At 37.8% G+C, this 492,926-nt stretch overlaps 7 protein-coding genes, 1 long non-coding RNA gene and 3 pseudogenes across 17 annotated transcripts; 2 read left to right on the plus strand and 9 right to left on the minus strand.

Moving 5' to 3' along the window:
* Positions 1–818: 818 nt before the first annotated feature.
* LOC141520742 (cytochrome P450 2C23-like) lies at positions 819–25,519 on the minus strand (annotated as a pseudogene).
* A 20,923-nt stretch (positions 25,520–46,442) lies between these two features.
* On the minus strand, positions 46,443–69,090 carry LOC141520743 (cytochrome P450 2C23-like). Its single transcript, XM_074232528.1, has 9 exons — positions 68,873–69,090; positions 64,468–64,630; positions 63,002–63,151; positions 62,563–62,723; positions 57,065–57,241; positions 51,633–51,774; positions 50,122–50,309; positions 47,473–47,614; positions 46,443–47,019 (listed from the first exon to the last, which is right to left on the minus strand). Exons 1-9 carry the CDS (start codon positions 69,050–69,052, stop codon positions 46,838–46,840), a joined length of 1,485 nt encoding a protein of 494 aa, XP_074088629.1. The 5' UTR covers positions 69,053–69,090; the 3' UTR covers positions 46,443–46,837.
* A 21,165-nt stretch (positions 69,091–90,255) lies between these two features.
* On the minus strand, positions 90,256–112,843 carry LOC141520744 (cytochrome P450 2C23-like). Its single transcript, XM_074232529.1, has 9 exons — positions 112,621–112,843; positions 108,238–108,400; positions 106,824–106,973; positions 106,385–106,545; positions 100,860–101,036; positions 95,445–95,586; positions 93,934–94,121; positions 91,289–91,430; positions 90,256–90,832 (listed from the first exon to the last, which is right to left on the minus strand). The coding sequence occupies exons 1-9, from the start codon at positions 112,798–112,800 to the stop codon at positions 90,651–90,653; spliced, it is 1,485 nt and encodes a 494-aa protein (XP_074088630.1). The 5' UTR covers positions 112,801–112,843; the 3' UTR covers positions 90,256–90,650.
* An 18,981-nt stretch (positions 112,844–131,824) lies between these two features.
* LOC141520745 (cytochrome P450 2C44-like) lies at positions 131,825–157,979 on the minus strand. Of its 5 annotated transcripts, none has more exons than XM_074232532.1 (9): positions 156,390–157,732; positions 151,248–151,410; positions 149,883–150,032; positions 149,443–149,603; positions 143,761–143,937; positions 139,214–139,355; positions 137,701–137,888; positions 135,028–135,169; positions 131,825–134,571 (listed from the first exon to the last, which is right to left on the minus strand). In XM_074232532.1, the coding sequence occupies exons 2-9, from the start codon at positions 151,330–151,332 to the stop codon at positions 134,390–134,392; spliced, it is 1,227 nt and encodes a 408-aa protein (XP_074088633.1). In that variant the 5' UTR covers positions 151,333–151,410; positions 156,390–157,732; the 3' UTR covers positions 131,825–134,389. The 5 variants fall into 5 exon arrangements, with proteins under 5 accessions (XP_074088633.1, XP_074088634.1, XP_074088635.1 ...); XM_074232533.1 differs by having other exon boundaries at positions 151,248–156,542; positions 157,639–157,729; XM_074232530.1 differs by having other exon boundaries at positions 131,838–134,571; positions 157,639–157,979.
* Positions 157,980–184,406: 26,427 nt separating this feature from the next.
* LOC141520747 (cytochrome P450 2C44-like) lies at positions 184,407–207,705 on the minus strand. Its single transcript, XM_074232537.1, has 9 exons — positions 207,510–207,705; positions 200,193–200,355; positions 198,796–198,945; positions 198,189–198,349; positions 192,622–192,798; positions 189,746–189,887; positions 188,195–188,382; positions 185,462–185,603; positions 184,407–185,003 (listed from the first exon to the last, which is right to left on the minus strand). Exons 1-9 carry the CDS (start codon positions 207,687–207,689, stop codon positions 184,822–184,824), a joined length of 1,485 nt encoding a protein of 494 aa, XP_074088638.1. The 5' UTR covers positions 207,690–207,705; the 3' UTR covers positions 184,407–184,821.
* Positions 207,706–232,218: 24,513 nt separating this feature from the next.
* LOC141520748 (cytochrome P450 2C23-like) lies at positions 232,219–262,361 on the minus strand (annotated as a pseudogene).
* Positions 248,743–254,592, plus strand: LOC141520750 (uncharacterized). The gene is made up of 3 exons (XR_012477713.1): positions 248,743–248,914; positions 253,228–253,296; positions 254,278–254,592. It is a non-coding gene; the product is annotated as an uncharacterized LOC141520750 (long non-coding RNA).
* Positions 262,362–264,005: 1,644 nt separating the features above from the next.
* Positions 264,006–288,314, minus strand: SNCG (synuclein gamma). Of its 3 annotated transcripts, XM_074232538.1 has the most exons (7): positions 287,763–288,314; positions 284,860–284,901; positions 283,995–284,122; positions 281,081–281,158; positions 268,906–269,002; positions 268,339–268,399; positions 264,006–264,917 (listed from the first exon to the last, which is right to left on the minus strand). In XM_074232538.1, exons 1-6 carry the CDS (start codon positions 287,881–287,883, stop codon positions 268,362–268,364), a joined length of 504 nt encoding a protein of 167 aa, XP_074088639.1. In that variant the 5' UTR covers positions 287,884–288,314; the 3' UTR covers positions 264,006–264,917; positions 268,339–268,361. The 3 variants fall into 3 exon arrangements, with proteins under 3 accessions (XP_074088639.1, XP_074088641.1, XP_074088640.1); XM_074232540.1 differs by lacking the exons at positions 264,006–264,917; positions 268,339–268,399; positions 268,906–269,002 and adding an exon at positions 275,077–275,913 and having other exon boundaries at positions 287,763–288,298; XM_074232539.1 differs by lacking the exons at positions 264,006–264,917; positions 268,339–268,399; positions 268,906–269,002 and adding an exon at positions 279,653–280,044 and having other exon boundaries at positions 287,763–288,162.
* Positions 288,315–291,863: 3,549 nt separating this feature from the next.
* On the plus strand, positions 291,864–351,943 carry MMRN2 (multimerin 2). 3 transcript variants are annotated; one of them, XM_074232543.1, is made up of 8 exons: positions 291,866–292,184; positions 317,944–318,072; positions 318,698–318,804; positions 320,156–320,236; positions 322,013–322,186; positions 323,420–325,261; positions 337,142–337,324; positions 351,744–351,943. In XM_074232543.1, exons 1-8 carry the CDS (start codon positions 291,949–291,951, stop codon positions 351,797–351,799), a joined length of 2,808 nt encoding a protein of 935 aa, XP_074088644.1. In that variant the 5' UTR covers positions 291,866–291,948; the 3' UTR covers positions 351,800–351,943. The 3 variants fall into 3 exon arrangements, with proteins under 3 accessions (XP_074088643.1, XP_074088644.1, XP_074088642.1); XM_074232542.1 differs by lacking the exon at positions 351,744–351,943 and having other exon boundaries at positions 291,864–292,184; positions 317,944–317,970; positions 337,142–342,465; XM_074232541.1 differs by lacking the exon at positions 351,744–351,943 and having other exon boundaries at positions 337,142–342,464.
* BMPR1A (bone morphogenetic protein receptor type 1A) lies at positions 350,760–470,652 on the minus strand. 2 transcript variants are annotated; one of them, XM_074232545.1, is made up of 14 exons: positions 470,548–470,652; positions 420,923–421,038; positions 400,060–400,183; positions 384,382–384,592; positions 371,574–371,739; positions 370,653–370,755; positions 366,930–367,026; positions 366,207–366,306; positions 364,697–364,841; positions 361,330–361,522; positions 359,737–360,034; positions 358,592–358,767; positions 355,287–355,417; positions 350,760–355,198 (listed from the first exon to the last, which is right to left on the minus strand). In XM_074232545.1, the coding sequence occupies exons 4-14, from the start codon at positions 384,446–384,448 to the stop codon at positions 355,073–355,075; spliced, it is 1,602 nt and encodes a 533-aa protein (XP_074088646.1). In that variant the 5' UTR covers positions 384,449–384,592; positions 400,060–400,183; positions 420,923–421,038; positions 470,548–470,652; the 3' UTR covers positions 350,760–355,072. The 2 variants fall into 2 exon arrangements, with proteins under 2 accessions (XP_074088646.1, XP_074088645.1); XM_074232544.1 differs by lacking the exon at positions 400,060–400,183.
* On the minus strand, positions 355,424–358,437 carry LOC141520441 (prohibitin 1 pseudogene; annotated as a pseudogene).
* Positions 470,653–492,926: the final 22,274 nt, after the last annotated feature.

The raw sequence follows: 492,926 nt of genomic DNA on the forward strand, positions 1-492,926 counted from the left end.
TACACTCTGTAAAAGATAAACATAAAAACTACAAAGGTGTTTTTCTTTCCTTCCTCTTCCTCCTCAATTTAAGGTCTTTAAAAGATATTTCAAAAGTTTTATAGCCTTGCCCCTTATCTGGGCACTAAGGGGGTAATCCCCCTAAGGAGACTAGATTCAGGTATAGGGTTAAAGATTTAGGGTTTGTTACAAAAGTAGATCAAGATAAAAACTTTAAACAATAAAATAATGGGAGTCAACTTACTTCTGAAGAGGTAGGAACCTCCAGCCATTTAACAAGATTATTAGCATTTAAGATTACAGAAATTTGTTGCATGCATAATTCTCGCATAATTCAATGCAGAGGTGGGTGGTAGGGGAAGATATCTGTGTTCAGGAGCAAGGTTATAGGAACAGAGAAGGAAAACGGGAAGAATAATTCCTAGTTAGAATTCAATAAGGAAATGCATGTGCCCATAGGACATAAGGACCTGGAATTTGAAAGTAGAAATCAATTTTAGGTGGAAATTTGCATCAGCCTGTTGCTGAAAGGAGGAACATGAGGTGTGGGATGCAGTGAGAACCTACAGCATGGAGGGCTGCACTGATCAAACTATCACAGATGCACATTCATTGGGGAAGTCTGATCAATGTAATGCAGTCAAATCTTAAGTGGGAACAAGTGGTGAACTGATTTTCTCAAGATGACACAACTTGTTAACACTGAAAAACTGATCAACTTCTCTGACTCAAGACCAAAAACTGTTCCATGCCACCATGGTCCTTTGAAGTCATGAAAAATGTGAATGGACATATAAGCACATATTGAACATGAACAGTTATTAGCAACACAACCATGTTTTTTTATCCTAAAATCCAAAATAAGCTTTATACAGGACAAAATCAGATCATCATTGGGGATATTTGAAGAATACAAACTAAAACGGGTTTGGGGAAAATATTTTATAGATCTTCAAGCAAATTTTAACACTGAGGATGTGACTGGAGATATTGGTGAGAAGGCTGCACAGGAATGCCCGCAATGCATCCCCTCTTACATAATGACATGAAAGATGTCCGTGAGATGGTCTGCATTTTGGAAATTAACACATTTTAAACAATACATGGAAATTCTTCTTTGCCTTAAGCAAATTTCAGTCAAAAACCAAAAATTGTTGAGTTCAGAAAATGTAATCAACTTCTTAATGTACTAAATCAACACTGTCTTCTTTTTTAGTGAGGAACAAAGCATAGCTGGTAAGGTGGTGGAACATTGGTAAACCCAACATGAGTGCTCTTGATGCTTAGTTCCTTTGGATCTCCAACTGGTTTAAGGGTAAAATTCTGTAGTATGGTGGTAAAGAACAGAAATAACTCCATCCTGGCCAGGCCCTCTCCAAGACAAGACCGTTTTCCTAAAAGGAAACACATTTTTGGTAAACTTCACCAAATATCATGGAGTGAAACAGACTCATTAAATCAGAACAATGGTAGGGAAAGGAATAAAAGGGAAGGATGTAGATGGGCAGAAACACTGAAAACTTTTTTGTGAATTATATTCCAGTCATTAATGGTCCCTAGGTAAAGGAAGGAGCTCCCTCTTCACACCATTCTTCCCATGGTTTGCCCTAGTGCAGGGGATCTTGTAGTGGAGTTCCCTGAAAAGAAAGGGGGAAATGAGCCTACTATCAAGGGGCCTGAGAAGACGATCATGGCAATACTAGAAATGATACTGTGCCACATTCCATAGTAGGGCAGCGTAACCTCATAAGAATTACCAGGAGGAGACTCAGCCAGCAGAAAAAGAGGGGGGGAGGAGAATTTTTCATTTAGAGTGAGAATTACACAGGGGAAGAGTTTCTTCTTACCACTGGAAAAAGGCATGAAGTAGTCACTCTTCTTGAACTTCCCATTCTTATCCAGGAAATGCTGGGGATCAAACTGGTCAGGGTTGGGGAACTCTTTGCTGTCAGATAGGACTGGAGACAGCAGTGGGAAGATGGTTGTGCCCTAGAAGGAAGAAATTCCAGAGGAGAATCAGTTATCATTATGATATACCAGTTCCAAGAGTATTCAGTGACTTCTTGCTTGTCTCTAAAACACCATGCACACTTCGTTGTGTATAGTATAGACTGGAATGTCAAGGCATTGAGAATGCAGGCTGTGAAGGCTCCAAATTGGGCTCCAAATTGATGTCGGCATTGTTGTTACCATCATGCACTCCTTTGGGTTCTCATTAAACTGATCCACTGCTGTTACCCATCTAGAAAATTCCCACCATGATTTCATGCCTTTGAAATGCTTATACCTCATTTCTGAAAGGCACTCCTTGCTCGTTTCAGACCTTTAGAATCCCTCCTTTTCTTTAAGGATTGGTTTAGGTATCACCTCCTACAGGAAGCCTTGGCTAAGGCCCTGAGCTTGATGTGCTCTCTCTCCCCTCAGTTCCTTCACACCTGTTGCCTGCATTCCTCTGGATAGGAGACCCCTCTGCAAATCAAATTACAGCTTAGGTCTGAAGGAAAACAATTATACTTTGGATGGACTTTTCTGGTTCCAAATTGTGTTCCCTCTGGGAGAAATCAAGGTCCTTAGTGGTGAAGCAGACCTAATCTTTGCTTATATCGGCAGCACTTGGCCCAAGAGCACTCTGCCTTTCCTTCATTGACCATCAATGTGTTTCAGCCTAATTCCACTTGAGAATCTTACCCTCCCACCAATATTTTTGTTCTTCCTTTTTAGAAATGGCAATTCTTGGTCTCTTTGTCTCAACTCTTAATCACTGAATGGGAATTGCATCAATCAAAATGTGACCTGAGAAAAATCTAGTTTTTTTTAAATATCAAACTTTCTCATTGCCTACAGGGCTATCTCCAGTCATCCTGATCCATATTTATGGCTACTGGATCCAGATGGTGGCAGAGGAGAAAGTGAGGCTATTGAATTTGTACTAATGCCCTAATTTAAATCTGACTCACTTGAATGTTATAATATTATCTCACAGATGTCACGAGCAAAGGACAAAAGGAAAACAAAATCAGTACTCAGCCTAGCAATTCACATGCTTTAGGTTATCAACTGAAGTCTTATAATTGATACTTAACAATGCATTCAATAGGGTATATTAAATATGAAATTGGGTGGGGTGTTCCTTTTTGAGGAGGATAATTCGACTGGGTTTTTGCTAGGAAACTTCAATCCATTTCAATTCAATTCAATTGATGCAGGGAATTATGGACATAGGAGATATTGTAATTAGAAACAAATTTTCTGCAAGGAAAATTAGTGTATGTGACTATCTGAGGAACTCTGTTGTTCAAAATGACTCCACTGTTAAACAGTGAATTCATCAAGATGACCTTAGCTCATTCCCCTTCCTCCAATTTTGGTTTTTTAGTCTCCCTGACCTTAGCCATGGATGGGTCAAGATTTCTCTGGCAGGAAAGGAAATGATGTATTGGACTTAGAGATCACTTATCTTGAGACAGGAAGGACCAGTATGAAGTTTGCCTACTGGAACATACCTGGAACAAGATGCTAGACCACTCCCCAAAGGCCACCCTTGTCCAACTCACTGCAGAAATGAATTTAAGTTATCAGGAAGAAAAGAACCATCTCTTTTCTCTCTTCCTCATACTAGCTTCACCTTGTAAGATGGCTATCTCTCTCTTTCTTTCTTAGGCCATTTTTTTCTGGCCTAGGTCCCCTGGAAAACCATGGGCCTCTATCCTATGTGGCCAGACTAAGCCAGCCCTTATGGCTGTCTATCCTTTCTCTCAATCTCTATTTCTGTGTTTTTCCTCCGTGTTCCTCTCTCTCTCTCTCCCTCTCTCTCCTCCTCCTCCTCCTCCTCCTCCTCCTCACCTTGTTTGGCATATCCTCAAAGTATTTGCTGCCTCTGTAGTAGAAGAAAAGATTTTTATCTGTACACTTTGTGTAAACTTGTAGGCTTTTATATCAGTCGTGGACAATTTAAAATCCCAGGGACGTTTGGGAATTCTTTCACCATTCAAAACTAGAAATCTTCAATTGATGACACTAATTCACCAGCAATGCAATCAATGTTTATCTGGTAACATGTAAAGTTATATTTTAGAGTCTAAAACCCAAGTCTCTACTCTCCATTCCAACACTTTTAAATGATCTTAACAAGTCTTTGCACATGGGGCTTAGGGTATCCATCTGAATAATAGATAATAGTGGTAAAAAATCAACTTCATTTTCTAGAAAGAGGAAATAACATGAGTATAACTTTTGTTTAAGAAATCTCTATTATTTTTCCAAACTTTATCTTTCCAAAATATTGCCGTGATCAATGGGAATCAATGAGAACCAAGGCAAGGCCATACTTTTCTTTCATTCTTAATTCAGTATCCAGTCCAACATAGCTGCATGTAGCAAAAGATAGCCTTAAAGAGAACATTAATATGATTATGCCAATGGGACTTAAGAGTTTCTCTCATCTAAAAGGAGGACACTGTTGTCCTATTCCTACTGACCTTGGGAATAACATATTGTTGGAATTGAGTATCCCGGATCACTGCATGGGGTAGATTGAGAGGTATGAGGTCAATGAATCTTTGCACTTCATGCACCACAGCATCCGTATAGGGCATATCTTGTCTGTCTTTTATAGAAGGAGCTCGATTATGTCCAATCACACGAGCAATTTCCTCATGAATTTTGGCTGCAGGGACAAAAAAGCAGGAATAATGATTGAATGTCCTGGTCTCCTAGGAATGGTCAACAGAGCATGTGTGGAGGATCTGCCTAATGACATAACCTAAGGTGATTCTCAAATGGGTTCAGTGTCCTCCTTCTAGTAGGGCAAAAGTACAAAAGTTTTTTGGGGTGGCAAGGCAATGGAATTAAGTAACTTGCCCAAGATCACATAGGTAATAATTTAGTATCCGAGGCCACATTTGAACTCAGCTCCTCCTGACTTCAGGGCCAATGCTCTCTCCACTGTGCCACTTAACTTTTGAACAAAGGCTTTTACAGTAGCAATGGGATAACTTTCCATGGTTTAGCATAGGAGTCAGTAAGAACCGTGTTTAAATTCTTTTTTATGCATCATATGTATACATTCAGGCAAATCATTACACTTAGCTCAGTCCTATTTTACTCATCTGAAAAACAAAAATCATAAATTATGTTTCTCCTAAAGTTCCCTATATCTCTAAATCTATTATTCCACATTTGAAAATTAGAGGTGATATCCTTACTGCCCTTAGAGATCTTCAAGCAAAATGAAAACTCTGAAATGATTTTGTAGATTTTACATCCTCAGTACTGATGACAGCTGTAATTGTCTAAGAAAGTAGGTGTCTTCATTTGCATTTGATAACAATATCATCCTGACTTGAGCTATTCACTAGGTTATGCATCTGAGCTCCTTAATATTCTATGTTACTAAGGTATAGAATTTCTGTCTTGGAAAGGCCATGCTGTCTGGATACAGAAAAACTTGAGAAGAAATTCTGTTTATAATGGAATGAACAAAGGATCACCCCATCTTTTCTTGAGAACCTCTGGTAGGAAGAGCTCAGGTATCCCCAAGCAGCTGAATGGGCTTTGGATGAATTTTATTGTTACAAGTCTTTCCTTACATGAAGCCTCAATGTGTCCATTTGTAACTTTTATCCATGCTTCCTAGTTCAGCCTACTTGGTTCCTGCAGAACCAGCCCTAGTACAATGTAATCCAATATAGGAAAGGGGATGTTTTATATCTGTCTTTCTAGTCAAAGCATAGAGTAGAGTGTGCACAGTAGGAGCTTTATATGAATCTATTAAAACGAGTAGAATTCCCCATGACACCCTAAAAACATGTAAATAACTATCAGGTCTTGCCCAAGTGTTATATTCTCTTAAATGTGCTACCTTCTGAATTCTTTGTTGATGTGTGTGGGAGTCATGTAAATCCAAGAGGTGAAAATGTGAGGCCTCTGTGCAATATGCAGGGCTGAGAAAGTAAGCCTGATCTGCCAGTATCACAATTCTTGTATACTTTACCTTGGACCTCAGGGTGTTTCAGAAGGAGCAGGAGGCCGTATCTTAGAGTGCTGCTAGTTGTCTCTGTTCCTGCACTAAATAAGTCTGCTGCAGTCATTTTTAGATTCTCCAAGTCAAATTCAGACTGGGGATTCTCTTTTTCCTAAGGAGAGGTACAAAATAGATGAAGAGAGAGAGAGAGAGAGAGAGAGAGAGAGAGAGAGACAGAAAGGAATGTCATTAAAAAACATGTGAAGGACATAAAGGAACCCGTCTCACCTTCATTTCCCTCCCTTAAGAGACTAGAACCTTCCCCTTGCTCCAAGTTTTCATTGCCCAACCATCGACTTGCCTTTCCCAGGCAGTCGATTTCCCCTCAAACAATAAGACAGGCTGAAGAAAACAGTGGATTTTGAATCAGGAAGACCCAGATTAATCTTTAGCCACAAATAAGAGGTCCATGGAAAAGTCATTTAATTTCTCTTTGCCTGAGTTTCCTCAAATGTAACAGGAAAGAATTGGATCCCTTCCAACTCTCTACCTAATATCCATAATACATATTAGTTGATGAAGACCTGATAAAGTAATTTATATAAAATCTTAATAGCCTGGTAAGTGATCCTCATGCTGATAATTACAACTCAAAGCAGAAGAGCATCTTCGGTTAAGAACAAAGAACAACAAGAAATTTCAGACTTTTAGAAGGGGAAATAGAAATAAAAGTTTTGGGATTGGAGAACACAGAAGTTCAAATCCTGTAGCTAAAGAGAAATTCATCTAGTCCACTTGTGACTGATTAGAAATTTTCTTTTCAAAATTTTCCTGGAGTCATCATCCAGACTAAGCTTATTTCCACAAATGCGGAGCTTAGTACTTAATGATGACTTTCACTCCAATCAAGAATATTGTTCCCCTCACATAGATACGAAATGTGAGGGGTGGCTAGGTGGCATAGTGGAGAGAACACCAGCCCTGGAGTCAGGAGTATGTGAGTTCAAATCTGGGCTCAGACACTTATAATTACCTAACCATGTGGTCTTGGGCAAGCCACTTAACCCCATTTGCCTTGCAAAAATAAAAAATGTAATGTGTCTCTAATTTCAAATGAATGTTTTAAGTTATATCTTATCTCTTTTTTTGAGCCATTCAATAAAATTAGGTAGTTACTAAGGTTCATTTCAAATTAAAAATTATGTGAAATTATAAGAATTATGTAAACTCTCAAATTTTAGAGCTAGAGAGAATATTGGAGATCACTTTTCCCAATACATTCATTTCACAGAAAAGGAAATTGAGGCCCAGAGAAATTAAGTAATCTTTCTAAGTCCCACACAGGAGAAAATGAAAAGAAGTAGATGATGGAATGGCCTAAATGGGAGAAAAGTTAATACCAGGTTATCTGGAATGAAAGTGCAGCAATCCACAGTTTAAAAAAAAGGAAAAAAAGAAAACAAGAAGACAAATGGGAAGAAAGGAATGAAAGGAGAAAAAAGGCTAAGAGAATGTTTGAGTTGATTTTATGTTCAAATAAACTGACAGTGAAAATAACAGAAGGGAAATGAGCAAATCATGTATAAAAAAATGAATACAGACTATATAATTAAGAAGAACTTTTCCAATACCTCTGATAAGTGAGAAAAGAATGCAGCAAGTATGATAGGGCCTTCAACAAAACCCTAGAGGCAGCAAGGTGGCATAAAGGACAGAGTGGTAAATTTGGAGTTTGGAAGACCTGAGTTCAAATGCAATTTAAACAATTTAAAATTGGGGTGGCTAGGTTCGTAGTAGATAAAATACCGGCCTTGGAGTCAGGAGCACCTGGGTTCAAATCCCATCTCAGACACTTAATAATTATCTAGCTGTGTGGTCTTGGGTAAGCCACTTAATCCTATTTGCATTGCAAAAACCTAAAAAACAATTTAAAATTTCTAGTTTTATGAACTTCAACAAGTCACTACACCTTTATCCCCCTCCATCTGCTACTTTCTAATATGGGAGTAATAATAACGCCAACCTCTTGGCATTGTTGGGAGACCCAAGTGAGAGAATATTTGTAAATTTCTTTGAAATTTTTGCAGCGTGATAAAAATGCTATAGGTAGTATTTTTTAAATGTTTCACAAGGAGAAGAAGGTATTAAAAGAAGAAATAATGGTGAAGAGCAGGCTGAAAAACAGATCTCAGAAATGAAACACCAAATAGACAATTCATATTATATATATATATATATAGTGAATGTTCTAGACAGTGCAGAAATTTTGACACTCAGAATAGAGACAACAGTTTTAGAGGAACTCATTGCCTCTCTACAAACCAAACTGTTCTAGTAGGTAGAACATAAAGAAATAAATTAAGGATCTTATACATCTAAGACTATAGAATTAATTTTAAACCTTGCACATAATACTTCAACAAGAAAAAGATATTAATGGCGGCTAGGTGGCAAAGTGAATAGAGCACTGGCCTTGGAGTCAGGAGTTCCTGGGTTCAAATTCGACCTCAGACACTCAATAATTACCTAGCCATATGGCCTTGGGGAAGCCACTTAAAACCATTGCCTTGAAATATAAAATAAATAAAAAAAATAAAAAATGAAAGATATTAGAGTTGTTAAAAATTGGTCACAAAATATGTATTGATAGAATTCAGAAGCTATCCATCCAGAGCTGTAGTGATTAGACTTTAGATCTTTAACACTAAACTAGTATTTTGTGAAATGAAAATAAAACTCTTCATCTATTAAGGAAAATAAATTTGAATGGATCAGAACTACTCCTTCTCTCTGAATAGTCAAAGAGACTGGAAAAGAATATCAAAATCAAAGTGATTGGGATACAGTCCTAAAATGAAAGTCAAAGTGAGTCAGCAGATAAACATGAGCAAATAAAAACAATGAAAACAGATAAAACAATGGATTCAGTAGTCTTGTGTTTTTATATCAGTTTATCATTATCTTTAAAAAATCATCCATTGACTCAGAATCAGGGAAAAATCAAAGGTAAAAATGATAGAGGCAAAAGCAAGAAAGTGGCCGTGTATCAAGACGGTAAGGATAGTTTGACTTCAAACTGGAAGAACATTTCAGTGATCTTTGTTTCGGTTCTATATTGATTAAAACTTTTCTCAGTATATTAAAATATGTCATCAACAAATATGGAGAAAATACTCATTATGTGCCAAGCAGACTGCTAGGAAGTAACAACATAAAGGAAAGGATAAAAATAAGGCAGTCTTCACCCACTAAGATTTGACCTTCTACTGAAGGAAAATATCTTATATCAATATAAGTACATGTGTGAGTGATACAAAAGAAGAAAAACACAGAAATTTTGGGGTGAAACACTGACAATAGGAGAAAGAAAAGAAGACTATTTGAATGAAGGAACAGATAACCATGGAAGGATATTAGAGCTGCTGGGAGTTGAGGAGAGAGAATGAAAGCATTCCAGTCAAGGGGACAGACCATAAAACCAAAGAGGTGAAAAATAGGAAATTATCTTCAGAGAATAACAAGGAGGTCAGTTTGTTTGGAGTATAAAGTGTGTGAGGGGAAAATGTTTAATCATCTTAGAAAGGGAGGCGGGAGGCAGATTTTGAAGGGTATTAAAAGCCCTTCCATACAGATGAATTTCTGTTTCATCATAGGAGTCCTGAAGCTTCCTAATCATTGGAGTGACCCAGTGAGTCTTGCACATTATTCATGTCAACTCTGTGAATCTTTGAAGAATGAATTGATGGTCTTGATATGTGGTGAGCTGTTAAAGAGAATTTTCATTGTCTGGAGAGGTAATTGTGACCTGATCTGAGGGGTTGTGGTTTTGTTACAGAGGAGAAAGAATTAAAGATACTACCATGAAGGGAGTTGAGGAAAGAGAATGCATTTACTCTCACTTCCCACTCCCACTCCTACATTATCCTGAGGTATTTAGACAGTTCAGATCCTGTTCAATCCTGTTTGGCACTCCAAAAATGATTTTTCCTTAAAGGGAATGTGTAATTCATTGGAAAGGAAGGAAATAATTATTTCTTAACCACCTACAATGTGCTAAGCATTTTACAAATACCTTATTGGACTTTTACAATCTTGCATCTTACAGTTGAAGAAATGCAGGTAAACAGATTAAGGGATTTCTTTAGACTTAGACTGCTATAAAGTATCTGATTCAAAAAAATAAAAACGAGACCAAAATTTAACTTTGTTGATATGAATACCAGTTAGCAATATTTTCCTTTTCATAGGAAGAATAAATAACTCTATTAGATTCAGAGCTTGCCTACTTAGCAAAAACATTGAGAAACATCTCTTAAGGAGATGAATCTTAATGATGAAGATTATGATGTACCACATCATATCCCTCACCCATGCTATCTCTAGGAGGATTTGGGGGGGGGAGCTTGCATATATTAGCTTCCATATATTATGAAAAAGTATTTAGTACTTCAAAAGAATTCGAACAAAATAATTTATCTGACTCCACAGATGAACACAAATCTTTTTTACTTCAGGCCCAGTACACTATACATATTACCATCTGGTTTCCTCTAGCAATAGTCTGAACAGAACTCTGTAGATTTGAAGCATATTTAAGTATTAATTAAGTAATTAATTCAGAGTATAGAATTTCACAAACATTTTGTTTGCTGAAATGGTTTTCAGTTTCCTAGGAGATTTTTCTATCTTATTTTTCACTTTCTTGTGGGGTAAAATTAAGTTTGCCCTTTTCTTGAAATTAAATAAATTTGAGAGTCTTTAGACTGCTAATTATAGCTAGCATTTATAGTATTAACTATTTTTTATGTAATGTCTGAAGGTTAGCAACTTACATTAGAAACATATTATTTTATTTTCATACCTCCCTGGGAGATAATGCTTATATCCCAATTTTACAAATGGGAATAATAATGCAGGCAATGGGGATGTAACTTGTCTATGGTTACGTGGATAGGAAGTTTCTGAAGCTGACTTTGAATGTGTCTTTCTGACATCAACATTTATCCTGTTGAGAACTTACACTGTATATACTTGTGTACAGATTATTTCCCCCATAAGAATGTAAGCTCCACAGAGGCTGGAGGTGTCTTTTGCCTCTTTTTGTGCCTTTGGTATTTAGCAAAGAGTCTGGCACATAGTAGGAGCTTGGTAAATTTTCATTAATTTTTTCTATTATCATTCTCAAATATAGCATCCTTATCCAACAGAAAAGACCAGATCTACACTTCGTCACCTAGCAAAGCAATCTCATTTCCCTTATAGAAGAAAGGTAAGGGACAAGGTCAGACCAAAAAATCCAAAACAAAAATACCAAATCAATGGTATCCGTAGGGGCACAAATACTTTGAGACTTTCTCTGATATCCCTTCATGTTTTTTTTAAATGAATGGTCTATAAGAATCCTTGGCACATCAGTCTTGCTCAATGACAAAGATGCTTCCCCCACATATCCTACCTGCTGCATTTTGGAGAGGAAGCAGTCGATTTAGTCTTGAGGGTTGTTGGGGTCCAGTATCTTTTGATGCTCCTTCACTCTTTCCAAAACGAATACTTTCAGTTCCTCAAGATTTTTGAAAATCCTTCTATGTTGTCCAGGCAGGTAAATTCTAAATGGTGGTAAAAAGTTGTAGAGCTAACCCCACAAACCCAAACAAAAGCATGTCAGTTCACTGTCATGAAGAAACAACTTTAAATCTCTAATCATAAATTACTATATTTTATTTAAAGACCTTATATTTCTTGTTAAACTTCATTAAATTTTTCATTAACAAAGATTGTTTTTTCTCTCATCTTCACCACACATTGGGAAAGGAAGGAAAATAAAGCCCTTTAAATCTATATGAACAGTCAAGCCAAAGAAATTCCCAACTTGGCAGTAGCAAGAAATTTCTGTCATATTTTTTAGCTTGAGTCCTTTCCCGCTCTGTCATGAGGCAGCTAGTATGATTCATTGTGTTTCCTCTAAAGTCATCTTGGGTCTTCACACTGAAATTTCTTTAGCTTTGCAGGGTATTTGTCCTTCCAGTGTTTTTATTATTGAATTAATTGATTCTTATCACTTTGCTATTACTCAGTTGTTTGAGATACAGCTAACTCTTTGGAACCCCATTTGGTGTTTTCTTGGCAAAGATACTAGAGTGGTTTCTTATTTCCTTCTGCTCACTTTACAGAAAGAAACATGGTTACTTAACTTGCCCTCAGTCATATAGCTAGTAAGTGTCTGAAGCCAAATATAAACTCAGAAAAATGAATCTTCAGGTCTGGCATTTATTCATTCTGCCACTTAACTGCCAACTTTATTGCCATTTATTCATAAAGCCTTTCTAGGTCTGAAACTTTTATTTTTACAAAATAGTAAAATTCCATTACATGTGTTTACCATAATTTGTTCAGCTCTCTCCTAATTGATGAGTAACCCCTTAGTTTCCAGTTCTTTACAATCACAAAAGGCAAAATTTTACATGTAGTTTTTCATTTTTCTTATTTTCTTCTTTTTTAAATATTCTCTCCAAGTACACATCAAGTATTACTTTAAAGGATATACATGGTTTACTAATTTGGGAGGGATAAATACAAATTCTTTCCAGATTGCCCAGAACAGTTCACAGGTACACAAAACTTATGTCTATATGTATTGGTTTTCCATAGCCCCTCCAACATATGATATTTACCTTTGGCTAAAAACATTTTCAAACATTTGAAGGAAAATCAGAACTTATCCACATTTTTGACAAAGCCATTTGGGAACATTTTTGTAACTTCTTAAGTGCTGTAAATTGGCAGAATGTGTTTTTAAAAGAATCCATTTGGGAAAGATTTGATATTCTATTGAAAGATAGAAAGGTTTTGGCAGCCCTCAACAGAAAAAACAAATTGTGCTAATGGGACAGAGTATGTTTCAGGCTTATATATAACAAAGGTAGGATAGTCAGAAGCCATTGCCCTCATTGAGGTTAAGGGAATAACAATCTTAATTCTCTGACTGAAATGGGCCTAGACCAGAGAGAGAAACTTGGATAGGCAACATTGCTTCTTTCTCCTTCAGAGATGGAATACTGGCAGAGAACAGTACTGCCAAGTTCTATGGGGGATGGTGATTAGAATTGGGGAGATGATGAGAATTAATTAGAAACTTTAGAAAAAGGAAAGTTCCAACCATCGGGGAAAATCAGCTGAGAGGCAGAAAAAATTCTCTGAAGAGCTGAGTAAAAAATCAACTTCTTTATATTTTCTTTTGATTTCAGTTAAGCATTATCTCTCCATGTCCCTGTTATTTAATTTTTTTAAAATAACTATAAAAAATATGAATAGTTCAGAAAAAGAAAATTGCAACATTGTCTATATCCGCAAATATGTTTCATTTAGCATATTCAATCTGCCACATACCTGCCAAAAAAGTGAATCCTCTGTAATAAGTGTTGGTCTTTGTAGTGATCAGAATAATTAAGTCTTTTAAAGTTTTTTTGAGTTTACAGCATTGTTACAGTGGGATCAAAAGATCTCCTGCTTCCATTTATTTTACTATGAATCAGTTTACATATTTTTTGTTAGTTTTGTTACTTCCTTCAGAAAATGATTTCGTATTAATATGACATAATTAATATGACATATTTTTCAACCATCCCCAACTTCATGTATATCTACCTCAATTTCCAGTTTTCCACCACAGCAGAAAATTTCCTATTTTCTCCAGGACTTCCTTTGTCAAATGTGAATCCCAATGTCAATAACTGATTTTTTTTAGGTTTATTAATAATTAGACTGTCACATAAGCTTGTTTCTCTTTGCAATATATCTCTTCAATGTCACTGACCTATTTATTGATTTTAAAATTAATATCATGATTTCTTTCTTGTCAAAGTCAGTCTGAATCAGTGTACAACATGGAAACAATGCAAAGACTGACAAATTGCTTTTTATGGGGGTGGGGCCAGGGAAATAAGATGGGGGGAAATTGTAAAACTCAAAATAAATAAGATCTTTAATGAAAAAAATTAATATCAAATCATTTTGAAACCTGGTATTTTTAGGTTAGCTTCTTCCCCCATTCCCCACCATGATTTTCCTTGAGGATAGTGACATTTTCCCCTTTATATTAATTTGACCATTTTCTTGTATTATTTAGTAATCCATACTTATATAAAGAAATGAATTGTGCTAGTATAGCCATTTTTATCATATTAGTTAAACTATCACTAAGAGCAATTAGGATTCCTTTGGTTATTTAGGTCAGTCTTCATTTCCACATTAGAGAAGTTTGCAGTGATTATACAGAAAAAATTCCTATGAGCATATTGGTAAGTAGACTGTCAAATATTTTATATGTTCTGTATATTAATGGAATTTCTTTTTCTGTCTCTTCCTGCTTACTTTTGCTGACAAAATATGGCAATGTTGGTGAATTGTGTGGATTTAATTGATTTTTACTAAAATTACTGATGGAAAAACCAGTTTGGAGTGAAGCAGGAATTGATAAGTTTCCCAATCCAAGGTTCTCCTATCGTGTCTAGTCCAGGCATGGAGGTAATTCTGAGCTGCCAAAAGATCTGGAAGATTTCAAACCAAAGCGTTCAAGAGAAGCTAGGCATGCTTGTATTGCTTTTTGTGCTTCAAAGGAAGGTAAGCAGAGGGTATGCTGTGTAGTGAACTTTCTCTCCATAAGTTCAACTAAATGGGTTTGTGCTAATCAATTACTAATCTATGTGGGTGAATTCAATAAATACATATAAAGTTCCTAATCAATGGGGATATTCAGGAAGATACAAAATTTATGAAAGATATAATTCCTGGTCACATGACTTCATTTTAGGAAGGAAGAATAAGTAAACATGTACAGATGAACTCATAAATAAATAACACATGATTGGTGCATCAGATTGATGCTCATAAATTTTCATGGAATACCCCAGAGAATAGGATATTGCTCATTGCAAGGACTACTATAGGTTTCATGAAGTAGAAGGCTTGTGAGCTGGGCTTTAATGGGTAGGTAGAATATCCTGAAGAATATTCAGGAAACAGAGAACAGGGGAAAACAAAGCCACAATGTGAAGGAAGTACTGGCTTTTATTGTAAATCTGATAATGGTCCAGCCTAAATAAGGCATAAAGTACATGAAGGGTATTCACATGTGGATAAAGCTGGAAAATTAAAATGATGCCCGCTTTGGAGGTTCTGGAATGCCAAAGTGCATACTGTTTGCTATCTCTTGGGAAAGACTTGCTTATTTATCTTTCATTTGTACACTTTATACTTCCATTCTCCAGCTGGCATTGGTGGTTATACAATAAATAAAATGCAAAAGGGGTACTGAGTGGTCAGTAGGATAGTCTCTAGCTCCTACAAAATTGAAGATGGAAAGTCATCATTTCATGAATTTTACACTGCTCAATTTCCTTGCAAAGAGGTAGGAGATTTGAACTGATCATGGTGATGAAATCCACCATGTCAGCAAAAGGACTGAGACATTTAAGATTCTGTTTTTCAGCATAGATGACTAGATTTAGAGTCAGATGAGCTGGGTCAGAATGTATCCCCTGTGACAAACCAAGTCACTTGAAGTTAATCATGCCACTTCTCTGAACTTCAGTTTCTTCTTCTCTACAGTAATAATAGTAACAATAATAGCAATAATATCTAGATTTACATAGCACTGTATAAGGGCCCAAGGCACTTTATTAATAAATGTTATTAATATTTTATCTTATTAATTTATTTGACTGTCACATTAATGTTGTTAGCTGGTGCTTTTATTATTCCCATTTGGCAGGTAAGGAAACTGAAAAAGGTGTAGTGATTTGTCAGAGGTCATACAGTTGTTAAATGTCTGAGGTCAACCTCAAAGTCATTCCCCCTGACTCCAGTTTTAGTCCTCTATTCACCTAATTAGGTCTATCTCTAAATCCTTTGATCTTGTTATTCTTTATTTCAAGGAGAAATCAAAGGAATAGCCTGCCTGGCCATTTGGTGAGCTGCTCTAAATAAATCCCATGAACCTTCTCAATCTACCCCAAATTGGCCAATGTCTCAAAACTAATTTTTCCAGTTCCGTGTGACCCACTGAGGGGTCTAGAAGCTAATATTTGAGTTAACAGGAAATCTAATAGGAAGAGGTAACATAAAAATGATGACAAAGGGATAGCAAGGAATACAATCAATTCAATTCAATTCACATTACGTTAATAAAATTTATCAAGTATTTGTTCCATGCTCATTATGAACCATGTCCTGTGCTAGGCTATAGAGTCATAGATAGCAAGGAAGTAGCCCTTATCCTCAAAATGCTTACATTCCACCAGAGAAGGGTTCAGCTACAGTAAGTATTCCAGATTGTAATGAAGCAGAACATGGGCAAAGGAAAAGAAAATTGGGTTTTTCTTTATTTAAGGCAATGGGATTAAGTGACTTGCCCAAGGTCACACAGAGAGGCGATTATTAAGTATCTCAAGCCGGATTTGAACTCAGCTACCCCTGACTCCAGAGCCAGTAGAAAGTTGGTTTTTTGGTTAAATGAGGCTCTTTAGTTCTGGCTTCAATGAATGAAGGCTTTTATCCTGTTTATCCATTGTGGAGGCTGGGCCACAGTATCTCCAGAGTTGGCAGAAGTTATTGCCCTCAATGGTTGGCCCCATCAGCTGTGGCTAACTGTCCTCCCAATTCTCCACAGAATCTCCTGAGACTTTTTAGTGATAATTGCTTTAATTGGCTACATCTATGAACACCACCCTACTTGGGGATCCAGGGCAAAATCAGACATTTTTCCCTCCAACTTAAATTTTTTTATGACTTACTTCAGATACTTACAAAGAAAAGAATATCTACCTAATATCTTATCTGAAAACTAAAGATTTTGCAGATGCTATTGTTTTGTATGTGTGTATGTCTGTTTGTGAGAGAGTGTGTGTGTGTGTGCATGTGTGTGTGTTTGTGAGTGAGCACATGGACGTGTGTGTGTGTGTGTGTCTGTGTGCTTGAGTGATGGGAACCTAGCTAAAAGATGAGAGCCTATGAGATACAGAACCTGTGGCTGAACCTCTGCATGTAGCCACAGATTAAGGACATAGCTATGATCTTACCTGTGTCCATGGTTTGTTAAACAGATGAAAGTTTTCATTTAACAAGTTCATCAGATAGAGAAATTTCTCATCATTGTACTTGAATCGATCACGGAAGAGGACAGAGCAGATCACATTGCATGGGGCACAACCAAGGATGAAGGTGGGATCAGTGGGCTGACCTAATATGGAGAAGAGTTACCTTAGTACAAAAAAAGTATTTTTAATTACAAAAATTCCAATCTGGTGGGTCCAGGCTTCTCTTCTGCTTATAACTGGATGTGGTGTTTAGTTCCATTTATAGGGAGTCTAAATAAGCTTATAATACCTGAGTACAAGAAAAAAGGAGGGAATTTGATTTTCCAGCAGAATGATTACTGATCAGTGAAGCAAGACAGAGACTTTTAGAATGACTTCCAAAGAAAGAAGTATTTAGGATTGGGAATGAATTGAAAGCCAACCCTTTGTTTTCCTGAGCTCCTCCACCAGGCATTGGGCTTCTTCTTGAACTCTCTCTTCAATGCTTCTCTTCCCCATCCCAAAGTTCCTCAGGGTCATGAGGGAAAATCTTCGGATTTGTTTCCACCTCTCTCCATGACTGAAAACGACTCCTGACAAAGGAGAAGAAGATGACACCAATTATTCTGACATTGGACATAGGGGAAGGACACAGTGTGTGTGATGGTATGGAGTTTCTAGTTTACTTCATTGATCAATTTTAATTTCATTCATTTCAACCCAAAGTGGGATGGCAGCATGGTTGATGTCAGGCTGTTGTTTATTTTTCCCTTTGTTCTCAAGAGGAACATGATGTCTGGGAGTTGATGCCATGACATGTAACTGAATTGGATTTAAGGGAGGGAGGGTTGTACAAAGTCACCAACCTCACATTTTCCCTGAGAGTCTTCTGGTTCCATTGAATATAGATATGGGTCAGCATATGGATCAAGACATGGAATGCACTCTGAGAACTTGGCCTTTTTTTAAGTTAAGGTCTTTAAGAGGTCTCAATTTGGCAGAAGAAAAGCCCTTTCTGTGATTAAGGATAGGTAAGAAAGAGATGAGGCAAGTTTCATCTAGACAAAATAAAATCAAATTGGTAGGGGAAGACCCTCAGGATTTCTAGTCGAAACAAATAATTGTGATTTTTTTAAATTTCATTTTTTATAATGGCAATGGGTTTAAGAAATTTGGCCAAGGCCACAAAGCTTGATAATTCATTTGTGTCTAAGATCGGATTTGAACTCAGGCCTCCTGACTTCAGAGTTGGTACTCTATCCACTATACCACCTAGCTGCCACTGAAATAATTGATATTTGCATTTACTCTGAATTAATTAGGGTCCAAACAATTATCAATTAAGCATTGTCTTTGGACTTATTGTTAAACAATCAGTGAGAGGAAGAGTTCAAACCTTGGTCCTTAATGAACCATGATATCTTGGGAGGTTTCAGTCATTAAAATTTACTTTACTTTGAGCTAAGCTCTCACAGTTGTGTGTGACTCTCTATGTGGAGGAGAGAGAGAGAGAGAGAGAGAGAGAGAGAGAGAGAGAGAGAGAGAGAGAGAGAGAGAGAGAGAGAAAGACTGAGAGGCAGAAGAGATGGACAGACAGACAGAGAGATTGGAGGAAAGGAGGAAGGAGCAATGTTACCCAACTGTCTCTCAACACCTTCTGCTCACAGTGGTACCTACATGAAGGTCTTGTGTTAGATATTGGGACTAGAATAAAGGAAAAAAGAAACCAGTAACTATGCTCCAGAGGTTACATTCTGCTGCACATGCTCTGCCATACAGTTTGTTTTTCTGGAATTCTTTTTAGCACACTAATTTTACCTTGTCCTCTGGCAACATCTTCGAATATTGGCATATCTCCTCTCTCCATAAAAGCTTCTCCTTGATCAATTAGAGCTTCTTTCATAATGTTATATCCATGTAGAACCACAACACGCTGGGTTCCAATATAAAGAGTATAAATGGGGCCATATTTTTCAGCCAGCTGTGAAAAGAATGCCAAGAAATAGGGAGAGGGTCACTGTAAAATTTGAGAAAGAATTCAACCAACAGCAACTTCATAAAGTGACATAGGCATATGCACAAATTTGTATCTGTTTATGAATGGGACCAATGTTGTTAGTGAATTCTGTGTATACAAAGCCATAAACTGTGGAATATTAGCATACAATGCTCATTCCTTTTAGTTTAATCTTTTGAATTGTTATATGGCCCAGTATTTTTCTTGATAGAGTTTCAGCATGTGCTTGATGGGTACTTTCTAGCGTAAAGAGATTGTGAAGGCTGGGTGGATGGATCGTGGAATATTTATAGCAGGGCATGGACAACAAAGTCACATAGGGTGAAACTGGGATGCCATCTGCTCAATAAAGCAATCTTTTTTCCTCATCTCAGAAAACATTTGTAATTCTTCTGTCATCAACACTCAATTACAAGTGATCTCTCCAAAATTACTGATGGTAGCTGAAGAGTCAAACTGATGATTTATTTCAATCCATTTTGTACCAGACCTCCTTACAGTATTTGACACTGTTGATTGCCCTCTTCTGTTTTAAACTCTCTTCTGCTTTTCTTTAGGTCTCTCTCTCTCTCTCTCTCTCTCTCTCTCTCTCTCTTTCTCTCTGATTGTCTCTGTCTCTCTAATTCTGTCTGCCTCTTTCTCCTTGTCTCTTTATTCCTCCTACTAGTGTTAATGTTCCTCATTGGTCTGTGTTGCTCAAGCATACTACATATTGGACTGTGGGGTTTCCATCGTTCTGACAAGATTCATCTTCTCTTTCTGTACTCTCACTGAGTAACTTCATGGACACAATGAAGATAATTCATAGAGTTCTACATTTTGCCCATCTATCTCTCTTGAGTATCCACAGGCATCCCACACTGAATAAGTATAAGATAGAATTCACTACCCTAACCATAAAAGTAAAGCCTCTTACAAATTTTATTACTTCTGTCTGAGGTACCACTATACAAACAGTTCTTGGTGTTAGGTTTTCCGATGTATTAACTGAAATTTCCCAGGTATTGACTTAAATTCCCCAGATATTAACTTCGAAGTTCTTCTTTTGATACAAATGAGATACCAAGAAACAAAGAATCAAATGAGACAAACTTGCCCTGGGTGATTGTGTTGTCATTGTAGCCTCTTAGCTTAGTGTTAACCAAAGGGTAAATCTTTTTACATGTATGTGCCCGTATTGATTGAAAGCTCCTTGAGGATGGATAGTATTTCCCTCTTATGTTTGCATTATCAGCACCTTGGATAGTGCCTGATCAGTAGAAGGTATGTAATCAGTGCTTGCTGATTGACTACTTGAAAAATTCAATTAATTAGTCATCAAATGAACAAAAGCTGTGAAGCTCCTAAAGGAAGATTTTCGGAGAAGGAGAGCATATGAAATAGATGGAAATCTTTGACCAAAACCCTCAAATTGTCATATTTCTAGATACGTCAATGAAACTACAGGTGTAATTTGGCTCATTGATAAGAGGGGGAAGAGGGAGTGGGAGGAGAGAGTTTTTTATATATTTTATATTATTTTAAATATTCTTTTAATGCATGAGAAATGACTCAGAAATATTGGACCATGAATTGTGGTGGAGTAAGCAGGGCCAGTAATATATGTTCCATATAATGGTCCCCTTGGTGAATCAGGCTTTTCCTTTTCAAGAGTGATTGGAGAATAAAGACATATTAGAAACAAAATAATTTTGAGAGGAACAGGTCAATCTGATAATAATCACATAAAATATTCCAAATAACTAAAAATTAGAGAAATTCAAGCTAAAATAATTCTGATTGACAAAGTTGACATAAAAGAAGAATGCATATATGGAAGGAGCTTTGGAGGGGGAAAGGTACATTTTGTGTATTATCAATGGAGCTATAAACTGGTCCATCAATTCTGCAAAGAAATTCCCGCAAAAGTTATTCTATGGTAAATATTATTTACTCAAAAAATAGCACTATTTGCCCTTTACTCCAAGACATTAAAGAAGAGAAAAAGTAGATATGTTTAAAGATGTGTGATTAACTATACACAAAAGTATATGTATGCATGAATATGTATGAATTGAGTCTGTGTGTCTGTTTGTGTGTTTGTGTGTGTGTGTGTGTGTGTATACATACACATACCTATATAGGTATATATATTTTTATATATACACACATAGATAAGTATGTTCAACTTGTGCATATTACATATAGACAAATTTTTATAGTAGTTCTTTTTTCTTTCTTAGAGATTTTATTTCAGTTTTACAATTTTCCCCCAATCTTACTTCCCTCCCCCCACCTCCACCCCACCCCCACGGAAAGAAATCTGTCAATCTACTTTGTTTCCATGTTGTACATTGATCCAAATTGAATGTGATAAGAGAGAAATCATATCATTAAGGAAGAAACATAAATTATAAGAGTTAACAAGATCAGACATTAAGATATCTGCTTTTCTTTCTAAATTAAAGGGAATGGTCCTTGAACTTTGTTCAAACTCTATGGCTCTTTCTCTGGATACAGATGGCATTCTCCATTGCAGAAAGACCAAAATTGTCCCTGATTGTTGCACTGATGGAACGAGCAAGTCCATGAAGGTTGATCATCACCCCCATGTTGCTAGAACTTCTTTTTATGGTGGCAAAGAATTATAAATTAAAAATAGACCCTTGAATTGGGGAATGACTAATGAATTGCAGTAGCACCAGTTTTGCTATTATCTATGTTTTGACAGTTAGGATTTGTTGGGAGAAAATTTATGACAACTGATACAGAATCAAGTGAGAAAGTGAATAACAATGTAAGTAATAAAAATTTTGTAAAAACAAATAACTTTGCAAAACTTGAGAACTAGGATCCACACACAAAGCATTTAACTTTCCAGGGGACTTATGAAGAACTATGCTACCCACACCTCAGGAAAGAAACCAAACACATTCTAGGTTCAGAGAGAAAAATTTTTATAGAAAAGGATTAAGTGGGTATTTGTTTTGTGTATCTGAATATTTTACACAGGGATTTGATATTCTATGGGAAGTGGGAGCCTGGGGCATGAGGCAAAAAGATCTCGTTTCACAAAAAAAATCATAAATAATTGAGTAAAATTAACTGCTATTTTACTATTTCCTTACTTCTCTTGAGCATCAGCTCTCAATGAGTAACCTTTGCCCATGATTTACAAAACATGAGTCATTCTCCTTTGCAGAGAAAACTGTTGTCAGTTAAGAAATGATCAGCTTTGCCTCATCTCTGTTGCCATTATTGCTCACATATGCCAAACAAGCTCCCTTTCCCTTATTCAATCCTAGTTTTATGCAAAATAAGTTTTTTTAAAATATCCTATTTGTTTTCCTCCTTTTGCTAGCACTCATGACATTAGTTTGTGTAGATTGTGCTATGCTCTTAGGTCCATTCTCTTTCCAAGATCTGTTAATTTCTTTTAAAATAACATTAAATTGAATCCTTTTGATAATCTAGCATGTTCATATCTCTGTCAAAGAAGGTCATGAAAATAATCTGGTGGCTCTTGGTAATCACTGTGTCCTTTTCTTGGTATCTTCAAATACTGTTTCTTTTCAGTCTTTTTATTTTTTTTGGTGGAAATTGGGGTTAAGTGATTTACCCAAGGTCACACAGGTAGTGAAAGTATGAGTTCACATTTCAATTCAGGTCCACCTGACTCCAAGTTGGTGCACCATCCACTATACCACCTAGCTGTCCTCAAACTGTTTTTTGTTAATCTAGTCTCACAATTTGCTGAAAAGTAACATAAAACTCCTCGGCTCTTATATTGTAATCAATTTTTTTCTCTTTTTGAAATTTGACTTTGGAATGCCTTAAGGCTAATGGCTCCATTAGACTTCAAGAAACAATTAAACAAAGAAAAAATCCCACTCCCCAAAAATGGAGAGAAAAGTACCCAGGAACTTGAGTCATCATGAAATCTCTGGAGCCCATTTTCTTCTTGGTTAATCTGACTCTGGTCTCTTCTGGTTCTGCCCTCTACATAACTGGCTGCTTATTCTCAATTAGCATTGCTGGATCATCAATAAGACTATTTCCTTGTGTCAGGAAGCTAGGTGGTGCAGTGGATAGAGCACCGGCCCTAGAATTGGGAGGACCTCAGTTTAAACCTGGCCTGAGACACATGACAATTGCCTAGCTGTGTGACCTTGGGAAAGTCACTTAACCCCATTGCCTTAAAGAAAAAAAAAATGAAAGACATTTTTGGTCTGTCTCTACTCCCTTTGAAATTTCACAAAGTGACATTGTACTCTCTAAGTGACCTCAGCACGTATAACATCAATGAAAATTTCTAAGCAGAAGACATATTCATTTGACTAATTTTATCATTTTTACACTTCACATATGCAGGTGTCTAGAACTGAATTTCTCAAACTGAAGATTCCATTGGTATTTTGAATACAATTTGTCCACAATGCAACACATTTGTTTCCCCTGAAAATTACCCTTTCCTGCAAAGTTACTCATTTCCCTAGAAGACAAGCCATCTCTTGAAGATTTTTCCATCACCCCTGATTTACGGCCATGGATAGATGTTTAGCTTTCTATTTTTAATTACATCAATTTAGCTATGATCATGTCTGGTAGATTTGATCGTCATATCTAAAACGTTTATTTTAACTTGCTTCTTCACATCTTTAATGATCCAATTATGATCCTCATTCCTAATCCCTCCTTCAAAACCTCTAATAGGCTTGGGAGATAGGCACCCAAACTATTTAACTCAGCACATTACCCTGAGGGAAAGATCGAATGTGCTAGAAAACTCAAACCATCACCAAATTTCCTCAGAACCTGATGGAGACAGTGCAGGACTATATTCAAGAGCCTTTATGGTTAACCCATTCATGTCAATGATCCTGTTCCAATATTATTGGATTTGATTTTAATTCATGTCAAAAGTCATAATTTAAATGAATAACAATCATTGTAGAGAAGAGATTCACATTCCTCTTCCTCACCACCACCAATTATCTGAGAAGCAGGTAAGCCCTACATTCCTAGGAGTGACAGCCCAACCCTGCAGACAACTGTTCCTTTTTCCATTCCATTCTTCCCCATCATCAGCCCTAGACGGAACCCCCTTGGAACTTCTTCTGTAGGTATTGAAACCATAGCTACTGAAAACTAAAAAAGAAATATCTGGCCATAAAAGAACTGGTCATTATGCAATGGTTCATTATCAGAAAAGCTAATATTTTTATCATCAAAAATGATATTGAAAGTGCTGCATTACCGCTAGTTTTGTTCTTTTATCCAAATAAACACAAGGCTTTTCCAACTTACATACAATTGAAATCTTTTAGTCTATTAGATCCTCACACATAGCAGATATTTAAGAAATGAAATTTTTATCCATTCTCTCAATGACCTCCAAGGTCAATCCCATGCTTCTAGCACTGCAATGAATAATCCAGAAAAGTAGCAACTTAATATTCCTGTTGCACAGTTCATACTATGTCACTCCTCTACTCAAAAGGTTGCAGGAGCTCCCTATTCATTCCTTAATGTGGTTCTTAAATGCCTCCACAGCTGGCTCCAACCTATTGAACATCTTTCTTTTATATTACCTTCTTCCTAAAGTTTACATTCTTATCAAATTCCCCCAATGGCTATGTTATCTCCCAACTCCTTACTTTTGCCCAGACTGTCTCCAGACATCTACTTTGATGTCATTCCCATCGTAATTCTTCCAATAAGAATCTATTACTTCCCCAACTTGAATTTTTTTCTGGTCTTCCAATTTTTAGTGTTTCCTCTGTCCTCTAATTACCTGCAGTGTCATTATCTATGAATGTGTTGTTTCTCTCTAGCAGAAGGTAATCTCCTGAAGGACAGGAACTATTTCCTTACAAGCAAAGATTATTACATTCACCATTTGGTTCTCTCTTGTGTCTGGCACATAGTAGGTACTAAAGAAGGGCTCATTAGTTGAATTTTAATTTTTTTAATTTCTTAACCTTTTTGCGTTTTTATCTCCGGAGCCTAGTAAAATGCATTATTAATTAATATTGATCCTACTGTTGAATTTCTTCTTATGATGCTACTACCAAAGTTTTGACAAAACAATCAATGCATGTCTGAAATCATTGCTAATGAGGTAGCAACCATAGAGTCCATGACTCACACCATCCCTGACTTAGGACATTAAATGACTATGATCCTTGATGCAATGATTCATGTGAAACCGTTGTGTCTCCCCACCACCACCCAAGCAGCTAGATATTCAAACCCCAAATTCAGCCCTTTTACCCGTGAGAATGATGCAGTCATGTTCTTAAGATCCAATTGCAGGATATTGCCAATAAAGGGAAGAGGAGTGGGACCTGGTGGGAGTTTCCCCCTTTTGAATCCATAGCTCCATAGAGAAGAGAAAATCAGGAAAAAGACACAAGCCAGTAGGGCAGGAGTGATAAGTCCCAAAGGATCCATTGTCCTGTTGGATAATCCTACAGCTCTCAGAAGAACGTTTTCAGATGCCAACCTTTTATACTCAATGGTAGAAAAAAGGGGTGGGAATGTCCAGCCAATAAAGGATTAGTCCTTGTGGAAAAACATGATTTGTTTTCCATTAACTTTGATTAGTTTAGCAATCAAGAGGTTATTAAGGAAATGTCTACTGATATGTTCTTTCAGAATCTGTCCCTGACCCTAACCTGGCATTAAATTACACAAGAGGAGTGAAAGAAGGAAGAATTTGGTCAAGTCATCATGTTGGGAGTGATAGGCTAACAACATCCAATTTTCTGTTGTTATATGGAAGTGTTGAGCTAAGATGAAAAGGAATATACAAATTCAGTCTGAGAGAAGCTGGGCATGGAAACCAGATTGCCATATCCTGCAAATCTTGACTTCAAAGTAAAGAAATCAGGTGCTAATTTCATACTTCTTAACCTTCATTGATTAATTGAATTCTTTTAACCAATAGACATTAATCTGACCTGCCTTCTTTCTGTCCTCTTTAATTAGTTAGTTATCTATCCTGGGATCCTGCCATCTATCTAACCCATTTTTCTTTTATCTCTTCTTGCTTGGACCTTTGCTGACTCCAAAATGCTTACATCCTTGAATGTCTTCTAAGCTTTCATCTTGATGAGTCTGATCCTTCAGGTTGGCCTGATTTCTGAAGGCAAACCTTCATGAATTTCCTGCACCATTTTATCTTGGAGAAAAACCACATATTTCTGATTGACACTGTAGCTATAGGTACTTTTATTCCTTTTAGTCTTCCTCTTTAGATTGATATGGAACACAATTCATATTGACTTCGGCTTTCATATCAGGTATACAATGATGGGTATCACATTGACATGGATGCTTTGCCACATGTTTGACTTGTCCATAGGTCTTTAAAGTTCCAAAGGTAACATAGTGTGCCATTAATGAGCAGCCCACAGAGAACACGTCAAAAAAATCTGGGCATATCTTGCTAGGTTGATTTATTCTCCTCTCTGCCTTTTCTACAAATTCCATCACCTGCAAAATTAGTTTAAAGTCTCTTGGTTAGTTGGAACAAAGAGGATGCTGAGAGTCTAAGAAAGAAAAGAAAAATACAAAAAATAAGATTCCAGGATTCCTGCCCAAGGATGTGCTAAAGCCAACTCTATCCATCTCAAAGGAGTTTGATGCTAAAGTCTAAGTGTAAGCATTTAGACTTTGGTCCTCTAAGAAATGCCACATATCAAGGTTTCATTGATTGTCTTATTTCAAGATTTAAGGAAATGCTGGAGAAAATGTTACTAGTACAGATTAAGTGGAAAAAATGGAATGAGTGTACATTTTTTCTGGAGAGTTAGATATTAATTATTATATCATTTAGTCCTCACTACCCAAGGAAGAAAGTGTTATTAATAACCCCATTTTACAGGTGATGAAACTGGTTAAGTGACTTGAGAATAAAAGCAAAAATAACATTTGACCTTGATCCCTAGACCTCAGTTTCTTACAGTGTTGGACTAGAAGACTTAGTTCTCAAACAGTGAGCTTTAGTGATCTTGTGATCACCCCACTTCTCCTTAATAAATTCTCCTCATCCAGTTTAAAGATTAGGAAACTGAGTTCAGAGAACCTAAGGGATTTACACAAGGTCATGAACCCAATAAGAGTCAGGCAGAGCTCAGATCCTGCCTGAACTATGGACTCATCTAAACAGAGAATTCCCTTTTTTTTGTTTATAGAAAACATGGACTTTGGTGACCACTATGCAGTCTTTTGAACATGACAGGAACTTCTGAACAGGCTTATTTTCTAAAAAGACTTATCTGTGACCCTCATCCAGGACTGCTACTCTTTAATTCCTGCTAATTAGTTTCACACAGAAGGGTGATATGTAATGCAAGGAGAAGAAAATTTGTCATGGATCCTGGATGAAACACATTTTGAATCAACCTGATCATTATTATCAGAGAGTTATACATTCATGTGCAGTCATGATGAGGAGTCAGTGAAATTCCATTTTGATCAGAGCATCCAGGTGTTCCCATTTGCTGATAAAATGACTGGGCAAGATAGAACTCTACTTTATTCCAATTTGGTCTATGCTGACGTCAAGTTTGAAAGTAATAGTCAAAAGAGTTGAATCATTATCAGAACTTTATATAGCTTTTCCATGCAAGCACAAACAGAGCTTTTATAGTGTTATATGTCATTTCGATGTACCATCTACTTTGACCATCAGAAGTATCCTATGGTTTCCTAGGGAGAGGCTTGGACTTGGAGTCAAAAGAACTACTTTCTAAGGCATCTTGTGGTGATGATTCCCTATGTGACCTTGGTCAAGTCCCTTTTCTTATCCAGGGTTTCTATTCTGTACATGTCAAATAGACTTGTTGTACTCATTGACTTCCTAGTTCCCATCAAGCACTGGTCCAATGATTCTATAACTCCTTTTAGAACTATATAGTTTGCCAACATTCTTGTGGGCATTGCTTTCTCTCATTCTCATAAGAATTCTACGAGGTGAGTAATCCAAGTATTACTTCATTTTTCAAATGCAAAAATCCACAGATCCTGAGTGGTTCAATTACTTGTACAGATATGTACAATCAGGTAATGGTGGGGCAGGATTTCTATTCGACTCTTTTTAACTCCATAGAAGGTTTTTGCTAAAACTAAACCCTCCTGAGGCATTGGTATTTCCATACTTGTCAGGTTCTAGCATTAGACTGAAAAGAAATGAATGTAATAAATTTAAATCAAAAGACCTTAACCATGAGGTTCAATATCCAATGAAGTACATACCTTCTTTTAATTCAGTTATTTTTTGTGTATTAATTAGGTATGTTTTTTTTAGTTTTTTTAAAAGGCAAATTTCGTTAAGTGGCTTGCCCAAGGCCATACAGCTAGATAATGATTAAGTGCCTGAGGCCAGATTTGAACCCAGGTCCCCATGACTCCAGAGCCAGTGCTCTATAAACTGCACCACCAAGCCGCGCCAGTTAGGTATTTTAAAAATGTTTTAAAATATATGTTGAATTTTCAGTAATTAATTAGGTATTTTTAAAACATATGATTAATATTGATATTGACTTGGCTTCTATTATCTTTTGCAGATAATGCATCTCCTTATTTATCTTTATTTACAGTTTTTAAATACTATTATTAATTTATGGAATACATAAGTATTTCTATAGTATTGTATAATTTTTTAAATGAATGAAAATGAAACTGAAAATCAATTATTAATAGCTTATTTCTTTTAAACATATGACAGTTATCATGTAAATTTATTTTCTTTCCCTCCACGTTAGATACATACATATTATATGTAGACATAGATATAAGTGCAGATATATGTAAAATAATTCCATACCTCTTTCTATTTATCTGTTCCTTCTCTGGATGTAGGTAGAAATTTTTTAATTTACACTCCTTTGCATTTAAATCATTTTTCCTTTTAGGTTTTTGCAAGGCAAATCAGGTTAATTGGCTTGCCCAAGGCCACACAGCTAGGGAATTATTAAGTGTCTGAGACTGGATTTGTACCCAGGTACTCCTGACTCCAGGGCCCATGCTTTATCCACTACACCACCTAATGGCCCCGCATTTAAGTTTTTTATAGGTTTTTTAATACTTAAGCTAGGTATTTATAATTATAAAAAGGAAGAAAAATAGAAATGGAGAGAACTCACTGACCACTTCCTGAAAGAGATTCCAAAATGAAAATTCTTGGGAATATTTTAGCAAAATTCCACAGGTCCCAGGTGAAGGAGAAAATATTGCAAACCGTTACAAAAACAATTCAAACATTATGATACCATAGTCAGAATAATATAAGATTGAGCAGCTTCTACATTAAAGCATCAAAGGGCTTGAAGTATGAGATCCCTATGGCAAAGGAGTTAGGATTGCAACAAAGATTCACCTGCACTACATAAGAAAAATTAATTCTTCAGAGGAGAAATGGATTTGTAATGAAATAGATAACTTTGAATCATTCCTGATGAAAAGTCAAGAGTCAGAAGAAATTCTGACTATAAAATACAAGACTGAAGAGAGACATTAAAAAAAGGAAAGAAAACTCATTAGGGATTCAATAAATTTAAACATCTTGCATTCCATCCTGGATTCCATATTTCTAACTCATAAGAACTTTTCATTATTATGGCAATTATAAGAAATATATATAGGCAGAGAGCATGGGTATTTGTTGAATATAATGAAATGACATAAAAAATCAAAAGAGAGAGAGCCAGAAAGAAAAACTCACTGGGAGAAAGAGGAAGAGAAAGGTCAATCTGGAAAGAGTTTTTAGTGGAGAAAAAGATGGGGGATTAAGGGGAAGTGCTTGGATCTTCCTCTCACTGGAATTGGCTCAAAGAAGAAATAGTTTTCTATCTCCTTAAAAAGAACTAATGTAATCTGAATGCAGATGAAGCCCACTTTTTTAAAAAAGTTAATTTTTCTTCTTTTATTTTGAGTTTTGCATTTTTTCCATAACATAACTAATATAGAAATGTGTACTTGTGATAACATATCCATTACCTATGTCACATTGCTTACTTTCCCAATGCAAGTCAGGAGAAGTGGAACTCAAATTTAGGAATTCAAAAAAATTTTTCAATGAATGATGAATTGTTTTTGTACACCATTAGGAAAATAAAATATTAAATGTAAAAATGAAGTGAATGAAAGAGGATAGAGGAAAATTAAGAAGAAATCATAGACAAGCAGGAGAAAAGTTTTGAAAGAAACAGAATTTATCATAAACGTATCTTAACTGTGGGGTACAAAACAACAATGGATAGTTCCACAGAGCATCCTCATTTGTGTTCTCCTGTGAAGGTGGCCATACTCTTCTTAATGCTTAAATTTAGAATGAACAAAGCTTTCATTCAGATAGGTCTTGGGTTTCCTAGCACTAATGTTTGCTCCAACTGAGGTCTTGTCATTCAGTCTAGTAAAATTCTAGAAACCAGGGGAGCTATTTTGGTCCAAGCTAGGACTTTTCGCAAACATTGAATGTCAAACCTGAAGTTGATCAGTTATTTTACTCTCCATGTGAATAAATGTTATATCCCATTACTTGTGTCCAAAAAGCACCACAGGATGTGCAGTGGCAAAGAACTGTGAGATTCTCTGTAATTCATAGGCTTACTGCCAGGTTCCAAGCTACTAGCTTTTTTTTCTCTTTTTATGTTTCCAATCCCTCATTTTAGTCTTGTGGGACAAAATGGTTAAACTGGAGTCCAGAAGAACTGAGTTCACATATTTGTTGTGTGACCTTGGAAAAGTCAATTATCCTCTGAGTGCTCGCAGAAAACCCTAGGACAACAGCTATAGAGAATGTCCTAATCTAAATTAATATAGAGAATATTTCAATGAAGGAAGTTTTTTGGAGGATGAAAACATTGATTTTCAAATTCTGCTGTGCAGCTTCTTTCCTGTGCATTGATTGGAAAGTTGCTGCTTGAATGACTCAGTAAACCTTTCACTACTTACTTCAGAATTGTTGTGAGAACTGAAGGAAATAATGTCTGTAAAGAACTTAGCAAACCACAAAGTGCTAGCAAAAGTGGCACAGTGGAAATAGCACTGGTCCTGGAGTCAAGAGGACCTGAGTTCAAATTTAATCTCAGATGCTTAGTAGTAACCTACATGTATGACCTTGGGCAAGCAACTTAATCCCATTGTCTTGCAAGCAAGCAAGCAAGCAAGCAAGAAAGAAAGAAAGAATGAAAGAAAGAACGTGTGATAGAATCCTAGTTGCAATTGGACATGAATTTGGAAGTCATTGAGTAAATTGGCTTAATTTGACATATGAGAAACTGAAGTTCTAATTTAGGACCAATGACATGACCAAGGTCACATAGGGAATCATCCCCAGCACAGAATGAATTAGAGACTAGTCTACTAACTCCAAGTCTAGGTCACTAATCAGAATGCTGTCACCTCCTTTTGTGCACTGTTGACCTCAAAGAATACTTGTAATGTTCAAAAGAGTTGGTCTACACAAATACACTGTAAAGGACTAAAATTATGCTTGTGTGTGAATTTTAAAGCAATATAAAATTCTTATAATGATGAACCTCTTTACATTATTAACTCCAAATTGAACTTCAGCCTTGAACAAGTTGGAGTCAAGAAGAATTCCATCTTGACTAGAATGCTTTTCAAGGTTTGGTGGTTTGATTGACCCCATTGCCATTATATCTCTAAATATTGATATGAACAGTTCAGCTAGAGCTAAACCATTCATAGTTCATCAACAGACAATGTAGCAGGAACTGTGTACATTGCTTTAATGGTCCTCTTCATTTCATTTTGCATCACTTTGTAAAAGTCTTTCTGATTTTTTTCTGAAGTTTGCCAGATCATCATTTCTTCCTATACAATGGAATCACATTTCTGAATTGACTTTCTGTTATTTATTATCATAAGAAATGCCATATAAGGAGATGCATGTGGATGAACAGCTTTTAGCATCATCATGGTGTGGAGCAAAAAAGGATTTCATTTAGGTGTTGACATCTTCCACAGGCTCATATTGGAAGATAAAATAGCAATAGGGTCAAAACCACCAAACTTTGAACAGTACAAAGGACTGACAAAGGAAAATGCTGTCCATAGTCAGATAAAGAATTGATAGACTCTGAATGTAAATTGAAGCATATTTTTTTCACTTATTTTATTATTTTCTTGGGGTTTCTCCTTTTTGATCTGTTTCTTCTTTCACAACTGTAACTAATATAGAAATATATTTTACATGGTAGCACATGTTTTACCTATATCAAATTGTCCATCATTTTCAGAAAATGGCAGGGTGGAAGAAAAATCTGGAATTCAAAATCTTATAAAAGTGAATGCTAAAAATTGTCTTGACATGTGATTGGGAAAAAATGCAACATTGTTTTTTAAATGTCATTGAGAAAAATAAAATAGAATTGTTTAAAAGTGAGCTTCATCCAGAATCCAGGTTATTATTTCTTGTCTATCCATCATTCATCTGTTTGGAACCAATTAACAGGAATTATGTAATCACAGTGCTGGAATGGAGAAGTTACAATGAAATTTAAATCTGCCCAAAAGTTCATGCCAAGTTCAAAAGAGTACATGAGTGACCACCAAGGTCCTTGAACCCTGTAATACAAAGAAGTTCATCTCAACTTTGGTGGATCCAGAGTTCAGGTAGGAACTATTTTTTACCTGCTACTTATGAAGTGTATGACCTTGTGCAAACCAATTGCTGTGCTCCGAATCTCTAAACGGGGAGAGGGAAGGGAAGATGGAATGTCACAAAATCATACTCTTGTCCCAGGATTGGTAAATTGCTTTCTGTGTGGTTGGAAGTTTTAGTAGATTGATACTGCACTTAATTACTGTTAGACCAATGATCGGTTCTATAGGTTTAAAGTAAATGAACTGCTGGTACCCCAAAGGATAGGATACCTCCTCTGGTTATTCCACTTCAGCTTTCAAATTGAGCTAAATATTAGAATGGAATCCCTGCTCTGCTCCTGGGATCAGAGTCACATAGCTATGCCTCCAGAAGTTTTTTCTTGCTCAATTCACAAATATGCTCTATGTTCATGACCACTCCCTCCACCCACGATCTTTGATCTGGAACCAGATACAAAATCATAGCAATGGGTTATGTTGATACTCTGTGATGATTCAGATATCCCCTGGAATCTCTTTTGTCCCTGGTGATTCCTACCCTGGTGTCTTATCTTGGTCTTCTTTCCAGACCTGAAAATCATTCACAAGACAGGCTCAAAGGCATAATAAGATAATACAAGGAAACTTTCATTTCCGGGACATCTGCTGAAGAACTTTCTTCCTAGAGCAAAAAAGCAGGTTGACTTAAACTACTGTTAATTTCATCTTTCCAGAGCTAAGGAACCAAAATAAAAAATAATCATTCATAATCTCTTCTTAACAAAGAGACAAGGTTAGCTGGGATAAAATTGATAAGAAGTCTGTGGGGAAGTGATCACTTCTCTTTTAGAGAGGGAAAGAAAAAGGAGATTGTCTGACATGAATCCAGGTCCTAGATCCACTTGAGAAAAACAGATCTCAGATGATTCAGAGTGAAGAAAGGATTGATTCTTGCGAACAGTTAGGTGGCATAAATTATAGATCACTTGGCATGGAGCCAGGAGGGCCTTAGTTCAAATTTGGCCTCTGAAACTTGATATTTACCAGCTGTGTGATTTTACACAAGTCACATAACCCCATTACCTTGAAAAACAAACAAACAAACAGGAAAGGATGGATTCCACAACCAATGTTCCATAGAGGATATCAGCACATGAGGAATGGAGATGTGCAAGAATAAAACAGTGAAGAAACAAAAGACAACTATTCCAATGAGAAGGAAAATTGGAACTTGTCTGAAGAGACCAATGCTGATGCACTGGGGACGCATCAAGCAAACTGGCTTTGAAAAGTAATACAGAGAAAACCGTCCATTCATATTCTTTGACCATTTATCCTGCTGGTAATGGTTAAAATCAACCCTAATTACACTCTGCGAATTTAAGCCATTTACTCAGATGAACTACACTATGGGTTCTGAAAACTTGGCAGTAAAATTTCACTGAAGAAAAAAATAGAATGGACAAAATGAAGACTATTGAGCTTCATTCAATTCCTGGGAAATATTGAGAATGGATCAATAAAAAGGTATTGGGTAAGCATGAGGGGGTGCAATAATCACAAAGAGCCATTATAACTTTATCTAAAACAGATCATGCCAGGCTCCCCACATGCCATACGTCAACAAAAATATGGAAGGTGGTAGAATAGCAGAAGACTTGGGCTTTTGTTATGATTTTAAAAATAAATATATCAAAAGTGGAAGTGGTAAAGAATGGGTCTAAGAGAAAGGGACAGTTTTATAAAAATACTGTCATAAATGTTGAAATGTAGAATCATCTAAAACAAAGAAAATGAGAACAACAAAGAATGTAATACTTGAAAGTTCCATTTGGGAGAAAAATAGAACAACCTAGGAATAGCTTACATGCTTAATGTTCATGGAACAATAAGAGTAACAATAGAGAGAAGGTTGAGCTGGTCCTTTCTTAATTGCCTATGGTTTTCTCTGACAAAGAGAATGACCCATGCCCTAAACTGACATGCATATAATGACTGAGAGGTAATGCTCAAGTTGAGTAAGGAATGGGTAAAAAGAAATCTGATTTTCCTTGATAATCTTAATCCATTTTATTTTTAATGAAAAAAAAATCTTTCTTGTTTGGTTTCACCTCAGATCCCCAGCTTCTACAGAAAACAAAACATTGCAACCAATATGCAGTAAAGCAAATTAAATTCCCACATTGACTGTGTTCATAAAATTATGTCTCTTGGTCTATCAGCTCTTTATCAGGAGGTGGCTTGCTCCTAAAATGGTTTGTCACTATGTTGATAAAAATGCTTAAGTTTTTCAAAGTTTGTTGTTTTTATTCCATAAATTTTTCTTCTTCTTTGTTCACTTGCATTTAGATTAGTTCTGAACTTCCTTTGCTTCTTTGAGACATACTCTATGTCTCTTCACTTATAATACGACATATACTTTTCCCCCAAATTACCCACCCATGCTTCAAAACCCATCGATTGTAAGGAAAAATGAGATTAGAATATTCAATAATTTTGTCAATAGCCTTTAAAGAAACAATAATATAATAAATCTTAAATAAAGCATAATTTTAAATATGGGAAATTATTAGGAAATACATAAATGCCCAATAAATGGTGACTGAGTCTACAGAGCTCAGCTGCTACACATTCTGGGGCCCAGGCTACAGAACAGACCAATCCTCTATGCCTCAGGGAGCAAGGACCAGGCTTTTTCTGATCTTAGCTCCTAATGTACAATTAATGTGACAAATTGTCACAGCTCTTGTCAGAGATCTTAGGTTTCCTTGTGGAAATGGACATGGGAAGTCTTGTAGCTTGTAAATCATTGGGAAATGGTATCATTTTGGGTATTCTGGCTACTTCACAGGGAAGAGATCAAATAGAATCAATCTCAAAATTCAAGTTATGCTCACCATGCTCCTTAAGAGATCAATACTGTTGCAACAAATTCCAGTTTTTCAAACATGCCTTGTATTAGAACTGTGCTGTAATGTGCCATCATTCTCCAGTTAGTGATCAATCCTTTTCCTGCGAGCTCCTGCACATACAAAGAACTGCTCTAAATATTTTTGCATACATTTATTCTAGAGCTTTCTTTGACATCCCTGAGTACAATTCAAGTCAGATTATTGGTGAGTCCAAGAGATGAATCATTTCCTAACGTTGGGTGCAGAGTTGCAAGTTACTTTCCAAAATGGCTGACAAGCTAATAATTGCCATGCTTCCTCCAAAGGCCTTCAAGTCCAGGCAATATTCATTTTCATCTGCTTTTTACTTGGAACATAGACTTGTATCACAGTAGCATTAAATAATTTGCCTTGGAGTCAAACAAAAGTTGAACTAGCAATAAATCTCTTGTCATTGTGTTATGTGCATTAAATGCTTTATTAAAGTTTATTGAGTGGAGCAGCTAGGTTGTGCAGTGGATAGAGCACCACCTTGGAGTCAGGAAGACCTGAGTTCAATTCCAATCCCAGACACTTAATATTTACCTCATTGTGAGGCCTTGGGTAAGCCACTTAATCCCACTTGCCATGCAAAAAACAAAACAAAAAAAACCACCTTAAAAGAAAGTTTGATGGATGGACTAAAGACTTGCATTATGCAATTAACAGCAGGGCTAACGACTAACTGGGTAGTTTAGAGAGGGATATCTGGGCAACTTCGTGATTAGATGTTTCTCTGAGGTAAGAATCCTTTCAATGTAGCCTACTGAATGGGAGTTTCCTCCCGAATCATAAGGAATATAGTCATAGAGATAAGGAAATTTGAAAAAGGGAAAGATCTGGGAATAAATATACTGAGTTCAAATTTGGCCATGTTTGTTATTGAGTTTGGAATATATAATGGTCAATTAGTGTTTTTAGACTGATGTTCAAAGGAGAGACCAGGATTTGAAAGAAACACATGAACAAATACATATACGCACATTTATTCATCTATATGTGTATGTCATCTGCATAGAGATGATGATTAACCCCTGAGAACTGATGAAGTTGCCAAGGCAGAGATAATGTAGTGGGAGAAGGGGAGGGAGCCTTTGGAAACTATACGGGAGACAAAGGATCAGTCAGATAGGTAAAGAACTCTTCCCTGGAGACTGTGAGGGAGGGGTCCCTGCTCTATGGGGAGCCTAGACTGCCACCAGGATCTGAATGTGGTCACAGCCCCAGTCCTGTTCCAGGGACAGATAACAGATCTCAGCAGTTTCCCTGCACTCACCTACCTTCCCTTGGCTGAGCACTCAGGTCACAGCTGCCTGGAGGCTCCTGCTGGACTGCTCCATTGGCCTGTTTCTGTTTCCTGGGAATTAGGCAGCACTGTGTGTGGGCTTAGGTGGCACAGAACGGTGCAGCAGCAATGAGGGCCTCAGTTTCACCCTCATTGTGGCAGAAGTCTCCCTGCTGATCTTTCAAGTTGTGCTTGGTGCTCCCTGGGGTACAGGTCAGGAAAATGCTTCCGCTGCCAAGGTGAAGTGCCCACTGTGCCAAGCTCCCTTGGAGCTGTTCTGGGGAGGCTGAAGCTCCTTACCTCCAGTGCGGTTCTGCTTCTCCAATCCCATGGAATAGAATTTTCCACTATTTTCCAGGTTACCTTTGGCTGGAGAATTTCTTCACTGGATCTTTCTGTGGGTTCTGTCTCTGAAAAATTTAGTTAGAATCATAAATTTAAGGTTTGTGAAATGTTTTGAAGAGAGCAATTAAGAGAGGCTCTTATCCTACTGCCATATTGGATCCACCCCCTGACTTTTGAAATTGTTGTTCCCTTTTTAGTTTGAGTTTTCAGCTTCATTGTCACCATGGTAACGTTCTGTGGCCAGAAAGTTTTTGCTTTTACTGGCTCATTTTTTCTAGCTTAATTCTTGACTTTTAACTTTAGGTTAAATTCAAGTCATTTTACCCGGATGAATTGCATTAATGGGGCCTCAAAGAAGTAGGAAATATGAATTCTAAGTAAAAGTTCAAATAAGAAGAGAAAGCACAATATCAAGATATATATTATTACATTGATTCCTGGAAAATACTGAGAATAGATCAAGAAAAAAATATTTGGAGGATTCTTTTTTTGCGGACTTCTGGGGATGAAGCTAGGATGGTAATGGAACTTTTCACAAAGCAACCAAAAATGATCCTAAATTGACAGAACCAATTAAAAAAACAGTGAAACAAAATATCATGGGGGAACTTCAATAAACTTCAATCTTATATGGGTAAAAGGTGAGGAAAGTAGCAGAGACAGGAAAGTTAGAAAGCAAGTAGGAGGCTCTTAGCTGTAGTCCAGGTCAGGTATGGGCTCAAAAAGTCAGTGTTACAGCAGGCCAGCAGTGAGGGTCCTAAAGCCAACTTGGAAAACAAAGTTCAAGCCTAGGAAAACTAGTCAACAGGTGGAAATGGATTGGGTTTGCCTAATGTCAGGAATGAACTACTAGCACCTGCAATGGCATAAGCAGTAAGGCAGGGTCCAGACACATACTCCTGGGACCAAAAGAATGTGATTGGACAACCTTTGCCCCAGGGCAGAACTCAAGTTTCAAAATGAGTACCCCCCCAAACAAAAAATCACTTACCCTAAAAAAAACTACTACTCTGACAGGGATATTAAAAAACATCTCAGAAGAGGAATTCAGTGACAAAATGAATATGTTTGAAACTACAATATTTGAATTAGTCCTCAATCCAAAAAGATCTCTTAGAAGAGCCAGAGATTTTAAAAACCAAAGAAGAGAGGAAGACAAAAAATCAAGAAAAGATACAAAAGTCACGCAGGAGAATGAGAAAAATAATTGGCTGAGGTAAACAAGAACTTTAGAAGTAAAACTTGTGAGGCAGAAAAAGAAATCAAGTCTTCTGAAAGAAAAATTAAGCAATTGGAAGAGGAAATATGAAAACCTACTGAAAAAATCATAAAAAATTAAAATAGGACAAATGGAAAATAATAACTCTATTGGACTCTAAGATTCAATCAAACAAAATCAAAGGGGTGGAAAAAAATAAAAGAGAATGTGCAGCACTTATTAGGAAAATTGATCAGCTTCGAAAAGAGATACAGGCGAGATAATCTATGATTTACTGGTCTACCTGAAAGCCTTGATCAGAAAAAGAACCTAGAAAATAACATACAAAAAACTGTCATAGCAAACTGCTCCAATATTCTAGAACAAGAAGATAAAATTATCCCTAAAAGAAACTAATATAAACAGAAAGAGGTACCAAAAGAGAAACTCTGAAGAATACTGTAGCCAAGTAACTGCTAAAGGATAAAATACTGAAACCAGCCAAAACCAGGAAGTCACAGTCAGGATTATGCAGGATTTATCAGGTTCAATATTAGAGGATCAGAAAAAAATAGAATGTGATATTCTAGAAGGCAAAAGATCTTGGACTATTACCTAGAGGCAAGTACAATGAAAAATTCAGGATAACCTTTCAGAGGAAAGGATGAAATTTCAATGAAAGGACTTTCAAATTTACCTGATAAAAAGAAGACATCTGAACAGAAAATTTTATCTTCAAATACAAGACTCCAGAGATGTATAAAAGATCAATGGAAAGTGGATAAAAGTTAGTATATAACACTAAATGGGATGATCATACCTGTCACTTGAGAATTGTATCTTTCTTGGGACATGTGAAAGAAATATAATTAATTAGAAGGGGTGGGTATAAATTTATCATGAAATTATGGAACTTTATGTCATGAGGGTTATATTATATTGGGAATTTTGAAGGGAATTTACTTGAATAGAGAGTGTGGGTACAAATTGATCATGATGGTATTAATGCTTATGGCTCTTGAGAATTGTACTTCTATCAGGAGAGTGGAAAGGAGTATACTTGGACAGAGGGTGAGCTACAAGAGTGTTCCGAAGCCAATCATGAAAAGGGTTTAATACTGGAAGAAGAAAGTGGATATATTAGTGGATAATTCATAACACATAAAGAAGCAGGAAGAAATGATTATAGTAGAGGTAAAGGAGAGAGAGTCAATAATGAATAAATATTATTCTCAACAGATATGATTCAAAGAGGGAATCATATACATTCCCAATTTTGTTTAGAAATTTGTCCTGTTCTACAATATAACAAATAGAAAAGGGGAAAGGATAGTATGAGGCAAATAACAATCAGAAGCAAAGCCACGGTAAGCAGGGAAAAGCGGAAAGGAGAAAAAATTCAAAAAAAGTGCTAAGATCAGATGAAGTGGAAGAAAAGTTTTTGATGGCGTTTCTTTCTAAAGATCTTCCCCCCCCCCCATTAGCTCTAATTCCTTTATCACAGCATGCCTGATATGGAAATATGTTAAACATAATTGCTCATTTACAACCTATATCAGATTTTTCACAGTCCTCTGAAGTAGGAAAGGAAGAAAGGGTGGCACAAAAATGTGAAATTCAAAGCTTGCAAAGCTTTGCATAAGATTCGGGGGAGGAGAAAATTGCAGAAAGTCTTAAGAACAGATGCTAAGTGAAATGAGCAGAATCAGAAGAACATTGTATACACAAACAGCAATACTATATGATGAGCTACTCTGAATTACAGCTACTCTCTGCAATAGAATGATTCAAGAAAATTCTGGAAGATTTATTAAAGGTGCAGTTTATCGACAGAGAAAACACTAATGAAGTCTGAATGCAGATATTTTTCTTTACTTTCTTAATTTTTTCATAGTTTTAGTCTGTTTTGTTTCACAGCTTGACTCACATGGAGATCTACCTTTCATAACTACATATGAATAACCTATGTCAAATTTGACAAAATATAATATGAAAATTGTTTTAATAAGTAATTTACAAAAATAAAATATTAAAAAACAAAAAGTAATGCTTAATAATGATGCCAAAGAGCCACCATGGGAAACTTCATCTAGAACAGATCATGAAAGACTAAAATAATGTCCTTCTTTGAAACAGATATGGAGAATGGCAGAAAATTTTGGTTTAAATTTTGATTTTAAAAGAAATCCTCAAAAAATGGAAATAAGACCAAGAATCAGAGAATGGGTGTAAGAACATGGCACAGGTCTATAAAAATAATGTAATTTTTACTGAAACCTTTAATCATTAGGCAAAGGAAAATGAAAACAAAGAAGATTGTTTTTTACAGCTCTATTTGGGGGGAATCAACAAAGGGAAAAGGCACTTGCTTTTATACATGGGACAATAATGAAAATGCAGCAAGGCTGCAGAACTGGTCCTTTCTAATTTTCATAATTTCAAGAAGAGTGACACATGCCTTAAAGATGACTGAAGAACGTGACTGAAGTTAAAGCTACAGGGTGTTCCAAAGCTCTGGACTTTGTGCCTAGAGGCTATAAGGAAAAAGTTCAAAAGAGAAGGAATAAGGATAAGGCTTTCATTGATCACACCTCCAAACTTCACAATAAAGTGTATAACATATGTTGAACGTTACATATAAAAAATCCTTGAGTTTCCTTGTGTAAGTGGACATGGAAGGAAATGATATGTATAGATTATTATGAAGAAGTATCATTTTATGCCTTTCTGATACTTCTCAGTGAAGAGATCACAGAGAAAAAAACTGAAATTTCAAGTTACGTTCAACATTCATAGCAAATATTTCTGTAGAAGCAATGATGCTGGACCTTGTGAAGCCATTTAAGCCATTTAAACCATTCTCCATGGAATGTGTACTCCCTTAGTTTCCAGTTCATGCGACTATAGAAAGAGCTTTTGTAAATGTTTTTGTATATGTGTCCTTGATCTCTTTCTTTGATCTCTTTAGCATGTAGACCAAGTTTTGTTGTTGCTTGGACAAAAGGAATGAATAATTTTCTGTTTTGGGCTTCCTATGGATCCAAGATGTTTTGTAGAATAGCTAAACATTACTATTCAATATATTAATGAATTTCACTGAGCCCCCACTGAAAAAAAAATCGTCCTATATAAGCATTATTCAACTTTGTCTAAGGAAGAACCTTAGGGTTGTTTTAATTTAAATATTTTAATTTAAACATTTTTCCTTTTACTATTGATAGTTTGGACTTTTCCAAAAGATGTGTAATTATCTCCTTTAAGCAATAATCAAATGGAGAGGAATGAATTGTTCACTATGAATTCTAGAAACATCACACAGATGAAATACATTCTTGAAAATTTGAAGCATAAGGAAAGGGGAAGTATTTCTAGGGCACTTATTATGCACCAGACACTGTGCTAAGCACTTTTTGGAAATATTATTTTATTTGATTTTCACAACTCGGGAAACGGAACTAATAATGGAATAGTGAACTAGCAAACCAATCTGGAGAACACTTTGGAACTGCACCAAAAGGATATAAAACTGTTCATACCCTTTATCACAACAACACCACTGTTAAGACTATATATTAAAGGCATCAAAGGAAAAAAAGGCCTAGATATAAAAAAATATATTTATAGCACATCCTTTTATGCTGACAAAGAAATGGAAATGTAGGGGATTCTCATCAGTTGAAGAATGGATGATAAAGTTGTGGCATATGGTTGTGATGTAATACTCTTGAGTTAAAAGAAATGTTTGAAGGAATAGTTTCAGATAAATTATGACCAAAACTTATGAACTGATGTAAAGTGAAATGAAAAGAACCAAGAGATGGTTTTGCACGGTGAGAGCAACGTTGTAATGGTGTTCAACTGTGACTTTACTACTTTGACTAATACATTGTTCTGAGGCAATTTCAAAGGATTCTTGATGAAAAGAACGCTTTCCATCTCCAGAAAGAGCACTGATGAAATGAAAATAGAGTTCTTCTGTATACTGTCACCACCAACACTTAGTAATCTCTTCTGCTTCCCTATGATTTTTGTTTTTTTTGTTCCTAAATTTGCATGAAGCATTTCCTTGAACTCTCTAACTTCCTTGAAGCTATCTCTTGTCCCTGCCATTCTATTTTTTCTTTTATTTCTTTACATTGTTCACATAAGAAAAACATCATTTAAAAAAATCATCATTTGTCTTTGTTATTTTCTGGGATCTCCACTCAGTGGTATAGCTTTTCTTTTCTCTACCTCACATGTTACTTTGTTCCTTGAAAATTTCTAATGCTTCACCAGAAACCTATTTTGCTTTCTTGCTCTTTTTTTTCATGGATTTTTTTTTCTTTCTGCCTTTTGTACAATATTATGAATCTTTGTCCAGAGTACTTTGAGCACTCTAGCAACAAGCACTAATCCATTAAATCAGTCTCCTTCACTTCTTACTCATATGGGATGTTATTTAGGTTGTAATTATACATACTCATGATTTGCCCTTCTTTCTTCAATTTTAGTATAACCTGGCAATAAAAATTCTTATGATCTGAACTTGGTCACAAAACCTTAAATGATTTGTCCATGGTCACATGGGAAATATGCATCAGAAGGAAGACTTTAACTCAAGTCTTTCCTAACTCTTTTATACTGTATTGAATCTTGTGGAATTTATCTTACCTGTTTTGCTTTTCCATAATTTCTTTTATTGAATCATGACTTGCAATCATGAGTGATTCCCAACATACAGTCCTAGGTCCTCTTAATCTATGCTGCTTCAAAGGGGATTTTTAAACTTTGGTCCATTGATCATCATAAGGTTGGATTTCAGGGTATCTGGGATGGGGGTTTTTCATAATTCTAATTCAATATAATTGATTTCTGTTCTTAATTTTTTTATTTTTATTGTTTAAATAGTTAGGTTTTAAAAATCTTTATAGGCTCCCCCACACTATCAAAAAGAATCACAAAAGGTTACAAAGGTTTGATATTAATATTTTTCTGCATTGTCACTAGAAGATATCATTGGCTCCTCTGAGTTGCATTATCATCTTTTCAAAGTTGGTTCCTAATTATCTATACAGATCTATATATAGAGACATTCTTTCCATCTACATATATATATATATATAAATATATATACACACACATATACATATATATAGCTCACTCTTTCTGAAATTCCAGTCCCTCATTCCTAACTTCATACATATCCCAAGTTTGATGTTCCCATACATTTGAAATATAACATGTCCAAGACAAGGATCATTATCTTCTAAACTTTTTTCTTCATAACTTCGCTATTATTATTTTTATGCTAATGTATAGTGTTTTTTCCAGTGACATAAAGCGATAGTTTTCAGCCTTCATCTTTTTGTAAGCTTTTGAGTTTCACATTTTTACACCAGTTTATATCACCTTCCTTGCCTCACCAGTGCCCATGGGATCAAGCAACCTGCTAGGGATTACACATTTACTATCATCTTTAGCATATTTCTATATTAGTCATGTTGTGAAAGACATCTTAGAATTAAGGGACAAAAACATGGGAAATAAAAAAAAGTTTTGAAAAGTGAGCAGAGTATGCTTGACTCTGCATTCTCATAGCTTTTGCTCTGCACATGGACAGCATTTTCTATCTCAAGTCTTTTAGGATTATCCTTGATCACTGAACTGCTGACAGAAACTGAATTCATCATAGTTGATCATGATAAAATGTAGCTCTTAAACTGTGCAATTTTTAGGTACAGATAAAACACCAGCCCTGAAGTCAGGAGTATATGAGTTGAAATCCGGCCTCAGACACTCAATAATTACCTAGCTGTGTGACCTTGGGCAAGCCACTTAACCCCATTTGCCATGCAAAAAGCCTAAATAAATAAATAAATAAAATGTGGGATTCTGGGGCTCTTCAATTCCCTCAGAATCAATCCATTCAAAACTTTCTAGGCTTTTCTGAATTCTAACTGCTCCTGACTTCTTACAGAGCAATGGTATTTCATCACATTCACATATTAAGATTTACTCAGCCATTTCCCAGTGGATGAACATCCACTCGATATTTAATTATTAACCATTATACAAAGAGCAACTGCAAATATTTTTGTACATGTCGGTCTTTCCCCCCTTTTTATAATCATAAAAAAAGGGGGAAAGACCCACATGTACTATGTACTGTGTGGTATACAGTACTAATAGTGGTACTGCTAGAACAAAGGATATGCATGGTTTTAAGGCCTTTGAGCATAGTTCCAAATTATTCTCCAGTATGGTTTCATGAGTTCACAAGTTCACCAACAGTACATTAGTCTGCTGCTTTTCCCATGTCCTCTCCAAGGTTGATCATTTTCCCTTTTTCCCATTTTAGCCAATCTATTAGGTGAGGTGGTACCGCAAAGCTTCTTTCAATTTACATTTCTCTAACCAATAATGATTTAGAGCATTTTTTCAAATGACTATACCTAGCTTTAATTTCTTCATCTGAAAACTGCTTGTTCTTCTCCTTTGGATGTTATCTCACAAAAACAACACCATTTTACATACTAGAGATATGATCCAGTCAGCAATTAAGTAAATTGCTCAGGATCAGGGTCAGAAGTGTTAGCAAGCTAGTTAGCAAATATCAGAACTGACTTTCTTAGTTTCAGCCTGGCAGTCCATGTACTGTGCCACCTAGCTGCCTCAGAAGAGGAAAACAGCAAGAGAGACATAGAAAGAGGGTGAAAGAAAGAGAGAGATAGAAAGAAAAGAGAAAAGGAGTGCAAGAGAAAAAAAGGACATTCGAGCTTATGTCTAGATTATGAAGTTTCTAATCACTATTATCTCCTATCTCCTATTCCCATATTCCTTGGTTTTCTTCTCTTTTCCATCTAAGGTAACTCCAAAAACAGTGATGCTTCTATTTTCCCCTATGGTAGTCATCACTATATTAGGTTCCCCTTTGCTTCTGCCATTACTGGATTTTCTTCAAATGCTAGTGCTCTCCTTCCCTTGCCCACTTAAATTTCATAAACTTTGCAAACTCTTATTACACTTATGGATCTCATTGCAACTTTTCAGTGATACTGAAAAGGTCAAATTTCCCCCTTTGTAAAAGAATCTAAAATTCCCCATGCTTTGTCCACTTACTTTGTGAATAAGATTTTAGAGATCTGACTCCATGAATTTTATTCTGGGATCTTAGCACAGACTTCGCCTTTTAATTTCTTTTTTCTATACTGTTCTTTCCACACTCTCACTACACTCTGTAAAAGATAAAAATCAAAACTACATAGGTGTTTTTCTTTCCTACCTCTTTCTCTTCAATTTAAGGCCTTTAAAAAGATATTCCAAAGGTTTTATAGCCTTGCCCCTTATCTGAGCACTAAGGGGGCAATCCCACTTAGGTGACGAGACTCAGGTATAGGGTTAAAGACTTAGGGTCTGTTAAAAAAGTAGATCAAGATAAAAACTTCACATTAAACAATAAAATAATGGGACTGAATTTACTTCTCGAGAGGTAGGAACCTCCAGCCATTTAACAAGATTTAACAGCATTTAAGATTACAGAAATTTGTTGCATACATAATTCTCCCATAATTCAATGCAGAGGTGGGCAGTAGGGGAAGATATCTGCATTCAGGAGCAAAGTTATAGGAACAGAGAAGGAAAACGGTAAGAATAATTGCTAGTTAGAATTCAATAAGGAAGTGCATGTGCACATAGGACAAAGGGACCTGGAATTTGAAAGTACAAATCAATTTTAGGTGGAAATTTGCATCAACCTGATACTGAAAGGAACATGAGGTGAGGGATGCCGTGAGAACCTAAAGCATGGAGGGCTGCACTGATCAAAATATCACAGATGCACATTCATTGGGGTAGTCTGATCAATGTAATGCAGTTAAGTCTTACATGGGGAAAAAGTGGTGAACTGACTTTCCCAAGACAACACAATTTGTTAACATTGGAAGTCTGATCAGTTTCTCTGCTTCGAGACCAAAAACTGTTCCATGTCACCATGGGCCTTTGAAGTCATGAATTTGTTTGTGAATGGAAGTACAAGTACAGATTGAACATGAACAGTTATTAGCAACACAACTATATTTATTGTATCCTGAAATCCAAAATAAGCTACATAAAGGACAAAATCAGATTCTCATTGAGGATATTAGAAGAATAAAAACTAATATGGGTTTGGGGGAAATATTTTATGGATTTTTAAGCAAATTTTAACACTGAGGATGTGACTGGAGATATTGGTGAGAAGGCTGCACAGGAATGCCTGTAATGCATCCCCTCTTACATAATGACATGAATGATGTCCATGAGATGGTCTGCATTTTGGAAATTAACACATTTTAATCAATACATGGAAATTCTTCGTTCCCTTAAGCGAATTCCAGTCAAAAACCAAAAATTGTTGAGTTCAGAAAATGTAATCAACTTCTTAATGTACTAAATCAACACTGTCTTCTTTTTTAGTGAGGAACAAAGCATAGCTGGTAAGGTGGTGGAACATTGGTAAACCCAACATGAGTGTTCTTGATGCTTAGTTCCTTTGGATCTCCAACTGGTTTAAGGGTAAAATTCTGTAGTATGGTGGTAAAGAACAGAAATAACTCCATCCTGGCCAGGCCCTCTCCAAGACAAGACCGTTTTCCTAAAAGGAAACACATTTTTGGTAAACTTCACCCAATATCATGGAATGAAACAGACTCATTAGATCAGAACAATGGTAGGGAAAGGAATAAAAGGGAAGGATGTAGATGGGCAGAAGCAGTGAGAACTTTTATTGTGAATGATATTCCAGTCATTAAAGGTCCCTAGGGAAAGGCAGGAAATCCCTCTTCACACCATTCTTTCCATGGTCTACCCTTGTGCAGGGGATCTTGCAGTGGAGTTCCCCAAAAAGAATGGGGCAAGTGAGCCATTTATCAAGGGGCCTGAGAAGATCATGAGAATACTAGAAATGATACTTTGACACATTCCACAGTAGGGCAGTGTAACCTCATGAGAATTACCATGAGGAGACTCAGCCAGCAGAAAAAGAGCAGGGAGGAGCAGAATTTTTCTATTACAGTGAGAAGTACACAGGGGAGGAGTTTCTTTTTACCACTGGAAAAAGGCATGAAGTAGTCACTCTTCTTGAACTTCCCACTCTTATCCAGGAAATGCTGGGGATCAAACTGGTCAGGGTTGGGGAACTCTTTCTTGTCATATAGGACTGGAGAGAGGAGTGGGAAGATGGTTGTGCCCTAGAAGGAAGAAATTCCAGAGGAGAATCAGTTATCACCATGATATACCGGTTCCAAGAGTATTCGGTGACTCCCTGCCTGTCTCTAAAGCACCATGTACACTTCTTCATATATAGTATAGACTGGAATGTCAAGGCATTGAGAATGCAGACTGAAGGCTCCAAATTGGGCTACAAATTAATGTCGGCATTGTTGTCACCATCATGCACTCCTTTGGGTTCACATTAAACTGATCCACTACTGTTACCCATCCAGAAAATTCCCACCATGATTTCATGCCTTTGAAATGCTTATATCTCATTTCTGAAAGGCACTCCTTCCTTGTTTCAGCCTTTTAGAATCCCTCCTTTTCTTTAAGGATTGGTTTAGGTATCACCTCCTACAGGAAGCCTTGGCTAAGCCCCTGAGCTTGATGTGCTCTCTCTCCCCTCAGTTCCTTCATGTCCACACCTGTTGCCTGCATTTCTCTGGATAGGAGACCCCTCTGCAAATCAAATTACAGCTTAGGTCTGAAGGAAAACAATTATACTTTGGGTGGACTTTTCTGGTTCCAAATTGTGCTCACTCTGAGAGAAATCACCGTCCTCAGTGGTGACGCAGACCTAATCTTGGCTTATATCAGCAGCACCTGGCCCAAGAGCACTCTGCCTTTCCTTCAATGACCAACAATGGGTTTCGGTCTAAGTCCACTTGAGAATCTTACCCTCCCACCAATATTTTTGTTCTTCCTTTTTGGAAATGGCCATTCTTGGTCTCTTTGTCTCAACTCTTACTCACTGAATGGGGATTGCTTCAATCAAAATGTGACCTGAGAAAGAGCTAGTTTTTTAAATATCAGTCTGTCTCACTGCCTACAAGGGTATCTCCAGTCATTCTGCTCCATATATGGCCACTGGATCCAGATTGTGGCAGAGGAGAAAGTGAGGCTATTGACTTTGCACTGATGACCTAATTTAAATCTGACTTACTTGAATGTCATAATATTATCTCAAAGATATCATGAACAAAGGAAAAAAGAAAACTAATTAATATTCAGCCTAGCAATTCACATGCCTTAGGTTATCAACTGAAGTCTTATAATTAATACTTAACAATGCTTTCAATGGGGTATATTAAATATGAAATTGTTTGGGGTGTTTCATTTTTTCAGGTGATTAATTCTACTGGGTCTTTGCTGGGAAACTTTATTCCTTTTCAATTTAATTCAATTGATGCAGGGAATTATGGACATAAGAGATATTGTGATTAGAACCAAATTTTCTGGAAGGAAAATTAGTGTCTATGACTATCTGGGGAAATCTGTTGTTCAAAATGACTCCATTAATAAAACTGTGAATTCATCAAGATGACCTTAGTTCACTCATTCCCCTTCCTCCAGTTCTGCTTTTTAGTCTCCCTGACCTCAGTCATTGATGTGTCAAGCTTTCTATGACAGGAAAGGAAATGATATATTGGACTTAGAGATCACTTATCTTGAGACAGGAAGGACCAGTATGAAGCTTGCCAATTGGAAAATACCTGGAACCAGATGCTAGACCATTCCCCAAAGGCCATCCTTGTCCAACTCACTGTAGAAGTGAATTTAAGTCATCAGGAAGAAAAGAACCATCTCTTTTCTCTCTTCCTCATACTAGCTTCACCTTGCAAGGATTGCTATCTCTCCCTTTCGTTCATAGGCCACTTTTTTCCAGCCTAGGTCCCCTGGAGAACCTTGAGCCTCTATACTTTGTAGCCAGACTAAGCCAGCCCTTATGGATGTCTATCCTTTCTCTCAATCTCTTGTTCTGTATTTTTCTTCTGTGTTTCTCTCTCTGTCTCTCTCTCTCTGAGTATGTCTTTCTGTCTGTCTCTCTCTCCTCCTCCTCCTCCTCACCTTGTTAAGCATATCCTCAAAGTACTTACTGCCTCTCTAGGAGAAGAAAAGATTTTGATATGTACACTTTGTGTAAACTTTTAGGTTCATATATAAGTCGTGGACAATTTAAAATCCCAGCGATGTTTGGGAATTCTTTCACCATTCAAAACTATAAATCTTCAATTGATGACACTAATCCACCAGCAATGCAATCAATGTTTATCTGGCAACCTGTAAAGTAATATTTTAGAGTCTAAAACCCAAGGTTCTACTCTCCATTCCAACACTTTTAAATGATCTTAACAAGTCATTTGACGTGGAGCTTAGGGTATCCATCTGAATAATAGATAATAGTGCTAAGAAATCCACTTCATTTTCTAGAAAGAGGAAATAACAGGAGTAAAATTTTGTTTAAGAAATCTCTATTATTTTTCCAAACTTTATCTTTCCAAAATTTTGCTGTGATGAATGGGAATCAATGAGATCCAATGCAAGGCCATACTTTTCTTTCATTCTTAATTCAGTATGCAGTCCAACATAGCTGTATGTAGCAAAAGATGACCTTAAAGAGAACATTAATATGATTATGCCAATGGGACTTAAGAGTTTCTTTCATCTAAAAGGAGGTCACTATGGTCCCATTCCTACTGACCTTGGGAATAACATATTGTTGGAATTGAGTATCCCGGATCACTGCATGAGGTAGATTGAGAGGTATGAGGTCAATGAATCTTTGCACTTCATGCACCACAGCATCCGTATAGGGCATATCTTGTCTGTCTTTTATAGAAGGAATTCTATTACTTCCAATCACATGATCAATTTCCTCGTGAACTTTTGCTGCAGGGACAATAGAAGTAATAATGACTGAATGTCCTGGTCTTCTAGGAATGCTCAACAGAGCATGTGTGGAGGATCTGCCTAATGATATAATCTAAGGTGATTCCCAAATGGGTTCAGTGTCCTCCTTCTAGTAGGTCAAAAGTACAACAGTTTTTTGGGGTGGCAAGGCAATGGAATTAAGTAACTTGCCCAAGTACATAGGTAATAATTTAGTATCCGAGGCCACATTTGAACTCAGCTCCTCCTGACTTCAGGGCCAATGCTCTCTCCACTGTGCCACTTAACGTTTGAACAAAGGCTTTTACAGTAGCAATGGGATAACTTTCCATGGTTTAGCATAGGAGTCAGGAAGAACTGTGTTTAAATTCTTTTTTTATGCATCATGTGTATACATTCAGGCAAGTCATTAAACTTACCTCAGTCCTATTTTGCTCATCTGAAAAACAAAAATCATAAATTATGTTTCTCCTAAAGTTCCCTATATCTCTAAATCTATTATTCCACATTTGAAAAGTAGAGGTGATTTCCGTACTGCCATTAGAGATCTTCAAGTAAAATGACAACTCTGAAATGATTTTGTAGATTTTACGTCCTCAGTATTGATGACATCTGTTGTTGTCTAAGAAAGTAGGTGTCTTCATTTGCATTTGATAACAATATCATCCTGACTTGAGCTATTCACTAGGTTATGCATCTGAGCTCCTTAATGTTCTATGTTACTAAGGTATAGAATTTCTGTCTTGGAAAGGACATGCTGTCTGGATACAGAAAAACTTGAGAAGAAATTCCGTTTATAATGGAATGAACAAAGGATCACCCCATCTTTGCTTGAGAACCTCTGGTAGGAAGAGCTCAGGTATCCCCAAGCAGCTGAATGGGCTTTGGATGTATTCTATCGTTACAAGTCTTTCCTTACATGCAGCCTCAATGTGTTCATTTGTAACTTTTATCCATGCTTCCTAGTTCAGCCTACTTGGATCCTGCAGAACCAGCCCTAGTACAATGTAATCCAACTGAGAAAAGGGGATGTTTTATATCTGTCTTTCTAGTCAAAGCATAGAGTAGAGTGTGCACAGTAGGAGCTTTATACGTATCTATTAAAATGAGTAGAATTCCCCATGACAACCTAAAAACATGTAAATAACTATCAGGTCTTGTCCAAGTGTTATATTTTCTTAAATGTGCTACCTTCTAAATTCTTTGTTGATGTGTGTGGGAGTCATGTAAATCCAAGAGGCGAAAATGTGAGGCTCCTGTGCAATATGCAGGGCTGAGAAAGTAAGCCTGATCTGCCAGTATCACAATTCTTGTATACTTTACCTTGGACCTCAGGGTGTTTCAGAAGGAGCAGCAGGCCATATCTTAGAGTGCTGCTAGTTGTCTCTGTTCCTGCACCAAATAAGTCTACTGCAGTCATTTTTAGATTCTCCAAGTCAAATTCAGACTGGGGATTCTCTTTTTCCTAAGGAGAGGTACAAAGTAGATGAAGAGAGAGAGAAAGAGAGACAGAAAGGAATGTCATTAAAACCATGTGAAGGACATAAAGGAACCCGTCTCACCTTCATTTCCCTCTCTTAAGAGACTAGAACCTTCCCCTTGCTCCAAGTTTTCATTGCCCAACCATCAACTTGCCTTTCCCAGGCAGTCGATTTCCCCTCAAACAATATGACAGGCTGAAGAAAACAGTGGATTTTGAATCAGGAAGACCAGATTAATCTTTAGCCACAAATAAGAGGTCCATGGAAAAGTCATTTAATTTCTCTTTGCCTGAGTTTCCTCAAATGTAACAGGAAAGAATTGGATCCCTTCCAACTCTCTACCTAATATCCATAATACATATTAGTTGATGAAGACCTGATAAAGTAATTTATATAAAATCTTAATTGCCTGGTAAGTGATCCTCATGCTGATAATTACAACTCAAAGCAGAAGAGCATCTTTGGTTACAAAAGAAGAACAACAAGAAATTTCAGACTTTTAGAAGGGGAAATAGAAATAAAAGTTTTGGAATTGGAGAACACAGAAGTTCAAATCCTGTAGTTAAAGTGAAATTCATCTAGTCCACTTGTGACTGATCAGAAATTTTCTTTTCAAAATTTTCCTGGAGTCATCATCCAGACTAAGCTTATTTCCACAAATGCGGAGCTTAGTACTTAATGATGACTTTCACTCCAATCAAGAATTTTGTTCCCCTCACATAGATACGAAATGTGAGGGGTGGCAAGGTGGCATAGTGGAGAGAACACCAGCCCTGGATTCAGGAGTATGTGAGTTCAAATCTGGGCTCAGACACTTAATAATTACCTAACCATGTGGTCTTGGGCAAGCCACTTAACCCCATTTGCCTTGCAAAAATAAAAAATGTAATGTGTCTCTAATTTCAAATGAATGTTTTAAGTTATATCTTATCTCTTTTTTTTGAGCCATTCAATAAAATTAGGTAGTTACTAAGGTTCATTTCAACTTAAAAATTCTGTGAAATTATAAGAATTATGTAACCTCTCAAATTTTAGAGCTAGAGAGAATATTGGAGATCACTTTGCCCAATATATTCATTTCACAGAAAAGGAAATTGAGGCCCAGAGAAATTAAGTAATCTTTCTAAGTCCCACACAGGAGAAAATGAAAAGAAGTAGATGCTGGAATGGCCTAAATGGGAGAAAAGTTAATACCAGGTTATCTGGAATGAAAGTGCAGCAATCCACAGTTTAAAAAAAAAAAGGAAAAAAAAGAAAACCAGAAGACAAACTGGAAGAAAGGAATGAAAGGAGAAAAAAGGCTAAGAGAATGTTTGAGTTGATTTTCTGTTCAAATAAACTGACAGTGAAAATAACAGAAGGGAAATGAGCAAATCATGTATAAAAAAATGAATACAGACTATATAATTAAGAAGAACTTTTCCAATACCTCTAATAAGTGAGAAAAGAATGTAGCAAGTATGATAGGGCCTTCAACAAAACCCTAGAGGCAGCAAGGTGGCATAAAGGACAGAGTGCTAAATTTGGAGTTTGGAAGACCTGAGTTCAAATGCAATTTAAACAATTTAAAATTGGGGTGGCTAGGTTCGTAGTAGATAAAGTACCGGCCTTGGAGTCAGGAGCACCTGGGTTCAAATCCCATCTCAGACACTTAATAATTATCTAGCTGTGTGGTCTTGGGTAAGCCACTTAATCCCATTTGCATTGCAAAAACCTAAAAAACAATTTAAAATTTCTAGTTTTATGAACTTCAACAAGTCACTACACCTTTATCTCCCTCCATCTACTACTTTCTAAAATGGGGATAATGATAACACCAACCTCTTGGCGTTGTTGGGAGACCCAAGTGAGATAATATTTGTAAATTTCTTTGAAATTTTTGTAGCGTGATAAAAATGCTACAGGCAGTATTTTTTAAATGTTTCACAAGGAGAAGAAGGTATTAAAAGAAGAAATAATGGTGAAGAGTAGGCTGAAAAACAGATCTCAGAAATGAAACACCAAATAGACAATTCATATTATATATATATATATATATATATATATATATATATATATAGTGAATGTTCTAGACAGTGCAGAAATTTTGACACTCAGAATAGAGACAACAGTTTTAGAGGAACTCATTGCCTCTCTACTAACCAAACTGTTCTAGTAGGTAGAACATAAAGAAATAAATTAAGGATCTTATACATCTAAGATTATAGAATTAATTTTAAATCTTGCACATAATACTTCAACAAGAAAAAGATATTAGTGGCGGCTAGGTGGCAAAGTGAATAGAGCACTGGCCTTGGAGTCAGGAGTTCCTGGGTTCAAATCTGACCTCAGACAGTCAATAATTGCCTAGCCATGTGGCCTTGGGCAAGCCACTTAAAACCATTGCCTTGAAATACAAAATAAATAAAAAAATAAAAAATAAAAGATATTAGAGTTGTTAAAATTGGGGACAAAATATGTATTGATCGAATTCAGAAGCTATCCATCCAGAGCTGTAGTGATTAGACTTTAGATCTTTAACACCAAATTAGTATTTTGTGAAATGAAAATAAAACTCTTCATCTATTAAGGAAAATAAATTTGAATGGATCGGAACTACTCCTTCTCTTTGAATAGTCAAAGAGACTGGAAAAGAATATCAAAATCAAAGTGATTGGGATACAGTCCTAAAATGAAAGTCAAAGTGAGTCAGCAGATAAACATGAGCAAATAAAAACAATGAAAACAGATAAAACAATGGATTCAGTAGTCTTGTGTTTTTATATCAGTTTATCATTATCTTTAAAAAATCATCCATTGACTCAGAATCAGGGAAAAATCAAAGGTAAAAATGATAGAGGCAAAAGCAAGAAAGTGGCCGTGTATCAAGACTGTAACGATAGTTTGACTTCAAACTGGAAGAACATTTCAGTGATCTTTGTTTTGGTTCTATATTGATTAAAACTTTTCTCAGTATATTAAAATATGTCATCAACAAATATGGAGAAAATACTCATTATGTGCCAAGCAGACTGCTAGGAAGTAACAACATAAAGGAAAGGATAAAAATAAGGCAGTCTTCACCCACTAAGATTTGACCTTCTACTGAAGGAATACATCATACATCAATATAAGTACATATGGGAGTGATACAAAAGAAGAAAAACGCAGAAATCTTGGGGTGAAACACTGACAATAGGAGAAGGAAAAGAGGACTATTTGAATGAAGGAACAGATAACCATGGAAGGATATTAGAGCTGCTGGGAGTTGAGGAGAGAGAATGAAAGCATTCCAGTCAAGGGACCAGACCACAAAATCAAAGAGGTGAAAGATAGGAAATTTTTTTCAGAGAAAAAGAAGGAAGTCAGTTTGTTTGGAGTATAAAGGGTATGAGGGGAAAATGCTTAACCACCTTAGAAACGGAGGTGGGAGGCATATTTTGAAGAGCATTAAAAGCCCTTCCACACAGATGAATTTCTATTTCATCATAGGAGTCCTGAAGTTTCCTAATCATTGGAGTGACCCAGTGAGTCTTGCACATTATTCGTGTCAACTTTATGAATCTTTGAAGAATGAATTGATGGTCTTGATATGTGGTGAGCTGTTAAAGAGAATTTTCATTGTCTGGAGAGGTAATTGTGACCTGATCTGAGGGGTTGTGGTTTTGTTACAGAGGAGAAAGAATTAAAGATACTACCATGAAGGGAGTTGAGGAAAGAGAATGCATTTACTCTCACTTCCCACTCCCACTCCTACATTATCCTGAGGTATTTAGACAGTTCAGATCCTGTTCAATCCTGTTTGGCACTCCAAAAATGATTTTTCCTTAAAGGGAATGTGTAATTCATTGGAAAGGAAGGAAATAATTATTTCTTAAGCATGTACAAAGTGCTAAGCATTTTACAAATACCTTATTGGACTTTTACAATCTTACATCTTACAGTTGAAGAAATGTAGGTAAACAGATTAAGGGATTTTTTTAGACTTATATTGCTATAAAGTATCTGATTCAAAAAAAATAAAAACGAGACCAAAATTTAACTTTGTTGATATGAATACCAGTTAGCAATATTTTCCCTTTCATAGGAAGAATAAATAACTCTATTAGATTCAGAGCTTGCCTACTTAGCAAAAACATTGAGAAAGATCTCTTAAGGAGATGAATCTTAATGATGAAGATTATGATGTACCACATCATATCCCTCACCCATGCTATCTCTAGGAGGATTTGGGGGGGGAGCTTGCATATATTAGCTTCCATATATTATGAAAAAGTATTTAGTTCTTCAAAAGAATTCGAACAAAATAATTTATCTGACTCCACAGATGAAAACAAATCTTTTTTACTTTAGGCCCAGTACACTATACATATCACCATCTGCTTTCCTCTAGCAATAGTCTGAACAGAACTCTGTATGTTTGAAGCATATTTAAGTATTAATTAAGTAATTAATTCAGAGTATAGAGTTTTATAAACGTTTTGTTTGCTGAAATGGTTTTCAGTTTCCTAGGAGATTTTTCTATCTTATTTTTCACTTTCTTGTGGGGTAAAATTAAAGTTGCCCTTTTCTTGAAATTAAATAAATTTAAGAGTCTTTAGACTGCTAATTATAGCTAGCATTTATAGTATTAACTATTATTTATGTAATGTCTGAAAGTTAGCAACTTACATTAGAAACATATTATTTTATCTTCATACCTCCCTGGGAGACAATGCTAATATCCCAATTTTATAAATGGGAATAATAATGCAGGAAATGGGGATATAACTTGTCTATGGTTACGTGGATAGGAAGTTTCTGAAGCTGACTTTGAATGTGTCTTTGTGATGTCAACATTTATCCTCTTGAGAACTTACATTGTATATACTTGTGTACAGATTTATTTCCCCCATAAGAATGTAAGCTCCACGGAGGCTGGAGTTGTCTTTTGCCTCTTTTTGTGCCTTTGGGATTTAGCAAAGAGCCTGGCACATAGTAGGAGCTTGGTAAATATTCATTAATTTTTTCTATTATCATTCACAAATATAGCATCCTTATCCAACAGAAAAGACCAGATCTACACTTCGTCACCTAGCAAAGCAATCTCATTTCCCTTATAGAAGACAGGTAAGGGACAAGGTCAGACCAAAAACTCCAAAACAAAAATACCAAATCAATGGTATCCCTAGGGGCACAAATACTTTGAGACTTTCTCTGATATCCTTTCATGTTTTTTTTAAATGAGTGGTCTATAAGAATCCTTGGCACATCAGTCTTGCTCAATGACAAAGATGCTTCCCCCACATATCCTACCTGCTGCATTTTGGAGAGGAAGCAGTCGATGTAGTCTTGAGGGTTGTTGGGATCCAGTATCTTTTGATGCTCCTTCACTCTTTCGAAAACGAATACTTTCAGTTCCTCAAGAATTTTGAAAATCCTTCTATGTTGTCCAGGCAGGTAAATTCTAAATGGTGGTAAAAAGTTGTAGAGCTAACCCCACAAACCCAAACAAAAAATGTCAGTTTACTATCATGGAGAAACAACTTTAAATCTCTAATTATAAATTACTATAATTTATTCAAAGACCTTATATTTCTTGTTAAACTTCATTAAATTTTTCATTAACAAAGATTGCTTTTTCTTTCATCTTCACCACACATATTGGGAAAGGAAGGAAAATAAAGCCCTTTAAATCTATATGAATAGTCAAGCCAAAGGAATTCCCAACTTGGCAGTAGCAAGAAATTTGTGTCATATTTTTTAGCTTGAGGCCTTTCCCGCTCTGTCATGAGGCAGCTAGTATGATTCATTGTGTTTCCTCTAAAGTCATCTTGGGTCTTCACACTGTGAAATTTCTTTAGCTTTGCAGGATAATTGTCCTTCCAGTATTTTTATTATTGAATTAATTGATTCTTATCACTTTGCTATTACTCAGTTGTTTGAGATATAGCTAACTCTTTGGAACCCCATTTGGTGTTTTCTTGGCAAAGATACTAGGGTGGTTTCTTGTTTCCTTCTCCTGCTCATTTTACAAAAAGAAACATGATTGCTTAACTTGCCCTCAGTCACATAGCTAGTAAGTGTTTGAGGCCAAATATGAACTCAGAAAAATGAATCTTCACGTCTTACCATAATTTGTTCAGCTCTCTCCTAATTGATGAGTAACCCCTTAGTTTCCAGTTCTTTACAATCACAAAAGGCAAAATTTTACATGTAGTTTTTCATTTTTCTTATTTTCTTCTTTTTTAAATATTCTCTCCAAGTACACATCAAGTATTGATTTAAAGGATATACATGGTTTACTAATTTGGGAGGGATAAATACAAATTCTTTCCAGATTGCCCAGAACAGTTCACAGGTACACAAAAATTATGTCTATATGTATTGGTTTTCCATAGCCCCTCCAACATATGATATTTACCTTTGGCTAAACACATTTTCAAACATTTAAAGGAAAATCAGAACTTATCCACATTTTTGACAAAGCCATTTGGGAACATTTTTGTAACTTCTTAAGTGCTGTAAATTGGCAGAATGTGTTTTTAAAAGAATCCATTTGGGAAAGATTTGATATTCTATTGAAAGATAGAAAGGTTTTGGCAGCCCTCAACAGAAAAAACAAATTGTGCTAATGGGACAGAGTATGTTTCAGGCTTATATATAACAAAGGTAGGATAGTCAGAAGCCATTGCCCTCATTGAGGTTAAGGGTATAACAATTTTAATTCTCTGACTGAAATGGTCCTAGACCAGAGAGAGAAACTTGGATAGGCAACATTGCTTCTTTCTCCTTCAGAGATGGAATACTGGCAGAGAACAGTACTGCCAAGTTCTATGGGGGATAGTGATTAGAATTGGGGAGATGATGAGAATTAATTAGAAACTTTAGAAAAAGGAAAGTTCCAACCATCGGTGAAAATCAGTCCTAGAAGTGAGAGGCAGAAAAAATTCTCTGAAGAGCAGAGTATAAAATCAACTTCTTTATATTTTTTTTATTTCAGTTAAGCATTATCTCTCCATGTCCCTGTTATTTAATTTTTTTAAAATAACCATAAAAATTCGAATAATTCAGAAAAAGAAAATTGCGACATTGTCTATATCGACAAATATGTTTCATTTAGCCTATTCAATCTGCCACTTACTTGCCAAAAAAGTGAATCCTCTGTAATAAGGGTTTGCCTTTGTAGTGATAAGAATAAAGTCTTTTAAAGTTTTTTGAGTTTACAGCATTGTTACAGTGGGATCAAATGATCTCCTGCTTCCATTTATTTTACTATGAATCAGTTTACATATTTTTTGTTAGTTTTGTTACTTCCTTCAGAAAATGATTTCATATTAATATGACATAATTAATATGACATAATTTTCAATCATCCCCAACTTCATGTATATCTACCTCAATTTCAAGTTTTCTACCACAGCAGAAAATTTCCTATTTTCTCCAGGACTTCCTTTGTCAAATGTGAATCCCAACGTCAATAACTAATTTTTTTAGGTTTATTAATAATTAGACTGTCACATAAGCTTGTTTCTCTTTGCAATATATCTCTTCAATGTCACTGACCTATTTATTGATTTTAAAATTTATATCATGGTTTTTCTCTCGTCACACTCATTCTGGATCAGTGTACAACATGGAAACAATGTAAAGACTGACAAATTGCTTTTTATGGGGGTGGGGGCAGGGAAGTAAGATGGGAGGAAATTGTAACACTCAAAATAAATAAAATCTTTAATGAAAAAAATTAATATCAAATCATTTTGAAACCTGGTGTTTTTTAGGTTAGCTTCTTCCCCCATTCCCCACCATGATTTTCCTTGAGGATAGTGACATTTTTCCCTTTATATTAATTTGGCCATTTTTGTGTATTATTTAATAATCCATACTTACATAAATAAATGAATTGTGCTAGTATAGCCATTTTTATCATATTAGTTCAACTATCACTAAAAGCATTTAGGATTCCTTTGGTTATATAGGTCACTCTTCATTTCCACATCAGAGAAGTTTGCAGTGATTATACTGAAAAAAATCCTACGATCATATTGGTAAGTAGAGTGTGAGATATTTTATATGTTCTGTATATTAATGGAATTTCTTTTTCTATCTCTTCCTGCTTACTTTTGCTGATAAAATACGGAAATGTTGGTGAATTCTGTGGATTTAATTGATTTTACTAATATTACTGATGGAAAAACCAGTTTGGAATGAAGCAGGAATTGATAAGTTTCCTAATCCAAGGTTCTCCTATCATGTCTAGTCCAGGCATGGAGGTAATTCTGAGCTGCCAAAAGATCTGGAAGATTTCAAACCAAAGCGTTCAAGAGAAGCTAGGCATGCTTGTATTGCTTTTTGTGTTTCAAAGGAAGGTAAGCAGAGGGTATGCTGTGTAGTGAACTTTCTCTCCATAAGTTCAACTAAATGGGTTTGTGCTAATCAATTACTAATCTATGTGGGTGAGTTCAATAAATACATATAAAGTTCCTAATCAATGGGGATATTCAGGAAGATACAAAATTTATGAAAGATATAATTCCTGGTCACATGACATTCCTTTTAGGAAGGAAGAATAAGTAAACATGTACAGATAAACTCATAAATAAATAATACATGATTGGAGCATCAGATTGATGCTCATAAATTTTCATGGAATACCCCAGAGAATAGGATATTGCTCATTGCAAGGACTACTATAGGTTTCATGAAGTAGAAGGCTTGTGAGCTGCGCTTTAATGGGTGGGTAGAATATCCTGAAGGATATTCAGGAAATAGGAAACAGGGAAAACAAAGCCACAATGTGAAGGAAGTGAAGGCTTTTATTGTAAATCTGATAATGGTCCAGCCTAAATAAGGCATAAAGTACATGAAGGGTATTCACATGTGGATAAAGCTGGAAAATTAAGATGATGCCCACTTTGGAGGTTCTGGAATGCCAAAGTGGATACTGTTTGCTATCTCTTGGGAAAGACTTGCTTATTTATCTTTCATTTGTACACTTTATATTTCCATTCTCCAGCTGGCATCGGTGGTTATATGATAAAAAAAAAAAAAGCAAAAGGGGTACTGAGTGGTCAGTAGGATAGTCTCTAGCTCCTACAAAGTTGAAGATGGAAAGTCATCATTTCATGAATTTTACACTGCTCAATTTCCTTGCAAAGAGGTAGGAGATTTGAACTGATCATGGTGCTGAAATCCACCATGTCAGCAAAAGGACTGAGACATTAAAAATTCTGTTTTTCAGCATAGCTGACTGGATTTAGAGTCAGATGAGCTGGGTCAGAATGTGTCCCCTGTGACAAACCAAGTCACTTGAAGTTAATCATGCCACTTCTCTGAACTTCGTTTTCTTCTTCTCTACAGTAATAATAGTAACAATAATAACCATAATATCTAAATTTATATAGCACTGTATAAGGGCCCAAGGCACTTTATTAATAAATGTTATTAATATTTTATCTTATTAATTTATTTGACTGTCACATTAATGTTGTTAGCTGGTGCTTTTATTATTCCCATTTGGCAGGTAAGGAAACTGAAAAAGGTGTAGTGATTTGTCAGAGGTCATACAGTTGTTAAATGTCTGAGGTCAACCTCAAAGTCATTCCCCCTGACTCCAGTTTTAGTCCTCTATTCGCCTAATTACGTCTACCTCGAAATCCTATGATCTTGTTATTCTTTATTTCAAGGAGAAATCAAAGGAATAGCCTGCCTGGCCATTTGGTGAGCTGCTCTAAATAAATCCCATGAACCTTCTTAATCTACCCCAAATTGGCCAATGTCTCAAAACTAATTTTTCCAGTTCCATGTGACCCACTGAGGGGTCTAGAAGCTAATATTTGAGTTAACAGGAAATCTAATAGGAAGAGGTAACATAAAAATGATGACAAAAGGATAGCAAGGAATACAATCAATTCAATTCAATTCACATTACGTTAATAAGATTTATCAAGTATTCGTTCCATGCTCATTATGAACCAAGTCCTGTGCTAGGCTATAGAGTCATAGATAGCAAGGAAGTAGCCCTTATCCTCAAAAAGCTTACATTCCACCAGAGAAGGGTTCAGCTACAGTAAGTATTCCAGATTGTAATGAAGCAGAACATGGGCAAAGGAAAAGAAAATTGGGTTTTTCTTTATTTAAGGCAATGGGATTAAGTGACTTGCCTAAGGTCACACAGAGAGGCTATTATTAAGTGTCTCAGGCCGCATTTGAACTCAGGTACCCCTGACTCCAGAGCCAGTAGAAAGTTGGTTTTTTGGTTAAATGAGGCTCTTTAGTTCTGGCTTCAATGAATGAAGGCTTTTATCCTGTTTATCCATTGTGGAGGCTGGGCCACAGTATCTCCAGAGTCGGAGGAAGTTATTGCCCTCAGTGGCTGGCCCGATCAGCTTTGACTAACTGTCCTCCCAATTCTCCACAGAATCTCCTGAGACTTTTTAGTGATAATTGCTTTAATTGGCTACATCTATGAACACCACCCTACTTGGGGATCCCAGGCCAAAATCAGACATTTTTCCCTCCAACTTAAATTTTTTAAAACTTACTTCAGATGCTTAGAAAGAAAAGAATAGCTCCCTAATATCTTATCTGAAAACTAAAGATTTTGCAGATGCTATTGTTTTGTATGTGTGTGTTTGTGTGTCTATGTGTGTTTTTGTGAGTGTCTGTGTGTGTGTGCATGTGTGTGTGTGTGTGTGTCTGTGTGCTTAAGTGATGGGAACCTAGCTAAGAGATGAGAGCCTATGAGATACAGAACCTGTGGCTGAAACGCTGCATGTAGCCACAGATTAAGGACATAGCTATGATCTTACCTGTGTCCATGGTTTGTTAAACAGTTGAAAGTTTTCATTTAACAGGTCCATCAGATAGAGAAATTTCTCATCATTGTACTTGAATCGATCACGGAAGAGGACAGAGCAGATCACATTGCATGGGGCACAACCAAGGATGAAGGTGGGATCAGTGGGCTGACCTAATGTGGAGAAGAGTTACCTTAGTACAAAAAAGTATTTTTAATTACAAAATTTCCAATCTGGTGGGTCCAAGCTTCTCTTCTGCTTATAACTGGATGTGGTGTGTAGTTCCATTTATCAGGAGTCTAAATAAGCTTATAATACCTGAGTACAAGAAAAAAGGAGGGAATTTGATTTTCCAGCAGAATGATTACTGATCAGTGAAGCAAGACAGAGTCTTTTAGAATGACTTCCAAAGAAAGAAGTATTTAGGATTGGGAATGAATTGAAAGCCAACCCTTTGTTTTCCTGAGCTCCTCCACCAGGCATTGGGCTTCTTCTTGAACTCTCTCTTCAATGCTTCTCTTCCCCATCCCAAAGTTCCTCAGGGTCATGAGGGAAAATCTTCGGATTTGTTTCCACCTCTCTCCATGACTGAAAACGACTCCTGACAAAGGAGAAGAAGATGACACCAATTATTCTGACATTGGACGTAGGGGAAGGACACAGTGTGTGTGATGGTATGGAGTTTCTAGCTTAGTTCATTGATCAATTTTAATTTCATTCATTTCAGCCCAAAGTGGGATGGCAGCATGGTTGATATCAGGTTGTTGGGGTTTTTTTTTCCCTTTGTTCTCAAGAGGAACATGATGTCTGGGAGTTGATGCCATGACATGTAACTGAATTGGATTCAAGGGATGGAGGTTTGTACAAAGTCACCAACCTCACATTGTCACTGAGAGTCATCTGGTTCCAGTGAATATAGATATGGGTCAGGATATGGATCAGGACATTGAATGCACTATGAGAACTTAGCCTTTTTTTAAGTTAAGGTCTTTAAGAGGTCTCAATTTGGCAGAAGAAAAGACCTTTCTGTGATTAAGGATAGGTAAGAAAGAGATGAGGCAAGTTTCATCTTGACAAAATAAAATCAAATTGGTAGGGGAAGACCCTCAGGATTTCTGGTCAAAACAAATAATTGTGATTTTTTAATTTCATTTTTTATAATGGCAATGGGGTTAAGTGATTTGCCCAAGGCCACAAAGCTTGATAATTCGTTAGTGTCTAAGTTCAAATTTGAACTCAGGCCTCCTGACTTCAGGGTTGGTACTCTATCCACTGTGCCACCTAGCTGCCACTGAAATAATTGCTATTTGCATTTATTCTGAATTAATTAGGGTCCAAACAATTATCAATTAAGGATTGTCTTTGGACTTATTGCTAAACAATCAATGAGAGGAAGAGGTCAAACCTTGGTCCTTAATGAACGATGATATCTTGGGAGGTTTCAGTCATTAAAATTTACTTTACTTTGAGCTAAGCTCTCACAGTTGTGTGTGAATCTCTATGTGGAGAAGGGGAGAGAGAGAGAGAGAGAGAGAGAGAGAGAGAGAGAGAGAGAGAGAGAGAGAGAGAGAGAGAGAGAGAGAGAGAGAGAGAGAGAGAGAGAGAGAGAGAGAGAGAGAGAGAGAGAGAGAGAGAGAGAGAGAGAGAGAGAGAGAGAGAGAGAGACTGAGAGATGGAAGAGACAGACAGAGAGATAGACAGATTGGAGGAAAGGAAGGAGGACCAATGTTACCCAACTGTCTCTCAACACCTTGTGCTCACAGTGGTACCTACTACATGAAGGTCTTCTGTCAGATATTGGGATTAGAATAAAGGAAAAAAGAAACCAGTAACTATGCTCCAGAGGTTACATTCTGCTGCACATGCTCTGCCATACAGTTTGTTTTTCTGGAATTCTTTTTAGCACACTAATTTTACCTTGTCCTCTGGCCAAATCTTCGAATATTGGTATATCTCCTCTCTCCATAAAAGCTTCTCCTTGATCAATTAGAGCTTCTTTCATAAGGTTATATCCATGGAGAACCACAACACGCTGGGTTCCAATATAAAGAGTATAAATGGGGCCATATTTTTCAGCCAGCTGTGGAAAGAATGCCAAGAAAAAGGGAGAGGGTCACTGTAAAATTTGAGAAAGAATTTAACCAACAGCAACTTCATAAAGTGATATAGACATATGCACAAATTTGTATCTGTTTATGAATGAGACCAATGTTGTTAGTGAATTCTGTGTATACAAAGCCATAAACTGTGGAATATTAGCATACAATGCTCATTCCTTTTTGTTTAATCTTTTGAATTGTTATATGGCCCGGTATTTTTCTTGATAGAGTTTCAGCATGTGCTCAATTGGTACTTACTAGCATAAAGAGATTGTGAATGCTGGGTGGATGAATCATGGAATATTTATCACAGGGTATGGACAACAACGTCACATAGGGTGAAACTGGGATGCCATCTCCTCAATAAAGCAATCTTTTTTCCCTCATCTCAGAAAACATTTGTAATTCTTCTGTCATCAACACTCAATTACAAGTGATCTCTCCAAAATTACTGATGGTCGCTGAAGAGTCAAACTGATGATTTATTTCAATCCATTTTGTACCAGACCTCCTTACAGTATTTGACACTGTTGATTGCCCTCTCCTGTTTTAAACTCTCTTCTGCTTTTCTTTAAGTCTCTCTCTTTCTCTCTCTCTCTCTCTCTCTCTCTCTCTCTCTCTCTCTCTCTCTCTCTCTGATTGTCTCTGTCTCTCTAATTCTGTCTGCCTCTTTCTCCTTGTCTCTTTATTCCTCCTACTAGTGTTAATGTTCCTCATTGGTCTGTGTTGCTCAAGCATACTACATATTGGACTGTGGGTTTCCCATGGTTCTGACAAGATTCATCTTCTCTTTCTGTACTCTCACTGAGTAACTTCATGGACACAATGAAGATAATTCATAGAGCTCTACATTTTGTCCATCTATCTCTCTTGAGTATCCACAGGCATCCCACACTGAATAAGTATAAGATACAATTCACTACCCTAACCATAAAAGTAAAGCCTTTTACAAATTTCATTACTTCTGTCTGAGGTACCACTATACAAACAGTTCTTGGTGTCAGGTTGTCCCTGGTATTAACTGAAATTTCCCTGGTACTGACTTAAATTTCCCAGATATTCACTTCAAAGTTCTTCTTTTGATACAAATGAGATACCAAGAAACAAAGAATCAAATGAGACAAACTTGCCCTGGGTGATTGTGTTGTCATTGTACCCTCTTAGCTTAGTGTTAACTAAAGGGTATTGTTTTACATATATGTGCCCATATTGATTGAAACCTCCTTGAGGATGGATAGTATTTCCCTCTTATGTTTGCATTATCAGCACCTTGGATAGTGCCTGATCAGTAGAAGGTATGTAATCAGTGCTTGCTGATTGACTACTTGAAAAATTCAATTAATTAGTCATCAAATGAACAAAAGCTGTCAAGCTCCTAAAGGAAGATTTTGGGAGAAGAAGAGCATATGAAATAGATGGAAATCTTTGACCAAAACCCTCAAATTGTCATATTTCAAGATACGTCAATGAAACTGCAGGTGTAATTTGGCTCATTGATAAGAGGGGGAAGAGGGAGAGGGAGAAGAGAATTTTTTATATATTTTATATTATTTTAAATATTATTTTAATGCATGAGAAATGACTCAGAAATATTGGACCATGAATTGTGGTGGAGTAAGCAGGGCCAGTAATATATGTTCCATATAATGGTCCCCTTGGTGAATCAGGCTTTACCTTTTCAAGAGTGATTGGAGAATACAGATATATTAGAAACAAAATAATTTTGAGAGGAACAGGTCAATGTGATAAAAATCACATAAAATACTCCAAATAACTTAAAATTAGAGAAATTCAAGTTAAAATAATTCTGATTGACAAAGTTGACATAGAAGAATGCATATATGGAAGGAGCTTTGGAGGGGGAAAGGTACATTTTGTGTATTATCAATGGAGCTATAAACAGGCCCATCAATTCTGCAAAGAAATTCCCCCAAAAGTTATGCTATGGTAAATATTATTTACTCAAAAAATAGTACTATTTCACCTGTAATCCAAGACATTAAAGAAAGAGAAAATGTAGATATGTTTAAAGATGTGTGATTAACTATACACAAAAGTATATGTATGCATGGATATGTATGAATTGAGTCTGTGCGTCTGTTTGTGTGTGTGTGTGTGTGTGTGTGTGTGTGTGTATACACATACATATAGGTATATATATTTTTATATATACACACATAGATAAGTATGTTCAACTTGTGAATATTACATACATATAGACAAATTTTTATAGTAGTTCTTTTTTCTTTCTTAGAGATTTTATTTCAGTTTTACAATTTTCCCCCAATCTTACTTCCCTCGCCCCACCTCTACCCCACCCCCATGGAAAGAAATCTGTCAATCTACTTTGTTTCCCTGTTGTACATTGATCCAAATTGAATGTGATAAGAGAGAAATGATATCATTAAGGAAGAAACATAAATTATAAGAGTTAACAAGATCAGACAATGAGATATCTGCTTTTCTTTCTAAATTAAAGGGAATGGTCCTTGAACTTTGTTCAAACTCTATGGCTCTTTCTCTGGATACAGATGGCATTCTCCATTGCAGAAAGCCCAAAATTGTCCCTGATTGTTGCACTGATGGAACGAGCAAGTCCATGAAGGTTGATCATCACCCCCATGTTGCTAGAACTTGTTTTTATGGTGGCAAAGAATTATAAATTAAAAATAGACCCTTGAATTGGGGAATGACTAATGAATTGCAGTAGCACCAGTTTTGCTATTATCTATGTTTTGACAGTTAGGATTTGTTGGGAGTAAACTTATGACAACTGATACAGAATCAAGTGAGCAAGTGAATAACAATGTAAGTAATAAAAATTTTGTAAAAACAAATAACTTTGCAAAACTTGAGAACTAGGATCCACACACTAAGCATTCTACTTTCCAGGGGACTTATGAAGAACGATGCTACCCACACCTCAGGAAAGAAACCAAACACATTCAAGGTTCGGAGAGAAAAGTTTTTATAGAAAAGGATTAAGTGGGTATATGTTTTGTGTGTCTGAATATTTTACACAGGGATTTGATATTCTATGGGAAGTAGGAGCCTGGGGCATGAGGCAAAAAGATCTCGTTTCACTAAAAAATCATAAATAATTGAGTAAAATTAACTGCTATTTTCTATTTCGTCACTTCTCTTGAGCATCAGCTCTCAATTTGGCAATTTTTATCAGTGAAAATGATATTGAAAGTGCTGCATTACCGCTAGTTTTGTTCTTTTATGCAAGTAAACACAAGCCTTTTCCAACTTACATGCAATTGAAATATTTTAGTCTATTAGATCCTCACACATAGCAGATATTTAAGGAATGAAATTTTTATCCATTCTCTCAATGACCTCCAAGGTCAATCCCATGCTTCTAGCACTGCAATGAATAATCCAGAAAAGTAGCAACTTAATATTCCTGTTGCACATTTCATACTATGTCACTCCTCTACTCAAAAGGTTGCAGGAGCACCCTCTTCATTCCCTAATGTGGTTCTTAAATGCCTCCACAGCTGGCTCCAACCTATTGAACATCTTTCTTATATATTACCTTCTTCCTAACGTTTACATTCTTACCAAATTCCCCCAATAGCTATGTTATCTCCCAACACCTTACTTTTGCCCAGACTGTCTCCAGACATCTACTTTGATGTCATTCCCATTGTAATTCTTCCAATAAGAATCTATTACTTCCCCAACTTGAATTTTTTTCTGGTCTTCCAATTATTAGTGCTTTCTCTGTCCTCTAATTACCTGCAACATACTTATCCATGAATGTGTTGTTTCTCTCTAGCAGAAGGTAATCTCCTGAAGGACAGGAACTATTTCCTTATAAGAAAAGATTATTACATTCACCATTTGGTTCTCTCCTGTGTCTGGCACATAGTAGGGACTAAAGAAGGGCTCATTAGTTGAATTTTAATCTTTTCATTTTTTAACCTTTTTGCGTTTTTATCTCCGGAGCCTAGTAAAATGCATTAGAAATTAATATTGATCCTACTGTTGAATTACTGCTTCTGATGCTGCTACCAAAGTTTTGACAAACCAATCAATGCATGTCTGAAATCATTGATGTTGGAGATAGCACCTACAGAGTCCTGAACTCACACGATCCATGATTTAGGACATTAAATCACTATGATCCTTGATGTAATTAATCATGTGAAACCTTTGTGTCTCCCCACCACCACTCAAGCAGCTAGATATTCAAACCCCAAATTCAGCCCTTTTACCCGTGAGAATGATGCAGTCATGTTCTTGAGATCCAATTGCAGGATGTTGCCAATAAAGGGAAGAGGAGTGGGACCTGGTGGGAGTTTCCCCCTTTTGAATCCATAGTTCCATAGAGACAAGAAAATCAGGAAAAAGACACAAGCCAGGAGGGCAGGTGTGGTGAGTCCCAAAGGATCCATTGTCCTGTTGGATAGTCCTACAGCTCTCAGAAGAACGTTTTCAGATGCCAACCTTTTATACTCAATGGTAGGAAAAAAGGGGTGGGATTGTCCAGCCAATAAATGATTAGTCCTTGTGGAAAAACATGATTCGTTTTCCATTAACTTTGATTAGTTTAGCAATCAAGAGGTTATTAAGGAAATGTCTACTGATATGTTCTTTCAGAATCTGTCCCTGACCCTAACCTGGCATTAAATTACATAAGAGGAGTGAAAGATAGGAAGGATTTGGTCAAGTCATCATATTGGGAGTAATAGGCTAACAACATCCAATTTTCTGTTGTTTTATGGAAGTGTTGAGCTAAGATGAAAAGGAATATCCAAATTCAGTCTGAGAGAAGCTGGGAATGGAAACTAGATTGCCAGATCCTGCAAATCTTGACTTCAAATTAAAGAAAATCAGGTGCTAATTTCATACTTCTTAAACTTCATTGATTAATTGAATTCTTTTAACCAATAGACATTAACCTGACCTGCCTTCTTTCTGTCCTCTTTAATTAGTTACTTATCTATCCTGGGATCCTGCCATCTATCTAACCCATTTTTCTTTTATCTCTTCTTGCTTGGACCTTTGCTGACTCCAAAATGCTTACATCCTTGAATGTATTCTAAGCTTTCATCTTGATGAGTCTGATCCTTCAGGGTGGCCTGATTTCTGAAGGAAAACCTTCATGAATTTCCTGCACCATTCTATCTTGGAGAAAAACCACATATTTCTGATTGATACTGTAGCCATAGGTACTTTTATTCCTTTTAGTCTTCCTCTTTAGGTTGATATGGAACACAATTCATATTGAGTTCGGCTTTCATATCAGGTATACGATGATGGGTTTCACATCAAAATGGATTCTTTGCTTTATGTTTGACTTGTCCATAGGTCTTTAAAGTTCCAAAGGTAACATAGTGTGCCATTAATGAGCAGCCCACAGAGAACACTTCAAAAAAATCTGGGCATATCTTCCTAGGTTGATTTATTCTCCTCTCTGCCTTTCCTACAAATTCCATCACCTGCAAAATTAGTTTAAAGTCTCTTGGTTAGTTGGAACAAAGGGGATGCTGAGAGTCTGAGAAAGAAAAGAAAAATACAAAAATATAAGATTCCAGGATTCCTGCCCAAGGATGTTCTAAAGCCAACTCTATCCATCTCAAGGGAGTTTGATGCTAAAGTCTAAGTGTGAGCTTTTAGACTTTGGTCCTCTAAGAAATGCCACATATCAAGGTTTGATTGATTGTCTTATTTCAAGATTTAAGGAAATGCTGGAGAAAATGTTACTAGTGCAGATTAAGTGGAAAAAATGGAATGAGTGTACATTTTTTCTGGAGAGTTAGATATTAATTATTATAGCATTTAGTCCTCACTACCCAAGGAAGAAAGTGTTATTAATAACCCCATTTTATAGGTGAGGAAACTGGTTAAGTGACTTGAGAATAAAAGCAAAATTAACATTTGACCTTGATCCCTAGACCTCAGTTTCTTACAGTGTTGGACTAGAAGACTTAGTTCTCAAACAGTGAGCTTTAGTGATCTTGTGATCACCCCACTTCTCCTTAATAAATTCTCCTCATCCAGTTTAAAGATTAGAAAACTGAGTTCAGAGAACCTAAGGGATTTACACAAGATCATGAACCCAATTAGAGGCAGGCAGAGCTCAGATCCTGCCTGAACTATGGACTCATCTAAACAGAGAATTCCCTTTTTTTGTTTATAGAAAACATGGACTTTGGTGACCACCATGAAGTCTTCTGAACCTGACAGGAACTTCTGAACAGGCTTATTTTCTAAAAAGACTTATCTGTGACCCTCATCCAGGACTGCTACTCTTTAATTCCTGCTAATTAGTTTCACACAGAAGGGTGATATGTAATTCAAGGACAAGTAATTTTGTCATAGATCCTGGATGAAACGTATTTTGAATTAAATTGATCATTATTATCAGAGAATTATACATTCATGTGCAGTCATGATGAGGAGTCAGTGAAATTCCATTTAGATCAGAGCACTCAGGTGCTCCCATTTGCTGATAAAATGACTGGGCAAGATAGAACTCTACTTTATTCCAATTTGTTCTATGCTGATGTCAAGTTTGAAAGTAATAGTCAAAAGAGTTGAATCATTATCAGAACTTTATATAGCTTTTCCTTGCAAGCACAACCATAATCAGAGCTTTTATAGTGTTATATGTCATTTCGATGTACCATCTACTTTGACCATCAGAAGTATCCTATGGTTTCCTAGGGAGAGGCTTGGACTTGGAGTCAAAAGAACTACTTTCTAAGGCATCTTGTGGTGATGATTCCCTATGTGACCTGGCTCAAGTCCCTTTTCTTATCCAAGGTTTCTATTCTGTACGTGTCAAATAGACTTGTTGTATTCATTGACTTCCTAGTTCCCATTAAGCTCTGGTCCAATGATTCTATAACTCCTTTGAGAACTATATAGTTTGCCAACATTTTTGTGGGCATTGCTTTCTCTCATTCTCATAAGAATTCTATGAGGTGAGTAATCCAAGTATTACTTCATTTTTCAAATGCAAAAATCCTCAGATCCTGAGTGGTTCAATTACTTGTACAGATATGTACAATCAGGTAATGGTGGGGCAGGATTTCTGTTCGACTGTTTTTAACTCCATAGAAGGTTTCTCCTAAAACTAAACCCTCCTGAGGCATTGGTATTTCCATACCTGTCAGGTTCTAGCATTGGACTGAAAAGAAATGAATTTAATAAATTTAAATAAAAAGACCAGAACTATGAGGTTCAATATCCAAAGAAGTACATATCTTCTTTTAATTCAGTTATTTTTTGTGTATTAATTAGGTATTTTTTTTTGTTTTTTTAAAAGGCAAATTTTGTTAAGTGGCTTGCCCAAGGCCATACAGCTAGATAATGATTAAGTGCCTGAGGCCAGATTTGAACCCAGGTCCTCATGACTCCAGAGCCAGTGCTCTATGAACTGCACCACCAAGCCGCCCCAGTTAGGTATTTTAAAAATATGTTTTAAAATATATGTTGAATTTTCAGTAATTAATTAGGTATTTTTAAAACATTTGATTAATACTGATATTGACTTGTCTTCTATTGTCTTTTGCAGATAATGCATCTCCTTATGTATCTTTATTTACAGTTTTTAAATATTATTTTTAATTTATGGAATACATAAGTATTTCTATAGCATTGTATAATTTTTTAAATTAATGAAAATGAAGCTGAAAATCAATTATTTATAGCTTATTTCTTTTAAACATATGACAGTTATCATGTAAATTTATTTTCTTTCCCTCCACGTTAGATACATACATATTATATGTAGATATAGATCTAAGTGCAGATATATGTAAAATAATTCCATACCTCTTTCTATTTATCTGTTCCTTCTCTGGATGTAGGTACAATTTTTTTAATTTATACTCCTTTGCATTTCAATTATTTTTCTTTTTAGGTTTTTGCAAGGCAAATCAGGTTAATTGGCTTGCCCAAGGCCACACAGCTAGGGAATTATTAAGTGTCTGAGACTGGATTTGAACCCAGGGACTCTTGACTCCAGGGCCCATGCTTTATCCACTACACCACCTAACGGCCCCACATTTAAGTTTTTTCATAGGTTTTTTTAATACTTAAGCAAGGTATTTATAATTATAAAAAGGAAGAAAAATAGAAATGGAGAGAACTCACTGACCACTTCCTGAAAGAGATTCCAAAATGAAAATTCTTGGGAATATTTTAGCAAAATTCCACAGTTCCCAGGTGAAGGAGAAAATATTGCAAGCAGTTACAAAAACAATTCGAATATCATGATACCATAGTCAGAATAATATAAGATTGAGCAGCTTCTATATTAAAGCATCAAAGGGCTTGAAGTATGAAATCCGTATGGCAAAGGAGTTAGGATTACAACAAAGATTCACCTGCACTACAAAACAAAAATTAATTCTTCAGAGGAGAAATAGATTTGTAATGAAATAGATGACTTTGAATCATTCCTAATGAAAAGTCAAGAGTTAGAAGAAATTTTGACTAAAAAATACAAGACTCAAGAAAGACATTAAAAAAGGAAAGAAAAGTAATTAGGGATTCAATAAAGTTAAACATCTTGCATTCCATCCTGGATTCCATATTTCTAACTCATAAGAACTTTTCATTATTATGGCAATTAAAAGGAATATACATAGGCAGAGGGCATGGGTATTTGTTGAATATGATGAAATGACATAAAAAATAAAATGAGAGAGCCAGAAAGAAAAACTCACTGGGAGAAAGAGGAAGAGAAAGGTCTATCTGGATAAAATTTGACATAAAACAGATACAAAAGAGTTTTTAGTGGAGAAAAAGATGGGGGATTAAGGGGAAGTGCTTGGATCTTCCTCTCACTGGAATTGCCTCAAAGAAGACATAGTTTTCTATCTCCTTAAAAAGAACTAATGTAATCTAAATGCAGATTAAGCCCACTTTAAAAAAAAAGTTAATTTTTCTTCTTTTATTTTGAGTTTTGCATTTTTTTCCATAACATAACTAATATAGAAATGTGTACTGTGTGACAACATATCCATTACCTATGTCACATTGCTCACTTTCCCAATGCAGGTCAGGGGAAGTGTAACGCAAATTTTGGAATTCAAAAAAATTTTTCAATGACAGATGAATTGTTTTTGTACACCATTGGGAAAATAAAATATTAAATTTAAAAATGAAGTGAATGAAAGAGGATAGAAGAAAATTAAGAAGAAATCATAGACAAGCAGCAGAAAAGTTTTGAAAGAAACAGAATTTATCATAAACATATCTTAACTGTGGGGTACAAAACGTCAATGGATAGTTCCACAGAGCATCCTCATTTGTGTTCTCCTGTGAAAGTGGCCATACTCTTCTTAATGCTTAAATTTAGAATGAACAAAGCTTTCATTCAAATAGGTCATGGGTTTCCTAGCACTAATGTTTGCTCCAACTGAGGTCTTTTCATTCAGTCTAGTAAAATTCTAGAAACCAGGGGAGCTATTTTGGTCCAAGCTAGGACTTTTCACAAACATTGAATGTCAAACCTGAAGTTGATCAGTTGTTTTACTCGCCATGTGAATAAATGTTATATCCCATTACTTGTGTCCAAAAAGCACCACAGGATGTGCAGTGGCAAAGAACTGTGAGATTCTCTGTAATTCATAGGCTTACTGCCAGGTTCCAAGCTACTAGCTTTTTTTTTCTCTTTTTATATTTCCAATCCCTCATTTTAGTCTTGTGGGACAAAATGGTTAAACTGGAGTCCAGAAGAACTGAGTTCACATATTTGTTGTGTGACCTTGGAAAAGTCAATTATCCTCTGAGTGCTCTCAGAAAACCCTAGGACAACAGCTATAGAGAACGTCCTAATCTAAATTAATATAGAGAATATTTCAATGAAGGAAGTTTTGTGGAGGATGAAGACGTGGATTTTCAAATTCTGCTGTGCAGCTTCTTTCCTGTGCATTATTGGGAAAGTCGCTGCTTAAATGGCTCAGTAATCCTTGCACTACTTACATCAGTATTGTTGTGAGAAATGAAGGAAATAATGTCTGTAAAGAACTTAGCAAACCACAAAGTGCTAGCAAAAGTGGCACAGTGGAAATAGCACTGGTCCTGGAGTCAAGAGGACCTGAGTTCAAATTTAATCTCACATGCTTAGTAATAACCTAGCTGTATGACCTTGGGCAAGCAACTTAATCCCATTGCCTTGCAAGAAAGGAAGAAAGAAAGAAAGAAAGAAAGAAAGAAAGAAAGAAAGAAAGAAAGAAAGAAAGAAAGGAAGGAAGGAAGAAAGAAAGGAAGAAAGAAAGGAAGGAAGGAAGGAAGGAAGGAAGGAAGGAAGGAAGAAAGAAAGAAAGAAAGAAAAAAGAAAGAAAGAAAGAAAGAAAGAAAGAAAGAAAGAAAGAAAGAAAGAAAGAAAGAAAGAAATTGTGATAGAATCCTAGTTGCAATTGGACATGAATTTGGAAGTCATTGAGTAAATTGGCTTAATTTGACATATGAGAAACTGACGTTCTAATTTAGGACCAATGGCATGACCAAGGTCACATAGGTAATCATCCCCAGCAGAGAATGAATTAGAGACCAGTCTACTAACTCCAAGTCTAGGTCACTAATCAGAATGCTGTCACCTCCTTTTGTGCACTGTTGACCTCAAAGAATACTTGTAATGTTCAAAAGAGTTGGTCTACGCAAATACACTGTAAAGGACTAAAATTATGCTTGTGTGTGAACTTTAAAGCAATATAAAATTCTGATAATGATGAACCTCTTTACATTATTAACTCCAAATTGAACTTCAGCCTTGAACAAGTTGGAGTCAAGAAGAATTCCATCTTGACTAGAATGCTTTTCACGGTTTGGTGGTTTGATTGACCCCATTGCCATTATATCTCTAAATATTGATATGAACAGTTCAGCTAGAGCTAAACCATTCATAGTTCATCAACAGACAATGTTGCAGGAACTGTGTACATTGCTTTATTGGTCCTCTTCATTTCATTTTGCATCACTTTGTACAAGTCTTTCTGATTTTTTTCTGAAGTTTGCCAGATCATCATTTCTTCCTGTACAATGGAATCACATTTCTGAATTGACTTTCTGATATTTATTATCATGAGAAATGCCATATAAGGAGATGCATGTGGATGAACAGCTTTTAACATCATCATGGTGTGGAGCAAAAAAGGATTTCATTTAGGTGTTGACGTCTTCCACAGGGTCTTATTGGAAGATAAAATAGCAATAGGGTCAAAACCACCAAACTTTGAACAGTACAAAGGACTGACAAAGGAAAATGCTGTCCACAGTCAGATAAAGAATTGATAGACTCTGAATGTAAATTGAAGCATATTTTTTTCACTTATTTTATTATTTTTTTGGGGGTTTCTCCTTTTTGATCTGTTTCTTCTTTCACTACTGTAACTAATATAGAAATATATTTTACATGGTAGCACATGATTTACCTATATCAAATTGTCCATCATTTTCAGAAAATGGCAGGGTGGAAGAAAAATCTGGAATTCAAAATCTTATAAAAGGGAATGCTAAAAATTATCTTGACATGTGATTGGGAAAAAATGCAACATTGTTTTTTAAATGTCATTTAGAAAAATAAAATAGAATTTTTTAAAAGTGAGCTTCATCCAGAATCCAGGTTATTATTTTTTGTCTATGCATCATTCATCTGTTTGGAACCAATTAACCGGAATTATGTAATCACAGTACTGGAATGGAGAAGTTACAAAGAAATTTAAATCTGCCCAAAAGTTCGTGCCAAGTTCAAAAGAGTACATGAGTGACCACCAAGGTCCTTGAACCCTGTAATACAAAGAAGTTCATCTCAACTTTGGTGGATCCAGAGTTCAGGTAGGAACTATTTTTACCTGTTACTTATGAAGTGTATGACCTTGTGCAAACCAATTGCTGTGCTCCGAATCTTTAAACGGGGAGAGTGAAGGGAAGATGGAATGTCACAAAATCATACTCTTGTCCCAGGATTGGTAAATTGCTTTCTGAGTGGTTGGAAGTTTTAGTAGATTGATACTGCACTTAATTACTGTTAGTCCAATGATCGGTTCTATAGGTTTAAAGTAAATGAACTGCTGGTACCCCAAAGGATAGGATATCTCCTCTGGCTATTCCACTTCAGCTTTCAAATTGAGCTAAATATTAGAATGGAATCCCTGCTCTGCTCCTGGGATCAGAGTCACATAGCTATGCCTCCAGAAGTTTTTTCTTGCTCAATACACAAATATGCTCTATGTTCATGACCACTCCCTCCACCCACGATCTTTGATCTGGAACCAGATACAAAATCATAGCAATGGGTTATGTTGATACTCTGTGATGATTCAGATATCCCCTGGAATCTCTTTTGTCCCTGGTGATTCCTACCCTGGTGTCTTATCTTGGTCTTCTTTCCAGACCTGGAAATCATTCACAAGACAGGCTCAAAGGCATAATAAGATAATACAAGGAAACTTTCATTTCCGGGACATCTGCTGAAGAACTTTCTTCCTAGAGCAAAAAAACAGGTTGACTTAAACTACCGTTAATTTCATCTTTCCAGAGCTAAGGAACCAAAATAAAAAATAATCATTCATAATCTTCTTCTTAACAAAGAGACAAGGTTAGCTGGGATAAAATTGATGAGAAGTCTGTGGGGAAGTGATCACTTCTCTTTTAGAGAGGGAAAGAAAAAGGAGATTGTCTGACATGAAACCAGGTCCTAGATCCATTTGAGAAAAACAGATCTCAGAAGATTCAGAGTGAAGGCAGTATGGATTCTGGGGAACTTTCAGGTGGCATAAATTATAGATCACTCGGCCTGGTGCCAGGAGGGCCTTAGTTCAAATTTGGCCTGTGAAACTTGATATTTACCAGCTGTGTGATCTTACACACGTCACTTAACCCCATTGCCTTGAAAAACAAAGAAACAAACAAGAAAGGATGGATTCCACAACCAATGTTCCATAGAGGCTATCAGCACATGAGGAATGGAGGTGTGCAAGAACAAAACAGTGAAGAAACAAAAGACAACTATTCCAATGAGAAGGAAAACTGGAACTTGTCTGAAGAGACCAATGCTGATGCACTGGGGACACATCAAGCAAACTGGCTTTGAAAAGTAATACAGAGAAAACCGTCCATTCATATTCTTTGACCATTTATCCTGCTGGCAATGGTTAAAATCAACCCTAATTACACTCTGCGAATTTAAGCCATTTACTCAGATGAACTACACTATGGGTTCTGAAAACTTGTCAGTAAAATTTCACAGAAGAAAAAAATAGAATGGACAAAATGAAGACTGTTGAGCTTCATTCAATTCCTGGGAAATATTGAGAATGGATCAATAAAAAGGTATTGGGTAAGCATGAGGGGGTGCAATAATCACAAAGAGCCATTATAACTTTATCTAAAACAGATCATGCCAGGCTCCCCGCATGCCATATGTCAACAAAAATATGGAAGGTGGTAGAATAGCAGAAGACTTGGGCTTTTTTTATGATTTTAAAAATAAATATATCAAAAGTGGAAGTGGTAAAGAATGGGTCTAAGAGAAAGGGACAGTTTTATATAAATACTGTCATAAATGTTGAAACATAGAATCATCTAAAACAAAGAAAATGAGAACAACAAAGAATGTAATACTTGAAAGTTCCATTTGGGAGAAAAATAGAACAACCTAGGAATAGCTTACATGCTTAATGTTCATGGAACAATAAGAGTAACAATAGAGAGAAGGTTGAGCTGGTCCTTTCTTAATTGCCTATGGTTTTCTCTGACAAAGAGAATGACCCATGCCCTAAACTGACATGCACATAATGACTGAGAGGTGATGCTCAAGTTGAGTAAGGAATGGGTAAAAAGAAATCTGATTTTCCTTGATAATCTTAATCCATTTTATTTTTAATGAAAAAAAATCTTTCTTGTTTGGTTTCACCTCAAATCCCCAGCTTCTACAGAAAACAAAACATTGCAACCAATATGCAGTAAAGCAAATTAAATTCCCACATTGACTGTGTTCACAAAATTATGTCTCTGGGTCTATCAGCTCTTTATCAGGAGGTGGCTTGCTCCTAAAATGGTTTGTCACTATGTTGATAAAAATGCTTAAGTTTTTCAAAGTTTGTTGTTTTTATTCCATAAATTTTTCTTCTTCTTTGTTCACTTGCATTTAGATTAGTTCTGAACTTCCTTTGCTTCTTTGAGACATACTCTATGTCTCTTCACTGATAATACGACATATACTTTTCCCCCAAATTACCCACCCATGCTTTCAAACCCATCGATTGTAAGGAAAAATGAGATTAGAATATTCAATAATTTTTCAATAGCCTTTAAAGAAACAATAATATAATAAATCTTAAATGAAGCATAACTTTAAATATGGGAAATTATTAGGAAATACATAAATGCCCAATAAATGGTGACTGAGTCTACAGAGCTCAGCTGCTACACATTCTGGTGCCCAGGCTACAGAACAGACCAATCCTCTATGCCTCAGGGAGCAAGGACCAGGCTTTTTCTGATCTTAGCTCCTAATGCACAATTCATGTGACAAATTGTCACAGCTCTTGTCAGAGATCTTAGGTTTCCTTGTGGAAATGGACATGGGAAGTCTTGTAGCTTGTAAATCATTGGGAAATGGTATCATTTTGGGTATTCTGGCTACTTCACAGGGAAGAGATCAAATAGAATCAATGTCAAAATTCAAGTTATACCCACCATGCTCCTTAAGAAATCAATGGTGTTGCAACAAATTCCAGTTTTTCAAACATGCCTTGTATTAGAACTGTGCTGTAATGTGCCATCATTCTCCAGTCAGTGATCAATCCTTTTCCTGCCAGCTCCTGCACATACAAAGAACTGCTCTAAATATTTTTGCATACATTTCTTCTAGAGCTTTCTTTGACATCCCTGAGTACAATTCAAGTCAGATTATTGCTGAGCCCAAGATATGAATCATTTCCTAACGTTGGGTGCAGAGTTGCAAGTTACTTTACAAAATGGCTGACCAGCTAATAATTGCCATGCTCCCTCCAAAGGCCTTCAAGTCCAGGCAATATTCATTTTCATCTGCTTTTTACTTGGAACATAGACTTGTATCACAGTAGCATTAAATAATTTGCCTTGGAGTCAAACAAAAGTCAAACTAGCAATAAATCTCTTGTCATTGTCTTGTGTGTATTAAATGCTTTATTAAAGTTTATTGAGTGGAGCGGCTAGGTTGTGCAGTGGATAGAGCACCACCTTGGAGTCGGGAAGACCTGAGTTCAATTCCAATCTCAGACACTTAATATTTACCTCACTGTGAGGCCTTGGGTAAGCCACTTAATCCCACTTGCTATGCAAAAAAAAAAAAAAACCTTAAAAGAAAGTTTGATGGATGGACTAAAGACTTGCATTATGCAATTAACAGCAGGTCTAATGACTAACTGGGTAGTTTAGAGAGGGATATCTGGGCAACTTGGAGATTAGATGTTTGTCTGATGTAAGAATCCTTTCAATGTAACCTACTGAACGGGATTTTCCTCCCAAATCATAAGGAGTATAGTCATAGAGATAAGGAAATTTGAAAAAGGGAAAGATCTGGGAATAAAGATACTGAGTTCAAATTTGGCCATGTTGTTATTGAGTTTGGAATATATAATAGTCAATTAGTGTTTTTAGACTGATGTTCAAAGGAGAGACCAGGACTTGAAAGAAACACATGCACAAATACATATACGCACATTTATTCAACTATATGTGTATGTCATCTGCATAGAAATGATGATTAACCCCTGAGAACTGATGAAGTTGCCAAGGCAGAGATAATGTAGTGGGAGAAGGGGAGGGAGCCTTTGGAAACTATACGAGAGACAAAGGATCAGTCAGATAGGTAAAGAACTCTTCCCTGGAGACTGTGAGGGAGGGGTCCCTGCTCTATGGGGAGCCTAGACTGCCACCAGAATCTGAATGTGGTCACAGCCCAGTCCTGTTCCAGGGACAGATAACAGATCTCAGCAGTTTCCCTGCACTCCCCTACCTTCCCTTGGCTGAGCACTCAGGACACAGCTGCCTGGAGGCTCCTGCTGGACTGCTTCATTGGCCTGTTTCTGTTTCCTGGGAATTAGGCAACACTGCGTGTGGCCTTAGGTGGCACAGAATGGTGCAGCAGCAATGAGGGCCTCGGTTTCACCCTCATTGTGTCAGAAGTCTCCCTGCTGATCTTTCAAATTGTGCTTGGTGCTCCCTGGGGTACAGATCAGGAAAATGCTTCTGCTGCCAAGGTGAAGTGCCCACTCTGCCAAGGTCCCTTAGAGCTGTTCTGGGGAGGCTGAAGCTCCTTACCTCCAGGGCAGTTCTGCTTCTCCAATCCCATGGAATAGAATTTTCCACTATTTTCCAGGTTACCTTTAGCTGGAGAATTTCTTCACTGGATCTTTCTGTGGGTTCTGTCTCTGAAAAATTTAGTTAGAATCATAAATTTAAGGTTTGTGAAATGTTTTGAAGACAGCAATTAATAGAGGATCTTATCCTGCTGCCATCTTGGATCCACCTCCTGATTTTTGAAATTGTTGTTCCCTTTTTAGTTTGAGTTTTCACCTTCATTGTCACCATGGTAACTTTCTGTGGCCAGACAGTTTTTGCTTTTACTGGCTCATTTTTTCTAGCTTAATTCTTGACTTTTAACTTTAGGTTAAATTCAAGTCACTTTACCCAGATGAATTGCATTAATGGGGCCTCAAAGAAGTAGGAAATATGAATTCTAAGTAAAAGTTCAAAAAAGAAGAGAAAGCAGAATATCAAGACATATATTATTACATTAATTCCTGTAAAATATTGAGAATACATCAACAAAAAATATTTGGAGGATTCTTTTTTGCGGACTTCTGGGGATGAAGCTAGGATGGTAATGGAACTTTTCCCAAAGCAACCAAAAATGATCCTAAATTGACAGAACGAATTAAAAAACAGTGAAACAAAATATCATGGGGGAACTTCAGTAAACTTCAATCTTATATGGGTAAAAGGTGAGCAAAGTAGCAGAGACAGGAAAGTTAGAAAGCAAGTAGGAGGCTCTTAGCTGTAGTCCAGGTCAGGTATGGGCTCAAAAAGTCAGTGTTACAGCAGGCCAGCAGTGAGGGTCCTAAAGCCAACTTGGAAAACAAAGTTCAAGCCTAGGGAAAGTAGTCAACAGGTGGAAATGGATTGGGTTTGCCTAATGCCAGGAATGAACTGCTAGCACCTGAAATGGCATAGGCAGTAAGGCAGGGTCCAGACACCTAGTCCTAGGACCAAAAGAATGTGAATGGACCACCTTTGCCCCAGGGCAGAACTCAAGTTTCAAAATGGGTACCCCCCCAAACAAAAAATCACTTACCCTAAAAAAACTACTACTCTGACAGGGATATTAAAAAACATCTCAGAAGAGGAATTCAGTGACAAAATGAATATATTTGAAACTACAATATTTGAATTAGTCCTGAATCCAAAAAGATCTCTTAGAAGAGCCAGAGATTTTAAAAACCAAAGAAGATATGAAGACAAAAAATAGAGAAAAGATTCCAAAGTCATGCAGGAGAATGAGAAAAATAATTGGCTGAGGTAAACAAGAACTTTAGAAGTAAAACTTCCGAGGCAGAAAAAGAAATCAAGTCTTCTGAAAGAAAAAGTAAGCAATTGGAAGAGGAAATATGAAAACCTACTGAAAAAATCATAAAAAATTAAAATAGGACAAATGGAAAATAATAACTCTATTGGACTCTAAGATTCAATCAAACAACATCAAAGGGGTGGAAAAAAATAAAAGAGAAAGTGCAGTACTTATTAGGAAAAGTGATCAGCTTGGAAAAGAGATCCTGGAGAGATAATCTATGATTTACTGGTCTACCTGAAAGCCTTGATCAGAAAAAGAACCTGGAAAATAACATGCAAAAAACTGTCATAGCAAACTGCTCCAATATTCTAGAACAAGAAGATAAAATTATCCCTAAAAGAAACTAATATAAACAGAAAGAGGTACCAAAAGAGAAACTCTGAAGAATACTGTAGCCAAATAACTACTAAAGGATAAAATACTGAAACCAGCCAAAACCAGGAAGTCACAGTCAGGATTATGCAGGATTTATCAGGTTCAATATTAGAGGATCAGAAAAAAATAGAATATGATATTCTAGAAGGAAAAAGATCTTCGACTATTACCTAGAGGCAAGTATAATGAAAAATTCAGGATAACCTTTCAGAGGAAAGGATGAAATTTCAATGAAAGGACTTTCAAATTTACCTGACAAAAAGAAGACATCTGAACAGAAAATTTTATCTTGAAATACAAGACTCCAGAGATGTATAAAAGATCAATGGAAAAGGGATAAAAGTTAGTATATAACACTAAATAGGATGATCATACCTGTCACTTGAGAATTGTATCTTTCTTGGGACATGTGAAAGAAATATAATTAATTAGAAGGGGTGGGTATAAATTTATCATGAAATTATGGAACTTTATGTCATGAGGGTTATATTATATTGGGAATTTTGAAGGGAATTTACTTGAATAGAGAGTGTGGGTACAAATTGATCATGATGGTAATAATGCTTATGGTTCTTGAGAATTGTACTTCTATCAGGAGAGTGGAAAGGAGTATTACTTGGACAGAGGGTGAGCTACAAGAGTGTTCTGAAGCCAGTCATAAAAAGGGTTTAATACTGGAAGAAGAAAGTGGATATATTAGTGGATAATTCATAACACATAAAGAGGAAGAAAGAAATGATTATAGTAGAGGTAAAGGAGAGAGAGTCAATAATGAATAAATATTACTCTCAACAGATTTGATTCAAAGAGGGAATCATATACATTCCCAATTTTGTTGAGAAATTTGTCCTGTTCTACAATATAACAAATAGAAAAGGGGAAAGGATAGTATGAGGCAAGTAACAATCAGAAGCAAAGCCATGGTAAGCAGGGAAAATGGGAAAGGAGAAAAAATTCAAAAACAGAGCTAAGATCGGATGAAGCGCAAGAAAAGTTTTTGATGGCGTTTCTTTCTAAAGATCTTCCACCCCCCCCATTAGCTCTAATTCCTTTATCAGAACATGCCTGATATGGAAATATGTTAGAAATAATTGCTCATTTACAACCTATATCAGATTTTTCACAGCCATGTGAAGTAGGAAAGGAAGAAAGGGTAGCAGAAAAATGTGAAATTCAAAGCTTGCAAAGCTTTGCATAAGATTCGGGGGAGGAGAAAATTGCAGAAAGTCTTAAGAACAGATGCTAAGTGAAATGAACAGAATCAGAAGAACATTGTATACACAAACAGCAATACTATATGATGAGCTACTGTGAATAACACCTACTCTCTGAAATAGAATGCTTCAAGAAAATTCTGGAAGATTTATTAAAGGTGCAGTTTATTGACAGAGAAAACACTAATGGAGTCTGAATGCAGATCTTTTTCTTTACTTTCTTAATTTTTTCGTAGTTTTGGTCTGTTTTGTTTCATAGCTTGACTCACATGGAGATCTACCTTTCATGACTACATATGAATAACCTATGTCAAATTTGACAAAATATAATATGAAAATTGTTTTAATAAGTAATTTACAAAAATAAAATACTAAAAAACAAAAAGTGATGCTTAATAATGATGCCAAAGAGCCACCATGGGAAACTTCATCTAGAACAGATCATGAAAGACTAAAATAATGTCCTTCTTTGAAACAGATATGGAGAATGGCAGAAAATTTTGGTTTAAATTTTGATTTTAAAAGAAATGCTCAAAAAATGGAAATAAGACTAAGAATCAGAGAATGGTTGTAAGAACATGGCACAGGTCTATAAAAATAATGTAATTTTTACTGAAGCCTTTAATCATTAGGCAAAGGAAAATGAAAACAAAGAAGATTGTTTTTTACAGCTCTATTTGGGGGGAATCAACAAAGGGAAAAGGCACTTGCTTTTATACATGGGACAATAATGAAAATAGAAAGGACCAATTCTGCAGCCTCACTGCAGAACTGGTCCTTTCTAATTTTCATAATTTCAAGAAGAGTGACACATGCCTTAAAGATGACTGAAGAACGTAACTGAAGTTAAAGCTACAGGGTGTTCCAAAGCTCTGGACTTTGTGCATAGAGGCTATAAGGAAGAAGTTCAAAAGAGAAGGAATAAGGATAAGGCTTTCATTGATCACAGCTCCAAACTTCCCAATAAAGTGTATAACATATGTTGAACTTACATATAAAAAATCCTTGAGTTTCCTTGTGTAAGTGGACATGGAAGGAAATGATATGTATAGATTATTATGAAGAAGTAGCATTTTATGCCTTTCTGATACTTCTCAGGGAAGAGATCACAGAGAAAAAAACTGAAATTTCAAGTTCCGTTCAACATTCATAGCAAATATTTCTGTAGAAGCAATGATGCTGGACCTTGTGAAGCCATTTAAGCCATTTAAACCATTCTCCATGGAATGTGTACTCCCTTAGTTTCCAGTTCATGCGACTATAGAAAGAGCTTTTGTAAATGTTTTTGTATATGTGTCCTTGATCTCTTTCTTTGATCTCTTTAGCATGTAGACCAAGTTTTGTTGTTGCTTGGACAAAAGGAATGAATAATTTTCTGATTTGGGCTTCCTATGGATCCAAGATGTTTTGTAGAATAGCTAAACATTGCTATTCAATATATTAATGAATTTCACTGAGCCCCCACTGAAAAAAAAATCGTCCTATATAAGCATTATTCAACTTTGTCTAAGGAAGAAGCTTAGGGTTGTTTTAATTTAAATATTTTAATTTAAACATTTTTCCTTTTACTATTGATAGTTTGCACTTTTCCAAAAGATGTGTAATTATCTCCTTTAACAATAATCAAATGGAGAGGAATGAATTGTTCTCTATGAATTCTAGAAACATCACACAGATGAAATACATTCTTGAAAATTTGAAGCATAAGGAAAGGGGAAGTATTTCTAGGGCACTTATTATGCACCAGACACTGTGCTAAGCACTTTTTGGAAATATTATTTTATTTGATTTTCACAACTCGGGAAACGGAACTAATAATGGAATAGTGAACTAGCAAACCAATCTGGAGAACACTTTGGAACTGCACCAAAAGGATATAAAACTGTTCATACCCTTTATCACAACAACACCACTGTTAAGACTATATATTAAAGGCATCAAAGGAAAAAAAAGGCCTAGATATAAAAAAAATATTTATAGCATGTCCTTTTATGCTGACAAAGAAATGGAAATGTAGGGGATTCTCATCAGTTGAAGAATGGATGATAAAGTTGTGGCATATGGTTGTGATGTAATACTCTTGAGTTAAAAGAAATGTTTGAAGGAATAGTTTCAGATAAATTATGACCAAAACTTATGAACTGATGTAAAGTGAAATGAAAAGAACCAAGAGATGGTTTTGCACGGTGAGAGCAACATTGTAATGGTGTTCCACTGTGACTTTACTACTTTGATCAATACATTGTTCTGAGGCAATTTCAAAGGATTCTTGATGAAAAGAACGCTTTCCATCTCCAGAAAGAGCACTGATGAAATGAAAATAGAGTTCTTCTGTATACTGTCACCACCAACACTTAGTAATCTCTTCTGCTTCCCTATGATTTTTGGGTTTTTTTGTTCCTATTTTTGCATGAAACATTTCCTTGAACACTTTAACTTGCTTGAAGCTATCTCTTGTCCCTGCCATTCTATTTTTTCTTTTATTTCTTTACATTGTTCACATAAGAAGAACATCATTTAAAAAAATCATCATTTGTCTTTGTTATTTTCTGGGATCTCCACTCAGTGATATAGCTTTTCTTTTCTCTACCTCACATGTTACTTTATTCCTTGAAAATTTCTAATGCTTCACCAGAAAACTATTTTGCTTTCTTGCTCTTTTTTTCATGGATTTTTTTTCTTTCTGCCTTTTGTACAATATTATGAAACTTTGTCCAGAGTACTTTGAGCACTCTAGCGACAAGCACTAATCCATTAAATCAGTCTCCTTCACTTCTTACTCATATGGGATGTTATTTAGGTTATAATTATACATGCTCATGGTTTGCCCTTCTTTCTTCAATTTTAGTATAACCTGGCAATAAAAAATCTTAAGATCAGAACTTGGTCACAAAACCTTAAATGATTTGTCCATGGTCACATGGGAAATATGCATTAGAAGGAAGACTTTAACTCAAGTCTTTCCTAACTCTTTTATACTGTATTGCATCTTGTGGAATTTCTCTTACCTGTTTTGCTTTTCCATAATTTATTATATTAATCATGACTTGCAATCATGAGTGACTCCCTACATACAGTCCTAGGTCCTCTTATATTATCCTGCTTCAAAGGGGGTTTTTAAACTTTGGTCCATTGATCATCATGAGGTCAGATTTCAGGGTATCTGGGATGGGGGTTTTTTCATAATTCTAATTCAATATAATTGATTTCTGTTCTTAATTTTTTTTATTTTATTGTTTAAATAGTTAGGTTTTAAAAATCTTTATAGGCTCCACCACACTATCAAAAAGAATCACAAAAGGTTACAAAGGTTTGATATTAATATTTTTTTTGCATTGTCACTAGAAGATATCATTGGCTCCTCTGAGTTGCATTATCATCTTTTCAAAGTTGGTTCCTAATTATCTATACAGATATATATAGAGAAAGACATCCTTTCCATCTACATATACACACACACACACACACACACACAGACACACACACACACACACACACACACACACACACACACAAACACATACATATATATAGCTCACTCTTTCTGAAATTCCAGTCCCTCATTCCTAACTTCATACATATCCCAAGTTTGATGTTCCCATACATTTGAAATATAACATGTCCAAGACAAAGGATCATTATCTTCTAAACTTTTTTTTCGTAATTTCCCTATTATTATTTTTATGCTAATGTATAGTGTTTTTTCCAGTGACATAAAGCGATAGTTTTCAACCTTCACCTTTTTGTAAGCTTTTGAGTTTCACATTTTTACACCACTTTATATCACCTTCCTTGCCTCACCAGTGCCCATGGGATCAAGCAACCTGCTAGGGATTATACATTTACTATCATGTTTAGCATATTTCTATATTAGTCATGTTGTGAATGATATCTTAGAATTAAGCGACAAAAACATGGGAAATAAAAAAAATGTTTTAAAAAGTAAGCAGAGTATGCTTGACTCTGCATTCACACCTCATAGCTTTTGCTCTGCACATGGGCAGCATTTTCTATCTCAAGTCTTTTAGGATTATCCTTGATCACTGAACTGCTGAGAGAAACTGAATTCATCATAGTTGATCATGATAAAATGTAGCTCTTAAACTGTGCAATTTTTAGGTACAGATAAAACACTGGCCCTGAAGTCAGGAGTATATGAGTTGAAATCCGGCCTGAGACATTCAATAATTACCTAGCTGTGTGACCTTGGGCAAGCCACTTAACCCCATTTGCCATGCAAAAAACCTAAAATAAATAAATAAATAAATAAAGTGTGGGATTCTAGGGCTCTTCAATTCACTCAGAATCAATCCATTCAAAACTTTCTAAGCTTTTCTGAATTCTAACTGCTCCTGACTTCTTACAGAGCAATGGTATTTCATCACATTCACATATTATGATTTACTCAGCCATTTCCCAGTGGATGAACATCCACTCGATATTTAATTCTTAACCATTATACAAAGAGCAACTGTAAATATTTTTGTACATGTGGGTCTTTCCCCCTTTTTGTAAAAAGGGGGAAAGACCTACATCTACTCTGTACTGTTTGGGATACAGTACTAATAGTGGTATTGCTAGAACAAAGGATATGCATGGTTTTAAGGCCTTTGAGCATAGTTCCAAATTATTCTCCGGTATGGTTTCATGAGTTCACAAGTTCACCAACAGTACATTAGTCTGCTGCTTTTCCCATGTCCTCTCCAAGGTTGATCATTTTCCCTTTTTCCCGTTTTAGCCAATCTATTAGGTGAGGTGGTACCGCAAAGCTTCTTTCAATTTACATTTCTCTAACCAATAATGATTTAGAGCATTTTTTCAAATGACTATACCTAGGTTCAGTTTCTTCATCTGAAAACTGCTTGTTCTTCTCCTTTGGATGTTATCTCACAAAAACAACACCATTTTACATACTAGAGATATGATCCAGTCAGCAATTAAGTAAATTGCTCAGGATCAGGGTCAGAAGTGTTAGCAAGCTAGTTAGCAAATATCAGAACTGACTTTCTTAGTTCCAGCCTGGCAGTCCATCTACTGTGCCACCTAGCTGCCTCAGAAGAGGAAAACAGCAAGAGAGACATAGAAAGGGGGTGAAAGAAAGAGAGAGATAGAAAGAAAAGAGAAAAGGAGTGCAAGAGAAAAAAGGACATTCGAGCTTATGTCTAGATTATGAAGTTTCTAATCACTATTATCTCCTATCTCCTATTCCCATATTCCTTGGTTTTCTTCTCTTTTCCATCTAAGGTAACTCCAAAAACAGTGATGCTTCTATTTTCCCCTATGGTAGTCATCACTATATTAGGTTCCCCTTTGCTTCTGCCATTACTGGATTTTCTTCAAATGCTAGTGCTCTCCTTCCCTTGCCCACTTAAATTTCATAAACTTTGCAAACTCTTATTACACTTATGGATCTCATTGCAACTTTTCAGTGATACTGAAAAGGTCAAATTTCCCCCTTTGTAAAAGAATCTAAAATTCCCCATGCTTTGTCCACTTACTTTGTGAATAAGATTTTAGAGATCTGACTCCGTGAATTTTGTTCTGGGATCTTAGCACAGACTTCGCCTTTTAATTTCTTTTTTCTATACTGTTCTTTCCACACTCTCACTAAACTCTGTAAAAGATAAAAATCAAAACTACATAGGTGTTTTTCTTTCCTTCCTCTTTCTCTTCAATTTAAGGCCTTTAAAAAGATATTCCAAAGGTTTTATAGACTTGCCCCTTATCTGAGCACTAAGGGGGCAATCCCACTTAGGTGACGAGACTCAGGTATAGGGTTAAAGACTTAGGGTTTGTTAAAAAAGTAGATTAAGATAAAAACTTCACATTAAACAATAAAATAATGGGAGTGAATTTACTTCTCGAGAGGTAGGAACCTCCAGCCATTTAACAAGATTTAACAGCATTTAAGATTACAGAAATTTGTTGCATACATAATTCTCTCATAATTCAATGCAGAGGTGGGCAGTAGGGGAAGATGTCTGCATTCAGGAGCAAGGTTATAGGAACAGAGAAGGAAAACGGTAAGAATAATTGCTAGTTAGAATTCAATAAGGAAGTGCATGTGCACATAGGACAAAGGGACCTGGAATTTGAAAGTAGAAATCAATTTTAGGTGGAAATTTTCATCAACCTGCTACTGAAAGGAACATGAGGTGAGGGATGCCATGAGAACCTAAAGCATGGAGGGCTGCACTGATCAAAATATCACAGATGCACATTCATTGGGGTAGTCTGATCAATGTAATACAGTCAAGTCTTACGTGGGAACAAGTGGTGAACTGACTTTCCCAAGACAACACAATTTGTTAACATTGGAAGACTGATCAGTTTCTCTGCTTCGAGACCAAAAACTGTTCCATGTCACCATGGGCCTTTGAAGTCATGAATTTATTTGTGAATGGAAGTACAAGTACAGATTGAACATGAACAGTTATTAGCAACACAACCATATTTATTGTATCCTGAAATCCAAAATAAGCTATATAAAGGACAAAATCAGATTTTCATTGAGGATATTAGAAGAATACAAACTAATATGTGTTTGGGGGTAATATTTTATGGATTTTTAAGCAAATTTTAACACTGAGGATGTGACTGGAGATATTGGTGAGAAGGCTGCACAGGAATGGCCATAATGCATCTGCTCTTACATAATGACATGAATGATGTCCATGAGATGGTCTGCATTTTGGAAATTAACACATTTTAATCAATACATGGAAATTCTTCGTTCCCTTAAGCGAATTCCAGTCAAAAACCAAAAATTGTTGAGTTCAGAAAATGTAATCAACTTCTTAATGTACTAAATCAACACTGTCTTCTTTTTTAGTGAGGAACAAAGCATAGCTGGTAAGGTGGTGGAACATTGGTAAACCCAACATGAGTGTTCTTGATGCTTAGTTCCTTTGGATCTCCAACTGGTTTAAGGGTAAAATTCTGTAGTATGGTGGTAAAGAACAGAAATAACTCCATCCTGGCCAGGCCCTCTCCAAGACAAGACCGTTTTCCTAAAAGGAAACACATTTTTGGTAAACTTCACCCAATATCATGGAATGAAACAGACTCATTAGATAAGAACAATGGTAGGGAAAGGAGTAAAAGGGAAGGATGTAGATGGGCAGAAGCAGTGAGAACTTTTATTGTGAATGATATTCCAGTCATTAATGGTCCCTAGGGAAAGGCAGGAAATCCCTCTTCACACCATTCTTTCCATGGTCTACCCTTGTGCAGGGGATCTTGCAGTGGAGTTCCCCAAAAAGAATGGGGCAAGTGAGCCATTTATCAAGGGGCCTGAGAAGAAGATCATGAGAATACTAGAAATGATACTTTGACACATTCCATAGTAGGGCAGTGTAACCTCATGAGAATTACCATGAGGAGACTCATCCAGCAGAAAAAGAGCAGGGAGGAGCAGAATTTTTCTATTACAGTGAGAAGTACACAGGGGAAGAGTTTCTTTTTACCACTGGAAAAAGGCATGAAGTAGTCACTCTTCTTGAACTTCCCACTCTTATCCAGGAAATGCTGGGGATCAAACTGGTCAGGGTTGGGGAACTCTTTCTTGTCATATAGGACTGGAGAGAGGAGTGGGAAGATGGTTGTGCCCTAGAAGGAAGAAATTCCAGAGGAGAATCAGTTATCACCATGATATACCGGTTCCAAGAGTATTCAGTGACTCCCTGCCTGTCTCTAAAGCACCATGTACACTTCTTCATATATAGTATAGACTGGAATGTCAAGGCATTGAGAATGCAGACTGTGAAGGCTCCAAATTGGGCTACAAATTAATGTCGGCATTGTTGTCACCATCATGCACTCCTTTGGGTTCACATTAAACTGATCCACTACTGTTACCCATCCAGAAAATTCCCACCATGATTTCATGCCTTTGAAATGCTTATATCTCATTTCTGTAAGGCACTCCTTACAAGTTTCAGCCTTTTAGAATCCCTCCTTTACTTTAAGGATTGGTTTAGGTATCACCTCCTACAGGAAGCCTTGGCTAAGACCCTGAACTTGATGTGCTCTCTCTCCCCTCAGTTCCTTCACACCTGTTGCCTGTATTTCTCTGGATAGGAGACCCCTCTGCAAATCAAATTACAGCTTAGGTCTGAAGGAAAACAATTATACTTTGGGTGGACTTTTCTGGTTCCAAATTGTGCTCCCACTGAGAGAAATCAAGGTCCTCACTGGTGACGCAGACCTAATCTTGGCTTATATCAGCAGCACCTGGCCCAAGAGCACTCTGCCTTTCCTTCAATGACCAACAATGGGTTTCAGTCTAAGTCCACTTGAGAATCTTACCCTCCCACCAATATTTTTGTTCTTCCTTTTGGGAAATGGCCATTCTTGGTCTCTTTGTCTCAACTCTTACTCACTGAATGGGGATTGCTTCAATCAAAATGTGACCTGAGAAAGAGCTAGTTTTTTAAATATCAAGGTGTCTCACTGCCTACAGGGGTATCTCCAGTCATTCTGCTCCATATATGGCCACTGGATCCAGATTGTGGCAGAGGAGAAAGTGAGGCTATTGACTTTGCACTGATGACCTAATTTAAATCTGACTTACTTGAATGTCATAATATTATCTCAAAGAAATCATGAACAAAGGACAAAAGAAAACTAATTAATATTCAGCCTAGCAATTCACATGCCTTAGGTTATCAACTGAAGTCTTATAATTAATACTTAACAATGCTTTCAATGGGGTATATTAAATATGAAATTGTTTGGGGTGTTTCATTTTTTGAGGTGATTAATTCTACTGGGTCTTTGCTGGGAAACTTTAATCCTTTTCAATTTAATTCAATTGATGCAGGGAATTATGGACATAAGAGATATTGTGATTAGAACCAAATTTTCTGGAAGGAAAATTAGTGTCTTTGACTATCTGGGGAAATCTGTTGTTCAAAATGACTCCATTAATAAAACTGTGAATTCATCAAGATGACCTTAGCTCACTCATTCCCCTTCCTCCAGTTCTGCTTTTTAGTCTCCCTGACCTCAGTCATTGATGTGTCAAGCTTTCTATGACAGGAAAGGAAATGATATATTGGACTTAGAGATCACTTATCTTGAGACAGGAAGGACCAGTATGAAGCTTGCCAATTGGAAAATACCTGGAAGCAGATGCTAGACCATTCCCCAAAGGCCATCCTTGTCCAACTCACTGTAGAAGTGAATTTAAGTCATCAGGAAGAAAAGAACCATCTCTTTTCTCTCTTCCTCATACTAGCTTCACCTTGCAAGGATGGCTATCTCTCTCTTTCGTTCATAGGCCACTTTTTTCCAGCCTAGGTCCCCTGGAGAACCTTGAGCCTCTATATTATGTAGCCAGACTAAGCCAGCCCTTATGGATGTCTATCCTTTCTCTCAATCTCTTGTTCTGTATTTTTCCTCTGTGTTTCTCTCTCTGTCTCTCTCTCTCTGAGTATGTCTTTCTGTCTGTCTCTCTCTCCTCCTCCTCCTCCTCACCTTGTTAAGCATATCCTCAAAGTACTTGCTGCCTCTCTAGGAGAAGAAAAGATTTTGATATGTACACTTTGTGTAAACTTTTAGGTTCTTATATAAGTCGTGGACAATTTAAAATCCCAGGGATGTTTGGGAATTCTTTCACCATTCAAAACTATAAATCTTCAATTGATGACACTAATCCACCAGCAACGCAATCAATGTTTATCTGGCAACCTGTAAAGTAATATTTTAGAGTCTAAAACCCAAGGTTCTACTCTCCATTCCAACACTTTTAAATGATCTTAACAAGTCATTTGACGTGGGGCTTAGGGTATCCATCTGAATAATAGATAATAGTGCTAAGAAATCCACTTCATTTTCTAGAAAGAGGAAATAACATGAGTAAAATTTTGTTTAAGAAATCTCTATTATTTTTCCAAACTTTATCTTTCCAAAATATTGCTGTGATGAATGGGAATCAATGAGAACCAAAGCAAGGCCATACTTTTCTTTCATTCTTAATTCAGTATGCAGTCCAACATAGCTGTATGTAGCAAAAGATGACCTTAAAGAGAACATTAATATGATTATGCCAATGGGACTTAAGAGTTTCTTTCATCTAAAAGGAGGTCACTATGGTCCCATTCCTACTGACCTTGGGAATAACATATTGTTGGAATTGAGTATCCCGGATCACTGCATGAGGTAGATTGAGAGGTATGAGGTCAATGAATCTTTGCACTTCATGCACCACAGCATCCGTATAGGGCATATCTTGTCTGTCTTTTATAGAAGGAATTCTATTACGTCCAATCACATGATCAATTTCCTCGTGAACTTTTGCTGCAGGGACAATAGAAGTAATAATGACTGAATGTCCTGGTCTTCTAGGAATGCTCAACAGAGCATGTGTGGAGGATCTGCCTAATGATATAACCTAAGGTGATTCCCAAATGGGTTCAGTGTCCTCCTTCTAGTAGGTCAAAAGTACAACAGTTTTTTGGGGTGGCAAGGCAATGGAATTAAGTAACTTGCCCAAGATCACATAGGTAATAATTTAGTATCCGAGGCCACATTTGAACTCAGCTCCTCCTGACTTCAGGGCCAATGCTCTCTCCACTGTGCCACTTAACTTTTGAACAAAGGCTTTTACAGTAGCAATGGGATAACTTTCCATGGTTTAGCATAGGAGTCAGGAAGAACTGTGTTTAAATTATTTTTTATGCTTCATATGTATACATTCAGGCAAGTCATTAAACTTACCTCAGTCCTATTTTGCTCATCTGAAAAACAAAAATCATAAATTATGTTTCTCCTAAAGTTCCCTATATCTCTAAATCTATTATTCCACATTTGAAAATTAGAGGTGATATCCGTACTGCCTTTAGAGATCTTCAAGCAAAATGAAAACTCTGAAATGATTTTGTAGATTTTACGTCCTCAGTATTGATGACATCTGTTGTTGTCTAAGAAAGTAGGTGTCTTCATTTGCATTTGATAACAATATCATCCTGACTTGAGCTATTCACTAGGTTATGCATCTGAGCTCCTTAATGTTCTATGTTACTAAGGTATAGAATTTCTGTCTTGGAAAGGACATGCTGTCTGGATACAGAAAAGCTTGAGAAGAAATTCCGTTTATAATGGAATGAACAAAGGATCACCCAATCTTTCCTTGAGAACCTAGGGTAGGAAGAGCTCAGGTATCCCCAAGCAGCTGAATGGGCTTTGGATGTATTCTATCGTTACAAGTCTTTCCTTACATGCAGCCTCAATGTGTCCATTTGTAACTTTTATCCATGCTTCCTAGTTCAGCCTACTTGGATCCTGCAGAACCAGCTCTAGTACAATGTAATCCAACTGAGAAAAGGGGATGTTTTATATCTGTCTTTCTAGTCAAAGCATAGAGTAGAGTGTGCACAGTAGGAGCTTTATACGTATCTATTAAAATGAGTAGAATTCCCCATGACAACCTAAAAACATGTAAATAACTATCAGGTCTTCTCCAAGTGTTCTATTCTCTTAAATGTGCTACCTTCTGAATTCTTTGTTGATGTGTGTGGGAGTCATGTAAATCCAAGAGGTGAAAATGTGAGGCCTCTGTGCATGATGCAGAGCTGAGAAATAAGCCTGATCTGCCAGTATCACAATTCTTGTATACTTTACCTTGGACCTCAGGGTGTTTCAGAAGGAGCAGGAGGCCGTATCTTAGAGTGCTGCTAGTTGTCTCTGTTCCTGCACCAAATAAGTCTACTGCAGTCATTTTTAGATTCTCCAAGTCAAATTCAGACTGGGGATTCTCTTTTTCCTAAGGAGAGGTACAAAGTAGATGAAGAGAGAGAGAGAGAGACAGAAAGGAATGTCATTAAAACCATGTGAAGGACATAAAGGAACCCGTCTCACCTTCATTTCCCTCCCTTAAGAGACTAGAACCTTCCCCTTGCTCCAAGTTTTCATTGCCCAACCATCAACTTGCCTTTCCCAGGCAGTCGATTTCCCCTCAAACAATATGACAGGCTGAAGAAAACAGTGGATTTTGAATCAGGAAGACCCAGATTAATCTTTAGCCACAAATAAGAGGTCCATGGAAAAGTCATTTAATTTCTCTTTGCCTGAGTTTCCTCAAATGTAACAGGAAAGAATTGGATCCCTTCCAACTATCTACCTAATATCCATAATACATATTAGTTGGTGAAGACCTGATAAAGTAATTTATATAAAATCTTAATAGCCTGGTAAGTGATCCTCATGCTGATAATTACAACTCAAAGCAGAAGAGCATCTTCGGTTAAGAACAAAGAACAACAAGAAATTTCAGACTTTTAGAAGGGGAAATAGAAATAAAAGTTTTGGAATTGGAGAACACAGAAGTTCAAATCCTGTAGCTAAAGAGAAATTCATCTAGTCCACTTGTGACTGATCAGAAATTTTCTTTTCAAAATTTTCCTGGAGTCATCATCCAGACTAAGCTTATTTCCACAAATGAGGAGCTTAGTACTTAATGATGACCTTCACTCCAATCAAGAATTTTGTTCCCCTCACATAGATATGAAATGTGAGGGGTTCCTAGGTGGCATAGTGGAGAGAACACCAGCCCTGGAGTCAGGAGTATGTGAGTTCAAATCTGGGCTCAGACACTTAATAATTACCTAACCATGTGGTCTTGGGCAAGCCACTTAACCCCATTTGCCTTGCAAAAATAAAAAATGTAATGTGTCTCTAATTTCAAATGAATGTTTTAAGTTATATCTTATCTCTTTTTTTTTGAGCCATTCAATACAATTAGGTAGTTAGTAAGGTTCATTTCAACTTAAAAATTCTGTGAAATTATAAGAATTATGTAACCTCTCAAATTTTAGAGCTAGAGAGAATATTGGAGATCACTTTGCCCAATACATTCATTTCACAGAAAAGGAAATTGAGGCCCAGAGAAATTAAGTAATCTTTCTAAGTCCCACACAGGAGAAAATGAAAAGAAGTAGATGCTGGAATGGCCTAAATGGGAGATAAGTTAATACCAGGTTATCTGGAATGAAAGTGCAGCAATCCACAGTTTAAAAAAAAAAGGAAAAAAAAGAAAACCAGAAGACAAACGGGAAGAAAGGAATGAATGGAGAAAAAAGGCTAAGAGAATGTTTGAGTTGATTTTCTGTTCAAATAAACTGACAGTGAAAATAACAGAAGGGAAATGAGCAAATCATGTATAAAAAAATGAATACAGACTATATAATTAAGAAGAACTTTTCCAATACCTCTAATAAGTGAGAAAAGAATGTAGCAAGTATGATAGGGCCTTCAACAAAACCCTAGAGGCAGCAAGGTGGCATAAAGGACAGAGTGCTAAATTTGGAGTTTGGAAGACCTGAGTTCAAATGCAATTTAAACAATTTAAAATTGGGGTGGCTAGGTTCGTAGTAGATAAAATACTGGCCTTGGAGTCAGGAGCACCTGGGTTCAAATCCCGTCTCAGACACTTAATAATTATCTAGCTGTGTGGTCTTGGGTAAGCCACTTAATCCCATTTGCATTGCAAAAACCTAAAAAACAATTTAAAATTTCTAGTTTTATGAACTTCAACAAGTCACTACACCTTTATCTCCCTCCATCTACTACTTTCTAAAATGGGGATAATGATAACACCAACCTCTTGGCGTTGTTGGGAGACCCAAGTGAGATAATATTTGTAAATTTCTTTGAAATTTTTGTAGCGTGATAAAAATGCTACAGGCAGTATTTTTTAAATGTTTCACAAGGAGAAGAAGGTATTAAAAGAAGAAATAATGGTGAAGAGTAGGCTGAAAAACAGATCTCAGAAATGAAACACCAAACAGACAATTCATATTATATATATATATATATATATATAGTGAATGTTCTAGACAGTGCAGAAATTTTGACACTCAGAATAGAGACAACAGTTTTAGAGGAACTCATTGCCTCTCTACTAACCAAACTGTTCTAGTAGGTAGAACATAAAGAAATAAATTAAGGATCTTATACATCCAAGATTATAGAATTAATTTTAAATCTTGCACATAATACTTCAACAAGAAAAAGATATTAGTGGCGGCTAGGTGGCAAAGTGAATAGAGCACTGGCCTTGGAGTCAGGAGTTCCTGGGTTCAACTCCGACCTCAGACACTTAATAATTGCTTAGCCGTGTGGCCTTGGGCAAGCCACTTAAAACCATTGCCTTGAAATACAAAATAAATAAAAAAATAAAAAATAAAAGATATTAGAGTTGTTAAAATTGGGGACAAAATATGTATTGATCGAATTCAGAAGCTATCCATCCAGAGCTGTAGTGATTAGACTTTAGATCTTTAACACCAAATTAGTATTTTGTGAAATGAAAATAAAACTCTTCATCTATTAAGGAAAATAAATTTGAATGGATCGGAACTACTCCTTCTCTCTGAATAGTCAAAGAGACGGGAAAAGAATATCAAAATCAATGTGATTGGGATACAGTCCTAAAATGAAAGTCAAAGTGAGTCAGCAGATAAACATGAGCAAATAAAAACAATGAAAACAGATAAAACAATGGATTCAGTAGTCTTGTGTTTTTATATCAGTTTATCATTATCTTTAAAAAATCATCCATTGACTCAGAATCAGGGAAAAATCAAAGGTAAAAATGATAGAGGCAAAAGCAAGAAAGTGGCCGTGTATCAAGACTGTAACGATAGTTTGACTTCAAACTGGAAGAACATTTCAGTGATCTTTGTTTTGGTTCTATATTGATTAAAACTTTTCTCAGTATATTAAAATATGTCATCAACAAATATGGAGAAAATACTCATTATGTGCCAAGCAGACTGCTAGGAAGTAACAACATAAAGGAAAGGATAAAAATAAGGCAGTCTTCACCCACTAAGATTTGACCTTCTACTGAAGGAATACATCATACATCAATATAAGTACATATGGGAGTGATACAAAAGAAGAAAAACGCAGAAATCTTGGGGTGAAACACTGACAATAGGAGAGAGAAAAGAGGACTATTTGAATGAAGGAACAGATAACCATGGAAGGATATTAGAGCTGCTGGGAGTTGAGGAGAGAGAATGAAAGCATTCCAGTCAAGGGACCAGACCACAAAATCAAAGAGGTGAAAGATAGGAAATTTTTTTCAGAGAAAAAGAAGGAAGTCAGTTTGTTTGGAGTATAAAGGGTATGAGGGGAAAATGCTTAACCACCTTAGAAACGGAGGTGGGAGGCATATTTTGAAGAGCATTAAAAGCCCTTCCACACAGATGAATTTCTATTTCATCATAGGAGTCCTGAAGTTTCCTAATCATTGGAGTGACCCAGTGAGTCTTGCACATTATTCGTGTCAACTTTATGAATCTTTGAAGAATGAATTGATGGTCTTGATATGTGGTGAGCTGTTAAAGAGAATTTTCATTGTCTGGAGAGGTAATTGTGACCTGATCTGAGGGGTTGTGGTTTTGTTACAGAGGAGAAAGAATTAAAGATACTACCATGAAGGGAGTTGAGGAAAGAGAATGCATTTACTCTCACTTCCCACTCCCACTCCTACATTATCCTGAGGTATTTAGACAGTTCAGATCCTGTTCAATCCTGTTTGGCACTCCAAAAATGATTTTTCCTTAAAGGGAATGTGTAATTCATTGGAAAGAAAGGAAATAATTATTTCTTAAGCATGTACAAAGTGCTAAGCATTTTACAAATACCTTATTGGACTTTTACAATCTTACATCTTACAGTTGAAGAAATGTAGGTAAACAGATTAAGGGATTTTTTTAGACTTATATTGCTATAAAGTATCTGATTCAAAAAAAATAAAAACGAGACCAAAATTTAACTTTGTTGATATGAATACCAGTTAGCAATATTTTCCCTTTCATAGGAAGAATAAATAACTCTATTAGATTCAGAGCTTGCCTACTTAGCAAAAACATTGAGAAAGATCTCTTAAGGAGATGAATCTTAATGATGAAGATTATGATGTACCACATCATATCCCTCACCCATGCTATCTCTAGGAGGATTTGGGGGGGGAGCTTGCATATATTAGCTTCCATATATTATGAAAAAGTATTTAGTTCTTCAAAAGAATTCGAACAAAATAATTTATCTGACTCCACAGATGAAAACAAATCTTTTTTACTTTAGGCCCAGTACACTATACATATCACCATCTGCTTTCCTCTAGCAATAGTCTGAACAGAACTCTGTATGTTTGAAGCATATTTAAGTATTAATTAAGTAATTAATTCAGAGTATAGAGTTTTATAAACGTTTTGTTTGCTGAAATGGTTTTCAGTTTCCTAGGAGATTTTTCTATCTTATTTTTCACTTTCTTGTGGGGTAAAATTAAAGTTGCCCTTTTCTTGAAATTAAATAAATTTAAGAGTCTTTAGACTGCTAATTATAGCTAGCATTTATAGTATTAACTATTATTTATGTAATGTCTGAAAGTTAGCAACTTACATTAGAAACATATTATTTTATCTTCATACCTCCCTGGGAGACAATGCTAATATCCCAATTTTATAAATGGGAATAATAATGCAGGAAATGGGGATATAACCTGTCTATGGTTATGTGGATAGGAAGTTTCTGAAGCTGACTTTGAATGTGTCTTTGTGATGTCAACATTTATCCTCTTGAGAACTTACATTGTATATACTTGTGTACAGATTTATTTCCCCCATAAGAATGTAAGCTCCACGGAGGCTGGAGTTGTCTTTTGCCTCTTTTTGTGCCTTTGGGATTTAGCAAAGAGCCTGGCACATAGTAGGAGCTTGGTAAATATTCATTAATTTTTTCTATTATCATTCACAAATATAGCATCCTTATCCAACAGAAAAGACCAGATCTACACTTCGTCACCTAGCAAAGCAATCTCATTTCCCTTATAGAAGACAGGTAAGGGACAAGGTCAGACCAAAAAATCCAAAACAAAAATACCAAATCAATGGTATCCCTAGGGGCACAAATACTTTGAGACTTTCTCTGATATCCTTTCATGTTTTTTTTAAATGAGTGGTCTATAAGAATCCTTGGCACATCAGTCTTGCTCAATGACAAAGATGCTTCCCCCACATATCCTACCTGCTGCATTTTGGAGAGGAAGCAGTCGATGTAGTCTTGAGGGTTGTTGGGATCCAGTATCTTTTGATGCTCCTTCACTCTTTCGAAAACGAATACTTTCAGTTCCTCAAGAATTTTGAAAATCCTTCTATGTTGTCCAGGCAGGTAAATTCTAAATGGTGGTAAAAAGTTGTAGAGCTAACCCCACAAACCCAAACAAAAAATGTCAGTTTACTATCATGGAGAAACAACTTTAAATCTCTAATTATAAATTACTATAATTTATTCAAAGACCTTATATTTCTTGTTAAACTTCATTAAATTTTTCATTAACAAAGATTGCTTTTTCTTTCATCTTCACCACACATATTGGGAAAGGAAGGAAAATAAAGCCCTTTAAATCTATATGAATAGTCAAGCCAAAGGAATTCCCAACTTGGCAGTAGCAAGAAATTTGTGTCATATTTTTTAGCTTGAGGCCTTTCCCGCTCTGTCATGAGGCAGCTAGTATGATTCATTGTGTTTCCTCTAAAGTCATCTTGGGTCTTCACACTGTGAAATTTCTTTAGCTTTGCAGGATAATTGTCCTTCCAGTATTTTTATTATTGAATTAATTGATTCTTATCACTTTGCTATTACTCAGTTGTTTGAGATATAGCTAACTCTTTGGAACCCCATTTGGTGTTTTCTTGGCAAAGATACTAGGGTGGTTTCTTGTTTCCTTCTCCTGCTCATTTTACAAAAAGAAACATGATTGCTTAACTTGCCCTCAGTCACATAGCTAGTAAGTGTTTGAGGCCAAATATGAACTCAGAAAAATGAATCTTCACGTCTTACCATAATTTGTTCAGCTCTCTCCTAATTGATGAGTAACCCCTTAGTTTCCAGTTCTTTACAATCACAAAAGGCAAAATTTTACATGTAGTTTTTCATTTTTCTTATTTTCTTCTTTTTTAAATATTCTCTCCAAGTACACATCAAGTATTGATTTAAAGGATATACATGGTTTACTAATTTGGGAGGGATAAATACAAATTCTTTCCAGATTGCCCAGAACAGTTCACAGGTACACAAAAATTATGTCTATATGTATTGGTTTTCCATAGCCCCTCCAACATATGATATTTACCTTTGGCTAAACACATTTTCAAACATTTGAAGGAAAATCAGAACTTATCCACATGTTTGACAAAGCCATTTGGGAACATTTTTGTAACTTCTTAAGTGCTGTAAATTGGCAGAATGTGTTTTTAAAAGAATCCATTTGGGAAAGATTTGATATTCTATTGAAAGATAGAAAGGTTTTGGCAGCCCTCAACAGAAAAAACAAATTGTGCTAATGGGACAGAGTATGTTTCAGGCTTATATATAACAAAGGTAGGATAGTCAGAAGCCATTGCCCTCATTGAGGTTAAGGGTATAACAATTTTAATTCTCTGACTGAAATGGTCCTAGACCAGAGAGAGAAACTTGGATAGGCAACATTGCTTCTTTCTCCTTCAGAGATGGAATACTGGCAGAGAACAGTACTGCCAAGTTCTATGGGGGATAGTGATTAGAATTGGGGAGATGATGAGAATTAATTAGAAACTTTAGAAAAAGGAAAGTTCCAACCATCCGGGAAAATCAGTCCTAGAAGTGAGAGGCAGAAAAAATTCTCTGAAGAGCAGAGTATAAAATCAACTTCTTTATATTTTTTTTATTTCAGTTAAGCATTATCTCTCCATGTCCCTGTTATTTAATTTTTTTAAAATAACCATAAAAATTCGAATAATTCAGAAAAAGAAAATTGCGACATTGTCTATATCGACAAATATGTTTCATTTAGCCTGTTCAATCTGCCACTTACTTGCCAAAAAAGTGAATCTTCTGTAATAAGGGTTGCCTTTGTAGTGATAGGAATAAAGTCTTTTAAAGTTTTTTGAGTTTACAGCATTGTTACAGTGGGATCAAATGATCTCCTGCTTCCATTTATTTTACTATGAATCAGTTTACATATTTTTTGTTAGTTTTGTTACTTCCTTCAGAAAATGATTTCATATTAATATGACATAATTAATATGACATAATTTTCAATCATCCCCAACTTCATGTATATCTACCTCAATTTCAAGTTTTCCACCACAGCAGAAAATTTCCTATTTTCTCCAGGACTTCCTTTGTCAAATGTGAATCCCAACGTCAATAACTGATTTTTTTAGGTTTATTAATAATTAGACTGTCACATAAGCTTGTTTCTCTTTGCAATATATCTTTTCAATGTCACTGACCTATTTATTGATTTTAAAATTTATATCATGGTTTTTCTCTCGTCACACTCATTCTGGATCAGTGTACAACATGGAAACAATGTAAAGACTGACAAATTGCTTTTTATGGGGGTGGGGGCAGGGAAGTAAGATGGGAGGAAATTGTAACACTCAAAATAAATAAAATCTTTAATGAAAAAAATTAATATCAAATCATTTTGAAACCTGGTGTTTTTTAGGTTAGCTTCTTCCCCCATTCCCCACCATGATTTTCCTTGAGGATAGTGACATTTTTCCCTTTATATTAATTTGACCATTTTTGTGTATTATTTAATAATCCATACTTACATAAATAAATGAATTGTGCTAGTATAGCCATTTTTATCATATTAGTTCAACTATCACTAAAAGCATTTAGGATTCCTTTGGTTATATAGGTCACTCTTCATTTCCACATCAGAGAAGTTTGCAGTGATTATACTGAAAAAATTCCTACGATCATATTGGTAAGTAGAGTGTGAGATATTTTATATGTTCTGTATATTAATGGAATTTCTTTTTCTATCTCTTCCTGCTTACTTTTGCTGATAAAATACGGAAATGTTGGTAAATTCTGTGGATTTAATTGATTTTACTAATATTACTGATGGAAAAACCAGTTTGGAATGAAGCAGGAATTGATAAGTTTCCTAATCCAAGGTTCTCCTATCATGTCTAGTCCAGGCATGGAGGTAATTCTGAGCTGCCAAAAGATCTGGAAGATTTCAAACCAAAGCGTTCAAGAGAAGCTAGGCATGCTTGTATTGCTTTTTGTGTTTCAAAGGAAGGTAAGCAGAGGGTATGCTGTGTAGTGAACTTTCTCTCCATAAGTTCAACTAAATGGGTTTGTGCTAATCAATTACTAATCTATGTGGGTGAGTTCAATAAATACATATAAAGTTCCTAATCAATGGGGATATTCAGGAAGATACAAAATTTATGAAAGATATAATTCCTGGTCACATGACATTCCTTTTAGGAAGGAAGAATAAGTAAACATGTACAGATGAACTCATAAATAAATAATACATGATTGGAGCATCAGATTGATGCTCATAAATTTTCATGGAATACCCCAGAGAATAGGATATTGCTCATTGCAAGGACAACTATAGGTTTCATGAAGTAGAAGGCTTGTGAGCTGGGCTTTAATGGGTGGGTAGAATATCCTGAAGGATATTCAGGAAATAGGAAACAGGGAAAACAAAGCCACAATGTGAAGGAAGTGAAGGATTTTATTGTAAATCTGATAATGGTCCAGCCTAAATAAGGCATAAAGTACATGAAGGGTATTCACATGTGGATAAAGCTGGAAAATTAAGATGATGCCCACTTTGGAGGTTCTGGAATGCCAAAGTGGATACTGTTTGCTATCTCTTGGGAAAGACTTGCTTATTTATCTTTCATTTGTACACTTTATACTTCCATTCTCCAGCTGGCATCGGTGGTTATACGATAAAAAAAAAAAGCAAAAGGGGTACTGAGTGGTCAGTAGGATAGTCTCTAGCTCCTACAAAGTTGAAGATGGAAAGTCATCATTTCATGAATTTTACACTGCTCAATTTCCTTGCAAAGAGGTAGGAGATTTGAACTGATCATGGTGCTGAAATCCACCATGTCAGCAAAAGGACTGAGACATTAAAAATTCTGTTTTTCAGCATAGATGACTGGATTTAGAGTCAGATGAGCTGGGTCAGAATGTGTCCCCTGTGACAAACCAAGTCACTTGAAGTTAATCATGCCACTTCTCTGAACTTCAGTTTCTTCTTCTCTACAGTAATAATAGTAACAATAATAGCAATAATATCTAAATTTACATAGCACTGTATAAGGGCCCAAGGCACTTTATTAATAAATGTTATTAATATTTTATCTTATTAATTTATTTCACTGTCACATTAATGTTGTTAGCTGGTGCTTTTATTATTCCCATTTGGCAGGTAAGGAAATTGAAAAAGGTGTAGTGATTTGTCAGAGGTCATACAGTTGTTAAATGTCTGAGGTCAAGCTCAAAGTCATTCCCCCTGACTCCAGTTTTAGTCCTCTATTCGCCTAATTACGTCTACCTTGAAATCCTATGATCTTGTTATTCTTTATTTCAAGGAGAAATCAAAGGAATAGCCTGCCTGGCCATTTGGGGAGCTGCTCTAAATAAATCCCATGAACCTTCTTAATCTACCCCAAATTGGCCAATGTCTCAAAACTAATTTTTCCAGTTCCATGTGACCCACTGAGGGGTCTAGAAGGTAGAACATTATGTCTTCATTCAAAAGAAGCTATTATTTGAGTTAACAGGAAATCTAATAGGAAGAGGTAATATAAAAATGATGACAAAAGGATAGCAAGGAATACAATCAATTCAATTCAATTCACATTACGTTAATAAGATTTATCAAGTATTCGTTCCATGCTCATTATGAACCAAGTCCTGTGCTAGGCTATAGAGTCATAGATAGCAAGGAAGTAGCCCTTATCCTCAAAAAGCTTACATTCCACCAGAGAAAGTTTCAGCTAGAGTAAGTACTCCAGATTGTAATGAAGCAGAACATGGGCAAAGGAAAAGAAAATTGGGTTTTTCTTTATTTAAGGCAATGGGATTAAGTGACTTGCCTAAGGTCACACAGAGAGGCTATTATTAAGTGTCTCAGGCCGCATTTGAACTCAGGTACCCCTGACTCCAGAGCCAGTAGAAAGTTGGTTTTTTTGGTTAAATGAGGCTCTTTAGTTCTGGCTTCAATGAATGAAGGCTTTTATCCTGTTTATCCATTGTGGAGGCTGGGCCACAGTATCTCCAGAGTCGGAGGAAGTTATTGCCCTCAGTGGCTGGCCCGATCAGCTTTGACTAACTGTCCTCCCAATTCTCCACAGAATCTCCTGAGACTTTTTAGTGATAATTGCTTTAATTGGCTACATCTATGAACACCACCCTACTTGGGGATCCCAGGCCAAAATCAGACATTTTTCCCTCCAACTTAAATTTTTTTATGACTTACTTCAGATGCTTAGAAAGAAAAGAATAGCTCCCTAATATCTTATCTGAAAACTAAAGATTTTGCAGATGCTATTGTTTTGTATGTGTGTGTTTGTGTGTCTATGTGTGTTTTTGTGAGTGTCTGTGTGTGTGTGTGCATGTGTGTGTGCGTGTCTGTGTGCTTAAGTGATGGGAACCTAGCTAAGAGATGAGAGCCTATGAGATACAGAACCTGTGGCTGAAACGCTGCATGTAGCCACAGATTAAGGACATAGCTATGATCTTACCTGTGTCCATGGTTTGTTAAACAGTTGAAAGTTTTCATTTAACAGGTCCATCAGATAGAGAAATTTCTCATCATTGTACTTGAATCGATCACGGAAGAGGACAGAGCAGATCACATTGCATGGGGCACAACCAAGGATGAAGGTGGGATCAGTGGGCTGACCTAATGTGGAGAAGAGTTACCTTAGTACAAAAAAGTATTTTTAATTAAAAAATTTCCAATCTGGTGGGTCCAAGCTTCTCTTCTGCTTATAACTGGATGTGGTGTGTAGTTCCATTTATCAGGAGTCTAAATAAGCTTATAATACCTGAGTACAAGAAAAAAGGAGGGAATTTGATTTTCCAGCAGAATGATTACTGATCAGTGAAGCAAGACAGAGTCTTTTAAAATGACTTCCAAAGAAAGAAGTATTTAGGATTGGGAATGAATTGAAAGCCAACCCTTTGTTTTCCTGAGCTCCTCCACCAGGCATTGGGCTTCTTCTTGAACTCTCTCTTCAATGCTTCTCTTCCCCATCCCAAAGTTCCTCAGGGTCATGAGGGAAAATCTTCGGATTTGTTTCCACCTCTCTCCATGACTGAAAACGACTCCTGACAAAGGAGAAGAAGATGACACCAATTATTCTGACATTGGACGTAGGGGAAGGACACAGTGTGTGTGATGGTATGGAGTTTCTAGCTTAGTTCATTGATCAATTTTAATTTCATTCATTTCAGCCCAAAGTGGGATGGCAGCATGGTTGATATCAGGCTGTTGGGGATTTTTTTTCCCTTTGTTCTCAAGAGGAACATGATGTCTGGGAGTTGATGCCATGACATGTAACTGAATTGGATTCAAGGGATGGAGGTTTGTACAAAGTCACCAACCTCACATTGTCACTGAGAGTCATCTGGTTCCAGTGAATATAGATATGGGTCAGGATATGGATCAGGACATTGAATGCACTATGAGAACTTGGCCTTTTTTTAAGTTAAGGTCTTTAAGAGGTCTCAATTTGGCAGAAGAAAAGCCCTTTCTGTGATTAAGGATAGGTAAGAAAGAGATGAGGCAAGTTTCATCTTGACAAAATAAAATCAAATTGGTAGGGGAAGACCCTCAGGATTTCTGGTCAAAACAAATAATTGTGATTTTTTAATTTCATTTTTTATAATGGCAATGGGGTTAAGTGATTTGCCCAAGGCCACAAAGCTTGATAATTCGTTAGTGTCTAAGTTCAAATTTGAACTCAGGCCTCCTGACTTCAGGGTTGGTACTCTATCAACTGTGCCACCTAGCTGCCACTGAAATAATTGCTATTTGCATTTATTCTGAATTAATTAGGGTCCAAACAATTATCAATTAAGGATTGTCTTTGGACTTATTGCTAAACAATCAATGAGAGGAAGAGGTCAAACCTTGGTCCTTAATGAACCATGATATCTTGGGAGGTTTCAGTCATTAAAATTTACTTTACTTTGAGCTAAGCTCTCACAGTTGTGTGTGAATCTCTATGTGGAGAAGGGGAGAGTGAGAGTGAGAGAGAGAGAGAGAGAGAGAGAGAGAGAGAGAGAGAGAGAGAAAGTGAGAGAGAGAGAGAGAGAGAGAGAGAGAGAGAGAGAGAGACTGAGAGATGGAAGAGACAGACAGAGAGATAGACAGATTGGAGGAAAGGAAGGAGGACCAATGTTACCCAACTGTCTCTCAACACCTTGTGCTCACAGTGGTACCTACTACATGAAGGTCTTCTGTCAGATATTGGGATTAGAATAAAGGAAAAAAGAAACCAGTAACTATGCTCCAGAGGTTACATTCTGCTGCACATACTCTGCCATACAGTTTGTTTTTCTGGAATTCTTTTTAGCACACTAATTTTACCTTGTCCTCTGGCCAAATCTTCGAATATTGGTATATCTCCTCTCTCCATAAAAGCTTCTCCTTGATCAATTAGAGCTTCTTTCATAAGGTTATATCCATGGAGAACCACAACACGCTGGGTTCCAATATAAAGAGTATAAATGGGGCCATATTTTTCAGCCAGCTGTGGAAAGAATGCCAAGAAAAAGGGAGAGGGTCACTGTAAAATTTGAGAAAGAATTTAACCAACAGCAACTTCATAAAGTGATATAGACATATGCACAAATTTGTATCTGTTTATGAATGAGACCAATGTTGTTAGTGAATTCTGTGTATACAAAGCCATAAACTGTGGAATATTAGCATACAATGCTCATTCCTTTTTGTTTAATCTTTTGAATTGTTATATGGCCCGGTATTTTTCTTGATAGAGTTTCAGCATGTGTTCAATTGGTACTTACTAGCATAAAGAGATTGTGAATGCTGGGTGGATGAATCATGGAATATTTATCACAGGGTATGGACAACAACGTCACATAGGGTGAAACTGGGATGCCATCTCCTCAATAAAGCAATCTTTTTTCCCTCATCTCAGAAAACATTTGTAATTCTTCTGTCATCAACACTCAATTACAAGTGATCTCTCCAAAATTACTGATGGTCGCTGAAGAGTCAAACTGATGATTTATTTCAATCCATTTTGTACCAGACCTCCTTACAGTATTTGACACTGTTGATTGCCCTCTTCTGTTTTAAACTCTCTTCTGCTTTTCTTTAAGTCTCTCTCTCTCTCTCTCTCTCTCTCTCTCTCTCTCTCTGATTGTCTCTGTCTCTCTAATTCTGTCTGCCTCTTTCTCCTTGTCTCTTTATTCCTCCTACTAGTGTTAATGTTCCTCATTGGTCTGTGTTGCTCAAGCATACTACATATTGGACTGTGGGTTTCCCATGGTTCTGACAAGATTCATCTTCTCTTTCTGTACTCGCACTGAGTAACTTCATGGACACAATGAAGGTAATTCATAGAGCTCTACATTTTGTCCATCTATCTCTCTTGAGTATCCACAGGCATCCCACACTGAATAAGTATAAGATACAATTCACTACCCTAACCATAAAAGTAAAGCCTTTTACAAATTTCATTACTTCTGTCTGAGGTACTACTATACTAACAGTTCTTGGTGTCAGGTTGTCCCTGGTATTAACTGAAATTTCCCTGGTACTGACTTAAATTTCCCAGATATTCACTTCAAAGTTCTTTTGATACAAATGAGATACCAAGAAACAAAGAATCAAATGAGACAAACTTGCCCTGGGTGATTGTGTTGTCATTGTACCCTCTTAGCTTAGTGTTAACTAAAGGGTATTGTTTTACATATATGTGCCCGTATTGATTGAAACCTCCTTGAGGATGGATAGTATTTCCCTCTTATGTTTGTGTTATCAGCACCTTGGATAGTGCCTGATCAGTAGAAGGTATGTAATCAGTGCTTGCTGATTGACTACTTGAAAAATTCAATTAATTAGTCATCAAATGAACAAAAGCTGTGAAGCTCCTAAAGGAAGATTTTGGGAGAAGAAGAGCATATGAAATAGATGGAAATCTTTGACCAAAACCCTCAAATTGTCATATTTCAAGATATGTCAATGAAACTGCAGGTGTAATTTGGCTCATTGATAAGAGGGGGAAGAGGGAGAGGGAGAAGAGAATTTTTTATATATTTTATATTATTTTAAATATTATTTTAATGCATGAGAAATGACTCAGAAATATTGGACTATGAATTGTGGTGGAGTAAGAAGGGCCAGTAATATATGTTCCATATAATGGTCCCCTTGGTGAATCAGGCTTTACCTTTTCAAGAGTGATTGGAGAATACAGATATAATAGAAACAAAATAATTTTGAGAGGAACAGGTCAATGTGATAAAAATCACATAAAATACTCCAAATAACTTAAAATTAGAGAAATTCAAGTTAAAATAATTCTGATTGACAAAGTTGACATAGAAGAATGCATATATGGAAGGAGCTTTGGAGGGGGAAAGGTACATTTTGTGTATTATCAATGGAGCTATAAACAGGCCCATCAATTCTGCAAAGAAATTCCCCCAAAAGTTATGCTATGGTAAATATTATTTACTCAAAAAATAGCACTATTTCACCTGTAATCCAAGACATTAAAGAAAGAGAAAATGTAGATATGTTTAAAGATGTGTGATTAACTATACACAAAAGTATATGTATGCATGGATATGTATGAATTGAGTCTGTGCGTCTGTTTGTGTGTTTGTGTGTGTGTGTGTGTGTGTATACATACACATACCTATATAGGTATATATATTTTTATAAATACACACATAGATAAGTATGTTCAACTTGTGCATATTACATACATATAGACAAATTTTTATAGTAGTTCTTTTTTCTTTCTTAGAGATTTTATTTCAGTTTTACAATTTTCCCCCAATCTTACTTCCCTCGCCCCACCTCTACCCCACCCCCATGGAAAGAAATCTGTCAATCTACTTTGTTTCCCTGTTGTACATTGATCCAAATTGAATGTGATAAGAGAGAAATCATATCATTAAGGAAGAAACATAAATTATAAGAGTTAACAAGATCAGACATTAAGATATCTGCTTTTCTTTCTAAATTAAAGGGAATGGTCCTTGAACTTTGTTCAAACTCTATGGCTCTTTCTCTGGATACAGATGGCATTCTCCATTGCAGAAAGCCCAAAATTGTCCCTGATTGTTGCACTGATGGAACGAGCAAGTCCATGAAGGTTGATCATCACCCCCATGTTGCTAGAACTTGTTTTTATGGTGGCAAAGAATTATAAATTAAAAATAGACCCTTGAATTGGGGAATGACTAATGAATTGCAGTAGCACCAGTTTTGCTATTATCTATGTTTTGACAGTTAGGATTTGTTGGGAGTAAACTTATGACAACTGATACAGAAGCAAGTGAGAAAGTGAATAACAATGTAAGTAATAAAAATTTTGTAAAAACAAATAACTTTGCAAAACTTGAGAACTAGGATCCACACACAAAGCATTTAACTTTCCAGGGGACTTATGAAGAACGATGCTACCCACACCTCAGGAAAGAAACCAAACACATTCTAGGTTCAGAGAGAAAAATTTTTATAGAAAAGGATTAAGTGGGTATTTGTTTTGTGTGTCTGAATATTTTACACAGGGATTTGATATTCTATGGGAAGTAGGAGCCTGGGGCATGAGGCAAAAAGATCTCGTTTCACTAAAAAATCATAAATAATTGAGTAAAATTAACTGCTATTTTACTATTTCGTCACTTCTCTTGAGCATCAGCTCTCAATTTGGCAATTTTTATCAGTGAAAATGATATTGAAAGTGCTGCATTACCGCTAGTTTTGTTCTTTTATGCAAGTAAACACAAGGCTTTTCCAACTTACATGCAATTGAAATATTTTAGTCTATTAGATCCTCACACATAGCAGATATTTAAGAAATGAAATTTTTATCCATTCTCTCAATGACCTCCAAGGTCAATCCCATGCTTCTAGCACTGCAATGAATAATCCAGAAAAGTAGCAACTTAATATTCCTGTTGCACAGTTCATACTATGTCACTCCTCTACTCAAAAGGTTGCAGGAGCTCCCTCTTCATTCCCTAATGTGGTTCTTAAATGCCTCCACAGCTGGCTCCAACCTATTGAACATCTTTCTTTTATATTACCTTCTTCCTAAAGTTTACATTCTTACCAAATTCCCCCAATAGCTATGTTATCTCCCAACACCTTACTTTTGTCCAGACTGTCTCCAGACATCTACTTTGATGTCATTCCCATCGTAATTCTTCCAATAAGAATCTATTACTTCCCCAACTTGAATTTTTTTCTGGTCTTCCAATTATTAGTGCTTTCTCTGTCCTCTAATTACCTGCAACATACTTATCCATGAATGTGTTGTTTCTCTCTAGCAGAAGGTAATCTCCTGAAGGACAGGACCTATTTCCTTATAAGAAAAGATTATTACATTCACCATTTGGTTCTCTCCTGTGTCTGGCACATAGTAGGGACTAAAGAAGGGCTCATTAGTTGAATTTTAATCTTTTCATTTTTTAACCTTTTTGCGTTTTTATCTCCGGAGCCTAGTAAAATGCATTAGAAATTAATATTGATCCTACTGTTGAATTACTGCTTCTGATGCTGCTACCAAAGTTTTGACAAACCAATCAATGCATGTCTGAAATCATTGATGTTGGAGATAGCACCTACAGAGTCCTGAACTCACACGATCCATGATTTAGGACATTAAATCACTATGATCCTTGATGTAATTAATCATGTGAAACCTTTGTGTCTCCCCACAACCACCCAAGCAGCTAGATATTCAAACCCCAAATTCAGCCCTTTTACCCGTGAGAATGATGCAGTCATGTTCTTGAGATCCAATTGCAGGATGTTGCCAATAAAGGGAAGAGGAGTGGGACCTGGTGGGAGTTTCCCCCTTTTGAATCCATAGTTCCATAGAGACAAGAAAATCAGGAAAAAGACACAAGCCAGGAGGGCAGGTGTGGTGAGTCCCAAAGCATCCATTGTCCTGTTGGATAGTCCTACAGCTCTCAGAAGAACGTTTTCAGATGCCAACCTTTTATACTCAATGGTAGGAAAAAAGGGGTGGGATTGTCCAGCCAATAAATGATTAGTCCTTGTGGAAAAACATGATTCGTTTTCCATTAACTTTGATTAGTTTAGCAATCAAGAGGTTATTAAGGAAATGTCTACTGATATGTTCTTTCAGAATCTGTCCCTGACCCTAACCTGGCATTAAATTACATAAGAGGAGTGAAAGATAGGAAGGATTTGGTCAAGTCATCATATTGGGAGTAATAGGCTAACAACATCCAATTTTCTGTTGTTTTATGGAAGTGTTGAGCTAAGATGAAAAGGAATATCCAAATTCAGTCTGAGAGAAGCTGGGAATGGAAACTAGATTGCCAGATCCTGCAAATCTTGACTTCAAATTAAAGAAAATCAGGTGCTAATTTCATACTTCTTAAACTTCATTGATTAATTGAATTCTTTTAACCAATAGACATTAACCTGACCTGCCTTCTTTCTGTCCTCTTTAATTAGTTACTTATCTATCCTGGGATCCTGCCATCTATCTAACCCATTTTTCTTTTATCTCTTCTTGCTTGGACCTTTGCTGACTCCAAAATGCTTACATCCTTGAATGTATTCTAAGCTTTCATCTTGATGAGTCTGATCCTTCAGGGTGGCCTGATTTCTGAAGGAAAACCTTCATGAATTTCCTGCACCATTCTATCTTGGAGAAAAACCACATATTTCTGATTGATACTGTAGCCATAGGTACTTTTATTCCTTTTAGTCTTCCTCTTTAGGTTGATATGGAACACAATTCATATTGAGTTCGGCTTTCATATCAGGTATACGATGATGGGTTTCACATCAAAATGGATTCTTTGCTTTATGTTTGACTTGTCCATAGGTCTTTAAAGTTCCAAAGGTAACATAGTGTGCCATTAATGAGCAGCCCACAGAGAACACTTCAAAAAAATCTGGGCATATCTTCCTAGGTTGATTTATTCTCCTCTCTGCCTTTCCTATAAATTCCATCACCTGCAAAATTAGTTTAAAGTCTCTTGGTTAGTTGGAACAAAGGGGATGCTGAGAGTCTGAGAAAGAAAAGAAAAATACAAAAATATAAGATTCCAGGATTCCTGCCCAAGGATGTTCTAAAGCCAACTCTATCCATCTCAAGGGAGTTTGATGCTAAAGTCTAAGTGTGAGCTTTTAGACTTTGGTCCTCTAAGAAATGCCACATATCAAGGTTTGATTGATTGTCTTATTTCAAGATTTAAGGAAATGCTGGAGAAAATGTTACTAGTGCAGATTAAGTGGAAAAAATGGAATGAGTGTACATTTTTTCTGGAGAGTTAGATATTAATTATTATAGCATTTAGTCCTCACTACCCAAGGAAGAAAGTGTTATTAATAACCCCATTTTATAGGTGAGGAAACTGGTTAAGTGACTTGAGAATAAAAGCAAAATTAACATTTGACCTTGATCCCTAGACCTCAGTTTTTTACAGTGTTGGACTAGAAGACTTAGTTCTCAAACAGTGAGCTTTAGTGATCTTGTGATCACCCCACTTCTCCTTAATAAATTCTCCTCATCCAGTTTAAAGATTAGAAAACTGAGTTCAGAGAACCTAAGGGATTTACACAAGATCATGAACCCAATTAGAGGCAGGCAGAGCTCAGATCCTGCCTGAACTATGGACTCATCTAAACAGAGAATTCCCTTTTTTTTGTTTATAGAAAACATGGACTTTGGTGACCACCATGAAGTCTTCTGAACCTGACAGGAACTTCTGAACAGGCTTATTTTCTAAAAAGACTTATCTGTGACCCTCATCCAGGACTGCTACTCTTTAATTCCTGCTAATTAGTTTCACACAGAAGGGTGATATGTAATTCAAGGACAAGTAATTTTGTCATAGATCCTGGATGAAACGTATTTTGAATTAAATTGATCATTATTATCAGAGAGTTATACATTCATGTGCAGTCATGATGAGGAGTCAGTGAAATTCCATTTAGATCAGAGCACTCAGGTGCTCCCATTTGCTGATAAAATGACTGGGCAAGATAGAACTCTACTTTATTCCAATTTGTTCTATGCTGATGTCAAGTTTGAAAGTAATAGTCAAAAGAGTTGAATCATTATCAGAACTTTATATAGCTTTTCCATGCAAGCACAACCATAATCAGAGCTTTTATAGTGTTATATGTCATTTCGATGTACCATCTACTTTGACCATCAGAAGTATCCTATGGTTTCCTAGGGAGAGGCTTGGACTTGGAGTCAAAAGAACTACTTTCTAAGGCATCTTGTGGTGATGATTCCCTATGTGACCTGGCTCAAGTCCCTTTTCTTATCCAAGGTTTCTATTCTGTACGTGTCAAATAGACTTGTTGTATTCATTGACTTCCTAGTTCCCATCAAGCTCTGGTCCAATGATTCTATAACTCCTTTGAGAACTATATAGTTTGCCAACATTTTTGTGGGCATTGCTTTCTCTCATTCTCATAAGAATTCTATGAGGTGAGTAATCCAAGTATTACTTCATTTTTCAAATGCAAAAATCCTCAGATCCTGAGTGGTTCAATTACTTGTACAGATATGTACAATCAGGTAATGGTGGGGCAGGATTTCTGTTCGACTGTTTTTAACTCCATAGAAGGTTTCTCCTAAAACTAAACCCTCCTGAGGCATTGGTATTTCCATACCTGTCAGGTTCTAGCATTGGACTGAAAAGAAATGAATTTAATAAATTTAAATAAAAAGACCAGAACTATGAGGTTCAATATCCAAAGAAGTACATATCTTCTTTTAATTCAGTTATTTTTTGTGTATTAATTAGGTATTTTTTTTAGTTTTTTTAAAAGGCAAATTTTGTTAAGTGGCTTGCCCAAGGCCATACAGCTAGATAATGATTAAGTGCCTGAGGCCAGATTTGAACCCAGGTCCTCATGACTCCAGAGCCAGTGCTCTATGAACTGCACCACCAAGCCGCCCCAGTTAGGTATTTTAAAAATATGTTTTAAAATATATGTTGAATTTTCAGTAATTAATTAGGTATTTTTAAAACATTTGATTAATACTGATATTGACTTGGCTTCTATTGTCTTTTGCAGATAATGCATCTCCTTATGTATCTTTATTTACAGTTTTTAAATATTATTTTTAATTTATGGAATACATAAGTATTTCTATAGCATTGTATAATTTTTTAAATGAATGAAAATGAAGCTGAAAATCAATTATTTATAGCTTATTTCTTTTAAACATATGACAGTTATCATGTAAATTTATTTTCTTTCCCTCCACGTTAGATACATACATATTATATGTAGATATAGATATAAGTGCAGATATATGTAAAATAATTCCATACCTCTTTCTATTTATCTGTTCCTTCTCTGGATGTAGGTAGAAATTTTTTAATTTATACTCCTTTGCATTTCAATTATTTTTCTTTTTTAGGTTTTTGCAAGGCAAATCAGGTTAATTGGCTTGCCCAAGGCCACACAGCTAGGGAATTATTAAGTGTCTGAGACTGGATTTGAACCCAGGGACTCTTGACTCCAGGGCCCATGCTTTATCCACTACACCACCTAACGGCCCCACATTTAAGTTTTTTCATAGGTTTTTTTAATACTTAAGCAAGGTATTTATAATTATAAAAAGGAAGAAAAATAGAAATGGAGAGAACTCACTGACCACTTCCTGAAAGAGATTCCAAAATGAAAATTCTTGGGAATATTTTAGCAAAATTCCACAGTTCCCAGGTGAAGGAGAAAATATTGCAAGCAGTTACAAAAACAATTCGAATATCATGATACCATAGTCAGAATAATATAAGATTGAGCAGCTTCTATATTAAAGCATCAAAGGGCTTGAAGTATGAGATCCGTATGGCAAAGGAGTTAGGATTACAACAAAGATTCACCTGCACTACAAAACAAAAATTAATTCTTCAGAGGAGAAATAGATTTGTAATGAAATAGATGACTTTGAATCATTCCTGATGAAAAGTCAAGAGTTAGAAGAAATTTTGACTAAAAAATACAAGACTCAAGAAAGACATTAAAAAAGGAAAGAAAAGTAATTAGGGATTCAATAAAGTTAAACATCTTGCATTCCATCCTGGATTCCATATTTCTAACTCATAAGAACTTTTCATTATTATGGCAATTAAAAGGAATATACATAGGCAGAGGGCATGGGTATTTGTTGAATATGATGAAATGACATAAAAAATAAAATGAGAGAGCCAGAAAGAAAAACTCACTGGGAGAAAGAGGAAGAGAAAGGTCTATCTGGATAAAATTTGACATAAAACAGATACAAAAGAGTTTTTAGTGGAGAAAAAGATGGGGGATTAAGGGGAAGTGCTTGGATCTTCCTCTCACTGGAATTGCCTCAAAGAAGACATAGTTTTCTATCTCCTTAAAAAGAAATAATGTAATCTAAATGCAGATTAAGCCCACTTTTAAAAAAAAGTTAATTTTTCTTCTTTTATTTTGAGTTTTGCATTTTTTTCCATAACATAACTAATATAGAAATGTGTACTGTGTGACAACATATCCATTACCTATGTCACATTGCTCACTTTCCCAATGCAGGTCAGGGGAAGTGTAACGCAAATTTTGGAATTCAAAAAAATTTTTCAATGACAGATGAATTGTTTTTGTACACCATTGGGAAAATAAAATATTAAATTTAAAAATGAAGTGAATGAAAGAGGATAGAAGAAAATTAAGAAGAAATCATAGACAAGCAGCAGAAAAGTTTTGAAAGAAACAGAATTTATCATAAACATATCTTAACTGTGGGGTACAAAACGTCAATGGATAGTTCCACAGAGCATCCTCATTTGTGTTCTCCTGTGAAAGTGGCCATACTCTTCTTAATGCTTAAATTTAGAATGAACAAAGCTTTCATTCAAATAGGTCATGGGTTTCCTAGCACTAATGTTTGCTCCAACTGAGGTCTTTTCATTCAGTCTAGTAAAATTCTAGAAACCAGGGGAGCTATTTTGGTCCAAGCTAGGACTTTTCACAAACATTGAATGTCAAACCTGAAGTTGATCAGTTGTTTTACTCGCCATGTGAATAAATGTTATATCCCATTACTTGTGTCCAAAAAGCACCACAGGATGTGCAGTGGCAAAGAACTGTGAGATTCTCTGTAATTCATAGGCTTACTGCCAGGTTCCAAGCTACTAGCTTTTTTTTTCTCTTTTTATATTTCCAATCCCTCATTTTAGTCTTGTGGGACAAAATGGTTAAACTGGAGTCCAGAAGAACTGAGTTCACATATTTGTTGTGTGACCTTGGAAAAGTCAATTATCCTCTGAGTGCTCTCAGAAAACCCTAGGACAACAGCTATAGAGAACGTCCTAATCTAAATTAATATAGAGAATATTTCAATGAAGGAAGTTTTGTGGAGGATGAAGACGTGGATTTTCAAATTCTGCTGTGCAGCTTCTTTCCTGTGCATTATTGGGAAAGTCGCTGCTTAAATGGCTCAGTAATCCTTGCACTACTTACATCAGTATTGTTGTGAGAAATGAAGGAAATAATGTCTGTAAAGAACTTAGCAAACCACAAAGTGCTAGCAAAAGTGGCACAGTGGAAATAGCACTGGTCCTGGAGTCAAGAGGACCTGAGTTCAAATTTAATCTCACATGCTTAGTAATAACCTAGCTGTATGACCTTGGGCAAGCAACTTAATCCCATTGCCTTGCAAGAAAGGAAGAAAGAAAGAAAGAAAGAAAGAAAGAAAGAAAGAAAGAAAGAAAGAAAGAAAGAAAGGAAGGAAGAAAGAAAGGAAGAAAGAAAGGAAGGAAGGAAGGAAGAAAGAAAGAAAGAAAGAAAGAAAGAAAGAAAGAAAGAAAGAAAGAAAAAAGAAAGAAAGAAAGAAAGAAAGAAAGAAAGAAAGAAAGAAAGAAAGAAAGAAATTGTGATAGAATCCTAGTTGCAATTGGACATGAATTTGGAAGTCATTGAGTAAATTGGCTTAATTTGACATATGAGAAACTGACGTTCTAATTTAGGACCAATGACATGACCAAGGTCACATAGGTAATCATCCCCAGCAGAGAATGAATTAGAGACCAGTCTACTAACTCCAAGTCTAGGTCACTAATCAGAATGCTGTCACCTCCTTTTGTGCACTGTTGACCTCAAAGAATACTTGTAATGTTCAAAAGAGTTGGTCTACACAAATACACTGTAAAGGACTAAAATTATGCTTGTGTGTGAATTTTAAAGCAATATAAAATTCTGATAATGATGAACCTCTTTACATTATTAACTCCAAATTGAACTTCAGCCTTGAACAAGTTGGAGTCAAGAAGAATTCCATCTTGACTAGAATGCTTTTCACGGTTTGGTGGTTTGATTGACCCCATTGCCATTATATCTCTAAATATTGATATGAACAGTTCAGCTAGAGCTAAACCATTCATAGTTCATCAACAGACAATGTTTCAGGAACTGTGTACATTGCTTTATTGGTCCTCTTCATTTCATTTTGCATCACTTTGTACAAGTCTTTCTGATTTTTTTCTGAAGTTTGCCAGATCATCATTTCTTCCTGTACAATGGAATCACATTTCTGAATTGACTTTCTGATATTTATTATCATGAGAAATGCCATATAAGGAGATGCATGTGGATGAACAGCTTTTAGCATCATCATGGTGTGGAGCAAAAAAGGATTTCATTTAGGTGTTGACGTCTTCCACAGGGTCTTATTGGAAGATAAAATAGCAATAGGGTCAAAACCACCAAACTTTGAACAATACAAAGGACTGACAAAGGAAAATGCTGTCCATAGTCAGATAAAGAATTGATAGACTCTGAATGTAAATTGAAGCATATTTTTTTCACTTATTTTATTATTTTTTTGGGGGTTTCTCCTTTTTGATCTGTTTCTTCTTTCACTACTGTAACTAATATAGAAATATATTTTACATGGTAGCACATGATTTACCTATATCAAATTGTCCATCATTTTCAGAAAATGGCAGGGTGGAAGAAAAATCTGGAATTCAAAATCTTATAAAAGGGAATGCTAAAAATTATCTTGACATGTGATTGGGAAAAAATGCAACATTGTTTTTTAAATGTCATTTAGAAAAATAAAATAGAATTTTTTAAAAGTGAGCTTCATCCAGAATCCAGGTTATTATTTTTTGTCTATGCATCATTCATCTGTTTGGAACCAATTAACCGGAATTATGTAATCACAGTACTGGAATGGAGAAGTTACAAAGAAATTTAAATCTGCCCAAAAGTTCGTGCCAAGTTCAAAAGAGTACATGAGTGACCACCAAGGTCCTTGAACCCTGTAATACAAAGAAGTTCATCTCAACTTTGGTGGATCCAGAGTTCAGGTAGGAACTATTTTTACCTGTTACTTATGAAGTGTATGACCTTGTGCAAACCAATTGCTGTGCTCCGAATCTTTAAACGGGGAGAGTGAAGGGAAGATGGAATGTCACAAAATCATACTCTTGTCCCAGGATTGGTAAATTGCTTTCTGAGTGGTTGGAAGTTTTAGTAGATTGATACTGCACTTAATTACTGTTAGTCCAATGATAGGTTCTATAGGTTTAAAGTAAATGAACTGCTGGTACCCCAAAGGATAGGATATCTCCTCTGGCTATTCCACTTCAGCTTTCAAATTGAGCTAAATATTAGAATGGAATCCCTGCTCTGCTCCTGGGATCAGAGTCACATAGCTATGCCTCCAGAAGTTTTTTCTTGCTCAATACACAAATATGCTCTATGTTCATGACCACTCCCTCCACCCACGATCTTTGATCTGGAACCAGATACAAAATCATAGCAATGGGTTATGTTGATACTCTGTGATGATTCAGATATCCCCTGGAATCTCTTTTGTCCCTGGTGATTCCTACCCTGGTGTCTTATCTTGGTCTTCTTTCCAGACCTGGAAATCATTCACAAGACAGGCTCAAAGGCATAATAAGATAATACAAGGAAACTTTCATTTCCGGGACATCTGCTGAAGAACTTTCTTCCTAGAGCAAAAAAACAGGTTGACTTAAACTACCGTTAATTTCATCTTTCCAGAGCTAAGGAACCAAAATAAAAAATAATCATTCATAATCTTCTTCTTAACAAAGAGACAAGGTTAGCTGGGATAAAATTGATGAGAAGTCTGTGGGGAAGTGATCACTTCTCTTTTAGAGAGGGAAAGAAAAAGGAGATTGTCTGACATGAAACCAGGTCCTAGATCCATTTGAGAAAAACGGATCTCAGAAGATTCAGAGTGAAGGCAGTATGGATTCTGGGGAACTTTCAGGTGGCATAAATTATAGATCACTCGGCCTGGTGCCAGGAGGGCCTTAGTTCAAATTTGGCCTGTGAAACTTGATATTTACCAGCTGTGTGATCTTATACAAGTCACTTAACCCCATTGCCTTGAAAAACAAAGAAACAAACAAGAAAGGATGGATTCCACAACCAATGTTCCATAGAGGCTATCAGCACATGAGGAATGGAGGTGTGCAAGAACAAAACAGTGAAGAAACAAAAGACAACTATTCCAATGAGAAGGAAAACTGGAACTTGTCTGAAGAGACCAATGCTTATACTGGGGACACATCAAGCAAACTGGCTTTGAAAAGTAATACAGAGAAAACCGTCCATTCATATTCTTTGACCATTTATCCTGCTGGCAATGGTTAAAATCAACCCTAATTACACTCTGCGAATTTAAGCCATTTACTCAGATGAACTACACTATGGGTTCTGAAAACTTGTCAGTAAAATTTCACAGAAGAAAAAAATAGAATGGACAAAATGAAGACTGTTGAGCTTCATTCAATTCCTGGGAAATATTGAGAATGGATCAATAAAAAGGTATTGGGTAAGCATGAGGGGGTGCAATAATCACAAAGAGCCATTATAACTTTATCTAAAACAGATCATGCCAGGCTCCCCGCATGCCATATGTCAACAAAAATATGGAAGGTGGTAGAATAGCAGAAGACTTGGGCTTTTTTTATGATTTTAAAAATAAATATATCAAAAGTGGAAGTGGTAAAGAATGGGTCTAAGAGAAAGGGACAGTTTTATATAAATACTGTCATAAATGTTGAAACATAGAATCATCTAAAACAAAGAAAATGAGAACAACAAAGAATGTAATACTTGAAAGTTCCATTTGGGAGAAAAATAGAACAACCTAGGAATAGCTTACATGCTTAATGTTCATGGAACAATAAGAGTAACAATAGAGAGAAGGTTGAGCTGGTCCTTTCTTAATTGCCTATGGTTTTCTCTGACAAAGAGAATGACCCATGCCCTAAACTGACATGCACATAATGACTGAGAGGTGATGCTCAAGTTGAGTAAGGAATGGGTAAAAAGAAATCTGATTTTCCTTGATAATCTTAATCCATTTTATTTTTAATGAAAAAAAATCTTTCTTGTTTGGTTTCACCTCAAATCCCCAGCTTCTACAGAAAACAAAACATTGCAACCAATATGCAGTAAAGCAAATTAAATTCCCACATTGACTGTGTTCACAAAATTATGTCTCTGGGTCTATCAGCTCTTTATCAGGAGGTGGCTTGCTCCTAAAATGGTTTGTCACTATGTTGATAAAAATGCTTAAGTTTTTCAAAGTTTGTTGTTTTTATTCCATAAATTTTTCTTCTTCTTTGTTCACTTGCATTTAGATTAGTTCTGAACTTCCTTTGCTTCTTTGAGACATACTCTATGTCTCTTCACTGATAATACGACATATACTTTTCCCCCAAATTACCCACCCATGCTTTCAAACCCATCGATTGTAAGGAAAAATGAGATTAGAATATTCAATAATTTTTCAATAGCCTTTAAAGAAACAATAATATAATAAATCTTAAATGAAGCATAACTTTAAATATGGGAAATTATTAGGAAATACATAAATGCCCAATAAATGGTGACTGAGTCTACAGAGCTCAGCTGCTACACATTCTGGTGCCCAGGCTACAGAACAGACCAATCCTCTATGCCTCAGGGAGCAAGGACCAGGCTTTTTCTGATCTTAGCTCCTAATGCACAATTCATGTGACAAATTGTCACAGCTCTTGTCAGAGATCTTAGGTTTCCTTGTGGAAATGGACATGGGAAGTCTTGTAGCTTGTAAATCATTGGGAAATGGTATCATTTTGGGTATTCTGGCTACTTCACAGGGAAGAGATCAAATAGAATCAATGTCAAAATTCAAGTTATACCCACCATGCTCCTTAAGAAATCAATGGTGTTGCAACAAATTCCAGTTTTTCAAACATGCCTTGTATTAGAACTGTGCTGTAATGTGCCATCATTCTCCAGTCAGTGATCAATCCTTTTCCTGCCAGCTCCTGCACATACAAAGAACTGCTCTAAATATTTTTGCATACATTTCTTCTAGAGCTTTCTTTGACATCCCTGAGTACAATTCAAGTCAGATTATTGCTGAGCCCAAGATATGAATCATTTCCTAACGTTGGGTGCAGAGTTGCAAGTTACTTTACAAAATGGCTGACCAGCTAATAATTGCCATGCTTCCTCCAAAGGCCTTCAAGTCCAGGCAATATTCATTTTCATCTGCTTTTTACTTGGAACATAGACTTGTATCACAGTAGCATTAAATAATTTGCCTTGGAGTCAAACAAAAGTCAAACTAGCAATAAATCTCTTGTCATTGTCTTGTGTGTATTAAATGCTTTATTAAAGTTTATTGAGTGGAGCGGCTAGGTTGTGCAGTGGATAGAGCACCACCTTGGAGTCGGGAAGACCTGAGTTCAATTCCAATCTCAGACACTTAATATTTACCTCACTGTGAGGCCTTGGGTAAGCCACTTAATCCCACTTGCTATGCAAAAATAAAAAACCTTAAAAGAAAGTTTGATGGATGGACTAAAGACTTGCATTATGCAATTAACAGCAGGTCTAATGACTAACTGGGTAGTTTAGAGAGGGATATCTGGGCAACTTGGAGATTAGATGTTTCTCTGATGTAAGAATCCTTTCAATGTAACCTACTGAACGGGATTTTCCTCCCAAATCATAAGGAGTATAGTCATAGAGATAAGGAAATTTGAAAAAGGGAAAGATCTGGGAATAAAGATACTGAGTTCAAATTTGGCCATGTTGTTATTGAGTTTGGAATATATAATAGTCAATTAGAGTTTTTAGACTGATGTTCAAAGGAGAGACCAGGACTTGAAAGAAACACATGCACAAATACATATACACACATTTATTCAACTATATGTGTATGTCATCTGCATAGAAATGATGATTAACCCCTGAGAACTGATGAAGTTGCCAAGGCAGAGATAATGTAGTGGGAGAAGGGGAGGGAGCCTTTGGAAACTATACGAGAGACAAAGGATCAGTCAGATAGGTAAAGAACTCTTCCCTGGAGACTGTGAGGGAGGGGTCCCTGCTCTATGGGGAGCCTAGACTGCCACCAGAATCTGAATGTGGTCACAGCCCAGTCCTGTTCCAGGGACAGATAACAGATCTCAGCAGTTTCCCTGCACTCCCCTACCTTCCCTTGGCTGAGCACTCAGGACACAGCTGCCTGGAGGCTCCTGCTGGACTGCTTCATTGGCCTGTTTTCTGTTTCCTGGGAATTAGGCAACACTGCGTGTGGCCTTAGGTGGCACAGAATGGTGCAGCAGCAATGAGGGCCTCGGTTTCACCCTCATTGTGTCAGAAGTCTCCCTGCTGATCTTTCAAATTGTGCTTGGTGCTCCCTGGGGTACAGATCAGGAAAATGCTTCTGCTGCCAAGGTGAAGTGCCCACTCTGCCAAGGTCCCTTAGAGCTGTTCTGGGGAGGCTGAAGCTCCTTACCTCCAGGGCAGTTCTGCTTCTCCAATCCCATGGAATAGAATTTTCCACTATTTTCCAGGTTACCTTTGGCTGGAGAATTTCTTCACTGGATCTTTCTGTGGGTTCTGTCTCTGAAAAATTTAGTTAGAATCATAAATTTAAGGTTTGTGAAATGTTTTGAAGAGAGCAATTAATAGAGGATCTTATCCTGCTGCCATCTTGGATCCACCTCCTGATTTTTGAAATTGTTGTTCCCTTTTTAGTTTGAGTTTTCACCTTAATTGTCACCATGGTAACTTTCTGTGGCCAGACAGTTTTTGCTTTTACTGGCTCATTTTTTCTAGCTTAATTCTTGACTTTTAACTTTAGGTTAAATTCAAGTCACTTTACCCAGATGAATTGCATTAATGGGGCCTCAAAGAAGTAGGAAATATGAATTCTAAGTAAAAGTTCAAAAAAGAAGAGAAAGCAGAATATCAAGACATATATTATTACATTAATTCCTGTAAAATATTGAGAATACATCAACAAAAAATATTTGGAGGATTCTTTTTTGCGGACTTCTGGGGATGAAGCTAGGATGGTAATGGAACTTTTCCCAAAGCAACCAAAAATGATCCTAAATTGACAGAACGAATTAAAAAACAGTGAAACAAAATATCATGGGGGAACTTCAGTAAACTTCAATCTTATATGGGTAAAAGGTGAGCAAAGTAGCAGAGACAGGAAAGTTAGAAAGCCAGTAGGAGGCTCTTAGCTGTAGTCCAGGTCAGGTATGGGCTCAAGAAGTCAGTGTTACAGCAGGCCAGCAGTGAGGGTCCTAAAGCCAACTTGGAAAACAAAGTTCAAGCCTAGGGAAACTAGTCAACAGGTGGAAATGGATTGGGTTTGCCTAATGCCAGGAATGAACTGCTAGCACCTGAAATGGCATAGGCAGTAAGGCAGGGTCCAGGCACCTAGTCCTAGGACCAAAAGAATGTGAATGGACCACTTTTGCCCCAGGGCAGAACTCAAGTTTCAAAATGAGTACCCCCCCAAACAAAAAATCACTTACCCTAAAAAAACTACTACTCTGACAGGGATATTAAAAAACATCTCAGAAGAGGAATTCAGTGACAAAATGAATATATTTGAAACTACAATATTTGAATTAGTCCTGAATCCAAAAAGATCTCTTAGAAGAGCCAGAGATTTTAAAAACCAAAGAAGATATGAAGACAAAAAATAGAGAAAAGATTCCAAAGTCATGCAGGAGAATGAGAAAAATAATTGGCTGAGGTAAACAAGAACTTTAGAAGTAAAACTTCCGAGGCAGAAAAAGAAATCAAGTCTTCTAAAAGAAAAAGTAAGCAATTGGAAGAGGAAATATGAAAACCTACTGAAAAAATCATAAAAAATTAAAATAGGACAAATGGAAAATAATAACTCTTTTGGACTCTAAGATTCAATCAAACAAGATCAAAGGGGTGGAAAAAAATAAAAGAGAAAGTGCAGTACTTATTAGGAAAAGTGATCAGCTTGGAAAAGAGATCCCGGAGAGATAATCTATGATTTACTGGTCTACCTGAAAGCCTTGATCAGAAAAAGAACCTGGAAAATAACATGCAAAAAACTGTCATAGCAAACTGCTCCAATATTCTAGAACAAGAAGATAAAATTATCCCTAAAAGAAACTAATATAAACAGAAAGAGGTACCAAAAGAGAAACTCTGAAGAATACTGTAGCCAAATAACTACTAAAGGATAAAATACTGAAACCAGCCAAAACCAGGAAGTCACAGTCAGGATTATGCAGGATTTATCAGGTTCAATATTAGAGGATCAGAAAAAAATAGAATATGATATTCTAGAAGGAAAAAGATCTTCGACTATTACCTAGAGGCAAGTATAATGAAAAATTCAGGATAACCTTTCAGAGGAAAGGATGAAATTTCAATGAAAGGACTTTCAAATTTACCTGATAAAAAGAAGACATCTGAACAGAAAATTTTATCTTGAAATACAAGACTCCAGAGATGTATAAAAGATCAATGGAAAAGGGATAAAAGTTAGTATATAACACTAAATAGGATGATCATACCTGTCACTTGAGAATTGTATCTTTCTTGGGACATGTGAAAGGAATATAATTAATTAGAAGGGGTGGGTATAAATTTATCATGAAATTATGGAACTTTATGTCATGAGGGTTATATTATATTGGGAATTTTGAAGGGAATTTACTTGAATAGAGAGTGTGGGTACAAATTGATCATGATGGTAATAATGCTTATGGTTCTTGAGAATTGTACTTCTATCAGGAGAGTGGAAAGGAGTATTACTTGGACAGAGGGTGAGCTACAAGAGTGTTCCGAAGCCAGTCATAAAAAGGGTTTAATACTGGAAGAAGAAAGTGGATATATTAGTGGATAATTCATAACACATAAAGAGGAAGAAAGAAATGATTATAGTAGAGGCAAAGGAGAGAGAGTCAATAATGAATAAATATTACTCTCAACAGATTTGATTCAAAGAGGGAATCATATACATTCCCAATTTTGTTGAGAAATTTGTCCTGTTCTACAATATAACAAATAGAAAAGGGGAAAGGATAGTATGAGGCAAGTAACAATCAGAAGCAAAGCCATGGTAAGCAGGAAAAATGGGAAAGGAGAAAAAATTCAAAAACAGAGCTAAGATCGGATGAAGCGCAAGAAAAGTTTTTGATGGCATTTCTTTCTAAAGATCTTCCCCCTCCCATTAGTTCTAATTCCTTTATCACAACATGCCTGATATGGAAATATGTTAGAAATAATTGCCCATTTACAACCTATATCAGATTTTTCACAGCCATGTGAAGTAGGAAAGGAAGAAAGGGTAGCAGAAAAATGTGAAATTCAAAGCTTACAAAGCTTTGCATAAGATTCGGGGGAGGAGAAAATTGCAGAAAGTCTTAAGAACAGATGCTAAGTGAAATGAACAGAATCAGAAGAACATTGTATACACAAACAGCAATACTATATGATGAGCTACTGTGAATAACACCTACTCTCTGAAATAGAATGCTTCAAGAAAATTCTGGAAGATTTATTAAAGGTGCAGTTTATTGACAGAGAAAACACTAATGGAGTCTGAATGCAGATCTTTTTCTTTACTTTCTTAATTTTTTCGTAGTTTTGGTCTGTTTTGTTTCATAGCTTGACTCACATGGAGATCTACCTTTCATGACTACATATGAATAACCTATGTCAAATTTGACAAAATATAATATGAAAATTGTTTTAATAAGTAATTTACAAAAATAAAATACTAAAAAACAAAAAGTGATGCTTAATAATGATGCCAAAGAGCCACCATGGGAAACTTCATCTAGAACACATCATGAAAGACTAAAATAATGTCCTTCTTTGAAACAGATATGGAGAATGGCAGAAAATTTTGGTTTAAATTTTGATTTTAAAAGAAATCCTCAAAAATGGAAATAAGACCAAGAATCAGAGAATGGGTGTAAGAACATGGCACAGGTCTATAAAAATAATGTAATTTTTACTGAAACCTTTAATCATTAGGCAAAGGAAAATGAAAACAAAGAAGATTGTTTTTTACAGCTCTATTTGGGGGGAATCAACAAAGGGAAAAGGCACTTGCTTTTATACATGGGACAATAATGAAAATGCAGCAAGGCTGCAGAACTGGTCCTTTCTAATTTTCATAATTTCAAGAAGAGTGACACATGCCTTAAAGATGACTGAAGAACGTAACTGAAGTTAAAGCTACAGGGTGTTCCAAAGCTCTGGACTTTGTGCATAGAGGCTATAAGGAAGAAGTTCAAAAGAGAAGGAATAAGGATAAGGCTTTCATTGATCACAGCTCCAAACTTCCCAATAAAGTGTATAACATATGTTGAACTTACATATAAAAAATCCTTGAGTTTCCTTGTGTAAGTGGACATGGAAGGAAATGATATGTATAGATTATTATGAAGAAGTATCATTTTATGCCTTTCTGATACTTCTCAGGGAAGAGATCACAGAGAAAAAAACTGAAATTTCAAGTTACGTTCAACATTCATAGCAAATATTTCTGTAGAAGCAATGATGCTGGACCTTGTGAAGCCATTTAAGCCATTTAAACCATTCTCCATGGAATGTGTACTCCCTTAGTTTCCAGTTCATGCCACTATAGAAAGAGCTTTTGTAAATGTTTTTGTATATGTGTCCTTGATCTCTTTCTTTGATCTCTTTAGCATGTAGACCAAGTTTTGTTGTTGCTTGGACAAAAGGAACGAATAATTTTCTGATTTGGGCTTCCTATGGATCCAAGATGTTTTGTAGCATAGCTAAACATTGCTATTCAATGCATTAATGAATTTCACTGAGCCCCCACTGAAAAAAAAATCGTCCTATATAAGCATTATTCAACTTTGTCTAAGGAAGAACCTTAGGGTTGTTTTAATTTAAATATTTTAATTTAAACATTTTTCCTTTTACTATTGATAGTTTGCACTTTTCCAAAAGATGTGTAATTATCTCCTTTAACAATAATCAAATGGAGAGGAATGAATTGTTCTCTATGAATTCTAGAAACATCACACAGATGAAATAGATTCTTGAAAATTTGAAGCATAAGGAAAGGGGAAGTATTTCTAGGGCACTTATTATGCACCAGACACTGTGCTAAGCACTTTTTGGAAATATTATTTTATTTGATTTTCACAACTCGGGAAACGGAACTAATAATGGAATAGTGAACTACCAAAAAATCTGGAGAACACTTTGGAACGGCACCAAAAGGAAATAAAACTGTTCATACCCTTTATCACAACAACACCACTGTTAAGACTATATATTAAAGGCATCAAAGGGAAAAAAAGGCCTAGATATAAAAAAATATATTTATAGCATGTCCTTTTATGCTGACAAAGAAATGGAAATGTAGGGGATTCTCATCAGTTGAAGAATGGATGATAAAGTTGTGGCATATGGTTGTGATGTAATACTCTTGAGTTATAAGAAATGTTTGAAGGAATAGTTTCAGATAAATTATGACCAAAACTTATGAACTGATGTAAAGTGAAATGAAAAGAACCAAGAGATGATTGTGCACGGTGAGAGCAACATTGTAATGGTGTTCCACTGTGACTTTACTACTTTGATCAATACATTGTTCTGAGGCAATTTCAAAGGATTCTTGATGAAAAGAACGCTTTCCATCTCCAGAAAGAGCACTGATGAAATGAAAATAGAGTTCTTCTGTATACTGTCACCACCAACACTTAGTAATCTCTTCTGCTTCCCTATGATTTTTGGGTTTTTTTGTTCCTATTTTTGCATGAAACATTTCCTTGAACACTTTAACTTGCTTGAAGCTATCTCTTGTCCCTGCCATTCTATTTTTTCTTTTATTTCTTTACATTGTTCACATAAGAAGAACATCGTTTAAAAAAATCATCATTTGTCTTTGTTATTTTCTGGGATCTCCACTCAGTGATATAGCTTTTCTTTTCTCTGCCTCACATGTTACTTTGTTCCTTGAAAATTTCTAATGCTTCACCAGAAAACTATTTTGCTTTCTTGCTCTTTTTTTTCATGGATTTTTTTTCTTTCTGCCTTTTGTACAATATTATGAAACTTTGTCCAGAGTACTTTGAGCACTCTAGCGACAAGCACTAATCCATTAAATCAGTCACCTTCACTTCTTACTCATATGGGATGTTATTTAGGTTATAATTATACATGCTCATGGTTTGCCCTTCTTTCTTCAATTTTAGTATAACCTGGCAATAAAAAATCTTAAGATCAGAACTTGGTCACAAAACCTTAAATGATTTGTCCATGGTCACATGGGAAATATGCATTAGAAGGAAGACTTTAACTCAAGTCTTTCCTAACTCTTTTATACTGTATTGCATCTTGTGGAATTTCTCTTACCTGTTTTGCTTTTCCATAATTTATTATATTAATCATGACTTGCAATCATGAGTGACTCCCTACATACAGTCCTAGGTCCTCTTATATTATCCTGCTTCAAAGGGGGTTTTTAAACTTTGGTCCATTGATCATCATGAGGTCAGATTTCAGGGTATCTGGGATGGGGGTTTTTCATAATTCTAATTCAATATAATTGATTTCTGTTCTTAATTTTTTTTATTTTATTGTTTAAATAGTTAGGTTTTAAAAATCTTTATAGGCTCCACCACACTATCAAAAAGAATCACAAAAGGTTACAAAGGTTTGATATTAATATTTTTTTTGCATTGTCACTAGAAGATATCATTGGCTCCTCTGAGTTGCATTATCATCTTTTCAAAGTTGGTTCCTAATTATCTATACAGATATATATAGAGAAAGACATCCTTTCCATCTACATATACACACACACACACACACACACACACACACACACACACACACACACACACACACACACACACACACACAAACACATACATATATATAGCTCACTCTTTCTGAAATTCCAGTCCCTCATTCCTAACTTCATACATATCCCAAGTTTGATGTTCCCATACATTTGAAATATAACATGTCCAAGACAAGGATCATTATCTTCTAAACTTTTTTTTCGTAATTTCCCTATTATTATTTTTATGCTAATGTATAGTGTTTTTTCCAGTGACATAAAGCGATAGTTTTCAACCTTCATCATTTTGTAAGCTTTTGAGTTTCACATTTTTACACCACTTTATATCACCTTCCTTGCCTCACCAGTGCCCATGGGATCAAGCAACCTGCTAGGGATTATACATTTACTATCATGTTTAGCATATTTCTATATTAGTCATGTTGTGAATGATATCTTAGAATTAAGCGACAAAAACATGGGAAATAAAAAAAATGTTTTAAAAAGTAAGCAGAGTATGCTTGACTCTGCATTCACACCTCATAGCTTTTGCTCTGCACATGGGCAGCATTTTCTATCTCAAGTCTTTTAGGATTATCCTTGATCACTGAACTGCTGAGAGAAACTGAATTCATCATAGTTGATCATGATAAAATGTAGCTCTTAAACTGTGCAATTTTTAGGTACAGATAAAACACTGGCCCTGAAGTCAGGAGTATATGAGTTGAAATCCGGCCTGAGACATTCAATAATTACCTAGCTGTGTGACCTTGGGCAAGCCACTTAACCCCATTTGCCATGCAAAAAACCTAAAATAAATAAATAAATAAATAAAGTGTGGGATTCTAGGGCTCTTCAATTCACTCAGAATCAATCCATTCAAAACTTTCTAAGCTTTTCTGAATTCTAACTGCTCCTGACTTCTTACAGAGCAATGGTATTTCATCACATTCACATATTATGATTTACTCAGCCATTTCCCAGTGGATGAACATCCACTCGATATTTAATTCTTAACCATTATACAAAGAGCAACTGTAAATATTTTTGTACATGTGGGTCTTTCCCCCTTTTTTTAAAAAGGGGGAAAGACCTACATCTACTCTGTACTGTTTGGGATACAGTACTAATAGTGGTATTGCTAGAACAAAGGATATGCATGGTTTTAAGGCCTTTGAGCATAGTTCCAAATTATTCTCCGGTATGGTTTCATGAGTTCACAAGTTCACCAACAGTACATTAGTCTGCTGCTTTTCCCATGTCCTCTCCAAGGTTGATCATTTTCCCTTTTTCCCGTTTTAGCCAATCTATTAGGTGAGGTGGTACCGCAAAGCTTCTTTCAATTTACATTTCTCTAACCAATAATGATTTAGAGCATTTTTTCAAATGACTATACCTAGGTTCAGTTTCTTCATCTGAAAACTGCTTGTTCTTCTCCTTTGGATGTTATCTCACAAAAACAACACCATTTTACATACTAGAGATATGATCCAGTCAGCAATTAAGTAAATTGCTCAGGATCAGGGTCAGAAGTGTTAGCAAGCTAGTTAGCAAATATCAGAACTGACTTTCTTAGTTCCAGCCTGGCAGTCCATCTACTGTGCCACCTAGCTGCCTCAAAAGAGGAAAACAGCAAGAGAGACATAGAAAGGGGGTGAAAGAAAGAGAGAGATAGAAAGAAAAGAGAAAAGGAGTGCAAGAGAAAAAAGGACATTCGAGCTTATGTCTAGATTATGAAGTTTCTAATCACTATTATCTCCTATCTCCTATTCCCATATTCCTTGGTTTTCTTCTCTTTTCCATCTAAGGTAACTCCAAAAACAGTGATGCTTCTATTTTCCCCTATGGTAGTCATCACTACAGTCGGTTCCCCTTTGCTTCTGCCATTACTGGACTTTCTTCAAATGCTAGTGCTCTCCTTCCCTTGCCCTCTTAAATTTCATAAACTTTGCAAACTCTTATTACACTTATGGATATCATTGCAACTTTTCAGTGATACTGAAAAGGTCAAATTTCCCCCTTTGTAAAAGAATCTAAAATTCCCCATGCTTTGTCCACTTACTTTGTGAACAAGATTTTAGAGATCTGACTCCATGAATTTTATTCTGGGATCTTAGCACAGACTTCGCCTTTTAATTTCTTTTTTCTCTACTGTTCTTCCCACACTCTCACTACACTCTGTAAATGATAAAAATCAAAACTACATAGGTGTTTTTCTTTCCTTCCTCTTTCTCTTCAGTTTAAGGCCTTTAAAAAAATATTTCAAAACTTTTATAGCCTTGCCCCTTATCTGAGCACTAAGGGGGCAATCCCACTTAGGTGACGAGACTCAGGTATAGGGTTAAAAACTTAGGGTTTGTTAAAAAAGTAGATCAAGATAAAAACTTCACATTAAACAATAAAATAATGGGAGTGAATTTACTTCTCGAGAGGTAGGAACCTCCAGCCATTTAATAAGATTTAACAGCATTTAAGATTACAGAAATTTGTTGCATGCATAATTCTCTCTTAATTAAATGCAGAGGTGGGCAGTAGGGGAAGATATCTGCATTCAGGAGCAAGGTTATAGGAACAGAGAAGGAAAATGGTAAAAATAATTGCTAGTTAGAATTCAATAAGGAAGTGCATGTGCACATAGGACAAAGGGACCTGGAATTTGAAAGTAGAAATCAATTTTAGGTGGAAATTTGCATCAACCTGCTACTGAAAGGAGGAACATGAGGTGAGGGGTGCAGTGAGAACCTAAAGCATGGAGGGCTGCACTGATCAAAATATCACAGATGCACATTCATTGGGGTAGTCTGATCAATGTAATGCAGTCAAATCCTACGTGGGAACAAGTGGTAAACTGACTTTCCCAAGAAAACACAATTTGTTAATATTGGAAGACTGATCAGTTTCTCTGCTTCGAGACCAAAAACTGTTCCATGTCACCAGGGGCCTTTGAAGTCATGAATTTTTTTTTTGTAATGGAAGTACAAGTACACATTGAACATGAACAGTTATTAGCAACACAACCATATTTATGAAATCCAAATATAATGAAATCCAAAATAAGCTATATAAAGGACAAAATCAGATTCTCATTGAGGATATTAGAAGAATACAAACTAATATGGGTTTGGGGAAAATATTTTATGGATCTTTAAGCAAATTTTAACACTAAGGATGTGACTGGAGATATTGGTGAGAAGGCTGCACAGGAATGCCCGCAATGCATCCGCTCTTACATAATGACATGAAAGATGTCCATGAGATGGTCTGCATTTTGGAAATTAACACATTTTAATCAATACATGGAAATTCTTCGTTCCCTTAAGTGAATTCCAGGCAAAAACCAAAAATTTCTGAGTTCAGAAAATGTAATCAATTTCTTAATGTACCAAATCAACACTATCTTCTTTTTTAGTGAGGAACAAAGCGTAGCTTGTAAGGTGGTGGAACATTGGTAAACCCAACATAAGTGTTCTTGATGCTTAGTTCCTTTGGATCTCCAACTGGTTTAAGGGTAAAATTCTGTAGTATGGTGGTAAAGAACAGAAATAACTCCATCCTGGCCAGGCCCTCTCCAAGACAAGACCGTTTTCCTAAAAGGAAACACATTTTTGGTAAACTTCACCCAATATCATGGAATGAAACAGACTCATTAGATCAGAACAATGGTAGGGAAAGGAATAAAAGGGAAGGATGTAGATGGGCAGAAGCAGTGAGAACTTTTATTGTGAATGATATTCCAGTCATTAATGGTCCCTAGGGAAAGGCAGGAAATCCCTCTTCACACCATTCTTTCCATGGTCTACCCTTGTGCAGGGGATCTTGCAGTGGAGTTCCCCAAACAGAATGGGGCAAGTGAGTCATTTATCAAGGGTCCTGAGAAGATGATCATGAGAATACTAGAAATGATACTTTGACACATTCCACAGTAGGGCAGTGTAACCTCATGAGAATTACCACGAGGAGACTCAGCCAGCAGAAAAAGAGCGGGGAGGAGCAGAATTTTTCTATTACAGTGAGAAGTACACAGGGGAAGAGTTTCTTTTTACCACTGGAAAAAGGCATGAAGTAGTCACTCTGCTTGAACTTCCCACTCTTATCCAGGAAATGCTGGGGATCAAACTGGTCAGGGTTGGGGAATTCTTTGCTGTCATATAGGACTGGAGAGAGGAGTGGGAAGATGGTTGTGCCCTAGAAAGAAGAAATTCCAGAGGAGAATCAGTTATCACCATGATATACCGGTTCCAAGAGTATTCAGTGACTCCCTGCCTGTCTCTAAAGCACCATGTACACTTCTTCGTATATAGTATAGTCTGGAATGTCAAGGCATTGAGAATGCAGGCTGTGAAGGCTCCAAATTGGGCTACAAATTGATGTCGGCATTGTTGTCACCATCATGCACTCCTTTGGGTTCACATTAAACTGATCCACTACTGTTACCCATCCAGAAAATTCCCACCATGATTTTATGGCTTTGAAATGCTTATATCTCATTTCTGAAAGGCACTCCTTACATGTTTCAACCTTTTAGAATCCCTCCTTTACTTTAAGGATTGATTTAGGTATCACCTCCTACAGGAAGCCTTGGCTAAGACCCTGAACTTGATGTGCTCTCTCTCCCCTCAGTTCCTTCATGTCAAAACCTGTTGCCTGCATTTCTCTGGATAGGAGACCCCTCTGCAAATCAAATTACAGCTTAGGTCTGAAGGAAAACAATTATAATTTCGGTGGACTTTTCTAGTTCCAAATTGTGCTCACTCTGAGAGAAATCACGGTCCTCACTGGTGAAGCAGACCTAATCTTTGTTTATATCAGTAGCACTTGGCCCAAGAGCACTCTGCCTTTCCTTCAATGACCAACAATGGGTTTCGGTCTAAGTCCACTTGAGAATCTTACCCTCCCACCAATATTTTTGTTCTTCCTTTTTGGAAATGGCCATTCTTGGTCTCTTTGTCTCAACTCTTACTCACTGAATGGGGATTGCTTCAATCAAAATGTGACCTGAGAAAGAGCTAGTTTTTTAAATATCAGTCTGTCTCACTGCCTACAAGGGTATCTCCAGTCATTCTGATCCATATATATGGCCACTGCATCCAGATGGTGGCAGAGGAGAAAGTGAGGCTATTGACTTTGCACTGATGGCCTAATTTAAATCTGACTCACTTGCATGTCATAATATTATCTCACAGATATCATGAACAAAGGACCAAAGGAAAAAAAAATCGATATTCAGCCTAGCAATTCACATGCTTTACGTTATCAACTGAAGTCTTATAATTATTACTTAACAATGCATTCAATGGTGTATATTAAATATGAAATTGGGTGGGGTGTTTGGTTTTTTGAGGTGATTAATTCTACTAGGTCTTTGCTGGGAAACTTTAATCCTTTTCAATTTAATTCAATTGATGCAGGGAATTATGGACATAAGAGATATTGTGATTAGAAACAAATTTTCTGGAAGGAAAATTAGTGTCTATGACTATCTGGGGAACTCTGTTGTTCAAAATGACTCCATTAATAAAACTGTGAATTCATCAAGATGACCTTAGCTCACTCATTCCCCTTCCTCCAGTTCTGCTTTTTAGTCTCCCTGACCTCAGTCATTGATGGGTCAAGCTGTCTATGGCAGGAAAGGAAATGATATATTGGACTTAGAGATCACTTATCTTGAGACAGGAAGAACCAGTATGAAGCTTGCCAATTGGAAAATACCTGGAACCAGATGCTAGACCATTCCCCAAAGGCCACCCTTGTCCAACTCACTGCAGAAGTGAATTTAAGTCATCAGGAAGAAAAGAACCATCTCTTTTCTCTCTTCCTCATACTAGCTTCACCTTGCAAGGATGGCTATCTCTCTCTTTCTTTCATAGGCCACTTTTTTCCAGCCTAGGTCCCCTGGAGAACCTTGGGCCTCTATACTATGTGGCCAGACTAAGCCAGCCCTTATGGATGTCTATCCTTTCTCTCAATCTCTTGTTCTGTATTTTTCCTCTGTGTTTCTCTCTCTGTTTCTCTGTCTCTCTGAGTGTGTCTTTCTGTCTGTCTCTCTCTCCTCCTCCTCCTCCTCCTCCTCTTCCTCCTCACCTTGTTAAGCATATCCTCAACGTACTTGCTGCTTCTCTAGGAGAAGAAAAGATTTTGATCTGTACACTTTGTGTAAACTTGTAGGCTCATATATCAGTCGTGGACAATTTAAAATCCCAAGGACGTTTGTGAATTCTTTCACCATTCAAAACTATAAATCTTCAATGGATGACACTAATCCACCAGCAACGCAATCAATGTTTATCTGGCAACCTGTAAAGTAATATTTTAGAGTCTAAAACCCACGGTTCTACTCTCCATTCCAACACTTTTAAATGATCTTAACAAGTCATTTGACATGGGGCTTAGGGTGTCCATCTGAACAATAGATAATAGTGCTAAGAAATCCACTTCATTTTCTAGAAAGAGGAAATAACATGAGTAAAACTTTTGTTTAAGAAATCTCTATTATTTTTCCAAACTTTATCTTTCCAAAATATTGCTGTGATGAATGGGAATCAATGAGAACCAAGGCAAGGCCATACTTTTCTTTCATTCTTAATTCAGTATGCAGTCTAACATAGCTGTATGTAGCAAAAGATAGCCTTAAAGAGAACATTAATATGATTATGCCAATGGGACTTAAGAGTTTCTCTCATCTAAAAGGAGGTCACTATTGTCCTATTCCTAATGACCTTGGGAATAACATATAGTTGGAATTGAGTATCCCGGATCACTGCATGAGGTACATTGAGAGGTACGATGTCAATGAATCTTTGCACTTCATGCACCACAGCATCCGTATAGGGCATATCTTGTCTGTCTTTTATAGAAGGAACTCGATTATGTCCAATCACACGAGCAATTTCCTCATGAATTTTTGCTGCAGGGATAAAAGAAGTAATAATGACTGAATGTCCTGGTCTCCTAGGAATGCTCAACAGAGCATGTGTGGAGGATCTGCCTAATGATATAACCTAAGGTGATTCGCAAATGGGTTCAGTGTCCTCCTTCCACTAGGTCAAAAGTACAAAAGTTTTTTGGGGTGGCAAGGTGATGGAATTAAGTAACTTGCCAAGATCACATAGGTAATAATTTAGTATCCGAGGCCACATTTGAACTCAGCTCCTCCTTACTTCAGGGCCAATGCTCTCTCCACTGTGCCACTTAACTTTTGAACAAAGGCTTTTACAATAGCAATGGGATAACTTTCCATGGTTTAGCATAGGTGTGAGGAAGAACTGTGTTTAAATTCATTTTGTAGGCATCATATGTATACATTCAGGCAAGTCATTAAACTTACCTCAGTCCTATTTTGCTCATCTGAAAAACAAAGATCATAAATAATGTTTCTTCTAATGTTCCCTATATCTCTAAATCTATTATTCCACATTTGAAAAGTAGAGGTGATAACTGTACTGCCATTAGAGATCTTCAAGCAAAATGAAAACTCTGAAATTATTTGTAGATTTTACATCCTCAGTACTGATGACAGCTGTAATTGTCTAAGAAAGTAGGTGTCTTCATTTGAATTTGATAACAATATCATCCTGACTTGAGCTATTCGCTAGGTTATGCATCTGAGCTCCTTAATTTCCTAAGTTACTGAGGTAAAGAATTTCTGTCTTGGAAAGGTCATGCTGTCTAAGATACAGAAAAACTTGAGAAGAAATTCCGTTTATAATGGAATGAACAAAGGATCACCCCATCTTTGCTTGAGAACCTCTGGTAGGAAGAGCTCAGGTATCCCCAAGCAGCTGAATGGGCTTTGGATGAATTTTATCATTACAAGTCTTTCCTTTACATGAAGCCTCAATGTGTCCATTTGTAACTTTTATCCATGCTTCCTAGTTCAGCCTACTTGGATACTGCAGAACCAGCCCTAGTACAATGTAATCCAATTGAGAAAAGGGGATGTTTTATATCTGTCTTTCTAGTAAAAGCATAGAGTAGAGTGTGCACAGTAGGAGCTTTATACGTATCTATTAAAACGAGTAGAATTCCCCATGACACCCTAAAAACATGTAAATAACTATCAGGTCTTGCCCAAGTGTTATATTTTCTTAAATGTGCTACCTTCTGAATTCTTTGTTGATCTGTGTGGGAGTCATGTAAATCCAGGAGGTGAAAATGTGAGGCCTCTGTGCAATATGCAGGGCTGAGAAAGTAAGCCTGATCTGCCAGTATCACAATTCTTGTATACTTTACCTTGGACCTCAGGGTTTTTCAGAAGGAGCAGGAGGCCGTATCTTAGAGTGCTGCTAGTTGTCTCTGTTCCTGCACCAAATAAGTCTACTGCAGTCATTTTTAGATTCTCCAAGTCAAATTCAGACTGGGGATTCTCTTTTTCCTAAGGAGAGGTACAAAATAGATGAAGAGAGAGAGAGAGAGAGAGAGACAGAAAGGAATGTCATTAAAAACCATGTGAAGGACATAAAGGAACCCTTCTCACCTTCATTTCCCTCCCTTAAGAGACTAGAACCTTCCCCTTGCTCCAAGTTTTCATTGCCCAACCATAGACTTGCCTTTCCCAGGCAGTCGATTTCCCCTCAAACAATACAGCAGGCTAAACAAAACACTAGATTTTGAATCAGAAAGACCTAGAATAAACTTTAGCCACAAATAAGAGTTCCATGGAAAAGTCACTTGATTTATCTCTGCCTCAGTTTCCTCAAATGTAACAGGAAAGAATTGGATCCCTTCCAACTGTCTACTTAATATTCATAATACATATTCGATGGTGAAGACCTGTTAAAGTAATTTATATAAAATCTTAATAGCCTGGTAAGTGATCCTCATGCTGATAATTACAACTCAAAGCAGAAGAGCATCTTTGGTTAAAAACCAAGAACAACAAGAAATTTCAGACTTTTAGAAGGGGAAATAGAAATAAAAGTTTTAGGACTGGAGAACACAGAAGTTCAAATCTTGTAGGGAAAATGAAATTCATCTAGTCCACTTGTGAGTGATTAGAAATTTTCTTTTCAAAATGTTCCTGGAGTGATCAACCAGACTAAGTTTAAGATTTTCACAAATGAGAAGCTTAGTACTTAATGATGACTTTCAATCCAATCATGAATATTGTTCCCCTCACATAGAAATGAAATGTGAGTGGTGGCTAGGTGGCGCAGTGGAGCGAGCACAGACCCTGGAGTCAGAAGTATCTGACTTCAAATCCAGCCTCAGACACTTAATAATTACCTAGCAGTGTGGCCTTGGGCAAGCCACTTAACCTCATTTGCCTTGCAAAAATAAAAAAAATGTAATGTGTCTCTAATGTCTAACAAATGTTTTAAGTTATATCTTATCTCTTTTTTTTTTGAGCCATTCAATAAAATTAGGTAGTTACTAGGGTTCATTTCAACTTAAAAATTCTGTGAAATTATAAGAAGTATATAAACTCTCAAAATTTAGAGCTAGAGAGAATATTGGAGATCACTTTGCTCAACACATTCATTTTACAGAAAAGGAAATTGAGGCCTAGAGAAGTGAAGTAATCTTTCTAAGTATCACACAGGAGAAAATGAAAAGAAGTAGATGATAGAGTGGTCTAAATGGGAGAAAGGTTAATACCAGGTTATCTGGAATGAAAGTGAAGCAATCTATAATTTTAAAAAAACAAAAAAAGAAAACAAGAAGAGAAAAGGGAAGAAAGGAATGAAGGGAGAAAAAAGGCTAGAGCATGTTTGAGTTGATTTTCCATTCAACTAAACTGACTGTGAAAATAACAGGGGGGGAAAGAGCAAATCATCTATAAAAAATGAATACAGACTATATAATTTAGAATAACTATTCCAATACCTCTGATAAGTGAAAAAAGAATGTAGCAAGTATGATAGGGCCCGCAACAAAACCCGAGAGGCAGCAAGGTGGCATAAAGGACAGACTTGGAGTTTGGAAGGCCTGAGTTCAAATCCAATTTAAACAATTTAAAAATGGAGTGGCTAGGTTGTATAGTTGATAAAGCACCGGCCTTGGAGTCAGGAGTACCTGGGTCCAAATCCGGTCTCAGACACTTAATAATTATCTAGCTGTGTTGCCATGGGCAAGCCACTTAACCCCATTTGCCTTGCAAAAACCTAAAAAACAATTTAAAATTTCTAGTTTTGTGACCTTCAAGAAGTCACTACACCTCTATCTCCCTCCATCTGCTACTTACTAAAATGGGGATAATGATAACACCAACCTCCTGGCGTTGTTGGGAGACCCAAGTGAGATAATATTTGTAAATTTCTTTGAAATTTTTGCAGCATGATAAAAATGCTATAGGTATTTTAAAATGTTTCACAAGGAGAAGAAAGAATTAAAAGAAGAAATAATGTTGAAGAGTAGGCTGAAAAATGGATGTCAGAAATGAAACACCAAATAGATAATTCATAATATATAATATATATGTGTATATATATATATATCTATATATAGGGAATGTTCTAGACAATGGAGAAATTTTGACACACAGAATAGAAACAACAGTTTTGGAGGAACTCATTGCCTCTCTACAAACCAAACTGTTCTGGAAGGTAGAACATAAAGAAATAAATTAAGGATCTTATACATCTAAGAATGTAGAATTAATTTTAAGTCTTGCATATAATACTTCAACAAGAAACAGATATTAGGGGTGGCTAGGATGGGGAAGTGAATAGAGCACTGGCCTGGGAATCAGGAGTTCCTGGGTTCAAATGCAACCTCAGACACTTACTAATTGCCTAGCCGTTTGGCCTTGGGCAAGCCACTTAAAACCATTGCCTTGAAATATAAAATAAATAAAAAATAAAAGATATTAGAGTTGTTAAAAACCGGGGACAAAATATGTATTGATAGAATTCAGAGGCTATCCATACAGAGCTGCATTGATTAGACTTTAGATCTTTAACACTAAACTAGTATTTTGTGCAATGAAAATAAAACTCTTCATCTATCAATAAAAATAAATTTGAAAGGATCGGAACTACTCCTTCTCTCTGAAAAGTCAAAGAGACTGGAAAAGAATATCAAAATCAAAGTGATTGGGATGTAGTCCTAAAAAGAAACTCAAAGTGAGTCAGGTTGAAATACTTCAAGCAGATAAATATGAACAAAAAAAATAATGAAAACAGATAAAACAATGGATTCAGTGGTCTTGTGCTTTTATATCAGTTTATCATTGTCTTTAAAAAAAATCATCCATTGACTCAGAATCAGGGAAAAAGCAAAGGTAAAAATGATAGATGCAAAAGCAAGAAAGTGGCAGTGTATCAAGAATTTAAGGATAGTTTGACTTCAACCTGGAAGAATATTTCAGTGATCTTTGTTTCGGTTCTATATTGATTAAAACTTTTCTCAGTATATTAAAATACGTCATCAACAAATATGGAGAAAATGCTCATTATGTGCCAAGCAGACTGCTAGGAAGTAACAACATAAAGGAAAGGATAAAAATAAGGCAGTCTTCAACCACTAGGATTTGACCTTCTACTGAAGGAATACATCATACATCAATATAAGTACATATGGGAGTGATACAAAAGAATACACAGAAATTTTGGGGTGAAACACTGACAATAGGAGAAAGAAAAGAAGACTATTTGAATGAAGGAACAGATAACCATGGAAGGATATTAGAGCTGCTGGGAGTTGAGGAGAGAGAATGAAAGCATTCCAGTCAAGGGGCCAGACCATAAAACCAAAGAGGTGAAAAATAGGAAATTATCTTCAGAGAATAACAAGGAGGTCAGTTTGTTTGGAGTATGAAGGGTGTGAGGGGAAAATGCTTAATCACCTTAGAAAGGGAGGCTGGAGGCAGATTTTGAAGGGCATTAAAAGCCCTTCCACACAGATGAATTTCTGTTTTGTCATAGGAGTCCTGAAGCTTCCTAATCATTGGAGTGACCCAGTGAGTCTTGCACATTATTCATGTCAAGTTTGTGAATATTTGAAGAATGAATTGATGGTCTTGATACGTGGTGAGCTGTTAAAAAGAATTTTCATTGTCTGGAGAGGTGATTGTGACCTTTTTTACCTGTGGGGTAAAATTAAGGTTGCCCTTTTCTTGAAATTAAATAAATTTTAGTGTCTTTAGACTGCTAATTATAGCTAGCTTTTATAGTATTAACTATTATTTATATAATGTCTGAAGGTGAGCAACTTACATTAGAAACATTTTATTTTATCTTCATACCTCCCTGGGAGATAATGCTAATATCCCAATTTGACAAATGGGGACATTAAGAAAGTCAATGGTGATATAACTTGTCTAGGGTTACACAACTAGGAAGTTTCTGAAGCTGACTTTGAACGTGTCTTTCTGACTTCAACATTTATCCTGTTGAGAACTTACATTGTATATACTTGTGTACAGATTATTTCCCCCATAAGAATGTAAGCTCCATGGATGCTGGAGTTGTCTTTTGCCTCTTTTTGTATCTTTGGGACTTAGCAAAGAGTCTGGCACATAGTTGGAGCTTGGTAAATATTCATTAATTTTTTCCTATTATCATTCTCAAATATAGCATTCTTATCCAACAGAAAAGACCAGATCTATACTTCGTCACCTAGAAAAGCAATCTCATTTCCCTTTTAGAGGACAGATAAGGGATAAGATCAGACCAAAAAATCCAAAACAAAAATACCAAATCAATGGTATCCGTAGGGGCACAAATACTTTGAGACTTTCTCTGATAACCCTTCATGTTTTTTTTAAATGAGTGGTCTTTAAGAATCCTTGGCACATCAGTCTTGCTCAATGACAAAGATGCTTCCCCCACATATCCTACCTGCTGCATTTTGGAGAGGAAGCAGTCGATATAGTCTTGAGGGTTGTTGGGGTCCAGTATCTTTTGATGCTCCTGCACTCTTTCCAAAACGAATATTTTCAGTTCCTTAAGATTTTTGAAAATCCTTCTATGTTGTCCAGGGAGGTATATTCTAAATGGTGGTAAAAAGTTGTAGAGCTAACCCCACAAACCCAAACAAAAACATGTCAGTTTACTATCATGAAGAAACAACTTTAAATCTCTAATCATAAATTACTATATTTTATTCAAAGACCTTATATTTCTTGTTAAACTTCATTAAATTTTTCATTAACAAAGATTGCTTTTTCTCTCATCTTCACCACACATTGGGAAAGGAAGGAAAATAAAGCCCTTTGAATCTATATACATAGTCAAGCCAAAGAAATTCCCAACTTGGCAGTAGCAAGAAATTTGTGTCATATTTTATAGCTTGAGTCCTTTTACTCTCTGTCATGAGGCAGCTAGTATGATTCATTGTGTTTCCTCGGAACACATCATGGGTCTTCACACTGTGAAATTTCTTTAGCTTTGCAGGGTATTTGTCCTTCCAGTGTTTTTATTATTGAATTAATTGATTCTTATCACTTTGCTATTACTCAGTTGTTTGAGATACAGCTAACTCTTTGGAACCCCATTTGGTGTTTTCTTGGCAAAGACACTAGAGTGGTTTCTTATTTCCTTCTGCTCACTTTACAGAAAGAAACATGGTTACTTACCTTACCCTCAGTCATATAGCTAGTAAGTGTCTGAGGCCAAATATAAACTCAGAAAAATGAATCTTCAGGTCTGGCATTTATTCATTCTGCCACTTAACTGCCAACTTTACTTGCCATTTATTCATAAAGCCTTTCTAGGTCTGAAACTTTTATTTTTACAAAATAGTAAAATTCCATTACATGTGTTTACCATAATTTGTTCAGCTCTCTCCTAATTGATGAGTAACCCCTTAGTTTCCAGTTCTTTACAGTCACAAAAAGGCAAAATTTTACATGTAGTTTTTCATTTTTCTTATTTTCTTCTTTTTTAAAAATTCTCTCCAAGTACAAGTCAAGTATTGATTTAAAGGATATACATGGTTTACTAATTTGGGAGGGATAAATGGAAATTCTTTCCAGATTACCCAGAACAGTTCACAGGTACACAAAAAGTTATGTCTATATGTGTTAGTTTTCCATAGCCCCTCCAACATATGATATTTACCTTTGTCTAAACACATTTTCAAACATTTGAAGGAAAATCAGAACTTATCCACATTTTTGACTAAGCTATTTAGGATCATTTTTGTAACTTCTAAAATGCTGTAAACTGACAGAATGTGTTTTTAAAAGAATCCATTTGGGAAAGATTTGATATTCGATTGAAAGATAGAAAGGTTCTAGCAGCCATTAACAGAAAAAACAAATTGTGCTAATGGGACAGAGTATGTTTCAGGCTTATATACAACAAAGGTAGGATAGTCAGAAGCCATTGCCCTCACTGAGGTTAAGGGTATAACAATCTTAATTCTCTGACTGAAATGGGCCTAGACCAGAGAGAGAAACTTGCATAGGCAACATTGCTTCATTCTCCTTCAGAGATGGAATACTGGCAGAGAACAGTACTGCCAAGTTCTATGGGGGATGGTGATTAGAATTGGGGAGATGATGAGAATTAATTAGAAACTTTAGAAAAAGAAAAGTTCTAACCATCGGGGAGAATCAGTCCTAGAAGTGAGAGGTAGAAAATATTCTCTGAAGAGCAGAGTATAAAATCTACGTCTTTACATTTTCTTTTGATTTTAGTTAAACATTGTCTATGTCCCTTGTACTTAAATATTTTAAAACAACTATAAAAAATACGAATAGTTCAGAAAAAGAAAATTGCCACATTGTCTATATCGACAAATATATGTTTCATTTAGCATATTCAATCTGCCTCATATTTGCCAAAAAAATGAATCCTCTGTAATAAGTGTTGGTCTTTGCAGGGATAAGAATCATTAAGTCTTTTAAAGTTTTTTGAGTTTACAGCATTGTTACAGTGGGATCAAATGATCTCCTGCTTCCATTTATTTTACTATGAATCAGTTTCCATATTTTTTATTACTTCCTTTAGGAAATATATTCCTTTAATTTCATATTAATATGACATAATTTTCAATCATCCTCAACTTCATGTATATCTACCATAATTTCCAGTTCTCAAGCACAGCATAAAAAGTTCCTATTTTCTCCAGGACTTCCTTTGTCAAATGTGAACTCCAACGTCAATAACTGAATTTTTTAGGTTTATTAAAAATTAGACTGTCACATAAGCTTCTTTCTCTTTGCAATATATCTCTTCAATTTCACTGATCTATTTATTTTAAAATTAATATCATGATTTCTCTCTCGTCACACTCAGTCTGGATCAGTGTACAACATGGAAACAATGTAAAGACTGACAAATTGCTTTTTATGGGGGTGGGGAAAGGGAAGTACGATTGGGGGAAAATTGCAAAACTCAAAAGAAATAAAATCTTTAATGAAAAAATTAATATGAAATCATTTTGACACCTGTTATTTTTAGATTTGCTTCTTCCTCCATTGCCCCACATGGTTTTCCTTGAGGATAGTGAAATTTTGACCTTTAGATTAATTTGACCATTTTCTTGTATTATTCAATAATCCATTTATATAAATAAATGAATTGTTATAGTATAGCCATTTTTATCATATTAGTTCAACTATCACTAAAAGCAATTAGGGTTCCTTTGGTTATTTAGGTCACTCTTCATTTACACATTAGAGAAGTTTGCAGTGATTATACTGAAAAAATTCCTAGGAGTATATTGGTAAGTAGACTCTGAAATATTTTATATGTTCTGTATTTTATTGGAATTTCTTTTTCTGTTTCTTCCTTCTTACTTTTGCTGATAACATACGGAAATATTGGTGAATTGTGTGGATTTAATTGATTTTAGTAAAATTACTAATGGAAAAACCAGTTTGGAGTTAAGCAGGAATTGATGATTTTCCCACTCCAAGGTTCTCCTGTTGTGTCCAGTCTGGGCATGGAGGAAATTCTGGGCTGCCAAAAGATCTGGAAGATTTCAAACCAAAGCGTTCAAGAGAAGTTAGGCATGCTTTTGTTGGTTTTTTTTTTTTTTTTGGTTTGAGAGGAGGTTAAGCAGAGAGTATGCTGTGTAGTGAACTTTCTCACCACAAGTTCAACTAAATGGGCTTGTGCTAATCAATTACTAATCTATGTGGGTGAATTCAATAAATACATATAAAGTTCCTAATCAATGGGGGTATTCAGGAAGATACAAAATTTGTGAAAGATATAATTCCTTCTCACAGTACATACATTTTCAGAGGAAGAATAAGTAAACATGCACAGATGAACTGATAAATAAATAATATATGATTGGTGTATCAGATTGGTGCTTATAATTTTTCCTGGAATACCCCAGAGAATAAGATATTGCTCATTGCAAGGACTACTATAGGTTTCATGAAGTAGAAGGCTTGTGAGCTGGGCTTTAATGGGTGGGTAGAAATTCAACATATAAAGAGGGAACTGAAGGATATTCAGGAAATAGGGAACAGGGAAAACAAAGCCACAATGTGAAGGAAGTACTGGCTTTTATTGTAAATCTGATAATGGTCCAGCCTAAATAAGTCATAAAGTACATGAAGGGGATTCACATGTGGATAAAGCTGGAAAATTAAGATGATGCTTGCTTTTGAGATCTGGAATGCCAAACTGGATACTGTTTGCTATCTCTTGGGAAAGACTTGCTTATTTATCTTTCATTTGTACAGTATATACTTCCATTCTCCAGGTGGCATTGGTGGTTATACGATGAAAAAAAAGCAAAGGGGGTACTGAGTGGTGACTAGCATACTCTCTAGCTCCTGCAAAATTGAAGATGGAAAGTCATCATTTCATGTATTTTATACTCCTCGATTTCCTTGCAAAGAGGTAGGAGATTTGAACTGATCATGGTGCTGAAATCCACCATGTCAGCAAAAGGACTGAGACTTTAAAGATTATGTTTTTCAGCATAGATACCTAGATTTAGAGTCAGATGAGCTGGGTCAGAATGTGTCCCCTGTGACAAACCAAGTCACTTCAAGATAATCATGCCACTTCTCTGAACTTCAGTTTCTTCTTCTCTACAGTAATAATAGTAACAATAATAGCAATAATATCTAAATTTACAGAGCACTGTATAAGAGCCCAAAGTGCTTTATTAATAAATGTTATTAATATTTTTTCTTATTAATTTATTTGACTGTCACATTAACGTTGTTAGCTGGTGCTTTTATTATTCCCATTTGGCAGGTAAGGAAACTGAAAAAGGTGTAGTGACTTGTCAGAGGTCATACAGTTGTTAAATGTCTGAGGTCAACCTCAAAGTCATTCCTCCTGACTCCAGTTTTAGTCCTCTATTCACCAAATTACGTCTACCTCTAAATCCTATGATCTTGTTATTCTTTATTTCAAGGAGAAATCAAAGGAATAGCCTGCCTGGCCATTTGGTGAGCTGCTCTAAATAAATCCCATGAACCTTCTTAATCTACCCCAAATTGGCCAATGTCTCAAAACCAATTTTTGCAGTTCTGGGTGACCCACTGAGGGGTCTAGAAGGTAGAACATTATGTCTTTGTTCAAAAGAAGCTAATATTTGAGTTAACAGGAAATCTAATAGGAAGAGGTAACATAAAAATAATGATAAAGGGATAGCAAGGAATACAATCAATTCAATTCAATTCACATTACATTAATAAGATTTATCAAGTATTCGTTCCATGCTCATTATGAACCAAGTCCTGTGCTAGGATATAGAGTCATAGATAGCAAGAAAGTAGCCCTTATCCTCAAAAAGCTTACATTCCACCAGAGAAGGGTTCAGCTAGAGTAAGTGTTCCAAATTGTAATGAAGGAGGACATGGGCAAAGGAAAAGAAAGTTGGGTTTTTCTTTATTTAAGGCAATGGGATTAAGTGACTTGCCCAGGGTCACACAGAGAGGAAATTATTAAGTGTCTCATGCTGAATTTGAATTCAGGTACCCCTGACTCCAGGGCCAGTAGAAAGTTGGCTTTTTGGTTAAATGAGGCTCTTTAGTTCAGACTTCAATGAATGAAGGCTTTTATCCTGTTCATCCATTGTGGAGGCTGGGCCCGAGTATCTCCAGAGTCAGAAGAAGTTATTGCCCTCAATGGCTGGAACGATCAGCTTTGGCTAACTGTCCTCCCAATTCTCCACAGAATCTCCTGAGGCTTTTTAGGGATAATTGCTTTAATTGGCTACATCTATGAACACCACCCTACTTGGGGATCCCAGGCCAAAATCAGACATTTTTCCCCTCCAACTTAAATTTTTGTATGACTTAATTCAGATGCTTACAAAGAAAGGAATATCCACCTAATATCTTATCTGAAAAACTAAATATTTTGCAGAAGCTATTGTTTTGGATGTGTGTATGTGTGTGTGAGAGAGAGAGTGTGTGTGTGTGCATGCATGTGTGCGTGTCTGTGTGTGCGCATGTGCGCGCGTGTGTGTGTTTGTGTGTGTATGTGTGTGTGTGTGTGCTTGTGTGATGGGAACCTAAGAGATGAGAGCCTATGAGATACAGAACCTGTGGCTGAAACTCTGAATGTTGACACAGATTAAGGAGATAGCTATGGTCTTACCTGTGTCCATGGTTTGTTAAACAGATGAAAGTTTTCATTTAACAAGTTCATCAGATAGAGAAATTTCTCATCATTGTACTTGAATCGATCACGGAAGAGGACAGAGCAGATCACATTGCATGGGGCACAACCAAGGATGAAGGTGGGATCAGTGGGCTGACCTAATGTGGAGAAGAGTTACCTTAGTACTTAAAAAGTATTTTTAATTACAAAAATTCCAATCTGGTGGGTCCAAGATTCTGTTCTGCTTATAACTGGATGTGGTGTTTAGTTCCATTTATAGGGAGGCTAAATAAGCTTATAATACCTGAGTACAAGAACAAAGGAGGGAATTTGATTTTCCAGCAGAATGATTACTGATCAGTGAAGCAAGACAGAGACTTTTAGAATGACTTCCAAAGCAAGAAGTATTTAGCACTGGGAAAGAATTGAAAGCCAACCCTTTGTTTTCCTGAGCTCCTCCACCAGGCATTGGGATTCTTCTTGAATTCTCTCTTCAATGCTTCTCTTCCCCATCCCAAAGTTCCTCAGGGTCATGAGGGAAAATCTTCGGATTTGTTTCCACCTCTCTCCATGACTGAAAACGACTCCTGACAAAGGAGAAGAAGATGACACCAATTATTCTGACATTGGACATAGGGGAAGGACCCAGTGTGTGTGATTGTATGGAGTTTCTGGGTTAGTTCATCGATCAATTTTAATTTCATTCATTTCAACCCAAAGTGGGATGGCAGCATGGTTGATATCAGGCTGTTGTTTTTTTCCCCTTTGTTCTCAAGAGGAACATGATGTCTGGGAGTTGATGCCATGACATGTAAGTGAACTGGATTTAAGGAAGGGAAGGTTGTACAAAGTCACCAACCTCACATTTTCCCTGAGAGTCATCTGGTTCCAGTGAATATAGATATGGCTCAGCATATGGATCAAGACATGGAATGCACTATGAGAACTTGGCCTTTTTCAAGTTAAGGTCTTTAAGAGGTCTCAATTTGGTGGAAGCAAAGACCCTTCTGTGATTAAGGATAGGTAAGAAAGAGATGAGGCAACCTTAATCTACACACACACACACACAAAAACAAATTGGTAGGGGAAGACCCTCAGGATTTCTGGTCAAAAGAAATAATTGTGATTTTTTAAATTAATTTTTATAATGGCAATGGGGTTAAGTGATTTGCCCAAAGCCACAAAGCTAGATAATTCATTACTGTCTAAGATCAGATTTGAACTCAGGCCTCCTGACTTCAGGGTTGGTACTCTGTCCACTTTGCCACCTAGCTGCCACTGAAATAATAGCTATTTTCATTTACTCTGAGTTAATTAGGGTCCAAACAATTATCAATTAAGGATTATCTTTGGTCTTATTGCTAAACAATCAATGAGAGGAAAAGTTCAAACCTTGCTCCTTAATGAACCATGATATCTTGGGAGGTTTCAGTCATTAAAATTTACTTTACTTTGAGCTAAGCTCTCACAGCTGTGTGTGAAACTCCATGTGGATGAGAGAGAGAGAGAGAGAGAGAGAGAGAGAGAGAGAGAGAGAGAGAGAGAGAGAGAGAGACTGAGAGATGGAAGAGACAGACAGTGAGACAGAGAGATTTGAGGAAAGGAGGGAGGAGCAATGTTACCCAACTGTCTCTCAACACCTACTCACAGTGGTACAAACTACATGAAGGTCTTGTGTTAGATATTGGGACTAGAATAAAGGAAAAAAGAAACCAGTAACTATGCTCCAGAGGTTACATTCTGCTGCACATACTCTGCCATACTATTTTTTTCCAGAATTCATTTTATCACACTAATATTACCTTGTCCTCTGGCAAAATCTTTGAATATTGGTATATCTCCTCTCTCCATAAAAGCTTCTCCTTGATCAATTAGAGCTTCTTTCATAATGTCATATCCATGGAGAACCACAACACGCTGGGTTCCAAGATAAAGAGTATAAATGGGGCCATATTTTTCAGCCAGCTGTGAAAAGAATGCCAAGAAATAGGGAGAGGGTCACTGTAAAATTTGAGAAAGAATTCAACCCACAACTACTTCATAAAATGACATAGGCATATCCACAAATTTGTATCTGTTTATAAATGAGACCAAAGTTGTTAGTGAATTCTGGGTATACAAAGCCATAAATTGTGGAATAATAACATACAATTCTCATTCCTTTTAGATTAATCCTTTGAATTGTTATGTGGCCCATTATTTTTCTCAATAGAGCTTCTGCATGTGCTCGATTCGTACTTTCTAGCGTAGAGATTTTAAATGCTGGGTCGATGAATCATAGAATATTTATAGCTTATAGGATGAAACTGGGATGCCATCTCCTCAATAAAGCAATCTTTTTCCCTCATCTCAGAAAATATTTGTAATTCTTCTGTCATCAACATTCAATTACAAGTGATCTCTCCAAAGTTACTGATGGTCGCCAAAGAGTCAAACTGATGATTTATTTCAATCCATTTTGTATCAGACCTCCTTACAGTATTTGACACTGTTGATTACCCTCTTCTGTTTTAAACTCTATTCTGCTTTTCTTTAAGTCTCTCTCTCTCTCTCTCTCTCTCTCTCTCTCTCTCTCTCTCTCTCTCTCTCTCTCTCTCTCTCTGATTGTCTCTGTGTCTCTAATTCTGTCTGCCTCTTTCTCTCTGTCTCTTTATTCCTCCTACCAGTCTTAATGTTCCTCATTGGTCTGTGTTGCTCAAGCATACTACATATTGGACTGTGGGTTTCCCATGGTTCTGACAAGATTCATCTTCTCTTTCTGTACTCTCACTTAATAACTTCATGGACTCAATGAAGATAATTCCTAGAGATCTATATTTTGCCCATCTATCTCTCCTCAGTATCCACAGGCATCCCACACTGAATAAGTATAAGATAGTTCACTACCCTAACTTTAAAAGTAAAGCCTCTTACAAATTTCCTTACTTCTGCCACTATAGAAACAGTTCTTGGTGTCAGGTTTCCCTGGTATTGACTTAAATTTCCCAGATATTAACTTCAAAGTTCTTCTTTTGATACAAAGGAGATACCAAGAAACAAAGAATCAAATGAGACAAACTTGCCCTTGATGATCATGTTGTCATTGTAGCCTCTAAGCTTAGTGTTAACTAAAGGGTATTGTTTTACATATATGTGCCCATATTGATTGAAAGCTCCTTGAGGATGGATAGTATTTCCCTCGTCTGTTTGCATTATCCACACCTTGGATAGTGCCTGATCAGTAGAAGGTATGTAATCAATGCTTGCTGATTAAATACTTGAAAAATTCAATTAATTAGTCATCAAAATAAAAAAAAAGCTGTGAAGCTCCTAAAGGAAGCTTTTGGGAGGAGAAGAGCATATGAAATAGATGGAAATCTTTGACCAAAACCCTCAAAGTGTAAAATTTCAAGATACGTCAATGAAACTGCGGGTGTAGTTTGGCTCATTGATAAGAGGGGGAAGAGGGAATGGGAGGGGAGAATTTTTTATATATTTTATATTATTTTAAATATTATTTTAATGCATGAGAAATGACTCAGAAATATTGGACCATGAATTGTGGTGGAGTAAGCAGGACCAGTAATATATGTTCCATATAATGGTCCCTTTAGTGAATCAGGCTTTACCTTTTGAAGAGTGATTGGAGAATAAAGACATGTTAGAAACAAAGTAATTTTGAAATGAACAGGTCAATCTGATAATAACCCAATAAAATATTCCAAATAACTAAAAAATAGAGAAATGCAAGTTAAAATAATTCTGATAGACAAAGTTGACATAAAAGAAGAATGCATATATGGAAGGAGCTTTGGAGGGGGAAAGGTACATTTTATGCATTATCAATGGAGCTATAAACTGGTCCATCAATTCTGCAAAGAAATTCCCACAAAAGTGATTCTACTGTAAATATTATTTGCTCAAAAAATAGCACTATTTGACCTGTACTCCAAGAGATTAAGGAGAAAAAATAGATATGTTTAAAGATGAGTGCTTAAATATACACAAAAATATATGTATGTGTGGATATGTATGAATTGAGCCTGTGTGTGTTTACATATATATATATATATATATATATATATGTGTGTGTGTGTGTGTGTGTGTGTGTGTATCTATTTTTATAAATACACACATAGATAAGTATGTTCAACTTGTGAATATTACATACATATAGACAAATTTTTATAGTAGTTCTTTTTTTTTCTTTTTTAGAGATTTTATTTCAGTTTTACAATTTTCCCCCAATCTTACTTCCCTCGCCCCACCTCCACCCCACCCCCACGGAAAGAAATCTGTCAGTCTACTTTGTTTCCATGTTGTACATTGATCCAAATTGAATGTGATAAGAGAGAAATCATATCATTAAGGAAGAAACATAAATTATAAGAGTTAACAAGATCAGACAATGAGATATCTGCTTTTCTTTCTAAATTAAAGGGAATGGTCCTTGAACTTTGTTCAAACTCTATGGCTCTTTCTCTGGATACAGATGGCATTCTCCATTGCAGAAAGACCAAAATTGTCCCTGATTGTTGCACTGATGGAACAAGGAAGTCCATGAAGTTTGATCATCACCCCCATGTTGCTAGAACTTCTTTTTATGGTGGCAAAGAAATATAAGTTAAAAATAGACCCTTGAATTGGGGAATAACTAATGAATTGCAGTATCACCAGTTTTGCTATTATCTATGTTTTGACAGTTAGGATTTGTTGGGAGAAAACTTATGACAACTGATACAGAAGCAAGTGAGCAAGTGAAGAACAACTTAAGTAATAAAAATTTTGTAAAAACAAATAACTTTGCAAAACTTGAGAACTAGGATCCACACACTAAGCATTTAATTTTCCAGGGTGTTTATGAAGAACGATGCTACCCACATGACAGGAAAGTAACAAAACAGATTCAAGGTTCAGAGAGAAAATTTTTTATAGAAAAGGATTAAGTGGGTATTTGTTTTGTGTGGCTGAATATTTGATACAGGGATTTGATTTTCTCTGGGAAGTGGGAGACTGGGGCATGAGGCAAAATGATCTCTTTTTACTAAAAAAATCGTGAGTAAAATTAACTGCTCTTTTACTATTTCCTTACTTCTCTTGAGCATCACCTCTCAAAGAGTAACCTTTGCCCATGATTTACAAAAAAAAAGTCATTCTCCTTTGCAGAGAAAATTGGTGTCAATTAAGAAATGATCAGCATTGCCCCATCTCTGTTGCCATTATTGCTTCCTATATGCCAAACAAGCTTCCTTTCCCTTATTCAATCCTAATTTTATGCAAAATAAGTTTTTTTAAAATATCCTGTTTGTTTTCCTCCTTTTGCTAGCACTCATGACATTAGCTTTTGTAGCTTGTGCTATGCTCTTGGGTCCATTCCTTTTCCAAGATCTGTCAATTTCTTTTAAAATAAGATTAAATTGAATCCTTTTCATCTTCTAGCATGTTCATATCTCTGTCAAAGAAGGTCATGAAAATAATCTGGTGTCTCTTGGTAATCACTGTGTCACTTTCATGGTATCTCCAAATATAATGTCTCTTTTCAGTTTTTTTTTTTGTGGAAATTGGGGTAAAGTGATTTACCCAAGGTCACACAGCTAGTGAAAGTCTGAGTCCAGATTTGAAGTCAGGTCCGCCTGACTTCAGGCTGGTGCTCCATCCACTGTACCACCTAGCTGTCCTCATTTTTTGTTAATCTAGTCTCAGAATTTCCTGAGAAGTGACATAAAACTCATCAGCTTTTATATTGCAAACAATTTTTTTTCTCTTTTTTTTAAAATTTGACTTTGGAATGCCTTAAGGCTAATGGCTCCATTAGACTTCAAGAAACAATTAAACAAAGTAAAAATCCCCCTCCCACCCAAAATGGAGAGAAAAGTACCCAGGAGCTTGAGTCATCATGAAATCTCTGGAGCCCATTCTCTTCTTGGTTAGTCTGACTCTGGTCTCTTTTGGTTCTGCCCTCTACATATCTGGCTGCTTATTCTCAATTTGCATTGCTGGATCATCAATAAGACTCTTTCCTGGTCTCAGGCAGCTAGGTGGTACAGTGGATAGAGCCCTAGAGTCAGGAGGACCTCAGTTTAAACCTGGCCTGGGACACGTGACAATTGCCTAGCTCTCTGACCTTGGGTAAGTCACTTAACCCCATTGCCTTCAAGAAATAAAATTAAAAAACTTTTTTGGTCTCTCTCTACTACCTTGGAAATTTCACAAAGTGTCATTGCACTCTCTAATTAAATGACCTCAGCACCTATAACATCAATGAAAATTTCTAAGCAGAAGGCTTATATTCATTTGACTAATTTTATCACTTTTACACTTCACATATGCAGGTGCTTAGAACTGAATTTCTCAACCTGAATATTCCATTGGTAATTTTAATAGAATTTGTCCACAATGTCCACAATGCAACACATTTGTTTCCCCTAAAAATTATCCTTTCCTGCAAAGTTACCCATTTCCCTAGAAGACAAGCCATCTCTTGAAGACATCTCCGTCACCCTTGATTTACAGCCATGGATTGATGTTTAGCGTTCTATTTTTAATTACATGAATTTAGCTATGATTATGTCTGGTAGATTCTATCATCATATCTCCAACATTTATTCCATCTTGCTTCTTCACATGTTTAATGATCCAATTATGATCCTCACTCCTAATCTCTCCTTCAAAAGCTCTAATAGGCTTGGGAGATAGGCACCCAAACTATTTAACTCAGCACATTACCCTGAGGGAAAGATGGAATGTGCTAGAAAACTCAAATCATCACCAAATTTCCTCAGAACCTGATGGAGACAGTGCAGGACTATATGCAAGAGCCTTTATGGTTAACCCGTTCATGTCAATGATCCTGTTCCAATATCATTGGATTTGCTTTTAGTTCATGTCAAAAGTCATCCTTTAAATGAAGAACAATCATTGTAGAGAAGAGACTCACATTCCTCTTCCCCACCACCACCAATTACCTAAGAAGCAGGTGACCTCAACATTCCTAGGAGTGACAGCTCAACCCTGCAGACAACTGCTCCTTTTTCCATTCCATTCTTCCCCATCATCAGCCCTAGAAGGAACCCCCTGGGAACTTCTTCTGTAGGTATTGAAACCATAGCTACTGAACACTAGAAAAGAAATATATGTCCATCAAAGACCTGGTCATTATGCAAAGGTTCATTATCAGAAAAGCTATTATTTTTGTCAGTGAAAATGATATTGAAAGTGCTGCATTACCGCCAGTTTTGTTCTTTTATTCTAATAAGCACAAGGATTTTACAACTTACAGGCAAGTGAAATCTTTTAATCTATATTAGGCCCTCACACATAGTAGGTATTTCAGAAATGAAACTTTTATCCATTCTCTCAATGACCTCCAAGTTCAATTTCATACTTCTAGCATTGCAATGAATAATCCAGAAAAGTAGCAACTTAATATTCCTGTCACACAGTTCATACTATGTCACTCCTCTACTCAAAAGCAACAGGAGCTCCCTATTCATTCCCTAATGTGGTTCTTAAATGCCTCCACAGTTGGCTCCAACCTAATGTCCTTATTTCTTTTATATTACCTTCTTCCTAAAGTTTACATTCTTACCAAATTCCCCCAATAGCTATGTTATCTCCCAACACCTTACTTGGACCAGCCTGTCTCCAGACATCTGCTTTGATGTCATGCCCATCGTAATTCTTCCAATCAATTTATTACTTCCCCAACTTCAGTTTTTTTCTGGTCTTCCAATTATTAGTGTTTTCTCTGTCCTCTAATTATTTGTTTCTCTCTAGCAGAAGGTAATCTCCTGAAGGACAGGAACTATTCCCTTACAAGAAAAGAATATTATATTCACCATTTGTTTCTCTCTGGTGTCTGGCACATAGTAGGTACTAAAGAAGGGCTCATTAGTTGAATTTTAATTTTTTCATTTTTAACCTTTTTGCCTTTTTATCTCCGGAGCATAGTAAAAGGCATTAGAAATTAATATTGATCCTACTGTTGAATTTCTTCTTCTGATGCTCCTACCAAAGTTTTGACAAAACAATCAATGCATGTCTGAAATCATTGATATTGGAGATAGCACCTATAGAGTCCTCAACTCACACCATCCCTGATTTAGTACATTAAATGACTATGATCCTTGATGTAATTATTCATGTGAAACCTTTGTGTCTCCCCACCACCACCCAAGCAGCTAGATATTCAAACCCCAAATTCAGCCCTTTTACCCGTGAGAATGATGCAGTCATGTTCTTGAGATCCAACTGCAGGATGTTGCCAATAAAGGGAAGAGGAGTGGGACCTGGTGGGAGTTTCCCCCTTTTGAATCCATAGTTCCATAGAGACAAGAAAATCAGGAAAAAGACACAAGCCAGGAGGGCAGGTGTGGTGAGTCCCAAAGCATCCATTGTCCTGTTGGATCTTCCTACAGCTCTCAGAAGAACTTTTTCAGATGCCAGCCTTTTATACTCAAAGGTAGAAAAAAAGGGGTGGGATTGTCCAGCAAATAAATGATTAGTCCTTGTGGAAAAACATGATTTGTTTTCCATTAACTTTGATTAGTTTAGGAATCAAAGGTTATTAAGGAAATGTCTACAGATATGTTCTTTCAGAATCTGTCCCTGACCCTAACCTGGCATTAACTTACATAAGAGGAGTGAAAGATAGGAAGGATTTGGTCAAGTCATCATATTGGGAGTAATAGGCTAACAACATCCAATTTTCTATTGTTATATAGAAGTGTTGAGCTAAGATGAAAAGGAATATGCAAATTCAGTCTGAGAGAAGCTGGGCATGGAGTCCAGATCACCAGATCCTGCAAATCTTGACTTCAAATTAAAGAAATCAGGTGCTAATTTCTTACTTCTTAACCTTCATTGGTTAATTGAATTCTTTTAACCAATAGACATTAACCTGCCCTGCCTTCTTTCTATCCTCTTTAATTACTTACTTATCTACCCTGGGATCCTGTCATCAATCTAAGCCATTTTTCTTTTTCCTCTTCTTGGTTGGACCTTTGCTGTCATCTTGATGAGTCTGATCCTTCGGGGTGGCATGATTTCTGATGATGCTAACCCTCCAAACTTCCTTGGTGTCTGCCATCATCTACTAATGTCACCTTAAGCAAACCTTCATGAATTTCCTGCACCATTCTATAAGAAAAATACAAAAAAATAAGATTCCAAGATTCCTGCCCAAGGATGTGCTAAAGCCAACTCTATCCATCTCAAGGGAGTTTGATGCTAAAGTCTAAGTGTAAGCATTTAGAATTTGGTCTTCTATGGAATACCACATATCAAGGTTTGATTGATTGTCTTATTTCAAGATTTAAGGAAATGCTGAAGAATGGTTACTAGTGCAGATTAAGTGGAAATAAATGGAATGAGTGTACATTTTTCTGGAGAGTTGGATAATAATTGTTATCATTTAATCCTCAATTACCCAAGAAAGAAAGTGCTATTAATATCCCCATTTTACAGTTGAGGGAACTGAATGAAATGGTTAAGTGACTTGAGAATAAAAACAAAAATAACATTTGACCTTCATCCCTAGACCTCACTTTCTTACAGTGTTGGACTAGAAAACTTAGTTCACAAATAGTGAACTTTAGTGATTTTGTGATAACCCCACTTCCCCTTAATAAGTTCTCCTCATCCAGTTTAAAGATTAGGAAACTGAGTTCAGAGAACCTAAGGGATTTACACAAGGTCATGAACCCAATAAGTGGCAGGCAGAGCTCAGATTCTGCCTGAACTATTGACTCATTAACATGTAAACAGAGAATTCCCTTTTTTGTTTATAGAAGACATGGACTTTGGCGACCACCATGAACTCTTTTGAACCTGACAGGAACTTCTGAACAGGATTATTTTTTAAAAAGACTTATCTGTGTCCCTCATCCAGGACTGCTACTGTTTATTCCTGCTAATTAGTTTCACACAGAAGGGTGTTATGTAATGCAAGGACAAGAAATTGTGTCATGGATTCTGGAGGGAGCTCATATTGAATCAACCTGATCATTATTATCAGAGAGATATACACTCATGTGCAGTCATGATGAGGAGTCAGTGAAATTCCATTTAGATCAGAGCTCTCCCAGGTGCTCCCATTTTGTGATAAAATGACTGGGCAAGATAAAACTCTGCTTTATTCCAATTTGTTCTATGCTGATGTCAAGTTTGAAAGTAATTGTAAAAAGGAGTTGAATCATTATCAGAACTTTATATAGCTTTTCCATGCAAGCACAACCATAATCAGAACTTTTATAGTGTTATATGTCATTTGGATGTGCCATCTAATTTGACCATCAGAAGTATCCTATGGTTTCCTAGGGAGGGGCTTGGACTTGTAGTCAAAAGAACTAGTTTCTAATCCATCTTGTGCTGATGACTCCCTATGTGACCTTGGTCAAGTCCCTTTTCTTATCCAAGGTTTCTATTCTGTACATGTCAAATAGACTTGTTGTACTCATTGACTTCCTAGTTCCCATCAAGCTCTGGTCCAATGATTCTATAACTCCTTTTAGAACTATATAGTTTGCCAACATTTTTGTGGGCATTGCTTTCTCTCATTCTCATAAGAATTCTATGAGGTGAGTAAGGCAATTATTACTTCATTTTTCAAATGCAAAATACTCAGGTCCTGAGTGGTTCAATTACCTGTACAGATATGTACAATCAGGTAATGGTGGGGCAGGTTTTCTACTCGACTCTTTTTAACTCCATATAAGTTTTTTCCTACCACAAAACCCTCCTGAGGCATTGGTATTTCCATACTTGTCAGGTTCTAGCATTGGACTGAGAAGAAATGAATTTAATAAATTTAAATAAAAAGTGCATAACTATGAGGTCCAATATCCAAAGAAGTACATATCTTCTTCTAATTCAGTTAATTTTGTGTATTAATTGAATTATGTTTTAAAACATATGTTGAATTTTCAGTTATTAATTAGGTATTTTTAAAACATTGTTAATACTGATATTGATTTGTTTTCTCTTCTCTTTTGCAGATAATGCATCTCCTTATTTATATTTATTTATACTTTTTAAATGTTATTTTTAATTAATGGAATATACAAGTATTTCTATAGTATTGTATAATTTTTAAATGAATGAAAATGAAACTGAAAATCAATTATTTCCAGCTTATTTCTTTTAAACATATAACAATTATCATGTAAATTTATTTTCTTTCCCTCTGCATTAGATACACACATATTATATGTAGCTATAGATATAAGTGCAGATATATGTAAAATAATTCCATACCTCTTTCTATTTATCTATTCCTTCTCTGGAAGCATGGTAGAATTTTTTTTCATTTATACTCCTTTGCATTTAAGTTTTTTTTTCTTTTTTAGGTTTTTGCAATGCAAACTGGGTTAAGGGGCTTGCGACAGGCCACACAGCTAGGTAATTATTAAGTGTCTGAGACTGGATTTGAACCCAGGTAATCCTGACTCCAGGGCCCATGCTTTATCCACTGTGCCACCTAACCACTCCTCATTTAAGTCTTTTAATAGATTTTTTAATACTTAAGGTAGGAATTTATAATTATGAAAAAGAAGAAAAAATAGAAATGGAGAGAACTCACTGATCACTTCATGAAAGGGATTCCAAAATGAAAACTCTTGAGAATATTTTAGCAAAATTCCACAGTTCCCAGGTGAAGGAGAAAATATTACAAGCAGTTACAAAAACAATTTGAATATCATGATGTCATGCTCAGAATAATATAAGATTGAGCAGCTTCTAAATTAAAGCATCAAAGGGCATGAAGTATGCAATCCCTAATGGCAAAGGAGCTAGGATTACAACCAAGATTCACCTGCACAACAAAATAAAAATTAATTCTTCAGGGGAGAAATGGATTTGTAATGAAATAGAGGATTTTGAATCATTCCTGATGAAAACTTAAGAGTTAGTAGAAATTTTGACTATAATATACAAGACTCAAGAGAGGCATTAAAAAAGGTAAGAAAAATCATTAGGGATTCAATAAAGTTAAACATTTTCCATTCCATCATAGATTCCATACTTCTAACTCCTAAGAACTCTTCATTATTATGGCAATTATAAGGAATATACAGAGGCAGAGGGCATGGATATGAGTTGAATATGATGAAATGACATAAAAAATAAAATGAGAGAGTAAGAAAGTAAAACACACTGGGAGAAAGTGGAAGGGAAAGGTAGATCTGGATAAAATTTGACATAAAAAAGATACAAAAGAGTTTTTAGTGGAGAAAAAGATGGGGGATTAAGGGGAAGTGCTTGGATCTTCCTCTCACTGGAATTGCCTCAAAGAAGAAATAGTTTTCTATCTCCTTAAAAAGAACTAATATAATCTGAATGCAGATGAAGCCCACTTTTAAAAAAAGTTAATTTTTCTTCTTTTATTTTGAGTTTTGCATTTTTTTCCATAACATAACTAATATGGAAATGTGTACTGTGTGATAATATATCTATTACCTATGTTACATTGTTTACTTTTCCAATGCAGGTCAGAGGAAGAAGAACTCAAATTTTGGAATTCAAAAAAATTTTTCAATGAATGATAAATTATTTTTCTACACCATTGGAAAATAAAATGTTAAATTTAAAAATGAAGTGAATGAAAGAAGATAGAAGAAAATTTAGAAGAAATCATAGAGAAGCAGCAGAAAACTTTTGAAAGAAACAGAATTTATCATAAACATGTCTTAACTGTGGGGTAGAAAATGACAATGGATAGTTCCACACAGCATCCTCATTTGTGTTCTCCTGTGAAGGTGGCCATACTCTTCTTAATGCGTAAAATTAGAATGAACAGAGCGTTCATTCAGATAGGTCTTGGGTTTCCTAGCACTAATGTGTGCTCCAACTGAGGTCTTTTCATTCAGTCTAGTAAAATTCTAGAAACCAGGGGAGCTATTTTGGTCCAAGCTAGGACTTTTCACAAACATTGTATGTCAAATCTGAAGTTGATCAGTTATTTTAGTCTCCATGTGAATAAATGTTATATCCCATTACTTGTGTCCGAGAAGCACCACAGAATGTGCAGTGGCAAAGGACTATCAGATTCTCTGTAATTCATAAGCTTACTTCCAGGTTCCAAGCTACTAGCTTTTTCTTCTCTTTTTATGTTTCCAATCCCTCATTTTAGTTGCTTAAACTGGAGTCCAGAAGAACTGAGTTCACATATTTGTTGTGTGACCTTGGAAAAGTCAATTAGGCTCTGAGTGCTCTCAAAAAACACTGGGATAACAACTATAGAGAAAGTCCTAATCTAAATTAATATAGAGAATCTTCCAATAAAGGAACTTTTTGTGGAGGATGAAGATGTGGATTTTCAAATTCTGCTGTGCAGCTTCTTTCCGGTGCATTGTTGGGAAAGTCGCTGCTTAAATGGCTCAGTAATCCTTGCACTACTTACTTCAGAATTGTGAAAACTGAAGGAAATAATGTCTATAAAGAGCTTAGAAAACCACATAGTGCTAGCAAAAGTGGCACAGTGGAAATAGCACTGGCCCTGGTGTCAAGAGGACCTGAGTTCAAATTTAATCTCAGATGCTTAATAATAACCTAGCTGTATGACCTTGGGCAAGCAATTTTATCCCACTGCCTAGCAAGAAAGAAAGAAAGAAAGAAAGAAAGAAAGAAAGAAAGAAAGAAAGAAAGAAAGAAAAGAAAAGGTGTGATAGAATCCTAGTTAGAATTGGACAAGAATTTGGAAGTCATTGAGTAAATTGGCTTAATTTGACATATGAGAAACTGAAGTCCTAATTTAAGACAAATGACTTGACCAAGGTCACATAGGGAATCATCCCCAGCAGAGAATGAATTAGAGACCAGTCTACTAACCCCAAGTCTAGATCACTAATCAGAATGCTGTCACCTCCGTTTGTGCACTTTTTACCTCACAGGATACTTCTAATGTTCAAAAGAGTTGGTCTACACAAATACACCGTAAAGTACTAAAATAAAGCTTGTGTATGAATTTTAAAGCTATATTAAATTCTGATAATGATGAACCTCTTTTCATTATTAGCACCAAATTAAACTTCAGATTAGAATAAGTTGGACTCAAGAAGAATTCCATCTTGATTAGAACGCTTTTCAAAGTTTGGTGGTTTGATTGACCCCAGTGCCACCGTATCTCTCAATATTGATATGAACAGTTCAGCTAGAGCTAAATCATTCATAGTTCATCAACAGACAATGTTGCAGGTACTATGTACATTGCTTTATTGGTCCTCTTCAGTTCATTATGCATCACTTTGTATAAGTCTTTCTGCTTTTTTTCTGAAGTTTGCCAGATCATCATTTCTTCCTGTGCAATGGAATCGCATTTCTGAATTGACTTTCTGATATTTATTACCATGAGAAATGCCATATAAGGAGATGCATGCTGATGAACAGGTTTTAGCACCATCATGGTGTGGAGCAAAAAGGATTCCATTTAGGTGTTGAAGTCTTCCACATGCTCATATTGGAAGATAAAATGGCAATGGGGTCAAAACCACCAAACCTTGAACAGTACAAAGGACTGACAAAGGAAAATGCTGTCCATAGTCAGATAAAGAATTGATAGACTCTGAATGTAAATTGAAGCATATTTTTCACTTATTTTATTATTTTACTTGGGGTTTCTCCTTTTTGAACTGTTTCTTCTTTCACAACTGTAACTAATATAGAAATATATTTTACATGGTAGCACATGTTTTACCTGTATCAAATTATCCACCATTTTCAGAAGATGGGAGGGTGGAAGAAAAATCTGGAATTCAAAATATTATAAGAATGAATGCTAAAAATTGTCTTGACATGTGATTGGGAAAAATGCAGCATTGTTTTTTAAATGTCATTGAGAAAAATAGAATAGAATTGTTTAAAAGTGACCTTCATCCAGAATCCAGGTTATTATTTCTTGTCCTTACATCATTAATCGATTTGGAACCAATTAACAGGAATTATTTAATCACAATGCTGGAATGGAGAAGTTACAAAGAAATTTAAATCTGCTCAAAAGTTCATGCCAAGTTCAAAAGAGCATATGAGTGACCACCAAGGTCCTTGTCCCCTGTAAGACAAAGAAGTTCATTTCAACTTTGGTGGATCCAGAGTTCAGGTAGGAACTATTTTTACCTGGTACTTATGAAGTGTATGACCTTGTGCAAACCAATTGCTGTGCTCCAAATCTCTAAACGGGGAGAATGCAGGGAAGATGGAAATGTCACAAAAATCATACTCTTGTCCCAGAACTGGTAAATTGCCTTCTGTACGGTTCAAAGTTTTAGTAGATTGATACTGGACTTAATTACTGTTAGTCCAATGGTCAGTTCTATAGGTTTAAAGTAAATGAACTGCTGGTACCCCAAACGTTAGGATACCTCCTCTGGTTATTCCACTTCAGGTTTCACATTGAGCTAAAGATTAGAATGGAATCCCTGCTCTACTCCTGGGATCAGAGTCACATAGCTATGCCTCCAGAAGTTTTTTCTTGCTCAATACACAGATAAGCTCTATGATCATGACCACGCCCTACACCAAGGATCTTTGACCTGGAACCAGATACAAAATGATAGCAATGGTTAATGTTCAGACTCTGTGATGATTCAGATATCCCCTGGAATCTCTTTTGTTCCTGGTGATTCCTACCCTTGTGCCCTATCTTGGTCTTCTTTCCAGACCTGGAAATAGTTCACAGGACTGGCCCAAAGGCATGACATAATACTAGGGAACTTTCATTTCCAGAACATCTGCTGAACTTTCTTCCTAAAGCAAAAACAGGTTGACTTAAACTACTGTTGATTTCATTTTTACAGAGGTAAAGGAACCAAAATAAAAAATAATCATTCATAGTCTTCTTAAAGAAGAGGTTAGCTGGGATAAAAGTGATGAGAAGTCTGAGGGGAAGTGACAGCTTCTCTTTCAGAGAGGGAAAGAAAAGGAGATTGTCTGACATGAAACCAGATCCTAGATCCATTTGAGAAAAACAGATCTCAGATGGTTCAGAGTGAAGGCAGGATGGATTCTGGGGAACTTTCAGGTGGCATAAATTATAGAGCACTCGCCCTGGAGCCAGGAGGGCCTAGTTCAGATTTGGCCTCTGACACTTGATATTTACCAGCTGTGTGATCTTACACAAGTCACTTAACCCCATTGCCTTGAAAAACAAACAAACAAGAAAGGATGGATTCCACAACCAATGTTCCATAGAGGATATCAGCACATGAGGAATAGAGATGTGCAAGAATAAAACAGTGAAGAAACAAAAGACAACTATTCCAATGAGAAGGAAAATTGGAACTTGTCTGAAGAGACCAATGCTGATGCACTGGGGATGCATCAAGCAAACTGGCTTTGAAAAGTAATACAGAGAAAACTGTCCATTCATATTCTTTGACCATTTATCCTGCTGGTAATGGTTAAAATCAACCCTAATTACACTCTGCGAATTTAAGCCATTTACTCAGATGAACTACACTATGAGTTCTGAAAACTTGGCAGTAAAATTTCACAGAAGAAAAAAATAGAATGGACAAAATGAAGACTATTGAGCTTCATTCAACTCCTGGGAAATATTGAGAAAATAAAAAAGGTATTGGGTAAGCATCAAGGGGTGCAATAATCACAAAGAGCCACTATATCTTTATCTAACACAGATCATGCCAGGCTATCCACATGCCCTTCTTCGACAACAATATGGAAGGTGGTAGAAGAGCAGAAGACTTGGGCTTTTGTTACAATTTTAACAAGAAATATACCAAAAATGGAAGTAGTTAGTGGTAAAGAATGGGTCTAAGAACAAGGGACAGTTTTATAAATATACTGTCATGAGTGTTGAAACTTAGAATCATCTAAAAGAAGGAAAACGAGAACAACAAAGAGTGTAATACTTGAAAGATCCATTTGGGAGAAAAATAGAACAATGTAGGAATAGGTTACATGCTTAAGGTTCATGGAACAATAAGAGTGACAATAGAGAGAAGGTTGAGCTGGTCATTTCTTAATTGCCTATGGTTTTCTCTGACAAAGAGAATGACCCATGCCCTAAACTGATATGCACATAATGACTGAGAGGTGATGCTCAAGTTGAGTAAGGAATAGGTAAAAAGAAATCAGATTTTCCTTGATAATCTTAATCTATTTTATTTTTAATGAAAAAAATCTTTCTTGTTCCCTTCCACCTCAAATCCCCAGCTTCTACAGAAAACAAAACATTGCACCCAACATGCAGTAAAGCAAATTAAATTCCCACATTGACTGTGTTCACAAAATTATTTCTCTGGGTCTATCAGCTCTTTATCAGGAGGTGGCTTACACCTAAAATGGTTTGTCACTACGCTGATAAAAATTCTTATGTTTTTCAACATTTGTTGTTTTTATTCCATAAATTTTTCTTCTTGTTTTGTTCACTTGCATTTAGATTAGTTCTGAACTTACATTGCTTCTTTCAGACATACTTTCTGTCTCTTCACTTATAATAAGACATATAATTTTCCCCAAATTACCCACCCATTCTTTAAAACCCTTTGATTTTATGGGAAAAAATGAGATTAGACCATTCAATAACTTTGTCAGTAGCCTTTCAAAACACAATAATATAATAAATCTTAAATTAAGCATAATTTTAAATATGGGAAATTATTAGGAAATACATAAATACCCAATAAATGGTGACTGAGTCTACAGAGCTCAGCTGCTACACATTCTGGGGCCCAGGCTACAGAACAGACCAAACCTCTGTGCCTCAGGGAGCAAGGACAAGGCTTTTTGTGATCCTAGCTCCTAATGCACAATTCATTTGACAACTTGTCACAGCTCTTGTCAGAGATCTTAGGTTTCCTTGTGGAAATGAACATGGAAAGTCTTGCAGCTTGTAAATCATTGGAAAATGGAAACGTTTTGGGTATTCTGGCTACTTCACAGCGAGGAGATCAAATAGAATTAATGTCAAAATTCAAGTTATGCTCACCATGCTGATTAATGGATCAATAATGTTGCAACAAATTACAGTTTACATGCCTTGTGTTAGAACTATGCTGCAATGTACCATCGTTCTCCAGTTAGTGAGCACTGCATTAGCTGCCAGCTCCTGCCACATAAAAAGCACGGCTCTAAATATTTTTGCATATGTTTCTTCTAGAGGTATCTTTGATCTCCCTGAGTACAATTCAAGTCAGATTATTGGTGAGCCCAAGATATGAATCATTTCCTAACGTTGGGTGCAGAGTTGCAAGTTACTTTCCAAAATGGCTGACCAGCTAATAATTGACATGCTTCCTCCAAAGGCCTTCAAGTCCATTCAATAATCATTTTCATCTGCTTTTTACTTGGAACATAGACTTGTATCACAGTAGCATTAAATAATTTGCCTTGGAGTCAAACAAAAGGCAAACTAGCAATAAATCTCTTGTCATTGTCTTGTGTGTATTAAATGCTTTATTAAAGTTTATTGAGTGGAGCAGCTAGGTTGTGCAGTGGATAGAGCACCACCTTGGAGTCAGGAAGACCTGAGTTCAATTCCAGTCTCACACACTTAATATTTACCTCACTGTGAGGCCTTGGGTAAGCCACTTAATCCCACTTGCCATGCAAAAAACAAAACAAAAAAAAAACCTTAAAAGAAAGTTTGATGGATGGACTAAAGACTTGTATTATGCAATTAACAGCAGGTCTAATGACTAACTGGGTAGTATAGAGAGGGATATCTGGGCAACTTGGAGATTAGATGTTTCTCTGAGGTAAGAATCCTTTAAATGCAACCTACTAAAGGGGAGTTTCCTTCCAAATCATTAGGAGCATAGTCACAGAAATAAGGAAATTTGAAAAAGGGAAAGATCTGGGAGTAAAGATACTGAGTTCAAATTTGGCCATGTTGTTATTGAATTTGCAATATATAATGGTCAATTAGTGTTTTTAGACTGATGTTCAAAGTAGAGACCAGGACTTGAAAGAAACACATGCACAAATACATATACACGCATTTATTCATCTATATGTGTATGTCATCTGCATAGAGATGAGAACTGATGAAGTTGCCAAGGCAGAGATAATGTAGTGGGAGAAGGGGAGGGAGCCTTGGGAAACTATAAGGGAGACAAAGGACCAGTCAGATAGGTAAAGAACTCTTCCCTGGAGACTGTGAGTGAGGGGGACCCTGCTTTATGGGGGGCCTAGACTGCCACCAGGATCTAAAGGTGGTCACAACCCCAGTCCTGTTCCAGGGACAGATAACAGATCTCAGCAGTTTCCCTTCATTCCCCTACCTTCCCTGGGCTGAGCACTCAGGACATAGTTGCCTGGAGGCTCCTGCTGGACTGCTCCATGGGCCTGTTTCTGTTTCCTGGGAACTGGGCAGCACTGCGTGTGGGCTTAGGCGGCACAGAATGGTGCAGCAGCAATGAGGGCTTCGGTTTCACCCTCACTGTGGCAGAAGTCTCCCTGCTGATCTTTCAAGTTGTGTTTGGTGCTCCTTGGCATACAGGTCAGGAAAATGCTTCTGCTGCCAAGTTGAAGTGCCCACTCTCCCAAGCTCCCTGAAGCTGTTTCAGGGAGCGTGAAGCTCCTTACCTCCAATGTGGTCCTGCGTCTCCAATCCTGTGGAATAGAATTGCCCACTATTTTCCAGTTTACCGTGGGCTGAAGAACTGCTTCGCTGGATCTTTCTGTGGGTTCTGTCTCTCAAAAATTTAGTAAGAATCATAATTTTAAGGTTTGTGAAATATTTTGAAGAGAGCAAATAAGAGAATGTCTTCTCCTGCTGCCATCTTGGATCTACCCCCTGATTTTTGAAATTGTTGTTCCCTTTTTAGTTTGAGTTTTCACCTTCATTGTCACCATAGTAACTTTCTGTGGCCAGAAAGTTTTTGCTTCTATTGGCTCCTTTTTTCTAGCTTATTTCTTGACTTTTAACTTTAGGTTAAATTCAAGTCACTTTACCCAGATGAATTGCATTAATGGGGCCTCAAAGAAGTGGGAAATATGAATTCTAAGTAAAAGTTCAAAAAAGAAGACAAAGTAGAATATCAAGACATACATGTATTACATTAATTCCTGGAAAATATTGAGAATAGATCAACAGAAAATGTTTGGAGGATTCTTTTTTGTGGACTTCTGGGGATGAAGGTAGAATGGTTATGGAACCTTACCCAAAGCAACCTAAAATGATCCTATATTGACAGAACCAATTAAACAAACAGTGAAACAAAATATCATGGGGGAACTTCAGTAAAGGTCTATCTTATATAGGTAAAAGGTGAGCAAAGTAAGCAGAGCCAGGAAAGTTAGAAAGCCAGTAGGAGGCTCTTAGCTGTAGTCCAGCTCAGGTTTGGGCTCAAAAAGTCAGTGTTACAGCAGGGCAGCAGTGAGAGTCCAAAACCCCACTTGGAAAACAAAGTTCAAGCCTAGGAAAACTAGTCAATAGGTGGAACTAGATTGGGTTTGCCTAATGCCAGGAATGAACTGCTAGCACCTTAAATGCCTTAGGCATGCACCTAGTCCTAGGACCAAAAGAATCTGATTGGAACACCTTTTCCCCGTGGCAGAACTCAAGTTTCAAAATAAGAAGCGCCCCCAAACAAAAAATCACTTACCCTAAAAAACTACTACTCTGACAGGGATAATAAAAAAACATCTCAGAAGAGGAATTAAGTGACCAAATGATTATATTTGAAGCTATGAAATTTGAATTAGTCCTGAATCCAAAAAGATCTCTTAGAAGAGCTCATAGATTTTAAAAACCAAAGAAGAGAGGAAGACAAAAAATAGAGAAAAGAAACAAAAGTCATGCAGGAGAATGATGAAAATAATTGGCTGAGGAAAACAAGAACTTTAGAAGTAAAACTTGCCAGGCAGAAAAAGAAATCAAGTCTTCTGAAAGAAAAATTAAGCAATTGGAAGAGGAAATATAAAAATTAACTGAAAAAAATCATAAAAAAACTAAAATAGGACAAATGGAAACTAATTGCTCTATCAGACTCTAAGATTCAATCAAATAAAATCAAAGGGGTGGAAAAAATAAAAGAGAATGTGCAGCACTTATTAGGAAAATTGATCAGCTTCGAAAAGAGATACAGGCGAGATAATCTATGATTTACTGGTCTACCTGAAAGCCTTGATCAGAAAAAGAACCTGGAAAATAACATGCAAAAAATTGTCATAGCAAACTTCTCTAATATCCTAGAACAAGAAGACAAAATTTTCCCTAAAAGAAACTAATATAACCAGAAAGCGATCCCAAAATAGAAACTCTGAAATATACTGTAGCCAAGTTACTGCTAAAGGATAAAAATATTGAAACCAGCCAAAACCAGGAAGTCACAGTCAGGATTATGCAGGATTTATCAGGTTCAACATTAGAGGATCAGAAAAAAATAGAATATGATATTCTAGAGGGCAAAATCTCTTGGAGTATTACCTAGAGGCAAGTACCATGAAAAATTCACTATAATCTTTCAGAGAAAAGGATGAAATTTCAATGAAAGGCCTGTCAAATTAACCTGATAAAAAGAAGACATCTGAACAGAAAATTTTATCTTCAAATACAAGACTCCAGAGATGTATAAAAGATCAATGGAAAGGGGGTAAAAGTTAGTATATAACACTAAATGGGATGATCATGCCTGTCACTTGAGAATTGTATTTTTCTTGGGACATGTGAAAGGAATATAATTAATTAGAAGGGGTGGGTATAAATTTATCATGAAATTATGGAACTTTATGTCATGAGGGTTATATTATATTGGGAATTTTGAAAGGAATTTACTTGAATAGAGAGTGTGGGTACAAATTGATCATGATGGTAATAATGCTTATGGTTCTTGGGAATTGTACTTCTATCAGGAGAGTGGAAAGGAGTATACTTGGACAGAGGGTGAGCTACAAGAGTGTTCCAAAGCCAGTCATAAAAGGTTTTAATACTGGAAGAAGACAGTGGAGATATTAGTGGATAATTCATAACACATAAAGAGGCACAAAGAAACGATTATATTAGAGGTAAAGGAGAGAGAGTAAATAATGAAAAAATATTACTCTCAACAGATCTGATTCAAAGAGGGAATCATATACATTCCTAATTGGGTTTAGAAATTTATCCTGCTCTACAATATAATGAATAGAAAAGGGGATAGAATAGTATGAGGTAAGTAACAATCAGAAGCAAAGCCATGGTAAGCAGGGAAAATGGGAAAGGAGAAAAAAGTCAAAAAAAGAGCTAAGATAGGATGAAGTGGAAAAATAGTTTTTGATGGCGTTTCTTTCTCAATATCCCCCCCCAATTAGCTCTAATTCTTTTATCACAACATGCCTGATATGGAAATATGTTAGAAATAATTGCTCATTTGCAACCTATATCAGATTTTTCACAGTCATGTGAAGTAGGAAAGGAAGAAAGGGTGGCAGAAAAATGTGAAATTCAAAGGTTGCAAAAAGATGAATGTTGAAAATTCTCTTTGCATAAGATGTGGGGAGAAAAATGCAGAAAGTCTTAAGAACAGATGCAAAGTGAAATGAGCAGAATCAGAAGAACATTTTATATAGAAAGAGCAATAATGTATGATTAGCTACTATGAATAACAGCTATTCTCTGCAATAGAATGATTCAAGAAAATTCTGGAAGATTTATGAAAGGTGCAGTTTATCGACAGAAAAACACTAATGGAGTCTGAATACATATCTTTTTCTTTACTTTCTTAATTTTCTTGGTGGTTTTGGTCTGTCTTGTTTCATAGATTGACTTACATGGAGATCTGCTTTTTATGACTACATATGAACAACCTATCTCAAATTTGAAAAAATATAATATTAAAATTGTTCTAATAAGTAATTTCTAAAAATAAAATATTAAAGAACAAAAAGCTATGCTTAATAATGATGACAAAGAGCCACCATGTGAAACTTCATCTAGAACAGATCATGCAAGACTAAAATAATGTCCTTCTTTGACACAGATATGGAAAATGGCAGAAGATTTGGGTTTAAATTTTGATTTCAAAAGAAATCCTCAGAAAATAGAAATAAGACCAAGAAGCAGATAATGGGTGTAAGAACATGACACAGGTCTATACAAATAATATAATATTTACTGAAACCTTTAATCATTAGGCAAAGGAAAATGAGAAAAAAGAAGATTGTTTTTTACAGCTCTATTTGGGGGAATCAACAAAGGGAAAAGACGCTTGTGTTCATGGGACAATAATGCCTATAATAGAGAGGGGCAGAGCTGGTCCTTTCTAATTTTCCTAATTTCAAGAAGAATGACACATGCCTTAAAGATGACTGAAGAACATGACTAAAGTTAAGGCTACAGGGTGTTCTAAAGCTCTGGACTTTGTGCCTAGAGGCTATAAGGAAAAAATTCGAAAGAGAAGGAATAAGGATCAGGCTTTCTTTGATCAGAGTTCCAAACTTCACAATAAAATGTGTAACATATGTTGAACCTTACATATTAAAAATCTTTGAGTTTCCTTGTGTAAGTGGTCATGGAAGGAAATGAAATGTATAGATTATTATGAAGAAGTATCATTTTATGCCTTTCTGATACTTTTCAGGGAAGAGATCACACAGGAAAAAACTGAAATTTCAAGTTACATTCAACATTCATAGCAAATATTTCTGCAGAAGCAATGATGCTGGACCTTGTTAAGCCACTTAAGCCATTTATGCCATTCTCCATGGAATGAGTACTCCATTAGTTTCCAGTTTATGCCACTATAGTAAGAGTTTTGTAAATGATTTTGTATATATGTCCTTGATCTCTTTCTTTGTTCTCTTTAGCATATAGACCAAGTTTTGTTATTTCTTGGACAAAGGAAATGAATAATTATCTTATTGGGGCATCCTATGGTTCCAAGTTCTTTTCTAGAATAGCTAAACAGTGCTATCAATACATTAATGAATTTCACTGAGCCCCCACCAAAAAAATCCTCCTGTATAAGCATTATTCAATTTTGTATGTTTTTACAATCACATATTTCTAAGGCAGAACCTTAGAGTTGTTTTAATTTAAACATTTTGCCTTTTACTATTGATAGTTTAGACTTTTCTCAAAAATGCATAATTATCTCCTTTAAGCATTAATCAAATGGGGAGGAATGAATTGTTCTCTATGAATTCTAGAAACATCACACAAATGAAATACATTCTTGAAAATTTGAAGCATAAGGAAAGGGGAAGTATTTCTAGGGCAACTATGATGCACTAGACACTGTCCTAAGCACATTTTGGAAATTTTATTTCATTTGATTTTCACAAATCTAGGAAGGGAACTAATGATGGAATAGTGAAGTGCCAAACCAATCTGGAGAACACTTTGGAACTGCATCCAAAAGGATATAAAACTGTTCATACCCTTTACTGCAACAACAGCACTGCTAAGTCTATATATTAAAAGCATCAAAGGAAAAAGAAAAGGGTCTAGATATAAAAAATATTTATAGCATATCCTTTTATGCTGACAAAGAAATGGAAATGTAAGGGATTCTCATCAGTTGAGGAATGGATGATAAAGTTGTAGCATATGGTTTTGATGCAATTCTCTTGAGTTATAAGAAATGCTTGGGGGAATAGTTTCAGAAAAATCATGACCAAAATTTATGAACTGATGCAAAGTGAAATGAAAAGAACCAAGAGATCATTGTGCACAGTGAGAGCAATGTTGTAATGGTGTTCAACTGTGACTTTACTGCTTTGATCAATACAAAGGATTCTTGATGAAAAGAATGCTATCCGTCTCCAGAAACAGCACTGATGAAATGAAAATAGTGTTCTTCTGTGTACTCTCACCAACACTTAGTCATCTCTTCTGCTTCCCTATGATTTTTATCTTTTATTGTTCCTATTTTTGCATGAAACATTTCCTTGAACTCTCTGACTTTCTTGAAGATGTCTCTTGTCCCTGCCATTCCATTTTTTTCTTTTATTTCTTTATAATGTTCACATAAGAAAAACATCATTAAAAAAAAGAAAATCATCGTTTGTCCCTGTTATTTTCTGCAATCTCCACTCAGTGGTATAGCTTTTCTTTTCTCTATCTCACATGTTATTTGGTTCCTTGGAAATTTGCAATGCTTCACCAGAAAACTATTTTGTGTTCTTGCTCTTTTATTTCCATGGATTTTTTTTCTTTCTGCCTTTTGTACAATGTTATGAAACTTTGTCCAGAGTACTTTAAGCACTCTAGCAACAAGCACTAATCCATTAAATCTGTCACCTTCACTTCTTACTCATATGGGATGTTATTTAGTTTATACTTATACATACTCATGATTTGCCTTTCTTTCTTCAATTTTAGTACAACTTTGCAATAAAAAGCTTATGATCTGTACTTAAGTCACAAAACCTTAAATGATTTGTCCATGGTCACATGGAAAATATGCATTAGAAATCAAGTCTTTCCTAACTCTTCTATACTGTATTGGATCTTGTGGAACTTCTCTTACCTGTTTGGCTTTTCCTTAATTTCTTTTATTGAATCATGACTTGCAATCATGAGTGACTCCCAACATACAGTCCTAAGTCCTCTTGTATTATCCTGCTTCAAAGGGCATTCTTAAACGTTGGTCCATTGATCACAACAGGGTCAGATTTCAGGGTATCTGGGAAGAGTGATTTTCGTAATTGTATTTCAATATAATTGATTTATCTTGTTAATTTTTATTATTTTCATACTTTAAATAGTTAGGTTTTAAAAATATTTATAGGCTCCACCACACTATCAAAAAGACTCACTTAAAGGTTACAAAGGTTTGATATTAATACTATTCTACATTGTCACTAGAAGATATCATTGGCTCCTCTGAGTTGTATCATCATCTTTTCAAAGTTGTTTCATAATTATCTATACAGATCTATATATAAAGAGACATCCTTTAGATCTACATAAACATATATACATAATCATATACATAATCATATATACTATATACCCCACTATTTCTGAAATTCCAGTCCCTCCAGTCCCTTCATACGTATCTCTAGTTTCACGTTCATATACATTTGAAATATAACATGTCCAAAAGAAAGATCATGAAATTCTAAACTTTTTCTTCTTTGTAACTTCCCTATTATTCCTTTTATGCTATTTTATTGTACTTTTCCAATGATATAAAGAGATTGTTTTCAACCTTCATCTTTTTGTAAGCTTTTGAGTTTCACATTTTTACACCACTTTATATCACCTTCCCCTCCCCCACCAGTACCCAAGGGATCAAGCAATCTGATAGAGATTATACATTTACTATCATGTTTATCATATTTCTATATTAGTCATGTTGTGAATGACATCTTAGAATTAAGAAACAAAAGCATGGGAAAGAAAGAAAAAAAACAAAAAAGTTTTAAAAAGTGAGTAGAGTTTGGTTGACTCTGCATTCAGACCTCATAGCTTTTTCTCTGCATGTGGATGCTGTTTTCTATCTCAAGTCTTTTAGGATTATGCTTCATCACTGAAATGCTGAGAGAAACTGAGTTCATCATAGTTGATCATGATAAAATGTTGCTCTTAAAGTGTGCGATTTTTGGGTATGGATAAAGTACCGTCCCTGAATTCAGGAGTATCTGAGTTGAAATCTGGCCTCGACACTCAATAATTACCTAGCTGTGTGGCCTTGGGCAAGCCACTTAACTCCATTTGCTGTGCAAAAAACCTAAAAAAATAAATAAAGTGTGAGATTCTGGTGCTCTTCATTTCACTCAGGATCAATCCATTGAAAATGTTCTAGGCTTTTCTGAATTCTAACTGCTCCTGCCTTCTTACAGAACAATAGTATATCAACACATTCATATACTATGATTTATTCAGCCATTTCCCAATAGACAAACATCCCCTCAATATTTAATTCTTGACCACTATAAAAAGAGCTACTGTAAATATTTTTGTACTTGTGGGTCTTTCCCCCTTTTTTATGATTCTGTGGGATACAGTTCTAAAAATGGTATTGCTACATCAAAGGAGATGCATGATTTTAAGGCCTTTGAGTATAGTTCCAAATTATTCTCCAGTATGGTTTAATGAGTTCACAAGTTCACCAACAGTGCATTAGTCTGTCAGTTTTCCCATGTTAGCAAGCTAGTTAGCAAATATCAGTACTAACTTTCTAAGTTCCAGCCTGACAGTCCATCTACTGTGCCAGCCAGCTGCCTCAAAAGAGGAAAACAGCAAGAGAGACATAGAAAGAGGGTGAAAGACAGAGAGAGATAAAGAGAAATGAGAAAAGAAGGAGTGCAAGAGAAAAAGGACATTCCAGCTTATGTCTAGATTGTGAAGTTTCTAATCACTATTATCTCCTATCTCCTATTCCCAAACTCCTTGGTTTTGTTCTCCTTTCCATCTAAGGTAACTCCAAAGACAATAATATTTCTATTTTCCCCTCTGGTGGTCATCACTACAGTAGGTTCGCCTTTGCTTCTGCCATTACTGGACTTTCTTCACATACTGCTGCTCTCCTTCCCCTGCCCACTTAACTTTTCATGAACTTTGCAAACTCATTCCACTCATAGATCTCATTGAAACTTATCTCAGTGATACTGAAAGGGTCAAATTTCCCTCTTTGTAAGAGAATCTAAAATTCCCCATGCTTGGTCCACTTACATTGTGAACAACTTTTTAGAGATCTGACTCCATGAATTTTATTGTGGGACCTTAACATAGACTTGGCCTTTTAATTTCTTTTTCCTCTACTGTTCTTCTGGTGATGGAAAACCTCCCTGGTATCATGGAACAAGAGGGCAAAGTAGTTATTGAATGAATACATATATCCACTCCAGAAAAAGATCCTAAAATGAAAACACAAAGTAATGTTGTGGCCAAATTCCAGAACTATCAGATAAATGAGAAAATCCTGCAAGCAGCAAGAAAGAAATAATTTAAATATCAAGGAGCCACAGTAAGGATCATGCAGGACCTGCCCGCATCAACATTAAGGGATCAAAGGGCCTGGAAAGAGATATTTCAAAGAGCAAGGGAGCTTGGAATGCAGCCAAGAATCTACTATCCTGCAAACCTGAGCCTTCTCTTCCAAGGAAAAAGATGGACATTTAACGAAATGGAAGAATTCCCAAAATTCCTGACGAAAAGACCAGAGCTAAACAGTAAATTTGGACATCAAACAGGAGGTTCAAGAGACATGTGGAAAGGTAAAAACAAAAAAAAAATAAAAGGGGGGTGGTAAAAGGAAAAAAAAACTGCCTTCCAGAAAGGTGAAACTGGCTATATCCCAGCATGGGGAAAAAGATTCTCATAAATCTTGAGAACTGTAACTCTAACAGAGAGAATATACCTAGCTAGAAATGATGGACATTCATGATCTATCCATGAGACTTCCATCTAATGGGATGTAATTGGCTTTAATGCCACTTGGGAGAAAGACTCTAATAACTCTCAAGAATTTTAACTCTATTAGATAGAATATTCTTAACTAAAAGTGACAGATACTCAGAATTTTCTATGACTCAGTTGGAATGATTTAAAAATACTACCTCCTTAAAAAGGGGGACAGGAAAGAGATGGGAGGATGGAGGGTATTGAATGAGCTAAATCTCATTACATTAAGAGGTACAAAATACCTATGATAAGAGAGGGAAAGAAGAGAGCAGATGAGAAACACCTGAATCTTCTTCTCATCAGACATGGCTTAAGGTCAACCTACATATACTCAGTTAACTTATAAAACATCTAACCTTTCAAGTATTAAAGGGGGAAAAGGGGAGGGGGGACAGAGAAAGGGAAGCGAATGGGGTAAAAAGGGGAACTAACAAAAGGAAGGGAAGGGGAAAAAGGAAAGAGGAAAGAAAGGGGAGGGCATGATATAGGAGGGCAAACACACTGAAGGGGGTGGTATTCAGAAACAAAATACTGGGGAATATGGCTAAAGGGGGAGGAAAGGAGGGGAAATACAAACTGAGGGAAGATAGCACAGAGGGCAATAAAGAATTAGTAATCATAACCTTGAATGTGAATGGGATGAACTCTCCCTTAAAATGTAAGCAAATAGCAGAGTGGATTAAAAACCAGAATCCTACAATATGCTGCTTACAAGAAACTCATTTGAAGCAGAGAGATACATATAGAAGTAAAAGGTAAAGGGTTGGAGCAAAATATATTTTGCTTCAGCTGAAGTAAAAAAAGCAGGGGTAGCAATCCTCATCTCAGACAAAGCAGCAGCAAAAATAGATAGCATTAAAAGAGATAAGGAAGGAAACTTTATCCTCCTAAAAGGTACCATAGACAATAATTTCAGTACTGAATATATATGTACCCTGTGGGATAGCATCCAAATTCTTAGAAGAGAAGCTGAAAGAACTGCAGGAAGACATAGACAGCAAAACTCTACTAGTGGGAGACCTCAATGTCCCACTCTCAGATCTTGATAAGTCAAATCATAAAATAAACAAGAAAGAAGTTAAGGAGGTAAATAGATTGTTAGAAAAATTAGATATGGTAGACTGACGGAGGAAACTGAATGGGGATAAAAAGGAATATGCCTTTTTCTCTGCAGTACATGGAACTTATACAAAAATTGACCATGTACTAGGACATAAAAGCCTAATGATCAACTGCAGAAAAGCAGAAATAGTGAATACATCTTTCTCAGATAATAATGCAATAAAAGTCATATGCAATACTGGGCCAAGGAGATATAGACCTAGAAGCAATTGGAAACTGAATAACCTCATTTTAAAAAATGAGTGGACCAAAAAACAAATTATAGAAAGAATTAACCATTTTATCCTAGAAAATGATAATAATGAAACAATATACCATACTCTATGGAAATCACTCAAAGAGACTCCCAGGGGATATATTACAGCTTTAAATGCTTACATGAATAAATTGGAGAAAGATGAAATCAATGAACTAAAGATGCAACTAAAAAATTAGAGAAAGAACAAATCAAAAATCCCCAATTAAATACCAAATTAGAAATTCAAGAAATTAAAGGAGAAATTAATAAAATTGAAAGCAAAAAAAAAACTCTTGAATTAATAAATAAAACCAAAAGCTGATAAACCTCTGGTCAATCTGATTAAAAAAAGAAAGAAGAAAACCAAATTGCTAGTATCATAAATGAAAAAAGTGAACTCACCACCAATGAGGAGGAACTTAAAGTAATAATTCAAAATTATTTTGCCCAATTCTATGCCAATAAATTTGATAATCTAAGTAAAATGGATGAATATTTACAAAAATATAAGTTGCCCGGGTTAAATGAAGAAGATTTTAAATACCTAAACAACCCTATCTCAGTAAAAGAAATTCAACAAGCTATCATTGAATTCCCTAAGAAAAAATCTCCAGGGCCTGATGAATTCACAAGCGAATTCTACCAAACATTTAAGGAACAATTGGTTCCAATTCTATATAAACTCTTTGGAAAAATAAGGAAAGATGGTACTCTGCCTAACTCTATGAAACCAATATGGTGCTGTTACCTAAACCAGGAAGAGTTAAAACAGAGAAAGAAAATTATAGACCTATTTCCCTGATGAATATAAATGCAAAAATCTTAAATAAAATCTTATCAAAATGAATAAAACAAGTTATCACTAGGATAATACATTATGCTCAAGTAGGATTTATTCCAGGAATGCAGTATTGGTTCAATATTAGGAAAACTGTTAGTATACTCAATTACATCATCAACAAACCTATCATAAATTATATGATCATATCAATAGATGCTGAAAAAGCTTTTGACAAAATACAGCATCCATTCCTACTAAAAACACTAGAGAGTGTAGGAATAAATGGACTGGTCCTTAGAATAATTAGCAGTATCTATCGGAAACCATCAACAAGCATTATATTCAAGGGGGAGGGGCTAAAGGCATTCCCAATAAGAAGAGAGGTGAAACAAGGGTGCCCATTATCACCACTACTATTCAATATTGTATTAGAAATGTTAGCTTCAGCAGTTAGAGAAGAAAAAGAAATTGAAGGAATTAGAATTGGGAAGAAAGAGACAAAACTCTCACTCTTGGCAGATGACATGATGGTCTACCTAGAGAATCCCAAGAAATCATCCAAAAAACTACTGGAAACAATTAGCAATTTTAGCAAAGTAGCAGGTTAGAAAAAAGACCCTCATAAATCCTCAACTTTTCTATATATGTCTAGCAAGATAAAGCAAGAAGAGCTAGAAAGAGAAATCCCATTCAAAGGAACTTCAGACAATATAAAATACTTGGGAGTCTATTTCTCAAGACAAACTCAGAATCTTTTTCAAAGCAATTATAAAACACTTCTCACACAGATTAAATCAGATTTAAATAACTGGGCAAATATCAACTGATCATGGCTAGGTAGAGCTAATATAATAAAAATGACAATTCTACCAAAACTAAACTATCTGCTTAGTGTCCTACCAATCAAAATTCCAAAAACATTACTTTAATTAATTAGAAAAAATTGTAAGTAAATTCATATGGAGAAATAAATAGTCAAGAATTGCCAGGAACTTAATGAAAAAAAAGTGCTAAAGAAGGTGGTTTCGCCCTACCTGATCTAAAAGCCATTCCCCAAATGACAAATGGTCAAAGGATATGTAAAGGCAATTAAAGATGAGATCAAAGCAATCCATAGCCATATGAAAAAATGCTCTAAATCATTAATTATTAGAGAAATGCAAATTAAAGCTTCTCTGAGGTACTACCTCACACCTCTCAGATTGGCCAATATGACCAGGAAGGATAATGATCATTGTTGGATGGGATGTGGGAAATCTGGGACACTATTACACTGTTGGTGGAGCTGTGAACTCATCCAACCTTTCTGCAGAGCTATTTAGAACTACGCACAAAGGGCAACAAAAATGTGCATACCCTTTGACCCAGCAATATCACTACTGGGTCTATACCCTGAAGAGATGATGAAAAAGGGTAAAAACATCACTTGTACAAAAATATTTATAGCAGCCCTGTTTGTGGTGGCAAAGAATTGGAAATCCAGTAAATGTCCTTCAGTTGGGGAATGGCTTAGCATACTGTGGTATATGTATGTCATGGAACACTATTGTTCTATTAGAAACCAGGAGGGATGGGATTTCAGAGAAGCCTAGAGGGATTTTCATAAGCTGATGCTGAGTGAGATGAGCAGAACCAGAAAAACACTGTATAGCCTAACAGCAACATGGGAGTGATGATCAACCTTGAAGGACTCGGTCATTCCATCAGTGCAACAATCAGGTACAATTTGGGGCTGTCTGCAAAGGAGAGTACCATCTATATCCAGATAAGGAGATGTGGCATTTGAACAAAGTTCAAGCACTATTCCCTTTAATATAGAAAAGAACAGATATCTTATTGTCTCATCTTGCTATCGCTTATACTTTATGTTTCTCCCTTAAGGATATGATTTCTCTCTCATCACACTCAATTTGGATCAAGGTACAACATGGAAACAAAGTAAAGACTGACATTGCTTTCTGTGGGGGGTGGGGGAGGCAAGTAAGATTTGGGGTAAAATTGTGAAACAAATAATATTTTTAATAAAAATAAATTTTTAAAAAAGAGGTGCTATGACCCCTCAGGGCATTAGGAGTTTGAGCAGGGACTTTTAGCTTGTGCATTGTTGCTCATTTTTCCTTTTAGAAGAGGGCATCTTGACATGAAGGGGATCAATATTACCAAGGGATGTTGTCTTGACTTGGATTTAAATAAAGTCAGCCACTTAACTCTCTCTTCCAGAATCATTAAAGGTCAGTTTCAAGACAAGGGTCATGAAGATTGGTTATGACTCAGAATGCATTGAATGACCCTGGTATCTTTGATGGGTGACAAAGATCCAGTCACCTTTCAGGTCATTAGAACAAACTACTCTTACCCATTCATTCCACTGGAAGAAGTCTTTGCATTCATTGGATTGCTCTCCACCTAAGGCACCAAAGAGTTTGAGGCTCGACAGTGACTCTCCACTTGGCCATCCAGCTTGGTTTTACCAGGTTGTGACCGCTGTACATGGTACAACTTCTTAGAGCCACAGGTGAGAGATACAAGGTGAATCCTTGTGTGGTCTCTTCTGATTACTCATTGCTGTTTCTCTGTCCATCTAGGTGATGCAGCCGATAGATCCCTGGACTTGGAATCAGGAGATACATTTTTCTGAGTCCAAATCTGGCCTCAGACACTTCCTACCTGTACCACCTTGAGAAAGCCACTTAACACTGTTTGCCTCAGTCTCTTTTCTGTTAAATGAGTTGGAGAGAGAAGTGGAAGATCACTCCTGTATTTTTCCAAGTGAAGTCCAAATGGAATCATAAAGAAGTGAGGAAGGGTTTGATCAATGGCTAGATAGTTCCTCTAGAAGGTTGATCTTGAAAAGAGAAAGAGAGAAGGGGGGGATATAATTGAGGTTGAATACAGCATGTGAAGGAATTCCCACGTGACTTTCCTGCTGAGCATAAGTGGTTCAGCACATAGCTAGTCATATAAGACTCAGATGTTCTGTACCCTCCAAAAGTTGATGGAAACTCTCCACTGAGCTGAAAGACTTGTTGCTAACTGAACAGATACTGAAAAATGAATACTTTGTTTTTTGAAAGTTACAAAAGTGCTAAGAGAAAAATATAGAAAATGACAGTAAATCAGGAAATCTCTGGAACTAAATATGTTTTGTTTTAAGGATGAAGGAGAAGAGAATTTTATTGCAATCAGTAGGAAAAAATCAGCAGTTATAGAGATAAATATTTTCAGTTGAAAATGAGGGAAAGACAGCAAAGGTTAAATAGTGCAGCTTCTCAAAAGAGAGAGGGAAATGAGATCAAGAGTTTATGAAGAAGGGTTTGTGGTTGCTAAGTTAAATGCTCTTTTTTTTTTACCTCCATCCCCTCTGCCATGTGGAAACAAAGAAACAGGAAATGTGAATTATAATAAAGAGGTGATTTGGAAAAAAAGAATTGCAGAGAAGAATAAATTAGGATATGAATTCTCACATTTTTTCAATGATGACTTGATGGACTGAAGTGGAGAAATGGGTGAGCCATAAGTAAAGAAAGCTTAGAACAAACACTGAACGGAATGGCTTTTATCAGCAGGATCTAGGGTAACCAGATAAGCATAGCAATTTGGGGGGCACTGAAAGAGCAAAGGAATTTGCACACTCTCTCTGACATGCTAAGACAGTTCAGAATTTTATTATTAAACTTAACAAAATGGACAGATTAAAACAATTTACCTCCTAAAGTGTCAGCAAACACTTAAGACAGGATGAATAAAAAAGGCCTAGTAGGCAGAGAGTGAGACACAGAGTGGGAGATAGGTAAAGAGAAACAGAGATAAGGAAGTTCAATAACCCAAGGGCACTACCAACTCAGGTTTTATAGCCTTGCCCTTTATCTGGGCACTAAGGGGCCAATCCCACTTAGGTGACTAGATTCAGGTATAGGGTTAAAGATTTGGGGTTTGTTAAAAAAGTAGATCAAGATACAAATTTTATATTAAACAATGAAACAATGGGAGTCAATTTACTTCTCAAGAGGTAGGAATGTCCACCCATTTAACAAGACTTAACAGTATTTAAGATTACAGAAATTTGTTGCACCCAAAATTCTCTCATAATTCAATGCAGGGGTGGGCAGTAGGGGAAGAGATCTGTGTTCAGAAGCAAGGTTATAGGAACAAAGAAGGAAAACAGTAAGAATAATTGCTAGTTAGAATTCAATACGGAAATGTATGTGCCCAAAGCACAAAAGGACATGGCATTTGAAAGTAGAAATCAAATTTAGATGGAAATTTGCATCAAACTGCTGAAAGAAGGAACGTGACATAAGAGAGGCAGTGAGAACCTTATAGCATGGAGGACTGCACTGATCAAAATGTCATAGATGCACACTCATTGGGGAAGTCTGATCAATGTAATGCAGTCAAATCCAATGTGGGAACAAGTGGTGAGCTTGACACAACCTGTTAACATTGGAAGACTGATCAGTTTCTCTACCTCGAGAAAAAAAAAACTGTTCCATGTCACCATGGGCCTCTAAAGTCATTAATCTTTTGTGAATGGAAGCACAAGCACACATTGAACATGAACAGTTATTACCAACACAACCATGTTTATTAATTTTAAAATGTTAAAATCCAAAATGAGCATTATAAAGAACAAAATAAGAGCATCATTGAGGATATTTGAAGAATACAGTCTAATATTGGTGTGGGAAAAATATTTTATATCTTCAAGCAAATTTGACCACTGAGAATGTGACTGGAGATATTGGTGAGAATGCTGCACAGGAATGCCCATAATGCATCCCCTTTTACATAATGACATGAAAGATGTCCATAGGATGGTCTGAATTTTGGAAAGTAAGACTCATTTTAATCAATACATGGAAATTCCTCTGTCCCTTAAGTGAATTTCAGTCAAACACATAACATTGTTGAGTTCAGAAAATGCAACCAACTTCATAATGTATGAAATCAACACTGTCTTCTTTTTTAGTGAGGAACAAAGCGTAGCTGGTAAGGTGGTGGAACATTGCTAAACCCAACATGACTGGACCTGATGCTTAGTTCCTTTGGATCTCCAACTGGTTTAAGGGTAAAATTCTGTAGTATGGTGGTAAAGAACAAAAATAACTCCATCCTGGCCAGCCCCTCTCCAAGACAAGACCGTTTTCCTAAAAGGAAACACAATTTCTTAGAAAACTTCACCAAATATCACAGAGTGAAACAGACTCATTAGATCAGAACAATGGTAGGGAAAGGAGTACAAGGGAAGGATGTAGATGGCCAGAAACAGTGAGAATTTTAATTGTGAATGATATTCCAGCCATTAATGGTCCCTAGGAAAAGGAAGACAATCCCTCTTCACACCATTCTTCCCATGGTCTGCCCTTGTGCAGGGGATCTTATAATGGAGTTCCTCGAAAAGAATGGGGAAAGTGAGCTATGTATCAAGGGGCCTGAGAAGACGATCATGAGAATACTAGAAATGATACTGTGTCACATTCCACAGTAGGGCAGCGTAACCTCGTAAGAATTAGCAGGAGGAGACTCAGCCAGCAGAAAAAGAGGGGGGAGGAGCAGAATTTTTCTGTTACAGTGAGAAGTACACAGGGGAAGAGTTTCTTCTTACCACTGGAAAAAGGCATGAAGTAGTCACTCTTCTTGAACTTCCCACTCTTATCCAGGAAATGCTGGGGATCAAACTGGTCAGGGTTGGGAAACTCTTTGCTGTCATATAGGACTGGAGAGAGGAGTGGGAAGATGGTTGTGCCCTAGAAGGAAGAAATTCCAGAGGAGAACCAGTTATCACCATGATATGCCAGTTCCAAGAGTATTCAGTGACTCCCTGCCTGTCTCTAAAACACCATGCACACTTCTTTGTGTATAATATAGACTGGAATGTCAAGGCACTGAGAATGCAGGCTGTGAAGGTTCCAAATTGGGCTACAAATTGATGTCAGCATAGTTGTCATCATTATACTCTCTTTTGGGTTTTCATTAAACTAATCCACTACTGTTACCCATCCACAAAATTCCCAGCATGATTTCATGCCTTTGAAATGCTTATATCTCATTTCTGAAAGGCAATCCTTACTCATTTCAGACTTTTAAAATCCCTACATTTCTTTAAGGATTGGTTTAGGTGGCCCCTCCTATAGGAAGCCTTGGCTAAGGCCCTGAGCTTGATGTGCTCTCTCTCCCCTCAGTTCCTTCACACCTGTTGCCTGCATTTCTCTGGATAGGAGACCCCTCTGCAAATCAAATTACAGCTTAGGTCTGAAGGAAAATAATTATACTTTGGGTGGACTTTTCTGGTTCCAAATTGTGCTCACTCTGAGACAAATCACGGTCCTCAGTGGTGAAGCAGACCTAATCTTTGCTTATATCGGCAGCACCTGGCCCAAGAGTACCCTACCTTTCCTTCACTGACCAACAATGGGTTTCAGTCTAAGTCCACTTGAGAATCTTACCCTCCCACCAATATTTTTGTTCTTCCTTTTTGGAAATGGCCATTGTTGGTCTCTTTGACTCAACTCTTACTCACTGAATGGGGATTGCTTCAATCTAAATGTGACCTGAGAAAGAGATAGTTTTTTAAATATCAAGGTGTCTCACTGCCTACAGGGCTGTGTCCAGTCATCCTGATATATATATATATATATATATATATATATATATATATATATATATATACATATATATATGCATATACATATATAATATTTATGCGTATATATATATGCCATTGGATCGAGATGGTGGCAGAAGAGAAAGTGAGGCTATTGACTTTGTAATGATGCCCTAACTTAAATCTAACTCACTTGAATGTCATAATATTACCTCACAGAAGTCAAGAACAAAGGACAAAAGGCAAACAAAAACAGTACTCAGCCTAGCAATTCACATGCTTTAGGTTATCAACTGAAGTCTTATAATTAATACTGAACAAGGCACTCAATGGGGTACATTAAATATGAAATTAGGTGGGGTAGTCCTTTTTTGAGGACGATGATTCTACTGGGTCTTTGCTAGGAAACTTCAATCCATTTCAATTTAATTCACTTGATGCAGGGAATTATAGACATAGGAGATATTGTGAAAAGAAACAAATTTTATTGAAGGAAAATTAGTGTGTGTGACTATCTGGGGAACTCTGTTCTTCAAAATGAATCCACTGTTAAACTGTGACTTCATCAAGATGACCTTAGCTCATTCCCCTTCCTCCAGTTCTGGTATTTAGGTCTACCTGACCTCAGTCATTGATGGGTCAAGCTTTCTCTGGTAGGAAAGGAAATGATATATTGGACTTAGAGATCACTTATATTCATACAGGAAGAACCAGTATGAAGCTTGCCTATTGGAAAATACCTGGAACCAGATGCTAGACCACTCCCCAAAGGCCACCCTTGTCCAACTCACTGCAGAAGTGAATTTAAGTCATCAGGAAGAAAAGCACCATCCCTTTTCTCTCTTCCTCACCCTAGCTTCACCTTGCAAGGATGGCTATCTCTCTCTTTCTTTCATAGGCCACATGTTTCCAGCCTAGGTCCCCTGGAGAACAATGGGCCTCTATGCTATGTGGCCAGACTAAGCCAGTCCTTATGGCTATCTATCCTTTCTCTCAGGCTCTCTGTGTTTTTCTCTGTCTCTGTCTCTCTGTCTCTCTCTCTGTCTCTCTGTCTCTCTGTCTCTGTCTCTCCCTCTGTCTCTCTCTGTCTCTCTCTCTCTTCCCGCTCACCTTGTTTAGCATATTAGCATATCCTGAAAGTACTTGCTGCCTCTCTAGTAGAAGAAAAGATTTTGATCTGTACACTTTGTATAAACTTGCAGGCTTGTATATCAATCGTGGACAATTTAAAGTCCCAGGGATGTTTGGGAATTCTTTCACCATTCACAACTCTAAATCTTCAATTGGTGACAATAATCCACCAGCAACACAATCAATGTTTATTTGGTAACCTGTAAAGTAATATTTTAGAGTCTAAAACCCAAGGCTCTACTCTCAATTCCATCACTTTTAAATAACAAGTCATTTGATGTGAGACTGAATAATAGATAATAGGGCTTAAAGAATCCACTTCATTTTCTAGAAAGAGGAAATAACATGAGTATAACTTTTGTTTAAGAAATCTCTATTATTTTTCCAAACTTTATCTTTCCAAAATATTGCTGTGATGAATGGCAGTCAAGGAGAACCAATGCAAGGCCATACTTTCCTTTCATTCTTAATTCAGTATCCAGTCCAACATAGCTGCATGTAGCAAAAGATAGCCTTAAAGAGAACATTAATATGATTATGCCAATGGGACTTAAGAGTTTCTCTCATCTAAAAGGAGGTCACTGTTGTCCTATTCCTACTGACCTTGGGAATAACATATTGTCGGAACTGAGTATCCCGGACCACTGCATGGGGTAGGTTGAGAGGTGAGAGGTCAATGAATCTTTGTACTTCATGCACCACTGCATCCATATAGGGCATATCTTGTCTGTCTTTTATAGAAGGAGCTCGATTATGTCCAATCACACGATCAATTTCCTCATGAATTTTTGCTGCAGGGACAAAAACAGGAATAATGACTGAATGTCCTGGTCTCCTAGAAATGCTCAACAGAGCATGTGTGGAGGATTTGCCTAATGATATAATCTAAGGTGATTCGCAAATGGGATCAGTGTCCTCCTTCTACTAGGTCAAAAGTACAAAAGTTTTTTTAGGGGTGGCAAGGCAATGGAATTAAGTAACTTGCCCAAGATTACATAGGTAATTATTTAGTATCTGAGGCCAGATTTGAACTCAGCTCCTCCTGACTTCAGGACCAATGCTCTATCCACTATGCCACTTAATTTATGAGCAAAGGCTTTTGCAGTAGCAATGGGATCACTTTCCATGATTTAGCATAGGACACAGGATGAGCTGTGTATAAATTCTCTTTTAGGCATCATATGTATACATTCAGGCAAGTCATTAAACTTATCTGAGTCCCATTTTCCTCATCTGAAAAAGAAGGATCATGAATTATGTTTCTCCTAAGGTTCCCTATATCTCTAACTCTGTTATGCCACATTTGAAAAATAGAGATGATAACTGTACTGCCCTTAGAGGTCATCAAGTAAAACGACATCTGTGAAATCATTTGGAGATTTTACGTCCTCAGTATTGATGACAGCTGTTATTGTCTAAGAAAGTAGGTGTCTTCATTTGCATTTGATAACAATATCATTCTGACTTGAGCTATTCGCTAGGTTATGCATCTGAGCTCCTTAATATCCTAAGTTACTGGGGTATAGAATTTCTGTCTTGGAAAGGACATGCTGTCTAGGTACACCCAAACTTGAAAAGAAATTCCGTTTATAATGGAATGTACAAAGGATCACCCAATCTTGGCTTGAGAACCTCTGGAAGGGAGAACTCAGGTACCCCCCTGGCAGCTGAATGGGCTTTGGATGAATTGTGATAGTTGACAAGCCTTGCGTTACATGAAGCCTCAGTGTGTCCATTTCTAACTTTTATCCCTGGCTTCTAGTTCAGCCTCCTTGGATCCTGCAGAACCAGCCCTAGTACAATGTAATCCAATTGAGGAAAGGGGATGTTTTATTTGTGTCTTTCTAGTCAAAGCATAGAGGTGAGTGTGCACAGTAGGAGCTATATATATATATATATATATATATATATATATATATATATATATATATAGTATTACAATTTGAATTCCCCATCACAACCTACAAACATGCAAATAGCTATCAGATCTTGCTGAAGTGTTATATTTTCTTAAATGTGCTACTTTCTGAATTACTATTGAACTTTGTGGGAGTCATGTAAATCCAAAAGGTGAAAATGTGAGGCTCCTGTGCAAGATGCAGGGCTGAGAAAGTAAGCCTGATCTGCCAGTATCACAATTCTTGTATACTTTACCTTGGACCTCAGGGTGTTTCAGAAGGAGCAGGAGGCCATATCTTAGAGTGCTGCTAGTTGTCTCTGTTCCTGCATTAAATAAGTCTGTTGCAGTCATTTTTAGATTCTCCAAGTCAAATTCAGATTGGGGATTCTCTTTTTCCTAAGGAGAGGTACAAAATAGATGAAGAGGAGAGAGAGAGAGAGAGAGAGAGAGAGAGAGAGAGAGAGAGAGAGAGAGAGAGAGAGAGAGAGAAAGGAATGTCATTAAAACCCATATGAAGGACACAAAGTTTATCCTAGGAACCCTTCTCACCTTCATTTCCCTAACTTAAGAGACAAGACACTTCCCCTTGCTCTAAGTTTTCATTGCCCAACCATAGACTTGTCCTTCCCAGGTAGTCTATTTCCCCCTCAAACAATATGACAGACTGAATAAAACACTACATTTTGAATCAGGAAGACCTAGATTAAACTTTAGCCACAACTAAGAGGTCCATGAAAATTCACTTAATTTCTCTTTGCCTTGGATTCCTCAAATGTAACAGGAAAGAATTCGGTCCCTTCCAACTCTCTACCAAATATCCCTAATACATATTAGATGGTGAAGACCGGATAAAGTAATTTATATAAAATCTTAATAGCCTGGTAAGTGATCCTCATGCTGATAATTTCAACTCAAAGCAGAAGAGCATCTTCGGTTAAGAAACAAGAACAACAAGAAATTTCAGACTTTTAGAAGGGGAAATAGAAATAAAAGTTTTAGGACTGGGGAACACAGAAGTTCAAATCTTGTAGGGAAAATGAAATTCATCTAGTCCACTTGTGACTAATGAGAAATTTTCTTTTCAAAGCTTTCCTGGAGTGATCATCCAGACTAAGCTTAAAGATTTCCACAAATGAGGAGCTTCCTACTTAATGAAGACTTTCACTGCAATCATGTCTGTTGTTCACTTCACTTAGAAATGAAATGTGAGGGGTGGCTACATCGCACAGTGGAGAGAGCACCGGCCCTGGAGTCAGGTGCATCTGAGTTCAAATCCAGTCTCAGACACTTAATAATTACCTAGCTGTGTGGCCTCGGGCCAGCCACTTAACCCGATTTGCCTTGCAAAAAAAAGAAATGAAATGTGTCTGTAATTTCAAACGAATATTTTAAGTTATATCTTCTCTCTTTTTTTGTGCCACTCCTTAAAATTAGGTAGTTACTAAGGTTCATTTCAATTTAAAAATTCTGTGAAATTATAAGAAATATGTAAACTCTCAAAATTTAGAGCTAGAGAGAATATTGGAGATCACTTTGCCCAACACATTCATTTTACAAAAAAGGAAATTGAAGCCCAGAGAAGTGAAGTAAGTTTTTCAAAGTCACACAGGAGAAAATGAAAAAAACTAGATGATACAATGGCGTCAATGGGAGAAAAGTTAATACCATGTTATCTGGAATTAAAGTGAAGCAATCTATAATTTAAAAGAAAGAAAAAAAGAAAACAAGAAGAGAAAAGGAAAGAAAGGAATGAGGGAAGAAAAAAGGCTAGAGCATGTTTGAGTTGATTTTCTGTTCAAATAAACTGACAATGAAAATAAAAGAGGGGAAATGAGCAAATCATCTATTAAAAATGAATACAGACTATATAATTAAGAAGAACTATTCTGATGCTTCTGATAAGTGAGAAAGAATGCAGCAAATATGTTAGGTCCCTCAACAAAACCATAGAGGCAGCAAGGTGGCATAAAAGACAGAGTGGTACACTTGGAGTTTGGAAGACCTGAGTTCAAATCCAATTTAAACAATTTAAAATTTCTAGTTTTATGACCCTCAACAAGTCACTACACCTCTATCGCCCTCCACTTCCTACTTTCTAAAATGGGGTTAAAAACAACACCAACATCCTGGGGTTCTTGGGAGACACAAGTGAGATAATATTTGAGAATTAATTTGAAATTTTTGCAGCATGATAAAAATGCTATAGATATTACTTTTTAAAATGTTTCACAGAAGAAAGAAGTAAAAGAAGAAATAATGATGAAGAGTAGGCTGAAAAACAGGTCTCAGAAATGAAACACCAAATAGGCAATTTATAATATATAGAGAGAATGTTCTAGACAATAGAGAAATTTTGACACAAAGAATAGAGACAACAGTTTTGGAGGAACGCATTGACTATCTACAAACTAAACTGATCTGGAAGGTAGAACATAAGACTGCTAATTATAGCTAGCATTTATACTATTAACTATTATTTATATAATGTCTGAAGGTTAGCAACTTTCATTACAAACATTTTATTTTATCTTTATACCTCCCTGGGAGATAATGCGAATATCCCAATTTGACAAATAGGAATAATAAGGCAGGTAATGGTGATATAACTTGTCTAGGGTTACACAGCTAGGAAGTTTCTGAAGCTGACTTTGAACTTGTATTTCTGACTTCCACATTTATCCTGTTGAGAACTTACGTTGTGTATATTTGTTTACAAATTATTTCCCCCATTAGAATGTAAGCACCTTGGAGGCCAGAGTTGTCTTTTGCCTCTTTTTTGTGCCTTCGGGACTTAGCAAAGAATCTGGCACATAGTTGCACCTTGGTAAGTATTAATTAATTTGTTTCTATTATCATTCTCAAATATACCATCCTTTCCCCAACAGAAAAGACCAGATCTACAATTCCTCAGCTAGCAAAGCAATCTCATTTACCTTAAAGAGGACAGATAAGGGACAAGTTCAGGCCAAAAAATACAAAACAAAAAAGCCAAATAAATGGTATCCTTAGGGGCACAAATACTTTGAGATTTTTCTGATATCCCTTCATGTTTTTAAAATGAGTTGTCTGTAAGAATCCTTGGAACATCAGTCTTGCTCAATGAGGATGATGTTTCCCCCACATATCCTACCTGCTGCATTTTGGAGAGGAAGCAGTCGATGTAGTCTTGAGGGTTGTTGGGGTCCAGTATCTTTTGGTGCTCCTTCACTCTTTCCAAAATGAATACTTTTAGTTCCTCAGTAATTCTGAAAATCCTTCTATGTAGTCCAGGGAGGTATATTCTAAATGGTGGCAAAAAGTTGTAGAGCTAACCCCCCCCCAAACCCAAACAAAAACATGTCAGTTTACTATCATGAAGAAACAGCTTTAAATCTCTAATTAAAAATTGCTATATTTTATTCAAAGACCTTATATTTCTTGTAAACTTCATTAAATTTCTCATTAACAAAGATTGTTCTTTCTCTCATCTTCACCACACACTTGGGAAAGAAGAGGAAAAAAGCCCTTTAAATCTATATACATAGTCAAGCAAAACAAATTTCCACCTTGGCAGTGGCAAGAAATTTGTGTCACATTTTATAGTTTGAGTCCTTTCCCTCTCTCTCATGAGACAGCTAGTATGATTCATTGTGTTTCCTCTGAACTCATCATGGGTCTTCACATTGTGAAATTTCTTTAGCTTTGGGGTCTTAGTCCTTCCAGTGTTTTTATTATTGCATTAATTGAATCTTATCAATTTGCTGTTATTCAGTTGTTTAAGATGTAGCTAACTCTTTGGAACCCCATTTGGTGTTTTCTTGGCAAAGATACTAGAATAGTTTCTTATTTCCTTCTGCTCATTTTACAGAAAGAAACATGGTTACTTACCTTACCCTCAGTCACATAGCTAGTAAGTGTCTGAGGCCAAATTTGAACTCAGGAAAATGAATCTTCAGGACAGGCTCTTATTCTTTCTGCCACTTAGCTGCCAACTTCACTTGCCATTTATTCATAAAGTCTTTCTAAGTCAGAAACTTTTATTTTTACAAAATAGCAAAATTCCATTACATGTGTTTATCATAATTTGTTCAGCTTTCTCCTAATTGATGAGTAACCCCTTAGTTTCCAGTTCTTTACAGTCACATAAAGTCAATATTTTACATATAGTTTTTCATTTCTATTATTTTCTTTTTTTTTAATTTCTCTCCAAGTACAAGTACTGATTTAAAAGATATACATGGTTTACTAATTTGGGAGGGATAAATCCAAATTCTTTCCAGATTGCCCAGAACAGTTAACAGGTACACAAAAAGTTATGTCTATATGTATTGGTTTTCCATAGCCCCTCCAACATATGATATTTACCTTTGTCTAAACACATTTTCAAACATTTGGAAGGAAAATTAGAACTTATCCACATTTTTGACAAAACCATTTGGATCAATTTTGTAACTTCTGAAGTGCTGTAAACTGGCAGAATGTGTTTTTAAAAGAATCCATTTGGGAAAGATTTGATATTCGATTGAAAGATGGAAAGATTCTAGCAGCCATCAACAGAAGAAACAAATTGTGCTAATGGAACAGAGTAAGTTTCAGGCTTATATACAACAAAGCTAGGATAGTCAGAAGCCATTGCCCTCATTGAAGTTAAGGGAATAACAATCTTTTTTTCTCTGACTGAAATGGTCCTAGACCAGAGAGAGAAACTTGGATAGGCAACATTGCTTCTTTCTCCTTCAGCGATGGAATACTGGCAGAGAACAGTACTGCCAAGTTCTATGGGGGATGGTGATTAGAATTGGGGAGATAATGAGAATTAATTAGAAACTTTAGAAAAAGAAAAGTTCTAACCATCAGGGAAAATCAGTCCTAGAAGTGAGAGGTAGAAAAATTCTCTGAAGAGCAGAGTATAAAATCAACTTCTTTACATTTTCTTTTGATTTCAGTTAAGCATTGTCTCTCTATGTCCCTTGCATTTAAATTTTTCAAAATAACTATAAAAAATATGAATAGTTCAGAAAAAGAAAATTGCCACAAATATATGTTTCATTCAGCATATTCAATCTGCCGCATATTTGCCAAAACAGTGAATCCTCTGTAATAAGTGTTGCTCTTCTCAGTGATAAGAATAATTAAGTCTTTTAAAGTTTTTTGAGTTTACAGCATTGTTACAGTGAAATCAAATGATCTCCTGCTTCCATTGATTTTTACTACAAATCAGTTTATATGTTTTTTATCACTTCTTTCAGAAAATAGTATTCCTTTAAATTCATATTAATAAGACATAATTTTCAATCATCCCCAAATTCTTGTATATCTACCTCAATTTCCAGTTCTCCACCACAGCAGAAAAGTTCCTATTTTCTGAAGGACTTGCTTTGTAAAATGTGAATCCCAACCTCATTAACTGATATTTTTTAGGTTTATTAATTAGACTATCACATAAGCTTGTTTCACTTTGCAATATATCTCTTCAATTTCACTGATCTATTTAATGATTTTAAAATTAATATCATGATTTCTCTCTCATCACACTCAGTTTGGATCAGTGTACAACATGGAAACAATGTAAAGACTGACAGATTGCTTTTTATGGGGAGTGGGGGAAGGGAAGTAAGATTGGGCAAAAATTGTAAAACTCAAAATAAATAAAATCTTTAATGAAAAAATTAATATCAAATAATTTTGAAACCTGGTATTTTTAGGTTCACTTCTTCCTCCATTCCCCCCCATGATTTTCCTTGAGGATAGTGACATTTCACCCTTTAGATTAATTTGACCATTTTCTTGTATTATTCAATAATCCCTACTTATATAAATAAATAAGTTGTGCTAGACTAGCCATTTATATCATATTAGTTCAACTATCCCTAAAAGCAGTTAGGATTCCTTTGTTTATTTAGGTCGGTCTTTATTTCCACATTAGACAAGTTTGCAGTGAATATACTGAAAAAATTCCTTTGAGCATATTGGTAAGTAGACTCTGAAATATTTTATATGGTCTGTATTTTAACGGAATTTCTTTTTCTATCTCTGCCTATTTACATTTTTCTAATAACATACAGAAATGTTGGTGAATTGTGTGGATTTAATTGATTTTACTAAAATTACTAATGGGAAAAACCAGTTTGGAGTTAAGCAGGAATTGATAAGTTTCCTACCCCAAGCTTCTCCTACTGTGTCTAGTCCAGGTATGGAGGTAATTCTGAGCTGCCAAAAGATCTGAAAGTTTTCAAACAAAAGCATTCAAGAGAAGCTAGGGTATGCTTTCATTACTTTTTGTGTGTTTGAGAGAAGTATAATCACAGGGTATGCTGTGTAGTGAACTTTCTCACCATAAGTTCAACTAAATGGGTTTGTGCTAATCAATTACTAATCTATGTGGGTGAATTCAATAAATACATATAAAGTTCCTAATCAATGGGGGTATTCAGGAAGATACAAAATTTATGAAAGATTTAATTCCTGCTCACATGAAGTTCATTTTCAGAAAGAGGAATAAGTAAACATGCACAAACTCATAAATAAATAATTCATGATTGGTGCATCAGATTGGTGATTATAAAAATTTCATTGAATACCCCAGACAATAGGATATTGCTCATTGCAGGAACTACTATAGGTTTCATGACAAAGAAGGCATGTGAGTTGGGCTTTAATGAGTGGATAGAAATTCAACAGATAAAGAGGGACCTGAAGGATATTCAAGAAATAGGGAACAAGGGAAAAAGCCACAAAGTGAAAGAATTGCAGGGTTTTACAGTAGGTCTGATAATGGTCCAGCCTAAATAAGTCATAAAGTACATGAAGGTGATTCACATGTGGATAAAGCAGGAAAATTAAGAAAACACCAGCTTTGGAGGTTGTGGAATGCCAAATTGGATACTGTTTGCTATCTCTTGGGAAAGCCTTCCTTATCTTCCATTTTTATACTTTATACTTCCATTCTCTAGGTGTCATTGATGGCTATCCATAAAAAAAGGGGGTGCTGAGTGATGAGCAGCATAGTCTCTAGCTCCTACAAAGTTAAAGATGGAAAGTCATCATTTCATGAATTTTATACTACTGAATTTCCTTTCAAAGAATAAGGGGATTTGAACTGATCATGGTGCTGAAATCCACTATGTCACCAAAAGGAGTGAGACATTAAAAATTTGGTTTTTCAGCATAGAATGATTAAGTAGAAAGATGACTGGATTTCGAGCTAGAAGAGATAGATCTGAATACATCAGGTTGATCATGCCACTTCTCTGAACTTCAGTTTCCTCTTCTCTACAGAAAAAATAGTAAGAATAATAACAGTAATATCTAAATTTAGATATCACTGTATAAGTGTCCAAGGTTCTTTATAAATTATTGTTAATAATATTTTTTCTTACTAATTTATTTGACTGTCACATTAACGTTGTAAGCTGGTGCTTTTATTATTCCCATTTGCCAGGTAAGGAAATTGAAAAAGGTGTAGTAATTTGTCAAAGGTCACACAGTTGTTAAATGTCTGAGGTCGACCTCAAAGTCATTCCCCCTGACTCCAGTTTTAGTCCTCCATTCACCAAATTACGTCTACCTCTAAATCCTATGATCTTGTTATTCTTTATTTCAAGGAGAAACCAGAGGAATAGCCTGCCTGGCCATTTGGTGAGCTGCTCTAAATAAATCCCATGAACCTTCTTAATCTGCCCCAAATTGGCAAATATGTCAAAACTAATTTTTCCAGTTCTGTGTGACCCACTGAGGGGTCTAGAAAGCAGAATATTATGTCTTTGCTCAAAAGAAGCTAATATTTGAGTTAACAGGAAATCTAACAGAAAGAGGCAACATAAAAATGATGATAAACGGATAGCAAGGAATACAATCAATTCAATTCAATTCACATTATGTTAATAAAATTCAACAAGTATTTGTTCAATGCTCATTATGAACCAAGTCTTGTGCTAGGCTACAGAGCCATAGATAGCAAGGAAGTAGCCCTTATCCTCAAAAAGCTTACATTCCACCAGAGAAGAGTTTAGATAGAGTAAGTGTTCCAGATTGTAATGAAGCAGAACATGGGCAAAGGAAAAGAAAGTTGGCAATGGGATTAAGTGACTTGCTCAAGGTCACACAGAGAGGAAATTATTAAGTGTCTGAGGTCGGATTTGAACTCAGGTTCCCCCCAACTCCAGGGCCAGAAGAAAGTTGGTTTTTGCTTGAATGAGGTTCTTTAATTCTGGCTTCAATGAATGTCAGCTTTTATCCTGTTCATCCATTGTGGAGGATAGGCCAGAGTGTCTGCAGAGTCAGAGGAAGTTATTGCCCTCAATGGCTGGGCCACTTACTTTGACTAACTGTCCTCCCAATTCTCCACAGAATCTCCTGAGGCTCTTTAGGGATAATTTCTTTAATTGGCTACATCTATGAACACCACCCTACTTGGGGATCCCAGGCTGAAATCAGACATTTTTCCCTCCAACTTAAATTTTTTTATGATTTAGTTCAGATGTTTACAAAGAAAAGAATGTTATCTACCTAATCCCTTATCTGAAAAACTAAAGATTTCACAGATGCTATTGTTTTACAGAGAGAGAGATTGTGTGTGTGTGTGTGTGTACATATGCATGTGTGTGTGTGTGCTTGTGTGTTGGGAACCTCACTAAGAGATGAGAGCCTATGATATACAGAACCTGTTGCTGAAGCTCTGCATGTAGCCACAGAATAAGGAGATAGCTATGGTCTTACCTGTGTCCATGGTTTGTTAAACAGATGGAAGTTTTCATTTAACAAGTTCATCAGATAGAGAAATTTCTCATCATTGTACTTGAATCGATCACGGAAGAGGACAGAGCAGATCACATTGCATGGGGCACAAGCAAGGATGAAGGTGGGATCAGTGGGCTGACCTAATGTGGAGAAGAGTTACCTTAGAACTTTAAAAGTATTTTTTTTAGGTTTTTTTCAAGGCAAATGAGGTTAAGTGTCTTGCCCAAGGCCACACAGCTAGGTAAGTATTAAGTGTTTAACTGTCTGAGACCACATTAGAACCCAGGTACTCCTGACTCCAGGGCCGGTACTTTATCCACTGCACCACCTAGCCTTCCTAAAAGTATTTTTAATTACAAAAATTCCAATCTGGTAGGTCCAGGCTTTTGTTCTGTTTATAACTGGATGTGGTGTTTAGTTCCATTTATAGGGAGCCTAAATAAGCTTATAATACCTGAGTACAAGAAAAAAGGAGGGAATTTTCTGTACCAGCAGAGTGATTATTGATCAGTGAATCAAGACAGAGACTTTTAGAATGACTTCCAAAGCAAGAAGTATTTAGGATTGGGAAAGAATTGAAACCTACCCTTTGTTTTCCGGAGTTCTGCCACCAGGCATTGGGCTTCTTCTTGAACTCTCTCTTCAATGCTTCTCTTCCCCATCCCAAAGTTCCTCAGGGTCATGAGGGAAAATCTTCGGATTTGTTTCCACCTCTCTCCATGACTGAAAACAACTCCTGATAAAGGAGAAGATGACACCAGTTATTCTAACATTGGAAGTAGGGGAAGGACACAGTGTGTGTGATGGTATGGAGTTTCTAGCTTAGTTCACTGGTCAATTTTAATTTCATTCGTTTCAACCCAAAGTAGGAGGGCAGCATGGGAGATATCAGGTTGTTCTTGCTTTTATCTTTTTTTCTCAAGAGTAACATGATGTCTAGGAGTTGATGCCATGACATGTAAGTGAATTATATTTAAGGGAGTGAGGGTTGTGCAAATTCACCAGCCTAACTTTCTCCCTGAGAGTCACCTGGTTCCAGTGAATATAGATATGGGTCAGGATTTGGATCAAGACACTGAATGCACTATGAGAACTTGGCCTTTTTCAAGTTAAGGTCTTTAAGAGGTTTCAATTTGCCTGAAGCAATGCCCCTTCTGTGATTAAGGATACTAGGAAAGAGATGAGGCAACTTTCATCTGGACAAAAAAGAAACCAAATTGGTAGGGGAAGACCCTCAGGATTTCTGGTCAGAACAAATAATTGCATTTTTTTAATTTTATTTTTTGTTAAGTCAGTGGGGTTAAGTGATTTGCCCAAGGCCACAAAGCTAGGTAATTAATTAGTGCTTAAGTTCGGATTTGAACTCAGGCCTCCTGATTTCTGGCTTGGTATTCTATCCACTGTGCAACCTAGCTGCCACTGAAATAATTGCTATTTGCATTTACTCTAAGTTAATCAGGGTCCAAACAATTATCAAGTGAGGATTGTCTTTGGATTTATTGCTAAGCAATCAATGGGAGGAAGAGTTCAAACCTTGGTCCTTAATGAACCATGATATCTTGGGAGGTTTCAGTCATTAAAATTTACTTTACTTTAAACTAAGCTCTCACAGTTGTGTCTGAAACTCTATGTGGATGAGAGAGAGAGAGAGAGAGAGAGAGAGAGAGAGAGAGAGAGAGAGAGAGAGAGAGAGAGAGAGACTGAGAGGCAGAAGAGACAGACAGAGACAGAGAGAGACAGAGAGAGATGGAGAGGCAGAAGAGACAGACAGAGGGATTGGAGGAAAGGAGGGAGGAGCAATGTTACCCAACTGTCTAGCAACACCTTCTGCTCACAGTACTACATGAAGGTCTTGTGTTGGATATTGGGACTAGAATAAAGGAAAAAGAAACCAGTAACTGTGCTCCAGAGGATACATTCTGCTGCACATATTATGCCATACATTTTATTTTTCTGGAATTCATTTTAGCGCACTAAATTTACCTTGTCCTCTGGCCAAATCTTTGAATATTGGTATATCTCCTCTCTCCATAAAAGCTTCTCCTTGATCAATTAGAGCTTCTTTCATAATGTCATATCCATGGAGAACCACAACACGCTGGGTTCCAAGATAAAGAGTATAAATGGGCCCATATTTTTCAGCCAGCTGTGAAAAGAATGCCAAGAAATAGGGAGAGCGTCACTAAAATCTGAGAAAGAATTCAACCCACAGCGACTTCGTAAAATGACATATGCATATGCACAAATTTGTAGCTGTGTATGAATGAGACTAATGTTGTTAGTGAATTCTGGGTATACAAAGCCAGAAATTGTAGACTAATAACATACAATTCTCATTCCTTTTTCTTTAATCCTTTGAATTGTTATACGGCCTAGTATTTTTCTTGGTAGAGTTTCAGCATGTGCTCAATTGGTACTTTTCTAGCATAAAGAGATTGTACATGCTGGGTCAATGAATCATGGAAGATTTATAGCAGGGCATGGACAACGTCGCACAGGATGAAAATGGGATGCCATCTCCTCAATAAAGCAATCTTTTTTCTCTCATCTCAGAAACCAATTGTAATTCTTCTGTCATCAACACTCAATTATAAGTTATCTCTCCAAAGTTACTGATGGGCTCTGAAGACTCAAACATAATTTATTTCAATCCATTTTGTTCTAGACCTCTTTACAATATTTGGCATTTTAAACTCTATTCTGCTTTTCTTTAAATCTTTCTCTCTCTTTCTCTCTCTCTCTCTCTCTCTCTCTCTCTCTCTCTCTCTCTCTCTCTCTCTCTCATCTCTGTCTAATTCTCTGCCTCTTTCTCTCTGTCTCTTTATTCCTCCTACCTGTCTTAATGTTCCTCATTGGTCTCTATTGCTCAAGCATACTACATATTGGACTGTGGTTTTTCCCATGGTTCTGACGAGATTCATATTCTCTTTCTGTACTCTCATTTAATAACTTCATGGACACAATGAAGATAATAATTCCTAGAGCTCTACATTTTGCCCATCTACCTCTCTTGAGTATCCACAGGCTTCCCACACTGAATAAGTATAAGATAGAATTCACTACCCTAACTTTAAAAATAAAGCTTCTTCCAAATTCCCTTAATTCTGCCTGAGGTACCACAATAGAAACAGTTCTTGGTGTCAGGTTTCCCTGGTGTTAACTGAAATTTCCCAGGTATTCACTTAAAATTCCCAGGTATTAACTTAAGAGTTCTTCTTTTGATACAAAGGAGATACTATGAAATAAAGAATCAAATGAGATGAACTTGCCCTGGGTGATTGTGTTGTCATTGTAGCCTCTTAGCTTAGTGTTAACCAAAGGGTACATCTTTTTACATGTATGTGCCCGTATTGATTGAAAGCTCCTTGAGGATGAATAGTATTTCACTGGTATGTTTGCGTTATCAGCACCTTGGATAGTGCCTGATCAGTAGAAGGTATGTAATTAGTGCTTGCTGACTGACTACTTGAAAAATTCAATTAACTAGTCATCAAATGAACAAAAGCTGTGAAGGATTCCTAAAGGAAAATTTTGGGGAAAGAACAACTTATGAAATTGATGGAAATCTTTGATCAAAACCCTCAAAGTGTAAAATTTCAAGATACGTCAGTGAAACTATGGGTGTAGTTTGGCTCATTGATAAGAGGGGGAAGAGGGAGTGGGAGGAGAGAATTTTTTTATATATTTTATATTATTTTACATATTATAATAATGCATGAGAAATGACTCAGAAATATTGGTGAATCAGGCTGTACCTTTTCAAGAGTGATTTGAGAGTAAAGGCCTATTGGAAACAAAGTAATTTTGAGAGGAACAATTCAGTCTGATAATAATCATATAAAAATATTCCAAAAAACTAAAAATTAGAGAAATGCAGGTTAAAATAATTCTGATTGACAGAGTTGACATAAAAGAAAAATGCATATTTGGAAGGAGCTGTGGAGAGGGAAAGGTACATTAATGTATTATCAGTGGAACTGTAAACTGCTCCATCAATTCTGCAAAGAAATTCCCCCAAAAGATATTCTATTGTAAATACTATTTGCTCAAAAAATAGCACTATTTGACCTATACAACAAGAGACCTAAGAAAGAGAAAAAGTAGATACATTTACATATGTGTGCTTTAATATACACAAACATATATGTATGTGTGGATATGTATGAATTGTGCCTGTTTGTGTCTGTGCGTGTGTGTGTGTGTGTATACGTGGTTGTATATATTTTTATATGTACACACATAGATAACTATGGTCAACTTGTGCATATTACATACATATAGACAAATCTTTTTAGTAGTTCTTTTTTCTTTTATTAAAGATTTTATTTGAGTTTTACAATTTCTCCCCCAATCTTACCTCCCTCCCGCCACCCCATCCCCATCCCCCATGGAAAGCAATCTGTCAGTAGTCTTTACTTGGTTTCCAGGTTGTTCACTGATCCAAATTCAGTGTGATAAGAGAGAAATCATATCCTTAAGGAAGAAACATAAAGTATAAGAGATAGCAAGACGAGACAATAAGATAGCAGGTTATTTTTCTAAATCAAAGTTAATAGTCCTTGGTCTTTGCTCAAACTCCACATCTCTTTCTTTGGCTACAGATGGCATTCTCCATCTCAAATAGCCCCAAATTGTCCCTAATTGTTGCACTAATGGAATGAGCAACTCCATCAAGGTTGATCATCAGCCACATATTGCTAGTAGTTCTTTTTATGGTGGCAAAGAATTAGAAATTAAAAATAGATGCATGAATTGGGTAATTACTAATGAATTGCAGTATCACCAGTTTTGCTATAATCTGTGTTTTGACAATCAGGATTTGTTCTGCTATGATTAATATATTCAAGAACATGTAGGGCATAACCTGAATTTTCAATTTACTTCTCCGAGAAGCATCAAGAATGCAGAAAATGGCAGCACGTCATATTAACTTACAATCCACAATCCTTTTCATGCCCACTTCCACAAGTAAACCTAAGGTCTCTCATAAGGTAAAATGTTGCATGTCTTATGTATTATGTAGTACAATGAGGAATTAGGAACAGGGAAATGCTTCTCCCATACCACCTCCCAAATCCTGCCCTAGGATCTCTAACCCCATGGACAGACGTCTGGCCTGTCCTGCAGCCTGGGACTCAGAATGAGTAGCAGCCCAGGAATTTTGACCTATTTATTGTAGTATTCATGTATTTCTTTTTTTTTACAATTGCATAGTATATACATGTTTTCAATTATACCTTACATTATACCATCTTTTCCAAATAATCACTCTATTTGAAAAAAATTGTTTTATGTCATGGTGACTTTAATGAGTGTGTGTTTCTGTTTTTGTATGTATGTGTGCACATGCATGTTCCTTCTGTATGTCTTTCAAATATGAAATCCTTGAGGCCAGGAATCATTTTGCTTTTAAGCTAAGGGCTTAAGGTCCTGGACCATAGTATGTGTCCAATGATGGTATTTTTAACTATTTGGATAAAGTTTTGACATATTATGCCTAGAGAAAAAATTCCCAGTGACAATCAATTGTTGATTACAGGCTCTCTTTAAGGAAGTCGATGGAAGATCAATAGAGTATCTATAAATTTCTTAATGGGATTTTAGTAGGTTCTTCTCTTTATTATAAGTCACTGACAAAGCTGTTTTAAATCCTTTTTCTCCATCAACTTTAGGGGATTCATTGCACAATTTTGGATAGTGGGGTTATTTTGGCAAAAGCATATGCCAGGTTGATGAAGAAAAACTGCAAATGGATTAATAAATGGAGATAAGGAATGGGCTCAGAGAAACATGAGAAAACTTATGACAACTGATATAGAATCAAGTGAGCAAGTGAAGAACAACTTAAGTAATGAAAATTTTGAAAAAACAAATAATTTTGCAAAACTTGAGAACTAGGATCCACACACCAGGCACTTAACTCTCCAGGGGATTTATGATGAAGTAATGTGACCCACATCAGGAAAGAAACAAAACAGCCTCAAGGTTCAGAGAGAAAAATTTTTATAGGAAAGGATTAAGTGGGTATTTGTTTTGCTTGGCTGATATTTGCTACAGGGATTTGATTTTCTATGGGAAGTGGGAGCCTGGGTCATGAGGGAAAAAGATCTCTTCACTAAAAAAATTGTAAGTAATTGAGTAAAATCGACTACTCTTTTACTATTTCATTACTTCTCTTGAGCATCACCTCTCAATTAGTAACATTTTTCCCATGATTTACAAAACATGAGTAATTCTCCCTTGCAGAGAAACCTGGTGTCAAATAAGAAATGATCGACTTTGTCACATCTCTGTTGTCATTATTGGTTCACGTATGACAAACAAACTTCCTTTTACTTATTCAATCCTCGTTTATGCAAAATAAGATTTTTTAAAAATATCCTGTTTATTTTCATCCTTTTCCAACCACTCATGACATTAGTTTGTGTAGATTGTGCTATGCTCTTAGGTGCATTCTCTTTCCAAGATCTGTCAGTTTCTTTTAAAATAAGATTAAATTGAATCCTTTTGATAATCTAGCATGTTCATATATCTGTCAAAGAAGGACATGAAAATAATCTGGTGGCTCTTGGTAATCACTGTGTCCCTTTCATGGTATCTCCAAATGCTCTTTGTTTTCATTCTTTTTTTTGTGGACATTGGGGCTAAGTGATTTGCCCAAGGTCACACAGCTAGTGAAAGTCTGAGTTCAGATTAGAATTCAGGTCCACCTGACTCCGGGCTGGTGCTCTATCCATTGTACCAACTAACTGTCTTCAAATTTTTTTTTGTTGGTCTATCTCAAAATTTGCCAAGAAATGACATAAAATTCATCAGCCTTTATTTTGCAAACCATTTTTTCTCTTTTTGAAATTTGACATTGCAATGCCTTGAGGCTAATGGCTCCATTAGATTTCAATAAACTATTAAACAAAGTAAAAATTCCCCCTCCCCCCAAAAATGGAGAGAAAAGTACCCAGGAACTTGAGTCATCATGAAATCTCTGGAGCCCATTCTCTACTTGGTTAATATGACTTTGGTCTCTTTAGGTTCTGCCCTCTACATATCTGGCTGCTTATTCTCAATTAGCATTGCTGGATCATCAATAAGACTCTTTCCTGGTCTCAGGCAGCTAGGTGGTGCAGTGGATAGAGCACAGGCCCTAGAGTCGGGAGGACCTGAGTTTAAATCTGGCCTGAGACACGTGACAATTGCCTAGCTGTGTGATCTTGGACAAGTCACTTAACCCCATTGCGTTAAAGAAATAAAATTTAAAAGACTTTTTTCGTCTCTCTCTACTCCCTTGAAAACTTCACAAATTGACATGGCAGTCTCTAAGTGACCTCAGCACATATAAAATCAATGGAAATTTCTAAACAGAAGACTCTCATATTCATTTGACTAATTTTTATCATTTTTACACTTCACATATTCAGGTGCTTAGAACTGAATTGCTCAACCTGAATATTCCATTGGTATTTTGAATAGATTTTGTCCACAATGCAACACATTTGTTTCCCCTGAAAATTATCCTTTCCTACAAAGTTACCCATTTCCCTAGAAGACATGCCATCTCTTGAAGATTTTTCCATCACCCCGATTTACAGCCATGGATAGATGATTAGCTTTCTATTTTTAATTACATCAATTTAGCTATGATCATGTCTGGTAGATTCTATCTTCATATCTAAAATATTTGTTTCAACTTGCTTCTTCACATGTTTAATGATCCAATTATGATCCTCATTCCTAATCCCTCCTTCAAAAGCTCTAATAGGCTTGGGAGATAGGCACCCAAACTATTTAACTCAGCACATTACCCTGAGGGAAAGATCGAATGTGCTAGAAAACTGAAACCATCACCAAATTTCCTCAGAACCTGATGAAGACAGTGCAGGACTATATTCAAGAGCCTTTATGGTTAACCCATTCATGTCAATGATCCTGTTCCAATATTATTGGATTTGCTTTTAGTTCATGTCAAAAGTCATCCTTTAAATAAAGAACAATCATTGTAGAGAAGAGATTCATATTCCTCTTCCTCACCACCACCAATTACCTGAGAAGCAGGTAAGCCCAACATTCCTAGGAGTGACAGCCCAACCCTGCAGACAACTGTTCCTTTTTCCATTCCATTCTTCCCCATCATCAGCCCTAGAAGGAACCCCCTGGGAACTTCTTCTGTACGTACTGAAACCATAACTACTGAAGACTAGAAAAGAAATATCTGGCCATCAAAGACCTGGTAATTATTCAATGGTTCATTATCAGAAAAGCTATTATTTCTATCAGTGAAAATGATATTGAAAGTGCTGCATTACCGCCAGTTTGTTATTTTATCCTAATAAGCACAAGGCTTTTCCGACTTACAGGCAAGTGAAATCTTTTAATCTATATTAGACCCTCACACATAGTAGGTATTTCGGAAATGAAATTTTTATCCATTCTCTCAATGACCTCCAAGTTCAATTTCATGCTTCTAGCATTGCAATGAATAATACAGAAAAGTAGCAACTTAATATTCCTGTCACACAGTTCATACTATGTCACTCCTCTACTCAAAAGCAACAGGAGCTCCCTATTCATTCCCTAATGTGGTTCTTAAATGCCTCCACAGTTGGCTCCAACCTAATGTCCTTATTTCTTTTATATTACCTTCTTCCTAAAGTTTACATACTTACCAAATTCCCCCAATAGCTATGTTATCTCCCAACTCCTTACTTTTTCCCATACTGTCTCCAGACATCTGCTTTGATGTCATTCCCGTCGTAATTCTTCCAATCAGAATCTATTACTTCCCCAAGTTGAATATTTTCTGGCCTTCCAATTATTACTATTTTCTCTGTCCTCTAATTACCTTCAACTTACTTATCTATGAATGTGTTGTTTACTCTAGCAGAAGAGGACTGAAGGACAGGAATTATTTCCTTACAAGAAAAGGTTATTACCTTCACCATTTGTTTCTCTCCTGTGTCTGGCACATAGTAGGTACTAAAGAAGGGCTCATTAGTTGAATTTTTATTTTTTAACCTTTTGTCTTTTTATCCCCAGAGCCTAGTAAAATGCATTATAAATTAATATTGATAGTACTGTTGAATTTCTTCTTATGATGCTGCTACCAAAGTTTTGACAAAACAATCAATGCATGTCTGAAATCATTGCTAATGAGGTAGCACCCATAGAGTCCATGACTCACACCATCCCTGACTTAGGACATTAAATGACTATGATCCTTGATGCAATTATTCATGCGAAACCGTTGTGTCTCCCCACCACCACCCAAGCAGCTAGATATTCAAACCCAAAATTCAGCCCTTTTACCCGTGAGAATGATGCAGTCATGTTCTTGAGATCCAGTTGCAGGACGTTGCCAATAAAGGGAAGAGGAGTGGGACCTGGTGGGAGTTTCCCCCTTTTGAATCCATAGTTCCATAGAGACAAGAAAATCAGGAAAAAGACACAAGCCAGGAGGGCAGGTGTAGTGAGTCCCAAAGGATCCATTGTTCTGTAGGATGATCCTACAGCTCTCAGAAGAACTTTTCCAGATGCCAGCCTTTTATACTCAATGGTAGAAAAAAAGGGGTGGGAATGTCCAGCCAATAAAGGATTAGTCCTTGGGGAAAAACATGATTTGTTTTCCATTAACTTTGATTAGTTCAGCAATCAAGAGGTTATTAAGGAAATGTCTACAGATATGCTGTTTTAGAATCTGTCCCTGACCCTAACCTGGCATTAAATTACATAAGAGGAGTGAAAGATAGGAAGGATTTGGTCAAGTCATCATGTTGAGAGTAATAGGCTAACAACATCCAATTTTCTGTTGTTTTATGGAAGTGTTGAGCTAAGATGATAACGAATGTCCAAATTCAGTCTGAGAGAAGCTGGGCATGGAGTCCAGATTGCCAGATGCTGTAAATCTTGACTTCAAATTAAAGAAATCAGGGGCTAATTTCATACTTCTTAACCTTCATTGGTTAATTGAAATCTTTTAACCAATAGACATTAACATGTCCTGCCTTATTTCTGTCCTCTTTAATTAGTTACTTATCTATCCTGGGATCCTGCCATCTATCTAACCCATTTTTCTTCTTTCTCTTCTTGCTTGGACCTTTGTTGACTCCAAAATTTTTACATCCTTGAATGTCTTCTAAGCTTTCATCTTGATGAGTGTGATCCTTTGGGGTGGCATTATTTCCTGATCATGCTAACCCTCCAAACTTCCTTGGTGTCTGCCCTCATCTACTAATGACATCTCAAATAAACTTTCATGAATTTCCGGGCACCATCCTATCTTGGAGAAAAATCATATATTTCAGATCGATACTGTAGCCATAGGTCCTTTTATTCCTTTTAGTCTTCCTCCTTGGATTGATATGGAACACATTTCATATTGACCTCAGCTTTCATATCAGGTATACAATGATGGGTATCACATCAAAATGGATGCTTTGCCCCATGTTTGACTTCTCCATAGGTCTTTAAAGTTCCAAAGGTACCATAATGTGTCATTAATGAGCAGCCCACAGAGAACACTTAAAAAAAAACAGGCCATATCTTGCTATGGTGATTTATTCTCCTCTCTGCCTTTCCCACAAATTCCATCACCTGCAAAATTAGTCTAAAGTCTCTTGGTCAATTGGAACAAAGGGGATGCTGAGAGTTTGAGAAAGAAAAGAAAAATACAAAAAAAATAATATTCCAAGATTCCTGCCCAAGGATGTTCTAAAGCCAACTCTATTCATCTCAAGGGAGTTTGATGCTAAATTCTAAGTGTAAGCATTTAGACTTTGGCCATCTAAGAAATACCACATATCAAGGTTTGATTGATTGTCTCATTTCAAGATTTAAGGAAATCCTGGAGAAAAGGTTACTAGTGCAGATTAAGTGGGAAAATGGAATGAATGTATGTTTTTCTGGAGAGTTGGATATTAATTATTATATCATTTAATCCTCAACTACCCAAGGAAGAAAATGCTATTAATATCACCATTTTACAGGTGAGGAAATTGAGTCAAATGATGTTAAGTGACCTCAGAATAAAAGCAAAAATAACATTTGACCTTGGTCCCTAGACCTCACTTTCTTAAAGTGTTGGACTAGAAGACTTAGTTCTCAAACAGTGAACTTTAGTGATCTTGTGATAACCCCACTTCTCCTTAATAAATTCTCCTCATCCAGTTTAAAGATTAGGAAACTGAGTTCAGAGAACTTAAGTGATTTACATAAAGTCATGAACCCAATAACTGGCAGGCAGAGCTCAGATCCTGCCTGAACTATGGACTCATTTAAACAGAGAATTCCCTTTTTTTTGTTTATAGAAGATATGGACTTTGGTGACCACCATGAACTCTTTTGAACCTGACAGGAACTTCTGAATAGGCTTATTTTTTTAAAAAGACTTATCTGTGTTCCTCATCCAGGACTGGCACTGTTTAATTCCTGCTCATTAGCTTCACACAGAAGGGGGATATGTAATGCAAGGACAAGAAATTGTGTCATGGATTCTGGAGGGAGCTCATTTTGAATCAACCTGATCATTACTATCAGAGAGACAGACGCTCATGTACAATCATGATGAGGAGTCAGTGAAATTCCACTTAGATAAGAGCTTTCCCAGGTCCTCCCATTTGGTGATAAAATGACTGGGCAAGAAAGAACACTACTTTATTCCAATTTGTTCTACGCTGATGTCAAGTTTGAAAGTAATGGTAAAAGTAGTTGAATCATTATCAGAACTTAAATGCAAGCACATCCATAATCAGAGCTTTTATAGAGTTATATGTCATTTGGATGTACCATCTACTTTGACCATCAGAAGTATCCTATGGATTCCTAGGGAGGGATTTGGACTGGAGTCAAAAGAACTAGTTTCTAATCCATCTTGTGCTGATGACTCCCTATGTGACCTTGGTCAAGTCCTTTTTCTTATGCAGGGTTTCTGTTCTGTACATGTCAAATGAACTTGTTGTACTCATGGACTTCCAAGTTCCCATCAAGCTCTGGTCCAATGATTCTATAACTCCTTTTAAAGCTATATAGTTTGCCAACATTTTTGTAGGCATTGCTTTCTCTCATTCGCATAAGAATTCTATGAGGTGAGTAAGGCAAGTATTACTTCATTTTTCAAATGCAAAATACTCAGGTCCTGAGTGGTTCAATTGCTTGTACAGATATGTACAATCAGGTAATGGTGGAGCAGGATTTCTATTCGAGTCTTTTTAACTCTATATAAGTTTTTTTTCTACCACAAAACCCTCCTGAGGCATTGGTATTGCCATACTAGTCAGATTCTAGCACTGGACTGAATAGAAATGAATTTAATAAATTTAAATCAAAAGACCACAATTATGACATCCAATATCCAAAGAAGTACTTATCTTCTTTTAATTCAGATAATTTTTGTGTATTAACTAGGTATTTATTTAGGTTTTTTTTAAAGGCAAATGGGGTTAAGTGGCTTGCCCAAGGCCACACAGCTAGATAATTGTTAAGTGTTTGAGACTGGATTTGAAGCCAGGTACTACTGATTCCAGGGCCGGTGCTTTATCCACTACACCACCTAACCCCACACCTTTGAGTTTTTTAATAGGTTTTTTAATACATAAGGTAGGAAAAGGAAAGAAATGAAAAAAAAAAAAGAAATGAAAAGAAAGAAAAATAGAAAGGGAGAGAACTCACTGATCACTTCTGAAAGAGATTCCAAAATGAAAATTCTTGGGAATATTTTAGCAAAATTCCACAGTTCCCAGGTGAAGGAGAAAATATTGCAAGCAGTTACAAAAACAATTTGAATATCATGATACCATAGTCAGAATAATATAAGATTGATCAGTTTCTAAATTAAAGAATCAAAGGGCTTGAAGTATGAGAGCCCTAATGGCAAAGGAGCTAGGATTACAACCAAGATTCACCTGCACAGCAAAAGAAAAATTAATTCTTCAGGGTAGAAATGGATTTGTAATGAAATAGAGGACTTTGAATCATTCCTGATGAAGAGACAAGAGTTAGTAGAAATTTTGACTATAAAATACAAGACTCAACAGAGTCTTTAGGGATTCAATAAAGTTAAACATTTTGCATTCCATCATGGATTCCATATTTCTAACTCCTAAGAACTTTTCATTATTATGGCAATTATAAGGAATATACATAGGCAGAGGGCATGGGTATGAGTTGAATATGATGAAACGACATAAAAAATAAAATGAGAGTAAGAAAGAAAAACACACTGGGAGAAAGAGGAAGGGAAAGGTAGATGTGGATGAAATTTCACATAAAAGAGATACAAAAGAGTTTTTAGTGGAGAAAAAGATGGGGGATTAAGGGGAAGTGCTTGGATCTTCCTCTCACTGGAATTGCCTCAAAGAAGAAATAGTTTTCTATCTCCTTAAAAAGAATTAATGTAATCTGAATGCAGATGAAGCACACTTTTTTAAAAAAAGTTAATTTTTCTTCTTTTATGTTGAGTTTTGCATTTTTTCCATAACATAACTAATATGGAAATGTGTACTGTGTGATAATATATCCATTACCTATGTCACATTGCTTATTTTCCCAATGCAGGTTGGAGGAAGAAGAACTCAAATTTTGGAATTCAAAAAAATTTTTCAATGAATGATAAATTATTTTTGTACACCATTGGGAAAATAAAATATTAAATTTAAAAATGAAGTGAATGAAAGTGGATAGAAGAAAATTAAGAAGAAATCATAGACAAGCAGCAGAAAAGTTTTGAAAGAAACAGAATTTATCAAAAACATATCTTAACTGTGGGGTACAAAACGTCAATGGATAGTTCCACAGAGCATCCTCATTCGTGTTCTCCTGTGAAGGTGGCCATACTCTTCTTAATGCTTAAATTTAGAATGAATTGAGCTTTAATTCAGATAGGTCTTGGCTTTCCTAGCACTAATGTTTGCTCCAACTGAGGTCTATTCATTCAGTCTGGTAACATTCTAGAAACCAGGGGAGCTATTTTGGTCCAGGCTAGGACTTTTCACAAACATTGTATGTCAAACCTGAAGTTTATCAGTTGTTTTAGTCTCCATGTGAATAAAAGTTATATCTCATTACTTGTGTCCGAGAAGCACCACAGGATATGCAGCGGCAAAGAACTGTCAGATTCTCTGTAATTCATAGGCTTACTTCCAGGTTCCAGGCTACTAGCTTTTTCTTCTCTTTTTGTGTTTCCAATCCCTCATTTTAGTCTTGTGGGACAAAATGGTTAAAATGGAGTCCAGAAGAACTGAGTTCACATATTTGTTGTGTGACCTTGGAAAAGTCAATTATCCTCTGAGTGCTCTCAGAAAACCCTGGGACAACAGCTATAGAGAACATCCTAATCTAAATTAATATAGAGAATCTTTCAATAAAGGAACATTTTGTGGAGGATGAAGATGTGGATTTTCAAATTCTGCTGTGCAGCTTCTTTCCCATGCATTGTTGGGAAGGTCGCTGCTTAAGTGGCTCAGTAATCCTTGCACTACTTACTTCAGAATTGTGAAAACTGAAGGAAATAATGTCTATAAAGAGCTTAGAAAACCACAAAGTGCTAGCAAAAGTGGCACAGTGGATAAAGCACTGGCCCTGGAGTCAAGAGGACCTGAGTTCAAATTTAATCTCAGATGCTTAATAATAATCTAGCTGTATGACCTTGGGCAAGCAACTTAATCCCATTGCCTTGCAAAAAAGAAAGAAAGAAAGAATGAAAGAAAGAAAAAAGGTGTGATAGAATCCTAGTTGGAATTGGACAAGAATTTGGAAGTCATTGAGTAAATTGGCTTAATTTGACATATGAGAAACTGAAGTCCTAATTTAGGACAAATGACTTAACCAAGGTCACGTAGGGAATCATCCCCAGCAGAGAATGAATTAGAGACCAGTCTACTAACTCCAAGGCTAGGTCACTAATCAGAATGCTGTCACCTCCTTTTGTGCACTGTTGACCTCACAGGATACTTGTAATGTTCAAAAGAGTTGGCCTACACAAATACACCGCAAAGTACTAAAATTATGCTTGTGTATGAATTTTAAAACTATATATATAAAATTCTGATAATGATGAACCTCTTTTCATTATTAACTCCAAATTGAACTTCAGTTAAGAACAAGTTGGACTCAAGAAGAATTCCATTTTGACTAGAATGCTTTTCAAGGTTTGGTGGTTTGATTGACCCTATTGCCATTATATCTCTAAATATTGATAGGAACAGTTCAGCTAGAGCTAAACCATTCATAGTTCATCAACAGACAATGTTGCAAATACTGCATACATTGTTTTATTGGTCCTCTTCATTTCATTTTGCATCACTTTATACAAGTCTTTCTGCTTTTTTTCTGAAGTTTGCCAGATCATCATTTCTTCCTGTGCAATGGAATCGCATTTCTGAATTGACTTTCTGATATTTATTACCATGAGAAATGCCATATAAGGAGATGCATGCTGATGAACAGGTTTTAGCACCATCATGGTGTGGAGCAGAAAGGATTCCATTTAGGTGTTGAAGTCTTCCACATGCTCATATTAGAAGATAAAATGGCAATGGGGTCAAAACCACCAAACCTTGAACAGTACAAAGGACTGACAAAGGAAAATGCTGTCCATAGTCAAATAAAGAATTGATAGACTGAATGTAAATAGAAGCATATTTTTTCACTTATTTTATTATTTTTCTTGGCATTTCTCCTTTTTGATCTGTTTCTTCTTTCACAACTGTAACTAAAATAGAATATATTTTACATGGTAGCACATGTTTTATCTATATCAAATTGTCCATCATTTTCAGAAGATGGGAGGGTGGAAGAAAAATCTGCAATTCGAAGTCTTATAAAAAGGAATGCTAAAAATTGTCTTCACATGTGATTGGGAAAAAATGCAACATTACTTTTTTAAATGTAATTGAGAAAAATAAAATAGAATTTTTTAAAAGTGAGCTTCATCCAGAATCCAGGTTATTATTTCTTGTCCTTGTATCATTCTTCTGTTTGGAACCAATTAACAGGAATTAAGTAATCACAGTACTGGAATAAAGAAGTTACAAAATATTTAAATCTGCTCAAAACTTCATGCCAAGTTCAAAAGAGTACATGAGTGATCACCAAGGTCCTTGTCCCCTGTAATACAAAGAAAGAAGTTCATCTCAACTTTGGTGGATCCAGAGTTCAGGTAGGAAATATTTTTACCTGCTACTTATTAAGTGTATGACCTTATGCAAACCAATTGCTGTGCTCCGAATCTCTAAACGGGGAGATGGCGGGGAAGATGGAATGTCACAAAATCATACTCTTGTCCCAGGACTGGTAAGTTGCTTTCTGTGTGGTTGGAAGTTTTAGTAGATTGATACTGGACTTAATTACTGTTAGTCCAATGGTCAGTTCTATAGGTTTAAAGTAAATGAACTGCTGGTAACCCAAAGGATAGGATACCTCCTCTGGCTATTCCATTTCAGCTTTCAAATTGAGCTAAATATTAGAATGGAATCCCTGCAATGCTCCTGGGATCAGAGTCACACAGCTATGCCTCCAGAAGTTTTTTCTTGCTCAATACACAAATAAGCTCTATGTACATGACCACTCCCTCCACCCAGGGTCTTTGATCTGAAACCAGATACAAAATCATAGATAGCAATGGGTTATGTTGATACTCTGTGATGATTCAGATATCCCCTGGAATCTCTTTTGTTCCTGGTGATTCCTACCCTTGTGCCTTATCTTGGTCTTCTTTCTAGACCTGGAAATTGCTCACAAGACTGGCCCAAAGGCATAATAAGACCATACAAGGGAAGTTTCATTTCCAGGACATCTGCTGAAGAACTTTCTTCCTAAAGCAAAAATAGGTTGACTTTAACTACTGAAAATTTCATCTTTCCAGAGGTAAAGGAACCAAAATAAAAAATAATCATTCATAGTCTTCTTCTTAACAAAGAGAAAAAGTTAGCTGGGATAAAATTGATGAGAAGTTTGAGGGGAAGTGACCATTTCTCTTTTAGAGAATAAAAATACTGTCATGATTGCTGAAGCTTAGAATCATCTAAGACAGAGATAATGAGAACAACAAAGAGTGTAGTGCTTGAAAATTCCATATGGGAGAAAAATAGAACAACCTAGGAATAGGTTACTTGCTTAAGGTGCATGGCACAATAAAGAGTAACAATAGAGAGATGGTTGAGCTGGTCATTTCTTGTTTCTTTGGTTGGTTATTTTTGTTTGTTTTTTAGGTTTTTGCATGGCAAACAGGGTTAAATGGCTTGGCCAAGGCCACACAGCTAGGTAATTATTAATTGTCTGAGACCGGATTTGAACCCAGGTTCTCCTGACTCCAGGCTGGTGCTTTATCCACTGCACCACCTAGCTGCCCCAAGCTGGTCATTTCTTAATTGCCTATGGTTTTCTCTGACAAAGAGAATGACCCATGCCCTAAACTGACATGCACATAATGACTGAGAGGTGATGCTCAAGTTGAGTAAGGAATAGGTAAAAAGAAATCTGATTTTCCTGGATAATGTTAATCCATTTTATTTTTAATGAACAAAAATCTTTCTTGTTCCCTTCCAACTCAAATCCCCAGCTTCTGCAGAAAACAAAACATTGCAACCAATATTCAGTAATGCGAATAAAATTCTCACATTGAACATGTCCACAAAATTATATCTCTGGGTCTATCAGCTCTTTATCAGGAGGTAGCTTGCACATAAAATGATTTGTCACTATGTTGATAAAAATTCTTAAGGTTTTTTAAAAATTTGTTGCTTTTATTCCATAAATTTTTCTTATTGTTTTGTTCACTTGCATTTAGATTAGTTCTGAACTTCCTTTGCTTCTGTGAGACATACTCTCTGTCTCTTCACTTATAACATGACATATGATTTTCCCCCAAATTACCTACACATGCTTTAAAACCTATTGATTTTATGGAAAAAAAATGAGATTAGAACATTCAATAATTTTGGCAGTAGCCTTTAAAAAAACAATAATCTCATAAATCTTAGATGAAGCATAATTTTAAATATGGCAAATTATTAGGAAATGCATAAATGCCCAATAAAAGGTGACTGAGTCTACAGAGCTGGGCTGCTACACATTCTGGGTCCCAGGCTACAGAACAGACCAAACCTCTATGCCTCAGGCTTTTTTCTGATCCTAGCTCCTAATGCACAATTCATGTGACAACTTCTCACAGCTCTTGTCAGAGATCTTAGGTTTCCTTGTGGAAATGGACATGGAAAGTCTTGCAGCTTGTAAATCATTGGAAAAGGGTATCATTTTGGGTATTCTGGCTACTTCACAGGGAAGAGATCAAATAGAAGCATTCTCAAAATTCAAGTTATGTTCACCATGCTCCTTAGTGGATAAATAATGGAGCAACAAATTCCAGTTTTTCAAACATGTCTTGTCTTAGAACAGACTGTGCTGTAATGTGCCATCATTCTCCAGTTAGTGAGCACTCCTTTAGCTGCCAGCTCCTGCCACATACAAAGAACTGCTCTAAATATTTTTGCATACGTTTCTTCTAGAGCTTTCTTTGATATCCCTGAGTACAATTCAAGTAAGATTATTGATGAGTCCAAGATATGAATCATTTCCTAACGTTGCGTGCAGAGTTGCAAGTTACTTTCCAAAATGGCTGACCAGCTAATAATTGCCATGCTTCCTCCAAAGGCCTTCAAGTCCAGGCAATATTCATTTTTCTCTGTTTTTTACTTGGAACATAGACTTGTGTCACAGTAGCATTAAATAATTTGCCTTGGAGTCAAACAAAAGTCAAAGTAGCAATAAATCTCTTGTCATCGTCTTGTGTGTATTAAATGTTTTATTAAAGTTTATTGAGTGGAGCAGCTAGGTTGTGCAGTGGATAGAGCACCACCTTGGAGTCAGGAGGACCTGAGTTCAATTCCAACCTCAGACACTTAATATTTACCTCACTGTGAGGCCTTGGGCAAGCCACTTAATCTCACTTGCCATGCTAAAAAAAAAAAAAACTTAAAAAAAGTTTGACTGGTGGATTAAAGACTTGCATTATGCAATTAGCAACAGATCTAATGACCGACTGGTGAGTTTAGAGAGGGATATCTGGGAAAGTTGGAGATTAGATGTTTCTCTGAGGTAAGAATCCTTTAAATGCAACCTACTGAAGGAGAGTTTCCTTCCAAATCATAAAGAGTATAGTCGTAGAAATAAGGAAATTTGAAAAAAGGGAAAGATCTGGGAGTAAAGATACTGAGTTCAAATTTATCCATGTTGTTATTGAGTTTGCAATATGTAATGGTCAATTAGTGTTTTTAGACTGATGTTCAAAGTAGAGACCAGGACTTGAAAGAAACACATGCACAAATACATATATGCACATTTTATCATCTATATGTGTATGCCGTCTGCATAGAGATGATGATTAACCCCTGAGAACTGATGAAGTTGCCAAGGCAGAGATAATGTAGTGGGAGAAGGGGAGGGAGCCTTGGGAAATTATAAGGGAGACAAAGGATCAGTCAGATAGGTAAAGAACTACGAGAGGGTTGTGTCACCCAGAGAGGAAAAAATATACTAAAAGAGAGCATAGTCATCAGTATAGAAAGCAGTAGAGAAAGAAGAAAATATCACCAGACCTGGTTAAAAGAAAATTAGTATACAGCATTCATTCCTATTAAAAACCCTATAAATCATAGGAATACATGGAGTTTTCCCTAAAATGATAATTAGCAGGGCAGGGAGGTGACACTGTGGATATAGCACTGGCCCTGGAATCCAGAGTACAAGAGTTCACATCTGGCCTCAGTCACATAATAATTACCTAGCTGTGTGGCCTTGGTCAAGCCACTTAACCCCCATTGCCTTGCAAAACAAACCCTAAAAAATTAAAAATTAAAATAATAAGAAGCAAGTATCTAAGTTCATCAACAAACATTATATGTAATGGGAAGCTAAAACAATTCTCAATAAAATCAGGAGTGAAACAAGAATGCATTTAATCATCACTCTTATTCAATATTGTTAACTAGAAATAAAAGAAAAAGAAATTGAAGGAAATAAGAGGAAACAAAACTCACTCTTTGCAGATGATATGATCATATACTTAGAAAATTTTAGAAAGTCTACTTAAAAACAACTTGAATCAATTAAAAACTTTAGCAAAATTTCAGAATAGGAAATAAACCCACAGAATTCTACAATATTCCTTTATATTGTCATCAAACTCAGCACCATTCTACACCTGAAGGATTTCTTTTCCTCAGAGAGATTTCTTATCTCCTTTTCTATCTGGACAATTCTGCTTTTAAAAGCATTCTTCTCCTCAATAACTTTGCGAACTGTTTTATCCCTTTGACCTTTGCTGGTTTTTAACACATTATTTTCTTCAATATTTGTTTTGGATCTCCTTAACAAAGCTGCTGACTTCATTTTCACATTTTTCCTGCATCTCTCTCATTTCTTTTCCCATTTTTTTCTTCTACCTCCCATACTTGATTTTCAAAAATTTTCTTGAGCTCTGTCACAGCCTGAGCCAAACTTCTATATTTCTTGGTTTCTTTAGAGGCAGAAGCTTGGACTTTCCCATCTTCAGATTGAGTATGCTGATCCTCCATGGGACCAAAGTAATTGGCTATGTTCAATTTATTGTTTTTTCTGTTTACTCACTTCCCCCGGCAAGTGCCTAGTTTGGGGGTGTTTCCTGAAATTTTGAGTTTTATTGGGACATCCCCTAACAAGGATTTCAGTGTGTGAAACTCTGACTGATCTCCTAGCCTGTGAATGACCATAAAATCAGCCCTCTTACCTACAGACTGTGGGGAAGGGTCCCTGCTCTATGGGGGGCCTAGACTGCCACCAGGATCTGAATGTGGTCACAGCCCCAGTCCTGTTCCAGGGACAGATAACAGATCTCAGCAGTTTCCCTTCATTCCCCTACCTTCCCTGGGCTGAGCACTCAGGACACAGTTGCCTGGAGGCTCCTGCTGGACTGCTCCATGGGCCTGTTTCTGTTTCCTGGGAACTGGGCAGCACTGCGTGTGGGCTTAGGCGGCACAGAATGGTGCAGCAGCAATGAGGGCTTCGGTTTCACCCTCACTGTGGCAGAAGTCTCCCTGCTGATCTTTCAAGTTGTGTTTGGTGCTCCTTGGCATACAGGTCAGGAAAATGCTTCTGCTGCCAAGTTGAAGTGCCCGCTCTCCCAAGCTCTCTGGAGCTGTTTCAGGGAGCGTGAAGCTCCTTACCTCCAATGTGGTCCTGCTTCTCCAATCCTGTGGAATAGAATTGCCCACTATTTTCCAGTTTACCGTGGGCTGAAGAATTGCTTCACTGGATCTTTCTGTGGGTTCCGTCTCTCAAAAATTGAGTTAGAATCATAATTTTAAGGTTTGTGAAATATTTTGTAGAGAGCAACTAAGAGAGGGTCTTCTCCTGCTGCCATCTTAGATCCACCCCCTGATTTTTGACATTGTTGTTCCATTTTAGTTGGAGTTTTCACCTTCATTGTCACCATAGTAACTTTCTGTGGCCAGAAAGTTTTTGCTTTTACTGGCTCATTTTTTCTAGCTTATTTCTTGACTTTTAACTTTATGTTAAATTCAAGTCACTTTACCCAGATGAATAGTATTAAAGGGTCCTAAAAGAAGTGTGAAATATGAATTTTAAGTAAAGGTTCAAAAAAGAAGAGAAAGCAGAATATCAAGACATATATGTATTACATTAATTCTTGAAAAATACTGAGAATAGATCAACAAAAAAATGTATGGAGTATTCTTTTTTTGAAAGACTTCTGGGGATGAAGCTAGGATGGTAATGGAACTTTTCCCAAGCAACCTAAAATGATCCTAAAGTGACAGAACCAATTTAAAAAAAACAGTGAAACAAAATATCATGGGGGAAATTCAGTAAAGGTCTATCTTATATGGGTAAAAGGTGAGCAAAGTAAGCAGAGACAGGAAAGTTAGAAAGCCAGTAGGAGGCTCTTAGCTGTATAAGTTCAAGCCTAGGAAAACTAGTCAACAGGTGGAACTGGATTGGGTTTGCCTAATGCCAGGAATGAGCTGCTAGCACCTGAAATGCCATAGGCATTCAGTAAGGTAGGGTCCAGACACCTAGTCCTAGGACCAAAAGAATGGAATTGGACCACCTTTACTCCGGAGCAGAACTCAAGGTTCAAAATGAGTACCCCCACAAACAAAAAATCACTTACCCTAAAAAGCTACTACTCTGACAGGGATAATAAAAAAAAACATCTCAAAAGAGCAATTCAGTTACAAAATGTTTATATTTGAAGCTACAAAATTTGAATTGCTCTTGAATCCAAAAAGATCGCTTGGAAGAGCTCAGAGATTTTAAAAATCAAAGAAGAGAGGAGACAAAAAATTGAGAAAAGAAACAAAAGTCATGCAGGAGAATGATGAAAATAATTGGCTGAGGAAAACAAGAACTTTAGAAATAAAACTTTCCAGGCAGAAAAAGAAATCTACTCTTCTGAAAGAAAAATTAAGCAATTGGAAGAGGAAATATAAAAATTAACTGAAAAATTCATAAAAAATTAAAATAGGACAAATGAAAACTAATTACTCTATCGTACTCTAAGATTCACTCAAACAAAATCAAAGGGGTGGAAAAATAAAGGAGAAGGTGCAGTACTCATTAGGAAAATTGATCACCTTGATCTCCCCCCCCCATTAGCTCTAATTCTTTTATCACAACATGCCTGATATGGAAATATGTTAGAAATAATTGCTCATTTACAACCTATATCAGATTTTTCACAATCATGTGAAGTAGGAAAGGAAGAAAGGGTGGCAGAAAAATGTGAAATTCAAAGCTTGCAAAGCTTTGCATAAGATTCGAGGGAGGAAAAAATTGCAGAAAGTCTTAAGAACAGATGCTAAGTGAAATGAGCAGAATCAGAATAACACTGTATACAGAAACAGCAATACAGTATGATGAGCTACTGTGAACAACAGCTATTCTCTGCAATAGAATGATCCAAGAAAATTCTGGAAGATTTATGATAGGTGCAGTTTATCGACAGAGAAAACACTAATGGAGTCTGAATGCAGATATTTTTCTTTACTTTCTTAATTTTCTTGATGGTTTTGGTTTATTTTGTTTCATAACTTGACTTACATGGAGATCTGCTTTTCATGACTACATATGAATAACCTATGTCAAATTTGAAAAAACTAATATTAAAATTGTTTTCACAAGTAATTTATAAAAATAAAATATTAAAGAACAAAAAGTGATGCTTAATAATGATGACAAAGGGCCACCAATGGAAACTTCATCAAGAACAGATCATGTAAGATTAAAATAATGTCCTTCCTTGACACAGATATAGAGAATGGCAGAAGATTTGGGTTTAAATTTTGATTTTAAAAGAAATCGTCAAAAAATGGAAATAAGACCAAGAAGCAGACAATGGGTGTAAGAACATGGCACAGGTCTATAAAAATAATGTAATTTTTACTGAAACTTTTAATCATTTGACAAAGGAAAATGAGAACAAAGAAGATTGGTTTTTTTACAGTTCTATTGGGGGGAGGGATCAACAAAGGGAAAAGACACTTGCTTGGGTACATGGGACAATAATGCCTATAATAGAGAGGGGGAAGAACTGGTCCTTTCTAATTTTCCTAATTTCAAGAAGAATGACACATGCCTTAAAGATGACTGAAGAACATGACTGAAGTTAAGGCTACAGGATGTTCCAAAGCTCTGGAATTTGTGATTGGGGTTATAAGGAAAAAATTCAAAAGAGAAGGAATAAGGATCAGGCTTTCTTTGATCACAGCTCCAAACTTCACAATAAAATGTGTAACATATGTTAAACATTACCTATAAAAATCCTTCAGTTTCCTTGTGTAACTGGTCATGGAAGGAAATGAAATGTATAGATGATTATGAAGAAGTATCATTTTATGCCTTCCTGATACTTTTCAGGGAAAAGATCACACAGAAAAAAACTGAAATTTCAAGTTATGTTGAACATTCATAGCAAATATTTCTGCAGAAGCAATGATGCTGGACCTTGTTAAGCCATTTAAGCCATTTAAACCATTCTCCATGGAATGTGTACTCCCTTAGTTTCCAGTTCATGCCACTATAGAAAGAGCTTTTGTAAATGTTTTTGTATATGTGTCCTTGATCTCTTTCTTTGGTCTCTTTAGCATGTAGACCAAGTTTTGTTGTTGCTTGGACAAAAGGAACGAATAATTTTCTTATTGGGGCATCCTATGGTTCCAAGTTCTTCTCTAGAATAGCTAAACAGTGCTATTAATACATTAATGAATTTCACTGAGCCCCCACCAAAAAAAACCTCCTGTATAAGCATTATTCAATTTTGTCTGTTTTTACAATCACATGTTTCTGAGGGAGAACCTTAGAGTTGTTTTAATTTAAACATTTTTCCTTTTACTCTTGATAGTTTGAACTTTCCTCAAAAATGCATAATTGCTACTTTAAGCAATAATCAAATGGAGAGGAATGAACTGTTCTCTATGAATTCTCAAAACATCAAACAGATGAAATACATTTTTGAAAATTTGAAGCATAAGGAAAGGGGAAATATTTCTAGGGCATTTATTATGCACCAGACACTATGCTAAGCACTTTTTGGAAATTTTATTTCATTTGATTTTCACAACTCTCAGAAGGGAACTAATGATGGAATAGTGAAGTACCAAACCAGTCTGGAGAACACTTTGGAACTGCATCCAAAAAGGATATAAAACTGTTCATACCCTTTATCACAACAACAGCACTGCTAAGTCTATATATTAAAGGCATCAAAGGAAAAGAAAAGGGCCTAGATATAAAAAAAAATATTTTTAGCAGGTCCTTTTATGCTGACAAAGAACTGGAAATGTAAGGGATTCTCATCAGTTGAGGAATGGATGATAAAGTTGTAGCATATGGTTGTGATGCAATTCTCTTGTGTTATAAGAAATGTTTGGGGGAATAGTTTCAGAAAAATCATGACCAAAACTTATGAACTGATGCAAAGTAAAATGAAAAGAACCAAGAGATCATTTTGAACAGTGAGAGCAACTTTGTAATGGTGTTGAACTGTGACTTTACTACTTTGATCAATGCATTGTTCTGAGGCAATTTCAAAGGATTCTTGACAAAAAGCATGCTAGCCATCTCCAGAAAGAGCACTGATGAAATGAAAATAGAGTTCTTCTGTGTACTCTCACCAACACTTACTAATCTCTTCTGCTTCCCTATGATTTTTGTCTTTTATTGTTCTTTTATTGTTCCTATTTTTCCATGAAACATTTCCTTGAACTCTCTTTCTTCTCATCCCTGCCATTCTATTTTTTCTTTTATTTCTTTACATTCTTCACATAAGAAAAACATCATTAAAGAAAAAGAAAATCATCATTTGTCTTTGTTATATTCTGGGATCTCCACTCAGTGGTATAGCATTTCTTTTCTCTACCTCACATGTTACTTTGTTCCTTGGAAAGTTCTAATGCTTCACCAGACAAGTATTTTGCTTTCTTGCTCTTTTATTTCCATGGATTTTTTTACTTTCTGCCTTTTGTACAATATTATGAAATTTTTTCCAGAGTACTTTAAGCACTCTAGCTACAAGCACTAATCCATTAAAACTGTCACCTTCACTTCTTACTCATATGGGAGGTTATTTAGCTTATACTTATACATACTCATGGTTTGCCCTTCTTTTTTCAATTTTAGTATAACTTGGCAATAAAAAGTTTATGATCTGAACTTAGGTCACAAAAACTTAAGTGATTTGTCCATGGTCACATGGGAAATATGCATCAGAAGGAAGTCTTTAACTCAAGTCTTTCCTAAATCTTCTATACTGTATTGCATCTTGTGGAACTTCTCTTACCTGTTTGGCTTTTCCTTAATTTCTTTTATTGAATCATGAATTGCAATCATGAGTGACTCCCAACATACAGTCCTAGGTCCTCTTATATTATCCTGCTTCAAAGGGCATTCTTAAACGTTGGTCCATTGATCACGATAGGGTCAGATTTCAGGGTATTTCGGATGAATGTTTTTCATAATTGTATTTCAATATAATTGATTTGTTTTGTTAATTTTTTTATTTTTATACTTTAAATAGTTAGGTTTTGAAATTTTTATAGGCACCACCGGACTATCAAAAAGACTCACAAAACATTTACAAAGGTTTGATATTAATATTATTCTACATTGTCACTAGAAGATATCATTGGCTCCTCTGAGTTGCATCATCATCTTTACAAACTTGGTTCCTAATTATCTATACGGGGATATATATATATACATATATATATATATATATATATATATATATATATATATATATATAAAGAGAGAGAGAGAGAGAGAGAGATCCTTCAGGTCTACATAAATATATACATATATACATATATTATACATAGCCTGCTCTTTCTGAAATTCCAGTCCCTCAGTCCTAACTTCATACATATCTCAAGATTGATGTTCACATACATTTGAAATATAACATGTCCAAAACAAAGATCATTAACGTCTAAACTGTTTCTTCTTTGTAACTTCACTATTATTCTTTTTATACTATTTTATTGTATTTTTTCCAATGACATAAAAAGATTGTTTTCAACCTTCATATTTTTGTAAGCTATTGAGTTTCACATTTTTACACTACTTTATATCACCTTCCCCTCCCTCACCAGTGCCCATAGGATCAAGCAATCTGATAGAGATTATAGATTAACTATCATGTTTATCATATTTCTATATTAGTCATGTTGTAAATGACATCTTAGAATTAAGAGACAAAAGCATGGGAAAGAAAGAAAAAAAAAAGAAAGGTTTAAAAAGTGAGCAGAGTTTGCTTGACTCTGCATTCAGACCTCATAGTTTTTCTCTACGTTTAGAGGGCATTTTCTATCTCAAGTCTTTTAGGATTATCTTTGATCACTGAACTGCTGAAAAATACTGAGGTCATCATAGTTAATCATGACAAAAATGTTATTGTTAAAGTGTGCGATTCTTGGGGACTTCTAGGTGGCACAGTGGATAAAACACTGGCCCTGAAGTCAGGAGTATCTGAGTATATATCCAGCCTCAGACACTAAATAATTACCTAGCTGTGTAGCTTTGGGCAAGCCACTTAACCCCATTTGCCTTGCAAAAAAACTAAAAAAAAATTAAAGTGTGCGATTCTGTTGCTCTTCATTTCACTCAGGATCAATCCATTCAAAACATTCTAGGCTTTTCTGAATTCTAACTGCTCCTGACTTCTTACATAATAGTATTTCATCACATTCATATTCTATGATTTATTCAACCATTCCCCAATGGATGAACATCCCCTCAATATTTAATTCTTAACCTCTATAAAAAGAGCAACTGTAAATATTTTTGTACATGTGGGTCTTTCCCCCTTTTTTATGATTGTGTGTGATAAGTATTAATAATGGTATTGCTAGATCAAAGGGTATGCATGGTTTTAAGACCCTTTGAGTATAGTTCCAAATTATTCTCCAGTATGGTTTCATGAGTTCACAAGTTCACCAACAGTGCATTAGTCTGCTAATTTTCCCATGTCCTCTCCAAGGTTGAGCAGCTTCCCTTTTTCCCATTTTAGCCAATCTATTAGGTGAGGTGGTACCTCAAAGCTTCTTTCAATTTACATTTCTCTAATCAGTGATTTAGAGCATTTTTTCAAATGACTATAACTAGCTTTAAGTTCTTCCTCTGAAAACTGCCTGTTCATCTCCTTTGGACATTTATCTCACAAAAACAATACCATTTTACAGACTAGAGATGTGATCCAGTCAGCAATTAAGTAAATTCCCCTGGATCAGGGTCAGAAGTGTTAGAAAGCTAGCTATCAAATATTAGAACTGACTTTCTAAGTTCCAGCCTGGCAGTCCATCCACTGTGCCACGTAGCTGCCGCAAAAGAGGAAAACAGCAAGAGAGACATAAAAAGAGGGTGAAAGACAGAGACAAAGAGAAAAGAAGGAGTGCAAGAGACAGAGGACATTCCAGCATATGTCTAGATGATGAAGTTTCTAATCACTATTATCTCCAATCTGCTATTTCCTGACTCCTTGGTTTTGTTCTCCTTTCCATTTAAGGTAACTCCAAAGACAATGATGTTTCTATTTTCCCCTCTGGTGGTCATCACTACAGTAGGTTCCCCTTTGCTTCTGCCATTACTGGACTTTCTTCACATACTGCTGCTCTCCTTCCCCTGCCCCCATATCTTTTCATAAACTTTGCAAACTTATTCCACTCATAGATCTCATTGGAACTTATCTCAGCGATACTGAAAAGATCACATTTCCCTCTTTGTAAGAGAATCAAAAATTCCCCATGCTTTGTCCACTTACATTGTAAACAAGTTTTTAGAGATCTGACTCCATGAATTTTATTGTGGGATCTTAGCATAGACTTGGCCTTTTAATTTCTTTTTCCTCTACTGTTCTTCTCACATTCTCACTACACTCTATAAAAGATAAACCTAAAAACTGCATAGTTGTTTTGATTTCCTCCCTCTTCCTCTTCAATTTAAGGTCTTTAAAAGATGTTTAATGGGGCAGCTAGGTGGCGTAGTGGATAAAGCGCTGGACCTGGAGTCAGGAGTACCTGGGTTCAAATCCATTCTCAGGCACTTAATAATTACCTAGCTGTATGGCCTTGAGCAAGCCACTTGACCCTGTTTGCCTTGCAAAAAAAAAAAAAACTAAAAAAAAAGATATTTTAAAGACTCCAGTAATATGTATAGATATATATGGATCTATCATGATCTATCCATGAGACTGCTATCTAATGGGATGTGACTGGCTTTAACCCCACTTGGGAGAAAGACTCTAATAACTCTCAAGAATTTTAACTCTATTAGAGAGAATATTCTTAACTAAAAGTGACAGATACTCAGAATTTTCTATGACTCAGTTAGCATTATCTAAAAAACACTACCTCCTTAAAAAGGGGGACAGGAAAGATGGGAGGAGGGAGGGGATTGAATCGGGTAAATCTCATTACATTAAGAGGTACAAAATACCTATGGTAATAGAGGGAAAGAAGGGAGCAGATGAGAAACACCTGAATCTTCTTCTCATGAGACATGGCTTAAAGTCAACCTACACATATTCAGTTAACTTATAAAACATCTAACTTTTCAATTATTAAAGGGGGGAAAAACTAAGGGGGGATGGAGAAAGGGAAAAGAGTGGGAGGAAAAGGGGAACTAACAAAAGGAAGGGAAGGGAAAAGGGAAAAAGGGAAAGGGGAAAGAAAGGGGAGGGTGTGATATAGTAGGGCAAACACACTGAAGGGGGGTGGTAGTCAGAAACAAAATACTGGGGAATAAGGAAAAAGGGGGGAAAGGGGGAAAATACAAACAGAGGGAAGATAGCACTGAGGGCAATAAAGAATTAGTAATCATAAATTTGAATGTGAATGGGATGAACTCTCCCTTAAAACATAAGCAAATAGCAGAGTGAATTAAAAACAAGAATCCTACAATATGCTGCTTACAAGAAACTCATTTGAAGAAGAGAGATACATATAGAGTAAAGGTAAAAGGTTGGAGCAAAATATATTTTGCTTCAGCTGCAGTAAAAAAAAGGCAGGGGTAGCAATCCTTATCTCAGGCAAAGCAACGGCAAAAAAAGATAGTGTCAAAAGAGATAAGGAAGGAAATTTTATCCTCGTAAAAGGTACCACAGAAAATAAAGTTATTTCAGTACTGAATATATATATATATATGGACCCAGTGGGATAGCATCAAAATTCTTAGAGGAGAAGCTGAAAGAACTGCAGGAAGACATAGACATCAAAACTCCAATAGTGGGAGACCTCAACCTACCCATCTCAGATCTAGATAAGTCAAATCATAAAATAAACAAGAATGAAGTTAGGGAGGTAAATAGACTGTTAGAAAAATTAGATATGTTAGACGTATGGAGGAAACTGAATGGGGATAGAAAGGAATATACCTTTTTCTCTGCAGTACATGGAACTAATATAAAAATTGACCATGTAGTAGGACATAAAAGCCTAATGATCAACTGCAGAAAAGCAGAAATAGTGAATACATCTTTCTCAGATAATAATGCAATAAAAGTCATATGCAATATTGGGCCAAGGAGATATAGACCCAGAACCAATTGGAAACTGAATAACCTCATTTTAAAAAATGAGTGGATCAAAAAACAAATTATAGAAAGAATTAACCATTTTATCTTAGATAATAATACTAATTAAACAACATACCAACACCTATGGGATTCACTTGAAGCCACTCTCAGGGGATATATTACAGCTTTAAATACATGAATAAATTGGAGAAAGATGAAATTAATGAACTAAACATGCAACTAAAAAAATTACAGAAAGAACAAATCAAAAATCCACAATTAAATACCAAAATAGAAATTAGAAAAATTAAAGGAGAAATTGATAAAATCAAAAAAACTAGTGAACTAATAAATAAAACCAAAAGTTGATAAACCTCTGGTCAATCTGATTAAAGAAAGAAAGAAGAAATCCAAATTGTTAGTATCATAAATGAAAAAGGTGAATTCACCACCAATGAGGAGCAAATTAAAGTAATTCAAAATTATTTTGCCAAATTCTATGCCAATAAATTTGATAATCTAAGTGAAATGGATAAATATTTACAAAAATATAAGTTGCCCAGGTAAAATGACGAAGAGATTAAATACCTCAACTACCCTATCAGAGAAAAAGAAATTCAACGAGCCATCATTGAACACCCTAAGAAAAAATCTCCAGGAACTGATGAATTCAGAAGTGAATTCTACCAAACATTTAAGGAACAATTGGTTCCAATTCTATATAAACTCTTTGGAAAAATAAGGAAAGATGAAACTCTACCCAACTCTTTATAAGAATTCAATATGGTGCTGTTACCTAAACCAGAAAGAGTTAAAACAGAGAAAGAAAATTATAGACCTATTTCCCTGATGAATATTAATGCAAAAATCCTAAATAAAGTCTTATTAAAATGATTACAACAAGTTATCACTAGGATAATATGTTATGAACAGGTAGGATTTATTCCAGGAATGCAGGGTTGGTTCAATATTAGGAAAACTGTTAGTATACTCAATTATATCAACAACAAACCTATCATAAATTATCTGATCATATGAACAGATGCTGAAAAAGCTTTTGACAAAATACAGCATCCATTCCTACTAAAAACACTAGAGAGTGTAGGAATAAATGGACTGTTCCTTACAATAATTAGCAGTATCTATCTGAAACCATTAACAAGCATTATATTCAATGGAGAGAGGCCAGAGGCATTCCCAGTAAGATCAGAGGTGAAACAAGGGTGCCCATTATCACCAAGACTATTCAATATTGTATTAGAAATGTTAGCTTCAGCAATTAGAGAAGAAAAAGAAACTGAAGGAACTAGAATTGGAAAGGAAGAGAAAAAACTCTTACTCTTTGCAGATGACATGATGGTCTACCTAGAGAATCCCAATAAATCATCCAAAAAACTACTGGAAACAATTAGCAATTTTAGCAAAGCTGCAGGTTAGAAAAAAGACCCTCATAAATCCTCAACTTTTCTATATATGTCTAGCAAGATAGAGCAGGAAGAGCTAGAAAGTGAAATCCCATGAGAAGTAACCTCAGACAATATAAAATACTTGGGAGTCTATTTGCCAAGACAGACTCAGAATCTTTTTGAAAATAATTATAAAACACTTCTCACACAAATTAAATCATATTTAAACAACTGGGCAAATATCAACTGCTCATGGATAGGTAGAGCTAATATAATAAAAATGACAATTCTACCAAAACTAAACTATCTGTTTAGTGCCCTACCAAACAAAATTCCAAAAAATTATTTAATAGGGTTAGAAAAAATTGTAAGTAAATTCATATGGAGAAATAAAAAGTCAGGAATTACCAGGAGCTTAATGAAAAAAAGTGCAAAAGAAGGTGGCTTAGCCCTACCTGATATAAAATTATATTATAAAGCATCGGTCATCAAAACTATTTGGTATTGGCTAAGAAATAGAGTGGTGGACCAGTGGAATAGACTAGGTGTAAAAGCAGGAGATGATTATCCTAATCTGCTGTTTGATAAACCCAAAGAGTCAAGCAATTGGGATAAAAACTTCCTCTTTGATAAAAACAGCTGAATTAATTGGAAGTTAGTATGGAAGAAACTTAGATTAGACCAACACCTCACACCCTTTTCCAAGATAAGTTGCAAATGCTTACAGGACTTAGACATAAAAAACAATACTATAAGCAAATTAGAAGATGGAGGACTAGTTTACCTGTCAGATCTATGGAAAGGGGAGCAGTTTATGACTAAGAAAGAGTTGGAGAACATCACCAAAAACCAATTAGATGATTTTGATTACATTAAATTAAAAAGCTTTTGCACAGATAAAACCACTGTAACCAACATCAAAAGAAATGTAGTAAATTGGGAAACAATCTATACAACTAATGATTCTGACAAAGGACTCATTTCTAAAATATACAGAGAACTGAGTCACATTTTTAAAGCGAAAACGCATTCCCCAATTGACAAATGGTCAAAAGATATGCAAAGGCAATTTACAGATGAGATCAAAGCAATTCATAAGCATATGAAAAAATGCTCTAAATCATTAATTATTAGAGAAATTCAAATTAAAGCTTCTCTGAGGTAGCACCTCACACCTCTCAGATTGGCTAATATGACCACAAAGGAGAATGATCATTGTTGGAAGGGCTGTGGGAAATCTGGGACACTATTACACTGTAGGTAGAGCTGTGAACTCATCCACCCCTTCTGCAGAGCTATTTGAAACTATGCCCAAAGGGCAACAAAAATGTGCATACCCTTCAACCCAGCAATACCACTGCTGTGTCTATATCCTGAAGAGATAATAAAAAAGGGTAAAAACATTACTTATACAAAAATATTTATAGCAGCCCTGTTTGTGTTGCCAAAGAATGGGAAATCAAGTAAAAGGTCCTTCAATTGGAGAATGGCTTAGCAAATTATGGTATATGCATATCATGGAACACTATTGTTCTATTACAAAACAGGAGGGATGGGAATTCAGGGAAGCATGGAGGGATTTGCATGAACTGATGCTGAGTGAGATGAACAGAACCAGAAAAACACAGTACACCTTGACAGCAAGTGTCATCAAACACTTAAGACAGAATGAATAAAAAAGGCCTAGTAGGCAGAGAGTGAGGTGCAGAGATAGATAAAGAGAGACAGAGATAAGGAATTTCAATAACCCAAGGGCAGTTCCAACTCAGGTTTTATAGCCTTGCCCTTTATCTGGGCACTAAGGGGCCAATCCCACTTAGTTGACTAGATTCAAGTATAGGGTTAAAGATTTGGGGTTTGTTAAAAAAGAAGATCAAGATATAAACTTTACATTAAACAATGAAACAATGGGAGTCAATTTACTTCTCAAGAGGTAGGAACCTCCACCCATTTAACAAGACTTAACAGTATTTAAGATTACAGAAATTTGTTGCATCCATAATTCTCTCATAATTGAATGCAGGGGTGGACAGAAGGGGACAAGATCTGTGTTCAGGAGTAAGTTATAGGAACAGAAAAGGAAAACAGTAAGAATAATTGCTAGTTAGAATTCAATAAGGAAATGCATGTGCCCAAAGGACAAAAGGACATGGGATGTGAAAGTAGAAATCAATTTTAGATGGAAATTTGGATCACCCTGCTGAAGGGAGGAACGTGAAGTGAGAGATGCAGTGAGAACCTATAGAATGGAGGACTGCACTGATCCAAATGTCATAGATGCACACTCATTGGAGAAGTCTGATCAATGTAATGCAGTCAAATCCAATGTGGGAGCAAGTGGTGAACTTGACACAACTTGTTAACATTGGAAGACTGATCAGTTTCTCTGCCTCAAGACCAAAAACTATTCCATGTCACCATGGGCCTTTAAAGTCATGAATCTTTTGTGAATGGAAGTACAAGCACACATTGAACATGAACAGTTATTAGCAAGACAATCATGTTTATTGTATCCTAAAATCCAAAATAAGCATTATGGAGGAAAAAATAAGATCATCACTGAGGATATTTGAAGAATACAAACTAATATGGGTGTGGGGGAAATATTTTATAGATCTTAAAGCAAATTCAATGACTGAGGATGTGACTGGAGATATTGGTGAGAAGGCTGCACAGGAATGCCCATAATGCATCCCCTCTTATATAATGACATGAAAGATGTCCATGAGATGGTCTGCATTTTGGACATTAACTCATTTTAATCAATACATAGAAATTCTTCTTTCCCTTAGGTGAATTCCAGTCAAAAACTTAACATTGTTGAGTCCAGAAAATGCAACCAACTTCTTAATGTACCAAATCAACACTGTCTTTTTTAGTGAGGAACAAAGCATAGCTGGTAAGGTGGTGGAGCATTGGTAAACCCAACATGATTATTCTTGATGCTTAGTTCCTTTGGATCTCCAACTGGTTTAAGGGTAAAATTCTGTAGTATGGTGGTAAAGAACAGAAATAACTCCATCCTGGCCAGGCCCTCTCCAAGACAAGACCGTTTTCCTAAAAGAAAACACAATTTCTTAGAAAACTTCACCAAATATCACAGAGTGAAACAGACTCATTAGATCAGAACAATGGTAGGGAAAGGAGTAAAAGGGAAGGATGTAGATGGGCAGAAACAGTGAGAATTTATATTGTGAATGATATTCCAGCCATTAATGGTCCCTAGGAAAAGGAAGGACATCCCTCTTCACACCATTCTTCCCATAGTCTGCCCTTGTACAGGGGATCTTGCAATGGGGTTCCCTGAAAAGACTGGGACAAGTGAGCCATCTATCAAGGGGCCTGAGAAGATGATCATGAGAATACTAGAAATGATACTGTGTCACATTCCACAGTAGGGCAGCGTAACTTCGTAAGAATTACCAGGAGGAAACTCAGCCAGCGGAAAAAGAGAGGGAGGAGCAGAATTTTTCATTTAGAGTGAGAATTACACAGGGGAAGAGTTTCTTCTTACCACTGGAAAAAGGCATGAAGTAGTCACTCTTCTTGAACTTCCCACTCTTATCCAGGAAATGCTGGGGATCAAACTGGTCAGGGTTGGGGAACTCTTTGCTATCAAATAGGACTAGAGAGAGGAGTGGGAAGATGGTTGTGCCCTAGAAGGAAGAAATTCCAGAGGAGAATCAGTTATCACCATGATATGCCAGTTCCAAGCTTATTCAGTGACTCCGTACTTGTCTCTAAAACACCATGCACACTTCTTTGTGTATAGTATAGACTAGAATGTCAAGGCATTGAGAATACAGGCTGTGAAGGTTCCAATTTGGACTACAAATTGATGTCAGCATTATTGTTACCATTATACACTCTTTTGGATTCTCATTAAACTGATCCACTACTGTTACTCATCCACAAAATTCCCAGCATGATTTCATGCCTTTGAAATGCTTGTATCTCATTTCTGAAAGGCAATCCTTACTCATTTCAGACTTTTAAAATCCCTACATTTCTTTAAGGATTGGTTTAGGTGGCCCCTCCTATGGGAAGCCTTGGCTAAGGCTTGATGTGCTCTCTCTCCACTCAATTCCTTCATGTCAACACCTGTTGCCTGTATTTCTCAGGGTAGGCGACCCGTCTGCCAATCAAATCACAGCTGTGGTCTCAAGGAAAACAATAACACTTTGGGTGGACTTTTCTGGTTCCAAATTCTGCTCCCACTGAGAGAAATCACGGTCCTCAGTGGTGAAGCAGACCTAATCTTGGCTTAAATCGGCAGCACCTGGCCCAAGAGCACTCTGCCTTTCCTTCATTGACCAACAATGGGTTTCAGTCTAAGTCCACTTGAGAATTTTACCCTCCCACAAATATTTTTGTTCTTCCTTTTGGGAAATGGCCATTCTTGGTCTCTTTTTCTCAACTCATAATCACTGAATGGAGATTGCTTCAATCAAAATGTCACCTAAGAGAGATCTAGCTTTTTAAATATAAAAGGGTCTCACTGCCTACAGTCATCCTGATCCATATATGGCCATTGGATCTAGATGGTGGCAGAAGAGAAAGTGAGGCTATTGACTTTGTAATGACGCCCTAACGTAAATCTAACTCACTTGAATGTCATAATATTGCCTCACAGATGTCAAGAACAAAGGACAAAAGGCAAAAAAACCCATTACTCAGCCTAGCAATTCACATGCTTTAGGTTACCAACTGAAGCCTTATAATTAATACTGAACAATTCATTCAGTGTGGTACATTAAATATGAAATTAAGTGGGGTATTCCTTTTTGAGGAGGATAATTTTACTGGGTCTTTGTTAGGAAACTTCAACCCACTTCAATTTAATTCAATTGATACAGTGAATTATGGACATAGGAGATATTGTGATGAGAAACAAATTTTATGGAAGGAAAATTAGTGTCTATGACTATCTGGGGAACTCCATTGTTCAAAATGACTCCACTGTTAAACTGTAAATTCATCAAGATGAGCTTAGCTCATTCCCCTTCCTCCAGTTCTGGTATTCAGGTCTACCTGACCTCAGCCATTGATGGGTCAAGCTTTCTCTGGTAGGAAAGGAAATGATATATTGGACTTAGATATCACTTATATTCAGACAGGAAGAACCAGTATGAAAGCTTGCCTTTTGGAAAATACCTGGAACCAGATGCTAGACAACTCTCCAAAGGCCACCCTTGTCCAACTCACTGCAGAAGTGAATTTTAAGTCATCAGGAAGGAAAGCACCACGATCCCTTTTCTCTCTTCCTCACCCTAGCTTCACCTTGCAAGGATGGCTATCTCTCTCTTTCTTTCATAGGCCACATGTTTCCAGCCAAGATCCCCTGGAGAACAATGGGCCTCTATGCTATGTAGCCAAGACTAAGCCATTCCTTATGGCTATCTATCCTTTCTCTCAGGCTCTCTGTTTTTTTCTCTGTTTCTCTCTCTCTCTCTCTCTCTCTCTCTCTCTCTCTCTCTCTCTCTCTCTCTCTCTCTCTCTCTCTCTCTCCCAGCTCACCTTGTTTAGCATATCCTCACAGTACTTCCTGCCTCTCTAGGAGAAGAAAAGATTTTGATCTGTACACTTTGTATAAACTTGCAGGTTTGTATATCAATCGTGGACAGTTTAAAGTCCCAGGAATATTTGTGAATTCTTTCACCATTCACAATTCTAAATCTTCAATTGACACTACTAATCCATCAGCAACGCAATAAATGTTTATTTGGTAACCTGCAAAGTAATATTTTAGAGTCTAAAACCCAAGGCTCTACTCTCAATTCCAACACTTTTAAATGATTTTAACAAGTCATTTGACATGAGACTGAATAATAGATAATAGTGCTTACAGAATCCACTTCATTTTCTAGAAAGAGGAAATAACATGAGGAAAACTTTTGTTTAAGAAATCTCTATTATTTTCCCAAACTTTATCTTTCCAAAATATTGCTGTGATGAATGGCAGTCAAGGTGAACCAATGCAAGGCCATACTTTCCTTTCATTCTTAATTCAGTATGCAGTCCAACATAGCTTCATGTAGCAAAAGATAGCCTTAAAGAGAACATTAATATGATTATGTCAATGGGACTTAAGAGTCTCTCTCATCTAAAAGGAGGTCACTATTGTCCTATTCCTACTGACCTTGGGAATAACATATTGTCAGAACTGAGTATCCTGGACCACTGCATGGGGTAGGTTGAGAGGTGAGAGGTCAATGAATCTTTGCACTTCATGCACCACTGCATCCGTATAGGGCATATCTTGTCTGTCTTTTATAGAAGGAGCTCGATTATGCCCAATGACACGATCAATTTCCTCATGAATTTTTGCTGCAAGGACAAAAGCAGGAATAATGACTGAATGTCCTGGTCTCCTAGGAATGCTCAACAGAGCATGTGTGGAGGATCTGCCTAATGATATAACCTAAGGTGATTCTCAAATGGGTTCAGTGTCCTGCTTCTACTTGGTCAAAAGTACAAAAGTTTTTTGGGGTGGCAAGGCAATGGAATTAAGTAACTTTCCCAAGATCACATAGGTAATTATTTAGTATCTGAGGCCACATTTGAACTCAGCTCCTCCTGACTTCAGGGCCAATGCTCTATCCACTGTGCCACTTAATTTTTGAGCAAAGGCTTTTGCAGTAGTAATGGGATAACTTCCCATTGTTTAGCAAAGGAGGCAGGAAGAACTGCGTTTAAATTCTCTTTTAGGCATAATATGTATAGATTTAGGCAAGTCATTAAACTTATCTGAGTCCCATTTTCCTCATCTGAAAAAGAAGGATCATGAATTATGTTTCTCCTTACATTCCCTGAATCTCTAAATCTATTATCCCACATTTCATAGAGGTGATAACTGTACTTCCCTTAGAGATCACTGAGTAAAATGACATCTGTGAAATGATTTGCAGATTTTACATCCTCAGTATTGATGACAGCTGTTATTGCCTAAGAAAGTAGGTGTCTTCATTTGAATTTGATAACAATATCATCCTGACTTGAGCTATATACTAGGTTATGCATCTGAGCTCCTTAATATCCTCAGTTACTGAGGTATAGAATTTTTGTCTTGGAAAGGACATGCAGTATAGATACAGACAAACTTGAAAAGAAATTCTGTTTGTAATGGAATGACCAAAGAAATTCCCAATCTTTGCTTAGGAACCTCTGGAAGGGAGAACTTAGGTACCCCCAGGGCAGCTCAATGGGCTTTGAATTAACTTTGATAGTTGACAAATCTTTCCTTACATGAAGCCCTAATGTGTCCATTTGTAACTTTTATCCATGGTTCGTAGTTCAGCCTCCTTGGATCCTGCAGAGCCAGCCCTAGTACAATGTAAACCATTGGAGGAAGGGGATATTTCATTTTTGTCTTTCTAGTCAAAGCATAGAGGTGAGTGTGCACAGTAGGAGCTATATATAGAGAGAGATATATAGATATAGATATATATAATTTATTAATATGATTTGAATTCCCCATGACAACCTACAAACATGTAAATAACTATCAGGTCTTGCCCAACTGTTATATTTTCTTGAATATGCTACCTTCTGAATTGCGGTTGGTCTGTGTGGGAGTCATGTAAATCCAAAAGGGGAAAATGGGAGGCTCCTGTGCAAGATGCAGGGCTGAGAAAGTAAGCCTGATCTGCCAGTATCACAATTCTTGTATACTTTACCTTGGATCTCAAGGTGTTTCAGAAGGAGCAGGAGGCCATATCTTAGAGTACTGCTAGTTGTCTCTGTTCCTGCACCAAATAAGTCTAATGCAGTCATTTTTAGATTCTCCAAGTCAAATTCACATTGGGGATTCTCTTTTTCCTAAGGAGAGGTACAAAGTAGATGAAGAGAGAGAGAGAGAGAGAGAGAGAGAGAGAGAGAGAGAGAGAGAGAAAGGAATGTCATTAAAACCCATATGAAGGACATAAAGTTTATCCTAGGAACCCTTCTCACTTTCATTTCCCTACCTTAAGAGGCAAGACCCTTCCCCTTGCTCTAAGTTTTCATTGCCCAGCCATAGACTTGTCCTTCTGAGGTAGTCTATTTCCCCCTCAAACAATATGACAGACTGAATAAAACACTAGATTTTGAATGAGGAAGACCTATATTAAGCTTTAACCACAACTAAGAGGTCCATGGAAAAGTTGCTTAATTTCTCTTTGCCTTGGTATCCTCAAATGTAACAGGAAAGAATTCGGTCCCTTCCAACTCTCTACCAAATATCCCTAATACATATTAGATGGTGAAGACCTGATAAAGTAATTTATATATAATCTTAATAGCCTGGTAAGTGATCCTCATGCTGATAATTTCAACACAAAGCAGAAGAGCATCTTCGGTTTTAAAACAAGAACAAGAAATTTCAGACTTTTAGAAGGGGAAATAGAAATAAAAGTTTTGGGACTGGGGAACACAGAAATTCAAATCCTGTAGGGAAAATGAAATTCATCTAGTCCACTTGTGACTGATCAGAAATTTCTTTTTCAAAGTTTTCCTTGAGTGATCATCCAGACTAAGCTTAAATGTTTCCACAAATGAGGAGCTTACTACTTAATGAAGACTTTCACTGCAATCATGAATATTGTTCCCCTCACTTAAAAATGAAATGTGAGGGGAGGCTAGGTGGTGCAGTGGATAGAGCACCAGCCCTGGAGTCAGTAGCATCTGAGTTCAAATCTGTCCTCAGACATTTAATAATTACCTAGCAGTATGGCACTTAACCCCATTGCCTTGCAAAAAAAAAGAAGAAATGGAATGTGTCTGTAATATCAAACCAATATTTTAAGTTATATCTTCTCTCTTTTTTTGTGCCATTCATTAAAATTAGGTAGTTACTAAGGTTTATTTCAATTTAAAAATTCTGTGAAATTATAAGAAATATGTAAACTCTCAAAATTTACAGCTAGAGAGAATATTGGAGATCACTTTGCCCAACACATTCATTTTACAGAAAAGGAAAGTGAGACCCAGAGAAGTGAAGTAAGTTTTTTAAAGTCACACAGGTGAAAATGAAAAGAAGTAGATGATAGAATGGCCTAAATGTCAGAAAGGTTAATACCATGTTGTCTGGAATGAAAGTGAAGCAATCTATAGTATAAAAAAAGGAAAAAAAAGGAAAAAAGAAGAGAAAAGGGAATGAAGGAAGACAAAATGCTAAAAGAATGTTTGAGTTGATTTTCTGTTCAAATAAACTGACAGTGAAAATAACAGAGGGAAAATGAGCAAATCATCTATAAAAAGAATGAATACAGACTATATAATTAAGAAGAACTATTCAAATACTTCTGATAAGTGAGAAAATAATGCAGCAAATATGTTAGGTCCCTCAGCAAAACCATAGAGGCAGAAAGGTGGCATAAAAGACAGAGTGCTACACTTGGAGTCTGGAAGACCTGAGTTCAAATCCAATTTAAACATTTTAAAATTTCTAGTTTTGTGACCCTCAACAAGTCACTACACCTGTATTGCCCGCCATTTCCTGCTTTCTTAATGGAGTTAATAACAACACCAACCTCCTGGGGTTGTTGGGAGACACAAGTGAGATAATATTTGAAAATTAATTTGAAATTTTTGCAGTATGATAAAAATGCTATAGGTATTATTTTTAAGTGTTTCACAAAGAGAAAAAAGAAGTGAAAGAAGAAATAATGGTGAAGAGTAGGATGAAAAATAGGTTTTAGAAATGAAGCACCAAATAGACAATTTATAATATATATAGTGAATGTTCTAGACAATAGAGAAATTTTGACACAAAGAATAGAGACAACAGTTTTGGAGGAACGCATTGACTATCTACAAACTAAACTGATCTGGAAGGTAGAACATAAAGAAATAAATCAAGGATCTTATAAATCTAAGAATACAGAATTAATTTTAAATCATGCACTTAATACTTTAAAAAGAAAAATACATTAGCATTGTTCAAAATTGGGAACAAAATATATATTGATAGAATTCAGAGGCTATCCATCCAGAACTGTAGTGATTAGACTTTAGATCTTTAATGCTGTCATGTACCCAGCTCTGGACCCAGCTCTGGACCTTGGCCACCTATGGGCTAGGAGACGCCTGGGGGTGTAAACCCGCCCACATGGATGCTGGGAACGCCCCAGTAACAGGAGTGGCTCTGCCCATGAGGGAGGAACAGGGGAGGAGCTCAGGGGAGGAGCAGAGGACTATAAAAGGGATGGGGCTGGGGAAGAGGAGAGCCATTTTTCGCTGCTATGTAAGCAATAAAGACCTGCTTGTTAGAGCACTACCGGGTGCTCTGTCCAGTTATTGCCCTCCGTCTCCAAGGAGGGTCCGTGCTTCCGAAGACCAATGGGTCCTTGATGTCTGAAGACCTGGGAAAGGTATGTATTCAGGCAAAGGTTTGGTGTAGGATCCCGATAACTTGGCGCCCAAACAGGGATAAAGAGAATTTCTGCCTGGCCTCCCTTAATAGGGGGAAGAGCTGGACAGCCTCAGATTAATTTGAGATTAATCTGGGACGAAGTTATGGGGCAGGGGATGGGTTTTCCCCCTGATTAGACCCGAAGAAAAGGCAGTTCTAGCTTGTCAGTTATATAAATTAGGTAAGCGGCATCAATTTAAGCCACATATTAAGCAGTGCCGTGAATTTGTAGATAAGGTGTGGGGGGTCTCCCCTTGGTTAGAACATTCAGGAATTACCAAAGAGAACTGGGCGACAGTTGTCTTCTTTGATGAGTCATGCCCTGGAGTCCTAACTGACCAGGACTTCTCCTTTTATTCTCTCATAAATACAATGCTACAGGGGGGTTCTCATCCCTGTGGGCGAGAAACAATTGGCACACAAGTGGGAGAATCATTTGGAGAATCTTCTGAGGAGGAGGATTGTAATAATCCTCCTCCTCCTATTTATCCTTGGGCAGAACTTAGAGAAACTTATAAGAAACATAATAAATATGGAGTTGGGGAAGAAGAAGGAGGAAGTAGCAATTTGGAGGACGGAGCAAGAGCAAGGAAGAGTAGGGAGGAAGTTAAAATCAGGGTTGTGGCAGCAGAAATTGAGACCCGGGGCTGTGGCACAGCAAACACTGAGAAAGGAGGAAGTGTTTAGGCCACACCCACAGGCAGAGACAGATGGGGAAGAAGTCTCCACCTCTCTGTTCGCCATGACTCTGAAACACCGAGCCAGTTTCATTTTTGGCTCTTCTAGGGGCCCTGCTCCAGAAAGTCTCATAGCACGCAGTCTTAAAGCGGCTGCTGAAGAAGGGGAAATTGTAGATTGGGAAGACTGGGGTATTACTCCAACTCTTTGTCCTGTTTTTGATGATGGCCAGGGTGTCAATCGCCGTCATGAGCCAGTTCCTTTTAAAGTATTGAAAGAACTCAAGGAAGCTGTTGCCAAGTACAGCCCCTCTTCGCCATATGTGAAACATTTATTAACTAATGCCACTGCTGCATGGCCCTGGATCCCTTATGATTGGCAAGAGGTTGCTGGTGCAATGCTCACCCCAGGACAAGCAGTCACTTTTACTTCCCTTGTAAAGAGAGAGGCAGAACAGTATATAGAGGAGAGGGGTATCACCAACCCTGATGAGGCTTATGAGATGATTACAGGGACAGGAAGATGGAAAAGACCTAGAGACCAAATACATTTACAGCCTATGGTATTCGCAGCTATTCAACTTTGCCATGTCAGAGCTTTTGGGAAGCTAGAAGCCCAAGGGCCGGAAAGGGAGAAACTTATTGGTCTTAAACAATGAGCCAATGAAACCCCTACAGATTTTATCAGCAGGGTACAAGAAACAGTCATATGTATTTTAGGACACGCAACTGGTTCCAAACTGCTTATTCCACAGTTGGTAAAAGAGGGTCTTCGCCCTGAATATCAACAGCTCTTGGCTGGTTTGGGCGCTAATCCCTCAATAAGTGATATAATCGAGCGCCTCTGAGAGCCCCCCCCCCCCAAGTAGAGAACACCAAGCCATGGCGATAGCAATAGCTCAGGGGATTAGTGAAGGCCTTAAACAACGAAAGGGTGTTTGTTTTAATTGTGAAAAAGAAGGGCATTTTAAGGCACAGGGTCGTGCAGGTCAAAAGAGGGGCAGTAAACAGCCCACCTGCTATTCCTGTGGAAAAGTCGGACATATGACAAGGTTCTGTAGATCTAAGAAAACACTGGTTCTGGGAAATGGGAGGAGGGGCCCTCCCCATGGGGGCCCCGATTACAGTAGCCTCGGAGATGCCCATGGGGCCAGACCCGGAACCAAAAGGGTTGCAGGAGAGATATCAGAGGAAACTACAGAACAAAAGGATCTAGGTCAAACTATTCTAACAGTTGCCGAGCAGGGAAAGGAAGAGGATTCAATAATAATCACCCCCTGGGGTACTGCCTCTATAGAAGTGGTCCTGGCCACATTTCCCCGACTAGTAGTGGGTGCTACAGGATATTCTCCTGTATTTGTCCACACCCAACTACTGCCATCTGGTGACACTACTGTGTACCTTACCAACCCACACTGCTACCCAGTAACCCTTCCCCCTGGCATGGCTATTGGCCGAGGGATATCTTTGCCATGGATTGAGAGTGAGAGTGTCCCACAAGTAAATTGGTGCACTGAAGTCAGATTACAACAGCCCATTATACAGATAGATATAGAAGGCAAATTAGTGTCAGGAATGATTGGCACTGGAGCTGATGTGTCCATTATTGATTCAGTACAGTGGGACACCTCTTGGCCGCTTATGTCATCTACCACCCCTATTTTGGGGGTGGGAGGCCATCAAGGGGCTAGAAAAGCAGAGCGTCATTTGAGATGGAGTTATGAAGGACAAAGTGGTTTTGTTCGTCCCTTAAAGATTACAGGACTAGGCTCTGCCCTGTGGGGTAGAGATTTGTTACATCAGTTACAATTGTATCTTACCACCCCTGAACATTTGGCAACAAACTCCTAAGGGCTACTGTTACAGTGAGCTGCCCAAAGATTACTTGGAGGAGTGATAACCCTGTTTGGGTGGAACAGTGGCCCCTTTCTACGGAGAAGCTCACAGCATTAAAAGATATAGTTAAGGAATTATTGTTACAACACAGAATTGAGCCTACCACCAGCCCTTATAATTCTCCAGTATTTGTAATAAAAACGAAAGCTGGTACTTGGAGAATGCTTATTGACTTACGGGCAGTGAATAAAAGAATGTTCCCTATGGGCCCGCTACAGACGGGTCTTCCTTCTCCTGTCTTTATACCTAGAGAATTTGTTATAAAGATAATAGATATTAAGGATTGTTTTTATAGCATTCCCCTTCACCCTGAGAATAGGGATAAATTTGTATTCTCGGTACCATCAAAAAAATTTTCAAAGCCCGTCAATCAGGTATCAGTTTACTGTATTACCTCAGGGAATGGCCAATAGTCCAACTATGTGCCAAGCATACGTTGCAACTATTGTTCACCCGCTGCGCAGTAAGTATCCCAAGGCTATCATAATCCATTATATGGATGATATTCTCATGGCTACTAAGCAATCCTCGGAGCTAGAAGAATTAACAAAAGAAATGCTCCTTTCCCTGAGTAAATATGGGCTTCAAGTGGCTCCTCATAAGATACAAGATACTAGCCCTTATCAATACCTTGGTCACACCCTTAGTGAAGGGAGGGCATCTAGAATACCCCCAAAGGTGAATTTAGAGAAATGCAGGACCCTTAATGATTTCCAGAAACTTATTGGTTCCATACAATGGATACGTTCTAAAGTTCCTATTCCTGATGATTTGATGCATCCTCTTTATGATATCCTGAAAGGAGATTCCACATTGACCTCCCCCAGGTATTGGACCTCACAAGCAAAAAGAGGCCATGACACAGATCCTGTCCAGGTGTCATGAATTATCTATAGTTCAATTTGATCCTGAGCAACCTATATTTGCTACCATTTTAAATCAAAGGTCACATATTGGTTGTCTCTATCAAAAGCAAGGTGTCATAGAATGGCAATATTTCAAGAGAAGTAAAAGAAGCATCCCTTGTAAATTTACGATGCTGGCAAATTTATTCCTAGCTATGTCTGATCGTTGTCTTTGTATGTTTGGAAAATATCCTGTTTTAAATATTTGTGCTTCTGAAGGTACTCTTCGTTATTTTACTGACTCTATCCCTGAATGGGCTGCCCTACTCACTTCATGTGATGTCATTAATCTTCCATTACCCCCAACGCTGCGTGGATGGGACAGCCTTCCATTACAACCCCCAACATGAATTATTTCCCCTACCCCTGTTGATGGACCAAATGTGTTCACAGATGCCACCAAAAATAAACGAACAGCCTTTTACGTCCCACAAAAGCAAATATTGCGAGTTTTTACCATTGAGTATACCTCAGTCCAGAAAAATGAACTCCTTGCTGTTACACGTGCTCTTGCTTGTCTTGCCAACGTGCCTATTAATCTTATCACTGACAGTATATATTGTGCTACAGCACTTCAAGAACTCCCTACAGCTTTTATCAATCCTCGTGTTAGCACTATTGCCTCTTTGTTAGCAGACCTTCAAAATCTTCTCCTCTCTCGTCACTGTCCTGTGTTTGTGCTGCACGTCCGTTCCCATGTCTCTGCTATTGGGCCCATCTACAGTGGTAATGATACGGTAGATCAAGCATTGCTATACCCTTTACTTTCAGAAGCCCATCAGGCACATGATAAGTACCATCTCTCAGCTCGCTCTCTTCGTCATCTGTATGGCATCACTAAAGATCAAGCCAGGGACATAGTGAAACAGTGCCTTGGCTGTGCTCCATTTCATCCCCCACCTATTGATTGTGCTATTAATCCCCGCAGAGACCGTCCTAACGCTTTATGGCAGATGGATGTTACCCACTATGGGAAAACCCTTATTCATATCGCCATAGACACTTTTTCCAATTTTGTCATGGCGTCAATTCAACCTGGTGAGGCAGCCCACCATGTTATAGCACATCTTTTGTCCTGTTTTTCCACTTGTGGAGTTCCTACAGCTATAAAAACAGATAAAGGCCCTGCATATTCTTCCAAGGCGTTTGCAAAGTTTTGTCAAGAATTTTCCATTTTACACAATACTGGAATTCCATACAATCCCACTGGTCAGGCCATAGTTGAACGTGCTAACCGCACCCTTAAAACCCTCCTCATTAAACAAAAAGGGGGAGTCAGCAGTCGTGGCCGCCTTATATATACACAATTAGCACAGGCTGTATACATCATGAATTTTCTTCAATTGAGAGATGATGGTACCTCCCCAGCTTTGCATTTTTTCGCAGGAACTTCATGAACACTCCACACGCACGCAACTAGCCATCCCTCTCCCTGCCCAATAGGCAACTGAGTACTGTGGAAAAGCCCAGATCCCAATGGCATGGCCCAGGCTCGGTAATTATAAGTGGACAAGTGTATCTTTGTATTCAATCAGATCCAAGTCTAGATGGCAAGGAGAAGGAGAAACCAGTCTGGGCTCCAACCAAATGGGTCAGAGACCACGGAGAAGATGAAAATAAGGAAAAGAAGACAAAGATGGAGAGGACGGTGATACCCAAGGAAAGAAAAGAGAATGAAGACCTTAACTCTTGCCCTCCTTGCCCTGAGTCTGCTGCCCGGGACACAAGCTCTCAACAGTAAATGGAATAACATTACTGAGTCACATAGAGTGCAGGAAGATCAACAAGGTGCATGGTTCTGGGGGCTGGTGGTGGACCCGCCAGCTCTTAAAGCTTTAGGATGGCATGACATGACACCTCCATTTAAGATAAAAGGGAATGCTACCAAGTTAGTAGGGGACACTGAACACCAAGATATACAGAACGTACAAGAAACTGAGATAACTAAGTACAATTTTACAGTATATGCTTCTAATCCACCTATATGTCTTTATACAGACACCACACTCCTGGATGATACAAGCTTGGATAAGACATGTATCAAATTAGAAAGTAAACTTTTTTCATCCATTTTTCATCATACACAAGTACTAAAGAATCATACCACCCATCTAAACATAGCTATGTTATCCATCCCACACTCCCTGAATTGCACCCAAGAAACATCACAGATATACACGCAGCTTGCCTCTTATTACAATGGTACAGTGTCTTTCACTGCCTGCCCTGAAGGAGATGGAGACACCTGGGTTCCGATACATGCTTGTTCTACTGGGGTTCCAACATGTGGCCCTACAATATACAATTCTTCTGTGCACCTACGATTTTGGGATTATATCTCCTCTACGAAGAAATACAAACAAATAGCAGCTCCTGCACCAGTTGCCTTTCCCCTGGGAACTGCCCATCCACATTTGTGGCGATTGGGTCTACCATTTACACCAATAAATGCTTCCATCCATATATTCCCCTGTAAACAAGGTACATCCTGCTCGGATTTTACATTTGGGACATGGCGTACTATTTTTGGCAATTTGAATTCGACCTGCCATGATACTCAAGGACATACTGACAAGTTGTGTTATCAATTCATAGCTGAGACTCGTGCACCTCCCGACTATACTTTCCTCCTTTGTCATACCAAAAATGTATCTATTGAAAAACATGATCAACAACATGCAGGCCTTCAACCTTACCTCATTTCTTGTCCTAATGCCATACTCACTGACACTTTAACTTCTCGGCATCATGGTCATGCAATATTTATCCTGAAACGCCAAAAATACCAACTTGTACTGGTAAAAGCTAAACAACCATGGGCACAACATCCTATAGATGAGTTGTGGAATAAACTTCGTGGGAATCTTCCTTCAATACCATTGCAAAAGCGTGAGGTGGTTGACCTTGCTTTCAATATCATAAACTTTGCTTTCTCAATTTATGAGGAATTCCAAATTCAGGATCTTTACCAGTGACAAGGATATCTGGCATCTGTATTGCAGAACTTTTTGGCCTAGCAGTCATCCATGTGGACCACCCAAAATTATATAAATTGGGCACTTCAAAAGGAAATAGATGCTTTGGCCCCTGTAGTAGCTTACATTGGGGATGAGCTTGCTTACCATGAATTAATAACCCAAATTCCTTGTCATTATAGATATAAACCATTATGTGTCACTCCATTACAGGTAAATCTTACCAACTCCTCCTTTGTTGGTTCATGGCTTTGGATACGGGCTACATTACAGGGTGCATTATTATCTCATAATGCTTCATCAGACATTCATCAGTTAGCTTTATTGCTTCAAGAACTGAGAAATATTTCAACTGATTTTTCGAATCATAAAACTGCTGCCTTTAATATTGCTAAATATCTCATGCATTTACAATTTTTACAATGGTTATTCATCTGGATAGGTCCTGTTGCCATATTATTTCTTCTTTGTATTTTTGGCCCCTGCTTGATACAGTTTTTGATATCCCTAATGAAGACTGCCTTAATCAACATCAAGGCAGATACCATGTCTCTTACTCATCACACCCCTCGTTCAGTGCCAATATAAATATCTACCGCTCTGCATTTCATCTTTCCTGGTGAAAGCGGCTGCAGGCAGCGCTTTCTCTGAGGATTGAGGCCCTTCTGCCAGAACTGCCCAATGTCACTGCAAAATATGAAGAAGAACGCACATCACCAGTGCTTGTGCTTATGACTACATTTTTTGTGCTAGAATAGTTAAAATTATATTTTATAGAGTTATTTAAGAATGCATTCAATTTTTTATATTAATTGGTTATTTAAAAATTCTTAATAAATTTATATAAGAGGTTCCTCAAGACATTCTAATTGATTCTAAAAAGTTATTTTTTCTTGACCGGTCTTAATTGGTTCATTAAAAAACATAATATGTGTATATGTGTAATTAAACTTCAATGGAACATTTTCACATCTCTCTACTGGCCTAGAGGGATAGGAAAATGTTCCTATATTCTGGGATTTGATGCCATCCAGGGCATCAATCACAGCTTGGTTACACAAAATGATTGTTTTCTGTGTGTTCGTACATGTGTCTGTGTGTGTGTTTAATTCAGATCTGAAATAATTTTATTGCTATAGGATATTAAAACTATGACTATTTCTATCTTGCCTCTTTTGCTACCTATGCTTGCTGCAAAAACATGCTATCAAAGGCTGACCCTCGTGCTCTTCTCCAGAATCCCAAAGAACAACCAAAGATGGACACTACCCCTGTCTAAACAGAACAAAGGTATGTATCCAGGCGAAGGCTCAGGATAGGTCTCTGAGCATAACGCTAAACTAGTACTTTGGGCAATGAAAATAAAGCCCTTCACCTATCAAGAAAAAATAAATTTGAATAGATCAGAACTACTCGTTCTCTCTGAAAAGTCAAAGAAGAGACTGGAAAAGAATATCAAAATCAAAGAGATTGGGATATAGTCCTAAAAAGAAACTTAAAGTGAGTTAAATTGGAATACTTCAAACAGATAAATGTGAGTAAATAAAAATAATGAGAACAGATAAAACAATGGAGTCAGTCTTCTTGTGTTTTTTTATATCAGTTTAACATTATTTTTTTTAAAAATCTGCCATTGACTCAGAACCAGGAAAAAAGCAATGGTAAAAATGATAGAGACAAAAGCAAGAAAGTGACAGTGTATCGAGACTTTAAGAATAGTTTGACTTCAACCTGGAAGAACATTTCAGTCATCTTTGCTTGGGTTCTATATTATTTAAAACTTTTCTCAGTATATGAAAATAATTCATCAATAAATATGGAGGAAATATCCATTATGTGCCAGGCAGACTGCTAGGGAGTAGCAATATAAAGGAAAAGATAAAAATAAGGCAGTCTTCATCCACTAGGATTTGACCTTCTACTGAAGGAATACATCATACATCAATGTAAGGACATATGGAAATGATACAAAAGAAATACACAGAAATTTTGGGGTGAAACACTGACAATAGGAGGAAGAAAATAGCATTATTTAAATGAAGGAACAGATAACCATGGAAGGATATTAGAGCTTCTGGGAGTTGAGGAGAGAGAATGAAAGCATTCCAGTCAAGGGGCAAGACCACAAAATCAAAGAGGTGAAAGATAAGAAATTATCTTCAGAGAATAACAAGGAGGTCAGTTTGTTTGAACTATGAAGGGTGTGAGGGGAAAATGCTTAACCACCTTAGAAAGGGAGGCTGGAGGCAGATTTTGAAGGGCATTAAAAACGCTTCCACACAGATGAATTTCTGTTTTGTCATAGGAGTCCTGAAGCTTCCTAATCATTGGAGTAACCCAGTGAGTCTTGCACATTATTCATGTCAACTTTGTGAAAATTTGAAGAATGAATCGATGGTCTTCATATATGGTGAGCTGTTAAAAAGAATTTTCATTGTCTGGAGAGGTGATTGTGACCAGATCTAAGGGTTTTGCTACAGAGGAGAAAGAATTAAAGATACTACCATGAAGGGAGTTGAGGAAAGAGAATGCATTTACTCTCACTTCCCCACTCCCACTCCTACATTATCCTGAGGTATTTAGACAGTTCAGATCCTGTTCAATCCTGTTTGGCACTCCAAAAATGATTTTTCCTTAGAGGGAATGTGTAATTCATTGGAAAGGAAGGAAATAATTATTTCTTAAGCAAATACAATGTGCTAAGCATTTTACAAATACCTTATTGGACTTTTACAATCTTACATCTTACAGTTGAAGAAATTTAGGTAAACAGATTAAGGGATTACTTTAGATTTAGACTGCTATAAAGTATCTGATTCAAAAAATAAAAAAGAAATCAAAATTTAACTTTGTTGATATGAATACCAGTTAGCAATATGTTCCCTTTGATAGGCAGAATAAATAACTCTATTGGATTCAGAGCTGGCCTCCTCAGCAAAAATATTGAGAAAGATCTCTTAAGGAGATGAATTTTAATGATGAATATTATGATGGACCCAGTCATATCCCTCACCCATGCTATCTTTAGGAGAATTTGGGGTTAGGGTTAGGGGAGCTTGAATAAATTAGCTTGCATAAATTAAGAAAAAGTATTTAGTTCTTCAAAAGAATTTGAACAAAATAAAGTATCTGACTCCACAGATGAACACAAATCTCTTTTACTTTAGGCCCAGTACACTATACATATCACCATCTAGTTTCCTCTAGCAGTAGTCTGAACAAAACTCTGTAGATTTCAAGAATACTTAAGTATTAATTAATTTAATTAATCCATTAATTTAAATAATATAGAATTTTATTAATGTTTTATTTGCTGAAATGGTTTGCAGTTTCCTAGGAGATTTTTCTATCTTATTTTTCACTTTCCTGTGGGGTAAAATTAAGGTTGCCCTTTTCTTGAAATTAAATAATTTGAAGTATCTTTAGACTGCTAATTATAGCTAGCATTTATAGTATTAACTATTATTTATATAATGTCTGAAGGTTAGCAACTTACATTACAAATATTTTATTTTATTTTATCTTCATACCTCATTGGGAGATAATGCTAATATCAAAATTTTACAAATGGGAAAAATAATGCAGGCAATGGGAATATAACTTGTCTACGGTTACATGGATAGGAAGTTTCTGAAGCTGACTTTGAATGTGTCTTTCTCGTTTCAACATTTATCCTGTTGAGAACTTACATTGTATATACGTGTTTACATATTATTTCCCCCATTAGAATGTAAGCTCCTTGGAGGCCAGAGTTGTCTTTTGCCTCTTTTTGTGCCTTTGGGACTTAGCAAAGACTCTGGCACCTAGCTGGAGCTTGGTAAATATTCATTAATTTTTTCCTATTATCATTCACAAATATAGCATCCTTATCCAACTGAAAAGACCAGATCTACACCTCGTCACCTAGCAAAGCAATTTCATTTCCCTTATAGAGGACAGGTAAGGGACAAGATCAGACCAAAAAATCCAAAGCAAAAATATCAAATCAATGGTATCCTTAGGGGTACAAATACATTCAGACTTTCTCTGATATCCCTTCATGTTTTTTAAATGAGTGGTCTATAAGAATCCTTGGCACATCAGTCTTGCTCAATGACAAAGATGCTTCCCCCACATATCCTACCTGCTGCATTTTGCAGAGGAAGCAGTCAATGTAGTCTTGAGGGTTGTTGGGGTCCAGTATCTTTTGATGCTCCTTCACTTTTTCCAAAACGAATACTTTCAGTTCGTCAATAATTTTGAAAAGCCTTCTGTGTTGTCCAGGCAGGTAAATTCTAAATGGTGGTAAAAAGTTGTAGAGCTAACCCCCCAAACCCAAACAAAAACATGTGAGTTTAATATCATGAAGAAACAACTTTAAATCTCTAATTATAAATTACTATATTTTATTCAAAGACCTTATATTTCTTGTTAAACTTCATAAAATTTTTCATTAACAAAGATCCTTTTTCTCTCATCTTCACCACACATTGGGAAAAGAAGGGAAATAAAGCCATTTAAATCTATATAAATAGTCAAGCAAAAGAAATTCCCACCTTGGCAGTGGCAAGAAATTGGTGTCACATTTTGTAGCTTGAGGCCTTTCGCTCTCTGTCATGAGGCAGCTAGTATGATTCATTGTGTTTCCTCGGAACTCATCATGGGTCTCCACATTGTGAAATTTCTTTAGCTTTGTAGGGTATTTGTCCTTCCAGTGTTTTTATTATTATATTAATTGATTCTTATCACTTTACTGCTATTCAGTTGTTTAAGATGTAGCTAACTCTTTGGAACCCCATTTGGTATTTTCTTGGCAAAGATACTAGAGTAGTTTCTTATTTCCTTCTCCTGCTCATTTTACAGAAAGAAATATAGTTACTTAACTTGCCCTCAGTCACATAGCTAGTAAGTGTCTGAGGCCAAATTTGAACTCAGAAAAATGAATCTTCAGGTCTGGCACCTATTCTTTCTGCCACTTAGCTGCCACCTTTACTTGCCATTTATTCATAAAGCCTTTCTAGGTCTGAAACTTCTATTTTTACAAAATAGTAGAATTCCATTACGTGTGTTTACCATAATTTGTTCAGCTCTCCCCAAATTGATTAGTAACCCCTTAGTTTCCAGTTCTTTACAGTCACATAAAGCCAATATTTTACATATAGTTTTTCATTTGTATTATTTTCTTCTTCTTTAAAAATTCTCTCCAAGTACAAGTCAATTACTGATTTAAAGGATATACATGTTTTACTAATTTGGGAGGAATAAATCCAAATTTTTCCAGATTGCCTAGAACAATTCACAGGTACACAAAAAGTTATGTCTATATGTATTGGTTTTCCATAGCCCCTCCAACGTATGATATTTACCTTTGTCTAAATACATTTTCAAACATTTGGAAGAAAAATCAGAACTTATCCACATTTTTGACAAAGCCATTTGAGATCATTTTTGTAACTTCTAAAGTGCTTTAAACTGGCAGAATGTGTTTTTAAAAGAATCCATTTGGGAAAGATTTGATATTCGATCAAAAGATGGAAAGGTTCTAGCAGCCATGGGCCTAGACCAGAGAGAGAAACTTGGATAGACAACATTGCTTCTTTCTCCTTCAGAGATGGAATACTGGCAGAAAACAGTACTGCCAAGTTCTATGGGGGATGGTGATTAGAATTGGGGAGATGATGAGAATTAATTAGAAACTTTAGAAAAAGAAAAGTTGTAACCATCAGGGAAAATCAGTCCTAGAAGTGAGGTAGAAAAAATTCTCTGAAGAGTAGAGTATAAAATCAACTTCTTGACATTTTCTTTTGATTTCAGTTAAGCATTGTCTCTCCACGTCCCTTGTATTTAAATTTTTTAAAATAACTATAAAAATATGAATAGCTCAGAAAAAGAAAATTGCCATAAATATATGTTTCATTAAGCATATTCAATCTGCCAAATATTTGCCAAAAAAGTGAATCCTCTGTAATAAGTGTTGGTCTTTGCAGTGATAAGATTAAATCTTTTAAAGGTTTTTGAGTTTACAGCATTGTTACAGTGTAATCAAATAATCTCCTGCTTCTGTTGATTGTACTACAAACCAGTTTACATATTTTTATTACTTCTTTCAGAAAATAGTATTCCTTTAAATTCATATTAATAAGACATAATTTTCAATCATCCCCAAATTCATGTATATCTACCTCAATTTCCAATTCTCCATCACAGCAGAGAAATTCCTATTTTCTCTAGGACTTCCTTTGTCGAATGTGAATCCCAACCTCAATAACTGATTTTTTTTAGGTTTATTAATAATTAGACTGTCACATAAGCTTGTTTCACTTTGCAATATATCTCTTCAATTTCACTGATCTGTTTACTTATCTTAAAATTACTATCATGATTTCTCTCTCATCACACTCAGCTTGAATCAGTGTACAACATGGAAACAATGGGGGTGAGGGAAGGGAAGTAAGATTGGGGGAAAATTGTAAAACTCAAAAATGAATAAAATCTTTAATGAAAAAAATTAATATTAAATAATTTTGAAACCTGGTATTTTTAGGTTCACTTCTTCCTCCATTCCCCCCCCCATAATTTTCCTTGAGGATAGTGAAATATTGCCCTTTAGATTAATTTGACCATTTTCTTGTATTATTCAATAATTCATAGTTATATAAATAAATGAATTGTGCTAGTATAGCCATTTTTATCATATTAGTTCAACTATCCCTAAAAGCAGTTAGGATTCCTTTGTTTATTTAGGTCGGTCTTCATTTCCACATTAGACAAGTTTGCAGTGAATATGCTGAAAAAATTCCTAGGAGCATATTGGTAAGTAGACTCTGAAATATTTTATATGTTCTGTATTTTAACGGAATTTCTTTTTCTATCTCTTCCTATTTACTTTTTCTGATAACATATAGAAATGTTGGTGAATTGTGTGGATTTAATTGATTTTATTAAAATTATTAATGGAAAAACTAGTTTGGAGCTAAGCAGGAACTGATAAGTTTTCTACCCCAAGGTTCTCCTACTGTGTCTAGTCCAGGTATGGAGGTAATTCTGAGCTGCCAAAAGATCTGAAAGTTTTCAAACAAAAGCATTCAAGAGAAGCTAGGGTATGCTTTCATTACTTTTTGTGTGTTTGAGAGAAGTATAATCACAGGGTGTGCTGTGTAGTGAACTTTCTCACTGTAAGTTCAACTAAATGTGTTTGTGCTAATCAATTACTTATCTATGTGGGTGAATTCAATAAATACATATAAAGTTCCTAATCAATGGGGGTATTCAAGAAGATACAAAATTTATGAAAGATATAATTCCTGCTCAAATGAAGTTCATTTTTCAGAAAGAGGAATAAGTAAACATGAACAAACTCATAAATAAATAATACATGACTGGTGCATCAGATTGGTGATTATAAAAATATCATTGAATACCCCAGACAATAGGATATTGCTCATTGCAGGAACTACTATAGGTTTCATGACATAGAAGGCATGTGAGTTGGGCTTTAATGAGTGGGTAGAAATTCAACAGAAAAAGAGGGACCTAAAGGATATTCAAGAAATAGGGAATAAGGGGAGAAAGCCACAAAGTGAAAGAATTGCAGGGTTTTACAGTAGGTCTGATAATGGTCCAGCCTAAATAAGTCATAAAGTACATGAAGGGGATTCACATGTGGATAAAGCAGGAAAATTAAGAAAACGCCAGCTTTGGAGGTTGTGCAATGCCAAATTGGATACTGTTTGCTATCTCTTGGGAAAGCCTTGCTTATCTTCCATTTTTATACTTTATACTTCCATTCTCTAGGTGTCATTGATGGCTATCCGTAAAAAAAGGGGGGAGGGGGTGCTAAGTGATGAGCAGCATAGTCTCTAGCTCCTACAAAGTTGAAGATGGAAAGTCATCATTTCATGAATTTTATACTACTGAATTTCCTTTCAAAGAGTAAGGAGATTTGAACTGATCATGGTGCTAAAATCCACCATGTCACCAAAAGGAGTGAAACATTAAAGATTCCATTTTTCAGCATGGAATGATTAAGTAGAAAGATGATTGGATTTGGAGCCAGAAGAGCTGGATCAGTATACATCCCTTATGACAAACCAAGTCACTTCAAGTTAATCATGCCACTTCTCTGAACTTCAGTTTCCTCTTCTCTGCAGAAATAATAGTAACAATAATAACAGTAATACCTAAATTTATATATATATATATATATATATATATATATATCACTGTATAAGTGCCCAATATTCTTTGTTAATAATTGTTAATAATATTTTTTCTCACTAAATTATTTGACTGTCACAAAAATGTTGTTAGCTAGTGCTTTTATTATTCCCATTTGCCAGGTAAGGAAACTGAAAAAGGTGTAGTGATTTGTCAAAGGTCACACAGTTGTTAAATGTCTGAGGTCGACCTCAAAGTCATTCCCCCTGACTCCAGTTTTAGTCCTCTATTCACCAAATTACATCTACCTCTAAATCCTATGATCTTGTTATTCTTTATTTCAAGGAGAAATCAAAGGAATAGCCTGCCTGGCCATTTGGTGAGCTGCTCTAAATAAATCTCATGAACCTTCTTAATCTACCCCAAATTGGCAAATATCTCAAAACTAATTTTTCCAATTCTGTGTGACCCACTGAGGGGTCTAGAAAGCAGAATATTATGTCTTTGTTCCAAAGAAGCTAATATTTGAGTTAACAGGAAATCTAACAGGAAGAGGTAACATAAAAATGATGACAAAGGGATAGCAACGAATACAATCAATGCAATTCAATTCATATTATGTTAATAAAATTCATCAAGAATTTGTTCCATGCTCATTATGAACTAAGTCCTGTGTTAGGCTATAGAGTCATAGATAGCAAGGAAGTAGCTCTTATCCTCAAAAAGCTTGCATTCTAACAGAGAAGGGCTCAGCTAGAGTAAGTGTTCCAGATTGTAATGAAGCAGAACATAGGCAAAGGAAAAGGAAGTAGGGTTTTTCTTTATTTAAGGCAATGGGATTAAGTGACTTGCCCAAGGTCATGCAGAGAGGAAATTATTAAGTGTCTGAGGCCGGATTTGAACTCAGGTACACCTGACTCCAGGGCCAGTAGAAAGTTAGTTTTTTGGTTGAATGAGACTCTTTAATTCTGGCTTCAATGAATAATGGCTTTTATCTTGTTCATCCATTGTGGAGGATAGGCCAGAGTATCTCCAGAGTCAGAGGAAGTTATTGCCCTCAGTGGCTAGCCCGCTTAGCTTTCACTAACTGTCCTCCCAATTCTCCACAGAATCTCCTGAGGCTTTTTAGTGATAATTGCTTTAATTGGCTACATCTATGAACACCACCCTACTTGGGGATCCCAGGCCAAAATCAGACATTTTTCCCCTCCAATTTAAATTTTTTTATGATTTAGTTCAGATGTTTACAAAGAAAACAATGTATCTACCTAATACCTTATCTGAAAAACTAAAGATTTCATAGATGCCATTGTTTTTGAGAGAGAGAGGGAAAGAGAGAGAGAATGAGAAAGAGAGTGTGTGTGTGTGTGTGTGTGTGTTTCTGTGTGTGTGTGTGCATGCGAGCATGTGTGTGTGTGTGTGCTTGTGTGTTGGGAACCTTACTAAGAGATAAGAGCCTATGATACACAGAACCTGTTGCTGAACCTCTGCATGTAGCCACAGATTAAGGACATAGCTATGGTCTTACCTGTGTCCATTGTTTGTTAAGCAGATGAAAGTGTTCATTTAACAAGTTCATCAGATAGAAATTTCTCATCACTGTACTTGAATCGATCACGGAAGAGGACAGAGCAGATCACATTGCATGGGGCACAACCAAGGATGAAGGTGGGATCAGTGGGCTGACCTAATGTGGAAAAGAATTACCTTAGTGCTTAAAAAGTGTTTTTAATTACAAGAAATCCAGTTTGGTGGTCCAGGCTTCTGTTCTGCTTATGACTGGATGTGGTGTTTAGTTCCATTTATAGGGAGTCTAAATAAGCTTATAATACCTGAGTACAAGAAAAAAGGAGGGAATTTTGGGTCCAGCAGAGTGATTGCTGATCAGTGAATCAAGGCAGAGACTTTTAGAATGACTTCCAAAGCAAGAAATATTTAAGATTGGGAAAGAATTGAAAGCCAACCCTTTGTTTTCCTGAGCTCCTCCACCAGGCATTGGGCTTCTTCTTGAACTCTCTCTTCAATGCTTCTCTTCCCCATCCCGAAGTTCCTCAGGGTCATGAGGGAAAATCTTCGGATTTGTTTCCACCTCTCTCCATGACTGAAAACGACTCCTGACAAAGGAGAAGATGACACCAGTTATTCTGACACTGGAAGTAGGGGAAGGACACAGTGTGTGTGATGGTATGGAGTTTCTGGCATAGTTCATTGATCAATTTTAATTTCATTCATTTCAACCAAGGGTGGGATGGCAGCATGGTAGATATCAGGTTGTTCTTGCTTTTATCTTTTTTTCTCAAGAGTAACATGATGTCTAGGAGTTGATGCCATGACATGTAAGTGTGCATTTAAGGGAGGGAGGGTTGTGCAAAGTCACCAGCCTCACTTTCTCCCTGAGAGTCATCTGGATCCAGTGAATATAGATATGGGTCAGGATTTGGATCAAGACACTGAATGCACTATGAGAACTTGGCCTTTTTCAGTTAAGGTCTTTAAGAGGTCTCAATTTGGCTGAAGCAATGCCCATTCTATGATTAAGGATAGGTAAGAAAGAGATGAGGCAACTTTCATCTGGACAAAAAAGAAACCAATTTGGTAGGGGAAGACCCTCAGGATTTATGGACAGAACAAATAATTGCAATTTTTTAATTTTATTTTTTTATTTAGGCAATGGAGTTAAGTGATTTCCCCAAAGCCACAAAGCTAGGTAATTAATTACTGCCTAAGTTCAGAATTGAAGTCAGGCCTCCTGACTTCAGGCTTGGTATTCTATCCACTGAGCAACATAGCTGCCACTGAAATAATTGCTATTTGCATTTACTCTGAATTAATTAAGGTCCAAACAATTATCAATTAAGGATTGTCTTTGGACTTATTGCTAAACAATCAATGAGAGGAAGAGTTCAAACCTTGGTCCTTAATGAACCATGATATCTTGGGAGGTTTCAGTCATTAAAATTTACTTTACTTTAAACTAAGCTCTCACAGTTGTGTGTGAAACTCTATGTGGATAAGAGAGAGAGAGAGAGACAGAGAGAGAGACAGAGAGAGAGACTCAGAGATGGAAGAGACAGAGGGATTGGAGGAAAGGAGGGAGGAGCAATGTTACTCAACTGTCTAGCAATACCTTCTGCTCACAGTGGTACCTACTACATGAAGGTCTTGTGTCAGATATTGGGACTAGAATAAAGGTAAAAAGAAACCAGAAACTGTGCTCCAGAGGTTACATTCTGCTGCACATACTCTGCCATAGCATTTTTTTTTCTGGAATTCATTTTAGCACACTAATTTTACCTTGTCCTCTGGCAAAATCTTCGAATATTGGTATATCTCCTCTCTCCATAAAAGTTTCTCCTTGATCTATTAGAGCTTCTTTCATAATGTCATATCCATGTAGAACCACAACACGCTGGGTTCCAAGATAAAGAGTATAAATGGGGCCGTATTTTTCAGCCAGCTGTGAAATGAATGCCAAGAAATAAGGAGAGCGTCACTGCAAAATTTGAGAAAGAATTCAACCCAGGGGCGGCTAGGTGGCATAGTGGATAAAGCACCGCCCTTGGAGTCAGGAGTACCTGGGTTCAAATCCAGTCTCAGACACTTAATAATTACCTAGCTGTGTGGCCTTGGGCAAGCCACTTAACCCCATTTGCCTTGTCAAACCCCCCCCAAAAAAAAGAATTCAACCCACAGCGACTTTGTAAAATGACATAGGCATATGCACAAATTTGCATCTGTGTATGAATAAGACCAATGTTGTTAGTGAATTCTGGGTATACAAAGCCATAAATTGTGGAATAATAACATACAATGCTCATTCCTTTTAGTTTAATCCTTTGAATTGTTATATGGCCCAGTATTTTTCTTGGTAGAGTTTCAGCATGTGCTCAATTGGTACTTTTCTAGTGTAAAGAGATTGTAAATGCTGGGTTGATGAATCATGGAAGATTTATAGCAGGGCACAGACAACAAAGTCGCACAGGATGAAAACGGGATGCCATCTCCTCAATAAAGCTATCTTTTTTCTCTCATATCAGAAAACATTTGTAATTCTTCTGTCATCAACACTCAATTACAAGTGATCTCTCCAAAGTTACTGATGGGCTCTGAAGACCCAAACTGATGATTTATTTCAATCCATTTTGTTCCAGACCTCAATATTTGACATTTTAAGCTCTCTTCTGCTTTTCTTTAAGTCTCTCTCTCTCTCTCTCTCTCTCTCTCTCTCTCTCTCTCTCTTTCTCTCATTGTCTCTGTCTCTCTTATTCTGTCTCCCTCTTTCTCTCTGTCTCTTTATTCCTCCTACCAGTCTTAATGTTCCTCATTGGTCTCTGTTGCTCAAGCATACTACATATTGGACTGTGGTTTTTCCTATGGTTCCGACAAGATTCATCTTCTCTTTCTGTACTCTCATTTAGTAATTTCATGGACACAATGAAGATAATTCCTTGAGCTCTACATTTTGCTCATCTTTCTCTCTTGAGTATCCACAAGTACCCTAACTTTAAAAGTAAAGCCTCTTATAAATTTCCTTAGTTCTGCCTGAGGTACCACTATAGAAACAGATCTTGGTGTTAGGTTTTCCCTGGTATTAACTGAAATTTCCCAGGTATTCACTTAAAATTCCCAGGGATTCACTTAAAAGTCCTTCTTTTGATACAAAGGAGATACCAAGAAACAAAGAATCAAATGACACAAACTTGCCCTGGGTGATTGTGTTGTCATTGTAGCCTCTTAGCAAAAGCATATGCCAGGTTGAAAAGAAAAACAGCAAATGGATTAATGAATGAAGATAAAGAATGGGCTCAGAGAAATATGAGAAAAATTATGACAACTAATAGAGAATCAAGTGAGCAAATGAAGAACAACTTAAGTAAGAAAAATTTTGTAAAAACAAATCACTGCAAAACTTGAGAAGTGGGATCCACGCACTAAGCATTTAACTTTCCAGGGGATTTATGATGAAATGTGCGACCCATGTGAGGAAAGAAATGAAGCAGACTCAAAGTTCAGAGAGAAATATGTTTATAGAAAAGGATTAAGTGGGTGTTTGTTTTGTTTGGCTGAATATCTGATAAGGGGATTTGATTTTCTTTGGGAAGTGGGAGCCTGGGGCATGAGGCAAAAAGATCTCTTTTCACTAAAAAAAATTGTAAGTAATTGAGTAAAATCCACTGCTCTTCTACTATTTCATTACTTCTCTTGAGCATCATTTCTAAATTAGTAACTTTTCCCCATGATTTACAAAACATGAGTCCTTCTCCTTTGCAGAGAAAACTGGTGTCAAATAAGAAATGATCAGCTTTGCCCCATCTCTGCTGTCATTATTGGTTCACGTATGCCAAACAAGCTTCCTTTCCCTTATTCAATCCTAGTTTTATGCAAAATAAGTTTTTTTTAAAATATCCTGTTTGTTTTCCTCCTTTTCCTAAAACTCATGACATTAGTTTGTGTAGATTGTGCTATGCTCTCAGGTCCATTCTCTTTCTAAGATCTGTCAGTTTCTTTTAAAATAAGATTAAATTGAATCCTTTTGATAATCTAGCATGTTCATATCTCTGTCAAAGAAGGTCATGAAAATAATCTTGTGGCTCTCAGTAATCACTGTGTCCCTATCTTGGTATTTGCAAATACTGTTTCTCTTCATTCTTTTATGGGGGGAAATTGGGGTTAAGTGATTTGCCCAAGGTCACACAGCTAGTGAAAGTCTCATTCCAGATTTGAATTCAGATCCAGCTGACTACAGGCTGGTGCTCCAACAACTGTACTACCCGACTGTCCCCAATTTTTTTGTTGTTGATCTATTCTCAAAATTTACCGAAAAGTGACATAAAACTCATCGACCCTTATTTTGCAAACAATTTTTTTCTCTTTTCGAAATTTGACTTTGGAATGCCTTGAGGCTAATGGCTCCATTAGACTTCAAGATAAAATTAAACAAAGTAAAAATTTCTCCCCCCCCCCGCCCCCACCAAAATGGAGAGAAAAGTACCCAGGAACTTGAGTCATCATGAAATCTCTGGAGCCCATTTTCTACTTGGTTAGTATGACTTTGGTCTCTTCTGGTTCTGCCCTCTACATATCTGGCTTCTTATTCTCAATTAGTATTGCTGGATCATCAATAAGACTCTTTCCTGGTCTCAGGCAGCTAGGTGGTACAGTGGATAGAGCACTGGCCCTAGATTTGGGAGGACCTAAGTTTAAATCTGGCCTGAGACATGTGACAATTGCCAAGCTGTGTGACCTTGGACAACTCACTTAACCCCATTGCCTGAAAGAAATAAAATTTAAAAGTCTTTTTTGGTCTCTCTCTCTCTACTCCCTTGATAATTTCACAAAGTGACATTGCACTCTCTAAGTGACCTCAGCACCTATAACATCAATGAAAATTTCTAAGCAGAAGACTCTCATATTCATTTGACTAATTTTATCATTTTACACTTCACATATTCAGTTGCTTAGAACTGAATTTCTCAACCTGAATATTCCATTGGTATTTTGAATAGAATTTGTCCACAATGCAACACATTTATTTCCCCTCAAAATTACCCTTTCCTGCAAAGTTACTCATTTCCCTAGAAGACAAGCCAGAGGTGCATTTCTCTAGAAGACTTTGCCATCAACCCTGATTGACAGCCATGGATTTATGTTTAGCTTTCTATTTTTAATTATATCAATTTAGCTATGATCATGTCTGGTAGATTCTATCCTCCTATCTCCCACATTTATTCCATCTTGCTTCTTCACATGTTTAATGATCCAATTATAATCCTCACTCTTGACCCTTCCTTAAAATCTTCTAATAGGCTGGCACCAACCTAATGTCCATATTTATTTTATATTACCTTCTTCCTAAAGTTTACATTCTTACCAAATTGCCCTAATAGGTATGTTATCTCCCAACTCCTTACTTTTGCCCAGACTGTCTCCAAGACATCTGCTTTAATGTCATTCCCATCCTAATTCTTCCAATCAGGATCTATTACTACCCCAACTTGAATTTTTTCTGGTCTTACAATTATTACTGCTTTCTCTGTCCTCTAATTACCTTCAACTTACTTATCTATGAATTTGTTGTTTCTCTCGATTTGAAGGTAATCTCCTGAAGAACAAGAAATATTTCCTTACAAGAAAAGATTATTACATTGACTGTCTGTTTCTCTCCCATGTCTGGCACATAGTAGGTTCTAAAGAAGTTCTCATTAGGTGAATTTTTATTTTTTGTTTTTTAATCTTTCATGTCTTTGTATCCCCAGAACCTAGTAAAATGCATTACCAATAAATATTTGATCCTATTGTTGAATTTCTTCTTAGGATGCTGCTACCAAAGTTTTGACAAAACAATCAATGCATGTCTGAAATCATTGCTAATGAGGTAGCACCCATAGAGTACATGACTCACACCATCCCTGACTTAGGACATTAAATCACACTGAGGTTTGATGTAAGTATTCATGTGAAGCCTTTGTGTCTCCCACCAACACCCAAACAGCTAGATATTCAAACCCCAAATTCAGTCCTTTTACCTGTGAGAATGATGCAGTCATGTTCTTGAGATCCAACTGCAGGATGTTGCCAATAAAGGGAAGGGGAGTGGGACCTGGTGGGAGTTTCCCCCTCTTAAATCCATAGTTCCATAAGGACAAGAAAATCAGGAAAAAGACACAAGCCAGGAGGGCAGGACTGGTGAGTCCCAAGGGATCCATTGTCCTGTTGGATGGTCCTACAGATTTCAGAAGAACTATTTCAGATAACAGCCTTTTATATTCAATGGTAGAAAAAAGAGGTGGGAATGTCCAGCCAATAAATGATTAGTCCTTGTGGAAAAACATGATTTGTTTTCCATTAACCTTGATTAGTTTAGCAATCAAGAGGTTATTAAGGAAATGTCTACAGATATGTTGTTTTAGAATCTGTCCCTGACCCTAACCTGGCATTAAATTACATAAGGAGAGTGAAAGATGGGAAGGATTTGGTCAAGTCATCATGTTGGGAGTAATAGGCTAACAACATCCAATTTTCTGTTGTTTTATGGAAGTGTTGAGCTAAAATGAAAAGGAATACCCAAATTCAGTCTGCGAGAAGCTGGGCATGGAGTCCAGATTGCCAGATCCTGCAAATCTTGACTTCAAATTACAGAAATCAAGTGCTAATTTCTTACTTCTTAACCTTCATTGGTTAATTGACTTCTTTTAACCAATAGACATTAACCTGCCCTGCCTTCTTTCTGTCCTCTTTAATTAGTTACTTATGTACCCTGGGATCCTGCCATCTTTCTAACCCATTTTTCTTCTTTCTCTTCTTCCTTGGACCTTTGTTGACTACAAAATTTTTACATCCTTGAATGTCTTCTAAGCTTTCATCTTGATGACTCTGATCCTTCAGGGTGGCATGATTTCTGATGATGCTAACCCTCCAACCTTCCTTGGTGTCTACCGTCATCTACTAATGACACCTCAAGCAAACCTTCATGAATTTCCTGCACCATTATATCTTGGAGAAAAACCACATATTTCAGATTGACACTGTAGCCATAGGTCTTTTTATTCATTTTAGCCTTCTGCCTTGGATTAATATGGAACACATTTCATATTGACTTTGGCTTTCATATCAGGTATACGACAATGAGCATCACATCAAAATGTATGTTTTGCCCCATGTTTGACTTGTCATAGGTCTTTAAAGTTGCAAAGGTAACATAATGTGCATGAATGAGGAGCCCACAGAGAACACTTCAAAGAAAACTGGGCATATCTTGCTAGGGTGATTTATTCTCCTCTCTTCCTTTCCCACAAATTCCATCACCTTCAAAATTAGTCTAAAGCCTCTTCGTCAGTTGGAAGAAAGGGGATGCTGAGAGTTTGAGAAAGAAAATAAAAATACAAAAAAATAAGATTCCAAGATTCCTGCACAAGGATGTTCTAAATCCAACTCTATCCATCTCAAGGGAGTTTGTTGCTAAATTCTAAGCATGAGCATTTAGACTTTGGTCATCTAAGAAACATCACATATCAAGGTTTTATTGGTTATTTTCTTTCAAGATTTAAGGAAATGCTGGAGAAAATGTTACTAGTGCAGATTAAGTGGGAAAAATGAATGAGTGTACCTTTATTTCTAGAGAGTTTGATATTATTTATTATCATTTAATCCTCACAACTACGGCAAGGAAGGAAGTGCTATTAATATCCCCATTTTACAGGTGAGGAAACTGAGTCAAATGGTTGTTAAGTGACCTGAGAATAAAAGCAAAAAATTACACTTGACCTTGGTCCCTAGACCTCACTTTCTTACAGTGTTGGACTGGAAAACTTAGTTCTCAAACAGTGAACTTTAGTGATCTTGTGATCACTCCACTTCTCCTTAATAAATTCTCCTCATCCAGTTTAAAGATTAGGAATCTGAGTTCATAGAACCTAAGGGATTTACCCAAGGTCATGAAGCCAATAAGTGGCAGGCAGAGCTAAGATCCTGCCTGAACTATAGACTCAACTAAACAGAGAATTCCCTTTTTTGTTTATAGAAGACATGGACTTTGGCGACCACCATGAACTATTCTGAACCTGACAGGAACTTCAGAACAGGCTTATTTTTTCAAAAAGATTTATCTGTGTCCCTCATCCAGGACTGCCACTGTTTAATTCCTGATGATTAGTTTCACACAGAAGGATGATATGTAACGCAAGGACAAGAAATTGAGTCATGGATTCTGGAGGGAGCTCATTCTGAATCAAATTGATCATTATTATCAGAGAGACAGACACGCATGTACAGTCATGATGAGGAGTCAGTGAAATTCCATTTAGATCAAGAGCTCTCTCAGTTCCTCCCATTTGGTGATAAAATGACTCTGGGTGAATCAAACTTTACAATTAATTCTGGGCAAGATAGAACTCTACTTTATTCCAATTTATTCTATGCTGATGTTGAGTTTGAAAGTAATAGTAAAAAGAGTTGAATCATTATCAGAACATAATATAGCTTTTAAATGCAAGCAAAGCCATAATCAGAGCTTTTATAGAGTTATATGTCATTTGGATGTACCACCTACTTTGACCATCAGAAGTATCCTATGGTTTCCTGAGACAGGGCTTGGACTTGGAGCCAGAAGAACTAGTTTCTAATCCATTTTGTGCTGATGACTCCCTATGTGACCTGGGTCAAGTCACTTTTCATATCCAGTGTTTTTGTTCTGTTTATGTCAAATAAACTTGTTGTACTCGTTGACTTCCAAGTTCCCATCGAGCTCTGGTCCAGTGATTCTACAGCTACTTCTAGAACTGAAATGCACATAATGACTGAAAGATGGTGCTCAAGTAAGGAATTAGTAAAAGAAATCTGATTTTCCTTAATAATCTAAATCCATTTTATTTTAATAAATAAAAATCTTTCTTGTTCCTTTCCTCCTCAAATCCCCAGCGTCTACAGAAAACAAAACCTTGCTACCAATATGCAGTAAAGCAAATTAAATTCCCACATTGACTATGTCCACAAAATTATGTCTCTGGGTCTAGCAGCTCTTTATCAGGAGGTGGATTGCAGCTGAAATGGTGGTTTGTCACTAAGTTGATAAAAATTCTTGTTTTTCAAAGTTAGTTGCTTTTATTCCATAAATTTTTCTTCTTGTTTTGTCACTTAAATTTAGATGAGTTCTCAACTTCCTTTGTCTCTGTGAGACATACTCTCTCTCTCTCTTCACTTATAAGATGACATATGATTTTCCCCAAAATTTCCCACCCATGCTTTAAAACTCATCAATTTTATGGAACAAATTAGATTAGGACATTCTATAATTTTGTCACTAGCCTTAGGAAAAACAATAATCTAATAAATCTAAATGAATTGCAATTTTAAATATAGCAAATTGTTAGGAAATACATAAATGCCCAATAAATGGAGACTGAGTCTACAGAGCTGGGCTGCTACACATTCCGGGTCCCAGGCTACAGAACAGACCAAACCTCTATGCCTCAGGGAGCAAGGACCAGGCCATTTCTTATCCTACCTCCTAATATACAATTCATGTGACAACCTGTCACAGCTCTTGTCAGAGATCTTAGGTTTCCTTGTGGAAATGGACATGGAAAATCTTGCAACTTGTAAATCATTGGAAAATGGAATCATTTGGGGGTATTCTTGCTACTTCTCAGAGAAGAGATCAAAGAGAAACAATCTCAAAATTCACCATGCTCCCTAATGGATCAATAATTTGCAACAAATTCTACTTTTTCAAATACTCCTTGTGTTAGAATTGACTGTGCTGTTCCATCATTCTCCAGTGAGTGAGCACTCCTTTACCTGCCAGCTCCTGCCACATAAAAAGAAGTGCTCTAAATATTTTTGCATATGTTTCTTCTAGAACTTTCTTTGATCTCCTTGAGTATAGTTCAAGCAAAATTATTGGTGAGCCCAAGATATGAATCATTTCCTAACATTGAGTGCAGAGTTACAAGTTACTTTCCAAAATGGCTGACCAGCTAATTATTGACATGCTTCCTCCAAAGTCATTCAAGTCCATGCATTATTCATTTTTGTCTGTTTTTAACTTGGAACATAGACTTGTGTCACTGTAGCATTAAATAATGTGCCTTGGAGTCAAACAAAAGTCAAACTAGCAATAAATTTCTTGTCAATGTCTTGTATATGTTAAATACTTTTTAAAAATTTATTGACTGGGGCAGCTAGGTGGCGCAGTAGATAGAGCACCAGCCCTGGAGTCAGAAGGACCAGAATTCAAATCCAGATTCAGACAATAATTACCTAGCTGTAAGGCCTTGGGCAAGTCACTTAAGCCCACTTGCCTTGCAAAAATAAAACCTTAGAAAAAGTTTATTGATTGATGGACTAAAGACCTATATTATGCAATTAACAGCAGGTCTAATGACCAACTGGGTGCATTAGAGAGGGATATCTGGGCAAGATGGAGAATAGATATTTCTCTCAAGTAAGAACCCTGTAAATGCAACCTACTGAAGGTGAGAGTTTCCTTCCAAATAATTAAGGAGCATAGTCATAGAAATAAGGAAAATTGAAAAAGGGAAAGATTGGGAGTAAAGATATTGAGTTCACATTTGACCATGTTGTTACTGAGTTTGCAATATATAATGATCAATTAGTGTTTTAAGACTGACGCTCAAAATAGAGACCGGGACTTGATAGATACACATACACAAATACATATATGTACATTTTAATCATCTATATGTGTATGTCATCTGAATAGAGATGATGATTAACCCCTGAGAACTGGTGAAGTTGCCAAGACAGAGATAATGTAGTGGGAGAAGTGGAGAGAGCCTTGGTAAACTAGAAGGGAGACAAAGGATCGGTCAGATGGGTAAAGAACTAAGAGAGGGTGGCATCAGCCAGAAAGGAGAAAATATACCAAAAGCCAGCATAGTCATCACTACAGAAAGCAGTAGACAAAGAAGAAAATATCATCATATCTGGTTAAAAGAAAATTAGTGCACAGCATCCATTCCTAATAAAAACTCTAGAAAGCACAGGAATACATGGAGCTTTCCATAAAATATTAAGTAGCATATATCTAAAATCATCAACCAATATTACGTGTATGGGGAATAAGCTAGAACCATTCTCAGTAAAATCAGGAGTGGGACAAGGATGCCTGTTGCTCTTATTCAATATTGCTCTAGAGATGTTCACTTTAGAAATAAAAGGAGAAAAGGAAATTGAAGGAATTAAAATAAGAAAAGTGGAAACAAAATTCACTCTTTGCAGATTATATGATCGTGTACTTAGAAAATCTTAGACAATCAACTTTAAAACTACTTGAAACAAATAAAAACTTTAGCAAAGTTTCAGGATAGGAAATAAACCCACATAAATCATCAGCATTCCTTTATTATTGTCATCAACCTCAGCAACAACAGATAAAAAAATAAATTCCCCATTTAAAGTAACTGTAGACAAGATGAAATACTTTAGTGTCTATCTGCCAAGGGAAATTCAGGAATTATATGAACAAATGTACAAAACACTCTTCTCACAAAATTAGACCTAAGCGACTGGAAAATTATCAATTGCTCAAGGGAAGCTTCAGTTCATATAATATAAATGACAATTCTACCTAAATTAATCTTATTCAGTGCCATATCAATCAGACTACCAAAAAATATTTTATAGACCTAGAAAAAAACAGTAATAAAATTAATCTAGAAGAACAAAAGGTCAAGAATATCAAGGGAACTAATGACAAAGAAATAGAAAGAAAAGTGAAGTGGCCTAGTCATACTAGACTTAAAACTATTTTGTGAAGGGCAGTCATCAAAATTATTTGATCCTGGCTAAGAATTAGAGTGGTGGATTAATGGAAAAGATTGGATACAAAAGAAACTAGCTGTTTCCTATAGTAATCTAGTGTTGATAAATCCAAATACTCCAACTTCTGGAATAAGAACTCACTATTTAATTTTACAGATGAAGAAATTAAAGTGATCCATAGTTATAAGAAAAATTGCTCTAAATCATTACTGATTCGAGAAATGCAAATTAAAAGAGCTCTGCGGTACCATCTCACACCTATCAGATTGGCCAATATGGCCAGAACGGACAATGTCCAATGTGGGAAGGGATGTGGGAAATCTGGGACACTAATACATTGTTGGAGTTGTGAACTTAGCCAACCTTTCTGGAGAGCAAACTGGAATTATGCCCAAAAAGCAATAAAAATGTACTTACCCTTTGATCCAACAATACCACTACTAGATCTTGCAGCAGATATCATATCCAAATAGCAACCCTGAGTGAAATAAGAGTGGCAAACAAAGGAGAGCAGACTGAAATCAGAGCAGGATATGTTTCTCTGTAGTGGTCACAGTGAAGGGAAACACTGTGAAGCTGGGTTAGGATTTTCAATCAAAACTGATCTAGTCAGAATTCTTGGATGCCTACCAAAAGGAGTGAATGGCAGACTCAGGACAATGAGATTGCCACAGCCAGGAAAACATCATGCCATCATCATTAGTGCCTATGCTCCAGCCAAAAGACTGCAAGCTGAGACCAAAGTGGTGGGACTGTTGGATGCAGGATCTTCTATTTTCAGATGATTGCATACTCAATGCAGCCTCTGAAGCTGAGATGCAACAAAGAATGGATTGATTCTCTGCTGCTTGTGTTCATTTTGGTCTAACAACTAACACCAAACAAACCCAGGTATTCCATCAGCCAACACCACACTTTCCATATGTGGAATCATCATTTACAGCAAATGGAGAAATTCTGAGTACTGTGGGCAAGTTCACTTACCTTGATAGTGTCTTTTCCAGGGAGATACACATTGATAATGAGGCTGATACACACATGCCAGAGCTAGCTCATTATTTGGGAGACTCCAAAAGAAAGTCTGGGAGAAAAGAAATATTAGGCTGATTAAAAAACTGAAGGTCTACAGAGCTATTTTCTTGATCTCATTGTTAAATGCCTTTGAAACTGGCCAGTCTACCAGCACCATGTCAGGAAACTGAATCACTTCCATTGAAATTGTATTAGGAAGATTCTGAAGATCACCTGGCAGGAGAAAATACCAGACACTGGGGTTCTTTCTCAAGCTAAACTACCTAGCATTCCAACATTACTACAGTGAGTGCAATTACGATGGACTGAACATGTTAGAATGCCAGATGCACCCTTGCCAAAAAACCTATTTTAAGGGGAACTCACATAGCATAAGCACTTACAAAGAGGTCAGAAGAAGAGATACAAGAGGTCTCATTGAAAAACTTCAGAACTGATAGTTCAGCATGAGAGACACTGACAAAGGACTGTCCAGCATGGCATGGCATGCCCACATCAAGTGAGGGTGCTGCACTCTCTAAGGAAGGCAAAATTGAAGCAGCACAAAGGAAATGGGACCTGCATAAGTTTAGATTACCCACCCCAGGTGTTCACATGGACTATTTGGGCTCAACATGTGGTAGAGCATTCTGAGCTCATATTGGTCTGATCAGCCATAGTTGAACACAATGTAATTTGTCTCAAACCAGTGATGTCTATTTGGTCTTCTTCAATAATAAAGGACAAGAACCAACCAATCATTCAAGTACTATTTTCCTCCCTATATTTTATGACCAAGCCAAGCTGTATCATTCTCTATCCCAATAAAACATTGTGTTTCCCTGGTATTGGGATTTTTGTCCTGTAACCCATCCCTTGAATGCCCTCCCGACCTTTACTTAATCCATTCCCTCCCATAAAAGTCCAACTCAGAAGCCATCTTTTTCATGAAGCCTACCTTGTTCCCTGCAAGCAGTAATGATCTTATACTCTGAGATCTTCCATAGGATTTTGTATGCAATCTTCTGATGCAACAATCACATACTATTTACTTAAGGGTTATCTTTGTGTGTGGGTGTGTGTACACTTCTGATTATCTGATATAATATGAGCCCCATGTTGGCACAAGGTATCTCTTAGAAATCGTTCACCTTGGGACAGCTAGCTGGCACAGTGGATCAAGCACTGGCCCTGGAGTCAGGACAACCTGAGTTCAAATCCAGCTTCAGATACTTAATAATTACATAGCTGCATGACCTTGGGAAAGTCACTTAACCACATTACCTTGCAAAAAAAAAACAAAAAAAGGAAAAAAATTGTACACCTCTTTGAAAGCCTAATGATGTGCTCTACATTGCTTGAATACTAAATAAAAATTCAGTGGACTGATCTAGGCACAAGACTCCAGCAATTCTCTTTCACATCGAAAAAGACATGGTGATATACCTAAAAAGACAAAGACACCAAATTTCCGATTTTGGATTCAAATCTCCATCCTCTGATTCAATTCCAAAATACAGTCAACTGGATCCAATTCTCTTTATCTTATCTCTACTGCATCCTTAAAGATGTCTACGATTTGAATTCTGAATCAGTCAGTCCAGCAGCCCAGTTCTGAATTAACATCGCAAGAGGGAAACTCATTTAGTTGTTGAGAAAGCTCATTATATGGAGTACTCTGACTCCCCTCCTCTCAAATACCTGCAAATATTAAGGGCAGGCTCTGTCCTTCTCTACAAGCCTTTGTACTATATTGGGACCTGCCAGATCCTTTGAAAACTTTGAATCATTGCGATACCAAGACTAGATGTAGGAAGAGGACTTTAGCAGAGGAAATAAAATTAATTTAATTAATTTAAAGTGAGTTTTCCAAATAATAAATTCAGAAATGTCACTGTATACAAAATAAATCTGAATAAATCATAAATATTTCTGTATGGTACAAACAAGTATGGTTTGTACAAACCATGAATGGTACAAACAATGAACAAGAAGAGATAGAAAGGGAAATTCCATTAAAAAATAATATAGAATTCATAAAATGCTTGGGAGTCTAATTATATACCCATACAGAGAGAGAGGGAGGTAGAGAGAGAGAGAGGAATTTTTTTGACCATAACAACTACAAAACTTTCTTTATAAAGGTTATGACTCGTGCTTCCATAAAGATAGTGTCTTCACTTTGGATACATAACAGGGGCAGTGTCTACTGGCATCTAGTGGCCCGCAAAAGTAGCTAAAAACATTTTGTAAGCCACTAGAGGGAAGCAGACATTTAATTCCATCCCTAAGCAAGTTAGCTCTAGAGTCAAGAAATGTGGCCAAAAACAAATTCACTTTTTCTGTGAATAGCAACCAATCTCCCTTCCATCTGCCTGGGTAGTCCCGGAGCCATTTTTTCAAATCTGGATGGTGGCTGTATAGTTGGACATCACATGAATCTACACAGGTTTTTTTTTCAATTCAGCAAGAATTTCTCTAGTCTCTACAAGGTATTGGAGATGGGGATACAAAAGTGATACAATCCTTACCCTCAAGGTATTTGAAATCTAGGAGGGAAAAGGGCAAGTTCAACATATGCCCAAAGAAGTAAATACAAAATACATGTCCAATGGTGCCAAGGATTTTCAAGAGGAAGGGCATATTGAGCTCTAGCGACATTAGCCAAGTCATCTCCCAGAGTCCTCTGAGCTATTCCTGGAAGTTTGCAAGGAGTTCTAAGAGGCAGAAATGAGCACCGAGTGGCCTCCTGGCAATGGGGTTCACTGTGCAAAGTCAGAGGTGGGATGACAGAATGTTGGTACAAGGAGAAGCCAACATACCAGTCTGACAAGAAGGAAGGGTTCATAAAGGAGGGTATTATGAAAAAACTGGACTTAGGAACCAAGGTCAAGGCAGTACATTGGGGCCCAAGGCAGAAAATCAATGGGAGGGTGAGAAGTGTTCTATCTGTGACAATGATAACTCACTGCAAATAGAGATTTCATAAGACTGGAGATCAAGAAATGGAGGGAATTTTGAAGAACAATCTCTCATTTTGTGAGAAAACAGAATCCCACAAAGAGCAAGTTACTTGTCCAGGATCCTATAAAAGGAATGTGATGCAGAGAGAGTTGGAATGTAAAGAATATCCATAATAAAGCCCATGTTGCTTCCATGATACAATCAAAAGAAGGTGGATTATCTGAGACTTTAACAAGTACAAAATAAGGACCTGTAGAACTTAAAGATCAAGTGATTATCTGACATTTAAAATAAATATCATTTGTTATAAAGATCTGGTTTGTCCTTTTTATCCAATGGAAGTGATAAGACAGAGAGAAAGTACATACTTATTAAATAAAAAGAAAGAAAATAAATGTTTTCTTAAGACTATATCTGGGGGTGGTTAGGTGGCACAGTGGATAGAGCACCGGCCCTGGAGTCAGGAGGACCTGAGTTCAAATCCGGCCTCAGACACAATAATTACCTAGCTGTGTGGCCTTGGGCAAGCCACTTAACCCCATTTGCCTTGCAAAAAACAAACAAAAAAATAAGAGTTTATCTGGAGGTATCACGAATTAGAAAGATGCTAAAAGAGGCAGCGAGGTGGCACAGTGGATAGAGCACCAGCCCTGGAGTCAAGAGGACCTGAGTTCAATTCCAACCTCAGACACTTAATAGTTACCTAGCTGTGTGACCCTGGGCAAGTCACTTAACTCCATTGCCTTACAAGAAAGAAAGAAAGAAAGAAAGAAAGAAAGAAAGAAAGAAAGAAAGAAAGAAAGAAAGAAAGAAAGAATGAGAAAGAAGCTAAGAATCAGGAGAGGATTAAAAGGAAAGAAACCAGAAAAGTGAAGGATCTAGCAGTCTTCTTTTTGCTAATCTCCTTTGGGGGAATGGCATTTTTTTTCTCTTTCAGTTATGATTCTTTTCAATCATTAATTAGGCATATCCCTGGAAAACAAGAGACTTTGAAAAATATTTGTCATCAAATTATATAGTTCTCCTGGAAGACAGCACAGGAATACCAAGAAATGTTGGACTCTGCCAACCCTTGAGGCTGTATTGACTGCTTCCTAAACAGAATGCTGTCTCAGCATCCTGAATACCATCTTAGTAGAGAATTGGTTACTATGGACCCCACTCACCGACTTGCTGTTGAGTCCCATGTCACAGAAAGTTTGTTGAAGTATAGATCTAGAAACCTCAGGGATCATCTGGTTCAACCCCTTCATTTTACTGAAGGAATTAAGGTTCAAAGTCACAGAATTTTTAGTGTCACAATGAAGACTTGAATCTACTTGGCTTTTGAAGTTCTCCAACCTAAGAACCAGGGCTTTTCCCCACTGATTTTTTGCAGCCTACTCAGAGCAGCAGGAAAAGGCAAGATTGGCAAAGAAGATGGGGAGGAAGTTGAATTATACAGCTGTTGAAAAACTAAAGAGGGGGCAGCTAGGTGGCGGAGTGGATAAAGCACCGGCCCTGGAGTCAGGAGTACCTGGGTTCAAATTCAGTCTCAGACACTTAATCATTACCTAGCTGTGTGGCCTTGGGCAAGCCACTTAACCCCATCTGCTTTGCAAAAAAACCTAAAAAAAAAAAAACTAAAGAGATGACCCTTCTGCCCAGAGGTGACCAGATTATTGAAAGGCTTAAATGACAGGTAGAAGAATTTGAAATTCACTTAGTTGGCACTGGGTAGCAATTTGAGCAGAGAATTGGAATGACAAGGTCAAGATGCATATAACCCACATAATAATTATGCATTCCATACCCTTGTCAGTCTAGGTGCTCCAACTGCCCATGCCTTTCATCTTCACAACATGATGCCTTTCTCTATTTTTCCCATCAAAATATGTTCTAAACTTAGCAACCAGCAATACAAACATTCAAATGCACAAATATATAAAGGGCTATCCCCTAAAAGCTGTCAGACTTCCGCTAACTCCAATTTGTCTTAAAGTTGTGTATACTTGTTTTAAAAAAAGAATGGTGTGTACATCCTGTTGGCCTCAGTATCCTCTTCAGAACTCTTTCTCTTCTATGTATTTCCACAAATTTTGTTATTGTTGACATTATTATTTGTTTATTGCTCTGACCGTTTTTTTTCCACTCTGAATCACTCTGTATATGATGACTGGAGGAAGCATGGTGGAAACAGAGGTGCGCCGTAATGTTTAATAATCAGATCTTGGGGGGACAGAGAATGTATGAGACACACTTTTAAATTTCATCTATATTTTTAACATTTTCTTCATAACTTGCTTAAGTCTGAACAATCAATAGAACGATAAATCAAGCCTCAATCTGTAACATTTGCCAATTTTCAAAGTGTAAATTCTCACACCAAATCTTTCACAATACTCCCTGGCCCAAAGGAACTAGCTTCAGCATTCCCAGAGTGGAGAGGAAGGAGCCCTGGACTCCAAGACAGGAGCAACCTGAATTCAACCCTTCTTAGCTCTGGAGCTTATTTATTATCTAGGCAAGCACAGTCAGAATTAATGTTAAGCTTTCTATGCCTCCAGTTTCCTCTTTTGTGAAATTGGGACCAAAATGGCCGCGTTACTGGCTTCCTGCTTTGTGATGAGAATTAAAAGAGATGATGAATGAAAACTAGCATGCCAGCTTTTCTTGTTATTGACATGTCTCATGGACCCAAAATATTCCAATAGGCTAATGAGTCAAAATTCGGTTAGTCACTCACTGATCACTGAATGCATGGATTGCTTCTAATTTCTCTTTGCTCTCATTCATGATGCTGCTATTTTTGTACAGATACTTACCTTTTTTTTTTTTCTTCTTGATTACATCCTTAGTAAATAGTTCCAGAAATGAGATCCCACAGTTAAAAAATCTAAACAGGGGCAGCTAGGTGGTGCAGTGGATAAAGCACCGGCCCTGGAGTCAGGAGGACCTGGGTTCAAATCCAGTCTCAGACACTTAATAATTACGTAGCTGTGTGGCCTTGGGCAAGCCACTCAACCCCATTGCCTAGCAAAAACCTAAAACAAAGTCTAAACAGTCATATAGTCATTTTTGTATTAGTCAATAATATGCAGAGAGAGCTAATAGCTAACATTCATTTAGCTCCTACAATATTCTATATATGGTTATAACATTGGATCCATCTGTGAGGTAGGTGCTCTTGGAGTCCTCATTTTACATTTGAGGAAACTGAGGCAAGTCAAAGTTAAATGACTGCCTAAATCACATAAGCAGATAATGTCTGAGGGTGAATTTGAACTCAGGGCACTCCAGACCTGGTACTCTACCCACTGGGACACCTGACTGAGACTGGGGCTGTGATTTTCCTACTGGGACATATGCCAGCTTTTAAAACCTTCTCTTCGATAATTCTCCTATCTGCAGAAGGGACAAAATCCTCAGTTTCCATTTGACCTGAAGAATTTAGTGGATTACACTTATTTGGTGCTGGAATAGAGACCATCAACAGCACTGTCAGATTTGGTCTCTTGCTGCTCCTAAAACACCCAGAGATCAAAGACACAGGGAGCTAATTCATCAATTTTGATATGTGGATGGAATTGAGCTCTTTTTTCATGGTAGGTAGACAATAGAATAGAGCCCTTGACTGAGTCAGTAAGAGCTGAGTTCAGATTCTGCCTAAGATACTTACTAGCTGTATGAACTTGAACAAGGTTTTTAGCCTCTCTGAGCCTTAGATCCACTGAAAAAATGCAATCCACCTAGTATTGATGTGATTGTCATATGAGATGGAGTAAATAAAGTGCTCCCATCACCAAAAGATTTTATTAATGAGGACCATCTCCAGTCATCCTGTTCCATATCTTGCCACTGGACCCAGATGACTTCAGAAGAGAAAATGAGACTGGTGACTTTTCACAGCTCTCACTTAAATCCAAGTCACTTGTATGTCTTGACATCAGCTCCCTTATGCCATGGCTCTCTTCAAGAATGAAGGGCAAACAGCAGCAGCAGCAGAAGAGCAATAGGGGCCATTGTCTATTGAACACACTGTAAGACCAAAGAGTATTTTACACTCAGAATTCCAGAATGTTAGAACCAAAAGGAAATTTAGAGATCATCCAATCAACTTTCTCCTTTTATAGATGAGGAAATCTTAGCCATCCTTTAAAACCTAATTCAAATTCTGCTTCCTTCAGAATATCTCAAGTTCCTCTGGAAGGTGATGACCTTCACCCTCAAACTTCATATGGTACTTTTTTTCTTTTGGCTCTGACCTATAACTCATCTCATCCAATAGTTTGAGAGTAAGGGCTGCTGGGCATGGTAGATATAGAGGCTTCTTAAAAAATATTAGTGCCTTCTCCCTAATGTAACCCTGAAGTAAGGTGTCATCTAATCCAATGACTCTGGCCACTATGTTGCTCCTCCATGTTATTCCTCATACAAGAAGCTTCAACTCCTGAATGCATAGTAACTGATTATTCCCCAGACATGGAATATTCTTCCTCATTCCAGCCTCCTTGCTTTTCTGGTTTTCTTCAGGTTTCAACTAAAATCCTGAAGAACACTGATGCTCTGTCATATCTTCTGTCTTATATCACCCCCACTCTTCTCTATGAAGATCATATACATATATATATATATATATATATATATATATATATATATATCTGACTGTTTTCATGGTATTTATCCTGTTAGAATGGAAATTTCTTGAGAACAAGAAGTATGCTTTTGTCTTTTTTGTGTGTCCCAAATGACACCTTAATAAATTTTTGTTGATCCATGGATCTCCACACAGATGTGCACTTTTAGGTCTAACACGCATTTCTAGGAAAACCAATCAGAAAGATGTAGAGACCTGGTTTATAAGCATGTTGCTTTCCTGGAAATTATATTCAGCCAGTGTCTGTCATTTATCCCCTATGGATTCAGCTGGGAATTCCCAACAGCCTAAACAATACATCATTAATCCCATTCATTTCTCCATCAGCAAAATTTGTGAAGAAATTGACCAATTGGGGCGGCTAGGTGGTGCAGTGGTTAGAGCACTGGCCCTGGATTCAGGAGTACCTAGGTTCAAATCCAGTCTTAGACACTTAATAATTACCTAGCTGTGTGGCCTTGGGCAAATCACTTGATGCCATTGCCTTGAAAAATGTAAAAAAAAAAAAAAAAAGAAATTGACCAATTGATTGGATGGAACTGAATTCCATGCATGAAAGACAAACTGAACATTCCCTACATAGATGCTGCAGTACATGAGGTACATGAGAGATGGAGACATATTGACCTGGTTCCCTCTAGGCTGCCAGATGAAGTAGGGATGTCCAGTTCAGAGAGCAGTTTTTGCCTAAGGTCAGTAATAATTCAGAGAGCAGTTTCAAAGGACCAGGAAAATCTAGGCCAAGGCACAGGGGGGAATAGACCTCTGCCTGGTAAGGAATAGATCATAGGAGGGAAATGGCCCAAAGAGACCCAAACCAAGCTATGTAACTTCTAAACAAAGTAGATCTCTGAGCATAACTTTGGTTCCTAGCAAGAAAACAGGCCGACTTGGGAGAAGACCTGTTTCAGATGGAGTTATTGCTGTTTTTGATCACCACCTTGTAGAAATTTACCCTCAAGGCTCTGGTGGATGCAAAGGAAATTAGCACCACTCCTAGTGCTGCCTAAATGCTTCATGTCTCACCATATTACAAGCTCAGCTTTCTTCCTCATTAAGGTAGAATAATATAATTTTGGCCTGGGATTGAAGCAAACCAAAACACAATGGTCCTTCTGAATCCAGTTCTATCTTGTCTTGGTAAATAGCATCCCCCTGAGGGAAGAAATACTGTCTGCTCTTGTAAGCAGTCTGCTTAACATAAGGATGGTCATATTAATGGAACTCTTGGCTATCTAGAGCCATGGGTGAGGACAGGTAGGGAAACAGGAGCTTTCTATGATCTCCAGAGTGACTTGGATATGGGGTTTAATTGTTCTGGATTTGATGCAATGGAAGCACCATATAGCAGAAAATCTCTCAGGTTCCTTCTCCTTCTAAATCCATTGTCCTAAGATCTTTCTCCCTTGGCTGAGCAAAGGCTTCACTAGTTCACTGAATGATTGAATAGTAATAGGGTCAAAGGTACAAAAAAAATAAAATTATCACTCACTCTAATTAAATAGCAAAATGACTTGTGGTCTCATTTAGGAGCAGAACTCCCCGAGTGTTAAGTCCCTCAACCAAAATGGATCACAAGGAATAGATAAAAATAGTTCACATTTATATGTAACTTTTAAAACACTTTATGGACAATATTTCTTTTCATTTTCACAATCTAGATTAGAAACTTACAAATGGGAAAAAATGAGAGACTCCCAGGTTTATATAGCTATTAAATGTCAGGGAAGGAATTTGAACCCAGGTTATCATAACTCTAAGACTAATAAACCTTTTAGATTTCTCAAACATTTATAATAGCTCCTATTTTATTTAGCAGCTCAAGTTTGCAGTTTAACTAAATGCAGAGTCCATGAAGGAACAATAGTATGAGATAAAAATAATCTAGATTGGGGGAATTGGATTATATGTCAAGATAAGGAGTTTACACTTTGGGCAATGAGGTCAGTGCCAAAGATAAGGGGAATAAAATTCTGGCATGATCAGGGTCTCTTTAGTTGCTCTTCATCTCGGGGACTGACCTGCTTGTGAGGTTCCCCACTTGTAACTTGAAAGCTAGAGGACCACCAGTGGGAGAAATTATAGAGAAGATGTTCTGTTCAGATACTTCTTGGACGAAAAGATTACTTCGTCTGAGATGCTCAGATTCTAATGAATACTTGAGACAGCCCTTGCTTTAGAGTCGAGAAAGTGAGTTCAGATCCCATTTTGAACACTGCTGGTATGACCTTGGGTATATTGATGATTCCACCATTTGTAAAATAATGGGGACTAGATGACCTCCAGGTTCACCTAGGCTCTACAGTCTTTGATGATGCCTCCAGTACAAAGGTTATCATATTTGAATTCACTGACTTATGGGCACCCATAGAATTTAGGACTGAAGAACCCATAGTTAACTTCTGACAATCCTTCCTTCAATAGATGGGGAGTCTGAATCAGAGGAATCAAGAGGTTTGCCCCAAAATCAAACACAAAATAATAAATCACACTTTTTCATTAATAAAGAACTTTTCTTATAATTCTGTGAAATGGGTATCCAAGGATTAGAAGGAGTAGGAAAGTATTGGACTTGGAGGAAGGAAAGACCTAAGATCAAAACCCAGCTCTGACCCTCACTATCTGGGTAATTACGAGCAAGTCATTGAATTTCTTTGAGATACTACTTTGAGAAACTTGAGATCTCCACCTACATGGGGGTAGAACAGTAGCTTCCACCCCACCCCGAAAAAAATAGAGATAATAGTTATGCACAAAGTTGCACTGAGAAGCAAAAGAACTAATGTATGGAAAGCGATTTTAAAACTTTAAGAGGCAATATAAATACAAATGAATATCACTTCCCATTTTACTGTCTCTGACTCCCAGACCCAGCTTCCCCTCCCACACCACCAGCCTTACTAAGTCTTATTAAAGGCTAGTCTGTGGCCAGGTTAGAGGCCAGGATCAGCCTGTGGCCACTTTCAGGGCCAATCTGTGACTAGGCTCCAAATCAACCTGGGAGAAATTATCAGAACCAAATTCCTCATTCAATGCAGGAGTTCCTTCCTCCTTCCCCTGATGCTATGGGGGGGGGGGGGGCAGCAAGGGAAGATGAACCATAAAGAGTCATTTGGGAAGCATAGTTCAAACACAGTTTTATTTGGTATGATTTGTAAACAAATAAATAAATAAAGCACACCCAGAATTTATGGAGCCCAGTTGAACAGAAGGAAATAGGAAGGAGGGAGAGAGGGATCCGCAACAAGGTTATTTGGATGGACAGACGGATGGGCTGGGGTGGGTGAGGCTTAAGCCATGGGTAGGAGTAGAAGGGAGCTATCCAACATATAGCTGCTCAACCTGTGTAGCATGATGCATTCTTCCAGTCAGAGAGAAGGGAAGGAATGGAGAGTGATGGAAAAGGAGGGTGGGGAGAGGTGATGAGGGAGAAGGCTAGTGGCAGCTAATGGCTCCACAATCCTTGACCTGGCTCCAGGACAGTTCTCCAGCTAGTCTTCACTTCCCTTAACCTCAAGGAAAGAGCAAATAAGGCACAGAATAAACACTTGGACACGTTGGAAAAACCTGCCCCACCCTCACTACCCCCAAACATAATTCCAAGCTCTATACTTCTGTACAAACATGAAAGAAAGTCAAATCTGCCTTGGTAGGACATTTTCCCTGACTTGCCTCACCAGCGGTGAGGATGAGTCCAAAATCAGACCACATACTATTTTAGAATTAGCTGGCAAAATTAGGAATTGGTCTGTGTCTAGCACTGGTTTTCAGTCTGAGGCAAGGGGTAGAGAGCAGTTTCACAGTTTTAAGGGTCAATCTTTGACCAGGTAAAAGGCTTAGCCTTCAGTTAGGATTAAGGGTCAGACTATGGCCTGGATGAGGAGTTGAGCTATGGCTAGCATTAGGATTCATTGTCACTATTATTAAAGCTCATCCTGGGGTCAAGTAGATAGCTGAAGTTTGGAGTCAATATGGAGTTCATTCCATTTGCTCAAAAAATGCTCTTCATTAGGTAAGCCTCTGGAAGCCAGGGGACTAAACAGCCTTAGTCTCTGATCTAGACTATAACAGGGAGACCTTAGAGAATGACCAGGCAGGTAAAGGAGTCAGAGGTAGTCAGGAAGTCATCTTCCTGAGTTCAAATCGGATTTCAGACCCTGGATAAGTGATTTCACCCTGTTTGCCTCAGTTTCTTCATCTGTAAAATGAGCTGGAGAAGACAATGGCAAACAACCCCAATGTCTTTGGCAAGAAAATCCCAAATGGGATCACAGATAGCAGACAGGACTGAAACAACTGAACAACAGTAGAAACTCCTCTAGGAGAAAAATGCTTTGGGCTTCCAAGAGATACACGGCAGGAAAATGAATTGAGGAAAGATAGGAAGATGGGGATTTTGGGGGGCCCATAGGGAGAAAAGACCTCTAACTGCTACTGTCACTTTTCCCTAAGTCCAAGAGGTTGAAAGTTGAGAGATTCTGGAGGACTGAAGAGAGAAACCCTGTGGAACCCCAAAGAAAGGGGAAGGGAAGCATCTGAGCCCTTTACCTCCTCAGTAACTTCTGGGATCTCTGCTGGCTGGTCTTCTGGGGCCACTTGCTCAGGAGCTGGATGTACCAAATCTTCCTAGGGAAACAAAGGCAAAGTTGGGTAGAGTCTTAGGGGAGGATCCAAAGGGGTTCAACTGAGGAGGCCAAGGCACAGGAGACTGAGAATGGGTTTGAGGGCATGACAGAGTAGGGGAGAGGGAGGATGGGGAAAAGGATGAGGGGGAAGGAGAAAAGGAAGACAGAAAGGAAGGGCTAGAGGGAAGAGACAGACACAAGGAGAGAAGGAAAGATGAAGGCAGAGGGGCCAGGAGAGAGAGAAGGAGAGTGGAAGGGAAAGAGAGATAAAAATAAAGGAAAGCATAGGGGAGGGACAGAAGGAAGGATACAGAGCCAGGAGGAGAGAAGAAGGGAAGGAAAAAGAAAGGAAGGAAGGAAGAAGGATAGGGAGAGAGAAAGGAAACAGAGACAGAAAGAGAGAGAAAGGAATGCAGAAGGGCAGAGAGAGAAGGAGAGAGAGAGAGAGAAGGAGAGTGGAAGGGAAAGAGAGAGGAAGAAAAGAAGGTGGGGGTAAGGAGAAAAGGAAGGAAAAAGACACTGAGGGAGAGAGGAAGGGAAGGATAAAGCTAGAAAATCAGGCAGGGGGCAGAGAGAGAGAAGGAGGGAGTCAGAGATACAAAGAGAGAGGAAAAGAAGGAGAGAGGAAGAAAGGAAGGCAGGGGAATAAGCAGAGGAGAAAAGTGGAAAAAAGGGTAGGAGAGAGATGAAAAGAGGGAGATAGGGAGAAAGGGGGAGAGAGGCACATTTACTTTATCTCTTGGACAGAGTCAATCCCCAGGGTGGGAAACAGTCCCTTGGAATTCTTGCTTCCATAAAACTTTAATTTTGAGTTCAGAACTTCCTACTTCTTCCTTGCAGACTTGGTATTGTGGTGTTCCCAGCTGAGATTCTAGGACTGACTATCCTGGCATCAGGTCCATTTCCCAGGTAATTAAACTAAGGCAAGTGAGGCCCAAACCTTAGGAAATCAGCATTCAGAAAATGCAATGGACTGACCTAATGGTCCAGCACAATGAGTAGAGTTGGATTTAAAGTTGAGAAGACTTGACTTTCAATCCTATTTCAGACCTTCACTAGCCACGAGATGAGTGATTTCACCTCTCTTAGGCACAGTGTGCTCATCTGAAAAATGGAGCGATAATAGAACCTGTTGCCCAGGGTTGCTGTATGGACCAAATATTTCTAAAGTGCTTTGCAAACCTTCAAGTCACATATAAGTCTGAGTTCCTATAATTTTTATCAGGGATAGAGGATTCCTTGCACCTGGTGCTCCATTACTCACCAAACAGGTGTCAAAAGAAGAGGGGTTCCCCTGAATACTGATCTCCTGACTCCCAGCCCAAGGTTATGGCTTCAGGGACATATAAGTGGCTATTTATTTATATAAAGGGGTGCTTAGTCACAAACTAGATCTCTCCTCTGGGTGTTCATTAGACCCATCTCTTGCCCTGGTGTCCCCATCTGAGACTCACTCTTAGCCTGCGAGTCTCTTGTCTCAGGCAGCACAGTCAGGAGGGTTTCCCTTGAGCAGGACTGTCTGTGTCTGTAACTAGGGCATGGAATGCGTTGGTTTTGGTGTCCCTGGTGGCACTCCAACATTCAGACACACAGCTGAGGGCCACTGTGCAGAAGAAGCTGTCTCCTGCACTCTACAATGGCATGCTCAGCCTTTCTCATCAGCCCTAGAATCGTGAAGTCCCTGGGTGCCAGCCCAAGGGTCTCTCCCTTCCTCCAGTCACCCACTCATCCAGTTTGTAGCAAATTTAGGCACAGGATAGGAGAAAATGGAAACAAAAGGTATTTAAGTCACAACTGAATGATGTCAACCTGCGGCTGCCAAGCTAATCATCAACATTTACATAACTTTAAAATTTGCAAACAGCTATTTTCCTATATTTTCTTTGTGTCTCATAGAATGTCAAAGAAATAAGAACTGTGAGTGGATTATCCCCAATTTACAAATGAAGAAACCGAGGCATAAATTAGTTAAAACTTCCCCAGACTCACACAATCTAGTGTGTGGGAGCCCAACAGCAGCCTAGTGTAATAGCATGGGCATGGATGGGGAGTCACAAGACAGACTGGAAACAAAGTGCAAAATGGGAACAATAAGGCGTATACATTCTGCCTCCTGCACAAGGGCCATGGGCAGATAAATCTTTGTAAACAGCTTTTGAAGTCACAGGACTCCAAGTCTGTGCCCAAGTCCAAATCCAAGCCCAAACTGAAAGGCTTAGCTTAGAAACAAAGAAGTGGGGCTTGTGGGATTCCCCCTAACCAGAAATGTTTAAGTGGGATAACCACTTGTTGAGAACGTTGTAGAAAAAGATTCTTGCTGCAAAAGATCCCTTCTGGGATATGAGATGAGATGAGATGAGATGAGATGAGATGAGATGAGATGAGATGAGATGAGATGAGATGAGATGAGATGAGATATGATAATCTCCTAGTCCAGGATCACACAGGTAGTTTGTGGCAGAGCCAGGATTGGAACTAAAGGTTCGGAAAGGGCTTTGTAAAAAAAGGCAATATGGTCTTAGTTCAAGGAACCCCATATGCTCAGCCATCTGGCTGTGGACAAAGCTACTTCCCCCTCTCTGAAGCTCAATTTCCTCACCTGTAAAATGAGGATAAAGCATCCTTTTATTATCTCTGTGGCAGGATTTTTTGTGAAGAAAAGAAACTTGAGAGCTCTAAAGAGATCCCTTTTTGAGCTCTATCATTTTTGAGCTCCATCATTTTTGAGCTCCAAACAAGATACGGCCACACCCAGTTTCCGACCAGAAGGCCTTGGAGTTTATTGGAAGTCAAAGGGACTGATGATTTCCCTGGACTACTGAACAGGCACAACTCACCTTCCGAACGATGCCGGTGTTTACCACGATGTTTTCAGCCTCCTCCACTGTCTTGTTGGCCACTGTATTCACACTGGCTACCATGGCATCACTTACCAGGTTGGCCTGTTCTTTGGTCTTTTCCGCAACTTGTTGGGGAAGAAGAGAGAACATTTTTTTCCCTGGATTCAATTATTTCTTTCTGACCCCTCCCTCCATCAGGGTGAAGTTGTTCTGTGTGCCCCAAGTTCCCTCCTCACTGTATAGTAAGCAAGCCTTGATCTGGTTCCTTCAACACTGGAGCCTGCACTCAATCCCTCGGGAATGAAGGCCAAGAGGGAGATATCAGGATTCAGATCCCAAATATGACTGTTCCCCACCAATTTTCACTTTCTTCCCCCTAATCAGAGGCTCCAATGTCTCGGGATAGCCCCCCAAGCTATTCAGGGGAGTAAGGGACCCAGAAAAGATGGAGTAAGAGACCCAGAAAAGGTACAGTTAAGTTGAGAGAGAGAAAGAGAAGTTACAGATCTTCAGTATTTTCCATTCCCTTTTGGGGGGAAGAGTACACATAAATTTGTCTTGTCTCACACATACCCCTAGACAACAGGGTTGTTTTTTAAGAGGAGGGCTTCAGGATCATTCATTTTCAAATATGGATAAAATTATAGGGAGTGATCACCTGCTTCTCAGAGTCTGAGGTTCTAGTCAGGTCAGAATAATAGTGAAGGTGATGGAGAGAAGAATGTTTCAGGTTGAAAGACAAGTCACAACTCTTAGAATCTGGGGGATTCTGGTGAATTTGGATTCTAAGGAGAGCTTTGGTGAGAGAGTGCCAGTGACCCTCAGCCCCTAGAGTCACAAGTAGGTGGTCCCAACTCCTTACCTGAGGTCACACTCTGTACCACACCTTCTTTGGTTTTAGTCCCTGTGAAGGAAGCAAAAACTAGATCAATTCCCAGAAGACCTCAGTTTGGTCTTTTGTTCCCCCTTAAGCTAGGGTATCATCTGCATGTGCTGAAGAGACAAGGAGAATATAATGCAGGAGAATGGACAACCTTATGGTGGAAGGAGTGAATCTTGTGCTCAGGTTTAGGCCCTAAAGGGAAGGAAAGACCCAAGGAGAAAGAGGTGAAAAAATAGGCAAGATGAAAACAGATTAAAGGGATGAAGGACAAAGATTAGAAGGGAAGTGGAAGATGGAGAGATGAACAATGATGAGTGTAAAGGGGCCGAAAGATGAGGGTGAAGGGGTGCAGAATCAAGGGGATAGGGAATAGATAATGGAGGAAATCATGGAGAGGCAGATGTTAGACAGAGAGTGGAAAAATAAGGCGTTGGAGATCAGTATGAGAAAAACAGAAAACAGAAGTCAAGTGTGAACAAAGGAGGGGAAAAGGAGACAGAAGATGGAAAAGGAGAAGAACAGGGGATGAAGAGGCAGAGGTGGGACATGGGGGACAGAGATGGAAAGGGAGTGATAAGAAAAAAAGATGGAGGTGATACAGAGGGAATGTTCCTTCCATCCCAAGCCTGGTCCTTCTTCTGTAGTCCCCCCAGAGGTTATTCAGGAAGAGAATGACTCAGTTAGGTTCTCTCTTGGGGTGATGGAAAGCATGATGTGCTCAGACACTTCTCTTCCTCGGTGAATATTCTTATACATTCATTAGGGTTATGTTGCATCAAAGGGCTCTTTCCTTCCGTGTCTGGACAAAATCAATAAGACAGGACTGGGGAGGATGGAAGAGTTTGAAAATAACCAGTTCAGAGCACAACTTCCTCCAGACCATCTTCTGCCCACAAGACAAGCTGGATACCCTCCCCCTTAAGAATCTCATGTTACCCTCCCCATGATCCTGCCCTGGAAATGCTCTCCTTAGTCCTAGGTTCTGCCTAGATTCTTTCTCATTTTGGGACTTGTGGCAGAGAACTGGAAGCGTTATCACTGGCTGGTCCCCTGAGCTCAGGAGCTCCCCTGTTGTCTCCTCCTCCTACCTAGGCATATCAGAGAGTACAGGAATGTGGCTGGAGTGGAGAACCCACTAATCTTGGGATCAGAAGACCGGGGTTCAGGTCTTGCCTCTCTCATTCACAAGCTGTGCAGCCTTGGGAAGGTCACTTACCCACTCTGATTCTCATTTCTCAGGAAGAGGGGGAGTTGAACTAAAGTCCTTAAGCAAGCTTAATCAATCTAACTATAGAGTCTTCTACAACATGCCTGATAGTATGGGTTTGAGGAAGGACTGCAGCTCACTGAACTCTGGACAAGAGGAAATCAGCTCCTGAGGACCTCTGTGCTAAACAGCATTAGAGGATAGAGGAGGACCTGAGTCATAAAATCAGCCTTCATCTCAGAGCTGTAGGAAACGGAGATTTCTGAGCAAGCTGAATAGAGACACCTTGAAACTGGGATAATTAAGGGGAAGGGGAGGGTGGAATTAGTGGCATTCCTTCTGTCCCCTCTCTCTTCTCAGTCTCCTGCTCTGAACATTCCCAAAGACCATTCTCTCCCTTCTCCATCTCCCCCAGTCTCTCAAAGTAGTCGATGAGTTATTGGAACGCCAGACTTGCCTTCCCTGGGGAAGCAGCAGGTGCTTGATGTGAGCCAGGATGTGGGGGAGGGACAAATGTCTACACTTGCCTCAGGCCCCAGAGACCCCCTGAGTCATAGGCCAGTCTGTTAGGCCACAGCAAGGCTTCATTCCTATAGACAAAGCCACGCACAAAGGGAGATATTGCCCCAGGAAGAGTCTCAAAGGAAAAGGCACAGACACCAGAAGTAGTAATGATCATAATAACAACAGGCCACTGAGGAAGAGAGTACAAACATCAACATCTCTATTGTCAAGAGGAGGAAACTGAGGTTTTGTTGCCCCTTAACTAAAATTTGGACTCTAAGGTCTTTTGACTGGGCCCTCCCACCCCTGAATCTCAAAGCACTGGGGTCCAAACAGCAAAGCTAAGGTCTTCCTGTAGGGAGGAAGGAGGAGAGAGTTTTGCCAGGATTCTCCATCATAGGACAGCATGTTGGACTTTGGATGCTGGACAACAATCTCAGACTCCCGGCATCAGAACAAGGGGTGGACCCTGCCCATAAGCATTCATGGTTCAGTGCTTCCTGGGGGCTCCAGTCCTCTGGGAAAAGAGCATCCATTGCATCCCTCAGTCTCCATTCAGGGAGGGTCCAGTCACCAAGCGACTCTAGGGCGTGGTCCTGATGGCAAAAAGCCCAGTTCTCTCTTGAGCGATCTGTAGCCTGTACACATCTGATCCCCACCCCCAAAACCTGCTCCAATTTCTCTTTTCCTTCCCCAGAGAAATTTAAACATGATCCAGAAGCCTTGATTGTAATGAAAGTTATGGTGAGGGAGAGAGACAGAAAAATGATCCTTAAGAATGGTGGTCCAGGGAAGGATCACTCTCATCCCCAGAAGACACAGGCGTCCAGAAACAGCACCCACCCAAATTAATGACACAACATCAGGGTCTTTCATGGGCTCCCATATAATTGAGCCTGAAGGAGGACTTGGAGGCACGGATTGCTGAAGCTGTTATTTGGCCTTATGGGGACAGAGCTACAGAAGTGAGGGGGTGCTGTTCAGCATTTTGGGGGTGATGATGGAAAGAGAGTACAGCGAGTACCACACCTAGGAGTCCAACCTAAACTAGAGAATTGGGGTTCCCCAGGCCTTCTGCTCTGTCTGGGCTGCCCCAATACCAAGACTGAGATCAATAAAGAGGCTGAGTGCCCCTCCCCGTATGACTTCACCCACCCTACTCCCAACTTACCCACATACATCACCCCTTCCTTGGTCTTCTCAGCTGCCTCAGTGACTCCCTGCTTGGTCTTCTCCACAGCCCCCACCACGCCCTCCTTAGCAATGGAGAAGCCCTTCTTAAAGACATCCATGGCCCCTAAGAGTATGGTGGGCTCCCAGAGGTAGGGTAGGGTACAGTCGGACAGACTCAGACACTCCCTGGGCCCCTGTTCGATGCAGCTTGAACAAGTGTGATTGATGCTGCTGCTGCTGCTGCTGCTGCTGCTGCCACTACTGCTGCTGTGGTTGGTTCCTCTGCTGGTGGCCGGTTAGCTCCCTCCCTGCCTGGCTGTCTTATTGACAAAGTACACTGCGGTGGAGCCAATGCCAGGAGCCAGGCAGTGTTGAAATATTAATGCTCCAGAGTGGCTGGGTGGGGGGCAGAGCCCAAGAGGAGAAGAAAGGAGCATGTTTGGCCCCTAGCCAGCCTCTGGAAGCTGCAGTGTTCTCATTAGCTCTTCCAAGGACAAGTTACTCTTGGTAGGAGAATAGGGGCCCTGAAATGCCTCACACTGAGGCTGGGGGCCACTAGTCTGGTCTCTCTGAGGACCCTGACTCAAGTAGCCTGTTCTTGGCCTCATTTTTCCTATTTCCTGGATTCTACTTTTTGGTGGCCCCTTGCCCCCGCCCCATGCACTGGAGAATCCACTGGAAGATCACGAGAAATGGAGGGGATGAGCCGGGGCAACTTCCCGGAGATGAGAGGACCCTAATGTTCCCTCTTCCCCACCACATCTCCCTAGGATTCTCCTTCTACTCCCAAGAGAATCTCAAATTCCATCCCTCATTCCTTCCCAGGGTTCATCTCTGTTCTCACCCACCTCCAAAGAGCCTGAGGAAAACTGATCTTGTCCTTGAGCATCTGTTCTCCCAGAGAACATTCTTAGAATCTTGGCTCTAGAAAGAAACCTCAGAGGTCATTTCACTCAACCCATTCCCCAAGCAGAAATACTCTCTGACAGATGGGACCCTCCTAGACACTATCTGAAAGCCTCCACTGACATTCTATGTCCAGTCTCCCTCCTCATCCTCACCCCTTCCAAACGTATGGACTCAGCCAGACTTCCTCCAGTGGCCCTCTTGGGCATCATCGCATGATTATCTCCTGTTTGTGGGATCGGATGCGCCAGAGGTTCAAAAGAATGTGTGTGCCTGAGCAGTGGAGGAGAAGTGGGAGATTTGGGTGAGATCATCAATCTGGAGCTAGAACCATTTTGGCCCCCTCAATAAATAGAAGAGAAGGTGAGGTCATAATGGACAGAGACAAGCTTTTCACTCAAGTTGTACAGAAACCCTCTATTCAGTGCATTTGTGTGTGTCCGGGGAGTGAATCCAATCAGTTTTTCAGTGGGGAGGGGGAGAGACAAGGTCTCCCTCTCCACTTCTGTCTGCTCACTTCTGATGGGATATAAAAAGAATGTTGCTAGCTAATTCCACCACATATGACAATCACAATTCCCAGCAAGGAGCCCTGGACACTTGGGTCCCGCAGAATTTGCCCCATTGACGGCACGAGCTCCCCATCCAGATTCAAGTTCACCTTCTTCTAGAAAATACTGTAAGATAATACAAGACAGAGGACCAATTCTGCAACTAAAAAGACTGAGGCATAAAGTAACAGTCTTTTCCAAGTGGCCACAGTGAGTCAGAGGAAAAAGTTTGGACAAGGGCCAGATTGACTCATGGTCTTGTCCTTCACCCATTGTACCCACCCTAGTGTATCTGTGTTAGCAAGAATCTGTATCATTCAGCCTTTTAGATGGATGCTCAGGGAGCCCAGAGTCATCAGATTCAGGTGGCAGGTGCAAAGACGGTGTTGGAGAGGAGGACCTTTCCCTGACTCCCACCCCAAATAGATGGCACCTCCTGGTCTTTAACACTAGCTAGGGCTAGAAAACAATCCCTCCTTCTAAAAGGTATATGTATCCAGTTCTAAACTGGACCCTCTTCTCCTCTCTCTGATCATATCAGTCAGCATGAGTTAAACTGTCATTGTTAAGTAGATGACTCCCATATCTATATGTCCAAACCCTCAGCTCTCTCCTTAGCTCCAGTCTCACACTGCTAATAACCTGTCAGATATCTGTGCATGGATATCCTGGGGGCATCTCAAACTCAACATGGCTAAATCAGAACTCATTAGCTTTCCTCTGCAATCTATTCCTCTAGAATTTCCCTTTTCCTTTTTTATATAAACATTTATTTTTTCCAACTACCTGCAAAGATAGTTTCCAACATTCATTTTTTAGGGTAAGATTTGGAATTCCATATTTTTCTCCCTCTCTCCCTTCTCTCACCCTCTCATAGCAAGTAATCTAATATAGGTTACACATGTATAACTATATTAAACATATTTCCATATTAGATATGTTGTGAAAGAATAATCGTAACAAAAGAAAAAATGAGAGATTTCACTATTTATCGGTTTTTTCCTCTGGATGCAGATAATGTCTTTCTTTATATGTCCTTTATAGTTAATTTGGGTATTTATACTAGTCAAAATGGTTTTATCATTCAAAGTCATTCTCAAAATAATATTGTAACTGTGTACAATATTCTCTTGCTTCTACTCATTTCACTTTTCATTATTTCATAAAAGTCCTTCCATGGTTTTCTAAAATCATTGAGATCATTTCTTTTATGTTGTTGTTTGTTTTTTGCAAGACAATGAGGGATTAAGTGACTTGCCCAAGGTTACACAGCTAGATAATTATTAAGTATCTGAATCCAGATTTGAACGGGGGACCTCCTGATTCCAGGACTGGTGCTATATCCACCGACTCACCCAGCTGTCCCTTTTTTTGTTTTTTGCTTTGTAGAGATCATCATTTCTTATAGAACAGCAATATTCCATCACAATCGCATACTACAAATTATGGAGACATTCTCCAATTGATGGGCATCTTTGTGATTTCCAATTCTTTGTCACCACAAAAAGAGCTGCTAAAAACATTTTAGAACATATATATATATATATATATATATATATGTATCTTCTTTTTCTTTAATTATCTTCAGAAATAAACCAAGTAGTGGCATTTTTAAATCAAACAATAAGTCTTTGGACATCATTTCATGTATATATATATATATATATATATATATATATATATATATATATATATATATATATATATATTGCTCTCCAAAATGGATGGATCACTTCACAATTCAACCCACAGTGAATTAATGTCCAAATTTTTCCACATCTTTTCCAACATCTGTTACTGTCCCCTGCTATCATTTTAGCCAATCTGGTGCTATTCTTTTTAAAAAAAAAAATATTCAATAATATTTTATTTACAGTTGCATGTAAAAACAATTTTTGAGCATTCTTTTTAAAAAATATTGAGCTCCCAATTTTCTCCCTTCCTACTCCCCTCCTTGAGATGGTAGGCAATTTAATACAGATTCTGCATGTGCAACAAACTGATATTCTCAAGGCACAGATCAAACCTTATCACATCCTGTTCAAGATTTTGTGGTTCCCTCAAACACAAACTCTCTGTTTAAGGCTCTTTGGCATCTAGCTACAGGTTATTTTCCAGGCTGATTTTCCATCCCCCTGTTCACACATCCTACATTCCAGTCAAACCAGTCTATTTGGCATCTCCAACCACGCATGACATTCCAACTCCAGTCCCACCCACCCCAGAGTCTTTGCTGAGATTCGAACCCAGATTCTCTCACAGAAGATACATCCTGCTCCCATGCAGGTCTCAGCTGATCCCAGGCCCTCTCTGGGAAATGATAGCTCCAGAGGTGGCTCAAGAAGCCACTGTAAAGCTAACATCCTCTTCCTGTCTCCCAGAGAGAGCCCCCAGTTCCTGTTGACAGATAAGTCCAAAAGGGCCCATCCAGGGACCAAGACCTCCCTGAATAAACTATGACCAAGTGCAGGGTTGCATTCTTCCTCCTTCTCTCTCAGTTCCAGCCCTCCAGACTACCCCTCAGAGCCCCTTCACCGGAACTCGCCAAGCATTGTTTGGTGGCCTCTGACATTTCCAGGCGGCTGGGCCAGGGACAGCCTCTTCCGCCCTTTGTTGCAAGAATTCAGGTTTTTTTAATTTTGTATTTTGTTCTTCAGAGGTTTAACTTGAAGTCTCTGGGAAACCCAAGCCTGAAGGCAGGTGCTTTACAGTAAGGAACGAGACAAGATGGGGTCACTCCTCTTGTGGTTCTGGGGGCTCCTTGGGTGGGGAGCTCTGACAGCTTGGGCTGCAGATCCCAGGCACCGTGGGGGCTACCCACAAGGGGGCTATGGCACCGAGGCCTTTCCTTCCAGGAGCCCCAGCCCTCTCAGGCCTGGGGAGCAGGAGATAGAAGTCCCCTTTCCCTTGCCTCTGATTCCCCCCAACCAGGCTGAGGACAGAACCAAGGATCCCTGGAGAAGGTAAGGTGGTTTTCTCCTCTCCTCTGCTCTGTCTCGGTCCTAGTTGGGCAATTGGACTGTGGGGATTCCTTGGGGAGTCGTTTGGCTGATTCTCAAACTGGAAAATTGGGTTGGGCTAAATGGCACTGGAGACACCATCCCAAACTAAAATTGCATGAACCAGGAAAATGAGTTTAAAACCTCTGCTCTTATCACCATGTGGCTACTTCATTTCTGAGCCTCAGTTCCTTCATCTATGACATGGGAATTCCTTTTGAGGATAGTGACTTTTCTAGTAAGAGGGTTTTTAGAATGACAAATCTATTGTGGTTTCAAGTTCACAAGAGACCTCGGAGGCTAACTAAGCCTGATCTCTTCCATTTACAAATGAGAAAACTGAAGCTCATAGACTTGCCCAAGGTCATTCAGCTAATCTAAAACCACTTAGCTCCCTGGACTCTGAATCCCAAGTTTTTTCCTGCTCATCGATTTTTCTGGGAGCTTGGCCCCCTGACAGGGAGGAAGACAATGGGAGCTGTCCATAGAGGCACAGAAGTTGCCAGGGACGTAATTCACTGGATAGATCGGATAGGTTCAAGTCTTCGACAAACATTTTATTCAAACAAAAGACAATTCTTGATAGGAAAGGATGAGATGACTTCTGAGTCCCTTCCCAATTCCAAAGCTATGTCCTTATCTTGGTCCAGATGCTTGTGCTGGGGGGGGGGGGGAGGCAGAGAGAGGGGAGAAAGATAGAGAGAAGATCATGTTCTCAGGAGGGAAGGGGACCAAGAGAATCCCAGGAGTCCCGGGTTCCCCACCTATGTTGAGCATTGTTTAGGGATAGAGTAGGCAAGAATGGAAACTTTCTATTAATAATCAAAGAAAGATGGTGGCTGTGACCTAGGTCAGCTCCTGACAGTTTCAGAGCTTTTCCTTGAAGGAAATCAATTCTGAAAAACTAGCTCAAGCCAAGAAAGAGGGGGAAGGGGACCTGAAAGGGATTCAGTCTGAATGTGAATAGGGAAGAGAGGGAGACTCTGGGCCTGAGCTGCCAAACCATCTCATCTCAACCATCCAATCCACACCAGTCATCATTGATTAGTTACTATGTACAAGGTCCAAGTTGGGAAGTAAATATGAAAGGATAAAAACAAAAAAATCCCCCCCCCCAAACCACAGTCCCTGCCCTCCAGGAGTCTGTTATTCAATAAGGGAGATAAGACAGATAATTACGATAGAAAAGATAGAATGTGACAAGGACAAGGGAGGAATCCATAAAAACTTCTACTGGAAATTTGAAAAGGAGAGATGGGGAATGTGTCATAGAGGAGACTCCTAGGATGCGTTTTTAAGGCAGGAAAGGTTCTGGACAGTAGGGATGCTCTGTGAATCAACCAAGGCAGGAAGAAATCAGAAAACGGTCCATGGGATTATTTGTCTGGAACAGAAGACAGAAAGGGGAGCTCCAGGGGATCTGGCCAGAGAGGTACTTTTGAGGTTGACCATGGAAGATTTTGAAAGGCCAGGTTGAGGGGTCCCTATAAGTATTTTCTAGGAAATGGGCAGTCAGTCAAGGAAATGGCATAGTCAAAAATGGACTCATTTCCCCAGTGGATAAGGAATAGAAAGGGGGAATAAGCATTTATTAAACATCTACTATGTGCTAAGTACTTTAGAAATATTTTCTTATTTAATCTTTAAAATAATCTTTAGTGATAGCTGCTATTATTATTATTATTACCATTTTACAGTTGAAGAAACTGAGGCAGATAGAGGTTAGGTGACTTTCCCAGGTTCACCTTGGTACTAAGTATCTGAGGCTAGGTTTGAATTCAGAGCTTCCTGACTCCTAATCTAGTATTCTGTTCCTTTGAGCACCTCCCTTTAGAGGCAGACTAGAGACTGGAAGCTGGGGTGACAGTTGAAAGACTATTGCATCAGTCTGTTTGAATCATACGAGTGACAATGAGGATAGGAGGTGGAGGACAGAAGTAGGGAGGCAAGGATAGATAGAAGGGGTAAATGTGGGAGGAGCATCTGTCAGACAGTGAACTTCACTTAGGGGAACTCTGTTGTCCAGCCAAAACCTGGAAAAACACTCAAGGTGAATTTCCTCAGGTCTAAATAAACCAAAAGCAAATTTACAGTCAGAGATCAAAGGGTGAGAGCTATTATAGGCTGATGAGGTAGGGAGAAAAATCAGATAGGGTGACTGCTCTCAGGGGCCTAGGTTGCCCTAGGGGTACATTGAATATTCATCACAGATTCCCCCCCCCCCCCCCCCCGACAGGCCCCATTTCAAGAAAATAAAATGCATTTTACAAAAATTCTTTGGTTTTAGGTTGGAAACTATAAGACCACAGAATTTCAGAGTTGGAAGGGAGGTTCTCACATCTATAAAATCACAAGTCTAGGCCTCATCTTCATATAAAGTTTCATCTTATTCAATGCAACCTGATTCAACCTCTCCGGAAAGTTTTAGACACTGACACCCAGTGGGTTAGTTTTGTGTCATCTGTGGATTGTGCTTGTAGACAAGTGACTAATAAAAATGATACAAAGTCTCTGCACAGATCCCTGCAGCACTCTCCTAGACATTTCCATCTGAATGGACACCAAGACATTAATGACCCATCTTTGAATCTAACCATTGAACCACTTCTAAATAACATGTGTTATCATCTAGATGGCATCTTTCTCTCTTTTCCACAAGAATGTGCTACTCTGAAATCCATATTCTTCCCCTAAACTCCCGACTTTATAACTTCATCTGCAAAAGAAAATAAGGTGATTGTGGCAAAACTTCTTGATGATAAACCTGTCCTCACCCTCCTTGCTTTTTCTAAGCAGTAGAGTGAGTAGCTTGTTAGATTTGAATCAGGAAGACCTGAATTCAAATTCTGCCTCAGATACTTGTGTGATGATAGACAAATCACATTATTTCTCCCAGTCTCACTTTCTTTATAACATGAAAATAATAATTGCCCTTACGTCACAGGTTGCTATGGAGATCAGATAAGATAACCTACATTCAGTACTTTATAAACATCAAAGTATACTATCAATGTTAATGAATCTCATTAGTGAATCTTTGGCCTTCTCAAACTCACCAGGTTTTTTACTTGCTTAATTCGTTCTCTTCCCTTTTTAGTTTTTAAAATTAAGGTAGGACAATATTTACCTTTCTTTAAAAAGTTACCTTTCTCCAAAAGCCTCCAGTCACTTAAATGATTACATAAAACTTAGGCAAAATGAATAAAGCCTACAAGCTATCTGGAGACTCTCATTGATTTACAGTAAGCTGGGGCTTATAGAGCCGTCGAGTGAGCTTAATCTGGTGAGCCCCACTGGGGAAATCCAAAATCAGCATGGAACTGTCTTGAATGGCAGTCAATGTTCTCTTGGAGGCATGAGAATTCGATATGTTGGCCTCAGTGAACATCTTTCTGATATGATAGAAAGAACCAAGAATGTGGAATCGCCTACATCCTGGGCTCCCATGGTCACTTAATATGCCTGGGCCTCAGTTTCCTCATCTGTAAAATAAGGGAGTTGGACTAGTTGACCTCAAAGGTCCCTCCTACCTCTCCAAAGCTGTAGAATCTCTCCTGCTTTCCATGATCTTTTAAATGTTACTGACATTGGTTCAACAATCATTTCTTCCTACTCTATCAAAAATTCATGCAGGTGCAGTGAATTGGATGTATCTGGAGCAGCTAGCCACTCTCTAACCATGTCTTTACTAATCCTGAATATCCACTTCTAAATAGTCATTCCTTGCTGAGTTCCTTCCAATATAAAAGTCATTCTCCTTGGCAGAGAAAATAGATTCACACTAAGAACTTAGCAGCACAATGACACAACTAAGCCCAGGACCAAAAGGTCCAGTATCAAGAAAAAAGTGCTTGACAGTTGACATCACAGTGTTGTTGAAAGACAGATGATGAGCCAGGAAAGAGAATAGAAACCAGAGAACAGAAGGGCAGAGTGAGATGCCCTTGGAAGGGCAGTAAAAAAGGATTTCCATGCTTGGAAGGGGATTGTAGAATAGCGATACCCCTTGTTTGGGTGATGGAACTTGGATCTTCCTTCTTGGGAGTAGGAATAATAACAAAAATGAAAAGGAAGAGGAGGAGGAAGAAGAAGAGGAGGAGATGGAGGAGGAGGAGGAGGAGGAGGAGGAGGAGGAGGAGGAGAAGAAGAACAACAACGACAACAACAACGAGTCAGAGACTTCTCAAGGGTCACACAGCTAGTAAATGTCTCTGGCAGGATTAGAACTCGGCTTTTCCAGGCTCAAGTTCCACACTCCATCGATCATACCACCTGGCTAAGAGTAGTATAGGGATGAAGTCCCATGTTCATTCACCAATCTGGCATTGGTTATTCAGAAAGTTGGAAACTGAAGGTCAAGTGCCCTCTTGTTTGGACACTTCAGGAAATATCCCACTGTGGACCCTACTCTCCCATTTATGGAGAGGCAGTCACTGGTTCAACAAGCATTTATGTGCAGAGACTGTGTTAAGTCCTAGGGATATGAAATGCCTGCTCTCAAGGACCTCACATTTTATGTTGATCTAAGTTCCAAGTTCATATAAGGGATCCACAGAGCAGAGAAGGGGAATATGAAAGGAAAAGACATTCCTAAAACCATCTCCCTATCAGAAAGACAGGGCTGGTCAGTTCCTCCAAAGATGATCAAACTCTCTAAAGAATTTCTTCATCCCCAGACTCAAGCCCAAAGAGACCATCCTAGTGAAAGGGCTAAAATTCTATCATTGTCTCCATTCTAATAAAAATAGGGCTAAAACACTAGAAATGTCTAATAATGGTGGGGAGAGGGGAAGAAGCTAGAAGAGAAAAGAAGTCAGTATCACTTCATACTTCATACTTTAGCTCCTAGGGACCAGAAGGAGTTTTTCCTGAGCTATCTTGGCACTTCATGGAAAGGTCCTCAAGCTGAGGATAAATTGTGTTGGACAATGAATTGTTCCAAAAATTCAGTTTAATTAAGCCCTTCCCAGAATAACTAACATCCCTCCAGAGTTTACCCATAGTCACACAAGGGACTTTTGTTGAGCCTGGCCAGGGATTGTCCTTGGACACCACTAAATTAACTGGAATTTCCTCTCACCCACTCCCTTTGGGTGGAGGGAAAGGAAGCCTCCAGTCACTTAAATGATTACATAAAACTTAGGCAAAATGAATAAAGCCTACAAGCTATCTGGAGACTCTCATTGACTTACGGTAAACTGGGGTTTATAGAGCAGTTGAGTGGGCTTAATCTGGTGAGCCCCATTGGGGAAATCCAAAATCAGCATGGAACTGTCTTGAATGGCAGTCAATGTTCTCTTGGAGGCATGAGAATTCGATATTTTGGCCTCAGTGAACATCTTTCTGATATAATAGAAAGAACCAAGAATGTAGCATCACCTACTGCCTGGGCTCCTATGGTCACTTAATATGCCTGGGCCTCAGTTTCCTCATCTGTAAAATGAAGGAGTTGGATTAGTTGACCTCAAAGGTCCCTCCCACCTCTAAACCTGGGATCTTATAGAATCATGGACCAAGCTTGATTTTGGACACCATAGTTAGAAAGAATTGGGCAGCTAGATGATGCAAGTTAGAGCCTGGAGCTCTGGAGTTAAGAGGACCTAAGTTCAAATCCTGTCTCAGACACTTGACCCTTATTAGCTTATTACCTGACCTTGGGCAAATTGCTTCACTCTGATTGCCTCATATCCAGGCTAGCTCAAGTCATCCTGATGCCTATCATCGAGTCACTGAATCCAGATGTCTCTGGAGAAGAAAGTGAGGCTGGTGACTTAGCTCAGCACCCCCTCAATCAAATCCAATTCACATTCTTGTCATGGCATCACCCCCCTGATGTCATGGTCTTCTTTGAGAAGAAAGGACAAACACCATCATCAGTTAAATGGCTCTTTCCATATGAATGAATTCTCCTAATTTAAATAAATTTTAAAAAAACACTCTACCAGAGTGAGGTAGCATCAGCATCATCACCACAATAAAGGTGGAAGGAAACATTTTAGAAATACCTACCATGTGCCAGTCACTGTGCTCAATGCCTAATAAACATTATCACATTTGATTTCCCAACATTCCTGGGAGGTAGATGCTGTTATGCTTCCCATTTGCAATCAAAGAGACAGACAGAGGTTAAATGACTTGTCCAAGGTCACACTGCTAGTAAGTGTTTGAGGTCAAATTTAAACTCCAGTTTTCCTACTCCTAAGTGATGCAGTGTATAGAGAGCTGGGCCAGAAGTCAGGAAGGCCTGAATTCAAATCTATCCTCAGATAGTTGTGTGACCCTGAGCAAATCACTCCATCTTGTTTGCCTCAGTCTCCTCATCTGTAAAATGAGCTGGAGAAAGAAATGGCAAATTACTCTAGTATCTTTGCCAAGAAATATCCAAATGGGATCTTGAAGAGTCAGACATGATTGAAACAAATGAACAGCAACTTCCTGGTCTATGAAATAATATGACATCATAACAGAATTAAAATATTAAATCATATCATATTGTATTACATATTATAATAGAATATAACTTTTATATAATATATTGATAAAATATTATGTAATCCATGTTCCATCCTCTATTCACTGCACTCGGAGAAAGTTAATAATCCCATAAGGATAATCCCAAGGACGCCCTCTCTAAGCATCTGGAGTGTGTGAGATAGAGGAAAAGGAGGTCTTAGGGGCCCTCCTTGGTGATAAGGGTTACTTAACCCTGATTGCCTCTTAACCAAGACTATCTCCAGTCATCCTACCTCATATCTGGCCACTGGACTCAGATGGTTCCAGGGGAGAAAGTGAGGCTGGTGACTTAGCACAGGCCCCCTCACTCAAATCCTATCCATGCGCTTGTCATGGCATCACCTCCCTGATGTCATGGGCTTCTTCCAGAATGGAGTACAAACATAATAATAATCATTATTATTATTATTATTATCATTGTTTTTGTTGCTGTTATTGTTACAATTATTATTATAGTGACAGTAGCAGGTGAAAGAGGAAAGTCAGCTGACAGTACCAGTGGGGGAGGGCAGATGTGGCCAGTCTGAGTGCAGGCACCTGAAGAGGTTCCTCAAAGGCAGGAGCTGTTTGGCCCCGGTTAAGGTTGGAAAGGATCACAAATCTATGAATTCTAAAAGTCCCCAAGACCAAAGTCAGTGACAGTAGCAGGTGAAAGAGGAAAGTCAGCTGAGAGTACCAGTGGGGGAGGGCAGATGTGGCCAGTCTGAGTGCAGGCACCTGAAGAGGTTCCTCAAATTTCATTGCTTCAAGGCAGGAGCTGTTTGGCCCCGGTTAAGGTTGGAAAGGATCACAAATCTATGAATTCTAAAAGTCCCCAAGACCAAAGTCATAGATTCCCTTGAACCCTTTTCAAGGCAGAGTTGGATTTCTCTGGGATTCTGATCTATCTAGTTTAGCAAGACCCAAAGTGTCCCACTTCACAGCCTGTTCACCCAGGCCAGGAAGTCCAAAGGTAAGTCTGAGTCCCCTCAATCTTCAGACCATTTACCCTTAGCCTGAGTTCAAGGGTCCAAAAACTCAGTTGCACCTTTATTAATGAAAGTCCTGCTCTGAGTTACCTGTCTCTGGTACTAAAAAAAGTGTGGTAGGGTTGGAGTTAATGTGAAGAGAGAATGTTGGGTTTCCACCCATGTTGGGTGATTCATTTAACGTCTCTGGGCCTTAGCTTGTTTCTTGGTGAAATTAAGGGATTGAGCTAGATGAACTCTGTACTTCCATCCAGTTTTCCTTCCATTATCCTGTGACTCACTCTGGTTGGCGTGAGAAAGGAAACAAACCACCTCATTTCCATCTGCTTTGATTACTTCCTCAGCTTCCCTTAAAAGGTAAAAGTCAGGGATGTCATTCTTTCTAACAATCTAGGACTGTGACAGGCCAAATGGGAAGAAGGCATGTGACCTCACGGTTCTGCCCACTGCACTCCTTGGTCTGCACAGGGCAGACAGCCTTCTCAGTGAGGGGGCTGAATTAAATGGTCCTTTTCATCAAATATGCAAGCCTTCCTCCAATATCTTGTAGAGCTACAGGGCCAGTGAAGAACTAGACCCTGCCTTCCAGGAGCTTATAGTCAAGGGCTACTTAAAGGTTAGATGTATTAAAGCATTCACAGTTTTCATTTAGGGGTCCAGTTTTCAAATGAGGTAACCAAGACTCGATTCATCCAAGTTCACACAGCAAATTAAAGGCAAAGTTGGCACTCAAACCTAATTCTTCTGTGAAGTCCCATTCCCTTCCTCCTTGATATACCATATCCTTGCCTTGGGGTGTTTCCTTGGGGCCCATTTGCCAGTTATCAGAGCCGGTCATCCAACCGAAAGGGAACTCAGTAGCTCTCCCAACCACTCCCAGTAAGAATCTTCTTCCTCCAGGTGTCCAGAAGACAAAGTATTTGGATCTGAAATTAGCAAGACCTGAGTTCAAATCTAATGTCAGACACTTACTAGCTGGGTGACCCAAGGCAAGACATTTATCCTCTATTTGCCTCAGTTTGCTCAACTGTAAAATGGAAAAGCAAAAGCACCTACCTCCCAGAGTTGTTGTAAGGATAAAATAAGGTCTTTGTCAAGTGTATTACATATCTTAAAGCATTAAATAGATGTTATTGCTGTTATAACAGAACCAAGGTATATATCCAGTCTGAGCTTAGAGACCCCCCTCCCCAGCAAACGGGTCCTGAGCAGATCAGGATAGCTCTAATTGTTACTAAGTTCTCCCTTAAATCAAGCCTCCATTTTCTCTTCTTGATTGCTTCTGATTTTGAACTCTAGGATAAAAACAGAGGGAAGTTTTCCTCTTGGGGGTTTTCAAATTATGAAGACTGGTCAAGTGTTCCCTAAGTCTCTGTTTCAACCTAAGCATCCCCAGCCTCTTTCCATCAGGAACTTGAGGCCCTTCATCCTCTTGTTTGGCCTCCTCTAGACACTTAACAGTTTGCTAACTTTCCACCTAAAAAGTAGTATGCAGAATATTAGACAAATACTTCAAATATAGAAATACCCCAACTGAGCAAAGCAGGGCCCTCCTCCTCTACCTGGAGCCCTTGCCCCTCAAAGCAGTCTGTTCAGATTAACTGGCTTCTGGTTGCTCTGCCTCAGGGACTGGTGCTGGAGTTATAATCCACTGTCAATTCTGTGACCTAATAAATAAACAAAAGCTTTTTAAAGGAAAAGAACTGAACTCATCCTATCCATCCCTAGAGAGAAAAACTGGTGAGCCACGAGGGGAGGTTGTAAAGAGGCATATTTTGGCTTAATATTGGGAAACCTGCAAACCACAGGGCGGGAATTGGACAGGTCTTTTAAGATCATCCATTCCAGGTTTATTATTCTGAAGATGAAGAAATTGAGGCTTCGAGAGGTTCAGTCACTTGGCCAAGGTCACATGGGTAGGAACACTGTCATTGCAAATGAGGGCATCACCACGCTCCTAGGCTCCCAAGTTTGATCCCCAAGTGCTATCTTTAACTTCTCACTCTCTCATATACCCCACAATCAATCCAGTTTTGTCTTTGGAGCATGTCTTCTTTCCTCTGACACAGCCACCCCACCCTCCAGGTGCAGGTCCTCAACATTCCATGCGTGTACTATTGCAGTAGCTGCTGGAGGGGGGGGGTCTGCCTGGCTCAAATCCCACCCTCACTCCAATCTCTTCTCCATTTAGTTATTTAATTAATCTTCCTAAAGAATGATTCTGACCTGGTGGTTTGCTCTCCTGTCAGCTCCAGTAAAAAATATAAAATCCTCCATCATTCAAAACACTTTACAAGCTGGCTCCCTCCTGTGTTCCCCATATTCTTACTCTGTGCTCCATACTTCCCTACACATATCCACACACACAATCACACACATTCTCTCTCTCTCTCTCTCTCTCTCTCTCTCTCTCTCTCTCTCTCTCTCTCTCTCTCTCTCTCTCCTCTCTCTTCTCTTCTCTTCTCTTCTCCCCTCCCTCCCCTCCCCTCCCCTCCCCTCCCCTCCCCTCCCCTCCCCTCTCCTCTCCTCTCCTCTCCTCTCCTCTCCTCTCCTCTCCTCTTCTCTCTAGCATTTTCTCTGGCTGTCCTTCAAACATGAATGGTTCTTTTCCCTCATCTCTGCTTCTGGCTTCCCTCACTCCCTCTAAGTCCTAGGACAGACTTAACCCAATCCACCTTAATTCCAGAGTCTTTCCTCTATCAAGTTTCTCCAACGTATCCTGGAGAAATCTAACTGGTACATGGTTGCTTGCATATTATCCTCCCCCCTTCTCCCATTAAATTGTGACTTTCTGGAGATCAGGGACTTGGCTTATCAATATTATTAATAAATGCTTGTTAAGTGACTTAACCAAGTACCTCTACTCACCACACCACACTGCCAAACATGTAGATCTGTTTAAAAGTAGAAAGTTTGGGGGTAATGATCTCTCTGTCTCTAGCAGTCTTCAGTCAGCACTTAGAGACCACTTGTCAGGTCCAACTCTCACATTCTCCAATTCTATAATAGTCTTTATGATGTATATAAGGGGTTTTATTTTACTTTGTATTGTTCATTCTGAAGTCAAGGTCATTCCCCTTGTCTCCAGGGAAGAGGAGGGGGCACTGAAGGATGACTCAGCTATCTGAACCCAGGGAGGTGGTGGAGTGAAGAGTCAGGCCAAGAAAAAACTGTTTATTGGATTCTGAGTGTGGTGTTATCTCAGCTCTGCCAATGAGCTGAGGAACCACGGAGTCCTGGAAACAGGAATCCATCTGGGACATTGGCTTAATGAGAAGGAACAGCTCAGTCAGGTGGAAGACACAAGCTTGGGGCACGACTTCAGATCTCAAAGTTTTGGAGGCCCATGGATCACTTGGTCCCAAAGTCCCATGATGTGGGGCCCAAAGACTGCAGGGATCACCAGTAAAGCAGGACCTGTCATTCCTTAGAATCATATGATTTAAGACTAAATGGAACTTCATAGTTCGTCAAGTTCAATCCTTCCATGTCAGAGAGAAGGAAATTGAGGCCCACTTGGGAGGAAGTGAATTTGGGACAGTCCCAGGGCTAGTTGGGGCTAATACCAGGAGCTGAGATGCAGTGAAAAAAAGGTCCAAATTCAGTTTATTTTCCTGTCTTTATATCACTTTATATCTCCTCATTAGCTGCCTTCCCATTCTGCAGAAACCTCCATCCGGGGGCCTGCTCCCCGATTGGTAAGGCCTTAATCCGAACCACCCCAGCCAAACTACCCTCATTATTCTCTCAGCAGCATCCATGGCCTCATACAGGGACCCTCCTCCCCCACCAACCTTCCCTTTCACATTTTCTTCCACCATGCATGAGAATGTCTGCTTGTGTTAGTGTTCCCAAGGCTTAACACAATGTATGATATAGGAAGGACATTAATAAATTTCCTATATTTATCTTTCCATCATCTATCAATCCAGCTAATTAATATATCTATTTATCTATTCATTAATCTAGTATCTACCTATCCAAATATGACTATCACTAATATGCAGCTATTCATTCATTTATAAGTCATCTATCTACCCAGCAATTTTCTTACTTACCTATTATTTCTCTAATCATTATCTACTGAGTTATTTTCCTGTCTTCTGTCATCTACTTACCTATCTGTCATTTCTCTTTCCATTAATCCATCTATCCATTCATCTATCTATCATCGATCCAGTTCTTTCCATCTATCAATTATGAATATTTTATCTATTCATTTATCTAACATCTATCTATCCAACTATTACTATCTAATATCCATCTATTCATTCATCTATCAGCTATCTCTCTACCCAGTTATCTTCCTCATCTATCATCTACTTGCCTATCTAGCATTTCTCTTCCCATTAATCCATCTATCATTTCATCTATCTGTCATCTATCTACTCAGTTATCTTCCTATCTGTCATCTATATATCTATATATTTATCTATCATTTCTCTTTCCATTAATCTATCTATTCATTCATCTATAAGTATCTATCTGCCCAGTTGTCAGCTATCTATCTTTCTATTTATCTATCAGTTATATTTCCATCTATCAACTATATATCTATTTATCTATTCATTCATCTATCATCTACCTATCCATAGAGCAGGTAGGTGGTACAATGGATAGAGTACTGGACTTGGATTCAGTAGGGTAGGAGACCTAACTGGCTACAGAAATCTATCACTTACTAGCTGTGTGATCTTGGGCAAGTCACTTAACCATGATTGCCCTACATCCAGGGCCATCTCCAGTTGTCCTGATTCATAACTGGTGACTGTACCCCAGATAACTCTGGAGGAGAGAGTGAGGTTGGTGACTTAGCATAGCAAATCCCATTCATGTGCTTGTCATGGCATCACCTCCCACATGTCATGGTCTTCTTCAAAAATGAAGGACAAACATTATTATCTACCTATCCAACCATTACTACCCATCATTAATAGCCATCTGTTCATTCATCTATCAGCCATCTATCTACCCAAATATCTTCCTACCTGTCATCTATCTATCCATCTATCATCTACTTTTCTAATATTCCTCTATCCATTCATACATCAGTTATTTATCAACCCAGCTGTCATGCTGTCATCTACTTACCTATCATTTCTCTGTCCATTAATCTATCTATTCATTCATCCATCAGTCACCCATCTACCCAGCTATTTTCCTGTCATCTATCATCTACATACCTATCTATCATCTCTATCTATTTGTCCATCTATGCATTCATTCATTCATCTGTCTATTATCTATCATAGGACTTAAATATCAAAAGGATCTTAGAGATTATCTGACCAACCCTTTTTACAGATGAGGAAGCTGAGGTCCACAGAGGGAGTAACTCAAGCTGGTAAATTTTCCTTAGAGAAACTAAGCCATCCAGAGAAAATAGGTCAAAGGTAAGAGAGAGAGTCAGAGTCAGCAGTCCTCACAGAAGCCTATAGTGCGTAACTGCCAGTAATAGTACAGGAAATCAAAGTTCTTTGTGGGCTCAAGACCAGTCTTCCATGAGGGAAAGGACCTCAAGAAAGATGACCACAAGAGATGACTACAGGAAAACCAAAGTGAACTACATGGGAACAAACAGCGAGATGAGGGAGATGACCTTAATTCCTTGCAAGCAGAAAACCAAAATGAACTACAAGGGGACAAATAGTGAGATGGAGCTTAAAAGGAGGTCACCTATTATGCAGGAGCAGATAAGTAGAATGCATAGCCAGAAAGACTCAACTTTGTTTGCATCTGACCTCAAACACTTACTAACTGGGTGACCCATCAGTAAGTCACTTGACCCTGTTTGCTTCAGTTTCCTCAAATGTCAAATCAGTTGGAGAAAGAAATGGGAAAACATTCCAGTATCTCTGTCAAGAAAACTCCAAATGGGGGTCATGAAGAGTGAGATAGGACTTAAACAATGGAACGACCGCAACCACCCCTGCTGCACTTGCAGGCCAGAGGTCTCACTCCCAGGGCTAAAGGAGTAGATAGTTTTCCAGTTTACATCCCACCGTCAACTCTCTTCTGAGCTTCAGGCCCACATCACCAGTTCAGCAACTCTCTGATATTCCACAGGAATTTCAAATGAAACTCGTGTTTGTCTTTATCTTCCCTTTTAGTGGGGAAATGAGGTCATGGCCTGGACCCTAGAAAGATCAGGAGAAATTTCCCTTATCAGAGACAGGGCAAAACAGGGTGAAGTTTGAGTTTCTGTAAAGACACTGAGCAGTCATTAGAGCAATGCCCTTTCTTTCCCCTCCCTCCAATACCACTACCCACATTTCTCAACATTCAATTGTCTTGGGACAAATGTCCAGTTTCAAATTCAGGGAGGCTGGGATGAATACTCTCCCTGTAGGATCTGGGAGCCTTTAAAATCAAGTTAACAAAAAAAACAAAAAAAGAAAAATTAGTTATCATTTTTTTTCTTTTTTCCAATGGAGTAGAGGGGAGAAAAGAGAGTAAATCGATTTCTGTCCATTTTGTTGTTATTATTATTAAATAACAAGGTAGGGGGTGCCCCATTGTGGAATGCCCTTTCCAAGGAGTTTAGACATTATTAGCTTTCTTTATCTGTCTTAATTTGTTACAAGAGGGCTTTCAAAAAAGTAGGAATAATCTGTAAATGGATTTCATTGACATTCAAAGGAGACACTCTGAAGAGTAATCACGGAGAGTGCCAATAAGGAAGATTAAGAATTCATCAGGCCTTTTTCCCCACAAGTTTTGAAGCTCTTTCCAAAGAGATCTTGAATGTTCTTTGGTGAGGGAGTTGGACACCTCTATTTCATAAGCAAAGAAAAAGGCAAGATAACTTTCTCAAGGTCACACTGAGTTGGGCACTCCTACCTAAAGCTACCCTCCGTGATCGGATTATGGGGCAGAGTGGGAACAAAGACTCCACAAAGGGAACCTAAAGTCATTCTGGGTCTCCCCAGTTCAGCCTCAAGGACATTAGCCTAGCCCATCTAGCATCTGTTCACGTTCCAGCTCTGATCATTAATTAGCCTACTATGTGCCAAACCCTGGGATGGAGAAACAAAGACAAAAAAATGAAACAGTTCCTGCCCTCAGGGGTCTATGAAGGGGAGAATGTATACTATACTATGCATGCATGTAAATACAACATGCATACAAGTATGTAAGCACAACTTCCTTATCTTGGAGAAATAAATGCGTGTCTCTATATATATGATATAAAGGTATATGTTTATGTATGTGTTAATATGTGTCTGTATCCAAGATAAGGAAACTTTGGAAATATCTAGCTATAAATATTTATGTGTATATGAGTTTACATATAATCATATTGTATATATGTAATGTATACTGTGTATTATATGATTATGGTATGTATGTGTTTACATGTATATATGTGTTTGCTGTCTGTTGCATGCATTTATGTTTGTATGTGTGTTGTGAGTGTATTCATGTATTGTGTGTGTGGACATTTATGTATGTAATATATATATATATATATGTATATATATATATATATACATATATATATATATATATCTCGACCACCGCAAAAATATTTTACTTTTCACACTCAGTCCTACTTCCATCATCTAGAAAATGGGAATAAAGATATTTGCACTGTCTATCTTATAGGATTGTTGGGGAAATGAAGTGTTTGTGAACATGAAAGCAGCGTTCAAGCCTGTGACAGGAGTTCCAGTCCTGGCTTAGACATTTGCTAGTTGTGATACCCTCAGCAACTCATTTAAACCTCTTGGTTTTAGTTTCTTTCACTATACAATGGGGATAATAATAGTACCTCCCCAATTCATTGTGAGGATAATGTCAAAAGCTCAAAGTCTTTAGTTTAAAGCCTATTATGGTGCCTGTTGTTGTGATGATGATGATGATGGTGGTGGTGGTGGTGGTGATGGTGATGGTGGTGGTGGTGGTGGTGATGGAAGTGGTGGTGATGATGATGGAAGTGGTGGTGATGGTGATGGAAGTGGTGGTGATGGTGATGGAGGTGGTGGTGATGGTGATGGAAGTGGTGGTGATGGTGATGGAAGTGGTGGTGATGGTGATGGAAGTGGTGGTGATGATGATGGAAGTGGTGGTGATGGTGATGGTGGTGGTGGTGGTGGTGATGGAAGTGGTGGTGATGGTGATGGTGATGGAAGTGGTGGTGATGGTGATGGAAGTGGTGGTGATGGTGATGGAAGTGGTGGTGATGGTGATGGAAGTGGTGGTGATGGTGATGGAAGTGGTGGTGATGATGATGATATCATTTAACTCTAAAATTCTAAGATAGCAAGTATTGATCTACATTGGTGGCTGGTGTGTCCTCAAGAGAAGTTCCCTACATTGGTGAAGTAAATATACCCATCCCCCTACTACCAAAAAAAAAAGACAAAGAAGCTACACAGTGGTTTGAATGCTGGGCTAGAGACAGAAAGAGCTGGGTTCAAATCTAACCCCAGTCACTTTCTAGCTATGTGAACCTGGACAAGTCACTTAACTTCTATCTACCTTAGTTTCTCATCTATAGAATAGAGATAAAAATAGCACTTAACCTCCAAAGGTTATTGTAAACCTTAAAGGAAATCAAGTTTGTAAAGCTGTTTGCAAACCCTAAAGCAATATAAAATTGCTAGCTACCATTTAGGAAAAAAGAAAGAAACCATCACCATTAGTCATGTATTCAACCATTCAATAAAACCACATTATGGAATTGTACTCTTAGGAAAATCAGGTGACAATTAGCTGTCCTTTTTAATTTTTGATATATCTTGTTTTTATGTCTCCATTTCCCCTTGAAGCATTTAACCACTCTTTAAAATAAAACTTAGAAAAGGGAGGAGGAAAAGTTTTATTTTAAAGGATGCTTAAATGCTTCGAGGGGAATCAGAGGCTTAAAAATAAGATACATCTTTGACAGGATGCTGTTGATCATGCCCATGAATCCCTGGATCCTTCAGTCCAGTTGGGAGTGGACCTACCCCAGATGACTGGCTGCCTACATTCACCCTCTACCCATGCTGCCAGTAAAGCCACCCAGAGCATGTTCCCTCCATGCTTCATTGAGCCTGAGCCCGTGACAGTGGGTGGTGTTCTTATAGGAAGAGAAGGGCACACCCGGCTGCTTACCATGGTGTTTGAAGCAGATAAAAATTGGGAAGGGGAGGAGGGAAATCCCACTGCCCTTGGCCTGGGAGAAAACTGGAGTCCCACAGGGAAGTGAGAACAATAAGGGCCCCCCTCCAGTTCTGGCCTTTGCCACTTCTTCAGGAAAGTGGTTGCTCAGGCCAGCTCAGAGTGAGGGTTGTTGATGAGGCTGGAGCTACAGCCAAGAACAAGATGGAAAAAGAAATAAATGGGAACAAGCATGTTCTCAAGGCCCCATTGACCTTTGCTGCCACCCCATATTCAATCAAACATGGACTAAGTTTCCACTAGGCAAAGTCGAGGCTTTGAAATCAGAAGGTCAAAAAATAGATTTGGGTGGCTCAATAGAGAGACCACTGGGCCTGGAGTCAGGAAACCCAAGTTCAAATCCAGTCTCTTGAAATTCCCTTAACTATTGCCTGCTTCTCTTTCCCCAATTTTAAAACAAGACTATTGCAAGAATCAAACAAGGTAGAATTCATAAAGTGCCTGGAAGACAGTAGGTACCTAATCAATGCTTCTTTCCTTACTTGTAAAATCTAAGTGCTTTCCTGCTCTCCATGTGACCTCAGACCTCCAGGCTGTTCTGACCTGGACAATCCTGAGTTCTGTTCCTTCCCTAGATTCATGATCCTATAAAGAAGAGATGAGGAAATGCACCTTTCTCCTTCCTTTTGCAAGAATGGGTCAGGGTGGGAGTAGATATAAGATTAAGACATGATGTCCCTTCTCACTCAGGACCCAAGATTCCATGAACCTTCTTGGTGTACTCATAAACCAGTGAATCTCACTGGGCCTCAGTTTCCTTATCTGTCAAATGACAAGAGTTGGACTAGATAACCTTCTCAGGCTCTAGCTCTGAATATATGATCCCAGGGTCCTAATTATCATCTCTAAACAAATGACCCCCCAATCAATTTTTATGACCTTAATCTCTCTTCTGAACTCCAGACCTATATCACCAACTGCCCAATGGTCATCTCCATTTGAATGTTCTACCATCATTCTCAAACCCAGCAAATCCAAAATGGAACCAGCCTTCCCCACCTCTGCCCCTCAAATCTGCACACCCTCTAAACTTCATTATTTCTCTTGAATCATCCAGATTCCAAAGCTCAGTCACTCTTAACTCTTTTCTCTCCTTCATCCCCCTTAGTCAATCAAATTCTATTGATTCTGCCCCTAGGACTACTCTCGTATCTGTTGTTTTCTCTTCCTCCCATAGCCAACATCCTATTTCAGGCTTCATCATCACTTTCCCAGACTATTTATTGTATTAGTCCGTGATTGATTTCCATGATTGAAGCCTGTTTCCCCCCCCCCCCCCGAATCCATTTCCCACATTAACTCCAAAAATAACTCTCTTGAACACTGTTGCCTTGCTCAAAAATCTTCAGTAGCTTCCCCTTGCCTCTTAGTTAAGATTAGAAGTCCTCAGTCTGAGAGTTGAAGTCTTCCCTAAGCAGGCATCTGTCTCTCATCCCTTCCAAGTCTTTTTTTCCATATCATTCCCTCTCAGGTCCAGCTAAATTGGACTACTTGTGATTTGTCCCCCTTAACAGCTTCATGCACTTCTAATGGCCTGCTGTCAAGCCTGAAAAGTGTTCCTTCCACATCTCCATCTGCTGAAGTTTAACACAGACTAGTTCTTTGTGAAAATTTCCTGGATCTCCTCTTCCCTTGCTACCCACCCCAAAGGTTGTGGGATCCCAGATTCAGGTCTGAAATGGACCTTAGAAGGTCATTGAGACACCTTCCCATTTGAGGAAAGTGAAGTGCAGAGGAATATGACTTGCCCAGGGTCAAACATGGAGAGTGAATAAAAACAGGATTCAAATGCAGGCCTTCCTGATTCCTAGCTGTAGCACTATCCATCAAGCCACATGGCCCTCTCCCTTCTGGAAAGATTTTGCATTGACTAATTTATGCCCATGTTGTATCTCCACCCCATGCCCCTCTTCTTCTGCCATGTTGCTGCAGAATGGAAGTTCCTTGAATGCAAGTTGCACTTTGGTTTTGATAGACAAAGAGTATCTCCATTGCCTTGCACAGTATTCATGTTGACTGACAGACGTGTAGCCTCAGTCCAGCATCTATAGCCTTGCATGAAGTAGATGCTTAATCCTGATGGATAGATGTCATTAACAGAACATTACTGTGCCGGGGTCTAACCTGGGCGAAGCAGAGAAGGCTAGAGAAAAAGTGTCAGTAATCCGAGAAGTGATTTAATTAATTACTTTCAGCTCAAGGAACAGATTTACAGATTGGTTCTAGCTCCTCTTGCTATAGCGGAAGCAGAGATTAAATACCCCTTGAGCAGTTTCTCATGCAAAGATAATACAGGTGTCCGTGAGTCCTGTGGGAATGGTTGAGATGATTATTTAATCTGAGGGTACTTTGATATTTAGCTTGGGTACAAAAACGGGTTACCCAGTTTTCTGATTCACTTCATTTAACACTGGGCAGGAGTCACTATCAAGGCTGATTAATTAACCTCAGTTGGTTTTGTAAGTCTGACTCCCAAGCCAGAGTCTTCTAGGAAAATAGAGCTCTAGAAATTAAATTATCAGTAAACTCATTATATCTATCTAGTTGATCGATATGAAAATCATAATTCTATTTTGATAAGTAACTTCAATCTATATATAAAGGCTCAAATGTGGTAGATGACTGATAAATGTGTTGATTGATTTGTATCTCTAGTCTATCATAATAATCACTTAAAAGATATCTTTGGGAGTGGGGAAGAGTTAGGTCAGCTTCCAGTTTTAGATCTTATGATTCTGGGACCAGGTTGCACACTTTGGTGATCCATAGCATTGGTTGAAGAGAAAAGGAGGGTGATCCTAGGTCCCAATATGGGGTTGAGATGGTTTCTTTTGGATTAGATCTGTTATTTTATATCGGGAAGAAACTCCCTCCACTGGTATAAGTTGGCACCTTCTCAAACTTTCCTAGAACATTTAGAGGTAGTATAATTTGTCCAAGGGTGACACAATTTGTATATATCATAGGGTAGGATTTGACCTCGAGTGGTCCTGTCTCCAAAACCAATTCTCTTTCCCAATGGAGAGAGATCATACAATTCCCTGGGGCCCCCTCCCTCCAAGAACTAAGGAAATCTAGACATGCTCATCCTGAGGTCAGGTCAGAGGCTGAGGAGCACAGTGGGAGGAACTGGTGTCCAAGGAGTCAGAGATCAGAGAGGTCTGGCAGTAGACCAATAAGGATAGAGTCAATCCAAGATGATAGCTTTCATTTTCCACTCAAGATTATTGCAGAGATGGAATGACCATTAGACACACTCACTGCAGAGCTTTCAAAAGCCTTTGAGCCATAACCATCTCATCTTACCAGAGCCAAAAGGGAGGGGAAAATTGATGCTGGGCTGATTTTGATTCAACATTGAACCTCATTATGGTTCATGGGATTCAGAAATGGAAGGAACTTGAAGATCATTGTGCCCAACCCCCTTATTTTACTGAGGAGGAAATGAAACCGAAGTGGGAGATGACTTACAGATACAAGGTCTCACAGGGAGTAAAGCGCAAGGCAGGGTTCCATTTCAGTCATTTGGCCTTGGTACCACACTGTCTCCTTTTCTGCTAGTCCACACCTGTAGCATTGGCCCTTCCACTTAATCAACAATTCTTAATCTGGGATCCATAAACTTGTTTGAAAACCATCTAATTGATTTCCTTTGTTTTATCTTATGTCTCATTGTGTGAAGAGGTACATAGGCTTCACCAGTCTGCCCAAAGGGATCTGGTCACAAATAGTTAAAACCCTTGTGTTTGAATATTTAGGGAAGTCAAATGATAGCAGCTCCTGGCACATGTTGCTGTTATTCAGTTGTGACTGGCTCTTCATGACCCCATTTGGGGGTTTTCTTGACAAAGACAAGGAATATAGTTTGCCTTTTCCTTCTCTAGATCATTTTACACATAAGGAAATTGAGGGGAAAAAGGGTTAAGGGACTTGTACAGGCTTACACAGCTGGTGTCTGAAGCTACATCTCAACTCAGGTCTTCCTAACTCCAGGTCTGGCATTCTATTCACTACCAACCTAGTTGCCCCCTGTTCTGGTACATAGTAAGGGTTTAATAAGAGTTTCTTGACTAACCACATTGGCCTAAACAAGATGGTGAGTGAGAGTGGTATGAATTAAACCCTAGAGACAATTGGATTTGGGAGGTATGGTGCCATCAGATCACATTGAATTTCACATGCCTTGGTTCTGCAGAGGGTCACACTCCTTGGAAAGAGCACAAGATTTAAGTCAGAGAATCTAGATTTGAGTCCTAATTTACAACCTCTTTGGTCTTGGGAAAGGCATTTCACATTCTAGATCATGGTTTCCTGATTTGTAAAATGAGCTTAAACCAGATAACTTAAATCCTACTCTCCTTTCACATCTCATGACCCAGTCATAACTACTGAGCTACAACAGACTGTTGGACAAGTTGTCTTTCTCAGTTCCTTTTTGAAAGTAGGTGAACTGGGCGGCTAGGTGGCGTAGTGGATAAAGCACTGGCCCTGGAGTCAGGAGTGTCTGACTCAGACTTAATAATTACCTAGCTGTGTGGCCTTGGGCAAGCCACTTAACCCTGTTTGCCTTGCAAACCCCCCCTCCAAAAAAAAGAAAGTAGGTGAACCATTCACTCCAAAGTCTAAGGTTTCCTATGTTCCCAAATCAATGGCTCTCCTGAGATCCTGCCTCTTCAGATTATTCTTCAGGGGAAGCCAAGGCAGGAAGGTGAGCAGACCTCTGTTTGTATTGGACACTAGCTATTATTTCCCCCCATTTAGATGGCTTAACTTTCAATCAGTTGAGTCACCTTCCCATTGGATCCAGGATCAGTTCCACACCCAAGAACCAGGAGAAAAGGAAGGGTAAAAATAAACACTCCTGCACCCTTTTCTCTCTCCCTCTCCTGCCTCCTCCTCCCTCATCATACCACTAGCATTGTATGAAAGCCAAGTATATTTCGACAACAAAATTCCACCCAAACTCTTCTACTGCCCAGTTCTCAGTTTCCAGCTTGGCTGATCATGTGCCAATATATTTGATAGTTATATGAAACACTAGCCCCCTTGAATCCCCTTGTTGCCTAAAGGAAGTGGGAAAGAGATTGAGGGGTAAGGACCAACAGGATTTGGAAATTGATTGGATATAGGAGGCAAGAAAAAGACAAGTCCCAGGTGTCTTTGAGGTTTATAATTTGGGTGACTTGGAGGAAAGGGGTGCTTTCCCTGCCCTGGAGCAAGCACAAAGTCAGAGAATAGACTTAGGAGGGCAAATTCTAAGTAAGTCATGGGTCTGTTTTCAGGCAGCTGCCACTCCCTGGGTTGTGGTCCATGTTACCTAACTATATAGATCTCCAGTTTGACTGCAGCATATTTAGATGGGCACCAGCTACCAGAGGGCCATTTCTGTAGTGCCACAGTGCCCTATTAATATTGACATGCTCATGTGCTCCAGTATAGCCTTCTGGGCTTCCATTGAAGATATCCTTTCTTGAGAACAGGCATCATTAGTGAATTCTGTTCCTACTGGATTTCCTTGCCCAAATGCCATGATGCCTGCCATTATAGCTGATCGACACCCACCCAATCACAACTGGACCTATCTCAGAATCAGAAAATCTCAGAAATCCTTCAAGGCCATCTACTCCAACCTGCTTCTGCCTCTCACTGCCTAGTTGACCGTAGACATCTCTTTCAACCCATCTCTGGATGTAGAACATGAGATGATCTCCTGAGGGTCCTCAGAAGCCAGCCCTGAGCAAGAACGCCTTCTCCTGTATATTTGAAAGTGGTCCACCAGGCTATGTTTGAGGTCCTCCAGTGAGGGGAAGCTCACCCACTTCCAAGGCAGCTCCATGATTTTTGGAAGGCTTGGAGTGTCCAATACTCACTTCCCTTATGTCATACCTAACTGATGCTTAATTGTAGCTCCCCACCCATCCTCCTCATATGACCCTCATCTGGAACCAAGCACAAGAAATGTAATTCCTCTGCCACTGTGACAGTCCTTCAAACTTCTCTGTCCCCACCCTCTGTGGTTTATGGTGTTGACCATTGTTCCCAAGACCAGATTTGGTGGGAGTGTTTTCCTTCAAAATGTGAATTATCAGTATTTTTGTTCCTGTGTTTCCACATAAAGTGTGCATGCACAACACACACACACACACACACACACACACACACACACACACACACAGAGTTCAAAGAGGCTTTATCAGAAAGAGTGCCCCTTTTCCCTCGCCCCTTTCTTATAACAATGAGGCATTTCATATCAAAGACTGCAATCATGCTCTGACATTTCCAAATTCCCTTCCTTTTACTCAGTCTGGTATTTAGAAAACATATTTGGTCTCCTTCCCAATTTCCACCCACCCACCCTCTTGAAATTGTTTTATACAACTTTGTTTCAACAAAAGGGTTGGGCACATGGAGAGTGGAGTCAGAAGACCTGAGTTTGAATACTGCTCAGATACTTACTAGCTGTGTGACCATGGAAAGTCATTTAACTTCTCTTAACCTCAGTTTCCCCATTTGTAAAATAAGGATAGAATTAGTATCTTCTTCCCAGGCTGTTGTATGAAGTGTGGTATAAAGAACTTTGTAACCTCAAAGCATGAGATAATAAGAATAATTAATCATAATAATTATTGAAGATAACAAAGGAGTAAGAATCAGACTTGTAGTAGGATTGGTGTAGGTGATTCTGAAAAGTGGAAACTCCCTCTTCTAAATTAGATAAGGAATTTTTCTGTTCCTACTGGATTTCCTTGCCCAAATGCCATGATGCCTGCCATTATAGCTGATTGACACCCACACAATCACAACTGGGCCTATCTCAGAATCAGAGAATCTCAGAAATCCTTCAAGGCCATCTACTCCAACCTACTTCTGCCTCTCACTCAGAAAGGTACCCAAGCTCAAAGAGCCAGTAGGCAGGACTTGAACCCAGATCCTCCTAGCTTTGAGGTCAGTTCTCTGTCTGTTCTGTCACAATACCTTTCTGAACTTTGTATGTACTTTTTTATAGCCAAGTTAAACCCCTCTATAAATTCTTTGAGGGCAAAGTGTCTCATTTTTGACTCCGTGTCCCCAGTTCTGCCCATCTTTTGTTGTTGTTAAGTCTTTTTTTAGTCATGTGTCATGCTTCATGATCCCAAATTTGGAATTTTCTTGGCAAATATAACAGAGAAGTTTGTCGTTTCCTTCTTTAGTTCATTTTATAAATGAGGAAACTGAGGTAACCAAGGTGAAGTGACTTGCCCAGGGTCACATAGCTAATAAGTAGTTGAGTCCAGATTTGAACTCAGGAAATTGAGTCTTCCTGACTCCAAGTCCAGTGCTCTATGCACTATGAAACCTCTTAGATGCCCCAGTCCTGCTCAAAGCATCCACTTAGTAATTACTCAAATATTTACTAAATACCCACCATACTATATGTTCAGTCACTTCTAGCTCCCTAATCCAGGCAGAAATGGGGAGGCACCAAGGCAGGGTAGAAGGAAGGCTGATCACCAGTGGACTCAGGAGATGGGCTTCAAATTCTGACTCCAGCCCTTGCTAGTGGTGGGGCCCATGAACACCCCTCTTTGAACTTGCTTCCTCTGTAAAATGAAGGTCATGATGCTTGTTCCTGTCAAGAAAGAAGAAAATGAAGGAGGAGGAGGAGAAGAGAAAAAGAAAGAAATGGGAGGCAAAAGTTCCTGCCCTTAGTCCATTCCCTTCAATGTACAGAAGAGGATACTGAGGTTCAGAGAAGGGACAGAACTTATTGAGAGTCACCAGTCAGTCAAATAACAGAACAGGAATTGGAACCCAAATTCTCTGAATCCAGAGATGGCTTCCTTTCCAATGCATCACCAAGTGATGGGCTTTTCACAAGAAATCTGGAGGAGGGGACACAGAGAGATTTATTGCAAGGGTTTTCTTTTTTCTTTTTCATTGATTGGGAGATGTGGGGGGAGAAAATAGGATTTTATTAAGGAGAAAAATTTTAATTTAAAAATATCAAAATTGAGTTCACAATAATTGAATCAAAAAGTTCTAAATTCTAATCCTGGTTCTTCTGCCAGCTTTGCTGTCTTTGAGTCCAGGCAGGTCTCTCAGTCTTTGTTGACATGTATTTTTGCATAAAACTATACAAAAAAATGGTGAGCAAAAGTGGGAGGGAGATGAGATTCATGTTCATGACTCTCCAGATGATTATTGCCCTACTTCCTCTGGAAACAGCCTTCAAGTGCAAGTCTAGTGATGAAGCTGAAGCTGGAAAATTCCAAGAAGTATCCAAAATGGAACCTGGAAACAATGCTCCTAGGGCAGGAATTCTTGAACTAGCATCTGAAAACTTTTTTTTAGAATTTTTGATAACTATATTTCAGCATAATTAATTTCTGTTCTAATCTTTTTTATTTTTATTTAAAATTTTCATTCTGAGAAGGGGTTCCTCTGCTATTTGTCCATAGAGTCAATGACACAAAAAAGGCTAAGAAGTCTGCATTAGGGAGGAGAGAGGGGAAAAGTCAAGACTTCCAAACTAGCTTCCTCTCAGAGCATTTATTCAAATGCAAATGGGAGTAGGGGACAGGAATTAATAATGCATGCTCTACATCTGAAAAAGGAACTTGAAGTCTCTCTAGACAAAACACTTGGTAGTGCTTAGAGTACTATGTAGTACTCATAAAGGGAAGGGACTTTTGGCACAAATGGATAACAAGAAATATGAGCATCAGTTGAATGATGGGAGTAGGAGGAAAATAAAGACTGTATTCAAGTGTCTGATGGATTAGTTGTGAAAAGAGTCCTGGGATTGTGTTGCTTGGTCCCAGAGATCATAGCTAGGATTAATAGATGGACATTGCAGAAAGGAAGATTTCGATTCAACAGAGCAAAACTGACCCAAAGTGGGATGAGCTGTAATGGAAAGTGATTAGCTTCCTCTTATTGGAGGTCTTTAATGGAGAGGCTAGATGATCAGGGGTTGAAAATATGGGAGAGGATCAGAAAAGATAACCTTCAAGGTCATCCAATGCTGAGCTTCTGAGAGGCTATGAAATGAATATTAAAGATCAATTCTTTCATTTTTTTCTCCTCTTTCTTTCTAGAAATTGGTGTCCCTACCAGCAGTCCAGGTTGGTCACTTTTGTAGCCTCCTGCAAAACTGAGAGATTCTTTGTCCATTCTCAGCAGCCCTGTCCACCTGGGAGTCCTGATTGTCAGAGGGTCAAAGTCATGTGAGTGGGATCCAGTGGTTGTAAGAGGATTGGTAAAAAAGGAAGAGACTCATTGAAGGTCTGACTGTCTTTCCTCTCTGTCTCTGTATATCTGTGTGTGTGTGTCTTTGACTATGTGTTCTGTCTTTTTTTGGCTGTCTCTTTTTCCCTCTCTGTTTCTTTGTTTCTCTGCCTCTGCTTGTCTTCTCTGTCTCTGACTCTATCTCTCTGTGTCTTTGTGTCTCTGTCTTTATCTCTCTGTGTGTATCTCTCTCTCTCTCTGGATCTGTATCTCTCTCGGTGTCTTTCTTTATCTCTCTGTCTCTGTGTGTCTGTCTCTGTTTCTCTCTCTCTCTCTCTCTCTCTCTCTCTCTCTCTCTCTCTCTCTCTCTCTCTCTCTCTCATTTTCTCTTTCTCCTCATTACCCAATACCAAGAGAAAATAGCAGGAGGCTGTCTGGCTCCAACTTGAGAGGAACAAGAAGGTTCCAGACAAAAGGAAGCAGCAGGAAAAAAGCAGTTGTGAAGATGGGGCAAGGTTGAAAGCAATAGAAGGGAGGGTGAACCTAGCAACCTGCAGATTTTCTTCAGAGCAGATGCACATGCAAGCTGAGCCAGCAGCCAACTGAAGTCTCCTCCTCTTGCAGGTACAAGGTTTCCCTGAAGCCAGTGTACCAGGTGAAACAGAAAGTCCACACCTCTGTGGTCTGGAGGTGCTGTCCTGGGTACAGTGGTGCTGATTGCAAACATTATGGTGAGACTGATCCCCAGGTTAGAGGGGAGGGGAAAGATAGGAGGGGGTCATTTTGATCATGTTGTTCACAGGGAAGAAACTCTTAGATGACTAAGAGAAAGGCCCTCACCTCCTTGTGGTTTTTCCTGACTGTCAATCTCCTTCAAATTCAGGGAAGGGGGAAGAGGAGGGCATATATATAATATATATATATATTTATATATATATATATATATATTTATATATATATAAAATATATATATATTTGTATACATTATATATATAGGCTATAGGGGCCAGCTAGGTGGTACAGTGAATAGAGCACCAGTCCTGGAGTCAGGAGGACCAGAGTTCAAATTCAGCCTCAAACACTTAATAATTACCTAATTGTGTGACCTTGGGTAAGTCACTTAACCCATTGCCTTTTAAAAACAAAAAAAAAATCTGGCCTCAGACACTTGATACATAGTAACTGAGTGACCTTGTGCAAGTCACTTAACCCCAATTGCCTCATATCCAGGACCATCTCCAGTCATCCTGATCCATATCTGGCCACTGGATCCAGATGACTCCAGAGGAGAAAGTGAGGTGATGACTTAACACAGCATCCCATTACTCAAATCCAATTCACTTGCTCGTCATCGAAACACTTCCCTGGTGTCATGGTCTTCTTTGAGAACAAAGAACAAACAACAACTAGGGGTCAAGTACTGTGATATGATCTCGTTTGATCCTCACAACAACCCTTAGAAGTAGGTACTATTATTTTTTCATTGAGGAAACTGAGGAAAACAGAGATTAAGTGACTTGCCTAGGGTCACATAACTAGAACTCAGATCTGGACTCCAAGCCCAGAACTCTATGTGCTACATTACCTAGCATCCATCTTCTTCCTCTACTTCTCCCTTCTCACAGAACCTACATCCTATGTCTCCTATGTAAGGCCATCTCTAAAGTACCTTATAAATGTTAGTATTAACTGCTTGCAGCCAGGTTGGCATCACTGAGCAGGGTTTCAATGTGTCCCTCCTCTAAATCTCAGTTTTCTCGTTGGTAAAATGATGAGGAATCAGAAAAGATGCTCAGAAAAGTGCTACCTGATTTTAAATTTGATGATCCCCTTCCCTTTCCCACCTTCTTCCTTGTTGCCATCAAATGCTTTGAACAATGTTTGGTTCTTCCACCCAGTTTTTCTCACCTTTCCTGGCCGTGGGAGAAATTCTGGTAGCCCAGTAGATAGAAAGGTGAACTTAGAGACATGTGACCAAAGTCATATCTTGACCATCTCCCTAACTCTTCATATGACCTGCTCAAGGAACTTAACATCTCTCTATGCACTTACCTGATGCCCTCTGTCACCTCTCTCTGACAGACCCTTTACAGATCTCGGAAATGGAAGACCAGAGTAAAGGGAAGGAGGACCCTTGGGAAGAGGCCCTGGAGCATGAAACTGGTTTGATGTTTTCCTGTATGGGGACATTTGGGTTTGTGGAGATTGATTGCTCTATGTCCCAGGAAGTGAGACAGTAGCAATTCATGGGACCCTGTACTCTTCACTAGCCTTTGTTTTTGGCCATGACTGGGCCATTTCAGTCAGTCATCAAATATTTATTAGGCATTAGTTATGTGTCAGATACTGGGGAAACCCAAAAACGTCAAAATTGTCTCTGCCCTCAAGGATCTTATTATTGAATAGGGGAGCCAATATATCCACAATTACATACATTAAAAATACATATGGGGAGGCAGCTAGGTGGGCAGTGGATAGACACTAGCCCTGGAGTCAGGAGGACCTGACTACAAATCTAGCCTCTGATACTTAATAATTGCCTAGCTTTGTGACCTTGGGCAAGTCACTTAATCCCCTAAATAAAAAACTTTAAATCACCTTAAATAAAAAATTTTAAATATATATATATATGGAAAGCTAAATGGTACAGTGGATAGAGCAACAGCCCTGGAGTCAGATTGGACCTGAGTTCAAATCTGGTCTCAAATGCTTACTAACTGTGCAACTCTGAGCAAGTCACTTACTACCTCAAAAAAAAAAAAAAAGAAGGAAAAATACATATGGGTATGAGAATATAACCATATAGATATGATGTATTTTCATGAGGTTTCCATTCCACTTCCTCCCACTCCAAGATCTAATCCAAATCATCCCTTGGCTGTATGACTGATAAAAGGTTCAAGAGACAGAATTTCTGGGCAATTAGTCATTTTATTATTAATGCCAGAATTTTTTTTAAGTTTTTGCAAGGCAATAGGGTTAAGTGGCTTACCCAAGGCCACACAGCTAGGTAATTATTAAGTGTCTGAGGCTGGATTTGAACCCAGGTATTCCTGACTGCAGAGCTGGTGCTCTATCCACTGCACCACCTAGCTGCCCCCAGAATTTTAATAAAAGGAAGTCTGTGGTAGTCAAGTCTCTATATCCTTGAAAGAAGGGGTTCCTGATGATGGCAATCAGCTCTGATTGGTTAATAATTAATTAAGAAAAATGAATATTATGATGAGGAGCTCAGAGTGATATCATGTCAAAAAGAGACTATCCCTATACCCAGATCAATCATTCATTGGTCTTGGACCTTGGACAGTCTATTGAAAAAATTTGTCCCCACCAAAACCTGAGTACAACACAATGGATCCCCACATGGGTTAGAGTCTGAACAAAATTGTTAAGAAAGTTAATCCAATCTCATTTTCAGCAATGTCCTCTAGAGACTGAACCTTTGAAATGAGGACTTTAGATAAAGTGCAGAAACCTGAATCTCTCCAAATCATAAATTATTAATAATCATTTCTCTCAGTTGCCTATTGGCTACTTCCAATCACTGAGAGCAGAGTTCATATTTCAGAAATAATCCTTTCTGCTTCTCCTTGGGGTCCCTCTCATCAAGTACAAAATAGCCAGGTATGTACTTTGACCTCTGTCCCAGGAACATTCATACAGAATGGAAGAATTTGGTTCCTTTGGGAAGAGGTCAAAACTTGGTCAGGGTCAAGGAGGTATTTCTTGGTACCCTCCCCCAGAGTTGAATTTAAATATTAGCTAGATGATGAACTTAGATGAGAGTACTAAATTACTCACTACTTTTGTAATATCAAAACCCTCTAATCCAAAGATTTCTCATAAAATAAGCTCTGGGTGAGAGCAGGGGATTATGTTCTCCCACCCCAAACCCATCTAGATAGGCTGTATTATAATGAATCTCAATCTTGTAATCAGCCCCAACTTCTGGAGAGCCCATGGAGTTCCGGAGAGCAATGGAACAACAGGAGAGTCTTTTGGCAGACCTTCAGAATGATATCCACCAGGCAACCAGCAATCTTCTGGACCTGCAAAAGTCCCTGGAAAGTAACCACACGGCTGAAGAGATGAAGGCAAATCTGACTGGACTTGGTAAGCAAATTTCAATATGGGGGTGGGGTAGCTAGATGGCAGCTAGTTGATTAGAGCACCAACTCTGGAGTCAGGAGGCTTCTAGTTCAAATCTGGCCTGAGACACTTATTGGCTGGGGGACCCTAGGCAAGTCACTCAACCCCGATTGCCTCAAAAAAAAAGAAAAGAAAAGAAAAGATAAAGTAAATGGTGTAAATTTAGAACAGTATCTAACACTTAACATAGCCTTGTCATATCAGACACCTAAATGTTTATTGATTGACTGTTTGATTATTGATAAGGGAGATACTCAAATACCTTAACAGGCAGGGAAATTGAGTGCTCCATCATTTCTGAAGAAGTATTTGGTTTAGAGGTCTTGGAAAAGGTAATAGAATTCCAGAATTATACAGTTCAAAGATCCCCAGAGACTTATAGGATGCCCCACATATGACCACTTTACCACATCCTCCCAGGTCATCATGCAAACCACTAGTGAAGAGAAGGCCTCCACCTGATAAGGCACCCCATTTCTTTTTTTTTTGCAAGGCAAATGGGGTTAAGTGGCTTGCCCAAGTTCACACAGCTAAGTAATTATTAAGTGTCTGAGGTTAGATCCCAACTTAAGTACTCCTGACACCAGGGCTGGTGCTCTATCCACTGTGCCACCTAGCAGCCCCATGGCACTCCATTTCTTCCTGTGGACAGATAACATTGTTAGAAAATTTGTCCTCATTGAAAACTAAATTTTTCATCGAGTTGTCGCTCCCTGTCTGTTCTCTTGGTTCTTCTTTGTCATGGCCATCCTTCAGATCCTGGATAGTAGTTCTCATGAACCCTCTGAGGCTTCTTTTCTCCAGCATAAACATCCCTTGTTCCTTCAAGTAGCCTTGATATAAGCAAGGTCACTAGACCCTTGCCATTCTGGTTATCCTCCTTTTGAATCTCTCCAGCTTATAAATGAGTTTCACAAACATGTGACACTAAAGACTGAATCCTACATTCTTAATATATCCTGACCAGGACAGAATACAATGATCTTCTACCTTCTCATGTTCTGGATGCCTTGCTTCTTATGGCAAGGATATGGGAGATGATCATTGCTATTCATACAACCCTCAGTCCAAAGTGACCTCAACTTCAGTTGGTGAGTTGGGGTGGAGGTAAGAAGGAAGTATCTTCTCTATTCAGGCACACCAAATGGGAGTTATCCACCATGACCCAATATGAAAACTTCCATCTATTGCTTACAGGGTCTGCAGATCAATCCCTTCAACAGGTCCTCCTACCCCATGTGGAGACCTTCCTGAAAAATCACTTCAGCCCCATATGGAGAAACTTCAATGAAAGCCTGCAGAATCTCTCTAATAGGCTGAGGAACCTATCACATGATGTAGAGGTCAATCGCCAGAATATTGAGAGATTCCAGGAGATGGCTGTGCCCAAGACAGAGCTCCAGGAGCTGGGCACCAAGTTTGAATCCAAAGTCCAGGAAAACATCCTAAAAGTCAACCAACTGCGACATGACATAGACAGTCGGTTGCATGACCAACAGCTTGCCTTGAATCACAATCTGTCTGTGGTCAAGGCAGACACTGATTTGAAGGTGAAGAAGATCCAGAAGGTCCAGGAAGTTCACCTGCTACTTGCCAATTCCAGCACAGTAGAGTCAAAGGAAGAACAGGAGGACTTACAAATCAAGCTGGGACAGCTGCAGAGCAATCTCTCTGAGTTGTCTTTTGCCTCTGACAGGAAAGACGATGAAATCCTGCGTTCCCTTAGACAACTCAATGAGACCCTCACCAAGCATGAGGAAGATATCAAAGAACTGTTCATAGATTCTGATGAGAACTTTGAGCTTGGTAACAGATTAGAAGGACAAATAAACACTTGGGGAAACAGCAAGGTCATGATTGAAGAGCTCAGAGTCATCTTAATGGAGAAGTCCCTCATCATGGAGGAGATCAAAGAAGATTTTGAGAGGCAGATTCTGGATCTGAACTACACCCTCCATCACCTCCAGGGAAGCTATTCAGACCTAATGAAATATGTGAAGGACTGCAATTGTCAAAAATTATACTTTGACCTGAGTCTCCTCCGGGAGGACCAGAGAAATGCCACTCGTTTTCTAGAAGAAACCCACTTGACCCTGGAGGACCAAAAGATGCTGGAGAGCTCTTCAGTCAAGGCTCTGCGCAATGCTGTGGAGGACCTTGCCTTGTCTGTGGATGCCCAAAAGGAGGAGATCACCCAGACCAAAGTGAGTGTAGGCTTACTCAAGAGTCAGATGCAAGCTCTGGCAGGGGAGGTGGAAGGGCTAAAGAGAGTGGACAGGCACATCTTCAGGGAAATACACTACCTCAATAGTTCCTTCAGCAGCCTCCTAGAAGATGCCTTGAGGCACCAGACTGTGCTAGCCACTCTATTTGGAGAAGAAATGTTGGAAGAGATAACTGAAGAGGAGAATGTCAGATTATCTTTGACCTACCTCCAAATGGAAGATGCCCTGGAGGATGCATCAGACAGACTGAATGAGCAGGAAGTGAACCTGCAGACTCTCAGGGAGAGGGTAGATTTACTGGAGAGTGTTGGCGAAAGTGGGTCACAAGATCCCAGGCAGACCAGTCTGAGCCAGTTGGAACACCTGGAACCCAACCATGAAGCCTCAGATGGGGCCAGCCTCCAGGAAAATGACCTGGTCAATCTGAAGAGTGAGCTTACACACCTGAACACTCAGATAGAGAAATTTGAGTCCCAGATAAGTGATAGCCAAAGGTGCTGCCATATTGCTGGGGTACTACCTCTCAACCTGTCCATGGACAGCCTCCAGAGTGTCGTCAAAGACATGAAGCAGGACATGGACCAACATCTCCAGCTGTTCCAGAGCCTGTTTGGCAACTATAGAGAGCTGGTGGCCACCAATGTCAGCCTGGACCTGGGGAAGCTTCAGTCCATCCTCAGCAAAAAGGGAAAGAAGAAAAAGAGGGAACATGAGTCAAATCAAAGGAGGGACAAGAAACAAGTGGAAAAATGGGGAGAGCAGTCAATCCTGGGGAGTGGGAGGAGTGACCACACCTCTAAGATCCTTGAAGAAGGTAAGTATTTGAGGGGTTTCTATGCAAGGGCCATTGTGGGATGAGGGAAATCTCCACAAAATAAGAATAATAGATTTAAAGCTAGAAGGACCCTTAAAGGTCAAATAGTATGCTATTTGATGATAAAATAAGGGGAGGTAGCAAATGCACCCATCAATCAAAATGTATTAAGCACCTATGATATGCCAAGCCCTGGGAATACAAAAAAGAGACAAAAGACACTTGTTGCCTTCAAGGCGCTCACGATCTAGTAGGGGAGACAACATGCAAATAAATATTACAAAGCAAGTTATATTCAGGATTAAAAGCTGAGGATTTGCTGTTGTCCAATCATTATCCATCACGTCCCATTCTTTGTGACCCCACTGGGAATTTTCTTGGCAAAGATCTTGGAGAGGATTACCACTTCCTTCTCCAGCTCATTTTACAGTGTTCTAAGGAAACTGAGGCAGACAGGATGAAGTGGCTTACCCAAGATCTCACAGCTGGTAAATGTCTGAGGACATATTTGAACTCAATTCTTCCTGACTCCAGGCCCAGGGTTCTAGACACTATGGTGCCATCTAATTTTCCAAAGGCACTGACATTAGGATGGTCTGGGAAAGGTTCCTAGTAGAAGGTGGCAGATTAGTTGCCACTTAAAAGACAGCCAGGGAGGCAGTAGTCAGAGTGGAGACAGAGGTGGGATTTGAACCCAAGTGCTAGACTTCCAAATCCAGACACATTCTTTTTTGCTATACCACTGAACGTTATAGGAAGCCAGTCTCAAAATTAGGAAGACCTAGGTTCAAGTCCATCTCTGACACATTCTGGCCCATGTGACCTTAGGCAAATGATTTAATTTCTCAGACCACAGGCAAAACTCTTTAACTATAAATTGCAGAGCGTTAGTTAATTGCCACTGGAGGAGAGTTGTCCCTACACACATAAAATTGCAGATCTGGTTAAAGTAAATAAATAAATGTTGATAATGATAACAATTAAAACAATGCTTTTTTATCCATCTCATCACCCTACATTTACATAGTGTTTATATATTTCAGAAAACTCTCATATTCCTAATCAGAAATTGAACCCCACTCTCCTGGAACATAATAAGCACTTTGTAAATATTTATAGATTGAATCCAAAGCTAATGTTATTTCTGCTTTAGCACACACTCTGTTGAGGATGGATGACTGACCCCCAGAAAGTCATTAATTAACTTACCTATGGCATTGCATCAGTTGCTTCCACGTCTTCAATTCCCATTCCCATTTTAGACCTTTACAATCTAGCCTCCCAACCCACAGACCTTCCAGGTCACCAATGAAGTCTCAATTGCTAAAATACAATAGTGTTTTCTCCATTATTAGCCTTCTTGACTGTTCTTTAACATGTGAAACTGTTTCTAAGTTCATAGATTTAGAATTGGAAAGGATGTCACAAATCAAGTCTAAACCTCTCATTTGACAGACAAGGAAACTGAAGCCTAAAGTAACTTACCTAAGAGAAGCTCTTCTCCAAACTAGAAAATTTAAATGAGAAGGCTCTGGTTAAATGAAATTTCAAAAAAAAAATCATTTTGAACCACAGAGGGAAGGCATTAACTAGGTTTGGGAAGAGAGTACTGGAAAAGGCTCCCTGGAAAAGTGGGATGTGAGGTGAGTCTTGAAGGAAGTCAGAGAAGGCAGAAGGCAGAAGGCAGAAGTAAGGAGGGAGAGCTTCCAGACATGGGGTTGCAAAGACATAGAAATGAGAGATGGAGTGATTTGTACAAGGGAGGAGAGGACAGTGTTGAGAAAGTAGAAAGAGGTAGAAGAAGACTAGAAAGCTAGGAAGGAGCCAGATTGTGAAGAGTTTTCTTTGGTCCTAGAGATGATAGGGAGTCATACTTTTTCTTGAGTAGGGGGGGGAATAACAGAATCAGACTTGTACACTTTCCCATTGTCTAAACATTATTCTACCTTTAGTTTATTTGACCAAACATCCAAATACAAAATGAAAATTTAAATACAAAATGGAAATTCAGAATGGAATTCCATTCAGTAGCAAGAACACCACACCCCTCCATGAGCCCCTAGGGTGAATACCTTCTAAACCAAATTGTTGTCACCAGCCAGCTCTCAAGAATTGCTGATCAGCTACAAAAGGAGGGACTCTAACATTTCCTCCAATCCACTAGCCTGATAATAGAAATAACTCGAGTTCAGTGGTTACTACCAAGAATACATCACTTCGAGAGGGCAAGTACCCACTTGAGGGATGAGAAGGAGGTGAAACTCATGATCATTTTTCATTTCCCAAGGATGTCTGACAGGTGCAACACTTCCAAACACACTCATAGTCAAAGGGATTTTGCCTGGCATTATTTAATCAAGTGATACACTTCCCTAGAGCAAACACCATTTCTGACAGACCTCTGGATAACCAGTAGGAAAGCATGAACAGCTGCAGGAAAGAATAGTGTTGAGATCCTTCCTTTGACTAGGGGCGAAGCAGAAGGACACCAGGCCAAAATGGCTAAAACTAAAGGCAGCAAAGGCCCAGTTACCAAAATTCATGATTCCCTCATAAATAGTCTTTTCTCACTGTATTTTATGATATCTCTCCCCTGATTTTTTTCTTACTACTATTCCTGCTGCTACCACTACTATTACTGCTGCTACTGCCACTGCTGTTGCTACTGCTACTACTACTGCTACTACTATTACTACTGTTACTGTTGCTGCTCCTACTACTACTATCTACCAGATCTCTTGAACAGTCCATCCCACAGGCATCTCAAAGCCAGTATATCTAAAATGGAAATCACCTTTTTCCCTAAATCTCTCCCTCTTGTCACTTCCCTGTTTCTGCCAAGGATTTGGGATGCAAATCTAAACTGGAAACTGCCCCAGAGGTGTTCAAGGAGCTGATTCACAATCTCTAGATGTCACCTGGTGGGGCTTAGGGATAGGTCTCAAAGAGGAGGCAGCACCTGGGCTTAACCTTGATGGAAGTTGGGAATTTTAGGAGTCAGACGGGAGGGTCTTCAAGGCTTAGGGAACAACAGCCTAAACAAAAATACAGAGAGGGAATGTCATATTCTGGAAACAATTGGAGGCTGGTCTGGTTAGTAAACAGAGTGAATGAGAGTAGTATATCCACCCAGGAAAAGTCAGCTGGAGACAGATTATGCAGGACCTTATATGTTGAACTGAGAAACTTGCATTTTGTTCTCAAGGCAAAAGGAAATTCTTAGAGCCTTTTTGGCTGAGGTGAAGGGGGGGGGATAGTTGAGAAGGGAAGTCAGATCTGTGTTTCAGGAATTCAATATGGCAGCTGTGTATAGGATAGATTGAAGAGCAGGGAGATTCAAGGAAGGGAAAGCAATCAGGAGATGGTTGTGACTGGATGAGGACAGTGACTTTTTTTTTTTGCAAGGCAAACGGGGTTAAGTGGCTTGCCCAAGGCCACACAGCTAGGTCATTATTAAGTGTCTGAGACCGGATTTGAACCCAGGCACTCCTGACTCCAAGGCCGGTGCTTTATCCACTACGCCACCTAGCCGCCCCAGGACAGTGACTTTTTGAGTGGAAAGAAGCAGTATAGATAATATAGAGACAGAAGTAACAAGACTTGGTCATAATTGAAAATGGAGACTGAGGGAAAGGGAAAAAAATGGAAAATTTCTCAAGTTGACCCTCACCTTGGCAGAAATGGGGAAGGCAAGAAAAAAAGGATGACTGTTCTGGACAAGGTGAGTCTGAGGCGTTCATTGAACACTAGATTGAAAATGTCCAAAAGACAAGTGATGATAAGGGGCTGGAGCTCAGGAGCTCAGGAGAGCCAAATATACTGATCTGGGAATCATCTATTGGGATGATAATTGAATCCATGGAAACAGATGAGATAGGTCACTAACAGAAGTGCTAGAAAATGAGGCCATCATGGAGTCTTGGGCTGATCTTTTATATTCGTATGTGTAAGCACACACACACACACACACACACACACACACACACACACACACACACACATATTCATGCATGCACATGCATTCACTCTGAATCCTCTATTTCTTCTCTCTTTTGTGGCTAAATTCCTTGAGAAGGCTGTCCACAAAAGGGGTTGCTGTTTCCTCTCCTCTCCCTTTTTTATCATCTTGCTTCCAGCCTTATCATTCAACTGACATTGCACTCTCCAGGGTTACCAATGATTTGAATGGCCAAATCTAATAGTATTTCTTCAGTCTACATCCTTGATTTCTCTTCATCCTTTGACACTATTAATCATTCTCTCTCCTCTACATTTTCTTCTATCTGGTTTCCATGGCATTGCTCCAGTGGCTCCCAACTGGTTCTCCCAATTGATATTTCTGTCCTTTATGCTGGATCTTTGACCAGGCCACACCTACCACCAGTGGGGATCCCCCAGGCTCTGTGTTGGGCCCTTTTCTCTTCTCTTTCTCTATTACTTCACTTGGTGATCTCAGCAGCTCCTATGGTTTCAACTATCAAACATATCTATGCAAAGGACTTACAGATTTGTTTGTCCAGCCCCAACCTTAGTCTTTCATCCCCACCTGAAACTGGATGTCTCAGAGACCTTAAACTCAACACATCCAATACAGAATGTCATTTTTCCCCTCCCAATCTCTCTTCTTCCTAACTTGTCTATTATTGTTGAGGGGGTTTCCCTTATTGTAGTCACTCAGGATGCTAATTTAGGAGTTATATTCAATGAAGACACATTTATGATGCAGCCAGGTGGTGTAGTGACTAGAGTGTTGGGCTTAGAGTCAGGAAAACCTGAGTTCAAATGTGGTCTCAGATACTTTCTCACATTCTAACTTTGGGCAAGTCATTTAACCCCTATTTGCCCTAGTTTCCACTTCTGTAAAATATGAGACATAACAGCATCTACCTCTCAGAGTTGTAAAGATCAAGTGAGGTAATATTTGTTTAAAAAAACACTTAGCATGGTACCCATCTCATAGTAGGTGCTATAGAGATGGTAGCCTTGACTTCTCAGTCTCTTTTTCCCCCTCACATCCAATTTATTCCCAGAGTCTCTGGAGATGACCTTTGTAACATCTCTCTAATGTGCCCCCTTCTCTCCTCTGGAACTACCACTGCCCTGGTGTAGGCCTCCTGCCTAGAGTAATGTAATAGCTGCTAGTGGGGTCTGTTTAATCCAAGTCTCCACCAACTCCAACCTTCACTCATCTGTCAAAGTGATCTTCCTAAAACATGGTTCTGACCATAGTCTATTCCCTCCCCATTCAATATTCTCCAGTGACTCCTAATGACTACTAAATATAAAATGTTCTGACTTCCAAAGTCCTTCCTAGCCAGTCCCCTTCATTCTTTTATGTGCCACATCATCCAGTGACACTGAGCACCTGACTGTTCCTTGCATAGGACTGTAGACTCTGTATTACACACACACATACACACACACACACAGCAAGACAAATAGTAATCCAGAAAAGGAGGCCAAAAAGGAAAATATAAAAGTAATGTCATGAACTGGGGGATGAGAGAATACCCAGATAAATTGAACTTTCTTCTGTAGAATAGTTAATAATAATGATGATATTTGTTCCTCCGTTCTCCAAGGAGACCATGACATCAGGGTGGTGATGCCAGGACAAGCACACGAATTCGATTTGACTGAGGGGATGCCATGCTAAGTCACAGCCTCAGTTTCTCCTCTGGAGCTATTGGGTCCAGGGGTGATATAGGAATCAGAATGACTGGATATGGTCCTGGATGTGAGGCAATCAGGGTGAAGTGACTAGACCATAGTCACAGTGACTAGTCCACAGCTAAATTTGAACTCAGGTCTCCTGAGTCCAGAGCTGGTGCTCTTTGCACTGCACCACCTAGCATCCTGATAATAATAACAATTAATAATAATAATAATAATCATAGCAGATAGCATTTACATAGCCTTTTAAAGTTAGAAGAACATTTGACAAAGATATCCCTTGATTCTCAAAACAACCCTGAGAAGGAAGGACTATCATGCTCCCCAATTTATAATTGAAGAAATTGAGAGAAACAGAAGTGACTTACCCAGAGTCACATAGCTCCTAAGGTCATATTTGAACTCAGGTCTTCTTGACTCCAGCGGGTCCGGAGCTCTACCCACCACACCACCCAGGTGTCTTGTTGCCACCTGGTTGGCCTTAATGACCTGCAAAGAAAGTCACCTCCTTCATCAGAGACTAGAGAAAAAGATCAAAGAATGAGGAAAAAGTCAAGTTGATCAGTGAGAAGCAGAACAGAGAGAAGAGGGACTTTCTGCTAGCTGGCCTTTATTTCTTCTGCAGCATAGGAGGCTTCTGAGAGGAAGGGGGTTGGGATAACTTGCAAGCCTGGAGGAGAGGAGAGAAGGCCAAGCAGAGCTACTTCAGGGTGCCCGATACTGTATTTCCCTAGGACCCTTTCAGCCCAGGGAAAGGAAATGGCCATGAAGGAGTTAGCTGGGCAACTCCCTTACTAGGAGGCTGCCACAGTCATGGCAAGCACCAAAGGCCAACCTGGACCTTTTGTCCTCCTGAATCAGGGTGGGATAGACTTCTACACCATGACTCCATCTTTGATTTCAGAGGCTGGTAGTGCCTAAGTATTTTCTTTTTCTGTAGTAAAACAGTAAAGATGATGATAGGTCACATTTTTAAAGCCCCTTTAAATTTTGTAATATTCTCATTTTATAGCTAACAATAGTATAACAGCAGAATGATACAAGACCACCCTAGCACCCATCCCTGAGTTGGCAGCAATGAATGTTTGTTGGTTCTAGCCCCTCTTAATCTCAGTCCAATTCCTTTTCAACTGAAAAAAATGGAGTGGGATTCCATCTTCTCAGTGGAGGAAGCAGGAGCCCTCATGCCATCTCCTCTTCCCCAGAGAGAACCCAGTCTGGACCCCAGCTGGACCCCAGATCAGCTGGGGGCTCTCCTTACTCCTCACATCTAGAGAGTGTGGTAGAGATTCAGGAGGGAGCATGGCAAAGCCTGGTGCCCAGACCTGTTATGTTACAGCCCCACCACCTGGCAACAAGTAGAATGACATCCTGGCCAAAGCCACCACCCAAGGTTCTGGATCTCCCTGTTCCAGACTCATACTATCTCAGAGCAGAACAGGAATCTGAAGGTTGTCCATCGAACCCCACCAAGGGACCCCGCTACCATATGCCCGATAAATGGTTTTCTGCTTCAAGAAGTAGCTAAATGGTGAGTTAGTGTGCAGAACAATGGATCCACCCTCAGGAAAACCAAAGTATAAATATAGCTTACTCACTAGTTTGTGACCTTGGGTAGGTCATTTCCACTCTGCCTTAGTTTCTTCCTCTGTAAGATTTGGATGATAATAAGAACACTTCTCTCCCAGGGTTGCTGTGAGGGTTAAATGAGATAATATTTGTAAAGTGTTTTTCTATACCTAGCTCTCTAAACAGTGGCTATTGCTATTAATAGTCTTCAATGAGGGGTCACCTAAACTCTTTGAATCTTGAATAAATGATGGAAAGCCATTCTGATTTAGTGAGAAAGGACCACTTTGTTTTGTTTTGAAAGGAATACTAAAGGGAGGCCATTTTCCCAGGATTTCGAGCAGGATTTCAATTTTTGAGATGACCCAGGCCAGTTCCTCTATTTTATGAATAAAAACAGGCAACCTCAGAGAAGTTAAGCAATTTGCCCAAGTTCACACAGTTGAGCTGGTATTTGAACCCATTTTTTCCCCAATGCAATGTCTAGTGTTCTTTTCCCTCTGCCATACTTAAAGCCTGTCTTCTTCCTTACAAGTCAGTGGTTATTTATTTTTTTCCTTGCATTATGGGTAAAGTGAAATTAAATTTCACTTAATTTTTAAAAAATTTTTTATTTGTTTTCCAATTATATACAATAGTTTTTACCTATCATTTTTGTAAGGTTTTGAATTTTACAATTCCCCCCCACCCTCCCTTCCCTCTCCCCACCCCCCCAGATGGCAGCCTGAGAATCTTTATTGTTTCTATGCTATTCACTGATCTAAATTGAATGTATTGAGATCAGTGATCATTTATTAGAAGAATAAGCACTCATTAGACCCTTCCTGTATGTGTAGCACTTCCAGTGTGCTAACCACTGCCAAAATAAGGTAAAGACATAGACCTCACCTTCAAGGAGTTCTCTTTCTGATTGGGTAGATGACATGGAAGCAATTCCATATGTTTGCACAATTAGACTGAGACAAAATGGAACTGGGAGTCCAGCGACCTGAGATCTTCTAGTTCTGCCATTAGCCATTGTGGATTTCCCCTTCCTGGACCTCGGTTTCTTTGCCTGTAAAATACAGGTGATGATAATGCCTGTTTACTCCACAGAATCATTATAAGGACCAGTTGAGGCAGGAGATTCAATGGCAGAAAGCCCAGAGACACCTACTACATGGGCATGTTATTTGTGTGAGACCAGGTGGCGCCACAGTGGATAGTGCTGAACCTACAATGAGGCAGGGTTTAAATCTGGGTTCAGACACTCACTTCACCTACTTGCCTCAGTTTCCCCATCTGTAAAATGAGCTGGAGAAGGAAATGGAAAACCACATTTACCAAGAAAATGGGGTGGCGAAGAGTCAGATACAACTGAACAAAGTATACACACGTGCACACAAACACACACACAACACACAGATACACCACAGACACAAGTTTCCTTATCAATAAAAGGAAGAGACTGAATTAAATGATCTGGAAATTCACTTCCAGTTCCAAAATTCTATGATGCTGATGGAGGCCAGGAGAGAGGAGACCACTGAATAAAAGTTACTATCATCTAAATACCATCGACCAGTTCATGACAATCCTAGGAGGGGCTATGATTAGCCCCATTTTACAAAGAAGAAACCTGAGCTGATAGAGGCAAAATAACTTACCCAGAATCACACAGCCAATAAGTGTCTGAGATACGATATAAACTCAGGTCCTCCAGGCTCCAGGTCTACTGATCTATCCACAGCTTCCTCTCAAGATATATGCCTTAGGTATCACATTTTCCTCCAGGAGAACACCTTGGGAACAAAAGATAGCAGCTATCATCTACCCAACTGACTCTATATAAATCTTCATTTGTTGTAAGGGCATAGATGTAGATCTGAACAAGGCTTGGGAGAACATCTAGTTCAAGTTTCTCATTTTACATAGGAGAAAACCAAGTCTGAAGTGATTTACCCAAGGTCATACATATAGCAAGTGGTTGAGAGGGGATGTGAGGTCAAGTCCTTTGATCTCACATGGATAGTTTTTTCCCAGTGAACTGGAATTAGGGAGAGGAATAGGAGTATTTCATTAGATCAGAATATCAATAAAGAATATAATAAAGAAATTATTACCTCAGACAGGAACCAAAGTATAACTTCTGTTAAGCTTCATAAACCTGGACAGATTATTCAGTTTTTTCTGAGATTTAGTTTCCTTATTTGTGAAATGAGAATAATGATAAAGATAGCACCTAAGCCATGGAACTATCATGAAAACCACTTGGTAAAATTAAAAATCCTACACACACACATTTACAGCGAGACAAATAGTAATCCAGAAAAGGAGACCAAAAAGGGAAAGATAAAAGTAATATCATGAACTGGGGGTGAGAGAATACCCAGGTAAATTGACCTTCCTTCTGTAGAATGGTTAACAATAATGATTATGATATTTGTTCCTCCATTCTCCAAGGAGACCATGACATCAGGGTGGTGTTGCTAGGACAAGCACGTGAATTGGATTTGATTGAGGGGGTGCCGTGCTAAGTCACAGCCTCAGTTGCCATAGTTAATCGCAGGATACTTCACTTCCTTGAGGAATGAAATGGTTATAATAGATAAGGAGATCAAAGTGGGACTTGGAAGCTAATAGAAAAGTTTGGTTAAAGTTTAGTTGAGAGGATTGGGGGAGAGGCAAGGGAACCCACTGGAACAGTCAACTAGATGAATTTCAAAAAACACTTAACTCCTTCAGTGGAAGGATGGAATGACCCTGAATCTACCAGACTGATTTCTCTGCATCCTCTCTCCCTCTTGTAAGTACCCCAGATTAGGAGCAAGAACAATAATTTTAGATTTTTATTTGCATTACATTACCCCAAGATCTCAGATCACAGATAATCACCCACAATAAAATAATGTGGTGCAGGAAAACGTCAGATTGGGATGGAAGGAGCTGGATTCAAATCTCAGCTCTGCCATTTGCTCTCTGGGACCTTGTTGGTAAATTTTTCCTTCTTGTATCTGTAAAACAAGAAGAGTGGATTAGAGTACTTTTAGACTGCTTCCAGTTCTAAATCTGTAACTGGGGTGGCTAGGTGGTGCAGTGGATAAAGCACCGGCTCTACAGTCAGGAGTACCTGGGTTCAAATCCGGCCTCAGACACTTAATAATTACCTAGCTGTGTGGCCTTGGGCAAGCCACTTAACCCCATTGCCTTGCAAAAAAACCTTAAAAAATAAAAAAATAAATCTGTAACCAATCTTCTGTCTACCCCAGAGCACCCCCAATCAAGGCTGGATATATGTTTTTCAGTCATTTCAGTCATGCCCAACTATTCCTGACCCTATTTGGGATTTTCTTGGCAAAGATACAAAGTGGTTTATATTCTTCTTTAGCTCATTTTACAGGTGAGGAAACTGAGGCAAGCAGGGTGGAGGAACTTGTCTAGGGTCACATAGTATCTGAGGTTGGATTTGAATTAATGTGTTCATGACTCAATTCCAGAGTTCTGTCTACTGGACTACCTAGCTGCTGCTATATGCCCCTAACTGAGGATATAATAGGTGCTAATTAAGATTTCCTTGATTGATTTTTGATTGCTCTGAAGGCAAAAATCTAAATTATTTTTTTAATGGGAAGAAAATATATAAAAGCATAAAGTATCTTCTCTCCACAGAAAAATAACGTCTGCTGAATGCTGATGCTGATAATAAAATAATAATAATGTTAATAATGATAGCAACTCATCTCGACAGAACAAACCCTGTCTCTCCCAGGCCAACTCTGTAATGTTTACTTTAGACCTGGGACATAAAGTGACTATTTAATTTCTATCATCCAGTTGACTAAATATTTGCCAAATTTGAGGGAGAGAAGAGATGCTTGTTTAAGCCAATGAAGTGAAGTAGAAAGGAACTAATATCTCGCTCTGAATAAATGAGGCAGCCCGCGTACTGAAGAGGGCAAAATAATCCTGGGTGGGTAATGAAGAGTTTGCAGTCAGGTAGACTTGTCTCAAGGAGCAAGCCTCAGAGACTCACTTTCTCTGGCTGCCTCAGTTTCCTCGTCTGTAAAATAAAGAATCTCCTAGGGCTGTAGTGAGGTTCAAAAGAATTAATAATTGGCAAGCACTATAGAAATGTTAGTTATTTAAACACCCTGAAACTGCAAAAGGGCTATTTAAATAATACTAACTCTTTTATTATTATTATTATTATTATTATTAGCTATTATGATCCTTGTCTTGGGTTTGGGATTCAGGTGGGTAAATGGGATGCATTTGGGAAAATATAAGGCTTAGACCTAGGAGACACTACACTACTATTCATTAGCTGTGCAACTTTGGACAAGATATACATAAGCCCTCATTGTCTCGCTTTCCCTGTCTGTAAAACTGGAATAACCCTTGCCACTCTCTCCCTGTCTGGGGGGGAGGAGGGGGCTGCAGTGAGGATAGGACTAGAAAACATGCCATTTTCATGTACTCACAGACCCTTAGAGGTTCTTCTCCAGCATCCTACATTTTTCAGATAAGGAAACTGAGGCCTGGCCAAGTGAAGTGACTTGCCCAAAGTCACACAGGCAGTGTCAGATTTCAAACTCAGGTCCTTTCTGACCTCTGATAACATCCTTGAATGACCTCTGTTCTTTCTTGTCCACTTTCCAGGCCCATCGGCGGCCTTCTATGTTGGCTTTCCCCAAGGGACCCATGGCCTTCGGCGACCCGTGAAGTTCAATGCCACTTACCTGAATGTCGGGGACTGCTACTCCCCAGAGCACGGCTTCTTCCGAGCCCCAGAGCGTGGTGTCTACCTGATTGCTGTGAGCGCCGAGTTCGGCCCAGGACTAGGTGAGGGCCAGCTTGTGCTCGGGGGCCGACTCAGAACGTCGGTCTCTAATGGCTCTGAGATGCCTATGGCCACGGGAGGAAGCACTGCAGCCACCTTTGCAGTGGCTGAGCTGCAGAAGGGGGAGAGGGTGTGGTTCGAGCTCACCAAGGGCTCCCTGGCCAGGAGGGATCCCAGTGGGACCGCGTTGGGTGGCTTCCTGGTGTTTAAGACCTGAACACCCTAGTTCCTCTTCCCAAAGAGGATGGTCTTGGACCATGATATCTGTAGCACCTCTTTATTATCCCCACATGCTCCCTGATAGCCTTTAGCCAAAGCACATTTGGTACTCAACCTCATGCTTGGGGTGCTCTGGGTTCAACGTTATCCTGAGGATGAAAGAATATTCCCATGGGAGCCTATGGTGCTTCCTTCTGGCCTCAAGACCTACGGTGGTCTAAAAGACTGTGCCTTGAGTATCAGATTTGAAGCACCTCAATGGAGGGATAGGGCAAGGCAGAGCTGCCCTTCACCCCTTTCAGAGTCACCTAGTACTTTGGGGTGGGGGGACTCTCTACCTTTTCTGAGACTGGCAGTTTTTCTAGAACTCTTCCTTGGTTTCTTTTCCATTTCTTTTCTACCTCTCTTGAGGAGCATCCTATGGGAAAAGAGTTCAACTCTTTAGTCAAGTCAACCTGAATTTATTAAACAGGTTGCTAAGTGATGAGGATGCAAAGAAAGGCAAAAACATTGCCTCTGTCCCTGAGGAGGCTATATTCTGATGTTGGAAACATCAAGGTAACCTAGGGGCCTTGACTTGCTCAATAAAATGGCAGCTCCTTTTTTGGGGTGACTAACCATTGAAGATCAAAGGATGCCATTGTATGATTGTATACAAGAAATGACAAGCAGAATGATTTCAGAAAAACCTGGAAATACTTCCATGAACTGAAATATTATGAAGTCGGGAGAATGTTGGACACAGCAAGGACAATATCGTTCAATGAAGAATTGTGAATGGCTCAGCTCTTCTCAACAATACAGTGATCCAAGACAATCCCAAAGGTCTAATAATGAAGCATATTATCCGCCTCCAGAGGAAGAACGGATGATATTGATTGACTACAGAGTGAAGCATGCTGTTTTCACTTTCTTTCTTTCATTGTTATTCTAGTTTTCTTGTACAAAATGACTAAGATAGAAATGGTTTACATAATTGCACATGTATAACCTATTTCTGATTGCTTATGTCTCGGGGAGGGAGAGAGGGATAGAATTTGGAACTCAAAAGCTTTAAATAAAAATGTTTCTAAAAATTGGAGGAAAAAAGAAAATGGCAGCTCAACAGAATGGCTATGTTTTCCAACAAGAAGGATCTATTATGGACAGTGCTAATAACTTAATACTCATGGGAGATAAAGGGTAAACCAGAAGTAATAAAACTTACCCTTCCTAGGGTCATAGCATTTGAGCATAATTGAGCCTCCTAAAGAACAGCTAATTCAATTCTCTTGCTTTAGAGATGAGGAAAGTGGGTGTGGAGAAAACCAGGATCCTTCCGGTGTGGCACCTGAAACCTACTGGGCTCATAATTTCCCTTTTATTACTAAATATTTTCCATCCCACCCTTCAGTTTAATAACCCCCTTCATTCCCCTTCATTTTCCTTCAGTTTAAGAATTCTTAAAGTAAAACTGAAATTTATCATTATTTAAAAATTTGGAAATAACAATTTCCTTATTTTTTCATAGATTCATAGATTATTAAACCTATAAACTTGGACAGAGAAATTGATGGGGGGGCGGTATTGAACTCACTTTCTACCCTTTAGCTGTAAAGAAATACTAAGTAGTGGGGCAGCTAGGTGGGGCAGTAGATAGAACACCAGTCCTGGAGTCAGGAGGACCTGAGTTCAAATCCCACCTCAGACATCTAATAACTACCTAGCTGTGTGACCTTGGGCAAATCACTTAACCCCACTGCCTCGCAAAAACTAAAAAGAAAAAAAGAATACTAAGCAACACTTAGTTGGTAAAAAGAATTCATTACATAGGAAACTACCAGACCGCTGCTTCCTTTTCCCTAGTGACTTCAGTAAACTCTACTTTAGCCCTTATTTCTCTGCTTTCCCCCCATTCCACTTCAGAAGTCCCTCTGGCGTGGCTCTAGTGGTATAGAAGGATCTCTGCTGCTTCCATTCAATGATCCAAGGCAACTTGTTCTAATTTTTAAAAAAATTTCATAGTTATAACTCTCCTGTTAAAGATGCAGGGACTTCTGAGATCATCTGGTTTGACAGAGTAATGCATTCAGGGTCAGGGCAGGGAAAGAGTTTGCCCAAGGTCACTTAACCTACTAGGAAGAACCTGCTATTGAAATCACATCAAGAATTAGGCTTTTTCCCACCACCGCCAGCGAACCTGTGCTCCATCTTTCAGTGACTTCGGTATTCATCAACACCTCTATCTACAGTAAGGATGAGAAAGGAACAATAATCAAAACTCAAAATAAATGTGTTTCAGTAATGATTATTTAGAATAAAATTATGTACTTCAGCTCGTTGTCACTTTTCTTTGTATTCACAAAAATGACTCACCAAAAGAGGAGTTGAAACTAAAATGTCAAAAATGGTAATATTTGGTCTGAGGGAAGTTAATCATTTTGGCTATATTGGTTTCTTCCATTAAAGAATTCAACATCCATCAAAAACAAAACCCCATGCACTAGATACAAGGATGATAAAACTACAGGGGTAAATATAGAACTGAAGCAAAAATCCACTTCTCTCTCAAGTAAGGTTAGCTTTAAGGAAGAACAGACACCCATAGCAAAGCTTATAAACTAACTAAGGGAATGAACTATAACATTTAAGGAATTTTTACAAGATCCCCAAACAGAGATGTTGTACTCAAAGGGAAACTGTTTAAAAAGTAGTTGTGGGGGTGGCTAGGTGGCACAGTGGATAGAGCACCAGCCCTGGAGTCAGGAGGACCTGAGTTCAAATGTGGCATCAGACACTTAATACTTACCTAGCTGTGTGGCCTTGGGAAAATCATTTAACCCATTGCCTTGGAAAAAACTAAAAAAAATAAAAATAAAAAATAGTTGTTGAATAAATAACCTTGAATGATTAAGTAATAAAATTTAAAATATGTTTTTATTCTACATCTAAAGTCACACTCCCTCTTAATGGATGAGGAAAGAGAGATTTCTAGAGGCCTAGTCAATATTGATACTCAGTCATTAAATGTTGACAAGGGCCCTTGATTCCTGTATAATTTTCTAACTTTATTCTCTCAGAAGAAAATATACCCCAACATACCTAGAATCACACTTGAAAGTCATTTCTTTGTGAGCTTCAATTCTACCTTTATTTACCCTTATAACTTTATCACACTTGTGTCTGGTGCATGAGTTTTTTGTTCTGTTTTTTAATAGATGAATTCCTTAGTGAACGAGACAAACATTCCAAACACCTCTTTGTGAGGTAGTAGGCAATCATTTGTGTGTTTCCTGGCTATTCCTGACTAAAACCAAATAAAATATTTTTTAAGAGAAACCATTAAATCGGGTAACTGACCCTCTCTTTATTCATCACTTCACAAATCTCTCTTTCTGAGTTCTTTCATGGTGTGCTGTTAGCTCCCTTGAAACAAATCACAACTTCTCTTTAACTCAGGAGAATAGTTTTATGAGTTGCCGTGACCTTAATAAAAATCTCTCAAGGATGGTCAGTCATCTAGTGATGATCTTCTGGGAGGTCTCCACTATATATTACATAGAGAAATTCCATTTAACTGTTCAAAAACCTTCATTTTAAATGTACAGATAATTAGAAAGAAAAGAAATAGATCTTGTCCAATAACCACGTGGAATTGAATGTGTCTTTTCACCACCTGCTGTTCAGTGTTGGGGATGATATCATGAAACAGTATGGAGAAGTGAGGAAGGAAATACCCAAAGCTCAAGGAGGTCTTGAAGAGGTCAAGGACCAAGATGCCAAGTTGGAAAGGATGCAAATATTAGTTTCATAGGCACATCTAGACTAATGGCAAATTGCCAACATTAAACCAAAACAATGTCTGTCATGGTAAATTTAGAATCACATTGGTCATCTAATCCAACCCAACTTTGAAAACAGAGATATCACCAATTGCCTCCTAGACATTCCAACTCATCATCTCCTAGGGATCTCAGACTTAGCATGTCAAAACAGAACTCATCTTCTTTCCTGCCAAACCCACTCCTTTTGCAAATCCCCATCTTTCTTCCAGTCAGATTCACCCTCTTATATCATCCTCAATCTCTCCCTCAAGCCACTTAAACTCAATCAGTTGCCCAGTCCTGTTGATTCTAGCTCCAAAGCATTTTTTACATCTATCCCCTTCCTTCCACGAGCAGGGCTACAACCACAGTGTAAGGAGCCTTATTACTCTCTACCTAGAGGACTAGTTATAATAAACTCTTAGATGGTTACCCCACCTCATCTCTCCCCTCTCTAATCTGTCCTCCACACATCCACAAAGTTGGAGTTTTTAAAAGTACAATTCTGACGTACTCTTATTCAACAAAAACTAATGGGTATCAACCATTAGCGCCAAATTAAAATTTCTTATTTTGGCATTTAAAGATTGCATTATGTTTGGCACACATCAACCTCCTTCCCTTGGTCTCCAATCCATCTACATTTATCTTATGGTTCCTTACACACAGCATCTCATCTACCATCTCTGCCTTTGTATAAACTCTCTTGTCTGCTACTAGAGCCTTCTACCACACACACACACACACACACACACACACACACACACACACACACACACAATCACAGAGGCAGCTAGGTGACCTTGGAATCAAGAGGATGGGAGTTTGAATCCAGTCTCATATACTTTGTGGCCTAGAGCAAGTCACTTCACCTGGTCTGCTTTGTCTTGTCATCCTGATTGATCTCTGGCCACTGGACCCAGATGGCTCTGGAAGAGAAAGTGAGGCTGGTGACTTAGCACAGCACCCTTTCATTAAAATCCAACTCATGCGCTTGTCATGGTATCAGCTCCCTGATGTCATGGTCTTCTTCGAACATGAAGGACACACATCATCATCATCTCTTCTAGCTATAAGATATCTTGCAACTTATCAAAACATATATATATATATATATATGTATATATACATATAGACTGTAGTGGTATATATATGTATATGTATATGTGGATGTGTGTGTATGTCATGTGCAGGTGCAACTTTCTATGTATGTGTGCCATGTGTGTGAATGTGTAAATATGCGTGCACTTGTCTATTTTGTGGGTGAATTGTATGGTCTATATGCATAGGCATATGCAAGTATATGTGTATGTCTATGTTTCCAGAGGTAGAATACAAGACTCTGAGAGCAGGATCATTTGCATATTCCAGTGAATGGCACACTGTAGTTCAATAATAAATATTCAATTAATTGAATGACATTGTAAGCTCCCTAAGGGAATATTTTTATCTCTATATAATACCAGTGCTTTTCATGAGATCCTTAAAAAATGTCTAGAATGGAAAGCTGCCTGTTGATACTTTGAGGCTGCCCAATCTACATTTAGACAACTCCGATTGTTAGAAGTTTTCTGCTTCTCTGCACTCCCCCTCCCCTATCTCCTACATGCTGCATCTCCTCTCCTCTGGAACAAGTCTAATCCTATTTCCACTATTGAAAAGCCTGAAGACAGTCAGTCCATTCTCTTATTATGTCTTCTTCCTAGACTAAACATCTCTGATTCTTTCAGCTGATCCTCAGATGTAGGCTTAATAAATTCTCATTAGCTATGTAGTCTGTTCTCCAGTCCCCTTTGCTTCCTGGTTACCCTCTTCCTTCTGCCAAACATCTTTTAACTTGTCAAAATACTCCCTAAAATTGGCACCCAGACCTTAGCAGAGTGGTCCAGATGGGTTCTGGTCAGGGCAGAAGCAACCATTAACCTCTCATTTCTGTAGCCTGGGCAAACCATGAAAACAGTGAACCACAAAGAGAACAATGATGAAAAGTCAAGTCCTCCACAGACTAAAGAATGAATGAATAAATGAAAGACACAAGAATGGATGAAAAAAGCCTGCGGGGTATGAGTTGAAAAAACTGGACAATGGTCAAATGGCACAAAAGTCACAAAAACTAAGGAGGCCTAGAAGCAAGTTTAACATTACAAAATGCTTTCCCCCCAACAAACCTATCTTGAAGATAGGAAATGTGATTTGTTATCCCCATTTTACAGATGAAACAACTGAGGAGTGACAACTTGCTAAGGCAATATATAAGCGAAGACTTGAACTCAGATCCTCTGCCTTCATTTTTGCACTCTTTCCATGTGCTCAAGCTTTTCAGTCTTGTCTTACTCTTCCTGACCCCATGTAGTATTTTCTTAGAAGAGTGACTGATTTGCTATTTCCTTCTCCAGATCATTTTACAGATGAGGAAACTGAGGCAAACAGGGTGAAGTGACTTATCTAGGGTCACATAGCCTCTTAAGTGTTTGATGAGATCTTCCTGATTCCAATTCGGGCACTGTATCTACTGCTCCATTTAACTGCCTTACTCACCCTACACCAAATTACCTAGAATCTTAATTAAAGTTTATAAGAAAAGTAACGATTCATATTAATTGATTTCTTTCAAGTGATAAGGGTGGGCATTATTTCATTCTCTTAATATCATAGAACTCCAAAGTTGGGGACTTCTATTTCCAAGGCAAGAAAGTTGAAACTCAAGGAGACCCAAGACGCCAACTAGTCATCTCCCATGTCCCATTCTCTCTTTACTCTCCCTCCCAACCAGCCTCTCTCATTCAAGTCTAGAGAAATTCGAAATTTAAGACTCTCTAATATAGCATCTATATTTTCAGTGAGAATGATTCTGAATTTTGAGCATGAAAAGCCCTTAAGAATTCTCATGTAGTGAATGAAGGGAGCAGAACCAAGCAACCTCATATACATTAACAATAACATTGTGAGATGATTAACAATGATGGATGCAGCTTCTCTCAGCAGTTTAGAGGTCAAGGACAACCCTGAGAGACCTGCTATGGAAAATGCCATCTACATCCAAAGGGGAAAAAAAAATCATGGAATCCGAATACATACTATGTTCACTTTTTAAAACTTTTCTTATGATTTTCCTTCCAAACTCATGGTTTTTTTCCTTTCCTCTTAGTTCTAATTCCTTTCACACAAAATGACTAGTATTTAAATATGTTAAAGATAATTGTACATGTTCAACTTTTACCAGACTTTTTGCTCCCTGGGGGGGGGGGGAGGATAAAAAACTGTGTAACTCATAAATGTTGAAAAATTATCATAGCATATAACTAGAAAAATAAAATTTCAATTAAAAAAGAGAAAAAAGAATTCTCATGCAACATGTTCATTTAAGTGTGGGGCCAGGATGAAGCAGAAAGAAGTGTGATTTGTCCAGAGTTACAAAGCCAGTTATTATACTGGTGACTTTTACTATACATTCCGCACTCATAATGAGAACTGAGCTGGCTCTGTAAAAGAACCAAAAGTATACTGAGGTGGCAAAAAGAATGGAACTTAGAAAGCTATCCCAGGCCCTAGGAGGATTCTCCAAAAGAAAATATTTAGAGTGCTAATTACATCCTATTCCATAGTATTTCTTCCCTAAAAAATGATTCTATAGAAGTTGGTGTTTAGGACTAATTCACCTTGGTGAATTAACCTAATTGAATGATCTAAAGTAGAGGCATCAAACATGAAACCTGAGGCCTTCTTTAAACCCATACACCCACAGCATTCCTGAGTTCTCCACAGACAGATTATGTAACTGGGAAATATTTAGCAAAGTAAACAAAACTACTAAGAAACAAAGATAACATTAAAATGTGGTCTTCTGAGTCCATATACTGTTCAAAGGGATCCTTATGTACCTAGTGGCCTGTTTCTGTTTAACACCATTGATCTAAAGTCTATCTAAGGTCCTCCCCTCCCCCCCAAAAAGGTAAAAATTGAATTATCCTAGAGGGAAAAACAATTTGGTCTGAAATTCCAAATTCTTAGATTTTACTTTAATGAATTTTTAGTCTAAGGATCAATTTTCTTCAATCAATCTATCTATCATCTATTATATATGTATATATAAATTTCTGTACTTTGTGATCCAATGCATTTAAAAGAGTTTTCCATCTGCTAAATATATGAAAAGCTGAGATTAAAAAGTCTTTGTCCGCAAACTTACATTCTCTACAGAGGATGGGGGGGGGGGGGATGAGTAGGGCAGAGAAAGAGACTGAGGCATGGGTTGTGAATGTGACTAGGTAAAAAAACAAGGAAGGAAATGATAGGGTCAAAGGAGAGAATCCAAAGGGCCCTGAACAGTTTAGAGGAGGTCAAATTGAGGGCTGGGAGAGAATCGTAAGAGAAAGTAGATGAGAGGAAAAGATGAGACAGGAGTGTAAAGCAGGAGGGTGGATGCCCTGGCTTTTGTTTATGAGTGAAGGCTTGGGTGATCTGGAAATATCCTGAAATCTTGAGCAGAAAGACCCAACTTTGTGTTAGAAGTCCCCAATTCCAGATATGGAATTACTTTCCTAGAGGATGAATTCTTTCAGGGTCAAAAACTTAGGAGAAACATCTATGGAGGTATCCAGAGTGTCTTACATGGGAGCTTTAAATCTGAAGAGAATGTCTTCCTTCCTCCTTCTTCCTTGTTCATGTAGCTTCATCTTGGATACTTCCCAATAACTCCCCAAACAGAGCCCTAAATTGTGATAAAGAAGCACAATTAAGAAAAACCAGGCAACACATTATCTCCTTCTGAAAATAAATGCCCCAGTCTGCCCCAGAAGGCCTCCACTTTTTTTTTTTGCAAGGCAAATGAGGTTAAGTGGCTTGCCCAAGGCCACACAGCTAGGTAATTATTAAGTGTCTGAGACCGGATTTGAACCCAGGTACTCCTGACTCCAGGGCCAGTGCTTTATCCACTGCGCCACCTAGCTGCCCCAGGCCACCACTTCTTATGGATCTTTCACTGTCAATTCTCAGAAGTCACATGTGTTCATTCATTGATCAGAATTCTGAAGTCCTTCATTGTTACTTTTTTTTAACATTATTTTATTATTTACATTAGTATAAATTATTCTAGTCTTAATGGCTAACAATTACTATCGGGAGGAACATGATGTAGTGGGGGTTGAAGTTGGAGTCAAGGGACCTTGGTTCAGATCGTGATTCTGTCACTTGTGTGGGCAAATCTGAGCCTTCCTAGGACTCAGTTTTTCTATCCAGAGGTGAGGAAGGAGAGTGCTCCAGGTGTGGGAGATAGCCAAGGCAAAGACATGGAGATGGGAGAAGGCAAGTTTGCCTGGACCTCAGAGTACAGGATAGGAAAGAATGTATAATGAGGCAAAGAAAATAGATTGGGGACAGGTTGTGAAGAGATAAAACAGATTTGCAGACATGTCTCTTTGGGGGTAGGGATTATATAACTTTTTTTCTGTCTTTGTATCTCAGACTTCACTCCTGGTTTGTGGTAGATGATTCATTGAAATATTTGTTGAATGACTGCTCCTGTAACATAGTCAGCTTACATGCTATACTATGCATTAACTATAAATATATCTGATTACTATTCACATCTCTTTTCTGTGTCCTATGCATCATTTATTATATGAGGCTTGCATTTTGGGTTTTATTTATGCAGTTTTATATTGTGAACAGTGAATTAGAGTTTTGTGAACTATGATTGGCTACATGAAATTCTAATATAAAGATGTAGATTAATGCAAATACATTACTGAATTGATTTAATCTCTGCTAATCTCTGCTGTGTTAACTACACTGATTAATTATTTGATATGCTAAATTCTGTGTTGGGCTGCAGATGCACGGATATTCTGAAAAATCCCAGTATGATTTTCAGAGACTGCAAATTCTTCACTGGGTTGGATGTAGATGCCCAGCATCCAAATGTTTAATGTTTGTTGACTTGACTTGATATCATCTGCCCTATTCTTATGGCAAAAATCTTACCAGCATTATCAGTAGAAATGTGTAATATACCTTAGTTGCTGCATATTTCCTTTTAAAAGAAATTACACAGCATCCCCTGCATCCCTGGCCATCTCCAGTTGTCTTTACTTCTGTCTTGCCATCGGACTTGAATGACTCAGGAAGAGAGAGTGAAGCTGACCCCTTTGTGTAACTCCACCTCATTTAAATCCAAATCATGGGGTGAATGATGTCGATGGTTCTCTTCAAAAATGAAGGCTGAACAACAATGACTATGAGTGAGTCACTTCATCATTTAGTGTCTTCTTCCCAGAGTAACTGTGAGAATAAAGGAGGATGCCTATAAAGTGTGGTGTAAATAAATGTCAGTTGTTACGATGATTCATTCTGAAAAGGGTGGCCAGACTTTGAGGGCTGTCTTGAGAAAGGAGAGGAAGCATTGTAGTCCTGGGAATTACACCAGATTCAATTGAAAGATCTGAGCTCCAGTTGGCCTTCACAGAGGAAGTATCTACTCGGTATTCTTGATACTGGACTAAGTGATAGTTGGAATCTGGATACACGAAATACTACTTTGCTAAGTTATTAAAACTTTCAGAGGCTTAAATTTCTTTGCCATATGAGGTTGGACTAGATTCTAAGGGCCTTTCCAGTATGAGACTTTTACAAGTCTAAGTTCATTTTGTCACATAGACAACTAAAAAGGACCTGAGAGAATGGATGCAGTGGAGGCAGAGTGCAGTGGATAGAGAGCTGGTCTGGAGTCAGGAAGGTCTGAGTTCAAATGTGGTCGTAGACATTGACTTGGCATGTGATCCTGGGCAAGTCATTTCACATCTGTTTGCCTCTGTAAAATGAGAATAATAACATAATCCACTCCCAGGATCATTGTGGGAATCAAGTGGGCTAATATTTGTAAAGTGCTTAGCACCATGGCCAGCAGATAGTAATCACTGGGATTCAATGGCACCAGCTTCTGAGATACCAAGTGGCTAAGTTGTTCTAGACTTGGAGAGAACACAAGCACAGTCAATAAATGAGTATCAAATAGGGTTGAGCTTTATCCATAATGTCCTATTTTTTGAGCAAAAGTTTACGGGAATCACTCGAGTTCTGGAGACAGTGAAAAAGACAGGATTTCTTCCCTCAAAGAGTTTACACTTTTGCAAGGGGTAAAGATATACAAAGAAACAAAGACTATATATATATATATATATATATATATATATATATATATATATATATATATATACACACACATACACACACACACACACACGCACACACACACACAAAGTCATTTCAGGGTAGGGATAAGTTTCTTGCAGATGGTGGCATAGACAGAATGAGTGTTGAAAGAAATCAAGATATTTTAAAAGAAGGAGTGAGCTCTAGACATAGGACTCAAGTCTAAGAAAAGTCATGACACCAGGAAAGTTCTCTCCTGGAATCATCAAGTCAATTTGATCATCATGGAGAATTTGAAGAAAGCAAGGAGCAAGGCCCCTGAAGGGCAAGGCCTAAGTCTTGGAGAAATTGGGACTTCTTGAGAGGGGAATAACATGATCAGGTCTGTGCTTTAGAGTATCACTTTGGCAGCTGTGTGGTGAAAGTGGAGGATTCTTTTCATCAGGTACAGAAGAAAGGCAAAGAGACCGTTACAATAGTCTGTACAGGCCAGGAAGATGCAGACTTAATTTTCCTTATTAGTGATATTCATATAGGGTCATCCAAATCAATGTGAGCTTACACATTTCCAATTTTATTATGGTAAATAATTCTATCATTTCCCTGTAATTGATTTATCACTTATACTTCATGGATCCCTACTTCTCCCCAAGCAGATGGAAATCATCAGACTATTTTTCATTCCTTACCTTGATCCCCAAATGCAAGGTTTGGTGTGGCCTTCAAGAACATCCCTGGATTTGCTGTCATTTGTTGAGGTCATTTCTGAAACCTTCCTATTTTAGTTGAAGGGCCTTTATGAACATAGGATTACTTCCAGGTCACAAAGGAAGCACACAAGGGGAATTTTAGTGGATTTTAAGATAGTCTTGAATACTTACCAGACACCTTTCAAGTTTCCAAAAATCTATTGAGACATGTCAAAGAACTAAATACAAATGATCCATAGAAAAATTAAACTGTTACCTTCTGGCTAAACTACTCAAGACCTTTCCCATTTCAAAAGGAAAACAATTACACTTCACAATTTTGAATTCCATGAGATGGATCTGACATTACTTTGTCACAATGTACTCTCTTCATTTTCTCCTCAGACTTCTTTCTTTCCCTCCTCCCTGTCATACTCATAAACCTAAGATGAGCTGAGAATGCACCAAAGGTGAGACTCAAATATTAAAGTGTCAGGACAGCTAGGTGGTGCAGTAGATAGAGCACCGGCCATGGAGTCAGGAGTACCTGAGTTCAAAACTCGGCTTCAGACACTTAATAATGACCTAGCTGTGCGACCTTGGGCAAGCCACTTAAACTCATTTGCCTTGAAAAAAAAAAACCCTAAAAAAAAATTTAAAAAAATATTAAAATGTCCCTCAATTAACATCACTTGAAATAAAGCTACACTTTAATTATCATATTTCCTTTGTGTATAAGCAAGAAAGAGAGAGAGAAGGTAAGGGAGGAGAGGAGAGTTGTGAACATGTTGAAGAGTTACCAAGTTTGTCATTTGGGGGCCTATTGATCATTTGATTATTACTGCAGGATTATATAGTGTAGCACAAGTTTTCCCGGGTGGGGGTATTCCCCTTTAGACATGCAGAACACAGACCTTTCACTCCTAAAGAGATGATCTTCATGAGTTCCTGAGGCCAAAATAAAAATGATCAAAGTCATGAGCCTCTCCAAACCTACTTGGTTTAGACTGGTCCTTAGAAACAAGGCCAGGGACTGGAACTTGTGGTGATTTCATTGATACATGCAATTTCTGAATGAGCCCATTGCCCCCACCAAGGAGAATCATCAGCATCTTCTTGGTCACTTAGCCTTAGATACTGAAAAGAAGTAACTTCCCCCAGGATCTGGGTGAGGGGGAGGGGGTAGAGTGTGTGAGAGAGAGAAAGACAGAGACAGACCAAGAGGGAGAGAGGGAGGGAGGGAGAAAGGGAGAGAGGGAGAGGGAGAGAGCACTTTGATGTTTTCTAGGTAGTGGGGTCTCTGCCAGAGCTTGTATTCTGCTGGCATGGTCTTGGAGCATCAGCATCTCTAAAATCAGACCCCTCCTTAAGGCTTGAGGAGACTTATTACAGTTAATCATTCCCTTTCTTATATGAAATAGCAACCTTCTGCTTTATGCTCCTGCCTAGATTACTGATGGTGGAAAGGGGCTTCTGGTTATTGTACAGAAATAAGCATGTTCATGCTGAAATCCCTCAAGACTTGTTCAAAAGAAAACCAACCTTGGGGCCCAACACAAGAAAAGTACGGCAGCACAAAACACATAACTAATATGTACTAAAATAAGGTTATTTACTTAAAAATGATACATTGGACATAATCTGTGTACAGAACAAAGCAATTCATGGTAAACTGAATAAGGCACCTTTTAAACCAGATGCTGTACAAAATACATTTAGTGTGTTACCATTTAAAGAGTAATCTACACTTCTGGTATCTAAGCAAGAATTTAATCAAACTGTTTATCGTATTTCATTTTCTATTTACATTTTCTCTAAGTAAGGTATAACGTTATTTTCATTTTTTACAATATACTACAATTTCGTTTTAAAATGGGCATTTCAAGGACAGTTGCTAGGATGGGCTTTTAAAAGGTAGTGGAGAACAGTGGGGTCAAACTCAAACAGAAACATGGCCAAATGTTGACTTAGAAAACCACAAATTAACAATAGATTGCATTGTATTTTTGTTTAATTTGCTACCATTTGCCAATAAATTTTTCATCTAGTTAGACTGTATGGGAATTTTGCTGTAAGCATGAGGTCAGTCGTGAGCTTGACACCTTTGGTTTAGGAGAAAGAGCTTAAAAGTCACCATGAGATGATGTTGTATACCTTATTCAAGCGATATGAACCATACATTCCTTATAGACCTCCCTGGCCACGATGCCATGTTGGTTCTGCACCACCCTGTCCTACAGAATTCTACCCTAAATACAATGTGCCACTTCTCTAAGGAGTTCTCTCTCTGATTTTTCATAACAATAAATGAAACAAGACAGAGAGCTGACAGATTGTTCTGTCAGTATTTCATCAAAATATATAACTCTTCCTTTTAAAAGGGAATTCCAAATGGATACTTAAAAACCATATGGCATTTTTCCTATCCTATTTAGAAAAAGTCAACTTCAAATATATTTGAAAAAAACAGCAATTTAAAATATGGAACCAATTCTAGAAAAAAAATATATAAATTCTTTATAGGTGAATATCTCCTTAGTTGAACTTCATATCTCTTCCAGAACCTAGAACAAAGCCCTCTGAGACAGTAGATGCTGGACAAAAGTTTGCTGAATGAAGGAATACTTCTAAACAAGACTTTACATTTAATTCTAGGGAAGCTGCGAAGGTAAGTTTTTGAAATTTTTGTTGTTCTCAATTCCAAAGGTAAAACTATCATAATGAAAAAATTAATATAGTTATAATAAATAAGAAATCTGGCACAATTTGGTTAAATGTTATTTTCAGGCATTTCAACATTTTAAAATCTTACTTAAATATTGATTGTAAAAGATCACAGTGGATGCAGAATAAAAAACCCACACTAGAAGTTATTCCAGAAAAGTTATCAGAAAAAAATGGATTTAGTTCTCATACCTCTGATATTTTCTTGATAAGAAGTTATTGCCAAGTCTCTAATAAAATGGAAATCATTTTCAAGTTCAACTCTCAATTCTACTAATAACCTAATTCCTTTATCAATTAGAAGGAAAACTGATTCAAGACAACGTAAATTCTTTCATTAGAGTTACTGGGCACCAGGCCCTGTCCCTTTTTGACCCAGTGCATTTGTAAGCTTCAGGAAGCAGATACACATAGGCCCCCTAACCCCAGGGCAGTTACTAAAGCCTTTGCTGGTAGCAGGGCCTGAAATGGCATTGAACATCAGGGCCACCTCCAAGCCATAGGGAAAAGCTTTTTGGCTTAAATAGCTTAAAACAGCATTGAGACTTAAAATACACACTACTCTCAATACTTCACTAATGAATAAACACAATTTTGAATGAAGAGAAAGAAATAGAAAGATTTCCAAATAAATTAACATTTATGTTTTAAGACCATGTTGTTCTTTATCAAAATTCTTATTGAAATCTTCTATAATTTTCAAGCCAATTTTGTTACTAGTTTAATAAGCATAATATGTATGCCTAATATTCTGCTTCTGAAAAGATTTTGTGATTTTTTTAAGGCTGTGATGAAAGGCTACATTCTTTCTCTTATTTTGTCTGCTTTTATTCATATTAGCAAATAGTTTTTTTGAGAGTTAGTAATTTTGTCAAGTCCAAAAAAAAAAATCAGATCAAATCAGACAAAAAAAGAGCCTGAGTCACATGGCACTTTAGATTATAGAACTTGTATCCTTCTGGAGAAACAGATTGAAAAACTGTTCTGAAAGAATAAGCTTATGTGACACAAATAAAAAAATTTCTTTTGAAAAAAATGCTTCTACTTTAGAACATGACAAAGAAAAACTTTAGATTGTAAAGTGATTAAATCTTTCCAAACAGTTTCCAGTTAACTATGTAAAACCGGTCTCCAAAGCTACACAGTAGCTTTGACTTTCAATGTCTGTCAAGTTTTGGCAATAGACAAAAAAAAATGCTCTAAAAATTATTATAAAAAATTTCAACCCTTTGTCATCAGTACTTCCATAGCACAGCCCCATTTGTTGTCTTACATTGCATCCAAAGGTAAAGTTAAGTCTAACTTAATGGGTCCATGAATTGTTCTGCCAGAATATAACATTAATACTTAAAGACATTACAAAATTGTAATGACTTCAAAAAACAGAAATGTCCCTTGAGATAACTAGGATTCTATAAAATATGTAGCACTTTGTTAAATAAAATCTGTACACTGTGATAGTAAAGAAAAACACTGATTTTTTTTGTCTGACCCTTTATCAATTGTTTTATAAACAATGGCATTTTTTTTAATCCCCTAATTTCAAATAATAACTGATGGGTTAGAACCTTTTTAGTAGGTGTTGTTAAGTCCATGTAGGTTCTGCAATTTAAATATCCGATTAGAAGTTTGTCTTATCATAAGGAAGAATTTAAATGAACGTATTATATTGAAAGCTGTTGTTATGAGTATACTGCAACAAAACAAAGCCCTAGATTAGAAGATACTAATTTGAACGCATTCCTTTTAAAAACCCATCCAACATTTATACGTATAAATGTTCTTCCTTCCTTAAGCATCTTTGGGTGGGGGTTGTTTTTTCCTTTGGTGCATGTGAGCTGGCTTCTATGGCATGAATGTGTGTGGGCAAACGGGACTATTCAAAGTGAAAGGAAGAGTTGGTGTCCTGCAGATCAAGCACATTGAGTAGGAGCTGTATTGTTTCCCTTTTAAAAGTCACCTAGAACAAACTGTGCAGGACAAGGTTATAGGCACTTAAACTGCTATCAAAATCACCCCAATAAGTGAGTTCCTTCTTTGGGAGAGTCATCACATATTGGGAGTTCCAACTAAAGATATTATGTTTTTCACAACAACAGATTAAAAATTGCCAAAGAAAAGAAAAGAAAAGAAAAGAGAGAGAAAAAGAAGGAAGGAAGGAAGGAAGGAAGGAAGGAAGGAAGGAAGGAAGGAAGGAAGGAAGGAAGGAAGGAAGGAAGGAAGGAAGGAAGGAAGGAAGGAAGGAAGGAGAGAGAGAAAAAGAAGAGAGAAAGAAAGAGAAAGAAAGAGAAAGAAAGAGAAAGAAAGAAAGAAAGAAAGAAAGAAAGAAAGAAAGAAAGAAAGAAAGAAAGAAAGAAAGAAAGAAAGAAAGAAAGAAAGAAAGAAAGAAAGAAAGAAAGAAAGAAAGAAAGAAAAGAGGAATGAAGCTCAGGTTGAGAAACATGGTCTGAACTTCTTTTGGCTTTTCAATTGATAAGGTGTTAGTAAAGAAGCTGATTTCTCCTGTGAACTCAATGGCTTTTACATGACTGCTAGTCTTATTGCAACAAGGACAACAACAACACAGAGCCAAAGCACCAACCATCCCCACTTCCTGGGCATTCATTCCTCATTTTTGTCTCTTAATCCACATGGCAGCAGAGGAATCCTGGCACACATAACACAGATGAGAAACTGTTAAAAACAGAGGAGTATCCCAAAATGATTCATAATCTACAGGCTGTTTACAAAAGCAAGAATATGAATAGACTAAGTTTTCTCAGGTAGAAGGCAAAAGCTTATATTTCTCCATCTCCGTTAAATTCATTTTCTTCTTAAGGCTTTCACAGAAAGCACCATAATATAAACATGCAATTCAGTACTCAGAGTTTTCCTGGAGACTCATGACTGATGACTCAAGTCTCAACCCCACTCGTGACCCACCCCCCTCCCCCAACAAAAAAGAGCCACTTTCCAACAAGGCTGTCCGTAAATGTGGCCCGAAGGAAACAGACTTCCCAGCATTGTATTCTGCAGAGTACTGAAAGGTTCCGTGTTAGCAGCCTGTAACTGGTGGTGAGAAAAGCGCCCAAGAGAGCCGCACGACTTCCTCATCCACTTCAATCGCACCCTCTGTATGGGTGAATAGTCCTGGAGTCCAACACAGCTCCGGAGTCTCAGGGAACTGTCAGATCTTGACATCCTGGGATTCCACCATCTTGGCGAGTGTTTTCTTGATTCTCAATGCCGTGAGTCTCGAAGCAGGGTTGTGGGCCCAGCATTCTGACATGAGCTTCAAGATAGCTCTTAGACACTAATAACGAAGAAAACAAAGCAGTTAAAAACAAAACGAATATATTCCTACAGACTTGTGACTTTAGAGGAATTAATTTCCAACTTACTTCATCACTATTCCATCGGTTAGACACGATGGGCCGCAGTCGCTTAACACATACTACCTCACGCATATCTTCATAGGAAGGATCATGAGGCACCATGTTATAGTAAGGCAATTGGTACTCTTCTGCAATGCCTGTGATGGAGTGAAAAAAATCCACAATTCTCAGTGGCAACAGACAAACAAAACTGATGAATCAACTATGAAGGAACTACAGTTAGTTAACCTTAATTAGTCCAATGGTGGATACATAATTTATTTCTAAGTAGCAATGCATAACGAAGTAAAATTTGAGAACAAGGTTAATTTGAATTTAGTGCAAATGTTTCTCGTTTCTTTAGAAAAGAAGTGCTACAGCTCTTTTTTCACTTATCTTTCCATTTATTACACATCATCACAAAATATCAAAACAAAAGAGGATCTTAGGGTGTACCTGCACCCAGGATGTATTCCAGGATTTTGTTCTGAGAATGTTTTTTTCTTTTCTTAATATGCTCCCATCATCAGTTACCACTGATTTGATTTGATTATTGTCCCTATGCTGAAGACTCCACGATCTCTATCTTCTGTTGGTCACTCTCTACATTATCCAAAGTGGATGTCCTGTAGCACCTCAAATTTAACACATCCAAAACAGAACTTTTACTTTCCAACCCCATCTTCTTCCAAAAAGGCAGAGCCAGATCCCTCAATTCTGTTTCCAACTCCATCCCTGGCTCTCACTGCATATCTCTCCAGTCTCGTGTCTATCACTACCATCACCCCCAAGAACCTTTCTATCTCTCTTTCACAAAGTCATTGCTTAGTTCACACCCCCGTCCTCACACCCAAATAAATAGTATGGTAATGACTTCCCAACTGTTCTGCCTGACCACTCCAATCCATTCTTCACATAGTTTTCAGAGATTCTCCTGAAATACCATCCTGGACACATTTCTCTCCTCTCTTCTTCAACCAGCTAAGGTCCTTTATCACCTGCTCCATCTCTCCTTTCCAGCATGGTACCCTCTGCTCCCTTTTCACTTGCCCTCCAATCCAAATAGGATCCCATCCTATTTCTCCCACGCAGCACATAGCCTCCCCTACTGATCCCCTTGAACAAGCTATGCCCTAGGCCTCCCTTTTTTAAGGGAAAATGGGTGCCATTTATTGAAGGCAAGTTACACAATTTGTTCACTGCCCTCTGATTGTTCCCATTCCCTCCACAATACAAGCAATAAGCTGTCGAGAAGGTCAGTATCTCTAAACAGAAGAGCCAAGAACTTAGGATTCACACATCATTACAAAGAATATTTGGTCAGTGCTGAATGCAATCCCTTAGACTCAGAGTTCCCTCTTGAGCATTTTTAAAGGGGCTAGGATGAGGGGGAAACTTCCAGATGGATGCCCATCTTTTTCCCGGACTCTTCTCCAAAGACCATTTCTTCTTTATAACCCTTTGGGGTAGAGGAAGAGAAAATAATTTCCCTTATAGGGCCAGCTCTCAGCCAGTTCCAATCATACACATATCTGTTTCCATTAGGCCCATAGTTAATGATCAGTCTCATAGCAATAGAAGGAGCATGTCTTTCCTGTGCCTCCACAGCACCTCCTCTAAACTGGGTCTATAAACAAAATGGTGGAACGAATGGCAGGCCACCTTCTCTCTAACTATAGCCAACAGCTAACCAAGCTCTGGGTGCTTGCTATCCTTATCTTCTCTGATCAAATAGTAGAAAGCTCTGGTCTACATCAGTTCATTAAAACTGTCCATTGCACAACTCTCTCTACCCATCTTCCTTTGACCTATACCCTGTTCCCAGCAACACTGAGACTGTACTTCTCTGGAGGGCTGAGAGCAGTGTTCCCCAGCCACTTGCTCAAAACAGGTCTTAAGTTCTAATTTAAAGCTGGGATGGACAGAAGAGATGTAAAGAATGAAAGAGCTTAATCTCTTGGGGAAATTTAAGATCCCCAAAATGACTTTAATTTATTCCCTCTCCTTAAGCCATATAACTATATCTCACAGTGATTTGAGGGGATGGAGGGCAGGGAAAAGGCTGTGTGAATTACATCAAGTTGAGTAAGGATAGAAACCTATGAGGCCACCAGCCTCCCCGGGGAAGCTGGAGAAGCACTGAGAGTCCACCAGGCAGGTGAGTGATGCTCTGAGGGTGGAGAAGCTGGGGCTGTCCTCTGCAGCCTCCACTTACGAAATTCTATTAAGCTACTGCCTGCAGTGGTGGCCAGGGAATTGGCAGTCAGTTTGGATGCTTTGGAGTCACCTCTGTTGAGATGACAGCTGCTTTCAAACTTTTCCACTATAAATCTGGCCCACTCTCCTGCTGAGACACCTGTATGGTTCTACTGCTTCTGTGAACTCCTTTCCAAAGGTCAGATGCCTCAAAGAAATGTCATCAAGGATGAGCCCAGAGGTTGCTGCTCCTTCTGTGAGGTCTGTGCTCACTTGCCTGAAGACTAGTTCTCTCTGACTAATCAATTCTCCAGCATCAAATCAGCTACCATTAACTTGAGGATTTCAGTGGTTATGGATGGCAGCACCCACTCATCACAGTCCTCATCAATACTGATGGAGATTCAGGGCAGCTGATTGATGATAGGTTGGAAGAGAATTTGAAGAGTGATAATTGCATTCTGTGAATCCTTGCTACCAGTGATTACTGGGACATTCCATGGCTAGAAATGGCAGCGAGAAATAATTGGTTTCTGTACCCATGGGATGAGAAAATGAGTCCCTGCCCCTACAACAATGTCTTATCTATGTCCACATTATATAAGGCAGAATGACAACTCCTCCTGCAACCACTAAACCCAGGCCAAACTTGCCAACAGTTTCAAACAGTTTAGCACTCACATCTCCTTCAGATGGTCTTCATCTTCTGCCCCCTCAAGCCAGACATAATTCTGACCTTTACATGAATTCCCCAATGCAATTTACTCCAACCTATGCATCTTCATCTCCATGCTTCTTCTGAGATCTAATTCAAGTATTGCTTTCTACCTGTAGCACCTGAGGTAACTGCTCTAAAGTCATAGTTAGTAAGGGGAAGAGCCAGGATTTGAACAAAGGTCCAGGAGTCTTTCTACTTAACCTCTTCCTTCAATATTCCCTATTAGAAGATATTTTTCCTTCCTCAACAAAGGTTCTGACCCATCCCCAAAGTGTTTCTTCTCCAAAATGAGTAGCACAATTTCCTTTAATTCAATAAATCCATTTCTCAAGAAAAAAGCGTAATAAGCTATTTTAAATTGCATAATCTAAACAGGTATGGCCTATTTACCTCCTGAAAGTATCACACAAACACCCACCTCCTGTGACACAGCGACGAGCCATTTCCCATATGATCAATCCAAAGCTATAAATGTCGGCCATGATGTACGGCTGAAAGTGATTTTTATTCAGGCTTTCATCGAGTACTTCTGGGGCCATGTAACGCTTTGTACCTACTCTGGTGTTCAAAGGCACATCAACTTCATTTGTATCACTGAAAGAAGAGAAAAAAAACAACACCACAAAGTCAGAGAACAGTGCAAATACCTTTATCAAGTAAAAAAAGATAAATTCCATTTTCTTAAAGTTAATATATATAAGCATAAAATAAAGCACTATAGATTTTATTATCTCCTATATGGAAAAATGTAGTTTAATAATGCTATAATAATACTGCCCAATTTCCCATATTTGGTCTTTAGGGATACCATGGTTTGGTTCTCTGTTGCTTAAGTAAGATCAAACTGTTTCCTTTTTAAATTAATTTTTTCCTCAAAATTCTACCTTCTCTCCCTCCTATGCAGCTCATGTCCCACTGAGAAAGCCAGAAAAATACCCCCCTTTTATAAAAATGCAGTCTAGCACACAAATTCTCTCATTGGTCATGTTTTTTTTTTTTTTAGAAGTGCATCATCAGCCCCTTTGGGTTTGTCACCTTCACCTGATCAGGAACTAATTTTTTTTAAATTTCTTAACATGTTACTATGGAATTGTAGTTTTTTCTTTTTACTGAATATCTTTTGCCATGTCTTGATCCAGGTATCCTTTGTGAAGGAGAAACAAATTTAAAAAAAAAATGCTTCATTTATTTGTCAGTTGGTAGGAAAGGAAAATGCTTTAACTCAATTAAACCCCATATAAAAATACTATTTTTATAGTTTTTACTAAAAAACAAAAACAAAAACAGAACTCAGAAGTACCAAATGAGCAGTCAAGGAAACTCCTGCACACTATCTTGGCTCCTCCAAGGCAGGTAAGGAAAAGCCCTGTGATGAAACAGGGTGCCGTCACTGAAAAAGGACAGTGGCTTCAAACCTTTTCCCTGCTTCAAAGGCAGAAAGGCATCTACACGAGTGTTTCTGAATCACGTCTCCATGAACCTAAGCAGAATGTTCTCCTTCTCTAAGAAACAAAGATTCTACCTCAGGGATGCTGGGGCGAGAGGGATCCCACAAAGAACTACCTGTTAAATTTCACAGCAAGGCCCAAGTCTGCAATACAGCAACTCCCATTTTTCTTGATCAGGATATTTTTGCTCTTCAGGTCTCGGTGGGCAATTGCAGGCTTTCCTTGGGTACCGTAGATCTCTGTGTGGAGATGGCACAGACCACAAGCAGCTGAATATGCCAACTTCAGGAGGGCCCTGGTGTCCAGAGTGGTACACTTCAGGAAGTCGTACAGAGAGCCATTTTCATGGTAGTCAGTGATCAAGTAGAGCTGTGTCCATGAACCTGTGCCCTTGATGTCAGCCGCGATAAAACCTGTCCAATCAATGAAGCACAAGTTTGATGCACTGGTTTTGACTCCCCTTCGTGACAGAATCATTTGCTTCCCATCACTAAATATCTGCCCTGTCTGACAGGCAATGTGGTGGAGCACTAGCTTGGATTCAGGCCTGGGGTTCAGATGTGGCCTGATGCCTTCTTGGCTCTGTCACCTGTAAAGTGGCCTTGCTGTAGCTCCAAGTCTACCACATCCTCACATATAAAATGCAGCATACTTAATAATGAAGGCTAAAATTATCTTCTTCTTGAAGATCTGGGGAAAATCTATTTTCCTAAACAAACAATGACAACGAGAATGTAACTGAACTACAAACTCTCTCGGAAAAGTACAGGGTTTGGGTGAAGTGGTTAGCCAAAAAGGGGAATCCCGCCTCCGGCGGCATTCAGAATGACCTTGGTGTAGAATGGGGAAGGAGACCCTCCTGCCATCCTCAGTCAGAGATACCATTCGGATGCCACTGTTTAGGAAGAATACTGAGAAGATGTCTATGTCCAGAGAAGAGTGGTATGACTTGAGAATGACAAAGGACCTCGAAATACTAAGGATCAAATGAGGGCACTTTAGATGGTAAGCTAGAAGGGATGGCATAATCACCAACTTGAAGAACCTGTAAGACCTAGGTGGGAAAGGGGATGGGCCTTTGTTTGCTTAGCTCCAGAGAAAAGACAGAGGAAGAGGGTGTGGAAACCAAAGCAGACTAGGAAGTCACATGAGAGTTTCCTGACTAACAGTGCAACAGGCTGCCTTAGGAGATATTGGAGGTATTCAAGTGGAAATGAGAGGTTCATGTTTGGATCTTCTGCTCAAGTGTGGTTTAGACTAATTCTGCCATTATCATGAGCCTAAGTTTGCTTCGTTTAAAAAAAATGGCATGCTAATCTAGGATTTGGGGCCATTCCTACAACTAGCAATGAGGTTCATCATAAGAAGGAGTACTGAATGGAAGTCAGTTCCCTTTTCCTCATCCACTTTGCTTTTCCAGTTTGCTCCGTATGATCAATAGATCTCATTAAGGCCCAAGGTCCTGTCTCCAAATTAAAGACAAGGAATGAAAATGGAACTATCATATAAGAAGAAGTATGGTTAAGAACCCCCACGCAGTAGGTAACAAGGATATGATACAAAAAGAAGACAAAGTGATTTGTATTTTAAAGAACTAATATTACATAACCGAGATTTAGAAGTATTTCTACAATTCATCATTAGTTAACTATCACTCCTCTCCAAAACTTGACTCAATACTTTTTCTTCCAAGACCAAATTTTCTTACCAAGGATATTCTCATGACGCATCAGAACAGTTTGGTAGATCTCTGTTTCCCGAAACCAACTGGCCTCTTCAGTTGTGAAGAACACTTTAACTGCCACCTTTTCACCCCTCCATTTCCCCATCCACACCTCTCCATAGCGGCCTTTTCCCACTTGCCGAACCATCTGAATCTGCTTGGCAATAGTTCGCTGAACCTGTCAAGAAAAAAATTGTTTTGGTGCAGTTTTTTATTCCTTTGGGGAAAAGAATTTATGTTAAAACTTACAAATTCATTTGCCTGTCAAAACATCTCCATCTAAAAGGTCAGCTAAGTGTTGATATTAATTAGAAATGATAATATATATATGAACATAATATATATGAACATAAACGAATCCTCCCATTCAAAAATGGGAAGACAATATTTACACAGAGAAGAGCCTGCAAAATATAAACAAAACAATTATATGACCATCTAAAGACTGAGTAGGGGAAAAAAGGACTAGCAATTAGGGAAGTCAGGAAAAGATACAGAAAATATGGTACCTAATCTCAACTTGGAAATAAAACTAGAAACTTTAAGAGGTAGAGATAAGAAAGGAATATATTCCAAGGATAGGTGGCAGTACGTGAAAAAAAAAGATATGGGGCTCAAGAAGAACAATGAAATAAGGGGTCATTAAGATCTGAAATTTACAATGAAGTAATCATCAATCATGGTATTAAGAAAAAAGAGGTGTTAATTAGATAAACAATATACTGAAGCAAAAAAACTCAAAAAATAAACAAAAAAGCAAGTTAATAACCTAGCATTCAATAAATCTAAGAACAGCAGTTGTCACTATTTACTGACACAATCTGACAAAAACTGCCGAGAAGACTGGACAACAGACTGGCAGAAAGCAGATTTAGGAAGACACCCTACACAATATACCTAGATAAACTGCAAATGAATGTGACCTAAGTAAAAAAAAGTTGTATTATAAATGTAGAGGAGCAAACAAGAGCTCTCGGATCCATAGATGGGGGGAAGAATGCATTAATAAACAAAGGACAGAGAGGTTTCTGAAAGATAAAATAAGCAATTTGAATTGTGAAAAATTAAAAGGGTTTTGCACAGATAAATCAAATGCAGCTAGGATTAGAAGGGAAGTGATTGACAGGGAAAATTTTATGAAAAGTCGTTCTAATAATAATGGCTTCATTTTCAAGAAATAGAAGTAATGGATTCAAATTTATAAGAATAAGAGCAACTTTCCAATTAATAAAAACTTTATATTTTGGCCTAATGAGAGAAGTAAATCTATACTTTGAACTCAAAGAAGAGGAAAAGGTCCTATTGAACAAAAATATTCACAGCATCTCTTTTTTATAGTGGCGAAGAACTGACACTGAGAAGGTGACCATCAGTGGGGGGGGGGGGGGATGAATAAATTGTGGCATAGAAATGTAATGAAATACTACTGCATTCCTGTAGGAAATTATAAATGCTAGAATTTTAAAGAATTCTGGGAAGAAATCTATATGGACTCATGGAGAATGAGAATCAAGACAATAATTTAAACTAAAACAATGAAAATGAAAAAGTTGGAAAGACTTAAGAACCGCTGAAGAAGAATGCTACTTAGCTCCTGGCAGAGAAGGCATGAATTAAAGGTGAAATGAGACATATATTTTTGTACATGGTCAATAAAGGAATTTGTTGTGCTTGACTATGTTTGTTACAAAGAGTTTCCTTTTTTTAATTCCCACTCCCACTCCCAGTGGGTGAAAAGAATAAAAATTAATGTTTGGTCATTAAAAAAACCCAATGTTTTAAAAAAAAAAGCAGCAAGAAGATAACAGACAGTTTGCCCAGCCCATAAGGTAAGTATAGGAGAATAAAGTATAAATAATCTTAAAAAAAATCAGTTGGAACTAAGCTGGAAAGCACTTTAAATGTTCAAAAGAAAAGTAGAGTTTTGTGACTGTAGGGGAAAAGGGAGCCCTTAGAGTTTCCTGATCAGGGGAATGATACATCTAACCAACTGTTTATAATGATCTCTTACAGCTCTGAGGAGGACAGATTGGGAGGTTAGGCACTAGAGACAATAGTCCAGGCATGAGGTAATTTGGGTGGAGTGGTTGAGGCATGAATAGAAAGAGGGGGCCAGATAAGAGAGACACTGACTTGACAAAACTTAGCAAGTGATTAAGCTGGTAAGGTGAGGAAGATAACTTCAAGGTTGCAAGTCTGGCAGACTGGAAAGATTATACTACTCTCTGTGGAAATTGGGAAATTCAGAAGAAGGAGGTTGGGTTTGAAGAAAAAGGTAATGAGTACAGTTTTGGAATAAGGCCTATGGAACAACTAATCTGAAATATCCAATGTACAATTAGTAACACAGGACTGGAGCTCAGCAGATATAAACCAGATTGATATACAGATCTGGAAGTCATCAACATAAAGGTGTTGTTAAAGACATGAAGAAAGTAAAAACAAACAAACAAACAAACAAATAAATAAAGAAGAGTTCATTTGTTTCTGGGAAAAAACTGAAGACTGGTCAGATTGTATAAATTTGAAAATTATCACTTTCAAAATCACAATCAATAGCTTAAAATGATACATTACACTGAAAAATACACTGCCACAAATTCTGTATATCAAACTATTCCTATTGAAATCTAGAAAATAGCATTATGTTAACAGTTCATAGTGGCAGCTGAGTGAAGGAGGGACTGTAATGAAGAAAGAACTGAGGCAAAGAGACCATCCAGCAGGTTCTCCCAATAGAACAAGGTAAGAAGGGTTGCCCCAGGTGGTGGCAGGGTCAGGGATCACAAGGGACCTTACTGCACAAGAGGTGTTGACAAAGGCAAAAGACAGGATTTGACAATAAATTAGATATGAATGTAAGAGAGAGTGAGGAATTGAGGAAGACACCTAGCTTGCTGGTCTGAGAAACTGAGATCTCCTATAAGGAGCTGCAAATGTGAAACTGGAGGTGAGCAGAGAGAATAGGCAAGATATATATGTCTAAGAATGCTTGGCAAAGTGAATCCAGGGGAGCTGTTTTTCACACAGACAGATGGTTTTAACATGTGTTTCCAATCCAGATACTAAAGTTTGAGACTGAGCTTCACAGACCATAGTCCATGGAATTCTATAAGATAAGAGCCCTTAGAAACCAATGAATTTATTTTAATAAAATTTCATTAAAATAAAAGATGTTGATGTTCCATGATATTTACTCTAAGAAAACTTTGTCTATGAACAAAAGCAAAGCTTCCAAACATAAAAAGTTTATGTAAATATGAATTATTTTTTACAAAGGTACATGGCAAATTGGAGTGAATGCTTTCCTCAGCAATAAGATTACTGAAGAATGAGGGAAAACACTATTTACCAGCAAAGGAAGTCCAGATCCACTGCCAGAACTTTGTGACTGGTCAATAAGGTCTTTCAATGACTCTCCAACTGGAATAAAAGCTTCATCCTGTTCTAGGTCACGATTATAGCAACGACTTCTTGCTATTCTTTTGCAGTGATGCCTTAAAAGAAGACAAGAGGGTAAAATGAAAAATAGGCCACACTGAATATAAGTTTAGTCTCTCCTTCTGTTTTCAGACAGAAACACACCCAGAAAAGTAAACCCTGTGTGTTAGGGGAGTTAAGGCAAACTTCCCATAGGCTCTTTCTAACACTTTAAAGTTCTCATTAGATGATACCAATTTTGTATTCTATAAATCCTCCATGTTGCAAATTCAATTTGCATTATTTTTAAAAATTCAGCAGTACAAAAGGGTTATGGGGGATTTAGAAAATACATTAAAAGCTTATTGAAAATTAAAAAAATTAAAAAAATACAAAGAATTGGAAATCAAGTAAATGTCCATCAGTTGGGGAATGACTTAACAAACTGTGGTATATGTATGAGGGATCTGCATGAACCGATGTTGAGCGAGATGAGCAGAACCAGAAAAACACTGTACACCCTAACAGCAACATGGAGGTGATGATCAACCTTGATGGACTTGCTCATTCCATCAGTGCAACAATCAGGGACAGTTTTGGGCTACCTGCAATGGAGAATACCATCTGTATCCAGAGAAAGAATTGTGGAGTTTGAACAAAGACCAAGGACTACTACCTTCAATTTAGGGGAAAAAAACCGTTATCTTCTTATGTAATTTTACTCTCTCTTATACTTTATTTTTCTTCTTTAAGGATATTATTTCTCTCTCATCACATTCAATTTGGATCAATATATACCAGGGGAACAATGTATAGACTGGCAAATTGCCTTCTGGGGGGGATGGGGGAGGGAAGCAAGATTAGGAGAAAAATTGTAAAACTCAAAATAAAATCTTTGAAAAAAAAAAAATAAAATTCTTGAACAAAACAGGATTTAAAATAACAAGAAGCATTCAAATTCATTGTCATTATCTACAAGAGATTACATCAAATAGGTATTTTTGGAGTCAAAAATCACTTTAAAACTAGAATCTATGGCAAAACTTCGAATCTTCATGTAAGGAACAAAATGAGTAATGTGAAAATCAGTAGCATTCCCGAGTTCCAGGGGAGCACGGAGGTTTGTAAAGAGGCCTTTCTTCTTCTGCAATGCATGACAGCTCAAACCCATCCATGACAGTCACTTGGGAGACATGGGAGACAGAGAAACCCCTGGAGGGACCGAAAAAGGAGCTGGGGGTGGGGGGCAGAATGTTCCTATTTGAGATAAAGGGGGAAAATGCAAAGTTTCTCAAATTCTTATGTCTCTTATTTCTTTAAAATTGACATTATCTGAAACAATTGGACTGTATCTTTTCCAACAAAAATCCACTTCAATCTTATAAATAAACTACAGTATATGGGAAATTACACAGCCTGACTATAAACAAATCAGTTCTTACTTGTAACAAAAGCAGCTGAAGAAGATGATCATAGCAATTATACACACAGCCATAGAAACAAGGACAGCCAGCCAGCGAATATTACCATCAAAAAATGGACCTAAAATAAATCATAAAAAATCGTGGTGGTAGAACCCCTAGAAGGGATCATTTTACAATGTACTATTTTCAGTTTTTATAGCATCTGATTTTGACACAGTGACAATTTAAGAAAAACAAAGATTGATGCTAATAGTCTCATGTTTCCTTCCCCCCTGGTTTCTGATAGTTCTTTTGAAATGTATTTAAAAACAAAAGGACATTGAAAATTGGTCTATCTGCTGAGAGATCAGTGCATTGAACTAGGTAGTCTGTAGTTTAATTCTTCTTTCACAGCAGATGAAAGTGAATATAGATGATAGTGAATAAAAACTGGACCTGTATACAAAGTTTTCTTAGTGAACAAAGGAAAAAAAAATTCAACTCAATAGCCCAAACATCTATGGATGAATTAATCTGGTAACATTGAAAGGTCTGTCCTAGGTTTGAGGGAATGTTGAGAAAATGTAAAAGTTGATCATTTGGTAAATCTGCTAGTACTTTTAAATGTAGTAAATATACTGGGCTTCAAATATGTGGCACAATGATAAAGAGTATTTCATCTATTATTAACAAAAGGCACTGCATATAGCATTTCAATTAAAAACCTTTAGACTCTACTCCTTCTATAGTCAATTAACCTACCTATAACAACAGGCGGTAGTGTAGGCTGCAAATACTGGTTACACAAATTGGTTCGGCAACATTCAATTGTCCTCCGTAGCTGGGCTTTTGGAGAATCCTGGAGAGGAAAAGTGAAAAAAATCAATGTTTTAACATGTTAAGAAGATAACACATTCCATAGACTTTAACACTGTACCAGTTCTGGAAATATATTTACCAATAAATGAACATATAAATTAAGCAATTATTTTAAACCAAGAACTGTGCTCAACACAAACATTAGAGTGCATGGCAGAGAAGGAAAATTTAGTTGTAGCTCAGGAAACACTAGGATAGGATCCTCTCTTTGCCCTCTAGAGATCTTGATAAGAGTACTGCATACAAATATAGTGAGATTAAGGGCCTTTCCCAAGCCCTCCTCCATCTCTAGTTCATTCCAATGGATCCTGGGCACAGCTGATCCGCACAGACTCCTCCATTAGGCTGGAGCCCCTCTTCTGTCTTTCCTAGTAAGCCCCCTGCTTAGTACAGGGCTGTGGAACCAAGTCAGTGTTTACCAGATGCAGACTGATGGACCAGACAGAGCACTAAGCCCTGGAACACAAAGACCATAGTCCCAGCCCTCAAAGAGCACACAGTTCGTTGAAGGAAACAACAAGCAAACATATACTAACAGAGATGCCATCACCTCCCCTGATGTTATGGTCAACTTTGAGGTAAAGCGGTCACATGTGAATCAGGATGATTAGAAATGCACTGGAGGAGAGGCAATCGGGGTTAAGTGACTTGCCCAAGGTCACATAGCTTATGTCAGGTGTCTAAGGCTGAATTCAAACTCCTGTCCTCCTGACTCCAGGATCAGGGCTCTATCCAGTGCACCACCAAAGCTGCCCCTTAAGATGTCAACTGAAGGGGCAGCTAGGTGGTACGGTGGATAGACCATCGGCCCTGGAGTCAGGAGTACCTGAGTTCAAATCCAGCCTCAGACACTTAATAATTACCTAGCTGTGTGGTCTTGGGCAAGTCACTTAACCCCATTTGCCTTGCAAAAACCTAAAAAAAAGGTCAACTAGAATCCAGTTTGAGATGTTTGAAAGGCAGCTGGAAATGAGAAACTGTTGATCAGCAGAGAGACTGAGACAGTGTTATCATTAGTATAGAATCATCAGAACATAAATGATAACTAAATCCATGGAAGATGTGATGACCAAAGAAGTGGTATAGAGAAAAAAGGATTTAGAACAGAATCTCAGTTAGAGGGGACCTAGATGAGGAATGAACAAAGAAGACAGAGAAGGTGAGGTCAGAAGGGCAGGAGAAGAACTAGGAGATAGTAGTGTCCTGAAAAACCTAGAGAGAAGAGATATCAAAGAGGAGAGAGTGATCATTGTAAAGGCTACAGAGGTTAAGGAGAACAAAGACTGAGAAAAGGCCACTAGATTGGCAGCTAAGAGATTATTAACAACTTTGGAGAGAACAGTTTTGGTGGGATGAAGAAGAAGATGGAGATGAGACTGTAATGAGAAGAGAGAAAGTAGAGGCACCTATTGTAGATGAGCTTTTTGAGAAATTTACTTTCAAAGGCAGAACAGAAACTGGATGATAATTAGCAGGGACGGAAGAATCAAGTGAAACATTTCTTTCATATAGGGAGGATATGGGAATGTCTGCAGGCATTAGGAAAGGAACCAATAGAGAGGAAAAAGAAAGAAAAAAGTAAAAGAAAGGGCAATCTGTTGAAAGAAATGGGATGACATGGGATTGCTTGAACAAAGAGGGGTTGATCACAGTAAGGAATAACTTTCTCAGAAGGAGACAGGTGCCAACGGCATCTAAAAGACAAGATGAAAAAGTGAGAAAAAGCCTCAATTTGTTTCTGTAAAGTATGAGACAAGGTTCTCAGATAAGAGCTGGGGAAGGGGAGCTCTGGGAGGTTTAAGGAATGATAAAAAGGACTGGAAGAGTCAATGGGAGAGGGAAATGTAGAAGGATTTTCTAGCAACAGTAAGGGTTCAGATGAGGTTATATAACCTAAATTTGTAAGAGGACCAAATCAGAAGAGTCACTTAATTCTCTTCATTTTCATTCAGCAGTTATATGAATAGCGACAAAGTCAGCAAAAGGTGGAAGCAATCTAAGATTGAGGTTTAGCAGGGTGCAATCAATGATATAAGGGGGCTCCAGGGAATCAAACTGGTTTGTTAGGGAATCAAGAGGGGAGAAGTGACTAGTGGCTTGTAAAGGAATGATGGCCTAGGACAGTACTGGAGGGTCAAGGGACTGGAGATTAGAGTGAGGATGAAGAATAGAGTTTCATATGGGAAGGCAGAGGGAGAAGTAGCCAGTCAACAGATTTCAAAGTACATATAAGATACACAGAGATGAGAAGGAAGGTGACCTTTGAGAAGACAACATAGCCTGAGAGATCTAGATGTTCTTTTGCAGAAGGCAAAGTCATTTCAACTGAGTTTTGGAAGAAACCACAGAGGTCAAGAACTAGAGGGGAAACAGGAGGAGCATTTCAAGCTCAAGGAGAAGGCAACAGGCTGTTCTCAAGAAGTGCTTGAGTGAGTGATGCTGTGGAGAGAGAAACAATAACCTAGACACAATGACTTTGAGAAGGAAAGATTTCACTCAAGTTTATTCTGTTATGTAATTGAGGCTCAGGATGAAGTCCTCCTTCAACAGACCTCCATTTCTGAAGGAAATTTCAGGGGAAAAAAATCTCATTGATAAAATTTTGGGTTTAGAACCCAAGGACTTTTGTTGACTGGCTTCTCAGTTCTCATCACTAAAACTTCACAGCTCTTCTGTGTCACCTCTTCTCCTCTAGCAATCAACCAAGTAAGTGTGGCCTAAATTTGTATTTGGCTTATCTATAAACTTCAATATTCTGAAATTCTGAGCCTTAAAAACAGCGTAGAAGATGGCTGCCCTAAAAACCAACACTTTCTAAGATATTAAATGACTTTTACGGGGGGGGGGAGGGGGGAGCAGTGTCTCAAGACACAAGCATTCTCAATGAAGAGGTAGTCATTACAGCACTAATGTGAAACATTTTTGTTTTGCTTCTACTGACTAAAGAAGTTCATCTGACTTTTCATCCCAAATAGAGGATATGGTTCAGAGGTCTAAATGGTGAATGGAGGTTACTGGAGCTCTACATTCTCAATTTCAAATTCCCTTAGTCTCTGTGTGACATTAAGCAAACCATTTCTGTTACTTAGTTTTCAAATCTATAAAAGTAAACCATGATGACTGATCTCACAAAATACATGTGAACAATAATTGTTAAAATTATGAAAAATTATGGAATCATAATATTAAAAATAAATAACAATATATGTATATATATGTGTGTGTGTGTATATATATATATATATATATATACACACATACATACACACACATATAATCACAAATTGCAATATAGCCCATTCTTCCATACAACATTTAATTAGGGTTAGGTAGCTGTAGTGGATAGCGCACTGGTCAAATCCAGTCTTACTTAGCTGGTGACCTTGGGCAAGTCACTTAACCCCAATATCTTACAAAAAAAGATTCAAAATAAAAGATATTTAATTAAATGATGAACTTGAAGGAATTTTAGAAACCAATGGATTTGGACACATTTTACAGATGAGCAAACTAAGGCTGCAGCATTCAGAACTGACTCTCATCACTGGTTCCAAGGTGGCAGTTCACTGAACAATGGGACCTCACAGGTCCCAAGTCAGATCTTACCTTGCACTGAAAATCTGAACCTTCATACTTCATACAGCCTGAAGCTAGTGTTGTTTCTCCTTGATCATCTTCTTCTATGATAGCAAAGCAATGACCGTTGGTTCTGAAAGAAATGCAAAGACTCCCTTTCAAAATGACCTCCTCCATCTGGACTTCAGCGAGACCCAACCCTGGGCACCCTGTGTCCTGAATGGACCAGGCAGGGGCTTCCAACCTGGAGAGCAGAGCCACCCCACCTCCCCACCAGCCCAGGACAGCCGGGTCCTTGGAGGCTCAGACGGCCTTGACCAGCCCCAATGTCTATGAGAGGATGTTCAGTGCAGAAGACCCAGTTAGAGAGAACACAGGCTGACTGAGAAGCAGGAGGGAGACCGCCCCTGGAAGCCTTCACAGGCCTGTGGGTGAGGGGGAGAGTGAGGAGGGAGGAAAGGGTGGAATGAGAGGATGAAAAAGAGGGGAGGGGGAGAGGAAGGAGGAGGGGAAGGGAAAGGGAGGAGGGGGGAACAGGAGGAAAAAGAGGGGGAGAAGGGAGGAGGCTGCCAAGGAACGGACTCCTAGAGCCACCAGGGGGCGCGCAGGCCAAGCCTGGGATCCGACCCCTGGCCACATTCCGAGGCCTCAGTGAGGAACCAGGCTGGTAAGAAGGCCCGCCTTCTCAGCTGCCCTCTACCATCCTCCCTCCCCCACAAGCAGGGCCGCTGGGGGGTGGGGCTGGGCCGGGTGGGCTTTTTTTCTTTCTCTCTTTTTAAAACAGGAGGAGCACCGGCCTCTGCCCCATCAGTCCTGTCGCCCCGGGGGGGGGGACACTTCCTCTGTGTCCCCATCCATGCCGACTGAGGCTCCGTGAGTTCAGGCTCTGCCTCCTTTTGGTGGGGAGGCCTAAGGCCCTGTGCTCAGGAGCCAGGGTGTGCCCCCACTCACATGCAGGTGTTGTTGATGGCATCATCCGGGCAGTGGCCCGAGCAGTGGCACTTCAGAAAGGGCAGAGTGTCCTCTGGCGCCAAAGTGACCCCATTTTCTGGCTTCTTTTGAGTTTGGTCTGACTTCATTTCTGTGCCATGGAGGAATCGACTGTCTGGATTTTGCCCTGCATATTAACACAGAGGAGACTTCTAAGCACTCTAAAAAAAAATCACTTGAATTGTTATGCATACATAAATATTTTCAAATGTCCTCAGAATAATATAAAACACTGTATGGTTTGAGAGCGAGCCTTTTCAAGCCACTAAAAAAAAAAAAATCTACATGCTGTTAATGGGAACTTTCCTCCAAAAGATTTATTTGGCTTCACTAGAGCACTATATACATAACATAATACAGAGTCCAGAAGAATCTAAAGATAATCATTATAGAGACTGAGACAAATAACTTATCTGGATTAATTAGTTAAAGCTTTGACAGTTACTGCTATCATATACACACAAATTTACATCTATGTGTAAGTGTGTGTGTGTGTGTGTGTGTGTGTGTGTGTGTGTATTTCTGTATTTCCTTAAAGCTTTTGTGATGAGCTTTGAATCCAGATAGAAGGTTTGGATTTTATTCCGGAGGTTAACAAAGGAATGCTGGAACGACTTAAGCAACAAAGTGACCTGGTTCAGAGTTGTGTATTAGGAATACCAGCTCACCAGATGTGCCGGAGACTGGTCTGGAGAGAGAAGGCCAGGAGGCAGAGACACCAATTAGCAGTCCTGCAATAACTTAAAGGAGACCTGCCGGGTATAGCCAAGCGAGTAAAGAGAAGTGAGCAGATGCTAGATGTTGTAGAGGAAAAATCAGTAAGACACAGCAACTGATTAGATGGGGTGGGATGGGGGAGGGGGCCTGGTAAAGGCGGGGGTGGAGTATGAAGAAGAGTAAAGGATTCAGGAAGCCCCCACTGTTGAGAACCCAAGTGACCAGAGAGACAGTGGTGTCCTCAAGACCAGAATCAGGAAGAGGAGTGAGTAGATTGGGCTACTAAATTAATCACATGGTATTTTTTAAAGACTCCACTATTATATCTGGGTGTGGATTAATGACAGCTAAGCATCTTACTTGGGAGTCAATTTATTAAAATAAAGGAACTGTGAGAGTACAGGAACTAACCATCTATTTTATCTGGTGTATTTCATTGTACAAGACCAGTTTATTAGTAATTGAATGTTATCACTGGATATCTATTTGATGGTCTATTGATAAAAAGTTTTCTTACAGAAAAGTTTTAAATTAAAAACACACTATTCCCTTTGGTATTATGTCTGACTATCATAACAGCAGAGACCAATTGCTTCAGAGATGCCCTGAAGCATATAAAATGACCAGAATCATTCCCTCAGGTCTGAGTCTTTCACACATTTGAAGATTTGGGGACAAAGAGGAAATGAAAGTGCTATAAATAGATTTCATATACTACAATGAATTTAACTATAACATAGCCTAAATGAAAGAATTTAGTCATTTTTGCTTATACTATTGAATAGATGGTAATAACAGGGATTTAAAGCAGAATCATAGACCCACATATACAAAAATACTTAACATAGTACTATTTGTTGTAGTAATGACTTGGAATCAAAGTGGGTGCCCAACAAGTGGAGGAAGGTGAATAAACTGAAGCAGATGAATGAAATGGAATATTACTGGACCTTAAGAAATGATAGGAGTGGCTAGATGGTGCAGTAGATAGGGCACCGGCCCTGGAGTCAGGAGTACCTGAGTTCAAATCCTGCCTCAGACACTTAATAATTACCTAGCTATGTGGCCTTGGGCAAGCCACTTAACCCCATTAGCCTTGCAAAAAACCTTTAAAAAATGATAAAAATGATAATATCAGAGAAACCTGAAAACGATGCTTAAGTAAAAGAAGAACAAAAAAATTTACAGGATAATCACAATAATAAATGTAAAAAGAAGAAACCTTGAAAGAGTAAAAATGCCACTCAATGCCAAAATCATAATGTCTAAAGACTGATGCAGACACAGGCTGCTGCCCACCTCTAGTCAGAGGTGTTAATGTCAAATATCCACAATAAGACATGAAATTCAGATATGGCCAATGCTTAAAATATTTTGCTGCACTTGTTACAATGGAAAGTTTCTATGAGAGAGGAGAGGAGTTTATGGGTAGTGACTGAAGAGAAAAAAGGAGGGAAAAGCATCTATAAGGATTTTAAAAGTACGCAGATGAGGAAATTCAGGAAAGGCATTTCTGTCACTAACAAATTTGGTATCTACTTTTAAAAATTAAAGCTGTCTATCACAAAGATTATACAGTATGGTTAGTTTGGATTTTTTTCAGGAATGGGAGATTAAGTCAGTATTAAGAAAACTATGAATAGGACATTAATAACAAAACCAAAATGATACAATTATATCAATAAATGCAGAAAAAGCTATAGTCAAAATACAACAATCATGTTAGATGCATTAAAGAGGAGAGAAATAAACAGACATCATTAATGTGATAAGTAAATAATGCCCAAATAAATCAAGAGAAAGCATTATCTGTAATGGAGAAATGTTCAGTTCTGTACAATAATATCAGAATAGAACAAGAATGTTAACTGCCACCTTTAGTATTTTATAGAGGTTCTCTAAATGTTAACCATTGCAGTAAAGCAAGTAAAATAAATTAAGTATCTGCAAAGGGGAAACAATATGAATTCTTTAAGCAGAGGCTAGGATGATTCATTTAAGCAACCCCAGAGACAATCAGAAAATTAATTGAAACAAACCTTATAGCAAAGTAGCAGAACATAAATTAAATTCATATAAATCATTAGTCATTCTGTATTCTACCAACAAAACCCAGAAAAAAGAGATAAAAGAAAAGTTCCATCTCACATATATACAAAATGTCTAAACAATTTGAGAATATAACTACCGAGAGATGTAGGAATTATATGATTACAATTACAAAGCTCTCTTTAGAGAAATAAAGGCAAATAACTAGAGAGATGTTCATTACTCATGTATGAGCCATAGAAATACAATAAAAATGGCAATATTACCTCAATTCACTTTTTCAGTGCCATTCCAATCAAACTACCAAAAAGGCTATTGTATAAAATTGGGGAGAGGGGGCTCATTTGGAGGAAGATTCTCAAGGGGAAATAAAGAAAAAAGTGATTAAAAAGGTGGCTCTGAAATAATAGAGCTTAAACTATGCTACAAAGCAGTAATTATCAAAACTATTAGTTACTGAGTGAAAAACAGAAAAGATGATTAATGAAACAGAAAGTATGTGACATGAAGATGGCATAGTAATAACATGTTAAATAAAGCCAAAGACCCCAACTACTCCAATAAAGACTCACTACTCAACAAAAACAACTGGAAAAACTAAAAAGCTGTTTACCAGAAATTAGGTGTAGACGGATATCTCATATCATATAAGTTCTACTCTAAATGAAAAAAGCTAGAAAAGGACATATGGGGGGGGGGGGCTAAAGGATCAAGGGAGAAAGATGTTCTTCACAACTTTGGCCAGGGCTAGGAAAGATCACTGAAGCTAACAGTCAGTTTGATCATTAAGGACAGCAACAATAATGATAACTAGTGTTTCTATAGTTTCTATATAATTTCTATATATTTCAGACTTGGTAACTATTATTAGGTAGTTGTTCGTTATTATTATTATTAATTATTATCATTATTATTATTATTATTCCCATTTTATACCTGATGAAACTGTGAGAAAGACACAGGCTAAGTGTCTTGTTCAGGTTCACAAAGGTTTTGTCGGAGACAGAATTTGAGTTTTGGTCTTCCTGATTCCAGGTTTGATATTCTATCCACTGTATCAATTCAGTTAAAATTAGAAGTGAAACAATTCACAGGGAAAACTCTTTGTAGCAAATTTTCTTTGATAGATGCTTCATAACTTAAGATATATGAAGAACTGATTCACATTTATAATAACAAAAGTCATTCTCCTACAGACAAATGGTCATAAGATATGAAAGGTTTCTCAGAGAAAAAGAAAGTTATTAATAGTCATATAAAAATGTTACAAAGTACTATTAAGAGAAATTCAAATTAAATAAACTTACCTTTTACTAAATAGTCATAAAATTGGCAAATATGACAATATAGGTTAAATGATAATTGTGTGAGTGGCTTGGGAGCACAGAAACACTAATGCACTTCTGGTGGAGCTAAGAATTGGGCCAACTATTCTGGAAAGTAATTTGTTATAATACCCCAACAGTCACAATATTATCAGATATTTAAGGCAAATAAAATAGAAAGAAGGAAAGGATTCATTTATTTGAATTGGTACTTCTTGTTGTAGTAAAAAAAAAAAATCAAGAGTTTGCCCATAATTTGGAAAATGGTTAAAACAAACTATGGTACATCAAGATAATGGAATATTATTGCTATATATGAACCAACAATGGGGACAGATTCAAAAAAAACTGATTCGATTTGCATAATAATGTGCAATGAAGTAGAACTAGGAAAACAATGTAATCAATTCACAACATTTTTATGAAAAATAATTTTGAAAGACTTAAAAAATATTATCAATGAACTTAGCTACTATGACTCCAGAGATAATAAAGCAAGATATCCATTGCCAGACAGAAGAATTAAGAGAACTTAAATACAGACTGAGAAATGAATGCCTGATCATGATCAATGTTTTGCCCAGCTTTGCCAATTTACTGTCAAGTCCCCACCCCCAGTTAACTGGGGGAAGGAGGATTTGATAGAGGAGATTACAAGTCATGCTAATGATGAGGTTTGTCCTTTGTCCTGGAAGAGGACCTCAACATCAGGGAGGTGATGCATGTGAATTGGATTTAAGTGAGGGAGGATTGTGCTATGTTACCCTCTTCACTTTCTCCTCTAGTGCCATCTGGGAGCAGTGGCCAGATATGAATCAGGACAACTGGAGGTGGCTCTGGATGCAACACAATCAGGATGAAGTGACTTGCCCAAGGTCACACACAGTAAAAGTCAAGTATCTGAGGCCGAATTCCAACTCCTGTCCTCCAGTCCCTAGGACTGGTGCTCTATCCACTGAGCCACCTAACTGCCCCAATCATGCTTAAGAATAAAAGTGTAAAGGTGGAGTGGAACATAGCCCATAGTCAAACACTGCCTTCCATCCTTAACTAGAAAAATAAGTCACTCATTTATTTTTAGATTAAGAATTAAAAAGTCAGGGCCAGTTAGGTGGCATAGTAGATAGAGCACCGGCCCTGGAGTCAGAAGGACCTGAGTTCAAATCAGACACATAATAATTACCTAGGTGTGTTACCTTGGGCAAATCACTTAGCACCACTGCCTTGCAAAAGCTATAAAAAAAAAAAAATTCAAAGGTCTTTGAACTAAAATGACTGCACTATTTCATCGGGGAAAGGAAATTTGGCCACGCCACAGGGATGATTCCGCCCCCCCAAAAAAATCACCAAAAATTGCTAAATTGAATTTAAAAGAATCTGACATCCAGAAATTGAAGCATGTCTGATATTCCTGAGGAGAAAACAGAAAGGAAGCTCAGAGTTTGGGATTGTAAATGTAGGCAGAGTGGATGATGACCGGATCTCAGATCCACCTCTCTGTGGCCAAAGTGAAGAGAAGGTTCAGGGCAGGCAAGGTGAGATGTTCAGGCAGATATCAACATAGGTATTGAATTCCTCAAGTATCTAGACATGGGTTGAATCTATGGGCCATCATTCTATTTGGCACCAATTTGCTTCTATCGTTTGATTTCATTTAGAGCAGAATATCAAAAATATTCAACTCTTCTACAAGTATGACTATTAGATTCCAAGACAAAGATCTCACATAGAGTATCAATCAAAATATAACCTTTTGGGGGCAGCCAGGTGGCAATAGTGGGTAGAGCCCCAGGCCTGAATTCAGGAGGACTTGGGCTCAAATTCGGCCTCACACACTTACTAACTGTGTGACCCTGGCAAATCACTTACCCCCAAATGCCTCTAAAAACAAACACCCCCCCCCAAAAAATGTAACCTTTTAATAGTAGGAAGAGTTTATAGCACAACCTAGTATAAGGCACAGGAAACAAGTCTCAGACAGATCTCGGGTGCAGATGTGCGGCCCTGGACAGCTCATTCACTCAGTGCATGAGGAAACTCAGACTAGGACTACAACACAACTGCTGACAAGCACTGATGGAAGCTTTTTCGGTGGGAAAAACCCCAAACTGAGTTATAACTACCAATAAATGTGAATCTGGTATTCCAGAATTGTAAGTTGTGGTGCAGGAAACTCCCTCTATCCATGCAGGCAAGCATGATCTCAACATGCTGGTACTCCCCCAGAAATGCAGCCTGCAACCTCTCTACACCTTCCCCATACTCCTGTCTATACTCTCCCCTTCATCCTCCACAATCCATCTGCTCAACACACTAGCATTCAAATTCGAGGTCTGCACCCCATTCCAAGGGTGAAAGGTCAGCACCATTACATCTCTCTCTCTCTCTCTCTCTCTCTCTCTCTCTCACTTCGAGACTGGTACAACTCCTTTTAAACGTGCTGTAGATGATATCTTTTGTTGGCTTTTGTGCAAGTTATTTTTGTGCAAGGCAATATTGTACAGTCCGCTGATGCTTAATATAGAACTTTCTAGATTACCCCCCAATTTTTATTTCTTTGTAAAGTGAATGTGGAGTGAGTGTAGAACAGAAATAAAAGTGCTAGGCCTGGAGAAGCTTAGGTTCAAAATCCACCGTTGCTATTGGGTAACTATAGGCAAATTCATCAGACTATCAGCCAGCACTTATTAAATTTATATGTGCCAGACACAGTTTTAAATGATAGGAATACAAAAAAAAGGCAAAAAACAATTCCTGTTCTCAAGGAGCTACCCAGTCTAAGGGGAGGAGAGAATATGAAAATTACTATGTATTAATTAGTAGCTAATAATTAAAAAAATATACACAGGACAAACTGTAGATAATGTCAGGGAAAGCACTAAGATTATGGGAGGGGGGAGGGCTTCTTGCAGAATACAGAGCTCTAATTAAAATCTGAAGGAAGCCATGGAAGTTAGGAGACAGAGATGAGGAGAAAAGGTATTCCAGACCTGGAGGCTAGCCAGTGAAAATGCCCAGAGGAAGAAAATTAGACTGTCTTGTAAGAGAATCAGCGAGGAGTCCAGGGTCAATGGATGTGGAGCAAAGTAAGGTATAAGAAGACTGGAAGGGGGCCAGGTTATCAAGGGCTTTAAAAGTCAAACAAAATTTTCTATTTGATACTAGAGGTAATAGAGCATTAGAGTTTTCTGATTAGGGTGTCTGCATGTGTGTGTGTCTGAGAGTGAGAGTGAGAGAAAGGCAGGGAGGGAGGATCAGATCTGCACTTTAGAGAGAGCAATTTGACAGTTGATTGGATGATAGATTCAAGCAGGGAAAGATCTGAGGCACAGAAACCCTCCAGCAGACTGTAGTCAGACTCCAGGCATGAGATGATCGGGCATGCACCAAGGTGGAAGTGGAGAATAGTGCAAATGAGATTTGATATCAGACTTGATAACTTAGTGACAACTCCCCATTTTCTCCCAGTTCCCATTCCATTACCATCTTTAGACAGAAGACTCTCTCATATTTGCTTGTCTAGCCCTAAACTCTCTCCTGACCTCCAGTTTTCCATCTTTAACTTCCTAGATACCTTGATGACCCACAAACATCTTAAATCAATATATCCAAAACTAAACTAATTCTTTTACCCAAACCTTTTTTCTTGTCTTCCCTATTGCTGTCAAAAGTATGAGTCCTTCTCAATACTCTTCTCCCCCCTTCCTATTCCCCCACCCACCCAGCATGAAACCCAGGTGTCATCCTCAACTCCTCAATGTCACTTCCCCTTGCACAGGGATTAGCATGTAGCAAGAATTAAAGAATATTGGTTATTATTATTTACAGTCATGCAACATTACCAAAAAAAAAAAAAAGACTGATCACTGGATCATTGGTAGGTCCATTCAAATGCATTTGGACACAAGACTTTCTTCTCATCTACTCTTTTGAATGATTTTGTTAGGTTGAATTCTTTCAAGTTGCAGATTTCACTTAGAAGTCTCAGAAAAGGCATGATCTTCCCTTCTTTGCAAAAACTATGGACTGTCAGAAATGATCAATGAATTGACTAGCTTTATTCAAATGATATTTTGTTCTTTTTAATATCTTTAATATCTAATATCTTTTGGGGGATGGCTTAAAGAGAACAACAAAAGAAGGATACAGCTGGAGATGAAAATGTAAAAACAAAATAAGATTAAAAATTAGTAAGATTCTGTAGTATTCTAGAATTTAATGAAAGCAGCAAAATGTCAGGGGCGGCTAGGTGGCGCAGTGGATAAAGCACTGGCCTTGAAGTCAGGAGTACCTGAGTTCAAATCCAGCCTCAGACACTTAATAATTACCTAGCTGTGTGGCCTTGGGCAAACCACTTAATCCCCATTGCCTTGAAAAAAAACTAAAAAAGGCAGCAAAATGTCATCTCTAAAAGGCAGCATCTGGGGAACCTCACCATCTTCAAACCTTTCATCAATTTCCTCTGATTTCAGTCTCATTCATGGAAATTTGTTTTACACATAGTGGTTGTACCATTTCAGAGATGAGGACTGTACCATTTCCAACTATCACCTGGAGAAAGTTTTCATAATGAAACTTAATACGCAATGGTAATAAAACTCATCCAGGTGTAGTCAGTCATTGGCTTACCACATTTTTGTTACCTGAAATAATTTCTTCCCTTTGAAGTCACTTTTTTCTTCAATATGTAGATCCATTCATAAATAAAGCAGTAGCTTTATTCATTTATCATTTATTGGGTAGTCCAAAGGTATATTGGTTAAAAAAAACACTTTCAGATCCACCCAGATGGACCAGTGGAATAGACTAGGTGCAACAGCAGGAAATGATTACAGTAATCTGCTGTTTGATAAGCCCAAAGAGTCCAGCTATTAGGATAAAATCTCTTTGATAAAAACTGCTGGGAAAATTGAAGTTACTATGGAAGAAACTTAGATTAGACCAACACCTCACACCCTTCACCAAGATAAGATCCAAATGGATACAGGATTTAGACATAAAAAACAATATTATAAGCAAGCTAGGAGATCAGGAATAGTTTACCAGTCAGATCTATGGAAAGGGAAACAGTTTATGACTAAAGAAGAGATAGAGAACATCACCAAAAACAAACTAGATAATTATGATTACATTAAATTAAAAAGCTTTTGCACAGACAAAACCACTGTAACCAAGATCAAAAGAAATGTAGTAAACTGGGAAACAATCTTTACAACTAATGTTTCTGACAAAGGACTCATTTCTAAAATATACAGAGAACTGAGTCAAATTTAAAAAAAAAGTCATTCCCCAATTGACAAATGGCCAAAGGATATGCAAGGCAATTTACAGATGAGGATATCAAAGCAATCCATAGTCATATGAAAAATTGTTCTAAATCATTACTTATTAGAGAAATGCAAATTAAAACTTCTCTGAGGTACCACCTGACACCTCTCAGACTGACCAATATGACCAGAAAGGATAATGATCATTGTTGGAAAGGTTGTGGGAAATCTGGGACACTAATATAATTGTTGGTGGAGCTGTGAACTCATCCAAACTTTCTGAAGAGCAATTTGGAACTACGCCCAAAGGGCAACAAAAATGTGCATACCCTTTGATCCAGCAATACCACTACTGGGTCTATACCCTGAAGACATGATGAAAAAGGGTAAAAACATCACTTGTACAAAAATATTCATAGCAGCCCTGTTTGTGGTGGCAAAGAATTGGAAATCAAATAAATGTCCTTCAATTGGGGAATGGCTTAGCAAACTGTGGTATATGTATGTCATAGAACACTATTGTTCTATTACAAACCAGGAGGGATGGGAATTCAGGGAAGCCTAGAAGGATTTGTATGAACTGATACTGAGCAAGATGAGTAGAACTAGAACACTGTACACCCTAACGGCAACATGGGGGCGATGATCAACTTTGTTGGACTCGCTCATCCCATCAGTGCAACAATCAGGGACAATTTGGGGGTATCTGTGATGGAGAATACCATCTGTATCCAGAGAAAGAACTGTGGAGTTTGAACAAAGACCAAGGACTATTACCTTTAATTTAGAAAAAAAACTGATATCTTATTGTCTCATCTTGCTATCTCTTACTTTGTTTCTTCCTTAAAGAAGTGATTTCTCTCTCTTCACTTTCAATTTGGATCAATGTATACCATGGAAACAAAGTAAATACTGGCAAATTGCCTTCTGGGGGGGGGGGGATAAGATTGGGGAAAATTGAAAACTCAAAATAAATAAAATTTTTAAGTACAGATCCACCCAGATATGCCAAAATATTTTCAAACTTAATGATGTTCAAGAGAAACTTCATTTCTGAACATATACTGAAACACTGTGGCAAGAAACTCCACTGGTGATTTCTAGATAATTTAAGATCATGAAGGTCACTTAAATCTTCAGTTGCTAAACAATGATCGGAGCAGAGAAGGCTTTCTTCCCATGGGGGCTCAACATCTCGTTTTTCTCCTATCCTGTCATGCCACCAAGGTCTTCATCCAAATTTTCTATTTCTGGTGGTTTCAGTACAGATAGTTCACTACACAGAACAGTTTTCATGGCTGATGGCAGATTTGGTACAATATGTTTAAACTTGGGGGTAGTCCCTAATATATTTCTTAAAGAAAAAAACTATCTGAATCATTTTCAAAATTTTCTCTGAATTTTCAAATGATGTGATCTATATATTCAATCAGTTACTAAGTAGTTTAATACATGGGATACTGTTGTAAAACCCAAGCTTTATCTATTTTATAACCCAAATAAAGTCTGCATGTTTTCTTACCTGGTGAAAAAAAGAAGTTTAGTTACAAAAGTTAGCACATGGCATAGTTAAAATTATTCAGATGACCAGAATTTATGAGGCATAATGAAAAAATGTTCTTAGACTGGGTTTCCCATTTCATGCAGTCTGGAAGCACAGTGCTACTTAAGGGTCCAATCCCAACTCTGAGAATCACAGAAGCTTTGACCTGATCCAATTCCAAACTATTGATCAAATAGAAATTTCATAACAGATTTTTCAAAAAGAAAAGGAATAATGTGCTTATTTAGGTTATCAAGAAAGGTTGATTCTTACTGGACTTTTCTATTATGAATTTTGATGACCAAGTATCAGTTTAATCACAGGCTAACAGATTAAAAATAGAGTCAGACTCAGAGACACCAACATGTTTATAGCAGTACTTTTTGTGATAACAAAGTCGATGCCCATCAACTGGGAAATGACCAAACAGATTGTGTTATGTAAGCAAAATAGATTGCTGTACTATAGGAAATAAGAAATATGATGAATACAGAAAAGGATGGAAAGATTTTTCATGAACAAATAATGAAAAAGAGAAGTAAATAGAGCCAAGAAAACAATATACACAATGGTTACAGCAATGTAAACAGAAAGAATAACCATAAAAATATCAAAGCTGAATGGTGCAAAACTATAAAGAACAAGCATGCCCTGAAACAAAAGATATTAAAAGATTCTCCCAGAAGGCCCACAAATGTTGTACAATACACATATTTAAGACTTTTTTTTTGTTTTTTGATTAGACATGCTGATTTTTTCCTTTTTCTTCTTTAAAAAAATATGATTTATGTTATGGCTTTTTGGAAGGTAGAAAAGGGAATACTGGGGAAACTGGCAACTATAAGGTGGTGTTTCCTGTATGATTTACAGGGATTTATTTTTAAAATGTCAGGATGGTAAATGTTTGGGGAGAAAGGAGAAAAATGTGACAATGAATCTCACTATCAACTATAACATTTTTGGTTTATAGGAAGGCCAAGATTCATATTCCAAATTGTTTAATGAAAGAATTTACATATTATACAATCTTACTTTTTTAAAAGGATATTTTTAGGATCGTTTTGTATTTTAAGTTAATGAGTAAATTATATATCAAAGACTATAAAGTAAATATATATTCATGGGTACCATTCAATATTATTTTAATGGAAAACTGTAGGGTTAACTTGTTAATGAAACATTAAACCTCAACACTCAGCACAACTTAGGAAAAAAGCAACTTTTTATTGCTGAGTAGCCTACTAAAGAGAGTAAAGATAAAATACAAGTTCTGTATAAAATTTTTTTTTATGAAATAAAGAATTCTTTTTGGTTTTAAATCTTATCATGAATTTAAATATATCCTAAATAAAATCAGGAAATAATGTGCAAAACCAAATGGGCTACTCACTACTTTCTATTTGAAAACTTTAAACACATAATAAACAGCAAAACTTACATATGGCCTTTAAAATCTGGCAAATTAAGACACTATAGTGTTCTGACTATAGCAATACACTTCAGGCTTTAACACAATTTGAAAAGTATCTTTATTAAAAAAGATAATATTTTTCACAATATTTGTATTTATTCTTTGATCTCTTACATCTTAGTACAGGAGTTTTGCTAGCAAAAATATTTTATTATTCAAGTCATAGATAAGACCCAAAAAAACTTCTTTACCTCAGTTCTGCTTTATGCATTTTATTGCCTTAAGAACCAGTTTTCTAACAATGGCTTATGCTGAAAAGTAACTTGGTACAGTAAGAGGAAGTAAGTTTTTTCTGCAGCATACAAGATTTTAAAATGAAATAGATCACAATTAATTTGATTTCATTATTTTACTACCAAAAAGGGAGAAAAGATTATTTATATGAGAATGGGCTTACCTTGAACGTAAAAAATGATGAGCAGATAGGCTCCAAAAAATGTGATGTAAATGCTTAGCTGAGTCATTGTTCAGTTTTTAATCTTCTCTGTGAATTGTTCCCCTGAGCAATCAGTCTAGTTACTTGATAAATTTTAAGCTTGTCGGCTTGGTAAAATTCTGCCTGCAATAGTTTGATAATTACTCCAACTTCTACGGCTGTTTCCTGCTTCCTGAAAGATAAAATGAAAGTAACGTAGTGAGTAAACTTAAATAATATAAAGCTTTCTCAGACCAAGAAAGGATTAAATGTAAAAACATGTTTTCAAAAGTCTAGATACAACTGAATCAATGCAAAGACTTCTTTTTACTGATTCAAGAACTGCTTTAAATAGGATTTATTAAATCAAATTTTAAAACACTGTATACTGTTAAAAGCATCTTAGCATTATAGTTTAAGAAAACATTTAAGAATCACTCAAAGCTCAGAAGGAGTAGCTAGCTTTGAAGTTAACCTTAAGACTAGTCAAATACAGTTAGGATAGCAGACCTTTAACAACTTTCTCACCTTCTCTTTAAGCTAAGCAGAACCTAGCAAGCATTCAACTATAAAAAGATCTTCGATAGTTTCCATAACTGGTGCTACCCAAGAAGGTAAGTTCACCTGACTACAAATCATGTCTAACTGGCTTTACTAGCATTTAAAAAAACCCAAAATATTAGTTCATCTTAATAAAACTAAATAAACTCGATCAAACTATAAGAACACTGTAGAAATTCTCTCTCAGGGTGCTTTAAAAAAAGCCATTATTAACAAATGTAATTTCAGTTCTTAAATGTCTGGAAAACAAAGACTTATTTGTATGGAATCAAGTCTACTATACTCTAGTTACTATGTTAAGCACAGGGATATAAAGGTAAAAGACAGTCTCTACTCTCCAGGAGCTCACAGAAGGATGAGGGAGACAACATACATACAAACAATTTTGTACAAACAAGCTTCATATAGAATAAATGAAAAATAATCAATAGCAATAAAGCACTGAAACTAAGGGAAAATGAGTAAGACTTCTTGCAGAAGGGGGGATTTTAGCTGGTTCAAGAAGAAAACCAGGGAAGCCAGGAGGTGAAAATGAAGAGGAAGAGCATCCAGGTCTGACAAGCAGAGTAAATGCCTCCAGAATAAAAATGGAGTGTCTTATTTGAGGACAGTAAAGAGACCAAAGTAACTGAATTTCAGAGTCCAACAGGATAAGGGAGAAGCAAGGGAGATTAAGGTATAAGAAGAATATGGGAAAGATAAGAAGGGGTCAGATTGTTAGAGGCTTTGATGCTGGAAGTGATAAGAAAACACAGGAGTTTGACTCCTGACACTGTTCCTGTGACCCTGAGCAGATCAAAAACCTCTCCATTCTCCAGGCACTTTCCAAGACTTTCAAGTTGTATCTAGTAGCAGAGAGATAGACTAGCATTGAAGAATAAGATGGACATTCCTAAACTTGACCAACTGTATTGATTTCTTTTGTTTGACTTTACTTACTGATGGAGTTGGGGGAGGGCAGCAAGTTAGTGGGTAGTAAGAGATTAAAAATTAATATCAACAAAACATTTCAAAATCACAAAAGAAAATGCAAAGGTTCAGAATGGGGATATGATAGAAGACAATTTCATTATAGGTTGTTAAATTTAATGTAAACATAAAAAACCAAACTAAGCAGAAGTTCACATGATCATATACAAACTCTTTGATAGAGCAAAATATTTGTGTTTGTAGAACAGTTGCTGGTCTGCATTCCTCATGGAAGCTTCCTTGCCAGGAATCTTACCTCATTTAAAGCCCTGTATCACCTCTCTCACCTGATCTTAATTTCCCAGGGTGACTATTATAAAAATTTGATTCAATGGGAATCTATCCTTCTTTTTTGAAAATTCTGAAATCTGCTATCCCAAAACACCTGTCAGAATATACCAGGTTTCCCTCCTTCTCAACCATAAATTATAAGATACCCTATGGATCACATAACTTCCAGCCCAACAATCTAATTTCTCCTATTTAGTGAAAACTGGATCCAGGCTTTGTTCCTTCATCTTTTCAGGCAAGTCAAGAAATTATTTAGTTGCTCTGTTCTGAATAAGAGATTTCTCTACCAGAGGTTCAGATAAGTGAAATCCCCTAATTCCTGGCAGTTTGTGAGTGCTTTCCTCAGCTCTTCCATCTGAACAGTCCTTCACACTGTTGACAACATGTTTCCCTTCCTTCTTCCACTATCTTTACCCTCCTCCTTGCTTGCTGGGTCTCTTCACATGAAGTCATCTCCTTACAGTATTCCTCTGTCCCCCCTCCTCTTTTTAATTCTTTTTTGAATATAGTCTTCCAAAATAATTTTCTAAGCATTAGTTTCATCCCACAAAATCTGAAGGTCAAATTTGCTTCCTTGGGGTAGGATGTATCTTTAATTTACCTAGTTTGTTAATTATGTCTCGATTTTTTTTCCCAATTGTGTATAGAGAGCTGAAAACATGGCCCTGTTCTTGGATTCTGTCTTGAAGAATCTCTACTATTATATATGATATAACTCTATTCTACACAGATGCTGGAGGTGAAAAGGAACCAGTGGAGTTCATTGATTAGGGGTAGGGGTGACATGGTCAGATCTGCACTGTAGAAAAAAACAATCTGATAGCAAGTGGGTGATGGATTAAGGTGGAGAGAGACCTGAAGTAGGGACAGGCGGAAAAGTGTTACAGTTGTTCAGACATGAAGTGATGAGATCCCACATCAGTATAGTAGGAGAAAACCACGTATACAGCTGTTGTCTATCTTTCATTCTCAAAGAAGATCATGACACATGAGGATGGGTGATGCCATTGGAAACAATGTAAAGATTATCAGATTGCCTTCGGGGGGGAGGTTGGGGGGAAAATTGTAAAATTCAAAATATTACCAAAAAATGATAGTTAGGAACTACTACTGCATATAATTGGAAAATAAATAAATTATAAATAAAATATTTATTTTAAAAAAAAAAGGAAAAAAAGAATAGTAATGCCATAACATACAAGTGAATTGGATTTAAATAATGGGAGTGGAAGGAAGAGGGGAACTGTGCAGTCACTAGCTTCACTTTCTCCATCTGGATCTAGACAACTGGAGTTGGCCCTGGATGCAGGGGGAGACTGGCCTATTAAAGTTAGACCATTCCCAGGTTTCATTTTGACTGTGGAGATGTCCATTCAATGATTAAGGTTAGGTAAGAAGAGAGAGATGAGATAAAGAAGCCAAGAATGATCACTTTCAAAAAAAATTAAGCTGGGAGGGCAAGACTATCAGGATTTCTCAGTTATTAAGTCAGATTAAAAAAGAAGTGAAAAGAGCTTTTTTGCATAGTCAAAAAAATTAATCTGAAGGGGAGGTCCTCAGGGTTTCTGAACAAAAGAGAAACAACTGCTATTTAACTGCTATTTACATTCACTCTTAAAACCATCAGGTCCTAACAATGACCAAGTGGGCTTAACCTGAAACCCCACTGTTGGCCAAGGGAGGAGAGCCAGAGTGATTTGGGCTTATATATCCGAGATGTCATAAGGCAGAACTGACAAGACTTGGCAACAGACTGGGATGAAGCGGAGGATGAAGGGGGAGAAAGAAGTCTAGTATGGCCTGAGGATATGAACATGGGCGACTAGGAAGATGGAAATGTAAGTTAAATGAGGAAGAAGATGGAGCAAAAGAGAAAGGTAGTACATTAAATTTTGGAATACTGAATTTAAGATGTCTATGGATCATCTATAGACGTTGGGATAAAAACATGTGGGAATCATTTAGCACAGAGATGATAACTGAATCCATGGGAACTGGTGAGATCACTAAATGAAATAGTATGGAAGAAGAAATGAAGAGTGGTCAGGTAGGAGCACTGTAGGATGCTTCTGATTGATGAGCAGGACTTAGATGAAGATCTAGCAAGAGTCCCCAGAAGTACCATTCAGACAGGTGGGAGGAGAAATAGGAGAAAGAATTGTCAATAATATAACAAAAAACAGTAACATAACAAAAAAACACTTCATCCTACAATTTCAAAGTTTCTCAAACTTCTTTCTTTTTTTAATTTTTAAAAATCTTTTAGTTAAGGCAATGGGTTAAGTGACTTGCCCAAGGTCACACATCTAGGCAATTATTAAGGGTCTGAGTCCAGATTTGAACTTAGATCCTCCTGACTCCTGACTCCAGAGCCAATGCTCTATCCACTTAGCTTCTTCTTCCTCTTACCTTTAAAATCTTGGCAGAATCCTGGAGCCCCTTTACATCATCTGATCCTGACATACCATCAAGTTTTCATTCTATATCTCTCCTTTTGTACCACAAAACTCTTAGGAAAAGTTGACTGTACTTTTTATCTCTACTTAATCACCTCTCACTCACTTTTCAACACTTTTTAATCTGGCTCCTGATCACTCTATGACTGAAACTGCTCTAAGATGGCAGATAGTCTCTTAGCTGCTACTCATTCCCCCTTGACCTCCCTGTGGACCACCTCTTTTCTCCTACATAGTATTTTCCACTCTGAATTCCATGGCCCTGTGTACTCCTAATTTTCTTCTAGTATAACCTGCTCAGTAAAAGTAAGGAGGTCCTCCCTCCTCAGGTTGGTCCTGTGCAAAGCACATAATCTTAGAGCATTAGATTCCCCGTCTATAAAAAGGGGGTGATAATACTTGTTCTATCTGAGAGGGTTGTAAGGATCAAGTGTCATGGTGTACACAATTTTTAACAATGAGCAATATTCAGAATTCTGAAAATTGATCTTTACTCTAGAAATAAAAAAAGAATGAAATTCTCTACAGATTAAAACAAATAAACTATCCATTAGAAAGTCCCAAACTAGGGACAGAAATATCATTTTGTGTTGTTGGGTGGAGGATGACTTGTGGCTAAGTTATTGAAGCTAGCTACAAATTTTAGCTAGGAAAAGATATGTCTCTTAAGACAAATTTCTAAGATAAAAACTATTGGTAATGTTATTACCCTATCACCCTTTGAAAAAGTTAAAAAGTGGGTAAGGAAGGCTTTTGTATGCTGTTGATTCCTTTTAAAAAAAAACCTGTTTACATGCACAAGAGTAAATTCAGAGACAGCAATAGGCTGACAGAGAAGTGTTTAAAGATCTGTGATAACTTAGCTGAACCAATCTGATCAGTAATAGAAGTTAAGTATAAAGAGACTCTCAACCAACCACTTAAAACTGCCAATATAGATACCTACAATGGCAGTTTTTAGTTCAAGGTCAATTTTAAATTCTTTTTCCAAGATGAAGTAAAGATATCTAAAGATCTTATACTAAGCAGCTCCTTATACTCCCCACACAAAAATTTGAATATTTCTATCAACTATTTTAAGATAAAAACAAAAATGATGATTTGTTTTCATTGTTTTCCTTTGTAAAGATAAGGGCAAAAAATCCAAATCCTAAGATCACTGGTTTACACTAAAAACAAACTTTTAGTGCTACAAATTATCACATTTTTTGCTCACAAACTATTAGATGTACTGGAATTTCCTGAGTTGAAATGCAAGTGCACTTCTCCAAATGTTCTTGGATCATTCTGAATATACTATGTCTAAACTTAAATTTATACATGTTGCTTTTCCTATTAGAAAATGAGCTCCTTGAGGGGAAAGTTTCACTTTAATCTTTGTATCTTCAGACCTGACACTCAGCAGGCACTTGAGTGTATTGCTTGGAATATATAATCCCAGAATTTTAGTGCCAAAAGAGGTCCTTAACCTATCATAGTCCAACCCCTGATTTTGTACTTGTCTGAAGTCCTCCTGTGGGTTAGTGGTAGGGCCAGGATTAAAATCCAAATCGCCTGGAGTCAGTTGTCTTTCTAATACTATGCTGTTCTTTATTCTACTAACTTTCTGGGTCCATTTTGGAATACACAATAGCTAACTTCTACCCAATAACTTCTGTTGATATTCCTGGGAAGCAAAAGTCCTTAATGCAGTTTCTAAAATATACTGGGCGGGGCGGGGGTGGTGGTGGTACACACACTCTATTTAGCCAATACAGCCTTGAGATTTTTAAAACTGCCATCTTCCAAGCATCTTTAAGACAATATTACCACGTCTCAGCTTCTCTCCTGAGCTCCAATATCCAATCACCAACTCTTCCCTCTGGCCACCGCCCTTTCCCAGTTCTTGCTACTACCACCACCACCAAGCTCACAACCTTGGGGCTGTCTTGGAGTCCTCACTCTAACGATCCCACACAGTCAACTTGTTGTCCAATCTTGTTGTTTCTACTTCAAGACATCACTCCACTAACACAGCTAGTTAGTCCAGGTCCTCATCACATTCTGCAGTAACAGCAAGAGAACCAGTAAGCTGCCAAGGGATTTTCTTAAGACATAGGTTTGACATGTCATACATACTCTCCACTCTCACTCCACCCTGCTTTGGTAAACTCCAGTGGCTCCCTATTGCCTCCAGGACCAAATAAGACAAAGTCCTCCATTTAGATTTGAGGTCATTTACAACCTGGCCCCTTCCTACTTTTTCCCAATAGTTTTCCTGTGATCCTCTCCACAATTCTACCAGTCCACTGAGGCTCCTCCTAGATGCCTTATTCCAGGTAATTTCATCAGCTATTCCCCATTCCTGGAATGAGTCTCCCCCTCAGCTCCCCCTCTCAACCTCTCTGGATGTAAGACTGTGAGCTCAGATCCCACCTTTATAGAAGGCAGACTGTTACATACAGAGAATAGTAAGGAAGGAAGTAGGATATAAAGGAGAATAATAATTAATCTAGAAAGGTAGGATTTAAATGTCAGAGGATTTTGTCTTTTTTCCCAAAGGGAATAGGGAGCCATAAAAATGTTTGAAGCAGAAAACACACGTCATGTTCAGACTTGATTATGATTTTATAAGTTATGGAGGATAGATTGGAAAGGGAAGAGACTAGAAGAGAGAGAATTTGGAATACATTTAGGTGGCTATTGCAATAGTCCAGGAGGGCAAGAAATGGTGTGCTTGTAGTGACAGGGGAGAGAAAGGAACAGAAAAAAAAAAGATAAATTTTGGGAATTGAGTGGATATTGGGGAAGGATAATAGTAATAACAACAAATAGCTTTATATGGCGCTTTACAAATATGATCTTGTCTAATCCTCACAACAGCCCCTTATAACAGATGCTACTGTGATTCCTATTTTACAGATTAGAAGACTGAGGTCCAAACTGGTAAAGTGTTTTGACCAGGATCACGGAGTTATTAGATATCTAAAGTCATACAGAACTCAACTCTTCTTGATTTTAAAATTTCAAGTCCAACATTCAATGTCCTACCTGGCTGCCAAGAATGAAAAGTCATTTGATTCCTGGGTAGCAAATTGTATCCTCAACAGAAATGGGTTAGAGAGAAGGGTAGCTATAACAGGGTGAAAGAGGAGTTCTTTTTTGGACATGTCTAGGACATGTCTTTGCACATCAAAAAGAAGAAGAAGGCAAAGACAGAGGTATTGTTATAGTGCACCTCAGGAGAAAGATGGCGATTAGATATGGAGATAATATAGATATGGGGAGATAAGTGGAAGGAGTGTCCAGAGAAAAGATCCCAAGATAGAGCCTTCAAGTATATCTGTGAACAAGAGATGGAACACAGATGATAAACTTGCAAAGTGGATCAAAAAAGGATAGCATCAGACAAATAAGGAGATAACTACAAGAGAGACACTACAATGTCACAAAGACCCAGGGAGGAAAGAGTATAAGGAAAAGGAAATGATCAACAATGTCATTCAAAGTAGAGAGGTCTAAAAAAAAAAGATTAATGGATTTATTATCCAGAAAGTTCATTGATGACTTTGGAAAGAGCAGATTTAGTTGAGGGATAACAACAGAAGTCCTTCTGCAAAAAAAAAAAAGCTAAGTAGATGATGAGAAAGTATCTACAACAGCAGACAGGCATAGTTTTTTTTTTAAGAGTTTGTGGAAGATAGGAAAGATGTAGGATAATTAGCTTTAGGAAATGATAAAGAAAAGGAAAGGTTAGCATGGCAGAGATCTAAGCATATTTACAGCTAGCAGGGACAGAGTCAATGGATAAAAAAATAGATTATATATTGCCTTTACTGTCAGACTAGTTTGATGGGTTGATTAGTTTTGCTGAATTGCTTTTTTTTTAAACATTCATTATTGGGGATGGTTTATTAAGTATTCAGGAAGTAATACCACATAAAAACAAAAGACATCGGTAAAAATAAGAAAAAGTTTAACAAAAAATGGAAGGCAGAAAATGAGTCAAGTTCAAGAAGAAAGAAGAATAAGATATCAAGGAAACAAGTAAAAGAATGGGCAAGGAAAGGGGCCAGCTTTCTTTCCAAGATGGGGACAAAGCAGAGAAGGAGGAGAGAATGAAATATGGATTTGGAGAAGAGAGTAAAGCATAAATCAAAATCTCCTGCTGAGAGGGAGGGGGAAGGCAAGTTAATGATGCCTTTGGTTGTCGATGTATTTTGTAACTGCACTTATATTAAACTGGCATGCTCATTACTGAGAAATCTATAGTCTAGATCCTGATTTCTTTTATTAAAAATACCTCTCTCTAGAGGAAAATATGCCAATGTTTTATGGGCTTCAGCTTTGCATGAGCACTAAGACCAAAGCCAAAAGAATCCAAGAGTCCTGGCCTTGTCAAAGATTCTTGGGGTATACTAGACAGCTGCTGGTAGTAGTTGGGGGCTCTCCTTCTTCCACCAAGTTTGATAACATTCTACCATAAGGGTAAGTGCTTCAGAAGAAGTTATGACAATTATACTTCCAGGAAGTATGATAGGCAAGACTAATTTTTCATTGATCTGTGGATAGTGCACCATATTTCTTCTACAAGTGATAAATAATAGCTATGTATGCACAAAAAGCAAGTTGATTTCCCTCATGGAGAATGTAATGAGGCCAGAGAAATATCTCTACAAGTTTTCAAGGAGAATTAAGTTGTTGCTGAAGCAAAGAGGAATCTAACCTTAGGAATGCATGTCACAAAATGGGCAACAAAGAGAGAGATTAAAGCTGGACTCTGTAAGTTCAGCAGCTTCTCACATTCAAATCATTGGAAAGATGCTACCTAGATAGAATTGTTTGCAAAGCACTATATCTCTATATCTATCTATCTATCTATCTATATATATATATATATATATATATAAAGAGAGAGAGAGAGAGAGAGATCATCTTATTTGATCCTCACAACCCAACCCAACCTGTTTTCTTCCCTGCAGTCAAATAAAATGGAAGCAGTTCAGAAGAGAGAGAAAAACAAAAATGAATTAGACAGTATCTAAGAAAAGGATTTTATTTCCATAGCTTATTTATAGATATGCAGTTACTGAAATTCATGAAGAATACATAAAGAGAACCAATAAACATATATTACTAGTATCTTACAGATCTGATCAAGATTTTAGCCTGAAAACAAGAAGAAAAAGGGAGAAAACTGTCCTCTTTATCTGCTAAAAAAGAATAGCATAGGAAAATATCACTAGAGAAGAACAGTAATCCACAAGAAGCAATAACCCCAAAGGGAGCAAACTATAAAATTCATGAGTTCAGATATCTATCTACAAATGCAAAAGGTATGGACCACAAAAAATGCAGAGCAAAAATTCAATTATATAGATGTCACTGAGACTTGGTAGGGTCCAATCCAACCGGATTCAATAGCATTTATTAACTATGTGCTGGCACTGTCAGTAAATGCTGAGGACACCAAGAGAAAAGAAAGTATGGCCACTGTTCTCCCTCTCCCTGCTCATATGCTACTCACACTCCACTGGAAAGGAGCCTAAGACTATGAGGGTGCAAAAATTTGATGATGCTATCCCAAATCAAGCAGGGTATCCATAGTCAGTGGGGCATGAGCTGAAGCCACTGGAATGGACTTGGGGCTGAAAGACAGTTCTGGGAAGGAATGCTGAATTCATAAGAAATATTATATGGAAGGGGTGAAATAGTCACACTGTCTGGTAGGATGATAAGTTGATGACAAAAATCAAAAACTGGAGACAGGAGGAACAAGATGGAAAGCACTGGGTCAGAATGAATAAAAGGACAAAATTAAAATGATATTATGTTTGAAACACATTTAAATGGAAGGAAGAAACAACCAAGGAGTTTAGTAAATAGATTCCAAACTGGGCCTAAAAGCCCGATATCCCAGTGAGGAGGAATTTCAATTATCCTCCATGAACTGTACTTTTCAACCTCTGCCAAAGAGAGAGTGATGTTAAAAAGTCTTATCTCATTTTAATGATAATTTTATTCTTCCAAAGGTAGAACAGAAAAGAAGCATTGTTCTAAATCTGATTATGAGCAAAAAAAAGAGTACTTATTATTGAAGAAATGATGGAGAATTTGCAGTCACAAACAGGGAATTGCTAGAAAGTTTTTATGCTTCAGTTTCCTCATCAAGGATAAGATTTCTGGGGGAGATTCCCCCCAACCCTTCTATTTCCCCCAGCTTCTCTCCCCAGGACTCTACCAATGTCTCCCAGCTGCCAGTCTTCCTGTCACAATCATCTTGTGCCTTTTCTGTACAGAACTACACATGTTCATGATTCCTCACCCTCTTAGCTGGTGTCCTCCCTGGTGCCCAGCATGGAATACACATTGAATTATGCTTGTGAATGGATTAGTGTGAGAACTCTGTCCACAAAGTAGATTAAACTCACCTCCACTTTGTAATTTAGGATATTAAAAAAGTGGCTGCCCACAGTCACTGAGCCAGAAGTACCAGGGAAGTTAGTCACAGCTTTCCTGGGTTCAAGTGCACACAGTCCTGAATCCAGAGTCCAAGACCAGTCCTGAACTCCCCTTGGATCTGACCTGGACTAGCTATGTGATTGGTCACTGGCAAGTTACTTAATCTCTAGAAGTATCGATTTGCACCCCCTCATAAAGAGGGGATAATACCCAAAGGGGATTCCTGTGTCTCAGAGTGTTGTTTGGAGACTCAAAATATAAGACACTTTGCACACTTTAATGAGAAGAGATCAAAAATGGTCATCAACTTTTGAAACAAAGGATTAACTATGAAGACTCCACTGGGATGACCACAGAAATTCAAGACACCAGGACTAGGAAAATTATATTCCAGGGTCCTAAAAGAATGGTTAACTGTGGTTGTTAGTCCATTGCTAGTATTTTCTGAAAAATTTTGGTGAAGAAGAGAACTGCTCAAAAAGAATGATGATTTATTCTCATTTTAAAAGAAAATGAGGGGTGGCTAGGTGGTGTAGTGGATTAAGCACCGGCCCTGGAGTCAGGAGTACCTGGGTTCAAATCCGATCTCAGACACTTAATAATTACCTAGCTGTGTGACCTTGGGCAAGTCACTTAACCCCATTTGCCTTGCAAAAATCCTAAAAAAAATGCCCTAGCATGATTATAATTATCATTTTTGTTTATTATTAAGTATGGACTAGATGATCTAATAGGGTTTTCCCTAACTATTAAGTTTCTTTGATCCTATGCTACATACAACAAACAGTTTTGTTAACCTGGAATTTGATGTATTTTTTTAAGTAAGAGGATATACATACTATCATTTTGCATAATACTTTTATGAGACATTATAAGGAAAAAGAAACTTACACAGGTCTAGGGTATATTGGTTATGATATTTATTTTTAAATTATTACCATAAATGAAATGTAAAATATTGTTCGTGTATGTTGCTTCAAGGGTTTTTTAAAGAGAAAAAATGAGGAAGCAAGCACCAAAAGAAGAGAAAAGTCAACATCACTGATTCCAAGGTTTAACAATAAAAACTAGAAAGTCTCCAAGTGATGAGCTACAGAAGGAAGTGTCCACCAGACACACTGTTCCCAAAGTCATCAATTGTCAGAATAACCATTGTGGAAAAAAAGTCCGTCCACTGCTGACAAGACCAGTCAACCTGAGTGATACAGACCTCCTGAAGACCAAATGGGAGGTGGCTAACATTTAGATGCTTATTGCAAGTGACAAAATAAAAAGTAGTTTGGCTTTGGGCAAGAATCTTACTTAAGCTGGCCTCAGTTTCCTCTGTAAAATGAAAAAGTTGGATTAGATGGTCTTCAAAATGCCTTTTCCAGCTCTAGATTTATGATAGCAAACAAAAAACAGCAAATAGCCAAACATTAATATCAGAGGTTAAAGTGTGAATTAGCCTGTTCAAATTATCAGTGTCTCTCCTTTTAGGGAGGTACCAGACCAAGGAGCTAAAATGAAAATTTTACCATAATTTTGGACTGAATCTTAGTATAGCTACTATTCCTAAGTTTTGGATTCTATTAACATGTTACTTTTCTTTTTTTCCATTAGAGGCACTTTTCACATAATAGCAAGGAAGTTTAGAGAGGAATTAGTAACAAAATGCTTTTTTTTCTCTTTTGAGGAGCAGTATTGGTGTTTTTTTAAAAAAAAATGGTGGGTATAGCCTATTCATTTAAATTGGATATTTCCTAAGTTTTCAAAGTACAAGATATAAATTACTTCTGACCATCTTAAAATATGGCAGCTAGGTGGTAAAGTGGATAGAGTGCTAGCCTAGAGTTAGGAAGATTTATCTTCCTGAGTTCAAATTTGACCTCAGTCATACTTATCAGCTGTGTGACCCTGGACAAGTCACTTCACCCCATCTGTAAAATGAGCTGGAGAAAGAAAAGGCAAATCACTCCAGCCTCTTTGCCAAGAAAACCCAAATAGAGTCACAAAAAAATGGAACATTACTGAAAAATGACAATCTTAAAATAAACAAACCATCAGGACTATTTTTGCCATGGTCTAAAATTACTGTTCTTATGGCCCTAGGATGATAAGGAAAATGCTGTCTCTCCATTCCAAATAAATGAGCCTCAGGTACTCAAATTAAACTGACAGAGAAGGCAGCAGAGATCACTGAATTTGCAGTCAAAACAAAAATAGTTTTTCAAATGGCTGATGCTGACCTTGGACAAGTCTCTTACCTTCTCTTTGCTTCGGTGTACTCTACTGCAAAACAATATGACACTAGCTAGAAATAAACTCTAGCCCAAACAAATAAATGTACTTTATTTTGCCAGATTTGGAATTTAGTGTAATCTTTTCTTCTCAGAAAACCCACTAAGACAAATGCCGTTATTCAACAATAACCAAACATTTTTATGCTTGTGTAAGTGACACAAAATAAACTGTTTTTTGGGAATAAGAGAAAGCTGAACCAACAAATCTGTGAAAAGGCTAAGGAGGAAAGAGTTGGCTGGAAAACACACTACAGTTACTCTTTCCTGTTACTTTCAATCTTTCCTTCCTACTGGTAAGATTTGGGATTTTTCAACTTGTTGGCCTGGAGCCAATCCATAAAAGAACTAGGAGCCCAAGTCCTGGCTCCTCAGAGCCCCTCCCCAAGGCAGCTCTCGGCGCCCTGGCTGACATGCTTTTCAAGGCCTGCTAGACTCCAGAGCAGACTTTCTGGCTCCACTTCCATTGTTTGCACGGCTACTTTGCTCCTTATCCATGGCTTGGATTAGCATAAGAATATTGTCTTCCCCTTAGCAAGCAATCCAACCATTCCTTCTCTTTGACTCTCTCATCCCTATCAACATCCAGGCTAACAACATAACAGAACTTTAAAACAAAACAACAAAAACCTCCTCTCCCCCTTCTTTAACTAAACCCTAAGAGCTTTAGAAATTTGATAAACAGAAAGGTTTCTTTGGATGTGTACCCATTCAAGCTGGATGCCCAGAATGCCCAGGCGGCATTACAGATGGCCCAGGAAGGCAGCAAGAGGGGCTGCTGGGGGGAATGGGAGCAGGACTTTGAGGGACTCCAAAGATTCTCTCTGAAACAACAGCCCAGTTTTCAAGGAACATTCTCTTCCAATTTGGTTTATGTGAATGAGAAACAGAAACCAATAACATACATTTGCATTACACTGTAGGTTCTGCAAAAGCACTTGACAGAGTTTCTCATTTGAGCTTGACAACCCTAAGAGGTAGTTATTCCATTTAATATCATCAGCATATGACAAAGGAGGAAACTGAGAATCAGAGCAGATGTGGGTTCCTCCTGGTCTCAGAATTTAAGTGAAAATGGAATCCAAGTACTCACAATATGGGGGTAAGGATCACAAAAATCAACAAAGACACATGGTGATACAAATAAAAAGCAGCACACTGTCAATAAAAGACTGGTACAAGAGAATCAGAGGACAAGATATTATGGAAGAAACATGACCAGAAAAGTAGGTGTCAGCCATCAAGCAAGAGTGAGGGATAACCAGTGGCTAACTCTTATTTACCAGTGATAACCCTGTAGCATCAAAATAATCTATCCACAACACTCCATGGCCCCTTCTAGAAAGTCTCGATGAGGGAGGGTCTGCTTTCCTGTGATCTATACTCCAGGATCCACTGAAGTATAAGATTATATATGAAAATCAAAGAATGCAAGACTCTAGAGGTCAGAGGAAAAGATCAAAGGCACAGGGTACAGGTTATCTGTTCAATGTTTTGAAAACTTCCTATTAACAGCCTAAATTTTTACAAGCTTTTAAAATTATGCCATACTGTTGACTCATATTGAGTTCTGCTGTTCATTGAAAACCCCAGATCTTTCTGTCTATGTGATGCCATCTTACACAGATACAAGCTGGGCCTTTTCAAATCCACATATAGGACTTAGATTACTACTCTCAGATAGCTCATTTATTTTTAACCCACTTTTTCAGTCTTTTGAGGTTGTTTGAGAATCTTAATTCTTTCACCTATCTAGCCCTTCCAGAAAAGAAATGAGATTCAATCTATTAATTTTTAAAATTTATTGGTTTCATTTAAAAAATGCATAGTTCTCACTTTACTGAAATTCAACCTCATGTAAAGAATTCTTTTTTAATATTTTGCTTCTTTTTCAAACTACATGCATCAGAAGTTTTCAACAATCATTTTTGCAAATAATTTTACAAACAATTTTATGTAAATAATTCTTAAAGAAATCTAAATTCAAAAAAACCCCAACCTTATGTTAACTTTACTGTACAGTTGTGCTCCCTGTCTCAACTCCTGCCCCTCAGTTCGGTGCTCTGTGGCCTCCAACACCACTAAAAGAACCCCCCCCCCAAAAAAACTCTCCAAGTGAAAGCAGAACAGATGCCAGGAAAACTGCTCCTAGACTGAAGGCTTGATTTAATCTGAGGCCTCCTTTTCCCAGTTCTGCTCAGCACCATGAGTCTGGTAGGCCCCAGTATTCCTCCTCCTCCTACTGGAACCTCTCTCTTCCCTGGGGTCCCAGGCTTCCCAGCACATTGAGGCCAGGCCTCTCTCTCCTTGCTCCGTTCCCCAGATCCTCAGGCAAAGTAGCATCATGCCAAAGTAAAACCTGCTTTATATAGAGGTCTGCCCACATGGTTCTGTCAATCAGGCAATAGACTCAAGAGTCAGAAGAACCTGGGTTCAGCTGCCATCTGAGCTCTGTAATCCTGGACAAGTCCCAACCTTCCAGAGTTTCAGGTTCCCAGCCGCAAAGGTCTAGAAAGTTGCCAAGGCACCTTCACCCTCCCCACAAAATCTATGATCCATTTATAAAATGTATTTATGAGGTTACCAATGAAAAATAGAAAAAGGAAATCCCTTCTGTCAAGCTGACACTGTGATGCTATTAGGACCTATGGTGTGTCCTTAACCTGTTTCTCAAGAGCGCAAGGTAGCTTTCTAAGTTTTCATGTTGTTCAGTGATGTCCAACTCTTCAGGACTCCATTTGGGGTTCTTCTGGTGGAGACACTTCAGCTCATTTAACAGATGAGGCGCTGGGGAAGGCAAGGCGAAGAGAAGCTGAATTAGAACTCCAGGCCTGGCCCTTTGCACAATGGTGCCACCTCACTGCTCTATATGGTCACTAACCATTCTTTACATTATCCATTGCAGAATTTTTCCAAGAACCAAGGGCAAGCTGGGCTATAGCTAACAAAATCCACCTTGCTCTGTTTTTTAATTGGCCTATCTAACACTTCTTTAATGTTGTAGCACCAATCATGGAGTCAGTCACTAGGCATCTAGCATATATGTGTTCAACATGCCAGACCCAGTCTTGAGCAATGTGGCTAAAGATAAAAAAAAAAAAAAAGAATCTTAAAGACCTTCCATTCAATGGGGAGATGCAGCCCAGAAAAGAGGCTCAAATCGGACTGGAGAGTAGGGAGGAAGGAAAGCAGCCTGAGAAGAAGGACTGGCAGGGGAAGAGATTCTGGGCCAGGAGGAAGAGGTCAGATCCCACAATACACCATTCCCCAAGACTCAATGCTCTCATTTTATAGATTTAGAAAACAAACCAAAAAAAAAAAAAAAAAAAAAACCTTTTGAGACTCAGAGAGACTAAACTCTACTAGCTGAAACTTTTACTGCATAATGGTTTTCAAGAGCAACAATAAGACTTTTTCCCAGCAAAATTCTTTGGCCAAGAAATGTGATACAACTGTTGAATTTATGAAAGGGTGACTTTTCTAGTTTTCTCTATGGGAAAAATTAAGTCAATGACTTGGGATATCAAAATAAGCCCACCTTCACTAAAGGAAATATGACCAATTCATTAGAATTTATAAGGTTAACATAAAAACACTGCAGAAAAAGTAGCAAGATTTTCCATGACTTAACCAGAAGGGCTAATATGTTTGCTAACATTGTAAAATAACAAAATCATTTCAGATTTCAATCAAGTTTTTCCTACCTTAAGAGGTATGGATAAGACCTTTTAAAAGAAAAGGTATTGCTGGGTTTTTTTAATGCTAATGTTTCAAAATATTTTTTTCTTCCACGTTTCATTTTATTTGTACCACTGACCACATCTCCTGATGGGAGACATAATCACAAAATTTTTAGAATTGGAAGATACTTTTGAGATCAAGTCCAACTTGTTCATTATACATGTGAGGAAACAAGCAAAAGGGATGAAATGATTTGTCCATAGCTATATAACTGGTAGAGTATATAATGACTCTAGTATCTCTTCAAACAATTGCCCCAAACAATTTTGATACAATATCTTAAAATATGTATCTGATAAATATTAGGTATAATTAACCACCACCACCAATCAAAATTAATCATATGTACTTCCTTTAATCTTCTTCCTTACTCTATCAATAATTTGAGTATATAGCATCAAGGTTGTCAAATCTATTTATATAAAAGTGATGGGAGTTTTATGAACTCTGAGGCTCCTTTTAATTTGAAGATTCTATAATTCTAAGAGGTTATGAGTACAAGTTATCTTACTATGTAGAAAAAAAGTCTCACAAACAGCATTGATCAACTGAAATATGATACAAACTTGCTATATATCGATACTGTAGGTTAGTATCAAGAGAAAATTACTTTTAAATCAAATGAAGTGGCATAAAAACTGATAAAAACACATAACTAGACTAGAGAATTACAATTTATCATTCCCTATAAAGAAAATTTGAATTAGAAAGGATTGACTTGATAAACTGGTCCAATATTTTCCCCCACAGAGAGACTAAAACCAGACAGCTGTAACTGAACCAGAAGGTGTTATATCATGGATAAATGAATGCAGTTCCTTCTCATTTCAACTAAAATGATATATAAGCCATCCCATTTCCCTACTAAAAGGATAAATGTATATCAAGATGCAGCTGAATTCTTCATTGCTTTACAGGATACATTCAAGTTTGGAAAATAATGTGATAAGGCAATTAAAGCAATTTAAGGATGTATTTTAAATGTCCTACAATAGGGAAGTAATAATTTTGCTGTTTGTTTGTTTGGGTTCAATTCTAGAAAGGCATTGTATTTTAGGAAGGACATTGATACAACAAAGAATACCCAAAGAAGGACAAAGGGCCATAAATCCATGTGCAATGATCACCTGAAATAGGTGGTTGTACAGAATATCACTTCTTGGCATCACCTGACACATCTGCAGACTGTTGTGGCTGACAGCCATTCTTTGAAAGACTAGACATCAGACTGGAGAAAGCCAAATTATGTCCCAGTTGTCAAAGAGAAAAGAACAGATTCTTGATCAAAAGACCACTGAGTTTGATTTTTGATATCTGGCAAAATTCTAGAACATATTGTTAAAGGAACAATGAGTGAATATATAGTAAAGGCAATGGTGACTCCGGTGGGGGGAGGAGAGGGGAGGCAGAAAGATTTCATCATGAAGAGAACATGCCAAACTAGCCTTATTTCCTTTTTAAACTGTTCTACTAGTTTGCTTGAACAGGGGAATGCTATAGATCTAGTTTGCCCAGATTTTAGGAGAGCAGTTGACAAAAAATGTCAAGCCATTCTTGTGTAAAAGATAATGTTGTCCTTCATTCTCGAAGAAGACCATGACATCATGGAGATGTCATGACAAGCAAGTGAAGTGAATCTGAGTGAGGGGGTGCTGGGCTAAGTCACCAACCCCACTTTCTCCTCTGGAGCCATCTGGACCCAGTGACCAGATATGAATCAGGATTAAAATGTATAAAGAGGATGACTGAACACATTAAAAATGATGAGAGCACCAAGTGAGGCAATGTAGAGTCCAAAGTGAAGGGAAACTGGCACAGAGCTTTGAGAACACCGGTGGCCAGTGGGAGGGACACAAAGAGGTGGAGACAAAGCTGTGAACCAAATGAGAAGAACTAGAGAGACCAGTTTCCAAAAGAAGGTGATCCATAATGTCAAATTCCACAATGAGACTAGGAAGTAATAGGAAAGAAGTATTTTTTTAAATCAGTGATAACTTTGGAGAGGGTTGCTCCAGTTGAATGATGAGGTTTGAAACCAGACTGCAGAGGGTTTAGGAGGGAGGGAGGGAGGGAGGGAGGGAGAGAGAGAGAGAGAGAGAGAGAGAGAGAGAGAGAGAGCGCTGAGGAAAAAGAGAGGAAACACTGAGCATAGACTTACTTTTCAAGAACACTGGCAGTGAAAGGAAGGTGTGAGGTGGAATGGTAGATTAAGGAGGTAGGAGACCTGAAAAGTCTGGCCAGGAAAATAAGAACATTTATATGACTAGAGAAGTTGGCAGAATTACAAACTTTGGAGAATCAAATATTTAGAACTGGAAAACAACCAGGATAGTTAAGGGCCTTGGGTCCACGCCATATGTGTATTGGTTTATTCAAAAGAGCATTTATTTATTATGAGCTTCCATTCCTGGCAGATACTGTCCTAGGTGCTGGGTTGCAACAACAACAACAAAAAAAATGGTCCCTGACCTCAAGAATAGTATGTTCTATAGGAAAGCTCAACATAAATTCAGCATCTGCAAAATATACTCAAATCAATCTGTGATCTCCTAGATCCTGAAGTTCACTCCAGTGATGCAAAGCATCAACTCAAACACGTCTGCCTAGCTGTGCAACTTCTATTTATATCCTGAAAACATTTCCCTCAGTGCCCAACCACCCAAAGGACAGTACTAGGGTCCTAGTGGAGTGCTCTGATAGTCTACCTTTTACCCATCTCCTTTTTCTAGTGCCCTCCAGACTCTCCAGACTTCTTAAATCATGACACAGCAACCTCTTTATCCTGCAAGGTTCCTTACCCCTGAACTTCACACACCAGAAGGACCCCTTTGCCTCTGGGCTCTCTCTTCTGATGGACTGGTTCCTCCCAGAACCTTCACCTAAAGGAGGATGCCAGACTAGCCCTGCCCTCATTCTGAGGCAACCTACACTCTTGACTCACCAGACTTTCCCTAAGGCGGGGACACCACCACTTTTCTGCTAACTTTTATGTGCTATCTTCCCCCTTTTGAATGCAAGCTCCTAGAGGGTAGAGATCCTCTTTCCTTCAGCTCCTGTTTGAAGTTCACTGCTTAGTACTTCATAAATGATTTGGCATCTGTCAATCCTGCTCTTTAGGGATCTTCACTGCCCTTTGTGTGTGATTCATTTTTATGTCTCTATAGGCAGGAGTACCAGGACTTGCTGTCTTAGGGCCCTGCCAGTAAAATCTTTGTGCTTCAAAGACAGGTCTTTACTATTATGGGAAGCTTGGGGTGAATGTTGGATGAACTGAACAGGATTTTTGATTTGTTTTGTTTGGGAGTCAGGAAGGGCGGGGGGAGGGGGTTGCTAAGAACATCAGCACCTTAAGGAGCTGGATAGGCCTTGGGCTTTATTTAGAAAAGGGCATTTGTGCCAAGCCCTGAAGGAAGCCAGGCATTCTTTCAGTCAGAGGTAAAGAAGAGTGTATTCTGGGCCCAGACAAGTGAAGGAACGTCCAACACCAAGTAGAATAAGTAGAACTAAGGCTGTATAAGATAAAGAGAAGATTACTGAGGAAATGATGGTTACCTTCAAGTATCCAAAAGAAGGGTCTTTTGGAAAAATCAGACTGTTGTTTGGTCCCAGAGAGAGAGTTGCCTACACTCTTATCTTCCTTCTACAGCCTGAACCCAAGTTCTGACTCAAGAACCTAACTCTTGCCTGATGATCATTCTAACAATACTCCGTGGCCATCTCCATATTATGCTTAAAGACAACCCTACTCTTCTCTGTCCCTGCCCCCTTTCAACTCTAACTCAACCTTTCCATTATTCATCAAGAGTCTCTTGGTGGCCCCTATAGCCTTACTCTCTGCCCCTATGAATTTCCCAGACCAAATAATTCTATCTCTGCCCCTCGCCCCCAATTTTCCCCATATACAATGGCTCCTTTATTAGAATAGAATCTCCATGAGGACCAGCTTGTTTGCCAGTATTTGTATTCCTAGCACTGAGTATAATGTCTGATACAAATTAGAAACCACAAAGAGGCAAAGAGAATCTTGAAGGGAAGGGAACACGCTAACCCTCAATAGTGGCATGGGCCACCATAGGAACAGTTGATTCTCCTCTCTGTTCAACCTTCAAGCAGAATCTGCATATCCAGTTACTGGACATAGTACAGTGGGATTTTTCAGCTCTGAAAGAAAAGACTTTATATGTCATCTTCTCCAACCTTATTTTACAGATGGGACAACTGAAGACTTAGAATGACTTGACCATAGTCATACAGATAGTAAGGGACAAAATCAGAATTTGAACCCTATCATCAGAATCCAAATCAAATATTCTTTTTATTGCACCATATGTTTTTCAGATGAACTAGAGAGGTAGAACCAAGTCCAAGAGGAACCAGGAGGGAGAAGGGATAAAGGACCTGTTAAAGGAATTAGTCCCAGTCAGAAAAAGCACCTCTTCCTCAAAGACAAAATAGGCAAATAAAGAGATGTTTAAAATACAGAGAAAGAAAGATGAGGAAGCTTATATAGAATGGCCTCAATCTCAGGAAAAAGCAAGGTAAACAGCTGAAAAAATGTTAAGAGCAGAAGTGAGTCAGGGCTGGAACTTCATGAGATAAAAAGATCTGGAACACTGTAGAGACTATAACAGTGAGTCATAGAAAGAGCATTTTTAAATGAGACAGACCCAACCCCCTCATTTTGTAAGTAAGAAATCCTAGGGGGGGATTTGGGGTCCATATCTGATTTGAATATCTACCATCCTACAGAGATCTAGGCTAGTGAACATTTACCATAAAAAAATGAACAGCAAGGGTACAGACCTACAGTTCTATAATAAATGGCAAACTGAGTTTAAGTGCTAGCTCTCCTACTAGTCAGGAAAAAATCTCAAGTAAATCCATTTCTTTCAAAGGAAAATAATAGTCATGATCTAGAGAAAAAATTAATGAATCTCATAAGTTTAGTTTAAAAAAAAACCCAGATAGTTTAACTAAAGATAGAATTTTTGTACTAGCCTTATCTTCCACTGAGCTGCTTGTTGTCTCTTCCAAATTCTCCTAATACCTCAGCCTACCAGTGACATTTTATCCTGCTCCCTGTTCAACCACATGTAATTTAGATAAAGAAAACTGTAGAACATATAATCTTCTATTGTGAACTGAGGCATAAGCTATCAAAAATCTAGATGATACTTCCAAATGTTTTTCTCCCTCTATATACCTTCACCCTCTGCCAATACTTCTTCACCACAAATTCTCTGCTATAATTCATGTCTTAGATTAAGTTTCTACTCCTCAGAAAATCCAATATTCTTTCTCAACTAATTAATAAGTATTTTAAATACCTAATATGGTACTAAAGATACAAATTAAAAAATGATGCATTCCTGTCCTCAAGGACATTTTACTTCCCATTCAGTTGCTAGTCTGGTTCTCTTGCCACATGCCTGACATTGCCCTGCTTTTTCCCACAGGTACCTTCTACTCAAAGTTCTTTTCCCATCTACTATCTCATTTGGTGTTCTCAATTATCACCTCTATACAAGTGAGCTCCAGGTCTACATATTATCTGATCTAGATTCTTTCCAAGCTCCAGTCCCATATCATAAACTACCTTTGAAATAACTGGAAAATGCATGTTCCATGAGCATCTCAAACTCAAACTGTACAAAACAAAGTTCATTAGTTTTCTTAGCAAATTTTACTCCCTTCTGAATAGCCCTATCACTGTGGGAACCACTATCCTTTTAGGCACTCACGCTTGCATCTTCAATGCCTTTTCAAGTCTCCACTTTGACTCACCCTACCCAGCTAATTCACAACAAAACTTGCTGAGCATCCATGTTCCCTCTCTCCACTCACAAAACCAACAGCTGAGTTCAAGTTCTCATTAGCTCTTACTTGGTCTATTGTAAAAGTCTTCTAACTGGTCTCCCTTCTTCATGATTCTTCCCATCCAATCTAACCTTCAATAGGCTGCCAAAGGGATCTTTCTAAAGCACTGATCTGATCATGTCAGTGCTCAATAAACTCAAGTGACAAAGTCAAGCAATTCCCTATCATCTACAGGATCAAATATAAAATGTTCTATTTGATGTTCAAAGTCCTTCATAACCTGTCTCCCAACCTTTCCCAGGCTTCTTATACCTTACAGCCTCTAACCTTATCCCTGCCCATACACAGTGTGCTTTGTGATCCAGTGACACTGGTCTACTGGCAATTAAGGTGAACAAGACACTTTATCTCTTGGGCTTATGGTATTTTCATTCACTGTCCCCCATTACTACAGTATTTTTCCTCTTCATTTCCATCTCTCCTGGCTTCTCTAGTCTTCATTTTTAGGTTCATCATAACCTTTTTGTCAGGAAATAAATGGTGTGTTTCATCTTCATTGTTTTATTAGATTTGTGATTCATCAGTGTGTTGATCAGTTTTTAAATCTTTCAAGGTTGTTTTTCTCTGTAGTACTGTAATCATGAACATTGTTCTTCTAGTCCTGCTGATTTAGCCCCATATATTCCCCAAAATCTTTCCCATTTCCTCTGAAATATTCCATTTCATAATTTCTTATAGCACAGTTCCATTATATTCACAGGCCAAAATTTGTTTAGGAAATTTAGCAGAGGTAAGGATACTTCTTAGTTTCCAAATTTTAGCTTTTAAGGAAAAAACTGCTAGAATATTTTACACAAAGATTTTTTAATTTTGACTCTGATTTCTTTGGGAGTGAAGGCCTAATAGTGGTAAGGCAGAATCAAAATATAGCAACTTTTGGGAAAGAGTTCCAAATTGCTCTCCCGAATGGACCAATTCACAGCACCACCACTAGCATATAGTACACTAGAATACCCATTTTCCTAGTGCCTCCAATATTTGCCACTTTCCTCTTTTATCATCTTTCCCAATCTGATAGATATAGGATGGAAGCTCAAAGTTGCTTTAATTTGCATTTCTCTAATTTATCAGTAACCTGAAGCATTTTTCATGGTTCTTAATAACAAATTTATGCCTTTGACCTGTTCATATCCTTTGACCAGTCATTCATCCATTAGTCATAAAAATTTTCATCAGTTCCACAAATGTAATGTGTGTATATATACATACATGTACACATATATGTATATGTACACACATACATATATATCCATATAATCACAGGTGTGTGTATCTTAGATATATGGTATCTTTATCAGAGAAATATTGAAAAAAAATTTTCTCCTCAACTATTTCCTTTCCAATTTTCAGTACATTAAATTTTGTCTGTAAAATAAACAAATTGTCCATTTTACCTTCTCTCTGTCACTTGTTTAGTAATGAACTTTTCCCCATCTACAGATTTGAGAGGTCATTTCTTCTTTGTTCCTCTAGGTGATAATTTGATTTTTTATATCTAAGCCATACATTCATTTAGACTTTATAGTGGTCTGTGTGTGTGTAATAAGGTATTGCTCTAAACCCAATTTTTTCCCAGCATGTTGTCCAGTTTTCTGGCAATTTTTGCCAAATAGTGAGTCTTTGGGTTTATCAAACACTAGGTTAATGTATCTGCTTGTTTCAATATATTATGTATCTACTCTGTAAAATTGGCACAACTCTTTTGTTAACTATCAAATCATTTTAACACACACTGTATAATAATTTGAGATCTATAACTGATAGCACACTTTCTTTCCCACTTTTTGCCATTCTTGAAAGTTTTTGACCTTTTATTTTTTTCATATTTATTTTATTATACTTTCTAGAACTACAAAATATTTTGGTAGTTTTGTTGGAATAGCACTGAATAAGTAAATTAATTTAGCATATTTTAGTACATTAGTTTGACCTACCCATGAGCATCAATGTATTTCCAATTATTTACATCTGTATTTGTGCAAATTATATAAATAATGATATCGCCATAATCAAATTATATTGATACACTAATAATACTGAAATAATTTAATTTTGTCCTTTGAATTATTAACATGCTTTATTATTTTGCACTCAATTTTATATTAAATTTAAATCTTGGTAGGTAATATTTGATTAAACAAAATCTAGTTCTGTACATGATGCCAAAACTTCTGACACCTCACAAAAATAGGGAACTTCTAAGGATTTTTCCTCGCCAAAGACTAAAGTGGTTTCAGTCACCACAATTATAAAGGATACCCATTCCTAGTCTTTAGCGCAATCAAGGGGGGGGGGGCAATGCTAAGTGTATTCTACAAGGCTTCAGAGACAGAAATGTAGACTAGGGTTGAAGTGATGTTTTAATCAAACCCTCTATTATGCTTTCTACTTCACACTGATCTTTTTGACCTTGGTAATGCCATTTCTGATTTCCAAGGAGATTCACAGTATCACAATCTGAGTTTTAGAAGGGATCTCAGCAGACATCAATCCTATCCAAATCTTAGTTTAGAAAGGTCTAAAAGAGTGTCCCCATTGCAGTGGGTTAACACTGAAGATTTGTCAGTTGCCAGTCAAAGTCAACTTAGAAGCTATGCTGCTGAACCAGGCTTGAGATGACATTTAAAATGACTTTTTTTTTGGACTGGAATTGTGATTTCAGAAGCATGGGGAATTTTCCAGTATGGAAACTCCTTCACAGCTTAAGTCTCAGAGAATCTCATGGGGTACTAACAAATTAAGTGACTTACCCATGGTCATAAAATTAATACGGCAGAGAAAGGACTAAAAGCCAGAATTTTCAAGGTCAATCAGTTATCCACTATGCAAGATAGCTTCTTTAAGCAGAAAATGACTTGAGCTATGTCAAAAAACAATAAAAGCATAGTGAGGTTGGCATCTGGGGGAAAACCTGTGGCCTAAAACTTCCTATTATGGTCCTGAGTGAGTTTTCAAAGGTGCTTTCACCCCTTCTTTGAGCATTACCAAATTTGGCTTTTTTAAATCTCACTAAGAAATTTCTTTAAAAGATATTCTAGGGGCAGCTAGGTGGAGCAGTGGTTAGAGAACCAGCCCTGGCGTCAGGAGGAAATCCGACCTCAGAGAGTTAATAATTGCCTAGCTGTGTGATCTTGGGCAAGTCACTTAACCCCAGTGCCTTGCCAAAAAAAAATTTTTTAAAAAGACATTCCAGAATGGGAATGGCTAACAATGGCCTGAAAACCAAACCCAGACCAACTCCTTTGCAGATGAGGAGAAAAGACCTAAAACTAGTTTTTGCATTTGTAAATATACCAAAACTTTGTTTGAAAATGTCAAAACTTAGGGGCGGCTAGGTGGCACAGTGGATAAAGCACCGGCCTTGGAGTCAGGAGTACCTAGGTTCAAATCTGGTCTCAGACACTTAATAATTACCTAGCTGTGTGGCCTTGGGCAAGACACTTAACCCCATTTGCCTTGAAAAAACCTAAAAAAAAAAGAAAGAAAGAAAAGAAAATGTCAACTTTTTTCCCCATTCCCTGAAGATAAGTCTGCCAACTCTGCTCTAGAAAAATCATGAGCAAACTCCTTATACACTAATCCATAACTATTTCATAAAAATGTAACTTTAAATATAGATGATTAACTAACAAATATCCTGTAAAATATTCTTAATATGGAATGATTTTCTATGCCTACCTATGGCATAATAAGGTGCCAAAGCACCTTGCTGTCTTTCATCATCTCTACTTAAACAATATTAAATTTTCAAATTTGATTGCTCTCTTGTTACCACCTAAAAGACTAGAATATCCAGAGAAAATTTTAAATCCCAAGATGTCACCAATTTATATTCAAATTCTGATTTCTGGCTAATGTGTTTACTTGAATTTAATATCTGTCCAACTGGATGAATTCCATATAATTTTAAATTAAACAAGGTTTAGACCTTGGGAAAAGATAAGGCAATAGAAAGGGAGATGAAACTGCAAGGAATGGTTCTATCTAAACTTAAGTCTGTTACCTGCTCTCTTAAAGAGAACTGAGTTATATCTTCTAAATTATAGGAGTTGACATTCAATTTGGATCTATGTATATCACGGAAGCAAGTGTAAAGATTAAAGGGAGGGTGGAGGGGGAGGGAGGGAGAAAAAATTGTAAAATTCAAAATCCTGCAAAAAAAGATTGGTAGAAACTATCATTGTATGTTATTGGAAAACAAAATATTTATATTTATATAATTAAAAAATAAATAAAGTATAGGAGTTCAACCAAAACATCCTATTAACTGCACTTAACTATATTTGATGGGAGGGGGAGGAGCCAAGATGGCAAAAAGAAGTGATCCAGTCTTAGGCGCTCTGTGATAAAACTTGAAACTAAGGACTATAACTAAACTTTCGAGAGACAGAACCCACAAAGGGACCCAGTGAGGCAGTTCTCCTACTCAAGGTAACCTGGAAAAGAGCAGAAAGGCTCTGCTCCCCAGGGTTGGAGGGGTGGCCCACCAGAGGGGTGGCCCGCCAAAGCCAAAGAACTTCAGCCTCCCGGGGGCAGCCCCAGGGCGCTGGGAGCCTCAGCTCACAGCAGCGGGGGAGCCTCCAGAGCGGCACCCCGGGGTGCACCAGCACAACGTGGGGGGAACAGCAGGGAACCTCTGCCAGAGCGAGCACATGGAGCCCAGCCCTCAGGGCACACAGCAAGCTGCTTGGTCTTTCTGCATGAGCCCATTGAGCTGAGGGAGGGGAGTGAAGAGAGACTGCAGAGCTCTGTCCTCTGCCCCTGGAACAGGACTCTGGGGCTCTGACCACATTCAGATCCTGATCCCAGTCTAGACCCCCCCATAGAGCAGCAGGCCCCCCCCACCTCAGCCCCGTGGCAGAGGGAGGAGCTTATGGTCATTCACAGACCAGGAGGGAGGACAGAGCCTCACACACTGAGACCCTTGTGGGAGTGTCCCAAAAGCTCAGGAAGCACCCCAAAACCAGGCCCAAGATGGGAAAATGAGCGAGCAAAGAAACAAGAGGAAGACCATTGAGAAATATTTTGCAAATGAGCCCAAGAAGGATCAAAATACTCAGTCTGAAGATGAGGAAGCACAAGCTCCTGCATCTAAAGACTCCAAGAAAAACAGAAATTGGGCTCAGGCTATGACAGAGCTCAAAAAAGACTTTGAAAATCAAATGAGGGAGTTGGAAGAAAAACTGGGAAAAGAAAGGAGAGAGATGCAGGAAAAACATGAAAATGAAGTCAGCAGCTTAGTCAAGGAAATCAAAAAAAATGCTGAAGAAAATACCATGATAGGTCAAATGGACAAAACAGTTCAAAAAGTTATTGAGGAGAAGAATGCCTTAAAAAGCAAAATTGGCCAGATGGAAAAAGAGATAAGAAAACTCTCTGAGAACAAATCCTTCAGACAAAGAATAGAATTCAGGGAGATTGATGAATTTACCAGAAATCAGGAATCAATACTTCAAAACCAAAAAACTGAAAAATTAGAAGAAAATGTGAAATATCTCATTGAAAAAACAACTGATATGGAAAACAGACTTAGGAAAGATAATTTAAAAATTATTGGAATACCTGAAAGTCATGATCAGGAAAAGAGCCTTGACATCATTTTCAAAGAATTACTACAGGAAAATTGCCCTGATATTCTAGAAGCAGAGGCCAAAATAGAAATGGGGAGAATCCACCGATCCCCCCAAGAAAGAGATTCCAAAAAACCAACCCCCAGGAATATTATAGCCAAGTTCCAGAACTCCCAAGTCAAAGAGAAAATATTACAAGCAGCCAGAAGGACACAGTTCAAATATCGTGGAGCTGCAGTCAGGATCACACAGGACTTAGCAGCAACTACATTGGAAGCTCATAGGGCTTGGAATATAATATAGCAGAATGCAAAAGAGCTTAGAATGCAGCCAAGAATGAACTACCCAGCAAGGCTGAATGTCCTCTTCCAGGGAAAAAGATGGACTTTCAATGAACCAGGGGAATTTCAAATGTGCCTTTTGGAATGGCCAGAGCAGAACAGAAGGTTTGATCTTCAAATACAGGACTCAGGTGAAGCATGGAGATTGGAGGAGAGGGGGAAAATATGAGGGACTTAATGATGATGAACTGCATGTATTCCTGCATAGAAAAATGACACTGATACTCATATGAACCTTCTCAGTTAATAGAGCAGGTAGAGGGAGCTTTTATAGTTGAAGCACAGGAGAAAGCTGAATTCGAAGATAAAATATGGTGTAAAAATGGAGTCAATAGAAAAAAAGAGAAATGTAATGGGAGAAAGAAAAAGGAGAGGGGGAATAGTCCAAGATATTTCACATAAGATTTTTTTTATTACAATGAGCTATTGCAATGATATGGAAGTGGGGAGGCAAGGGGGAGTGAGGGAACCTTTGCTCTCATCAGAGATGGCTAGGAGAGGAAACAGCAAATATACTCAATGGGGTATAGACATCTGGAGTAAGAAGAAGGGGGGAGCAGGGGGAAGGGGTGGGGATGTGAATAAAGGAGGAGAGGATGGACCATGGGGGGAGAGTGGTCAGATATAACACATTTTCTTTTTTACTTCTTGCAAGGGGCTGGGATTGGATGGCCTGCCCAGGACCATAGGGCCAGGTGGATGCTGGGCCTAAGGGGTGGTAGCAGGGCTCAGGGCTTCTTGGCCTCAGGACCAGGGATCTATCTGCTGCACCACTCAGCGACCCTACAGCAGAGTCAGAGTGAAAGGAGAGAGAAAATAGAGTACATGGTAGTGGAGAAATAAGAAAGGAGGGAGTTGTGATCAGCAATGGCAACGTTGGAAAAATATGGAAGCAACTTTTGCGATGGACTTACCATAAAGAATGTGATCCACCCATGACAGTTGTTGGTGTTGGAACAAAGACTGAAGCACATTTTTTACTATTATTATTTGGGGGAGGGTGCAGGGCAAATGGGCTGGGTGGCCTGCCTGGGGCCACATAGCAGGGTGGTCTTTGGGTGTCTGAGGGCTGGATTTGGACCCGGGTGCTCCTGGCTCAGGGGCCAATGCTCTGTCCACCACCCAGCCACCCTTGCTATGATTACTATTTTATTTTGGGTCTTTTTTCCCCCTTCTTTTTGGTTTTTGCAGGGCAGTGGGGATCGGGTGGCTTGCATGTCACACGGCTGGGTGATTGTTGGGTCTATGGGGCTGAATGTGGGCTCGGGTGCTCGTGGCTCCAGGGCTGGTGCTTCATCCATTGCGCCACCTGGCCATGCCTACAATTATTACTATTATTTTTTTAATTTTTTTAATTTTAATTTTTTTTCTCTCCCCTTTACTTTATCGCCCAAGCAAGTCTATATTCATGGGGGGGGGGGGTATTTTGTTTACTCTTAAACAAGAATATTTTATTAATGTAAAAAAAATTGTACAAAATGAGAATTAAAAAATAAAATAAAATATAAAAAATAAATTTGATGCATAAAAAAATCAAGTTTTATTAATCCATCTACTAAAAAATAAATTAAGCAGCCCCTTCCATTCAGTCTCTTTCTTCGTTTTTTTTTTAAGGTTTTTTGGCAAGGCAATGGGGTTAAGTGGCTTGCCCAAGGCCACACAGCTAGGTAATTATTTAGTGTCTGAAGCTGGACTTGAACTCAGGTATTCTTGACTCTAGGGCCAGTGCTCTATCCACTGCGCCACCTAGCTGCCCCCAAGAACTTTTTCTTGTTAAATATCAAAATGCCATTCAGACCTGCTAAGTGTAAAATTCTAAATATATGACAAAGAGGTACAAAATCAAAAAACTTAAAGCTTGAATCTGTAGATTACATTGAAACAATAGATGAAGGCAAGATCTCCAAATAATTTGGTCTCTTCTAAGCAGGACACACCAGGATAAAAAAAAAAAACAAACAGAAGGCAGTAACTGAATGTGTGAGGAAAATTACTGGGGTGAAGGGAGAAAACTGAGATTTTGGAAAAAATAGAAAAAAAACACTTACATACTACTTTGGAATTGTAAAAACGGATAAATGGATCATAAATAGCTTTGGAAAGCAGCTAAATAAAAACATACATGATATTTACAGAGACATAGAACAGGGTCCTTCATCTTAAAACAATTATTAAAAAAAATTAAAATTTCTACATCAAAAAAGGAAAAAAGAACTTAGAATTAAAGAAATGCTTTTTGGAATCAAGGTCTCTTATAGTCAGGATGGTGAAGTGAAAGATCACAACTGCCAAACCTCTCCTAAAACATCTCCTTCAAAATGACGTCAGAAAACAAACACAAATCCGATTGAGAAACTCAAGAAAAAGTCACAGTGAACTATTTTTTCAGCCTATGGAAGCTTAAAATGTCAGAAAGAAGTCTACAGATATTGAGGTAGGGGCTGATCAAGGTAGAAGTGGTACCAGTGAGTGGAGGTGATGGCAGGCAGAAAAAGCTGAACACAATGACACCAGTACCCAGGAATGGTAAGAGAATTGAACATCTGGTCAGTAAAAGTTCCCAGGGGGCTCCTATTCTGGAACTGGGTTTAGAATCTGACACTATTTGGCAACACTATCACCATTTTCCAAATCTACAGAGAAGAGCAATAGCAATCACAAAGAAGCCAGGGCCCTACCTGAATAAGAAGAATTCAGCCTGATAGAGTAGGGACCAGACCTCTCCCCAGGTCACACTCTTTTGGAGGCATCAAAACCTCCATGTCTCCAGATCAAGTTGTTGAAAGTAGGTCACAACCGACAGAAACTTGGGCCAGTCATCTCCTCCCCAGAGCCTGATAATAACATAATGTTTAGCCCCCAATTATAACAAAGTTAAAAGTCAAGAAATATACTGGAAAAATGAAGAACAAAAAAGAACCTAACCATAAATACTATGGTGGCAGGGAAGATCAAGGCACAAACTCAGAAGAAGACAGTGACATGAAAACAACTAGAAGTAAAACCACAAAGGAAAATGTAGATGGATACAAGCCCAGCAAGAATTCCTAAAATCAGTAAGAGTGGTAGAGAAAAAATTGGGGAAAGAAAGAGACTGCATGAAAGTTATGAAAAGAAAATTATAGCTTGGTAAAAGAGGCATACATACACACACACCCACACACAAACACTGGGACAAAATGGCATTTACTAAATAATAATATTAGTCTGATAATAAGTACATACTACTGTACCTGGAGAACATAAGATAAGGTAGTTTCTCTCTGAATAGAGACTATAAAACAAGAGAAACATCTATAGGAACTCAGTCAACTATAAGAAAGCATAACAGAAACACAAAAGGGGCTAATTCATGAGGATTTGTTTATAGAAACAAGGGGTTTACAATGGCAATTCATGACCAAGTCACTGCCACCAAAAAGTATAGATGGCTTTTTCTTAAGGAGTCAAGATGTAGATACAAGGAAACAGCAAAAACTGTAACATAATGAAAAGTATAAAAATTTAGCATTTATCAAATCTTTCAGAGATTGACAGATAATAAATTCTTATACTACAAATAGAGACTTCAACCAATAAACTTTACTCAAATGAGTAAATATCAATACCAATATCATAGATTTAAAATAGAAAGCAACCTTACAAGTCATTATGCCCAATCCCTTTGTTTCATGGACAAGGAAACTGAGCTACAGAGAGGCTAGAAAATCTGTCCATGGCAAATGATTATTAAGTATCTGAAACAGTATTCCAACTTGGGTATTCCTAACTCCCAGTCCAGTATTCTATCCACTCTTCTAACTGCCTCAGCAAACTCTTGACCACAGCTAGCTAAACAAAATAATGATTCAAAGACATAAGAACATCACATCATTCCAAATATTCAATCTCCAAAAATACATAGAATAAAAAACTGTATCATATGGTAAGAGAATAAGGTATATGTCAGCCCACCATCAGACATGTTACTAAGGTGACTGAAGGAGGAGGTTGAGCTTACATCCTAATTCTTTGCTTCAGCTATAAGAGCTAGTCCTTTGTAATAAGCCTCTAAAAGAAGTCAGTCTATTCTATATAAAAGATTAGCAGAACAATAACTTTCCCAGAATTGCTCCAACCTAGAGTTCTATGAAGACAGTATCAATAACAGTAATCTGGGAAGCCCTGGGTTGGAATCTCACTCACTCACTGTGTGACCCAGGCTAGTCATTATCTGGTGTCCTGGATATCTTCCTAAAATGTAAGTAGCAGAAAAGATGGAAATCTGCATTAAAGGAAAAACATGTTCAAAGGGAGTTCCCAACTCCAATGAAGTCATAGGTCCCATCCAATAGAACATTAATAATTTTTAAGAACACCAGTCAGCCCTCCTTCTTTTTAAGACATTCATACTTGCATCATTGAAAACAATCTATAAACACTTATAAGAAAACAATACTTTGGCTGAGAAGACAATTGGGTGAACTCTAGCAAATATGAAAGTGAAATCACCTTAGTAACAATAATTACATTTTATATTTAGATGATTATTTAATGTTTGCAAATTCCTTTATATACTTGACTTCATATGCTCTCTCATTTAAATTCAACATGAGTGCTAACAACTGAATTACAAAGTAGTATAAATCAGGACCTAAATTAGATTCACAAAACTGTTAAGTTTTCAATATTTGTTTGTTGACCTTTCAAAGTAATACTTTCCCAAATCTACACTACTAGTTTCACTGGAGACTTCAATGACTATGTGAAAGTGCATTCTTGATTTCTCCAAATTGTTAATCCCTCTCCTTTTAAGTACTTTCCATGTATTCTATATGGAGGAAATTGATCAGGGGAGTTCATAAAATTGCCCTAGAGAGGGAAAAGTTCTGGGAAGACTTTAGTCCAATTCCTTCACTTTAAAGAGAAGAAAACTGAGGCATATGTGGGTTTACTAACTTGCCCAATAGGATTAGCAGAAGCGGATCTGAACTCTATATTTTTCACTCCACAGTCAGCACTTTTTCTTTGTAAAAATTGTTCTTTAACAAAAATCTACCTTCTCTCTCACAAATCCCCACAATGAAAAAAGAAAAAGAAAATTCTTTTAACAAATATGCCTAGTCAGGTAAAACAAGTCCCACAGTGAGCCAGTGCTCTTTCTCCCATTCATGGTCTAATATGATCAGTCTGCAACAACAATGAGAGCTCTGAACATCTGAGGGGGACCTCCTTCCAGAGTTTGAATCAGCTTACTGACACCTTGTTAAAGTGGCCAAGGCCAACTTCAGATAAGTCTCAGTGACTGGAGCTCCCACACAATGACTTGTTTAACTTGTAGTCGCCCCTTGGCAAATCCTAGGAGAACAATGAAGGTCATTTGATTACTCCAACACTTCAGAAAATGGAATCTTCAGAAGTCCATCTCTGGCTAACTTAGAAAAAGGAATACAGAAATTTACTTAGGCCCTTTCACTTCTTTCCAGTTCAGAAAACAGACCCCAAATATCAGAACAAAGAGTTATCAAATAACCACAAGTCTCTGGGGGGAGATAATGGTTTCCTTGGGGGGGGGGGAAAGTTACACAGAATAGCTGTATGTGCTCAAAGTGGCACCCCAAGAGATGGCAGCAGACAGGATAGTAATGGATACTGCCTTGAGACAGATAAAGGCATAAGTCCATCACCCATGTGAATAATGTCTCCCTGGGATTGGGAAGAATTATGATGAGGTTCTGAGGTAACATGAAAAGCATACATAACCCAGAATTTTTCGTCACAAAAGTGAAACTTTTGGGGGGGGTACTAGCCTTGGGATTTACTTCGAGTAACCCCAAGTTCATCAACAGAGCTGTATTTCTGGGCAGACAACAGGAGAGTTACTGGGCAATATGCTTCTTGAAGAAGGAAGGTTTGCCCAAATGGCCCTTGAAAATAGAGAAGCAATAAAGGGTCTACGGTCATGACATAACAATGCCTATGTTCTACTTTTCTTCATGAATATATTACAATTGGATAGCAATTGGATAGTCTTTTGAAAAGCCAAAACTCCTATGGGAGTATTTTTTATTTTGTTTTGCTTTTTTGTTTGTTTTTGTGAAATAATGAGGTTAAGAGGCTTGCACAAGATCACACAAATAGTAAGTAATCAAGTATCTGAGACTTGATTTGAACTCAAGATTCTCCTGACTCTAGGAGTGGTGCTCTATCTACTACACCACCACACTGCCCCAAGGTGCACTAAATTATTCTTAACCATTTTTATTTAGTAATTGTGAAGAATTTTTAGGCATTTTGAAACATTTGTGGAAGCTAATTCTATTATCTTTGTTTATTATGACTAAATAGTTCATTTTAGTTCAGTGAGGATTAATAAAGTGCCTACTTTGGTCCAGGCACTATGCTAGAGGAGGTAGAGTGAGCAGTCAAAGATAACCCCCAAAGCTCTAACATCAGTGACCAAAATGGGAGCAAGGGGCCAGAGTGGCCTATTGGGTGTTCTGGAAAGAGAGCAGTGATTTTCTGTCCCTAAGAGATTCTTCACTTAGGCCTTTCCCCAATTAGAATACTCTCTACCACATTTACCACTCTAATTATTGCAAGACCAAACTGAAATTCCAACTGCTATAGAGATGCTCCCAGAAACCTCCAGGGGCAACTCCTATTTATGTGACAGTGCCCTTCTGGCAGCTACCATTTAGCACCTGAAACTGTAAAATGCTTTATTTTCTTCCCAATAACCTATTCCTGTTAGGCAGAGATCATATCACATGCATCTTTGCTTCAATAAACACTGACTGACTAGTTAAACTGTAGGATCAATTCCTAGAAACTCTGATTCTAATGACAAACACGTCCACTCATGTAATTAGGAAATAAGCAAAGGATTTGGTACACAGTAGACACTGAACAGATGTTAATTGATTGATTGATTTGTGAAAAAATAACCTCTCTTCTTCCAGAAGAGCAATGAATAGACTTTAAATGAAGGCAGTCTGAAATGGACAAGAGAGGGCGCCAGATTGAGAGAGTAAACTGGGCTTGGACCCTCAGCCCTCCATGGCCAGTGACCAAGACTCCTAGGGATTTCTTTTGTGTGTGGAGTATTATAATTAAGATCAGAATGTTTAAGTAAAATGAAAGCATGTACATCAGTTCAAAAAGATACCAAAGAATCTGCCTTCTCTCACTCAGATGGTACATGAGGAGAATAAACTTAAATTTTCTATTATTATTCATAGAAAAGTATTGCTACATTAATATAAAAACCAGTATGTACAACAGCTTACCACATTGTAAAAACATTTTAAATCAACCTTAGAAAGATTATTTACATGTCAATGACTAATATGCTAAATACAAATTATTTTTGTTAATTAAAACTGGTTCCCAATGTTCTAGACTTCTTACTGTTAATTTATATTTCTCTATGTATTTTTGAAAGTAATAAGATTGACCTAAAATATTTTATAGTTTAGATTAACTTCACATTCTCTCATTATTATATTCAGTATAGTCATTTATATTGCTCATGATAAATTATAAACTCCGAATTCTAGCTTGGAGAGATCTATCTAATATTTGTTTCTTCTGTATAAAACAAAATGTTCATACGAAGAAAATTAAATTTCAAAGTAAGTTCCCATTTGAATTGTTATCTTTAGATGGAGAAAGCAGGTTTTTTATTTTAAGTTAAAATCTTTGCTGAGTTAAACAGTCCTCAAAGCCTATGATTTGAATGAAGAAAATGTGAAATTGTGAAAAAGCAATAAATTTAACAACTAAAGTAACAATAAATAACTATAGGAAATTTATTTAAAATATAATCTAAAATTTAAAGAATTACATAACATGGGTTTTTTGAAGCTAAACATAATGATAATAGATACAGTTAACTTATTCTACATATTCTTAGGATAGCAACCAAGTGAAAAGCATTTATTAAGTGTTTACTATGCTGAAAATAAAATGCTTTCTAGCTTCAAATCTAACTTTTTTAATAACAGGCATTATCTTACCTCAAGAAAGTCTGCTGAATAAAACTGTGTTTTCTATTTTCTCCAAATTGCTTTGATCTATATTTCCACTTCATTAATTCCAAGGCAATATTAAAGTAACACATATTTCCATGAATCTGTTAAGATAAAAAAAGAAGTTGGTTTAAAGATTTAGATAATTTTTGTCTTTAGGAAAACACACATAATCGATCACAACACAGACTTCTTATTCAAAGCAGTGTCAAGCAAGTATTTTTTTTATTTTAGAAAACGAATCCTTCCTCCTTAAGTAGCTCACTCCTCCCAAAAGCTTTGCATTTTTAACTTTTTAACTTTTTTTTAATTTTTAGGTTTTTTGCAAGGCAATGGTGTTAAGTGGTTTCCCAAGGCCACACAGCTAGGTAATTATTAAGTGTCTGAGGCCAGATCTGAACTCAGGTACTCCAGACTCCAGGGCTGGTGCTCTATCCACTGTGTCACCTAGCCACCCCATTGAACTTTTTAAACTAAACAATTTTAGGGCAAAAAAAAAAAAGTCATTAATTTTTTTAGTTTCTTATTAGCTATTTCAACCTACTAAATTTTATAAAGGAATTTTATGCTGCCAATATTTATTGTATTTTAGGTTCAAATTACTTTATAACTTTTTAAAATTATACATGTCAACTATATAATTATCATCTTAATTTATCAAAAATTATAGGGAACAGTTAGAACAGAATCTTTATACTTCTAAAATCCTGATTAGCACACTAGCTTTTAATCTCCACAAATGTACATTTGATCACAATTTTGAATTTTTTATTCACTTTTATCTGCTTCAATTTCCATTTACCTTTCACTCCCAAAAATCTCAGACATTTTTCATAACAGGACTGGAATATGTCTGTCAAGTTTCATTATTTATGAAGCACTATTAGAACCCCCCCCTTTAGATATATTTGTAAAACTTTCAACTCACAAACATATAACTGAAAGTTTCAATTAGTAGATTCAATAAAGAGATATTTGAAAAATACTTTTAAGTATAGATGATATGAAGATGTAATTCATTAAAACCACAAAATAATCTATTGTCTACTTAAAAGAGAAAAATCCTATTACAAACCTATGTCCCACTCCAAGGTCAAAATGTCTCTATTTCCAAGCCTATTTGAAAGTCTCATTTGTGCCACACTGAGGTTTAGTAGTCTTGGCAATAAGGACGAAATTTGTGTAAACTGGAGCAACCTGAACCAGTCTAGCATATCAGATAACACCCTCTGCTGAGCAGACAGGCTGCCACAGGACGATGTGAAATCTTTCATGGTCCGGCTAATGCCAAACTGACCATGGAGAGAGCAGTTAGCAAAGGCCTGTCCAATTTAGGAACCTCAAACCTCCTCCTAACCACCCCATACACAGGTTTTCACACTCATATGTACTTTTCTGTCCCTAAACACTTAGAAAAGCATACACACACACACACACACACACACACACACAACACAACACATATAAATCCAATGCTCAAGAGTTGGAATTTAACAGTTTTTCCTTTTTATTTCCTAGAATTTGAAATATTTTTATTAAGGTAGGAAACAGCATAAAAGATGAATGCTGCTTAACTTTCAGCAAAGGTAGCATCTTCTCCAAGCAATTCCATTCCCTAGCTCCTTCTGAACCTTAAAATCTTCTCCAGCCTTTTTCACAGCTTGGGGAAGGGAGGGGGAGAAAGTAGAAAGACATGAAACCAAAGAAGTAAGCATAATCCCATAGAGAACCAAGAATCCATCCATCTGCCCCTGCCCCTTTTTCAAGATAACATATACCTAGAGACTTAGTTGAATCCCAACAAGTTCTTCTGACCGATTCACATGCATAAGTCAGAAAATGAGTGACTAAATAGAATATAAACAATTTTGAAATGTCTGTTAAAGTAGTTTCTTCAGATGTTGGGAAATGATACTTTAGCCTAATCCAATGCTTATAAAAAGTTTTAACAAATATATTTTGATAATTACTCAAAACTTGCTGTTCATTTTACTATTCCAACTTCTGACAATCTCTTCATCTGCTTTATTATATTCTTTACTAATATAAAGATCCCAATTCTAAGTTATCTCAGCTTATTCTACTTTTAGAAGAAATTATTCCAGAAGGCTTGCTGACCTCTTAACAAACACTGAGTAGGATGAAGCAGGCAATCGGACAAGTAAAGAACAGGTGCTCCTCTGCCAAGCAGGTTCCCATGGCATAGTCAGTGGGACCACCTGGCCAGAGGAAGACTACTGGTGGCCACTGAGCCATAGCAGAACTGTGCTTTCAAGGCAAGTACTATCTCCCATCCAAGCACAATCACATTTTAGAAGAGGAAAGTCCCTTGGTCTATCAACAAGACAGGCAGAAGCTATGTCTCAGACACGCACAAAATGGCAAAAAAGAGGCATAGCTTTTTATAAAATAGTTGCTGTGCCAGGAATACCTCCTTGGCACAGAGAGACTTTTTTCAGGGTAAATCAGGTTATTTATAATATTGCAGAAATCCAAAGTCTCAAGTGGAGAGCCAGACACTGGGGAAAATAACTCCAAATGTAATAGGCACAACTTTCAAATCTTCCTTAAAAAAGAAATGCATTAGCTGGCTCTTACATCACAGATCACATTCTTACCAATAGTTTAATTTTTTGAAATTGGCCAACCATGATAATTTGGGTGTTAGAAGGCTCTAAGAGTAGAGCATAAGCTGAAGCAAGCTTCGTTGTCAAATTTGAACTGAATCATATGCCTGTCTTCCAAGAACTAGGCCAGCCAATGGTCAGGCCACAGACCATGGAATTGCAGCTCCTCACTCAGACTGTCTAAGGAACAAGGCCTGCAAACTTCAGGAAAGGAAGGAACCATGACTCAAAATCATGCAATTTTTCAGTATAGCCCAACACATAAAAGAAATGGATGACATCTTTTAAAAACTTGACTATACTTCTGACGGGTCTTAAGCAAATCTTTCTGAAAACTAAAGCTGGTCTATTGACCATTTTGGATAAGAAAAGATGTTAAGTTCTGAGGAAAGGAACAGGACTTTGGGCTCTCTCTGTGTCCACAATGAGACCTGATCAATCTAGTTCCCTGACTGACTACACCTCTCACTCGACCCCAATCTCAGCTATTAAGTGGAGATAACAGTGCTTTCCTTCCAGGTGTCATAGGGATTAAAGGAGACAAGGATTCACAGACCAGGAGGGAGGACAGAGCCTCACACACTGAGACCCTTGTGGGAGTGTCCCAAAAGCTCAGGAAGCACCCCAAAACCAGGCCCAGCCTGGGAAAATGAGCAAGCAAAGAAACAAAAGAAAGACTATTGAGAAATATTTTGCAAATGAGCCCAAGAAGGATCAAAATACTCAGTCTGAAGATGAGGAAGCACAAGCTCCTGCATCTAAAGACTCCAAGAAAAACAGAAATTGGGCTCAGGCTATGACAGAGCTCAAAAAAGACTTTGAAAATCAAATGAGGGAGTTGGAAGGAAAGCTGGAAAAAGAAAGGAGAGAGATGCAGGAAAAACATGAAAATGAAGTCAGCAGCTTAGTCAAGGAAATCAAAAAAAATGCTGAAGAAAATAGCATGCTAAAAACCAGCTTAAGTCAAATGGATAAAACAGTTCAAAAAGTTATTGAGGAGAAGAATGCTTTAAAAAGCAAAATTGGATAGATGGAAAAAGATAAGAACACTCTCTGAGGAGAACAAATCCTTCAGACAAAGAATAGAATTCAGGGAGATTGATGAATTTACCAGAAATCAGGAATCAATACTTCAAAACCAAAAAAAAAAAATGAAAAAATTAGAAGAAAATGTAAAATATCTCATTGAAAAAACAACTGATATGGAAAACAGACTTAGGAAAGATAATTTAAAAATTATTGGAATACCTGAAAGTCATGATCAGGAAGAGAGCCTTGACGTCATTTTCAAAGAATTACTACAGGAAAATTGCCCTGATATTCTAGAAGCAGAGGCCAAAATAGAAATGGAGAGAATCCACCGATCCCCCCGAGAAAGAGATCCCAAAAAACCAACCCCCAGGAATATTATAGCCAAGTTCCAGAACTCCCAAGTCAAAGAGAAAATATTACAAGCAGCCAGAAGGACACAGTTCAAATATCGTGGAGCTGCAGTCAGGATCACACAGAACTTTAGCAGTAGCTAAATTAGAAGCTCGTAGGGCTTGGAATACAATATACCAGAAGACAAAAGGGCTTAGAATGCAGCCAAAAATGAACTACCCAGCAATGCTGAATGTCCTCTTCCAGGGAAAAAGATGGACTTTCAATGAACCAGGGGAATTTCAAATGTTCCTTTTGGAATGGCCAGAGCTGAACAGAAGGTTTGATCTTCAGACACAGGACTCAGGTGAAGCATGGAGATTGGAGGAGAGGGGGAAAATATGAGGGACTTAATGAGGCTGAACTGCATGTATTCTTGCATAGAAAAATGACACTGATAATACTCATATGAACTTTCTCAGTTAATAGAGCAGGTAGAGGGAGCTTTTATAGTTGAAGCACAGGAGAAAACTGAATTTGAAGATAAAATATGGTGTAAAAAATGGAGTCAACAGAAAAAAGGGAAATGGAATGGGAGAAAGAAAAGGGGGGGGAATAGTCCAAGATATTTCACATAAGATTTTTTTTATTACAATGAGCTATTGCAATGATATGGAATTGGGGAGGCAAGGGGGAATGAGGGAAACTTTGCTCTCATCAGAGATGGCTAGGAGAGGAAACAGCAAATATACTCAATGGGGTATAGACATCTGTAGTAAGAAGGAGGTGGGGAGCAGGGGGAAGGGGTGGGGATGTGAATAAAGGAGGAGAGGATGGACCATGGGGGGGAGAGTGGCCAGATATAACACATTTTCTTTCTTACTTCTTGCAAGGGGTTGGGATTGGATGGCCTGCCCAGGACCATAGGGCCAGGTGGATGCTGGGCCTAAGGGGTGGTATGGGGGCTCAGGGCTTCTTGGCCCCAGGACCAGGGATCTGTCTGCTGCGCCACTCAGCAACCCTACAGCAGATTCAGAGTGAAAGGAAAGAGAAAATATAGTACATGGCAGTGGAGAAATAAGAAAGGAGGGAGTTACGATCAGCAATGGCAACGGTGGAAAAATAAGGAAATAACTTTTGTGATGGACTTATCATAAAGAATGAGATCCACCCATGACAGAGTTGTTGGTGTTGGAACAAAGACTCAAGCACATTTTTTGTTATTATTATTTGGGAGAGGGTGCAGGGCAAGTGGGGCTGGGTGGCCTGCCTGGGGCCACATAGCAGGGTCATCTTTGGGTGTCTGGGGCCAGATTTGGACCCAGGTGCTCCTGGCTCAAGGGCCAATGCTCTGTCTGCCACTCAGCCACCCCTACTATTATTACTATTTTATTTTATTTGGGGTCTTTTTTTCTTTCTTTTTTTTTTTTGGTTTTTGCAGGGCAGTGGGGATCGGGTGGCTTGCATGTCACACGGATGGGTGATTGTTGGTTTTACGAGGCTGGATATGGACTTGGGTGCTTGTGGCTCCAGGGCTGGTGCCTTGTCAATTGTGCCACCTGGCCATACCTACAATTATTACTATTATTTTTTTATTTCAATTTTTTTTCTCTCCCCTTTACTTTTTTCGCCCAAGCAAATCTATCTATATTCATGGGGGAGGAGGGGTATTTTGTTTACTTGTAAACAAGAATATTTTATTAATGTAAAAAAAATTTGTACAAAATTAGAATAAAAAATAAATTTTAAAAAAATTAAAAAAGAGAGACAAGAGAACTCCATCCTGTTGACTTACCATACCACCAGGGTGAGACTCTATGAAAGCAGATTCAGGGCAGAATGGTGCACTCCTCCCTGCCTGGAAAGGTAAGACAGAGGAGAAAGCAGCCCCAGTCATGCCCAGTGCCAATGAACAGGGGATTCCCTTTGGATCATTCAGGTCTGCGACTTCTTTTCAAAATATGGAGGGAAACAAAAAGTGACTGACTTACCACTGCTTCCCTGCTAGTAAATGGCCCAGACTAGACTGAAAATCAGATTACTTAATGCCTGAGGTCAGCCAAGGTTTCCCTCTATCCACTGAGAAGTGGTGGGTGAAGTGGAAGTTCTCCACCAGTCTCGGGAAAATGTGGCCACCACCGCTGGTTTAGGTGCTTAAAAACATCACTTACCCATGATGTGAAGTTTAATAAATTCACAAAAAATCATTAGCATTTCTATACAGTGCTGACAAAAACCAAGATGAAACAACAGACAGAGAAATCCCATTCTAACACCCATACTGACCTATCAAGACAAATCCAGATTTACGTAATAAAAACAAAAACACATTACAGTTAAAAAAAAAAAGGCAAATAACAGAGGGAAGTCAATGTTGGAGTGGCCACTGAAAGACAAGGACACAAATAGTCTGTGATGCTGTTGTCAGTGGATCTGTCCACCCATTTTGAAAAGTAATCTAAAATTATGCTAGGAACATTCACTCTGACCAGAAATTCCACTGCAGGCATATTCAACACCAAGGAAATCAATGACAAGGAAAAAAAGACCTGATAATAGCAGAACTTTTCTGTAGAAGAGAAGAAAATGGAAACAAAATAGATAACCATGATTAGGAAATGGCTAACCAAGCTGAGGCACAAAATGTAATATACTGTGCTATAAGAAATGATGAATATGATAAACACAAAAAATCATGGGAAAATTTCTATAAAATGATATGAGAAACAATATATTCATAAAAATAATGTAATAGAAAGAATTAATCGATTAAAATTGAATTATGCAAAATAATAAGGGCCAAGCTTAAACTGAAAGAAGAAATGATAATGTCTTTTCCTCCAATCCCCTTCTTTGCAGGAATGAAGAGAACATAAAAATTGGAAAACTGCATATAATATTGGATTTTTCCAATATGTTTAGTTTTGCTTAACTGATTTTTCCCCTTTTTTATTCTGTTCTAAGAGGTTGGAGGAGGAATATTTTGATACATGCAAATGTAAGATTAAAAAATAAATTTTAATATAAAAATTATACCAATAAAAATATATTTTGAAATAAATGACTAGATATTCATTACACAAGGTTGAGTCTCACCAACATACTAAAAATGATTACACTGTCTACATTAATTTAAAAATTTAGTGCCACACTCAAACCAGTAGTTTACTTTATAAGATTAAATTAAATAATATAGTTCATTTGCAAGAATATAGAAATAAAAAAGCAAGAATGAAAGGATATAGGATTATCGTATTTCAAACACTATTGTAAGTAATAATTATTAAAATTATCTAATACATATTAAAAGTAAGCAGTACAATCTGATAACCCAAAGAACATAAAACTACTGGTAAAAAAGATACCATCTTCAACAAAAACTATTGCAAAAAATAAGAAATTTTGACAGATTGTATTCAATAGACCAGCATCTTATACCATATTTCCTACAGAGATCTAAATGGATCTAAATATCATGAAAGAAAATCAAAGAATACCAGTAGAGAACTTGTGACAAGGAAAATATTCTCAACTAAAGGATAGAGATCACAAACAACCAAAAAAGGTAATTTTGATCATGAAAAAACTGTGGAGAAGGGAAAGAGTTTTTACATGTGACTGGTATAGAGAAAGTTTAATAAAGAAACCTCTACTAGTGCAAATCAATACTTGTTTTCTAATTTCTAATCATAGATTGCTGTGTAAGGTACTGAAAGGTTAAGTGATTTATCTACAGTTCCACAACATAGTGGACTATATAGTCCTGTATAAGGCTGTATAGATAGATAGATAGATAGATCTGTACAAATCTGAACTATATAGATCTGAACCCATATATCTTCCTATCTCTGAGTATTCTATCAAATCATGCTATCTCTAGAAAAACTTTTACATGAATAAAATCAATGCAACTAGAATTAAAGAAACTGATGAGTTATTACGGTCAATTGTATAATGGTCCTATCTCCCAGTGAGGGGTAACATTGGTGATACTGAGCCAATGAGGCAGATGCCCCTCCCCCCCAAAAAAGAGCAAATCCAAAAATCCAACACCGTTTAAAACATAAAAGTACTTAGTACACGTGGAGATATCTAACAAGGTTCTTATATAAAGTACTGATGAGCCCAAATTCTCCAGTCTCTCAATTCTCCACTCGGAATCATAAAAATCAGCTACAAGAGCAGCCCTAATCAAAGTGAAAATCAGTCAGATCCAGAAAACTATGCTCCTTTTAGGACTGGTTTACAGGATTCAACAGGTCAAGGAAGATCTTAGTATACTTAACCAAATGGTGAAGTAGGAAGAGCTCTACTGATAAATTTGGAGGGTGAATGGGCTTTAAATATCTAGCCTCATTGTGGGGCTCTTTTTTATAAAACCAAGACTAAGGGATGAAATTCTAACTCAATCTTGCAGCCTAATCAGAGTCTTAAGGATTAAGCCTACAGACACTGTATGAAACCCAGAGTGAATGTTCTGTGTGTGCACTTACATGCAGCTGGGGCGGGGGGTGGAGCAGGAGAAGGAGGGAATAACAGGTAAGGAATTTCTGCTTAAAACCTAAGGCTGATATCCAAGTTATGTCAGTAATTAATATAAATATAATAACAATTATAATAACTAGAATTCCTATGTAAAATAAGATTTGTAAAGTGCTTTATAGCTATTATCTCCTCTTCACTGCTAGGAGGTAATAGTAATATTCCCATTTTATAGACGAGGAAACTGAAGTAGATAAAACTATCCTTAAAGAATAGTTCTATGAATCCACTTATCCAATTCCTCGACCAACCTAAAAATAACAAATTTAAGTTGTCCCTGCTATTCTGACAAGACCTTGCTCCTACTTTTCTATGTTCTTCTTCCTCAGTTACTAAACTCAGTATCCCCCCCATTTGTGTTTCATGCAAATCTCTTCACTGCCCCCTCTTTGCTGTCTATATCATGGATGGTGTCACATTTCTGTTCTTAGGCACCTTTGTAGAATCTTAGGCCATTGGCAGCCTAATCAGTCTTTCTCCAGACTGGCAAATTCACTCTCCCAAACTTAAAAAATATTATTTCACAGCCCGGAGATGTATGTGTTATTCTGATCCTTATTTTAAAGATGCTGAAACTGAGGCAGAAAGAAGTGAAGTGACTTAAGCACAGTCATCCAGAAGGGACTTGAGCTAGTCGGTGTTTGAGACTGAAAATGAACTCAGCTCTTCCCAACCCCAAGCCCAGCATTCTCCCTGCTGCACCATGCCATCCTCGGGGTCCTCGTACTATAGCTGCCTCCAGGTGGCATACTCATTTCTTCCAAAGGGTCCCATCACTTCTATTCTCTTCTTTAGTAGTCAGAAACAGTTCCAAAAATAGCAGTTCCCTTAAGCTTCTTTTCCTCTACCTAATAAAAAATGAAATTATCAGTAAGGTAAAGGGGAGAATTTTTAAGTTGCTAATTCTTAGCAGATAAAGGCCTGTAGCAGAAAACCAAACAATTGAAACAGCCCCTCTCTCCTATATCCTATTTCCCAGCAAACTTCATGCTCTCTTCTCAGAATTCATCATCATCCTATCCCTTTTTCTGAGCTCAATGTTCTACAATGTCCTACCACTAGAATATCACATCCTTGTCTACCTCCTTTGACCCTCATAAAAATGCTCCCCACCATGCTTCCTACTTCTAAGTCCATGGATTCTCACAGGATTATATGTACTTTACAAAGAATGTAATTCTACCATTTATTCTATTCTTTATAAATAAAATCTAGGGTTCTAATGTTGCATTCCAACCATAGGTCACACCCACCAAGTCTTGATGAGAATTATGAGGTTGCATTTACATGAATATATTACAATCTCAAATTAGTTTTATTGCAAATATTTTGTAAATTTGTATCCACATATAAGGACATTACTATTATTTTTTTTTACTTTTACAATCCTTCTATCTGGATTTTTTTTACAAATTATTAGATAGCTCTTCTGCATTTCCTGAGTTCTAAGATGGGACTTCAAGAGACATTACTGGTCCCCAAAAGAATCTGAATTCCCTTAGAGGGTATTTTCCTTCTTAAATCTTTGCATCTCCAGCACTCAGTACTTTGTATATAGAAAGTATTTAGTAAATATTTTTGACACTGAGGTCAACTAAGCCATAAGTGTCATTTTGTAGCTAAGGAAACCACAGAAAATTAAGTGACTTATCTAAGGTTACATAGGTAAGAACAGGACTATATTCTCTTCCTATGCTTTACATACTGTTATCTGACTATGGTTTAACAGTTACAGAGGCAAGTTTCTACTTCTCCATCTATTTTCAGTTCAAAATCCCCTTGATCAGATTCATGAATCTTCAGGAAAACAGAGGATATTAGAAGCACTGCAAACCTGAGCTTGTAGCCCTATTCCATTCTCAGGCACCAACTTTTAACCATCTGTTCATTACCTATTATTTCTTTTCCCTTCTACCTTTCCTATATTCAATCAGCAACAGAGATGAAACTACCACTTTCTCCAAAAAAAAAATCTGGGTTCCTAACTAGAATTTCATTACACATTCTACTGCTAAGCATATTATGGAAGTCACTGACAAAAAAAAAGTCTCCAAAATATTTATAATAGTACTTTCTGTGGCAGCAAATAACTGGGAGCAAAACAGGTAGCAATTGATTAAGTAATGGTAAACAATTTATAGCAAATAAAGGTAATGGAATAGTATTATGATATAAGAAATTATGACTATGAGGAATACAGAGAAAATGTGAAGATTTACATGAATTCATACAAAGTTGAATAAAGAAAACAACATAAACAATAACTACAGCAATATAAATGGAAAGAACAGTCATTAAACACTAAAAGATGAAATATTGAAAAATTACAAAGAACAAGTTTGACAATGAAGAAATATCAGAAGACATCCCCCCCCATTTCTTTAAAGGAATGGAGGGGGTTCACAATTGTAGACCAATGCATGTATCATCTGATTTCTTCAGCATAAATATTGAGCTGATTTTTTTCCTTCCTATTTAAAAAAAATCTTGATTATATGAGTGAGAAAGGGAAGTAGAAAGATACGGGGGGGGGGGGGTGAATCATGCAATTATAATAACAAAAGAATTCAATAAAAAATTTATTTTAATAAAAGAACAGAATTACTCCTGAATTACAAAAAACAAGCTTATTTCCAAGGAGATATGAAAAGACAACTCCTCTAATTTTTTTTCAGTGATGGAGGTAGGGCAAAGGGGAATGTATATGTTGTCAGATTTTCAATGTGCTGATCTATTTTGCTGATTTTTTACAATTTTTCAAAAAAACTGCTGTATGGGATAGGTCTCTGAGTAGGAAGGGGAAAGGGAAAGACATGCAAAGAAAACTGAGATTGTGCAAAATCAAAAAACATACAATAAAAAATTTATTTTTAAAAAATTCATTTATAAATGCTAAGTGCATATAATAGATATAACATGTCCCCATAAGTCTCCCTATGTGATAAACCTCAACAGTTAGGTGGTATAGTGGGTAAAGATTAGACCTCAAGGGGTGGCTAGGTGGCACAGTGGATAAAGCACCAGCCTTGGAGTCAGGAGTACCTGGGTTCAAATCCGGTCTCAAACACTTAATAATTACCTAGCCATGTGGTCTTAGGCAAGCCACTTCACCCCATTTGCCTTGCAAAGACCTAAAAAAAAAAATAGACCTCGAGTCAAGGAAGACCTGGGTTCAAATTCATCCTGAGAAAGTTCCTAGCTATGCTCCTGGGCAAATTACTTTACCTGCCTGCCTCAGTTTCCTCATCTGTAAAATGGAGATAAAAATAATAATAATACCTACCTCTTAGAGTTGTTAGGAGAATAAAATAAGATTCTATTTGTGAGACACTTCACAAGTCTTAAAAGAGCCTTTCTATGTCCATATTTCATGTCAACAACCAGAACTCATTTTTTTCTTCTTGCAATCAGTCCCATGCAACTAGTGGCATTGCAGGATCACCACTCTTCCATGAGGCAAGGAAAGGCACTGATTCCTCAGAGGGTACATTTCTATTCCCTGGGGGACGGTTTTGAAAACTAATGGGGACACCCACTATCCTGGCAAAATTGAACATCAGATATGCTAGCTTCCCCCCCCCCCAGTATTAATCAATTGACATTTTTAGGTGCATTCATAATGCCAGGCATCAAGTTAAACACTAGGGGGCATGAAAAGAAATACAAGTCATGAAGCTCATAGATTGATGGTTAGGTCAAATAGGTAACTAGTCCTTTAACAGGTTTGGCCTTTCTAGGCATACTTTTCTATAAAAAGTCAGTGAAATAAAAGATAGTTGAGATAGTAAAACTGCGTTCCTCCTCCTGAACCAGTGGCAGAATTTTAGAAGTGGAAACATTGCTCTTAAAAAATACCCTGACTCCCATACGTAATTTTGACAATATATATGAATAGTGTTTATATTTAGCTCAGCATCTGAGTGAATTTGTGTTGTTTTTGACTCATCAGGAGTAGTAAGAGAAGACTGAAGTGATGAACATACACATACACACCCATGTCTACCTCATCTCAGAATGAAATCACTACCCAAAGCAGTGATGAAATAGAACAAAGGCTTGAACCCAAAACTTTCTCACTCCAAAATACTTAGAACTCTACCTCAATGGGAAATGAGACACTTCCAGATTCTTGGGAGTTCATTTAAAGGGTATAGAAGAAGAAAGCTCTAGCAACTGGCCAAAAGAAGCCTGATGCTAAATTCTCCTCTTTGCTGTTAAGTTTCTAGAAATCAATCTATGTATAGAAATTGGCAGGCACAGAAAAAATAATTAAAAGTCTAATCCCCCTTTGGCTTTTAATTATTTTTCATTCACCCTACCTTCAAAAGGAGTTAACTGAAAATGGAAAGGGGAAAATAACCCCACTTCCAAATAGAGTCCCAATGTTTCTTGGCCTGTGTTCTGACTATTCTTGAGCCACATGTGGCTCTTTTGTAGATCCCAGATGTCTGACTTAGATGCTAGTATACTCTACAAGGAAAACAAAAGTAAGGTGGTTCTTCTGGTTAATGGAAATTGCAAATGAGGCTCTAGGCAATGCTGTCCTATACTATTGCGACAGGCCTCTACCTCGAAATACTTTCAAAGAGCTTGTTTAAAAGCATACGATGACAGGTAGAGGCTTCATAATTAAAACTCCTAAAGGGAGAGGCCCTGGTAAGTAACCCAAATTTCTCTATGAACTCAGTCAATAACTAACAGTAGTGTGTTTAATGGTGTTTGAGATTGTTCCCTCTCATATGTTTTGTTGTTTCTGGAAAAGAGTGATGTTCATAACAAATAATAAATATTATTGTTATTTATAGGATGCCTATCTTCCAAAAATCTTGACAGGCACAACTCAAGTAGGAAGCTGTCTGATTCTCAGGTTTGTGCTAAAGATAATATTCATCTTTATAATATTTGGGAGGCTTTCTTCCAAGCAGAGCTATCTGTCTAACCAGATGCAATAGTAGTTATCAAACCCAAGACGTTCCAAATAGACTCAGAGTTTTCCTCTAACCCTATCTCTTTTCCTAACTTCCCCATTTGTCAAGTATATGACTATCCTTCCAGTCATCCAAGTTCACTACATAGGAATTAGAGGAACATAGATTCAGAAATAAGGTGGGAAGGTATTATACAGAGCAGCTAACTCAATCCCTTCATTTTGCAGATAGATGAAGAAAATGAGGCTCAGATAGTTTAAGCGACCTGCCAAAGGCCATCTGCTAGTAAATATACATTATAGTCTATGAACTTGGTCCCCCTGAGGTCAAGTTCATCTCCTGTCTCCTTTATGGCAGAACTGAATCTGTGATCTAGGGATTCTCAGAGACTTGGATTCTATAGTCCTCCATTCTACCCCTGAGTAATCAAGGATACATTAATGACTGAATTGATTCCAGGATCCTTACTTGTCTTCAAACCTCATACCCTATCAGTTTCCAAATCTGGTACATTCTACTTCCATAAAAGCGTGTAGCCACCATTAGCTACGGCCTAAATTATTGAAAGAACTTCCTAATTGATCTCCCTGGCTCAAGTCTCTCCCATTTCCAATACGTCATCCCAAAAGATCTACCAAAATGCCATTTCTAATAACATGGAATCAGAGATCTAGACCTCGAGAATGTCTCAGATATCATATAGTCGAGCCCTATCTTCATACACATGGTAAAGCTTGGGTGCACGGAAATGAAGTATTTGCTCATGTACTTGCAATGAATTATCAGAATTCAGATCCCCTGATTTCTGAGTCAATGATCTTTCCACTGCACCCCACAACCTCTGATTTATGTCTGGTCATATATATCACTTCTTCACACACTCTTCATACACAGCCAAGGTGACTGATTCGCTGATAGTCACACAGGACATTCTCCTATCTCCTAATCCTCAAGCTCTGTCCTCAGTTGCTGTCCTTTAGAATCTGAAGTCTTTCTCCAACAGGAAATCAGCCCTGCTCCCCACACTTGCCCACTAACAGCTGAATATAAGATCTTTAAGGGTACAGGATGTTTTGTTTTTGAATCAGTATCTACCCAGCCCAGAAAATGGCACGCATTTGATGATACTTGTTGGCAGGCAATAGTTGTAATTAGAAGTATAACTCCTATGTACCAACCATGCTGCCATTAAAATATACATATCTGCTGTAATGTTGATCAACTGTCAAAGACAACCTTCAAATCCATCCACTGAGCCAGAGATCATTTCTGAAGTACTCTTGATAAAATAAATGCTATCTACCTCTACAGAGAACTGATGAACTGTGAATGCATATCGAAGTATAATTTTCTGACTTTTTCTCTTTTGTAACATGGATAATAATATAGAATGTATTTTGTTAATATGTTATGAATTATTTCACACGTATAACTGAAACATTGCTTGACTTTTCAGTGGATTGAGGAAGGGACTGGAAGAAGTTCCAGGACTGGCAAAAAAATCCAACCTCCTTCTCCTCCTCCTCCTCCTCCTCCCCCTCCTCCTTTTACAGATGAAGAAACTGAAACTCAAAAAAAAAGTTAAATGATTGGTCTAAAGTCCCAAGGTTACTTAACAGTGAACCAGGACATATACAACATTTAATTCAGGCAACTAACTGGTGCTTCTGTTGGAGTGGGTTTCATTTGCTTCAGATTCATTTTTGTTCTAAACTTTTTTGTCTGCAGTCAATTTGAGTCATTTTCTACACTGTCCTGTGGGGTGTTCTTTCCTGTTGAATGAGATTAGAAGAGTAGAGGAGAATAAAGCTGGTTTTGTCATGAAGCATGTAATAATGTATTACACACACATAATACCTTTCATCTGTGGACCTCAAAGCACTTCACAAACAATAATTAAAAGTGGTAAGTATTATTATCCTTATTTTATGGATAAGGAAATTGTGACATAGACTGCATAATTTCTCCAGGGCCATAGGGAAGGAAAATGGCCAACTAGAATCTAATCTTAAATTTTCACTAATTTTGTGTTCAAACTAATAGACCAGATTTTCAATGATCACCCACATAAGTCATTTTATATTTACACCAAACTATAGTATATTTCTACATGTAGTGGTATACAAAACATTAAGAAGGTATATACAAATGATGAAATCCAGAAATCAAAGGGGAGAAGTATGAAAGTATTTGAGTGAAAGTCAATGCAGGGAGAGATAGACTTGATTTCTTCTCTAAAGAACTAAAGATTACCTAGATAGAAAAGACAAAAAGATGCAGAGTTTTGAAAACATCACCAGTCTGACACTAAAGCATGATTTGAAAAGACAGGGGACTTCCATTATCTAGTCGTTTACTGAAATTTCTCTCTTCCTGAAAAAACCAAAACACCTAATTATTTCTTGAATTGCCTTCATGATAACTTCATCTTCCAAAAGTCAGAAGAGCCAATAAAGGCAAATTCTATTCTGGATCTGATTCTCATTAACAGGAAGAAAATGATTACTGGGTTGGAAATGATAGAAATCCTGGGGGGAAAGTAGCCTGCATCTTCTAGAATTTGAGATAGAAAAGAGGAAATCCTGGCATAGTCTAAAATGTACCCTAAGTTCTGGGAAAGCAGATTATAAAGGGTTCAGAGGAAAGATAGGTAGACTCTTGTAGACTAAAATGTTAGGAGGAAGTCAGCCCAGGAAGGATTTGGATATGCTCAGGAATAAAAGTCTGAAGACAAGACAAAATAATTCTATTGAGGAACAGAAACAATATTTATCTTAAAAGAAAGACATGGACATTAAGTTAATTCACCAATTTAGATTTTCTTTAAAAAAAATGAGAAAAAGAGAGCATGTAATAAAGGTATAAGATGGGTCTATAAAAAAAGTCCTATAAAAAGTTAGAAATGCTGAAACTCGGAATATCCTGAAGCTATTGTGTACTCTCTATAGGTCTGTTCTAGCCTCCTTGAACAGGAAGAAAAATATCATCCCTTCATAGGAGGCAAACCAAGAGACTGCAGTGTCATAAAACCCCAAAGTAAAGAGTATTCATCAAAAGATGGTGTCAACAATGTCAAATGCAATGCAAATAGGCTGAGAAGGATTAGGGTTGAAAAAAACAATTTGGCAATTAAGAGATCATTGAGAACTTTTGGGGGAAAGGCCACCATGGCAGAGTACAGGCTGGGACCCAAGCTGAACTCTCCCAATATCCCCCCCCCCCCCTTCAAACAACTTTAAATAACTCCTCAAATCAAATTTTGGAGCAATAGAGTCAACAAAAGCATTCTTACTCACCTGCAGCTTTAAATACTTATGTTCCTCTTGGCCCTGTAACTGTGACCAGGTCCCTTCTTCTCCTGCAGCTGCAATTGCAGTTCTGGGTTGAGTTCCAGAGTGGAAAGAAGTGCTAACACTTGCAACAGAGGCAAATACTGTAAAGATATTCTTTTTAAGGAATTTGGCTACAAAAGGAAGGGGAGATACCAGTAGGGTTTAGTGAGGCTTTTTAAGGATAGGGAAGAATTGGACATAGATGTCAGTAGAGAAGGAACGAATTGATATGGAAAAGCTGAGCAGGGAATGATGAAAGATGCAATTTGTTGGAGAGAAATGAGAGGAACTGGGATCAAGTGCATATTTGTAAAAGAAGTCACCTTATTGATTTTTCTTCTTAATTTTAATTTTTTACAAAATTCAATGAACTCTAGAAAATAGAAAATCTCAAACACAAGATAGAGCAGAAAAAGAGTTAAAACTATGAATCTTTATTACATGTCTTACTTTAAAAAAAAGTAATAAGTTCAACATGTTATTTTCTTACCTACAAGTTGTCAAACTTGTCTGTATTTCCTTCTGATATTTGTTCCTCATCCTTGAAATAGACCATAACATCAGGGAGATGATGACATGACATGCACATGAACTGGATTTGAATGACAGCTAAATAACTGTCAAGTTACTGGATGGCACAGTGGGCAGAGTGCCAGTCCTGAAGTCAGGAGGATCTGAGTTCAAATATGATCTCAGACACTTCCTAGCTGAGTGGCCTTGGGCAAGTCACTTAACCCTGACTCCCTCGAATTCAGGGTCATCTCCAGTCAACCTGATTCATATCTGGTCACTGGAGGAGAAAATAAGGCTGGTAACTTAACACAGCACCCCCTCACACAAATCAATTCACATGCTTGTCATGGCACTTGATATCATGGTCTTCTTTAAAAATGAAGGACAAGTCATTGTGATACTTGACTGCCCCACAGCACGTTTTAGAAGAGGGGCAGAGTGCAAGGAGAGAGAAAATATAATAGATGGTAGTGGGGAGGAATAGATGGAGGGAATTACAATCAACAAAAGCAACTGTGGAAAAATATGGAAGTAACTTCTATGATGGACTTATGATAAAGAATGTGATCCACTGAGACAGAGCTGATGGTATCAGAACACAGAATGAAACACATTTTTTTCCCCTCTTTCTTTCACTTTATTTCTCATGAGGTTTTATATTTTTGTTGGGGAAGGAGGTAAATCTTTTTAAAAAATTTTTTCAATAAAGCATCACTGATCAAAATAAAAAAAAGAAAGAAAGAAAGAAAATGAAGGACAGGACAGCCAGGTAGCACAGGGACAAAGCACTGGCCCTGGAGTCAGGAAGAAGTAAGTTCAAATCTGGCCTCTATGATTTAATTACCTAGCTGTGTGACCTTGAGCAAGTCAATTAACCCCACTGCCTTGCAAAAACCAAAAAAAAGGGGGGAAAAAAGGAAAATGGAGAACAAAAAATTCTGTGTATTTTATTTTTTCCAATTAACTACAACTCTCTCCCTTTCACATTTTTCCTCCATTGAGAAAAAGAAAAAAGAAAAAGAACCCCCTTATAAAAAATATGCATAGTCAAGCAAAACAAATTTCCACACTAGGGCCACCTCATCAGAAAATGGAGGAAAGAAAATGAGAGATAATGACAAGTGATTATGATATATAAAAGTGAAGAGCAGGACAGCTGTGTAGGAATGTCTTCAATTTTTTCAGTAAAGCAGGAAGCAAGGTACTTATTTGAATGAGGGAAAAGAGGTATGGGATACCTGAAGAAGGAAAAGAAGGTTTGTAGTAAGAGAAGGGATCAATTAGGAACAGAAGGACTATCTTACTAAAGTAAGGGCCCAGTTAGCATCAGATAACATGAATTTAGAATGTGCCAAGTACCAAGTCTATAACAATAACAAGTTGTATATACAATTCCAATCAACAAATCTAAGAGTACAAAGGAAGGAGGTAGATAGTGGAGTACTCCAGAGCTAATAGGCTGGCAAGAGATAAACTGCAATAGGACAAGGGGGCAAGAGATTTGAAAGCAAAGGGCAATGGAGAGTTGCAATGGCTAACTAAAGGGTCAAGATTGGAAAGAAACCAAAATGAAGTCATAGCAAGAATAATGGTCTGAGAAAGTACTAAGGAGTGGAGAAACTAGATGATCGATGATAAAGGCAAGGAATGGGTTTTGAGTTGTGAGGAAAAGGGTCAAATGGAATGAGAAATAGAGAAATGGAATACCTATGGATAATGGTGAGGTCCAGAGTGTGACTGGATTTCTCTGTGTGGCTTAGATGGAATAAAGAGAATATGTCATGGAATTTTTATGGAAGCTGAGAATTTAGGAAGTTAGGGAGATGAAAGGAGCATCAACATGAATGCTAAAGTTTCTTAATGGTAGAATTTGAGGGAGAGAAAGATGGAGAGGAAAATACTGAACACTCTCTAAGGACAGTGACCTGAGAGCTAATATATAATAGCCAGCATGAATCAGAAAAGCCCATTCGATTTTAAAATTAAGGATTACTGATAATTCTGAAGAGTTCATGCCATATGAGAACTGGTTGAAGGAAATGGGGATATTTAGTCTGAAAAAGAGAAGTCCCAGAAGAGAAAAGATAGTTATATTTAAGCATATGAAAGTCTGTCAGGGTAAAAGAGGGATCCAAATTTCTCTTTTAATTCCCTCAATCCATTCCTCCCCACTAGCATGACACAAAAGAATCAGAAATAATAGGTGGAAGTTACAAAAGAACTGAGATCACACTATAAAGAAAGAAAATGTGTCATGAAGAGTTTATGGAAGTTGAGAATTTTTTAGGTGTGATATCAAAAAAAAAACTTCTTAATAAATTAGTGCCATCTGAAGCAGTGGATAGAACTTGGAATCAGAAAGACTCACCCTCTTTGATTCAAATCTAACCTGGTACACATACTGACTGTGTGACCCTGAGCAAGTCACTTTAATCCCATTTGCCTCATTTTTCTCATCTATAAAATAAATTGGAGAAGGAAACCACTAAAGCTGACCACTCCAGTATCTTTGCCAAGAAAATCCAAGTGGGACCATGAAACAGCTTAACAACTAACAAAAAGAGAAGGAAATCAAACTGTTCATATGGAAAATGAAAAGGAAGAATTCAAAACAAAAAAGAAACTCATGTCCATGCTAAAAGGTCAAGAATTTCAAGGGAAATAATTGTAAAAGTTGGAAGGTCCACACATGATTACGAAAATTGAGAAAATAAAGAGTAAGAATTGAAGTTCCATCAACAACTATTTATTAAATACCTACTAGGTATACAAAGCACATATACCCTGTTGGGAATAAGAAGATTGCAATAATCACTGTCCTCACATTGCTAATATATTTTAGTAAACTAGGATAAAAAATACTGATAATATTTCAAATAATTTGAATATTTAAGTCTTCCATTTGGTCCTTTAGTTATCAAATATTTTAAAGTGTCATTCTCTAATAAATCATGACTATAATAAAATAAATTTAAACTGTTGCATTTACAAAAGCCAAATTAAAGCCCCCATATCCATATAAGTCTAAGGCTCACTGACTTTTTAAATAATTAAAGCTCATTATACATTTATAAAATGAAAGAATAGACAAAAATCAATTCCATTTAGGAAATGACTAGAGGAAAACAGATGGTTAAAACCTAAAGTTTTCAATAACAAGGTATGAGTTAAATGCTGATTTTTAAAAATAAATTAATCATAACTCACTTCTAGAGAATAGGGTCAACAGGTCAACCACTCAAAGAAACAACAACAAAAAGCCCTTTAAAGTCCTAGAGATTATTCAAAGTAAAAGGCAAAATGAATAACTTTATCCCTAGGAAAAAGCATAACATAAAAAAGGAAAAAGATTGTAATATTGAACTGCATACTCAATCTATAAAGTAGTATAGTAATGATTATAAAAAGCACATTAAGATATGTCAAATATGAATTTAATCAACCATTTCTGGTTTATATAAAATGGTAATTTCATAAAATCTTTTAAAATAAATCTATGCTAACTAAATTTGTTCCAAAAGCAAAAAAACTTCCCTTGGTGCTTTTTTGGGGGATAAGCAGAGTGAGCTGTGACTTGATATGAGTAGGTATTTACAACAAAGAAACCCTGTGGATATACCAATCTGTATGCTTGCTGTGTTGTCTATTTGAAAGTTTTCACTTATTTGAATGCCTATCCTCCTGGAGGGCAGAGACAGTTTTGCTACTGAATTTATTTTCTCACGACTTAGCCTAGTCCCTGAATCACAGGAAGGGTGAATAACTGCTTGCTAACTATCAACTCCTTTGTAAATCCTGATCTTTGAAAGGTGCCAAGGACATTGTAATTTTGGGGATTTGTCAATGACCACAAAGTTAACTGCCCGAAAACTATGATTTGAATTCATATCACTGATCCCACAGCTGGTTTTTAATTCACTATACTCCCATAGTGCCTCCCTTTACCCAGGTTATCATTCACAAATATGCAAATCTTCCCACTAAAGGGTAACAACAGATAGAGTACCAGTCCTGGAATAAGGAGGACCTGAATTCAAATGTGAATGGGGGACGGCTAGGTGGCCCAGTGGATAAAGCACCGGCCTTGGAGTCAGGAGTACCTGGGTTCAAATCCGGTCTCAGACACTTAATAATTACCTAGCTGTGTAGCCTTGGGCAAGCCACTTAACCCCATTTGCCTTGCAAAAACCTAAAAAAAAAAAAAATCTGAATGGACACTTAATAATCACCCAGTTGTGTGACACCGCCAATGCTTTGCAAAAACAAAACAAAAACAAATCTTCTCACTGTATTTTAGAATGAGCATAAAACAAAAATGCAACAATAGCAATCTCTGCACATGTTATCTTCATCAATTGTAATAAGCATAAAATATTCTTTTTTCCTTATAGCAACAATCTCATATTTAAGAAACCCTAACAATATCTGGACACTAAGAGGGAAATATTGATCATTCAAAATAAACAACCTGTTGGATTACTTTGAAAAAATATCAATCCTAAAAAAACACAACCTTGCACTTTTACAAACTATTCTTTAAAAACAGGGGACCAAGATCGAGAGTCATTCCCCAATACATAAATGATCAAAGGAGATCAATAGGTCTAAAAAGAGTTATAAATTGTAAACAGCATTTTAATAATTGCCCCATATCACTCATAAAAGAAACAAAAATCAAAATAACTCCTAGTTTCACATTTATACTCCTCAAAGATGACAAAACACAACAGTAGCCAATATTGGAAGAGTTGTGGAAAGACAATATACTATTGGTGAATTAGTAAATTGTTCTAATCCTTTTTAAAATAATTAGAAATTATTCTAAGAAATTATTAAAGTTCCATAATTTTTTGACCTGGAAATTTCATTGCTGAATATATGCTTCCAAAAAAAATCAAAGATAAAAAAAAAAGATTGCTATTATAACAAAATATTAATTGAAGCATTTCTATAATAGGAAAGAAATGTAAACAAAGTAGGTACCTTTTGACTGGGAATGACAAGCTAAAATGTAAGAAGTATTATGATCTTCAAAGAAAAATGAGAAGACATGAATTTGATGAAAAGGCAAATAAGCATAATCAGGAGAAGACTATACACTTTAACCATGAAAACCAAAAAAGAACAATGAAACTCAAATGAATGCTACGTAATTTGATAATGACCAAGCCTGCCCCTAAACAACGGGTGAACAAACACACCTCTCTCTCTTCCTCCTTCAGAAACAGGATGACTATGAATGAGCTTTGTGAACATACTGTCAGACTACGGTGCTGTGAACTGGTTAGTTTCACCCTACTGCCTTTTGTCTTTTCTTTTTAAATTCTTTATTATAAGGTTCAATTGTCAAAGGAGGGAAGAGAAAAAAGAATACATTTGCTTATATAGAAGATTGCTGAAAACAAAAATTAAATAAAATTTAAATAATTTAATAATTTTTAAAAGATGACCCAATTAAAATCAAATATTTACTCTTGTATCACTACATCCACTGTGAGACAGTGGGTGGCATAATATAATATGTACTGGAGATATAATATACATATGAAGACAAGATATATGTATTACATACACATGTGCATAACATGTATATGTCTGTATATACATACATAACTACAGGGAGTTAGGCTGTCCTTGGAATCAAAGAAATTTGAGCCAAAATCTGGCCCCAGACACTTACTAGCTGTGTGACTCTGGGCAAGTCATTGAATCCTATTTGCCTCAATTTTCTCATCTGTAAAATAGCTGAAGGAAAAGTCAAAGCATTTCAGTATCTTTGCCAAGAAAATATCAAAATGAGGTCATGAAAAGTCAGACATAAATAGAAATGGTTAAACAAAATACATACCCATTTATTTATCTATCTCAAAGAAAAATACCAGGATAAAATAAATAACCAAGTTCCAAATGAACAGAACGTGTTAGAAATTGCTCACCATATGAAGGCAAGAGGAGAAAGCTTCTTCAAAGAAAAGGGATTTGGGCTAGGGTCTAAAGGGTGATATTTAAAGTAACAGAAAACAGGGAAGAGTATCTCAAGCAAGAAAATAGTTAGGTTCTAGTACAAATAAGAGTAAACCTATTTCATCAGAACTTATGAAGAAATGTATGAAACCACAACAGTAGTAAGAGAAAAATTTCTAAATATACCAAAACTAGAACAGGCAACAATCTAGAAACAAAGGATGAACTAATGAAATAGATTAAATCTGTATCTCCTGCTTTATATCCATTTTAATCCTGGGGGGGGGGGGGAGAAGCCAGTAAAAAGCCTGTTGTGAAAACAATCCAAAGTCAAGAAGATACACTTCCCCAAATGCATAGGACCTTGAAACAACATCATCTGGGGAAAGACTCCCATGGCCTGGATTCAGAAGGTTCTTTGAGCCTTAATCTCTTCATCAATAAAATAGGGATAATACTCCTACTATCTCATGGGTAGTTTTAAGGAATGTGTTTTGTAAATCACAAATTACTCTATGTGATCTATTATTATCAGAGAATAAATTTTTATATGTAGCCTCAATAATAATAGATCACTTAATGTTTCAATTAAACTACCAAATGTATCAGTAGCAACAGTCTCATTAAAACTTTAAGTGATTATTAATACTTTCAAGTCTTAAAGACTTTGTTAATTCTGTCAGTTGAAAAATCAATATTTATAACCCTGATTAGTTTTATAGATCAGAGATCATGTTCAAAGTCCAGGTTTATCACCACACCATAAGGAGACAATTTGAGATAGGATTTTAATGGAAAATAATGAATAACAACAATAAACATTGATAAGTCAAATTACCTAGAAATGAAATTAGAAAAAAACCAACACATTTTTAGATGGTCTAATTCTATGGTAGAAAAATTTTAATATTTAGTCATTTTAGTTCTGAAAACAAGCTCTAGAGAAAACCTAAATAAATATTAAACATTTTAATATACTCCAAATTGTTTAAATTATTTCTTAAGGGCAAGAAAAGCAAGTTTCTTTGTACGTTAGCCAGGAAATAACACCCTTTAAGATTCAAAAGTAATATATAAAAGAGTTAAAAGTGAAGTGTATAAATGGGAACCTAATGTTTTTTTGAAAGACTTTTTTACTTAAAGAAGTGTTTTGGAAAAGGTTTATAATTAATACTAGAGGAAAGATAATTTTATTGATTTAGGGACCTTTCTTCCACTACCACTAAATTCACCCTCCCTAAACCCTTCCACATAATTCTAAAGACAGCTCCACACAAACTCAACTCACACCATATCTTAGCAAACTTATTTTTTAAATACACATACACATTAAAGTCTACATTTAACTCCAAGTAAAATATTACAAATAATATAAAACCCAAAATGACATTTAAACTTCTGATGGAGAAAAACAAATCTTGATCATATAAATTCTTATGAAAATAAAAGGAAATTTTTCTAAATTCACTTAGTTTACAAAGGACTCAAGAAACAACACTTAAAATCCAAGAATGGTAAAAACAAACAAAAAGCTTTAAAGAGAAAAAGGGAAGTACAAACTTGAAGGCCAGTTTTATTTTAATTTCTACACGGTTCTCTGCTTCCCTTGTACAGGCCTCTGTTGATGAAAATCTCTAGGTCTCTTGTCCCCTAAATGGGGGGAAGGGCTGGAGAAAATTGTGGCAAATGTCTCTTCTAGCCTCGCCAGGGTGTCTCCAGCCTTCAAGTACAGGGGCAGGCTCTGGAAGGAAGAATGTGTAACTTGAGCTCTTTCCATCCCCTCCTCCTTCATGGCAACATTTCCAAAGTAATTTAACCTCTCAAAATGGCATCTCAGCACTGCTTGGAGGGGAAGATCTCTCCACAGCTACAGCGTAAAGCAAAAAAATCAAGAAATCAAATCATTGAAAAGTAATTTTTACTTAACACAGTGATACTCTGGTATCACAAATATAATACACAGAAACACAGAATTTCTAAGTATATGTTCAATGTATTATTTCAATAAAATATCTGTTGCTCAGAACCAAATTTTATTTGAGAATCTGAGAAGTTTAAGCCTTCCTAATACAAAGATTTGCTCATTTTCCCCCTCAACTTTAAAGTTAGAATTTAGTGAAAAAATGCAGAAAAGTTTCCACAAAAATAATATTAGACCCTGCAAATACATCTTATAAATGTGGATTTCACATCTCCTGTCCAAGTGAATCATTGAAGTTATTTCCACTAACCATCAATAACTCTGAATGTGCCTAGGTAAGGAAAGCAGATAAATAAAACTAAAAATACTAAAATAGCAATGACATGAGATCTAAAAATATCTAGTAGTTGAATAACAAATGATTATTAAAAAGGAATTTCTGATAATAATACAATCTTACATTTTGTAACATATTTTTAAAGCACCTTCATTAACATTATTTGATTTGATCCTTGAGAAGGTAAGCAAGTAATCACTCACATTTCTATAAAATATTTAAAAATCTGCACATTTACAAACCCTAGCTATCATTAATATCGTCTGCATTCTTAAAATGAAGAAACAAACAGATATTACTTGGCTTAACCAAGGTCACAGTTAGTTGTGGAGCGAAGGTTAAAAAGGCAAGTTTCCTGGATGCCAGTTTCATGCTCAACATTTTCAATATTTAAAGATTTCCAGTAATTTCATGCAACAAAACTACTGAACATGAGAAACATCCTCTACACTTTAAGAGCTAATAAAATACCATCAACAAATGACCCTTTAACCATATTTTGGCACTCTAAATCAAGAGTAGTAATGGAAGTGTTGCTCAAAATAGAAAATCTGTGCTATTGGTGTGCAAATTTATAAGCATATACAAAAGTAATGACTGCTTGAATCCTTGAAATGAAATTCATTAGTGTGCAGAATGCAATGCTCCTAATGGTTTGAAGTATACAAACTACCAAAGTGATCTATTTAAGAATGTTTTAAGTTTCTTCATTCATTTAAAACTTTTCTAAATCTTTAAGATGACAACACAACATTAAAATTAAAACTAATAGTCTCTCAACACTGCTGCTGGTGAATAGATCCACTGCTATAAACCAGAATTCTCTTTAAATCATGAAGCTAAAGCTCACTCAAAGAACCACTGATCAAATCCACAGCCTCAGATATCTACACACTAATGCAGAAAGAATGAGTAACAAAGCAAGATAAATTAGAGATCATCATGTGGTATCATTAGATATATGACTAGAACCAGGGCCTGGAAAGGTATACCTTAATTCAAAAGGAAGAGGATAGGTTTTTAAAAAAAAAAAAAGTCAAAGGGGGAAGTTTGTATATTTCTGGGAAAAAGAAGAGCATAGTCATGAAATCTAAACTAGATGGAAGTTCAACAAAAGCAGAAAGTGAAGTGATATTGTTATCAGAATACATGACAAGATAATCTGAAAGAACGAGAAAACTAATGAGAAAAGATAAAGGAAATCTCTCTCTCTCGAAATCTCTCTCTCTCTCTCTCTCTCTCTCTCTCTCTCTCTCTCTCTCTCTCTCTCTCCCCTTTCCTTCCACACTTCTCTCCATTTTCCCTCCCTCTCTTTCCCTCCATCTGTCCCTTGTCTTTCTTTTCCTCTGTACCTCCTTCCTCATCTCTCCCTTTTTATGCCTATCCCCTCCCCATCCCTTCTTAATGATAACTTCATCCTTCAATAAAAGAACAAATAAGAACTTCAGTCCCATATCTTATTTTCAACAAGGAAGTACCTGATTGCTGGAATGGAAAAGGTGAGAACCTTGGGGGAATCTTAGAATCTGTGATACTGAACGGAAAAGCTAGATATACACCAACATATATGTTAGGTATATGTCAACTTCCAACTAGGAAATCCCAAATTTCAAAGATTACAGAAAAGGGATAAAGAGACTTCTTGTTAGTCAGTCACATCCAACTCTTTGTGACCCCATTTGGGGCTTCTATGGCAAGGATATTGGAGTGATTTGCCATTTCTTTCTCCAGCTCATGTAACAGATGGGGGCAAACATGTCAAGTGACTTACCCAGGGACACCCAGCTAGTAAGCATCTGAAGCCAGATCTAAATTAAGGAAGATGACTCTTCCTGACTCTAGCTCTGGCAGTCTGTCCACTGTACCACCTAGGCTATTCTGGGCAGCTAGGTGGCATAATAGATTAGAGTATTGGCCCTGGAGTTCAGAGGACCTGAATTTAAATCTGGCTCAGCCTCTTGACACTGGACAAGCCACTTAACCCTGATTGCCTCACATCCAGGGCATCTCCAGTTGTCCTGGTTCGTATCTGACCAGTGAATCCAGATGGCTCTGGAGGAGTAAGTGAGGCTGGTGACTTAGAATAGCACCCCCTCACTCAAATCCAATATGAATATCATGGTATCACCTCTGTGGTGTTGTGGTCTTCTTTGAGAATGAAGGACACCCAACCACCAACAACAAGGGTATTTACTCAGGACCCAAATTTGACAAAGGTACCCACACCAGAAGAGTGAAGAAGTTATCAAGAATTAAATTTCTAATCACAGAACAGCTATCTATCCCTCTGCCTGGGCTCCAGGATCAATCTCCTTTCACACTTTCCAGGGTTTTGCTCCAGAAGTCTTCTCCCTGCTCTGTGCTTTTGTACTATTCTTCCTCCTTGTCCTTTCCTCTTCGTATCTCTACCTTCCTTCTAAGTTTGGCTCCACCTTCTTTAAGAAGCCCTTCTTGATCCCTCTAGAAGCTAGTTCAAGTCCCCAAAATGTCCCTTGCAGTTATCTTGTGTATCCTTATTTCTATACTTGTTAACTAGCCTAGAGAAGGCAATTTTTCACTTTTATCTTTGTACCCTCAGCATCAACTTAATGCAGAATAGAATAGGAACTTCATAATAATGATTCAGTTACCTGAAACACTGTAACCACTTTGAAAGCCTTAAGAACTCTGAAAAACGAAATGCCGGACCACAACTCTGTGGAGACCTCCCAGGAAAGCAAACTGGCTACTCACTGAACCAGGGGATTCCAGCTGTGGATCATTCTATTTACTAGGAAATTCTTCCATATTGGAGCCAGGCAACAATTATTTATTGAGTGCCTGCAATGTCCCAAACCAAAATCTGCTTACTCCATTTCCCCTATTGTTTGGATTTCATCTTTTAGCAACATCACAACCATCAAAAATTGTTTTATAGGAGAAGTATTTAAATTAATCAAAAAAGGATTAAATGCCTGTGTGAAAAACACCATGTTAGTTGCTAGGGATACAAAGACAGAGATGAAATAGTTCCTGCCCTCAGTTAGTTTACATTCTATAGGAAGAGCCACATACAAGTAAACTCAAATAAAATGTTATTTTTGAGGGAAAGAATTAGCTATTGGAGAGGATTAGACACTCAAGCTGACAGCTCTATCTGATCTTTTCCAAGCCCTCATTTCTTTCTTGAAAAGCCAAGACATTCTCTAGGCATTAATACAGCCTAAGATCATATTAGCTTTATAGGCAACTATGTGGCATTACTGACTAGCAAGAAATTCTTTAATCTTCAGTGTTTTTTCCCTGAAACAAAACCTGTCTTTTCCATACCACTATGCTTCTGGTGATGTTCTATGACTTCAAATCACAGAATGCCACAATCTCTAAAGAAATGAAGTTGAGGGGCAGCTAGGTGGCACAGTGGATAGAGCACAGGCTCTGGAATCAGGAGGACCAGAGTTCAAATCCAGCCTCAGACACTTACTAATTACCTAGTTGTGTGACCTTGGGCAAGCCATTTAACCCCATTTCCTTAAATAAAAAAAAATTAATAAAAATAATAAAGAAATGAAGTTGAAACGCATCAGGCAAGCTTTTGTTCACTATGTATCAGATATAGAGTGAACAAAAGCCTGCTATGCTCTATTATGAGATATACCAGAGATGGTTAGAAAATGAAGGACAAGAAAAAAAGGGGGCTGGCTATATAATCAGAGTAGCATTGGGTAACAGCCCAATTTCAGCAGAATTAGTAGGCCTTCTGGCATGCTGAGTGGAACCCTTGTGATAGATTTCCAGGAAGATATGGTCTAAAGTCACATAGCATATGAATTCTAAAAAGTGCCCTCATTAATGAGATCACAGACTAGTGTCTAGACTGTAATCCACCAAAGTTAAACAACTTTTTCTAGAAACACTTTTCATACATATATATACCTTATACTATGAAAGGGTTTTGATTAGAATTTTACCTTTTATCCCTGATTTTTCAAGAATTTTTTTAGATTCTGAATTTAAAGACATTTAGCCATCCTTCAAAGCCTCAAATGATTCACATATTTTGAAATGAAAACACTTATAGAGAACCTAATCCAATTCCTTCATTTTACAGATACGGAAACTGAGTCCCAAAAATGGAAGGGGTTTTACCCATGTCCCCTAGCCTGACTCAAGCTCTCCCTAGGTTCCCAGCTCATAGTCCAATGTTCTTTCAACTATTCCCACATAACTTTGCACCAAAAAAAAACCCCCTAAAAACAAATAACAACAATAAAAAATAACCAAAACACTTCCCATTTTTCTTTCAATCAGTGGTCCTTTTCACTCAGGATCATAAAAATTTTTGCTCTTGCTATTTGTAATTTGCATTACAAATTCCTTAGAATTCATTCAAATATTAGTTGCCTTCTATTGGCAAATAAATGCTCTGTTAAGATATTATGAATGGTAACTTTAAAACTAAAGTCATTTTCCTTTGATTCAGTTATTTTTTTAAAATTTAGATTTAAGCCCAAGCTTTGAAAGCCGATAGAGCCAATAGCTTTTAGAGCTATAGTTGTGATCTAACTTTTAGACTGTTGCTGTTTAGTTTTTTAAAGTCATGTCTGACTCTTTGTAACTCCATTTGGGGGTCTATAGGTAGAGATACTAGAATGCTTTGCCATTTTCTACTCCAGCTCATTTTGCAGATGAGAAAACTGAGGGAAAGATTAAGTGACTAGCCCAGAGACATATAACTAGTAAGAGTCTTAGGTCACATTTGAACTCAAGTCATTATGAGCCCGGGTCCTGCACTCTATCTAGGCTACTGTTTGATCTTCCTGATAACATTTCACAGATGAGGAACTGGAGGAGTACTCACAAGCCCAGTGGGGTCTGTGGTGGGATTCATCTCAGGTATTCTTGTGCTTCTTTACCTAGGACCTCAAGATTTCCAAAGAGGAGGGCTCTGATGCCTAGGCACCCGGAAAGGCAGGAGTCTCTTAAAACAATGAACTGTGTGAAACTCAATTTGCAATTACAAGCACAAGTACAAAGCTTTCCATTCTCCCCAGGTGTGTTTCAATTACTCATAGTAAAAAATACTATTTAAAAAGGTTTGAGAACTCCTGCAATGATCTCCTGAGGAGAGGACCATGAACATCCCCAAGGTGTACCCCAGAAGTTCTACTGGGACATAAAGAAAATAGAACTGAGAAGGAACAGCTGAAGAGTGCTCCTACAGCCTCTGCCTGCTACTGTGGGCTTCTCTCTCTCCTAACTTCTGGGATCCTCTTCTGCAGGTAAACATGGACCACGCCCCCCCCATTCCAATCCAGGAGACCCCTACATTTCTTCCCAACGCACTGCATAAAAGGTCAGATTTCCTCAAATCCCTGGAAAAAAAGGTTTTTTGACCATTAATAAAAATGTTTAAATGCCTAAAAGAGTACTTATTTTAATCCTTTTTGTGTACAGCATCACAATGTGTATATGGTATGGATGAACATGTGTGTAATTTACAAATAAACATACATGAATCTGATGTTTGAACATGTTTGAACATTTTGTTGCCCAACAGCAGTGCACAAAGAAACTTAGAGACAGACCGCTGGTATGGAGGAACTTAGCCCCAGAGAACAGATCACAGACGCAAGCAATCTCATCACTCAAGTCCTCAGAGGCAGACGTTGTTGGTCTGATATAAGGAAAAACTTGCTAACAACCAGTTGTCCAAAAATGGAATGAGCTGGGGGGAGAGAGAGGCTTCTTTTGACTGGCATTGTTTAAGTGGAGGACGACTGCCCAACCACTTGACAGTAAAGCTGTAGAAAGGATATGTGTTTGACACTAAAAGCATGGAATCAAAATTGCAGAGGTAAAGCCAGGTTTGATACAAGTAAAAACTTTGTAGCACATTCAAAGCCATATACCAAAGTAGGAGAGAGTCTTGAAGGAAAGGCTGATTACCATGTGTTCAATGGTAATTGAAGGGGATCATGGTTCAGAAATTAGTTGGATTGGTTGGTTTCTAGGGTCCCTTACAATTCTGGACAGTCTAAGGTTTCCAAGGATAATACAAGTGATATTTTCCCCATTTTGCAGATAAGGAAACAGACCACCCATATCAGAGATAGAACTTGAAATAAAGATACTATCAAAAACTGAGACTTTGTGATTCACAGCATTATTGCATTTATGTTAATAAAGGAAATATTCTTTTTGTTCTCTAGGCACAGTGCTAAGCTTGGAGGGTGCTACTATTGATAAGAATAGAGATAAAATAGATTTTTAAAAAAGAGAGAGACAGTTACTGCCTTGAAGATAATAACATTTCAGAGTTGGAGTCAAAATGATAGCATGAGAGGTAACATTTTTGTCTTTGCTCCTCTACAACAACCAAGAAAATAATCCAGAACAAATTCCAATGGAGAAAAGTCAAGAAAAAGTCACAGTGAGTCATTCCCTGTCCAGGGCAGCTTAGAAGCATAGAGAGATCTGCAGGGAGGTGGGGCAGCAGTAGTGGTGGCTACTCTCGGGAGTGCTCTAGTATCTAAAGAGGAGAAAACACTAAATACCAGATTAGGGCAGAAAAAGAACCCAGGGAACCACTGTCCTAACACTAAGAGCAGGAACAGGTGTCATCTGGTGGCTGTGGTATCCAGTATCAGGTGAAAAAACAGGGACCCTACTTGTACAAGGAGCAACAAACATGTGCCAAAACCTACCTGTGGGGCACTGAACCTAAGATCCATGTAAGGATTCAGTTCTAACCTTCAGTTTCACACATAAGCCAGAAAAGGAATCAACTAGGTAAGGAGACCAAAATCAAGGGAGAAGCCACAGTTCAGTTGCTGTGAATCTGCAGAACTTCCAAGATGTAACAATGATTAAGTTCAGCAACAGTCTCTGGGAAACTCAATCACATAGAAGTCAACAGATTTCAAACCTAGGTCAGAAACTTGCCAAGTTCAGACCAAAGAGCAGTGAACAGACCTCTCCTTTAGTTTCACCACTTAGGAAGCACCAAAAACTTAAAGGAAAGCATCAGGAGGCTAAAAAGACAGAAGTTCAGATCAGACATCATATCCCTCTCCTCCAAGAAGAACAAAACCCTAAAGATCAAAATTAAGTATTAGGCTAGAAAATGAGTAAATAAAAAAGAACCTATAAAAAGTTTCTATGGTAATAGGGACACAAATACCAGAGAAGACAAAGACTTGAAAAATCTATATGGAAAACATCAAAGGAAAAATGTAGATTGGACACAAACTCAAGAAGAACTCCTAGAAGTTCTAAAGAACCAATTTTTAAAAAAGAACAAAAAATAATTTTAAAAAATCAAGTAAAAGCAGGATATAAAAAATTGGAAAATGAAATGAGGGCTTTACAAGAAAAATATGAAAAGAGACTTAATAACTTGCATAAGGTGTACAAAACAATACTGGTCAAAAAAGGCTAAAAATAGAAGAAAATGTGAAATGTCTCAGGAAAAACAATTGATCTGGTGAATAAATCAAGGAGAGAATTTAAGAATCATTGATCTATCTGAAAACCATGAACAAAAAAAAATGTGCTGAGACATCATAGATCAAGAAAGTATAGGGCAGTTAGGTAGCACAGTGGACAGAGCACCAGTCCTGGAGTCATGAGGACCTGAATTCAAATCCAGATTCAGACATTTAATATTTGCCTAGCATGTGTGACCTTTGGCAAGTCACTTAATCCCATTACCTTAAATAATTTTTTTTTAAAAGTATAAAGGAAAACTGCCCAGATATCTTAAGAATCAGAAGACAAAGTAGAAATTGAAAGAATTCACTGGTCACCTCCTGAAAGACAATTGCATTCTCATAAAAGACAACATAAATTAGAGGACAGGTGCAAAAAAGGACGTTTTTGGTCAAGGAAGTCAAGGTGAGTGGAATTAAAAGGCAGTCAATTGTCCCATCCTTTCCAGAACCAATAGTAATAGTGATTTAATTAATGTTCCCCAAGTATATAAAAAAGATGGTGGGGTGAAGCAAGAGGGGACTGATAATGAAGGGTCTCAGTCCCACTAGATACAGTGAGCTCTCACCAATCAGGGCAGCAGGGCCTCAGAGCATATTTCTAAACTTAGGTGGTTTGATTTCTCCATGGCACAGTCTCTAGTAGTCTGATTCAGAGAGTAAAGCAGCTGCTAATGATGGAAGCAACAGAGCAGTATAATAGAAAGTTGACCCAGGTAAAGCACATAGGGTTATTAATACAAAAATATGTATAGCATTCAAACTACTGCAGAGAGCAAACTCTAGTGGGCAGACCATGTCATTCAAATGCCACACTCAGGTTTGCAGAGAACTCACACAAGGCAAGCACTCATATGGAGACCAGAAGTGATACAACGATACTCTCAAAGTCTCTCTGAAGAACTTGGGAATCAATTGTGAGACATGGGGAGCACCGGCCCAGGACTGCCCAAGCAAGGCATATTTGCATCAAAGAAGGCAGTGTGCTTTTTGATCAAAGAATAGCAGCAGTTCAAAAGAAATGATGTGCAAATTTAGAAACATTTCCATTCCAAATGTTCATACAGACTATTTGTGCCTCACCTGTGAAAGAGTCTTCTGAGCTTAAATTGATCTAATCAACCAGCAGTTGGACACAGTACATTTTGACCCCTACATGCCAATCATTTTGGTCCTCTTCCAATATGAAGGACAACAATCAACCAACACTAATGTACTATTACATTAATATGTTCATGGAGCTATGAATTGGTTCAATTATTCTGGAAAGCAATCTGAAATTGTAACAATAAAAAAAATCATAATGGAGATAACCACTGACCTAGAGATTCTGTTACTCAGCATATTTCAAGAGATCAAAAATGCAAGCATAGAGGCAGCTAGGTGGCATAGTAGATAGAGCACTGGCCCTGGAGTCAGGAGGACCTGAGTTCAACTCCAACCTCAGACACTTAATAATTATCTAGCTGTGTGACCTTGGGCAAGTCACTTAGCCCCATTACCTTGCAAAAAAAATAAAGCAAATACCAAAATATTTATAACAAAACCTGAACAAATAAAGTAGAAACAATACTTAATAGAAACAAAGTATTGATATATTTTAACCAAGATATAAATAAAAATTAGGGAATGGCTAAATGAATTATGGCATATGAAAGTAATGGAATATTTCTAAGCTATTAGAAATTATGAATATGAAGAAAACAGGAAGTCATGGAAAAATTTAGATGAACTGAATCAAAATTTTTAAAAAATCAGAACCAGGAAAACATACACAATGGCTACAACTACGTAAATGAAAAGAACAGTAATGTAAATAGAAGATAAAAGTTAACCTTTGGTACTGACAGTAGAGTCCTTCTAAGCACTAAAGAACTGGGTTTCTATATTTCAATAGATGAAATGAATAGAGAGGAAATATTCCATAGTTGGAAAATATTAGGACCAAATAAATGAAGTATGGAAATAATGGGCTAAGTGCTTCTCATTCCTCAATATTCACATTACTTGCTTAGATGGGAGAATTATTAATTGAAAAATTATAACAGATTTAGGTTAGAAATGATTTCAGAGTTCAATTCATCCAATTCCCTTATTTTACAGAAGAGAAAAACTCAGGCCCACAAAGTAAAATGATGGCCTAAGGTAACAACAGTTCATAGTTTCTAGGGTTTAAGCACAGGTTCTCAAAGTTCCAAATCCCAAATTCCTTCCTCTGTCCTACACTTATCGAGAGTTTGTGATTTGTATATGGAGAAGAAAAGAGAACACTGTCAGGGATGTAATAAGTAATGAGAACCATGTATATTGGGAAGAGAAACAGGAGTCAGGAACAGATAAGCAACCCATTGATTTTTTTTCTGGTTTTTTTGTGAGTTTTTTTGGCCAGGCAATGACTTTAAGTGACTTGCCCAAGGTCATACAGCTAGTAAGTATCAAGTGTCTGAAGACAGATTTGTACTTAAGCCTTCCTGACTCCAGGACCCACACTCTATCCACAGCCACCTAGGGGCCCCCAATTCATTGATTCTAAAAGAAAATATATAAAACTTGAATCAGCCTAACTTGTTTAATAAAAAATGAAATTCCCTGTTTAAAATTTTCCCTTTTATAATTCCCATCTGACCTCCACTATTAAGACATAAAATTCATTTTTAAAATACAAAGTTAGACTTAAATAGATAAAACTTTAAAACACAAAAGTAGCCATAAGGATATAAACAACTATATTCAACTTTCTAACAAGGATGAGTCAAAATTGAAAAATCAATGCAAATAACCAGATGATCAGCTTTACAAACTACAATCTTCTAGTTATTGATGATGCTATGCCCCAACTTCCAAGTCAATGGGATAAAACAATGCTGGAGAGACAGATTTGTAGAGATCAGTAGTAAATGCTTTTTTATGCTTATTAATTTCAAGTTTTAAAACACCATAAATAAAAACCTAAAATATATTTTAACAAAATTAGTTGTCAGAATTAAGAAAGGCAGTATCACTGCAGTTCCCAGAAGGGATGAATACCTAAAAAAAAATATGACAACATCAAGGGGAAGTATAGTAAAATTTGCAGAGGTGCATCACATTCCAAACTAGTTACAATCACCAAGAAAAAAATTATGTAATACATACATAATAGAATAATAATAATTTAATGGAGAAGATATAAATAGTAAGTCTAAATTTAGCACAAGCAATCCAGTAATTCTTTGTGAAGATTGTTTTTAAATCAGAACTCCCAAACTGTATTAGAAAGGGGAAGAAGAATTCATTTTAAAAAAGAATAAATTATATACACTAAAAAAGGTGCTATAATTAGTCATCAGACACAAAAATAAAAGCTTTGACTTCTTCCCAAAAAGTTTTAAATCTAACGTTCTTAAATGTTCACAAAATACATACTTTCATATACTTAGGAAATGTTCTCTTTTTCAAAGATTCAATTCCTATTTCTGTAACTGAACCTTTGTATAAAGAATGCACAGCTGCTTAGCAGATGTATAATTTCTCTGTTTAGATTCCATTATTTCTAACTTCATTTTGCTGGATGTTTTTGGATGTTCTATTTCCATCTGGTTTTTGACCTCCCTCAGTTCTTTCCTTCCTCCCCCAATCTTATTCTGTTTTAGTTCATTCATTAAGTACCTCCCCCCTCAAAAAAAAAAAAATTTCAAATTAGAAACATCTTAACATTCATAACTTGTAAGCTTTTTAAAAAACTAGGAGTAGGAATTCAGGAAAGGAGAAGGTGGAGAAGGAATAACAGTCACATGACTAGGTAAAGACAAAAAGCTATTTCAACTTAGCTCCTTGTTTATTTTAAGTTTCTCTTTCACAGAATACACACAAGTGCAATTATAATTAATTAATGTGGGTGAAAATATAATTTCTTCTTTCTACAAATTTTCTAATGTTAACAGAAAAGTTAAAATTGAAAAATAGTTTATATGAATAGCAAAAGAAAACATTAAACTTTAATTGTCAACTACCCTAACTATATTGAATAATCTTTTTTATAAATTGAAAGAAACTATTTAAGAGTAGTCCACAGAACACACACAAATAATATTAAGTGATAATAATAGTATCATAAATCTAGAACTGGAAGCGACCTCAGAGGTCATCTAATCTAGTTCCCTTCCTTTACAAAGGAGGAAATGGGGCCCAGAAAAGTTAAGCAAGTTACCCAAGGTTATACATATGTATTAAGCATCACAGCAGAGATTTCAACTGATTCCAGAGCCAGTATTCTTCCCACTATACTCTACTGATGACATGATATGTATTTGCTTTCAGACAGATTCAAGGGCACAACAGTAACATCACTGAACTTTCTGTGATGCTCTTTCTGGGAACACAATTATCAAAGAATGGCAAAAAAACATCTGGATCAGTTGAAACTATTGCTAGATTAGGAGCAATACTGCTTTCCCTGCTGCTGAAAGCAATCTCCTCCCTTCTTCCTGCCATCCTCCCAAATTCAATCAGTTGCTAAGTTTTACTGATTCTACTCTCTGCTCTGACACTACTAATCAACTATCTTGGCTCAGGTCCTTTTCACCTTCCACCTGGACTAGTCTGGACTACTGCAATAGATTTCCCGAGTTGGTATATATGTTTCAAGTTCTATTCACCACTCAGCTATCAGAGTGATTTTCCTAAAAATGCAGGTCTGCTCAAGCCTCCCCTGGAATTCAGCCAATTCCAGTGGCTCTCCATTACCTTCAGGATGAAGTAGCTTTTCCTTGCCTGGCCCCTTAAACCTTTTCATTTTCCTTTTACCTTCCTTTCCACCATGTATTCTAGAATCCAGGCTCCCTGGTGGCCTTATTGTATCTTTGAACAAAACAATCTATCTCACTCAGGATTCCAGACATTTTCTCTGGATGTCCCTTATGCCTGGAATGTTCTCTTCCTCAACTCTACCTCCTGCTTCCCTGGCTTCCTTTGCATCCCTACCCTTTAATACAGTGCCTGATACATGCTAACTATTTAACAAATGCTTCTTATTTGCGGTTTATTATAATCTAATCAATGACATGCTCTGTACATGACACTGAACTTAGATGCTATGAAAATTTTCTCAAAATATGTACTCCATACATTCTCAAGAAGATTACAATTTAAGACAAGCATGAACAAACTCATACGACAATGATTATTTTTTTAAAAATAGATCTATAAGGTTTGGAATAAGAAAAACACTTTGTTTTTGTTTTTTAACTTTCCTATATTTAACCTTCACCAAAGGAATAAGCAAGATATATATTTGGTTAACTGAACTAAGGACATGATAAAAGATCTATTTGCCTATTTCTCATCTCTGGGAAACACTACGGAAGCAATTAAGAGATAACTCTTGGGGGAACTAGGTGGCACAGTGGAAAGAGCATTGGCCCTGGAGTCAGGAGGACCTGAGTTCAAATTTGGTCTCGGACACTTAACAATTATTTAACTGTGTGGCTTTGGCCAAGTCAATTAACCCCATTGCCTTGCAAAATAAAACAAAACAAAACAAAAAATCAAAGAGATGACTCTCATCCATGAGAAACCATGCAAACATCCTATTTTTCATAAATACCAGGTAAATTACAAAAAAAGACTAAAAACCAAAGTTAGTTATGGGAATCTCAGAAAAAAAAAGTATAAGCTTTCAAAGGAAACTCACGTAAGTTCTTTCTTTTAAAAATGCCTAATTAAAACTTCTTGAAGATAATATTAATAATGGGGGAAAACTACCCAGACTGTGGAAGAAATCTGATCCCATCATTTGTATCACTGAATTAGAACCTAACATAAGAGAAATCCTGAAATTTAAAAGAAAAAAAATCGTCAGACTCAAAGCAAAAAGATTCTCATTCTAATTTGTTATTAATTCTACTACCACACTTAAGGGAAAACACTCAGATTTCTAATCAGTTTATGATTAATCTTTTATTTTCAATCCAGAGTAGGATAAAACCTCAAGTCCCTGATGCTCAGAGATACACCTGTATACAACACATGCTGAAGTAGTGATTCCATAGATATTTTTTTTAAATTTCAAAGTAATTTCAGATAATCCATATATTACAGAATAGACTGGGTTAAAATCTGGTTCCATTCAATTCAGCAAATGTGTAGAAAGTGTCCACTATTAGCTCAGTATATTAGTGTCAGGCATCCCAAGACAAAAATGAAAACTGTTCCTGCCAAACAAGTATGGTTTGTTTGTTTGTTTGTTTGTGGCAGGACTTGGGCTTCTGTGCTCCCAAAGAAAATTCCCTCTTCCCTGGGTGATGGCAGCTGTCAAGTCACACAGGAGCTGCCTGGGGCAGTCACAAGGGTTTCAGTGTCAGTAGAGGGCAAATGCAAAATCTGAATCTCAGGTTTTCAAAGCTAGATTTTCTGCACACCAGCCTGGATGCCGGGGCACACCCAGATGTATACATCCAAGTATACAAAGTAAGAAGGCAGGAATTATGCCACATTAATGATAGGACCTCCACTTGCCCTAGGTAGTCCTGGCCTTCAGCAACACCTGTGTTTCCCGATCCTTATTCTTTCCCTTCTTTATGTTTTCCTTAATTAAGTAATTAGAGTTCACCACATATGGATTACAAAATTTGAAAGAATTAGAATTTTTAAAGGTATTCAATCTAAAATTATACAGAATATAATTTAATCTCAAATGATTCAGAAACTAAAGATCTTGATGTGACTCAGAGTCCTTATGAACAGAAGTCCTTGTACTAAGATAAAATGTTAATGGTAGAGATGTTTGTACTGACCAAAAGAGTCCAGGTATATTAACTTTTTAAAATAAAACTAATATTTAAAACTTAAAATGAATACAACTTGTCTATACTGGCTATGCTTAGTTCTCCAAAAGAGAATCAGAACGTACTTCTCTTCCTGACAGGGGTGAGGATTTCTTCCTTGGAACACAAGGGGGCTTGGTTAACATGCTAGTTAGTTTTGCTTTTTTAATCATAACTGGTCTTTTTTCTTTCTTTTTCCTTCTTGCTATAAGGGATAGTAGCTTTCTCAATGGGAGAAGGGGAAAGATTCACTTAGAAATGAAACGAAAGGAAAAACATCAAACTCTTATCAACTTGTCTCTTTCCCCTTCCAAAAAAAATGGGTGTTAGAATATTACCCTCCCAAGGAAAATATCCACCAAACATTACATTTAAAGTTATGTGACCTTTCTAGTTGGTCCATTCAGAAAAAATGGACATTTACTGTAGTCTTACATACACTCACATTATTCTTTTATAATCTTTACAAAAGATAAAAAATCCATTTGCTTAATCTCAACTTTTTCCATCAAAAAATGATCAATCTAACAATCTATTACATACTGTTTATTCTGCTATGCAAATTGATGGATAGTAGTAAATGAAGAAAGAACAAAGGTCTAGTGAAATTACAAACACAATTACACTAAAGAGATGATGTCACGCAGTTAACTAGTTTTATTACTAAAGGCAAATATACACAGAGTTGACACTAACTTCATAAGGTCAAAAGTGAAGCTTATCTTTTAAAATTTCTCTTGAATAATAAAAGCTTTCACTGAAAAATCTTCACCAATAAAAACCAGTGCTTGATAAATGTTATTTCATGTTATTTTGAGGATTATGAACATTTTCATTTGCTCATTTAATATTCTGAATGGAGTTTTTGTTTTTAATATCCCTTTTATTTCCCAAATCAGTGTTTGTCTTTCTTCTGTCTGTCTGTCTGTCTGTCTGTCTGTCTCTCTCTCTCTCTCTCTCTCTCTCACACACACACACAGAGACACACAGACACAGACACACACACAGACACACACACACACATACACACACACCCCCCACTCTCAAGGAACAATCCCTTACATATATTTTAAATACATAAAATATGTAATATTTTTAAAAAGAAATCAACTATACTGAAAAACAATTATCAAGATAAGAAACTCAAATATTACAAATCCAAGTTTGGAAACTCTTCCTAAGATCATTTATTTTTATTTTAAAGGTTGTTTAATTATTTTAAAAGAAATCCTTAAAGTGAAAATCCTTAAAGTGAAATCCTTAAAGTGAAAATAGAAAAATATCCTTTTGTACCTCCTAAGACATTCTCAGAAATCAGACAATCCAAACTTCTCATTTTACAGATTAGAAAATTGAGAACCAGAAACAACAAGTGACTTAATTTAATTTAAGGCCTATGGCTGGTTTATGGAAAAACCAGAACTAGAAAGAATAACCTAGACCCACCATTCCCAATTCAATGATCTTTTCCTTACAGCACATTAAGGCTTTTGAGGAGTCCAAGCCACTTCCTTCTCATCCCTTACTTAATTTTCTTGCATTGACAAAGCCCCTCCATCTTCTTTTCCTTTTCCTAGCATCTGCTAAACACTAAATTGGCCCCAATTTTAATCCAAACTCTTCTTCCCTCCCCTTTTGTCTTTTACTATAAGCTCAAATTTCTTTATGATATAAATTAAAATTCCTCATAGGATTTGTGATTTTTAAGTAGATATATATTTAGTCATTAAATTCCTCCTATTTTCAATAAGTGCATGCCCATAGCATAGGATTACTCTGTAATACCATACTAGGTACTATTACACTGATTCCAGTAAAAGTACCTTGAAATGATTTGTTCTGAGAAGACTTGAGGGAATAAGCATCATGGAATTTAAAGTTGAAAGAAACCTCAAGGAGACCATCTAATATAATTCCCTCATTTTACAGATAAGAAAATTGAGCCCCCCCCCCATATATGAAGTGACCTGAAAGGCAACATGATCAGGTAGAGGGCCTGAGGTAATAGGATATTGTTTTAATAAGTGATAAACTCCATTTCAAGATGGTTTCCTTTTTAATCGTATATATTTGTTTATTTTAAAAACATTCTGAGAAGCAGTCCTGAGGTTTCAGATTGTCAGGTCTCTCTCTCTCTCTCTCTCTCTCTCTCTCTCTCTCTCACACACACACACACACACACACACACACACACACACACACAAAATCTCCACCTCCCCAATACCCCACCAAAAAAAAAAAAAAATTATGCTAGAAACAGAAGTCCTGGCTTGGATTTTGGCTTATATGACCTGAGAAAATCATTTACATTCTCTGACACTCAGTTTCTTCACCTCTTAAAGTAGACAGAAAAGCAATCACACTAGAAAATTTGGTCAAACTGACAATAAATTTTTAATGAGTTACTATCAAATGAGTGACAAAGATGTGTGGATACAAACTTTCTGGATGGTTTTCTCACGCTAAATTTAGTAGTCTTTCCAGGTTACACCATGATCACTCTCTTCGAAACTGGAAATTAGGAAAGAGAAATGAGACATAAGCTGATTCTAGAAGCCAGAAGGAGCAGAAATGGATAGCAGTTATGAAGCAGCAACTCTTAAAAAAATGCAATGAAGCACTTCCTCTCTGAGTTACCTAAAACTAAAATAAAGACCTTGGAGATCTTAAGTAAAAGCTAAATGACCACTTGATGAAGAAGAGAAACTCTGTAGGGGATCCTTATAAGTGATAAATTATTTAAAGAATTTAATTTTATCTGTTATATTTGTTCCCTCCTAGATCTAGGACCTTTGCATAAATGAATATCAAGTTTTCATACTGTATGTGCAAATACTCTGCCAAGTACTAAAAAAAATTTTAAAAAGCATCTTCCACTTCTCTAACTTGCTTTTTAATCCCTTGCAATTTAGATTCCAACCTGTTTAATCAAAAAATTGGTTCTCCCCATAGTTACCAATAAACTCTTATTTGCTCAATACATCTTTATCCTTGGAAGAAGGAATTTGATACTGCTGACCTTCTGACCTTCACTGTCCTCTCTGGGTTTTCATGATGCTTCTCTCCAGCTAGCTGGGTGTACACTCCACGAGTTTGTCCTCTGTTCTCCTCTCTCTCTCTCTCTCTCTCTCTCTCTCTCTCTCTCTCTCTCTCTCTCTCTCTCTCTCTCTCCATCAGCTTCTAGGCAGATGACTCCAGCCCTAGTCTGACCAACTCATCTCACATTACCATGTGCCTACTTAAACATATTACATTAGATGCCCCTCAGTCATCTCAAACTCCACATGTCCAAAAGAAAACTCATTTCTCCCAATATACACATCTTGTCCTCACTTTTCAAATGTCAGACCATTCTTCCAATCACTCAGTTTCACAATCAAGTCATCAACTCTTCCCTTTCCTTCAACTTCCTATGAAATTAGTTAAATCAATTTTACCACCACAGACTTACATCTATCTCCTTTTCTTCATGCACATGGCTACCTTTAGGAGGGAGCTGAACTGGTCTACCTGCTGTCTCTCACATACAATAAATATTCCAAACCCAACTTCATGCTTTTGATACAGACTGTGCTCCATTCATGCACTCTCTCCTTAGTTCCATCTCATAAAACAACTGCTTTCCTCCATGCTCAAGGTCATCTCCTGCATTGTCTTTCCTGATTTCCCCCTACCACCATCACCACCACTACAAAAATCAATGATCATTTTAGTAAGGACATCTAATTTACGTAAGGTACTATTTGGGGATAAAAAGACAGTGCCTTCCCTCAAGTAGCTTATATTCTATCAGGAAACATGTATAAATTAAGAGGTATCTATAAAATAGATACCAAATAAATTAAGGTAATTGCAGGGATTGGTAAGGGCTTGTGTAGAAGGTGGTGCTGGAGTTGAATTTGGAAGGAAACAAGGGATGCTAAGAGATAGAAGTGAGAAAAGAATGCTTTCTAGATCTATGGAACAGATGGCACAAAGACAGAGACAGGAGATCGAGAAGGAACATATCAGACTGGCTAGACCAGAGAGTGTAGGAAAGGAAGTCATATATATAACAAAAGGAGAAAAGTAAGGGAAGGTCAGGTTGTATAGGATTTTAAAAGTCAAATAAAGAAGTTTATATTTGCTCCAAAAGGAAACTGGAAACCAATGGAGTTGAATGGATAGGGAAATGACCTGGTCAAACCAATGCCTTAAGAAAATCACTTTAGCAGCTGTGTGGAGTACAGACTGAAATGAAAAGGTTGAAGCAGGGATACCAATGAGCTGGCTACTTCAATTCCAATGACCTGGAACAGAGCACTGGTCATGTGCTACATATGAGATGTGAACACAGAGATATCAAGATTTAGTGAGTACAAAGTGAGGGAGAGTGAAGAGTAAGGCTTAATACCAAAGAGGGGATTCTTGGGTGACTAGAAGGACAGAGGTACCCTCAGAAAAAGTTCAGGAAGAGGAAAGTACTTCAGAGAAATGTGAAGTTCATTTTTGGACACATTCAGTGGAAGATGAATAAATGAAAATTTTATTAAGGGCCTTTTCTGTGCAAATCACTGTTGGCTATGGGACATTAATTTAAAATGTCTAATAGGTAATTGAGATGCATAACTGGGGCTTAGGCAAGAGAACATGACTGGATGGATAAGTCTTGGAGTTATCTGCACAGAGATAAACCTATGAAACTGAAGAGATCACCAATATAAATGATAATAATAACAGAGAGAAAAATAATATGAGTGACCTTGAAAGTCAGATTCCAAGGTGTTGAGGAGAAAAGTGATAGGTGAAGGTACTGATCAGAAATTTTTTCTTGAAGTCTGCAGTAAAAAGAAGGAGTTATATAGCACAAGGGACTCAGGGAACCAATATCTAGTAAGGATCTTTTTCAAGATGGGGAGACTTGAGCAAACTTGTAAGTAAAAGGGGAAAAAAAACCTATGGATTGGTAGCAAATTAAAGATTATAGAGAGGGGATGATTGTGGGGACAATCTACTGAAGACAGACTGAAGTAGATGAGATCTTGGATACTTGCAGACTGCTTGACCTTTACAAAAAGCTTTACTTCCTCACTCTAAAAATGGCTTAAAGGATGAAGGGGGGGGGGGGTTAATATAAAGAGTTTTAGAAACATAGTGATGGGGAGGAAAAGGAACTCATTCTATTTTTTTTCAACAAAATATGAAGTCAAATCCTAAACTGAAAGAATATGAGAAGGAGGTGGCCAGAGAGGCTTAAAGAGATGTTGGAAGGTCCTTCTATGTAGGAAGAATAGAAATCTATGGAAATCAGATTTTTTTAAAAATCAATTGTTTTTCAGCCATTTTTCAACTCTTCATGACCCCATGTGGAATTTCCCTAGAAGAGATACTGGAATGGTTTGCCATTTCCTTTTCCAGTTCATTTTACAGATGAGGAAACTGAGGCAAACAGGGTTAAGTGATTCATCCAGGATCACACAGCTAATAAAGAAAAACAACAAATCCCTAAGTGCCTACTAATAAATGTTCCATTGATAAGAATCAGTTCTTGCCTTCAAAAATGTGTGAACCAGCAGGGGGACAAACCAATTGTTTGAACAGGGAAACTGAAAATGCAAGGGTTAAGTAATAGTACAAGATTAGAAACACAAAAGATTATGCACTACATGATTAACTGCCAATAAAGGGTAGAGAAATGTTAAAGATAAATAGGAAGAGGAGAAGGAGGTGATCACTTCAGGTTCTATTAGTCATGGAAGGCTTAAAAAAATAAACAGAATTTGAGGCTTGAAGGATCTCTATAAAGGAATGAGATTTCATGACAAAAATCAAAGAGACAGGAGAGGTCAGGAGTTGTGATACCAAGACAAGTTGGTTGGGGCAGAGGATTCATGTAGGAAAAGAATGGGGAGTAAGACTAGAAAGATCTGCCAGTATCTCACTGCAGAGGGCCTGTTAAAACTTCAGTACCAGGCTGACACAATACTGAATTTTTTTTTCCTATAATGGGGCCAGACCTGTGCTTTCACTGGAGAAGAAAAAGTTCCCCCAGATCAGCAATGTTCTGCCCAGTCTTAGACCCTTAGCTGAGCACTAAGAAAGTTCCATAAGTAACCCAAGGTAACATGCATCTGGGAAAAAAAATTGAAACCCAGATTTTTTACCATGTTGCTTCTGAACATGAAAACAGTTCATATGTAACTAATAATTAAACTTATTGCATTTTTTAAACTGTTAAAATACTTTTCTTATTACTCTTACCAAGAAAACTATAAGGTATTATTTTTCTACTTAAATGTAACTTTTAACAAAAAGTTATCTGGACTTCAGTGAATTTTTTAACATATTTCAATAAACTACAAACTTCAGTAAATGACATTCCCCTTTGACATTTTCTCTGTGAAGTAATTCAGACTAAGATCCAAGAAGAAATCTTCACAAAATATATATTTCAAACTTTCAAAATTATTGTCTCATAAAATAAGAAAAAATGAACTGAAGTTGAAGAAAGTTTCCTATTGATAACAATGTTTTTGGAATTTCACTTCTTTTGCTCCTCAAAAGTTAGAATTGTCAATATGCCCTTCTATGTAGATTTCTGGGTTTCTCTAACTGAAGAAAGAAAGCTATGTTTAAAAAAAAAACCTCAAACCTAAAAAACAAAAGGAAAGTAAACGGAGGTGGTCTTTAGTATTCTCCAACACTAACACTACTTTGAAATACAAATAGCTGAAAACCGTTTTCCTCATTACTTTCTGTACCTGCCAAGACAGGAGATCAAATGTTCCAGGGGAAATGCAAAAACTCAATGACATCATCAGTCCTTAAAGCAATACACAATCTGCAGTTTCAGCAGCCCCTAGCTCTACATTAAATATTAACATTAAATATATATATATATATGTACACACACACACACACACACACACACACACACACACACTGAACTAGGGTTTAAAAAGCTTACATACTTGGGTTCAAGAACACAATTATTTAAATATTTCCAAATTGAAGTAATAAAACTCTAGTCTACTGACACAAAGGAGATTCATAAACACAATGATTACTTCCTTCTTAGCAATATTGCTCTAATAGTTATAACTGCTAAAAGTAAGCCCAGTTGTTTTTTTTAAAAAAAGATGCTTGAAGAAGGTGGTGGGAAAGAATGATGGAGAATCCACTATTTCAAGGTGGTCTTAATATTTCACTGAGATTTAATTGTTGCTACTTTCCTTACTACTGATTTCCTCCAAAACTCTCATAAAGAGAAACCATACTCTAAATTCAAAGCAGCCTAGACATTTAATAGTAAACAACTCATAAGGAAAGGATAAAATGAGAACTACATGATCAGAACCTAGCACCCAAAGTTTGAGGGTAAAAAAGTCACCAAATGTTAGCAATTGGGCAAGCATCTTACAGCCCTCCATATATTTTGTACTCCCTTAAACTTCCAAGTTTTCCCTTTTTTTCTTTTTTCTTTTTTTGGGGGGAGGGGGAATGTTGTTCTGATAATACAAAAATAGTAAAAAATAAAATGAGCATTTGAGCATTTCCACATCCATACTAAAGCTGGGGGGAAAAATGATTGTACCTGAAAACTGCTTCATTGCAGAGTTTGCTTTTCTTTTTTTAAAATATATAAAAAAATTCAATATGCAACTTTCAAGGTTATCCTGCTTGTCTCTGATGCTTTCAGGTCTTCTATCTACTCTTTCTATGCATTATTTTAAAAATGCTTCAATGATACTCTTTTCTTACTGTTCTTTTTTCGTCTTTTGAGGCTATGGTGTCCCATTTTCCTCAATTGGCAAAGAAAAGAAGAAAGAAAAATCCTTGTAACAAAAATACAGAACGAACGAAAACAATTCTCATACTAGCTCTGTCTGGAAATATAGTTCATATTCCGCATCTTGAGTCCATCAAGATCTCTTTGTCAGGAGATAGGTAACATTTAATCTTTAGCTATCTTTCTTTGCAATGCTATACTTGTTTTCTGATTCTCCTCATTTCACTCTGTATCAATTCATCCAAATCTTCCCGGGTTTCTCCGAAATGGTCCCATTCATAATTTCTTATGCTGTAGCAATTATATTACATTCATAATTTGTTCAACTATCCCCTAAGTGATGGACACAGTCTTAATTTCCAGGTTTTTGCCTTCGTGAAGAGAGCTGCTAGAAATATTTTTGATGCCTGGACCCTTTTCCTCTTTCTTTGCTTTCTTTGTGATATGGGCCTAGCAGTGGTTTCATTTGGGTCAAAGGGTCAACACAATTTAATCAGTCTTTTTCCCTCTCCTACCAAAAAAAGGCTGTAACTCAGATCTGCAATGGCTTCACTTGAGCTACCGACGGTTACCGAAAGAAAATGAGTATCCCATTCCCTGAGTCTTATTGCAGCAGCAGTGAGTGCACTGGAGTCTGCGCCAACTGGACATGGAGTTCAGACTGTGTTCAGGGTTCGGGCCACTCAGCTGCCAACAGTGACCTCCCCTATGAACTGGCCCACCTCCCCTGGAAGAAGGCAACAGCCAGGCTTCCTTAAAAGAAAATCGTTCAAGGTCAAGCATATTATATCATCCACTGATCGGATCATCGTTAAAAATGAAGTAGGAAGTGGCAGCAAATCACATCCAGTCCAAGAACAACGAAGTTCAGCCGAAGCCTCGGCGCGTTCGGCGGGAGCTGAGCTCAAACACACCAGGAGGGTGGGAAACCTCAATGTTGCCCCTTCGCAGGTTCGTTGGTTTTATACCGAGATGGTTTACATCTCCATACGTAAACATACATGTATGTATGTATGTATGTATGTACACACATGTATGCCTGAGATAACAAAGTCCAAAACTAAGTTTTACGTGTACTGTTTCCAAAAACAACAAAATACAGCGAGGAGCCCCAGCATCCCAGATCCGTGCAAGCGCTGCCGATGGCAAGGAGAAGTGAAGGTGCAGCTGCCGCCCCACGGCCTCGTGCCCACCCGGCTCCGGTAGCCGCGCCGGGGCGCCGCCGCCTGGGGCCCGGTTGGGCTCCCGAGCCCCCTCCTCGGGCCCGCCGGGCCGGGCCACCCCGGGCGGCTCTCCGGGAGCGGTCGGCGGGGCACTGCGGGGGGCGGAGGGGGTGGGCACCGCCGCAAGGGCCGGACGGGCACGGCGGAGCCCCCCGGGCCGCACGCGGGCCCCAGGCCCGGCTGCGAGGGGCAGCGGCCCCGGGCGCCGGGCAGGGCGTCCACGGGGCCCCGGGCTCCGGGCGGCGGCGCTCGGGGCTCGGCTCGGGGCTCGGCTCGGGGCTCGGCTCGGGGCTCGGCTCGGGGCTCGGCTCGGGGCTCGGCTCGGGCAGGGCCGGCAGCGCCGGGGGAGCCGCCTCCCGCCGCCCGGGGCGCCCGCGCGTTCCGGGACCAGGCCTCCGGCCCCGGGCTCCGGGGGACAAGCCGGGCGCCGAGGCCGCGGGGCCCCGGGGACAAAGGCGGGCCGCTCCGGGCAGCGCAACCTGGGGGGCCCGGGGGGGGCCCGGGGGGGGCCGGGGGGGGCCCCCGGGGGGGGCCAGCCGGGGGGGGCCCAGCCGGGGGGGGGGGCCGAGCCGAGGGGGGGCCCAGCGGGGGGGGGGCCGAGCCGGGGGGGGCCCAGCCGGGGGGGGGGGCCCAGCCGGGGGGGGCCCAGCCGGGGGGGGGGCCCAGCCGGGGGGGGGCCCAGCCGGGGGGGGGGGCCAGCCCGCGGGCTGCATGGAGCGGCGGCCGACAGGTGGGGGCGGGGGGCGCGCGGCCCCGCGCTCGCGTGCACGCGCCCGGCCCGCACCCGCAGGTCCCGGCGGCGGCGCGGCGGGGCCCAGACTCACCGGGGGCGCGGGGGGCTCATCGTGGCTGCCGAGGCCCGGGCGGCCGGCCTCGCTCCGGGCCCCCGCGACCTCGGGGCCGGGGGCTGGGGCGCGGGCGCTCGTGTCCGGGGCCGCTGCTCCTCCGCGGCTCCGGCTCCGGCTCCCCGCGCGGCGCGAGGCGGCGGCGACTCCAATCAGTGCAGCCGCGGCCCGGACCAGGCTCGGGACGGCGGGGGAGGGGCGGGGGCCGGAGGCGCGGGGGCGGGGCGGGGCGGGGCCTCGGCGCACGCGCGCACGCACGCACGCACGTCCCCCCACGCTCCTGCGCAGCCCCCGCCCCGCCCTCCCCATCCGGGGAGTCGGAGCCGCGCGCCCCGCCCCCGCCCCGCCCCCGGCCCCCACTGGGCGCGGGGGGGCCTGGCACAGAGCAGGCGCCGCCCCCCCCGCCCCGGGGGCAGCCCCGCGCCCCGAGTGCCCCAGGAGCCCCCCGCCCCGGGGGCAGCCCCCCGCCGCCAGTGCCCCCAGGAGCCCCCCGCCCCGGGGGCAGCCCCCCGCCGCCAGTGCCCCCAGGAGCCCCCCGCCCCGGGGGCAGCCCCCCGCCGCCAGTGCCCCCAGGTGCCCCCGCCCCGGGGGCAACCCCCCGCCGCCAGTGCCCCCAGGAGCCCCCCGCCCCGGGGGCAGCCCCCCGCCGCCAGTGCCCCCAGGAGCCCCCGCCCCGGGGGCAGCCCCCCGCCTCCAGTGCCCCAGGAGCCCCCCGCCGCCAGTGCCCCCAGGAGCCCCCAGGAGCCCCCCGGCCCCCCGCCCCGAGTGCCCCAGGAGCCCCCCGCCCCGGGGGCAGCCCCCCGCCTCCAGTGCCCCCAGGAGCCCCCCGCCCCGGGGGCAGCCCCCGCCCCGAGTGCCCCAGGAGCCCCCCCCCGAGTGCCCCAGGAGTGCCCCCAGGAGCCCCCCGCCCCGGGGGCAGCCCCCGCCCCGAGTGCCCCAGGAGCCCCCCGCCCCGAGGGCAGCCCGAGGTCCACTCGGGCCCCGGGGTCGCTCTCTGGGCCCGGGCTCTCCCCGCTCCGCTCCGCCCCCTCTAGCTCGGGGCACCCCTGGCCCGGGGGCCCTCGGGCCCCTTCAGGACTTCCCAGCCCCCCACGCCCACCCGGCCCCGGCCCCGGCCCCCGAGGGGCTTACAGAAGCCTGGACTGTCCCAGCGCACCCCGGCATTGGGGGCCGATAATGCGCCTCCCCTCCTGGCCGAACCCTCCCGGCCGCCCGAAGAAATGAAGGGGAGAGTTGGGGGAGTCTTAGCCTCCGCCCCGGGGGGCCCAGCACTCAGCCCAGGGCCGGCTGGGCCACACCAAGACCCCCCAGCGGTACGTGCTCTTTAGTAGACCTCCTTCCCAACGGGTCAGCCTGGAGCCCGAACCCCAAAACGTCGCTCGCCCAAGGGCGGCGGGTGAGGCTCGGAACACCAGCGGCTTCCTGCCAGCCTCCGCCGCCCCACACCCTGTATTCGATGCACCCCAGCGCGTGCGAGCCTGTGTGGCTCTACAGCTACATTTATAAATGACCAAAGGGGGCTTGGCGAGGGGGGCTGGCCAGAGGTCACGCAGATGGAAACCTGCGATTCGAACCCAGGTCCCCCAAATCCAGTCTTCCTTCTCAATCACCCTGACATGGGCCCAAGAGAAGAAAGTGTTTGGATCCAGAAGGGTGGGTGGCAGTGGGGAGAGATGCCTGAAAAGTGCCTTCTAGGTCAGTGGTTCCAGACCTCCTCGTTTTAAAGCTGAGGAAACTGAGGCCTGGAGAGGTCAGATGAAGTTACCCAAGGTCTCGCTGTAAGTCATGGGTGCAAATGGAGCAAATCCAGGTGCCATGATTCATCCATCATTCCTTCAACTTGTCAAGGAGGAGAAGAGGGGATAAAATTCAATTTGAACAAGGGGGAGGGCAGGGCGGGCGCTGCTGGCAGAGGAGGTAGGCTTCAGCTCTGCCCTCCAGCTCGTCGCCCTGCTGTTCCCCTCTCAACTTGTGGTCTCTCTGTATCCACCCTTCCCTAACCTGAACGTCACACAAGACTCGAGCACAACAAAACACTCCTTTTTTGATCTCAACTTAAATCCTACACTGACCCGTAATCCTCTGCTTGCCTCAGTTTCCACTCCTGAAAAACAGAAATAACAGCACCTACATCTCAGGGTTGTTGCGAGAATAAAATGAGACAGCACCTTGCAAACCTTCAAACTGTACATTCTACCCTTTTTAAAAAAAAAAAAAAAAAAAAAAGCTATTCAAGAGGTTTGAAAAACATCCCACTTTCCTTTGATCCCTTTTTTCCCAGGGACAAACTCTAAGTTACTTAGTTGGTGAAAGCTAACTGATGGAAACTTCTCTCCCTCTTGGGTTCCCTAAATCACAGCTCCAACACTATCCCTTAAGCATAGTCGTAAAGAGGATAGCCCTAAGGCCACTTTACCATTGTAAGGTTCATTTCCTTAATGAGAGTAGATCTGGAGGTCTCTGACCTTAATTGTGGAAACTTCCCCCAGGATAGGAAGCTGTCAACTCAATTTATTAGTGCTTAATCCAGGGTAAAGACATTAGATTTGAATACACATCCCTCAACTCTTATCTCAAGTATTTTTAGTCACTAACTGTTGGATGAAGTGTGCAATCAACTAAAACTGAAAGAATTAATCCCGGGATGCTGGCTAGGCTTGGAGTTGTTCAGGGAGTGGGAGCTCCCTCTGCCCTAAAGGAATCACAAGAGACTCAGAGAGAATTCCTCTGGGCACACAGTCTGGGATGGGAAAGGAGCTCAAGTCTTCATCTCCTGCTCTATTTCTCCAACCCACGCTAATAAAAATAATTTGATGCATTTCTTTCTGAACAGCAATCCATAAAACAGCTTAACCTCTCTTCTTCCAACCTACTCTCTCCCTGTGTCCTTTCTTTCTTTGCTCCCCAAAGTGAAAAAATGTTGAGATATATATATATATATATACACACATATATATATATATGTATGTATGTATGTATACTGAATTCCAAGGGGTTAAGAAAAGAAACTACTGCATAGAGCTTGATGGTTAGACGTGTAGACGTGTGGACTTGGGAATAATAGGTTGAGACTGTTTATTTTCTTGTCCCTATCTCTACTCCTGACTCATTTCTGGGATCTGTCAAGTAAGCTCACCTCTCTGATCTCAGTTCCTTCATTTGTAAACTGTAAATAATTGCCACTTACTTCTCTTGTAGAAGCATTGTACAATGACTCCGTTAAGATCTATGGGGAAGATACCTGGTGCCATCATTAAAAAAGAGTCTGCAGGATGACTAGGTGGATAGAGCACTGGCCCTGGATGCAGAAGGACCTGAGTTCAAATCCAGCCTCAGACACTTAATTACTGTGTTGTGTAACCTTGGGCAAGTCATTTAATTTAGCCCCATTGCCTTGTTAAACAAAAAACAAAACAAAACAAAATAGTCTGCTTATGGTAGGGGAGAAGAGATGTGGGCTGAATTCTTCTAAATGTGACTTGAAAGATTTTTGAAGATAATGCTACATATTCTTAAGTTAAAACTTTTCTATATGCAAACTTTTCTATATACCAAATTTTTAAGAGCTAGCATTCAGACTAGTTATGCGAATAAATACTGAAACTGAAGTTTAAACACTTTGGTCACGTCCTGAGAAGTCAGGGCTCACTGGGAAAAGACTGGTGTTGGGAAAGGTTGAAAGTAAAAGATGGGAATGGTAGAAGATGAGATGGATGGACAGTGTAATGGAAGCAATGAACCCGAGCTTGGGCAGTCTTTGGGGACAAAGGATAGAGGGACCTGATATGCTATGATCCTTGTGGTCAAGACTGGATAAAAACAGGGACTTGATATATGGAAAATCTGTGTTCAAAGTCCACCCCTGATTCTTAGAAACTGTGCCACCGTGGACAAGTCACTTAGCCCCCTTCCCAAGCTTCGATTTTCCTCATAAAATGAGAGGACAAGATGAACTTTTAGATCCATCCCAGCTCTAAATCTATGATCCAATAAGCTACTTTTCAGGAAATAAAAAAAAAAGAAAGCTATATCAATTAAGTTTTCACCTTATTAAAACGTTGGATACCAAACCATTTTCTTACTTAATACGTTGGTTAATTACGTTTTAATCACCATTCTCCTGACCATTGAAATAACACTTAGCCTCTATTCTGCCCAGTCCATCCTCCATACAGCTATTAAGCCCACGCCCCATTACATCATTCCTCTGTTTGAGAATCTAGGATAAAATACAAACTCCCCTCTTGGCCATTCCTTCTCAAACTGGAACTCATCTATCTTTCTAGATTTTTCTGGATTTCATGTTTCTCCTCATCTATTGCAACCTACTTTCTGCTCCCAAAGTACCTTGACACAAGTTGTTCCTCACATCTGGAATATTTTCCCTCCTCAAACCTGTCTCGTGGACTGTAGTTTCCTTCAAGGCCTACTCTCTTGTGCGCCTTACTGGAGGCCTTTCCCAATTCTTCTTCCCATTGTCCAATTAGGAATACTCCCTCCCTCCCCCACCCCCACTCCAGAAAATGCCTTGCATTTGCTCTCTATTTTTATTTACTAGTCCAGCAACAGCCAGAATGTAAACTCCCTGAGGGCAGTGACTGTTTGATTTGGGTTTTTGTTTTGGTATCTCTAGTTCTTATTACCATACTTAACAGAGTAGATATTCAATAAATGTTTGTTGTATTGAAGTGAATTTACTCATTGGAGCATTTTTTAAAGGCCCCATCTTCTTCCTTTTTTCATCTTTCTTGCCCTGGGTTGCTTTTATAATGTTTCTTCTGTGTTTTCCTCTTCCTTTGTCTCCCTCTCCTCCACCACCATTACCCTCTTCATTTATTTCCTCAGTCTCCCAGTTTGGCCTTCAATTTTCATCTTTTGCCTTCTCCATTTTTAAATTTCTTTTGTTTCTGTAACTCCTTCTGTTAGTCAAGGTTAAAGGTAAAACTGAGAATAAACTCTTCATTTCCACTTTCTATTCAGAGACTACTTCAAGAATGAGATTCTCTAAATCAATAAAGATTTGTCCCTTTGCTTAAGCATCAAGTTTCTGACACAGTACTTTGTTTTAATTAAAGGGGAAAGGATGAACTGTGCCTCGGGGCTTTGGAGGCTAATTGGGATTGGAGGTGTAGAAGTGAGATGAGCAAGGTCTCACGGGCAAGTCCTGAACAGAACTTGGAAGACTTCACCAGAGTGTACCCTCTGGAATCTGGTTTAGTGTTTGTGCCTTAAGAACTTAAAAAAAGAAAAAAGGGAATGGATGTATTCAACTGTAAAACTAACTGGAGTAAGAGCAAATCAAGTTTCCCAATAGGGATCATGGCCAAGTCAGTATTTTCTGGCTAATGTCTCACTCTGATGTGGAAATTGGAGCAAACTGGAGCTATCAAACTTGAAACGACGGTATCTTTGACAGCATCTCTATAAAAGTGCCTCTTTTTTAAGACTTAGGGGATTTTATTTAACACATCCTTTTGATCCTGAAAAACCTCACTATTGGTGGGTAAGGACCACCTGCCACCCACAGGTCACACACACACACACACACACACACACACAAATCGTAGGATATCTGTCAGTTAAGCAACTACTGACAGCAAAGCTGGCTACAGTATTTTCTTTGTGGTTACTGGCATGTGTGTGCATGTTAACCTGTCTCTCTGGTTTGCCTGCCCACTCGGGCAAGCTCTTCTGACCAAAGGTACAGGGAGAGAGCTTGGCCCTGGGGATCTGGCCCCTGAACCCAAAGGCACAGCACAAGGTCTAATGTTAGCTTTCTCTGATTTGGTGGCCTCTCTTTCAATTCATGTTCTTGGTGTGGTTAGGAGATGAGATGCTTTCATCTATGGTGCTGATTGATCGGTATTAAAATTCTGCCAAAATGACCAGGAATCATTGAGGATTTTTTTAAGGGCTTGTGTTATATAACCTCTATCATTAATTATTCTGATTTAAATCTCCCTTTGGACCTAGTGGGAACAACCATAAATGAAATTGTTTTCTCCAGGCACCATTTCATATAGTCAGGGAGGTCACCCCAGATTGCAGAATTCCAAAGGAAATGGGTTTATGTGACTTTGAAAAGGTTTCTTAAATTCTCTAAGCCTCAGTTTCCTCACATGTAAACCGAGGAAGTAGGAGGTGGAGGTACTGAAGCCATCCGGGATATGAGTTCAGTAACATTCACTCTTGCCAAAGTCCCTGTTCTCTTTCCTGTTATAAAGATTTTATGGCACAAGAGGCAGAGCTAAGGGTTTATGGGTGTGGCATTGTTAGAATAAAGCAATGGGGTAAGTGAAGAAGAAGGGTGAAAGAATTTCAGTTCTGAGGGGGTGTAAGATTGCTGTGGAGGTGAGTAGAAGAAATGATGCCCCTATAGCGTTGTTGATAGCCTGCTCCATTGGTGAGAGTGCTGAGGTTGGAGACAAGAGCTTTCGGATAACTAATTCTGGAACCTTACTGAAATTACCTCACTTGGTCCCAGTTTCTTCATCTGTAAAATGAAGGGGTTGAGTTAAATGACCTTTGAACCATTCCAGCTGTGCCTTGAGTTTGTAGTTCTTTAAAATTGCCGGGTGTTCTTAGGCATGTTTTCATCATCATTGGGTGACTGATTTTTTGAGCCTAAGTCCAGGGATTTTATAAAAACATATATGTTTACATGCATGTATATTTGTATTATATGTATGTTTGTATATGCATAGTTAAATTATATACATGTTTGCATATATACATAATATATTAAATATATAAAAGTATAAATATATAATAAATCTCTGCACTTAGTCTCAAAAACTTAGTTACACAATAACTTTATTATATTTTTTAAAAAGAATACCCAATCATATATGATAGATTTGCTGTTTCATGGGATTCTAGTCTAATATGTTATAGAAACACTTGTTTTGTTTCTTAAGTTTGGAATGAAAAATTAGAAAAATTATATATGTATGTGTGTGTGCATATAGGTAAACATGAAAATGTAGCCCATATCTAATACATAGATAACAGCATCAAGGTTGACACAGTGGAGAGTGCTGGACCTGGACTTCAAATTTGACCTCAGACACTTGCTAGCTATGTAACCCTAAACAAGTCATTTAACCCTTTTTGCCAATTTTCTATCTGTAAAATAAGTGGGAGAAGGAAGTGCCAAACTGCTCCAATATCTTTACCAAGAAAATCCCAAAGGGGTTATGAAGAGTCTGCTATGACTAAAACTACCCCAAAACAACAAAAATTATATACATAAATATGTGTAACACACACACACACACACACACACACACACACACACACTCATATAAAACTTCTATTAAAATCCTCCTCCAATGCCTCAGAGGCATGGCAAGGAGGTGACTGGATTCCAAATAGTCTAACAGGTCCTGCCAACCTAGAAAAGCTTTAGAAATAGTCCTGGTAACCAGCATTTTATATGAGAACCAGTCCAGTATTGCTCAGAGCTGCCCTCTAGCAGGGCAACCACCAGGTAATTAATTTCTTCAGTCATTCCAATTCACAAAAACTATATCCCATACTTTTCTAATAGTTCATTTCTGTCATTTGGGAAATTTGAGCATGCATGCCCCAATGTGTGCAAAATTATTTATTTATAAATTATATGTACATAGTGCTAAAGAGAACTTTGAGCAGGATAAACCAAAGATTAAAGATTATTTGACAATTTTTAAAATAATATTATAAAAACAATTTTGTTCTGACTAAACATTCGAAATAATGCTGGTTATCTCTACTTCAAAGAGTTGTGAAGGTACTTTGCAATTGTTGAAATAAAATATAAATGTTGGTTAGTATTAATTTAACATACTTTAATATTTTTAGCCTCTATATATGTCCTGGGGATGGAACTGGCTTGTAAATAATAATTATTTTTTATTTTTTTAATTATTGAAGGGAAAGGTGGGGCATAACATGGTCAGATGTGACAGAACTGTAGAAAATTACTTCAGCACATAGGGAAGACATTCTTGGATTGGGGAGATCAGTTAGAGGAGGCCATTGCAGTAGTCCAGGAGAAAGGTGAAGAGGTCCCAATATGACTGTAGGGGAAAAGAATGGATATGAGAGATGTTGAAGAGATAAAAATGACAAGATTTGGCAACTGCTAATTGGACCGATGTTGCTAGTCAAGCAGGTGGATGTATTTTTTAATGCTTTTTTAATGAAAGATACATAATACAACAATCCAAGAATAGCTCTTAACAAATCACTTTTCAACAGGAATTAAAGTTCTCTGTAGATAGAAATTCACCCTAAATAATGCAAAAACAATGAGCAAAAGTGAATCCTTTTTGATTTTAATGAAGCAGAAAGTTTTCGGTACAAATCAAATCCTCTTTCTTTACATGGTTCTGCTTAATGAATGGTTTCATATCTTAATTTCTTTTTTGTGTTTAAATATTTTAGTTGTGTTTTTGTAAGAGTGTGAGAAACAGCAAGCAAACCAGTTGGACTGGACCACAGAAAGCATGAATTAATGCATCAATCAGCAAGTATTCATAAAAGATTTAATGACTACCAGACTCTGTATACTGGCATACGCGGACAAAGAATTATCTCTGCTCACAGGGAAGTCATGTATAAAAAGACTGAAAAGAGGTTGGAGGTAAATCCAGGAGCTATTTGATCTTAGAGGTATAAGGAGCCCCGGGGGTTCACTGAGGGGGAAGCCAGGACATGACATGGTCAGATCTGAATTATTGGAAATGACTTCAGTCCATATGCATATATGAGGGATGGGAGTTGGGAAGGACTCGGAGCAAGGAGACCAGGTAGGAGGGGGCCATTGCAATAGTCCAGCAGAAAGGTGAAGAGCCCCAGTCTGATTATAGAGGGAAAGGAACAGATAGGAGACACATTGAAGAGGTAAAAATGACAAGCTATGTGGGGTGAGGAAGAGTGAATTGAGGAGGACAATGAGGCCATGAACCTGAGTGAATGGACAGATAGAAATAGGAAAGCTCAGTTTCATGAACTTCCAGAAATAGGAAAACTCAGGAGTGGGTTTGCACCTGATGATGACATCTATAATTTAGGTCCTAATCCATCTAAGACATTCATCTTGAGCAGTTCACTCCGATCCACTCAAAACAAAGGTTAGAGGTCTAACTACTAGTAATGCTCACTTTTAAGCTAAGGATAGGGAGATTGGGGAAGGTGGGGGGTGGCACCTGTACAATTGCTAGTGTGGATACCTGGGAAGCAGTTAGGTTATAAATACTATTCTGAGGGTCTAATGCTTACCTGACTCTTGAGGTCATAAAAGGGTCATAGTCCTTTGGAGTCTTGCTATGGCCCCCTCTTTGGAGACCATCATTTCAAGTTCTAGAAAGGGTATGGCCTGTATTGGCAGAGGGAGTACCCACTCCAATGACCAGGATCTCAAAAGAATTGAAATTAAGACTCTTTCATCTTTATACTTGATCTCCATCTTCTATCCCTCCTATTTTTTTTTGTTTCATAAGCATCTCTTTAAAAGCTAAAATAAATGCATTCCCAAATGTTTGATTTATTGATGGTTTATGTCTTTAATTAAGCATGAAAAAGCAGTAGGTACCAAGTTACAGAAATGTAAGAAACACTTGACCTACATATAGTTTCCCGTCATTCCACAACAACTAACAGTCTACAGATAGTTTTGAGCTTCAATATTATTTGTGATAGGGTTTGTGATAGGGAGCTATCCAAATTCAAAACAAAACACAATGATATCATTGAGGATAACAGAGCATTGCCTTAGATTAACAGTGCTCAGCTATCAGCTACAAGATTTGCTTCTATGTTCATAAGCATAGTACAACCAGAATGTCTAATGACAGTTTATTCAATGAGTTGGAGGAGCACAAAGAGGTATGAGTCTCCGTTCCAGTTTTGGAGGAGTTTATAATCCAATAGGGGAGATAAAGCTGTGGGGGGGGGGGGCACAAGTAATATCTCAGCATGTCTAATTGTTTTTTATCTGGAGCTGGTACCCATTGTCAGCCAGTATTTTCTAAGCACCTACAATGTGAAAGGAATTGGAATCCTTGTCCTCTGAGAGTTTCATTTGTGCACCATTCTGAAATTTCTTCTCCTTGGAGATTGGCTCCAGAACCAGCACTCTTTCTACTGAATCACACCCCCTCTCTAAGGTCCTATCCATCTCCAAATCAAGATATTGTTACTATTACTACCACTACCACTACCATTGCCACTACTACTACTACTACTACTACTACTACTACTACTACTACTACAACGACTACTACTTCTTACTACAACAACATTAAAAGTATATATAAAGGATAGACAGTTGGAGCTGGGAACAGGAAGATCTGCATTCAATTTCTGCCTTTGACACATACTGGTCATGTAAGCTGAGTGATGAGTAATTTTTCTAATTATTTAAACCTAGATTGATGTAAAGAGTGTTTTGTCTTTATATTCATATAACTCTTGTGTATCTCTTGACAGGTAGATTTCCAATTATTGTATTCTTCCTATAATTATTTTAAATGGAATTTCACTTTCTATCTCTTCCTGTTGGATTTTGTTAATAATATGCAGAAATGCTGATAGTTTCTGTGAGCCATGGATAGAATTCAAGGCACCTGGAAAGCTGGATGGGATGAAATATATCTTTATTTCAATATAAGTGACTTCCTTTATAATCTCTATATTTTGTTTTATTCACTTTAAAATCATTTTTCTGAGAAGGAATTCACAGGTTTACCAGACTACCAAAAGAGCCAGGACACACCAAAAAAAGGTTAATAAAGTCTGTATAAGAGCAAGGATTCAAACTTTAATCTCCAAGACCCAGGATCCCTTCCACTCCACCACACTGCCTCTCAAAGCAAAATGAAGTGGGAGAAAGAATAAACAATAGAGGCAACTGTTTTTAAAGCTACCCTCCTCCAAATTCTTCCCAAAGAACACCTCCATCTGTCTTATAACACACACTTGATCCTTTAAACAAGAACCAAATTACCAACAATGGAACTTAGCAGGGGAAAGCTATGATGCCAAAACAGCCACAAAGGAAGAGTATTTGTTTTTCAACCAAATCTAATCCCAGACAAGTATAACAGTGAAACTGTGGGCTTGAATTCTCCTGTAACACCAAGAACCAAAGATATCACACACACACACACATACACACACACACACACACACACACACACACACACACACACACACACACACACAGAGACACAATGGAAAATGGTTCTTTTTTGACCAACAGCTCCTCCAACTGAGAATACATTTCAACAGTAATTTGATTTCCACTACCTTTTTTTTTTTTTTTAGCAAAATTCAAAAGCCTAAACAACAACAACAAAATCTCCACTGGGCAATCGCCTGCCTCCAGTCAATCTTTTGGCCTTTGAACAATACAGGCTGTAGCTTATGGGCCATCCGGAAAACCCAGCTGTACTACTCTCTAGTACAATGAATTGCTTCCGCTGTATATAAAATTGAAAGTATTGGGTGTTTTAGTGCGGAAAAAGGATATCCTGCTACTTTGCTCCTATTTCCTAACTGAAAGCTATTACTGAACCTTCTCCATTAATTCATATGCACTGGATTATCCTGTGATGAAAGAGAATGGACTGAGGAAGATGACTAGTTAGCTATCCTTTGGGGCGGGGGGGAATTAGGGAGAGAAGAGAAAGGTAGTTATTTGCACTTTAATATTCTTTCCCCAGGAAGTGCACTATAACTATTCAGAACAGATAACTTACTGATGTTCATTACTAGAGGGAGTTTGTACACCCTACATAGAAAAAAAAATCATAAATCTAGGCACACTTCCTCCCCCCACCCCAAGTTTTATCTCTTCTTCTGTTTTACTTGATTCCTCCTGGATGGGGAGGGAGGCAGGTTTTCTTCTAAGCTACTGTTATGGCAGAATGTGACTGTATTATTTCATAATTCAGAGTCTCCATTACACTTACCTATGAACTTTTCTTTGGAAGGTTTTATTATTTTAAAAATAAATTTTTATATCATTCAAATTTCTCCCTGTATTTCTTCACTCTCCCCCCACCCCAGATAACCATCTGAGCGAAGAAAGCATTTTTAAGAGGAATAAAAGAAAAAAAGGAGGGGGGGGTAGCCATATTCAATACATTAAAAAAACTGAAAATATCTTTATTGTTCCTTATATGTTTACCTACACACACACACACACACACACACAAACACACACACACAAATGCACAAACACACACCTCTGCAAAAGAGTGGGGAAAGGTGTTTTCTTTATATCTGCATTCTTTAAAAAATATATATTCGATATACATTCCTTCAATATTTAGCAGTATTCTAAATTCTTCCATGGTTATGGTATTCTAGAGAAAGTTTTGTCTTAGAAGTAAGGAGCTCAGGGCTCAGTGCCTAACTATTGAAGTGACCCTGAGAGTGACCAAAAATCATAGTTTCACAGTTTTATAAAGGTCAGAGATCTTAAAGACCTAGTCAGGGAATCTAATGAGGCAAGTGAGAGAGTTGGACTAGTTCACCCCTTACTCCTTCTTTCCACTCACACCTCCACCATTTTCTTCCAGGCCCCATCACCTCTCACCCGGACTCCAAATTAATCTCCCTGCCAGGAGATCCTCCCACTCCAATCTATACTCCCCACAGCTGCCAAGGTGATGATACAAAAATAAATATAGATTATGGCACTGACATTCTCGGAAATTTCAGTGGTCTCTTATCACCTCTAGGTTAAAATTCAAAATTCTCAATTTGATTCTTGAACCCTTCCACTATTTGACTCTCGTGCCCCTTTATTTATTTTGTAGTACTGCCATCCCCCTTCCCATTTTCTCCATTCCAGGGTAGGCTTGGCCTGTGAACTGTTCTGTCAATACTCTATTTCCTACATTTCTTTGCACAAGTAGTCCCCCCACCCAGGAATGTACTTCCTCCTCACCTCTGTCTCCCAGATTCCCTAGATGCCTTCAAAGTAGAACTTCTGTGCTAGCCACCTCTCACATAGGAATGGGACTATTGATGCTCTCTTGAAATTCCTCTGTCTGGATTTGCATTTGTGCGTGTCTGTGTTGTGCCCTCTTCCCCCTCACTTCTCAGGCTTCTTGAGAACAAGGGGCTGCTTCATTTTGTCTTTGTCATTTCTGTTTAGTAGTGCTTGTGAAATAGTAAACAATACATGTTGAGTTAACATTAATTGAATTCTACTAAAGGATTATTATATTGTATTATATATTCTATTGTATTTATTTAAATATATAATATTCTATTGTGTTTATTTAAATTATTAAATTATTTTATTAAACTATTATGTATTTAAATACTATATAATTTGAGTAGGGAGAACACTGAGTTTGTAGTTTTTACTTTTGCTATTAGCACAAAATAGCACCCTAGAAAACCCTCCTCAGACAATAGGGATTATGGAGGTAAGTGTACTCTGCATTGGTCACACCATAGCCAAACTCTTATTCATACTCATTGCAACTATTTTTCTCACCTTCCACTCATTTCTCAATTCCTTCCACTTAGGGATTGAAATCTGACATTCAGACCTCACTAAAGAACAGATAAGGAAAAAGTCTTCTCATAGGAGCGGATGCAAAAGATGAGCCTTGAATGAAGCTTGGAATTCTAAGGGGCAGCGATGAGAAAGGAGATAATTCCAGATATGGGAAACTTGTTCAAAAGAATGGAGTGCAGAGATGGAATGCTACATCTGAGGAATACCAGTTAAATCTGACTGACTGGAATGAAAGTGCATGAAGGGGGAACAATGTAAACTAAGTCTGGAAGGGAGACACCAGTCAGACAGTGAAGAGGGTGGCCAGAATGAAGAAATTCCTTGGGTTCATTTTCTGTAAGGATCTTCTGGAATAACTGCCAATGTTTAATTCTGAACAGAGACTTACCAGGGACATTATAGCTGTCTTCTTCAAATATTTGAGGGTCTTTCTATTCAAAGTGGAATAGGCTTCCTTGGGAAATGGTGGTTTTTCCCTTGCTTGATTTAGTTAAATTAAAAAAAAAATAAATGACCACTTTTATGTTGAAAAGGTTGGATAAAGGTTGGACTAGACAGTCAGAGATCCTTTCCAGGCTATCAATTCTATGATTCTGTTAAGATGTCTACCAAAAATATGGTAATATTATACAGTTCAACTCAAACATCACCTCCTTTGTGATACCTTCCTAGATACTCTCAAGCTGCTAATACCTCCCTTTTAACATACATTTTAATAAACCTATGTGCATGCAAATATATTGTCTTCCCAGTTATAATAAAGTAAGTCCATCAAGACCAGGAATTGTTCCATTTTTAACATTGTATTTTCCCAGTGTCTGGGACTAAAAAGGTACTTAATAAAAAAAAAAAAAGGTTTTTGAATGATTGTTGTTCATCCATTTTTGAAGGGGACCAATAACATCACAGGAAATGTCTTGACTTGCTTTTGAATTGGATATATGGGAGACAGAGTTGCATAAAGTCATCAACCTCGCTCCTTCCAGAATCATTGAAGTTCAGTGAGTAGATAAAAGTCAAGACAACTGGGTGCAAGGGGTGATTTTGATGTCTGACTAAGCTCTGCTTCTGCTGCCTTCATGGCAACTGCCTTCATATTCTCATCATCCATATCACTGATAGAAGTCTTCACATTCTTGGGATAGATATCCCTTTAACCCACCAACAGGTTGGAGGTCTGTTGGCAAATGATGATATATGAACATGTAATGTGGTTGATTCTGATCCTTCTCTCTCATGGCTAGCTGTGTCACATTTTACTGTCCCTGCCCACAAGGTTCCTTGGTACCCTAAAAGGATTAGGAAAATCTCTCTTCTCTGCCATCATTTCAGGCTTCCACTGTGTTTCCCTCACCCCTTTTAACAGTCCAGTAACTAGTAATAATAATTTGAAATAATATTTGTAAAAACACACAGAATGCAGTGCCTAACACAAAGTAGACATTTACTAAATATTTGTTCCCTCCCCCCTTTAACCCTTAATGTCATATTTGTTTTTTTCAAGGCAATAGGGTTAAGTGACTTGCCCAAGGTCACACAGCTAGATAATTATTATTAAGAGTCTGAGGCCGGATTTGAACTCAGGTACTCCTGACTCCAGGGCTGGTGCTCTATCCACTGTGCCACCTAGCCACCCCATCTTATTTGTTTTAAAAAAAAAAGGTGTTTACTTCAAAGATATATAGTAAGAACAAATACTTCCTACTAAAGTTCAGAAGTTCACTTCTGAGGGATTAGAAGTAGACATTAGGTTCACAATGTATTTGGCTCAGTTTCTATCTAGTCTTAGTCCTCCCAAGTTCAAATCCAAAGCTGCAATGTTGGCTTCCTCCTCCTTACCCCAGGTATAAATAAAGGAGTGCTTCACTCTTAGGACCCAAATGTTGCAAAAGTCCTCCATCCCTCCTCCGTCCCAGGTGCTGACTCAGGTCCCTTCAAAGACACCAACCAGCTCTGCTGTCAAAGGCTGCTCACAACCATAGGTAGACCAGTGTGGGGTGTCTCCAAATGTTTCAGTCCTCCAGTCTCTCCAATGCAGCCTCCCAATGTCTTCTACCTAGGACACCATCTTAGGTTCTCCAGGCATGTACTGAACACCCATTACAAATGGAATGGAATACTATCATTCAGTAAGGAATAATGAAAGGAATGGTTTCTGAGAATCCTAGGAAGATTCATGTGGACTGCTAAAGAATGAAATGCATTAAACCAGGAGAAAAAGTCAAATAGCTTTGAAAGACTTAAGAACTCTGATCAACTCTGATCAACTCAACACAATTCCAGAGGATCAATAATAAAGACCCCGTTGACAAATTCGGGATAGACTCAATGATAAATATGTTTTTGGAAACGGCCAATATGGACATGTGCTCTGCTTGTCTATGTATAGTTCTGACAAAAGTTTTGTTTTTCTGATCATACAGGTACATCCTCTATCAGATTACTCATCACCACAGAGAGGGAGGGGGTAAGGGAGGGTATAGAAAAATGTGAAATTCAACAATTTACAAAAAGATGAATGTTGAAAACTTTTTTTCATGTAATTGGAAAAAAAGAAAAGAAAAGAAAAAAGTTTTGTTTTACTTTTTCAAAGTTAGGATTGTGGGAAATAGAAGGGAAAGGAATTAGATATTTTTGTTAGTGGAAACAAATTTAAATAAAAATTTAAATAAATATTTGGATGACTGAATTCTACCTTCAAAAAATGAACACCAAGAAAGTCGTCTTCAATGCAAAAACATTTCTTCTCTTCAATTTCTGAAAAGGACACTATCTCAACTTTAGCCTCAACCAAACCTTGTCTGCCCAGAGCCCCAGCTAGGTCTGGTGAAATGAGAGACCTCCCTTTGGAAAAAGCAGGAATCACAATGGACTCAGAGCCTTTGTCACTACCTCCATAAATTCCTAGAGCCTTCAATTCAGGCCCAAGCTGAAGAGCCTTATTAGGTCCAGGAAACACTTTCGGCTTTTATCACTGAGAAGAGAGCCATAAAAAGAAATCCTCATTTCCTCAATTTTAGGCATGATAGTGCAAGTTTAATTAGGAACATCAAACTCTTTAGAGAAAATTATGAACTACATGCAGCAGAGCTGGGTGGATTCTCCCAAACCTTCTTTGTTTGCATTTATCTAACAAACCCATTCATGGCCTCATCCAGATTTGGCAGGTGAAGTCAAATGAGGCAGGGATGTCAAAACATCTCCTGTCTAGAGGGAAAAAGCTTTAGAACTTCTTCAGATCATAAAAGAAGGGTCACTTGGGCAGTCATCATGGACAGTGGAAGAGATACAGTACAGGCTGAGGAGCTCAAAAGATTTGGTTTCAAATCTTGCCTCAGACAATTACTTGTGTGGCCTTGAGTAAGTCACTTCTCTCTCAGCCTCAGCTTCCTCAACTGTAAAATGGTGATAGTAATAATGCCTACCTCCAAAAGTTGTCATGAGGATACAATGAAAAGTGCTTGGTAAGCAAAGTAAACTATTAAAATGATATTTAAATGTGAGTGATGATTATGACAATAAGCTTATAAAGGACTTTTCAAACTCTAAAGCTACAGTTTTCTAGAGTAAAGATTCTTTTTTCCTTTTTTGTCATATCTTCCTTTTTAAATTCCTTGCAAAGATTGTTTTCAACATTCATCTTTATGTAAGTTTTCAGATTTCACATTTTTCTACCTCCCTTCATTCCCCCTCCTTCCTCAAGACAAGTACTATGATATAGTTTATACATATACGATCATATTTAACATATTTCCATATTAGTCATGTTGTGAAAGAAGAATCAGAACTAAGGAGAAAAAAATCCTGAAAAAGAGAAAAAACATAAAACAAATTTTAAAGTAAAATAGTCTAATTTGGTCTGCATTCAGACTCCATAGTTTTTTCTCTGGATGTGGGATGACATTTTCCATTGCAAGTCTTTTAGAATTGTCCTTGGTCATTGAACTGTTGAGGGTAGCTAAATCTATCATGGTTGGTCATCACCCAGTGCTACTGTTAATGCTTACAGTGTGCTCTTAGTTCTGCTCACTTCACTTAGTATCAGTTCATGTAAGTCTTTCCAGGCTTTTTTGAAGTCTGCCTGCTCATGATTTCTTTTCTTTTCTTTTTCTTTTCTTTTTTTTAGTTTTTGCAAGGCAATGGGGTTAAGTGGCTTGCCCAAGGGCACACAGCTAGGTAATTATTAAGTGTCTGAGGTCAGATTTTAACTCAGGTACTCCTGACTCCAGGGCCCATGCTCTATCCAGTGTGCCACCTGGCCGCCTCCTGCTCATGATTTCTTACAAAGCAATAGTAATCCATCACATTCATATACCACAACTTTTTTCGCCATGTCCCAAAAGATGGGCATCCCCCCATTTTCCAATTTTTTGGCCACCACAAAAAAAAGCTGCTATAAATATTTTTGTATATGTGGGTCTTTTCCCCTTTTATGATCTCTTTGAGATACAGACCTAGTAGTACTATTGCTGGATCGTAGGGTATGCATAATTTTATTGCCTTTTGAGCATTCTTCCAAATGGTACAATAGGAGTTTCTAGTCTGGAGTCTGTGAATATAAAAAAATAGATATTTTTGGAACTTTATTTCAGTATAATTGCTTTCCTTTGTAATGGATTTAAGAAAGCACCCCTATCTTAAGACTTCTAAGGACAGCTATCAGGTGTAGTGGATAGAACTTCTTGCCTAGAATTAGGAAGACCTGAGTTCAAATTCAGTTTAGACATTTATTAGCAATGTGACTCTGGGCAAGTTACTTAAACTTGTTTGCTCAGTTTCCTCATCTGCTAAATGAGATGGACAAGGAAATGACAAATCACACCAGTATCCTTGCCAAGAAAATCCCACATGGGGGCATGAAGAATCAGACACAGCTGAACAACAACCTTAGAGCTTTATATTTTACAAAATATTTGTCTCATAACAATTCTAAGGGTGGCATTATTATCCTCTTTTATGTGGGGAAACTAAGTCTCAGAAAGATTAAACTCTCAGTTAATGACAGAGTAAGGACTGACACCCAAAACTCCGCTTACAATATGCTATACAAACTTTAAGAAACTCAGTACTTCCCTAAAGAATCTCTTATGTCATCAAGTCACTTTGGGGTCCTAAGACTGAGACCAGTTCTCATGCTCTACCTGGATAATAATAAAATTAAGTTAATTTGAAACTGGTTGAATGGTAGGACCCAAAGAGAGGAAATTGATTGGTAGATGTCAACTTTGAGTCTCTAGAGAAGCGATCTGGAAACGGTTCTCTGCCCTTCTCTGTTCAATATTTTTATTATATAAATATTTTATTTGTTTTTCAATTATATACAATAGTAGTTTCTATCTATCATTTTTGGTAAGGTTTTGAATTTTACACTTTTCCCCCACCCTCCCTTCCCTCCCTCTCCCCCCCAAAGCAGGCAATCTGATCATTTTTACATTGCTTCCATGCTATTCATTGATCAAAATTGAATGTGTTGAGGGGAAAAACACATGTCCTTGAGAAAAAATAAAATATTAAAGATAGCAAAATTACATAGTACATATGACAACTCTTTTTTAAAATACTAAAAGTAATAATCTTTGGTCTTTGTTTAAATTCCCCAGTTTCTTCTCTGGATGCAGATGGTATTCTTCATCACAGATACCCTAAAATTGTCCCTGATTGTTGCACTGATGGAATGAGCAAGTCCATTAAGGTTGATCATCACCCCCATGTTCTGTTCAACATTCTCATCAATGAATTGGATAAGGGCATAGATGGCAGGTCCCATTCTTATGTAGATAACTCAAAGCTAGAAAAGTTATCACAATCAAAGTAGGTTGGTCTAGTGTGGGAAGAAAAAGACAAAGAAGAGGAGGAGGAGGGATTCAATTCCATAAACATTTATCAAAGCACCTATTCTAGAGAAAGATTATGACACATCAAAACACACTTCTATTATCATAGAATGGGAGCACTTTAAGGAGGAAGCCATTGCATTGGATGTCACTCTTCTTCCCTTACTGAATAAGTCAGACAAATGACTTCTCTCTATTCTGGGAACACTCTGTCTTCCATCTGTATGTATTTCCCCTTACTGTCCACACCCAAAATGCATTCCTTTCTTAGCTTATACTTAGAGAATCTCTACTAACATCACTTATATGACCCTGGACAAGTAATATTCTCTATTTCTCAGTCAAAAAAGCATTTATTAAGTACTTACTGTGTATCAGACAATGTGCTAAATACTGAAGATATCCCCCACCAAAAAAAAGGCAAACACATTGTCTCTGCCCTCAAGGAGTTTTCATTCTAATGGAAGAGACATGAAAATTATAATGTACATACAAAAATATATTGAATATGTGTACAGAAGGTTATCTCATGGGGGCAAGCACTATCAGTATGGATATGAGGGAGAGGGTAGAGGATTAATTCTGGGCTTGGATTTGCTCATCTATAAGGTAGAGGGTTATCTCTATGATACAATTTTATGATTTCCCTGATCACCTACACATCATCCCTTTTGTTTTGTTTTATTTTTTTTCCTTTTTTTTCTTTTTTTTGCTTGACAATGGAGTTAAATGATTTGCTCAAAGTTAAACAGCTAGGTAATTATTAAGTGTAAGAAGGCCGGATTTGAACTTAGGTCCTCTTGATTTAAGGGCTGGTGCTCTATCCAGTTTGCTACCCATCTTCTTCCTCATCATCCCTTCTGCAAGAGATGGGATGGATTATCTGACAGTCTCTTAAACTCTTCCCCAGCTCCTAATAGCTCAGGCAATGAAGGGTGGACATTCTTGCTTTTCAGTATCAAACAAAGCAAACTCAGCAAGGAACTAACCATGCTCTACGGAGCATGCATTAGGATCCCCAGACCTCCGACTGCCAGTCCTCTGCAATTTCTGGCATGGGCAGGACCAAGAAAGCAGGGAAGAGCTCAGAAGGTAGTTTCTGTTGCTAAACTTGTGGGATCATATCCCATAGATCATTGGCAAACGTGCCTTAGGGCTTCTAATAGCTTTGGGGGCAAATCAGAGCAGAAGAATCTTCTCTGGGAAATGTGAGGGATTAAGACAACCAGCCTTCCCAGAGCAGCACTATTCCGACATGGAGAAGTCTAGGCTAGCTCTTCCTATTAGTGTAGTTAGTCTTGAAGTAGAAGGGTCACTTAATAAGAACTCTGGGTTGGAAGGCTGGACTCTCTCTGCTTTTATATGATGCCTATAAACAGCTTCAGATGCGAAGAAAGGCTGGTATCCTCCCTCCTCAGGGTTACTGGCAACATCTGCTGCCTATCTGTCCCACAGAACAATGATTCTTCACACTCTTCCTTAGATCTAAAATTGCTAACTAATGGATCTGTGAATTCCAACAAAAGCCAAGGATGTGGTAAATCAAACCAGCTAGTATTCTAGTATTTATTGGGTTGGTACACACACACACACACACACACACACACACACACACACACACACACACACACACAGAGTTTCATTTAATGCTCATAAAAGCGTTGTGAGAAAACTGTTATTCTTATCCTCATTTTACAGATGAAGTTGAGGGCAGGAGAGGTTAAGTATTTTGTACAGGGTCACATAGCTATTAAGTTTCCAAGGCAGAATTTGAACCCAGGTTTATTCAGATTCCAAGTCTAACGTTCTGTCCCCTGTAGACCCCAAATTGGGGCTTGAACTGTAAAGCCTTTCCTTTGTGAAATCTGATCATTTTTTTAGAGGCATTGGCTGCTTCTTTTCACAAAGAATTAAGCCTGAAAGATAGTGGCTACTAACTTGCCCAAGTTCACTTTTACTTCCAATCGAAACTGTGGAAGAATTCCCATATTCTCTTGGCCTTTCTCCTAGGATGTTGAAAGATGGGGGCCAGAAGGGGAGGGCAGGCTAGAGAGGAGATGCTATTCAGTAGATATTATCACTCTTCACCCAGTTGTAAAGTTCCATGCAGACAGGAGGCCAGCCACTCAATGGAGTAGCTTGTCCATGGAGGGAAACAAGTCCCAGAAATCCCCTGCTGCCCTGATGATTGTGGAAATAATACTCTTCCATTTGGGTCTAGACTCATGACTTAGGAGACAGGGTCCCAATAGGTCTGTGAATGGAAACAGAGTGATGTTCTGGGGATTCGTTGCTTGGTGCTACACAACTCAGCTGATTGATGACATTCATGGAAGGCTGCATCCTTCTCTTAGGACTTTCAGATGCTTGGCCCAGAACAGATGGGAGCCACATCTAGCCACAGACTTCAAACCAGACTCTTTTCATTCTCCTCCCAATATGAGGACCCTCAGAATGCTTTTAATGAGACCTATTTTGACTGTATCATGGGTCCAAGAGCCTCAGTTCAGCTGCATCTATTTACTGAACAGACTAGGGACAATAATCTTTCATGAATTCTTGGCTGAGAAACCAATAAAGTAACTGACCTGACCTTCTGCCTTTCTTGCAGGAGTTTTGGTACAATTTTTAAAAAGTTTGGAATTACAACTTTTAAATCCAAAATGCCATCTCTGTTCAACACAAGGATCTCTTACCTTTGATAACCACTCCCAAAGATTTTTACTTGTCAAATTGGAGAAACATCCATTTGAGTAGGAGTAAATGTAATTTCTGGTCACATATTAGGAAATCAAGGAGTTTAGAGGTAGAATTATGTGGAAAGAGGCAGACATACAAATCAAAGAATTTGAATTCAAATCCTACCGACTTGGTTGACCTTGGATAAGTTACTAATTCACTCTGGGTCTCAGTTTCCTCATCTGCAAAGTGGGGAGAATGATGCCTATAGCACCTCCCTCATTGTGGTGGTGCTATGTGTGTTGCATTCTAGTATTATTATT

Source organism: Macrotis lagotis, chromosome 4 (genome assembly GCF_037893015.1).
Source record: "Macrotis lagotis isolate mMagLag1 chromosome 4, bilby.v1.9.chrom.fasta, whole genome shotgun sequence".
In the NCBI taxonomy this organism is placed as follows: Eukaryota; Metazoa; Chordata; class Mammalia; order Peramelemorphia; family Peramelidae; genus Macrotis; species Macrotis lagotis.

Bases quoted from the DNA above. Each gene is read 5' to 3' on its own strand.
- BMPR1A (XM_074232544.1), bottom strand. From the start codon at position 384,448: ATGACTCAGCTAAGCATTTACATCACATTTTTTGGAGCCTATCTGCTC. The intron at 371,740-384,381 runs GTAAGCCCATTC...GTTAATATGCAG, and splicing joins CATCATTTTTTACGTTCAAG to GGCAAAATCCAGACAGTCGA. The intron at 355,418-358,591 runs GTGGGTGTTTGT...ACTCCATCACAG, and splicing joins TCGTCGCTGTGTCACAGGAG to GCATTGCAGAAGAGTACCAA.
- LOC141520747 (XM_074232537.1), bottom strand. From the start codon at position 207,689: ATGGATCCTTTGGGACTCACTACACCTGCCCTCCTGGCTTGTGTCTTT. The intron at 200,356-207,509 runs GTAAAAGGGCTG...TTCTTTTCACAG, and splicing joins TGACTGCATCATTCTCACGG to CTGGCTGAAAAATATGGGCC. The intron at 198,350-198,795 runs GTAGGTTTCAAT...TCTCCACATTAG, and splicing joins AGAACTCCGGAAAACAAAGG to GTCAGCCCACTGATCCCACC.
- LOC141520745 (XM_074232530.1), bottom strand. From the start codon at position 157,959: ATGGAAAACAAATCATGTTTTTCCACAAGGACTAATCATTTATTTGCT. The intron at 139,356-143,760 runs GTAGGATATGTG...ACCTCTCCTTAG, and splicing joins TCCTCTCCAAAATGCAGCAG to GAAAAAGAGAATCCCCAGTC. The intron at 134,572-135,027 runs GTAAAAAGAAAC...GTTTCCTTTTAG, and splicing joins CTTCATGCCTTTTTCCAGTG to GAAAACGGTCTTGTCTTGGA.
- LOC141520744 (XM_074232529.1), bottom strand. From the start codon at position 112,800: ATGGATGCTTTGGGACTCACCACACCTGCCCTCCTGGCTTGTGTCTTT. The intron at 95,587-100,859 runs GTAGGATATGTG...ACCTCTCCTTAG, and splicing joins TCCTCTCCAAAATGCAGCAG to GAAAAAGAGAATCCCCAGTC. The intron at 91,431-93,933 runs GTCAGTAGGAAT...TCTTCCTTCTAG, and splicing joins AACAATATGTTATTCCCAAG to GGCACAACCATCTTCCCACT.
- LOC141520743 (XM_074232528.1), bottom strand. From the start codon at position 69,052: ATGGATCCTTTGGGACTCACCACACCTGCCCTCCTGGCTTGTGTCTTT. The intron at 63,152-64,467 runs GTAAAATTAGTG...CTCCTTTGTCAG, and splicing joins AGATTTGGCCAGAGGACAAG to GAGTCGTTTTCAGTCATGGA. The intron at 51,775-57,064 runs GTAGGATATGTG...ACCTCTCCTTAG, and splicing joins TCCTCTCCAAAATGCAGCAG to GAAAAAGAGAATCCCCAGTC.
- SNCG (XM_074232538.1), bottom strand. From the start codon at position 287,883: ATGGATGTCTTTAAGAAGGGCTTCTCCATTGCTAAGGAGGGCGTGGTG. The intron at 269,003-281,080 runs GTAAAGGGCTCA...CTTTTCTCCCAG, and splicing joins TCCCAGAAGTTACTGAGGAG to ACTTTCTTTTGGAGTCTCCC. The intron at 268,400-268,905 runs GTAAGTGAACTT...TATTTCACTCAG, and splicing joins CTGGAAAAGACACTATCAAG to GGTTGCTATTTGGATATGAT.
- MMRN2 (XM_074232541.1), top strand. From the start codon at position 291,949: ATGGGGTCACTCCTCTTGTGGTTCTGGGGGCTCCTTGGGTGGGGAGCT. The intron at 320,237-322,012 runs GTTTGATGTTTT...TCTTGTAATCAG, and splicing joins GGCCCTGGAGCATGAAACTG to CCCCAACTTCTGGAGAGCCC. The intron at 322,187-323,419 runs GTAAGCAAATTT...TATTGCTTACAG, and splicing joins GGCAAATCTGACTGGACTTG to GGTCTGCAGATCAATCCCTT.